The sequence below is a fragment of the Giraffa tippelskirchi genome, chromosome 12, assembly GCF_054371585.1.
Source record: "Giraffa tippelskirchi isolate mGirTip1 chromosome 12, T2T-mGirTip1v1.2.pri, whole genome shotgun sequence".
NCBI classification, from domain to species: Eukaryota; Metazoa; Chordata; class Mammalia; order Artiodactyla; family Giraffidae; genus Giraffa; species Giraffa tippelskirchi.
The window spans coordinates 142,839,053-143,415,768 of record NC_137286.1 but is presented as its reverse complement, the minus strand read 5'-3'; the positions used below and the strand labels follow the sequence as shown (position 1 = coordinate 143,415,768).

General features: G+C 38.4%; 1 protein-coding gene and 1 long non-coding RNA gene across 8 annotated transcripts in view; both read right to left on the bottom strand.

The window, feature by feature from the left end:
• Positions 1-104,248: 104,248 nt before the first annotated feature.
• LOC145530572 (uncharacterized) lies at positions 104,249-518,815 on the bottom strand. Of its 7 annotated transcripts, XM_081552135.1 has the most exons (6): positions 487,310-487,623; positions 436,180-436,290; positions 365,619-365,701; positions 353,949-354,140; positions 124,973-125,057; positions 104,249-104,509 (listed from the first exon to the last, which is right to left on the bottom strand). In XM_081552135.1, the coding sequence occupies exons 2-5, from the start codon at positions 436,276-436,278 to the stop codon at positions 125,003-125,005; spliced, it is 429 nt and encodes a 142-aa protein (XP_081408261.1). In that variant the 5' UTR covers positions 436,279-436,290; positions 487,310-487,623; the 3' UTR covers positions 104,249-104,509; positions 124,973-125,002. The 7 variants fall into 7 exon arrangements, 3 of the variants coding, with proteins under 3 accessions (XP_081408261.1, XP_081408262.1, XP_081408260.1); XR_014071907.1 differs by lacking the exon at positions 365,619-365,701; XR_014071906.1 differs by lacking the exons at positions 104,249-104,509; positions 124,973-125,057 and adding an exon at positions 265,859-270,840.
• Positions 518,816-566,330: 47,515 nt separating this feature from the next.
• The window catches only part of LOC145530577 (uncharacterized), a 17,054-nt gene continuing 6,668 nt past the window's right edge, over positions 566,331-576,716 (bottom strand). Inside the window, exons 3-4 of the long non-coding RNA XR_014071912.1 lie at positions 567,128-568,832; positions 566,331-566,826 (exon numbers count right to left, since the gene is read on the bottom strand). This is a non-coding gene — a long non-coding RNA (uncharacterized LOC145530577). The remainder of the gene's footprint in view (positions 566,827-567,127; positions 568,833-576,716) is intronic.

The window sequence follows — 576,716 nt, the reverse complement described above, 5'->3', positions numbered from 1 at the left end:
ACACACACAGATAAGAATGAAACTAAATATTCCATTAATTTATCCGTTAAAGCTAATAGCTATGAAGATTGGAATTTCTTAAAAACCTTTAAAATGAAATTAAAAAAAATATTTTGCTTATCTGTACAGGTTAATTTTGCCTAGGGCTTCCCTGATGGCTCAGTTGGTAAAGAATCCACCTGCAATGCAGGAGACCTGGGTTTGATCTCTGGGTTGGGAAGATCCCCTGGAGAAGGAAAATGCTACTCACTAGAGTATTCTGGCCCAGAGAATTCCACAGACTGTATAGTCTGTGGGGTCGCAAAGAATCAGACACGACTGAGCGACTTTCACTTCCAACACTGCTTTTAAGATCAGTTTTCAACCCTGCTCTTCATTTATATTTGCTCACTAAAGCCACAGGTCCCCAGATGGCAGTTCCTTCATGAATATCAATTTGAGAGAAATTCCATGCCCTTTAAAGCTGCACATGATACATATCTAATTCCTTCCCATTGATTTCTTTACAAATGAATAACTGAAGACAGAGTATCATTTCATGACTGTATTCATAGCCTATTTTTATGTAAGTCTTGGAGTTTTTCAATCTCAACCCGTGTGTTAATCTTTTTTGGTTTCATAGTATTAGAACGTAGTTACTGTGTTCTAAGAAGCATAGGGTTGATATAAGTTTCCTTGAGCTGACAGTGGGATCTATGCAGGTGTGGATGTATAGATTTGTGAGTGAACAAATAAAGGAATGGGTGAAACTGTTTAGATTTAACCAGAGAAATTTTATTTACACAGAAAACAGGAATAATCTTCTAAAAGTGGTCTTAAAGAAGGTTTAATCTAGTTCACGGTGAAATCTCTTAAATCGAAATCAGATTTCTACCTCAATGACAGTTTGTCTCCTTGGATTACTGTTCTTTGAAATATCAGATCAAATTTCTTAGAAGGTGTTTGTTTGTTTGCTATGAGTCAAAGTGCTTTTCCTGTGTGCCCTCTGTCAATATGTTGTTTTGGTGGACAGCTGTACCCCCTTATCTGGGGGAGCATGTAGTCCAAGACCCCCAGTGGAAGCCAGGGATAGCACCAGACCCTATATATACTATGGTTTTTTTTTCCTATACATACATATCTATGATAAATTTATAAATTATGCACTGTAAGAGATTAATGCTAAGAACCAATTATAAAACAGAACGATTTTAACTATATACTGTAATGAAAGTTATATGAATGCAAACTATATTATTGTCCAAATTTACATCTTTGTTTATCTTAACTAACCCTCATCAAGCACTGTGGCAATAAATTTTGCAGTTTGAATGGAACAGCAAAGCTAGCACAATTTTTTTTTTCCTTCTTCACAATCTCATAGATAGAAGTTTTATTTTTACTGTAGATCTTAGCATTAGCAACCTCAACATACTTTTTTTTTTCTCCTTGTGCAGTCTAGGACTTCACCTCTTTACTTATAATAAGCACTTTACAGCTTCTCATTGGCATATATGAATTGCCAGCATCACTGCTCTTGCCCTTTGGGGCCATTATTAGGTAAAATAAGGGTCCCTTGAACACTAGCATTTCAACAGTTAATCTGATGATTCAGCAGCTACTAAGTGACTACTAGTCAGGACATGCTGGATAAAGAGAGGATTGACATTCCAGGCAGAAAGGAGCAGATCCTGTGAGATTTCATCATGTTACTCAGAATGGCTCACAATTTAAAATTTATGAATTATTTCTTGAATTTTTCATTTAATATTTTCAAATTGCATTGACTATGGGTGACTGAAATTGCAGAAAGCGATACTGTGGATTGGGAGGGGAAGGGTAGCTGTGATTGTACTTGCTTAATTCCAAGTATCTAAACTTATATTCTAATCACCATATGTTAGCTTAACTGTCAAATGTATTATTGATTTTTGAGAAATATCTTGCCTGAAGAATGACTTCTATTCTTCAGTTTAATAGAAATAAAACATTTTTTTTTCTGCTACAATAACAAGATCTGACACATTAATCTTATTTTTAAGTATCAACTAATACAAAGAATAATTTGAACCCTGAACTGGTTCTGCATAGAATTATAAAATAAAACATAAATTTTGGAAAGTAAAATAATATTAGTTTTTATAAAAAATCCCATTTACTTGCTACAGTGGTGGAAATAAGTCACTCAAATGCAAACAAATGGACAAAAGAACAACAGCTTACCAGTCTTTAAATGAATACAACCTCTGAATCTGAAACAGCCAGGTTCCAATCCAGTATCACTGTTTTACTATTAGTGTGATCTCAATCAACTTATTTGACTTCAACTCACTACTCTCTAAAACAGTCTGAATAATTTCTTCCTCCGAGGTTGTGAAAATCAAGTGGAATAATGGAGCACAATCTCTTTCTGGAGTTAGAATAAATGGAGGACATGAAAAATATTTTTATAAGACAGTATTTGACAAGAACCAGAGTTAAAATATAAATATATCATGGGTAACATTAACAGTCATGAACATGGTAAACTGTATTTGTTTAGCATGGTTTCAACTTGGAGCAGAGACCTACTGAGGACAGAAGACTGTTGATTTTTGATAGTATCCTTGAGGGTCGGGGAAGGTAGGACAAATAAACCCCGTGAGTTACTTGACATGAGGTACTGTCAGGAGACCCCCTTGCATCTCTGGAACCCAAAAAGGAGACATATAGATTTCAACCACTTCACCTGTGGGATATTGCAGTTTAGTGCAGGCAGGCCCACCTTGACATAGTTATTCATTAATATACTTCATTAAAAAGGATCACTCCCAAGGTAAAACTTTGAATGGTAGAGAGAAGAAATCTAAGATTATCATCAATAGTAAAAAAAAAAAAAAAAGTAACTGGTATCCTATAGAAACATGATTCTTACAGAAAGGGAACAGACACTATAAAAAGCATGTCTTGCCCCATTAAAGACTACATTGATTTGTTGTTATTTAGTCGCTAAGTTGTGTCCAACTCTTTTGCGATCCCGTGGACTGTAGCCCACCAGGATCCTCTATCCTTGAGATTTCACAAGCAAGAATACTGGAGTGGATTTCCTTTCTTTCTCCAGGGTATCTTCTTGACCCAGGGATCGAACCCAGGCCTTCTACACTGGCAGACGAGTTATTTACCACTGAGCCATGTGGGAAGCCTGTACTTAAAGCCAAATCAAATGTTAGTTCAGTAATGGTAGTAGGACACACTTCAAATATTTTTCAAAGGGGTAATATGAACTGCCATACAACCCAGCAATCCCACTGCTGGGCATACACACTGAGGAAGCCAGAATTGAAAGAGACATGTGTACCCAAATGTTCATCGCAGTACTGTTTACAATAGGCAGGACATGGAAGCAACCTAGATGTCATTCAGCAGATGAATGGATAAGCAAGCTGTGGTACATATACACAGTGGAATATTACTCAGCTATTAAAAAGAATGTATTTGAATCAGTTCTAATGAGGTGGATGAAACCGGAGCCTATTATACAGAGTGAAGTAAGTCAGAAAGAAAATCACTAATACAGTATAATAACACACATAAATGGAATTTAGAAAGATGGTAACAATGACCCTATATGTGAGACAGCAAAAGAGACACATGTAAAGAACAGACATTTGGACTCTATGGGAGAAGGCGAGGATGGGATGATTTGAGAGAACAGCATTGAAACATGTATATTACCATATGTGAAATAGATCACCAGTCCAGGTTCAATGCCTGAGACAGGGTGCTCAGGGCTGGTGCACTGGGATGACCCTGAGGGATGGGATGGGATGGGATGGGGTGGTAGGTGGGAGGTGGGTTCAGGATGGGGGACACATGTACACCCATGGCTGATTCATGTCAATGTATGGCAAAAACCACTGCAATACTGTAAAGTAATTAGCCTCCAATTAAAATAAATAAATTAATTTACATCAAAAGGGCTAATATGTATTAAAATATGGTATCTTTTTTCATCTTTATGGCTTCTTTAATTGCTCTCTTTAAACTGAGTAAATCTAAGATGCATTGCATGAATGACTTGCTGTGAGATACTCCACTCCAAACCGATGCTATTTCACACAAAGACAGTTACAATCACTAACTGATTGTATGAAAGCTCAGAAGACCCTTGAAAGAGCACATAATTGCTTTTCCTTTTTGGGAAAAATTTAGTAGGATTGTGGAATATTTTTTGCTAGGTCAATAGCAAATCCACACCTCACATCATATGAAAACAGCATCACTCTAAAAACATAGGCTTTGTATCAGGCAGCTTTTATGTATTCGATTCTCTATTTTTTTCAAGATTGGACCAATACAAACAGAACTTCATGAACAAAACTCACTTTTTTCATAATGCAAAATATCTCATTAGAGATTTTTTTTGTTTTATAATTTGTTGAATTCATAATTTTTCTATTTGGATTAAATAAATTATGCTATTATATTAATTTCATCTGTTTCTAAGTTTTTTTAAATACAGCTATTAAAAAGTTTAAAATTAAACAAATTCTTATTTGTTGAATATCTTTTTATGTGCATATGTGTGGAGGTCTCATCAAATTCTTGTTCTCTTTTCTGATATAATCTTTCTTGCATTAATCAGTTAATGTGTTGTTACATGGATAGAATGTTCTAAGGGTCAGCCATCCTTACTCTTGAATGACTCAACCCAACATAAAAATATATTTTTAAACTATAACACAGGATTGGCCCAATAATATTTTACTTATGTCTAATGACTGCTAATTGATATTACTGGTGTGCAACTTTTCCCTCTTGTTCTCTCCTTGCTGGGTATTGGTGTGAAAGTAACACTAGCTCAATACAATGAAAAGCTAGTCTGACAAATTTTATGAATAGATATTTTGCTCAAGATAAAATTTCTTAAGTGATCACAGTGTCATTAATATTTTCCAATGTTACTTGTATCAGTTTTGATAATGTAAACTCTTGTAGTTAGTATTTATTTTCTTCTACATTATTTAAGTGACTTGTCTTTTTGAGAATTTCTTAATCTAAAATTAGCTAATATCCTATAATAAATCATAATGGAAAATAATTTATGTAAAAATTAATGTGTATTTATGTATAAGTGAATCAATTTGCTGTACAGCAGTAATTAACACATTGTAAATCAGTTATACTACAATATAATAAAATATAAGGTTAAATAATTTCTCCTTTTTTAGTATATGACTTTTTGCTAGAAAATTTTTTCTCTTTAACACCTTCTATGAATAACAATTAAACTAAACTTTCAAATTCTTTTTTGTTACTTTTCAATTATATTTTTTGATATGTGTTGTTAAATCTTCACTGATCATAATGCTGTGTATTTAAAATTCCCACCATATAAGATATCTTCGGAAGGACTCAAGCTGAAGCTCAAATACTTTGACCTGATGCAAATAGCCAACTCATTGGGAAAGACCCTGATGCTGGGAAAGACTGAAGGCAAAAGGAGAAGAGGGTGGCACAGGATGAGATGGTTGGATGGCATCACTGACCCAATGGACATGAGTCTGAGCAAACTCTGGGAGATAGTGAAGGACAGGGAGGCCTGGCCTGCTGCAGTCCACGAGGTTGCAAAGAGTCAGACATGATTTAGAGACTGAACAACAACAACAAGATATCTTAGTAAACTTTTTTTACTTATAATAATATTACTGTGGTTAGAGATGTGGTAAATATTTTTATTATACAATACAGTCTTTACAAAGGTTCCCTGACCTCATTTTGTCTTTATATTTCAGCCAAACATTCTAATTCCCAGACTTAGTCATTATTGTATTTGCTATTATCTTATTAAATCAGTGTCTAACATTGCCTTAATTTTTTTAATTGGTAGAGTGATTTGATTCCAACTTTTTTACTAATATTAATATTGCATATACAATGTTTTATACAGCAATGGAAAAATCTACTATATATTTTTACTACTAATTCTGATATTTTTCCACTAACTCTTTTTCTTGTGGATATGTTCTCCTCCTGTATTTGCTGATGACTTATTACTGGAGAAATATCTGTGTTAGTTTTTGTCAGGTTCCCACGTCTTAAACATTTTTATGCTAATTGCTCTGCTCAACATTTCCTGGACCATGCATGTGCTATAAATTCCAAGTCCAAAGTCAAGTCTTGGATAATATATTTTTGAGAAGGGTATTTTATTTTTTATCATCTTTTGTGCCTAGAACAGAAAAGACATGTTCCTCCTGATTAGTTGGCAGAACTTTCTTAGAAGTTAATTCATTAATTTATTCCATTATATCTAGTGACCACCTCAATTTTCCTCCTTTATGGACTAAAGATTTTTCTCTATTTTTTGTTCCCCAAACCTTTGAATCTTTAAACATCCTGAGAATGGCCAAACAGAGACTCATCTTACCACTCTTTTTTTGCCTTTGCCTTTTCATCTTTATCCGTTGGGAATTTTCCTCATTTTTTTGTGTATGCCATTTCAGTTAATCCTTTAAAAGATCATTTATCACAGTTTACCCAGCATTTTTAGATGTTTTATTATATAAAACCTGTTTTTTTGCAAGAGCCTTACTTTTCTGATCCTCATTCAATTTAATCTTATTCAGAAGCCAGCGCCACAGCATCTGTTTTCTCTAAAGCTTTCTAAAATGGCTCCCATGCTGATTAATTTTCCGTGTCAACTTGACTAGACCAACAGGTACCCAGGTATTTGGTCAATCATGTGAGGATGTCACTGTAAGGATATTTTAAGGTGAGATTAACATTTAAATCAATAAACTTTGCGAAAACAAATTATCCTCCAAGATGTGGGTCGACCTCATCTAATCACTTGAAGATCTTAAGAAAAACACTGCTATTCCCCAGAGAAAGATCAAATTCTGCCAGCAAACTGTAACATCTGCTCTTCTCTGGGTCTCCAGGCTCATGGCTGACCTCATGGATTTTGGACTTGCCAGCCATCACAATAATGTAAGTCGGCTCCTTAAAATCAGTCAGTCTCTCTTGGTCTCTCTCTCTCTGCACACACACACACACACAAACACACACACACACACACGGCTTCCCAGGTGGCTCTGTGTAAAGGATACACCTGCCAATGCAGGATATGAGGAAGATGGGGTTTCGATCCCTGAGTCGGAAAGATACCTTGGAAAAGGAAATGGCAACCCATTCCAGCATTCTTGCTTGGGAAATCACATGGACAGAGGAGCCTGGCAGGCTACAGTCCATGGGGTCACAAAAAAATCAGACACAACTAAGCAACTGAGCATTCATACATATGTACACAGTATATATGTATATATGCACTGATTCAGCTTTCCTTCCTCAAATTTATACAATCATAAAATGAATGTGGAAAATACCTATGACTCCATATGCTGTTTTAACAATATTTTTTAATCTCTCAGTACACTTCCTCAGGTCATAAAATTCCAGAGTTGAAGGTTGAATCAAACATTCAGGCCACTTGTCTAAATTCTACCTCCTTGATTTTGAAGCATTGTATCGGTACTGCCCAATCAGCTTCATCTCTCACTTTTGCTGAGTTTTTCCATTCTCATTAGCAAACATATTTTCAAATAGATGGTGTTTACTAAATTTTTTGAAAGGACAACAATTGTCAAGCAAGGGGGACGGGGTGCTTCATCTAGTGCTATCTGATATGCTTAACACCAGATTGAAGTCTGTGTACAAAAATGTGATCAAAAATCAAATCTCATTTGGCAAAATCTTTGAAAAGCTACTGAAAAAACATAGCCATGGTATTAATCACATAGAAAGAAAACATATTCTGTTCTCAAATACATGTCAATGAATCACTGAATGCATTTTTCTGCATCCATTTTACTTTCCTTTCATCAAAAATGCTTGTATTTGTATTTAAGGCAATGGTATCCATATCTTTGGGATAACTGTTAATGAATATGGAGTCTAATGCAAGTTTAGGTGCCCTTTTAGTGTCAAATTTTGTGATAATGATAATGTATAAATGTCATTTTAATTTTTTTTAGGTGTAACTCTTTTCCATACAAATATGTGTATTATGTAAACCACAAAATGTTAACTTGAGTGTATGTTTTTATCAGTTTTAAAATTTGTGCAATCTGACAGTTTTCACTTAAACTATCTGAGTAGCATAAAAGGAAGGTTTTTTTGCTAACAACTTAACTTTAGTAAATGGAAGCTTTTTTTGTTAATAATTTAACTTTCTTTCTCGGGCTTAAATTCTCACCTGTGGTTCTTTTGTACCAAATGCTATTTATAAAGCTTGTGTATCGGTTAGCATTAACAAGATACAATGGTTAACTTTTTTCCCTAATTCATACCTGGGGGTTAAAGATTTCAAATTGATTTAGTCATGATCTAAAAGTAATTAAAAGTCATATCCATTTCCAAAGGTTGTCTCATCTTTCATCGCTGACTTCTTAAAGAAAATGGTAAATGCTATAACAGCTTGGGTTAAATATCTTTTATAAAATTTGACAATTGTTTAACTAAACCAAGTTCCTCTTCCCCTGTCAACTGTCAAACTCCATGTAGACTGTTCAAGCAACTGAAGTGCAGAGATAAATGTAGAAAGACCCCCACATGAGCTAACATTGTCTTTAAAATAAACAGAGAAGAAATCCCAGGCAGGATTCATTTATTTGCAAAATCATCTAATGCCAAGAAGACTACTTGTTTTCTAATTGGTTTTTATTTCTGTTGCATAAGAAAGAATCTTAATTTCTATTCCAAGAGTTATCCAACACCCCGTGATCCTTCCATGCTTCCACAAAGATTGAAAACAGGAAGAAATAAATAAAATCCAATATCACTTGATTGTTTTCTTCCTTCTTGAAGAACTACATGGCTAAAAGTCATGGATATTAGTGTCAGTGAAACACTGAGGTTGAACATCCTTCTCAATTTATATGGTTTAATTCCTTTTTTTTTTTCCTTTGTGCTTCTTCCAAATACATCAGAGCTTTACATTGTAACCCAGAGAAGGGGAAAAGTACATCATATTTGAAAACTAATTACAGGATAGTGGAGAGCTCTGTTTTTTCTCACTGTTTCTTTGTACCTGATGAGTCTCTCCCATCAGGAAGCTTCCATAAGTCTCTTATCCTTCTCCATCAGAGGGCAGACAGAATGACAACGACAATCACAGAAAACTAATCAAACTGATCACATGGATTACACCCTTTTCTAAATCAGTGAAACAATGAGCCATGCTGTGTAGGACCATCGTAGATAGACAGGTCATGGTGGAGAGGTCTGACAGAATGTTGTCCACTGGAGAAGGGAATGGCAAACCACTTCAGTATTCTTGCCTTGAGAACCCCATGAACAGTATGAAAAGGCAAAATGATAGGACACTGAAAGATGAACTCCCCAGGTCGGTAGGTGCCCAATATGCTACTGGAGATCAGCGGAGAAATAACTCCAGAAAGAATGAAGAGACAGAGCCAAAGTGAAAACAAAGCCCAGTTGTGGATGTGACTGGTGACAGAAGCAAGGTCCTATGCTATAAAGAGCAATATTGCATAGGAACATGGAATGTTAGGTCTATAACCTCACATATGCAGATGACACCACCCTTATGGCAGGGAGCAAAGAAGAGCTAAGGAGCCTCTTGATGAAAGTGAAAGAGGAAAGTTGGCTTAAAACTCACTTTTGGAAAACTAAGTTCATAGCATCCAGTCCCATCACTTCATGGCAAATAGATTCAGAAAAAATGGAAACAGTGACAGACTTTATTTGGCCGGGGGGGGTGTGTGTGTCCAAAATCACTGCAGATGGTGACTGCAGCCATGAAATTAAAAGACGCTTGCTCCTTGGAAGAAAATCTATGACCAACCTAGACAGTATATTAAAAAGCAGACGCGTTATTTTGCCAAAAAAGGTCCATCTAGTCAAAGCCATGGTTTTTCCAGTAGTCATGTATGGATGTGAGTGTTGAACTATAAAGAAAGCTGAGCACCAAAGAATAGATGCTTTTGAACTGTGTTGTTTGAGAAGACTCTTGAGAATTCCTTGGACTGTAAGGAGATCCAATCAGTCCATCCTAAAGGAAATCAGTCCTGAATATTCATTGGAAGGACTGATGCTGAAGCTGAAACTCCAATACTTTGGCCACCTGATGGGAAGAACTGACTCAGTGGAAAAGACCCTGATAATGGGCAAGATTGAAGGCAGGAGGCGAAGGAGATGACAGAGGATGAGATGGCTGGCTGGCATTATTGACTCGATGGACATGTGTTTGACTAAGCTCTGGGAGATGGTGATGGACAGGGAAGTCTGGCTTGCTGCAGTCCATGGGAATCACAAAGAGTCAGACATGAATGACCAACTGAACTGCATTGAGCTCTAAGAATTTGTCAAATTTTCACTGAATCTACACAGCCCAGAATAGTTGATCCTTCTTTTCCCTGAAGGGATTTGGTGAATCCTAAAGTTTTATTTTAAAATATAATTTGGAGATAGCCTGTTATGGTTATCAATTCAAACTTATCTATGAAATATTTGTCCTGGGGCTTCATTTTAAGAGTATCCTACATATGAAATTTAACATTACACCTTCTTGAGATTGTGAAGAATCATAAGATGTCAGAGCACAAAGGAACCAGAGTGAATTATTTAATTTCAACTCTTAAAATGAAGGAGTCAGGGCCAGCCAACAGAAGAGCTGGGATAAAGCAGGATGGGCCTTCAAAAAACAATCCTTGAATGAACCAATGAATGACCTTGTGAATGAAACTTATTGCCACTGATTTAGAGTCTGTGTATGTGTGTGAAAGTCATTCAGTTATGTCCAATGCTTTACAACACCATGGACTGTAGCCCACCAGGTTCCTCTGTCTATAGAATTCTCTTGGCAAGAATACTGGAGTGGGTAGCCATTCCCTTCTCCAGGGGATCTTCTTGACCCAGGGATCAAACCTGAGTCTCCTACTGTTATTATATACTGGCTTCCTTTGTTTTCTATATCTTACTTTCCCTTCTATAGAGGTCATGTTCCTTTCAACCTTCACTCTTCAGCAGAAAATGATTATTAAGAAATGTTGAATTAAAATCTATAAATTGACTATAATCAACAAATTAAGCTTCTAAAGTATATTTAAGGTAGTGATTTTTTAAATATTTTAATATTTAACTCTTCATTGCTAGTGTGTGCTAGAAATATAGATATCTTTGGTGGAAATACTGATTTTGGTAATCCACATGCCCCTTCATTTTTAAAGCCTTTTCTTAAAGCAGCATAATTTTCACTACTGTTTCTAATACAAGATCTTGTAGAAGAAATATTTAGATGCATTTTTGAAATTTTATAAGACATTTTCCAAATGTCACATCTACAGTCCATTAAAAAAAAAAAACAAACAAGCAGAAAGAGGTGTTTTACTTTGGAAGAGGTAAGGCCTATATTTAAAGACAACATAGAACTATTACTGTTTGAGGAGCTTTCTCTTCAAACAAACATTAACCAATGTCTTATGTCTTATGTCTCATCATTTTAAAGTCTTCTTTTAAAGTGTTTTGCCTATTAAAGTTCAGATGAAATGCCAGTAAGTGTACTACACCCATTAGTACACATTGGGATCACTCCAACCAGTTTTAATACTACTAGTCAAGCTACTCTCATCATTTACTGAGAACTTATAAGCAGGCATGGGTCATAGTGCTTTACATGTGACAACATATTTAATCATCACAGACACCATATTTAATCATTACAGATATCGTATTCAATCATACATCCTAGGAAGCAAGTATTACTTTTATCTCAACTCTACAGATGAAGAAATTTGAGCCCCAGAGAGATTAAGTAAACTTGCCAAATGTCATACAGCTGCCTAGCAGCAGAGTTAAGATTCAAATCTTGGCAGTTTGGTGCAGCTCTCTTTTCATTGCGTTAGGTAGAGTTTGATCCACAAGGTAGAATCACTATGAGGAAATACAGTATAAAGTACACATTGTAATAACTAGCCTTTATTATGTTATGGAAACCAGTTAAACAGTCTATGTTATGGTTGTGACTTTTGCAACTAGTATTGGATCTGAAATCAAGAAGCCCAAGATGAGGAAGGCACAGTGGAAAGGAATTAAAGGAAAGAAAGGCAAAACTGGAGCCCAAGTCTGTCTCTCTGCCTTCAGCCTTCCAGGTGAGCATGACCCACACAATTACCCGGTGTCCTTCATAAGAAGATATAGGCACATGTTCTGGAAGACTGGAGGAAGATATCAGGGTTCTCAGAGAACCAATAGGATAGAAATGGGTACAGTTAAATAAATATATTTATTATAGGGATTGACTCCTGTGATTGTGGAGACAGACGAGTCTAGGATCTCTGTTTGTAAGGTGGAGAACAAGGGAAGCCAGCGGGGTAATTCAGTCCCAATCTGCAGGCCTGAGAACTAGCGAAGCCAAGGGTGTATGTCTAAGTCCAAGTTCAAAGGCTTAAGAATGAGGGTGGGGAGGTGATGGTGTAAGTCCTAGTCAAGTCTGAAGGCCTGCAACCAAGAAACCGATGTCTGAGGGCAGGAGAAGATGGCGCTCTCAACTCAAGCAAAAGAGCAATTTCTCCCTTCCTCTGCTTTTGTTCTATGTGAGCTCTCAGTGGACCAGATGAGGCACCCCTGCATGGCTGAGGGTGACCTTTGCTCATTCTATCAATTCAAATGTTTGTTTTTATCCAACCTTCAAAGTCTGACACAATCTAGCTTCAGCTTGTTGTCGTTTCTTTGACCTCATCCTCTCAACCACTGTCTTCCCTGGCTTCCTTTCCCCCCACACACATTGTTGTTGGATTCTGTTCAGTTGCTAAGCTGTGTCCAACTCTTTGTGACTCATGGGCTGCAGCAGGCCAGGCTTCCCTGTCCTTCCCTAACTCCTGGAATTTGCTCAAACTCATGTCCATTGACTCGGTGATGCCATCCAACCGTCTCATCCTCTGTCGCCCACTTCTCCTTCTGCCCTAAATCTTTCTCAGCATCAGAGTCTTTTCCAATGAGTCAGTTCTTCGCATCAGGTGGCCAAAGGATTGGGGCTTCAGCTTTAGCATAGTCTTTCCAATGAATATTCAGGGTTGATTTCCTTTGGGATTGATTGGATTGATCTCCTTGCTGTCCAAGGGACTCTCAAGAGTCTTCTCCAGCACCACAATTTGAAAGCATCAATTCTTCAGCACTCAGCCTTCTTTATAGTACAAATCTCACATCCTTACTTGACTAGTGGGAAAACCATAATTTTGACTATGTGCATCTTTGTCAGCAAAGTGATGCCTCTGCTTTTGAATACACTGTCTAGGTTTGTCACAGCTTTTCTTCCAAGGAACAAGCACCTTTTAATTTCATGGCTGTAGTCAACATCTGCAGTCATTCTGGAGCCCAAGAAAATAAAATCTGTCACTGTTTACACTTTTACTCCATCTATTTGCAATGAAGTGATGGAATTAGATGCCATGATCTTAGTTTTATCAATGTTGAGTTTTCAGCAGGCTTTTTCACTCTCCTCTTTCTCCTTCATCAAGAGCCACTTTAATTGATCTTTGCTTTCTTTCTTTTTTTTTTTTTTCACATTACCCAGGCCAGACCACAGCTTTGTGAGTTCTCCAGGCAATTACAACCTCAGGGCCTTTGTCTGTACTTTTTTCTTTGCCTGGAACCCACTTCCAATGCATACATACATGGAACCTTCTTCACTCCCTTCATGTTCCCAAACACATTCTGCCTCATAGCATGAATTAATAGCCAGTATTCAGTATTCATTTACATCTTTCCTCATGTTTAACTGTCTCTTCCTAATGATAGCAACTTCTTGCTGTATTCAGTATTTTATTCTTAATCTGGATGATTCTTGGCAAATATTATCCACTCCTATAAATATTTACTGAATAAATGAATGAACAAATAAATAAATGAAAGCAATAAGTCTCAGAGGTTTTCAAATGGAAATCCTTGCAGTAACTGGATTTCTCTAAATTACAGACAACCATTTTCTTCAACTGCAATAAAAAGGCAAGTGGAGAGGTGAGTTAATGATGCTGCTTTAGTTTTTAAAATGACTTTTAAAGAAGGCAGTGGTAAACATATAGAATAACACTTTCTTATTACCTTGAAGTCTACCATCTGCTTTGAATAATTTCTACATCACAGTGTTTCTAGGTGTGTTTTTAAAATATCCCATACATTATAATTGTGAAAATAATTCCTCTCCATGAAACTTTTAGATAAATCCTCTTTCTCATTTAATGAGCTGACTGCATCTGTGTATTACAGTTGAACCTTATATTTGCTTGACTAGAGAGCTCAGATATTGATTTTGCCCTGTTTAATAGCTAAATCTCTAGTTACTTCAGAGACTACTTACTTACCTCCATGATATCCACCCTTGGAGAAAAGAGATCAATAGGCACTCCTGTCTGTGATCCTCAGAGTTGAATTTCTGCCATTTTCCCCAAAGGACACACATATCTGGAACTCATTTCCTCTTCATTACAATAAAGCTAAGGTCCTCGGCCTTTGGGGAACTACTCAATATTAATTTGTTTAGTTAAGCTTTTACCTAACTGATGAGGTGGAAAGAGTAATTGAATTGGTAGCAAATTCTAATACATATTCATATTGCTGTACTTATGAACATATTCATACATTTCCACCACAGCTTCATTTTATTATTTAAATTTTATAATGATGACTACTCAGTATTTCCTTAAAATCTACCATGAATGTATTTCTCATTTCTGAAATTCTATTTTTCAACCACCCTGTGCAGATTTTACAAGGCACAGCTAGGTTACTAAGCTTTCTGCTGTGCCATGCATTTAAATCCATCATGGGGTATTTATACATTTACATTCGTAAAAAAAGAATCTGATGGGACATAATTTTGCTATAAAATAATAGCTATGCTGTCCTGAAAATCTAGTGTTACTATGATTCTTCACTATATTTAAAAATACAATAGGAACCAAAGTGATATTTATTTCAGTAGAAGAAAGTAAACATGGGACTTCCCTAGTGGTTCAGTGGCAAAGACTCTGTGCTCCCAATGCAGGGAACCTGGGTTCGATCCTTGGTCCAGGGGCTAGATCACATGCCACAGCTAAGAGTTTGCATGCTGCTATTAAAGATCTCACATGCCACAACTAAGACTTAGTACAGCCAAATATATATATATATATATATATTTTTTTTTTTAAGAGGACAAACATGGTCAAAAATGATTTCATTTGAAAAATTATTAGATGTATAGGAAAGCCAGTTGGATTATTACTTACCTGTTAAGTAAATAGAATTGGAAAAAAGTTGACTATATTAGTTTTTTTAGATTTCACAGAGTAAATGTATTTGATTGGGTTGCTAAAATATGCAATTTTATAACTGTTATAGAAATATTCTACTTGACTGTGTTTCCATTAAAAAATTCTGCAAGTATTTCCCCAAGATGCTTCAAAATAAACACTTGAAAGTAAATCTTTATGTGTTTTAAACATCTGAATGAGTACTCAGATTGAAGCTTTCGGTTTATCTGATACAATGATGCTTTGTGAATAATGACATTCCCCAAAACTTTCTGTTTATAATCCACAAAAGCCCAAAGACTTATGCCACTTCCCTAAGTAAGTTCCAGAAAAAAGAGCCTGGAATTCTCACAGCAATGAGTCCACTCACGATACCAACATACTTTGGGGACATTATGGAATTTCATTCAACTTATTGAACCATCATTTCCGAATTGATTTCCTCGATTTTATAGTTCAAATAGAAAAATAATAGAGGTATAGAAAAATTATAAAGGTATATTTATTTGACTTAATATGAATAGCAAAAAAATTATCTTGCAATAAATTCCTACTAAATCCAGCCTGTGTGCTGCAGTCCATGCGGTCACAAAGTCGGATACATATGAGCCACTGAACAACAAACGTAGTTAAAGTCAAAACTAATGAATTCTTGCTCAGATGTTAAAAAAAAAAACAAAAACCTTGACACATGTGTGGTTCAGTTGCTAAGTCATGTTTGACTCTTTGTGACCCCATGGACTGCAGCACTCTAGGCTTCCCTGTCCTTCACCATCTCCCAGAGTTTGCTCAAACTCATGTCCCTTGAGTCGATGATGCCACCCAATCATCTCATCCCCTGTTGTGCCCTTCTCCTCTTCCCCTAAAAAATAATGACAGATCATTGGGCAGTCTAGTTGGGTACATGACAGGATTGTTATTGTTGTTCAGTTGCTAAGCCATGTATGACTCTTTGTGACCCCATGGACTGTAGCACACCAGGACTTCCTGTCCCTCACCATCTCCCAGAGTTCACCGAAGTTCATGCTCATTGAATCAGTGATGTCATCAACCATCTCATCCTCTGTCGAGCCTTTTCCTCCTGCCCTAATAAATAATGACAGAGAATCGGGCAGGTTTAGTAGAGTACATGACTGGATAGTGTTTCCTTAAACTGGAGCATTTCTGTGTCCCATTTACCCCCAAGCTGAGTAAACCATAACACAATGGACACCGGCCAATTCTCCCAGGAGCTCCAAGTCTGCCATCTGTGTGAGAGCTGAAAGTGGCCAAGTCTCCCTTTGTTGTGGCTGTATGATGTTATGCCACAGTTAATAACTGAGAATGCAGGTTGGAAGGAAGCATGGACCCCTCGATGCCATTCTCTTTATCATGTCTGGGGAACCGTGCCCCACTCCTCACCAGGTTTTCTGGGACTGACCCGTGTTTACCTTCTGTTGGTGCCACTTCCCACTGGGTTATTGATGTGCTTCTCTGCCCAGGAGGCCTGCGCGCTCAATGCTCTTTGTGAAGCTGACACCAGGGCACACACAGGCTTTTGTTGTACTGTTGGTGGGAGGCGGGGGTGGGGGGGATGCTGACCATCTCAGTTAAACTCTTAGAGAAGCAGGAGAGACAGACAGACAGCTTATTGCATATTCTGATTCAGATGATGCTTAAAGGTGAGTCTGTTCCCAGGGAAGGCAAAGGTCCCTACTTGCCTATGATCAGGATGGAATCCTTTTTATATAATATGAGCCTGATGACTTCAGATGACTCCCAAAATAAAAACAACCCTGCTTTGATTAACGAATGGCAAATGAAGATTTACATCGTTGATCATGTTTCTTGTCTTTTATCATGGGAAATAAGTAGCATTTGTCTAGTTATCCTTTCCTCATAGGGAAAAAAGAATACCATAGTGATAATTGATCACATGTTTTAGAAAAATTTAGGAAGCATTACTGACTACTTGAAAATGTCCCTTGGCATTTTTCACTATTCTATGCTCCCCCCACAAAAATAGATTTAGGGAAAACAAGAATATCTTCAAAACGAGTCTCCCAGTTATTTTGTTTTTAATTCTTTGTAAAAGTCTTTAACCATAATAGGCTAATATTTGACCACATATTTTAATATTATGATGTGTTGCAGTGCAAATATGAACCCAAAGCAGACAACACTCATGAGATTTGCTGTTACACAAAATGTGGTAGAATGAACACTATTGCTTGTCAAAATCTGAATACGAGACTAAGTTATCTGAGCAAATATTGAAGTGTCCTTGATATTTTGAGTGTTCAGTTTTATTTGTAAAATAACCACATCCCCATGAATGTCCTGTTTAATACATGGAACAGAATTCAACAAATACAAGATTTATAATATAATTCAGAAAGTAAAATTTAAAATTAAATTCATATTAATGCTCAATCATTTCTCTTATTATTGATCCTCTAGTTTTCAGAAAGTTTATTCTAGGTCACCCATCAGTCTACTTATTTGGGGTTATGCCAAAGCTGTGTGATCTGTGCATATTGCTTTAGAACTTCATTAAAGATACTTTAAAATGCTTGAAGAAGTAATGTGTATTGATTGTGAAGCTTATGTTTTTATATCAATACTTAACTCAGACTGGTTCCTTAGATACAGAGTGGATAACTGAATTGTCCCTCCTGGATATTAAATTGAATGGTTGCATTAGGCATAACTCGGACCTGGGACTGTGAATTATTTGATGACTGCTTCCATTTCCTTATTTCAGCTTGGGGCTGTGTAACACAGTTAAGTTTTACGTTATCCAAGGCTCACTGGGACAGCTGGCACAGTTGCAAAGAATCAGACTGCCAAGGCAGGAGACGTAGGAGGCACAGGTTTGATCCCTGGGTCCAGAGGATACACTGGAGGAGGAAATGGCAACCCACGCCAGTACTCTTGCTTGGAGAATCCCATGGACAGAGGAGACTGGCAGGCTATGGTCCATGGGGTTGTAAAGAGTCAGACATGACTGAGCACGCACTCGAGGCTCAGGATGTATCAGTGCCTTCTGTGTAATGTGTAACTTCAGTCCAAGAAGACTTCTAAGTGTTTGGATTTTCACTTAAAAATCTGATGTTTCTTCATTGATGGATTTAGGGTTCCATAAGGATGTTTCTTTCTGGGGAGTGGGTATTGAGTTAAGATAGCATTGTACGTTTTCTTAAGGAAAACAAACAAACAAACAGAAACGTTATGGTTTCTTTATTTTTTTTAATTTTTACTTATTAAAAATTTTTGGCCATACCATGTAGTATGTGGGATCTTAGTTTCCTGACGAGGGATCAAACCCACGCTCCCTACATTGGAAACACTGAGTCTTAACTGCTGAGCTTAAAGGGAAGTCCGAAAGTATTAAGTTTCTACCAAAGACCGTTACAGTCTATCATGGTCCTCTATAATGTTTGCCACTTGTTTACAGGTATAGTTTGGAAATATCCCATGTTTCTCTAAAAGACATGATCCAATAAAAACAATTCTTTAAGAAAATTACCATTTGTCATTGTCACTGTTCAGCCGCTTAGTCATGTCCAACTCTGCGGCCCCATGCAGCACACCAGACTTCCCTGTCCTTCACAGTCTCCCACAGCTTGCTCAAACTCATCCATCGAGCTGCTGATGCCATCCAACCATCTCATACTCTGTCACCTCCTTCACTTCCTGCCTTCTTTCTTTCCCAGCATCAGGGTCTTTTCCAATGGGTCAGTTCTTCGCATCAGGTGGCCAAAGTATTGGAGTTTCAGCTTCAGCATCAGTCCTTCCAATGAACATCCAGGACTGATCTCCTTTAGGATGGACTGGTTGGATCTCCTTGCAGTCCAAGGGACTCTCAAGAATCTTCTCCAACACCATAGTTCAAAAGCATCAATTCTTCAGTGATCAGCCTTCTTGATGGTCCAGCTCTCACATCTGTACGTGATTACTGGGAAAATCATAGGTTTGACTATAGGAACCTTTGTCAGCAAAGTAATGTCTCTGCCTTTTAATATGTTTGTCATCCACTTAACAAGGACATTGCCTTCATTTTAAATACATCCATATCAAAATTATTTTTAAATTTATTTTCAAACAAATAAAGATAAAAATGAACTATATGATAATAAAAGTATAGTTGGAAAATTTGTTAAGTATGTAAGATATTGAGTAAATATATAAAGTAATTCATAGAATATGAAATTAAGTTGGATAAATTGAGTGATAATCATGATTATGAGTGATAGACAATATTATGCTTATCTCCTATAAAAAGTATGCTTTCTATGATATATAAATTATTAGATTAAACTTGAAATTGCTTCAATTATTTTTTCAAATAGGTATCAGCATCAGTGTGTATGTATAAATATGTATAATATGTATATATTAAATATTTATAAAATTTATATATAATGTGCATATATATAATTATTATATACAGAAATATTTCTATGTTACTTGTTATATAGTTTATATACAAGCTATCTTATATATGTATTTATAAACTGTATATGTTTATAAAATATTATTTATATATGATCCAGAGTTCTTAAATTATCTGCATGATTAAATTTAATCTTTGTAACTTTACTTGAGTAAATTTATTAAAAATTATTCTTATGATTTAGAGTTTTCATCACCTTGGTTATTAATAAATTATTATCTGGTTATTTTTAATTGATGTCTCTTTGAGAAATTTTACTAACTGGTTAGTAATTTGCTGAATTTTAAATTGCAGTTTTCTCATAAAACTGAAGCTAGAAAAAGAGAGTAGAGATAGAAATTTCAAGTAATATTCAAAATCTTTCAAACTCAATGAACACAAGGCAACATTTATTTGGTTGAATTAAGCCAATTTTCTTTAATTGATCTCAGATCATTCCCTTGATTCTCCAATTTTTTTCTTGTGAAGTGATGACCTTCCCTTTGCATAGATGGAAATGAAAGTCTTTTGTCATGTTAGGATTTTTGAACTAAGTATTAGTTTTATTGTATTACTGTATAATCTCACAACTTCTAAATTTTATTTTACCATTTATAATATATTACTACTTTTAAAAATCACTACAAAAATAACAAATATGCTATCCACAGTATAGTCAAGACTGTCCTATCAGTGTAGTAATTTGTACTTAATTATGACTGATCAGAAGACCTTAGAAATAATTCATCTCTTTGTTTGTTCAATAAATTACATTCTTTCTAACAGATTAGACTAGAAGGAGCAAAAATATTCCCCCTCAAATGATTCTGAGTTTTAGAGAAATGTTTTCCCTTTTCCTAAGAATGTGTATCTAGAGAAATAAAGCAACTCTAAACTTTCAGAATAATTAATAAGTGCCAATAAATACGTTGTCAAAAAATCACTGTTTTAAAAAGTACTTTCAAATAAGTGTACATTTATAATCATAAACATTAGCAATTTACGCACATGCAAATCAAAACCTGTGATCAATCCACCTACAATAATATATGCATGGCATTTTTTTACAGAAATATTTAACAGTTTTTTTGTGGAATTGGTATATATTTCCTAAAACCTAGGAAAAGTCACTTTGAGCTTTAAAATAATAAGCAAAAGATATTTCTAGGTGAGCTTTGGCAAAAAAAAAAAACAACAACATTTAAAGCAAGTCAAAATTTGTCCTGCTGTTTTCCAAAAGGATATGACTAATCTGCAAATGAGATGATACAGGATGTTATCTTAACCAGCCTCATACTCACATGGCTGTGCCCTATTGGTGTTCATCTTGTTACATTTGAACACAAATGAATATCCTTTCTGTGTAGAAGCAAAAACGAGAGATCCAAAGATATCACAATGTTCTAAAAAGAGATTGTAACTGTGGCCATAATGGAAGATGTGCCTATTCCAGAGCATTTCCATTTGAAAGAGAAATGACTAATAATTGATTGGCCTGAATCCAAAGTCACAGTGGGGTTCAAAAAGCTGGTAAGTGGCCTCATAAAAATAGAAGCTGTATCAACCAATTGAATTTAATTATATATGAAGGTGATGATTGAACTAAACTGCCTGTAATTGGAGTCCAATTACTCAGCTGGTCTCCCATAAAATTAATTCATCTGAAAGTTTGCCATTGTCCTGTGCTCCAGGTCTGTGGCTAGTTTAATTAGTTATCACTGAGGAATCCTGAAACAGTCATTATTTTTTCTTTATTGCCAATTACTGGTTAACAAAAATTGTGTATTAAATATTAACATCTGCTTCCAGTACAAATAGGAAAGAGCAGGAGGAAGACACTTTTGATTTCCACCTCAAAGAGACTGAAGGGTAGGAAAGCAAAGTTGTGTATCAGATGGATGTAAGAGAAATCTTAACTTTATGATATCAAATATGTTGCCTCAGCACAAACTTAATGTAAAAAATTTAGTTTAATATCAATGGGAAAAATTTTACAGGCAGATCACATTACCGAAGAAATCCTCTTCAGGGCTTTAAATTACTTTGAGCAATATTTGATAATGTTTTAGAAGAGTTTTAAAATGATATTGGCTGACTCCTGAGGTTTGATAAAGTAATCTATATTAGATTTTTTACAATTATCTGAATTGCTTATTAAGTTAATCACTGAGCAGTGGAAATGATTGAAAACATTGATCTAATGGCTTAAATACCTATGCCTAATTATTGTTCTTTTTAATATAACAAAATGAAATATATCACCAATTGGGCAGAAAGAACAGACACCATTCCAAAGCTGTACCCTACCAATGTCATGTAGCTATAGCTCATTTCTGCATAATAGTCTCTATCACATCATACTTTAATTTAGAAAGAATCATAATTCACGACATTTTATTCTTTAATCCCATGTCCAATAACTACTTCAAAAGGGAACCTAAGTGAGAATATTTAATAATAAAAGTCAATTGAAAAATGGTGATTTATCTATGACAGATATCACAAGAAGAGAATTAGTATGGTCAAAGCAAAAGGAAAATAATCTCTTAAAGACATATAACGGAGTAAGCATTACAGTTCTCTCCAAATACATCACTACTTTTGTAGGAAAATGAAAAAATTAGCTTGCATCAAGTTTTAAAAACATAGTTTTACATATTTTTCCTTCAAGAATATAGAAGTCTTTATGTCAAGGTAAGGTTGTGATTAATTATAACACTATAAATTTTAAGACATGATTTTAAGTGTTGAATCAGACTTGTTCAGTTTTATTCAGATGTGTCTCTTCCAAGTTGTAGCATTTACAACAAATAGTTCTCTTACTGTATCATATGATTTATGTAAGAATTGTTAATTTTCTGCATTTCTTCCAAAAATAATATCAAAAGAAACAATTACCTTTTAAAACCCTCATATCCAATCCAAAATGTCAAGATAAAATTAAATTTTTACAAGAAAACTGAACTCAATCCTTTTAAAAAGAAGTGTGCCTTAGCAAGAGAAGCAAAATATAAAATGATCCTGAAAATAGTGTCTCTCTTTGCAGGATTTCACTGAGACTTTAAAAAGGAAATGCTTTATTTAACATATGAGTAATTATGTCAAGTTAACTGGGTTTTACCAATTTCATAGCATGTTGGCAAATTCTTGATGTAGCTAAATTATTTTCTTGTATTCTATGTTATTTTAACTTCGTGGTTGGTGTTGTTTAGTCCCTAAGTCATGTCCAACTCTCTTGCAACCCCATGGACTCTAGCCCACCAGGCTTCTCTGTCCATGGCATTCTCCAGCCAAGAATACTGGAGTGGGTTGCTATTTCCTTCTCCAAGGGATCTTCCCCACCAAGGGATCAAACCCACGTCTCCTGCATTGGCAGGCAGTTTCTTTACCACTGAGCCACCAGCGATACATCTGTATATTCTAAGAGAATTCAGATTTGCCAAAAACTATTAACCTGCTTCACATCTGTATTTAGCCACATCTGTGATTATTTGCATCCATTTGGAGAAAACATCACAGCAAATGTCAAACAAATATGCCTCCCAAATCAAGGCGAACAGAGATAATTTCAGCTTTAAAATAGAGATATTTGCCAAACTATTTGTTTTTAATACATCCAGAGATAAGACAAGACTGGAAGGAGTCTTAAGCTTTTCTTTGTGTATAAGGGTTTTAGGCAACTTTGCACACCAGGAGGTTGCTTAGCATTACTAAGGGAGAGAAAGCAGTATTGAAGTCTTCCCCATGGAGCACAGTGGCAGGGTACTGGCTCTCAAATCCACTGAACAGCCTCGCAGGAAATATGAGCGCTAATGCAGGCTCTTTTGTTAGGGCTCTGAGCGCTCTCTATTAAAAGAAATAAACACACTCTATGCAAAAAGTGGAGATTTTCTCACTTTACACAAATAACACATTTAAGAGGAAATAACCCATCATGAGAATGATGGGTCTCAGGTCTCCTACTTTTCCAGTAGCTTTTCTCAGTGCAATAGCTTTGCTTTTATGACAACATCCACTTGGCTGAAACAAACATAGAAGGCGTTATTATTTTTAACTTATTACAATAAATTATGAGAAAGGGGTCCCTATTTTAAGGGACCTTTGACCTATGTTTCTGAGATTATTGCAATAATTGTCTGCCTCCCACCTCATTTTACACCATCAGACTCTAAATGGGAACTACACTTTCTTTGTGCTGTACTTATCAGATCTGTCAGAGTGTTCTGTCACTGGGCGTGCACACACGAGCATACATACACACATGCTTGTACACCCATGGAAAGGCGGGTCACCAAGGAAGAAAATTTTGTCTTAGAAGAGCACGGCTTTCTCCAGATAAAGGCTGTGACAGGCTCATAGTTTCCCTAAGTCCCCTAGAGTCCTAACTTTAAGGACATATGAAAGATTCCTATGAATACATAAATGCACGGATAAAGGTGGCCTTATGGTGATGATCTGAATTGTTCACTGTTTACTAAGTGTCAGAATCATCTCTCTCATCTGTATTGAGTTTTCAGAAGGTATGTCTCTGGCAAGGCAGAGGATATTAGGAAAAGCACCCTTGATCAAGAAAAGCACGTCATAGCAGCGGGGCAGTAACTAAATCTAAATGCTGCTGGGGATCCAAAAATCACGCGAGACTCCGGAGGGCTCTGATTATGGTTTTCCTCATAAAGAAAAAGTAGCTTCCCCCAGCCCTTGTCTTAAGTTATTTTACAGAGAAAGACGGGAAACGATGCTGGTTCTGTTCTGACAGGCCTTCGCTTCTGAACAGTAGGATTCTTTGTCACATCAAACCCCAAGTAGCGTAAGACTTACATATCCTGGGGTAGCCAATCTGTAGAATCTTGACTTGAGAAAGTCAGAACTGGAAACAAAACTGCTGGGAAGGCGATGCCTGGTCACTCAGCTCTTGGAATAAATTCTCAAGGCTCTGCAGAAACAAATCTGCAAATTGATTTTCTTCTTTTGCGGGCACATGGTCATAGCGCAGAGGTCTTCCCACATAGCCCGAGGACATCATCTTCCTCCTTCACTGTTGAAATGTGTGTGCCTGTTTTCTTTCTAATAAAAGCAAATTAAAAAAATAATATACGAAGTCTTCAAAAGACACACATGTATGATGAAAATAATATTAAGTGAAAATGTAAGGCAGAACATTTCAGTGGAAATAAAGTGCTTAATTTTCTTCTGTTACTTCTGTGACATTTGGAGGTACTTTTATTCCGTTGTAAATGTACAGGGAAAAGTTTATTGTTTCTAGGTAACTTGTGCTTGAAATTGGGGTAACGAACACCAGATAGTCTTGGGTAATTAGGCTAAATATCTAGGTAATGAATGTCAACATCATGGGGAATCACAGGTGTATCCAAAAGCCTTCCATTCACCCAGAGGTTTATTTCTCCACTAACAAAAGTTGTGAGCACTCATTATCAATCACTGTGCCATGCACTCTCTGCAGTCCTTATATGAGAGCCTTACGAATTGATTAACATCATTTGTCAGTGTTTTAAATTTATATATGTGTGCCAGAAATACTGATGGAGCATCTATCATCTGGGGAATTTAAGATAAACAAGGGAGAAGACATAATAGGTATATGAGCATTGTATCTGTGTTACTGGTACTTCGCTTCTCTGCCAATTATGTCTACTGCGTGTGGGCATAAAATGTGTGCCATCAGCAGAAGACTGACATACTCCTGCTGGGGTAGCAGGAAGCGTGCCCTCTCCACCCACGACTCTCAGAAAACTGCCGAGAATGTCTGTCCCGGGTTTCCTGGGAGAAAATTGAGGCTGAGGCTAAATGTGAATGTCTCTGGAGACAAGATGGTGATGGTCATAATTTTTCTCACGTTGTATATGATTGCATACCATTAGCACTCTTTAAAATTACATATAATGGAAAACCTTTTAGTTGTACGGTCCTCTGTAGGGTGCTCAGAGGAAAATTCAGACAAGAGCGATGATAAATGCGCAGGTAATCAAATAGTGGGAACCTGTTTCGTGTTTTTCCCTCATCAAGAGGTGTAATTTTTAGAGCTGCATGAACCTACCATCCTTTCACTTCAAAACTTGGGTTCTGCAATACTTCAAAAATTTAATTTCATGCGAATAGTTCTATCAGCAAAGAGACGGAACAGTGACTATAATCATGTGCTTTTGTGATTTCTCACTAACACTGCTCATGGAACACACCTAAATAAGCTCCTGAATATTTATTTTGATCAATTATTTGAGCTGGAGCAATATTTCAAAAGCAATTGGGTTCAAATTACCAAAGGATTTTTACTTTCAGTTTCAAGTTAGTCATCTATCCCTGATTTACTGATGTTTCCATGATGTGTTATTTACTTCATACACGTGTACACAGAGTTCTTTAACTCGATACATAATTTTTCTTCTTTTACTTTCTCTATGGTGGTAAAGAATGAGGCTCCATACTTGACATTTGGGTTCTCTAATCCTATTGAAATTAGACCCAGGTTTCCATTTTCCTTTGGTGGTTAATAAGATATCTTTATGAAGAAAATGGCAGCCCACTCCTGTATTCTTGCCTGGAGAATCCCATGGACAGAGGAGCCTGGCAGGCTACAATCCATGGGGGTCGCAGTCAGACCCGAATGAACATGCGCATGAGGTTATAGGCAGAATGCCAAGACATAACAGCCTACACACTTCCTTGCACATTTCTTTCCATGATATTGTGGTTCTTCAAAGACTCTTGCCTTGAGTGACATGATAACATGTTCCATTTGGTGAATCACATTACTGTGTAGCATTTTTGAAGAACAAGAGAGTGGGAACAACAAAGAATACAATAAGTCCCCTACATGCAAACAGGTTCCATTCTGAGAGCAGGTGCCTAAGTCCAGTAAAAATAGCTTAGGTACCCAGCTAACACAGTGGGCTGTATAGTACTATACTGTAATATGTTTACAATACTTTTCACAGAAATAATACATAATGAACAAACCAAAAACAAAGGAGACATTTTTAATCTTACAGTAGAGTACTTTGAAAAGAATACTAGTACAGTACAACAGCGGGCACACAGGGGCTGGCACCGAGTGACCGGGCAAGAGCAGTTATAGACTGGAGGAGGAAGAGGTGGTGGGAAATGGTAGAACTGAAGGATCATCTTAACTAGAAGATACCAGTTATATCATTGCTGCTTTTGCACTGGATATCCTAGGCTTGAAATAAAGCTACTGTACTCTATACAGTAAAATACAGCGAAGTACACAAAAGCACAAACAGTTGTAGAGGCTGCACATCTGTGGTAGCATACACCAGACACGTGAACTGACTTAAGTGATCGGACATGCAAATGCATGGTTGCATCTTTGAAAGTTTGTAACTCGAAGGTTCATATGTAGGGGACTTACTACAGCATGGACTAGGCAAGGAGAGGCTCAACACAGTCTTTCAGATTTCACTCACCTGGTGTGCAATCTAATGTATTCTATCTAAGAGTTAAAGAGTCTAACCCTTTGAACAATCAACCTTTGTCCTTCTCTGCTTGATCTATTTGCCACCATGATGTTTTACACATGCTACTGAAGTTTCTAACAAGTCTCCTGGCTTCCCATTATCTCCATATAATCTGCCATTTATTTTTATTAATAGTCTTTACTTCACAATCTAATTTAAATCACCCCCTCATAGCCCTGTTGTAAAATGACATGGGCTATTATGAGACAATGCTTTGTAAAAAGAGAAAAACTGTATAATACAAGTATTTTTGTACTTTATTCTCAGAAGAAATCAACTTTATCTCACAGAAGCTTCAGGCAAAATTCTTCAGACTACATTTCACATAAGTTTGCACTTTCTGAAATCTTCAAAGTTATCCAAATCATTTTTATGATGTACAATAAAAAACAAGAGAATGGATTTACTTTAAAAAAATGTCAAAGAGCAGGAATTCTACGCTATGGGCAATATAATATGGTTTTGCAGATTATATCTGTAGTCAAATATTTGGGATAGTGTTAATGCCACACTAAAATAAAAGTAGTGGCTCAGCGTTAAAGAATCTGCCTGCAATGCAGGAGATATGGGTTCAATCCCGGGTTGGGAAGATCCCCTGGAGAAGGAAATGGCAACCATCTCCAGCTTCCTCACCTGGAAATCCCACAGACAGAGGTGCCTGGCAGGCCACAGTCCATGGGCTTGCAAAGAGTAGACACTACTGAGGTACTAAACAAAAACGAAAAACAAGGGTACCAACGTAATTAAATTTGTTTTTAAGAAAGAATGACAAACTCTTTCATAAGAACACACTGGATTTCTGAAGTATGAAATTACTTTGTACCCAAGATTTCTGAATGTTGTTCCTCCTTCAATTTATCAGACAATACAGCTTTATAGAATTTCTTGTTTATAAATTATACTTCTTTTATGTTTATGAAAAAGTCTTCATTATACACTAAATTTTGATTATATATTAAACAGCGTCTCAAAACATTTGTATCTCCTACAGCATCAAGTACAATGTAATATAAAAGGCAATTTCTTAAATTCTGTTTTAGTTTAGATGACGGCATATTTTCCCCCCTCTAAATATGGTAGTTAGTTTTTTATTAATAGTTCTTTGTGACTTTAATCCCTTCAATAATTTTGAATTATTTATGCTATATACTTCTTCTCATTATTGTTTACCTCCACTTATAGGAATGCAAAATATTCTATTACATCTTGTAATTAAACTTCTTGAGCATACTACTTCCTGCAATTTCATTTTCCTTTGGTAGGAGGGGGGTTGTATTTTTTTCCCAAAGAGCACCGTGTACCGTTTGCCCCATCTCGTCAAAGTGTCTTTTGTTGTTGTTTTGCCTGTGCTACAAAGGATTTCTCTGCTCATGCTGATTTCTTGGTTTAGGGTTGCAGATAGGTGTATAGAAAATAGAATCATTGAGCCCAGGTCTCGGGTTGACATTTGTTTGTAATTGGCTGTTACTGTTATTGTTCTTGTTTTCTCTAATTGTTATCCTAGACAGAAAGTGAGCATCTTTGCAAGCTTTTCTATGCTGATGGGCAGAACTTTTCTAAACACAGGGATTCTCACAGATTTCAGGCTCTGAAAAAGAATCCCTATCATGAAGCACTTGAGGACGCATTTCCCAGGTCTTGACACCCACTGGCCAGTGGTGGCATCAATTCTAGTTTATTAATCTAATCTTAAGCTCCATACTTGTTTCTAAGAATGAATGTAATTTTTCTATTAATTTGGCAAATATATTTTTAATGCATTATTTCCATGGGTTTTTAATTGGCCAGAAGAGGAGATAGTCAATGCTAGTTTACATAAATATATACTTTTATGTTAAACTTTCTCCAGGTTATATAAAGTTTTTATTGTTATTTAAAAATAAGGGAATACAATTTCCAAGTTATAGTAGGATTATAGTATTCAGAGGTAGAAAAATTTGCACCTATGGAAATTAGTCTTCTTCAGAGTTTCAATAATTGAAAGGTTAAAAAACAATTTTTATGATTATAAAAATTATATCATATCACAAATATTTTTGTTGAATATTTTTTACATTGGATCTGTTAAGTGTGGTCCTACTGTATCTCATTACAATCTAATCTTCTATACTTTGCAACTGAGTTCTGATAAAGTAGCTCAGAATCTGACATGAAGCTTTATTGTATGTTTCTAAGACTTACAAGTGTCTTGGGAAGTATATAATTTTAACTAATATTTAAGATATTTCCATAAAATTCCCTAATGGTTTCTTATATAGAAGAATACGAGCCTTCAGAAAGAACATGAATAAATACATATATAATACATTATTATAGTAAATAAATTTATAAATAAATTCAGTACTTGGATATTAAAATAATACATCATTTAAAACCACTTCTATAAAATGCTTAAAAAGGAAATCTTATCTCCAAACTAGTACAATACTGCTATAAATTAATACCTTTAAAAAGCCACTTAGAAGTGGATTATTTTCTTTAAAAATTATATCATCTCTGGATATAACTGATATATTATCAACTTTAAAAAAAAAGATAAATTTGCCCTGCGAGTTAATGAAGTGGTATTTCCACTTTATGTCACTAAATGCCTTAGGCCATATCCTGAACTTTTCAACCATATGTTCATCTTGACTAAGATCTCGCATACACTGAGGGTTTCTGAAATATTTGTGTGCCCTCACGATTCTCAGGAGAGACAAACCCTCAAACAAAATCTCAATTGCCTGGCAATGTTAGGAGCATTTGTCCAGTGTAAGTTATTAAGCAACATCTTAATAAAATTTGTACTGAAATAACATTTGTCATGAAAAATAGTCTCTTTCAAGGGAGTAACAGAACAACTTTTACTTATCCTTCACTTTTGAGAAATTATCAAGCTAATTATGATTTGGAAGACACTCATGAAAGTGAGTTGGGAGATTGTTAGCCCAAGATCTAAACGCATTTCAAATAGAATTTAATATATGATGTGAATAATTTATTATTTAAATATGTATGTTTTCAACTGTTAGCTATTTGATATGTTTTACATTGTTCTTGACATTGAAAATTTTATGATTAACATGATCAACATTAGGCAAACATTACTGAATGGAAAATAGCTTTCTAAGTATAACCACTGGCTGCAGAATCTCACTGCCACAATGGTTATGATATGTTTATGTATACAATACTACTTTTATAAACCTGAAAAACATTAGGCTCCTAATGGGTGCTGAAAAAATTGACTGTCGAAACATTCTTGAGATTGAACAGTATAAAGTACAAAATTTCTCTTAGTTTATCAAGTAGCATGATGACAAGCCGCAGGGCCTGATCCAGCCACGTTAAGTTGGAAGCACACAGAATATGGAGTATGAAGTAGTGGAAATTCTATTTAACCAGTATAGTTAATATCGGAGCAGTCTAAAAAGTGAGAACAGGAGAGAAGCTACTGCAACTGAGTGATAATAATCAACTCTGAATTAAAGTTGGGTAAGAGAAGAAACTGAAGACATGAGGGAGGTGAGGGGCATTGGAAAAATGGTGGGTCCTATTAGGTTTGAGAAGGCAATGGCACCCCACTCCAGTACTCTTGCCTGGAAAATCCCATGGACGGAGAAGCCTGGTAGGCTACAGTCCATGGGGTCGCTGAGAGTCGGACCCGACTGAGCGACTTCCCTTTCACTTTTCCCGTTCATGCACTGGAGAAGGAAATGGCAACCCACTCCAGTGTTCTTTCCTGGAGAATCCCAGGGATGGCGGAGCCTGGTGGGCTGCCGTCTATGGGGTCGCACAGAGTCGGACACGACTGAAGCGACTTAGCAGCAGCAGCAGCATTAGGTTTGAAATATGTGAAGGCCCATCGTGCAATTTTCTGTGAGGGCTCAGAGAATAGAGGAATTAAAACCTGTGAGGAAGGTTCAAGAAGGATGGGACATATGTATACCCATGTTGATTCATGCTGATGTTTGACAGAAAACAACAAAAGTCTGTAAAGCAATTTAAAAATTAATAAATGTCATTTATTTATGAAACTAAATAAATTTTCAATTAAAATTAAATGAACTTTAAATGTATTTAATTATATGCAAATTATCATTTATCTATTAACAATTTATTTGAATTACAATTACTAATAAATAAAATGTAAAAATTAATTAAATTAATAAATAGAAATTGAAAACATTTATTTAAATAATCTAAATAAATTTCTGTTACATAAATTTTCAAAAAAGATTATGGACAGTTGGTAACACAGTAATGACAAGATCTAAGGCAGGACAATTTAAATATCTTTTAAAAATTACTTATGAAATATCATGTCCTACCACTCCCACATAAAAAATATTATTTGCTCTAGTAAAACTAAAATCTTTTCATTTTCACCACCCATTGATCACACTATCCTTTTCCTCCTTATTCTGGGCTTCTTGTTTCCTCATATTGAAGAATCCTGCTAGTTTTACCTCTCCTCCATGAGCTGTTTCTTTGTGACACTAGTCATAACCTAGCTCCCACATTTCATCAATTATTTGACTAATATGAATACAAATCTTTGTAAGTTTCAAAGTGATTTTCCTATAAATTAACTAACATGATCTTTACTTACAATTATGAATTTATTTATCATATGTTGTCGTTCAGTTGCTAAGTTGCATCAACAGGGAAGCCCCAGATACTAAAGCCTTTTAGTATCACACTGAATATAATTAATTAATGTGTTTCTTACTTTACTGATTCCCTGTGGCTCAGATGGTAAGGAATCTGGCTGCAATGCAGGAGACCTGGGTTCAATCTCTGGGTCAGGAAGATCCCCTGGAGAAGGAAATGGCAACCCACTCCAGTCTGGAGAACTCCAGGGACAGAGTCTGGGAGTCTATAGTCCATGGGGTCACAGAGAATCGGACACAACTAAGTGACTAACACACACTCTAAAGCTTTACAAAGGCGTGCCATACTGCTTCTGTTACTCCCATCACAGGACTCTGGGCAAAGCTTGGTTAGGACACTTGAATTCTTTTGTCACTGTTCCATGTATCCAGTTGGCAAACGCTGTTTCTTCCTTAGATTCTAGCAATTGGAGAGAAAACTTCTCAGTGTCACGCTTGCTTCCTCTGGGTTTAGTCATTATGCTGTTGACTAATGACTGGAGGTCTGGAGGCGATGTAGCTGTGGACAGTGGCTTTGTTGCTCAGCATCTGCTCAGACTCACATAACTGGTGTGATTCTGTCTCTTCTGTACGTCTCCACAGCCCAATATTTATTAACAGAACTCTTTTCTAGGTAAACATAAAAATAGATGAAATTCAAATATCCCTTAGTAAATCAGAAAACCTAAAAAAGCATTCTGTAGCATGCTTAGGTTAATAGAGAAGTGCTTAATCATTGTTTTTGTGCTTCTAATTATAATACATAAATACTATTATAATTGTACAAATATTACAGGCTCAAATATAATTAGTTCACATTCTGAATTAACTCTCTTTCTTAATTGTATATTATTGTCCATAGAGTTTTATTTCCAATTTTGTATTTTTGCTCAAAAAAAAAAATCAATGAATGTAGGAAAGGAAGGAAAAAATATGCATGCAATACTGTCAGATTTTTAATTTTAGAAGACTAAAAAATTATGAATTTAAGAGGTTTCTTGAATAGTGAACCTATACTTTCCCAGCCAGTAGTCATATAATTCCTTTCCTGTGGAACATAAAATGAAAGATTGCACTTATTAAATTCTTTTTCTTTTCCCCTTGACTGTGTTCTGTCTTAAAATTTAGCCATATGGTATAGCATCTGTTGAAAAATATACTTATCTTTCTTGGATTCTGGTTTTAGTTATAATTAATTTGTCCTTCAAGACACCATTTTACCTGATACAGATAAATATAATTTCCTATAGTCCAAAATACAGAAAATAAGCAATAAGAATTTGTTGAAAAGTCAGTCATGATGGCTTTCCTTTGCAGTTAGGATACGGAAATCCCCAAAACTCTTGTTCTCACCATTATTCCAAGAATAAGAAAATTGGGTTGGCTTATATATGTACATACACACACACACACACACACACACACACACACACACACACACACACACACACACACACACACACACACACACACACACACATATATACAGGGCTTCGCAGGTGACGCTAGTGGTAAAAAATCTGCCTGCAATGCAGGAGATCTGGGTTTTATCCTTGGGTCAGGAAGATCCCCTGGTGGAGAGAATGGCAATTAACTCCAGTATTCTTGTTCTTGTTTGGGAAATCTCATGGACAGAGAAGTCTGGAAGGCTATAGTCCATGGGGTCGCAAAGAGTTGGACATGACCGAGCATACACACAACCACACACACATACACACACACACTCACACACACATATGTTAGTCTATTTGTTTAACTCATCAGAGAGAAGCAAACACAGGAAGTCTAAATGAACCTTCCCAGGTGGCCAGTGGTAAAGAACTTGCCTACCTCTGCAGGAAATGTTAGAGATGTGGGTTCAATCCCTGGGTTGGGAAGATCCCCTGGAGGAAGGCATGGTAACCCTCTCCCGTATCTCTTGCCTTGAGAACCCCATGGACAGAAGAGCCTCATGGGCTACAGTTCACAGAGTCGCAAAGACTCAGATATGACTGAAGCGACTTAGCGTGGCAAGCAGACAGTGAGAGGTCCTTTTTAGACAGGGGAGACCCATTGATGTTTTCACCACTGCTGGACAAGGAATGTGCCATAGATGAGAGGAAGGAGAACCAGAACCTTTGGGAATACTCAACTAGCAGCCTTGCAAAGATTAGCTTTTGAAATTCATACTCAGAGAAGCTTTAGTTCCACAATCAATCCACACTCACACCCAGATCTTACCACTAATCTCTATCAAGTGCACTGTGGCATTTCTCTTAAAAAATCTAAGGATGAGTCAGAGTTGCTTAGGGCTTCATCTGTGTGTCAAGCTGTGCATTGAGCCTTCATATAGAGTAGAGGGGCTGCAGGAGACATCTTTGAGGACTTTGTTGACAAAGAATAACTGCAAATACCATGGTAGGGCATGGAAAACAGCTTTCTCAAGGCACAGGAAGTCAGGAAACAAAGAGAACCCTGATGCTGGCGGTCTTATTTTAAAGCAAAGTCTCAATTCCCCTGGTGGCTCAGTCAGTAAAGAATTTGCCTGCAATGCAGGAGACTGGGGTTTGATCCCTGGGTCAGGAAGATCCTCTGGAGAAGGAAAGGGCCACCCACTCCACTATTCTTGCTGGGAAATCCCATGGACAGCAGAACGTGGTGGGCTACAGTCCATGGGACATGAGTCAGTGACGACTGCATGACGGGCTCTCAAATGGTTTGAAAAGCTGATGGGTGTGCTTTGTATCTCAGTGGTGTCTCCAGTTTTCCTGAGGCTTCAATTTCAAGTAGTGTTGAAGAGAATGGCCTGATTCTGCCTTCAAAATATTTAAAGCTGTTAGTGAACTAAATCTAAAAATGCTGCAACAAACTTCTAAACTAGCTCATCTAGAAAATGAATTCACTCAATTCCTTCTCTGGGACACCAACAGAAGGAGCCCTGGGGTCTTTTGTGGTATAAATATTAGATACTTAATACTTTTTTTTACCTTTACTGTTGTTTTACCCAAAGTGTTTGGTATGGACCAATTAAAAAAAAAATTACAAGACAAGAGAAAAAGCAGGAAATGAGGACCAGACAAAACAAAACCAAATAGTCAATGGAAGCAAAATCAGAGATCACTGGGACATTAAAATAATCATTAGAATATTTTACAGCAAATAAAAAACCTGACATAAAAAATAAACATGTTTAAACACGTGGGAAATTTAAGCCTTGAGACAAAAACCATAGAAAAGAATCAAAAGCAAAAAATAAAGCTATCTCTATTCACAAATGACATGATTACTTAGGCAAAGATCTTAAAGAATCTACACAGGAGATCTTAAGGAATCTACATAGAAAATAATTCTAGAACTAAAAAGTGCAATTACTGGAGTTGTTCAACCTAAGCTGTATAGAGAATATTCAATGACATTTCTAAATACATAAAGTGAACAATAGGACACTAAAATAAATGACCACTTGGAATAAAAACAATTTTCTTAGGAAAAAATAACAAATGATGTGCACTAAATATTTTGCACTAAAATTATAAAATATCCTTGAGAACAGACTCACAAGCATTTGAACAATTATTTTTTTTAATGTGCCAAAGTAATTCAACAGAAAAAAACAGGATTGTCTTTTCATCAAATCATGCTGGAACAACTGGACGTCCACATAAAAAAGAATACCATTTTCCTTATTCCTAAACTGATCTGAGCTGGACCATAGACATAAATGTAAAAGATAAAACTGTAAACACTCTAAAAGAAAACATAGGAGAATATTTTAATGATCTGAGGTGGGCAAAAAATTTTTAGAAAGTTTGTATAAAGCACAAATCATATAAAAATTGATTATACTTCATTAAAATTCAAATGTTCTACTTATTAGAAAACAATATTAATATAGGTAAACTATCAAGTGATGGGGTGTATCTGTAAACCTTGCACCAGAATATATAAAGAAAATATGACAGTCCATATTAAAAATGAGCAAAAGACTCAAACAGATACCTCAAAAGAGAAGATATACAAATGGTCAATACACACATAAAGAAATCAACGCTTATCGTCTTTATGATCTGAGAAATGCAAGTTCAAACCAAAATAGAATATAATTTTTCATTAGCTAGAATAACTAAAGTTTAAAAAGTTGAAAATAATAAACATTAGTGAAGACATGAATACTAGTCATGTGTTTGTAAAATAAATTACAACTTTGGAGAACTGTGTGTGGTTTCACAGAAAGTTATATATCTACCCAGAGAAGGCAATGGCAACCCACTCCAGTACTCTTGCCTGGAAAATCCCATGGACGGAGGAGCCTTGTAGGCTGCAGTCCATAGGGTCGTGAAGAGTTGGACACGACTGAGTGACTTCACTCTCACTTTTCACTTTCCTGCATTGGAGAAGGAAATGGCAACCCACTCCAGTATTCTTGCCTGGAGAATCCTAGGGACAGGGAAGCCTGGTGGGCTGCCGTCTGTGGGGTCACACAGAGTCAGACATGACTGAAGCGACTTAGCAGCAGCAGCAGCAGCATATATCTACCCGTGACCCTAAGATTTCACTAGTAGGTATTTATCCAAGAAAAACAAAAACATATATCCTAAAATAAAGCCTGTACAATAATGTACATGGTAGGCTAGTGCATATTTAGCCCCAAACTAGGAAGAATCCAAATATTTATCAATGTATAAATGAATATTCAAATTGTCCTATATTTTATACAATGAAACACCACTAAGGTTTTTTTTTTTTTTATATAGCTACTAATACATCTGAAATTATGGATGATCTCATAAGCATTATATTGAGTAGAAAAAAATATACACATGTATATAGTATGATCCCATTTTCATGATATCTCAGAACAAGCAAAACCAATCATGGATGACAGAAATCAGAAAAGATAATAAATCATGAGAGATAAGTAGAGAAAAAGCCCAAGACAACTTTTCTAGTTGATGACATTTTTATCTTCATTAGGGTGGGGATTACATAGAGAATATTCAATTGTCAAAATTCATTGGATGTTCTGATTTTTTATATATAAGTGATACCTTAATACAGAAAATATAAAATTTAAATGAAAGTTTTTAATATCTAGGTCAAGCACCACAAGTTTACACATTGCCAATGAATACGTATTAAAGTTTTTGTTTATTTAACAATGAAAAATCTAAAAATGAGAAATATTCGAGTTGTGTAGTATCAGACTTTAATTTTTAAGCGTGAATTCAGTTTTGAGTAATTTTTTTGCCCTAGGCACCATCACACAATAGTTCATATTTAGGCTACAGTTATTTTAAATGTCTTATAAGAAATGAACCAAAGCAATAGGCAGCAAATCAATAAAAAGACAAAAATTGATAGAAAAACTTGATATGTTAATTTTTTTACACTTCCAAGCTACAGAATAGAATTTAAGAAATGAAAATAGAATTTTAAAAATGACAGCTTTACACACATTTTCAAAACATTTTATTCATGCATTATAAATGTCGTATCTGGGTAAAATCGTAGGACCTTATGAACGTTTTCAGTCTACTTTACTCCACCAAACTGACTGACTTGAGAGGCAGCAGTGATGAAAAATAAATTGACCACATTAACTTAATCTAAAAATATCTATGAAATTCAAAAAAAGACACTTAGAAAACTTCAAAACACTTGCATTTGTTTGTTCCTATGCTCACCAAATGCTTTCTATATAATGTTTGTCTTTCATCCCTTGTTATAACCTCTAATAAAAGTTCTTACTGTAAACCAACTATACTTAGCCCTCTCTTAAAATTTCAAGGTTATCTCTTTGGACATACCTATGTCAGTGGAGGCTGCATTACCCTACATTCTGCAATAATTTCATGAATTAAATCCCATAAAAAACCCTGGGTAGCTACACAAAGCAGGTGCACTCAGTTCATTGCTGTCCCCAAAAGAGTACACCAACTGCAACATCTTAGAGAGGAAATCTTCACAATATTTTAGAAATTTTTAACTTTATTTTCATTTAAATTATATTTTATTTTTATATTTTATTGGAATATAGTTGATTTAAAATGTGTTCATTTCTGTTGTAAAAAAAGTGAATCAGTTATACATTTACATATATCCATTCTTTTAAGATTCTTTTCCCATATAGGTCATTACAGAGTGATGAGGTCCCTGTCTATACAGTAGGTTCTTATTAGTTGTCTATCATTTTATTTTATTATTAGAGTATAATTTTCTTGCAATGTTTTTAAAGAACCATTCAGATCAGGGACCAACAATATGTATAGGCTTAAATCCAACAAAACAACAGCCATCTCCCAATTTCATCTCTATTATCGACTGCCCTCAGGGATTAAAAAGAAATCATAATCTCTCTTCATTTTTAATACTGGGATTGTTTCATCCAAATTAGATAGCTTAGAACAATGTTGAAGAGACCCAGGAGTAGCTGGGAGAAAGTTCAAACACAGGTCAGCAGGCAGCCTAACTGAGCTAAGATCTCTACATCTTTAGCCTGAATTAGAAGAGCCCGAAACACCAACGCCGCGTGATGTGAACTGGCAGTTCTGAGTCCTGTACACAAACACCGTGCGGAAATGCAGACAGGGTGTTGCCTTAGAGATATGATGGATTCTGAAAGCCCTGACAAAAGCTTGCAGGAATAAAACCCGAAGAATTCAAGGCTCTCACGGCCCCCCTGTTCCTCAAAGCCTCAGATAAGCTGTGGGTAGTAAAATGCCCTTGTACTGAACTCAATATAGCCTATAAAACTTATACGATTTGTAAAGAGGCCCTTTATACGATAGCTCCTCTGATAAGGGCTGGGGGCAGAGAGAATGAGATGGCACGCAAGCAAGCGCAAGGCAGAACAAGGCGACAATTAGTGAATCGGGCCTGTCAAGAAACAGAGAAAGGGAGTTTTTCTTCTGAGCTTCACTTTATGCAACTTGTCATGTCACCTTGTTTATGTCTTTTTCTCAAATGCTAGTGTTTTTACATTATGTTTCATCAAAGCTAACCACTCAAGAATAAAACCTTTTCACCTGACCCAAATTTCATATTAATTCCGCTATGTGTGTCTGAATGATGCTTAGAGGTCTACTGTTGTCTGACTCCATTAAAAAACATCTCTACAGAAAAAAAAAAAAGGACACTAACACAAATAATGCTTTCTTGTGTTTTATATGAGCATAATAGAGAGGTCTTAAGATTAAAGTAATAATTAAAAATATATGTCAAATGTGATGGTAAAATAGTTTGTCTATGCAAGTGTTACTCAACTGAATATTAAATTTATCTGAGGCTTCTGTTATCCAAGGGAAAAAGAGAAAGCAAAAGCACCATGCGGTTTGAAATATCATTAATACTAAAACACCAATTATATCAAAAGAGATTAGATTTTGCTAGATCTAAATTCCTAAAGGAATTTATTACTTCAGGTCCTTACATTAGGTATTGTTGGATTGGCCAAAAAGTCCGTTCAGGTTTAAAAACTTGAACAAACTTTTTGACCAAATCAATAATTAATCAGTGGGAAACAGTAGTTTGCAGAGTCGTCAAAGGTAGTTTATAGAAAAGCAAAGATTTTCTTGAACTGGTCTCTTCTTGTGTCTATCTTCCATACTATTTAAATCTTAGAGGTTTAATGAAGGCCATTCTTTCCAGTTACACTATGTAATTTTAGGTACATCCAACATTTTATCCTATTCTATGTTGCAGACATAAAAAGACACAGATTCTATAATTAGACGATATGCAGGTGTCAAGTTCAAACATTTGAACTTTGTTGGTGTCTAGTCTCTTTTATTATCTTTTTTTCACTCTTCAAATCCACCAACTGATAATTTGGTTATACTAGAAATGGATTATTGTAGACTACCAATATTTAATACAGAGTATATTTCTAAAACTCTGGGAGGAAATAGTTTCAAATCAGAAGCTTCAGGCAATTTTGAGAATAATAAGTTTATCTTTGGTGTCATTGAACTTTATTTGAGAAATAATCTTACAGTTTGAGCACCTGAGCACACGAGGGAGAGAGATACTCATGGGTCTTCTCATGTCTTTCCATCAATCAGTATAACAATGCATCCGTTCATTACACTGTGATCCCTAGTTTTGCCATCCCCAAAACATTCACAATAGTAAAAACATAAACACAAAATTATGTGTAAATGCCTGCATAGAAGGCCGGCATTAGACATCTTATTTCTAAATCTCAGTAAGTAAGAGTGTGTAAATTATCTTTCTCTGAAGAAAAATGACCTGTATCTAGAATTCACAAGAAATATACTCTCAACAGATTAGAATATTTCTTGTTAAACTTTCCTTTGGGACAATACTGAACTCCTGTTCTACTTAGTCAGTCACAACAACTGAACACTTTTAAATGAAATGGTTGTAGAATTTTGAAAAGAAGTATAGATTTAAGATGCACCATGGGCTCTGTGCTTAGTCATGTCCCACTCTTTGCAACCCCATGGGCTGCAGCCAGCTAGACTCCTCTGTCCATGGGATTTTTCAGGCAAGATTACTGGAGCGGGTTCCGATCCAGGGATTGAAGCTGCATCTCTCTCGTCTCCCTCATTGACGAGAGGTGGATTCTTTAATACCGCGCCACCTGTCGGAAAGCGCAAAATGCACTATCGTATTTGTACTTATAAAATCACTATTATCAATAATTAAAATATCACAATTAAATATTTTTTCAAGTGAGTTCAGAAAATACTGTCTTAGGCACCATGGTTCTCTATGCCAATTGATTTCAATTTATTTTAATCTTCATTATATCAAATGTTGATTTCTCTCTCATAATTGAAATTTTCACCACAGAGACTACTGGCGGTATTGACTCATTACATGATGATTTTATGCTGTTGGGTAACCTCTCTGAGTACCATTGATGCTTGAACAACACGACTTTAAACTGCGAGGGTCTATTTATAAGCAGATTTTTTTTCCAATAAATACAGTGGTGCATTATCTGAGGTTGAGTGAATCCATGGATTTGGAACCCGGATATGCAAGGCCAAATATGGGACATGAGCATCCAAGCATCCTTGTATCCCTGAAAGTGAGAGTATTAGTTACTTAGTTGTATCAGACTTTTTGCAACCTCATGGACGATAGCCTGCCAGACTCTTCTGTTCATGGGATTCTCCAGGCAAGAATACTGGAGTGGGTTGCCATGCCTTTCTCCAGGAGAGCTTCCCCACCCAGGGATCCAACCCCAGTCTCCCACATTACAGGCAGATTCTTTACTCTCTGAGCCACCAGGGAAGCCCAGGTTTCAGAAGTAATCCCCTGCGGATACAAAGGGACAACTATTGATTAAAGCTAGAGGTAAGCAGAGCTCCCAGTCAGCATCCTTACTAATGCGTATCAGAATTCACTGATGTCTGGCTTATTTTTCCTTCTGCAGTATCAGATGTGTTTTTGAAATACTCAGCTCTTTCAAACACCTGCACCTGGTCCTATCTAGAAATTTCTTACTTAAACTACTCAGCTCTTGTATCGCAAATATACGTTAGTTGTGAAAATTTCCCTTAAATCACTCATTTTAAAAGATTAGGCTGAATATCACCTTTAGTTTCTCAAAAGTCCAAGTGGCTTTCTTAATGCACAATGTGGCAGGCTCCTCCCAAACCTCACTACTATTCTCAGAAATGAGTCAAATGAAATAATTAACTTATGTCCTTAGAAGTAAATATAAATATATTTATATATTTATAAATATAAACATGGAACCCATCATAGCACTACTTTCTATAAATATATTTTCTCTTGCAGGGATTGTGAACCATGATCACAATCATGATCAACGTGAACTAGTCATTGAGAGGTTATGCCTCAGGAGTGGAGTCTGTTTACATTTTGGAAGGTCCAAGAAGGTACATTTTGAAATTTGAGGGGGAATAATTGAAAGGAGCTAAGCTAGAAATGCTAAGTCCAGATTTTCAAATTGTCATGGCTTTGGGGAAACACTTCTATTTCTCCAAACGGTGAAGACAGTACTAGTGCTGAGAGCTCATATTTTATTTTATGTCTTTTTTAATTGAAGGTGGACTGCAAAGTGATTCAGTTAAAAATATGTATATATATTAATATATACAAAACATATATATATATATATGCCTACATATATTTAGATTATTTTCCATTATAGGTTTTTGGAAGATATTAAATATAGTTCCTGGTACTATACAGCAGGATTTTGTTGTTTATCCATTATACACATATGTATACACATATACACACACATATATAGTATTGTGTATCTGAGAGTTTGTATTTTAGAAAGTGTGTGTTTGTGTGTGTGTGCAAGCATGCATATACATATCTTACTAAACAGATACATATCAGGCAAAATAATAAAAACTGAGCCTGCATACACACACTGATGGAGAATGTGTAACGGGGCCACACTCACTGGACCGCTCTGGGGAACCGCTGGCCCAGCAACCCGAGCTGGCCCTTCTGCAGGACTTGGATACTGACAGCTCTCATAGGCTTCCTGCCAAAGACTGGTAACCTCCAGACATGACATCTCACACCTGTGGGAACTCGGGAAATGAAGTATGGTGACCTAGTGGGTTTCCAGAAGAGTGAGCTGAATGTCATGATTGATTTTAAGAGAAAAAGAAAAGTATTTTCTCAAAAAGCTAGGGAACCAGACAGCAGGCTCTTCCAGTCAGAAACTGGTGATTTCCATGAGGGAATTCCATCTGAAGGATGTATTTCCATGGGTGCCTCCTCCTGCCTGTGTGAGGAAAGCTCTACATAGTGAATGAATAAACAGCCTTCCTTTCCTCTTCATAATCCTTTTGCTTTGAAAAGTATTAAAATCCGATAAACCTGCATAGTTGTATAGGGTGGCATTGTAGGACTACAGGAAGGAAAAGAAGAGGAAGACAGTGACCTCAGTCTTTCTCTTTCTTTCTTTCTCTCCCTTAATGTCTATGATCTGGAAGCAGCTTCCTTTCAAAGGCCTGTATCCAGGAGCCTACAATAGGTGGGGGAGCCCACAGGATGGGAAGAGATGCCCACGGGGATATTGGGAAGCGTATCAGATACAGTAGAGAAATGACTCCTGGACAACTCAGGAGCCAGTAAGGAACAACTTCACATCCTTCTACCATGGAGACTGAGCAGTGTTCCTGAAAACCAGAGAAATAGCATCTTTTGGAGTCTGTGTGTGAAACATGGAACCCATCATAGTACTACTTTTTAAATGTAATTATTTTTTTCATGCATGCTTAATCGTGTGGGACTCTTTGCGACCCCATGGACTGTAGCCCTCCAGGCTCCTCTGTCCATGGGATTCTCCAGGCAAGAATACTGGAGTGGGTTGTTATTTCCTTCTCCAGGGGATCTTTCCGACCCTCTGTGTCTCCAGCAACTCCTGCATGGGTAGGCAGATTCTTTTACCAGTGAGCCACCTGGGAAGCCTCAAATACTTCTTACTTGGTTTCAAACACATTATTATTATTACTATTACTGTTATCAATATTTTGCCTTCTGACCGTGTTTTGAGGCTCATGGTTTAAGCTGATATTTTTCCTCCTCCTCCAGCTCTATATTTGAAATGGAAATTGTGCACAACGAGAAATGTTTTCATCGTGCCTTTTATTCACACTAATTCAAAAACTTGCTTGGAGATGAATGAGTTGGTTCTCCCTCCAGCGGCACACGTGGGCCCTCTGTGGGCCAGAGGAAGTGGGGACACAGCTGCTGAAACCCCTACACCTGCTGGAGCCTGGATCTTCGGTAGGCGGGCTGGGGAGATGGCTCTTAACTGACTGGCTTCCCAGTGGAAACAAAGAAAATAATTTGCTCTATTAGATCATGGCTTGTCTTGGAAATAATCCAGCTTGGGAAATGCTTTAATTTTTGCCAGCATTGTGAAGAGTTCATCAGTGAAAGAGGGTACTGTGTGCATGGGCGATTCAGGAATTAAAAGAACAATGGCAAATAACAGAATAGCTCTGAACTGCAAAGCATGTGAAATATTCCAAGAGGAAATATCTCAGAAGTAAACTGTACCTCTCACGGCAAAAAACATCGCTAAATGATCGTATCAACCAAGAATTAGGAAGCTACCCAGAGGTATCAGCATTGTTTTAAGAGGAGACTGAATCACATATTTATCTAGAAAAGGAAAACTTCATGCCTCATTTTCGCTGTCCATTTGTTTGTATTAATTTTTTTTATCATAATTTAGAAACAGGGTCAAACCCTCCCAAACACAAAAGCAGAATAAACCTCGCTTTCTTATTACACCAGAGAGCTTCTAAGTAGCGTAGGATTTTGATTTAGATTCAGGCATTAAAATTAAATCACACATCCTAAGGAAAAATGATCTGTAATAATGAAAGCCACACACATGGGATATGAAAGTGGTCTTGAATAATGAAGCCAACTACAGTTGCAGCGGGTAAAGCCCGTGTGATTTAATGAAGAGTGCTTTTGAAAACAAATTTCTTCTCCACTGTCGTCTATCGATTGCTGGCATATTAGCAAACAAATTACTGGAAGAGATGAATATCGTACATTAGAAAGGAATTATTTCTCCTCAATTAAAGTAGCTTCATTTTTACAGATGCCCTATGGAAGGCATTAGGATTAGGGCCTGTAGGTACCACTGCAGGGCAAGAGGAGGCATCAGTTGCACCAGGTTATGAAGGATGCCCTCTTTTTTCTCATACTGTTACTTGGTGACCTGAGGCACCTGAGGGAATGAGAACCTGTGTCGATCCGATGTTGCCAATTCTCTCCTTACCTGGGTTCCTTGACCTACTTCTAACGTGCCACTCAAGTTAGTGACCGAGGTCAAGAATTTTCTACATTGATCATGAACTGCTTTGAAAGCTCTGCTGCTGCTGCTGCTAAGTTGCTTCAGTCGTGTCCGACCCTGTGAGACCCCATAGATGGCAGCCCACCAGGCTCCTCTGAGTTGGTGCCTTTTTCTTTTCTCTTCTTTTAAATCAACATCTTTATCTTGTTTGGTCCTTGTTAAGATTTTCTGATTAAAATGTTTAGCAGCAATAGTTTAAACAGGTTGCAGAGTTTTATGGCTTTTTTAAGAAATTTTTTTTTTCTGTTGGGTGATAAAGATCATTATGGTAAATACTTTTTTATTAGCAGAGTAAACAGATATGGATTGAAATCCAGTGAGCTCATGAAAAGGGCTTCACCCACTCCTCTCATTTTTTGTGTGTGTGTGTGAGTGATTTTTATGTCATTAATGTTTTGGGAAAACACTGAGATGGTTTCAATCGCTTTGAGTTCAATCACAAAAAGAAAGTGTTTTTCAGTTTCGGTTCAGTTTCAGTTCATAAGCCAGAGACATTCTTATTTGGTAGTGGGAAGAAAAAGACCTAGTCCGGCTATTATCAAACCCCTTTCTGACATAAGCTCTGTGACTCTGCATTGATTTTACTTCTCTATTTGACTTGTAAGGAATTCTAAGCATGTAACACTAAAATATTGTCAAACAAAAATTACTGTGAGATATGTTAAAAGGGAAGGAACTATTTTTGCTCATATTTATAGGAAATAAGAGTGAAAAAAAGAGGAAGAGAGAAGGAGAAAGAAAAAGTTTTCATGGTTGCAAAACTGAAAAAAAAAAAAATCCCTAAGAGAGAAAAACAATCTCTACATTTTAGGTTAGGGCTGGAAATAATACATAAACATATGCAAAAGGACTTTGTAACCATGAAGCTGTCTATAAAGGAGAGGGCTGAGTGCTAGGAGAATTGAAGAGGTGTGTCTCCAATAGTGACTGAACAAAAGTTTTCACTGATCACCTTGGTCTTGAGATTTTACACAGTGGTTGTTTAAAAGGTCTTCTGAGATAGCATTTAAATAATGGCTTCTTCCTTAAAGTGTAGAATGACCAACTAATGCTAAAATGTCATAAAATATTATCTGGTGGCTCACACCTGCTCTTCTTAGCCGGGATAAATACACAAGATGTAATGCCATCAACCATCTCATCCTCTGTCATCCCCTTCTCCTGCCTTCAATCTTTCCCAGCATCAGAGTCATTTCCAATAAGTTCTTTGCATCAGGTGGTTAAAGTATTGGAGCTTCAGCTTCAGCATCAGTTCTTCCAATGAATATTCAAGGTTGATTTCCTTTAGGATTGACTGGTTTGATCTCCTTGCGGTCCAAGGAACTCTCAAGAGTCTTTTCCAGCACTACGATTTGCAAGTATCAATTCTTCATTGCTCAGCCTTCTTTATAGTCCAACTCTCACATCCGTACACGACTACTGGAGAAAACATACCTTTGTTTATACCATAAGCAAAATTTAAAGATTATTAAAATAGCTCTGTGAAAGTAAAATGAGACTTGTACTCTTTGGCTTTGAGTCACGAGATAAAGCAAAGGCTACAGAAATATCAGGCCACCATGGGGAATTTTTATCACTAAAAGTACTTGGCAAAAAATAATCATGTTTCCTACATTTATTAGAAGTAAATCATCTACTTATTAGAAGTCATAAGTTTTGTAGTCTTCTGTGTAAATCATTCTGGATAAAGTTAAGGGGATGTGAATTTGAAAGAAAAAGAAGTTTGGTTGAATTATGCAGCCTGAATAATCTCCCATGATATTAAAAAAATCAGGATATTTTTATTAGCAACAAATCTGAAAACTAATTTATCCAGTAAATGACACCAGCACCGCCCAGCCCCTTTCTATATTTCTTAACTCTTTTATTATCAACCAAACACATCCATAAGTTCACAAAGAATTTCCATTAAAAAGGAGCCTTACAAAATACATAAACCATGAAATTATTGTCAACAGTGCTACAATTCCCTCAAACATTAAGTCCAATAAAAATACTCTTGGCATAGATAAAGTCTGTGAATATGCTATAATGTGGAGATAACACGCTGAATTGACATTTATTAATCATAGTAAAATACCCATTAAAATTAAATTGGGTCTGTGTTAAGCAGAAGCAGTCAGGATATCACAAGACAAATCATAGTATTAAGTTTAACCCCAGTCTGAGTAGTAATCTGATCTCAGCAATCTGAGGTCCTGGGTTCATGGTTCTTTCTGTGATTGTTCTGATTTTTCAGCTTTTCATTGGCCCATCCTTTGCCTCTTTTCATGACAGAAAATGGCTCTTCCTTATCCCTGTTAACAGTGAATAACAGCTGACAAAAGTTGCCATATATTTTTTTGATCCTGTTCACTTTGGGGGAAATAAAATGAAAGCCAGCAACAAAGAGTAAATTGGTAATATTTGCAGTTCCTTGAAATCCAAGCAAAGGGGAGAGAGATGCTTTCTAAAACTGAGATCAACAGTTGTCAAAATGGGGCAGGTAGGCACCATTTACTGAATGACCTGAAATAAACAGGACTGAAATAAACACCTGAAATATACAGGAGGGTGTGCTGGTGGCACTGACAGTTCAGCACAACTTTGGCAAATCAGGCCCTCACACTGCTCTCCTAAAAGGCTTTGCAGAAGAGTTAAGGAGAGACATTTTCTTGTTTTTTGTTTTTTTTTTTTTACTTCCTTGAATTTTCCCACAAGTCTATGAGACTAAGTCTGGTCATTTCCATGGTCCCTACCACAGTATACTCAGCTTTGCATTGGGCAACGTTTCATTTATACTCATCACCATGGTATCAGAAACAGAATCCAAACATTGTAGTTTGTAAATGAACAGAGCCTTCCAATTAAAAATGACATATAAATCATAATACATGAAATAGTCTACGTGTAACAACCTTAGATTGTCTATTGATATTTTCTGGTATTACAGTTATGTTTGCCTCTATTAATAGTGAGTAACTACTTAGGTTTGCCCCAAATGAGAGCTTTCCAAAGATGTGAGAGAGTCAATCTGGGAATTCCCAGGCAAATTGGGATGAGCTGCCCCACCCCCCTATTTTTTCCTCTATGTCTTTTCTGTTTTTTTTTTTTTTAATTTTTTTATTGGAGGATAATTGCTTTACAATATCGTGTTGGTTTTATGCCATACATCAACATGAATCAGCCACAGGTAGACGTATATCTCCTGCCTCCTGAACCTCCTCCTATCTCCCTCCTCATCCCACCCCTCTAGATTGTCACAGAGCACTGGGTTGAACTTCCTGTGTCACAGCAAATCCCCACTTGCCACCTGTTTTACATATGACAGCATATATGTGTCCATGTTACTCTCTTAGTTTGTCCCACTCCTCCTTCCCTAGCTGTGTCAACAAGTCTGTTATTTATATCTGCACCTCCTTGCTGCCTTGCAAATAAGTTCATCAGTACCATCTTTCTAGATTCCATATGCATGCCTTAACACACAGCCTTTGTCTTTCTCTTCTTGACTTCCCTGATAGCTCAGTTCGTAAGGAATCTTCCTGCAATGCAGGAGACCCCCGTTCGATTCCTAGGTTGGGAAGATCCCCTGGAGAAGGAATAGGCTACCCACTCCAGTATTTCTGGCCTGGAGAAGTCCATGGACTGTATAGTCCATGGGGTCGCAAACACGACTGAGCACCTCTCCTTTTCACTTTTCTGACTTACTTCACTCTGCATAATAGGCTGTTAAGTGGAGATGTCTAATAATGCATTGACCTCCAGCAGCAGAAGTCTTTCCCTCCATTTCATGACTTGCGAGGTAAAAAGGGTAAAAGCATTTCTGGAAGAGGAAGTGAATTTAGCTATAAAGTGTGAGATGTGAAGCATAGGGAATTTACAACAACAAATCTGAGTATCATTCTGCAAATGGTACTCAAGGGGAAAATTGGTATTTATCTACAAAGATCAATTTCTGCATTATCTTTTCCGCAGTGATGAAATTCTTGCACATTGCAATGTAAATTAAGCATTCTTCATGATGTCACTCAACATCCTGTAGGGAGGACTCATTAGTATAGTTCAGACCTTTAAAATAAAAAAGCCTTAAGTATTAGACAATAAATTAGTTACCAAAGTTCACTGACCAAACTAAATATTTATACATTGATTAACCAAGTTACCACTATCTATTTGAATGATGGCTAGTGGCTGAATATATGTGTGTGTGCTGTCGCTTTAATCCTGTCCGACTCTTTATGACCCTATGGACTGTACCTTTCCAGGCTCCTCTGTCCATGGGATTTTCCCAGCAAGAATACTGGAGTGGGTTGCCATTTCCTTCTCCAGGGGATCTCCCTGACCCAGGGATCGAACCCGCATCTCTTATGTCTTGTGCATTAGCAAATGTCCACAAGCACCACCCAGGAAGCCCCAGTGAACATTATAAGTACACATAAACATTTTAACCAATGCCTAGCACATCATAAGAACTAAAATCAGGTTAGCTATCATCATCACCACCATCAGCACCATCAATTCTGTCATTTTTCACTCAGAGAAATTAATTCTGCAAGTATCAGGTCATTGGTATTTTTACAGTTTTGGTCAACATTTTCCCTCAACATTTAGTTTAGATTGGTTGACTTCAAAAATTTGTATTTTTTTCTTTCAGCTGTTCAGATGTCTAAGATGGTAAAAAGGTATCCAGAGCCTTGAGAACCTGTGATATGCCTTGTGTAGTAGTTGTTACAAAAACCTGTGTCCTGAGAATGTTCTGACTTGCAACGTCCTGATGGATAGCTGGATTAACTTCTAGTTGCCGTTAATGTGAAATCGTAGCATTTCTTCAGTTGGTTCTAAGTGAGGTTTCCTTCAATTTTATTTCACTTGCATTTATCCTCATTTTTCCCTTTCTACATTTTTTCTTTCTTCTGATGCTACTATCCAGATGACTACTAAGATCATGGCATCTGGTCTCATCACTTCATGGGAAATGCATGGGGAAACAGTGGAAACAGTGTCAGACTTTATTTTGGGGGGCTCCAAAATCACTGCTGGTGGTGACTGCAGCCATGAAATTAAAAGACGCTTACTCTTTGGAAGGAAAGTTATGACCAACCTAGATAGCATATTAAAAAGCAGACACATTACTTTGCCAACAAAGGTCCATCTAGTCAAGGCTATGGTTTTTCCAGTAGTCATGTATGGATGTGAGAGTTGGACTGTGAAGAAAGCTGAGAGCTGAAGCATTGAGGCTTTTGAACTTTAATATTGGAGAAGACGCTTGAGAGTCCCTTGGACTGCAAGGAGATCCAACCAGTCCATCCTAAAGGAGATCAGTCCTCGTATTCATTAGAAGGACTGATGTTGAAGATGAAACTCCAATACTTTGGCCACCTCATGCGAAGAGCTGACCCATTGGAAAAGACCCTGATGCTGGGAAGGATTGGGGGCAAGAGGAGAAGGGGACGACAGAGGATGAGTTGACTGGATGGCATCACCGACTCGATGCACATGAGTTTGGTTAAACTCTGGGAGTTGGTGATGGACAGGAAGGCCTGGCGTGCTGCAATTCATGGGGTCGCAAAGAGTCAGACACGACTGAGCGACTGAACTGACTGACTGACTGAACTGAATATAATATAAATAGTATTGCATACTGTATATGTCTTAAGAATCAAGGTTTTTGTTTTGTAAGGTGACTCTTCTCATATCCCATGTGGTCATTCATTTATGTCTTTCTACACAAATATAAGATTATAAATCCTAAGAATGAGTTTCAATATTGTTCCTAAACCACTTGTTAACTTCCTGAAATTCTTGTGAGGTAGAAGATTCATTCTTTGTTTTCTTAACTACTTTGGTGTGGCTTTTTGTCTTTTAGATCATGAGAACTTCATGGGCACAAAGTTGCATTTTTTTTTAAAGCAGCATTTTTTATCCAAATTTTATTTTGCCTTTAATACATAACTACATAATAACAAACTGATGATTTAGGGACAATATATGATTGTGCTTTAGTGATGTTGTTCTTTAGTGAGGAATTGTATATTCTCCTCTAAAATATTCCACTAACTAGTTTGATGGTAGATTTACCTTTACTGAGAGAGGGCAAGCACCAGAGGGAAGGTTCTTAGTCAATACCAGGACACCGGTAGCTTTCCTGGCTTCTGAAGTGGTCCACGTTGACCAGCTGTCATCAAACAAGAAGGAGGCTTGCTAGAGAAAGCTGGAGCCTTGAGTCTGATTCATGCTGATTTTTACTGATTAGCTTATTAAGAAATCATTTAATTTATTTGGCCTTTAAATTTCTCAGCTATAAATTAAAAAAGTGAAATAAAATTTATCCCTAGGCCATACATATACATACACGTATGGTGTGTGTTTAGTCACTCAGTGGTGTCTGACTCTTTGTGACCCCCACGGACTGTGGCCCACCAGGCTCCTCTGTCAATGGAATTCTCCAGGCAAGAATCCAGGAGTGGGTGGCCATTTCCTATTCCAGGGGGTCTTTCTGACTCAGGGATTGAAGCCGGGTCTCCTGCACTGCAGGCAGATTGTTCACTGTCTGAGTCATCAGGGAAGTAAAGAGTGCCCAGATTCTCTTACTCTAGAATATACTAGATCTTTTTATCAGGAATCTCATATGAATTAGACAGAATGCCTATTTGGAGACCTCTAATTCCATGTCTAGCTAAGCACATAGGCAGGTCAAGAAAGAAGCCAAGTTGCTGTGATCTGAGATCTTCCCAAAGACCTGTTTGTCTAAAAGCATCACACTTTCTCGCTCCAATTATAAACTGTCCATAATTAGACCACTTGGTACAGACCTCTAGTGGCTTACAGAATTGAACCTTCATTTGACGGCTGCCTTGATGGCAGGCATCCAACAGGTTATATAGTATATAGTAGCTGCTTCATAAATATTGAAGGATCAAGGAAGAATGGATCAAGAGGGAAATGTTAAGCAAGAACAACTCTATAACTCTAGACTCCAGTCATTTAAATCACCACACTTGATAACACAAAGTGCCTTCCAAACAGAAACAGAACTCATCGACTGGTTAGGATTGAGAAATTAAACTTTAAAAAAGAGCTGTTTTTATTTTTCATTTCCAGGGTGTTTTTTTTAAAGAAATAAATGGATAAACAGTCTGTGAGATAAATGACAAAAGAAGCTATTGGGATCTTCCACTTCATTATATAATTAACAATTAGATGAAATAAATTCTGCAAAAATCACTGAACGCTTTTTCAGGCATCATCTATTATTATGTCACTGTTTCCTTTGAACCATTTTGTGTGTTGCTTTTGATGCTTACAATACTCCTAATATGGGAAATGGGACAGTTTTTTCAGCTGTCATGATTTTAAAGACAATCTTTTACAGACCCTTTTACAGTTTCATTTTTCTATATATCCGTGTCTACCCCCGAAGTCTCTATCGGTAGCTAAAGTACTTTTTCAGAAGTTAGGAAAATAAATCTAATATTATCCTGTATATTTAGGATCATATCACTTATCAAGTACTCTGAAATGTTTTGTTATTGTTTTAAATGAACATATCTTACTTAAAAGAGAGTGAGTATGATCAGTCAGGCCATAAATAATTAAGGAGCGATACTTCAGAGAGTTTCAATCCCTTCTGATTATGGTTAAGATTGAATTTTTGGTTCTGATCAGTTTATCAGTCGGAGAAGGCAACGGCAACCCACTCCAGTGCTCTTGCCTGGTAAATCCCATGGACGGAGGAGCCTAGTAGGCTGCAGTCCATGGGGTCACTAAGAGTCGGACACGACTGAGCGACTTCACTTTCACTTTTCACTTTCATGCATTGGAGAAGGAAATGGCAAACCACTCCAGTGTTCTTGCCTGGAGAATCTCAGCGACGGGGAAGCCTGGTGGGCTGCCATCTGTGGGGTCACACAAAGTCAGACACGACTGAAGCGACTTAGAGGCGGCAGCAGCAGTTTATCAGTTAGCAATGACTCTTGGGCTTCCTAGGTGGTGCTACTGGTAAAGAACCTGCCTGCCAATGCAGGAGGCATAAGAAATGAGGGTTTGGTCCCTGGGTGGGGAAGATCCTCTGGAAGAGGGCATGGCAACCCTCTCCAGTATTCTTGCCTGGAGAATCCCAAGGACAGAGGAGTACCTGGTCAGCTACAGTCCATAGGATTCCAAAGAGTTAGACATGACTGAAGCAACTTAGCATGTATGTAATGACTCTTGGCTTCTAGTAGCAAAGACTTGAGTCTTTTGCTTTAGACATATAAATGCTTAGTTTCACAAGTAAGAGTCTAGAAATGGCAACCCAGAGTTAGAATGAGTGTCCCATCAGATAAGTAGGGTAACTTTCTCCCAAATATCAGTCTCACCATTTCTATTTTCCATGTTCAAGGAAGCCATAATCCAATATGGCTGCAGTAGCCACAAAGTCATCATACCTAGGTTCCAAGTTATATGCAATGGATAGAAAGCCTTTCAGGTGGATGAGCAAAACTTTCTTAATTCTTGCTTTGAATAACAAACCTCTATATATTTCTCCTAGTCTTACGGAAGTTCAGTTCTGCACTCACACACAGCTGGTTACGGCCCAAGCCTCATCCTCCTTTAGTAGTTAAAGCTCCAATTGCAAATTCCGAAAACTTCTATCTCATTCTTATTTTGTATATTTCTCATAACCCCGGTGATTTAACCCCCCATTGAGTGTCCTCACTATGAATTCACCTTCGTTTTTGACACATGGGAATTATTTCCCCTTTTTTAGATTGACATATGGCCGTGCATTGAAGTTACACTAAATTTATTATATTTTTCCAATATCCATTACGTTTACACTATAAAATCATCCGTCTTAATTAAATTCCTAATATCTATCATTTTTTTATACAGACAGGCTTTATCACAACAAATTTGAATTATCCTAAAGCCTCTTGTAGCTCATATTTAGTTTTGTTCTTGGGGACTTTTTCCATGGGAGATCTTGATTTACAACAAACAAACAAAAAAGCATTGTGTGGCAGAAAAGGATATCTCCTTCTGCTTTCACTACAACTATTTGTACTAATACACTTACATTCCTAAGTTGGATGTCATGGAGATAGAGAGGTACCCAGCAAGATAACTAGCTCATGGTTTGGGGAAACTGGAACCAAAATGTAAAGTCTCATCCCACCAGGTGATGTGTCCTTCTCAGCTCTCACAGAGGTGGCAGAAAAGGCCCTGGAGAGGGCACTCTTATTAAATTTTTAAACTTGTTTTCTATACACTAATTCTGACAACTATTCAGGTGCAATTGTATCACCTGCCATTTCTTCCTTCTAAGTTTTCTAATTCCAGTTCAGTCACTCAGTCGTGTCTGACTCTTTGCGACCCCATGAATTGCAGCACTCCAGGCCTCCCTGTCCATCACCAACTCCTGGAGTTTACCCAAACCCATGTCCATCGAGTCAGTGATGCCATCCAACCATCTCATCCTCTGTCGTCCCCTTCTCCTCCAGCCCCCAATCCTTCCCAGCATTAGGGTCTTTTCCAATGAGTCAACCCTTCGCATGAGGTGGCCAAAGTATTGGAGTTTCATCTTCAACATCAGTCCTTCCAATGAACACCCAGGATTGATCTCCTTTAGGATGGATTGATTGGATCTCCTTGCAGTCCAAGGGACTCTCAAGAGTCTTGTCCAACACCACAGTTGAAAAGCATTAATTCTGCGGCGCTCAGCTTTCTTCACCGTCCAACTCTCACATCCATACATGACCACTGGAAAAACCATAGCCTTGACTAGACGGACTTTTGCTGGCAAAGTAATGTCTCTGCTTTTAAATATGCTATCTAGGTTGGCCATAACCTTCCTTCCAAGGAGTAAGCGTCTTTTAATTTCATGGCTGCAGTCACCACCAGCAGTGATTTTGGAGCCCCCAAAAATAAAGTCTGACACCGTTTCCACTGTTTCCCCATCTATTTCCCATGAAGTGATGGGACCAGATGCCATGATGCAATTCTAAGCACACTTCATACCAAACACCGTGAGGCACGTGTTTTCAGAGTGAAATATTTCGTATAAATCTCTCTTTAATTAAAAACCTAAGCAAATTTAACCATTCTGTGACAGCATCATTGCTATCACAATGAATATATTATCCAGATTAAGGTGTCAAAGCTTAATTTATTTTTAGAACTCACAGTTAAAGGGCTGCGTTGTGTTGTCCAGCATAGTTGGAACTTGCTTAATCTTTGTTACTTTCTTCCTAACTGACTGCATGCCCATGGACACTCCTTAGATGGCTTCTCTGTGGCCCTCTGACCCTTAATTTATGATGGTGAATGACACTACATCTGCTGTTACACTTTGTAGCATTTATTTGCCGTGTATGGTCCTTCTGGTTCTTCTGCTTTGGAATCAGACAGTTTTGTTTTTTCTTTTTCTGTTGAACGTACCTCTTGTCTTAGGTCTCACTTGGCTCGCAGTTTCAAGATTATTTCAGGACTGATGGTCTCTTGATAAATTCTTCACAATATTTTTGTTTAACTCATAAAATCAGATCTAATTTAAGTAATAACATTCTATTCTTTTCTCTGTTATCCATTTCCTTTGGACAAACTAAAAAGTATTAATTTCTTTTCTTCTTCACTACTTAAAAAAATCTATAAACATTCCCATTTATTGTTTTTGTTTTTCAGTCCCTAAGTTGTGTCTGACTCTTTGCAACCTCATGGACTGCAGCACGCCAGACTTTCTTGCCCTTCACTATCTCCCAGAGTTTGTTCAAATCATGTCCATTGAGTTGGTGATGCCACCTAACCACCTCATACTGTGCCGTCTCCTTCTCCTCCTGCCTTCAATCTTTCCCAGCATCAGGGTCTTTTCTAATGAGTCAGTTCTTCACATCAGGTGACCTAAGTATTGGAACTTCAGCTTCAGCAGCAGTCCTTCCAATGAATATTCAGGGTTGATTTCCTTTAGGATTAACTGGTTTGATGTCCTTGCAGTCCAAGGGACTCTCAAGAATCTTCTCCAACACCACAGTTCAAAAGCATCAATTCTTCACTGCTCAGCCTTTTTTATGGACCAGCTCTCACGGATATACATGACAACTGGAAAAGCAAGTATTTCACTATATGGAGCTTTGTTGGCAAAGCGATGTCTTTGCTTTTTAACATGTTTGTCATAGCTTTCCTTCCAAGGAGCAAACATCTTTTAATTTCATGGCTGTAGTCACCATCCACAGTGTTTATGTTCCCATAAATATCACTTAAAAGAATAAATTGTGCTTTATGGATATCATTTACATAATCAACTTTATTTCAATAAGATAATGGTAGACATTTAATACACACATTATCAATAAAATGGCATGCTAGATAATCACATCCAGTATGTGCAGTTGGAAGAAAATAATTTTACTTCCAAACATAGTATATGATTCATAAACTAATCTTCAAAGATTTTTTGAGAATTGTGCAGGCTTTGAGTAAACAGTGACTAAGTAAAATAATTAGAAGACTTAAATTCTGGTATTGTTCAAACCAAAAGTTTATTATGTGATATTTGACATGTCACTTAACTTTCCTGATACTTTTGTATATGATTAGAAAGAATGTAAGAATGACTTAGGGCTTCCCAGGTGGTGCTAGTGATGAAGAACCTGCCTGCCAATGAAGGAGACAGAAGAGACTCAGGTTCGATCCCTGGGTGGGGAAGATCCCCCAGAGGAGGGCATGGCAACCCACTCCAGTATTATTGTCTGGAGAATCCCATGAACAGAGGAGCCCAGTGGGCTACAGTCCATGGGGTTGCAAAGAGTCAGACACGTCTGAAGTGATTTAGTACACACACACGCAAGGACATATACAGAGCAGAAGAACAAGAGGTCTGTTTTGGACTCACTGCATTTGACACATATGTGAAACACCCAAGTGCACATGCCAAAAAGCATATGTGCTTTCGGAGTTTAGAGGAAAAATACATGTCAAAGACGTAAATTCTCTAACATCAATGTATGCAGGTTTTTTGACAGCAAAGAAAAGAATGAATTCATGGAGAGTTTGTAGATAGATAATGTGTATGAAAGAAAGAGAGAGAGGAATTTGTGATAAGAAAAAGCAAGATGAATGTTCAGTGTTTGGCGTCCACTTTTATGCCCCATGCTTGCATCAAGATCATTTAGAAAATGTATTACATAATAGCAAAAACTGAAACAGCCTTGAGTAACCCAGATGATAAAGAACCTGGAGTACACGTTGGAGGCTGAAATTTTACCAAAGGAGAAACGGTTCCCAGTGCACACTGGGAAAAGGCAGAACAAGGACAAAGCTTGCGTGAGGTTTGGAGACTTAAGGGTAAAATAGTGATGGAGTTCCTGTAAGATTGACTTTTGTATTCCCGTGAATTCATAAGCAAGGTTTTCATAAGTGGGAGAATGTTTTCTTTTTCCTTTTTTTTTTTTTTTGAGAATTTGGAAGAAAAGAGACAGAATGAAATATTTGTCTGGTAGAGTGGAAAAACAATATTTCTAGAGTCAGATAATAGGGTTGCTAATGAGGAAATTGTGCACCTTTCAAGTGACCTGGAGGAGAAACAAAGTTTGAACAACTCTGAAACTAGACACGGATATTATTATCCTTTTTCTTGTTCTAGGGGCAACAGTGAGGAGGTGTGCAGTAATTCTCACTACTTTACAAAGTCCCTTTAGCCCTATATCTTCCACATGTGTTTTCGTTACCCTCAAACTGGGATTTAATCAGAGTATATTAGATCTGGCAATGACCTTGAGGATCATTCTTTCCAACTGTGTCATTTTATATGTAAGACAAGTGAGGCCCCTGGGAGCCTAATGATTTATACAATTGTACGAGTGTGCTGTGGGTCGCCAGTGCTTCCTCTGCTCTTCAGTGTTGCATACAGGAACTTAGAGTGCTGCTGTTAGGGGAGTTTTAATCACTGAATTACCCTGATTGTCAGTCAGAGATATCAAAATATTTTCCCTTTCTATGCGTGCGTGTGATACAAAAAATTAACTGGGAAAGAGGAAATACCTTAAAATATATATTATTGTTCTAATATTTCCTTTGTGAAGATGACAAAACCATGGAATATATATATTACAATTTCGATAATATGGTTGTCATACATTATCAGAACTTTTAAATTAAATGATTTATTATTACCGAAAGATGGATTGCATTTTCCACATTATCTTATAGATTTTCTTTCACCTTTTACACAGAATAGTCTAAACACTTCATAAAACAGAAATGAGGCACACAAATATGGATAAAATATATCTACACAATTAGGGAATTTAATTAATGATATTTTCTACTGGCCTCTATTTTATATACTTGAACTCTCTATAAATGCAATTTTAAAGTTCCCAAGTGTAGCAAGTAGGCCAGATATGAATTTCAAATGTCTCATTAATGAAAATCGTCTTTGAAGTTGCAAATGGGAAAAAAAAACACATTTATTTGCACATAGACTCTTTCCAACAGAAGATCTCAAAACATATTTAATTGTGACATGATTTATGTAAAGCAAGAAGAGTGCCAAGAAAAGTCTTTATTTTTTTCTTATGCAAGAGCATGCTACAAGAATAAATGATCACTGAATATCTGCTTCACAAACTACTAGCACAGTTTAAAAATATTTTTCACTCCAGGAAGTCTGTACTATAATACTTAATGCTTCCTTCTCTTCTCATTTCTGATTTATTCCATAACTCATTAGACAGCTGATGAAACTACACATGGAATAAAGTAGTTGTGCTTCTTCCCTCATATTAAATAATAAAGGTCATTTGCCTAGGTTTTTTTGCTGCCAATCAATTTTTCTTGTGAAATTCTAAAACAATGAAGAAACTCAGACTATAATTTTCAAGAAAAATTCATACCATCTCTCAACTGATACAATGTTCTCAATCTACTTTCTTTTCCTTTTTGCATTTCAGTATAGAATTTTTTTTAAAGAGTCCAATTAATAGTTTTGAAGTAACCATATGGAATCTAATTATTAATATTAAATCAGGAAATGTTTATATGTATAGTAGAATAAATAGATTATAAATTTTAAGGATCACTAATCCAAGGGGGCTTCTCGAGTGGCTCAGTGGATAAAGACTCTGCCTGCAATGCAGGAGACCCAAGAGATGTGTGTTCGATTCCTGGGTTAGGACGATCCCCTGGAGGAGGGCATGGCGTTCTACTTCAGTATCTTTGCCTGGAAAATCCCATGGGCAATGGAGTATGGCAAGCTACAGCGCACGGGGTCGCAAAGAGTCAGACATGACTGAGGTAACTGAACAGGCGATTGAAGGAGAATGTTTCTGGAGGAATAGGATTGCAGATTATGAACCACACACCAGTAAAGCAAATCTGTTGACTGGTTTTGTTGATTGTATTTAGTTGACTTCATTTATTTTGAAAATAATAAGATTGAAATGAAACTGTAGCTATATATATTTCTGTATAGATAATACTTCTGTATTATATAGAAATATCGAGTGAATAGTAAATACAATGAATGGAATTTGGTATATAAGTTCTAAGGAAGTTGTGTTTTCTTTGTTTTCACAGAAACATTCTGTAAGGAAAACTTCAGAGAAGTCCAAAACTAATAAACCAGACCAACGAATTTTTAGTGTTGAGAGTTAGGTTGGGATAAAAAGAGGAAGAAAAGGTTTTCTCATGTCTCAAAGTTATTTGCAAAAAACAAAGTGGCAAAGTAAGAGATTTGTGCTTGCTTAAGATAATAGAAATGTATTTAACTATGTGGATATAATTAAAATATATAATGTAATTTTATATCATTAAGCATATTTAATTATTATAATTTCTTGCTTGATAGAAAGAGCAAAACTAAACCAACATTTTTAAAAGCAGTGATGTAAAATATAGCATGCATGTCTTTCTCGTAAGTAGTCAATAAATAGGTTGTCCAGAGCCAGCATGCCCAATCCCATATATCTTAATCTTTTTATCAGGAAAACTTTCAAAAAAGTACAAATTAAATGGGATAGTATAACTAATCCCTCACTGACCCACCACCAGTTTTGAAGAGTTGTGCTTAATGTTCTGCCATTTTTTTTAAATTGAAGTATAGTTATTTTGCAATGTTGAATTAGTCTCAACTGTACTGCAAAGTGAATCAGCTATATGCATACATACATCCCCTGTTTTTTGGATTTCCTTCCCATCCAAGTTACCACCGAAAATTGATAGGCTTCCCTGCGCTGCATAGGAGGTTCACATCAGTCATCTATTTTGAACTTCCCAAGGGGTACTAGCAGTAAAGAATTCGCCTGCCCGTGCAGAAGATGCAGAAGCCCCAGGTTCAATCCCTGGGTTGGGAAGATCCCCTAGAGGAGGAAATGGTGACCCATTCCAGTATTCTTGCCTGGAGGAACCCTTGGAGAGAGGAGCCTGGTGGGCTACAGTCCATGGGCTCGCAAAGAATCAGACATGACTGAGCACCTAAGCACACAGTTATCTATATTATATATAGTATTTGCAGTGTATATATATATATTAATACTAATCTCTCAATTCATCCCACCCCTTGTTTGGTGTCCATATATATATTCTCTGTGTGTGTGTCTCTATTTCAGCATGATTTGTTTGGAAATATATATAATCATATAATCATAGTCTATCTCATAAACATATCCATCCCCTCCAAAAGCTTTTATTTTATATTAAAAGAACTCATTATTAATAAAAAATTCTTTTATGGTTAATTTATTGTCAAAAATGAGCTTATTGTTAAAGTGGAATAATCTAAACTACTGTTGAAGTTCCCTTTATTTAAATCTTAAAAAGAATTATTCATGAAAGGCAAATTGTTATTCTTTCTGTTTTGTATTATTAGTCTACACACATTTTTATGATTTTGCACAGACTGTTGTTTCGAAATTATTTTTACTTCCTTGAAGAGCTTTCTTTGGGAAAAAAGATGTTGTACATTGAAGCCTAAGGCTTGCGGAAGAGTAATTTTGTCAAATTAGGGGAAAAAAAAAACCTTGGCTTATGACATCAAATAATAATGGTTTGAACCATAAAAAATTGCATATGTTTAGAAATATGTTGATCTTCAAAATGCTGATGACATATGATTCCACCTAACTCTTTCTGTATCTTGAGGAATGCATGGTCATAGGATTTTTCTTTTGTCCCAAGAGACTCCCTGAATTCTCTCAAAGAGCCTTTAGTCCTTTTCCAAGGAAATGAAGCGTGTTTTATTAAACATCCCCTTGTTTAAAGAACATGCATTACAACACTCCATGAAAAAAAACAGGAGCTAACATTAAGATTTTTCTCAGATCTTCACCGCAGGGAAAAAGTGCTAATTAGTGACAGTACATAATTTGAACAATTGCTACTGACAAAGTTCTTCATCAGCCTATATTTCAAGGTTCCAACAAGTTTCCTTGATTTGAAATTAAATGAATTTCATCCAAAGGCACTCAGAATAATGGAAATCCCCATCAAATATTGTAGAAATAGGTGGTTTGGTCAGCCACAGACTACCTCTCATTACCATTGAATCCTTTTTTGGAGCATCCCAGGTGGTGGTAGTGGTAAAGAACTTGCCGGTCAATGCTGTAGTCATAGGAGTTGTGAGTTCGCTCTCTGGATTGAGAGGATCCCCTGGAGAAGAAAATGGCAACCTGTTCCAGTACTCTTGCTTGGAAAATCCCAAGGACAGAGGAGCCCGGAGGGCTACAGTCTGTGGGGTCACAAAGAGTGGGACACAACTGAAGCGACTTAGCACGCATACACATGCCATTGATATTTTATTAAAATAACTTACTTCTGCACAAACTAGATTTTTCTTGTTCTAATAGTGGTTTTAACTAAAAAACATACATTAAACCAATGCACATGCAAAGCGATATTTAAAATAACTTTATTTCCTCCTTATCACTTAGCCTAGACTCAAATGCTACTTCTATAGACATCAGGTTATAATAATTTAAAATATATTAAGTTTATTCTTTAAAGTATATGTATAATACAGAACAGTGAACACAGTATGTTATCAGTAAATGTTCTGGGAAGAGAATAACCAATAAGAGAATAAAGGCACAAGAAAGAATAAAAAGATGTTGGGAATTTCCTACTCACTTTGTATATAAAAAAGCAACATTCATAAACAAATTAAGAATGTACAGTATAGGTACAGCACAAGATTTCCCATTACTTATTTTTTTTAATTATGCATGAATGTATTTCATCTTAGGTATGATATCTTTGAAGAAACTGCAATGATCTACCAATATATTGAGGAATCTTCTATCTTACAATGACCTTTAAAGAGCATTCTTTCAACATAAAGAAAACAAAATGTGCTTATTGAAAATGAAATTAATTTTCTTCACCATCAAAAACAGTTCATCAAATTATGTATCTCACAGTGCTATACAGTCTACATTAAGAATTTTTAATAATATGTGAATATCCTAAGAATCAGTGCTCTAAAATAAATTACACTGATGTTGAATAAAAACATAGACTTGATGGTTTTTGAAAATGGGACAAAAATAAACATTAAAAATATTATAGAATTATGCTTTAAGTTTATACTTTTTACTAAAAAAGTAAATATTTTCTTCCTATTGACATAACCAGAGTAGAATGTGAGTGCAGGTGCAATCCAAAAGTCCAGTTTGGTACAAGTTCCAGTTTGAAAAATGCTGTTAACCGTTATAAAGGAAACTCTGTGTGTGTTTGTGTGTGTGTGTGTGTGCACACATGTGCATGTATGTGGATAAAGAAGCCTTACATTAGGCACATGCTGTGGAAATGTTACTCCCAAGTTCCTATGATTTGCAATAGAGATATGTTCTTATAGGATTATAAATTTTATAGCCAAGCAAAATTTTAGATGAGCTGTTTTGCTGTCTTCTTTGTTTTCATTTCTCTATTATTACTTTATTGCCTTGGTGCTTTAAGGTGGTCACCAGAATGTCAAAGGACTTATTAAATCTTTTCATAGTCCAACCAAAATGTTTAACCAGCAAGGGAAAAAGGGCATGGTACTAATTTTAACCTAAACTTTGAGAGAAACCCAATGATGTTCACTCACAAAGCATAAATATTTGCACAATGGATTGCTAACAAGACCTTCAGCTCCTCTGTGAACAAAGGAGAAAACTAAATACCAAAATGCATGGAGACACCAAGGCTAGTATTTTATATATATATATGGGCTTCCCCTGTGGCTTAGATGGTAAAGAATCTGCTTGCAACACAGGAGACCTGGGTTTGATCCCTAGGTTAGGAAAATCCCCTGGTGAAAGGAATGGCTACTCAGTCCAATATTTTTGCCCAGAGAATTCTCTGGACAGAGGAGCCTGGCAAGTTACAGGGCATGCAGTCAGAAAGAGTCAGACATAACTGAGCGACTAACACACACACATTGAATATATGTATAAATTATATATTATACAAAATTATATATAATTATATGTATATAATTTTATATTTCACTGTTTTAAAAGTTATTTTGAACCAGTTGTCCAGTTTGAGACAAAATCAATATCAAAAGCTTAAATTCCATTTTTAAATTAAATAAAATAAGAAGGAACATTGAATAATACTCATTGATAATTAGAATTTTCAAACGTGATATTTTCAGGAAAAAATTAAATTGGGACTCTAATACTCCAGACATAGAGACCAGAAATAGGCTAACACAAACACACACAAATTTCACTCTTTCAGTTTCTACTTCTTTGTTTGGTTATTTTTCCTGGAAATATAATATTTGTTTTCAACATCCCTCACTAGAATTCCATTCAGAATAGATGGAACATGTATTGGGAGTTCGAAACACAGGCTCTAAATACCAGTAAGCTACAGAAAAATTTCAGGATTTCCTTCCCTCTTCCAAACTCAGATAATCTATTATTATAACTATAAATAAATTATAAAGCCCAATTTTCCTTCTAAAATGCTGTAATGTTCATAAATGTTTGCAATGCTAGCATTTTAATTAGTCTATATTATCTCACCATAGGAAAATATATTTGAAACGGTAGAAAAAAAATTAGAAAAGAAAAGCATTTCCCACCATCTAGAGATTTTGGCAACTTATTAGCATTAGCAAAGCTACTTGTGATCTTTCCCCTTTGCTGGTTACACATTGAAGTACCTTCTATATGTAGAAACCATATATGAAAACCATATGTACATGTTTTCAGAGGCTGTTCTTTCACTTTATTCTTAATAGTGGTATAATCTTTAAATGCTTCAAGATTTGTAAACTTATTATTTCTGTTTAACTTTTATTCAACTTACTATTATAAATTACAATTAGTGCAGATGCTTAGAAATCTGTGTGTAATTATAGAATATATAACTTAATATACTGCAGTGAGTTGAATGGACCTAGAGTCTGTCATACACAGTGAAACAAGTCAAAAAGAGAAAAACACATATGGTATATTAATGTATATAAACAAAATCTAGAAGAAATGGTACTGATGAACCTCTTTTCAGGGCAGGAGTAGAGATGCAGACATAGAGAATAGACTTGTGGACACAGCAGGGGAAAGAGAGGGTGGGATAAATTGAGAGAGTAGCATTAGCATTTATACACTACCGTGGGTAAAACAGCTAGCTAGTGGGAAGCTGTCATATAGGACAGGGAGGTCAACTTGGTGCTCTGTGATGACCTAAAGGAGTAAGATATGGGGTGTAGGGAAGCTCCTTACCCATTGTAAAACAGTTATATTCTAATTAAAAATAGATGTGGTGGTTTGGTTTGAGTTGCCTTTGCTGTGACCCCAATCCTGAGCAATGGTTGGGACAAAGGAAGATACGGGTCTTGCATTCTTGATATGACAAATGTGTAAGAGCATCTCTTACACATGCAGGGCTCGGAGAAATGTCACTCGACAAGCACGGCCTCTGAAGGCTAACATCGGATAATTAATAACACTGCAATATATGTTGACGGTGTCATTTATTTATTCAGTATATGCATATTTATTCCATGCCTACTCTGTCTCAGGCACCGTGCTGTATGCACACAACAAATGTGGCTCCTGTAACGATTCAGTGAAGGAGACAACAGGAAAGGAATCAGGGCATAAACAAATCCATTATTTCTGATTTTCACAAAGGGCAAGGAGTAAAAAAAAAAAAAAAAAAAAAATTGAGAGCTTGAAGCAGGACATCAGGAGACTATCTGATTTAGTTTTAAAAGTCAGGGAAGATGTCTCCGACAAAGTGACAGGTAAGTAACCTCATGAAAAAACACATGAGCACCCTGCTGTGCACTGGCCCATGATGTGCTCTGTTTTAGGGCGCCCGCTAAAGTACAAAACGCACTTCTCTTCATTCAAAATTCTTCCAACCCATTCACTGGATGGTCAGAATTTTAAAATGAAAAGAGAGAGCTCTATATACCCCATCTGCATTTAGGGGCATGCTGCTAAGTCATTTAGTCGTGTTTGACTCTTTGAGACCCCATGGACTGTAGCCTGCCAGGCTCCTCTATCCATGGGATTCTCCAGGCAAGAATACTTAAGTGGGTTGCCATGCCCTCCTCCAGGGGATCTTCTCAAACCAAGGATCGAACCCCAGTCTCTTACATCTCCAGCATCGGCAGGTAGGTTCTTTACCACTAGCGCCTTCTGGGAAGCCCATTTAGGGGGTGCAATTGAAAATTCTGAAACTAGAATCTGCTGTTTCCTTAGGCCTCTATTCAATAGACACACTTTCCTTTATTGAGTCCTGTTTTTATAAGAAGATCCATAAATTTTAAGAGGCAAATCAAAAGGGAATCGCACATTTGGAAGAACATACACATTTTGGCTGTGTGAAAGATAAATGCAATGTGTCTTCCTTTGATCAGAGAGGAGCCTCTGAAGAATTAACTCCACAGTCGGCACAGAGGGGTAATTCGTTCAGCATCTTTGAATTTCATTCTGACTTAAAATGACGCACGCTCCTCTGATATTTTAAAGATCACTTGTCATTACATGTTCCTAATTTGTCATTTGATAGATTCAAACAGCCCTGAAGAAGCATCTCTGATTCAAAAGAATGATTCTTTAATTTCAGGCTCCCCTCTACGTTCCGTCAATGTGGCAGGGCGTCCCAGCTGAGCTCAAACCAAGATTCCGTTTGAATGTTTGTGAAACTGGGAGGCTGTGCAGCTCTCCGGCGTATATTTTTATGATTGGCTCAAGGGCTTTTAGGGGTGGAAACAGATGGAGATATGTGCAAATGTGTGATATACAGAGAGTGGGTGGAGGGAGCAGAGAGATAAACAGAGGCAGAGAGAGATGCGGAAAGTGATGAAATGGCTTTTGACTGCCCACATGGCAGATTCCTTTTGAGAGAGTTCTGTAGTGAGAGTGAATGTATTAAGGTCCTCCCGAGAACTGGCTCTTGCAATTTTGGAGAATGAGAAGCTCCCCGAACTTCTCTCTACAAGATGAAGACTCAGGGGAGCCAGTGCTGTGATTTAGCCTGAGTCCAAAGCCCTAAGAGCCAGGTAAACCTATGGTTCACATCCCAGTCAAAGAACTGGAGAAGATGGGACAAGACGTCCCAATTCAAACAGGCAGGCAGGAAGCAAAAATGATTAAATCATCATTCCTCTAACTTTTGTTCCATTTGATGACTCTCATAGATTAGGTGATGCCCACTCACATTGGGGAGAGTGACCTACTGAGTCCGCAGAAGTAGAGCTAATCAAATCTAGAAAAATCCCTCATAGGCACAGCCAGAAATAATGCTTAATCCGGGCATTTCATGGATAATCATGTCGATATGAAAAATTAATACCACAGTGGTGTTAGAGTCAGAAGTTATTTTAACAATAGCAAGTAAACTGCAACCGTAAAACCTTTCCAGAAGCAGTTAGGTCAGGATTACAGAAACAAGTGAAACCCAAATTCAAGTTGGGGTTAATGCTTCCTTTCTTCATCTCGGAAACATTGCTGTTTTGTTTCCTGAACTTATACTCTGAGGGCTTCCCTAATGGCTCAAATGGTGCAGAATCTGCCTGCCATGCAGGAGACCTGGGTTGGAAAGATCCCCTGGAGAAGGGAATGGCAATTCACTCCAGTATTCTTGCCTGAAGAATTCCATTGACAGAGGAACCTGTCAGGCTACAGGCCATGGAGTTGCAAAGAGTCGGACAAGACTGAGCAATTAACACAGACACATACTCTGAGGGCTCATATACCAGCAGAGGCAGAGGACAGTAACTTGCTGAAGCCAGAACAGATGATATTGTGTGGAAATTACCAGAAACACATGGAAGTATCAATAGGATATCTCAGAGCAGATTATTTGTAACCACGAAGAGTCACTGGTGCTGAGTTCCTATAGTTATAAAGGTAGGATCTAATAATTAACAATGTAGTCACTCAGTTGTGTCCAACTCTGTGCAACCCCGTGGACTGTAGCCTGCCACTTTCCTCTGTCTATGGCATTCTCTAGGCAAGAATACTGGAACAGGTAGCCACTTCCTACTCCAGGGGATCTTCCTGATCCAGAGATTGAATCCGAGTCTCCTGCATTGCAGGCAGATTCCATACCATCTTAGCCAACAGAGAAACCCAAGTTCTACTAATTAGTTCACAACACTTATGTAAGTACTGCTTCCTCATACACTGATGGTAAAAGTATAAAGGAAGAAACGTTCTCATGACCTTGGGTTGTGTGATAACAAACTTTGTTATCACACCCAAGTGTAAATGAGGAAGAGGGAGGGACATTTCAATAAGTTAACGGTGAACCAGCAACAAAACCCAGTTAGTCGATTCACTGCTGCTTTCACTCTTCAGGTAGTTTGTTTTGACTTTTTACAGATACAGTCATAATTTTAAAACATGATACATGGAGTAATCTTCCCATGTACCTTTTTAGTGCCACATGACTGATGCTTTTAATGAAATTATAAAAAAGATGTTTCCGATATTGTATCTAAAACTTAAAAGTGTAGGATTTAATCTTGGTATCCAATTTCACGCTTACCTTATTAAAGATGCAAATCTGAAAATCACCAATTAATTAGGTGACATTTTAGGTTACTTCTACTCTTGACTTCCTTGAAATAATTGGGTCAATTTATTTTACCACCTGTTTTCCAAAAAGTTGACTTAGTCTTTGTTACCTGTTTGGAAATCAAACACTAACCTAGTTTTTCATATAACCAATATGAAAAAAAAAAATGCAAAAAAACCCAAACGAGTTGTGAAAGAGTATATATTTTTTAAACGTTCTCAACATTTTCTGTCACCTTACCTTTACTCCCAGAACCTTTCCATTCCTCCATCAAGTTGTTGTTGTTATTTTGTCGCTAAGTTATACACGACTCTTTGCGATCCTGTGGACTCTAGCACACCAGCGTTCTCTGTCCATGGGATTTCCCAGGCACCGTAATTGGAGCAGGTTGTCAGTCCCTTCTCTGGGGATCTTCCTGACCCAAGGATCCAACCCGCATCTCCCGCATTGGTAGGTAGATTCTTTACACTGAGCCACCTGGGCAGCCCCTCCATCAAGTGGAAGAAACTATTTCTCCTCGTCTTGAACTTGGTGGATCAGATCTTTGTGATAGCTACAAGTAATAGAGTAAGAAAGAAGCAATGCTATGTGATTGAATTTAGACCATACAATGGGATAGGATTTTCTCTCTGGATCTTATATTTATTGTGACATTTAAGACACATGGAGAAACCCATGGGGAGAGGAAATGAATTCTTAGCCCTCATCTTTACCTGATCTCCTGGTTACCAGCCAGTCAAAACTCTATGTGAGAAATAGACTATCTTGGAAATGGATCCTCCAGCCTCTAGGAAATTGCCTCAGCTGATGTTGCATGCACTGTCAGTAAGCCAATAAAACTTAATCTGCAATACATGTCACATATTATAATAGCATATGTTATTAAATAACATAACCAATATGTCACTATTGGAAAAGACAGATGCTGGGAAAGATTGAAGGCAAAAGAAGTAGAGGGCAGCAGAGGATAAGATGGTTAGATAGCGTCAGCCACTCAGTTGACATGAATCTGGGCAAACTACAGGAGACAGTGAAGGAGAGGGAAGCTTGGCATTCTGCAGTCCATGGGATCGCAACACAACTTAGTGTCTGAACAACAACAACAAATACGTCACAATATTTATAATGTCATACACCATCCATGGTAACCTCTTCTGCTGGATGTGGCTGGAGAAATACTTTTGAGTCTTTGGAGAGTCGACTTCTTCCATCACCAGTTTCCTCACTCATCTTTTCTGTCCCCTGCCAACAAACTTCCTTCATATCTCCTCCGTCAGCTTACGCAAGCTGAACACTGTGTTCTACTAGCATGCATTTTAAGTGTTAAATTTCAGGAAAAGGAAGGAAATTGATTGCATATGCTATGTACCAAGCACCACTAAATGTTTTACTATTAAATTAAAATTACTTCAGTTTTACTGTCCTTTGTTTTGTTTTGTTTTTGTGGGTTGCTTTGTGGGTTTATTTGTTTGGTTGACAAACAAATTTTGTAGATCTTTCAAGTACAGAAGAAGTGTTTTTGTTTTGTCTTTTTTTTTCCTAGTGTGGGTTCTGTAACATTCCTGCTGCAAAGTTCTACTAGTAGATGTGGCGGGGGTGTGGACGCATCTCAGTACATTCAAGCTTAAGAAGGTTATTGAAAAGAACTTGAAGACAGGGTATTCACTGAAATATTAACCTTATGCCTTTTCCCGTTGCTTAGAAAAGTAGTCTCAAAACAACTTGCCCCTGTCACAACAGCAGGTCATAAACAGAACTTACATGTCAGTAAATAAGAATTTGAACATTGGTATATCTAGTTACACAGTTAAAAATATATTACTAGCAATTCAAATATCATCAATTGGTGATATTGTTTCATCATTATAGAAGTATATAAATAGAATGTCTAATATTTTCTTCCCATGCTTCATTAAAGAACACCCTCTAGCTTGGTTTAGAGAAATCCTTGGGCGTCCCTCATGGCTCAGCTGGTAAAGAATCCACCCACAATGTGGAAGACCTGGGTTCAATCTCTGGGTTGGGAAGATCCCCTGGAGAAGGGGACAGCTACGCACTCCAGTATTCTGGAGAATTCCATGGACTGTATAGTCCATGGGGTCACAAAGAGTCAGACATGACTAAGTGCTTTCACTTCACTTCACTTCCCTCTGTTGCTTGCTGGCTGTTGTTGCAATGGCTGTGCCATCTGTGAATAAGATTTTCTTCTTTATTTCTCATCATATATGAGTTGATCAATAAATATTGTTTCTTTAAAACATTCATATATTCCCAATCTGCAGCGAGATTGTAATGACTTTGGAGTATTCCCCTAGATAAACAAACTATGATTTAGTCTATAATCAAAGTTATTATTTAGCTTATAGAAATAATGTATGGTATGAAATTCTGTTTACATTCTTTTTCATATTATCTTTCTACCTGAGAAGGCTCATAATAGTATAGATGATGCTATCAGATGTGGTATTTCAACGGCATCAGCCATTTCTGTGTGTGTGTGTGTGTGTGTGTGCGTGTGCGTGTTAGATGCTCGATTGTGTCTGACTCTTTGCAACCCCATGGATTGTAGACCACCAGGCTCCTCTGTCCATGGGATTCTCCAGGCAAGAATACTGGAATCTGTTGCCATTTCCTTTTCCAGGGGATCTTTCCAGTCTAGAGATTGAACTCTGGTCTCCTACTTTACTGTCTGAGCCACCAGGGAAGCACTCAGACATTTCTAACCATTCAGATTCAGTCTTACCATGTATACAAAAGCATCACATATAAAATGAAAGAGAATTCTTTTACACTCTTTCAGCAAGCAAGCCAATGATCATTCTTATGGCCAAAACAATCCTAATATTTTACTTATAATGCCATAAAATTAGATTTGCCCTTTTTTACTAATTCCATATTGTTTACAGCTTCCTTTTAGTGTACTTTCTAGTGTGTTTGCAGTTTTGATCATTTAAATCATAGATACATGTAAACTATTTTCAATAATTAGAGCTGATTTTTCCTCTTTCTAATATACTATTTTGTGTTTCATATTTGAACTTTGTGAAATCACTATAGAAGTTGAGACAACTTCTTAGATTCCTATAGTGGATAATATTTTATACTTATTTCAGTAGTACTGACTTGCAACTGCTATAATTTTAATCCCATCTAAAAGCAACAATCAAAAACGATGTGAGTCATAAAAAAAATAAATAGCTTAAATCCATGGATGTGGCGTACATATCTTTTTTCAATTCAACTTCTGTGAATTTGTCATCTAATCTTTTCTAAAATGCACAGCAAGAACTTTACAAGGTCCCATTAGAAGCAATCACTGCATGATCAAATGTGGGGAAGAAAAGGAGCTTTGTATTTTCAAATGGAAATAGGATTTAAAGAATAACCTATGATCAATGATTTGTTATTTTTCTTTAGGCCCTAAACTTTGGTTTCTCTTATGAATTCTTAGGCAATTAAAGTTTCAGATGTTTATTGACTAAGTCACTAAAGTGTACAAAATTAGCACAGAAAGTGTTTGAAATAATTTAAATATTTTACAAGATTTTTAAGTTTAAAAAGAGGAACAAGTTTAAAGTTTATTAAAGAGAAAACAGATATTTTTAAGTAGTTAAAGAAGACTATAGTGCTGAAAGGTTGTTCAGTAATGTTAACAGTTTAATAGTTTGAAAGTGGAGACATCACCAGAAATTCTATCCCTATATATGTGAAAGGCAATATATGTTAGCTCTAAAAAGTTTGGCAGAAACCAACATAACATTGTAAAGAAATTATCCTCAAATTAAAAATAAATTTTAAGAAAGTAAATAAGAATACAGATTAGCAAAAATAATTGTGATCACAATCCTGCTACAGTGTATATGTGGTCATATTATCCACATATTCTTCCGTTTCCCTCTTTCTCTCCATCTTTCTATCTACCTACCGATCATTTATCTATCTATCTATTTTTTCTTTAATCAATTTATCTATATCATCTGGCTTACTATATAATAATCATACAATTTTACAATGTAAATTTTGTCATTTAAACATACTGCACAACTTTAGGTGGATATAGTCTAAAATAAGGCACCTTTACCTTACAGGCAATTACTGTAATTGTATCATGTCCTGATAATATGTCAGTTTGTTACAATGCAACCCATATCTATTTTGAAAAAAGAAGCGCCGTATAACAGTAAAAAGCCATCAGTGACTTGTAATCTTTTAGCTGGAGGAGGTTCCTGACTGCATATTGATGGCTACTGAATGAGAAGTGTAGTGGCTGTTGAAGGTGAGGTGGCTGTAGCAGTTTCTTAACATAAGACAAAAATAAAGATTGCACATCCACTGACCTCTCCTTTGACTTGAACTCTAAAGCACCACTGTTCAGTTCAGTTCAGTCGCTCAGTCGTGTCTGAATCTTTGCAACCCCATGAACTGCAGCACGCCAGGCCTCCATGTCCATCACCAATTCACGGAGTCCACCCAAACCCATGTCCATCAAGTCAATGATGCCATCCAGCCATCTCATCCTCTGTCGTCCCCTTCTCCTCCAGCCCCCAATCCTTCTCAGCAACAGGGTCTTTTCCAATGAGTCAGCTCTTTGCATGAGGCGGCTAAAATATTGGAGTTTCAGCTTCAATATCAGTCCTTCCAATGGACACCCAGGACTGATCTCCTTTAGGATGGTCTGGTTGGAACTCCCTGCAGTCCAAGGGACTCTCAAGAGTCTTCTCCAGCACCACAGTTCAAAAGCATCAATTCTTCGGCACTCAGCTTTCTTTATAGTCCAACTCTCACACCCATACATGACCACTGGAAAAACCATAGCCTTGACTAGATGGACCTTTGTTGCAAAGTAATGTCTCTGCTTTTTAATATGCTATCTAGGTTGGTCATAACTTTCCTTCCAAGGAGTAAGCGTCTTTTAATTTCATGGCTGCAATCACCATCAGCAGTGATTTTGGAGCCTCCCAAAAAAGAAAGTCAGCCACTGTTTCCACTGTTTGCCCATCTATCTACCATGAAGTGATGGGACCAGATGCCATGATCTTAGTTTTCTGAATGTTGAGTTTTAAGCCAACTTTTTCACTCTCCTCTTTCAATTTCATCAAGAGGCTCTTTAGTTCTTCTTCACTTTCTGCCATAAGGGTGGTGTCATCTGCATATCTGAGGTTATTGATATTTCTCCCAGCAATCTTGATTCCAGCTTGTGCTTCCTCCAGCCCAGCATTTCTCATGATGTACTCTGCATATGAATTAAATAAGCAGGGTGACAATATACAGCTTTGATGTACTCCTTTTCCTATTTGGAACCAGTCTGTTGTTCCATGTCCAGTTCTAACTGTTGCTTCCTGTCCTGCATACAGATTTCTCAAGAGGCAGGTCAGGTGGTCTGGTATTCCCATCTCTTTCAGAATTTTCCACAGTTTGATGTGATCCACACAGTCAAAGGCTTTGGCATAGTCAATAAAGCAGAAATAGATGTTTTTCTGGAACTCTCTTGCTTTTTTGATGATCCAGAGGATGTTGGCAATTTGATCTCTGGTTCCTCTGCCTTTTCTAAAACCAGCTTGAACATCTGCAAGTTCACAGTTCACGTATTGCTGAAGCCTGGCTTGGAGAATTTTGAGCGTTACTTTACTAGCATGTGAGATGAGTGCAATTGTGTGGTAGTTTGAGTATTCTTTGGCATTGCCTTTCTTCGCGATTGGAATGAAAACTGACCTTTTCCAGTCCTGTGGCCACTGCTGAGTTTTCCAAATTTGCTGGCATATTGAGGGCAGCAGTTTCACAGCATCATCTTTGAGGATTTGAAATAGCTCAACTGGAATTCCATCACCTCCACTAGCTTTGTTCCTAGTGATGCTTCTTAAGGCCCACTTGACTTCACATTCCAGGATGTCTGGCTCTAGGTGAGTGATCACACCTTTGTGATTATCTGGGTCATGAAGATCTTTTTTGTATAGTTCTGTGTATTCTTGCCACCTCTTCTTAATATCTTCTGCTTCTGTTAGGTCTATACCATTTCTGTCCTTTATTGAGACCATCTTTGCATGAAATGTTCCCTAGGTATCTCTAATTGTCTTGAAGAGATCTCCAGTCTTTCCCATTCTGTTGTTTTCCTCTATTTCTTTGCATTGATTGCTGAGGAAAGCTTTCTTATCTCTCCTTGCTATTCTTTGGAACTCTGCATTCAGATGGGAATATTTTTCCTTTCCTCTTTTGCTTTTCACTTCTCTTCTTTTCACAGCTATTTGTAAGGCCTCCTCAGACAGCCATTTTGCTTTTTGGCATTTCTTTTTCTTGGGGATGGTCTTGCTCCCTGTCTCCTTTACAATATCATGAACCTCTCCCCATAGTTCATCAGGCATTCTGTCTATCACATCTAGTCCCTTAAATCTATTTGTCACTTTCACTGTATAATCATAAGGGATTTGATTTAGGTCATACTAGAATGGTCTAGTGGTTTACCCCACTTTCTTCAATTTAAGTCTGAATTTGGCAATAAGGAGTTCATGATATGAGCCACAGTCAGCTCCTGGTCTTGTTTTTGCTGACTGTATAGAGCTTCTCCATCTTTGGCTGCAAATAATATAGTCAATCTGATTTTGGTGTGGGCCATCTGGTAATGTCCATGTGTAGAGTCTTCTCTTGGGTTGTTGGAAGAAGGTGTTTGCTATGACCAGTGTGTTCTCTTGGCAGAACTCTATTAGCCTTTGCCCTGCTTCTTTCTGTACTCCAAGGCCAAATTTGCCTATTACTCCAGGTGTTTCTTGACTTCCTACTTTTGCATTCCAGTCCCCTATAATGAAAAGGACATCTTTTGGGGTGTTAGTTCTAAAAGGTCTTGTAGGTCTTCATAGAACGTTCAACTTCAGCTTCTTCAGCGTTACTTGTCGGGCATAGACTTGGATAACATTGATATTGAATGGTTTGCCTTGGGAACAAACAGAGACCATTCTGTCGTTTTTGAGATTGCATCCAAGTACTGCATTTCGGACTCTTTTGTTGACCATGATGGCTACTCCATTTCTTCTAAGGGATTCCTGCCCACAGTAGTAGATATAATGGTCATCTGAGGTAAATTCGCCCATTCCAGTCCATTTTAGTTCGCTGATTTCTAGAATGTCGATGTTCACTTTTGCCCTCCTGTTTTACCATTTCCAATTTGCCTTGATTCATGGACCTAACATTCCAGGTTCCTATGCAATATTGCTCTTTACAACATCACCAGTGACCTTGCGTCTATCACCAGTCACATCCACAGCTGGGTATCATTTTTGCTTTGGCTCCATCCCATCATTCATTCTGGAGTTATTTCTCCACTGATCTCCAGCAGCATATTGGGCACCTACCTGCCTGGGGAGTTCATGTTTCAGTGTCCTATCTGTTTGCCTTTTCATACTGTTCATGGGGTTCTCAAGGCAAGAATACTGAAGTGGTTTGCCATTCCCTTCACCAGTGGACCGCATTCTGTCAGACCTCTCCACCATGACCCGTCTGTATTGAGTGGCCCTACACGGCATGGCTGTTTCATTGAGTACCACTGCAGGATTATTAATTACCCAATTTGAATGCCTCTGTGTCTCATGAAGTAAGGAAGACCCAAAAAAGGACAGAGACGGGGGAAAGCATGTTGGTGGAACAGGCAAAATGCATACATTTATGGACTAACTTTGCTGACTTTTATGGACTCGGTTGATGCTCCCACCCAAGACAATTATGATAGTAACATCAAATATCACTGATCACAGATGACCTTAACAAATATAACGAAAAAGTTCAAAACTGAAAGTGTATCAATGTTCTTTTCTTCACATGTCCAACTAATCCAGCTTTACCTACAGTTGAGAGGGGATAATAAAAAAAAAGCTGTAGATTAACAATTTTCTTAAATACAACTTTTGATTTTTACTCATCTACTCAATATCTAGATTAAAATATTTTGTCCTGACAGTGGTTTACCTAAAGATCCTGTGGGAACAAATTTTGAGCTCTCAAACACAACAGTTAGTTTTATGTATACATACAACACAAGACAGATAGATGGCATCAAATATCAACTTGATTATACAGATCATTTTATTTGAAAATCTTGCTTCTCAGAACTGAGGGAGTTTTCTAAAAGACAGTGTGATTTTTTTTGTTTGTTTGTTTGTTTTGGTGCCTATTTTACAAATTGTGGATGGGAAGATTGGGATGGGTAAAAGGAAAGCTCTATAGATTCAGAAGGAAAATTGGCAACATAATATTCTCAGTTGTATGCTCATTTTACCCAAATACTTCCTATTATTCCTTGCACAACACTGCAATTGCTTGAGGTGTGTGTGTGTGTGTGTGTGTGTGTGTGTGTGTGTGTGTGTGTGTGTGACAGAAGAGAGACTTCAGAATGTACAGCCTTTCTATCCTAGGTGTTACCTTGCTCTTAACAGGCCATATTTATGCTGTGCTGAATTTCATAGACATAAACACATCTAAAAATGTCTGCATCTCAAGTGAATTCAGTGACAAGAGAAAATGGTCTTTATACAGCATTTGCTTCATCCATAATGAATGCAAAAGGGGTCAGACTCTAGTCACCAAGTATAAGCCTTTTATTTTAGATATAGTATATGACAGGGATTCATTTTCTCTCCAGAAATGTGATGCTAAATATTGACCATTTAAAACCTAATAAGATGCTGAGTGGAAGAGATTAATAAATCAAATGTATTAACATTGCAAATGTCTTTGAATGTTGCAGGTTGCCATCATAGCATGGATTTTATTTGACTCCATGGTACCATTATGCTAGCTGTTGCTCTAAATTTAGCTCATTGAATGCCTGATGAAATGTCATGTACAGCGAGTCCATTATAAGCACATCAACTCTTGCATCTGCAGTTTGCAAGTTTAGACAGTTATTCTTTCAAAGAACTCCTAATGGGCTTTAGCGTTTGATAAACTGTGAACTAGTTCACCTAGGACAAGGCTCTTCTAGTCAAAACAAGCATTATTCCTCTTCTAATGTAAAGATCACAGCAAATTCAAATAAAGCAGTAGCACTTACATCAAATTCTCTATATATCATATATTTGTATACTATATATATCTATTCTATATTTATAGATATCCAAGATAAGAATCCATTTACTCAAATAAAATATAAAATCAAAATGCCAATTCTATTTATTTAAATGTAAAGAAACCTCTAATAATGGCTGTAGTAGCAGCAGAACTTATAGTAGTAGTACTACTAGCAGCAGGTGTAACAGATTTCCTATGGAATACTTAGGTTAAAGGAAAGACTGGCATCGTGAAGATATTAAATCTCACAGCAACTCTCCATGTAGGTACTATTTCCCTTCTTACAACTAAGGGGATTAAATTCTAAAGAAATTAATTACTTTCGACAGAGTCATGGATTTAAGCAAAGCAGAGTTACATTTGGAACCTAGAAGCAACTAGTTCCATAGTTACCCAGCTACTAAACCATTCAAATAGTGATGTGTAATTTGTTACTCCTTTCTGCTCTCCTAATTTTAGCTGTTTTCAGCTATAGCTGATCATTTAGATCGTGAAAATCAGTATATGTCTGAAGCAACACTGCCAATGTCAGAGAAATTGCCTAAATGTTCACCACCCTGGACACCATGTAGCAACTTCCCACCATCTTCAGGAATATATTTTCTTACGGTCAGTGAAGACTGGAAAGAAGTAAAGACACATTGTGGTTTTGACCTGCTGTCTTGGTCTCAGCCACTGCTGGTAGAGATAGTTCCCCAGGGGAAAACAAGTTCTTCATTTATACTCCTAATCTTCAAAATAATACAGCATCTTCAGCCACCTATTCATTTAATATATGTTCATAATGAAAGCAAGTTCCAGTTTATGATGCAACGACTCAGAGATTATTCCACCAATTATAAGTAAATTGTAGTTCCAGTCTTTAGATTTCAATTCCTTTGTGTTTTAAGGGTATGTTTTTCTTAGATATAAATATTTGGAATGTATACTCAATGTTTTTCCTCTCTAATTTTTAACAGAATCCATTTTGAGTGATGTGACAATCCATTCACGCTCCCAGGCTTCAGTTATTGTTTTCTTATGTTTTAAGTCTCTATTTCCATAGGGCAGATAGGGGACGTAGGTCTGGGTTAATTTAGGCAGAAGCACCTGCTCTCCTTCCCCAGGCACAACAAAGCGTCAGAATTCTTCCTGATCTTCCCTTTGAGTGCCTGGTGTAAAATATACAAGAGGGCACCAGTCTCCCTATGTCTGCAGCCTTAAGGGCTTCATCTTGTCTCAGGAGCCCATAGTTGGCTTTCTACAATGCATTATACATTTCTAGCTGTATCTTACCAGTTTTGATGGGGTTCAGGGAAGTCTTTCCCAGATAAGCAAATGTCCAAGTCTTGCTTTTCCCTGCAGATGTATGGCTCTCAAGATTGAGGGATATTTGATTACCCAGAGATCTCAGTTCCATGTCGATTTGAAGGGAATTGACTTACTTAATGCTTGTCCTCTATTTTTCCTGTTGTAATGGGAAGAGCAATACTTTCTTTCAAATATCCAAACTTTTAGTCTGTGACAGACACAGGTATACAGCTATAATGCAATCTTTTAATAGCAAGACCAGGTTGATGGTAGCACAGAAGAGAGACAATGGCCCCAGGCCCCAGCACTCAGGGGAAACTCTCTTTAGGAATTGATTGTCAAAAGGAAAAATGGGATTTCATAGAAGGGAGATTCCCAAGGAGAAATCTATATGTGGAAACCTATTCTCTTGGTTATAAGAAGTTGGGTTATAAGAAGAAAGAGTTCTGCAAGTGTTAATGTGGTGAGTTTTATGGCTTACATATATCTTGATTATATGTGCAAATGATACATTCAGGAGACTTGCCAATGGATGCAAGATGACTGTTGAGCACTTTATAACAGCAGCACAATTGAAAAGTGATAAGGGAGTGTGTGTATGTGACAGCTGTCATTAATGGGGATAGAGAATAAGGCCCAATTTCCTAAACCTTAGGAAGTGGCCTAAAATTTAGAGATTGCCTGGAGGAACAGGGTAAGGTGATAAATGCCTCCAGATTCCTGAGTGGAGACAGTGAAACACAGAAAACGCCCTGAGCAGGTTTGTACAAGAAGAGGGTGGATTTGAGTTTTGACGTGTGAAACTTGAAATGTTTGTGAAACATAAAGGCCTGTATTGAACAGATGGTTGAGTTCATCATAATTCAGAAGGTCAAATAAGTTGCTTGGGCTTGAAGATGGAGACTTGCCAGTCTCCATCATAAATGAGGTGGTTTGAAGGGTAGAAGTAGGTGGGATGATCGAGGGATGATGGGTCAGGAGTGAAGAGTGGAAGTCTAGGACACCACCTTGTGAAATCCTGAAGGAGCTAAGGGGAGAGGCTCAGAAACGAGTAGGCAGAAAACAGTGATAAAGTCCAAAACATCACCAGAGCATCCCATGGAAACCCAAGGAACAGAGCTTTACAATCCACTTTACAAAATAGGTAACAGAGAGCTCTAACAAGAGACGGACTGAAAAAAGAAAAAGAAATTGAAAAAGCTATTACCTCTAACAAGTAGGAGGCCAACTTAGTAAAGGCAGTTTTAGTGGCCTGCCATGGGCAGAAGTCAAATTTCAAAGCCTAGAAGACAGATCAGAAAGTGAGCAAATGAGGACAGACGATATTTATGAGAAACTTTGAATAAGATGATGAGACTACAATAAAAATTCAACTTCTCTCCGAGAGTATTACAAATGATGATGCAACAAAGAACCAATGTCAGGAGTGTCAACGGCTGAAATTCATTCGTATGCACATGCATAAGCATTCCAACCTGAATTCAAGTCCTGGGTTGATCTAAAAGCTCAAACCGCGTCTCTCGCCCCGATCTGTCTCTTCCCATAAATTCCTCTAATATTGTTCACGCTTCTTTACCCCTTCTTTCCTTCTCTGCCCTCCTTCCTGCCTTCTCTCTTCTTAACTGCTCTTCCTCTCTCAGTGGTTTCATTATGGCTTTCCCTTTTCCTGTGGCATACACATAAAACTGATATATATTTTAAAATAAATTCTTAAAAGTTGAGGAAATCAAGGGAAAACGAATACTAACTTATGTGGATCGGTTCATTAAGAAGCCAACTGCAAAGGGAGGCATGGACTAAAAAGTGTTCTCTGTGAGGCCAGATGATATCCGTCATGTGTAATGTTTTCTTCTCCTGGGAACAGATGAATTTGATAAACCATCACTATCTTTTTTCCAAAGCTTGGTAGTACAAGGCTCTGACATTCCATCTGATGACAAGAAGGAAAGGAGCCAGAAACTAGTAATACTCTGCAAAATTCCTATGATATCTTTCTCTACCCAGAAATGCTGTGTGCTTAGTATCATGAAGTTTCTATTTAAAAAATAGGCAGGGAGGGACACACAGACACACACTTTCTTCTTTGGCCTCAATCTGAGAAAAGCTTTAAGAGTATTGTTGATGTTCTGGACTCCTCTCTGCTTCAACTGAGCGCTGACACTACTAGCAATGCTAAAATACGTGGAAAACCTCTGATTCTATTATCCAGATTTGACAATAGGATCCTATGTCTTTGTGCATAGTCAATATTATTAAATGTTCACAGCCCAGGGATTGAACTGGGGTCTCCTGCATTGCAGGTGGATTCTTTACCAACTGAGCTCTCAGGGAAGCCCTTATATGTTTCATAGAATCCTGAAAACAGTGCTTAAAATATCGTTTGTTTTTTGTTGTTTTTTTCTTTAATTTGGCAGGCATTAGTAGGCAACCACTAGCGACCTTCTCTTTGAGCAAGATTTTAGTTGACTGTGGATGAAATAAGGAATGACAACATGGAGACGGCCATTCTAGCATCATCCATTAAGAAGGTGAACTGTGAATGAAAGAGAAGAAGCACATTTTCTCTGGGAAAATATCCAAAGAAGAAGGACTTTTTCCCTTCCTCTCTTCCTACTCTTCCTTCCTTCCTTCCTTCCTCCCCTTCCCTCCCTTCCTTCTTTAGCTGATGAGAGAAGAGGAGAAGACATCAGATCAAGAGCAGAAATTAGGGTTTTTCTATGAACAGAAAGAGGAGCATCTCTTACTCTGAGGTCAGCAGGAAGTAGCAAAGGCTAAATCAGAATCCTAGGAACTTTAGGAAGTGGGAAGATGTATTTGATGGCCTCTGTTGCTTCAGTCACATATGTGACAAAGAACTATTAAAAGTGTGAGCATCGTGGGGTTACATTTGCGCTGGGAAAAGAGGAGCATGAGACTGAAATTGTAGCTGAGCAGGTGAATAAAGGTGGAGGACTGAAAAAACAAATCAATTAAAGTCATCTGAAATGCATTCATTATTGGATTTCATGACATTGCAGCATTATGTGTAATAGAATCTTCTGTTTTCCAGTGCTCCTCCAAGGCACTGTAACACGCCCATATGAAATTCAATGTAAAAAAATTCTCTCCTTGAAGTTCTTTACTCAATAAAACCAAACAATTAACGTTTATTTTGGACTTTGAAAATTCAAGAAGCTAATTTTCTGCCTCTAAATTTCTGGCACGCAAATTCTTTGGGGGCTTTCCCAAAGCCTAATTATCAATAACAGCTACCCTCTCTTGTTTCAGGGCTTGCTAAAAGTATCTTAAAAATATTTGATTAATCTCACTCTGTCTGCCACATCCTGGAAGGTAGGTCATGCAGGTTTTTGTTTTTTTTTTCTTTTCTTAGTTTCAAAAAGTGACATTTCATATTTTATGAGAACTAGATGAAACAAACCTCTACTTCTCTGCAACATTTTATAATAGTGACTTTCATTCCCACTAAAAGTTCCTTCTCTCTCTCCACAACCAAGGTTATAGAGTATCACATCAAGAGATATTAGAGCAGACAGCCAATTTGTAGAGTCCTGGAACATTACACCAAATACATTGGTGAAACAAAAATCAATCCCAAATAAGCACACTCATGTATATACATCTGTATCTACAGGATGGTTTTTCACTTACATAATGAAGTCTCAGTGGTTAAAAATTCTGAAACAGGAATTCAGAGTCTAAAGTTGTTTTCCTAGATTAAGTTATATTTAATTTGAATTTTATGTCCTTCATTATGATCTCATAATAAGTTGTCCATTTCAGAAATAAAAGGAAAACAAATTGAAGAAAATGACAGGAAAATTAAAATAAGGTTTATCAATTTTTTATCATTGTCTATTTTTGTCAGTGTAAATAAATCAGCAAGTAACCTGGTTTTATCTGGAATTAAAATATGCAGTATATAATATAATAATTAATTTATAAGCAGTGATGGAAAATAATATAATTATTAAAAGTAAATTCGAAGTAATATGTGTTAAACAAAGTCAATTTCTTCCAATTTCCTCTAAGTAAGCTTTAATTGCTTAAAAAATTTGGTTTAAAAAATTATTTATTTGATTATTTGGTGACTCCCCACGTCAGAGTGTCAGATATTTATCCTACCAACTCTCTTCTGTTTCTCTAAGTGGTCAATTACCTTTATGAAATATCCAATTTAGCAAACACTTAGGGCTTGGATCACACCCATATCTCTAATCTGCCCACCATTCCTCAAGGTCACCATTAGTTGCACAGAATAATACCAATTTATTTTCATCTTATCAACAAAAAGGGGGAAATGGAGACAAATTATTGTAAGGGAAAAGATCAAAAAGTAATATAATAATTGTTTGGTGACTGTAAGGAAATATAGGAGAGCTACAGCATACTTGATCTGGGGAAAACATCAATAATAGAGATAACACTACATTGATTTTAGACCTTGTTTCTTAGGAAGATAACTGGAGATTCTCAATCAATATCTGGAGCCTCTTTATACTCTAGTGCTATTGACCTCTGAAATACTCCACGGACTGTCCAAACAAATGAGGATATTTCCAATACATAGCAATTCAATCCAGAATACAATTTTATTTATACATTTTGAGCCCTTCTGTGTTTCTGATACTCCAAGATCAATATTAGGCATTATTTCTACTCTCCAGGATGTCTTTATACTATTATGAACATGTCATGTAACCCCTGTGAAGGCCATACCAATGAGTCACTCATATTTCCTTTCCAAGTCTAATCTCTTCTTGGTGTGTGCTCAGAGAACATAAACTCAGGTGATATCAAGAGTGAGGAAACAGGAGAGAAGATGAAATTTGGTGACTGCACACCTGTCACATGGTCCCTTGATAAGCAAGAAAGACCACATGCTGAAGGATATGTGGGAAGAGATACTTGCCAGCACAAGGCAGCAGTCTTATTAATGAGTGTTTCACTGATAGTGGCCTAGGAAAAATTTTGGTGGAAAGAAACAAGTGATTTAGGCATTAGAAATATGTGCGAGAAGCAATGTGCACAAGGAGTTGGTTGGTTATTGAAAAAGGGTGTTAACCTCCTATCTTAGCTTGGGCTGCCATAACAAAAGAGCAGGCACTGAGTGACTTAAATAACAGAAATTTATATCTCCCAGTTCTGTAACTTGGGAAGTCCAAGATCAAGGTGCAACTGATAGTATTCCTGATGAGAACTTTCTTCCTGGCCTTAGAGGGCCGCCTTCTCCTTGGATCCTCTCGTGATGGAGTTAGAGCCCCGGTGTCTCTTGCTCTTCTCAGAAGGGTGTCAGCCTTGTTGGATTAGCACCTCAACCCTATGACCTTTAAGCTTCATCGTCTCATAGGCCCCACCTTCAAATATCCGGGCTTCAACATGTGAATTTGAGTAGAGGTGGAGACACAAACATTCTGTACAAAAGACAGGAAGGATGCTCTCTGGAGAGAGACAATGAGAAACAGAGGGCCAATTACCAAGTCCTTAAAGGCTGACATGAGAACTAGAAGTCCTCTTTATAAGTTTATTAAGAGGCCCATATCCCCTTTAGGGGGCTTCCCTGGGAGCTCAGCTGGTAAAGAAGCTTTCTGCAATGCAGGAGACACTGGTTTGATTCCTGGGTGGGGAAGATCCCCTGGAGACGGGATAGGATACCCACTCCAGTATTCTTGGGCTTCTCTGGTGGCTCAGATGGTAAAGAATCTGCCTGCCATGTGGGAGACCTGGATTTGATCCCTGAGTTGGGAAGATCCCCTGGAGAAGGGAACGGCTACCCACTCCAGTGTTCTCGCCTGGAGAATCCCCATGGACAGAGGAGCCTGGTGGGCTACAGTCCGTAGGGTCACAAAGAGTCAGACATGACTGATCAACTAAGTACCGCACATCACCTTTAGTGAGACAGCAGACAAAGATGAAGAACAGACTTAGAACCTGAAAGTTACAGATCTCCAAAATATATTTCAATATTCAGCCAAAGCCAGTCTTTGGACTGAGTTTGAGACCCTGCTTAGAAAAATCTGAGAACTAGAAACAAGGAGTTGGACATCTGGATGAATGCCTTAGTGGATTTTCACTTTGCAGACCCTCTGAGATGTCTCTGCTTACAGAAGTGGTTCACCTCTCTTTAGTGAAAATAGTCTTTCCCCTGTGATGAACAATAATTCACAGGGAATGAAACTCACTCCTAAGAGCACATGGGCTGATAACCATAGTTTAACCCCAGCAAGTATAATCTGGCTAAGGACCTGCTGAGATTGACAAAAGAGGAATAAAATTATACAATGGAGGAGCTACAAGAGCTAGTGAGTGTGTGCTTAAAGGAGTATCTTTGTGATTAAATTTCAAGTAAACTTGATTCAGTTCAGTTCAGTTCAGTTACTCAGCTGTGTCCGACTCTGCGATCTCATGGACTGCAGTACGCCAGGCCTCTCTGTCCATCACCAACTCCCAGAGCTTACTCAAACTCATGCCCATCGAGTCAGTGAAGCCATCCAACCATCTCATCCTCTGTCCAACCATACTTGATTAAGAGGTCTGAAACTGAAAACTGGAAAAGTAAAATTCATTGACCTGGTGGCAGTGTTTAGTTGCTAAGTTGTGTCTGATTCTTTTGCGACCCCATGGACTATAACCCACCAGGCTCCTCTGTCCATGGGATTTTCCAAGCAAGAGTAATGGAGTGGGTTGCCATTTCTTTCTCCAGGGGATCTTCTTGACACCGGGATCGAACCTGCATCTCTTGCCTTGGCAGGTAGATTCTTTACCACTGAGCCACCAGGAAGCCCAGCAGTTTCTTGGGACATCCTATTTTACTTCCTGACTGAAACCTTAAGGATGAGCCTGACACAGTGATAGTATGGCTGTTAGAAGTTTCAAGAAAGTGGGAGTCAGTGCTTAGTAAGGTGTACAGATCTGAGTTATATGAGTTGCTGCACCAGATGGTGACGGAAGGTAGATAGAGGCTGACCGAGAAGGACATGCTGGAATAGATATATTATGTGATGCCAGAAGACCCACTCAGGGATTACGTCCCCTAGGGCCATACAGACCATGTACCATTCATCAAGGCCAGGAAGAATGCCATGGTGAGAAAGATACCCAAGTTCAGAGGTTGCTGTCCTCTGCAGCTAGGACCAATATTATTAATAAAATGCTTCTTTAAAATGACAGGGTCAGGTTCATTGTTAATGTATACTGGAGGAATCCTTACATATTTGGATTTCACAAATTAAATCCAGTGAAATATATCCATAGTTAATTATTAAGTTAAATAAATACATGAATATAGAAGTGAAATTAAATATATATATATGAATTGTAATTGTCATTTTTTCTAATAAGGATATAAAAAGTCAAAACAAAACTAGATTTTGCCACCCAAAATAAAATCTTTTATCAGAATCATTTCATGGAAGGAACAATATGTCAATACCAAAATTTAGAAAAACATAATGTCAACTCTTAAGTCCTCAGTAATGGAGAAATTTGTATTTAGAAAAATTTTACTGAATTAACCATATTTCTTTCATTTGACATGGACCAATAAAATCTCATTATGGAAAAAGGCTGGTTTGCTGACCAGAACTTGGAAATAGCTAAATTAGATTTAGTTCCAAAACAAACCATATGTACCCAGGATAGAGAGCAACCTGGTGCCAAGTGCTTAGATGTGGTTGAGGAGACTCAGATTGGAAGGTCTGAGCTTAATGTATTTTCTCCCTATTAAAGACTCTAACATCTGCTGGGGAAAAGCTGCCACTCAGCTCTACTGGAGCTGGTAAAGCAAGACTTCGCTGGACACAGGTGAGTGGAAATTCAAATTGGATTAGCTGGCAACAGATCAAAATCAAGACCAGTAAAATTGTCATTAGATCTTGAGGACATCATGTTTGACTTTTCCTTGTGTGTAAGTCAAGGGTTCTTTTTTCATTGCTAACTAGAATAATATGCTGAAGGAGTAGCACTGTTTTATGTATAGAGAGCAGAAAGTTTCTCATCAACCTCACCTAATATGCTTAGTCTTAAACATGAGTGCCCACGAAAAAGGGGAAGACAATAAGATAGTTAAACATTAGTGTATGCGGAATTTCAATCCTAAAGGAAATCAACCCTAAACTTTCATTGGAAGGACTGATGCTGAAGCTGAAGCTCCAATACTTTGGCCACCTGATGCAAAGAGCTGACCCATTGGAAAAGACCCTGTTTCTGGGAAAGATTGAGGGCAGGAGGAGAAGCAGGTAGCAGAGTAAGAGATGATTAGAGAGCACTACTGACTCAGTGGACATGAACTTGAACAAACTCCAGGAGATGGCAGAGGACAGAGGAGCCTTCATGCTGCAGGTCGTGGGGTTGCAGAGTCAGACACGACAGGGACTGAACAAGAACAAGTGGAATTTAACCTGTTGCAGGACTCACCCATCAAACTTGGTTGTCAGCCAAAGATTCTGAGCAACTATCTTGCCATATCCTTATGCTATCTACTTCTCTATACATTATATTCATCTGGGATGCCTAATTTTTGTGTATGCATCCTGTATCTTTATGTCTTTCCCAAACCTCAGTCTTATAGATGTGTTCTGAATCTATTTTCCAGTTCATTAATCTTAGCTTTGTGTTTGAATTTCCATTTAATTTACTTTCTTGGTTTTACCAACATCTGTAGTTTTCTTTAATTATAATAGCAAATATCATACACATGCATAGATTATTTAAAATATACTGCTACTGCTACTGCTAAGTCACCTCAGTCGTGTCCGACTCTGTGTGACCCCATAGACGGCAGCCCACCAGGCTCCCTCGTCCCTGGGATTCTCCAGGCAGGAACACTGGAGTGGGTTGCCATTTCCTTCTCCAATGTGTGAAAGTGAAAAGTGAAAGTGAAGTCACTCAGTCGTGTCCAACTCTTAGCTACCCCATGGACTGCAGCCTACCAGGCTCCTCCGTCCATGGGATTTTCCAGGCAAGAGTACTGGAGTGGGGTGCCATTGCCTTCTCCGTAAAATATACTAGACACATATAAAATGGTGAATCTCTTTCATACTTGCTTATATCACAAGTCTTTTTGTAGCAAGCCAAAACTGTGGTTCAAGAACCAGAATTTGAGGTCAGATAGAAAAAAAAAATTGCAGATGTGTTTGGATGTTGTCCAGAAATGAGCCAACAGGGAGCTGTCCTGATAAAATTGATGTAAAACAGCAACCTTGGTGACAAGATAGATGATCAGTTAGAAGGGATTAAGACATGAGTAAAGTTAGGAAAATAGTAGAGTCTTTAGTACAGGTAAGGGATTTCGAGAGGCCGAGATAGGAAAATTTCACTGGGGTTAGAGAGGAAGGTGTGGATTACAGAGACATTTTGAGGTAGAATTGACTTGCTGCTGCTGCTGCTGCTGCTAAGTCGCGTCAGTCGTGTCCGACTCTGTGCGACCCCATAGACGGCAGCCCACCAGGCTCCCCCGTCCCTGGGATTCTCCAGGCAAGAACACTGGAGTGGGTTGCCATTTCCTTCTCCAATGCATGAAAGTGAGAAGTGAAAGTGAAGTCACTCAGTCGTGTCTGACTCTTAGCGATCCCATGGACTGCAGCCTACCAGGCTCCTCCGTCCACGAGATTTTCCAGGCAAGAGTACTGGAGTGGGTCGCCAGTGCCTTCTCCGAGAATTGACTTAACTAAAGTTAAATAATGTAGAAGGGGGAGAAGTAATGGATAAACTCCAAGGCAACTGGGGCTTTCATTGTGGAGATTGCCAGAGAGAAAATGTGCTGAAAGAAACTAGGAGAAACAAAATTAGCAAGTTGGTATCATGCTTTGGACTGAGAGCATGTCTACAGGGTACACTGCCTATTCTGAAGAATAATCATTTTATAAAAGAACACCTGGCCATCAAGTTTCCCAGAAAAAAAAAATACTGTTAATCTTTCCATTGTCCTCAGAGTAAAGTCCAGCATATGTGCTGATAGAGCCTCTAAAAGTGACTACACTCTCATCTATTTGTGAGCACTGACAATCTACCATCATGGCTTCCTTTAGCTACACCTAAATGTTCTGCCTTGTTTATTTCATATCTCCTTTTGCAAAGTTGCTTCTTCCATAAGAAAAGAATTCACCTCAGGTGGAGTGAACCCTTATTTATCAAGATTCACTCTTTGAAGCTTTTTATTTTTTTCTTTCTCCTATGAATTCCCACTCTCAAGATCAAATCACAAGTTAATTTTGCATACCCTGAATACATTCCCTATATGTTTTTCTTATAAGGAGCTTCATTGAATTCAACGTTTTCACACTTGTTTCCCTCAATACACGACAGACACCCTGTTCTATTTGATTTTACAGTCCAGTAGCCAGTGTAGCTAGGGCATATTAATGTTTGTTGAATGAAGAAATGAATGATTGGTTGTAATTATGAGTCACATATCCTGAAGATAGGTTGCTCATTAAGAGAGATATTTGAGTGGCCCTCAAGGAGATAGAAGAGCATTTCAGTGTGAAAGGAGTTGGATAGAGGTTCAGATGTTAAGGGGAGATTTAAAGGATGAAGACTAAGAAAAGTCTGAGTTTGTGGTTAAAGAAATGATAAAGAAATCTCGATTGAAATGTAACTAGGATGAGCATAGCCCTGGGCAGTGCTGCAGAAGAGTATAAAAATATAATCTAATATAACTGGGGTGTGGAGAAGACTCTGGAGAGTACCTTGGACTGCAAGGAGATCCAAGTCCATCCTGAAGGAGATCAGTCCTGGGTGTTCACTGGAAGCACTGATGTTGAAGCTGAGACTCCAATACTTTGGCCACCTGATGCAAAGAGCTGACTCACCTGAAAAGACCCTGATGCTGGGAAAGATTGAGGGCAGGAGGAGAAGGGGACAACAGAGGATGAGATGGTTGGATGGCATCACTGACTCAATGGACATACATTTGGGTGGACTCCGGGAGTTGGTGATGGACAGGGAGGCCTGGCGTGCTGTGGTTCATGGGGTCACAAAGAGTCGAACACGACTGAGCAACTGAACTGAACTGAAGTGAACTTTGTTTATCTCTATCTATCTATCTAATCATCTTTTATGTAGTTAGTTTAGTGTCCCTTGCTCTTTTTATGAGGCATTTATATAGAATATACTCATGAACAGAGCCAATTAAAATAACCCAAATTGTCTACTGAAAATTAAAATTCTCCTACAGATAAAGTTCAAACAAGGAAAAATAACCTAATATCATGCAACTTGGATCTCTGTGATCTCATACCGGACAGACTAATTCCTGAGATAATTTAATTACTTTATTCATGTGTGTGTGCTTAGTTGCTCAGTTGTGTCCTACTCTTTGCGACCCCATGGACTGTAGCCCACCAGGCTCCTCTTCTATGGGGATTCTCCAGGCAGGAATACTGGAGTGGGTTGCCATGCCCTTCTCCAGGGGATCTTCCCAATCCAGGGATCAACACAGATTTCCTGCCCTGGTGGATTTCTTACCATCTGAGCCACCAGGGAAGCCTCCCTGTATTCCTAAAAGACATTAACATATCATCTTCCGCCTCCTCATTTTTCAGGATACTTTCACATAGAACAACAGAAACACTTGAATATGGATTTATTTTGCTATAAAAATAAGCTGTATTGAGACATTTCAGTTAAATATCCGGGGGGGGGAGTTTTTTCAAAGTACTGAATCAGTTCATTTATTTTTATGGTTTAAATTTTGAATTGATCCACCAACTTATATAATAAAACTGTTTTTTCATATTATGATTTTTTAATTAAAACTGAAATAAACACATAATCTCATGAGGCCTAGGATAAAATAAATATTTAATGGAATAATTATATCTTAAAAGTTTATAATATAAGAAATTAGTGAAGTACTAATTTTAATTCATTAGGTCAATTGATCTATTTTAATTGTATTTCTTCTGAAGTATTATATTGACTGTGACAGAATACCTCTAATCACACAATTGCAGAGACTTAGCAAATTACAAATTCTCTGTTCTCATAATTCATTTACTTCACAATATAAAATACCAATCTTCTAATCATAGCTGTGATGTAGCTCACGACAGCTGAATGTTTCAAAAATAGTTTAGATGACCTGCTACTCATTGCAGCAGAAAAACTTCAAGAGCTTTTGAAATAGGTCAGATCATAATGGTGATATTGAACTTTTCAACTGCAAATAATTAGGTTTTATTTTCAGTGTTCACTGACCTAGCCTGAAATTTAAGGTGATACAGGAAGAGTTTAGCTCCATTTGGCCTTATTTAGCAGCAATTGTTCACTCTGTGTCCTATTAAAATGGTTATCATCTTGGAAACTTTTGCTAACAAAACTGCATTGGCAACTCGTTGCCACAATTTAGGAATCTGAAGTGATCAGTAGCAAAAAAAAAAAAATGGGTTACTATTACTTTCTCTAAAATAAGAATTGACTAATAAACATTTTAACTTCAGTGTTGTTGCAAATAACCACAAAAGTTCTAGGGTTTATGTTTCTGAAAAATTTTTAGCTAATCATGATAGCATGGACCATGGTGGCATTATAATTTCCAGTTTAATATTTAGTGCAAAATTAAGAAAACAAATCTTCTTAGCTTGATTTCTCTTTTATCCCATGACTCAAGAAAAAAAAAAAAAAAGCAGCATCTATTAGATCACATAACATTTATGCTTTATATCAGATTTTGTATGCAGTTCAGACTGTAAGGTTTAGCAACATGATAATGATATCCTTTTCCATAATTGAGGTTGGATATTAAACTTGCCAAAATAGTTACTGCAGCAAACAATGTCCCATCTGCTTTCATCCTGAGTGTGTTTTCATAGGTGCAAGGGCAGCTTGCAACCCCACGTCAGCATCCATTATAAGGCACCATGCAACCTGACATGACACAGTATGACAGATGAAACCCAACTCAACGTGGCATCCGTGAAGCTGATGCACATGAGGAATTGCCCTGCATGTGCTTTCACATTTTAGCAAAGAAAATAATGGAAAGATGCTCAGGTATTTTGTTTCACTTATCTCTGCCAATCTAATTTTTGAAAGAAACGAAAGGTGGTCGACTGGCTTTTTCTCAGAATTTCCAAAGTAGAATCTATATGACCAAGTAGAACTAGAAGTCTTCATTCAGGTTGTCATTTTTTCCCAGAAAATGTTCAATAAGCAGAAGATAAAATTCTTCTTTATTCAAAGTAAAATGGCAATAAAACCACATGGGTTTATATTCTTAACATATTTTCAATTGTACACATTTCAGAGATATAAAACAGTAAATACTACACCCTCAATACTTAGGCATACTGTGTATTGGTAGATAGTTTTGCTATATTGATGTACAAACTTTGTAATGGTTCTTATTTTGTCTTATATGCCTATCTTATTTTCTCCAAATAGATTGTAATTTTACAGAGGAGATCTATCACCTCTCATAGCCTAGAATGGAAGAGAGATAACTAAACCCTATAATATCTAAGATATAGAACTTAAAATAGTTATAAAGGCACTTTGAACTTCATGGTAATAATTGCCAGTTCTTGTAAATATTGACAAGGTGAAACAAAACAGTATTTTTTTAAATAAAACTGAAACCCATTACACGGTATTGTAAGTTTTTTAAGAAAATATGGAATTTAAATTGAGTTTTGAGAAAATAAATGCATTTTTTAGAATTTGGTAAGCATAATATAAAGCAAAGCACTTTTAAAAAGCTTTTCAATTTCAAAAGTCACAAAGTAATATCTTATTTTCATGTTTCATGGACACAATAAGCAGCATGATATTCTGTTTTCAGTTTCTAGAAGATTCATGCAAAAAGATTAATATTTTTGCCTCTTACAGAAAGACAGAAAGATACGCAGTCTGAAAACCAGAAAATCTAGATGTTGTCTTTATGTTACTCCAATTATATAATTTTTGTAAGTTTGTTAGATACTTTTAGTCACTTTTCTGCATCCTGAACACTATAATCATTACAATATGATTTGATCTCTATTATCTCTATGTAGTACAAGGACGAATTATAATTTTATCTAATTTATAATAAAGTGAAAGCTATGAATACCATAGTCAATAAGAATATATTGAACCTCATATAGTTGATACTGTATGAGAATTGAAAATCTATCTTTTACTCTCTCTATATATATATATATTAATATATATATATATGCACACACATAACATGTGTATGGGTATACATATATTTCTACACTGCATGCATGCTAAGTTGTTTCAGTCATGTCCAACTCTTTGCAACTCTGTGGACTGTAGCCTCCCAGGCTCCTCTGTCCATGAAATTCTCCAGGCAAGCATACTGGAGTAAGTTGCCAGGCCCTCCACATATCTGTATTATATATGTATAAATATACATATATATGCATATGCACACACATATATGTGTATAAGTAATTGGGTTTTAGAAATAAAGATAAGAACTAACTCTAAGATACTTAGTAGGGGGGAAAGTTTAAAGTTTTAATAGAAGTTTCTTATTGAATAATAGGTTCAATATATTCTTATTGAATATATTGAATATGTTTTTAATAAGGCTTTTGAAATAACATTATAAAATCTTATGATGCATTAAGAAGCATTTCCTTAGATTTTCATTCCTTATATAGGTTAAATCAGGGCTTAAATAACTCAGTATTTATGTTGTTCATATACACATAGACAGATGGTATACACGTTTGAGTATATTTTAGGGACAGTGTCAGCTGTGTGTCATAAATACAAATGTGAATACATGGGCGACTGACCAAGGAATATCAACCTTTGATAACTGTTGAAAATGGATATTTAAGATGAAAGGGAATCTTTACAACCCTCCAATCCTCCCAAATTAAAAATGTGCATCACACTAGAGTACTATTGGTATCGAAAGTGAAACTGAAGTGTTGGTCACTTAGTTCTGTCCAACTCTTTGCGACCCCATGGACCGTAGCCCACCAGGCTCCCCTGTCCGTGGAATTCTCCTGGCAAGAATACTGGAGTGGGTTGCTATTTCCTTCCCCAGGGGATCTTCCCGACCCAGGGATTGAACACAGGTCTCCTGCACTGCAGACAGATTCTTCATCGTCTGAGCTACTGGGGAAGATCCTTCTAAAAGCTAACAAGCTGAGTTACTTTTTAATTTCACTTTTTCCTTTGATGCTAACATATACTCATTTGTAGGGTCAACTATTTTCCCCTTTATTTCTTCAGTCTCTAGCCTAACCTCTTTAGGATAACTTGCATTAAATCTGCCCTCATTTCTGCTTTTCTCAAATGTTGAGTCTACCTCTGAGGAGGTAAAGCTAAGCTCCATTTGTATTCTGCTACTCCCACGTTCAGCAAATCCCCTTCAAAAAAAGGAGAAAAAAATCAGTGTTCAGATTTTCAAATTGTGTCTAATCTAAACTCTTAGAATAAAGTTTCACATTTTCTGTTTACTAAGTAATATTTGAATTCTTTTTTTTTCTGTTACAGCAATTCTGTGCTTTCAGTCTTAAGAGAAATCAGTTTATTTGCTGTTCCTCCAAAGTTAAAGCAGATTCACACTTAAGTTGGTTCTTTATCCAAAGATGTCATATTATGAATACCAGCCCATTTGTCCTTATTTGAATGACTTCCTTGGTAAGTTTGCATACTTTGTTCATGACATATATTAAATAGTACCCTGTGACAACCTATTGTATAATCTCTCTTAAAACAACATAATTGTGTATATTTTATTAAGTAACATTTATAAAACTTGAAGTATTCAATAGCAGTATAGCACTTGAGGCATTTTCATTTCTTTACACCCTCTTATTGCTCAGTTTTCCATGACTGAAAAAATAAAGTATGGTTCTATGATCTATATAGATCATAGAACATATAACATATGATTATAATATGTTATTATAAACACTTTCGATTTATTATATGATCAACACAGTTATCCTTTTAATGGTCACAATCAAAAACAATTATACTTGCAATTGGACTGCATACTATATGCATTATCTTATTTTATCTTCTCACAAAATTTATGATTTGGTGTTATTATCTCCATCTTTTACACAAAAAAATTTTAAGTTCAAAATATTAAGAGACTTGCTGAAGATTATGTCCAGCTTGAGGCTTCCCTGGTGGCTCAGACAGTAAAGAATACGCCCGCAATGCAGGAGACCCAGGTTCTACCCCTGGGTTGGGAAGATCTCCTAGAGAAGGGAATGGCAATCAACTCCAGTATTCTTGCCTGGAGAATCCCACAGACAGAAGAGCCTGGCAGACTACAGTACATGGGGTCACAAAGAGTCAGGCACGACTGAGCAAGTAACACAGACACAAGTAGCCACTCCCATGCATTTAATTACTCACACAAAACATTGGACCATTTTTCTACCTTCTAGGGACATCCTCAAAATTTTAGCAAAAGATCAAGGGGGAAACTATGAACTGTTCTGAAAACTGCATTACAAATTTAAACTTATAATGTGTCAATAAATATCATAGTGTAATATCCATACATCAGTGTGTACAGAATTATCTAACTTTTAAATCATTATTTTGAAAAGATTAAGTTTCATTTCACATATGCTTGCATTCTCTACCAACTAGTTTGTAATCTTTCCAAGAATAAATATTTGTTTAGTTATAAATACATATTTTAACTAATAATGAAGGTAAACTAAAGATATTAATGGCTAATAATTAACTGCTAGTACAGTAAATAGTTAATGAAAACATGGACTACATTTTACAATATACCTCTACATGGTCCATCTCTTAATAAATATCCTACTAAGGCCACTGAAGTTCCAGGGTTGATACCCAAAGATGGATAGGGATGCTACATAGTTCATTCTTTGAGAAAACAAATTAAACAGCTTTGAGAAAGAAATCCTTCCCCAAGTACTACATACATTTCATCTATTCTAGAAACATGTTTTCCTCCAATATATCAACTCTAAGAACAAGACGCATCTAGGAATTGATGGCATCTTTCAATCTTTGCCCGCAATGTTAGCCATTGGAGAAATGACTGCAATTCCATTTATTTTCTTGCAAAGCAAAAATAAAGTACTTTATTGTACCTCACAATAGAAAAACTCCACAAGTAGATTGCAGTGTGTTCCATTTTGCAAGTGAATTATGTGCAAAATGATTGCCCATCACCTGCAAACAATATAATCCAGAAAAAAAAATGACATCTCCCTTGGAATATATTAAATATATCTTAAAGCTTGCAAAGGCTAGTGTGATGAATATATGCTGTGTAAATTATTCTTAAGCATACATTACAGTTTATTTTTTTTCTTTCTGAGTGGTACATAAAACAATGGTACATTTAATAATCAATGGTCTTTCGGATTTGACTGAAAACAATATCTCTTTGTATCTACCACAGAGCCTGCAGTTCCATTATTTAGACTTTTAAGCACTCATTGTTCAGTGTAAATTATATAAGAAAGTAGTTCACTGGATTGATCTGAAAGCTTCTGCAAGTGGTACACACAAGCAATGCTTAGAAAATTGGAAGGAAATGGGAAATATTAAGAGGAAGTACAAAGATCACTATGAAAAAAGCTTCATACAATTTTGACTGATGTCTGATCTCTTCGAAAGTTGGAATACGACATTTATTCCACAAGCAAGCAAACTGATTGAAAATATTTACTTCCTTAAAACTAATCTATTAGTAAATATTTGCCATTTATCCCCAATATTGAAAAACATGAAATAAAATAAAGGGTTTTTGAAAACTCGATGCATAGAAACACTATTTTGTGATAAACTGAGGAATGAAAACATTTTATTCTCCAGGTGCTTCTGAAACATTCTAAGTTAACGACTTCATTCACGTATTTTTTTTCTCATCAGTTCTTGTCACTATGTAAATTATTTTGCAAGAGTTAAGTAATTGAAGAGGTTTAGTAAATCTTCCAGGAAAGTAAGATACTGTTTAATAAATTACTGCAGCCAGAGGAGTAACATGGTTAATACATTCCTCATATTGTTCTGCTTTCTTTAGAAAATATGAATGAATGCAGGAGAATACTCAAAGAGAAACACATCATTGGGTTGGCTTTCCCATTAAACCTTTCATTAAGATCAAAGCATCCTGTTTTATCTGTCTTAAAACTTCATCTGGGGAGGTGATTTTTATAAATCATAACCTACTCCTAAAGTTATATATCTAGGAAACAGCTCACATGTTCCAGAATCAAAGTGCTGACAATGAGGGAAAATTCCACATTCCTCTTGAGTGGACACATACCTCACTGCAGTTCTCAGGGATTACTTTTTTTTTTTTTTAAACAGGTTTCCCCAATTCATTCTGTCAAATGCCTACAACAAACAATCCATCTCTTGGAGTCAACTCATGTATTGTGCTGCTTACAACTATTCACGTAAGAGGCCGCCGACCATAGACGTCTGTGTTTCCCCTCTCCATAGCCCAGCCTTTTCCGTCCACCAGACTAAAGTATATTCAAAGGTAAGGCATTACATTGCACTCTCCCTGTGGGAAATGTGACAAATTTGTCTATATGTATATATATATATATACATATATATATATGTGTATATATATATGTATGTATATATATATACACATGCATTGCTGGAATGTTTTATCAAAAATACCTTTAGTTTTTTAAGCCAGAACATTGAGATTCATTGATAACACTTTCATATCTTCATTTATATGATCTTTGTAATATTTTACTTAATCAGGTGAACAGTTCATGTTTCCAGGGCACCTCTTATCCCCCCACACATACTTGCTGACATACTAACACTGACAAAGAAATAAATGCTTCAAGACCTGCAGGCCGGGAGAGAACTTTTCACGTCCTTAACCACTTAGCAGAACAAAGGAGCAAACCGAGAGCACCAGTTAGGTATTGTGAGTGAAGCAGAAACAAAGTTTAGTTCAACTTCTGATCTATACATGAACAACACATTCAAAATAAAGATGAGCCTTTTTTTTTTTTTTCCTAAAGGGCAACATCACAACCCTGGAATCCCGGCTTCCAGAGCTCGGCTAAGGAACGCTGTCTTGGATGCCTGCTTGCTCTGTACCCTGCACTTCTGCACAATGAAGAGATTTTTCTCCAGTTCTGGCTAAAGACTCCAGGAGCTGTTTTTTTATCCCATTACCCTGAACTTGATCGTTCTCCATCTAAATGTTTGGCTTCTTCAGTTCAGTTCAGTTCAGTCACTCAGTCGTGTCTGACTCTTTGCGACCCCACAAACCGCAGCACACCAGGCCTCCCTGTCCATCACCAACTCCCGGAGTTTACCCAAACTCATGTCCATTGAGTCGGTGATGCCATCCAATCATCTCATCCTCTGTCATCCCCTTCTCCTCCTGCCTTCAATCTTTCCCAGCATCAGGGTCTTTTCAAATGAGTCAGCCCTTCGCATCAGGTGGCCAAAGTGTTGGAGTTTCAGCTTCAACATCAGTCCTTCCAATGAACACCCAGGACTGATCTCCTTTAGGATGGATTAGTTTGATCTTCTTGCAGTCCAAGGCACTCTCAAGTGTCTTCTCCAACACCACAGTTCAAAAACATCAATTCTTTGGCACTTTAGCTTCTTAGGCAAATCCATAAATGTTGATCCAGTGTATTCTGAAGCACGTATACCTTCAAATCCCCTTTCTATTGTGTCAATATTTTTACTATGGGAAAATCCATTGAGCACCCCCTTAAGTGGGGTGGAGAAGGGGCTGGGCGAAGCACATCCAACACCAACAGGGAAAAAGAGGCAGCTTCCTACATCACTCCTATGACTTCCTACCTCACCTCCTACTATTACTGTGACTCTGAGGGGACAGGCTGGGGCAGGCATCCTTAACACAGGGACCTGCCTCCCAGGCATAGTAGATTGGGTCAGCATCTTCAGGAAGACAAACCTACTCTGAGGCTGAATGTCAAGACTGGTCTTCCCAGAAGGCTGTTGAAGGATCAAAGATGACAGCGCCCTGTGAGCTGAGATGGTATAGCATCTGGGATCTTCACTTTCCTCTATTCTGCTCTGAAAGACAGAATTTCAGCTCCAATCTTGTATGCTAAGTTGCTTCAGTCATGTCCAACTCTTGGCAACCCCACGGACTGTAGCCCGCCAGGCTCCTCCCTTCAGGGAATACTCCAGGTGAGAATACTGCTGTGGGTTGTCATGCCCTCCTCCAGGGGATCTTCCCAACCCAGGGATCAAAACAGGCATCTCTCTCCTACATCTCCTGCATTGGCAAACGGGTTCTTTACCCACTTTAAATTCATCTACACATGTTTAAATCAATCAAAATTGTTGTCCAGAAATAGAGCCCTTGTCCACAACCAGAAATATCGTACGGGTCTTAGGGCTTTTTTGTTCGTTTTTGCCCCTTATGTGTTAAGCACCCATATTCTTCTCCTTCAAACTTGGAAGAATTCATTAGCACAAATTCCCAGCCCTGTCTGTAAGGAGATTATTTGATTGTCTCTGCTCAAGGTTATCCGCTGGAGCTGATTTCTCACTTGGCTGCACTCAGAGGCTCACATGCGTGACCCTGAAAGTCACGCCATCCTTTACCAGGAGTCTGGGACCAAGGGCGGCATACAGGGTTTTAGCGCCGCAGACGCCTGCTCAGGTGACAGTCAGGGATGTGGATGGGCTGGAGGTTCTTCAACACCTGGTTACCTTCTTATTTTAACAACCTGACCCTGAGCACTAGCCTCAAAAATAGATAAAAGGAGAGGAACTAATTGCATCCTCCCAAGAAAGACATCAAAAGAGATTCAGGTTGCTTCTGATCTGTCTATTCTATATCTCTATCTGCATCTGTACCAGTATCTATAGCTACCAATACCTCACTAAACCTGTTGATATATAAGGTCAATTTATATCTAGTCATAGAAGATATACATATAGATAAATAATACAGTACTGATATAGAAAATATTAAAATTCAAAGCATAATATTTAAGACAATCTTGAAGCTCCCCATAGAAAGATCTTAATCTGAGCAAGACAAAACCAATTCAACAGAATTAAACTAGACTATTCAAGAAACCAATAAGTAAAAATGAAAAGGTATAAAACAGCTGCAATGTTGAAACACAAAGTGATAAAGAATAAAACAAATTGATATAGACAACTGAAAAAATACAATTATAAACATGAAAATTATCCTGTGAACTATAATAGATAACATATTTTTTAAAGACTAAGAGACTAAATCAGATTTTTTAAAGAATAAAAGACTAAATCATTCCTATCAAAAATAGGAATAAATATGATATAAAATAAGACCATATAAGCCATGATGGAGATATGGTATTTAAGTGCTGTCTCTCTAGCACTTTGAAAAGTGACATGATTAGAGTTTAATGAACATTCTGTTTTTATTAAAGATTTTTAATTGATATAATAGTATGTGGAAAATTATCATTGCAAATTTAATTTACTACAGGGATAAGCCAAGGGAATACAATTAGTATATATTAAGAATCATAGAAATCCAATTCAAAAATTTCCTAAATCTAGCAATAGTAACTAGGAAGCATGTGAATTCAAAGCATACACTAACACCTACCACAAAAATTCACATCATCTCAGAATTAACTTGATATGTATGTATATATACTCTATCTATATCTGGTAGATGTAAATAGATACAGCTTTAGGATTCTATAAGTATCAGTTCAGTTCAGTTCAGTCGCTCAGTCATGTCCGACTCTTTGAGACACCATAAACCGCAGCACGCCAGGCCTCACTGTCCATCACCAACTCCCAGAGTTTACCCAAACTCATGTCCATTGACTCAGTGATGCCATCCAATCATCTCATCCTCTGTCATCCCCTTCTCCTTCTGCCCTCAATCTTTCCCAGCATCAGGATCTTTTCAAATGAGTCAGCTCTTTGCATCAGGTGGCCAAAGTATTGGAGTTTCAGCTTCAACATCATCTATGAGTATAAAATCTTAAATATCCTGTTGCTGCTAAGTCACTTCAGTCGTGTCCGACTCTGTAAGACCCCATAGACGGCAGCTCACCAGGCTCCCCCATACCTGGGATTCTCCAGGCAAGAACACTGGAGTGGGTTGCCATTTCCTTCTCCAATGCCTGAAAGTGAAAAGTGAAAGTGAAGTCGCTCAGTCGTGTCTGACTCTTAGCGACCCCATGGACTGCAGCCCACCAGGCTCCTCCATCCATGGGATCGTCCAGGCAAGAGTACTGGAGTGGGTTGCCCCTGCCTTCTCTGTAAATATCCTGTGATAGGGTGCTTTTTCCTTTCTTACTCTGTATGCAGCATTGATTTCCTATAAAAATCATTATGTCGTTTTATAACTAATAAATCGCTTAAAAGTAAAAAACATTTAAAAATCATTTTACTACATAATTGAAACTTTATAAAATGTTCTATTATAACCAAGCAGTAATCATTCAAATCAATTAATATTATTTTTTGCAAATAATGGACTAATTATGTTCTCTTAAATGTTTGCATTATTATATGTGCATTATTTTCTCAAGATCAATGCTTTATTTGAATAGCAGATTCCCCACAGACATTAAGATAAACTTGCCAAATCACAATGATCCCTAGAACGTTTACACACTCACAATTATGTCTTCTCCATTTGCTTTATTCGGTTTCTTTCCAATACCTGTTTATAGAACTCAGGAATAAATCACTATTCTCCAAATGAATAAGAACTGAAACCAGAAGTGTTCCAGAAGTGAATCTCTGGACAAGGTCTTTGAGCAGAGGATACATTCAGGACAATGCAATTTTTATTTTAACAGGTTAAATGGTGGAAATCACGTGCCACAAAGATGCATCTAATTAAATGTGATCTTTCACACAATCAAGAGAAATCTGCACAGAGGCTGATATCAAACTTGGACACATTCAGTGCAGGATGTTTATGCTTCCTCACAATATTATCCAAGACTTATATTCTACAAACTACAAAAGTTTCCAATTTTCTTGATCTTCTTGCCTCTTCCATTCCCCTAATCGTTTCCTTTTATTTCAAGCCTTTCCTTCAGGTAATAAAGAATCTGGGCCAGTCTGAAGGAGCTCACTTTCCTCCCACTCTTTCTCTATTTTGAGGTATTACTGATTAATGAGATTTATGGATGGGGGCTTATTCGGTGGGGCTTTGGGGCTGTTTTATTTTACTGTAGACATTCTAGCCTTCCGTTGTCTCTGCTCTTCCTCATGAATTGAACTTTTTACCTCCAAGAATCCACATGCTCAGTGGACCACAGAAAATGCCAAATGCTGCCTAATTGTATTTCTACCTCAAAACTGGCCACAGTGATTTTCATCTCAATCTTTAAGGCCAGTGCAAATGCTCAGGAAAAAGAAAGAAGTATTCCAGGTTGAGAAGAACACACAAAATCTCACTAGCAATTTAAACAGAAAAAGGTTGGCGTTGTTCTCAAACTTAAAATGCATTTTCCCCTGTATTTTTCTAAATTTTATTTTGCAAAATATTAATATTCCCTGATTTTTTGTAAATCTACAACCTAATCAACTAGGCATTTGGCTAATATGCAACAGTCCTGCAAGTGATGCTCAAAAACATCAATGGATAAGCACTCAAGTTCTACACGTATTGTGAAGCTTTTATTGCATGGTGTTTGGGAAGTATTGGAATAAATCCACAGAGGAAGGTACTGGATTCTTATATTGCTCTGTTCTTCATTTGCTCACATTTTTTCCCCTCTTAAGGATCCACCTTAAAAAAATTAAGAATGAAAATATGTACTATTTTCTGTAGGGACTTCAGTTGGAGTTGATATATGTTGGCAATGACTTGCTAGCATGATCATAAAAATCTGACCTGTCATCTTGAATCCAAATATTTGTAAATATTATGCTTCTTGAATCATTACCTTGGCATGCTAAGAGCAAATCCAGAGCAAAGAGAACTCAAACATGGGAGCCTTTGGCGCAAGTCTTTGCCTTATCAGCAAAGCAACAATTTCACCAGCACGCTCCTCTATTTGTCTGTTCCAGTGCTTTTTAGGCAACAGATGATTTTGCATTTGCTGATTTGCAGCATCTCTTCATATGGTTGTCTTTTTTTTTTTTTAAGCTATTTTTAAAACCTTTCACGGTAACAGAGGGGCCACATTTCCCCATCTCTATAGACGCGTCCTTATGAAAATAAAATTCTCTCGGAAAATGTACAGTAGGCTTAATCCTAAATTAAAGTAGTTGCTGAAATGCTATTACTCAACCCCGAGGCATATGTGATTTCCAAAGAAACAAATTCTGCGTTTAATTAACTCTGAAATCCTCCTGTAAATGGAGCTTATGTGTTGTGCTGCAGAGTTCAGGGCAGGATGCACTTAGAGGGGACAACCGCTCCCAGAGCTGGCTGGCCGACCGCACCCCGCCCGCCCTATCTGAGGCAGACAGATTCCACACATGGCTACATGTTCTAAATTAGGGAGTGCGGAGGTTCATCTAGAGTGCACAGATTAGAATTTTCAATAGACCTAAAAATGTCTCCGAGGCATGAATGAGCCTGTCACTTTGCCTCTGCCTCTCTAGCCCGTGATGGATTCCCTTTATCCGCGCCATCTAACCCGTGAGATCAGCCTGCTCTCGGCCCGTTATTCCCCATCCTCAGTCATGCTGAAATACACAGGTTGCGGTTAAACAAATCTGCTTTTATGGAGCTAAAGCGCTGTGAAACGGAGCTGATTAGGGTCTGACACATCGAATTAGCCCGGGCTATAAAGTTGGCTGATGACTCTATTGTTTCAGAGGGCCTGCTTCTGGCTTTGCCATGCTTTCTAACAATGCCCAGGGACTTTGTTTCGTTTTAATTTAGGGGAGAAAAGTTTTACCAGAGTGAAGTAATCATGACTGTAATCTTAAGTATTTGATTTGGAAACATCGGGGTGCAGTGTATTTATTTGTTTTTCTTGCACCTTGAAACCCAGGTTCTTGCCAACTGGATACTAAACAAATTAGCTAAAAAGCATGAGAATTTACCATTGAAGGATATTGTGTGAGAAACTGCAAGTCAAATGACCAATAAAATACATGATAAATCATGTGTGAAATGTCCTGAAGCCTTTTATTTCAAATAAAACCACCTTTTCAAATATGACTAAGACTGTTGTTTAGCATCTGGCATAACAATATTAACTAGTTTGAAAACTATCTTTAAAAACCACTAATTATAAGAAGATGGTTCTTATTGTATCAGAATAAGTGTATTTCTTATATTCTTCTATGTTTCTTAGATCCATTCATATGTGTATATACATTTACCCTGCAAGATAAATCTATCAGTAATTTACTCAAAATTTTGAGCAAATAGTCCTCCAAAGATGTTTATCTTTAGATATATCATTGTTGCTTTTTATGCAAATATGGCAATACTTTTATTTTTAAAGCTCTAGAGAATTTTGAAAGGTTTCTCTCATGTTTTTAATCTAGCAATCCTGAAACTAATATCTTTTCAGCAGTCTTATTTGCTTCAGATAATAATTACTTTAGGAAGAGGATAAGATAAAGAATACTAGTTAGGAAGCAACTTGTTAGTTTCAAAGTCATCAGTTAGTTGCTTGGAGCATCTTTTTGCTTCTTAATTCAACAGACTGAAGTTTAGATTATAGAGGAGAGACGGATCTGATATGTGGGGGTCAAGTTTTATGTAAGCAGAGTCCCTTGGGCCTGATCTCCTCCTTCAAAATCTTCCACATTGATATATCTGCTGCCTGTGTGGCCCACCAGCCAGGCGGCTGTGGTGAATCCACCAGAGAGGTGTTCTGTTCTGATCCTATCTACCGCCTTCCTAGTGCAGATGATAGGCATAGCCTATCACAGATATTTTTTTTTTTTCAGATATTTAAGCGATGTGCCAAACAGAATGTAACATACAATAAAAATTGTTGATGAAATTGCTATTTTTCCTTGATGTTTCTTATAACTTTTCAAGTTCAGACAGTTCTGGAAGGGTCTGGAATTGTTCCAGGTTTCTCAATTTTGACTAAAGATTGAACAAAATCTGTGTTTTATTGTTAGTATTTAGAGATTCTTGCAATTGATCATCTCAGCCTCGACTAGTCTGATGTTCACTTGAAATAGCAATGTGATAGAATACTTTAACCTCAAAAGCCAGACTGATCTGCATGTTATTACATGCATGTCACAGACCACATGTGAGTGTAGGTTGGTTTGGGGGTTTTCCTCCTCTACATAATGTGTGACAGCAGGAAAGAAATCATGTTTTTTCTTAGGACTTCTAGTCATGGTCAGAATACTCAGGACCAGCCACAGTCTTGATATGGTAGAGACCGGTATTAAGAAACAAGTTCTCACACTTGTTATGATTTCATTACTTTTGTTGAAACATTTATAATAGAAACGATGGGTTGAGGAGGCTCATAGGGGCTTGCCAGAGAGTAGGGCTTGAAGAACATGTTTCCTGGAGTTCAGAGGATTCCAAGGATCAGGGCCTCCACTGATACCACACTCCATCTCTGTAATGACTGCATCAGCTGGTCCTGTCTGACTCTGCCACCGTGAGAGGAAGGAGGACATTTCTGGAACTTAGTATTTGCATCTGAAATTGCAGCTCTGGTTGTCCTCTAGAACGTGAACAGAAAGAGGATAAGTGTGGGGGTGGGAAGGGGTTAGCAGTGCCAGGTGAGAGATGATGATGCTGATAGGGGCTCCAGCTGTGGTCTTCGGCCTGGGAAAGCATTGTTTGATTTGGGGTGTTTTGAAAGTAGAGGTGACATGACTAGGTGGGGAAGGGAGTGTGGATATGAGAGAAAGAGATCAAGACTTTCTCCTGAGTGGTTGAGTGTAGGGTCCTGGCATTATAATCTGAAAGGAAGATGGCTTGAGGATGGAGTGGATGTCATTAGTAGAAAGAAAACCATTACCTCTATCTGTGTAAACTTAGTGCAAATCCTAGTGCAGATAGTGAGTAGAAGTTGGATATAGGAATCTGACAGTCATGAAGTAGGGTTCTGCTATTTTTGTACATTTGAAAGTCAGTGTTGAAGGACCTCCCTGGCAGTCCAGACTTGCCCTTTCAATGCAGAGGGTTGGGTTCCATCCCTGGTCAGTCAACACCCAGTTACCCTTGCCTTAGGAAATGCTCGTGTTGAATGACATTAGGAAATTTGCTTGCAGCTAGTGTTTGGAACCAAGATGCAAACCTGGGTTTATTTAATTCAACTCTTAGTAAGTTCTACAGATCTACTGATGTTTTACAAAAAAAAAAAATCAAATTAAAAAAAAAAAACTTCATGGGCAAGAAAGTTTGGAAAATGATATTTTATATGAGGCACTTCTTTTGAAGATTCAGTGAATGTTGGTGTGTTAATATATCCAACAAGCACAAATGGAAGAGTTTATATTTAAAGAAAGAAAAACGTTTCCTACCATGTATACTTTTGTATTTAACTTTTAATCTTTAGGACACTACTCAAATCAATGAAGAATAGCTGGCTTAAAATACTGGGGGTTTGCAATGTAAAACTTGAGAAGAAACACTCCTCAGCAGGAATAGGTATCTGATACACACAAAGGACCCACAAGTTATGCCGCAGACGTGTGCACGTGTGTGTGTATTTGGGGGAAAGGCAAACAGTAATTTCATTGTTCATAGGAGAGTAGTCGGTTAGACACAGTTCTAAAATCTGCCTTCTTGGTTGAATAACTGCAACACATTCTTGAGCAGGGGTGATATTGCTTTCAAGTATAAAGCTTAATTATACTAAATTTTACAGGAGGATAAAAATTGAGCACAAAATTATTTCTCATACTATGCCAGACTAACAACATCTTAAAGAACCTAATGCAAAATTTAACATAACCTTCCCCCTTGAATCAGATAAATTCAGGAAATAAAGTTGTGATATTCATGAGGTATTGTAGATGAGCGTTCAGTTGCTAAGTCATGTCCGACTCTTGGGACCTCTAGGACTATAACCTGCCAGGCTCCTCTGTCCATGGGATTTCTCAGGCAAGAATACTGGAGTAGGCTGCCATTTGCTCCTTCAGGGGATCTTCCTGACCCAGGGATCAAATCTGAGTCTCTTGTGTCTCCTGCATTGGCAGGTAAATTTTTTACCTCTGTGCCACCTGGGAATCCCATAAGACATTGTACTAAACTATAATTTGCCATTATAGGTGATGGTCTATATCTTTCAGTCAAAGGAAATAGGGTCAAAATTGAGTATATATACGTACGTATATAAATATATGTAAGCTGAAAAGCTTTGCTGTACACCTGAAACTAACACAACATTGTAAATCTATACTTCAACAAACATTTTAGAAAATTTAAAAAATTGAATACCAAAACTGTAGTTGGAATAAAACGTATAAAAAACTAATAAATATACAAATAACACATTTGTATTTAATATAGTATCAATAATAGGCAATTTAAAAATATGTCACCTCCCATAGCCTTCATGCATAAGTCATATGTGTCACATTATTTTGGTTTGCAGTATGCTTGATCTAATATTTACTAAACCGTTTAATTTTGGGATCAAATGCATCTAATCATTTATACACCAAATGCCACAATGATCATGGTAATTTCTATTCCAAGCTCTATGGCACCTTTTAACTGACATTCAAACAATTGTTGAATTTTTTTTAAAATCATCAAAAATTGATCATTCTGCAAACTTATCATTCTGGGTCATATAAATAACAAACCTTCTTTTATTAAAATTTATCATTTCTACCAAACTCAATTCAGGAAAGCCACATATATAATTAAGCATATTAACCAAGCTGGCCTTTATTATATGCTGATTTACTAGGAAAGAAATTTACAGCGGGATTGACAATGTTGAGTTTTCCTGAGCACCTACTATGCTGAAATTAAATAGCCCAATAGAGAGTCTTACTGAATTTTACTGACTTCAGTGAATTTCACAAAATGTGCTGAAGGAATGTTAACTATAGGTTTAGGAAAAAGTTTCGTTCACCAAGAGAGCGCTACAATGATCAAGGCTTCACCATTGTGGATCCTCAGCGTCATAGGAGAATCTGCCTGTGAGCAAAGACATGGCTGTGAAAGATCGTCTGTGAATGATCAGTTAATTAATGGATAGACCGCAGAGATGAGACTAAAAGCCAGAAAAGAGGCAAGTGGTGGCAGGCAAAGTAAGTGACAAACTCTTTCAATAAGTGAATTAGGCTGAAAGTTCAGGCTGAGAGGGAGAGGTAAGGACAGCATTTATATTACAGAGCCACCTCCCATTTGAAAGGCCCTGGACTTTTAAGTTTATTATCCTATGTCCCCCCATGAACTCTATGAAGTATTAATAGCCCATTTTATAGGCAAAGGCCCTTGAAGCTGAGAGCATTTATATAGGTTATGCAAGTTTCCCTGCCAGTAAATAGTGAAACCAGAGTCCAAAATCCAAACAATCTCACTCAATAATCCATGGTTTGTCAACTAAATTCTTGCTACCCAGAGTGATCTGTGTCATGGGACCAGCAGAATCTTCATGTGGGAGCTTGTTGGAAATAAAAAGATTCATACCCCGGCCAGAGCCACCTAAGCAGAATCTGCATTGTAACAAGATCTCCAGGTGATACTCATCTATATTAATGTTTGAGAAGCACTAAGCTAAAACCCTTTTGTGACGCAACACAAGAGGAAGCAGGAGGAATGGTAGGGACTCCAGACAGAAAATGAGCCAGAAAGTAAGGCAATACAGTGAAAGTGTCCTCCTCTGTCTCAGAGCACCTGCCAGAGGGTCCCTGATGGGACAGAAGGCTGGCTACCTGCTATCCCGGACAGAGCCAGAGGATTAAACGTGGCCAGACTGTGGCCAAATTAGGAGCCCAGAAAGCATATCTACTTTATACATTTGTTGCTGTTTAGTCGCTCAGTCATGTCCAACTCTTTGAGACCTCATGAACTGTAGCCCTCCAGGCTCCTCTATTCATGGGATTCTCCAGACAATAATACTGGAGTGGGTTGTCATTTCCTTCTCCAGGGAATCTTCTCTACCCAGGGATGGAACCTGCATCTCCTGAGTCCTGTATCTCCTGCATCTCCTTCATTGCAGGCAGATTATTTTACCTGCTCAGCCACGAAGGAAGCTCCATTACATACAAAGGCTTTTGTGAAAGTTTTACTATGTCAACTAACTGTATGCCAAGTATGTGTATTAAATTTAGGAGGAGTTTTATTTATTTTATTGTATTTGGGTAATGTATTTTATTTAAAAAAATTATATTATATTGAAGTATAGTTAATTAACCATGTCATGTTCATTTCAGGTGTCCAGCAAAGTGATTCAGTTATATATACACGTGTATCTCTTCTTTTGCAAATTCTTTCCCCATTTAGGTTTTCATAGAGTATTGAGGAACTAAATTTAAAATCTGAGTCTATATGACAGAAAATAGGGGAACTAAATAATGGGTAGCAAAAGTAGAAGTTATCCTAAGGATATGAATGGGAATCGCAGTCAATGTTGGTAATAAAGTCAGTGGTAAGTTAGCAACATTTAATCAGCAGAAATAAGAAAATAGAAATGTAAGGGACATGGCAAGGGTGACATTCAAAATATTTAAAACCCTCTATGGCAGGTGTTCCCACCTATGAGAAAATATCTACATACACACACACACACACACACACACACACACACACACACATACCCATATACAACAAACATGTCCATACAGGAGTTATCATCTAAACAAACATCTCGCCGAAATTACTGGTGAATGTTTGCTTACTCTGCAGCTCATCAAAACAGGGCAAAGGAAATACTCATGGTAAGGAATGAGTTTGCTCCTCCTTTAGGGAGCCATTTGTATTTATGAAATCTGCGGACTTATGTAGCCAACATATGGTAGGGATTGAATTAAACATTTTAAATATTGAGTCTTCTTTATGTCTAGACTTGTGATTCCAACTCAGAAGCCACGTCATTAGTATTTGAGCTCCAATATTTTCTCAGATCTACTTTGTAGAAACTGAATCTGGAATTTCTAGCCAAGGTTTCTATACTATGGTTTCCAAGTCAATATATGGGCTCTTTGAATGGCTTAGTGGTCTTTGTAAAAACCAAAAATCAAAGTAAAAGTAAATGTACCAAAGGATGTCCACCAGATTTCCAATCATTCTGAAGTAGCCACTGTTGATTTTGTGACAAACCTTCCCAGCACCTCTTCTAAGAATATGGAAATCAGTCGTGCATATGCTGTCACTGAAGACAGAGTTTAAAGTATTTCGACTTTGTATTCTGCTTGTTTTATTTTTATTTGCCTTTTTACTACCCTACCCACTCCTTATATGAGCACACAAGCCCTACAAGCAATGGTAGTAATCAGGTGGATCTGCTTTGTTAGCAGTTTTATGTTGTAAATTTCAAAATATTACTTGAATAAGTTAGGTTTCAAGTCAACCAATTTTTGTCTTCATCATATAGATATAACAAAAATAGAATTAATATAACCCGAGGCTGACAAATAACATTTGATTGCAATGTTTGATGATATGTTTAAATGGACTACAATGACAACGTGTTGGAGTGATCCTGGAGGCTGGCTCCAGAGACAATCTGTTTGCATTTGTGCCCTGATTATTCTTTTTCCTTCCTAGCTCTGTGATGCTGGGCACTTACTTAACCTCGGTATGTTGCAGTTTCTTCATCTATAAATAAGGATAAAAACACAATGTTACAGAGTGCTTTGGGAATTGCATTGGTATTACATGTAAAACAATTTGAATCATGCTTTGCAAAATTAAAAACAAACTCCTCATCTTTGTTTGTGGCTATTGTTGTGCTTACCATGTTATTACTATCCATTCGTCACTCTAGAACCATGTGTGACCCCCGCTTGACCTTGGCCAAGTCTGCACGTCCCTGAGGTCCCCAAGGATCTCTTCTATGATGCACCACATGCTTTCAGATGGTGGGGTGAGGAGTGCGTGTTATATTTGTCCATCAGAGTTTTGTTGCAATAACCATGGCCCCATGAGATGATGATTAGGTCAGAGTTTCATTTCATAAGAGAGCACCTGTCTTGGTTATAGGCATTTTGCATAATGGCCCCTTTGATCCTAATCCGTCTCCTGAGTTTACCCAGAAGGGCAGTACTGAGAGCACCTGCAGAGACATTATTGTGGCTGCAACCCCGCCTCCTCACCCTGCCGTCCAACAGTGTGAGCAGCTAGGAGGAAAGAAAGCAGACCCACCGGAAAAATCCCTGTAACATTAATGAAGACAACAAAGATGGTCGAGAAGATTTCGCAGCAGGACAACCATGTGAGGCTTTGGCAAAGAAGCCCACTAAATGCTGTGTTCAACTTGTCTTATCTTATGATTCATCAACAGGCTTTAATTAACGCATGGCAGACATAATTTTTCCAGGTTCAGTAAGTATTATCAGTATTCCTTTAAGGACTTTGGCCTTGATGGCTACTTGAACTCACAATAAACATTGCATTTTAACTGAAGACTCTTATAGTCTGACTTATTAATTCATCACTCCACATATTTTAAAATTTTTCTTCTGAATTTTAATAAAGATCTGAGTGTTTGTTTTGAGAATTCCATGGACAGAGGAACCTGGCAGCCTATAGTTGGTAGGGTCGCAAAGAGTGGGACACGACTGAAGCGACTTAGCTTGCACACATGCATTTGTTGTAAGGATCTCAGGTTTCCTTTATAAATCTATCTACAGTTCTTTGAATATGTGTAGCCAATGATATGAAATTTATTATTTTTAAGGATGTTTAGACTGTTATTTGCTATTGAAAAGTTAGGATTTGTTGGAAAATATTCTTTGTTTTCAGTGATTAGCAATCAAAAGGAAAGTTATTAATATATACTTTGATTTTATCTAGTTCTAATTTTATTTACTGTATCAATTACTGAAATCTAACAGAATCCAGGAAAGTTATTTTAAATTAGAGGTAGCTTATTGAGAAGATTATTCTCTTTGAAACATGCCTGAATTAGTGATAACGTACCTTGAGGCTTACAAATTTACATAGTCAATAAAATCACTGAATTTAACCACTTTTATCAGCTGCAAAGGACGTAACTTTTGAAGGAAGTTGATTGGGAAATTCAGATATTCAGAATAAGTCTTTAATCTATTATATGGAGTTAGAAATACAAATTGCAAATCTGGTCTCAATTTAAAAAACGCAAGAGAACAGTAAAAAGTTATAAACAGTAAAAGCATATAAATATAAAAATAATGTTTTCCTTCAATTTATTATTCTTTCAAATATGAAGTGTTAGCCAAAATGCCAGCTGATTTTGATCTTCTCAACAGAGTTTAAGTCAATTTAAAAGAACAAAGGATAAGATGGTTAGATAGCATCACTGACTCAATGAACATGAATTTGAGCAAACTCTTAGAGATAGTGAAGGAAAGGGAAACCTGGATTGCTACAGTCCACGGGGTAGCAAAGAGTTGGACACAACTTAGTGACTAAACAACAAAAAGAACAAAACAAAAAAAATCTGTTTTATTTGAATTCAAATTACTAAGCACTTTAATTACTAAGTAATATTTCTTTCATACATAGTGAAGAAACATATTGAGATTCATTTTGAATAATAACAGCTAGAGAAAGTTATTAAAGACTAGCATACTCTTGGAAAAATTGTTTTATCACAGCCTATTAAAATTATATATGCTCTACTTTCATTTGTAGCTGAATAATTTCAGCAATGTTTAATATTCTTGTTGTTACTATTTTTTATAACAATAAACTAACGTGAAAAATCAAATTGCGAATGTGTATTCATTAAAGTAGCTTATTGGCTTAAAATGTTTACAAATTAATATTTTTCTACAAATCCAGATTCTTAAATTGCTTCCCTTGTGATGTCAAATATGTATGTGTCCCAGTTAAAGGAGAGGCAGTGATTACAGGATGTAGGGAAATATTCCCCAGTCAATACGAATGCAATGTTTAATATAAAGTTAGGAAATACAAGGCTGCAGGCCCTTGATAACTAACCTGGAGACCTCTGGGTGCTGAGCCTGAAAAAATGAAGTCTAATTTTGACTTCGTCGTACAAACAGAATGTCATCTGCACATCAAATTCCACCCACAGTGAACCCCTGGCATGGTTAATGATTATAATCTTCACATTTAATCACGGGAACTCAATGACAGGCAAACAAAGGTTAGCTAAACTGACAGTTCAGATGGTTTCAACAGAAAAATCCACAAATTTTATTTTTCAATGTGTATGTACAATTCCAATGGCGCTTTGCAGGAATATAATTGAATTTGTACAAAGCACACCTACAGGAAAGCATTGACCATTTGCTCATGCTTTTGTATGGTAAGAATTATATGGAAGTTTGTGAGATTTCTTTCTAATGCCTGTTTTTCCACTACTACTTTCCCAGTTGAATGAAATGGTGGGTTCTTAAATATGAGACAACGATTTGGATAAAAACTGGATCCTTTTAACTTAACATTCTTACATTCTCATCTTTTTTCAAATCCTTGCATTCATTTTACTAAATAATCTCATTTTAACCTATTTCATTCCTTCATAGAATATGCATTCAAATCATGTATAATCTACTAAAATGAGTGAAAGGACTCAAGATATTTTTTCTAATATCATGTACTCAGAATTCCTTAAATGACAATAATTTAATTTTTTTAGCATTTTGCATAAACATTCCATGAAAATAGAATTAGATAATTATATTTTAATTGGAAAAATCATGATAATTCAATGAATATACATTTAGTCAGTGGTCAGTGGAAAATCCCACGGACAGAGAAGCCTGGTAGGCTGTGGTCCATGGGGTCGCTAAGGGTCGGACATGACTGAGCGACTTAACTTTCACTTTTCCCTTTCATGCACTGGAGAAGGAAATGGCAACCCACTCCAGTATTCTTGCCTGGAGAATCCCAGGGACGGCGGAGCCTGGTGGGCTGCTGTCTATGGGGTCGCACAGAGTCGGACACGACTGAAGCGACTTAGCAGCAGCAGCAGCAGTGCTATTTACCTACTACAAAATCAAAAGTGTACAGGATTTAATTATTTTAAACTTAATGAAAGTTTTATAAAATGTATGCTATAATACATTGTGTATGCCATTACATGCAAATGACATTGATATATATGTATACATATAACTGAAACTCTTTGTTTTACACATGAAATTAACACAACATTGTAAATCAACTATACTCCAATTAAAAATATATATATCTTAGAGGCAATAGCCATGATGGAGTTTCTATATTTCCCTAACAAATTTCTCCTTTAGTCAATTAAGAAATGACAATAATTAAGAATTTTTAGAAAAAAGACTGAAATCAAGGTCAGTTTCAATCATCCAGGTTTTATCAACTATGAGTACACCAAAAAAGAATTGATTGTATCCAAGGAATAATTCACAAAAACAACTGAGAAATTAACTCATAATCTTCTGCTAGTTCCTAAAATCAAGAATAAATTAAAAATCAACAATTGGGATAGTAAAACAGTTAGGAAGATTTGCATTTTATTTATAAAAATTAAAATAGTTTCAGCAGAGACACAAATCCAGATTGCTTTTCATGGTCAAATGAAACTATATATCTCTCCTTTACACTTTTTATGAAGGATGTACAACACGGATGTTACTAATTATGTAGATGCACTTCAACACTGTAAAGAATATTAAATGTTACTTGATAGTCTATCACAGACATTTCTCATATCCTCATGTTTCACAATTACATAAGAAAATAAAAATAAGAATTATGTTCAATTAACGCATACACTTCCAACAAATAGAAATATGGTTTTTAATCCATCATTTACAATTTGATCAAAGTCAGATTCCAAAAACATTGCTACAAACTTTTAAACCACAAACCAATATTCTTTTCTACATTAACTTCCCCATCCAATCAAAATGAGCACACAGTTTCTCCAGTTTTCCCTGAGATGTGTTACTATTATATGAGTTGTTCACAATTAAGGTGACTTGAGTTTATTGGTGTATATTTGAAATACTTGCAATAAAAAAGATTTCCCATCCTGAGTCAGTTAAGATTATCAAATATTTCATTAGTGATCAGGCTATATATCCATTTTAGTGAACTATTTGGCAAACGCAGTTGTACTTCATCAGAATATTTTAAATAGAATTGTAATTTGAATAATTCTCAAGTGTATTTTTTTTTTAACTTAAACATCAGAAACAGTAAGAACACTAAGGAGAACTAGTGACCGTTTTGCATGTAAATGGAGATTTGGAGAGACTGAGAGGCAGTAGAGATTTTTAAATGTATTTCCAAGGTTACACAACAAGATGCTTGAGCTGTCAAGGATTATTGAAGAGGAAAAGAAATGAGAAAAAACGATGCTGTGTTTTAAGCCTGAAATGATAGAGCAACGGCAGCAGAAGAGATTAGAAGTGTTGTTTGTCCTCACATCATTGATTCTGGGCAGTAGACATTAAAACTCATGGCAACAAACCAGCTGAGGATAAATGGCTAACCCATGTAACTTTTTCAATTTTGTAGCCGCAGAAGCAGAGCCTGGTGACTTATAATCCTTACGCATCTGCAGTCTCTCCAAGGGGGGAGGGTCAACTTTGAAGGATAGACTGATCAACCTTCTAGAACAGGTAAGAGCTAAAGCCCTGTGAAGGACAGGAGCACAAAAGGGACAAACAAGTACGAACGGGAGCTCGCGGCTCCCTGCCCGAGTGTGTTCGCACGGCTACGCCTAGCTGGGAAAAGGCAAAACAAAAAAAAGCTTAAAATGTCTTACTGAAAAGAAATTAGAGAAAAATAGAGCTACTATGAAATGTGAGTCCTAACTTAGGTCTTTAGGCAAGGTTTTTTTCTTTGTTTTTTTAATTTTTAAAATAGCAATAATGTCACATGTAGGTTGTGTACAAATGACATAAAATGATCTGTGTGACGGCGCTTTTAAATTATCAAGTGTCATATAAACAGCAGCTCCATAAGCCCTGCAGAGAAGCGGGAGATGGTGAGAGGAAATATTTGATTCACTCTCGTCCCCAGGCAGTCTTCATTTCTGACTGCCTCTCACAGAGCGAGTGCCTCAGTTCACTGGTTCTGTTACCTTGATGGTATATATTTTCACTTCTCATGCTGATTTTAGAACCGAGCCCCTTATAAGAGATTCAGTATCACGCAGATTTCCTCTGAGCGTGGAAGTGAAGTGTGAGATAGAAAAGACATCCCCAGGGCTACTGCGGGAGTGTTTTCCCAGTGGACTGCAATTCTCTGTAGAAGCAGTCTTTTCTTGGAATATTGTCCAAGTGAATTCAGTGTGCAGAGAAGAACAGTAAACCAGGCTATGAGACCCTAGTGGATAGCATCAGTTATCCCCCGCTCCACTGAGATCAAATATAAAATGTCTGCTTTGTTTCCCAAAAACGTGGTAAGTGCAGCTATCAATTTCCTTATAGTCAGTGCTGGTCTCATCAGAATTTCTATCCTGCTGCCCAGGCAAGCACAGAGAAGCCAAATGTTTGTTTCACTGATTCTCCTTGAGTGCACAGAAGGGTACCACTGAATAGGAAACGATCCTGGATCTCTAAATACAGCCAGATTACCATTGTGTTTGCCAAGATGCTTGCTATCATACAGTGTCTTTTCCTGTCAATCTTTATCTGACTTCAAAACCCACTTAGACACCATCCTGACAGATGTAACAGGATTGAGCATCATTTATTACACGTGAGTTCTACCTCAAAGCCTCTTAAAGAGTTACATTGTAGGACCACAGCAAAAGAAGCTACACAAAAAGCAAACAACAATTCAACCAGAAACATAAGATTTGGTATGAGTTTAGCAGAATAAAGTGGATTAGCAAAGGGAGATTTCCCCCAAAGAAGTGAAGGGGACTCAGAAAGCTTCCCTTATTTCCTCCCTCTGTTGCTCCATCAATATTTATAGCAAACAAACCGTGAAGAGGTGTTTGTGTGTGTGCAATATACATATTACATGTAAATTCATCATTTCAAGGTGTTCTAGGAGGACAAAGCCATGGTCCATCCTTTGCTAAAGCTGTCATTAATCATCCATTAATTTCACAGTGCTCCACTGCCCTGCGCACTGTGCAAACAGAAGCCCAGATCCTCTCTTGAGAAAGGACTAAAGTTGCAAATACAAAATAATAATTACTGCTTGCTCTTAAAAGCATGCCTTTTTAAAAGAAAACTTCCATGAGGTACTGGATCTTGGTATGGTAATCGTCAAAAGAATACTTAATTATCAATATAATTACTGACATTTTGAACATACTTAAAATTGAAATTTTTAGTACTGAGGTTTGGGACCAATGGAATCAAGTCTGAGAATGAATGAGTCATTTATACTCCAGTTTGAGGGTTCTTGGGCTTCCCTTGTAGCTCAGCTGGTAAAGAATCTGCCTGCAATGTGGGAGACTTGGGTTCAGTCCCTGGGTTGGGAAGATCCCCTGGAGAAGGGAAAGGCTACCCATTCCCAGTATTCTGGCCTGGGGTATTCTATGGACAGTGGAGTCCATAGGGTCGCAAAGAGTCGGACATGACCGAGCTACTTTCACTTTCACTTTGAGGGTTCTATCCCTGGATCGCGAAGATCCCCTGGAGGAGGAAATGGTGACCTACTCCAGTATTCTTGCCTGGAGAATCCCATGGACAGAGGAGCCTGGCTACAGTCCAGGGTGTCCCAAAGGGTCAGACATGATTGTGCAACTAAGCGCCTGAAATGAAAGTCTACGAAGCAGCTACAATTACTAGCACCCCATTTTAGAGATGACAAAAGGTCAGGAAAGAGAGAATGTACTTCATAAACTTCCCAGTACAGAGTGGTGTGTAGGTGCTCAATAGTCTCATACCAGAGCTCAGGCTCTAACCACCATGGTGTCTGACCACCAGCAGGGCAGCTACAGAAAGAGAATGGATCCCATGACAACCAATTCATCCTTCAGAATCTCCATTCTTTTACAGCCTACCCATTTCAAACTTAGAACCTAAAAAACAAAGCACGCTTACTAACATGTTTTTCTGTTGCTCAGATATAAAGAGCATAAGGGATCCAATGCATATATTCATTTTCAACAAAGCCCAAAACATTTGTGTCACATTTGTAAGGTCTCTTATATAAATGGTTATTTTATCACAGTTATTACTATAATTGAACACGCATATGCCTCAAATTCCAATCCAACAAGAACTGACCTCACACCATGCTATCCTGCCATGCAAGTTGAAGCAGTAAATACAGGAGACTCTGATTTTCAGAAGACAAATATAAACTTTATTTCTTTGGAGTGGATTTTACCTTCCTTTTGCTCAAACATGTAACAGCTATATTAAAAAAAAAATAACAATAACAAAAACAAACATAAAGACAAAGACCCCTTAGTCCTATTTTTTCTTTCTTTTATTTCAATTAAAATAGTATCACTAGTCTTGCAGTTTTGAAGGAATATATTTTCATTAACAGTAAACTCTGTCACTATTTTTATTCTGATTAGCTAGCTCAAATGTCAAGTATTCTGTTATTTCAAAGGTTAAAATTGTCTCAATTTATTTGAGGTGTATCATTTATTTTTCTGTATTTGGGTGTTTTCTTCACACAGATAGCCTTCCTATAAAAAAGTTTATTCTACCTAAACAAATTTTAAAAGACTAAGATTTTTACAACTTCTACAACCAGAAGGCTAAGACTTTTAAACAACTTTTAAAAGATCCCAAGGAAGACACAGTCCATGGGGTCGCTAAGAGTTGGACACAACTGAGCGAATTCACTTTCACTTTTCATTTTCATGCATTGGAGAAGGAAATGGCAACCCACTCCAGTATCCTTGCCTGGAGAACCCCAGGGACAGAGGAGCCTGGTGGGCTGCTGTCTATGGGGTCGCACAGAGTCGGACACGACTGAAGCGACTTAGCAGCAGTAGCAGCAAGGAAGACAACAAACCATTCAGTCCTAAAGGAAATCAACTCTGAATATTCACTGGAAGGACTGATGCTGAAGCTGAAGCTCCAGTACTTTGGCCACTTGATGCAAAGGGCTGACTCATAGGAAAAAAACTTGATGCTGGGAAAGATTGAAGGCAAAAGAAGGAGGCTGGCAGAGGATGAAATGGCTAGATAACATAATGAAAGACAAAGGAGCCTGGCATACTGCAGTCCATGGGGTCACAAAGTGCTTACTGGAAACCCACTGGGTTCAGTTAAATCAAATTTTAAGGGAAATTTACAAAATACAAAACAATGCCAGAATTTTCCTCTTTTTAAAAAAATGATCACTTTCATAAAATGTTATTTATGTTAACATGTAGTTTTATTCCTTTAAAATGAATTGGTAGATACTTCAAAATGAATTAGTAGGTATTTCAAAAATCTTGATTTTAATTTCAAATACAGTGAATATCAAAATAACTAACTCAATTAGACAAACGATCTTTGAAATCCTCAATAATTACTTAATGTTTAAAAGGATTGTTTAAAAGCTGACTGCAGCCATGAATTAAGAGACACTTGCTCCTTGGAAGAAAAGTTATGACCAAACTAGACAGAATATTAAAAAGCAGAGACATTATTTTGCCAACAAAGGTCAGTCTAGTCAAGGCTATCGTTTTATCCAGTAGTCATGTATGGATGTGAGAGTTGGACTATAAAGAAAGTTGAACACAGAAGAATTGATGGTTTTGAGCTGTGGTGTTGGAGAAGGCTCTCAAGAGTCCCTTGGACAGCAAGGAGATCCAACCAGTCTACCCTAAAGGAAATCAGTTCTGAATATTCATTGGAAGGACTGATGCTGAAGCTGAAACTCCAATACTTTGGCCACCTGATGCAAAGAGCTGACTCATTTGAAAAGACCCTGATGTTTAGAAAGATTGAGGGCAGGAAGAGAAGGGGATGACAGAGGATGAGATGGTTGGATGGCATCACCGACTCAATGGACATGCGTTTGAGTAAACTTTGGGAGTTGGTGATGGACAGGGAGGCCTGGTGTGCTGCAGTCCACGGGGTCAGAAAGAGTCGGACACGACTGAGCAACTGAACTGAACTGAAAAGGATTTTGACCTCAAAAAAATTAGATTCCACAGTCTCTGCCTTAATTGATGTGTAATTCATTAGATGGAATTACTGATATGTTTGCAATTATTTGTTTGTATATATATATATATTAATTTATTTATTTATTTTAATTGAAGGCTAATTACTTTACAATATTGTGGTGATTTTTGCCAAACATCGACATGAATCAGCCACGGGTGCACATGCGTTCCCCATCCAGACCCCCCTCTCACGGCCCTCCCCTTCCCATCCCCCATGGTCACCCCAGTGCTGTTTTTCCATTTTTCTTTCCTCTACGTCCTTCCAACGTTTATTTCCACATTTTTCGTAACTCAGTTGATTTTAATTTTTCTTTATGTTTTTCAACACTTTGTTCTCTGGTAGCTTTTCTTGAGGTGGCTCTAAGGAGAATTGCAATCTAGATATTCAACTTTCCCCCAGTTATATGAAAGTTAGTATTTTCTGTTGCTCTTCCCACATTTCTGAAGTTTTGTGTCTTCTAGACATCATTTCTCTTTAGTCTGGAAAACTGCCTTTAGCATTTCTTTCAGAGTGCTGCTATGAAAATGCTACCCTAGTTTTCTTCACTTGATATCTCTCACATTCATTCCTGAAGGATAATTCACTCAATATGGAATTGTGTGTCAGCAGTTGTTTCTTCTGGCATTCTGACTACCTTCTGGCCTCCAGGCTGGTGCAGGAGGGTATAGAAAAATCAGAAACAAAAAGAAAAAAGAAGAAGAGGAAGGGATTTTCCACTTTCTCTGACTCTGGACCAACATGGCCTACTACTCAAGCCAGACTGATCATTTCTCTGAGAGCTCTGTCTACACAGAGAACAAAGTTCTGGTTTCACAGTGCCTTGAAATCCAGGCTGGAAGATGTTGGAGGAATATAAAATGGGAGTCTTCCTGCCAATTCAGTTGCAATTGAGTTCCGATTTCTTTCTACAAACTTTCTGCTACCACTGACTGACCAGAGTCCTTACATGGTTGCTCCATGCATTCCATCCAAAGTATTAGTTGCATTTGGTGAAAGAGATGGAGTCAGCCGACACCCTCCTTATGGAAACAGCACGGGTGTAAAATTATGACAGCAGCTTTTTCTGAACCTACATAGACAATCATAGGTTCTTCTGCTAATCTCATGAATTATTGATTATTTTTATTTATTTTTAATTGGAGGATAATTGTTTTATAATGTTATGCTGGCCTCGCCGTATATCAGCATCAATCAGCCATAGGTATACATGGGTCTCTTCCCTCCTGAACCTCCCTCCCACCTCCCACCCCATCCCACTCCTCTAGAGCACTGAATTTGTGCTCAATGCATCATATATATTCCCACTGGCCATCTAATTTTACATATGGTAATGCGTATGTTTGAATTTGTGCATTGATTGTTGATTGTTACACAAACCTTTCTTTCCTGGATTAAACCTCAGTAAACTCTGCTCCTTCCTACTGTATTAAGTTTGACTTCACTGCATTTAACGTGGATGTTTGCATCCATAGCCCTGACAGAGATGATCTTTAACTTTCCTTCTGTAATATCTTTTTCAAGTGTATCAAAGTTATGTTGGCTTAACAATTCAGTTGGGAAATCTACCGTCTTTGTCCTTAAAGCTATCTGAATCTGGGTTATATCATTTTTGTGGAACAGTCTTGATATTGGTTTACTTTTAAAAAAAGTTAATTGTGAGAAAGAAACACATAAAACATCATCTTCACCATTTTTAAGTTTACAGTTCAACGGTGCTAAATGCATTCATATTGTTTTGCAACAGATCCCTGGAACTTTTTCATCTTGCAGAACTAAAACACCGTGCTCATTAAACAAAATCTCTCCATACTCCCTTCTCTTGGCCCCTGGTCACCTCCATTCCCCTTCTATGTTTATGAGTTTGAGTACTTTAAGGTACCTCATATAACTGGAACTATATAGTATTTGTCTTCTTGTAACTGGCTTATTGGTTCAAAATGAGAGGTGCATTTAGGAGTAATCTTATTCTGTATTTCTTTCTGTGATATTTTCAATTAGTGTTTTTCAATGATTTGGTCAATTTCAAAGTGTCAATTTGCAGCATGAAACTGTTCATTGTATATTTTTTAATCTCTATAGAATCTACAGGGGGAATCTGATATGTTTTATTACTTTACTTTCTCTCCCTATAGTCCTTTTTACCTTTTATCAGACTTATTAAGAGAGTATCATGTTTTTAACCAATATTTGTCTTGTTCATTGTTTGCCTTAGAGATAGAGGATAAAAACACACATTTTTCTAGCCTATTTTCTAATAGATTTATTTGGGGTTATAAATTATATTACTAGCACTATTTTATCTGCTTTCCTGTAAGTCTGATATTTTTAACATTCAGTTTGACATATTTTCTATTAATAATTTCCACTATGATTTGCATTATTTAGAGGCATATTGCTTGTTTTCTAAAATGTTGGGGCTGTTTTCAATTCCCCTTTGATCATTGATTTCTAACTTAATTCTATCATAGTCAGAAAATCTACTCTAAGTGAATGGAATCTTTAGAAATTTCATCAGTTTTACCTACTGGCCCTGGTATGGTTAATTTTGGTGTATATTGCCTGTGTATGTCAAGAGAATGTGTTCCATGATGTTGATGGGGTAGTTTCCTTATGTCACTTAGGTAAACTTAATTAATTGCAATTTCAAGTCTTTTATATCATTACAGACTCTTTTTGTTTTACTTCTGCTGCTTGTGAGAAAAATATGTTAAAATCTTTCACTAAGATCGTGCAATTTCTGTTTCTCTTCTGACTCTATCTGGGAAGGATCTCTAGAGTCAAGTTGACCACAGTCATTGACTCAGAAACAATTCTTTCTGCCTTGGGTTTGTCCTTAACCGTCAAAGGTTTTTTATCAGAGAGTCTTCACGTGTTCTGCATGCCACTTACCTCAGGCACCTCCAATCCTGTCTCACCAAATGCCAGAACACCAGTCTGCTTTTCAAAAGCTTTCTGCTGGGGCTGGGGCTGTGAGTCTGCAGTCCTTGGTGAAGCCTGCCCTGCCCCCATCCTGCCCGTCCAGTCTCTGGAAACGTCCTAGGGAAAAACTGTCCAGGTGTGTGAAGCCCACAGGTCCTTGGCAAAGCTTGGGGGCTTTGCTGTTGCTTTTTTGTTCTCCTGACCCCTCCCTGCCGGCTTCTTCCTATGGATGTCATGTCTGATGCTCAGTCACTTTCTCTCACCATGAATCGGCCTGAGTGAAATTTCTGCAGGTCACTAACCTGGCAAGATTCTCCCCTTCAGGTTCTCAGCTCTCTGCTTCCACTTGTCCTTGCATCATTCAGCACGCTTCAAAAGATAATCTACCAGTTTTGATTCTGTCTTTTCTAGTTGTTTAGGCAGAAGTCCCATCTGCCATCAGCTACTCTATTCTGCTTACAATCAGAAGATGCTTGAGTTCAAATTATTAGATTAGTTCCTTTTATTCTTTCATTGTCTCAGATTTTTACAGGCAGGCTTTCTTGGATCAGATATAGCTACAGCTCTTTGGTGCTTTTTTGTTTTATTGTTTTTTTTGTTTTTATTTTGTGATTTTTTTTTTCTGATTACCTTATATTTCTCCCTACTAGTCCAAAACTTATGGGCAAATTAGTGTTTTACTTGCTTCTCCCTATCCAAGAGGGAATAAAATCTGTATGGTGTTTTTTTTTTTTATCATTTTCTTATTTATATTTTTATCTTAAATTCAAAAACTGGATTTTTTCACTCCACAGGTGCAGATTTTATTCTAGAACTATGGATTTTTTTAATGCAATTCTTCATTAGTCTGCAGCATCACTTTCTGAAATCAAACAGCATTTCAATGTTTCTCTGCTATCACCCTCTCCAGTCCTTTTTTTCCCCTCTGTTTTACAACAGTGGTTTGGATTTCACACCTAGCCCTTGAGAATTGTTTGACTGGGTCTTTTTTGATGACCTAGTCCACTTTTATTGGTATCTTTCTCAACATATTCTGGTCTCTTCACACATCCTGGAGGGTCTTCCAACCAGTCCTCATATGGAGGCCATAACTTTTTCCTAGTTATATCTTAAAGAAATAAAAATAAATAAATAAAGTAATGCTTCATTTTGGTTTTAGTTCTCCTTGTTCTTTCTAGGACAGAAGGAGGGAATACCAGCTTTACACATCTTCAGACAAAATTAGCAAGCGCCACTCTTAATTCCCGTATTTTAAGGGTGAAATATACAATCAAGGGGGTTGGCTCTGTACAATATTTTCCTAAATCCTCAAGCTTTTTTCTAAGACAGGGACACCTGGCTGCCCATATGTTACATTTGAATTTGAACACTTAAGGTAGTATCTTATTTACATAATAGCCAAGGATTAAAACATGTGGGACTAAATCAGAAATATAGCAAAAGAGATAAGGCAATAATTCCCATGAATGGAAATTAAAATACACACACATATGGATAAACACAGAAAAGATGCTATAACAATATGGCAATAACCAGTATATTACTGAATTAATGATCTAAAGTAAAGCTCACAGGATCCTTAGAATCTACCACAACAAACCACTTAGTTAAAATCTGTAGAATTATAGTGATTCAGAAAAGAAAGGATGTCTAATGAAATTCAATCGCTTTTCTGAATTAAAGGCAAGTGACACTAAACTGTTTAATAGTGCCATATTTTTGTTTCCAAATATTGTAAATACTGAGGTTAGACATCAACTGACCTAAATCAATGTATCAGAAAGTCATGAGAAACCGCCCAATCCTAGTCTTCAATTCTTTCAAATCCATGAACACAACAATTTTAAAACATTGAGGAATTTCAAAATATGTATATTTTAATTTAGATCACATTTCTAGCAGTCTTTTAGATCTTTTAGAACATCAATCCAGGTAAAACATAAAAGGGACAACACTATGTTACCTTCAGGACTGTTTACAATCTCATGTAGCCTACAAAAGATTGAATTTTAAAAAATCGTATTCCCCATGTGCATCTCACCTCAGAACACTCAGTATCTGCTTAATGACCTTGTTTGCTGTATCATGACAACTTCTGGCAAGCTCTTGCCAAAGGAACTTTCAAAAATTAACAATAGCTAAAAAGCAGGAGGAGATAATAATTACTCTCATTAATGACATTGCTTGCCAGATTCCACAACAGTCGCTAGCATGGCAGGAAAAGACAGACTATTTTTGTGTCAGATACCCTTCCCCTTGACTTTCCTTAATTACTTTGGTTAGTTTTCCTTGACTCACCTTAACTCCCAGGAACATGCTCCCCCAAACCCACCACCAATTTTAGGCAATTAGATAACAATAATCCCCTACTAGGCTTGATACAACACTGTGGAAAGCTTAAGCTTGTCTTATAGAAATTAGAAACACAAACTGTATGTTAGATCTCAACACTTGGGTTTATTTTTAACACTGAGAGTAGGAATTTAAAAACTTTGAATAAGATTGTCTTTCATATACTTAATTAAAAGCCAAATATTATGAAGTCTACTATAAGCAATGATATTCACAAGGGTTAGGCAAAGAGGTAGTTTGGAAGAATAATTACAGTTTCCAACTTACTGAGTATTGAAGATTTCTATGTGTTAAGTTGTTTTAATTTGTTATATTGTTAAATTTATGCAACAATTTGATGCTATTAACAATGAATCAGGTGATTATTACAATTCCTGATGGTTTAAGATAGGATGAAATAACTTGCCTAAATTACAGAACCTGGAATAAATCTCATAAAATTGACAAAGTATATTCATGTAATGGAATGTTTTGGAGGTTAAAACCTTTCTTTCATAAATTAAAAATGGTAATGATATTTGACAATAAAACAGAATAAAAGCAACCAGGTGACTTGGTATAAATTTTGCATTATAGAGAGATTTCTATTTATTTGTGTGGGAGTGGAAAATCCCTAATGTTTTCGAAAATAAAGTAATAGTGGTATAATGGAGTGAATTCCAATAAAAACAATTAATTCAAGTAAGATGTTTAAAAACCCATTAGGGACTTACCTGGTGGTCCACTGGTTAAGACTCTGCCTTTCAATGCAAGAGGTGCAGGCTCAGTCCCTGGTCAGGGAGGTAAGATCTCAAATCCCTGCAACCAAAAACAAAACAAAACAAACAAACAACATAAAACAGAAGTGAAATTGTAACAAATTTAATAAAAGCTTTAAAAATAGTCCACATTAAAAACAAATCTATAAAAAACTTAAAAAATAAAACACCTAAAATGACTGTGTGAATCATTATTGACATTTAGAGTTGTAAAGCAAGTTAGTAGAGACCTTTAAGTGATTCAAAATGGTGACAAAGGGTACGAGAGCTGGGGAAAAATAGGTACACATAGCTTTCAGGGATCTCAGATAATCAGTTTCACGCTCATGGTCCTTGTTTGATGCAGCTAAATTCAGACCTGCCATTTTATATACATTACCTACAATCTCTAAGGAATTATTTACAATCTCTTAAGGCATATGCTTTAAACCTATTTCCTAGGGTTAGGAAAGGTTTGGCCTATTTGTTATCACTATTAACAAGTGCTTGCTGAGAGGAGAATTAGTAAATCATTTCAAAAGTAATGAGAATATGTGTTCCTTAAAAACTAATGAAGTAAAATTGTGACCATAGCGTGACAGAACTATTCTCAATGACTCAGATATCATGACCATAGGTGTATATTTGAGACACATTCATGGAGACTGAGCCTGGTAGGCTGCAGTCCGAGGGGTCGCTAAGAGTCAGACACGACTGAACGACTTCACTTTTACTCTTCCCTTTCATGCACTGGAGAAGGAAATGGCAACCCACTCCAGTGTTCTTGCCTGGAGAATCCCAGGGACAGCGGAGTCTGGTGGGCTGCCGTCTATGGGGTCGCACAGAGTTGGACATGACTGAAGTGACTTAGCAGAGGCAGAAGCATGGAGACTATGCTGCACTAATTCCTGTGAAATTGTCACTTTTTCCACATGAAACGTGTCAACTGACATGGGATATGGATGTTGTCATTATCTGTCTTAACGTTGTGTCTCTAAATAACTGATTTTACCAAAATGCCTCAGTCCTGATCTTTGTTCACATGACACCAAATCCTTCAGGTAAAAACTAAAGTACAAAAAGGAAATTAACAATTTAGCTTATGAGTGTCTTCCCACCATAGATTTTTTCAGTTTTAACTTTTCGATTTTTGTAGTTTGTGTATCCCCAGTATTCTCACCTGGGAAATTCCATGGACAGAAGAGCCTGTAGACTCAGCCCATGGGGTCACAAAAGAGTTGGACATGACTTACAGACTAAACACAAAAAGCTCATATATACATATATATACACTATATAGATATATATATACTGTATATATAGTGTTTCTTTTATCTTTTGATCCTTTAATAATGTCTCTCTTGTAACTAAGTATTCCTCGGTACACAGTAGAATCTATTATAATTGAAAGAACATGGAATTTGTATTCATGTAGAACTGGATTTATGTCCTGATGTAGATAAGTAAGCTAATGTACACCATAATTGTATTTAGGAACTACATCTTCTGCATATTGAATAAAATATCTGTGCTCTAGAATTATATTAAGAATATCCAAGATTTACATAGTACCGATGGCCTTTTTATCTCTCAGCAAATGGAATGTTTATTCCATTATCCACTGTATGATTAATTTATACTCTCACCACCACCACCCCCCGACCCGGCCCGTAACTCACTGGCAAGGTGGGTGTGCTGTGTTCTTAGTCACTCAGTCATGTCCAACTGTTTGCGACCCCATGGACCGTAGCCTGCCAGGTTCCTCTGTCCATGGGGATTCTCTGGAGAATCCAAGAACCCTGGAGTGGGTTGCCATGTCCTTCTCCAGGGAATCTTCCCAAGCCAGGGACCAAACTCAGGTCTCTCGCATTACAGGCAGATTTGTTACTGTCTGAACCACCAGGGAAGAGGCAAGATGGGTAGTTTGTATTTTTCCTGATCCTTATGCAAGCCCTAAATCATCTCCCTGCCACTCTGTTACATGAACAATCTCCCCTACAAGGTGAAGCTCTCATCCTTTCAGGATCACACGCGTCATTCCTCTACACTATCACTCCTCTTCCTTGTTGCAGGGCAGTGTGAGCTCACAAATCCTACCTTCTCTCTCATAGGACTTCTCAGGTGGCCCAGTGGTAAAAAAAAATTCATCTGCTAATGTAGGAGATGAAAGAGAGGTGGGTTGGCTACATGGTTCAGGGAGATCCCATGAAGAAGGAAATGGCAACCTACTCCAGTATTCTTGCTTGGAAAATTCCATGGACAGAGGAGCCTGGCAGGCTACAGTTCATGAGGTTGCAAAGAGTCGGACATAAGTAAGCATCCTTTCATTAACTTTATTGCCATTTCATATGATCATGATTATGTGTTTACCTTTATAGATAATGTACGCTTTAATGAAATTAAGAAAACAACTGCTACTTTAGTACCATTATTATATTTATTTTATTATTTCATAGTTTTAAAAGTTGATCTTATATTCATTTCCTTCATTAATCATTTTTAACTTATTTTATTTTGCTTTTATTCTCTGGGTTGTTCCTTGTTTGGATTTCAGCATTTTCTCACAAATCACCTCCTTCCTTTCTTTTTTTTTTCCTTTTTGCTTATTGAATAAAGATGTCTGCCACATTGGTTTCCTACTTCTTCCAAAGTCTTTTGTGCAGGGTTTTTCTTTGGGACACCTGCCCCCTAAATGCAATCACCCTAGCATTAGCTTTCTCTTTGTCAAGTCATTCAACTCAAATCTATCTTCACGTCTCTGAGTTAGTGGCTTTTTTTCTCAGGCTCTTTGAATCAATGTTTTTATAACCAGGAAATTAAAAAGATATGTTCTGTATCCATTCGATTATTCTCTTATAATTTCTGGAATTTCTCTTTCATGGCCATATTTGATAATAAATAATGCCTCTCTCAGCCTCCTTCACTCCCCTTTATCTTTCATGTTTTCTCATTTTCTTTAGATTCTGGGAATAGAGTGGAAATTTGATTGCACCTAACAATTTTAGCCAACTTTTCTGATTTTCTGCAATTGAATATAGTTTTATGTATTCCCTAAAACTCTAAATCTTTCTCTTCTTATAGCAGTAAATGAGGTGAGGAATATATCTGAATATAAGAAAATCAGTAACAATTTTTAGAGGTCTATAACAAATATATTCTCAAAAGGCCCACATTTTCAAAGTGAAATGCTATTCTCAAGCATTAATTTTAATAGAAATCTGTCTTCAAACTTTAAAGATAATAGGGGACAATTTTTAAGAATAATGATGAGCTTCTTTAAATTAATATCTTCTTTAGGAAGCAGATAATAGAACAGGTTTTATCTCTTAGAGATTTTTGTTCTTGTTTCTCTTTGCTTTACACCAGTAAAAAGTTGTCACAAATCATGGTTTACAGAAATTATAAAAAAGAGATTATATGATTGGTATTTATGATTTCACTCACTAATATTTGGCTTGGCACTGAGTCTCAACTCAGAAAACTTAGAAGAAAAGAATCACATTATTTTTATTTGAATAATTGTTACAAAGATTTGTTTTTAGTGTATTGTCATATGGCACTTATAGGGTTAAACCTTTTCTCTTTTTTTTCTCTCCATTCCTCCACCATGCATTACCATTTGGTTGTCATAAGAATGATGTTACTCTTTTTAAAAGAAACTTCTTAAAAGAATTTTTAAAACATTTTTGGCCATGCCACTTTACATGTGGGATCTTAGTTCCTCAACCAGGTATGGAACCCATGGCCCCTGCAGTGGAACTGCTAACCACCAGCTCACCAGGCAAGTCCATGAATGATTTTAATCTTAAGGAATGCAAATAACTCTGATTACCAAAACCATTTACTAAGCAACATACTTTTCACACTGAGTTATGAGAAATACAAGATGGTTTAAATGCAAACAATCCTTGTAGTATAGGAATTAGCAATATCAGCCAATGGTACAAATTCACATTAAGAATGCAAACATAAATAAACAACTCCAAGAGTAAAAGATGTCCATTTTATATCCAAGAGTGATATGAAAGGGCAGAGAATTTCCTGGAAGTTGGAGGAATAACTGTGATGTTAAAAGTAAAATTCTAAAAGCAGCTCAGCTTCTGGTCAAGGCCTCACTGCAAACTCCTTTGAGTGTTTCTGGAATGAAGTTTGGCAACCCTACTCTGGTGGCCACAGATGCTGCTGAGGATACACTGAAAAGCCTCCTGGGGTAAGAACTCTTCAGTATTTCTCAGAACAAATGGAAAGCTATCCTTCATTAGAACCAAAGTCTGTTGCATATTTCTGACAGCAAATGCATATATACTGCATATGCATATACTCCATTTGTATATATACTGGTAAATGGAGGTTACCATGTAGTTGATATTGTTCTATAGCTAAAGAAAAAAAAAACCTGAAAAAAGAAAATTGGATGCAGTCTTGTGTGAGCTCTGAGGTCCTACATCCTAGGTTTTCATCCTTGCACTAGAGCGTCCCTGGTGACTTAGTCGATAAAGAATTCGCCCGCAATGCAAAAGACCTGGGTTCAAGTCCAGGGTCTGGAAGATCCCCTGGAGAAGAAAATGGCAACGCACTCCAATATTCTTGCCTGGGAAATCACATGGACAGAGGAGCCTGCTGGGCTACAGTCCATGGGGTCGCAAGAGTCAGACACCACTGAGCGATTAAACCACCACCATTAGCCTGCTAAACTTTGTAAAAATGAATTAATCTAAATCTCAGTTCATCTAAATTTCTAGCACCCTCACAGTTGTAGTTAGACCTTGTCACTACCAATAAGGGCCACCACTCCTATGTAAATTCTATGTATCCCTGTCTGGAGTCCCCTTCACTTTTCTTTCCAGCTCTCTATCTTGTACCATATTTTTGTCAACTTTAAGACTCCACCAGGATTTCCAGTTCATGGATTCTACCAAAGTTTTACTCTCCATTATTCTGTTGGCTTCAATTCTCTCTTTCTTACTCAACTTCTGCTGCTTCAGCTTAGTTGCTTCTGTCATGTCCAAGTCTGTGCGATCCCATGGACTGCAGCCCACCAGGCTCCTCTGTCCATGGGGATTCTCCAGGCAAGAACACTGCAGTGGGGTGCCATGCCCTCCTCCAGGGGATCTTCCCAACCCAGGGATTGAACCCAGGTCTCCTGCATGGCAGGTGGATTCTTTACCGCCTGCAATGGGAAAGCCACCAGGGAAGTTCAATCCATGATAATTTGTTATAACCACCTTGTGGCTCAGTTGATAAAGAAAGTGTGCCATCAGTGCTATCAGGCCATCATGCTCCTTCCTCATTCCTAGAATATTTACTCTCCCTTTTTCCAAAGAAATCCTTCAATCTCTATCCTTTTCTCAGACCATAGCGTGCCCCTTTCCACTCTCACTTGTAACCCATTACCTAGACTAGAGTCACACACATCTACCCAGCTCCTAGCACTTGCATCCCTTAACTCTGCCATCCTGCGTTTCGCTGTTGATGAGCCATTATAAGCCCAACAACTCTCAGGACTCCTTCCACTTTTGCACTAACTCCTGTTTCCTTCTATTGCACGCGTGCTAACTGGTTTCAGTTGAGCCTGACTCTGTGCGACCGTAGGACTAGAGCCTGCCAAGCTCCTCTGTCCATTGGATTCTCCAGGCAATAATACTGGAGTGGGTAGCCATTCCTTCCCATCATACTAGATGTAACTTAAGTTCTCTGCCCATCCAAAATAATCAGTCCTTTGCTCTTTAATGGACCATTTCCATTAGCACCCAAAAAGAACATGTTTATATCACTCATTACAATGTAAAGTAACCAGAACTCTTCCTGTGAACCCACTTGTTTCTGATTGCCTATATTGCTGTCTCCAATGTCTTCTCCTCCATTCTCTCATCTACCCAACAAGCTTTGGTTTTCTCCATCCCAACAAAACTGCTAGTCTGAGTGCAATCAGTGGCCACTTTGTTGTGGAATCCTATGGTAAATTCTGAGCACATGATATACATTTGATTATTCTTCCTTCTTAAAATATATTCTTCGTTTGATTTCAAGGATGTCTTACTTCTCTTGCTTTTCACTTTCCTCCTCATTTGATGTCCATTAGTCTTCTTTACTGGTTTGTCCTGCCTCTCACTTTCTGTTTGAAAGCCCCAGAACACCTCTTTTTTATCTACACTCATGTCCTTGATGATCTCTTCCAACTGAAGGTTTTAAACGTTAGTTATATAATAAATACTTCCAAATTTATTTATCTATTCTGGGCTTCTCTCCCAAACTTCAGATTGCTATATATCCTGGCAAACATATCTCCTCCTGGATGTCTAATCTCAATCTGAACATGTTCAGAGCTGAATATCTGATACCACATTTATGTTAATGGCACCTCTATTCTAGCATTCCGTGGGTTAAACTCAGAGGACTGTCCTCATTTGCCCACTTAACTTGCAATTGACATTCAATCTGAAAGGAAATCTAGTTAACTCTAACTTTGAAATATATCTGGAATCAGGCCTTTGCTCATCATCATTCATTTCTTCCTCTACCGTATCTGAGAAGCATCACTTCTATTTTAACTCAGTGGACTAACATCTCTTTGTTTCCATCTTTCTTTTCATCATACTCTCTTCAGTACCAGAAGGATCCTTAAAAATATTAATATATGTCAGAATATGTCATATTTTCTGTTCAGAACTTTCCCATAATCCCTCCCTCCCACTCTTCTCCACATTACTCAGTAAAAAGCCCTAGTTTCTTCTGTTGGAATGAGCTTCCCAAATATCTGCTTTGTTATCTCCACTTTTCCAAATATCACCTTTGCAATAAAGTTTACATTCACCCATTATTCAATACTGCCCCTTTGAATTCTGCTCCCCCCAGGCCATTCCAATTCCTATTATCCTGCTGTACTTTCTTTCTTTTTTTTGTACTTTTTTTTTTAATTAAAAAAAAAATTTTTTTTAATAAATTTATTTATTTTAATTGGGGGCTAATTACTTTACAATATTGTAGTGGTTTTTGCCATACATTGACATGAATCAGCCATGGGTTTACATGTGTTCCCCATCCTGAACCCACCTCCCACCTCCCTCCCCATCCCATCCCTCTGGGTTATCCCATTGCCCCAGCCCTGAGCATTTGTCTCATGCACCGAACATGGAATGGTGTTCTGTTTCACATATGATAATATACATGTTTCAATGCTATTCTCTCAGAACGTCCCACCCTCACCTTCTCCCTCGGAGTCCATAAGACTGTTCTATGTATCTGTGTCTCTTATTCTGTCTCGCATATAGGGTTATCGTTACCATATTTCAAATTCCATATATATGCATTAGTATACTGTATTGGTGTTTTTCTTTCTGGCTTACTTCACTCGGTATATCAAATTCCACAGAACTTATCACTTCCTAGTAGCCTATATAATCATGGATTTCTTTATTAGTTTTATCATTTACTGTCTATCTCTCCCAGGTAGAAGGCATGTCCCAACAGATGGGGGATCTTTATACATTTACTTCAGTGGTACATAGTGTTGGTCAATAAATATACTTTAATGAAAGAAAAAATGAGTAACTAAGATCTGTGAAGTATTGCTATTATGTACATCATGCAATGGTTTGTGATAAGGGCTAAAAGATTAAATCATTTTGTTAACTGAGTGGCTAGCACTAATTAAGCCTTTAGTAAATGCAACTATAATATCAGTTTATGTCAGCTTAGATTGTCTTATTGTTTAGAAAGTGCTGAAAAGATACTAAGCAAATAGCTGTTTAAATTTTATGGCTATTCAAAGTGTTTGGGGAAAAGAACTTTCATTCTAATTTTAAACCAATTAAAATTATTTAACTTTACCAATATAGAATTAATGTTTATGTTCTATTTGTCATAACAGTAATTTTAAAGTCTACCAAAAACAAATGTTTTAAAACAACATATCTATTTGTATACATATATAATATATATATACATATATAAGATGCATATAGGTATGTTAATATATGTATGTACATATGCATATATTTACATTTATAAATGATGTATATACTATTAATGAAACTAACAATATTATTCACATCTGTTAGAGTTCACTATAATTGAAATAAAAATAAAATAATATTTGAGAACTTGATATTTGGTTCTGGTTCTGTATTGGATTTCCCAACAAATTATGGAAAAAAATTCAAGAATGACACAGTGAATTACTACAGTGTTAAATAATTGTGTTTTATACGTTCCTCTGTTTTATTTTCCCACGCTTATTTTCTTCTGAAATTGGCTTTGCACTGTCAATATTCCTAAAAGAAATATTTTTGAGGTTACATACGGCCTGTATTTGTTTCTTCTTAGTTCGTAACCATGGCAAATGCACTAGCGCACTGACAACCCTTTCCGAATGTACTAGAGCCCTGACAATACCTCTTAAATCAATCTTTTTTTCTCTATCATTCTCTCCAATGATCTCTTCACAATGTTCAGAGTAAAAAATCAAATCCTATTATACCCTTCCCTTGCTTAATAGCTCTTTTCTGCAGAATAAAGTTCAAATTCCTTCTCCTGGGAAACAAGACCTCCATGAGCTCCATTTGTTTATCTATCTTCCCAAAAGACTTGTCTTCACCTTCCTATTTGCACAAGGACTCCAGCCATATTGACTACTTAAAATTCGCCAGGATGCCACGTTCATCTCTGAGGCATTGTGCATGTCTCTCACTGTGTAAAATTCCAAAAGATATAAAACTGCTTTCTCTAATCCAGAGATTCTGTTCACCGACTTTGGTGGCTCCTACTTACCCTTCAAAACTTCTACAGACTTAGTTCCAAGGGGAATCTTTGTTGACTGTACACGATTGGGTTTGTAGGTCCCCCTCTGTGTTCCTCTAACACATTGTATTTTTCCAGTTGTATCACTTTGCATGTCCACAATTCCTAGCTTATTTACTTGCTTTTCTCCCATAAGATACTGTAAAATTCTTGAAGCAGGAGCACAAGCATGCCATATTCTCAACCTAGAGAGCACTTGCTACTGGGAAGTACCAGTTAAGGCTTGCTGATTGCCTAGTAATGCACAGCTGGGTAGTAAACCCTGGTCTCAGGAGTAACAAAGGTGTTGGAAGACATGGGTAAGAAATGACCTCAGTGCACGCAGCTCTGAACCAGAAGCAACCTAGCATCAAGATTCCATATGGAATTGCAAGACCCAGTAGTTCTAACCATGCTTCTGTCCTTGACGTCTTTGGGTAAAATTTAAACCTTTTCCGCTGCTTTGTTGTTTTCTATTCCATTCTCTCATTCTTTCACATGGACTCAAACTTTGCAGCTGATATTCTTACCAAACATTTTCATTTTGTTTTCAGTTCTATTTCTTAGTTTCTTCCATGGATTTCCTTCTCCCGGCTGACTTAATTATCTCCCTTCAGATTGCAGCTCCTATTGTTGCCTTTTCAGGTTAAACCTGCTCATTTTCTCATATTATCTATATTTCCAATGAGGGTTCATGGCAACGCTGTTTTCAAAGCTTTTCGCTGCAGGCTTTTGAGTTCAGTATTTATCCTACAAAAACTCTTCTTTGGCATCCATTTTACTTACCAATTTTACTCTTAAAACATATATGTCACGGACTTTTACAAAGTTCCAGGTGCCTCTCAACCTTATGTAATTGTCTCCTACACTCTATCTGAATGATTGCCAATACCTGAGTCATAATTAGTGGACAAAAACATTATATCCGGCCTTATAGATTTTTAATGTACTTTACTTCAGTGACTGCCCTTTGCTTTTCTTCTGACTTTTATTACTTGACCTGAGGGTTGCATTTCTTCAGTCATTTCTACAACAATCTTAAGGATATTTCTAATTTCTGTTCTTTCACTGCTCAAACTTAGAATATCAAATGCATGAATGTATGCAAGCTTCAGTATTCTCTAATCACATACCTGGAATTTCAGCAATTCTAAATAACACTGACCGGGGACCACATAGGGAACAGTTTGACATTGGTTAAGAAACTGAAGTGATCTCTGAAAGAATTTACAGTCGGAGTCAGTCAGGTAATCACTTTCTTTGCACCTGGGCAGTGAGACTTTCTTTAGGAGAATGTGAACAGAATGAATCTGTGTCCTCCACAATCACCGGGGCAGAGGTAAAAATACACAGCACCGCTGGGGTGAGGGGCTGTAACACTTCCTGTGCACCCACAGTGCCCGAGCTTGATGAAACACAAATGCGGGCAAAGAGCATTTGATAGGATAATGAGACAATGCTAAGTCAACAGGGATCTTTCCTCTGATGTGGCCAGTTGTTATTCTATTGCCCAGCATCTTTTCCTCATCTGTCTCATGACGCACTCTATTTTTTTTTTTTTTCTAATTAAGAGCAGCCACCTCCCTATCTCTTGGTCCTTGTGGTTGGAAGAAGTCACCCAATCTCAATATGCAGGTGGTCTCAGTACCTGTCAGTGTTAGTCACTCAGTCGTGTCCGGCTCTTTGTGACCCCAAGGAATGTGGGTCCCCCAGGACCCACCAGGCTCCTCTGTCCATGGGATTTTCCAGACAAGAATACTGGAGTGGGTTGCCATTTCTTTCTCCAGGGGATCTTCCCAACCCAGGGATCGAACCTGGGTCTCCTGCATTGCAGGCAGATTCTTTACTGTCTGAGCTACCAAGTTAGTCAATAAATCTCCCAGCCAAAGGATTGGTCCAGGGATGTGCATCTAATCCCATGTAGACCAATGGGATCCAGAACCAAGCTTTTGCATCCCCTCTTAGGGATCAGCAGAAAGTTGGACTTGAGGAAGAGGATGCAATCCAAATGCTCCAGGAGCCTGCTTGTTGGATGTTACTCCAGGGATGGGGTTTACATAGAGCTGAGGTGGAGAAACGCAGGGGATTCCCCGATGGCTCAGCGGTGAAGAATCTGCCTTCAATCAGGAGACACAGGTTGCATCCCTGAGATGGGAAGGTCCCCTGGAGAAGGGAATGGCTACCCAATCCAGTATTCTTGCCTGGAGAATCCCATGGACAGAGGAGCCTGGTGGGCTACAGTCTACAGGGTGGCACAGAGTCAGACGCGACTGAAATGACTTAGTACACACTCATGGACAAACGCCATTTTCTAGTGATGCATTGTGTCCCTACTTCAAGTTACTTCAGACATTCCCTTGACACGATGTGTTCCTTTTCCATTATGTAAGTTTGAGTTAGCTTATTGTCATTTAAAATCTAATCCTCTTGAGTAATAATTATACCCAGTTTCCAGGTAGGAAAATTCAAATACTGACAGGTAAAGTACTAGGATCAAGTAGGACAAGATAGAGTCTGAGACCTTGATGCCACATATATTTGAAGACAGATACCCCCCTAACATTCCATTGGATTACATACCTCTAGTGTGTATCTAAGCAATAGTTTAATTTGAGCAGCTTTTTTTCTTTCTAAAAAAAAGTTTTGTGATTTTTAAAGTTTAAAATGTATATAAAATGCATATGGGTTCGCAGTGAGTAGATGGCCATATAGATGAAACGATATTGAATAGGAGTTTATAATATTTGATGCAGATTGTGTAGTTTCCCAGGTTCCCCTGTCCATGGGATTTCCCAGGCAAGAATACTAGAGTGAGTTGCCATTTCCTTCTCCAGGGGATCTTCTTGACCCAGGGCTTAAACCTGTGTCTCCTGCATTGGTAGGTGGATCTTTTACCACTGTAGTCACCTGGACATTTCCTGGATTCATTATACTATGACTTTTATTGTTATACATGTTTGAGGTTGTTATATTAAAATGTTTTAAAACACACTTACATGTAGTAGTCAGGTATGTTTCATTTGTACTTGAGTGGAGAGGATCTCAGAACTTATTAAAAATTAGTTCAGTTTTTCTGACTTCAGTACACATACGGACTGCGCCTTAACCTTACCCAGCAGTGACAGATGGATGACCATAGTGAAATTCAGGTTATTTCAGCATGCTCATTGTAAAAAACAAAACAACCTTAATAGATTCCATGAATTCCTTTCTCCCTGCCTTTATCACTCCCAAGCAAGGCAAGAATACTTTTGTTAATTCCATAAAAGCCAATTTCCTGGCAGTTGTTTCTTAAAAAATGTTAGGGCTACACTTTGGTACCCAATTATGCATGGATACACGTATGATTCAAAAGGGAGCTGAATCTTGGGGCTTAGAGGGAATGTAGGTATGAGCATCAAATCAACAGTGAAAAGTCATGCAAAAAAATCCTTTTGTAAGAAGTTTGCATGTGCCATGTTTATTCCTATTCTTGTAAAACAACCGATATTTCCTGAGATAATTGCCATGTCTTCCAATGGCTTTAGCTCTAAAATTAATTCTGTTCCATCCATCATCCAATGAAGGAACCAGCTTATCTCTATTTATCAGGCTGATACCAGATTACCAACTTATAGCTATTGCTGGTATTTGTTTAGAAGTAATTCAACTCCATTTCCCTTTAGAGAAGACTTGCTAAAGTAAAGTGAAAAAAAAAATTAAAGCACTATGCTTCTTAACGTTTATGAATCAACATCTTAAAGGCTTCTCTCCTGCCTTTAAGACAAGTGGCTAAATTAAACAAAAGCAGCATGGCGTTAGATCACAGGATCTAAATTCCTCTGGGATTCTACTTAATGCAAATTCCACTTTTAGAGTTGAAAGGAAATTAGAGAAGTTTAGTGTGGATAAAATGTTTCAATTCAGGCATTTAAAAGAAACTGGATAAACTATTGAGCATCTGCTTCATGGAATCACACTGGGGGATACAACATCTTGAAATGAAGCTCCGAAAAAATAAATAATAAAACAGCTATTTTCCCCAAAGCTAAGCACCCAATGTTAGCTATTTTCCGATGACTTCTGTTGGTTAAGTAATTTTTCAAAAACTGTTAAAACAAAACCAATTCTTTACCATGTGAAAGTTTAGCTATTGTATGGATGCCTAAATTAACAGATATTTAACAATGCCTGAACCAGTCTTTGAAGTTCTAGTACCTTCTTTCTAGATGAAACTGACTCTGTCAACATTCTATCCTTTTGTGTCTCACTGCTCCTTTATAGCTGACAGGATAAAGGTTAGGTCCCTTGGTGGTCTGAAACACATACAGGATGCCATTTTTCTACTAAATCTTAATCTGGATCATATAAGGGAAATCCATTTACAAGGGTGCTCTTTTCTATAGCTCTACCTGGTCACCTGATCCAAAATCCACTGGCAATGGAAGAATTAATGACGGGCTAGATAGCATCAGCCAGCTATTGATAGCTGCCAGTCTTTGCAGCTCCTCTCGGCTTATACTTAAATCATACACAATGAAGGCACAGAACATTAAAGGCAGAAATTCTGTAAAAACCAGTTGAGCTGATTAGTACTAAATTACTGATGTTCCTTCCATCGGCTCGGGTAGTACTATTTTTTTTTTTAACAGCCTGACTGAAAAGCTTCATTTCACAAAGAATCCATGTTCTGTAGTACCAGGAGATGTACTTTATGGATATACAAAAGAAGGAGGTGATGACAAATATGTAATCATTTTAAGATAATTTAATGCCTCCATTAAGAAAATCAGCAACTCATATCGAAAGACATTAGGAAAGTATGCTTCCAATAGCGTGCAAAAACATATTTTGCCATCAGTGTGCTGAATGGAAAGATAGGACTGGAGCCCCCAGATTTTCATGCCTGTATTCAAACGTATGAATAAATAGATGAGAATTTATGTCACACCATACTATCTAATATTAGTGTAGATGCTAAGGGAATACCCAATCATGAGCTGTCCAGGGGAGAGATGACCAATCAGTTTTGACCCAACGCAAATAAACATTTGATTTACCTAAAACTTTGTATAATGAATCCATGCTTTCTAAGCAGTGTTTTTTTCATCATGGTTTATCTCCCCTTGTAGATTTGCTTATAAAAACAGTACCCACAAATCGTAAGGACTTGAAATCTTTGCATCTCAGCAATGATATTTCTCTGTAAATGATCCATGTACTTGGGAGAATAATCTCTCCACGTGACGTTTATCATTGTAAATGAAAATGCTAGAAATCTCGTGTTATGTATTATTTACAGATTCCTTGCATGAGAGATGAATCTGTAATCAGTATACTGACAAATCAGGTTGCTAGCTTGCAATTATGTTGAAGGTAACAGAAAATGTAAATTAGGCAATTTTTCTTGGAATGGTTATTAGTAAACAAGAACTTGTTCTGGTAACTTTATATATCATACAGCTCAGTCTTAGTAATATTACGGAAGCAAACAACACTTCCATCTCAGGGGCTCACTTGAGCCAAGACTGGTTGCATGTACATTTACATGTCCTTAGACTTGAGCCATGACTGTCTGTGCTGTCTGCATGCCATGGCTCAGCCTAGAGAAACAGCCGTTATCAACAATATGGGTTTCAGAGCAGGGGTGAAAGAGCAATGGATAGAAAACCTAGTGGTCTTAGAGCTTTTCCTACAACAGATACATACCACTTCTACTCACTGATCAAAATAAGACCCTGGCCAAGCTGATCACTGTGGAGCAGATGTATCATCACATTTAAAACAAATTAAAAACAGCACTGCATGCAGCCAGAACAAGGTGTTTCCAACTGAACACAGATAACATACAAAAGAGCAAAACTGCAATGCTTGCCACACGGTGAGGACACACCAACCCCACCACCATGACAACGACTAAGCAGACCTCACATTTGCTCAGTGAGGATTAACGTGGATGCTTCTGCCTGTCTTTTTTAACCAATGACAATCCTAGCCAACCCAAATACTTATTCTCCCTAGATAAAATGTTTATGGTACACAATATGTGAATTCCCTTTGCTTCCAGAAAATACGGTGTTCAAAACTAGGTACCGCTTTCTGAATCCCTCACAGGAATCATCAGTGTGCGGGCTCAGACGGTCTGACTCTTTGTGACGCCATAGACTGTAGCCAAACAGGCTCCTCTGTCCATGGGATCCTCCAGGCAAGAATACTGGACTGGGTTGCCATTTCCTTCTCCAGGGATCTTCCCGATCCAGAGGTCGAACCCGCATATCTTGTACTTTCGCATTGGCAGGCAGATTCTTTATCATCTGAGCTACCTGGAAACCCCCAGGAATCATTGTGCACAATCCTGAATTCTATAAATTCTATAAGCTGCTTCTCCCAGCAGTCCTTTTTGTGGTATTGCCATGATTCCTCTGGGAAGCATTTGCCCTTTCTTCAAGGAGCTGTGTGTGTGTGTGTGTGTGTGTGTGTGTGTGTGTGTGTGTGTGTATGCTCAGTCGTGTCCGACTCTTTTCGACCCTATGGACTGTAGCCCACCTGGCTCCTCTGTCCATGGAATTTCCCAGGCAAGAATACTGGAGTGGGTTGCTATTTTCTTCTCCAGGGGATCTTTCCAGCCCAGGGATCAAACCTGCATCTCTTGCATTTCCTGCATTGGCTGGCATGTTCTTTACCACTGAGCCACATGGGAAGCCCTGCAGGGAACTAAATTAGCCTGATTTTTGGACTATGGGTATATCCCCAGTGGGTCTTTGGTCAGTGACTTCTAATACTGGAAAGGGAGAGGGCTCGTTTTCAGCAGTGATGCTAATGGTCATACTTATGCTTATCCACTTGTAAAATACATCTCCAGTTATAGCTGCACACAGGAACACATTCTCTTAACACTCTGTGCAATTTTACACATCATCGTGAGTTACTAATTGAATGCTGTTTTGAAAAGACATTTACTCAGATTAATTTTAAATCTATCTTCATGTTTATAAATACTTTTCTAAATCATTCCTTCATATTGATTCTTTTTTTTAATAAAATCCAATGATTTGAGTGAATTTATTTTCTCTACCTCAGTACCAAGTCACCAGGATGTTGATTCTTCCCCAACAGCAACTCTTTCTTTGAAAAAATATCACTTTACAAAAATGCAGAAATACACATCCAAGAGTGTAAAATAGTCAACATGACTGAACAAGCAGAAAACCAAATCCATCCCTTCTGAGAACAATTAGAAATTGATTAAACCATACTTCCATGCTTAGGTTAATTAAAGATATTAAACCCAAATAGATACTACTTTGAAGAGACCCCAGTCATGTCCGACTCTTTGTGACCCCATGGACTATACAGTCTTTGGAATTCTCCAGGTCAGAATACCAGAGTGGGTAGCCTATCCTTTCTCCAGCAGAACTTCCTGACCCAGGAATCAAACCTGGGTCTCCTGCATAGGAGGCGTATTCTATACCAGTTGAGCTACCAGAGAAGTCCATCTAACATAAAATCTAATGTGAAATTTTCAAACCCAGAGAACGATGTGGACACAGAAACAATGCCATTTGTAGCAAATTAATGGTGGGCAAAAAGGGATTTAAGGAAAAGTCTTTGACCAAGATGAACGGGGTTGGTTCAAATTGACAAAATGTCCAGTCCACAATGAGTAATCACTCATGCATGTTTCTGTAATAAGTAGGATGACAACAAAATATATAAGCCAGAATCCTGTTATAATAACAATGATAAACTTAGGGAAACAAAACCGTTCTGTGACTTTGACAAGTCTCTTCCTAGTTCCATTGGTTTTTTAGATCCCAATGTAAATAAATAGATGATTTAGTAAACTTAATGTAAAAGCAAAAGATAGGTAGAAAATTTTGCTTGCTCAAACAGTGAAAAACTAAGTATTGAGTCAGAGGAAAGAATAACAAAGTAAAATATTGATTATGTTGGTAACATAAAATACATTTCTCTCTGCAAAGAATAAATTTGTTAAAATATAACAAAACTGTGAAAAATATGGTTAATAAGTAAGTGTTAACTTCATACAAATACTTTTCGTATGAATAAGAAGAATCTAGTTCTCTAATTTAAAAATTTAAAGTGCAACATACATGCTTAGTTGCTTCAGTCATGTTTGATTCTTTGCAATCCTATGGACTGTAGTCAACCAGGCTCCTCTGTCCATGGGATTCTCCATGCAAGAATATCAGAGTGAGTGGTCACAGCCTCCTCCAGGGGATCTTCCAAACCTGGGGACTGAACCAGCATATCCTGTGTCTCCTGTATTGAAGGCAGAGCCTTTACTGCTGAGCCACCCGCAAAACCCCAATAGGATATTGGAGAACTTTAAAACCCATTTTTTAAAGCAAATTATGTTTGTCTTCAGAAATGTCTATACTACAAGTGAAGAGTTGGACCATAAAGAAAGCTGAGTGCTGAAAAATCGGTGCTTTTGAACTGTGGTGCTGAAGAAGGCTATTGAGAGTCCCTTGGGCTGCAAGGAGATCCAACCAGTCAATACTAAAGTAAATCAGTCCTGAATATTCATTGGAAGGACTGAGGCTGAAGCTGAAACTCTAATACTTTGGCCATATGATGCGAAGAGACAATTCACTAGAAAAGACCCTGATGCTGGGAAACACTGAGGGCAGGAGGAGAAGGGGACGACAGGGGACAAGATGGTTGGATGGCATCACTGACTCAACGGACGTAAGTTTGAGTAAGCTCCAGGAGATGGTGATGGACAGGGAAGCCTGGCGTGCTGCAGTCCATGGGGTCGCAAAGAGTCGGACACGACTGAGGGACTGAACAACAGCAACAACAGCAAGTGAAGCAAAGGCTCACACATCTTACAGGCAGAATGAATGGTCCTGTGACGCACACAGACCGAAAGAGAAATTACAGTTTAGAAAAACAACCAGCTCCTAACAACACTTTCAGAAATTATCCTTCTATGTATTCTTTTTAGCAGTTTCCAAAGATAAAAAATATTATTTATTTTATACTACATAAAAAGTGTAGGTTGTAATAGACATAAATAAGACACTATACAGAAGAGGGCATTTAAACCCAACCTGTTAGCACCTCTTTGGTCTTATCGAGTCTTTGGTCTGTAATGGAGATTTCCTATGTATTTTTCACTAAAAAAATAAATTAAAAAATCTGGCTTGAAAATTATTCTAGCCAGTTCTTCATGTCCTGGTGATATTTGTAGGTTTCTTGACCGCAGCTCTTTCCTCTGCTCTGCTTTCTCTGAAATCCTGCCTCCTGAATAAGAGTGCGGAATCTGGCAGTGCCTCCAGGAACCCAGTGTTGAGATCTCTAGGCCTCAGTGTTTGTTTCCAATGCTGATTTTTAATTCACATGTTTGTATTTCACTGCACTCATCAGACTGTAAGTTGAAAGTCGCAGTCCTGCTAGCAATAATTATGGTTCAGGAGTACCCAGTTTGGGTTCCAGCAAGTAGCAGAGTTGATAAATAGTAAATGGCTCTAATTAACGTGGGCTGTTCCGTGGGGCGCATTAGAAGACAAATAAGACAAACTGTTATTAGAGAAGTGCCCACAGCTAAATGCCATCAATGCAGCCAGCAATATAAATCAGGAAATTCTATTTGAGGTTTCACAAATATGGTGACTTGAATACTGAATAATAAAGATAAGAGAGCAACAGAGAGTAACAAGCTAGTCTGGATAAAACACCGTTTTATAAAGGGTGCTGCTTATCTGTTTTAATTTTCTCTCCCCGCAAATCAAAACAAGTCTGGCAGGAATAGTTTGGTGTACCAATCTACTCATAAAATTATTTTGAAATGTGTTTCTAAAAATAACATGGGTGTCATGTGAGCAGGACTGAATACACATTTTATGATCTAGCATTCTGAAGCATACTTATGAGTTTCTGATATTAAAAATCCAGGTAACATATTTACTAAGGAAGTATTTACATGTGAATCTCTAAAAATATTTCCTTCATGTTCAGCCCATTTTATTAATTTTGTTCTTTCTGAATCTTGTTCAATTTGACTTATTCCTGTATTTCCAGCTTATTCACATTTGGGGGGGGTCACCTCACTCTTTTTAAAATTCTAAAATAGATCCCTTCAACTATGAGTTCACAAAGTATTTAGAGTCTTGTTCAAAATTAATTTTAAATGCAGTGTCTTAAAGAATTACATTAACACTAGCACCTCCTTTTCAATCAATATGTTCCCTAATTGCATGACTAGTTATTAATTTGTGAACTGCTATTCTTTCATTTGAATTGCTTTGCAAGTGAATTATATGCATTTGTTGTCATATTAAAATCTGATCACTTAAATCATGCTGTCTGAGTACTCTACCCAAGATTTCTGTCCAGGTGACATGTCTATTTATTCCTTCCTTTTCATTCATTAAATCAACAGATATTTGGAAACATCCATTCTGCGCTCTGTTATCTATGAGGGATTTAAAATATAAACCAATTTACAGAAATTCATAGGAAAACCACAGAACTGTAGGAAAGCCATAGAATTGTGCCAAGCCTTTTATTTTGAATTTCTTGTGTGATATTATCTCTCTTGTATGAAATGACAACCCACTCCAGTATTCTTGCCTGGAAAATTCTAGGGACAGAGGAGCCTGGTGGACTACCATCCATGGGGTTGCAAAGAGTCAGATACAACTGAGCAACTGAACTTTATCTCTCTTGAAGCCTCCCTCCTGGAAATGTAAACCTTCGTATCTGTACATTTACATCGCTGAGTTGTTAGAGAAAGGACTTGTATTTCAAGTGACACCACATTTCAGACCACATTTCTTTGACCATCAGGTCTTTTTCCCCTCAGGCACTGACATCTTCTCACAACCTCTCAGCATTTTCAATTATCACTCTCCTGATTGACACTCTTGAACATTTGTCAACATGTTCACTTTCTTCCGGTTGTCACACAGACATTCTGAAGCAAATATTCAGGCAACTCAGTTACTGTGGACTGTTGAGAAGCATATTATTGATGGCCAACGATAGGACAAGCTGGCCAGCAAATGAAAAGCCACGTGTCAGCACCTCCTATTTAGCAAATGTGAGGCTTAGACCAGGACGTGAAATATCCGCAATAGTTTTAGCAAAGAAGTTGACAAGTGAAAATGAAACAATAGCATAAAATGTACAACTGGCCAGGTGCACAAATCAGCATTGTGTATATGTGTGTCTGTGTGTGTGTAAAGTAGATCTTTGTAGTTGTATGATATCTTTATGGTTATATGATATTAGCTCCTCTCATCACAGGGGGTAATAGTGATATCCCAAAAAAGAGTTTAAAATGTTTCTAAACCCGCAAAATGGTTCAGATGGGAATTGGAACGCAGCAGCACCCTTTTCAGTGTCTCCCAGTATCTCTTACGCACTAGTAAGGGTTACAAATCAACGTGCATGTTCAGGTAGAGATGTGGACCTAGAACGCAGGCCTGTGGACACAGGGTGGGGAAGGGAGGGAGATAGGATGAATTGGGAGATCGGGGTTGACATATATACAGTACCATGTGTGAGACAGAGAGCTGGAGGGAACATGCTGTCCACGGGGAGCTCAGCTCAGTGCTCGACAGTGACCTAGAGGAGAGGGATTGGGAGGGGTGGGGTGGGAGGGAGGCTCAAGAGGGAGAGGATCTATGTATGCATTAGAGCTGATTCACTTTCCTGTACAGGAGACCCTAACACCACGTTGTAAAGCAATTATACCCCCATAAAAAAAGAAATAACTCCGTTATTGCTCTCATATTACGTATATACATGTACTCTTGTCCATCATTACCAGCTTAATCTATGGAATCTTCGCACATTTATTTTCCAAGTTTTGAGGGTGAACTTTGTACCTAATGGCATATACAAATAAAAAGCCTGTATAAAATTTTACAAGGACTCAACAGACAAATTATAAATAAACTACAGTGCTAGACACAAATATTGAAACAATTTTCTTAGTGAATTGCCAAATAAAGTCTTATTGAATTTGAGATGAAGTGGCTAATAAATAGAGAGAGATGACATATAGATGGGTGAATGGATGGATGGATGAGTGCATAGGTAATAGATATAGAGATCATAGTTTCTCGCTTTTGTAAATGCTACCTTATTTTCTAGGAAAATATCATGAACGAAATATTTAAAACTGAAAAGAATATTGCATGCATGATGGACTTTTTCTGCACTTTCACTACTAAAATGAAGTATTTTCATTAATCTCTAGTGATACACATTTAAGGTGGCATCTATATGCCAAACTCGTCTTTCAAGCTGATTCAAATCATCTTATTAGAGTTAATATTCCATGCTTTACAGTAAGAGACAAGTCAGCTGTTTCTCATGTTTGAAACTCAAATATATTTACATGTTAATTAGCAAACATTTAGACTTCTAGATTGTATGATAAACAAAAAATTCCCAGTACAAAAAGGGAAAAGTCAACTTAGGCTATAATAAAATGTTTGAGCCATGGAATTTCTAGTTTGCCCAAATACAACACTACATAGAAGGAAAAAAATATTAATTACCTTAATAGAACAACCAAAGTAGACTACTTTTTTGTTGTGATGAGAAGTTGCTTTTAAATTGAATTAGTTTTGAATTAGCCCAATTACACATCACTATTCAACTGTGATATTAAATTTAGGAAATTTAATGATGTGAAAACACTTTTGCAAAAATATCTTGGTGACAAGATAAATTTAAATGTTTATATTTGGAAATATTAATTAATTAATATAAATTAATTATTATAAATAATAATTAAATTGAATTATTTAAGGAATTTTTCTCATAAAGTATCATTTAAAAGAGAAAAATATTTAATTGCAATAGTATATGATTAGTAAAGCAAAACAAATTCAGAATATCATGGCAAAAAAAGATTAAAGTGTACTTAAAATTCTTGGGCAAAATTTTACATGATCTGGAAAAGGAAGATATGCTTTTGGAATGGAAATTAAATGACTTCTGTTTACAAGTTTTCAATATATTCTGGAAAGAAATGAAAATTCCTTGGAACATATTACTGAAACTCCTTTCACCCTAAATTTTAATAATAAAACTTGAATTTACATAATTTATTTTTTCTAATGCCTTTTTAAACGCAGTGACAAAACACAGAAAACTGTGTCTAAAGTATCAGTGCCCTAGTTTCAAACATATACTATATGCAAAAAAAAAGGTAAATTTAATTTTAAAATGAGAAAAAGAAAAATAAAGTTATATATCTTAAGCTATTAAGCAATAGTAGTATTCTCTTGTAAAATTCTATAAACTCTGTACATATTTTCATTTTGAATGAACTGAGTATCATGCATCTTAATGGAATGAAACTAGTAAAGCAAATTATATCATCATGACATATTTTACTGTTTTGGACTCCAAATACATACATTTGTAAATGAAAATCATTTTCACTTTAATCAATCTGCTTGTTGCTAGATATAACTGAATTGAGTCTTAGCACATTCTGACTAATAAATATCAATTTTAAAAAACTATTTTGGAATGTATTGATGAAAGTGCAGTGACCTGGAAATAATAGTTTCATTTACTATCACTGTATCAGTTATCTACTTACATATCTATGTAAGTAATTCTAAAATGAAATGATCAAATATGCATCGGTCTGATAGGTATAAATGGAATTTTACACCAAATTATTATTTTCTAGGTTATAAGGATCATACTAGCTAAATACTATTCTCTGTCATTAGAGTAAGATACTTTTATTCAAAAAAGTTTTCTCTCCTCATTAAAGTAGATAAACCTCTTCCTTGAAATAGTTCATTAAGTCTCTGCTATGAAAAACAAATTTTGTTAAACTATAACCTAGCACGAGTCTGATGACAACATGACTTTAATTTGTTAAGGGATTTTAGATACTTTTCGCTAAATCACACATAAATCAGCTTAAATAATGAGCTCTAGAGTAAGTCCAAACAAAACCAAAAGGATTAAGAATAAAAAATCTTGGCACTACACTTTATCAAGATCCTATGTTAAAACCACAATTCCAAAAATGGAAGGAAGTGCAGTCATTAACGTAGTAAGCAGTCATTAAGCCAAAAGCTTTAGATATTGTGTTACTTAGTGATTTCATATTCCTTAATCTTTCAGAAATGTTCTCTCCATCTTCCAAGACAAAATCATATTTTCTCATTTTAAATAAATACTGTTTTAAATATGTTTTAATCATAAAAATAATAAACAAACTTTATAATTTAAATTTTTCATCTCTAAATCAGTTTAGAGAGAGCTTCTTATGAGATGGTTAGATAGCATCATACAAATTTGAGCAAACTCCCGGAGATAGTGGAGAATAGAGGAGCGCGGGGTGCCACAGCCTACAGGGTTGCAAAGAGTTGGACATGACTTAGCAACTTAACAACAACAGCAACCTTATGGGAGTTACTGCAAAGTTTTCTAATTCCACTGTGGACAGACAATAATAAGTAGTTGATTGAATCCTAACTATATGCTAGTTATTAGATGTTTTGCATGTTTTATCTCATTTACCATCTGCAAAAGTCCTTTGAGACAGTTTTAATTTCTCCCCTTTTACGGGTGGGAAATCCTAGTTTCAAAGGTAAAATGGTCAAGTTCACTCAGCTACTAAATGAAGTATTACAATCCAAGTCTCTTTGACTCAGATAATATACTCTAAGTTTTAACCCACTTCTTTTTAAAACACTGACTCCATCAAGTCATTTTTAGATTTTGTAACCTAGGATGTTTGCCCTTAACTCATTGAGAAACATCACTAATCAAGTCTCACTTATTTTCAGAAGCCCCTTTTCAGGGAGTTATTTAGTGTCATCTCTGAAAAGCATGTAGCATTAATTCAATTTGCAATTTTTTGATATTGACTACCAACATAAAAGTAAATTTTTTATTGTATCTTTAATTATGTTCATGCAGTATCTTCCTCTTCCCTTTCTCTCTTATTTTTTTGCTTGTTTGTTTTGAGGAAAAGACCTATTTCAAAATATATAATATAGATCTGAGTTTAAAAAAAATCAAAGTATCTTGTAGCAGAATTCTGAACTATCCAGTAGGATATTGTTCTAAAAACTAAATGGAAAGAAACCCTCCAGAATTAGTCTTATTTCAAATTTCAACAGATTAATCTCTTATGAAGATTACAGTAAAATGAAAGTATAATATTATCTGTTTACTCCCAGGGTTCCCAAACTCTTATCACTAGTTTGAAAATTATTTATTCGGAGGTTTCTGAAATCTCCTTTAAAGGAGTATTTGATATTGTTTTGCTCATCTTGAAGATAGGAAGACAGTAGGGCTTTATATTCCTCTATATAATGAATGGGAAGCTCTGGTGGCTCAGTGGTAGAGAATCTGCCTGCAATGCAGGATGTGTGGGTTTGATCACTTGGTCAGGGAGTTCTCCTAGAGAAGGAGATGGCAACCCACTGCAGTATTCTTGCCTGGGGAATCCCATGGACAGAGGAGCCTGGCAGGCTGCCATCCAGGGGGTTGGTCGCAAAGGGTTGGACAAGACGTAGCCACTAAACAATAACAAACCTAGTGAAAAAATCCTATTAATTATAGAATCATTTCTTATGTTGGCTTAATTATACTTTTTAGATTTTGATTGAAATAAATGTATGAACACATGAGTGTCAACCCCAAATAAAGAGTGTGAAAGTGCATGGCTGTTATTTAAGTTGTATGTGGAGATTATTAATTTTAATTAGATCCTTACATTGTCACTCAAGTAAATAAATGATGTCTCCAACACAAACTCCTACTCCAGTCCGACCACCATCTATCCATTTCCTCAAGGAGACTCTAGGGGAAAACTATGCAACAGAATGCAGTAAACCCAAGACACATAAGAGATATAATATACATATATATATATAAACCTACTACCACATAAAAATAATACATTTCCTTATTTCAAGCCACTGAATTTCAGAAACCTCTTTTTTTTATGGAGCAATAACAAACTGGAAAAGACTTAAGGAAACTATTAATCAATTGTGATATATAATATATTAGAAACCTTGTTACAGGACAGTTAGATAATGAAATTCAGTATTGATGACTATTAAATAGGCTTCCGTGGTGGCTCAGTGGTAAAGAATCCACCTGCCAATGCAGGAGACTCAAGAGACACAGGTTTGATCCCTGGGTTGGGAAGATTCCTCTGGAGAAGGAAATAGCAACCCACTCCAGTATTCTTGCCTGGGAAATCCCACTGACAGAGGAGCCTGGAGGCCTACAGTCCATGAGACCCGAAGAGTTAGACACAACTTAGCAACTAAACAATCAACCATCATAGGAAGAAGAAGCCTAGTCTCTGTTGAGCATCTATCAAGAATCTGTCCCTAAAATGAGCAATGAAATGTTCACAGTTAATCTTTTTTATGCTAACAACCAATCAGGATAAAAAGTGGGGCTGGAACAATAGATGTAATTAGAATATGTTGTTTATGAATAAGTTGTAATTGAAAATTATAGGACTGAAGATAATCAAGTGACAATTTTATTGTGGAGAAAAAAGGAAACATTTTAATGACTCTGAGCAATAAGTAGGTACACTGAATGGTACCTTTGATTTCTGTTCTCTGGGTCAAAGGAAATTCATGAAGGGTTGTTTTTATAATGATCACTTGCTTCTCTTTTATTGTCAGATTGCTTTTGCAAGAGTCAGTGAGAGCACCAGAGTAAATGTACTGTTATTAAAAAGCAGTTTATTTTCTGTTTAAACATATTGCATTTAAATATATTTAAATGCCCAGAAAAGATATTTTTAATGTATTCCTGTTAATCATTAAATGCATTTATTGCTGGCTAATTACAGGAAACATTTGAGGTGACTTACAAAGCTGAACATATTTAATAAGAAGAACATTTTGAAATGAAAACTAGATCCCAAGGAAAAAATTGGAAAGCAATATAAGAAGAAAACTCCACATGGGTGGCATCTATGGTAACATTTGATGAAAATTAAATGCGTGATATGGATTAACTGTTGGTAGATGAGTCCTCCTTCTTCACCAACTAGAAAAGCAGAATTAAAATGTAAAAAAAAGGCTCTAAGAAGGCAATGAGAGTGTCTGACACAAAGAGATGAAGACTAAGACTGAGGAAAGCAAAGACCCTTCTAGAAGAAAGCAAACCTTCTGTCAGAAATCCTACTATGGAGCCAGATTCTAAATTTGAGTGATTACAGAAGGCATATGATCACACTTACATGCCCATGGAGGGCAACTGCTGAGGAAAAAAAAATTGGAAAATGTTTTGCAGTTATTTGAGGGGCCTCATGTACATAGCCAGTCTTTCCCTAAGCACATTCACTGAATGGGAGAATTCTATGGCGCTGAGACTCAACACCTAAGCTGAAAGCCCAGGGAAAGCAAAGCAGAGCCTTTGGTTAGTTTTCTGTTATAAGTGTAAGATTGGTGTCTGGAAAAAGGTCCCAGAATACTGGCTGTGACCTTATTTCAAAATCCTTAAGGACCAGGGAGAACACAGATATAGTTGGCCTTTCCCGGACAACAACAGAGCTGAGATCTAGCAAGTCCCTGATTAGATTAAGATGATCAGAAGCTACTTTATCTGCTGAGACCTGAGGATATACTTTTTTTTCTGTCAAGTTCCAGATAGTAAGTATTTTCAGCTTAACTTCCATGCAATGTCCTCCTGTACGGACATATTGTACATACAGTCATCGAGAATATGTAGCTGACTAAATGTGGATGTGTTCCAATAAAACTTTATTTATAAAAAGAGAAAATGAGTCAGATTTGGCCCCTTGAGCTATAGTTTGCCAACCACTGGTCTGAAGGATGATAACATTACCCAAAGGCTGCATAGTTTTTATATGCAAGGTCAAGGTATGGCATTCAATCAAAAACTGCTAGTTGTACCAAGAGATATGACTGAAAACCAAGAAAGAGAAAGAAAAATGAAGCAGACTGATGGATGAGACAGAAATTAAAGCTAGCTGACTAAGGCTTGAAAATGACTGTTATGATTTTTTTAAAGGATGGGTGGACTAGGTATACAAAAATGTGGAACATTTCACAAATTAATCAGAATACTTGAAGGGAAATATATGGAAACTCTAAAGCTGAAAAATAAAACTCCATTAATTAAGAACTGCTTTCCCAGTGGCTCAATGGTAAAGAATCCACCTGCCACAAAGGAGATGTAGGAGAGTAGGGTTCCATCCCTGGGTCAGGAAGATCCCCTGGAGGAGGAAATGGCAACTCACTCCAGTGTTCTTGCCTGGAAAATCCCATGGACAAAGAAGCCTGGTGGGCTAGAGTTCATGGAGTCTCAAAGAGTCGGACATGATTGAGCAACTGAACACACACTCATGCATGTGCCTAAAATTTTGCTTTAATCAATTGAAAAATCAAAACAAAATTGAATATTAAAATAGCCCATGACATATTTTCTTAGCTGGTAAAAAGTCTAAATGTTATGGGGTTGTAAAATACCAAACATTCAAAATACCAAATCATTAAAAAAAAAAAAGCTTTTTGAATGGTTGAATAAATACCAAAGTGCTGGCAATAGCCATGAAACCATTAGGAGGCTGAAAATAACCCAGGTGTGTTTTGCTTTGATGTAAAATAACAAAAAGGAATAATGTTATCTTGTTTTGATAGCGTTACTCCCAGACTTTTGTTTTCTCTAGCAATTTCTTAGAACCAAGAGAGCCACGAACCAAGAAATTTCAGTTCATATAAAAAAAAAAAAAATTGGTACTGAGAGGACATGAACAGACACAGAATAAACAGGAATCTGTTTGAATCCCCATGGACATCCGCAGCTGTGGAAGAACTGTTAGCTCCTTGCGGAGGTGTCAAGTGCATTAAACCTCTCCAGGAGTCTGTGACTGCAGACTATTTGAAGTCAATGAGGCAGTCAGACAATTAGACCCAGTTTTCCATTTGGCTTAAATGAGTAATCATCTCATTTTCTTTATACTACTTCTTGACATCTACAACCATTTCACACCCTGCTTCCAGAAAAAAAAAAAAATCCTCAACCTGTAGCAATATGCTTGTGTCAATTTGGAGGTGACTTTCCTTAGTGGACATTATTATGATTTTTTTACAGTAATGCAAGTGAAAAATGGTATTGTTTGTTTTCTTCTAAAATTTTTTTCACTCACTGGATCCTATCCTTTGTTTATGATTTATAAATATGAATATTTATATACAGCTATGATTTACATAAGTAATTAAAACTATACCTTTATCAAAACCAAATAACTTACTTTTCCTTATTTAACACTGTTTGAGATCTTATGTTCTGTCTATAATCATATTATCACTCCTGGTTCTTGTAAAGTGAAATAGGTTCCTAAAACTGGGACTTCGCCAGATGAGAATGTGTTTGGAAGTATTCGAATGCCTAGCAAAGTATTAGTGCTTAGGCAAAATTGCCTACTTTTAAGACTGCTAACAATATTTTTAGTACTAATAGTAACAGTTTACTTTCCTGCTTATTTTTCTCAGACCTTTATTTTTAGACTTTCTGAGGTATTTGATCGATTTAACCTCATCTCTGGCAGTATATGCCAAAGAATTTATTGTGGTTGTGCTCAAGTACTTTACACAAGAATGCTGATAACAGTATCATTTTTAATTGTGAGCTATTGGGAACGATATAATTATCAACAATAAGGCTTCTGTTAAAGACATCTACTTATGAATATGGAATAGATGCAGTAATTTAAATGAAATTTTAGAATATTTAGTGACATCAGGACAAGTTGGTAATTTTTTCTTTCAGAAAAATCAGGCTACATAGCTGTAAGAAACAATTTGGTCCACTTTTAAAATTAGTTTTACTTTTGTGTTTGAACACAATACACAACTGAATTAACTGTAGCAAATTGCAGTAAATGTCATTACTTTGCTGGCTGATTAAATGTAATTTTGATTTTCCATTCATGTATTTTACTGGGTTCAATGGTGTATGCACTATGAATGTTATCAGATAAATAGAAAAATGTTATGAAAGTAGAAAATTACATTAAGTATTAATAACTGGACTACAATTTGAGAACTGAGAATATTAGGGAAATCTTGATGAGCGTAGTGTCTAATCAGAAAGGCATCTTATGAGAGGAAGTATTAAAGATGTGTCTACTGAGAGAGAAGCAGTTGGAAGGACAATTACTGCCCTGAGTACCTTAGAGAGAACAGAAAAGAAGGAAGCAAGGGGGTTATATATATAATGTATGATAAGTGCTGTGAGCATCACTGGGCACCTAAGGCTTGACCAGAAGGAAATAAAGGGGGTGAGCTGGCTGAGTGATGGCCAGGATTAGAGAAAGGGTAAAAGGAGGGAGACAGTTATGGTCAGAATGGCAGAGATGTTCCAGACGTGGACACAAAAAAGTCCATAGTCAGATGGGTTCTGAAAATACATAAAACTGAAGCAATCGCTTCCTATAGTGAATGCTTTACAAATCATGGGTAATTCTGCTGCAGAATAGAAAGAAGTTTTTGAATATGGATATACCCAAGATGGGCTTTCCCAGTGGCACAGCAGTAAAGAATATGCACCTGCAATTCAAGATCCTCAGGAAACACAGGTTCGATCCCTGGGTCAGAAAGATCTCCTGGAGGAGGTCATGGCAACCCACTCTAGTCCTCTTGCCTGGAGAATCCCATGGACAGAGGAGCCTGGTGGGCTACAGTCCGTGGGGTCACAAAGAGTTGAATACAACTCAAGTGTCTGAGCACTCACGCATGCATACCCAAGATATGTCCTGGGTTTTCCTTTGGACTATTTATAGACAAAATGTTATAATGAAAGAGATGTGTGCTAAGCGTTATTCTGCAATTGCTTTAGGTGAATGAAGATAGTAAAGTGAGGAAGTGATTTGCACTTGTAACAAGATCAGGTCAAAATTCAATTGTATGTTCTCTATTCACTCTCCCCCAGGCTTGCTTGGTGGCTCAGATGGTAAAGAATCTGCCTGCAATTCAGGGGACCCGGTTTCCATCCCTGTGTCAGGAAGATCCCCTGAAGGAGAAAATGACAACCCACTCCAGTATTCTTGCCTGGAGAATTCCATGGAAAGAGCAGCTTGAAGGGCTACAGTCCATGGGGTCCCAAAGAGTTGGACATGACTGGGTAACTAACAGCCCTTATCAGGCTGGATTTTATAATGCATCCCTTTATTGATCCTCTCTCCACAAAAAAACTATGAAGTTTTTAGTCTTCACCCTAGTGTTGTGCTCAATCAGAGTCAGACATGATTGAGCAACCCACACACGCATGCACACACACACACAGTGCTCAATGTAAATTTTAATGAGTAAATGGATGGACGGAATATACATAAACAAAAATCCTTAAAGGACAGCACAATTGAGAAACTATTTCTATGAGAAGATTTTATACGTAAAATTTAATTCCATCACTTTGTGGATTTTAGAGAAGGAAGATACCCAGGCGAGAAGAAGGAAGGTCTATGAATGGTCATCAAAAAATAGAGTAGGAAAAAAAGAAAAAACTATATTCAGAAAATTTATTTAATCTTTCAAATTTATTTTTATTTAATTACAGTGGAAAATTAAATTACTATGTATATTGATAGGCAATAATCATGTGTTTTGAGGTAATGGATCATTTATGGCTTAATACCTTTTAATTTGAAAATTTTGCTCATCAGCCTTAAAGTCAAATTATGCCTATTACTTCCTACCTTGCCTTAAAATTAAGATTTAATAACATACGGCGTATGCTCAGAATGCAGGGCAGTGCTTAGTCACTCAGTCATGTCTGATTCTTTGCAACCCCATGGACTGTAGCTTACCAGGCTCCTCTGTCCATGGGATTTTTCAGGCAAGAATACTTGCATGGGTTGCCATTCCCCTCTCCAGGAGATCTTCCTGACCCAGGGATCGAACCTGTGTCTCCTGTATTAGCAGGTGGATTCTTTACCGACTGAGCCATCAGGGAAGCCAGGCTTAGAATATTCACTACTATTTCAATGATTTTTAAATGGAGAAATTGGGTATCACTTGCATTAATTAGATTTATGTGGTTTTCACAAAATCCATTCATTTCACAGACCTAACACAAAATCTTGGGACTTTTAGAAACCCTGATTGGTTTGAGAAATAACAGAGATAAATAAATTTATGAATAAAAATGTTAAACATTATGAGAGACCTCATATATATGCAAAATACTTTCTCTAGAATATAAGTGAAAAATAAACAATCTTTTCTATAAAATGATTTTTTTCTTGGCAAACGTGTTAATTCATAAATAAACATAGTCGTGAATGAGAAAGTGTTTTAAGAACTGATTTAATATTTTACTCTGCTTCAGTTTTATAAATTAAGTAACACACCTCCTTTCACTAAAGACCAATGGCACCATAATATTTGGATAATATTGATTTGCTCCAGACTGTACCTAAAGACATAATTTATTAATAAAGAAATGAGATTATATCATCAGAATCTTACAAAATAAATGAGTTCTCACTTTTAAAAAATTAATAGGAAGGTCAAAGAAATACATTTTCTTTAAGTATCTGTTAATAACGCTTGGCATTGAAAGATATGAGACTATGTTTGACATATCTTCCACATAATTTTAAATATATTTGTAGAACTTCCAATAATTGAATCATGTTGTTTCCCTGCTTATACCTATGATAGCTCATTATTCCAAGAAAAAAAAACCCTCGACATCTCAACAGTACGCTCAGTGCCCTCCACAGTCTGCTGTGTTCCACTCCTCCAGGCTGGTTTCTTGAAGTCCTGCCCATTGACGCTGAATTACTGGCCATGGCTAGGCTCTGAACATATGCTACTTTCACACCTCTATTTCTGACTATGCTAGTTTGTTGCTGGAATGTAATTTAAAGACTATGTAAATAAGTTCATTTGTATCATTTTTTTTAAGATTCCACATATAAGTGATATCAAAGAACTTATTTACAAAATAGAAATAGAGACACAGATGTAGAGAAGAAAATGATAGTTACCAAAGGGGAAGAAGGGGATAAACTGGGAGACTGGGACTGACATGTATACACTACTATATATAAAATTAATAACTAATAAGGACCTACTGTATAGCATAGGAAATTCAGCTCAGTGCTCTGTGGTGACCTAAATGGGAAGGAAATCCAAAACAGAGGGGGTATATGTGTATGTATAACTGATTCAATTTGGTGTACAGCAGAAACTAACACATTGCAAATCAACTATAATTAAGAAAAAATTAATTTAGAAAAGACTCTGTCTTAAGACTAAAAAAACCAAATACAATGTATATAACATTTTCTTGAAGTCCCTGCTTTTATGTAATAACTAAATAGTGATCTTGTCTCTTTCATAGACTAACTATATGCTTCTCCTTTCTCACCCATCACAGTCATCTGTATAAATGTCTGTATACATGTGATTATGTTTCCCTTTATTTACATATTTCAAATATTTCAAGACTTGGAAATGCCTTCCACCTTGCAATATGTACTCAGCAGCCAATTGTAAATGGATCAAATATAAATAGATCAAATCAAACCCTGATGCTGGAAAAGACTGAAGTCAGGAGGAGAAGGGGTTGACAGAGGACGAGATGGTTGGATGGCACCACTGACTCAGTGGACATGAGTTTGAGCAAGCTCCTGGCATTGGTGAAGGACAGGGTAGCCTGGCATGCTGCAATCCATGGGGTCATAAAGAGTCAGACACAACTGAGCAACTGAACAACAACAGCAACGAATCATGAGAGGAAGTGAACACCAAATTTATTCAGAAGACCATAGGCCTAATTCTCGATTTTTTTTTTTTTACAAATAAGTACATTTCATCATGACACAACTAAAGCAGTGATGTAAGATGATACAAGACTGAGCATGTATTCAAATTGAAATTGGCTCCATCACTTATGAGTGTATCTTACTTAATGCTGAAGTGTTAGTCACTCAGTCTGAATCTTTGTGACCCCAGGAACTGTTGTTTGCCAGACTCCTCTGTCCATAGGGGTCTCCAGACAAGAATACTGGAGTGGGTAGCCATTTCCTTCTATAGGGGATCCTCCCGAGACAGGGATCAAACTCATGTCTCATGCATTTCAGGCAGATTCTATACCATCTGAACCACCAGGAAAGCACTATCTAATCTTCAGTTCAGTTTAGTCGCTCAGTTGTGTCACTCTTTGTGACCCCTTGGACCGCAGCACGCCAGGCTTCCCTGTCCATCACCAACTCCCAGAGCTTGCTCAGACTCATGTCCATTGAGTTGGTGATGCCATACGACCATCTTATCCTCTGTCATACCCTTCTCCTTCCGCCTTCTATCTTTCCCAGCATCAGGGTCTTTTCCAATGAGACAGTTCTTCACATCAGGTGGCCAAAGTATTGGCGTTTCAGCTTCAACATCAGTCTTTCCAATGAGTATTCGGGACTCATTTCCTTTAGGATGGACTGGTTGGATCTCCTTGCAGTCCAAGAGACTCTCAAAAGTCTTCTCCAGCACCACAGTTCAAAAGTTTCAGGTCTTTGGTGCTCAGCTTTCTTTGTCTCACATTCATACATGACCACTGGAAAAAGCATAACTTTGACTACACGGACCTTTATCTCATCTTACTTATGTCTAATTTCTTGCTTGAAAAATAGGGAGAGGACTTCCCATGCGGTGCTAGTGGTAAAAAAAAAAAAAAGCAACAAAAACCTGCCAATACAGGAGCCTCAGGAGACTTGAGTTTGATCCCTGAGTCAGGAAGATCCCCTGGAAGAGGGAGCATGGCAACCCACTCCAGTATTCTTGCCTGGAGAATCCCATGGACAAAAGAGCCTGGTGGGCTACAGTCCATAGAGTCATAGAGTCAGACATGACTGAAGTGACTTAGCATGCAGGCACAGGGATATTCTGAGGTTAATTGTGTAGTTTAACAATGAATTGACTTGCATGAAGTACTTAGAAAATACCAGAACATGATAAATACAAAGATCAGTTCATACATTTTTACTCTTACTTTAAAAACGTGCTTGAATTTTTGACTCCATTCATTTTGAAGGAGGATTTTGAAACGGTTTTGAAATTTCTATTTATCACTGATATTCTAATCCAATAATGACTTCATAGTTTTCAAAAGCATTAGTTGATATATGCAAAACTTCTTTTATGGATCAGGAACCGTGTAATATATAAATGGGCTTTCCAGGTGACTCAGTAATAAAGAATTAGCTTGCCAAGCAGGAGGTGTGGGTTTCATCCCTGGGTTAGGGTGATCCCCTGGAAAAGGAAATGGCAATCCATTCCAGGATTCTGGCCTAGGAAGCCCCACAGACAGAGGAACCTGGGGGGCTATAGTCCATGGGGTCACAAAGAGTCAGACAATGACTTAGCGACTAAACAACAAACAGCAATACACAAGCACATGGATGAATAATATTTAATGCTTCCCATAATTTTATAATTGTTGCTTAAGGCTTGTAATGTCTATTATCCTCTGCTTTTTGTTTTTCATAAGGACATTTGCAGAAAAAGTTTCTTCCATGGCTAATCTACAAAGTTGCTGAGGGATCAAATGACAACACATATGTGAACATCCTTAAAATAGAGGAAAGTGTGAAACAAGTACGGAGTATTTTTATACCTTACATTTATAGTTTGAACATTATTTTTATCATCTCGATGCTTACAAAAGTCCTGATAAGTGGCTATTTATGACTCATTCATTTACAGGCAAGGGATCTGAGGTTCAGAGTGCCAGTGGCTTGCCCCAGATCTCCTAGCCAAGGAGCAGAAATCTGAATCAAACCCAGATTTTCTCACTGCTGGTCCACTTCTCTTTTCCCTAAACTGTTTTCAGTAATTATCTTTACTATGACGCTGTAGGAAATAAAGCAACATAACTATAGAGTCTTCCAATCTATGAATAAATTAGCTACAACAGAAATACCAAGAAGAATTTATCAATTCAGACATCAGCAGGTAAAGTGTTAATAATAAGATTGTATACAGATAATTTACATATCCATTTTATAATGTAGAATTGCTTTCTGGAGGGGGTAGCCATTCCCTTTTCCAGGGTACCTTCCTGATCCAGGGATTGAACCAGGGTCTCCTGTACTGCGGGCAGATTATTTACTGTCTGAGCCACCAGGGAAGTCCATTTTATCATTGTTACCTAAATTTATTTTGCATGGACTCCTGCTGAGTCAACATAAGTTAAAAGTCACATGAAAAAGTCATCCCTACAATAATTTCTCTCCTCTGAGCTTTATAGGTTCAGCAAACACATTACCAGTTACCATATTTGCCTAGTAGAGTATAACAGATTAGAGTATAACAGATCTTACTACTGTCAAGGCTAGAACACTTCTAAAATTCTAAAAGGACTCCACATATAATAACTTCAAGACATTAGGTCACTCTATGCCTAACCAACCACTCTTAATTTTGCTTTATTTTAACCTTTAATAAAAGAGTGGAAGAATAAGATAGTAGAAAGATTGAAATATTGAGACTACTAGAGAAAATCAAAATATTAATTCTTAAACCTAAGGATGTTATTACGGAAGCTCTGGCACATATGATTAGAATAAAGGAAAAATATTTTGAAGTGTTTATTCGCTCATGCCTGGAACATGGCATGACACAGGGTAGGTGCTCAGTGAATATTATTCAAATCAGCCTGGTGTAGATATAATATATGCTTGATTGGAACAGGTCAAAAATATTTCCCTTTGATATGTAAAATAGCTTTCAATATAGCTTGTGCTATTGGTATTTTTCTAGAAGTATTGTCTTCTTTTCTCCAAAAAAAAATTTAAAAAAAGATTATAGATGTTCTGTAAATTTTTAACCTTATCGGTTGTAAAAATTTGAAGACAAACAATGCTACATGAAACAACTGAAGCCACATATGTCATCACTATTGATTTTAATCTTAAAATATGCAAAGGACCTTGGATACTCTATTGATTTATTGTCTGGGTTTGTTTCACTTTTAAAATTGCAATTGATTTTTAGGTCTTTGATTTGTTTGGAGCCCAAGCGATAAAATGTGTATTCTGTAAAAAGTAAGAGATATACATACAAAGAAGAGAATATTTATGAAGGTCAGTCTCTTCCAGAATAATTCCAGAATAATACTCGTGGCATTCTGAATGACATCAAGAGGATTCTAGCTTGAAAATTGAGTTATTAAATGTGTACAAATCATTGTTAAATTGGGTGATTCTGTTAAAACAGGAACTACAGATGTATTACAACCATTATTTATGTTTCTATGATTGCACATATTTATTTATTTGGGGGAGATGCAAGAGTAGCAAGTATCAGAATCACTCCAAGAATTTAAGACATGTTTGCCAAGTCAACATTCTTTAGGATTTGCCTTCCCAGGGAGCCAGGAGAGACGGGAGTTTTTCTTTTCTGAGACTGTTTAACCACCAAATATGGGTTAGGAATGTGAATGAAAATCAGGTTAGTGCTAGATGTAATTCCTTACATCTGACTCCTTTATTCCAATTTCAACACTCAACTTACAATCAGGAACTTTCAGAAAGTCCTGTAAAAAACATTGAGTATCCCAGATGCAGAGCTAGCCAAAAAAAAAAAGAAAAAACCATAAATAATGATCACAGGTCATCTCCATAGTCATTTATCAGAATTCTCTGAATTCTTGGGAGCATATTATTTAAAAGGCACAATCAAGGGGAAAACTAGTGACATAATCGGTGGCAAATTGACGTATTCTCAAAAATTATTGCCAAACTTTCTTTGGATATGAAGTGTTTTTTTCAGTTTCTCAGTTGTGTCCGACTCTTTGCGACCCCATGGACTGCAGCATGACAGGCTCCCCGTCCTTCACTCTTTCCCGGAGTTTGCTCAAACTCATGTACATTGAGTCGATGATGCCATCTAACCATCTCATCTTCTATCGTCCCTGTCTCCTCCTGCCCTCACTCTTTCCCAGCATCAGGGTCTTTTCCCAATGAGTCGACTCTTCGCATCAGGTGGCCAAAGTACTGGAGCTTCAGCATCAGCCATTCCAATCAATATTCAGGGTTGATTTCCTTTAGGATTGGATGTGAATAGTTTAATGATTTATACTTTGTGCTTGCAGAGAAATGTTGAAAAAGTTAAAGTGATTATAATAAGAATTATATGCATGGGGAAAATGTAATCTGTAGCATACAATAGTACACAGGTAATCTTGGCAGTCAATGTCATCTTGAAGTTGAGGGAAATTATTTATTCAGCATGCACTCACTCCATTTGGGCACTTTTCTCTCCCTTAGGAGTTAAATAGGTAGAATTCATTCTCATAGACAGGAACCTCAGGCTACAGCTCCTGTGCTAGGGAGGCCCAAGGAATTCACACCATCGCAATGCACCCAGAAGAAAGCAGTGAGTCATTAAGATATCCATTCATAGATAGTATAAAGTGGCCATACAGAACAGGCTTCACAGAAACAGGAATAGGAGTTTATGATAAGTCCCATAAGCGCTTTATCACAGAACCCATTACAGAAATAACCTAAGAAATCAATTCTATTAGTAAATCTATCCTTTGTAATATCACAGCTAATAAAATAACAAAAAATGTACCCTGCAATCCCAAACAAATTGATTTTTTTAATGTTGAGTGTGTGTGTCTATATTTCTCATGTGAGCTCTTTCCAAGTGGCAGTAAAGATAATAACTTGTTTCACAAATATCTTTAGTGGAAATATGCAACATAATTTCAGCATCAAGAAATTGGCTCTTGATTACTTGAAAAGTCAAACAGAAAGTGCTCTTCTGAGTATAGTTTTATGTGCTTTTAAATTAAATTAGTTTAATGGAATTTTGAATATTTTAGAACAATAATGTTTGTACCTAGAATGTTAATATATGATACTCCATGGATTTAAAATGTAACAAAAAGAAAAATTCAGAATCATGTTCTCAGGAATAAAATATACAGTAAAATTTATAAGTATTTTAGATTCATAAAAAGAAAAGAGAGGGGAGAAAGAGAATTAACTTCTAGAGCCACTTATTGTTAAATTGCAAAAGGGTAATTGGGACTCATTTGAAAAGACCCTGATGCTGGGAAAGATTGAGGGCAGGAGGAGAAGGGGACGACACAAGTTGAGATGGTTGGATGGCATCACTGACTCAATGGACATGGGTTTGGGTGGACTCCGGGAGTAGGTGACGGACAGGGAGGCCTGGCGTGCTGCAGTTCATGGGGTCACAAAGAGTCGGACACGACTGAGCAACCAAACTGAACTGAACTGAATTGACCAAAGTGTGCGTGTGTGCACGTGTGTGTACATATATACACATATAAAAAATATGTCTACATTTTTATGTTAACAAGAAGTGTTATTCTCTGAAAATCTATGAAAGAGGGCATGGTCAGGTGCCTTTGAAAAACAATTCAGAGATTTACTTCAATTTGTTTCACTGCATTTTTTTATATAATGGTCTTTTTGTCATTTTTATTGTTTTAACTTTATATATACACATGTATATACATGTGTATAACATATATCAGTCTAGAACTTCTTAGTGTATATATATATGTGTATATATATATATTATATATGTAAATGTATTCATACATTATATAGTATATAATGTGGGGGTTTCCCTGATGACTCAGCAGGTAAAGAATCTGCTTGCAATGCAGGAGATGTAGGACACTCGAGTTTGATCCGTGGCTGGGGAAGATCCTCTAGAGGAGGAAATGGCAATCCACTCCAGTATTCTTGCCTGAAATATCCCACGGACAGAGGAGCCTGGATGGCTAAAGTCCATAGGGTCGCAAAGATCAGAAACAACTAAGCAACTAAGCATATAATACATAATGTGTCTACACAAAAAAATATTTATAGAAGTTTTAATATGAATTTATGATAAATTGCATAAGCTTTTTATCATGAACCCTTACAGGAATAAGCTTAGAAATCAATTCTATTACTAAATATATCCTTTGTAATAGCAGATTTAATAAAATAACAAAACATACCACACAATTTCAGTTGATTTTTTAAAGTTGAATGTATGTGTCTACATTTCTCATATGCACTCTTTTCAAGTAGTAGTGAAGATAATGGGCTTTTCAAGTAGTGCTAATGGCAAAGAACCTGCCTGCCAATGCAAGAGACATAGGAGATGCGGGTTTGATCCCTGGGCCAGGAAGATCACTTGAGAAGGAAATAGCAACCCACTCTAGTATTCCTGCTTGGAAAATCCCATGGACAGAGGAGCCTGGCAGGCTGCAGTCCATGGAGTCACCAAGATTGGGACATGACTGAGTGAATGAGCACAGTGAAGATAAAAATCATCTTCAAAACTATCTTCAGCGGAAATATGCAACATAATGTCAACATCAAGCAATTGACTCAAGCCATTCAAACGTTCTATAATATGCTGGACAACAACACCTTTTGGTTAAGTTTTAGGGAAATCACATTATAAATTTGAATAATAGAGTTTTTTAAAAGTTCCCCGAGATACTTTTAAAGATTAATGATTGCCGGTTAATATAGTACATAAAATTCTTAATGATCATTATAAACTTTGAAGACACAATAAGGAATCTTCCAAGCCTATAATGCTATGAGAACATCATGTTATCTCACTGGAGGTGATAGAGGCTAAAACAAAACAGCTTTCATAGAAAACATTTTGTAAAATATAGAATTCAATGCAAATATTTGTCTCTGCTCTTTCTTCTTTGCTTATATTATTTCTTCCTTGCTTATATTATTTCTTCCTTATGCATTCTTTGATATAGTCATAAGGAGGACACCACTGTAAAACAAGAGACACTGGGCAAAGAACACAGTGGTATGAGATGCTCTCCTGCTCAGTGTCCAGGAGGGTAACCAATCTGAGAATAGATTTTTTTTTCTTTTTGCAATAATCAAGACTACCTTTTCATATGGGATATTTTTTGTTGTTTTTTAGTTGCTAAGTCAAGTCTGATTCTTTTGCATCCCCATGGGCTGTAGCCCACCAGGCTCCTCTATCCATGGAATTTCCCAGGCAAGAATACCAGAGTGGGTTGCCATTTCCTCCTTCTAGACCCAGGTCTTGAGCCTGCACCTCCTGCATTGGCAGGTAGATTCTTTACCACTGAGCCACCTGGGAAGCCCATAAGCTACACTAAAGTTCATCGCTCTTCACAGAGTCCCACTAGTACTGACAGTTGCATGCTCTGTTTTATGTCAAAAAATTGACATTGCAATCAGGGTATGTATATCCCTGGAAGATCCAGGATAATGGCTGACTCACAAGATACTTGGGCTTCCCAGGTGGCTCAGTGGTTAAGACCCCACCTGCCAATGCAGGAGACGGAGGACACTCGGGTTCAGTCCCTGGGTTGAGAAGATCCCCTGGAGAAGGAAACGGAACCCACTCCAGTATTCTTGCCTGGGAAATCCATGGACAGAGGAGCCTGGTGGGTTATGGTCCAGGGGTCACAACAAGTTGGACATGGCTGAGCAACTGAGCATGCACACATGCACAAAATCCCAGCGCTTCCTAAGTCATTGGGTTCAACCTGAAGTGGGCAGAGGGCTTTTGAGCACTTTATTAGCTGTTAGAAACAGTGGGATACTGATACCACTCCATTATTGTTTTCTCTTAAAACAGAGCACTCAACTGTCAATGCAGCAGGGTTCTGCGCTGTGTGAAGAAGCACAGTGTAGTCTAAACATTTGGGTGTTGTGTTCATTATCTTCTGGTGCCTGCTAATCAGGGACCCAGGAAGAACAAAGTTAGGGGAGAAGTTATTTCAAACCCAGTGTTCAAAAGGCTTCCCTGGTGGCTCAGATGGTGAAGAATCTGCCTGACATGCAGGAGACCAGGTTTGATCCCTGGGCCAGGAAGATTCCCTGGAAAAGGGAATGGGTATCCATTCCAGAATTCTTGCCTGGAGAATTCCATAGACAGCAGAGCCTAGTGGGCTACAGTCCATGGGGTGGCAAAAAGTTGGACACGACAGCAACTAACACACATCAAAAGTCAAAAGAGGTATAATTGCATCCTTGGACTCTGTACGCACAAAAATGTTAATAACTAAATAGAACCTTAGCTCCTAATTTGGAGCCAGAAATAAATATCACAAATATTAGTTATCACATTTGCCCTTGAGGATGTGGTATTGAGCTGGGTGCTATGTTGCATTCAATTATTTAAATGCTCCTACAACAATAGGTCTGCTATATTCAACAGTAATAAATTCTAAAATTGCTCAAAATTGAAAAGCTAACTTTCCACTAGTTTCTGTTAACACTGTCTGAATCAGTGGGGAGAGTTCTTGGGTTAGAGAAAATATAGTCATGCCAAGATATGTTAAGGGCCCTAACTTTATAAAAGATTTATCAAAATCCTTATCAGTTGCCTCAGAAATGGAATCACATCATTTTCTAATTCGTTAATTAGGAGATGAAACCATCCCAATCCATCCTGTAGGAAACTTAGCTGGTGAAAAGTCAGTTAGTTTGTGTCAGTTTGTTAGAACCGCTATAGCAAGATACCAAAGACTGTGTGGCTTAAACAACAGAAATGTATTTCCTCACTAGTCTGCACAATGAAGTCCAAGATGAAATGTTGGTAGGTTTTTTTTCTGAGATCTCTCTCCTTGGTTTGCAGACAGCATCTTTCTTGTTGCAACCTCATGTGATCTTTTCTCTGTGTGGGCCACCCTGGAGTCTCCCTATGTATCATATCCTTTTCCTGTAAGAACACCAGTCAGATTGCATTAGGACCCACCTATCAGCTTCATTTTAAATTAATTTTGTTTTTAAAGGCCCTATCACCAACTACAGTCCTATCCTGAGGTAGGAAGCTCAGGGCTTTGACATATGAGCTGGGTGGGTGGGGGCACAAGTCAGTCCAGGGCAATTTGTAGAAAGGAATGATCAAACCCGTGAAAGACAGAAGTCAGAGACTGTCAAAAGGCTTTTGGTGTGTCTCAGAATAAACCTTTTTTTTTTCTTTTGCTCATGCCTGAATTAAATATCAACCCATCCAAGAAATAACTCTTCTTGGAAAATGAGGTTTGGAAATTGTGAAAAACATCATCTTGTGAAAATAAAAATTGTCATGTCCTTATTGACTCAACCAAATGGAAATATCTCACAGTCTAGCATAACAAGCCTTACTTTAAATTGAAATAAAAAGGCAGAACCATATTATGTATTTAAGCCTTTGAAAAAAATGCCATCATCACAGTGTTCTGTCATCATATACAAATCCAATGAGAACACTCAGAACCACAGGAAGAGGAGTATATTCATTCTGTAATCTTACTTGTGAAAGGGACTCTCCAGCTTGTGAAATGTAGTCACTTTCCTTGAATCCAGCAACATCCCCGATAAATTATGCAGTTCCATATGGTCTAGAAATAGCTCTTATTACTTTTATCTTTCCAAAATGAGACTTATTTGGAAAGTGATAAATAATGGACATTATGAGCAATTTAATTTGTTCTTGTTTGGATATGCATATATATATTATATATATATAATATATATATACAGTTTTATTTGGTTTTATGCATGTGTTAATTTTATTTGGTTTCTTCTTTCTTAATCTTTCAGCAGACACAGTAAGTCAAAAAGGTATTCATCTACTTCTAAACACTAAATCATAATTCTTTGTTAAAGCAAATGAACCTAATGCCTTGCCAAAAATACAAAAACTGTAATCTGAGCACATGTTAGTTTCCAGGATGGGTTTTGGATAAGTAAATCATTTATTACAAATACTCAAATGAATGTTAACCTCCAAATGCCAGTATGCCTTTAGATTAAGAAGGCTGTTTTCCAAAATCAAATGGAAAAGTTGGCCTGGTTAGGCTTACACAAAAAGCTCTCATCACAGGTTGATTAAATGTATCCTTGAGAGAGTGTGCATATTGTTCTGAGTTGCAGCATGCACAGCTGATCCATCCATAAATCTGACCACACAGATCCAGCTTCTGAGATAAGCTAGAGGCACTGAGATTCTATGGGATTGGAAAAACAGTCTTTGAGAATTCTCATCACTAATTTTGTTTTAGTCTTTAATTGCCTCTATCCTAATCCTAGTCAAAGACATCTTCATATTCCATGCAGACACTAACTAACAGACCTCTCTGAGATATAAATCAGATAAACCATCTCTATGCACACTTGCAGAAGTCTTTTTTTTATCCATTTACTTATGCTAATATGGTTATCACATTGTCTACTTTTAAAAATCTTTTTTTTCTTTTTAAAAATAGAGAACAGAAATGTGAGCTTAGGAAAAGAATGATGGATGCAACCTGTGCCCTAAAGAAAGTCAAAATGTTCCCTTCCTGCCTCCCAAAAGAGCGCTCAGTGAATTCTGAGAACACAAGTGTTACTTCACATAAGAATCCTCTTTCTCATTCAAAATGGATGCCTTGAAACACACTCAACTCAGTGGCAATTTGAAAACAAGGTTCTGAAGGCGCAAAACTGCAAGTCAGAGAACCGACCACAAGCCGGATTTCCTCTGGGAGGTACAGTGATGTTGGTCATAGAGTGTTCTAAGAAAAGGGGTAGGAAAATACAGCATTAAGCATTATTTTGAAACATTAAATATGATGGGGCTTTAATTCTTGTTTTGCACATTATCCAGAGTAATATTCTTCCTACCATATTCCATTCTTGTACTTATTTTTTACTGAATTACATACAGAAAAAGGACGTTAGCTCTGTGCATCTTCTTGAGTGCTTTCAGGGGCCTCTCCTGTGTAACCACCCCCAGGAAATCATGAACAAGAACACAGCCAACGCTGTCATGCTCCTTTTGTGCCCTGTTCTAGTCATTACCCCTTCTCCTGACATTTACAAGCAGAGAGTAATTTTGTTCTGTTGTTGTTCAGTTGCTAAGTTGTGGGCAACCCTGTGATTTCTTGGACTGTAGAACCCCAGACCTCCCTGTCGTTCCGTAGCTCTTGGAATTTTCTCAAACTCACGTCCATTGAATCGGTGATGCCATGTGACCAACTCATCCTCTGTTGCCTCCTTCTCCTCCTGACCTCAGTCTTTCCCAGCATCAGGGTCTTTTCCAATGAACCTACTCTTCGCATCAGGTGGCCAAAGTATCGGAGCTTCAGCTTCAGCACCAGTCCTTCCAAATAATATTCAGGGTTGATTTCCTTTAGGATTGACTGGTTTGACCTCCTTGCAGCCCTACGAGCTCTCAAGAGTCTTCTCCAACACCACAGTTTGAAAGCATCAGTTCTTCGGCGCTCAGTCTTCTTTATGGTCCAACTGTCACATTCGTACATGACTACTGGAAAAGCCATAGCTTTGACAGTACATACCTTTGTCAGCAAAGTGATGCCTGTGCTTTTTAATGCACTGTCGAAGTATGTCAGAGCTTTCCTTCCAAGGAACAAGTGTCTTCTAATTTCATGGCTGCAGTCACAGTACACAGTAATTTTGGAGTCGAAGAAAGTAAAATCTGTCACTGCTTCCACTTTTTCCCCTTCTATTTGCCATGAAGTTTTGTTCTTTATGTAAATCAAAGTGCACAGCATGTGCTCTGTGTCATGTCATTCTCATTTGTGTGGACAGTTGTGTATTGTGTGTTCACATCGTCATCTAGAATCCCATGATGTGAATACACTATTACACTAATTATGGGCATATGAGTAGTTTCAGTGTGCTGTCGTCACAGATATGATCATTGCAAACATTCTATCTAATATGTGTCCTTGGTATATGTACGCATGCATCCTTGTGGGTTTATATCTAGGAGTGGAATTTCTGGAATAGAAGATATGCTTTGCAACATTACCAGAAGTTTCCAAAGTGGTTGAAAGCAGTTGTTACAAATTAGTATTTCTGCCAGCAGTGCCAGAACTTTTCAGTTTTTCCAGTCTTACTAACATTTTGTTGAATTGTTTATTTTATAATTTTTAGCTTTGTTTATTGTTGTTTCTTCTTTTCAGTCATTTGGTAGTGGATGGTATTATTGTGTTGTGACTCTAATTTACTTTTCCTTGATGAATAACAATTTACTTTGACTAATACCTCCTTGTTTTCCCCTCCTCCCAGTCTCTGACAGCCATTAGTCAACTCTCTGCTTCTATGAGTTTGACTATTTTAGATTTCTCATATAAGGAGTATCAGGTAGTTTTTATATATCTGTATTTGACTTACTTCATTTAGTATAAGTTCAGTTCAGTCGCTCAGTCATGTCCGACTCTTTGCGACCCCATGAACCACAGCATGCCAGGCCTCCCTGTCTATGACCAGCTCACAGAGCCTACCCAAACTCATGTCCACTGAGTCAGTGATGCCATCCAACCATCTCATCCTCTGCCATCCCCTTCTCCTCCTGCCTTCAATCTTTCCCAGCATCAGGGTCTTTTCCAATGAGTCAGCTCTTCGCATCAGGTGGACAAAGTATTGGAGTTTCAGCTTCATCATCAGTCCTTCCAATGAACACCCAGGACTGACCTCCTTCAGGATGGACTGGCTGGATCTCCTTGCAGTCCAGGGGACTCTCAAGAATCTTCTCCAACACCACAGCTCAAAAGCATCAATTCTTCAGTGCTCAGCTTTCTTTATAGTCCAACTCTCACATTCATACATGACTACTGGAAAAACCATAGCCTTGACGAGATGGACCTTTGTTGGCTAAGTAATGTCTTTGCTTTTTAATATGCTGTCTAGATTGATCATAACTTTCCTTCCAAGGAGTAAGCGTCTTTTAATTTCATGGCTGCAACCACCATCTGCAGTGTTCCACAAACCCATCCATGTTGTTGCAAATGGCAGAATTTCCTTCTTTTTGTAAAGACGAATATTATTCTCTCTCTCTCTCTATATATATATATAGCATGAGTTGATGAATATGTTTATAACAGAGTCTGTGCTGATAGTTTAATAAATGTATACTGACCTCCAAACTTGTCAAGGCATATAATTAAATATGTACAGCTTTTTGTATGCTAATCATGGCTCAATAAACAGGTACAAAAAAACCAAAGGTTCTGTTTTCATATATATTGAAAATCACCCAAGATCTCACTTCATGTCCCATGGCATGACTGAAATAAAACTGATGGATTATAACAAGTTTTGACTAAGATGTGGAGAAATTAGAAAGCACAAAATGCTGTCAAGAACATGAAATTCTGAAACTGCTTTGGAAAATATCTAGCAGCTCCTCAAAATAATAAACATAGTTGCCATATAACCCAGCAATTTCATCCCTTGGTATTTATCCATAAGCATATATGCTCACGCAAAAACTTACACAAGGATATCTGTAGAGACATTATTCAAAATAGCCTCAAAGTAGAAAGAAAGGGCGGCTCAATGGTAAAGAATCTGCCTGCCGATGCAGGAGACACAGGAGACATAAGTTCAGTCCCTGGGTGGAGATGATCCCCTGCAGTAGGAAACTGCAACCCATTCCAGGATTCTTGCCTGGGAAATCCCATGGAAAATAGCAGAGAGGCATGCTACAGTCCATAGGGTCACGAAGGTTCAGACATGACTGAAGTGACTGAGCACTCACCATGCAAATCCCTAAAGAAAAAGTGACAACTTAGCAGTTATGGGGATGAGGGTGGGAAGTGTGCAGTGATGGTTAATGTCTACGGGATTTCTTTTGTAGTGAGAAAAATATTCTAAAATTAGATCGTGATAAGAGTTGCATAACTCAGTGAATATACTGAAGATGTTGCCCTTTACATTTTAGATAAGTAAACTGTATGTGTGAATTACATCTTCAGAAAGCTGGTAAAAATAGGTGAAGCAAAAACTGATCAAATAAGTGAAGTAAGCAAATTCACAGTAATAACTGTGAGTTTAATAAAACTGCTGTGCTGGGTTTAGCCACTCAGTCGTATTCAACTCTTTGTGACCCCATGGACTGTATAGCCCACCAGGCACCTCTGTCCATGGGGATTCTCCAGGCCGGAATACTGGAGTGGGTTGCCATGCCCTCCTCCAGGGGATCTTCCCAACCCAGGGATTGAACCCAGGTCTCTCACATTGTATAAGGATTCTCTAACCGTCTGAACCACCAGGGAAGCTCAAGAATATTGGAGTGGGTAGTCTATCCCTTTCCAAGGGGATTTTTCGGACCCAGGAATCGAACCGGGGTCTCCTGCATTGCAGGTGAATTCTTTACCAGCTGCTCTACCAGGGAAGCCCTGTTAAACTCTAGAAAACACAACCTAACCTAGAGTGAAAAATGCAGATCAGTGCCTTGCTTGAGGATGGCCAGGTGGCAGAAGCAACTGAGGAAAGGAGAATCACAAAGGGGCATGAGAAAGCTAGGGGGAGTGATGAATATGCTCATTAAAAAGAAATGGATACATATATTTGCAGATTTCTGTAATTTCCCATTAATGTGTATTAATATGTTCATTGTAAATTAGCAATCTTCTTTTCAGGGGGCACATACTAATTACTCCATTTTATAGCCAGGCATATGGCATGGCTAATGTTGATGCCATCATGTCAGTCTGAATTGATTATGATTTGAGTGGGAGTGTCTCTTTGGTTTCCTTCATTTGAAACAAAAAGAAAAATGAGTATTGTACAAACATCTTAAAAAATAAATGTTTAAGAAATTTTTGTCTAGCATTGCCAAGCAAATTAAGATAATTATTCTAGATTGTATTTGAAAAGGTTTACAAATTAGTTTTATATCCCAGTCAGTTATTAAAGCCAGATTACATTTTGTTTTTGTATTTCTAAGACATCAGTGACATACTATTTCATGTATCTAGATAATGTTGTTTGCTATCATATGATGAAGTAATAAGTTCAAATGGTCAACTCAAAGTTTTCTTGTATAGCTTCAATTTTATCTACAGTTAATTGAGGTTCAGGTTGATAAACCAGATAGCCTAAGTTTGTACAGCTCATAAGAAATTATTCATCAAATACATGCTAAAAATAAAATTACTTGACAAGTATTTAAAGTATTCTGTCTGAAAGTGTAATTTACCTTAAGTAAAAGCTATCTTAGCACAGAAAACTTTTTTATTGTTGCTTCAATTAAGGAAATAGCTTCTGTTTCTTTTCAAATAATAAGAGAAGTTGAACTTATTACCGAAGCTGTTGCTAGCGTATATATTTCGATATGATAAGAGAATGAAATTTATGGGAAAGAATGCACATTTTGTTTCTCAAATCATGTCTAAAAATATATTATATGTTATACACCTCAAGCATTAAACTGATATTTTCCTGACTTTAAAAGAGACAACTTATTCACTGTATGCTTTTCCCTCCTATACCACAATGGTATCAGTTCAGTTCAGTTCGTGTCCGACTCTTTGCAACCCCATGAATCACAGCACGCCATGCCTCCCTGTCCGTCACCAACTCCCAGAGTTTACCCAAACCCATGTCCATCGAGTCGGTGATGCCATCCAACCATCTCATAAACTCCTCCTTCTTATGTCCCTCTGTGTGCTTATACAGCTATGAACTCCTCTTTTCATATGCAAAGTTCACAGAAAAATAATGAGAATGCTGGGAAAGTGATTATATTTTAAATATTTAAAATCTTTCATCTAGCCCCTAGCCCCGTTAAAAAAAAAAAAAAGCAAAAAAAAAAAAAAAAACAGAAACACAAATTTTACATACATTTAAACTGAAAAGAATAGAAAAATTGGATGTCCTACAGGTTTAAATTTATAGTCTTTTTCTTAAAAAAAATCTGTCTAGATTATTCTTTCTTTTAGACACTTCTTTTTTTACTTAATTAATTTATTTTAATTGGAGGATAAGTACTTTGAAATATTGTGGCAAGTAGCAATAGACACTTCTGCTATTTATTTGCACCATGGGCAGAGTTACTGGCGATCTTTTGCAGTTTTACTTAATTTTACAAATCTGATGGGCAATGGAGAAATGAGATTTTTATTTTATTTTCATTTATCTTGATCATAAATGATGTTCAATGTATTTTTATGTATTTATGGGCCATTTGTAGTTATTGTTCATCTCCTATCCATATAGCTTGTTGATTTTTAATATTAGTCTCTTACTAATTTGCAGCATCTTTATTATGCTTTCCTGTTTTACTTAAATACTGCTGAACTGTTAATGATAATATCACTTTACATATTTTTTTCCAATTGTTTATTCAAGACTATATCTTGCCATTCAAAATTTTTATGGTATATTTTCTCTTAAGACATTTTGTTTCAGTAAGTTTGGGCCTAAGAATTTTTATTAAAAAAAAAAACTGCATTTTTTGTTGTTGATCTAAAATTGAAAATATCTGATTTACGTAAATCTATGTCTGCTTTTTATTTGGTCTACATACAAACGTCTGAAATGACCCTCCCCACTCCCATCCCAGAGTAGAACTGAAACCTTTAATGACCTCTTAATTTTCAATGATAAAGAAGATATGGATACTCTTAATCAACTAAAATTTCACAGAAAATTGTACAGAAAATAGTTCACATGGCTTGATTCTATTAGAAAAGTTGGTCAAAGAATTCAAGAAAATGCTCTCCAGTGATTTGAAATATTAACTACAGAGTTTACTTTCTTCTCAGATTTTGATAGTCTTCAGGGTGGCAGAGCACACTGGTTCTTATTTTCGTGAATAATGTAAGCATTTTTAAAGGTCAGCAATGAGGGTTTGATCAATATTGTGGCTCTTAGTTGGCATTATAATGCTGGGAGGCCAACATGTTATTTGAAATTAGAAAAAAAAATAGAACTTTTTGTTATCTATGTGACAGATACACATGCCTTGAGCACTAACAAAGCATAGCTAATTACAGATACAGTTGCTGAAAAGGGATTCTGACTGTTTTGATATACGAGCAAATTTGTCTTGCAAGTGACAAGTCAAACAGAGGTTATTGGGCATCTTGGGCACTGCGAGCTCAGTGGGTGGGTTACAGAAAGTGTCTCCTTGTGCATTTTCCTTTGCGGGGGGATAGCCCACCACCATTCCAGACTGCTGGACTCTCAGATATGCTCATGCCATTTTATTAAAAGTCTCAATACATCTCCCCCCCAGTGTTTCCAAAAGGATTTAAAAAATTCAACTATTAATTTTCCTCCAAAGTTTACTGAAATTCTTTGCATCCGCAAGATTGCTTTGCCGACGTGCCCTTTGTCTAAATTACATACATTTATATCACCCTTTCTATGTTTAATCATGCAGTTTTCTTACAGATGAAACTATGTAATTTAACATATATAAGGCATAGTAAGTCTCACAGTATTTGATCATTGCCAAGTTTCCTCATAATATCTCAAATCCAGAAAATTATAAGCCTTATGAAGAAAACTGAAAATGATTTTGCTATAAGCAAATGACTATATATTATGTTTGTGTGTGTGTGTTTCAATAAGAAATGATTGCCTAGAAAGGGAGGTCTATATTCAGAGGCACTCTTTTTAGACTGCTGATTCAGTGTATTCAACACCAATAAAATAAAGTCTTAGTTGTTCATCTAAAATTTTCTAAATCTCCCCACTTCTCCAGCACTAATATAACATTCACTACCATTAACCATTTAATAAGAAGAACTCATTGTTCTTAAAGTGAATTAGTATGAAAAGATAATATCTGACATTAACAGGTAAATATTCCAGTGTTACTGTGAAACCAAGGCCATGTATAAATTATAACACAGAGCAGACACAGTGATAGTAAGATGTGTGCATTTTGTTCCAACCTACATCATACTAATTGCCAAAAGAGTGTTCTATCTCTTTGTGAAGGTCTATTTTTTATGACTAGGAAGAAACTATTATGGAAAACCATATTGTGCATGCCCACCATGTGTTGTGGCTTGCCTGGAATATGATACAAAATGTTCTATGTAGTGTTAAGAAATAAATAAAACTACAAAAATATACTTTACATGGAAGAAAATTGCCCACTTTTATGACAGATTAGAAAGCACACTTTTCCAAACTTAAGGGTGGAGGGTGCAGCATTGGTGGCACTGACAAAGCTGTTTTTGTGATGATGTGGGCAATGGTATGTATGCATGCTCAGTTGTTAAGTCTGACTCTTTGCAACCCCATGGACTGTAGCCCACCAGGCTCCTCTGTCCATGGGATTTCCCTGGCAAGAATACTGAGTGGTTTGCCGTTTCCTTCTTCAGAGGATCTTCCCAGTCCAGGGATTGAACCCACATCTCTGCATTGGCAGGCAGGTTCTTTACTATCTGAGCCATCAGGGAAGCCCCTGATACACAAACACATGAATTAAAAAGCAGCACTGGAACCCAACAATAAAGCCTATGAAATCTCAACACAGGATTCTTGGACACACTGCCAGTTTCCATTGAGCCACGAGGGGAGCCCCGGCAATAGTTAGGGTGACAGAACAATCATGGAGGTTCCCGGGAGGAGGGCAGTTGAGCCAAATCATGAATAAGGAGCAGGGTTAGGCTGGTTCTCCAAAGAACACATACAGATGGCCAAAACGCACATGAAAAGATGCTCAACATCACCAGTTATAAGAGAAATGCAAATCAGAACTATCAAGAGATAACACCTCACACTGGTCAGAAAGGCCATCACCAAAAATCTTCAAACGATAAATTCTGGAGAGGGTGTGGAGAAAAAGGAACCCTCCTGCAACGTTGGTGGGAACATAAATTGGTACAGCCATGATGGAGGACAATATGGAGGTTCCTTAAAAAAACTAAAAATAGAGCTACCATATGATCCTTGCAATCCCATTCCTGGGCGTATATTCAGATAAAACTGTAAATCAAAATGATACGCATCTTAGTTTTGACTGCAGCTCTATTTACAATAGTGAGAACATGGAAGCCACCTAAATGTCCATCAACAGAGGAATGGATAAAGAGGATGTGGTACATATATACAATGTACAATTACTCATCCAAAAATGAATGAAATAATGCCATTTACAGCAACACAGATGGACCTAGAGATTGTCGTACTGAGTGAAGTAAGTCAGAAAGAGAAAGACAAATATTATATGATATCGTTTATATATGGACTCTAAAAATATTACAGATAAACTTATTTACAAAACAGAAATAGAATCACAGATGTAGAAAACAAACTTATGATTACCAGCAGGGAAAGCAAGGGGTCAGGGGGAGGGATAAATTGGGAGATTGGGATTGACACATGCTCACTACTATATATAAAATAGATAATTAACATTGGCCTACGGTATAGCACAGGGAACTCTTCATACTTTGTAATGACCTATACAGAAAAAGAATCTTAAAAAGAGTGGCTATATGTGTATGTATAACTGACTCACTTTGCTGTACTCCTGAAACTAACACAACTTTGAAAACCAATCATACTTCAATAAAATTTGTAAAAGATTGAACAAATGGAAGGATGTTCAGACAGAGAAATTAAATACAGCAAGTTTAGGTTCTTCTTTGAAAGAATATCATGAGAGATGGTCTCTCTCCCATCTCCACCCATACCTCCACTTCTGTATGCCTTCGATTTCAGAAGAAATCAAATGGGCTGTTTCAGAAGAGCACTTTTAACCTTGTAATTTCTACACCCAGATTCAGTAGGAATTAACATACACTATTCATGTTGACTGTCTATTTCCATCTTCCTTACTCAGTAAGCTGTTTATTTATGCAGAGACATCACTTAAGAGCAAATTTATCGTCAATACTTGAATAGGGTGTGTTTCATAGTCATTGTACAATAAATGTTTAAGATTAAATAAATTTTTATCACTTTATGTCTGAGCTCCTGTGATAGTTAATTTTATGCATCATTTTGATTAGCTAAGGGATGCCCTGATAACTGGTAAAATATTATTTCTCAGCACGTTTGTTAAGGTGTTTGTGGAAGAGGTGAACATTTGAATCACTAGACTAAGTATAGATGTTCACCTCATTAGTGGGTGGAAATCACCCAGCCATTGAGGACCTGAGTAGAATAAAATGGCAAAGGAGAAGTAAATTTGCTCTTTCTGCCCAGGAATGGGATTGCAAAGATCATATGGTAGCTCTATTTTTAGTTTTTTTAAGGAACCTCCATACTGTCCCCCATCGTGGCTGTACCAATTTATGTTCCCACCAACGTTGCAGGAGGGTTCCTTTTTCTCCGCACCCTCTCCAAAATTTACTGTTTAAAGACTTTTGATGATGGCCATTCTGACCAGTGTGAGGTGTTATCTCTTGGTAGTTCTGATTTGCATTTCTCTTATAACTGGTGATGTTGAGCATCTTTTCATGTGCGTTTTGGACATCCATCATCTCTTGCCCTCGGACATTGACGCTCTTGGCTCTTGAGCCTCTGGACTCAGCCAGGGATCATCTGACTTTCAGTTCTCAGGTCTTCAGACCCAATGACAACACTGGCTTTCCCAGTTCTCCTGCTTGCAGAGGGTGGAGCAGGTGATTGCTAAGCCTCCATAATTATGTGAGCCACTTTTATTATAAATCTACTCTATATACACTGTTGGCTCTGGTTATCTGGCAAAACCCAACTAATATAATCCCTAAACAATATTTGAGGTATCTCACTTGTAAATACATAGTTCATAAACATATACTTTTTAAAATGGTGTCACAAGAAAATGGGAAATTTAAAAAGTGAAAATTAAGATTATATTGAAGCAGAATGAACAAACAGTATTTCAAAGACCGTGTGTTGTGATGTACTTAGTCACTGAGTCCGACTCTTGTGACCCTATGAACTGTAGCCCTCCAGGCTCCTCTGTCCCTGGGGATTCTCCAGGCAAGAAAACTGGAGTGGGTTGCCATGCCCTCCTCCAGGGGATCTTCCCCACCTAGGGATCGAACCCAGGTCTCCCACATTGCAGGTGGATTCTTTACCATCTGAGCCACCAGGGAAACCCATGAATACTGGAGTGGGTAGCTTATCCCTTCTCCGGGGGATCTTCCCACCCCAAGAATTGAACCTGGGTCTCCAGCATTGCAGGTGGATTCTTTACCAGCTGAGCTACCAGGGAAGCCCACCCAAGACCATGCATATGTGCATTTCCTTTAGGTAGATTGTGCTCTAATCTTTAGAAATTTTCATGCTCATAAAAAGTCAAATAATTGGTGTATATTTATTTAAAAGTATGTGCATTTTCTAGGAGTTATAAATATGTGTCATGATAATATTTTAGGCAGATTTTGTTTTTAGTCCAGTGAACACAAGGCAGTTATGGAATGCCCAGTTGGAGGAGCCCAACAACACTGCTATTTTCACTGAATCTCAGTAAGAGTAGCGACTTGTGCTCTGACCCTATGGAAGATGAATTAAGATAAAGGGCAAAATGAGTACAGTTGATGAGGTGCTAGATCTTCTGGGGGAAAATAGAGAAAAAATAGGGGGAAAAAAGGAGAAGCATGAATAAATAAAAATAAAGAAAACAGAGTAGAATAAAAAATTTACATTTTTGGCTCCCTGGAATCGTTGTCTGCAAATACCATCTCTGAAAAATTGTTATTCTTTGTCTGTTCAACGGCCATAGTTTCTTAGTTTCATAGAAAGTGTTGTTTACCTTGGTGACAAACAGAGTTTTTCTTTTTCTGAGTAACTCTTTTCTTTGAATATTTTCACCCAGAATCTAATTTCCTACAACAATTCTTCAGGGAGATGATGGCACTCAAGTCAAAATTTGAAAAATCTTCTTAGGAGACATATGGCAAATTTACCACCGATATTTATAATTTTCCCTCCTGAAACCAAGTTAAATTTTAAAAATAAAATAAAATTTATATCATCTCACATCAGCAAAAGAACAGAGCAGATTTTAGTAGAAAAAAAAATTTCAAAATTTTAGTAAGAAGGAAAGCCTCATTGATTAATGAGGCTGAGCTGATTTCCCATGTGTGTGTGCTACGTCGTTTCTGTCATATCTGACTCTTTGTTACCCTGTGGACTGTAGCCCATGAAGCTCCTCTGCCCATGGGATTCTCCAGGCAGGAATATTGGACTGGGTTGCCATGTCCTTCTCCAGAGAATCTTCCCAACCCCGGGATCGAACTCACATCTCTTCTACCTCCTGTCTTCATCTCTTCCATCTTCCATCTCCTCTCTCTCTGCCTATCCACTGGCAGGTGGGTTCTTTAACACTAGCACTACCTGTGAAGCCCAAGCTAATCTTAACATGATCCAAATCTCTCAGCAAGGTGCCAGAACCTCAGTGAGTTGTGGTTCATACGCAAGATGCAAATGAAGGATGGTGTGGAGAACATTTAGCATCTCAAACTAGATCACATTTTACTAAGCAAAAGTAATATAGCCAGGTGATCATACCTCCCGTGGAATAAAAGGAAGGTTTGCTTTCCAAAGAAATGAAAGAAAATGTCACAAGACAATTACAGTACCTAGTTGAACACCCCACAACAAAGCTTTCCTATTCACAGGAGTGATCATTAACAGAGTGCCTAGTTCTCTTCGATGATGGACCTTGTTCACTTTCACTGAGTTGCTGGTTACAATATTTTATGGCCGTGTTTAAAAATATTGTCAATTAAGAATGCCACCTGCCATATCAGTAAACACAGGAGGTCTCTGCCATCACTCAAAGGTGAGCCCTGAGGCTGTTCAGGATGGAAACAGGATGCCAGTCATAAAGTCCTCAGTCACTACAATAAACCCCAAGATGGTGCCCCCTGAGGGGACTCAGGAGAAGAAAGCTCTGGATATTAGCTGAGACAGCTGAGATGCATTTCAAAGGAATGATATCAGTAAGCCCAGACTTTTGTAGTTTTCCCTACATAGAAAACTGCTAACTTCTTTACATTGAGATGTCTGGTTCTTAACTGTAATCTTTTGATGTTCTGACTGTGGCTTGTTTTTTGTTACAGAACTCCTAAATACCCTGGCTCCTCCCTCACCCCTTCAGAGAGATCCCTCAGAGCGATGTGAGCATCCTGTCTCCCGGGTTTCAAGTCCTCAGAAAGTCCACCAAATAAAACAGAATTCTCAGCTTTTAGACTGGGCATTTTTTTTCGGTCCACAATATCAATAGGAAAACATAGTTAGTCATACCTTTAAGGAAAGTCTGAAATAGGGAAAAATAAGTCTTAGATAAGTAAGAAATTCCTAGTGACATGATATATAAAAAGGTACAGAAGTGAAAATAAAATAGGAAAACAAGTGGTAAACAGAACCTCTCAGACAAAATGCACAAGAAATCAGATATAATATACTGCTTGGAAATGTGGTGAACATAATTAACATAGAATTATATAAATATAAGTATATAGATCTATATTAGTATAGTATCTATACATATGAATATATATATATATAACATGTATATATATATGTATATGTATATATATATATATATATATATATATATATATATAGTGGATATATGTGTTTGAATTGCTTTAGTTACAAAGGAGAACAGACATTGGACAATATAATTTTTAAGTAGATAATTTCTCATTTATCAAGTCAAAAGTTCATAAATTAAAATGCAGTAGTAAATCAACATTTTTATGCAGTTAAGACCAGACTAACAAATAGGGCTTATGTGTGTGGGGTGTGGCAATATGTGCGCATTTGGTGGGAGATTTCCCAAATTAATTGGACCTGCATTGACAATATTTTACTGCTTTTGACATACAAAAATAATAATTTCCTATAATTCAACCTTGTAATTTTTTTACATGACTTGAATTAATCAGATCTAAATCCAGTCTTCTAATGATAAAGAGTCATAACACTGCCTTCAATTTCTATAAAATAGCTAATGTTGGGAGAATTTAAAAGATACATCTTTTAGTTCATGGTAATCTGTGGATCCAAGTTGGACTTTACTCACAGATCTTCTTTCATGGGCTATCAAAGATCTTCCTTATATAATTAATCTATTCTGGATGCTTTGATGACTCAAGGCTTTATTAATGTATCACAGAAAAGAAATTATGTTCAGATAAGAAGGAAAATGAATTCTTCCCCTCCTGGGGCTGTGTGGTCCAATTTGAAATCCCAATGGCAAGTCGGAGAATAAAGAGAAATAGAGAGAAACAAATAAACATGAAATAGCCAAGAAAGCTTTTCCTGTTTTTAAAAACCAAGTCTCCAGCTGAAGTCCCGTAAGGAACAATGTCCAGCATGATGTTAATTACATAGGAAAAGGCAGAATTTGTTAGATAGGTGATGAGATCATACTGCTCCTTGTTCCTGGCATTCAAGAAATCAAGAAGCTTCTGTGTGCCCTGTTAGGGACACATGAGACTGATGAAAACCTCACTTAGTTGACGGAGACCTGGGGGAGGTCTGCATGTGGCCTGCTGTCAGCAGCAGTGGTTTTCATGTCATCTCAAAAGATGAATAAATGCATTCATTTCAGCTGATGCCAGTATAGAGACCACTCAAGCCATCTGATGGCAAAGACCAGCCAAAAAGACAGTTCTAGGACTACCTACTCTCACCTTGTTACCAGGAAGGATGACCAGATTTTCCCTACTTCCGCTTGGCTATGAGAAAATATAAAAATTTAGTTGGACTCAGAATGAACTGAAATTTCACTGAAGGAAACTTTTTAAAGTAGATAAAATCAAGATAAAATTAATGAATACATCTAAATTTATTTTCTATTAAGTAGGCTGGGACTTATAAGGAAGATTAAATGACTTCTAGAAAATAAGCAAAATAAATAAATTGACTTTGTATATCAGATTTGTGTGATTAAATTTTTGACCTTGGCTACATTATGATTTGTATAAGTTCAAGTTAAAGGTTTTAAACAAAGGACTTTTTCTCTAAGTTTATAATACTTAAAAGATCACAAAGATAAGAGAAAGAAAGGAAGGTCTTAATTTCTCTTTTCTCTCCCCTTTGTTATTAACCTGTAGTTTATGAGTCAAGCACATGAAATGTCTCAAGTTTAAGACATTATAATAAAAAAAGGAGAAAGTACTTCTTTGTATGTGGTCAAAAGTTTAACTGGTCAAAGCAGATGAATTGACATTTGGAACATAAACTAAATTTCGCTGTTATTCCAAGACACCACCTTGAATCTTTGAGAGGCAGAAACTCAGTTTGCATATCAGCCCTTCTTCTTCAGCTCAAATGCTTCAGTCGTTTCCGAGTCTTTGTGACCCCATGAACGGTGACCAACCAGGCTCCTCTGTCCATGGGATTCTCCAGGCAAGAATACTGGAGTGGGTTTCCATGCCCTTCTCCAGGGGATCTTCTCGACCCAGGGATCAAACCTAGGTCTCTGACGTCTCCTTCATATGGAACATATTAATATGCTCGGGTTTAATCTCTGGGTTAGGAAGATCCTCTGGAAAAGGGAATAGCTACTCACTCCAGTATTCTTGCCTGGAAAATCTTATGGACAGAGGAGCCTGGAGAATTACAGTCCATGGGGTCACAAAGAGTTGGACACGAATGAGCAACTAACATAAATGATTATCACTAACCAAACCTAGGAGGATCGTCTACTCATCCCAACCTCATCTTGAATCGAATGGTTATTTCACTTTACTGTAAAAGCCTCCCACACCAAGTTTATCATTTTCCCTCAGTGATGTAAGACCAGTCTTTCTACAAAAGCACAAAAGACAACACTTACTAAAATTGTACCAGTGAATCTTAGAGTCTGCTATGCAATGCAGGAAATAATCCTAGAAACAAAAGCTGAATTTACATTAAAAAATGTCAGCATAGTTCAAGTAAACACAAAGATTACCTTATGTATTATAGTAACATAACCAAAATAAACTATCAGGACAAAATCATCTACTTAAATATTAGTGACCTGCCTATGAATAACAATGACTGCCCTGCACTTGTTAGGAAAAGGGTCTTGAGGAACTCAAAAGTAAGTGGAAAAAAGAAAGGGGGTCAAAATTTAGATAAGAGCTTATCTCTGCAGCCATTTTTCCTCCTTTAGGAACACAACCACCCACCTGACATACTTATAACTCAGCTGCTAAAATGCTGTGTAGTGACATCGAGCGAGATTCTCTCCTGAGACAGTTAAGGAGCTAATCTGCCATAAAATCCATTCCTATATTTTATCATCCATTAGATGATGGAGATAGACTTTAACCTAAGATTACTGTTTGAGTCAAGATTCGTAAAAACAGAAGGGGAGGTGCAAATGTCTCCACAAGCTATTAGAACCATATTGATATGATTATGGGATTCAAACAGTAACAGTGCCATAGAGGAATTCATTAGATGTTTGCTATTCGTTAACTTGTAATTACTGCAGTATAGAGTATCCAATGCAGGAAATAGAGCTCAATGTTATATTGTCTCTAGGAAAGAATTCATGAAGGGAAATCCTATACAACTGTGTCAAGTAATAATAAAAAAGAATAAACTAAAAAGAGTTGAAAGTAGTTATTTGCAAAGACACAGAATAGTTCTACCATTTACTAAAAAATCTAATTAGGAATCAAGAATCACTCAAACATAGGGAATTCCCTGGCAGTCCTGTGGTTAGGACTCAGAGCTTTCTCTGCCGGAGTCCAGGTTCAATCCCTGGCCCAGGGAACTAACATCCTGCAAACAGATCAGCAAGGTCAAAATAGGAAAAAAAAAAAAGAAATCATTCTAACATATTTTAATATTATTGACATTTTGTTGAAAAATTAACTGATTAAAAGCTGCACATAGGCAAAAGCAAAAAGTTTGTACAAACTCATAGCAACTAGTTAAGGCTGTGTTGTATATTAATATCAATTATTCTCAAAGTAACAAAATACTAACAAGCAAAAAGATAACCAATAAGTGCATAATTATTTTCCTATATGGGTTATTTTCACTTCTGCTTTTACCATGAAATTGAAAAAAATCTTCAAAATGTTCATATCTGTTTCCATAGTCCTGTAAATGGCATTCAAAAACTAAAATAAGAAGACCATAGTTCTGATACTCAGTTGCATGAAAGAGTATGGTAATAGCAAAGACCAATGTATTTCATTTATCTAGAACTGAACTTAAGGTACAAAATTTTCTTATTCTACCTTAAACCTATTATCACAAAGAATCTGTCTATAAACCAGATTCTTATCACATAGTCAGTAGTGGCTGGAGGCCAATAATTCTTCTATAAATCAAAACTATTTGAATTCTGTTTTGCTACTTATTTTCTTTATAGCTTTGAAATCTGATTTTAAAAACACAGAAACAAAATATCATTCAACATGACTGACTCTAAACTCATATCTTAACTTTTGAAGTGTATATTATTCACCCACAGACTTACAAGTCTACTACTTTTTATGGCTTCCCAATAAGAAAGTAAAAGCCCCCTTGTGGCTCAGATGGTAAAGAGTCTGCCTGCAATGCAGGAGACGTGGGTTCGATCCCTGGGGTGGGAAGATGGAAAGGAGAAGGAAATGGCACTCCAGTACTCTTGCCTGGAAAATCCCATGGATGGAAGAGCCTGGCAGGTACAGTCCATGGGGTCGCAAAGAGTTGGACACAACTGAGCGATTTCACTTTTAATTTCAATTAAAAAAATAGGAAGAACTTTCCATTTTGAGTCACTTGAAATGAAGTTTTTACTCCTCTAACTGATTAAATGGTTTTCTCTCCTGACACAAATCTCATCCCACATAGGACATTAAACATTTTTTTTTCCCTGATTGAAATATCTTTCTCTTCCAGGGAATAATTTTGGTAACCTGGTTTTATTCAGTCCATGTTCCTACAAGAATGGGATTATTTGAACTTGTTTTAGATATTTGCAAGATTTAATATAACCATCATACACACAGGTATCAGATCATACCTTGCTTTTTCTCACTGTCTGTTTTCAAGTGATCAATTATGTAATTTACAGAATAAATTTCAATTTGTATCAGCAACAAAAGAGGTTAAATTCTGGCAGCTATATAAAACCAATGAGGTTAACTAGGTCATAAAAAAATAAATGCTGAAGTCGGCATTTCTCCGTATGCTTTACTACCAGGGACACTCTTTCCTGCTTTGCCTATTTTAGTGCCATTTCTTCAGAAAATAAGTTGTAAGTAATTTTGAAAGCAGGAAAAAAAAAAGAAAACCTGAAGTCAAATCTGGCCTCTGCACACCAATACAGAATTAAATCTCAGAGACAGAGTTTTGAGCGAAGTAGAAAAAGAATAGTTCATTGCTTTGTCAGGCAAAGAGGTACACAGTGGGCTTATGTCCTCAACATTTTGTGTCCTGACCTGGAGGAGTTTTATAGTAATGGTTCAAAGAGGGTGTGATCAGCTGGTCGACATTCTTCTGGTGAGCTAGTGGAGAGGTAACATCAACAACCTTCAGGTCCAAATGGTCTGGGGTCTAGTGCCTGTGGGCAACATGTCATTGATTTTTCCTACCTGGTAAGGGTTTTCCTATACTCAAGAAGTTCAAAGATATTGTTATGCGTATACCCTGAGGGGGAACCGGACCCTGCCCCAGGCTGTACTATCTTTTCTAGACTGCTCCTCCATTGTCTCTGCATTAGTTCCCATTAGCAACTGTTTGAAACTTCCCATCCTAAAGGAAATCAGTCCTGAATATTCATTGGAAGGACTCTTGCTGAAGCTGAAACTCCAATACATTGGCCACCTGATGTGAAAAGCTGACTCATTGGAAAAGATCCTGATAGCGAAGATTGAAGGCGGGAGGAGAAGGGGGGGGACAGAGGATGAGATGGTTGGATGGCATCACCCACTCAATGAACATGAGTTTGAGTAAGCTCCAGGAGTTGGTGATGGACAGGGAGGCCTGGCGTGCTGCAGTCCATGGGGTCGCAAAGTGTCAGACATGACTGAGCGACTGAACTGAACTGAACCTGCACATTGGAACTCAGGGAAGGTCATGGAGGCTGAAGGAAGCTTATTTCTTGTAATGAAGAATTGTGGGACACAGAAAGGCTTTTGTGCCCTGGAGCACCACAGGGTCCAGCTCCTTATTAAGCTCCACTGCCACCTGTAGAGTTTGAAGACATAGCAAAATGAGCTAAGTGACAGTACAATTGTATGTAAGGCAATGGAAATGCCTTTGCTGCCGTTGCTACACATTTAGTAAAAAAGAAAAAAAAAATAAAGCTGAAAGGATCCTTACATTTTTCCATAATTAATTTTGTACTCCAATTTCTATACTCTGCAGAGCTCAAATAGGTCCAAAATAAGTGTAGAGGTAAACAGTTCTTTGAATACTAAACGGTTATTAAAGATACTACAGTATTTGATCTCAATCTCATGCCATAAATGACTTGGAATTATAGAATTTTACAGTTAAATGTTACAGAAGAATCATCGACTATACAGTGGGAGTAAGTGACTGATCTTTGTGGCTAGCAAGAGCTTGACATCTAAATAATCCCTAACTTTGAACAAGAATTTTGTATAAAACATTGATTTTTCAATGAAATAGCACTTGTATCATATTGCATTTTTTCCCATGTCTAGAAGCTACTCTCTCCTCATATTATTTTTCTTCTTTCAAATACCATGTGGCCACAGTGGCCCCGAAATATCCTCATGGCCTGTCTTTTCTCCACCTGCTTGTAGTTAGCTTTGCTGGTGTGCAGTTCTGTGTTGCAATTCTAGCCAATGGGTGAGAAACTGGGGTTGAGGGGGGAGGATGGAGGGAAGGGATAGTTAGAGAGTTTGGGATGGACATGTACACCATGTATCTAAAATGGATAACCAACAAGGATCCCTGTATACACAGGAAACACCGCTCAGTGTCCTGGCAGCCTGTATGGGAGAGGAGTTTGGGGGAGAATGGATACATGTACATGTACGGCTGAGACCCTTCTCTGTTCACCTGAAACTATCGCAACAATTTTAATCGGCTATATAGCTCAGTCGGTAAAGAATCTGCCTGCAATGCAGGAGGTACGGGTTCGATCCCTGGGTCGGGAAGATCCCCTGGAGAAGGAAACGGCAACACACTCGAGTATTCTTGCCTGGGAAATCCCATGGATGGAGGAGCCTGGCAGGCTACAGTCCGTGGGGTCACAAGAGTTGGACATGACTTAGCAACTAAACCGCCATGAAAGCGAAAGTGAAAGTGAAGTCGCTCAGTCCTGTCCGACTCTTTGAGACCCCATGAACAGTAGCCTACCAGACTTCTCAGTCCACGGAATATTCCAGGCAAGAGTACTGGAGTGGGTTGCCATTTCCTTCTCCAAAACCACCATACTGCAATACAAAATAAAAAGTTTAGAAGACGGCTGCCCTCGGGAGTCACACTCAGCTTCCTCTAGAGTTTGCATGAATAAGGCAATGGCACCCCACTCCAGTACTCTTGCTGGAAAATCCCATGGTTGGAGGTGCCCGGTAGGCTACAGTCCATGGGGTCACAAAAAGTCGGACATGACTGAGCAACTTTACTTACTCTGTGGTTTATTGATTAAACTAATACTGCAACACGCTTAGACCATCCTGACCAGTTCATTCCGCAAAGTCTTACCTCTTCCTTTCTACTTCTTCCGCACTCTACCTCCCTTTCACCATCATACTGCTCCCTAGTGTAGATCTCCTTACTGTTTTCAATGTGTAGGCAACATGTTACATACTTAGGATATATAATAAACATGTGAGTAAACTCGGAGAAGGCAGTGGCAACCCACTCCGGTACTCTTGCCTGGAAAATCCCATGGACGGAAGAGCCTGGTAGGCTGCAGTCCATGAGGTCGTGAAGAGTCATACACGACTGAGTGACTTCACTTTCACTTTTCACTTGCATCCATTGGAGAAGGAAATGGCAACCCACTCCAGTGTTCTTGCCTAGAGAATCCCAGGGACGGGGGAGCCTGGTGGGCTGCTGTCTATGGGGTCGCACAGAGTCGGACACGACTGAAGCGACTTAGCAGCAGCAGCAAACTCAGATGAAAACATGATGTACATAACATTGTGGGTGATCCAATATCGTTCTCTCCTCCCCTTGATGGAGCCCTGGTCATAATAAGCATTATCTACCTTTACAGAGGATATACCCCCTAAACATTATCCGATTTGTGTCTGTTAGTTCTGTACACTCTCTCAGTGACATTCACATGCCCTTTAGACTGAGAAGAGTTTCCCAGGTGGTGCTAGTGGTAAAGAACCCACCTGTCAATGAAGGAGACCTAGGAGATGCAGGTTCGATCCCTGGGTTGGGAAGACCCACTAGAGGAGGGCACAGCAACTCACTCCAGTATTCTTTCCTGGAGAATCCCCAGGACAGAGGAGCCTGGAGATCTACAGTCTATAGGGTCTCAAAGAGTCAGGCACGACTGAAGTGACTTAGCATGCACGCATGCAGAGTGAGAAAGAGCTTTACTATAAGATCTTTACAAGTCTAAGGTCATTTCATTTCTGAGGTCATTTTGATTAAAAAAATTAACCAATCTGTGTTCATATTTGTACCGAAGAAATTTTTTTTTTCTAATTTGCAAATCTCTACAGCCTCCCACTTTGCATTCCCACCGTCATAAAGCTGCTAACACTCCTCTAATTTTGATTTGTTTAAAAGAAGAAAGGGGTGAAGAGTTCAAGCCGTCATTTTTATATGCCACAAATAAAATAATTCTGCTTCTTTTGCAGCACATGCAGAAGTACGAAAAGCCTCTCGGATTCCTGACAGAGCTGTCATTGTTTACCACGAGTACTGTCATAGCTGTGTGCCTTGTCATTCTATACGGTGGGGCATGGGCTGGCATCCTGCCCGATGCTGATCTGCAGATGGGAAGCCTCTTGTCTCACTTCCCAGGGTAATTCCTGGGGAAAGTGTGCTCCCTAGTGTTAGCAGAGGCTTAATGGCTGGAGGGTTCCAGCTGACCACACAGAGAGGAGGTGGGTGTCCTGTCTCAGCCCTCTCCAGGGACACTTTGTGTGGTTGTCAAGCTGTCCTTCTAACTAGCCATGCTGCAGATGTGACATTCCACTGCAGCAAAAGGATTTGTATATACCTGCCAGAAATCATCTGAATGCTAGACGTTCTGATGATTTTCAAGTAGGTTGACAACTTTGTGGAAGACACTTTTGAATTATTACATTTATGACCCCCAGATACAAATTCCAATTTACTTCCCTCCTTCCTTACCTGCTTGAAAATTGCATCCCAGTGTGGAAGTAAGAAACAAAAAAAAATTTGTCTTTTATGTTTATAGTTTTGTATAAAATCAATGTTTCTCTTTTGTTAAATTGCAAATTTAGGTAAACAATATATGTTACCTGAAAATGAAAGGGACAATAATTGATTCAAAGAAATGAGTCACTAAGAAGCAAAATTAAATTATCCTTCTCACTATCTTTCTAATTAAAAGCTATTCAATTTAAAACATTTTCATCAAAAGATTTATTTTGCTGGAAAAATTGCAGATTATAGCTCCTAGAAATAAATTTTTAATTTATTTTTCTTTAGTGAAAAAAAGCCTACCTTAAAGTTTCGAATTGTATTCAATATTATTTTTAACAAAGATGCTGGAGTTATTTATTTTTCCATCCACCTGTATATATGCATTTTGCTTAGCGAGTTGTTTGATGATGTAGATCCCGCTTAACACCTCAAAATTTACTTCTACACTTCAACCTTATGTTGTGAAAAACACAAATTAGGTATTTGAGAAAACTAACTTAAATTAGGTTTTTAAAAAATAAAGCCAAAACAAAAATAAAACTTAAAACAACCTTAATAAATAGGCTAAGGATTTTTTTGGGTTATAAACACTAGGTTGTAATGTGTTTTAATGCTTTGATAGTCATCTGTTTAAAAGTTGGGGTAAGGTGTCACTATTCTTCAAGGTGCTTTAGCAAATGTGTTTCTCCCAGGACATGCATTATAACTTCATTTTGGATTCATAAAAGAAGTTGTGATGACAAAAACTGATATATGAAAGTTAGAAACATCTTCACTGTTATAAAATGAAGACAAAGATAGTCTGTACCAGGTTACATAAATGTTTCCTACGCATCTGATATGACAATTCCTAATAACCTCCCCCCAAACTGAAAATATTAAATATCAAGAGTACTCTAATATTTTATAAAATCATGTGCTAAAAATTATAGAAATAGGGACAACATTGAAACAATAAATTCCACTGGCTCCCTATGACTAATTCTACTTTATTCAAGGACCCTGGAAAAAAGACACGGTCAAATAAATATATATGGAATTTCCTACATTTGAGACTGATACATCAAGTGCAAAAATTACTATTGTTTACTTGTTAAATATTAGAACAGGCTAGGACAGGAATGCTTACAATTTCTTTTTTTTTTTATTTCAATTTTCTTTTTTTTTTTAAATTAGTTTATTCTATCTTAAGCTTTTAGAATGATTTATGTCTTTATTTATATAGGTTCTCCAGTCTTCAGAGTTTGTAATACCCTCTCCATACATGTTAAACAACTTGTACATGATATTGTGTTATACAACCTGTACACAAAACTGTTTATCACAATACAACAGTGTGAGTATGTATTCGATAAAATAGTCTAATATTATTTTAAGATCAATAAAATTACCATGATGCTTTAGAATCTATCAAAATAAAGCAATTTTTGCATGTAGAACTTTGTTAGAAGTTTATCTGTGTATAAGTTACTGATTTAAACTTACTTTCAGCCATAGTTCTCAGTTCTAGGGATCTGTCATTTGTGAGTTAAAACTTATAAGAGAAACTTATAAAAAAATTACTTTAGTGAATACAATGTTTGACCATTTCACAATGAAGTCAAATATATTATTTGCATCCAATGTCTGGCCCCTGCCTCTCCCCATCTCCCACAAAGTTGCATTAGTGAGTTCACAATGGATGGTGAGAATACTTAAATATCATAGAATTAATCCTTTTTTCCTAAATGTGTACTTCTTTTATAATCATATGTACCAACCTTGAGTTTTTTATCTTTTTCAGGGAGAGGGAAGATGGAGGGACTAGATAGGGCTAGGGGACAAAGAGGTGTAAACTATTAGGTATAAAGTAACCTATGAGGATATATTGTATAACATGAGAGAGATAGTCAATATTTTATAATAACTATAAATGGAGTACATAACCTTTAAATACTGTGAATCATCATATTGTACACCTGTAACATAAAATATTGTGCATCAACTGTACTTCAATAAGTATGGGCATAGATAAAGAACTTAATAAAACCAAAAAAGAAAAAATATCAATAAAATGAGGTAGGTTGGGGGGCTTGAAGGGATAAATACATGACAATCTTGTTTCTCAATTAGAGATAATACCAGGAGTTAGACAGGAGATTAAATGTTCCCTTTGTTACCTGAAAACATCTGTACTGGAGAAGGTGAATTTTCTAATACTCACTCAAACATTAGGTGCTCTCCTCCGATCTGACATGGTAGAAGAGCAGTGAATGAGTGCCCTCTGAATGAATGACCATACCAAGCGATGAAGACAGGAGCCGCTCAACCAGGGAGCCAAGCCTTGCCTTTAACTCATCAATGAGATATTTCACGTCTTTCCCAAGACAAGAAGCAAAATGGGGAACAGCAGAAGGAAGCCAGAGATGCTATTGCTATTATAAAATCTCCCTCTTCGTTACAGGAAAGAAGTCTGGCTTCTCTCCATCCTGAAAAACAAGAACTAACATTCCCAAGCTGAAATCTGAAATAACTTGGATTTCTTGAACCCCCTGAGTCTTCTAAAGCTGGCCACAAACTTTTTTTCTTGTAAAAAAATTCCATAAATATTCTTGGAAATTATTTCAAATTCATAACAAACAAATCCAGAGATAACTTATACTTGCCAAACATACTGTTCTGAGGCAAATTAATCACTTGAATATCAGAGTTTTTTTGGATCGATGTGTGTTAGTTACACAGTTGTAGCCAACGCTTTGGGACCCCATGGACTGTAGCCCGCCAGGCTCTTCTGTCAATGGAAATCTCTAGGCAAGAATACTGGAGTGGGTTGCCATTTCCTCCTCCAGGGGATCTTCCCAACCCAGAGATTGAACTCAGTTTTCCTATATTGCAGGCAGATTCTTTACTGTCTGAGCCACTAGGGAAGCCCCATTGGATTTAATAATTTCACTAAATCCCAGGAAAATTCAAATGAATGACATATTGTGAGACTCAAACAATTTTTTTCTTGTTTTTTTCTTTTTTGGCTTTTCAACTCTATTTTTTAAAATATGCAGTATTTGATATTTAGGTTAATATTTTCCCAAGAAATGTAATGAAACTATTATTTTCATTTGCATAAAGTATCTAGAATCCCATATGAAAACATTGTATGGTTTCCTTTTTTTCAATCTAATATTTCAAATGCATTACAATTTAGCTGTAGATATTAAATAACATTAAAATCTGCATAGTAACATCAAATTCTGTCTGCATTTTCATTTCACATTCACATGATACCATGAAAGACTTTTGTCAAGACTGAGGTTGAAACTGTTTAAATATTTCCTGTTTGGGAAAGAGAGCTCTTGAAATTAGACAATAGTCAATGCTTACTGACATGGATCAATTAGCAGCAGCTGTAAGGAAAAGACAGGGTGTGGATCATGAGCAAGGCTAAACGTGTCACTTTCCAAATTTGAAATGATACAAAACCAGGAGGAATAAGCAATATAACAGTTGATGACAAGACTGAGATTCAGGTTGTCTCAAAAGACTGGAATGCTGGATGAACACCAAGAATATGAAATTCGATCAGATGAATCTCAAGCCATGCCTTGGGTTTAAAATACGAGAAAAATAAATGCAAAGTAGTGGAGAGTGCAGACAGTAGTTCATGGTTATCAGATCTGACTTGGCCATGACTCAATAATCACCAGCAGAGCCAAGAGGCCGCTGAAAACAAAAGCATATGCTGCATTAGAAGAAGCTGAGCATACAGAACTGTGGGTAGCACTGACTTCACTGTGGAATGTTACATATACATATATGAAATACTACTAGGCTTGATATGTGAAAAGGAAATTGATGAGTAAAAATAGAATTTTTATGGTGAAACAACTGAAAGCATTAGATTGTTAACTTGGAAAAAAAGACTATTTTTGAAAATAAAAAGCACGATGACTAATTTCAAGTGGTTAATGGCTTCTCTGCAGAAGCGTAAAGAGCTGCCTTTGTTCTAATACTTCGTAGAACGGGACTAAAACTTAATAATTAAATTAGAGAATCCATTTCAGCGCTTTGTTGTTGTTGCTGTTTAGTCACTGAGTCATGTCAGACTCTTTTGCGACCCAATGGACTGACAGTAGCCGGCCAGGCTCCTCTGTCCATGGGATTTCCCAGGCAAGAATACTTCCTGGAGTGGGTTGCCATTTCCTTCTTCAGGAGATCTTCCTGATCCAGGGATCCAATCTGTGTCTCCTACATTGGCAGGCAGATTCCTTACCACTGAGCCACCAGGGAAGCCCCATTTTAGTACTTATTACATAGTAAATGCACAATTGAAATGTTGAATGAGTTAATGACCAAAGAATTTTATCATACTTTTGTTTATGAAACAATGAAACAGGCTACCTAATAAGATAGTTTTCATTCAAAGAGGGCCTTCAAGTATAAGATGATTAATGTTTTAAATTTTGTCGATTTGGTCAATGAGTTATTGCCACGCCTTTCCATACTGCCTCTAATTCTATTCATTTCTATAATTATTTCATTTTTCATGATAAAATAACTCTATATAAATCCATGTTGGTTTCCATTTCTTGAAGAATTTTAGGAGGCATGCTTAAAATGGAGAAAATAAATAATTCTCCAATAAAAGTTCTTAGTGACAATAATTTTACAATAGCCATGAATGATTAATTACAAATCTAGTCTTTATCATAAATATTCACAGACAAGAGAACAAGATGTGCCCCAATACATTTATGCCTCTGCAGTGGGAGAATATATTTCATGTGGAAGGCTCCTGATTTTGTGTGTATGACTGTCTGTAAGGGAGACATCATTAAAATGTTTGACAAGTGTTACTCTCAGCTTATCAGTACAGTTCACCAAAGTCTCATTGGTTGTGTATCTTTAACATTTGACTTCTCTTTTCCTGGTCTAATGTTCTTGGACTTGCCTGGTAGCTCAAATGATTAAGAATCCACCTGCAATGCAGGAGACCCGGGTTCCATCCTTGGGTCAGGAAGATCCCCTAGAGAAGGGAACGATAATGCACTCCAGTATTCTTGCCTTGAGAATCCTATGGACAGAGGAGCCTGGTGGGCTGCACTCTGTAGGGTCACAAAGGGTCGGACATGACTGAAGCAACTGAGTATGCAGTGTTCTTTTAGTACAGAAGTTGCTGCTGCTAAGTCGCTTCAGTCGTGTCTGACTCTGTGCGACCCCATAGACGACAGCCCACCAGGCTTCCCCGTCCCTGGGATTCTCCAGGCAAGAACACTGGAGTGGGTTGCCATTTCCTTCTCCAATGCATGAAAGTGAAAAGTGAACGGGAAGTCGCTCAGTCGTGTCTGACTCCTAGTGACCCCATGGACTGCAGCCTACCAGGCTCCTCTGTCCACGGGATTGTAAAATATCCACTTCTCTCTTCATTGAGGGATTAATTCTCTCCACCTCTGCTTAAAAATACACACAGATATAAGCAAGTAAACAAGAGGTTAAAGTTAGAAAGACAAAGAATATGTCTATAAATCTAGGGTAAAATTCTTTACATTTTTTCACTAAAAGTCAACTATGCATAATGGATTAGATTATCTCTGCCATGGTCCTAATTGGCTGTTAAAATGGCTTAGACCATTGATTTCAGTTTGTGCTAATTTTGATTTTTTTTTTTTTTGACTTCTTGAAATTGCCCAAGGTGAAAAGGGCTCAGGTATACATAATTTATGAATTGATTATTATATTATCCAGATAAATGTATCTGGCCTCCAGGCTATTTGGGTGTTACTATATCAAGTGCACTTCATTTAAATTCATCAACTTTCTCTCTCTAGGTGCATGGTTTGTCATACTGCAGGAAATACTTTAAAGTAAATAAAAATCATGAAATAAAAGAAGTAAAGTGAAAAAATCAGAATATGTGAAATTTCCTGCTGAAATAATTTTGCTTCACTTTTTGTATTATAAAAACAAACATTTTTGATAAGTGATTAAAATATATTGATGGCCTCTCTAAAATAAAATTAATTATAAGCATAATGATTATTTTAATCTGATCAGTGTTTTCCTATGTAAAAATAAGAAATAACACAAAAGAGACAATATATTTATAGTGAGAAATAGACATAAAATTAACACTAAAATTGTTTGCTTTGGGGAAAATTCAGTACGAAATGAAATCTAATTCCAATTGGGGGAGAGAGAAGAATCACTTTTTATTCTCTTCCCAACTTTTTCCTGAGACAGTGCTTATGGAAATATTTTGTTGGACTCTCCTGAATGTCAAAAGAAAACTCTTGGAAATACGAAGTAGTTATCATGTTATATGCTTCTGTAGGCTGACATCAGCAAGTGCTTTTTAAAGTACAGAAAAGCAGCATTAATAGTCTAACTCATTCACATGTTGGTCTCTAGAATGTCTGTTGGGAGAGTCTAAGATCATCTAAAAATCTGTAAAGGAGGAAAAACAGACAAAAAATAAAACAAAACCAATAAAAGCAAGACTCTGAAAAAAAAACAGGATTTTGTAATGGCACATGAATTCATCATTGCTACAATGAACGACTGAAAAGAATTTTGATTTACCTTGTGATTTCATATTCCCCTCATTTTTAATCATTTCTTGGTAGATCTCATCATTCTATTCATGAAATTAACATCTAAAGGCTATGTAATGCAAAGTCCATTAATATCAGGAAAGGAAAATTGGGGCTATGTGGTCTAGGTGAAGGATTTTAGAAGGAGAGAAGCATACATTTACACAAGGATTTCATAAAAAAAATTAATCACCTGTGCTATTCTTTGGAGAAGGCAATGGCACCCCACTCCAGTACTCTTGCCTGGAAAATCCCATGGATGGAGGAGCCTGGTAGGCTGCGGTCCATGGGGTCGCTAAGAGTCGGACACGACTGAGCGACTTCACTTTCACTTTTCCCTTTCATGCACTGGAGAAGGAAATGGCAACCCACTCCAGTATTCTTGCCTGGAGAATCCCAGGGACGGCGGAGCCTGGTGGCTGCCGTCTATGGGGTCGCACAGAGTCGGACACGACTGAAGCGACTTAGCAGCAGCAGCAGCAGCTATGCTTTATATTAAAGTGGTCTCTTTGTGGCTGTCTTCTATAGGTAATAATTACCTACTCTCTTCCTTTCTAAATGAACCCTATTTTTATTCTCAAGGACGATGTGTCTGGTCAACATGACACATTTCCTCCCAGACTTGCTTAAGGCTAAGGATAATTACGCGACCCAGTTCAGGCCAGAGGGATGTAAGTGCAACTTAACCAAAGTGGGGTTACTGTAACATAACGCTTGCCGAGTAAAACTAATTCAGCGGATATATGCCTTTAGTTTTTTGTCCTTTTCCTTTTTTTTTTTTTTACTGCCTGTAATACCAATAGAAAACTGTAGATGAGGTGGCCATGTGGCAAAGACAAAGACAAAATAGCCATAAATATCCATAGAGGAGATGCCAGAGGTGGAAATGAGAAGAACCCTCAGCCCCCAGTCACCTCGTGTGAATGTTCCTTGTACGTCTTGGTAGCCGGTGGGGTGGCGAAAACCACTGTCTCATTAAGCCATGCTCCCTGAAGATTAGATTTTCTGAACAACAATAATTAGTCTATTTTAATAATTTTTCTTTTGATATGAATACATTACTCAGATAATTTGAGCCTTGGGAAGAATTATGTGTTTTAGGTGGTGAGAATTCTCAGGAAAGAATTTAGAACAAGTGCTGTAAAATAATACTACTGCTTCAGAAATAATAAAATTTGACTTGGAGATGTATATGAAATATGTAGAAATTTGCAGTTGCTGCCGAGAATTGTTCAAAGTGTGAAGATTATTGGAGAGCATACTAAATATCATGACAAACCCAAGGGATGAAGAAAAGTTAAGACAAGAAAAAGGAAGTGAAAAGCTATTAGAAAAAAATGAACACATGAACTTACTCAAATAAGAAAGTTCTGTTGTATTTTTTGAGTTTTACCAATAAATTTTAAGTCATATAGTACAAGGGCCATGTGTGTATTAATAGCAGGTACAAGGTCATCTATATTTAAAGCTTATTTGTTTATGAATAAACTATTTCACTTCATCAAGTTACTATTCCCAAATACTGAACATTTATTAACTGTCATGGACAGTCCCAGGCCCTACAGATATGAAAGGAAACCAGATAAGCAGTATTCATGGCCTCATTGAACACATATTACAACAAAAATAAATGAAAACAAATGTTATGGTGACTGGGATAGGCTCACTTAGATAGACGGATCAGGAAATCTTTCTCTAAGGAGGTGACTTTTTAAAGCAGATATTGGTTGGCCAAAAAGTTCATTCGAGTTTCTCTGCAAGATGTGATGGAAAAACCCAAATGGACTTTTTGACCAACTGAATATGTTAGAATAGGTTTGTCTAAATTAGATGGCATATTTTATAGATACAGAAAAACATATAATGTTGTATATACATAGTTTCCAATGCGTGTATGTTTCTCTGTGTGTCTGTGATATATATATATATATATATATATATATATATATATATATATGAATAATCATCATCAGAAACATGAAAAACAACAGATTCCTGTTTCAGACCCTTATCATTGGATAATTAACTTGCCTTCTCAACCACAAATGTTGCCTACAGACTCTGAGGCAGGAGGCAGAGAGCCCCCTCAACAACCCCAGGGTAAAGGAATTGGAGATTCATTCTCCACTGACCAAAATTTTAAGACGAGAAAATCAGGGCAATTAAGAGAGGAGGCTGGGCCCTGCTCAGCCCACATATTTCTCATTCTCGAAGTCAGGGGGCCTCCCTGGCCACACATGCACAGAGAAGGCTCTTCAGAGGCCAAAGGGGGAGCAACCTCAAGGGATACTCTATCCAGAAGACTTTGCGGTAAAATCCATCTTGGCCAACAGACACAAGCGCACGCATGGAGAGGATCCTGAGATACACCAACTATGGATTGTGAGCCAGGCAAGTCAAAATGACCAGCCAAATGAAAACCAGAAGGAATGCCCCATGTAAGTAATTTAAATTAACACGCAGGCACGACTCGGAGACCCTCCCTCTGAGTCTGCCCAGGGGTCAATCCACACGTATTATACTCTTTTTCCTCAATAAATACTTGCTTCACTACTTTCTGTCTTTGTAGAAATTCTTTTCTGCAAAGCCAAAGGCCAGGGCCCTTGCCACTGACCACTGGACTAGTTTCTAGGATCTGGTGTTTTCACTGCAGTGACCCAGCCTGATCTCTGGTTGGGAATCCAAGCCCAGCTCCCAGCCATTGCAGACTGAGGCCACTTGAGATCACCTCTATGGCAAGCACTGTGAGATATCAATATTTTTTAAAAATGAAAAAAACAGCTTCTACCCTCGAGTAGCTCACAACCCAGAGAGGAAGAAAGGCAAGTAACAATGGTAAAAATGCATATATTTAAGCGTCAGTCGCTCAGTCATGTCCAACTCTTTGCCACCTCATGGACTGTAGCCCACCAGGTTCTTCCATCCATGGGAATTCCCAGGCAAGAATACTGGAATGGTTTGCCATTTCCTTCTCCAAGGGAACTTTCTGAAGTAGGGATCGAACCCAGGTCTCCTGCATTGCAGGCAGATTCTTTACCATTTGAGCCACAAAAGCCACATATAAATTTTCTTAGTAAGAAGACTGTCTTTTGTTAAGCTAAATATCTTGATCAGTCATTTTGCTTGGCTTTAATTGAAGGGCCATGTGACAAACTTAATTTGTCATGAGGAATAAAATAAAAATAAATTTGGAGTTTCATTGGGAATCCAGAGGCGTGGGATGAAGTAAGCGATACTGACAGACTAGAACAAGGACACAGGAACGTGGTATGGTCCCCAACTTTGGAGATGGAGGAGAGAGAGTCCTTCTCGACCAGCACAGTGACCGTACACCCTCCAACTTGAAGGTTTAGCAGATACATAGTCAGCTCATGCCATTCTACATTCCATTACACAGATGCTTAATACATTTCATTGGAATTGCCCTTTAGCCATTTCATCTATATTTATACAGATATAGATATGGATCTTTTTCAACATATATTCATTTTCTCTCTAGTGCAGTGGTCATCTAATTTAAATGGCTAACAGTATGTGAATATATATGAATATGAATATATATCATAGGTATACGGAAAGAGAACACTTTCATTACTCTTTGGTTTCTCCTATTGTGTTCATACTTAATTTATAATAATGGGGCATTACATTGTTAGTTTAAAAATTGCTAAGCCTATCAACAAAGTAAACAGATGATGAAATACATCAGAAATTGGAATTAAGTGCTCTGACTGGAGGGGATTTTCTGAACCACACTATACTTTACTTACCTTTATGTGAAATCATTTGCTTTGAAATTCCTCCTTAATTTCATTATTCCCATTTTAGCGTCATTATTAATCCTATAGTGAACGTGAATGTGTTGTTCGCTCAGTCATGTCTGACTCTCTGAGACCCCATGGACGGTAGCCCACCAGGCGCCTCTGTCCATGGAATTCTCCAGGCAAGAATACTGGAGTGGGTTGTCATCCCCTTCTCAGGGGATCTTCCTGACCTAGGGATCGAACCCCAGTCTCCCGCATTGCAGGCAAATTCTTTACCATCTGAGCCACCAGCAGTAGTATTAATCCTATTTAGATCAGTTTTATTCTTGTTTTGTTTTGTTTTCTAACCAAAACAAATGTCAAATAGTAATGAGGTCCTTTCTAAGCACCAGAACTTTCTGAGAGCTGAAGGGACGTGTTTTCTTTGTCCCTTCCTGCCTCAGCAGCATCATGTGACAACAACATGCCTTGGAAAAGATTTTCATTTGTTCTTCTTGTTGTTAAGCCCTATCAACTAGTTAATAACAATAATGATTATGGTAAATACCATTTAGAGAATGCTTGCTATTGCACTGGTTAAATGAATCTGAACCACAGAAGATGTAAGAAACATTCTTACTTGGCAGATGAGGAAACTGCTAGAAAAAAATTACACTCACATTTATACAGCTCTTGCAAATACCATATCATTGTGATTTCTGCATAAGTGGCAGCTAAAAACATTTGCTGAAATAAAAAGAAATAAATATATGAATGTACATAATTATTACTTCTGTACAAAACCTACCAGAGGAGTGGTTTATAGAAACCAACAAATCTGTCTCCAGTAACTAAAGGTGATATAGATGCTGGCTACAAGCTGTAGTATGACCAGGAGACTTCACCACGTGGAAGCACTTATTGAAAAAGACCCTAAGAAAACTAGACATTTCCATCGACAGGAGAGAGGAGGAAAGCCATCCTCAGTTCCTCTGTCTTTTTAATGTGGTAGAACTTTCACCTTTTCAAAGAATTGCCTCATCAATGTAAACTTTAAAATATTTAATATTACTATTAAATATCTTTTTATGCAATTTATTTCAGAGATAATTATTTTCAAAATGCTAATCTTGGCAAATTGCTGATCCAGTTGGTGGCCTCCAGTATTTTAAGTGTTTAGAATTCTTTCTAGGTGTGTATGCATTTTGAATTTGGCATAAACTCATTAACAGAAGCCTGAAGGTTGATATCTGAATGTTAACTGCAACGAAAATGTTTAATTTTGAGATTATAAAGATAATACTGCTGTATCATTTTCATACTATATAGACAATATTGTAAAAACAAGAGGAAGCCAAATACTCTAGTGTAATGTTCAGCAGTAACTTGAGTGATTTCTAAGTGACCACATATCAGAGGGACTGTTTTTATACTTCCTATCTCTCATCTTTAAACATATTATGCTAGGCAGGATCTCCCAAATAACTATCCCTTTTATTTCACTTGTTTCATCTACATTCTTAAGAAGTAGTAGATAATAAATAAAAGAAATAAACCAAAGATACCTCAAAGTGTAACTCTGGCAGTAAAAGCAAGATCTCAAAACTATTCAATTTGTGAAACTTTACAATTTAAAAAAAATGATAGCAATTATTGCATACTTTACAGCATCTGAGGATTGGAGGATAGTCCAAAGACTCTATTATAATTTCTAATTCTTCAGTTTCAATCTCCTCAAAGCTATTCTTAAACAATTCCAGATTTGAGGATCCATCGCCCATGTTTTTAGAAAGTTAATTATCATTACCTCTGAAGTGAATGGCAAAGTGAGATGTGTGTGTGAGTAAAATGAATTCCATCTTCTCTTTTTGTGCAATAGCAGGCACTGGTTTTGGGGACCCTATATCCATTCCTCCCTTCGGTCACCAAAGATTTCATGATTTCAAAATATCAACCCTTTTGGTACATATAGCACTTTTAAGATTGAATGATTCAAGTCATATCTCCTTATTCAGACCAATGAGAGTAAGCAGAAATCTTCTGTGGACTTCTGGAAAAGTTTAAGCTTGCTTTTCTATCAACACTTCCATAAGTATCCCTGCCTCGCTCCTACTAAATGGTACCTTTTATAGATACGTGATCTGATAGTACTTTAGACATCAGGCTACTAGTTGGAAAGATCAGGCTTCAGAAACAAAGTTTAGCCTGGAAGACCAGGCCAATTCCTGCTAGTTTCTGCAGTAGTAAACAGCAGGTCATAGAAATATAAATTCCAGTTTCTTCAATCCAGTTTCATTTGGGAGAAGCAAATAGAGTCTAATATGATGTTGAAAAAAATGTTAGAGCATGCAAAATAGAAAATACGTGACGTACTATAAGGCACATTTCTAGGTACATAAAGTCAAAGTCAAATTCCCAGTGACACATGAAGGAACACAATTCTGACATTTTTTCATGTTCTGAAAACTTGCTCCTTTTATTTACAATTAAGCACAAGATTTATTGGTTCAAGTTCATTGAACATCCAATTGAGTTTAAAGATCCCTGGCATTAGTTTGCCTAATAATTTTCAACTCTGACTCATTTATATTATCTGTCTGAGGCTCCCAACTGAATCAGTATTCCAGTCTTATTTCTTTGTTGAGGAAAGAGTAAATACATTGGAAGTATTTTGAAAATGAGCAAACACATTAAATGGGGCTTTCCAGGTAGTTCAGTCATATACAATCCACCTGCCAGTGCAGGAGACTGTGGGTTCAGTCCCTGGGTCAGGATGATCCCTTGGAGAAGGAAATGGCAACCCACTCCAGTATTCTTGCCTGGGAAATCCCATGGACAGAGGAGCCTAGAGGGCTACAGTCCATGGTGTCGCAAACAGTTGAACACTATTGAGCACTCATGCAAATACTTTAAACAGATAAAAGGGGAGTACCGTGAAAATTGGACTTTGGGCTCTTTCATTCAGTAGGTGCCCAGAATTAAATGAGCATGCGGACATCAGTAGGTAAATTTATAAAACTCACTATAAGCTCACTGAGGCCAAAGGGGGATGTATTTGTTTACATCTCAGTATTTCATAAATGTCTCTGCTTTTCCCTAAAATTTAAAAGGCACTTAAAATGCATTTGTGTAATGAATAAACGATTTTCCAAAACCCCGATTAAAACATTTAATGTGCCTCATCAATACTAAGGTAGCCTTCGTTTTAATAGAGAGCAACTGAAAAGTGTGAAAGTTCAGTAGGGTTGTTCCACTTGGGTTTTTACGATTTTGCCATGACAATTTCAGAGACTTTTCTAAAACAAAAGTGCCATCAGTTCTGTTCAGTACCCAAATATTTAGTTAAGCCTTTCGATTATTTGGACTAAAGCCATTTTATTAAGTAAGTGGGACTGAGCACAATGTAGATTAAAACCTCTGTTTTTCCTTTCCTCCTCGTACCCTGACATCTCATTCGGGGCATCCTTCCTTATACTCCACTCGTCCAGCTCTCTGATGGGATGGGTAAGTCTTCCAGTCACTCTCAAAAAGCTGAAGCTGCTCTCCTTCCTCTCAAACATGAAAGCATCCACATCTCATACTTCCATCTTGACATGGTGGGAAGTTATTTATTTTCTGAAAGTTATGGCTCTTAATCTGCACAGGCTGCTTGAGATGGCAGCTCCCACTGGAAAAGCAGCACTTGAGTGTTTTTTCCTTATTTGTCTCCTCTGCACCCCATAGCTCCTATTCCTGACCCCTGCCTGTGAGAGACCAGAGCAGAGATGAGAAACCAAGGAGTCTCTGATAAGGACTGCACAGCAGTGCTTCAGCACCGCTCCCCTGGGAGCGGCGGGGGTGTGAGGCTGACTCCTCTTCAGGGGGAGTTTGGGTGTGTTACTTGGTCGTCTCCCCCTGGAAATGTTGAGGTTGGCACCAGTATGTTGGCTTGGGCTATGTGATTCTCTAGATCCCCCATTCCAAGGAAAAAGCACCCCCAAACCTAAATAACAACCCTCATAATAAATTCATCCTCAAATTCCTCCTTTTATCTCGTCGCATATCTAATTGGTCACAAAGTCCTGTGGTCTCTAGGTCTTATGTTCTGTAATATCCCAACTCTTCAATGGGTGACTTTATACCTAAAGTATAGTTTAGTGTAATATTAATATTGCAGAGCCAGATTTATTTCAATCTCCTAGAGTAATATTTTTATCCTTATTATTTGAACCTTTTCATATATTTATATGTATCTGATTCCCTACTAAGCTATCTAGATTTTATGTTGATTCAATATGACTATTTAGGTCTTGGAAAGTATTTTTCTTCTAATATGATGATGAGTGTATTAGAATTTTGAAAAAATTATATTATTTTGCATTTTCCGCTTACCATCCTTTACTTGACTATTTTTGTTTCTGTCTACTCTCTATTAATTGACCCATTTTTTTTTATTATTTTCTTTTGCTGCCACCACTATGTGAAAATTGCACATTCTATCATTTTAAAATATGTGTGTCTTGATTTGGTAAAACCTTTATTCTAGCAACATTTGTATCTAAATGAAGCAGTCCAAACTCCAGTCACTCTCTAGCCTTTTAATATATGTAATTTCCCTTCATAATGCCATTTGACTCTGCATTAAATATTTTTGTTCATCATTTATTTCATCCTATTACAGTGTAAGTTCCACAATTCTTGTTTGACATCATCACTGCATATTCCCCGCGCCTGGGCATTGCTTGGCATATTTTACGCATCAAATAGGTAAATTTTAACGAATACATAGGAAATATTACTTGATTTCATTAAAGTAACATCATCAAGTGGGTTGAAAATACCAACAAATACTATTTCTAGGGAAACAAAGTTGAAATTTTGTTTAGACACTGAGGAGAAGAGGAGAAAGAAAGAGTATGATTATAATTTAACTGTTTTTTCTTTTTTTTAAGAGTGAGCAGGAATTCTGTATGTAACAATCAGCTGAAATAGAAACTCTATCTTACTTTAGAAAAAGTTAATCTCAGAGATTTTTAAATATCCCATTTAATAAATACTGTGTGTATGGCAGTCTCTAGGTCCATCCATGTAGCTGCAAATGGCACTAAGAAATACAAAATTTCTAACATTTTTTTTTTAATAACAACAAGGGTTTTATGGTACGTACATAAACTGTATGCTTTGGGAAGCTGTTAGAAAAAATAAGCTCACCAAAGCAAATATTTACTATTCCTTGCATTTTATTAAACACTCCGGAGTTAAGAAAAGTAGAACATGGAAATGGTGTTGTAGGTCAAGGCACAAGATATATTTGGCCTGAGGGATCATGGCCAGAGAGTGTTCTTGTCTGTTCATTTCAAGACACTCTCTCCAGACTTTCTTCTCTACTCTCGGGACTCTTTAAAAGTTCAGAAATGTTTTAAAGTTTCAATATGTTTTGAAGGTGGTTTTGAGGTTTCCTTTTTCCTTATATTCCACACACTTTTATATTCTATCTGGAGCCATAACTTCAATTATTTGAATGCCACCAGTGTATTGAATAGAAAGAAGTTTGGCTAATTTTGACAGATTGCCATTAAATTGTGCAGACATAAGGAAAATTAGGCACACACTTTTCATCCCCATATCTGCTGGCTCATTAAAGCCTTTCCTCAATGTGTCTTGTAGTCCTGCCAAACATAAATTAATGCATTTTATAATAGCGAAAATTCCCCGGAAGTTCTAAGTCTAATATTTATTTTAAATATTAATTCAAATGTTTGATTCCATTTTCACTTCCAAAAGGTTGTAAAAATAAAACAAATCAATAAGAAAAAGTATTGACAATACCAGTGTATTCAAGCATGAACATTTAATCTGCAATAGAAGAAATTCAATAATAACATACATAATGTTTAATCTTGGTGGCCAAAGTCATGCAGATTATACAAATAGCTAATATTTATTAAGGGGCTTCCATGGTGGCTCAGATGGTAAAGAATCTGCCTGCAATACAAGAGAACCAGATTCAGTCCCTGGGTGGGGAAGATCCTCTGGAGGAGAGAATGGCTACCCACTCCAGTATTCTTACCTGGAGAATTCCATGGACAGAGGAGCCTGGTGGGCTGAAAGGGTAATGTGTGCCAGGCGCTGTGGCTCAGATGGTAAATAATCTTCCTGTAATGCAGGAGATGCAGGTTAAATCCCTGGTTCTGGAAGATTCCCTAGAGAAGAAGATGGCGACCCACTCCAGTATTCTCACCTGGGAAATCCCATGGACAGAGGAATCTGGTGGGCTACAGTCTATGGGGCCCAAAAGAGTTAGATATGATTTAGCAACTAAACAACAACAACCTTGTATGTCAGACATGAGTCTAACTTGGCGTGAATTAGCTAATTCAATCATCACAATGATCCTACTAGGATAGCACCATTATAATTAAAATTTCCATTTTATTAATGAGGATTTCATGTGTAGTAAGTGGTGAAACTTGAATATGAAACCAAGATATGCCATCCTCAGAGAGCACATACTTAGCTAACACACAATTCTGCCCACTCAGCCCTAACTACTTCTAACAGTTTGCATAAATGCCCATATAAAACTGTTTTCCATACAACTGAGCAAATGAACTTTTTGCATTTAGCTCAGAGACATGCAAACAAATGTTCACTCAAAATCTTGTGCTTATCAGCTTTGCTTATAATAGTCAAAAACTGAGAATAACCAACAATTCTCTCAATAAGTGAATGGCTGTAAGTAAACTGGCACATACATACCATGGTATACAACAAGAAAAAAACGAACTAGGGGCTTCCCTGGTGGTCCAGTGACTAAGAGTCCACCAATGCAACACAGGGGATGCAGGTTTGATCCCTGGTGGGGGAACTAAGATCCCACATGCTGTGAGGCAACTAAACCCGTGTGCCACAATGAAGGTTCCCATCCCACAAGACAACAAAAATCCCGTATGCCACAACTAAGCCCCAACACAGCAAAATAAACAAACAAATACATTATTTAAAAGGAATGAAACACTGATACACAACTTGAGTGGCTCTTTTATGGTCACCCTATTGAGTGTGAAAAACTAATCTCAAAAGATGTATTTGAATCATCCTGTAGCACTGATTTATATAATATTCTCAAGCTCACAAAATTATACACATGGCAAATAGATTAGCAGTTACCTGAAGGTTGGGGATGGTGGTAGAAGGGTAGCATGAGGGAAACTTACGGGGGGTAAGTTTTATATCATGACTGGGGTGGTGTTACAGGAGTCTACACAAGTGATGAACTGCACAGAGCCACACACGCACACCGTCAGCAGTTTATCAGCTTATCCTTCACTCTCTTGGGATTTGCTCCAACTCATGTCCATTGAGTTGGTGATGCCATCCAACCATCTCATCCTCTGTCACCCCCTTCGCTTCCTGCCCATAGACAAAGCACAGATGAAACTGGTAAAATCCAAATAAGTTCTGCATTTGGCTACAATCCATAGGGTTGCAAAGAGTTGAACATGACTGAAGTGAATTAGCACACATACACACAGACATGGCACCAAGGTCAGTTTGCTGGTCTTGAGATTGTAGGATGGTGATGCAGGATATTATTATATTGGAGGGAGTTGTGGGGAGGGTATAAGCGACCACCATCTCCCTAGTTTTGTAAGTTCCTGTGAATCTATATGTTGTTGTTCAGTCAGTCACTAAGTCATGTCCAACTCTTTTCAACCCCATGGACTGCAGCACACCAGGCTTCCCTGTCCTTCACTATCCCCTGGAATTTGCTCAAACTCGTGTCCATTGAGTTCGTGATGCCATCCAACCACCTCATCCTCTGTCATCCCCTTCTCCTCCAGCCTTTAATCTTTCCCAGCATCAGGGCATTTTCTAATGAGTCAGTTCTTCACATCAGGTGGCCAAAGTATTGGAGCTTCAGCTTCAGTATCAGTACTTTCAACGAATATTCAGGGTTGATTTCCTTTAGAATTGACTGGTTTGATCTCCTTGCAGTCCATGAGACTCTCAAGAGTCTTCTCCAGCACCGCAATTCAAAAGCATCAGTTCTTCAGCACACAGTTTAATGGTCCAACTATCATATCCATACAGAAGAAAAAAGTTAGGAAAAAAATCCTAGATCTGCTTGACTTTGCCCTCAAATTCTAACTAGTATTTAGTCATTTCATCTCTTTAGGCTTTTCTATTAATAAATTGGGGGAAATAACATTATGGTTCAAAGTAATATTGCTAAATTGCCAAAATATATGACATATCACATGTGAAAACATTTTATTTCTTTAAAGGTGGGGGAGCTATTTATGACAAAAGTCATTTGCCTCATAATTACCTTAGCTATTTTTCTGCTACACAGAGACAAGTGATATTCTTATGGAAATGTAATGCAATATACTTTACAAGCCTGTGAGCTGAATGAATTTATATAAATCAGATAATAAACTCCATGAGCAGAAATGTTCTAAAATCTTCTGTACTCTGTCCCTAACAACGATTCCCTTTGTAACTCTGGGACCTTTAATCATCAGCACCCAAACAGTGCTTTCATGAGCAAACAGTATACAATATTTGAAGTTGAATGCATTTACACCCCTTTCAAAGTTCCCAGTTAATTGAATTTGCCTCTCATAATCAAACAGGAGTAGTACTTTGTATAATGAAATTACTACTATATTTGATATACTGGTCATGACAACATATTTACCACAAACAGGGAGACTTTTAGATGATAATGTTCATGCAAGAGGTTTCAAAGGGAGCTTTCTGAATAATGTGCTTCTTTCCTGGAGTAAATGTTTGTGGCATGCTGGTGGCTTCCAAAGGAAAAATACAAAAATTTTAATTACAAGCTTAGGATTTTTCTTCTTAAGGGGATTTACCAGGAGGCAAGACAGTAGTCAAAACTTACATTTTTAACAAAAAGTTTGCTAGTATAATATGAATTAAAGCTTGTCTGATACAAAATATATATATCTGAGTATTCAAGCATAACATTTAACCAGACATTAAGTGAACCAAGTCATGCCCATCATGATTTTCTTAACTGCAAACCATAAAATGGTCTGAAAAATACTAGAATTAGACACAGAAAGATTTTGCTTCTTACATTTTGGTGGGAATGAGTTAATTCTATCTATTCTGACTTCAAAGTAAATATTGTTAAAAATATAAATGAGGTGAAATCTGCATTGATGCTAAAATAGAGTAAGTTTTGGAAAGCTCATGGCAAGCAGGGCAATGTTTCAATGGAAAATATTACTATGGTGCATCATAACGCATTCTTTTTCTCCTGTCATTATTTTCCACGCCCTTTAATTTTATGGGAGCACATCCACTTATTAAACCAAAAACTAATCTGAAAACATCCCTGTCAGATGATTTACTTGTGAATAAAATTGTCAGCCTAGTTAATGATTAAGATAGAAAAAAGCCTTCAGAGCTTTTAAGGAAAACTCTTTTTTAACCTTTGACAGTTGAGATAATTGCTCCTGTAAGTAATTAAGAGGAAAAAAGACCTGTATGTCTCAGAGTCAGTTGACATAGACACAGTGATGCTGCACAGGTGTGACAGGCACAAAACTTGCTAATTTAGGCGGCACTCAGGGGAACCCTTTTTAGAAAAATACAATGGCCTCTCTCTACTTCACAACTTCTTTTTCTAGTATATGCTTCCCCACATATTTGACATCCTAGTTACCTTGGAAAATATTACAAGGTACAAATGCCCCGGCCATATCTACAGAGATGTGATTGTTATCAACGGAAATTCAAGTCTGGACAATATAGAATCAATTTAACAAACAGCAACTATAGAAATGGCAAAACATCCCAAGTGATCTGAAAGCATTCCTCTGTAGTTTCTCCTCATTTAGCTGCAAATATGAGTATTTCCATTGAGCAGTGTGTGTTTGCCTTTTCATCTTGTGCACGATGGGCTCTGAAGTCTGAAAACAAGAGGAAATTGGCAAGGGAATCATGCTGGTCTATCCTCAAATTGATCCGTCCAATCTATGAATGGAGAGGTAAAGGAACTAGAAGAGTTAACGCCATTTAGAAAGAGAAGACGAGAGGTAAAGAAATTACGCTAGACAATTTTAAAACTTGTTAAAAAGCTATAGCAATCAAGACACTGTGCTATTGGAGTGAAGCCAGACAAATATATATCAAAGGAATGGATTAAAGAGTCTGGATATCCACACAAAAGTAGCAAATTGATTTTTGATGTAGGTTCAAAAGTCATTCTGTGGAGAAAGAATATCCCTTTCAACAGATGGTGCTGGAACAATTGGATAGCCACATATTAAAAAAAATTTTTTTGAATCTCTATTTGAATCTCACATCATATGCAAAATTAACTTTTAATGGATTATAACTCTACATGTAAAATATAAAAATATAAAACATAGAAGAAAATATGTGTCAATTGTGGTTAGGAAATAGTTCTTTCCTAATAAGCATAATGCATAAAAGAGAAAATGATAAATTTGATGGAATTTAAAAAAAAGTGTTTTGTTGTGAGAAAAAAATATGCTGTGAGAAAACAATATGTTATGTTGTGAGAAAACTTATATGCAGAGTACATCATGAGAAACGCTGTGCTGGAGGAAGCACAGGCTGGAATCAAGATTGTCAGGAGAAATATCAATAACCTCAGATACGCAGACGACACCACCCTTATGACAGAAAGCAAAGAAGAACTAAAGAGCCTGTTGATAGTGAAAGAGGAGAGTGAAAAAGTTGGCTGAAAGCTCAACATTCAGAAAACTAAGATCATGGCATCCAGTCCCATCACTTCATGACAAATAGATGGGGAAACAGTGACAGACTATTTTTTGGGGCTCCAAAATCACTGCAGATGGTGACTGCAGCCATGAAATCAAAAGACACTTGCTTCTTGGAAGAAAAGCTATGAGCAACCAAGACAGCATACTAAAAAACAGAAACATTACTTTGACAACAAAGGTCCGTCTAGTCAAAGCTATGGCTTTTCCAGTAGTTATGTATGGATGTGAGAGTTGGACGTGAAGAAAGCTGAGCGCTGAAGAATTGATGCTTTTGAACTGTGGTGTTGGAGAAGACTCTTGAGAGTCCCTTGGACTGCAAGGAGATCTAACCAGTCCATCCTAAAGGAGATCAGTCCTGGGTGTTCATTGGAAGGACTGATGTTGAAGCTGAAACTCCAATACTTTGGCCACCTGATGCAAAGATCTGACTCATTGGAAAAGACCCTGATGCTGGGAAACATTAAAGACAGGAGGAGAAGGGGATAGCAGAGGATGAGACGGTTGGATGGCATGACTGACTCGATGGAATAAGTTTGAGCAAACTCCGGGAGTTGGTGATGGACAGGGAAGCCTGGCGTGCTACAGTCCATGGGGTCACAAAGATTCAGACATGACTGAGTGACTGAACCGAACTTGAAAAAAAGTGTTCTGTTGTGAGAAAAGCACCATTGAGAGAATGAAAATATTAGATATGGACAAAGAGAGAATATGTGCAAACGTCCTTTCATAATGATAGAAGTGGTAATCCAGAGAACCTTCTAAACACTTATGCTTCAAAATGCTTGAGTACACAGTTCAAAAATGCATAGAGTGAAACTGCAAGAAAAAAAGGGACAAATCTACCGCTACAGGTGAATATTTCAATATCCATTTTAAATATTTCATAGGACAACCAAAGACTCTAAGGATATAGATGATTTGAGTGAAATTATCAATCAATTTTACCAAAGTGACATTTTAGAATAATTCATCAAACAGAAGTAGGAAATATGCATATTTTTATTGCCCATGAGACATTTACCAAGACAGACCAAACATTAAAATAAGTCAGGTGATACAACACATGGGTTCTAACCACAATGGAATTAAATTATATGTCAATCAGCAAAAGGTTTCTTGAAAATTCTCAAATACTTGGTGAGTAATTAAGATACTTCTAAATAGCTCATGAGATAATACAGAGAAGACAAAGGAGAAATTAAAAAGGATTTGAAACCGAATGAAAATGAGAAAACAACATAAGAAATTAGTCAGAAGTCACTGTAGAAGGCTACAAATCTCATCTGATAAATGACTTATACGCCCAAGATTACATAAATAATTTTCAAAACTCAATTATATTTAACAAAATATGGGAAAAAAGTTTGAGTAAGTATTTCATGAAAAACACAAAGATGGCAAATAAGTCCATGGAAAGATGCTTAACATCTTAGATAATAGCAAAATGCAAATTACAACCACAACAAGATACAAGTAGATGTCTGCTACAATGACTAAATTTTAAAAATTGACCATCCTTTTTAGTGATATTTGGAGGACCAGAAATACTCATCTATAGGTGATTTAGATGTTGTCGTTTAGATGCCAAGTCATGTCTGATTTTTTGTGATCCCATGGATTGGAGAACACCAGGCTTCCCTGTCCTTCACTATCACCCAGAATCTGCTCAAATTCATGTCCATTGAGTCAGTGATGCTATCTAACCATCTCATCCTCTGCTGCCACCCTTCTCCTTTTGCCTTCAATCACTTTGCACTGCAGTTTAGCAGTTTAGTAAAAAGTAACACATACACTTATCATTACATCACTTCACTCCCATATATTTCTGGGAGAGAAAATAAGCATATGTCCATACAAAGTTGTATACTTGAATTTCAAGAAGAATCTGCTTATAATACCCCAAAACTCTAAATCACTCAGAAATCTATCAGTAGGATGAATAAACAAATTGTTATTGATCTATATAATATATTGTTACCTAGAAAGTTAAAAAAATACTAATTGATTATCGATGCATGCTACAACATGGATGACTCTCGAAATAATTATCCCAGTGTAAGATGTGAAACAAGAGTCATTGATGTTTACCATGGAAAACTTTAGCAAGAAGTGCTGGTATGCTTACAATTTTTATCATACTGATGTTTCTATAAAAGATTATTTATGCTAAAAATCAAATTTTACACTTTCAATTTTCAATTACACCTAAATATAGCTGCTTAAAAGAGAAAAAAAAAAACGCTGAAATTTGTGCTGAAAATCAGTGCTCTAATTGAGAGTCTACTGGTTCCTTGATAAAGTTGTGACTCTAGTCAAGTGACTTGTTACTCATGTACTTCTGTTTTCTCATCCATAGAATAAGCCAAACAATAGTTATCCTGCATTTGGAGATTGTATAAGAAAAGTACTTAATACAAAGTAAGTTCAAGAGGTACCAAGTTTCACCATCCTAGACATTTCCAATACTCATCCTCTCCATCTCAAACTTCTGGTTAGAAGAAGTGTATCGCTTAATTAACTATGAGATATTTTTAGAGTTGTTTCTATTTTAATGATACCTTCAAATATAATACACGTGACTTCTTTCAAAATGGGTCTATGATTACAATTGTAATTTTTTTAAATCCTTATACACCAGTGGTAAAAAATAAATTTTACACAAATATCTTCTTCATCAAGCCCAAGAGCCAATAGTAGTCATATGCATGCTGATTTTCTATCAATATTTATAAACATGGTGTGTATTTTACATATTAAAAACTCACTAATATATATGTGTTTGCATGCATGAATGAATGACAGCATCATTTTTTTGTGCTTTTTATCGTGATTTGATCACTAGAAATCCAAACATCTTTAGTAAATAGGGTTCGGCAGAATGTGGCTAATCTAAGCATCTTTGAAACCTTTATTGAGCGTGCATGCTGTGAATGTGAGATTTCTGGAAACTGAATCTCTAGCCTGCTGGAGCAATGGCGGGACAGATGGCCAGTGGTTACATAAGGCAGTAGTTGAAGAATTTGCCTCTCAGCAACCATCTTAAAGCTAAGAGTAAGCATCTGGTGGGTCTGCACGAGGTATTAGTGGACCACGGATCTGGGAGGAGAGCCACTTGGCTGCTCTGAGCTCTGCAGGCTTCCTTAAAGACAGCACCATATGGGTCTATATTGGGAGAAGGGGAGCGCAAATGGAAACTGAAGGAAGAAACAAGCTAAAGTAAATGAGAAACAGAAGTTCAGTAGATTTGTGAGGAGCTAAAATCAGAGGGCTAAACTTGAGTTCATAGTTTGTTTCCATTTATTACACAACTTACTGCATGACATTTCTCTGCCAAGGCAGTGCCATTTAAGGACTGACATAGTGTGATTCATATATTCCTACACGCAGAGCTATTTTCTGATCCTGTTGTATATCAGGGTCCATTTATATAATTTAGTTCTCTACATACGGGTGTCACTCCAAGATCAATCCTGTCGTTTAGAGTTTTTTCTTGACAGAAGACGAGGTCCCATTTTTGTTAAGAACAATGCTTGGCAATCAAAATAACATGCTTCAGATGGGCAAGTCGTCAAGAAACACATGTAACACTTGGCCTGATTCAAATGTCTGTTTGGAGTTGACTGGAAAGAGTGTTTCCACATTCTTTTAATTTCTTCTCCTTGGTAAAGTTTTACTGAGCACTTACTATATTTGGGGCTCTGGGCGAGGAGATGAAAACACGAAACTGAACAAGAAGGTTTTAACTCTAGGAGGCACTTAAGAGAGAGAAACATCTAAAGACATTTATCTGACACGGTGGTGGTCAATTCAATAATGATGGTATATATATAATACTGGAGAAGCAAATTGAGGCCCGTCTTCCTGTTCTAAACCTCTTTCCTCAAGAGATAAACTTCTAAATCTCCTTCTCAAAAGATGTAAGACATTTTTCCTTGTTCTGACTGCCTAACCCGCTACAGGCTAGTTTTCTTTATAAGCCCTTCTTTAGGAAGAAGTACCATAAAGATGGGGAGGGCCTTTGAGAGGAAGATTGCCTCCTGTTCCCATCAGTGCACTTCCATCATCCCTGCCCACCCCCAGAACTCACTTCGTAGCACCGGTACACAACAGAAATAAAATTCATCCACACAGGAAACTTCAAATTGTCTAGAAGCCACATTCAGCAAGGAAAAAGAAACAAGCAAAATTAATTCTAATAATATGTCCCATTTAACCCAATATATCTAAAATGGGGCTTGCCTGGTGGCTCAGTGGTAGAGAATCTGCCTGCCAATGTAGGAGACATGGGTTTGATCCCTGGGTCAGGAAGATCCCCTGGAGTAGGGGGACCCACTCCAGTATTCTTGCCTGGGAAATCCTGTGGACAGAGGAGCCTGGTGGGCTACAGTCCATGAAAGTGGAAGTGTCGGTCACTCATTCATGTCCAATTCTTTGTGACCCCATGGACTCTAAACTGAGAGTATTCTGAGTATTCACTGGGCAGGGTTGCCATTCCCTTCTCTAAGGGATCTTCCTGACCCAGGGAACAAACCTGTGTCTCCTGCATTGCAGGCAGATTCTTTACCATCTGAGCCATCAGGGATCCCATGGACAGAGGAGCCTGGTGGGCTACAGTCCATTGGGAGTCACAAAAGAGTCAGACACAACTTAGCGACTAAAACGACAACAATATCTAAAATGGTCTCATTTCAATACATCCTCAATACAAAATTATATGGGAGATATTTTGCCTTCGATTTTTTGTGCTGTATTTAAAATCTGGTGTGGATCTCAAAACTGCAGCCCTTCTCAATTTGGAATCACATCCAAGTGTCCAATATCCACGCTCTCACAGTAAAGAATCTGCCTGCAATGCAGGAGATGCAGGAGATGTGAGTTCGATCCCTGGGTTTGGAAGCTCCCCTCGAGGAGGCCATGGCAACCCACTAGAGTATTCTTGCCAGGAAAATACCACGGACAGGGGAGTCTGGGGGGCTAAGGTCCATGTACTCAAAGAGTTGGACACAACTGAAGCAGCTGCCATGCACACATGCAGAGAGGAAAAAAAGCAGGAAGAACATTTTTGAGGCTGACCCAGCTTTACCTCCCACGCTGTTTGTCCCCTCCCAGTGCCTTCTCTGAGCCTCTGCCTGCAGGTGACATGGGGAGAGTGTACATCGACACGGAGGTACACGTGCCAACAAATGCCTACGGCTCCCCCTGCCCTGGTCCTTTGCCCTTTTAGGGCTTTATGCTTGTGAAGTTCTTAGCAATTGCACTGGCCATGTGTCAGTGAACCATTCATTTTGAAGATTTTCTGAAATCATACCATTTTTTAACATATTTACTCTAAGTTCGGGTGGGTCTCATTTTGAGAGGGACAGAAGTGGGGAATCTGAACAAATAGAAGGCTGTCTTTTGAGTTTGCAGAGTGATCACAAACTCACCAGGGGAAAATGCCATGCTGAAGATATCGGAGCATCTGCAATGTCCATATTTTCTCAACTTGCCTTTCTTTCGCCTCGGAGGTGAGCTGTGCTTTCTGTTCTTTGATGCTCGTTATTGGCATTCAGCACAGGGCTGCCACGTGGGACTTGCCAATGGGAATTAAATTTGAAGAACCACTAGCTACCTGCTCCCTTGGGGCACTTTCAAATTTTTCTCTCAGCACAGCAGGGCACAAAGAGGGCGGCATTGTCAGCTGAGAATTTATTAACCAGAATTCAAAGCCCCAGTAAACAGCACTCAGCAGCCCCCCTCAGTCAGGACATCCAGAGGGGGAGTTCTGAACGAACGCACATGGGCTTCTGCGGGGAAATGGAAGCTTGAGATCTTTCTTCCCACGGTTTGCCCTGCATCTCAGTTTACCTGCTGTTCTAAGAGATGTTCCAGATTAGAAGGAACCCTGAAGGCTCAGCCTGTGAACCTTTTTAGATGGGAGAAATTTGGACCTAGTATCCTTCACCTTCCTGAAGGGGATTAGTAAGAGCACATTGCTGTTGCTGTTCAGTCACTAAATCATGTCCGACTCTTTGCGACCCCATGGACTGCAGCACACCAGGCTTCCCTGTCCTTCACTATCTCCCGGAGTTTGCTCAAACTCATGCCCATTAAGGCAGTGATGCCATCCAATCATCTCCTCCTCTGCTACCCCCTTCTCCTGCCTTCAATCTTTCCCAGCATCAAGGTCTTCTCCAATGAGTCAGCTCTTTGCATCAGGTGACCAAAGTATTGGAGCTTCAGCTTCAAGATCAATCCTTCCAATGAATATTCAGGGTTGATTTTTTTTAGGATGGACTGTTTTGATCTCCTTGCAGCCCAAGGGACGCTCAAGAGTCTTCTCCAGTGCCACAGTTTGAAAGCATCAATTCTTTGGAGCTCAGCTTTGGTCCTACTGTCACATCCATACATGACCACTGGAAAAACCATAGCTTTGAATATACGGACATTATAATTTCCATTCAATATTCAAAGGACCTATGCAGCCCCACATGTCTTTTTGATTTTAGATACTTAAAGATTTTTTTTTTTCGCGTTTTTTATTTTAGACTGGAGGATAGTTGATGTTTTATCGGAGTATAATTACTTCACACTGTTGTCTCGGTTTCTGCTGGGAAACGTGAATCAGCTCTGTGTACAGATATATCCCTTCTCTCTTGTACCTCCATTCCACTCACCCTTACCCCACTCTTCCGGGTCATCACAGATGGTGGAGCTGAACAACCTATGCCATACAGAAACTTTCCATTCTCTGTTTTACACACGGTGGGGCATATGTGTGAGTCCTGCTCTCCAAACGTGTCTCACCCTCCTCTCTCTCCCACTCCCACTGTGTCCACGTGTCCATTCTCCACCTGCATCTGCATCCCAGCCCAGCAAATAGGTTCATCTGTAGGTACTTAAGGCATTTCCCACGTGGCTCAGAGGTAAAGAATCAGTCTGTCAATGCAGGAGACCCAGGAGATGCTGTTTCAATCCCTGGGCCACTCCAGTATTGGAATTGGCAACCCACTCCAGTATTCTTGCCTGGAAAATCCAAAGGACAGAGGAGCCTGGCGGGCTACAGTCCATGGGGTCACAGAGAGTCGGACAAGACTGAGCAACTGAGCATGAATGCACATAGGTACTTACAGGTTAATTTTCAAGGAGCATACCATCCCAGAAGGAAAGAGCATACTGTCTACTGAATAAGAGTCTTCCAGAATATTCATATTTGATTTAGAGATATGTGGTTTAATTATACTATATTGAACAACTGAAATCCACACCATTTAGAAAGAGACATCAGGCAAAGATCTCTGGTACTGGTAACAGACTATATTCCAAATAAGACACGCATGACTACTAAAACTTTACTGTTGAAAAAAAGAAATGTTATAAAGGAAAAGTAGACAAAAAAAATCTAATGGTCTATAAGGATACAGAACTTCCCTCTGTTGCCCTCATACTTATAACAAAATAGGTTTTTAATTTATAATTTTAATAGGAAAGTACAAAGATACCTTTATCATTTACATACATATATACAAACATATGTTTTGATATATTTAACTGAAGGCTTGTTAGATGTGGGTTATGAATAGAATGAGTAGTTTATAAAATGTCTGTTTTTATAAACTGGAGGTTAGAAGTGGATTGCCTTAAATCTTTTGCATGAAAAGTCCTATAGGTTTACATACATTGTTCATGGTGGCAAAGGACAATATTTACTTTCTTAACTCTAAGAGAAGTGTAATTATCGTGTCTCCTCCTTAACACCAATGGCCCTGCTTTTGTAAAGTGATTTTAGAGTAGGAGGATCCAGAAGTCTTAGATATGAAGGAATTCAATCCAAGGCTGCTTGTCCTACCCTCCACTCTGACCAAAATTTTAATCCCTGAAACACTGAGGCGTCACCACCAGAGGACTTCAAGCACCAAGGAGTGTGTTGCAGGAATTCAGTGAGACACAACAAAGTATGGGAATGAGTGAGGTCAACATTTCAGAAATGATTGCACACACTGGGAGAATTCATCGAGTGATCTTCCTGAACGAAGGTACAGGCAGGGACTTCCCTGGTGGTCCAGCTGTTAAGACCCTGTGCTTCCACTGCAGGGGGCACGTGTTCAATCCTTGGTCAGGGAACCAAAATCCTGCGTGCCACAAGGCACAGCCAAATAAATTACAGAGTTTAAAGTCATCAGAGCATTTTAAATACAAATAAATAAATAAACGAGGAGAAGGCACACAGAATCCCATCATGACTCTTGTCAGAGTATCCTGGCTTTAGCTTAACCAGCCTCTGCCTTGGGTAAGTCACTTAATGATTGAGAAATTCAATATTTCCTCACATATAAAATGGTCAGAATAATAGCTTCCACATATTGAATACATTCCATGGTTCTTTTCTCATGTTTGATACTTTATGTACCATCTTTTATTCTTTGACGACCTAGTCGTGGCTGTTAACTCCACTTTATAAATCAGATTCACAAAGGTTAAATGATTGATCCAAGTCCAAAGTACTCTAAAGTGGCAGAGCCAGAATTCAAATCTATGTACTTGCAAATTTTCTATATTATATTTAGCTTATTGAATCCAAAAGAGTATCATTGCAGCATGTTAACCAAGCTTCAATTCAACTACAGATGGCAAGTTACCACAGTACTGAATGTATCATTTTCTTACCATTCTCCAAAAAAGATTTAATCTCCATGCCTTTGGTTATTCACACTCCATCTGCTTGAGCATCTAGCATCACCAAATCTAGATTCTTATAGAATCTGACAGATTTTGAAGGACTTTGTGTTTTGTGTGTGTCTGCTTGCTTACTTTCTCAGTCGTGCCTGACTCTCTGCGACCCCGTGGACTGTAGCCTGCCAGCCTCCTCTGTCCATGGAATTCTCCAGAAGAAAACTGGAGGGCTGCCACGCCCTCCTCCAGGGGATCTTCCCAACCCAGGGATCAAACCCAGGTCTCTGGAATTGCAGGCGGATTCTTTACCATCTGAACCACCAAGGAAGCCCTTTAGCCCCAGTCAAAACTCCAAAGATTACCGATATCCTCTGGTATGAATTTATGCCTTTCTACATCATTCTCATTGAATTTTGTAGTTCTTTACCATATTTAACCTAGACTTTTTGCTTGCACTGTAATTGTTTTTGCATTCATCAGGGTCACCTACTAGACTGTGAGCTATTGGCAGCCAGAGACTGGGCCTCATTGATCTATGTTTACTTATACAATCCCCAGTATAACATCATATATAGTTGGTAATCTGTTAACTGTCAAAGGAATCAAATCAAATTGCCAAATAAGGAAAAAACAGTAATGCATATTTGAAAAATGATCCAATTTTAGTGTATGTTATTTGTTTGATATTATAATGCTTAGATTTAGATACTTTAAGGCTGATAACCATGGTGATACCAAATATTTTCTCATATATTAATGTTTATCTTCTAGGACACTACGAAAAGAGGCTACAAATAAAGATGTTTATGGATTCTACTGCTAGTATCCAAATATGCACTTGAAAATCCATTATTTATGTGCTTCATAAGTGCATGTATATTTATTTTGCTAATCTTCTCATAACTTTATCATCTGAAATGACATTTTGTGATGGCTATGTTATGCTAGGTAATAGAAATGACATCTATGGAAGGTAATTTCAAATGGATCAAGCCATCTACACCTTAAGAAATGAATACAGAGATAAGAAGCAACAAACCAGTAAATAGCTTATTCTTCCACCTCACACAAAGGAATATCATAATTTTTATGGCCATTGGCTGTAAACATTATGAATAATCACATACAATCCTTGTATGGAGCCAAATAAAAACATAAAAAAGATTTTTCAATCAATAAGAAACAGTGAATCAAGCAAATGTAATGGCATTTTTATATCAAGTGTATCTTAAATTATCTTTTTAGGTAAAACTCATAGCACTCTTTCCTACAAGCATGCATTGAAGATATACTTTTGCTTTTTCACTAAATCAAGATGGCTCTTTTATACTAGAATTTGGGCTTGTTTAGATTAAGAAAGAGAAGTATAAACTATTTTAGAGTTGACCTCTAATCGTATAATGGACATCAACAAAATGGAAAAACAGATCTAAGCACATTATAATAAAATCACTTTAATTTTCACATGGTTTTTAACACCATACATAAAAATAAAACAGTGGTGATAAAATACAAAATACTATTAATGGAACAAGGAGTTCTATTACTTTTCTAGTTACAGATGGCCATTGTTATAACTATCGACACATTTCCATTTTCTTGCATTTGTGTGGTATATGTATGATTTCCATGCAGCATTGAAAGAAAAGAGTCCTATGGTAATCACAATACTATTTGGCATAGCACTCCAGATTTGTAATTTTTTTTCATATTTCCAAATTATGTTTATAGTATTTTTATAATAGATTTGAGGAAGTACTTTTAATATATCCACACAGTATTTTTATAGTAGATTTGAGGAATTATTTTTAATATATCCACATATTTCTTTAACAATAGTTCTAAATATCTTAACTCTTTATTTTAATTTTTGGTGTTGTTGGGATTATTTTTATCCTCATGTCCTTCCATTAGTCTTTGCTATCAGGTAAAAGAAACAATATTTTGTATATTTGTATGTACTCAATTATTTTACTAAATTTTCTTTTCATATGCTATTACCTTCCCTTATTTTTTCTTCAATTATTTGTCACCATTTGTTGTTTTAAGTAGACATACAGGCACAGAGCTTTAAAAGTCATATTATTTTACATGATTATGGAGACTCTGTTCTCTCTTCTCTCACTTGTACAGAAGTAATCTCTTTGAAGAGTTTTCTCATCTGTGTCAGGCATTTAACTCCGTAACTCAATATCATTGTGTACCACTAGTCCTTGATTTTTCAGTTTTGGGCACGACCTAAGGTTTTCAAATTGTGGGAAGTGAGAACCTGGCCCTGTCACATTTATGATATGATTAACCCTCTTTTTCTTCTCCCGCATCCAAACCAGTTCTCTTCACTTTGGCTGGACACTGTGCCATGTTTACACAGTGACTAGCTACACATCATCTGAGGCAAGACGGGTATGTTCCAAGATCACATGTCTCTTCCATCCCTTTGTTTTCCTTGGACTTAATAATACCCTAATAGATGTATATATTTAACTTTTATTCGTGTTCCATTAAATTAACTCCTAGCACGCACCACCTTTGAATAATTTCAGACACATGGGCATTTTCTTTTTCTTCTATATAAAATTCTCTGCTAAAGGGATCTCAATATCTTCCTCATCCTTTGTTTTCTCCTTTTTTTTCCTCCTTTTTTTTTTCTGGATGGACACCATCTTGAGAAAACAGGTGGAAATTTGAGGCAAGTCATGTATGAAACTATTTTTTGTAGACTCATGCTTAATTGACTGCTATTGACTCAGTGTTGAGAATTCCTTTTTCTTCTGTAAGACCCTTTATTTTAAAGGCATTATTTCCTATCTATTTAGTTTCAAATTTTGATCTTGAGACATTGATTCTTAGTTATGTTAATATTTTCTCTGGAAGCCTGTAGGCATTATCTTTGTTCCCATTGAACTGAAGTTGGCAATAATGGCCTTGTTATAGATCTATTTTCATTAATCGTCTGGGAACGAGGTGACCCTAGTTGTCAGACAATTCATGTCCTTCAATTTGGAGAAATTTCCTGGACTTACTGCTTTGATAATTTCTTCACCTCAATTTTCTCTATCCTTTTTGTGAAGCTCCAATTTGAGATTTGGGGTCTAGTGGAATGATTCTTTAAAAATTTAATCATTTCTTTCTCATTTCACCTTTTTGGTCTTTTTATTACACTCTCTGTATTGTTACTTCAACCTTAACTTCCAGTCATTTTCCTTTTCAAAAAAAAAAAGAAGGACTATTGTTATCTTGCAATGGTCATGCTTTATTTTCAAAATGTTCTTTGTATCCTATTTAAAAACACTAATGACTTACTTATCTAAGAATGTTTTATCTTTTCATCTTACCGTTCCCTCTTAGTTATGTGAATTAGTGTCTGTGTGTGTGTGTGTATGTCTATGTATTTAGGAAGGTGTGAGGTGGGTTTTTGACACTGTACTTGGTAAACAACAGCCACAGTAAAAGAACTGCAACATTTTTGCACTAATTTTACTTTGCTGAACAGGGAACTGAGAATAGGCACGAATGAACAGTCTCCTTACCTTGTTTGTCTGTAAAATAAAATATTTCTATGTAAAAACTAAAATATATGAGTAGGTTCATTATTTTCAATTGAGTTTTATAAGCATTGAAATTAGCGGAAATTGATCTAGAAATTGGAAAGTGATTTTTCAAAACGTAGCATTTGAGGAGTGCTAGTGATTTACATTGCAATTTTCAAGCCCATATAGATTTATTTTATTATTTTATTTCATTTCATTTTGTTTCCTGAGGAGGGAAAGTCGAAATGTGTCATGCACCATTTTGGCTCACACAATCCCTACTCTGAACATGTCTGCTGATGATTTAAACATAGTTATTTCTTTGAATGTTTCAACCATATTGTCATAATAACATTTAATCTTTAGCTTACATTTACTTGTTCTTAACATAGACTGTATTGGTAGCTTCCATTTTATGTGTATGTATTATTAATTACATTTATTTTCCCATGATTATGAAAAACAAAAACTTCCACGTCTATGATAGTGGAAAGATAAAAATCTCTTGTAAGGAAACAAAATAGAAAAGGCATTTAATTACAGGCTAACATTGCTGCTTTAAAGCATGTGAAGATTGCTTCAAGTGAAGACATTTTTAATTGGAGAGATTTTTCCATGTATATTTATAGACTTTAATAAAATTATTTTAATATTTCTCATTTGATGATGATTAACGTTTGCTAACAGATATTCTACTTGTAAACAGAAAAAAGATCAAAGGGCTAACCAGGTGGCACTAGTGGTAAAGAACCCACCTGCCAGGGCAAAAGACACAGAGACACAGGTTTGATCCCCTGAAGAAGGAAATGGCAACCCACTTCAGTATCCTTGCCTGGAAAATTCCATGGACAGAGGAGTCTAGCAGGCCGCAGTCCATGGGGTTGTAAAGGGTTGGAAGTAACTGAAGTGACTGAGAATGCAAAGCGTTAAAATTTCTCGTAAGAGAACAACCATTGCAAAAATGTTTTTAAAGATGCCCAACCCACTTGAAACCAGAAACAGAACGACATTACAATACTATCCATGCTCAAAAATGACTCCAAAGAGGGAAGTCCCAACCGCTTCTCATTATCCTTTAGCTTAAAATTTTCCTGATGGCTCAGCATATAATCAGTTTTATCAAATGACCCAGGTGATCTTGAAAACTGCACATCTCTGATTGGGACTAAATAATCTATTCACGCTCAATGTGTTAATAGTGTCATGTCATGGTCTCATAATCTTACCAATCTAATTAGTTTCAGAGGTAAGTGTGATTAAAAATCCCTCACTCCCATATACATTTGCCTAATTCTCTTTGCAGTTATTTTATTTTGTGCTTTATCTATTTTGGGTCTGTATTATTATGTACATACGAATTATCCATACTGAATTGCCCCTTCAGCTTCATGACATTTCCCCTTTATCTCTAATAATATTTTTGCCTTAAACCATATTTTTTCTAATTTTTCTAGAGAAATGCCATTTAATTTTTATGTTTGTATGCTGCATTTTTTTTGTCTTTATAATTCCAAAAGTTCTGCATTCTTATGCTGAATATCTGTCTTTTGTAAGCAAAATAGTTGTTTTTGTTTTTGTCCTGTTTTACGTTGTTTTACTGTAATCTGAAAATGTTTGCCATTCATTGCAATATTTGGCCCCTTTACATATAAACTAAATATTAACATATTGGGGGTTACATCTACCATCTAATTATTTACTTTCATCTTATTATTTTAGGGCTTCCCTGGTGGCTCAGAGGGTAAAGCGTCTGCCTACAATGCAGGAGACCCGGGTTTGATCCCTGGGTCAGGAAGATCCTCTGGAGAAGGAAATGGCAACCCACTCCAGTACTCTTGCCTGGGAAATCCCATGGACGGAGGAGCCTGGTAGTCTACAGTCTATGGGGTCGCAAAGAGTCGGACACGACTAGAGACTTCCCTTATTATTTTACTGGAATTGCCTGTTTTGTGTCTTTCCTCTTTTGCCTTTTCAGTTTGCTGCTAAGTCGCTTCAGTCGTGTCCGACTGTACGACCCCATAGATGGCAGCCCACCAGGCTCCTCTGTCCCTGGGATTCTCCAGGCAAGAACACTGGAGTGGGTTGCCATTTCCTTCTCCAGTGCATGAGAGTGAAAAGTGAAAGTGAAGTTGCTCAGTTGTATCCAACTCTTAGCGACCCCATGGATTGCAGCCCACCAGTCTCCTCTGTCCATGGGATTTTCCAGGCATGAGTACTGGAGTGGGTTGCCATTTCCTTCTCCATTTTCAGTTTGAGTAAGCACATAATATTGTATCACATCTTATATGTACATTTCATATCTTCTTGATCTTAATTCTCACTCTATCCACTGTTGAAGCAAACAACTCAGCTTCACGCATGTATGACTTGACAGAACCTTGACTCAAATGCCTGCTTCATTCTTCTTCCTGCCTGGAGACTCCGATATCATGCAAAAACAACCCGGAAACAGGGATTAGTTAAACCCCACAGGCTATATATGGCCACTGACATAAAATGTTTCCCCAAATGTTCTCTCATGGATGACTATCTTGGTTGTTATATAAAGCAGACAACACAGACTAGTCAGTTTTAGATGTGGGTGAAAAAAAATCTACATTGAATGGTGGAAGGTGAAGATAGATTGATATAAATTCTTCTAAATTTGTAGCAGCCAAGATACGGAAACAAGCTAGATGTTCAACGACAGATGAGTGGATGACGAAGATGTGGTACGTGTGGACAATGGAATACTACTCAGCCAGAAAAATAATGAAACAACACTATTTGCAGCAGAATGAATGGACCTAGAGATTATCATACTAAGTGAAGTAAGCCAAATTACGCCAAAGTAAGCCAAACAGACAAGACAAATGTCATGTAATAACACTTGTATGTGGAATCTAAAATAAAAGAGACAAACAAACTTATTTACATAACAGATATGGGCTCACAGACATAGAGAACAAACTTATGGCTACCAAAGCAGAAAGGAGAGGGATAAATCAGGAGTTTGGGATTAGCAAATACACATAACTATATATAAAATACATAAATAAGAATCTATGTATAGCACAGGGAACTATACTCAATATTTTATAGTAACCTACAAGAGAAAAAAATCTGAAAAAGAATTTTTCAATCAAATACTTCACATCAGATTGATTTTGCACTAAACCTCAAAATTTAATGTTACCTATTACTGAGAAGATAAGGCTGTATAATATTATGGCTATTATGCATTGAATAAAATACAAAGAAAAACAAATCTTAAAATGGTAAAGCAAGTAAAAGTGAGGAAAATCTAAACAAGATGGGTCCTAGGAGAATAGCAGGGAAAGAAGAAATACTTGGAGAAAAAAAAAATTAGCATTATTTTGAGGGCTTCCTTGATGGCTCGGTGGTAAAGAATCCACCTGCCAATGCAGGAGACACAGGTTTGATCCCTAGTCCAGGAAGATCCCACATACCATGGAGCAACTAAGCTCCATGCCACAGCTACTAAGTAAGTGCCACAACTACTGAGCCTGTACCCTAGAGCCAAGAAGCTGCAATTACTGAAGCCTGCATGCCCTAGAGCCCATGTTTTGCAACAAGAGAAGCCACCAGAATGAGAAACTCTTGCACTGCAACTACAGAGACGCACCCACTCGCCTCAACTAGAGAAAAGCCCATGCAGCACTGAAGACCCAGAGCAGCCAAAAATAAATAGATAAATAAAAATTTTTTTAAAGTTATTTTGACATTTCCCCCATATTAGCGATTTTATGAGTCAGATAAATAGATAAATATTGATAATTAAAAGAATAAAATGTGTTCTTAAAAGGACTAAATTTTCATGTGCATCTAACTGACAAGTTTCTCACACATAATTAACTCATCAAACCTCTATTTAGATGTCAAAATTAATCAATTACTAATGGTAGCAATAAATCATTAAATGAAATCGATTACGTGAAACTAAAGTAAAAAAGCAAACAAACATAAAAAAACAATAAAGGGACATAGAAGCATGTTTAAAAGAAGCATAAAATAGACAAGAAATATTGCAAAAATAACACAGGGATTGTCGAAGATAAAACACGTCTCTACAAGTACTCTATGTAATGTTTCTTTATCATCAACTCTTTCTCACTAAAGGCTGGCATCTCAAGCTGTCTTGATAAAACCTAACTAAATCAAAACTCCATGTGGAAAAGCTTCTGGCATCTTTCTTTGAGCATTGAGAACTTTTCCTGTGCACAGCATCTGTTTCTGCCATTTTCGGAGGAAACAATATGATAAAAAAATAGCACAATATTCTCCAAGATGATTTTGTAGAAACACCAAACTCTCAAAGGAACTTTAAAAAATTTCATAAAGAATGACTAAGAAATGAAAGTGCTTGATATTTACATTTACTATCTTCACTTAAAAATTGTTCACATTCAGCACCTGAAAATGATAAAAATGTTGTTTCTCCTTGGCCTGGAAAAACTAACATAATTTAAGTAAGACTTTTAAAATTAGAATTAAAAGATGACTCGTTAAATCTCAAAATAAATGGAATCTGCAGTCCCCAGTTCTACACTGTTCAGACTCAAAGAAACATCTGTGATTATTTTTGAGGTACAAGGAAAGTCATCACGAAGTGAAAATAGTGTCAGCAAAGCCCTGTCCATCAAAAAAGATAAGTCTTCCTTTACAGACCATATTTAATTTTGATTGGAGAAGAATTAGTGTTATCATTAACTGCTTTTATGTTAGTCATTTTCCTGTCTTGTCCATCAAACCAAGAAAATTCCCATGTCTACCACTGAAACTCACAAATAGGTAAGGCCTCTGACCTTGCGAAGCTCCACATCTTTGTCTCCCATTTGTCATTTGATCTGAGGTTGTCAGCAAACAGATGTCTCCTTTAGCCTAAGGCATCCTCCGAGTTGCTAGGGCAGCTGTTGCCATGACATTTGATGAAAGTGTGGAAACTGAGGATAACGTGATTTGTAGGCCCATCCGCAGTAAGTGCTTCAGCGTATAAGACCAGAGCGATGCATTTCTTGCTAATTTGTTAATGCTGATTTTAAAAAGTCTTTTTAGTTAAATGCAATTTCCTGTGCCAAACATGTTTTTTCCTTTAAAGTACCCCCTGAGATAATTTACAAGTCGGTGACCTGTCCCTGGGAAATGCCTCTATTTAATGTCTGAACTAGAAATATAATTTGCATGAGAGAACATCCAATAGTCTTGTGAATTTAAAGGCAAATGTGTGCTAATTATCATTGTGTCTTCTCATGATGAATGTATATGTAAACAGGGGATAGTTTGTTGTACTAATATGAGCAGAGGGATTTCTAATATGCTTTAGTGAACTTTGAAGTGTCAATAGAAATTTGGAGGGTGGGGGGATCACCTTTACTTAATGTTGAATTTCCATTTGACATGCATAGCACCACATATACCTAATAAGCATTTCCAATGTGTACACAATTGTGCTTCAAGAAAAGTACTAAGTGTCCTGCTCTTTCCTTAAAAATCTTGCCCTTAGGATTAGAAAAAAAAACATATTGTCCATTATTTTATATATATATTTACATTTGCATTGGGGGAAAGAGTGAAGGCTAAAGGAGAAGAGGGCAGCAGAAGATGAGATGGTTAGATAGCATCATCGACTCAATGGAAAAAATTTTGAGCAACCTCTGAGAGCTAGTGAAGCACAGGGGAGCCTGACATGCTGCAGTCATAAGGTCTCAAAGAGTCAGACGATACTCAGCGACTGAACAACAGCAACAGTAGGTTGGGAAATACAGATTAATTATGAATATAAAGCAGTATTTCAGGATTTTATTTTTTGCTTCTATGAATAATAATTTATTATTTAGTATATTCACGTGAGTAATTGAAATGGATGCTAGTTAAGCTCAGAAAACATGGCCATGATAACTAGTTAAAAACTGTAGTATTATGATTGAATTTAGCATAGTTATTAGAGATCTATGGAAATGGGAGAAATGTGGAATTTGAAAGGAAACCAACATGATCTCAAGTACTTTGATAAAGGCAAGCCCCTTGACCTCTTTAAGTCTTAGTTCCTCTACAAATAAAGTGAGATTAATCAAAACTATCTTGAAAGATTATCATCACTGAAATTAACATTCATGAATCATCCAATACCATGCCTCCTCTATAGGATATGCAACAGTGTTATATATGTATAATAAATGATCACTACTATGATTATTTTCATACTTAAGCATGAAAATACTTAAGTGGCAACCCACTCCAGTACTCTTGCCTGGAAAATTCCATGGACAGAGGAGCGGGACAGGCTGCATTCCATGGAATTGCAAAGAGTTGGACACGACTGTGAGATTTTCACTTTCACTCTGATTATTTTCATACTAAGGTTACATAATCCCAAGGAGAAAAGTGTGTGTTTATGCACATGCGTGTATTTTTGTGCATGTGTGTGTAATGATGAATAAGTAGAAACCCTTATTGTGTTTTATAAACCTACTTGAGTTCTCATGCAAAAATTTAATAAATAAAATTAATTTTATTTAATAAAATTATTAAACTTAATTATATTTAATAAATACAATTTTTTAAATTAAAAATAAAGTTTGAGTACTCCTAGGTTAAAATAGGCAAACTTCTGGCTCTTTCCTTATAGAAAATTACTGACACATCTTATATCTATGGCAAATATTCTCCTCTTAATTCTACATGGGTCAAAGTAATGGAAAGATTATTCCTAAGTCCTTATAATAGACAGATATGAGAATCACAGAAGTATCGCCCTGCTGTGTAGCAGGTCTCATGATGCTTTACAAAAGTAGTCACAAACATGTTATTGCATTTAATAGCAAATAGTTGCTGTTTAGTCACCAAGTCATGTCTGACTCTTGCAACCGCATGGTCTGTAGCCTGCCATGATCCTCTGTCCATGGGATTTTTTTAAAACTTTCTTGAAAAGGGTTAACTGAATGACAGTTTGAGAACCGCCGGCAGACTCAGACAGCACTCTTGTGTGAATGAATGAAGTTTGCTTTACCTCAATTGTTTTTTTTAATTTCCATGATGTGATCATCAAAAACCTGTATTAATCTTTTCTATAAACTAATTTTCCTCCAAATATGTGTTTAAACAGCTCCATATAAGTACTATGGGTTTAAAATAATTCTTTTAAATAATTAAATTAAATATATGCATTGAATAATTTATTTAAATATCCAGTTGCACATGACCCTTCTGACTGGTAATTTTGTTAAAGTTCACTCCAACGTAGGCAAAACACTCACAAATTATCTAAACTGATCTAATGAGAATACAAACATGAATACTTTATAGGTGTCAAAGACAATTTTGTGAGTGGGGATAGGATGAGTAACCATGTAAACTGTTGTTTGACACCAAAAACTACTAAGGAAAATTACTTTCAATTAAAAACCCTTGTGAGCAAAAACAAAATCGGAAGGCACATTTTTAAAAGGAAGCATTGAGCACTGTTTAAAAATGTATTGATTTAAATTCATTAGAACGTGTTCACATTTCGGCCGAAATAAAGGGGAAACGTTATAGACTTGGTGATTTTAAATTTTAGCCATTAAAAATTAGAATAAAAGTTTCCATACAAGTGGCATGAACGACTTTTTAAAGTTTTAATTAGACTTTATAGTGTGTGCAGAAACGCTCAATTATATCCACAGATTCAATCGAATCTCTAGCCAACAGCGTTAAGAATGCAATCTCAAAAAGTTGAATACACATTGCATTAGTAATGTTTTTAGAACCTTACAAAGCAGTAATGAAGGAGCAGAAAGAAGAAGGTTAATTCAGAACAAATTTGGCTGTAACAGTATTGTTATTTTGGAGGTAAGACTGCTTGAAAAATTTTGCTGATTTCTACTGAGAACAACAACCCAGGGACTGCGTGCTTGGCATAGATTTCATGTCTGTTATGATAGTACACACCCGACTCACAACAACATTGACAGTATTTAGTAATGCGGGCATTACATGACCCTTGATGTAATGAGCATAGAGAAAATGATGATGAACAAGGTGGTGAGAAGTTTAATGGAAAAGCATCAGGAAAATGATTATAGCATCAATGAAAAAAACCACTCTAGATAATCTCTTATTGTTGATAAGTGATATAAAACTCACCAAAAATGGCACAACAGAAATCTTAACAGATGGTAAGTCATCTTAATCAAGCAAATTAAGGGAACATACATTTAAAAAATAAAATAGTAGGTTATCTGACATGCACTGTAATTACACTGTATATATTGCTTTCAATAAATGTTAAAGGACAAATTAGCATTAGTTGTGCCAACTGCATTTCCAAATCTGCTTTTCAAGCTTATAATTAAAATCCTAAAGTATTACTGCCACAAATTAACAGGTTTAACGTAATGCAGACATTGTAATCATCAGTGCTTCCTTGTTTTTAAATGGATTGCCTCATGCAAATTTAGACAATATTCACCTCAGTAAACAGTAAATACTAATAGCCTCTTCCAACTGACATCTCTGCTGTAGACCATACTCAACCAAGAAGAAAAGACTGACTCACAAGAGGAATGGGGCAGTCCTTAATAGAATAACCATGTCTGCCTCACCCAAAGCAGTGACAGGCTTGGCATACAGTTGTTTAGGATCTTCTGTCTTACAAAAAGCAAAGGAGACAGCACTATCTCGTCTGCATCATGAGTGCTATGATGTCACTTCATGGGAGTCCTTTAGTCAGAAGATGAACCTAGAGGCTGCCAACTCCGCATTAACAAGATTCTGATACTCTCATTGAACACATGGACTCAGTTAATTCTCACAGCTTTCTAAGTGATTTCTCTATTGTAGCAGCTGATGAGCAAATACACTTTAAGACCTTTATTATACATTTGGAGTCTTGTCAAATTCCACTTGAAGCTATCGGTGTTTAACGGTATTGATGCAAAGTGATGTTTGGGACTGTCTGTTCTTACTTTATGTCGTGTTGTGTGTATACTCCTAACCCAATGGTTTGGTATTGAACAATTAAGGAAATACAGCAGTTAAAAAGTGTTATCACAATGAAGCGTCATTCAATCAGGCTGACTGTATGAAGTTTGGGGTCATAAAATTTCCTCTTTAATTATTATGTATCGATAAAGAGTGTGAAATAGGAAAATGAAAAATTACGTGTAAAGGCATGGTTTTCTCTTCAGGAGAAACAGCTAAGAAATCTTTGCAAATTTTGGGTTTATTTTAGCATTTGACAATAATCGAAGCAGTCAATGCTATGAAGGAACTACTATACACACACAGAATTATCCGTATCATTATCAATAGTTCTTTGCATAGATTATTTTTCACAGAGGAGACTACAACTACAATGTACTTTTAACATCTGATACAGTTTTAGTTAAAATAACCTCAGTATGGGACTCCCCTGTTGGTCTGGTTGTTAAGACTCCATACTCATGGTCCAGAGGGAACAGGTTCAATCCCTGGTCAGGGAACTAAGATCCTACGTGTTGTCTGGCATGGCCAAAAAAAAAGGAAAGTAAAAATAATAATCTCAGTATAAATCAGCAGTAGCTTATTTCTAGGATTTTTTTTTTCATTTTATGATTGAAATCACAGGAAAAAAAATTATTAGCTTAATGAGACACTTATAATTCTGAAGACAAAAGTTGCAATTCTATTGTCAGCTGTATTTACCAACTTAGATATATTAATAATATAATGGTGTATAAAAAGATAAACTCATCATCCTCTTTCTAAGCCTTCTTATTTATATATTCTCCTCCTCATTGGTAGTACCACTATTCTTATTCAACTCAGAGACACTTTAATTTGTTAGTAATTACCCTATCCTTTCGAAAATGAAGGGGGATGATGATAAAGATGATGATAATAAAGATGCTTGTCTCATTTATTATGAAGGATTTTGGTGAGCATAAAATGAGAAAAATTGGAAGTGTCTTTTAAGCTACAGAATGCATTGCACATCTAATGTATTAACTACTAGAAGCTGAAGTTCTTCTCTTAATATATTCTTATTTGAGGGTCACCAGATGAAATTAACTCCTATCTCAGCTACAGCACGTTCCCATGTCTTTGTTAAAAATATTTCATAAATTTGCAACCCTCCACAAAGAGTCGGACACGACTGAGAGACTAACACTTTCACTTCAGTGCCAATATAAAAGGTTGCTGATCAATTTTTTTCTTAGAAATAAACTCGTGACATGGGAAAAATAACTGCGTGTAGACCCTTTTCTACAATCGCTCAAATTCTTATCACAGTTCATTTCAGTTCAGTTCAGTCGCTCAGTCGTGTCTGACTCTTTGTGACCCCATGAACCACAGCACGCCAGGCCTCCCTGTCCATCACCAACTCCCTAAGTCCACCCAAACCCATGTCCATCAAGTCGATGATGCCATCCAGCCATCTCATCCTCTGTCGTCCCCTTCTCCTCCTCCCCTCAATCTCTCCCAGCATCAGGGTCTTTTCCAATGAGTCAGCTCTTCGCATCAGGTGGCCAAAGTATTGGAGTTTCAGCTTCAACATCAGTCCTTCCAATGAACACCCAGGACTGATCTCCTTTAGGATGGACTGATTGGATCTCCTTGCAGTCCAAGGGACTCTCAAGAGTCTTCTCCAACACCACAGTTCAAAAGCATCAATTCTTTAGTGCTCAGCTTTCTTTATAGTCCAACTCTCACATCCATACATGACCACTGGGAAAACCATAGCTTTGACTAGACGGATCTTTGTTGGCAAAGTAATGTCTCTGCTTTTTAATATGCTATCTAGGTTGGTCATAACTTTCCTTCCAAGGAGTAAGCGTCTTTTAATTTCATGGCTGCAGTCACCATCTGCAGTGATTTTGGAGCCCAGAAAAATAAAGTCTGACACTGTTTCCACTGTTTCTCCATCTATCTGCCATGAAGTGATGGGACCGGATGCCATGATCTTAGTTTTCTCAATGTTGAGCTTTAAGCCAACACAGAAAATGTTTTAATTCAAGTAGCTAAGCAGCAAACAAACCCCAGATGCAAATATTGCCCTTGTTTTTATCCTCCTATGGCTAGAGACTCCCAAGGCTATGTAGACCACATTCTAGAACTGTACGTTAGTCATTCCACATCTATGAAAGTTGACGTACAGGATGCCAGTTTTTTTTTCCCACTCCTTAATATACCACCTTTCATCTAGTGGATCAGTCCTCTGAAGTGAACTTTCTCTGTTAAGGGGCATTACTTTTATGGATTCTATACATCGTGCGTTGAGCTATGTCTAGAATAGCACAATTCCTCGATCTTTGAAATTTTCTGATTTGCCCCTATTTCCACATTTTGAGCCCTCTCTAAGATACTCTGAATCAAGGAAGGAAATGTTGACTTACCCACTATACAACCTTCAAGAAAATTCTGTGCTCCTGTCCTTCACATACTCACACGATCACTCATTGCTTTTGATTTTATTTTTTAAATTTAATTTCATTATTTTAATGAACACTTTAACAACTATTTAACAACTTTAGATATACTTAGTGAACATGTGAAAGTCGTTGTCATGTCCGACTCTTTGCAACACCATGGACTATGCAGTCCATGGAATTCTCTAGGCCAGAATACTGGAGTGGGTAGCCTTTCTGTTCTCCAGGGGATCTTCCCAACCCAGGGATTGAACCCAGGTCTCCCACATTGCAGGCAGATTCTTTACCAGCTGAGCCACAAGGGAAGCCCATACTTAGTGAATATTAAGTAATAATGATTATTAATGGCTATTGCTAACCAAGATAAGGTCTACTATGCCCATGTACTGAGTCACTGAGTCTCACATAGTGATTTTTTTTTTTTTGGTTTGTATTTTTGCTCAGTTTAGTTTAATTTGGTTCTTGCCACTTCATCCCACCTCCTTGATCCCACACATATACCAGGAATACTCATTCTTCTTCACCAAAGCAGCTCTATTCTTACTTCTGCCTGTTGGCCAACAAGGTAGACTAATTCAATTCAGAATGTATATATGTAAACACCACTCCCCTGGGCTTACATTCATGCAGAGAAATCGTAGTTCGGCCATGTGCCTCAGTAGGCATCCTAGAGGCTCAGGCAGGGATCGATGGATCAGTGTGGCTATTCCTCACCCCCATCCATGAAGAATACATATACATACATGATCACTAGCATACACAAATTACACAAAGTACTATGAAATATAGATTCAATGTGCAGACTCATTTATAGTTACAGGAATTAAGAGCACGTATTCTACAGTTAGCAGCTGTGTGCTCAGATTCTGAGTCTGTCATTGATGGTGTGACGGTGTCTTTACCTCTTAACTCTCTGCACTATCTCTGTTTCTAACTATGGCTGTCTACCATTTGTCTCCTCACGTGACACCCTCCACCTCACAACCCTTAACATAGGAGCTTAGACTTAGCAAAGGACTTGTCAGTCTTCTCCTTAGAGATGTAGAATGACTTCCCAGTGGCTTTTGTTTCCAGACCAGATCCCTCCAGATAAGTCAGAAGCTTTTTTTTTTAACTAATTTTTTTTTTTTTAAGCCTTAAGTAACTGTCAAAAGTGTCAATCAGGAAGGTGAGAGCTGAAATGAAGCCAGGCACAATGCTGATGTGGCTGACAATTTGTTGGAAGTGACAACAGCAATGAACCAAGGATGACAGAAAGATAACAATGAAATTTTATTGACTAATAGACTTTAATAGCCAAGAAAAATTAACATAGAGACCAAGATGAAAATAAGAAACTCCATCCAAATATATTATTATTTATAAGGGTTGATTGTAATATTTTAAATATTTACTCACAGCATAAAAGACCTGCCTCACAATACCATTATAAGTAGAATGTACTTTTTTTTTTTTAATGTACTTTTTAAGAGTGGATCTTTATAATGAACTCTAGTCCTGTGAGCAACTTCGTTATGGAGACTTATCTAAGAATGAATGAGAATAAAAGATTATCAGTACACACTGATAATCATGTCTCAAATAAGCAATCAAACAACAGCAAGATAAGCAAAAAAACAAATTCTAAAATATGTTTAAATATCTTATTTACATAAAGAGTTATGTATGTATACGTATCTTCTACTGGTTTTGTTTCTTAGGAAAACATTGACTAAGATGCAAGAGTTTCCTGGTAATAAATAAAAGTTCTGTAACTTTGACTTTATTTTTGGATAAGAATACAAAAGCTAGGAGAGTCCCTTGGACGGCAAGGAGATCCAACCAATCCATCCTAAAGGAAATCAGTCCTGAATATTCATTGGAAAGACTGATGCTGAAGCTGAAGATCCAGTACTTTGGCCACCTGATGCAAAAAACAGACTCATGTGAAAAGACCCTGATGCTGGGCAAGATTGAAGGCAGGAGGAGAAGGGGATGACAGAGGATGAGATGGTTGGATGGCATCACTGACTCAATGGGCATGAGTTTGAGTAAACTCCAGGAGTTGGTGATGGACAGGGAGGCCTGGCGTGCTGCAGTCCATGGGGTCACAAAGAATCAGACACGACTGAGAGACTGAACTGAACTGAACAAACACTGGGAGTATTGGAGGCACGGAGCTCAAAAATAAGCTATATATTATAATTTCATGCGCTCTGTTTTTGTGTCATTAGAAATCTTCATGTAAATCTATAACTGGGACTACAATTCCATGTCTTCTTTAAATCATATATTCATTTTTCACTGACAGAAATCATATTTTATTTGACATGTATGCTGGACTTCAAAAAGAATATTTCTTTACAACATGAAGTGATGAACATAAAATCTTACTATTATGTTTCCTAACTGCACAGAGTAACATTATTAATATTATTCCTAAGTTCAGCCTTAATGCTGATACTATATTTTCTTCACCAAATGTGAATAGCAGTTTTAGAAATTTGATATATCCAAAGGACACTTGAACTCTCCCATGCTTCGATTGTTATAATGTCATTGCAATTATTTCTATCATGATCATCTAAGTGAAACATCACACCCACTTTTCCTCTGAGGAAATGTCATTGCTTCTGTTTATAATATAAGATACATGAGTTCTTTGCTTGAGATCCCACCACCATAAAATTTTAGAATCTGCTTTATCAACTTTTGTTCTATATCTTTGATAATACAATGTAAGAGAAAGCCAACATATTTCTGTTGGGTGGACCACAAAACCAATCAGCATTCTATGAAAACTTTCATAATTTTATCTTTAGGTCAAATACCTTATTTTTTAAAAGAATCATTCATTATATCAAAATCTTGATTTTGGTATCATATTATCCAAGGTATAATTTACTGTTTCGGTTTGTCTTGTGACAAACGCGTACAACAAGAATAGCAGAGTATACAGAAAGCAAATGCCCTACAAGAATAAAATGATACATAGATAATGGTGATACAATTACAATTTATGTCTGCTCGTGACAATAACAATTGAAACTAGAGTTCTGTGATATTTTATGACACTGAAATTATTAATTTTTCCTGAATACCGTTCCCTGAAAATAAATCACTTTATAATATTATATTTGTAATTGGTGATTTGAATGCAGTTTTAAAATAATAGAATAATTCTTTAATTTTTTGCCAAAATATGAATAAAACAAAAACATGTAGTCAAAATACTTAAATATTTCTCCCCCTTTTAAACCAAGCATTCAGCTCACAGTTTCACAAGGTTTTGTATCTATTATATTTGAAGGACAAAATATATCACAATACTCAAACAATTTCTATATTAAATTATGTGATTTCAGATGAGGGAAGTAGGAATATTAGAAATTAATGGTTTAAGTAAAAAAAAAAGGAATTTGTTATCTCACGTAATGTGCAGGTATCAACTGATTGGCTCTCATCTCCAAATTCACCCTTTCAGAACTGATTAAAACTAGCACATGGATGTATTCCAAGGGCACAAGGATGATTTGACATTTGCAAATCAATAGTGTGATATACCACGTTAACAAGAGTAAGGATAAAGATCACATGATCATCTCAATAAATACAGAAAAAGCATTTGACAAAATTCAACACCCATTCATGATAAAAATCCTCATCACAGTGGATGTAGAGGGAACTTATCTCAACATAATAAAGGTCACCTATGATAAACTCACAAATAATTTCATACTCAGTGGTAAAAAGCTAAAAGCTTTCCTCAAAATTCAGGAACAAGACAAGGATACACTCTCTTGCCTCTTCTATTGAACATAGTGTTGTAAGTCCTGGACACAAAAATCAGACAAGAGAAAGAAATAAACATCAAAACAACATCCAAATCGGAAGGGAAGAATTTAAACTGTCACAGTTTGCAGGCAACATAGTACTTTAAATAGAAAACACTAAGGTCTCTACCCCCAAAACTCTTAGAACTAATAAATGAATTCAGAAAAGTTGCAGGATACAAGGTTAACACACAAAAATCTGTAGCTTTATCATACACTTATAATCAACAATCAGAGAGAGAGAGAGAAAAAAAAATCTAAGTTACAATCACATCAAAAAGAATAAAATACCTTGGACTAAACTTAACCAAGGAGGTTAAAGACCTATATTCTGTTCTATAAAATATTGATGGAAAAAACTGAAAATGATCTCATGGTCTTGGAAGAGATCTAGGAAGCTCTTGGAATAATTAATATTGTTTAAATGGCCGCACTACTCAAAGAAATCTACAGATGTATGCAATTCCTATAAAAATACTCAGGACATTTTTCACAAAACTAGAACAAATAATCCTAAAATTCATATGGAATCACAAAAGAGCCAGAATTGCCAAAGTAATGTTGAGACAAAAGAACAAAGCTGGAGGAATCACCTGCCACAGTAATCAAAACAGCATGGTACATGCCAGTGGATCAGAATAGAGCACCCAGAAATAAACCCACCCACCTATGATCAATTAATCTACAACAAAGTGGGCAAGAATATACAATAGAGAAAAGGCATGCATGTGTGCTAAGTCACTTTAGTCCTGTCTGACTCTCTGTAACCCCATGGAATGTAGCCCATCACGCTCCTCTGTCCATGGGATTCTCCAGGCAAGAATATTGGAGTGGGTTGCCATGCCCTCCTCCAGAGGATCTTCCCAACCCAGGGATCGAACCCACGCTTCTTACATCTACCTGCATTGGTAGGTGGGTTCTTTACAACTAGTGCCACCTGGCAAGCCCCAGAGAAAAGACAGTCTCTTCAATAAGTGGTGCAGGAAAAACTGGACAGTTACATGTCAAACAGTGAGATTAGAATATTTCCTTACACCATATACCAGAAGAGCTAAAGTTAAGATATGAAACCATAAAACTAGAATAGAGCCTTAGGCAGAATACTCTCTGACATAAATTGTAACAATACATTTTTTTATATATCTCCTGAGACAAAAAAATATAAAAGCCAAAATAAGCAAATAGGACCTAATTAAACTTAAAAGCATTTGCACAGCAAAGGAAACCATTGACAAAATGAAAAGACAACCTGTAGGAAAAGATGCTCAACATTGCTAAGTGTTAGAGAAATGCAAACCAAAACAATGAGATATTACCTCACAGCCGTCAGAATGACTACTATCAAAAAGTCTGCAAATAACAAACATTGGAGAGAGTGTGGCGAAACGGGAACCTTTATACAATGTTGGCGGGAATGCAAATTAGTGCAGCCACTATAGAACAGGATGTGAAAGTGAAAGTCACTCCGTTGTGTCTGACTCTTTGCGATCCCATGGACTATACAGTCCATGGAATTCTCCAGGCCAGTACACTGGAGTGGGTAGCCTTTCCCTTCTCCAGGGGATCTTCCCAACCCAGTGATCAAACCCAGGTATCCTGCATTGCAGATGGATTTTTTACCAGCTGAGCCACAAAGGGAATCCCATAGAACATATATACATAGAACAGTATGCTGCTGCTGCTGCTGCTAAGTCGCTTCAGTCGTGTCCGACTCTGTGCGACCCCATAGATGGCAGCCCACCAGGCTCCCCCGTCCCTGGGATTCTCCAGGCAAGAACACTGTATAGAGGCCCCTAAAAATCTTAAAATAGAACTAGCATATGACCCAGCAGTTCCATTCCTGAGTATACATCTGGGAAAAAAATGGAAACAATAATTCAGAATTGTACATATACCCCAGTGCCCATAGTAACATTATTTGCAATCGCCAAGCTATGAAAGCAACCCAAGCGTCCATCAATAGATGAATGGATATAGAAGACACCGAATAGTACTCACCCTTAAAAAAGAATGAAATTATGACATTTGCAACAATGTGGATGAATCTACAGAATATTATGCTTATGAAATGTCAGAGAGAGACACATGTGGAATCTAAAACATAAAACAAACACAAGTATACAGTAAAACATAAACAGACTCATAAATATAGGAAACAAAACTAGTGGTTACCAGTAAGGAGAGGGATGGGGAGAGTAGCAGGTTAGGGTTATGGGGTTAAGAGATACAAACTACTGCATATGAAATCAATAAACAACAAGAATTCATTGTGTAGCACAGGGGATTTTAGGACAGGGAAATAGATAAATATATGGAGAGAAATGGAGAAATAAATGTAACAAATGTAATGTATATATGTACATACATATATTTTTATTCAGGAGAGATACTTAGAAGTTGGATTGCTGACCTGTGTGCAGCTAAAACATGAATAGATGCTATCAATTTACCTTGCAAAAATTTAGCAGTATATATTTTCACTGATATTATGAGAGTTTCTTATTGTCCATAATTACACAAGAATTCTGCTTGTCAACTTTTTCTCTAGAAGAGAAATAGTGTCTTCTTTTAATTTGGATTATCCTGATTAGCCATGAAATGGAGTATATTTTCACAAGTTTATTGACAATCTATGTTTTTTTCTTCTATGGTTTGCTTATTTACACCTTCTGTCAAAATATATTTCTTTTTGTTTGCTTCTTTTAGGAGCTCTTTGCAAATAATGATTATTGATTGGTTTAAGTGCTAAAACTAATTTATCTCAAGCTGTTTTGACATTTCTTAAAAAGCCATTGAAAGATACTGATATTTTCAGTTGATTGTTTATCACTAAATCTCTCCAACACTCCAGCAGGTTTCCACTACCTCTGTGGGTCTTCTCAACCAGTCACCTTATCAAAATGATTATCTTACTTCCAGTTTCAAATAAAATTCTATCATCTCTCTGCAGTCTTATTTGTAGCTGTCCTTGATTTTCCATTTCTCTGAATAACTCATTTAGTAGTTACGTTTTTAGCATTTACTTTGTAGTGTTTATGTTTCATTTTGACATCTGACACATGAAATGTATTTTCAACTTTATTAAGACATTTGACTTATTAGGCATCATTTGATTGCTAAGAACAGAGAAAAACTCAACATTCCTAATGTAAAATCAGAACCCATTATATTAATATGCACGGGTTCCCAATAAAGTGAAACGAACAAGCCTTCTATCCCTTGCCCCAGCGGGAGAGCAGGTCTTACTACAGAGCTCCCTGTGGGATCAGGTTGACTCTAGGCTGTATGAGAGATCACGATCTTGCTTGGATTCATCCAATGTTCCATTCTTCCCTAAGCCAAGGGCTTTCTCTTAGACTTTCTGTTACACACACGAGTTCCTGTCTTAGGCTCTCATGGTATGGAACAAATCCTGAGAGAGAAGGTAGTAAGAATGAAAACTAGGAAGAGATTTTGTTTTTATCACAAGAAAAAGGGTTTACCACGGGTTCAATCCCTGGGTTAAGACGATCCCCTGGAGGAGGAAATGGCAACTCATTGTAGTATTCTTGCCTGGGAAATCCCATGCACAGAGCAACCTGGTGAGCTACAGTCCATGGGGTTGCAAAGAGTTGGACACGACTGAGCGACTAAACAACAACATTACAATTTTACTGGGCGAAAGAAGGAAAACAACTTCCCCTGTCTGTTTTTAAACTTGAAGTCAAGACTTTATTTTGAGTTAACTGGATAATTCTCTGATGACACACAGGTAAACATAGCTTGTAAACTTGATATTGTCTCAGAATTAATCTTTTCTTTCCATCCCCAAGACAGTGCATATTAGCAAAATCTCAAACCTAAAAGGAAAGGTCACATGATATTACAAATATAGTTAGATAGATAAGGTTGTAATAAAGTTCATTTAAAATACAAGATAATGCAGATGTATATATGCATATGCATGTAATGAAAAAGTTGTTTTCATGTAATGAAAAGCTTTTCTTGACACTATGCTAAATATTTTACATAATACATCGATCTATATCTATATCTATTATTTAATCAATTTAAGTGTGTGGGTTAGTTGTGCAGTCGTGTCTGACTCTATGCAACCCCATGGACTGTAGCCCACCAAGCTCCTCTGTCTGTGGAATTCTCCAAGTAAGAATACTGGAGTGGTTCGCCATTCCCTTCCAGGGTATGGAAGATCCAGGGGATCTTCCTTGTCCAGGGATAGAACCTGAATCTGCTGCTTTACAAGCAAATTCTTTACCATCTAAACCAGCAAGGAATTCTCTGAATAATTTCATCCTCATATATTTCTAAATATAACATAGATCTGACTGTTTTGCTAGTACAATAAATGAGTGTTTAAAGCTCAATTCAGAGAATTCATAGGATATTCTTATTTTCTCATTATACTATTTTTCTCTTCAATAAACACAAGATATTTATAAAACCTTGAAAGTTTATTTGAAAGGTGATAATATGATTAAAAATTAATAAAGAAAAGGCTGACTCAAATATTCCTTTTTAATTTTCCATAAATGTGTTTTTTAACTGAATAGACCACACTGAGAAGCTAACTTTGGCAACAAGTGGACACAAATACGTGTTAAATACTATATAGAATATTGCAAAGGGTTTGGAAGATCAAGAATAACCTTACTAAGGTCCATGAGGACCAAAGAGCAAGGCCACGCCTCAGTATTCATGGTAAAGCATACTTTGATACTGAATAACTTGTGTTTCTTTTTTAAAAGCCCTGCCTGTGAGAAATCCCCTGTATTATAACAGCACATGGGCTTTCTTTTTCAACCAAAATGTAAGTAGGTAAAGAAAATGCAGTGTGTGTTCATTAAAAGAAATACGCTGCCATATATCTGGTTGAGCCTCTCTCTATCTCTATCTGATCTACGTATTTTACTAATCTATCCTTAACTACTTTCCTTAATGCGTTTTCTTCCGCATCTGTATTCAACTCCCAGAAAAGTTAATTATGTGAACCTCTTATCTGAAAAGCTCCACTCTCCGAATTAGGCCATGTTTCTCTACATGCACCATGTACATTAAGAACTTCCCATTCTTATCTGAAACCTTCATTATCCAAATTAAGTCTCTGACCTTCTTTCCATCTTGCTAATTGAGGTTTAATGATATCAGAATTCATATTCTCTGATTTATGAGAATAAGAGGGGGAAAAGTTTCCTGTCTAACTGGATCAAAATATAATCATTACTCATCTGTATGAACTAGTTTGTTTTGTGGTTGTGTAGCAAATTTCCAGTTCAGATCTTTTTTTTTTTTTAAATCATAGAGAACCAAATAAAATCCTATCATCTTTTGATTTTAGGGGGTAACAGCAAGTTCTTTTATCTTTTGTAAGTATAGTTGATTTACAGCATTTGTTAATTTCGGCTATACAGCAAAATGATTAAGTTCTACATATAAACAGACTTGTTGTTGCCAAATGGGAGGAGGGGGAGGGAGGAATGGACTGAGAGTTTGGGATTAGCAGACACAAACTGTTAAATACAGAATGAATAAGCAACAAGGTCCTCCTGTTGTAGGAGGACTATAGTAGCCTGGAGAACTGTATTCAATATTCTGTAACAAATCATAATGTGTGTTAGTCACTCAGTAGTGTCCGATTCTTTGCACCCCCATGTAGCCTACCGGGCTTCTCTGTCCATGGGATTCTCCAGGCAAGAATACTAAAGTGGGCTGCCATGCCCTCCTTCAGGGGATCTTCCTGACCCAGGGATCGAACCCAGGTCTTCTGCATTGCAGGCAGGTTCTTAACCATCTGAGCCACCATAGGAAAAGAATATAAAAATGTATATATAATATATGCTCTGATATCTTTGCCATACTTTTTTTGATGTGGTTCAATTTATCAAGTAGTTAAATGTATTAATATTTCTCTTTCTGTTGTCTTACATTGTGTCATGTTTCAAAAAGACTTCTTGCTTAAAAGCTTTTTAAATCATCCATGGTCTCTTCAAGCTTCTCTCAACCTGGGGAGCTGGATGAAGACTCAGATCCTAGTAGATTTCTTTATGTGTTAGGTAAAGATCATGGCATCTGGTCCCATCACTTCATGGGAAATAGATGGGGAAACAGTAGCAACAGTGGCTGACTTTATTTTGGGGGGCTCCCAAATAACTGCAGATGGTGACTGCAGCCATGAAATTAAAAGATGCTTACTACTTGGAAGGAAAGTTATGACCAACCTAGACAGCATATTAAAAAGCAGAGACATTACTTTGTCAACAAAGGTCCATCTAGTCAAGGCTATGGTTTTTCCAGTAGTCATGTGAGAGTTGGACTATAAAGAAAGCTGAGCACCGAGGAGTTGATGCTTTTGAACTGTGGTGTTGGAGAAGACTCTTGAGAGTCCCTTGGACTGCAAGGAGATCCAACCAGTCCATCCTAAAGGAGATCAGTCCTGGGTGTTCATTGGAAGGACTGATGTTGAAGCTGAAACTCCAATACTTTGGCCACCTGATGCGAAGAGTTGACTCATTGGAAAAGACCCTGATGCTGGGAAGGATTGGGGGCAGGAGGAGAAGGGGACGACAGAGGATGAGATGGCTGGATGGCATCACCGACTTGATGGACACGAGTTTGGGTAAACTCCCAAAGTTGGTGATGGACAGGGAGGCCTGGTGTGCTGCAATTCATGGGGTCGCAAAGAGTTGGACACAACTGAGTGACTGAACTGAACTGAACTGAAATTACTAGGTGGAATATTTATCCTCTTCCTTGTATACATCTCCCTCAAATTTCAAAAATGTTAAAGGATTTTGTACATCCATTGTGTGTTAGTCCCTCAGTCGTGTCTGACTCTTTGCGACCCCATGGACTGTAGGCCACCAGGCTTCTTTGTCCATGGGATTCTCCAGGCAAGAATACTGGAGTGGGTTGCCATTTCCTTCTCCAAAAAGGCTGATGAAGGTGTGTAAAATCAAGATGATAACCGTACTTAGCAGCACAGTCGCAATAAAGCATCACTGAGAGCCGAGGAAGTATCATCTTCTTAGGAGTTCCTGCTTTGGACTGAGTTAGCTTGACACAGTGATCACCCCAGTGTCTTAAATCCATCAACAGGAACAGAGATGCTCTATTTGTTATAAATATCTATTAAATCTTTTAAACTGACAGTTAGCCATGCCAAATTAAGAAGACTCTTCATTAAACACCTTAAATTTATTATTTGTCCAGTGACTTCTGTAGATTTAGGATCCAAAAATATGGAGATGCAGATTGTGGATAAGAGCTAGGTTACCCTGGTGACTGTGAGACCAACAAGGAGGAAGCAGCTGTAATGAAAGCTGAAGATAACAAAGCCTGAAGTAGGACAGAGGTGGTGGGAGGCAGGATTGACTCTGTGCATAGCTGTCTGAGTCCCTCCTCTCTGATATGACCGCTGGACCAATGCCTTAGACGACAGCAGGGGTTGGATAAAGCATGAGATGCCCACACTTCCTTGGTGCAATAATTATTATTGGTGGCCCCTTTCCTGGCAACCAGGTCTGATTTTATGTTTATTTAAGTTCTATGAAATTCAATTTAGTCCCCTTTACCCTTGAATCTATGGTTCTTTTCCGTATACCATCATGGAAGAACCATATTCAGCTGGTATATAGAGCTTTCTAAAATTCTAGGTTATAGTGATATTAAGACTACTTGTGGTCGTGTTTGTCCACTGCTGTGGGCGCTGATTTTGTTAATATGTTTAATTTTGTGTATAATCTCTTCTGTAGACCTAAGGTAAAACACTAGAACGGATGATGATAATTAAGTGAACTCTAAAAATCATAAGGGATGGGGAAAGAGCTGCCTGAGCTATTACGCTAATTGGATTTGTTAAAACACAATGAAGTTACTGTAAATAAATGTTTGCAAATGTTCTTTTATGTAACATAACTAAGCTAACAGCCAGCACTTTTACAATTACTTACAAAAGCCATAGTTAGGAAGCTACATGCATAACTGAAAATCTAATTTCTTAAATTCAAACTGCTAAAATGTATTTAGAGAATATGAAGAGAGGCTTAAGCTTATGTTGTGGCTACAAAAAAGAAATCAGGTATGGTTGCCTCAAAATCAGGATCTCAGTGACATAACAGCTTTTAAGTAAGATCTAGTCACTGGTAAGAAAATGCTTTGGAATATTTTAGTACCATTGTATTTCAGCATTCCTATTGCCACAAATAATTGCATTTATGATATATAAATTCTCTAAGTTGAGCATGTGAAAGATTTTATTAGATATAAATATTTAAAAATTTAAGAGAATGGCATATAATAATTCCTAGAGATAAATCATTTGTTACTTCATAGTAAATCAAGTTATTGGAGCTTTTTGGTTTGTTTATTTTTTGCTAAGTGTATGTTTAGTTTAGGTTTTTTTTGCATTTATTTAAGTGATGATTTCTCTGCTTAAGCCACTGTTAAAAATGCAAAATTGCTTTGCAGCAATCCTTTGCAATCTTTCATAAGGCAGGATTTTTTCAATCCTCTTTAAAAATCAAAAACTACTCTTAAGACCAGAAGGAAGAACCAGGGTCATACACAGAAATCTGCAAAAAGATGCCAACACACTAAAATCTTAGCCTCATGTGATCCTGGTACATTGTGGGTGTATTTTTGAACAAGTACTAAGCTTCTATGACATATATTTGATGTCAACTAATAATGGTGGAAGAATATTTTAAACCTGAATATATGAAAAACTGATTTTTTATTATCTAAGTAAAAATCTGTACATTTGCACATTTTTCTTAGGATTCCAGTTCTTTGTTTCTTTTTATTTATTTTTTGACTACTCAAACCATTAGGGTACATTAGATTTAGTATATCTTGGCATTTTCACTAATAACAACATAAAACAGTAATCAAGTCAATAAGATGAAAACAAATTTGAACACCTCTTAAAATTTTCAAAAACAAAAACCTCATTCAGAAGATTAATCTCAACAGTTCTTGGCTTTTTTATTTGTTTATTTTTAGTCATTGAGAACTTATATTTTCTTAAAACTCAGAAAGCATTTTCTCCCTTCATTTTCTTGAAAGGCATGTCTACTTAGGTCTTAATAAATGTTAAATCAATTTATTCATGCTTTCATAAACTTTAAATAGGCAGCTAGTGTCAGGGCTCTCAGAGAGCTCGTGGTCAGTTTGGTTGGAGCAGTGAAGTGAAGTGAAGTGAAGTCGCTCAGTCGTGTCCGATTCTTTGCGACCCCATGCACTGTAGCCCACCAGGCTCCTCCATCCGTCCATGGGATTTTTCCGGGCAAGAGTACTGGAGTGGGTTGCCATTTCCTTCTTCAGGGGCATCTTCCTGACCCAGGGATCGAACCCAGGTCTCCCACATTGTAGGCAGATGCTTTACCATCTGAGCCACCAGGGAAGTCTGGTTTATATAACTTTAAATTACATAAACATCTCAAAAATATTATAAAAGTATATGTCATAACATAGTAAAAAATGCATTATTATTATTACAGTTAGAACTGATATTCTCAATGACCTATAAAAAAATACTTGGAAATATATTTGTAAAAATTTACATCACCTAATCAATGAAAATAGTAGCAATTTTCCAAAACAGTTGTTCAAAGGTATTTCATTTCTTTGTTGTCTGAGTTCTTCATTAATTATTAAATGACTTCAACATTATCTGTTTCAAACTGAAATTGAGATAATATTCTAAATAGCCTGTTTTTATTTTTTTTTCATAATGAACGTGAGTTTTTTAGACTATCTGGGTTCCAGATCCTTCTCAATCATTTATTAGTAGCTCTTTGAATTGAGAAAATTAAAATATCTTAAGCATCCATTTCCTCAGTTTAAAAATTCAGTGTAGAACTATCCATGTCTCAGGATTTTTGAATAAATATGAAATAAACTGCATAAATTATTTGCCATTTCTGAAGTGCTAAGTACATAAAATCTATTACAATGAGATTGGTTTTTTTTAAATATGAAATGACAGACATTAATGGTTCCTCAGTTTTTATTTTCACATGTGAAATAAGACATGAATACATTTCTTGGTGGATATAAATTTAATGGTTACAAAACTTTGGATTGAAATGTGATTTGGATGAGATGTGATTACTTCAGCTTAGCTGTATGTTTGATTCTCTTTCCTGCACCCAGGGTTTTTAGGCAAAAGTAATTCCATCACTGAGACTTAAGGTAGAAAACAGCTGAGAAGATGACTGAAGAGGTAGTTCTGTGTCTACATTTGATCAACACCCAAAAGTCTCACCACTGAACGTGTTGAGGTCAAGTTCTCCACTATCACCTTAGGATGAAGTGCTGAAAAGTCAGGAGCAGCAGTGGGAGAAAATGCTTTATAATCACAGCAATTAAAAATCATCACTGCTACTGCAAATATATAGTGTTTTAAAATGTACCAATATCACAAGGAATGGTTTTCTGATAAAATGAAAAGCTACTTGTATGCAAGCTATTTGTATTCAACAATTTATCTTGAAATCATTTAGAATCTGCTTGCTATCATGCCATCTGGGTTTTGCAAATTAAAGGTATATATACTTTTGTCTCATATAAAAATGAAATATTTGTTCCCACTCTTTAAAATTCTTAGAATAATGTTCCTCCTGTGGTCAGGTGCCCTTTAAATATATAAGATTCTTAAATAAAAAGGCAATCACCACTTACTGAGACAGAAATGGGTTTAGATCCCAAATTTAATGAAACTTGCATAGTACTATTAGCTGTACTTTTGCAACAGACTAGCAAATATTTTAACAAGCGAGATAAAGCTCGGGCCCAAGTCTCCAACATGTTAGCAGCACCTCACGGAAATGTGGAGAAGGGGGGTTATGCAGGGTTCAAATATGAGCCAGCTTCTTCCCCCAACAGATTAAAAGCAAAAGTAGAAGAGAAGGTCTTTCATATTTTGAAAAAATAAATAAATAAATGCAGTGCACATGAAATAGGAACTAAAAATATTATGTGTGTAACAATTATTTGAAAGATTGAGTATAACATTTCAGGGAATATGACAGCTGTAATAAATTCAGTCAAATTGGTTCAAATATAATTATGTCAATTATACTCCACAGAAGCCTGTGCTCCAGTCCCATGGTCAGTGGCTTTATTGTTTATAATATGCCAGCCTGTGCTTTATCTCTATTACACAAATAGAAATTCTCTTCAGAATCTCATAAAGCAAATTCATCCTGAAGCTACATTCCTTGAACTCTAACCTAACAGGCCTACGTCACCTTAAATCTAGATTTGGTGTTATGTTTTGGATTTGCATTACATTTGAGGATCTTAGAAAATAATAACTATGATTCAGCATGATATTATGTGCTTGTCTCATTCCCATGAGTTGAGCCACCAGGCTTAGATGCCGTTAAGCCTCTAAAAAGCAGAAAACTGAAGAACACGCTCAGAGAAAATTAGTTGTGCTGTGGAACTGTTTCCTGTAGCATAATCTGATTTTTTCGGTCTTAAAGCAAAGTCAATTAATAAGTATAGCAAATGGGAAGATTTTTTGCTACTACTAATATTTCATGCTACTGTAGTGCCCTTATTTTTTTTTTTTTTTTGAGATCTTTAAACAACTTATTTGCTATATCAATAGTCCAGGAAAAATTGCTAAAGGAGTCAAGGGCTCAAGTTACAGAGTGAAAAGATAAAGGTATATCTTAAAATCACCAGAAGCATCATTTGCCTAACTAGCAATGTTTTGCTTCTATTGCTGGCATCTTATATTAAGTGAATTTTACAGTGAAAGATGGAAGAATAAATGAAAGACAAATAGTCCTAATACTTTCTCAGGTAGTAGATTTTAAACTTGATACAACCAATTAGGTTGAACTTATGCATATTAATACCATGCCCAGTGCTGAAGTGAGTAAATACAGAAAAATACATATTCTCATATCCATGAATTTCAGTTGTGTGTCTTTAAACAGTAAATATTTATCTCAGTCTTAAGTGCAATAGTACACATTCAGGTACTAACCAAAATGCTCACACATAGAAGATATTCTACAAAGTTTAGTTTCTTTTCACTTTCCATAAGAAATAACAATGCTACTTTTATCTATGGTTTTGTAACCAGCCAGAAAGGGAAAACTACAGACAAATCAAGATACTTCACATGGCTTCCACTGTGCTTTATTAGAAATGACCCATCCTGTGTTGAGCATGTAAAGATTAGTTTTAACCCAAGAATTGCTTGAGTAAGCTTCAGTATGTTTCTTTTTCCTGCTATCATTTATTATTTGGCCATTTTAAAGTTAACAACAAAAAAAACAAAACAGATCATTATCTTAAGCTCGTCCCCACCCTCATTCCCACCCCAATCTCACCATAGTTTAGGTCTCTACGTCCCTAAATCTTACTCTTCAAGTTGGCTTTTGGGTTTGGAAACAAGAGAAAGAAAGGGTGTGTAGTTCCTTTTAAAAGCAAAGACCTTAGTACCAATCTATACTTTTAGAAACAAGCATAAATTTCTTAGGGAAAATGGCAGCCAGGAAACCGATTTCACCATTAGCATGCAGCCTTCTTTGCAGTGGCCTGACTGCACTTCTCAGTGTCAATTCTTTTTGCTGCTCTCCCAAATGAGCTGTCTCCAAACACTGGGATAAAAGTAAATGTGTTTCTAGCGAAGCTTCCAAACCAGATAGTGACTGAGAGCTACACATAGACCCATAACATCCCCTCATTTACAAGCAACAGACTTGGGGAACGAACGGAGGGCTCAGAGCCGCATGCTGCAAGCTTGGCGAGAACCTCACTCGGTGCACCTTGACCTTCTGAACCAAAGCTGGCGGGCAGTCAGTGGGAAGCCTTCGGTTGTGCCCCAGTCTAGGAGCTGACATGTGAGCTTGAACAGCAGTGACAGGCTGCTCTGACGTGGCTGTCATCTGGCCCATTTTCTACACAAACCATCAACATAATTCACTCTAAAGGGCTCTCCGAGAGGACCTAATGCTTTTTTCTTTCTTCCCTTGTACAGTGAAGAATTTAGGACAGCTTATTTTAATTCGATGACCTGCACCATGATCTAATAAGGGACAGCTGTGGCAGCTAAATCCCTGGGCTATTTATTGTCAATTAGAATGAATCCTAAATAAACTCCCTTCATTCTAAACTTGACCCATTCTTGAACGGTAGGCGAAAATGACACTTACAAACGGAAACGTCGGGAAACGGAAGAAAGAGCCAATGGAATGTGAAAACCGTGAGAGAGAGGAGTCTTCAAACAAAATTAGAAGGACGGGTGGTGATAATGACATTTTGATGTCAAATAATTGCCATTGAAATGTTGGTATTGGGGAGCATAACCATGGGGGGGACAACAAAGAAATAATATCAAGATGTCAAAGAAAATGTACCATGTTATTAGTTACACTAAAAATAAATGCATTCTATTTGAAGAGAAAAGTCTTGATTCAAATACAGGGGTTAAAATGGTCTAGAGCAGTGAATTATAATATTTTTCTGTCTGGTATTCATAATAGATAAACATTTTCCAGCAAGACCTAGGACACCAGTACATAAATCCGTGTGTGTGTGTGTGTGTGTGTGTGTGTGTGTGTGTGTGTGTGTATGTTGAAAGCCTCCTGAAATAATATTTACTTTGTCCTGTGTGATACACTCTTAGTCTGTATTCCTTTCTATTTTTCTCATATTCAAAGAAATGCTAATCACAACTCATCAAGTTCATTTCATCATCTCCTCAATCACCAGGACTCACTGTTTGAAAAATTGTACTCCAAAACCAAGAAACACAATATGGGAATTTTTAAAGAAAATTGGCAGCATTTTGAAATACTGATAGTCAAAGGGAATTTATCAGCCCAACAAAGAGGCAAGTACATTGTGGGCCTATGCAAAAGTAATTTTATTGGAACATTGTTTACTGCTTTCTTGAGTGTGGAGGGCATGGTAGAAAACATTAGGAAATTAACATGGGAGCGTGTGACTGTTATCCTTGAGCGTAGCTGTCCATTAACTTCTAAGCTCTCCTCACGTAAGTTTATAATACATGAAACTGATGATTTCTTGCTGTCCTTGGCAACTCCCCTAGGAATAAATACTTGAAGTGATAATGATGTCACATCACATCAAGATGCAAGAGAACTTCAGGTCTTGAGAAAGTCCGATGAGTCTCCCTATTTGGTGGAAATGGAAAACATTTTAAAGAGACTCAGATTAATAGAATTGTATTGAGATTGCAGACGGTTTTGAAAGTGTAAGGGCTAACTTGATAAGTAGAATTGTTTAAAGGGATCCGCTCTCCCTCCTGGAGGGACCGAATCTCTAGAAGGCTTGTCAGTTTGTATCACTTGCTGTGTACCATTATCTGTCACTCAGGCAGACCTAGGAGTCAGTTGAAGTTGGGCAGGCTGTTGGGAGAGGCCTTCTACCTACAGAGAAGAGACTTATGGACATGGCTGCAGGGCAGGGGGAGGAAGGAGAGGGTGGGATGGCGGAGAGAGCAACATGGAAACATACATTTTCATGAGTAAAACAGACAGCCAATGGGACTTTGCTCTATGACTCAGGGAACTCGACCCAGGGCTCAGTAACTTAGCAACAACCTAGAGGGGTGGGATGGGGAGGGAGGTGGGATGAAGGTCCAAGTAGGCAGGGACATGGGTACACCTATGGCTGATTCATGCTGATGTTTGGTAGAAACCAACACAGCACTGTAAAGTAATTATCCTTCAATTAAAAATAAATTAAAAAAAAAGACATGATGGGCGCTCATGCCTCTGAACTTCCTACGGAAACACATTCTCCCTGCTGAGACTGAAGCCCTAGAATTTCTTTGTAATTTCCTCAGCCCAAAGGGTCTCCAGTGCCCTTAGGCTGGGTCTTCATCTGAAATCTCCAAATTTATTCATAAGCATGTAAGTTACTCTATGAATTCTTTTGGTTTCTTTCATGTTAAAAAGTTAAAACTGTCAAGAAATAAGGAAATATGTCATATAAGCCATGAAGTCTAAGTATCATTTTTAAAAATTCTAGCTCTAATCTTACTACACATGGAACAGTGGACCAGTTCAAAATTGGGAAAGGAGTACATCAAGGCACTGTGGACAGTTACTACAGTCATGGAATTAAAAGACACTTGCTACTTGGAAGGAAAACTGTGAAAAACCTAGACAGCATATAAAAAAGCAGGGATATCATCTTGCTGACAAAGGTCCATATAGTCAAAGCTGTGGTTTTTCCAGTAGTCATGTATGGATATGAGAGTTGGACCATAAAGAAGGCTGAGCACCAAAGAATTGCTGCTTTCTAACTATGGTGCTGGAGAAGACTTTTGAGAGTCCCTTGGACAACAAGGAGATCAAACCAGTCAATCCTAAAGGAAATCAACACTGAATATTCACTAGAAGGACTGATGCTGAAGCTGAAACTCCAATAGTTTGCCCATCTGATGCAAAGAGCTGAATCATTGAAAAAGACCCTGATGCTGGGAAAGACTGAGGCAGGTGGAGCTGGTTGGATGGGATTACCAAGTCAATGGACATGAGTGTGAGTAAACTCTGGAAGATAGTGAAAGGAGAAGTCTGGCGTGCTGCAATCCATTGGGTCTCAAAGATTAGGACACTTAGTGACTGAATAACCTATATAATAATAAATTCATTTAAAGAAAAGCAATTAAAATGAGTGAATTTGATCTTCATATCAAAATGAATAAACTTTGAAAACAATATTGATTACAGGTTTGAAAAAGGTTTGAAACAGGTTTCAAGAAGATATTTCTATCATGATAGCATTTATATGAAACTTTAAAAAATGGTGCACATATTTTATGGATACCAACAACCAATACGGGCAAAGATAAAATTAACTTAAGAATGGAGGCTATTTCCAGGAAAGGAAGGAATAGAATGGAAGAGAATGAACCTACAAAAAATCAACTGCATACGAAAACTGAGATAATTACTCCACACATTCAATCTTTATTTTTTCTGAGCTAAAACTGTGTGGACATCTTGTATACTACCCTCTCTGCCTTTCTGTAGGTTTGCGATAGTTTGTAATATAAACACATTCATACGATAAATCTTTAAAAGTTAACAGGTTGAACCACTCCAATATTCATTTTGAAATATCAGTTTACCATCCTTTAATGTTTACAGGGATAGTTCTAGCCCCTATCTACAAGAATATTATATGGGTTGGGTCACATATGTGAAGAATCTGTTTACAGTAAGTGCAATAAAATAAGATGCTGTTTCTATTCTTACTATAAATTGAACCCAAATGTTTCCTTGTGTTTCCTTTTATTTTCTGAATGAGAAACATAATCGGTGCAAGTACACCCAGTTACAGCGCGTGCGGGCCTGCCAAACTAACAGCCAACAGTACACTGTGGAGCGTACCTTCGGTTCCCGAAACGTGCCTTTTTATAAAGGCCTGCCTTTACCAGGCCTCTCTTCATCCAGCCTGTGACCTTTCAGCGACTGGACTGAAGCTAAAGCAGTGTGCTTCACAGAGAGCAATTTGACCTTGGGTGATGATGATGGGAAAAGAAAATCATCTCACAATGCCATAATAGTTTCCTAAATTACTTCAGATTTTAAAACAAAATAATGCTCCAGACCATCCAGTAAATGCATTACTGTGAGTGCTGGCATCATTCAATTGCTCGTTTGACTTAAAGAATTTTATTTTAAATGCAGAAGCACATTATAAAAACTGCTTTGGACAGTGGCCTTTCCCAAAATGGTATGTTATAAAGTTCTGAAAGGTAATCATTTTCCAACTCCTAGATATAATCGATTTCTCAAAGAAAATGTCCTCATTTCACTTTTTGTTACATTAATATTATCAGTATATTTGCTAATGTTTATGTCGACTGGGGATTTTGCTTGTTTCGGGTAGGCACTATCAGCAAAATTACTTGCAAAAGAGAAAATATTTCCTAGAGAAGAGACTTGAAACTTAGAGAATACCATTTCTAGCCACCCTGTAGTCAGGGCTAGCCACTTAATTAAATTCTGTCCCCACATTTTCAAATGGAAGTTTGCTGAGAGGAACATCTTTTGCAGATAGAAAGCTCAATTCAGGGCCAGACTTCAGCCCTCCCATACCTACACTCTCTGGTCCTCAGGCTGACCCCTAGAAGTCTGGCAAGAAACATGAGGACTGGAACAGAAGACAGCAATCATCTGGCTCAGAGATGACATTCTTAATCAGCTGCACCTTCCTTGGTCTGTCCTTTTTAGGGCTTCTGGTTAGAAGAGAAACCATTATCTCATGAATTTAGACCTACCTCTTGACAGGTTCTACTCCTGGTTGCTGTTGTTTAGTTGCTAAGTCACGTCCAACTCTTTTGTTACCTCATGGTATTTCCCAGGCAAGAATACTGGAGAAGGTTTCCATTTCCTTCCCCAGGGGATCTTCCTGACCCAGGACTTGAACCCACGTCTCCTGCATTGATAGGCGTATTCTTTACCACCAAACCACCAGGGAAGCCCTACTGTCGTTGGTAGTGGAACACAACCCTAGCTGATGCACAAAAATAGCCCTCAACCAATTTGTCGACTAGTTCCCTGTCTACTCCTCTGACATTTTTCTGCACAATAGACGTAAGCTATAATCATTTAGGTTACATCTGTCCATATCTTTGCTAAGCACACCTGAGACGTGTACTTTTTTCAGGACACAAGATGCTAGTGTGAGCAAATGGAATTCCCTGTTTCAAACAGAGGGGCATGGTATGCTGGATAAAATGGCCTGAGGTGGTCCTTTGTGGTGTCAGACTCTCCATCTATAACACCAGCAGTAATATCATATTGATAATGCAAAGACAGATGATGCTGTTTTTTAAATTTATTTTTAATTGGAGGATAATTGCTTTATAATATTATGTTTATTTCTGCCATACATCAACATGAATCAGCCATAGGTGCACATGTCCCCTCGGCCTGGAACCTCCCTCTCACCTCCCAACCCACCCCACCCCTCTAGGTTTTCACAGAGCACCGGCCTGAGCTCCTTGGGTCATACAGCACATTCCCACTGGCTACCTATTTTACATCCGATAGTGTATATATGTTTCAGTGCTACTCTCTCAATTCATTCCACCCTCCCCTTCCCCTGCTGTGTCCACAAGAAGGTTCTTTATGTCTGCATCTCCACTGCTGCCCTGCAAATAGGTTCATCAGCAGATGCTGCTGTTTTAAAGTGAGTTTTCAGAGGATGCCCACTCATCACTGCAGCCATATCAATCATTGATAAATTTGGTCACATTTTTTTCCATGAAATGCCTCATGGCGCCATGACTTCAATACAGGCAAGAGTTACCTGCTTTACTAAGAAAAGCAGAGCTGAAGTGGCTCCCTATCCATTTCTTCCAGACGTGCCTTCTCCCTAGTTTTCTTTCTGCCACTGCCTTTACTGTACTATAAATATTTCTCTCTCCATGGAGTAAATGATCTTATGCTTTAAAAAACATATTGGTAAAGTTTTTTTTTTAATTAGTTTATTTTCTATTTTTTAACTTTACAATATTGTATTTGTTTTGCCATACATTGACATGAATCCACCATGGGCGATCACCTTAGCTGTGTTGAGAATGAGAAGTCTCATGCCACAAGATGATAGTGAGAGTTATAATTCAAAGCCAGTGACTACCTCTGGCACATACACTGCTCTTAATATGTTTTTGTTGCTTGTGGGGTCAACAGATGCCCTGGATTAAATCGCAGCCTCTGTCATAATGCTGACTCTGCTTTAGGATCCCTCCCTCTTCCAGCTCCCCTTGCCAAAGATAGGAAGGCAGCCCAGCCTCAGCAAACACAGCATCATTTCTCATTGACTCAATAAGAAATGTTATTTGTCTTGTTTGGAGCAATATGCCAGGTGTAAGTGAAAAATAAAGAGATTATCAACTGCTGTTTAATCTTTATTTTATTTATTTATTATCAACTTTGGCGGGGGCCGCGGGTGGAGTGGGGAACTGCAGAATAGCACCAGGAGGTAAATTAGTGAAGGCTGTTATGTCTTTTTCAGTTAGAAATGATCAAATTGCAAATAGAACAAATTGTATAACCACTGACAAGGAGCTACCTAAAAACATTATTCTGGTGCAAATTCCTGGCATCTCTGTGGCTCAGAAATGTTCAGATTGAACCATTTACATTACAGATTCATGCTCTTGCAGACTAACATACAACATTTTCCTCAATAAATACTACAAAGTTCATTCATTTGTTGAATATGTTTTTATTAACTCTTAATGGAAATCCTCATACCTTTCTCTCAGGATTAACTCAGATTAGCTGCTATTAAATTTTGATCTGAGTTAGGTAAAATTTAAGGTGATACATTAAACACTAATCTAAAATCAATATTTTGTAGCATTTAACTTTATTACAAAAATATGCTTATATGTGATAGTGAAATGCTTCTGAAAATTGACACTAATAGCATCAAGAAAAGATATTTCTACAAATACATGAAGTAATTAGTTTAATAAATGATAATTCATGAAAGTTTTAATATACAATAAAACCCAGTTATATTTTCAGAATATCATATTTATATCTTCTTGGAACTTATACTCAGAGTCACAGATGATGCCTGAAAAAAATTTTTTCTTGACAGTTAATAGTGTCATATTTTATCATAAATTAAAATAAAATGCATGATATATTTTCATTGATTCATCTCTTTTATGAAATTGAATTCCTGGATTTCTTCACTCTGAATTGACTCTAAATGCTGAGAATTCTAATCAGCTATCTAAACACTTTTTACAAATACATAATCAGGACCAAAACCACCCCATGTAAGACACCTTATGGGCACCTACTCTTTCCTTTGACTTTGTTCAAAATGTTCAAAGTCTGGAGATTCTTTCTAGACCCTTCATGAGCCCATAAACTAGTTTAGATTTTTATAAGTTAGATTTCTGCATGAAGATTATTGTTAAGTTTCCCAGGGCAGAAGTGTGGGCTGGATGTTACTAGTTAGAATGGTATTATTTTTTATTATTGATCGCAAAACTTCAATAAATCAAACCCCTTGAGTTTATGCTAAATGTAACTTTATCTAAATCGAAGCAAAACTCAAGTTCTAATGGCAAGAAATGGCAGAAGAAACACTCAAGTGAAGAAGCAGCACATCATTAAAATGACAGATATTACACAGGTTTTCTGATGGACTGAACAACAAAAAGAAAATAATAGGGAGATGAATATCTTCTAGAGAAAATAGGATGTTTGATATGTCGTGCAGCTCATTGCCAGATAAAATACATAGTTCTATTAATTATATTTCTCAAATTAGCAAAGATGAAAGAGATGGATGAGCACACAGCAGGGAAACCAAGAACCGAACACAGGTCCTCTGAACAGACTTCCAGATTTTGACATTGACACCTGCTGGGTGACATTGGGGGATTGTTCAGTCTCTCTTTGTCTATTTTTACTGAAGCACATCATTATTTTGATGAACGTGTTTCCATTTCTTACTGAGATATTGGGAATTAACTGTAATTCACAGAGAAGCCACAAAATGCCTATACATTTTTCATCTATTAATACACTGGACTTTCCCATAACTTTTATTCAGGACGAAGACAGGAGAACTGGTGCTGAGGTTTTCTGTTAATGAAAAATAATTTCAACATACTGAAGAAATAAAAACTGAACACAGAATCTGAGCCTCAGGCATCCCTATGCTTATCAGTGGGTGAGATTTTTCCAGCAACAGAACTAGTGCTGTCTTGGTTTGCTTTTTAGACACTAAGAAGTGGAGAAGGGCTTCCCTGGTGGCTCAGTGGTAAAGAATCTGCATGTCATGCAGGAGACATGAGTTTGATCCCTGGGTTGGGGAGATCCCCTGGAGAAGGATATGATAACCCACTCCACTGTTTTTGCCTGGGAAATCCCACGGCAACAGGAGCCTGGTGGGCTACAGTCTATGGGGTCACAAAGGAGTCGGACACGATTCAGCCACTAAGCAACAAGAAGCAGAGAGGCTTCTTTTTGTGAAGGACCAGCCATCTCCTAGATCATAGCTCCTGGCCACATGGTGTTTTCTCCTCTGTCACTTTTTGGGTGTTCAGCTGACACAGTTTCAATAGCAATGGGCTCAGGAGGAAGAGGAAAAAGCACGCTTTCCAAGGCTTCACTTCATTCCTTCTCCTCCTTTTACCCTCGTCTTCTCCCTTCATTTCTCCTTAATCTTCTCAATCTTTTCCATTAAACCCTAACTTCTCAATCTTTTCCACTAAAAAATGTCACTCTCAATTCTTTACAACCTGGAAAAAGTGAAGATGTGAGCAGTGAAGAAATAGAGACAGAGGAAGGGCAAACTTTTTTTTTTTCTAACACCACAAATATCAAGACATATTTTATGACATGCTTCAATGACGAAACAAAACTTCAAAACATCTGCAAAAGAAATGCAAATAATTATCCTTGCTTTTAAATTCGTTCATGTTTAACTAAAAATGAATTCACTTTCATTCACTTTAAAATTGGAATTTTTTTAAAAAAAATTATGCGAAAAATATTGGGCACCTCAAAATCTCAAATTCTGTACAGAAATAGTGGTATTATGCTTTTATTTAACATTTTTCACTTTATATTTCTTTCCATAGTGCGAAATAGATGGATGGACTGAGATGTACACCCACACACAGCACTGGAGAGACCCTGTGAATTAGATATCTTCTCTCTTCTCAAAGTCTTCGACTATCTTTCTAGCTCTCAGAGTAAAATCTACTAATCTACAAAGCCCATCATTTTCTTTAGCCACCCCCCCCCAACACACCTTTTCCCTCTTCTTAACTCAGTGATTTCATCTGCTTCGACTGCATCCCCACTGCCCCAGGGCAGGACATTGATCAAGACCTTTTACTTAAGACTTCCCTGGTGGCTCAAACAGTAAAAAGCATCTGCCTACAATGAGGAAGACCCGTATTCAATCCCTGGGTCGGGAAGATCTCCTGGAGAACGAAATGGCAACCCACTCCAGTATTCTTGCCTAGAAAATCCCATGGATAGAGGAGCCTGGTAGGCTACAGTCCGTGGGGTCGCAAAGAGTCGGACACGACTGAGCGACTTCACTTTTTACTTAGCACATCCGGGTCAGTCCCGGCGGTGCACGGGTCCTGAGCGGTACTCTTCCTGTCACCCTTCATCCGCACTTCCTCATTTCCTTCAAGTCCTACCTCAAGTGCTCCATGCTTCAGTGAGGCCCTGCCAACCACCCTACTCTAAGTCTGAATATCCTTCCCCACTCCGTAGGATGTCTAACCTCCGAGGGGCTTTCACTGTTTCCCTCTAGGACTCGCACGCCTTTGTGGATCAGCCCTGCTCTTCTCCATCCAAACAAGACGACTCAGATTCAAAAACATCTCCTCTTGAGAAAAAAACATACGGTCATCCTCAGTATAACCAACACAACAATTGACATGGTTGAAATATAAAGTGCTTTCTTTTGACTAAGGTCAAAAATGACAACTCCTAAATGATATGAGTACTGAATGAGAGACTCATGTGTTCATATTAATAGATCTGCATTGAATAAAGTCACCCCAAATCGTGGAATCCTAAGCAACAATCATGTCTTTCTTTGTCACTTAGGCTTTTGCCTACAGTGCATTTAGGGATAATTACAGTACAATTGTTCACCTGCATCAAATTTGGGGCTCCCACCGAATGTTTACGAAATGACTTTACAAAGGATATTCAACTCATGATTGATGGCACAGTAATTATCAAACTCTTCAATCTTGTTCAAAATAAATAAGTGCCCAAATAAATGAACATCAAAAACAGATCCAAAGCCTGATAACTTTGGGCAAATGGGAAAGTCTTGGAACAAACAATGCACTTCAATCAATAAAAGATAATTTTAAAAGGGGGCTTCAAATATCCTTGAAACTAATCATAATTCCTATTTTATTCTGCAACTCCAAAGTCCATGAAATTATTCAACTGGAAAAAAATCAACCAATTATTTAGCTAACAAAATGTTATTCTACTCTGTGTGTGTGTGTGTGTGTGCACGCGTGCGCGCACGCACATGCTTGCTTACTCATGTCCGACTCTTTGCAGCCCCGTGGACTGTATCCCACCAGGCTCCTCTGTGCATGAAATTTTCCAGGCAAGAATATTGGAGTGGGCTGTCATTTCCTACTCCAGGGAATCTTCCAAACCAGGGAACAAATCTTCATCTCTTGCATCTCCTGCACTGCAGGTGTATTCGTTACCACTAGCACCACCTGGAAAGCCCCAGGTGTAACAATGTTCTCTGTGTAGTACTATACATAAAACTCTCCTAAAATACAAATTTAATATATCTCTAATAACTCAAGAATGTCATTTCTCACAAACCAAAGTTGGACTAGCATGGAAAAACTTTAATTCCACTTGTTTAATTATCTGCTTTCATCAATTATTTTCTGCATTTTTCTCTAATAAGGTAATTTCATATATTTGCATGGTCTCCCCAGTCGTTCTTACATATATTCATATCTTGTGCCTATCAAATTAACACTGACTTACATTTTAAGTTGAAAGATAAAACCTATGCTGCATGTATAATTACTGAACTTTAATTTTATATAGAGGTGTATACAGTGTCAGACTTTATTTTTTTGGGCTCCAGAATCACTGCTGATGCTGACTACAGCCATGAAATTAAACGACGCTTACTCCTTGGAAGGAAGGTTATAGCATATTTAAAAGCAGAGACATTACTTTGCCAACAAAAGTCCGTCTAGTCAAGGCTATGGTTTTTCCAGTGGTCATGTATGGATGTGAGAGTTGGACGGTGAAGAAAGCTGAGCGCTGAAGAATTGATGCTTTTGAACTGTGGTGTTGGAGAAGACTCCTGAGAGTCCCTTGGACAGCAAGGAGACCCAATCAATCCATCCTAAAAGAGATCAATCCTGGGTGTTCATTGGAAGGTCTGATGTTGAAGCTGAAACTCCAATACTTTGGCCACCTCATGCGAAGGGTTGACTCATTGGAAAAGACCCTGATGCTGGGTAGGATTGGGGGTGGGAGGAGAAGGGGACGACAGAGGATGGATGAGATGGTTGGATGGCATCACCGACTCGATGGACATGGGTTTGGGTAGACTCCGGGAGTTGGTGATGGACAGAGAGGCCTGGCGTGCTGCAATTCATGGGGTCGCAAAGAGTCGGACACGAATGAGTGACTGAACTGAACTGAGAGGTGTATCATTTATAATAGAATATTATGCATGTGTCTAAATTTTTAACGGAGAAATCACGTACCAAGGATGCTGTTTCGAAAACTCAAATGACAATTTCATATCCTTGGTTACTGCTGAGCCAACCTCTTTTATCAGAGTCTCATAAATCTCACTGAAGAAGATTTAGTTACATCAATATATTGTTGATTTTTATATGGTCTTTTGGGCTTAGGGTAAAGAATAACAAAATGATATTGATTTCATTCAAGCTAGGTAAATCTTCTATGACCTTGTTGTTCAACCAAGTGTAATGTTTATGACTTCTAGATTAATCACTTGCAGAAAAAATCCACATTTGTTCTTAAAATTTGAAGTACAAATGGATAATAAGATGAACTTTACATTCTGGCAGATTAGATTATATAATCTAATAGATTTATATTAGATATTTATATTTTATATAAATACAAATTATACACTTATATTTATTCATGTTATCTATATTTATATTATATATATTTAATGGATAAGTATAAATAGATTTATCTATTTATGAACTCCCATTTATGCATGTGCATATTTATATTTATTTATATTATTTATATTTATATTATATATGAATATATATTGATTATATATTATATATGAATTACCTTATTATATATTATTATATCTTATATATATTATAATTATATAATATATATAATTATATATTTAATATATTAATATTATATAATTAATTATAATTACCTTATATATATGATATAATATACAATATATAGGTGTATATATTATATACCTTATTATATATGAATATATATTCATATATAATATAAATATAAATAATACAAATATTGTTATATGATTATATTATTATATTCATAAATATAAATATATGAATATATAATATAGCATATATATTTATATAATGTATAATATTATATATTATTTATATACTATATTATATATTATACAAGTATATATAATATAATAAGATATATTTTAATAATATATATAATATATAATATTATGTAATAGTATATATAAAATATTATATATTATATATAATTATAAATAATATATATGATTATATAATATATATTTATATGTATTAAATAATATATAATTATGTAATATATAATTACATATATTATATAGATAATATAGAATATAGAATATAATATATAAAAATATATATAATAAAATAAATAATAAATAAAAATAATATATAATACCATATAATCATATAATAATATTTATATTATTTACATTTATATTATATATGAATATATATATTTTATATATTTACATATAATATATAAATAAATATTTATATTATTTATATTTATTATTATATATATTTAATAGATAAATCTAAATAGATTTATCTCCTCTTTATGAACTCCTGTTTATTCATGTTCATTACTACCCCTCTATACAAATTTATTCATCTTATGTTTTAAGTAATTTCAAGTTTTTCAAGAAATAAGTTGATACAGACCTGTAACAAGCTCTCAGTAGTAGATCCAGAACAGAACAGGATCAGTAAATAGTAAATGTAGAGATACAGAAGCAAATGTAAAATACATTGACGAACTGACTTGGTAAAACATGGTGCCCAATCTTTGAAGGCATAAAAAATTGGGGCAGGCAGTAGGTGAGGATAACAGAGACATATTTTTGAGTGTGTTGGTGATGATTAAATTAAGTGAGATAGATAACACAGGCAGCGGGATAGATTTGAAAAAAAATAAATTTGGTGTTAGATCAAAAATAACTTGGGCTTGGGGTAGAACTGTGCCCATTTGAATCTGCAGAATGGTTGGTGGCTTGTTTTTTGTGTGGCAAATCCTTAGTTCAGTCCCTCTATTTATGATAATTTTCTGTCAACATGGAGTATTCGATTGTTCATATCAAAGAGCAAGGGTAACAGAAGCATGCATAGGTATAAAAGGGAAAATAATTCAATATGACAATATTACTGTCTATTCAATGAATGTTTGGCATCTATATCATCTCAGTAAAAGTTGAATGACATATACAAAATAATTATAATACATCCAGGGCTTCCCAGGTGGTGCTAGCAATAAAGGGCCTGCCTGCTAATGCTGGAGATGTGAGACACAGGCTCGATCCCTGGGTGGGAAGATCCCCTGAAGAAGGTATTGGCAACCCACTCCACTATTCTTGCCTGGAGAATCCCAGGGACAGAGGACTCTGGTGGGCTGCACTCCACAGGGTCACAAAAAGTTGGACAGGACTGACATGACTTGGCATGCACATAATACATCCAAATACTTTTAGAGCTAAAATTAAGATTTTCTTTTTTAACATTGGTCAAATATAGCCTAATGAATATATTACATAGATACTTCCAGTGTTATTGAAGAGCACCTCGTATGCTATAAGAATAACAACTTGGAAATATGTACCACTACAGGGTTACACTATATGAGTAACAAAACATGTCTTTCAGTAACTGCCCATCTCCTGAAGCCACTGCTTTTATTTCTAAATAGATAGTTCCTCCTTCCAAAGCACAAATGGCTGTTACACTTGGACTTGAGCTTCTGATTCCTCACTGGAATAGCAATCTTGCCCACCTTCCATTCACCAAAGGGGCCATACTCTGAACAACTGAGAAGGCTTGCCTGTCCATTACAATTCTGAACTGGATTTCTCTGGCCCCTTCTCTACCCAACACCTCAAGGAAAGATACTTAGTGCTTCCCATAGCCCATGAACTTTGTACTCTCTACTATTATTCTTCGACTTTTGGTTTATTTTTAAGTCTGTCATTTACCAGAAGTACTAATAAATAGAATAATGGGCTTCCCAGGTAGAGCAGTAGTAAAGAATCCACTTGCCAGATGCAAAGAGATGCAGATTTGATCCCTGGGTTGGGAAGATCCCCTGAAGAAGGAAATGGTAGCCCACTCCAGTATTCTTGCCTGGGCAATCCCATGGGCAGAGAAGCCTGGGGGGCTACAGTCCCCGGGGTTGCAAAGAGTTGGACACAAGTGAGTGACTGAGCACCCATGCAAAGAGAGGAAGCCTTTTTTTTCTCCTGAGTTACATATTTAAGTTCAGCTATAAATTCATACAAACAAACAAAAGAAAAGTAATGCTTCCAAACACAACACGACTGTTTGTAGCTGGTTAATAAGTAAATTTTTTGTAAGTTACTTGAATAACTTACTAGGATTGGTTCAATAATTATTTCATATTGTACTCCTGCTCTCAGCACATTAAAAACGTGCATTAAAGTGTTTGAAATCCACAGACGGGGGATGCCTGGCATCTTTCACCTGCATTCCTTCCTTCCAGTTAGGTCTTAATTGTGCCCAACTAAGGGCTCAGGTCTACCTAAGCGCTGACCTTGGTCTGGTTCACAAATCAAAGTCATTCCAGAGACTGACTCCAGGATCTGCTTGAATTCTTTCAATCTGTCATTTAGACACTCTCTAAGAATCCATTAGATGCTTTCTTTTCTTTTTTTTTTTTTTAAACTCTGCGTGACTTAAGACAATGATGAACAAGGCATGGCCAATATTCTCAAAGATTCATGGTTTGATGGAAGTGAAAGATAAGTAAAATAACCCTGACAAAATGAAATATCTTTTGAAATAGCTGAGAGAGAAAACAGATTACCCACTCATTGGTGGGGTATATGGTAAATGCATAGCTAAGAAGAAGTTCACAGAGGAATCACATCATGAAATGATCCTCAGAGATATGTATGGGTGGCAGGAACAGTGTGTCAGCTGTGACCCGCCTCACTCACTCAGACCTCTAGGAGGTCCCTCTCCTTTCAGTCACTGCTAATCTTTTGAACTCTCTACATGGGCATCTGGTCCTAATATAGACTCCTGAATCTTCACTGGCTTCCTGTCGGGGACTTTACACCTAACCGCTGTCAGGATCTATCAGCCCCAGGCAGCCCAGCAAGATCCAGGTGAGACTTCTCTCAGCTTCTGATCCTGTAGGGAAATGGAGATTCTCATAGGAAGCAGAGTCATTTCATCCCTTTGAAAGAGCAAAGTTGCCTTATTCAACACTTTGAGGCTTCCTTTCTTACTATAAGCTCCCTATCTTTATGGGGCCACCCAGGTGGGGCTAGTGATTAAGAATATGCTACCAATGCAAGAGACAGACACAAGAGACATAGGTTCCATCCCTGGGTGGGAAGATCCCCTGGATGAGGGCATGACATCCAACTCCAGTATCCTTGCCTGGAGAATCCCATGGACAGAGGAGCCTGGCGGGCTACAGTCCCCGGGGTTGCAAAGAGTCGGAAACTTCTGAGCAGCATATCTTTACCGAACAAATATGCAAGTCCTACATTGTAAGACAAGTTTTTCCATGTCCTTAACAGCAATGTTCCAAAACTAAGTTTTTGACTCATCCTTTGTTTTGTACTCTTCATCTGTCAATGTTTTCTACCCCTCTCTCTTGGCAGAAACTGCCTGTCATCAAAACTGATACAAATGTCACCCCCTCTATGAGACACTGAGTTAGTGTGCTCACCCTGCTTAGGACGCTTATAGCCAGCGATATTTGAATATGGTTTTATCATCATCCAATTATTACATAAGTATTTGCCCTTCCTACATAGGGCGGGAGAAGTATGAGAGCAGCCGTTATTCTCTAATCTTGTGTGAATCCTAATACTTACAATTGTTCCTTAAATCTATTCATTCTTTTGTTCATTCAACAAATATGAATTCATACACACACACACACACACACACACACACACACACACACACACACACACACACACACACACACATGGGCTTTGCAGGTGGTGCTAGTGGTAAAGAATGCGCCTAACAATGCAAGAGACATGAGTTCAATCCCTGGATAGGGAAGATCTCCTGGAGAAGGGCATGGCAACCCACTCTAGTTTTCTTGCCTGGAGAATCCCATGGACAGAGGAGCCTGGCAGGCTACAGTCCATAGGTTTGCAAAGAGTTGGACATGACTGAAGTGACTTAGCATGCACACATGTATCTTCCTGGTAGTACACTGAATTAAATTGCAACCTCTAGTACAGAAGGATATAGATTTTGTTTGCTTGTTCAGTTAAGTTAATGGGGAAGAACAGAAACACACAGAGCTTTCCCCCCTCCCCTTTAAATCCAAAAATAATATACAATTAGAATTCTGGGCTCAAAGAGGAGAAGCAAGGGCTTTAAAATAAACCTTGCCATTCAACAGAATCATTCAAAATCACAAAACTCTGTGTTTTTTCACATTCCAATGCTTCTTGTTCAAACGTCATTGTGATTCTTAAATCAACTCCATGTGTTAATACACAGGAATGAAACGGTCCCCTGACTCAGTCCTTGAGGAGTTACAGTCACGTCCCTATTGCTTTATATTCCAGACTGAGACATAAAGTGTCTCAGAATGCCTTAAACAAAAACGTCTGATGCAGCTGTGTTTTGATGCTTTAAAAAGATCTTGTCATTCGTCGTTTAAGTTCAGGACATTTTAGAAAGCTTTCACATCATCAGGCTTCACGTCCCTGAAGAAAACAAAGGCCAAAGGTCAAAACAGCAGCTGCGTAGAGGCGGAAGTGCTTAGGGCTCCTGTCTTCCTCAGTTGGGCTGAAAATATCTAACACTGAACACTTTTTCCCTGACTGACTACACAGAGAAGAGGTTCGTGCATGTATACTTCTTATAAAGGTTTTGGCTTTCCCAAGTAAAGTTAAGAGAGAAAACATCTCCGAGGCAATTGAAGTAAGAAAAGTAAATTGTGGAATAATTTTAAACTTCCTAATATCAGAGGTTAAGGCATAGAACAACAAAAGCCAAACTACATAGAACAACAAAAGCAAACCGTGGAATCAGTTGAGTCATTAAGAAATGGTTCCCTTAGAGAAACACCAGTACAGCATATTAATGCAAATATAAATGGAAAATATAAAAAAATGGAATCGAAAAAGCAAGAGAGTTCCAGAAAAACATCTATTTCTGCTTTATTGACTATGCCAAAGCGTTTGACTGTGTGGATCACAATAAACTGTGGAAAATTCTGAAAGAGATGGGAATACCAGACCATCTGACCTGTCTCTTGAGAAACCTGTATGCAGGTCAGGAAGCAAAAGTTAGAACTGGACATGGAACAACAGACTGGTTCCAAATAGGAAAAGGAGTAGTCAAGGCTGTATATTGTCACCCTGTTTATTTAACTTATATGCAGAGTACATCATGAGAAACGCTGGGCTGGAAGAAACACAAGCTGGAATCAAGATTGCTGGGAGAAATATCAATAACCTCAGATATGCGGATGACACCACCCTTATGGCAGAAAGTGAAGAAGAACTAAAGAGCCTCTTGATGAAGGTGAAGGAGGAGAGTGAAAAAGTTGGCTTAAAGCTCATCGTTCAGAAAACTAAGATCATGGCATCTGGTCCCATCACTTCATGGGAAATAGATGGGGAAACAGTGGAAACAGTGTCAGACTTTATTTTTGGGGGCTCCAGAATCACTGCTGATGGTGACTGCAGCCATGAAATTAAAAAACGCTTACTCCTTGGAAGGAAGGTTATGGCCAACCTAGATAGCATATTTAAAAGCAGAGACATTATTTTGCCAACAAAAGTCCGTCTAGTCAAGGCTATGGTTTTTCCAGTGGTCATGTATGGATGTGAGAATTGGACGGTGAAGAAAGCTGAGCGCTGAAGAATTGATGCTTTTGAACTGTGGTGTTGGAGAAGACTCTTGAGAGTCCCTTGGACTGCAAGGAGATTCAATCAATCCATCCTAAAAGAGATCAATCCTGGGTGTTCATTGGAAGGACTGATGTTGAAGCTGAAACTCCAATACTTTGGCCACCTCATGCGAACGGTTGACCCATTGGAAAAGACCCTAATGCTGGGTAGGATTGGGGGCGGGAGGAGAAGGGGACGACAGAGGATGAGATGGTTGTATGGCATCACCGACTCGATGGACATGGGTTTGGGTAGACTCCGGGAGTTGGTGATGGACAGAGGCCTGGCGTGCTGCAATTCATGGGGTTGCAAAGAGTCGGACACGACTGAGCAACTGAACTTAACTGAACTGAACTGAAATGGAATATAGGGAGATGGTAACGACAACCTATATGCAAGACAGCAAAAGAGATAGATGTAAAGAACAGACTTTTGGACTCTGTGGGAGAAGGCGAGGGTGGGATGATTTGAGAGAACAGCATTGAAACACATATATTACCATATGCAAAGATAGATGCCCACTGCAAGTTGGATCCATGCAGCAGGGCACTCAAAGCTGGTGCTCTGGGACAACCCAGAGAGATAGGGTGGGAGGGAGGTAGGAGGGGGGTTCAGGATGGGGGGACACATAAGCACCCGTGGCTGGTTCATGTATGGCAAAAACCACCACCACATTGTAAAGTAATTAGCCTCCAATTAAAATAAATACATTATTTAAAAAAAAAGAAATGGTTCTCTTCAACAAACACAGGAAAAATATGCTGCCCATTAAATGCAAAGAAAATTATGCTGCCCATTAAATGCATTTAATGCAAAATGCATTTTTCTATCCACCCTCAGGAAAATACAACACTTGAATGGCTTTCCCATGATGCTAGGGAAGTGGGACTGATGAATTAACACTCTCTCATCTGTTGTCCACGACTTTCAGCTCATATTTTTGAGGAATCTGACTATGAACTTGGAATTTCAAAATAGAGTTTGCATTTGGAGACCATCTTATAGAGAGAGTTCACTGTCTTATAGAGAGAGTTCACTGGCTCAAGTGAGAATTTTCTATCTGTGATGGGAAAGTCCCCTAAAGATCATCTCACTGTAAGCAGGGCTTAATGCTTAGAACATTCATTGTTCTCCCTGGTAAATTTTCAACCTATTTCTTTGTCTTGAATACTCAGAGATCTGAGTACGCAACTTCTTACTCCTCCCATCTCAGACAAGAAATAAAAGACAATAGTATCAAAGGAACATGAATAATAGCAACAGTGCAAAAGCACTCAGTCTTTGTCTTTGGAATCTCTGATTAGGTGACAAGTGTACTGAGATGACTCATTTCTTCATAAACCCCAGGTTGAGTCACAGATATGCTGTTTTCTGCCTTCATCTTCAGATCTGATCTCCATCATCTGGTGGACTTCATCCGCGCCTACCTCCATCATTAAACACAACAGACATCAACAGCGACTTCAGAAATGTCTGATACCTCCCATATTGATGTTGTTTGTCCCAGCTCTGCTTGCTCCATCATTTTCGCAACGTACAGCCCTCCCAGTGGTTAGAGAAGAATCTTCTTCACCAAGTGGTACAACTTTGTTATGTGAAAGGATGCATGAAATCTCCCTGCTTTTGTGTCTGGTTTGTTTTGTTTCAGTGGCATCTCTGATCTCTGATACATCCTTTTTATGATGCTCACCTTGTCCGTGCTCTGTAAACCCCTGATCACAGGTAGATTCTGATGCTCTGTCACCTACAATACACACAACAGTATTTGCATTATTTGTAGGCCCAAACCTCAGCAAACCTACTTCCTGATGTATTTTAGAGATTGCCAGCTGTCTCCTCACACAGCCTTCCTCCCAAACACCTGACTGCCCAGGTAATCACGTTTCCCATCCTCCTCTGTTTCCAACAGGCCGATGTTGCTATGTTCTCAACAGCGGAATGTGAGTGACAAGGCCTGGACCCATCTCGTAAGCCACAGGTTAAGAGGGGAGAGCTGCCTGCTAGCCCAGTTCCCTGAATATTTCCAAAAGTGGAGCCCCACCCGCACCTAGATTGTTACTCTATAAAGAAACTACCTTTGCATTTGTTTGAAGGGCTGCATTTTGAGGCTTGTTTGTTATAGCCACTCAGCCTCATCCTACTTAACACACTGTAGTTTGTACCAAATAAACCATTACCTTCTACGCAACTGAGCTGACAAGAGATGAGCACACAGGACATGTTTGAAATAAGCATCCTAGGAAAACTCTTGGGTAGCTGGTATTGTTTTCTTCATCAGACATGATTGGAAGTACAGAAGACAGATTATTTCATTACTTAGAAATATTTATGTATACATATGGGGCTTCCCAGATGGCACTCGGAGAAGGCAATGGCAACCCACTCCAGTCCATGGGGTCCAGTCCATGGGGTCACTAAGAGTCAGACACGACTGAGCGACTTCACTTTCATTTTTCACTTTCATGCATTGGAGAAGGAAATGGCAACCCACTCCAGTGTTCTTGCCTGGAGAATCCCGGGGACAGGGGAGCCTGGTGGGCTGCCGTCTATGGGGTCACACAGAGTCGGACACAACTGAAGCGACTTAGCAGCAGCAGCAGCAGCAGCAGGTGGCACTAATGGTAAAAGAACCTCCTGGCCAATGCAGGAGACAGACATAATAGACTTCCTGGGGCAGGAAGATCCCCTGGAGGACGGCATGGTAACCCATTCCAGTATTCTTGCCTGGAAAATCCCATGGACAGAGGAGCTTGGAGGGCTATAGTCTGTGGGGTTGCAAAGAGTCAGACATGACTGATGCAACTTAGCATACGCAGTGTATACATATTATTGAACTGGATGCCAAATATTTGAGAATGAAAGCTGGGAAATAGGATACGTTATCTGCAAACTGTTCAGGTTGTTGATATTTTAACTCATACTGAAAGCAAGAGAGAATTATACATGAGACAATAACACTTTTTAGATAGTGGATTGTAAAAAGAAAATGAAAATAAGGGAGTTCTTCAAATAGTAACACTCAGTATTTTAAAACTATAAAGTATTCTGTTTCATTGATTGTGTTGGTTTAAAAAAAATACTGATAGTAATAGATATAATTTTTAAATGTGTATGTGCTTACTGCAGAAATTAATTTTTTTAAATATAGAGTACTGTAGTAAAACAGAGGACTGATTTTAACACAAGCCCTCCTATCAGAAGAAGCAAAGCAGCAAGCTAGCAATGCAAGAAGCAGTTAAGAAAGGAAGGTCCTTTGCATTAAGAGAAATGATCTCTCTCTCTCTGAAAAAGAACTATAAAAGCTGACTGTCCTTCTAATAAGTTACAGCTTCCTGCTTCAACTAATCCCCTTCATTAAGATTCACCACATGTGAATTCAGATTCTTTTTTCATCTATGATTATCTTGACCTGCTATCCTTAACGTATACCTAGTTTCGCTATGAAATTTAATTGAAGACATTACATATAAACTGTCCCGTGCAACACCTTATCAGTAAAAGAGACAAAGAAACAAAAAGATAAATGGTCTTGGACTTTGGCCCTTAGGAAATTTCACAAGTGAGTTTTTCTTATGTCAATCAGAGAAGGCTCTAAGGGTGCCATTGCCTTCTCCGAAGTAACTCAGTAACTGGCGTCTAACCGTCTTGCTCTTTCAGGAAGGTTATCTCTCTATCACATCTAAGTTATTGGAGGACTTGGGTAAATAATCTGAACATTCCTAAGGCTTAGAGGAGTCATGTCTCCCTCTCAAGAACCTATTGAACCTGTACAGCTGTTCCTACCTCAATTTTTAGTAATGATATTAGGACCAAGTCTCACGGTGATTTTATTGTGCAATAAGGAATAACAGCATATGACCCAACTTTGACTTGTTAACAGGGGCATGGATGCATGCCTATTAAGTCACTTCAGCTGTGTCCAACTCTTTGAGAACTGTATGTACTGTAGCCCGCCAGGTTCCTCTGTCCATGGAAATCTCCGGGCAAGAATACTGCAGCAGGTTGCCACGCCCTCCTCCAGGGGATCATCCCAACCCAGGGACTGAACCCGTGTCTCTTACGTCTCCCGAATTGGCAGGTAGGTTCTCTACCATTTGTGCCACCTGCAAAGCCCAAATACCAGGTAATGTAAGGTAATTGGAGAAGGAAATGGCAACCCACTCCAGTCCTCTTGCCTGGAAAATCCCATGGACAGAGGAGCCTGGTAGGCTATAGTCCATGGGGTCAGGAAGAGTTGGATACGACTGAGCGACTTCACTTTCACTTTTCACTTCCATGGATTGGAGAAGGAAATGGCAACCCACTCCAGTATTCTTGCCTGGAGAATCCCAGGGACGGCGGAGCCTGGTGGGCTGCCATCTATGGGGTCGCACAGAGTCAGACATGACTGAAGCGACTTAGCGACAGCAGCAGCAGCAGTAGTAAGGTAAATTTTCTTTAAGGTCATCAATCCTAACATTAATGTAGCTACAACTACTATGGGCAATGATAACAAGAAAAATGGTACTAAAAGATTATACCAGTAGAGTCCTGACTGTGCACCATGCAATGTTCCATGCATCTCATTATAAGATCATTTAATCATCATCCAAAACAGCACTACAATGTAGGTACTGCCATTATTCCATTTAACATACGAGGAAAATGAGGCAAAAAGACGATAAGTGAGTTTGGCAAGGTAATATCCGCCCCACTCATTACAGAGTCCTGGAAGAATCTGGATTAGGGACAGGCAGCTACAGTCCAAATTCCCTGGGAGGAAGTGTTGAAGGAGAGGACAACAGCTAGGGGAAGGAGGAGGTACCAGCAGACGTGGTCCCCAGCAGCACTAAAGTCACACATTTGGAAGAAAACCCAGGACACACTTGCCATTTTCCATAGCAGGACTTGGCAGCTTAGAAATAGAGAAGGGGTGATTTTGGTTGAATTAATCCTAGAAGCTACTCATTAAATAGTCTCAGATTCAGCTCTCTACATATTAAAAGGTTAAGTTTTGCTGATCAGAAAATACAAGAATGTCAGAATTCTCTGAGGCTATTCACAAACGATGCTTTATTTAGAAATTCAATTTATAATTAAAATGTTTTAAAGGGTGGAGCTGGAAGAAATTACATTTTTCTGCCTATTTTGCCTGTATATGGTTTCAGACTGCTAGTTTGACAAAGCATGTACAGGCTTCAGAATGATATGGTATGGAGTGCGTACCTCACGATATCTTAAGGCTCAATTTGTACTGACACCATCTTCTTAAAAAAATTACATTTCACAATGATATGTTATCCATATAATTAGAGCCTATGCTTTTTCTCTAATAATGTAGAATGTTGAATCAGTTTTGCACTTCATTTTGCACATGCAGACATTGTCCTCGTGGCCAAGTAATTAGACAGATACCAATTAAAGCATTTTCTGTTGTGGTATATCTGTTCTTTGCCTGAATAATACTTAATGAGCAACGTGGTTCACTGAGTGAATTCAAAATATGAAAAGGAATTATACAAATTAGAGCACATAGCTAACTGTTATTGAAATAATTTACTTCTCTTTTCCCACAGATCAATGACTATGGCAAAGGTTATTGGTATTTAATTTATAATAATCACTGCTAATTTATTTATTCAACAGCGGCAGGAAAACTCTCATAAGCTACTAATAAGCATGCAATTAGAGTGTAACATTGATACTGGGCTTCTCTGGTGGCTCAGATGATAAAGAATCTGCCAGCAATGCAGGAGACTCCAGTTCAATCCCTGGGTGGGGAAGACCCCCTGGAGAAGGGAATGGCAACCCACTCCAGTATTCTTGCCTTGGAAATCCTATGGACAGAGGAGCCTGGCAGACTACAGTCCACGGGGTTGCAGAAGAGTCAAACGTGACTTAGCAACTAAACAGCAACAACATATTCTTCAAGATATTTAGAGCGATTGTGTCAGATATACAGTTAGAAACCCATCTGGAATTGAACTATGAAGGTGGGCCCAGTTACTCCAGGAAAAAAATATTAGTCAAGAAGTAAAAGACAAACCATTGTAAAGTACTGAAAACTCAATATTCAATGGTCAGAATCTGGCAGAATATTAAGAAAAGCATACTGAGAAGGAGTAGCCAGAGGGGAAGGTAGAAACCTGGCAGAAATGGTAAACACAGGATGAATTCAGTTCGCGTTATGGGGCAGATTGTTTAGAAGGGGTTGGGAGAGGCTTGGCCCCGTGCAATTTTCCTCTCAAGATTTCTCTGTTGGAAGCCTAAAACACGTGCCCACACACTCACAGATGCCCACACACAGCCACAGGAAAACACACAGACATGCACGTATACACGTGTGCACTTGAGCCTTTTCCAGAGCCTAAGTCTCTACCAGAAGACCCTGAAAAGTGATTTATGGAAAGAGTGAAAGTAGCCAGATAAATTTGGTTGGCAGTCCTCACAAGATAATGGCTGAAGAGAACCAACATATTTTAGTTAGTTCATATGTAAGTGAAGTGAAGTGAAGTGAAGTCACTCAGTCGTGTCTGACTCTTTGCGACCCCATGAACTGACTGTAGCCTACCAGGCTCCTCCGTCCATGGGGTTTTCCAGGCAAGAATACTGGAGTGGGTTGCCATTTCCTTCTCCAGGACATCTTCACGACCCAGGGATTGAACCCGGGTCTCCCGCATTGTAGGGAGACGCTTTACCATCTGACTCACCAAGGAAGTCTGATCATTTAAAATAAAATGGAAAACAAGATTGGTTTGGTTTGAGGCAAGATAATCCATGTACAATGCCAATAATAAATGGTGAAATAATTATAGTTAACATTTACTGTGTACTTGTATATGAATGCAACTATAGTAATAGGTAGTTTTACAGTAAATTTTCAATATAAATGTTTTAACAATACCATGATGAAGGATTTAATATAATGCTTTATAATGCCTTTCTTAAAAAAAGAAGGGATGTTTATGGAACTTGAGTAATTTATTCAAGATAACTAATAAGTGGAAGAAGATCCAGATGAATGGGGCCTCAAATATCACACTTTTAAACACATGTTTACCATTGTGTGAGCTCAATGGAAATAAAAGGAGGCTATGATGATGTCTCTCCTTTGCAGAAATGGAGCCATAAAATAACCTTGGCAATGCGTGTACTTGACTCCAGTCAAGTGGGATGACGGTTTGCCTCAACCCTTCAAAAACTGGGTGTGTAAAGCAATTAAGTTCAGTTCACTTGCTCAGTCATGTCCAACTCTTTGTGACTCCTTGGACTGAATCACGCCAGGCTTCCCTGTCCATCATCAACACCTGGAGCCTGTTCAAACTCATGGCCATTGATTCAGTGATGCCATCTAACCATCTCATCTTGTGTGTCCTCTTCTCTTCCCGTCTTCAATATTTCTCAGCATCAGGGTCTTTTCCAATGAGTCAGTTCTTCGCATCAGGTGGCCAAAGTATTGGAGTTTCAGCTTCAGCATCAGTCCTTCCAATGAATATTCAGGACTGATTTCCTTTAGGATGGACTGGTTTGATCTTTCAGTTCAAGGGCCTCTTAAGAGTCTTCTCCAACACCACAGTTCAAAAGCATCAATTCTATAGCTCAGCTTTGTTTATGGTCCAACTCTCACATCCATACATGACTACTGGAAAAATCATAACTTTGACTAGACAGACCTTTGTTGGCAAAGTAATGTCTCTGCTTTTTAATACGCTGTCTAGGTTGGTCATAGCTTTTCTTCCAAGGAGCAAGCATCTTTTAATGTCATGGCTGCAGTCACCATCAGCAGCGATTTTTAGAGCCCAAGAAAATAAAGCCTATCACTATTTCCATTGTTTCCCCCATCTATTTGCCATGAAATGATGGGACCAGATGCCATAATCTTCGTTTTTTGAATATAAGTTTTAAGCCAGCTTTTTCTCTCTCCTCTTTCACTTTCAAGGGTTCACCTAAGGGATGAGGATGGAAGGGAGCTCCAAGAAGGCGAGGATATCCGTGAATATATAGTGGGTTCACATTGCTATATAGCAATTACGCTCCAATTAAAATAAATAAATAAAAATAAAGCAGTGATTCTCCCTTGGAATCATCATGTTCTCACTCATACCCAATGATTTGCAATGGAAGGAATCAAAGCAGTTTGAACACAGTTTAATTTATCTATTTCTTTTAACATGGGTTTATATTATCTGACTTATGTTATTTGAAAACATGCTCTACGTATATTGGAGAAGGAAACGGCAACCCACTCCAGCATTCTTGCCTCGAAAATCCTGCAGACGGAGGAGCCTAGTAGGCTACAGTCACTGGAGTTTCAAAGAGTCGGACATGACTGAGCGACTGAGCAACTTCTATGTATACAAGATAACATCAGCTTGAATGAATTTCCTCTGTAAGATCTTTGTTGTTGCTGTTGTAAATGTGTTTCCTTTTTTTGTGGCATCAGTCTCCAAAGAAACCACTAAGCATGTAAAAAATGTTTCTGCTAAGTTGCTTCAGTCGTGTCCGACTCTGTGCGACCCCATAGACGGCAGCCCATCAGGCTCTGCCGTTCCTGGGATTCTTCAGGCAAGAATACTGGAGTGGATTGCCATTTCCTTCAATGCATGAAAGGGAAAAGTGAAAGTGAAGTCGCTCAGTCGTGTCCGACTCTTAGCGACCGCATGGACTGTAGCCCACCAGGCTCCTCCCTCCATGGGATTTTCCAGGCAAGAGTACTGGAGTGGGGTGCCATTGCCTTCTCCGAAAAATGTTTCTAGTTTGGGTAATAATAATAATAAGATGACATATTCTAAGATGTAATAATTTATTCAACTCACTGAGACTAGAAAGGACTCTTACATTAAATGCTATTAGGAAAAGAAGGAGAAGAATGAAGACAGCATTCAAGATGCTCTGGAGAAAATGTTTTGCTCCATTTTAATGTATCAAGATTAGAAAATAACCAACAACTGAAAGGTTATTTCCACAAATGAAAAATACTGTCTGCTAGAAGAAAGGGTGGAAGTTATATAACTTAATAACAAACTGACTCTAATGGGAATTTTTAATGTAAAAAGGAAAAAAAAAAAAAAAGGTTGTTGACTTGTGATTTGTGTCTACACCCTTGGTGATATTTACACAAATTCAGTTTCCTAATCCGGGTAGAAAGAATTTATTTCCTTTTAGTGATTGTAGTAACAATAAGATTGATCACAGAATTGTACCTAACATTAGTTTCAAAGTCTTGTATTAAATAAATATTTTAAATGTACTTATAATCCACATATCACCAAACTGCAAAAAAAATGATTTCCTTAAAAATCAAGTCTGATGGGAAGAAATAACAATAAGCTAACCTTTTAAAAATTATTTTGAATGAGTTTCCAAAGTAAAATTGAATTGTGTTAGCTAAAATAGCAATGTTTCTTTTGAGATTAAGACCTCGAAAATAATGTATTTCTGTATTACAAATAAGAGCAATATTAGCACCTCATGGAGTCTTAAAAACACTTTTAATCTTAATTTATGCTATTTTGAAAATAGATAAAAAGAGGAAGAAGCAGTGGAGGGAGGGATTAAGAAAGAAAGGTGAATGACAACAAATAGTGTTATTTAGTACTTGAGTTTAGTTCTTGCATGGCTGGATAAAAGATTCATGAAACAATATGACTTTCATGTTACCTTCTACAATATTTTCAGTTTTTTCCTTCATAATTGTTAGATTTTTGATTAATCTCAATATATTCATCTTGTGTAACATATTTTAATCAAAATCATATTAATTTTGCAAGATGAAGACACTGTGTAACACTGGAAAAAATAGGATTTAGGAAAAAGAATGAATTAAGAATGAAAATCTGTATATCAGAAAAATGCAATTCCATTTTTCATAAACCATAAGTTTTACCAAAACAAACAAATATGAAATGTCACTAGATGGTAGAAATTTTTCTTTATAAAATGGCACAAACTACCTCCCACTTTGCTCCAGCTATGGACACCCCCAGACTTTATCCTAAGTAGTCCTGTCCACTTAGCATGATTGCACTATGTAAATGAACAATATTGATATATTAAAAGTTAAGATCTGTTTGTTAGTAACTACTTTAGTAATGACTTTGTTAATTAGTATATTTAAATCAGTTCAGTTCAGTTCAGTCACTCCTTCATGTCCAACTCTTTGCGACCCCTTGAACCGCAGCACGCCAGGCCTCCTTGTCCATCACAAACTCCCAGAGTCCACGCAAACCCATGTCCATCGAGTCGGTGATACCATCCAGCCATCTCATCCTCTGTCATCCCCTTCTCCTGCCCCCAATAATTCCCAGTATTAGGGTCTTTTCCAATGAATCAACTCTTCACATCAGGTGGCCAAAGTATTGGAGTTTCAGCTTCAACATCAGTCCTTCCAATGAACACCCAGGACTGATCTCCTTTAAGATGGACTGGTTGAATCTTCTTGCAGTCCAAGGGACTCTCAAGAGTCTTCTCCAACACCACAGTTCAAAAGCATCAATTCTTCGGTGCTCAGCTTTCTTCACTGTCCAACTCTCACATCCATACATGACCACTGGAAAAACCATATCCTTGACTAGATGGAACTTGTTGGCAAAGTAATGTCTCTGTTTTTAATATGCTATCTAGGTTGGTCATAACTTTCTGTCCAAGGAGTAAGCGTCTTTAAATTCATGGCTGCAATCACCATCTGCAGTGATTTTGGAGCCCAAAAAAATAAAGTCTGACACTGTTTCCACTGTTTCCCCATCTATTTCCCATGAAGTGATGGGACCAGGTGCCATAATCTTAGTTTTCTGAATGTTGAGCTTTAAGCCAACTTCTTCACTCTCCTCTTTCACTTTCATCAAGACGCTCTTTAGTTCTTCACTTTCTGCCATAAGGGTGGTGTCATCTGCATATCTGAGGTTATTGATATTTCTCCCGGCAATCTTGATTCCAGCTTGTGTTTCTTCAGGTGCAGTTTAAATAATTTCCTTAAGATAATCCCTCCTGAATTAGCTTGTGAAAAAGCATCCTAGAATTTCTAAACTTAGGATCTGTCCCTGAAGCCATGGTGAATGTCTCAGATGTGTAGGTCTCAGTGTATGGCCCCTCTTTTCGTTATGGATGAAGCAAGCATCCACTTAGAAACAGTAGTCTTCATGTGCTCTATTCTAATTAAGTTTTCAAAAGGAGACAAGTTATTGTCAGAATATGAGAATACTTAACAGAACCATAAAGAATAATAAAGAAGCCTGCATGTCGACAAATTGATGCTTTCGAACTGTGGTGCTGAGGAATACTCTCGAGAGTCCCTTGGACTGCATGGAGATCAAACCAATCAACCATTAAGGAAATCAATCCTGAATATTCATTGAAAGGGCTATTGCAGAAGCTCAAGCATCAGTGTTTTGGTGACCTGATGTGAATAGCCAACTCATTGGAAAAGTCCTTGATGCTGGGAAAGATTGAGGGCAGGAAGAGAAGAGGGTGACAGAGGATGAGATGGTTGGATGGCATCACCAACTCAATGGGAGTGAGTCTGAGCAAATTCTGGGATATGGTGAAGGTGAGGAAAGCCTGAAATCCTTCAGCCTATGGGGGCCCAAAGAGTCAAACACAACTAAGGGACTGAACAACAATTTTCTAATGATGTTTGCATCAGTCAGCTCAGTCACTCAGTCGTGTCCAATTCTTTGTGACCCCCCTAGACTGAAGCACGCCAGGCCTCCCTGTCCATCATCAACACCAAGAGTTTACTCAAACTCATGTCCATTGAGTCGGTGATGCCATCCAACCATCTCATCCTCTGTCATCCCCTTTTCCTCCTGCCTTCAATCTTTTCAAGCATCAGGGTCTTTTCCAAAGAGTCAGTTCTTCACATCAGGTGGCCAAACCTGATGGGAGTTTCAGCTTCAGCATTAGTCCTTCCAATGAATATTCAGGACTGATTTCCTTTAGGATGGACTGGTTGGATCTCCTTGCAGGCCAAGGAACTCTCAAGAGTCTTCTCAAACACCACGATTCAAAAGCATTGATTCTTTGGCACTCAGCGTTCTTTATAGTCCAACTCTCATATCCATACACGACTACTGGAAAAACCATAGCTTTGACTAGATGGACCTTTGTTGGCAATGTAATGTCTCTGCTTTTTAATATGCTGTCTAGGTTGGCCATAGCTTTTCCTCCAAGGAACAAGTGTCTTTTAATTTCATGGCTACAGTCACCGTTTGCAGTGATTTTGGAGCCCCCTAAAATAAAGTCTGTCACTGTTTCTGTTGTTTCCTAATCTATTTGCCATTAACTGATGGGACTAGATGCCATGAAGTTAGTTTTCTGAGTGCTGAGTTTTAAGCCAACTTTTTCACTCTCCTCTTTCACTCTCATCAAGTGGCTCTTTAGTTCTTCACTTTCTGCCATAATGGTGGTGTCATCTGCATATGTTAGATTATTGATATTTCTCCCAGCAATCTTGATTCCAGCTTGTGCTTCATCCAGCCCAGCGTTTCTCATGATGTACTCTGCATATAAGTTAAATAAGCAGGGTGATAATATACAGCCTTACCATACTCCTTTTCCTGTTTGGAACCAGTCCATTGTTGTATGTCCAGTTCTAACTATTGCTTCTTGACATGCATACAGATTTCTCAGGAGGCAGGTCAGGTGTTCTGGTATTCCCATCTCTTTAAGAATTTTCCACAGTTTGTTGTGATCCACACATTCAAAGGAGTTTTGTTTTGTATTATTTATTTCTTAAATGTTTGATAGAATTCACCTGTTTCAGCTTGTCACATGAAGCTACAAAAAAGTACATGTTTATTTAGGAACACTAATTTTTTAGATATAGCTTTGTGAAATACAAATACACTCACATATTTCTAGGTATAGGGAACTTGCTAAACTATTTAATCTATTTAAATGTTTTTTCAAAGTGAAGTTTATTAAAACTGTAGCACAATCTAAAATCGAGAGCATGTTCTGTCATTGATAAGAACATTTTGATATAATTATGTATTATTCTCTTCATGAGCTTTTAAACTGTAATTTGTTTTACATAAATAAGGTTGATCATCTTATAAACACACTTCTATGTAAGTATCCCCACTTTTCAAAAGTTTACTTTACACTTCTTCACTTTTATGGAAGACTTTCATTTGCATTTGTTTTTGCTAACTAAAAGAAATTCCAAAAGGATTTTCACCTTTAGGATAAAAGTTGGAAACAGCGTTCAGCTTTTGCTTTACAAGCGTGGCAGGAACTTGAGCAGAAAGAGGAACAATGGAACTTCTCCCCCGGAACTACATTCAGCCTTTCGGCATCAAGACCCCAAAGCTTTGAACTGTGTCTAGAAGCATCTGGGTTTTACATTGATACATTGTGGGCATCCATTAGCAAGATGTGCTGTGAATTAATTGCTTCTTCCCTTTAAGCCATATCAGATCATGGACGGTTTCAGAGAAATGCTCTAGTTTTGGATAGAGGTGGAAACCCGTGCTCAATATCCACTTCCAAAAGGGTCCCATAAATATACTGTCTTGACTCAAAAGAAAGACAGAAATGCCAAGTATAAAATTAGTACAGCAACAGTTGTTTCTTTCCTTTCACTCTTTATTCCTCTTTCCTCTCTTTTGCTTGTTAAGATGCTTAACATTTGTTTTATCTGTGTTAATGCTATGCTTTCTTAACTTTCTCTGAATTGCAAAAAATGCATAAAAATAATTTGTTGTGTTGAAAATAGCATCAGTTACACATGGCATTATGCCATAAAAACTCAAAAAACCAAGGCATATTCTCACATTCCATCTCTGCCAAATTGGTTTCCATTCTGGTAAATGGAGAATGATTGATCTGTCACTGCCTAAAATTCTACCACCATTTCTTGTCCTGAGGGTGACAAGATGTCTCTATAGCAAATTTTTATGAGTAGTGAAATAATGCAGAACTAGAAGAGACAAGAACTCTGGTGAGAATGACTTCACCAGAGGAGAAATCAAACAAATTGCTGTGGAAGGGAGAATCAAAGTAACAGATGACTCTTAAAATGCAAATGTATCATCCATGCAAAATACCTCAAGGGAAAGCCAGTAGCAGCTGGACCTACACAGTGTCAGAAAAGACACTTAAATCAGGAGAGTGTGATAAAAGAATACTTTTACTCTACTTATCAAATAACAACAGAATTGAATGGTCAGACATGCACCCTAAATGTAGAGATGATATGTAAAAGGCACAAAACTTGAGAACACAGGGTCACGGTGCAAAGCCAAAGACAGACTGAAGAGATCTTCACCTCACAGAAGGGGGATGAAGGGGGATGCCATGATGATCATAACATCTTCAATGGAGTCACTTCACCCTGACATAGAAGAATTGGCTGCCTTGCAAGGAACCGATTCATAGGGGTATTTTTTCCCTTAAAATAAATGTAGACTTTGTGAGGGCTTCCCAGGTGGCACTAGTGGTAAAGAACCCCCCTGCCAATGTGAGAGACATAAAAGATGGGGGTTCGATCCCTGGGTAGGGAAGATCCCCTGGAAGAGGGCACGGCAACCCACTCCAGTATTCTTGCCTGGAGGATCCCATGGACAGAGGAGCCTGAAGGGCTACAGTCCATAGGACTGCAAAAAGTTGGACATGATGGAAGCAACTTAACACTTAGATTTTTTTGAGGGAAACCTTTTCCTATGAACACGAAAAAGAGTAATTTTTTCAAAAGCAATTGAGGAAAATATCACCAGAAGAAAAGAAGTCTGTATTTACTGTTTTTCTCCCCAGTGTATTTTTATATCTATTTTAGCAAAATTATAAAATAGGGAAATTGGCATAATCATATCAAATGTAGGAAATATTTGCTAGATTATCTTTGTCTAGCAAGGATTAGAGTTGCTGTAAGAAGTTGGATGCTAGAGACCAGATACAGGGAATACTAGGTGATGTAGCAATAGAGTTCTATGTACAGGCTACATTTGTCTCTCTACCCTCATCTTTTCTTCCAACAGAATATGTTTAAAACTAATTTTGTTTTCCTAAGATGCTTGACTTTTGAGTATCCTAGTTAATCTCCTCACTTTTTGTGATCTCACAAATATAAAAGATAAGTAAATAAGGCTGTGCCTACTGATATTTGTACATTTATTACAGACCTAAAAGCAATTAAGATTAGAAAAGATTTAAACATTGATGTGTTCTAAATGGCTTACAGAAACCATTTACACACCATGAAAAACATTCATTTATATAAAGGTCCTTCCCCAGGGCCATTGTAAGCAGTTCCTTAAACTCAATATAATACAAGTGGTTGCTATTTTAAAGAGCAAAGATTAGTGTGTATATAAGTGTCAGAGCACTTTAATAGAGACAGTCTCTGGCACTAGTGGTAAAGAACCCACTTGCCAATGCAGGAGAGAAAAAAGAGGCAGGTTCGATTCCTGGGTTGGGAAGATCCCCTGGGGGAGGGCATGGCAACCCACTGCAGTATTCTCGCCTGGAGAATCCCATGGACAGAGGAGCCTGGTGGGCTATAGTTCATGGGTCGCAAAAAGTCAGACACGACTGAAGTAACTTAGCACACATGCATGCACTTAATAGAAACAAAATGTTTCATTCCCTTCAAAAAAAAAAAAAGACTAGAAAATAAATCTAGGTAATAAATCAGAATTTCAAGAGGAATGAAATGTATTTTAAGGTAGGATTTCAAAGTTGTTTTTGCAGAACGGGAGTAGGAAAACAAAGATGTATTATTAAAACAAAATCAGTTTGGATAGAGCCTTATAAGTCTTTGTTTTTCCCCCCTGAAATGTCTGTGAACTGTGCCGATTTAGATCTGCTGGTGTTTTTTTGTTCACATATCCTGCTTCTTGAGTCTTAAAATGCCACTCTCTGGTTTTAGCTTCACTGGACAGTTTCTGAATATTTCAGGTCATATTAGCTGGATCTTCTTCTGAGTTCTATCAGGCAGATGCAGTTATATGGGAGAAGGTCAAGAGAATAATCAATGATGACTCTTTGAAAGGGTTCTTTCAAATCGATTACTCATTTCAATTATGACTTAACTGATTTAAAAAAAAAAAAGATATCCATTTATCCTCCATTAAAGCTGTACCACATTTGTTGTCTCAAAAGAAACATAAGGAAATTGAATGTGTTTACCCCCAACATTCCAATTTGAAACACTAAAATTTCCATGTTTTATTTATAAAGATAGCAATTTTTACCAATCCTTCAGTTATAAGTTGCTATGGGCATGACTGTCAGTTAAACATAAGGTTATTTGTTTTATTCAAGATAATTGAAAGTCACAAGGTACTATAATTACTGATAATCACTTAAATAATTTTATTCTCTCTGCCTGAAAGCTTTTCCTCTTGCCTGTCAGTTATCCCAGTGACTGTTCCTTCACCTCATTTAGGACTTCTTTGCAAATTTCATTTTATCATTGATGTCTTTCCTGAACTCTCAGCTTAAAATAGCAAACTTACTTATATGATGAAGGGTTTTCAAAAGATGTCCCTTTTCCATGGTTTTCTTAATCAGATGTCTTGGTTCCTTTGCCTTCATTGAGGCAAGGCTTGCATCAAACACAGGCTTCCTCTTTAAAGTCTTTTTCCAAATTGGCTTTAATTGTGTTCACCACCTCTGTGGACCTCGCCCCTCATCAGGGGTAAGCCCTATGTGGGTGGAAGATGCCAGCTGCTACTCATCAGGAAAACCATGGTGCTCTGCTTTCCATGGATGTGAAGCCACAGCTACATGAAGTTTACATGTTTACTGGGCTTCCCTGGTGGCTCAGATGGGAAAGAATCTGCCTTCAAAGCAGGAGACCTGGGTTCGGGCCCTGGGTTGGGATGATCTCCTGGAGAAGGAATGACAACCCTCTCCAGTGTTCTTGCCTGAGGAATTCCCTAGACAGAGGAGCCAGGCAGGCTACCTTCCATGGAATCACGAAGAGTCAGACACAACTAAATGACTTACACTTCACTTTCACTTTTACATGTTTATCAGCATTGATCAAAGAGAAGTTCAAGTGTCCATTTCACATAATACAAATGAAACTTCAGCCAATATGATGCTACACGGACACATTTTTCCAACTGGTCACCACCATTCCAGCACCTAATAATGTGAATGTGACCTGCCTCTTGAGAAACCTGTATGCAGGTTAGGAAGCAACAGTTAGAACTGGACATGGAACAATAGACTGGTTCCAAATCGGGAAAGGAGAATGTCAAGGCTGTATATTGTCACCCTGCTTATTTAACTTATATGCAGAGTTCAGTTCAGTTCAGTCGCTCAGTTGTGTCTGACTCTTTGCGACCCCATGAATTGCAGCACGCCAGGCCTCTCTGTCCATCCCCAACTCCCGGAGTCTACCCAACCCATGTCCATCAAGTCGGTGATGCCATCCAACCATCTCATCCTCTGTCGTCCCCTTCTCCTCCCGCCCTCAATCCTACCCAGTATCAGGGTCTTTTCCAATGAGTCAACCCTTCACATGAGGTGGCCAAAGTATTGGAGTTTCAACTTCAACATCAGACCTTCCAATGAACACCCAAGATTGATCTCTTTTAGGATGGATTGATTGGATCTCCTTGCAGTCCAAGGGACTCTCAAGAGTCTTCTCCAACACCACAGTTCAAAAGCATCAATTCTTCGGCGCTCAGCTTTCTTCACCGTCCAACTCTCACATCCATACATGACCACTGGAAAAACCATAGCCTTGAATAGACGGACTTTTGTTGGCAAAGTAATGTCTCTGCTTTTAAATGTGTTATCTAGGTTGGTCATAACCTTCCTTCCAAGGAGTAAGCGTCTTTTAATTTCATGGCTGCAGTCATCATCAGCAGTGATTCTGGAGCCCCCCAAAATCAAGTCTGACACTGTTTCCACTGTTTCCCCATCTATTTCCCATGAAGTGATGGGACCAGATGCCATGATCTTAGTTTTCTGAACATTGCAGAGTACATCATGAGAAACGCCAGGCTGGATGAAGCACAAGCTGGAATCAAGATTGTCGGGAAAATATCAATAACCTCAGATATACAGATGACACCACCCTTACATCAGAAAGTGAAGAACTAAAGAGCCTCTTGATGAAAGCGAAAGAGGAGAGTGAAAAAGTTGGCTTAAAGCTCAACATTCAGAAAACTAAGATCATGGCATCCGGTCCCAAAACTTCATGGCAAGTAGATTGGGAAACAGTGGAATCAGTGGCTGAGTTTATTATTTTGGGCTCCAAAAGACTCTAATGCTGGGAAAGATTGAGGTCAGGAGGAGAAGGGGATGACAGAGGATGAGATGGTTGGATGGCATCACCGACTCAGTGAACATGAGTTTGAGTAAACTCCAGGAGTTGGTGATGGACAGGGAGGCCTGGTGTGCTGTGGTTCATGGGGTTGCAAAGAGTTGGACAGGACTGAGCAACTGAACTGAACTGAACTGAATAGTGTGAATGGAAGAAGTAAGGCAAGTGTACATATATTAATATATATTTTCAGATGGAGGGGGAAAACCATACTTAATATATGTTGACAATACCTATACTCAATTTCTCCTTAACATGAGAAATAATCTCACGGTGGTTTGTTTTTGTTGTTGTTGTTTTTCTCCTTGCCAGCATTGATTCACTTGGGCTTCCCTGGTAGCTCAGTAGTAAAGAATCTGCCTGTGATGCAAGAGATGTGGGTTCAATCCCCAATTTGGGACAATGCTCTGGAGGAGCACATAGCTGTCCACTCCAATATTGTTTCCAGGAAAATCTCATGGCCAGAGGAGCCCGGCAGGCTACAGTCCATGTGGTCGCAAAGAATGGGACACAACTGAAGCCACTGGGCACACACACATTGATTCACTTGCTGCTTTTATTTCTCTTTTTAAATGAAGATCTCCTGCAAATTTGAAAAGAAAATACATTTCTCAACAGCAACATTTGAAGAGGCAAAAATGATTCTTGCTGCCAAAACTGACAGGGAAGCATCCTGCATGAGGTGAATTTTGAACATCATTTTGAAAGGAGCATGTATTAGAAAGAGAACTTTAATACTAATCTTCAATTGTTTCCATATTTTACCCTGAGTTTGCCAAGTAGACAATTATGCATATTGACCAATGTGTCTGAAATATTACTCAAATAGGCATAAACTTGCCTTCAGATTCCAGTAATCAAAACTGTATCAAAGTCTCAGTTCAGTTCCTTCCCATACGACTCTTTTGTGACCCCATGGACTGCAGCATGCCAGGCTTCCATCTTCATCACCAACTCCTGGAGCTAACTCAAACTCATGTCCATCAAGTCGGTGATGCCACCCAACCATCTCATCCTCAGTCGTCCCCTTCTCTTCTTGCCTTCAATCTTTCCCAGCATCAGGGTTTTTTCAAATGAGTCAGCTCTTCATATCAGGTGGCCAAAGTATTGGAGTTTCCACTTCAGCATCAGTCCGTCCAAAGAATATTAGGACTGATTTCCTTTAGGATGGACTGGTTGGATCTCCTTGCAGTCCAAGGAACTCTCAAGAGTCTTCTCCAACACCACAGTTCAAAAGCATCAATTCTTCGGCGTTCAGTTTTCTTTATAGTCCAACTCTCACATCCATATATGACCACTGGAAAAACATAGCTTTGACTAGATGGACCTTTGTTGGCCAGGTAATGTCTCTGCTTTTTAATATGCTGTCTAGGTTGGTCACAGCTTTTCTTCCAAGTAGTAAGCATCTTTTAATTTCATGGCTGCAGTCACCATCTGCAGTGACTTTGGAGCCCCCCAAAATAAAGTCTGTCACTATTTCCATTGTTTCCCCATCTATTTGCCATGAAGTGATGGGACCAGATGCCATGATCAAAATCTCAAGTGTTTGCCTATTTTATTTTGTTTTGTGATTGGTCTCATCATATTTCCTGAAGCTCCCTGGTCAGGGAACTAGATCCCACATGCCACAAATAAGACCCAGTGCAACCAAATAGATAAATTACTTTCCATATTTACCTTCCATAGATAAACCACAATGTCTTTAAAAAGAAACAACTTGATATCTGCTTTTGTGTGGGTTCTTTACCACTAGTGTCACCTGGGAAAACCATGCTTCCCATATAAAAGGAACAAGATTAAAATATTAAGCTATTTTACCTATCCTGTATTTAAAAGCACCTGTAAGCCTTTATTTCTGCTTTATTGACTATGCCAAAGCCTTTGACTGTGTGGATCACAATAAACTGTGGAAAATTCTGAAAGAGATGGGAATACCAGACCATCTGACCTGTCTCTTGAGAAACCTGTGTGCAGGTCAGGAAGCAACAGTTAGAACTGGACATGGAACAACAGACTGGTTCCAAATAGGAAAAGGAGTACGTCAAGGCTGTATATTGTCACCCTGTTTATTTAACTTATATGCAGAGTACATCATGAGAAACGCTGGGCTGGAAGAAACACAAGCTGGAATCAAGATTGCTGGGAGAAATATCAATAACCTCAGATATGCGGATGACACCACCCTTATGGCAGAAAGTGAAGAAGAACTAAAGAGCCTCTTGATGAAGGTGAAGGAGGAGAGTGAAAAAGTTGGCTTAAAGCTAACGTTCAGAAAACTAAGATCATGGCATCTGGTCCCATCACTCCATGGGAAATAGATGGGGAAACAGTGGAAACAGTGTCAGACTTTACTTTTTTGGGCTCCAGAATCACTGCTGATGGTGACTGCAGCCATGAAATTAAAAGACGCTTACTCCTTGGAAGGAAGGTTATGGCCAACCTAGATAGCATGTTTAAAAGCAGAGACATTACTTTGCCAACAAAAGTCTGTCTAGTCAAGGCTATGGTTTTTCCAGTGGTCATGTATGGATGTGAGAGTTGGACGGTGAAGAAAGCTGAGCGCCGAAGAATTGATGCTTTTGAACTGTGGTGTTGGAGAAGACTCTTGAGAGTCCCTTGGACTGCAAGGAGATTCAATCAATCCATCCTAAAAGAGATCAACCCTGGGTGTTCATTGGAAGGTCTGATGTTGAAGCTGAAGCTCCAATACTTTGGCCACCTCATGCGAAGGGTTGACTCATTGGAAAAGACCCTAATGCTGGGTAGGATTGGGGGCAGGAGGAGAAGGGGACGACAGAGGATGAGATGGTTGTATGGCATCACCAACTCGATGAACATGGGTTTGGGTAAACTCCGGGAGTTGGGGATGGACAGAGAGGCCTGGCGTGCTGCAATTCATGGGGTCACAGAGAGTCGGACACGACTGAGCAACTGAACTGAACTGAACTGTAAGCCTTTATTAAGTTCACATTGCCAGGTACCTGTGTCTCTACACTTTTGTGTATTGGCATCTCTGTCAAATATTATTTATATCTTAAAATATTATTTGAGTTATTGCATTCTTACTTGCATTATTTCTGTATGAAGTTCATAAAATTATAGCAACTCTGAGCTTTTTGAATGAGTAAATCTTAAAATACCCTGATAATCTCTTTTAATTTACCAAAAAAAGGAACCTTGTAAAATATATAAAAGATAACAATAATTGTAAAATCTGTTTTTAGTCTACAAATTTAAAATATTCTAAATGTGTAGTGATTCTCAGGAGAAAAAAAAAGCTGGGATGGACTTGGAGGGTATGGTGCTAAGTGAAATAAGTCAAAGAAAGACAAATACTTCAGATCACTTATTTGTGGAATCTAAAAGAATACAACAAACTAGTGAATATAACAAAAAGGAGCAGACTCAGAGATTTAGAGAACTAGTGATTACCAGAGAGGAGAGGGAAGAAGGAAGGAGCAATATATGGGTGGGGGACTAAGAAGTATGAATTACTACATAAAAAATTTAAAAAGCTACAGGGATATACTGTACAACAGAGGAAATATAGCCAATGTTTTCAATAATTATAAATAAAATCTAAGGTTTAAAAATTGTAAATCACTATGTTGTACACCTGAAACTTACATAACATTTTACATTACCTATATCTTAATTAGAACTAAATCAATAAATAAGTAAAATTTAAATTTAAAAAATTAAAAAAGTGGAATCACAGGACTTCCCTGATGCTCCAGTGGCTAAGACTCTCTGCTCCCAATGCAGGGGACCCAGGTTTAATACCTGGTCAGGGAACTAGATCCCACATGCCACAAATAAGACCTAGTGCAACCAAATAAATAAATTAAATAAATTTTTTTTTTCAAAAGAGCAGAAGAAGAAACATCTCTCTTTTTTAAAAAGAGAGATGGGGCATGTGACAATAATACTGAGAGACAATTTTTTAAAAAAAGGTCTAATAAGAAAACAGATTTAAGCAAAAAGACTAATTATGGAAAGTTTAATGAATTTTACAATGCATTTTAGCTTCAGTCCTCTGTGAGATTTCTCCATCCCTCTAAAGAATAACATCCAGTTCTGACTACTGTGATGTAGAATTTTTAATGGGAAAACAAAATTCCTAACACGGCAACACTGTGAAGATTAAAGACCTTATTAATGTAGATATTTATGTTTTATATCATATTTTATATAATAACGTAAGAGTATATTTAGACTAATTACATTCATTTTCCTAGAATTGTTTTTTTTTTTTTACTTTGGAAGTTTAAATTAATACCTAAAACAAGGGAAAAGACAGACCTTGAGAATCATACAGGCAAACTGACAGATTGGGAAGCAGATACTGTTTCCAGTCGTCCCTCAAATGCTGCCGCTGCTGCTTAGTCGCTCAGTCATGTCCAACTCCTTGCGACCCCACGGACTGTAGCCCACCAGGCTCCTCTGTCCGTGGGGATTCTCCAGGCCAGAATACTGGAGGCGGTTTCCATTTCCTTCTCCAGGAGATCTTCCTGACCATCCTTCAAATGTTGATTGGTCCCAAATTATTTTGGCTTTCCGGTGGCTCAACAGTAAAAAATCCAACTGCATTGCAGGAGACCCAGGTTCTATCCCTGGGTAGGGAAGATCCCCTGGAGAAGGAAATGGCAACCCACTTCAGTATTATTGCCTGGAGAATCCCATGAACAGAGAAGCCTGTCCTCTGGCGCCTACAGACTGACAGGCTACAGTCCATAGGGTCTCAAAGAGTTGGACATAACTGAGCGACTAACACTACACTTCACTGCCCAAATTATTTAGCATATTTTTCGATTTCTTTGTGGTAGGACAAAGCCAAAACTGGTGTAGAACCAAACAGATAGCAAAAAATTGGAAAGAGGAGAATGAAATTCTGACCTGACAAGGCTGTCCTTATACGATAAGAGAGTAGAATCTTCAGCCTGGATGGGGCCTCTCTAGCACCTCAGGGGTTGGGAATTCTGGAAGGTGATGATATAGACCGCCTTGTCCACTTAATGCTGGACGGGCCTCCAAGAGAGACACTGAGAGAGCAGGGCGTCCTGTCTACTTACCAGCATATCCTTAACACTGGGTTTATACTTGGCACCACCGTTTGCTCACTTAATAGTTGAGTTCAGTCGCTCAGTCGTGTCCGACTCTTTGCAATCCCGTGAACCGCAGCACGCCAGGCCTCCCTGTCCATCACCAACTCCCGGAGTCCACCCAAACCCATGTCCATCGAGTCGGTGATGCCATCCAGCCATCTCATCCTCTGTCGTCCCCTTCTCCTCCCACCCTCAATCTTGCCCAGCATCAGGGTCTTTTAGTAAATTAGCTAAAAACAGGTCTGGTTAGCCATTTCCTTCTGTTTCTAAACCTGGATGAGATATTTCACTGTCCGATGTCTGTACCAAAGTGGTGGCAGTGATTCTTTCCTCGGAGTGTGGAAGTGAAAGTTAAATGAGATACTCTATCGCAGAGTTGTGTGCACTGCTTACATATCACCAGTGAAAAATGAAGGTGAAAAATGTAGCTCCGCTGGTAAACAATCTGCCTGCAATGCAGGAGACCCCGGTTCAATTCCTGGGTCAGGAAGATCTGCTGGAGAAGGGATAGGCTACCCATTCCCATTTTCTTGGGCTTCCCTGGAGGCTCAGCTGGTAAAGAATCCATCTGCAATGTGGGCAACCTGTGTTTGATCCCTGAGTTAGGAAGATCTCCTGGAGAAGGGATAGGCTACCCATTCCCATTTTCTTGGGCTTCCCTGGAGGCTCAGCTGGTAAAGAATCCATCTGCAATGTGGGCAACCTGTGTTTGATCCCTGAGTTAGGAAGATCTCCTGGAGAAGATCTCTTTTAGAACTACGACCTACTCCAGTATTCTGGCCTGGAGAATCCCATCGGCTGTATAGTCCATGGGGTTGCAAAGAGTCAGACACTACTGATCGATTTTCACTTTCGCTTTTCACTGTTACTGGAAACAATTCAACAAACTACTACAATGAGATTGTTATTCTGTATCAAAAATGACTAAGTAAGGGAATGTGGATAACCTTGTTTGTATTTGTTAATGATAACATTTGTAATAACTTTCCCAGTCTTCCAATAATACTTTTAAGAGAAGCAAAGGACTACGCATTTGTTTTCAAAGACATTTAATTTTCTCTTAGAAGTTAAGTAGTGGATATGGAAGTGATTATGCTCCATAGTTCCAAAACACACAATTGAATTGAATTAATTTAATCTGAATGAATGTGAAATTTAATTCAGTTCTAATTATTGGGAATTATTCTTTGCAAAACACTCTGGCTGGCATGGTGGCAAACTTAAAAATGAAAAAGGTTTAGCTACTACCTTGAAGGGGTACTCATTTTAGCAATGAAAATGCCCTGTATAAAAGCAAAGTGGACATGCTCTGTTATTTTGAGGTGAAGTTATACAGCTATAACTTAACTTCTATTGAACTCTCACCTCTTAATAGTTTTTAAGAACATTCACCAAAATCATGGGGTTAAAAATTAATGTACTAGTAGTAGTGTTAGTTACTGAGTCGTGTCCAACTCTGTGCAACCCCATGGACTGTAGCCCACCAGGCTCCTCTGTCCATGGGATTCTCCAGTCAAGAATACTGAAGTGGGTAGCCATTTCTTTCTCCAGGGAATCTTCCAGACCAATGGACTGAACCTGCATCTCTTGCATCTTCTGCATTGGCAGACTTATTCTTTACCACTAGCATTACCTGGGGAGCCCAGATATTAATATAAATGAATATCAACTCAATGTCAAGAAGGATGATATCCTCTCTCCTCCCATCCTATTTGGAGAGACATCTAATGCCTTATTCTTGATAGCTCTCTCTTTCCTGAGTTCTGCAAGAGTTTAGATTTGAAATTACACTCCATGGCTGTGCTTCAGTAGATTTAAAATTGCTACTTTCATATGTTATGATTTCACATGGTCAGTCCCCCATGGGAAATTAGTTTATCCTCCATTACCTTCAAAGTGAACTTTAAAGTATTTCTAATATGAAATCCAATGTAAAGCTACAACGTTTCCCATTATTTTAAAGAATTGTACCCTCTTACCTTTCTTTTTTAGACATTGTCAGTTTAAATGACCTCAGAACTACAGTCATAAAAACACTGCTGTCAAAAGAAAAAGAATTTTACTTTCTTTACTTACCAAAACTTGAATCATTTGAACCACTTTGCAGTAGTACCTATCAATTTTCACTTGATTTTTGAGGTTACTCTACAAAGTGAATTCACCTGATTCAAACTGTTTAAAACTTTTTGGATGGGAGCTTGCATAGCCTCAAAAGTTAATAAATACTAAAATGTTTTAATTTTTTTCTACCTTAATGTCACAACTATAAAACATGATCTTTCAGAAACTGAATTTGGGGTTTCTCATTTCCAGAATTAGACAAAGTTGCTATTAATCTCGTTGAAAATCCTTGATTTTGTCAACGTGATGCCTGTCTGAAAGCAAAATTCCCTCAAACTTGAATAAATAAATACATAAATTTCATAAGAAATAATCATAAAAATGACTTCCTGTATATATTTTAATTGCAAATAACTACAATAAGGTAAGTATAATAATATGTAAACTTGTATAAGATTAACTTTTATCACTTTTGCATATATCAAGTTATTTTGTTATCAGGAGTATAAATGAGGTAAGACATTTCAAGTAGTGTGTTCTTCATTTATCAGTCAGCAAACTGTAGTACAGAAAGTTTAAGTAGCTCACACAAGGTCATGGTTTTCTGCAGAGGTGGATACAGAGATCGGCTTTTCACCTTGCATATTGCCATCTGTAATTGGGTGCTCCATCAGGATGTACTTTTTGTTGGAAAGTCTGAGACTGGCGCCCTTTCCAGTGCACCATGGCAACGCACAACGGTGGTAACCGCTCTATCATCTGAAAAATCCTTCACTATAGGATGGATTATATCAGGAAACCAAGTCAGACCATACCATCTAAATTATTTCCCTAACTGATGTCTTTAATAGAAACTTCCTGAAATATTTACACACAATTAGGATTAACTGGATACCTGTTATAACTTGCTAGATTGAATTAGAGCATCATATCCTAAAATTCACCATCATAACAAAAAGGTAGAATCTGTAGGCTGAGATCCAGAGAACAGTTTGCTCTTGGGCCACATAGATACTTTTTTATACAAATGCTATTTATTTTATTTCATTGTAACAATTTTCAAAAATATCTCATCCTAACAACAACAACAACAAAAATAAATTACAAAATTTAATGACAGGATTCTTTATGAGTCTATGGAGACTAATCTGTCAGCTGTGAATCTGCAAGTAGATATTGAAATCAAGGTGTAAGGCTGCTGATGACTGTCAGTGTTAATGGTGGTAATATTCTTTGTAGAAACAAGACATGCAAGACCAGCTTTTGCAAATATGTGCAAATACTACCCCAGTTTCCATCCCATTCTTTCCTCCCATGTACAATGGCATCAACTATTAGTGCAGTTACACTATCGCCTGTCCAATTTAATTTTCTCCCATGAGAAAATTTAATGTTGTACAGAAAGATGCACAGTAGTAGGTATTTGGTGATACATAGAACACAGTCCTCCTGGTTCCAGAGCCCCCATGGACATCAAGATCCTCAGATGCTCAAGTCTTATATAAAAGGACTTAGTGTCCTCTGCAATTGTGGGTACCATATTCCTCTATTCAACCAATCACAGATGGAACCCACTGGTTGAAACTAGGAATGCAAAGCCTGCCTTCATTTGGTCCCTCAGAAAATCAGTTCAGTAAGCTGGGATGAGAAGCCAATGGAAGCAAAGGTGCTTCACAAAAACAGAATCCCACACTTTTTTAAATCTCATGTGTTGGTTATATTGGGCTTAGAAGCACTACAGGTCTCAAGGGAATAAGCTGCCAACTGGTGCTTTTGGAATCATTGGTCATAAAATACCGTTTAGGGTAATTTTAAAGGATGATTTATTTAGAAGAAAAGGAAAACCCAGGTTATGAGGATCCAGAGTAGCAGGGCAAACAGTTTTAAATGATGGGAGAAAACTGACGGGAAGAGAACGAGATGTTAGAACCCAGGATACAGCATCAGGATGGAAATTCACCTTAATAGGAATAGGGACTACATAAGTCACAATTCTATGGGGTGGGCCAGGGAGCTTTTGGCTGAGTTAGAGAATTTTGTATTTACTGAAAACAAAACAAACAAACGAACAAAAAAAGTTTTAAACAAGAATTAGCTGGAGTTCAGGAAAATAGATGATTATTGATTGCAAGTGGCTCTGGTGGTAAAGAACCCACCTGCCGATGAGAAGACGTAAGAGATGCCGGTTTGATCCCTGGGTCAGGGAGATCCCCTGGAGGAGGGCCTGGCAGTTCACTCCAGTACTCTTGCCTGGAGAATCCCACGGACAGAGGAACCTGGCGGGCTACAGTCCATGGGGTCACAAAGGACTCGACTGAAGTGACTTAGCACATGTGCATTGATTCGTTTGGGAAGCCTGAGACAACACAGAAGAATCAAGAAAAGTATTTAAAAAATAATGATTTATCTAAAAGTATAAAATAAAGGAATAAGGTGACTAGAGAGTGAGGACAGAAAGCTTGAAGAAAACACCCCTTGACGCTTTTAATCCAAGGGCAACCAGGCCACTGAGGACGTTGCCTCAGGCCTCACGTCTCCTGACTTGAGCCTGGAGACCAGCCAGAGGTGACGCGTAGGGTCTTCTCAGGTCATCTCAGGGCCTGGGTTCTGCTCTGGGCAGGTGTGTGGCCTCCTCCATTGCTCGGTTGCTGGTGTCTTGAAGACCTTCATTTCTCAAAGAGGCTCCCTCCCAGTTTTTCCTCCCAGTTATCGAGCTATTGTTGCTGTTGTTTAGTAGCTCGGTGGTGTCTCTCTCTGTGCCACCCCCTGGACTGTAGTTCACAGGCTCCTCTGTCCACGGGATTGCCCAGGCAAGTGCACTGGAGTGGGTTGCCATTTCCTTCTCCAGGGCATCTTCTGCATTGGCGCAGTTGGGAAAGAATCTGAAGAGGATCTTCTAGATCCAGGGATCGAACTTGCTCAATGCAGGAGACACAAGAGATGTGGGATCAATCCCTGGTTCGGGAAGATCCCCTGTAGAAGGACATGGCAACTCACTCTGGTATTCTTGCCTGGAGAATCCCATGGACAGAGGAGCCTGGTGACCTACAGTCCATGGGGTCGCAAAGAGGCGGATACAACTGAGCATGCACACCCATATAGGTGATTGTATATCTGTTGTTGCTATTGTTTTTGTCGCTGTTGTGGCCGTTTAGTTGCTAAGTAGCAACTCCGTGGACTGTGGTCCTCCAGGCTCCTCTGTCAGGGGGGTTCTTTACCACTGAGCCAACATCTACTCAGCCTTATATGTTTGACACTGTTTTAGGGTATGTAGTTCATGATAATTAAATACTTTGAGATATTGGAGGAATATTTAAAATTGTGGAACTACTGTTGCCAGGAAATTTTTGGTAGGAAAACTTTCTTTTGAAAGTTTCATTTTAATCCATTTCCTCTTGAAAATGCTAGTTATTTATTTCGCCTCTAAATCCTTAGCTTCAAAATATAAAACATGCTGATGTCCCATATTCAATGTGTGAATGAATTTCAATTTCTCATTGCAGCTTCATATCAGCCATTTTCAGTATTACCTTCCTTCTTTCTTAGCAGTAAACAGCAGAGACTTCTATGATGGCATAATTTGAAATATCCATTAATCCTATTATCAAACATGGTAAAAAAGCTTCTTGCATAGTTTGGCAAAATAATGTAAAGAAGTATCTTGGTTGCCTTTGAGTTGTGTGGCTCATGAAAATCTGAGAATTAAGGAATGCATTCTGAACAAGCTCGTCTCAGTAGTGATGACTATTCATTTATAAAAAGTGAAGGGAAAAGCCTCTGTAACTCATTTACACCTTAAGTAAACTTTCAATAAAGATCTAGTTCATACAAAATGTTTCAAAATCAGCTTAAAAGCAATTTTCCATATGAATCATCTCAGTGCTTTACTTATCCATCTTATCATTTTAAACTTTTATTGCTACATCTCTGTTTTATATAAGTACAGCAATATCTGGTTTTAAGTGGCAGCATCAAGCATGTATTTGTTCTTTTATATTTTTCATACATAACTTTTAAAGCCTTCTTTCAATTACATCTCATTCAGAATTATATTCCAAATATCAGCACTCTAAGAATAAACATCAAATTGAGTCCTTTTAATAATTCAAGAAATTATGAAAGCCTACTTAAATTCCTTTCTTGGAGCTTTCCCAAAAAATGTGCCATAAAAATATGACCATTAAAAGTAATGGTAATTTAAATGCTGGTCCATCAAGAAACGCATACAGTATTGATATCAGTGGTATAATATCAAAACATTTCATTATGTGTAGCGTATATGTGTAAAAACTGGCCCATCGTAAATGTCAACAAATGCTTCTGAAAGAATGAATCAATAAATGAATAAATAACTCAGTAAGTAAAGGAAATGTATATTATAATCCTCATCAAATTACTTTACTTTTATAAATCTATTATTTGATGTATCCTCCCTTTTGTCCAAAGGTTAGTTTTTACGACATTTTATAGATTATAAATACTTTCACATTGATCAGCTTATTAGATACTGCAAAACTAAGAGCAACTTTATCATATATATCATACATGTTTTACATCTCCAATCATCAAATATATATGCGTATATAATTGATACTTGAGAAGTAAAACTATCTCCTCCAAATAAAATATGAAGTATATAAGAAAACATGTTTCTTCTCTGTTTGTTTCCAGATAAAAGAAACAAATTATTTATGGAGCAGCATTGCAGGCGGATTCTTTGCCAGCTGAGCCAGAAGGGAAGCCCAAGAATACTGGAGTGGGTAGCCTATCCCTTCTCCAGTGGATCTTCTTGACCCAGGAATTGAACAGGGGTCTCCTGCACTGCAGGCAGATTCTTTACCAGCTGAGCTACCAGGGAAACACGGAGCAGCTATTATGTGCCAATACTTCAGCTACCTTTAATGTCTCATTTTAATGTAAAACTTGTAACAATATAAGATAGGAAGTACTACCCTCATTTTTATCACTTTTTGAGCCTGTATATGTTAAGGGGATGTCTCAGTGTCATTGAGTTAGTGACTGAGATCTAAACGTCTTCTACTTGATTAAGATGGACAACACAGTCTTAGAGACAAAGCCCATATTCTTTCCACTTCAACAAGATATTAATAGATGTCACACATGAGCAGGGAGTACAAATTGAAGCAATTCCTGTGTTAGGGATGAAAGAAATAAGTGAGGATATAACAAGTCAAAGTTCAATTTAACTTGCATAGACTGAGTTGATAAATGGTTAACTTACACTGGTTTTCTATTCTGGATTTAACATACATCACAAAATGTGATGCCATTGAAGCTTACTAGGACTAAAATTAAAGAAATCAAATAGGGAGATACCATTTAAATGTGCAAATTAACCTCCTACTATACAATGAAGTATGTAAAACAGAAGAAGAATAGAAAAAAAAAAAATGTTCTGACAAGTGTTTGTCAAGCAAATGGAAGAATCCACCTCTGTGTGAACAGATACAAAGTTTACATTCAGTTGTCTACAATTTTGCCTCTAAAACTGCTTTTAGCTTTAGACTATATTATGTTGCTGTGTTTAACAAGGAGTTCATTCATTCACTCATAGCATAACATATATGCTTAGTATTTGTTCTAGAAAGAACCACAGACACCACCCAACATTGGGCTGTGCTTTTACCCTGGAGCAAGATGGTCCTCTGTCATCTCTGATGGGCAGTACCAACTCTGCTTGAACAACTTGAGCCAGCTCTATCACTAAATACCTAATTTTGATTTATACTGAACTGAACTCATTTTTCTATTATTTCTACCCTTTGTCTATTGATTTTACATGTTAAAGAAATTCCGCAATCTCTAAATCAACACTTGGCATTATTTAACGATGGCTATGTAAACCTTCTCTTTTCCTTCTCATTCTCTATGTACATCTAACTATCTTCCCCTGCTTCAAATATTCATTCACGGTTCCAGGTCTCCTCCTCCAAATTTGCTCCAGGAAGTTGTAACATGAACACACGTCTCCACTAAAATTTCATGGAAAAAACTAAGGGAAAAAGGAAAGAGTCTCTGAACACAAGATTTTTGAGAATCTTCAACATTTGCCCCTCAGATATACTTCTCCTCACTATCTTATTTAATTAGTAATCTCCAGGCACACCCTACCACCTTCAATTCTTCAAATAACTTGATTTACTGTCCAATCAGCACTGATCACTATATCAAACAATCTTGTGTTTTCCTTCACTTACTTCTGGGTTTTCTCCCTGTCCCCCTTTGGAATGGTAAGTCTATACAGAACTGCTCTGACTTCTTTCTTTATTTTTTGGCTTCTGAGTATTGGGAACCAATACGTCTTCTTGAAACATAGTTGCCATTAAACACATTAACTAATTTATCAATCTAGTGGAATATAAGATATGATCACACACTATCATAATATAAGAGTTTATGTATTAGGTGTTGCCAAGCAAACAGAAGGTTGCCGTTAGAGCAAGGAAGGACAGGCTTGAGTTGCACTACCATTGCTGAATGCAGGGCCAGTCTCTACGCAGATGCTCTTAGTCTGCACCCAAGGACAGCCAGCTGAAGCACCGGAAATAGGGTGGAGTTTGCTGCTGAAAATGGGGTGAAATAGTGAAGTATAGCTTTGGGGGAAAAAAATAATAAAATAATCAAGATAGGTCTCACTGAGAGCTGAACAAGCTTAGTTGAACTTGAATAGCAAGGTCTGAGAGTGAGCGCTCTTTCATTCATTTATACCACATTCATCAAACATTTCCTTTATTAATGGTCTTGACCAATCCTTTGTTTCTATTTCAGAGGTTTAAATCTATATATAAAGAGTCCATCTCATTTGCTAGGCAGCCACTCAAAGACTAAGGGTATTAGACTTTGTGCATATGTATGTAGCAGATGCTGTATCATTTCTTTGAAAAAGGTTCTGAAGTGATGAATGATTCCTAAGTAACTCTATACACTGTATTTTTATAACCACATAAAATTTTAGTGAGTTTATTCTCTAAAATACTTCAGAGACTCTAAAGAAGAAACCCTTGTTATGATAATTTAGCTTTCCAGTTCTTTCTTTGAACATAAATGTATCTGTTTGAAAGCTCCCATAAAACAAATTTATCAGTATTCCATTATGTAATGTACATTTACTATTTTATAACACTTCAGTAAAGGAAGTTTTGCTCCCTCCCTCCCTCTCTCTCTCTCTATGTGTGTCAGAGCTACATGCTTAAGGAAATGGGAAGAAAAAAATTCTTATACATATCATTTGATATGTCTGATAACAATGGGAATTTGGAAAAGCATCTTGGTAGAAGAAATTGACAAAACAGTGAATAAAATTTGGAGAGAAGAAATGATGAGGCAGGAAAGCTGAAGAGTATTTCAGAGTAAACAAAGGAAAGAAAGTGAAGGTCACTCTAGTGGGCAGAGAGAACAATGGGGTGGGGATGATAAGTAAAGAGATTCATGTTCTCTCTGAGCCCAGTTATTCCGATGCTGTGTCTTTCTGTGGCACATGATTGACTAGCAATTAAAGGTTGTGTAAGGTTTTCTGCTGCTAATTACTCAGAGTTTGTTTTTGGAGACCTTGGGCTGCTCTGAAGGGGTTGCATGGGGCTGTCTCTCCCCTCCCTCTGGTCCACACAGCTTCCCAGTGCACTGGCCTCCCGGTTCCTGGTTCACGAGAGCAAGGCTCCATGGTACCTGCTCGTCCCTCTGCCTGGAATGTTCCCTGCCAGGGAGACACCCAGCTAATTGACTGCCTTCCCCATAAAGACAGACTGAGAAGAGGAACAGGAGCTAGAGGGTGGAAAGGTTACATAAGAAAGGGGGAAATGCCCACATAGCATCACCTCTGTGGGCAGCGGCCCCTCTGCCAGCCCTGCCAAGCAGCATTCAGAAAGCCTCCCAGAATGGTCTGGGAGAGGCAGTATCTGGAAGCCCCCATCTCCCATCAGCTGCGCCCCACTGCTGTGATGGAAGAACCGCACCGAAGCAGAAGGACTCGTAACTAGCACTCGACATGGGATGCTGTTAGCCAAGGTGAATCTGTCCTTGTGGAAAGGTGTCCACTGCAGTTACAGCAAAAGGCGGAAGCACATCAAAGGCCACCAGAGGCCTCTCTTGTCCTCCTGTACTGTTTTTTCTCATACAAGACCACCCTCGTTAAAATCCCATGCCCCTAACTTCTTGCTCTGTGTTAGTTTTCCCAGGCTGTTTTCCTCCATAGCACTTATCCCTATTTGATGTTTACCAGTGACATATCAGGTGGGCTTTCCAGATGGCTCAGGGGTGAAGAATCCACCTGCAAATGCAAGAGATGTGGGTTCAATCCCTGGGTCAGGAAGATCCCCTGGAGGAGAAAATGGCAACCCACTCCAGTATTCTTGCCTGCAAAGTTCCATGGACAGAGGATCCTGGCAGGCTATAGTTCATGGGATCTTTAAGAGTCAGACACGAGTGAGTGACCCAGCACACACACCCCCCACACCAGTGACATATCAGATTTGAGAATTTGGGAGAGAGGTGGTCCTGCATGAGACCTACCCATCAAAGGGGTGCAACTGTAGAGAATGAAAGACTTAGAAAACCCACGAAAGCCTCTTGCTTTTCATTTTCACCAAGCACCAGCTATTCCAAACAATGTCATTGATAAACACACTTTTTCTCTATAGCACTGACCAACCCTGCTGCTTGGTCTCCCTTGATAGTTTTCCTTATGTAATTAAATTCTGCCTCTCTCACTAAAATGTGATTTCTATGAAGACAGACCTACTTTTCTTCACTGACGTAATCTCGGTGCTTAAACTGTGCCTGACATACATTACTACCATGGACGTTGTCCTCGAAACTTCTAGGTTCATATGGCTGGTCTAAGAGTGAAAGTGACATGAGATGGATTAACAGGAAAAAAAATATCAAACACATGTTTAATAACATATGTACATGGAAGAGAGACAGAAGACTGAATGATTCTCTAAAATAGCCAGAACGCCTCACTTTAAATACCATCTTCAGCTAAAGACCAAAAGGGTACTGGGGTCGTGATTTGAGATGTCAAGGGGAGGAAGGCAATTCTCATGGTGATGAAAAGGCAAATATCCTGAACACAACATGTTTGTAGTTTTGCCACTAAAAACAAATGTATGTTTTAAATAGTTATAAAATAAAATTAAATCAGTTAAATAATCCCTAGGTGCCAAAAGAATAATAAAATGATTTAGTTTCTTTCTTGCATTGGTGGCCAAGTCAAACTAAATGATTTTTAAAAATGGTAATTCAACCATATATATCTGGTGAGATCAGTCCCAAGAACCATAATGAATGCGAAGAAATCTGAAGCTCTTTTATCATCGATATTCTATCTTGCCATTGTGAGATGGAATACAGAAAGATAGATGATGGAGCAAATAATTCTGTGGTTAAGATTTTCAGTGGGAGAAAATCAAAATCAAACTCACATTAAGTACAAATTCTATGATTTTAACTTTACATTAGAAATATCAATGTAAAAATATTATACGTTTATTTAAAATATTTCCTGGTTCTGTCTAGGAAACCTAGAATGACTAGCCTAAATGACTAACCCAAAAGTCGTAACAATCTTAGTTGGTTTGCAGCAGAAAACATTGACAAATATATGTGATCTTCAGCCAATGGAGCTATGTTTAACTTCAGCCAATGGAACTAATTTAAAATCCCAAAGTTATGTCATCATTTTAAAGCCAGTAAGGATTAGTTAACTTTGTCATTAGGTTGAAATTTTAACATAATCTGCATATTCCACTGTGATTTTGAACCATTGTCAAAATCTCCCATGTCTGTACAATATTTACTAAGCAACTAAGAAGGAGTCAATATGCAAGGTTCTTGAAACAGAAAAGTGCAAAAGACATATGTTTGCTGCCTTGGTTCTCACTCTTTAACTCACATCTGCCTGTTTTATCAATGAAATCCAGCTGGAGTGCCTCAGTAATCACAATTACCTCCAAAAGCAATATCTCTGCATTCCTAGGATTTACCTTTGGCTTTAATAAATAAATACAGGCTAATGATAAAAAAGAACATTTAATCTGTGCTCTCAATAATGAATCTAATAATGGGACAAGTCTAATCCCAACTTGCTTTTTTAAACTTTTTCTTTATATTGGAGTATAGACGATTAATAATGTTGTGACAGCTTCAGGTGGAATAGCAAAGGGACTGAGCCATACATATACATGATTCCATTCTCCCCCAAACTCCCCTCCCATCCAGGCTGCCACATGACATTGAGCAGAGTTCCCTGTGCTATACAATAGGTCCTTGTTTGTTATCCATTTTAAACATAGTGGTGTGTACATGTCCATTCCAAACTCTCTATCTCTTCCACCCATTCTTTCCCCCAAACAACCATAAGTTCGTTCTCTAAGTCTGTGAGTCTGTTTTTGTTCTATAAATAAGTCCATTTGTATCATCTCTCTTTAGATTCCCTTTTGAAAATAAGCATCATTACACTAGGAAACTATACACTTACTCCATCATGATCTTACTATGGAACATTTTGCAGTCCCAGTTATGGAGTTGATTTTGAAGTTGGTTTATGAGTCTTGGAAATCAGCATCATTGCACTGAGCACAGTATTGTTAGCCAGACGTATCCTGTTCTGATTTGAAATAGGAAATGGAAAAAGGAAAAGCTTCATAAAGAGGAAAGGGACAAAGGATCTTATTATCATCTCAATTAGTAGGTTTACTAACTTCTCAAATGTTTTTCATATCATGTAAAACACATATTTCTAGCTTTGCATGTTTATTTCAGCAAAATTGCAAACAGATCTTTAAAAAATTCTTTATGAGTAGCAAATTGAAGCACTTTGTAAAAACATACTATAGTTTCAGAAAGGCTACTAGTTACAATGATGCAAGAATTAGGATGTCAATATTATGCAGTGAATAGGAGTGGCCATTGATCTTGTTACAGGCTGCCTAGATTTACACCTAATCTCCACCTCTTACCTGCTGTGAGACCTTGGGGAAGTGAGGTAACCCATCCGTGCCTTAGTTTCTTCATTTCTACAGTGATGAAAGGTATTTCAAAAATTAAATGAATTTATAACAGTGTATAGAGGACATTTGAGAGGATTGCTTCCACATGACACATGTGAGCTGGGTTAGAATCGCTCAGGTTTACTTCGCTTTGTTGAGTTACCTCTTTTCTCCTATTTTCAGATTATGCTGGAGTTACCAATTTTTCTAATCCCAGTGCTTTGTAATGGGAGATGAAAAATCACATGCTTGAAAGCTTATGTCTGACTGTTTAGTTTTATTCCAGAACAGCGCTCATGTTTAGCAGTTCAGTTTGTCACTAGATTCACTCGCCTTTGCATCCTAGAACTGCGTTCCTAGAATTGCTCTTTCTTCTAAGTGTCTGCCTTACATGTATACAAAGAAAGCGTCACCGCAAATGTTGAGGGCACCTTCAGCGGTCACATCTCCGGTTCCTGCCACTGGGCGGGGTTCCTTAGCGGTCATCACAGAGAGCAGGCGAGGCAACCTGCTGGGAGACACCTTCTCCAAGGCGTGCACGGCACCTGCCACCCCAGTCCCCACTGACCTATTTCTGCATACACCTTTGATCTTTAAAAATATTGCAGATAAGTGCTTTTCCTCTTACAGGTATAATAGCATCTAAAAGTTATGCCCTTGTGTTCAATTTTAAGACCTTCTTTTCACTTTTAAGGGCACGTGGTGTTTTAAGAGATCGCTTTCGTTTTATTACTTTATTTTAAACACGCTCATCCATCTCCACATGTTCTTGTTTGCACTTGAGTTTTTCTCCATTTTTTTCCAGTTTTTATTAGGGACTGAAGATCCTTTCCTATAACAAGTCATGGTTAAATAAATCTAGAATTGAGAATGAATGCTCATATAATGTTAGCTTTCTGTATTTGATCCCATAAGCCTCATAAGTATTATATTATAGTTAATGGGCATACATTAATGATTTCATATATTTGATTTTACAAATTTAAAATCCATCCTCCTACACTTAATGCATTACTGCTAATACACAGCTAACAAGGTTTTAAACTGAATCAATATAAGATTGATCTATATGTCTTTAAATTTCAAGTTACTATGTGCCCTTTGAATGCAGACTTTAAGTGTTGTTTTGATAAATATTTTCCCTCAAATTTGTAAAACAACAAGGTTTTCTTTTTTCTTTAGAATACCATGAGCAACAAATCAGTAGTTCAAGGAAATTACAGTTAAAGGGCTGACAGTTAGGTGGTTCTTTATAAGTGTGTACCATTCTTCCAAGAAATAATTAATGATGTTCGGGTTGGGGGAAACAGATTAAAATAGCAACAGCCACCATGGCACATTTACAGGGTTAACAGTGAACATCTTTCCTCTCCTCTGTGCTTTCAGATATGTAACTCTGTTGCACCAGGCACTGGGTGCCAAGCCACTTGTTTACTGGTATTTTATTCTCTGGATCTAAGCTAGTTTGTCGAGTTTTAAAAATCAGATACTTGCTCCATAGGTTGTGCTTAGTCACTCAGTCATGTCCGACTCTTTGCTACCCCATGGACTATAGTTCACCAGGCTCCTGTATGCTTGGGGATTCTCCAGGCAAGAATACTACCGCAGGTTGCCAGGCCCTCCTCCAGTCCAAAGGTTGTACTTGTCTCCTTCTCTATAAGCATAGAATCTGGAAACTCTAGTCCAAGAGCCCCACACCAACACTGCATTCCTGAAGTTTTCTGTCTATTGTGCAGACTTTGAGGAAGTTGCACATGGAACAGATCATTACAATTTTTTCAGGTTTCTCTGACATATTGATTTCCCAGACTGTGGTGACAAGTGGGTCTTAGGAAGCATCACTACAAACAAAGCTAGTGGAGGTGATGGAATTCCAGTTGAGCTACTTCAAATCCTCAAAGATGATGCTGTGAAAGTGCTGCACTCAATATGCCAGCAAATTTGGAAAACTCAGCAGTGGCCACAGGACTGGAAAAGGTCAGTTTTCATTCCAATCCCTAAGAAAGGCAATGCCAGAGAATGCTCAAACTACACCACAATTGCACTCATCTCACATGCTAGTTAGTAAAAGTAATGCTCAAAATTCTCCAAGACAGGCTTCAACAATTCGGGAACCGAGAACTTCCAGATATTCAACCTGGTTTTAGAAAAGGCAGAGGAACCAGAGATCAAATTGCCAACATCCGCTGGATCATCGAAAAAGCAAGAGAGTTCCAGAAAAACATCTATTTCTGCATTATTGACTATGCCAAAGCCTTTGACTATGTGGATCACATCAAACTGTGGAAAATTCTGAAAGAGATGGGAATACCAGCCCACCTGACCTGTCTCTTGAGAAATCTGTATGCAGGACAGGAAGCAACAGTTAGAACTGGACATGGAACAACAGACTGGTTCCAAATAGGAAAAGGAGTACATCTAGGCTGTATATTGTCACCTGCTTATTTACCTTATATGCAGAGTACATCATGAGAAATGCTGGGCTGAAGGAAGCACAAGCTGGAATCAAGATTGCCAGGAGAAATATCAATAACCTCAGATATGCAGAAGATACCACCCTTATGGCAGAAAGTGGAGAAGAACTAAAGAGCCTCTTGATGAAAGTGAAAGAGGAGAGTGAAGAAGTAAGCTTAAAGCTCAACATTCAGAAAACTAAGATCATGGCATCTGGTCCCATCACTTAATGGCAAATAGATGGAGAAACAGTGGCAGACTTTATTTTTGGGGGCTCCAAAATCACTGCAGATGGTGACTGCAGCCATGAAATTAAACGACGCTTACTCCTTGGAAGGAAAGTTATGACCAACCTAGACAGCATATTAAAAAGCAGAGACATTACTTTTCCAACAAAGGTCCATCTAGGCAAGGCTTTGGTTTTTCCAATAGTCATGTATGGATGTGTGAGTGGGACTATAAAGAAAGCTGAACACCAAAATATTGCTGCTTTTGAACTGTGGTGTTGGAGAAGACTCTTGAGAGTCCCTTGGACTGCAAGGAGATCCAACCAGTCCATCCTAAAGGAGATCAGTCCTGGGTGTTCATTGGAAGGACTGATGTTGAAGCTGAAACTCCAATACTTTGGCCACCTGATGTGAAGAGCTGACTCATTTGAAAAGACCGTGATGCTGGGGAAGATTGAAGGCAGGAGGAGAAGGGGACGACAGAGGATGAGATGGTTGGATGGCATCACTGACTCAATGGACATGAGTTTGGGTAGGCCCTGGGAGTTGGTGCTGGACAGGGAGGCCTGGCATGTTGCAGTTCATGGGGTCGCAAAGAGTGAGACATGATTGAGTGACTGAACTGACTGAACTGACAACGAACCACAAACTGGGTGGCTTAAAGCAATGGACACTTACTTTCTAGTAACTCCAGAGCCCAGAAATCCAAAAAGAAAATATTGGCGAGGCCACGCTCCCTTGAAACCCTCTGCAAATGAGCCTTCCTTCCTATTTATTGTTTTGTCTCTAGGTCGTATCAAACTCTTTGCGACCCTATAGACTGTGCCCAGTAGTCTCCTCTTTCTATGGTATTTCCCAGGCAAGAATACTGGAGTGGGTTGCTATTTTCTTCTCCAGGGGTCTTCCTGAACCAGGGATTGAACCCTGGTTCTCCTGCATTGCGGGCAAGTTCTTTACCTTCTGGGCTTCCCTCATAGCTCAGTTGGTAAAGAATCTGCCTGTAATGCAGGAGACCCCAGTTCGATTCCTGGGTCTGGAAGATCCCCTAGAGAAGGGATAGGCTACCCACTCCAGTATTCTTGGGGTTCCCTTGTGGCTCAGCTGGTAAAGAATCCAGCTGCAATGTGGGAGACCTGGGTTCAATCCCTGGGTTGGGAAGATCCCCTGGAGAAAGGAAAGGCTACCCAATCCAGTATTCTGGCCTGGAGAATTCCATGGACTGTAGAGTCCATGGGGTCAGAAAGAGTTGGACACGACTAACCGACCTTCACTTACTTCACTTCTTTACCCTCTGAACCACCAGGGAGGCCCCTTCCTTGCCTTTTACAAAGTGATTTTTGGTTGGTGGCTACATGATTCCAATCTCTGCCTCTGTCTTTTTATGGTCATATGCCTTCTGTATCTGTTTTTCTTCTCTTCCTTTAAGAATACCAGACATGTTACATTAGGACCCACTTTAGTGACCTCACCTAACTAATGACATCTGCAGAGACCCTTCTTCCATATAAGGTCACATTCACGGGAATAGGCTACGAGTTCAATGATTCTTTTAGGAGGGCATAATTCATCCCATAATAGCCAGAATAGCAACTGATTATCTCTAGTAGATTTTGAGCCTTTTACAATTTCAGAATAGACTGGTTGAACTTGATTATCAGTAACATGATTTAGACAATAATTTGTTTTGTATTACTTTGTTATATTTATGTGGATGGATACATTATTGAGTTGAAATATATTTATTGATCTCCTATCAGCAAGATGCTAGGCTGAAGGAAGGAAATTCATGCAAGTTAGACCCAGATCTCTCTCTCTTTTTTTTTATAGAGCTAACATTTTAGAAACTGAAAGAAGTCAAGCATAAAATAATACAAATTCAAAATAGAAAATATAAGTTCAATAAGACAGCAGTCCCCAACTTTTTGGCATCAGGGAATGGTTTTGTGGAAGACAATTTTTCCACAGATGGGTTGTGGGGGGGTGGTTTCAGGATGATTCAAGCCCATTACATTCATTGCGCACTTTATTTCTATTATTATTATTCAGCTCCACCTCAGATCATCAGGCATTGGATCCTGGAAGTTGGGCACCCCTCTCTTAAAAGATAGAGATTAAACACAAGAAGGAGGAGTATGTCTATGTAAGGAGATTTGCCAGCTAATAGTCACAGTTCAACAAGGCAGTGTGTTTCTTCTCCTGAATCAAATTCTGAACTTGTAAAGATCTTCTTCTTACTCTTCAGCTCCATCAGCATTTTTGGTCTACACATGCATGTGACTTAAGGAACTTAGTTTTTCACAGTGTAGCCCAGACTAGTGATGCTGTTAGGTCTGTGAGGAGATAAATGCAGAAAGTGGGAATAAATATTTTGAAAATTTTAAAGTAACTTGGTTAATTCTGTGTTTTCTTAATGTAGTTTTGTGTTTTTAATGTTCTTTTCCTCTTATTCCAGTAAGTTTTCATTGGATTTTATAAAAGTATATGGCAGTGATATATTAGAATAAAAAAAAAAATTAAACTAATTCTTCACTTCAGATATTTGAAATGCTCTGAAGTAAGAACTTTCACCTGGAGAAGAACCACATTTAAACGCATAGCAAGGTAAGGCCTCAGGCTAAATCTCTTTTTCACCCGCTGATCCCACAGAGACTTAACTGTGAAGAGTTCAGGGGACGAGTGAGAGATTTAATTCTTTTTGTTCCTATCCAGACTGATCCAGATTGTCTAGGAAGGCATCTCAGGTATAAAGATAATTATCTTTTTAAAGAGAGAAAGATCGTGTCCTCATTACACCCAGGTCTGCAGTCACAACCCTGTATCTGAAGCGGTTGAAGGAGCAGTGACTAATTGGCAGAGGCCTGATTTCTACTCTCAGCACTAATATCATCCAGAGTAATGACTTGAATGCTTCAGGATTTCACTCTTTACAAATCATTCCCATCTACCATAGACAGTTTTTTGCACCATGTTGAGATTTGGCATGTGAACATTTTCTGTCATATTCAAAGTTCTCTATATATGGCAGAAATGAGGATATTATGGGAAGTATGGCATTGATTGGGCTTCCCAGGCAGCCCTTGCTATTGGTAAAGAAACTGCCTGCCAATACAGGAAATGTAAGAGATGTGGGTTCAATCCCTGAGGTGGGAAGATCCCCTAGAGGCTCCTCTGTTCATTCTTGCCTGGAGAATTCCATGGACAGAGGAGCCTGGCGGGCTACAGTCCATGGGGTCACAAGGAGTTGGACACAACTGAAGCAACTTACCATGCATTCATGGTATTAATTCCTCAGGGAAATATAAACAAGGAAAATGTTCCCTAAGTTAAGTCTTAGGCAAAAACAAAGATGTAAAATTTTCTTGAGTCTTTTTGTTTTTTCTTGAGATTTTCTTTAAGGATTTTTATGACTAAGGCATAACAGAGGATCTTCACAAGTTAACAATCAGACCTTTGGATCAGTTCAGTTCAGTCACACAGTCGTGTCCAACTCTATGACCCCATGGACAGCAGCACGTTAGGCCTCCCTGTCCATCATCAACTACTGGAGTTTACTCAAACCCATGTCCATCAAGTCGGTGATGCCATCCAACCATCTCATCCTCTGTCGTCCCCTTCTCCTCCCGCCTTCAATCTTTCCCAGCATCAAGGTCTTTTCAAATGAGTCAGCTCTTCGCATCAGGTGGCCAAAGTATTGGAGTTTCAGCTTCAACATCAGTCCTACCAGTGAACATTCAGGACTGATCTCCTTTAGGATGGACTGGTTGGATCTCCTTGCAGTCCAAGGGACTCTCAAAGTCTTCTCCAGCACCACAGTTCAAAGGCAGCAATTCTTCGGCGCTCAGCTTTCTTCACAGTCCAACTCTCACATCCATACATGACCACTGGAAAACCCATAGCCTTGACTAGATGGACCTTTGTTGGCAAAGTAATGTCTCTGCTTTTTAATATGCTGTCTAGGTTGGTCATAACTTTCCTTCCAAGGAGTAAGTGTCTTTTAATTTCATGGCTGTAATCACCATCTGCAGTGATTTTGGAGCACCCCAAAATAAAGTCAGCCACTGTTTCCACTGTTTCTCCATCTATTTGCCATTAAGTGATGGGACCAGATGCCATGATCTTAGTTTTCTGAATGTTGAGCTTTAAGCCAACTTTTTCACTCTCCTCTTTCACTTTCATCAAGAGGCTCTTTAGTTCTTCTTCACTTTCTGCCATAAGGGTGGTGTCATCTGCATATCTGATGTTATTGATATTTCTCCTGGCAATCTTGATTCCAGCTTGTGCTTCCTTCAGCCCAGCATTTCTCATGATGTACTCTGTATATAAATTAAATAAGCAGGGCGACAATACACAGCCTTGATGTACTCCTTTTCCTATTTGGAACCAGTCTGTTGTTCCATGTCCAGTTCTAACTGTTGCTTCCTGTCCTGCATACAGATTTCTCAAGAGACAGGTCAGGTGGGCTGGTATTCCCATCTCTTTCAGAATTTTCCACAGTTTGATGTGATCCACATAGTCAAAGGCTTTGGCATAGTCAATAATGCAGAAATAGATGTTTTTCTGGAACTCTCTTGCTTTTTCGATGATCCAGCGGATGTTGGCAATTTGATCTCTGGTTCCTCTGCCTTTTCTAAAACCAGCTTGAACATCTGGAAGTTCTCAGTTCCCATATTGTTGAAGCCTGTCTTGGAGAATTTTGAGCATTACTTTACTAACTAGCATGTAAGATGAGTGCAATTGTGGTGTAGTTTGGGCATTCTCTGGCATTGCCTTTCTTAGGGATTGGAATGAAAACTGACCTTTTCCAGTCCTGTGGCCACTGCTGAGTTTTCCAAATTTGCTGGCATATTGAGTGCAGCACTTTCACAGCATCATCATTGAGGATTTGAAGTAGCTCAACTGGAATTCCATCACCTCCACTAGCTTTGTTCTTAGTGATGCTTCCTAAGGCCCACTTGACTTCACATCCCAAGATGTCTGGCTCTAGGTGAGGGATCACACCATTGTGATTATCTGGATCGTGAAGATCTTTCTTTGTACAGTTCTTCTGTGTATTCTTGCCACCTCTTCTTAATAGCTCCTGTTAGGTCTATACCATTTCTGTCCTTTACTGAGCCCATCCTTGCATGAAATGATCCCTTTGTATCTCTAATTTTCTTGAAGAGATGTCTGGTCTTTCCCATTCTATTGTTTTCCTCTATTTCTTTGCACTGATCACTGAGGAAGGCTTTCTTATTTCTCTTTCCTTTTCTTTGGAACTCTGCATTCAAATGGGTACATCTTTCCTTTTCTCCTTCGCTTTGCTTCTCTTCTTTTCACACCTATTTGTAAGGCCTCCTCAGACAGCCATTTTGCTTTTTTGCATTTCTTTTCCTTGGGGATGGTCTTGCTCCCTGTCTCCTGTACAATGTCATGAACCTCCATCCATAGTTAGTCAGGCACTCTGTCTATCAGATCTAGTCCCTTGAATCTATTTCTCACTTCCACTGTATAATCATAAGGGATTTGATTTAGTCATACCTGAATGGCCTAGTCGTTTTCCCTACTTTCTTCAATTTAAGTCTGAATTTGACCTTTGGATAGACCCTGGATACATTGTTCCACCCTTCATCAAAGATGGACCATAAAAACATTCAAATAATTTGATATTTCTGAATCATTTTACTTCATTAAAACTAAGGAGAAATTGAATTTATTTTTTTCTTTTTTTACCAAGAAAGGCTTTCAAAATAAACATGATACCACTGTCAATGGCCAGAAGCTACTGAGAAAGCCAAACTCAACGAGATAGCAAGATCCTTTCATGATTCTTCCCAAAGCAGGAGTAAATATTGACTACAACATATCTACAAATACGTGTTTGGATATATACTAGTAGATAGCTGAGAAAATTGTTTTCTTTTTTCTCTCTCTCTAAAAACATATAGGATGCTATCTTAGGTCAGCTAAAGACCAAGAACTAAAACCAGCATAATTCCTCTCCCTTGCTAAACAATAAGTCAACTTTTCTATACTGAGATCAAGCGAAAAATAGCTTATCTTTTTGCTCCAGGAATTACCCGCTCTTGGAAGATAAGACTAGGATGTAACTAAACTGCTTACTTATCAGGACTAAATTTGCTCATCCAACCACTTCAAGATTCTCACCTCTTTGATGTGCCTTCAAAACCAAATATTATAAACTTTGCCCAATCCCAACCAGTTTTATACCTTGAAATATCCACCTTAAAATCACCTATCTCACTTTCTCAAACTTCAATAAATACACTTCTATAATTTCTTTATGTCTAGTCTCTCCTAAGACTATCAATATGGTTTTCTTCTTACTTCTACAAGTTTAATAATCTTAGTTTGCCTAATAAACAGATTTTTCTTCTCGTCTTTTGAGAAAAGGCCAGTGAACAAGGTGTACCAAAATAATTTAATTAATATAGAATTCTAGGTCAACATTCATGATAATGTTTTTTTACAAAGTATTCTCATTTTTCCCTATTCTTCCTTTAAAATCAATATTATTAGAGATCTGGTTTAGTGTGTCTCCTTTGACTTGGTAATTTTCTCTTACATTGCTTGTTGATTAAAAACCTCTTCTTTCAGTAACTCCAGTATAAATTTATTCAATCCAGGCATTACAACTTGAGTCACCACCTAATTGTTTTGGTACTTTCCTCTTCTTAGGAAAAATGAAAAACAAAAGGAGCATCTGTTATGTGACTATGTGGGTCCTTAAACATAAGGAAGTTGAACACACGCAGGAGCCTCCCATAAGAAAAGATGTCTGAGCACATTTGTTGGGAACTCAGATTAGGAGCAACTGCAGGCTGAAGTAACTAAGTAGGAAGACTCCAACCCAAGAAGCCTATACCCAGGATACAAGAAGCATACGTTGCGTAAGCAATATGACGAATTGATGGATTAAGGGAGGCACTGAATGGCCTATGGAAGTGATGTTTAGGCGCACTTGTGGCCTTAGGGTATTTATGAGGATTCAGAGGTCAGAAGCCAGCAGTCCCAAAGAGCCATGGTTTTACACATGGCTCAAATTCAAGTAATGTTTTTCTAAGGAGAATTTGCCTATGAATCAAATCTCCAAGGACAGTTTTACGACTCACAGAAGAAAATTTAAGACCAACATAATTTCCCAACATAACAACAAAAGTTTATAGAGAAGGAGGCAGCCCTGTGTTAAATCTAAGAAAAATCCCCCAATGAAGACAAGGATGCACACATTTACACAGTTTAAGGGATCCCTGTTAATCAGCTTTGTGTTGCTTCTCACTGTTTCAGGGTGAAAAATGTAGATTGTTTGTACATAGACATTACCTTCAAGCTTTTCATTCTTAACATTCATAACATCACTGATCCTAAGTCTCATGGCACAGACAGAACTAGATGAATGAGGAAACACTGAGTCGGAGACAGACTATCTAATCCCTATAATTCTACAACTATCCTTCTGAGATCCAAGGATTTGCCAACCAGACACTCAAAAAGAGGTATCCTCTTTAACTGCATGTCACTTCATCCTATGGAGCCTATGTCTGGCAATAAAAATAGAAACCAGAAGACTCACACAAGATTAATTATGGAAGTTACTAAAAGAGCAGCAGATATTAACTAAAATCACTGAAACAACTTTCCATTTTATGAATATAAATATATGTAGACATACATATATGTATGTGTGTGTATGGTTTTCATTTCCCAGAGAAATTTTACAGATAAGTCTGGAGACTTTCTCACTTGAGTCACAGTTGAATAACTAATTATTTTAGTGATGCAAAGATCAGCTTTAATATGGTAGTCAGCCAAACTGTTTACTCTTTAAAAAAGGTCAATTAATTTAAAATATGGACTTAGTATATATCTAATGAGAAGAATTTATTTGAATTTTAGATTTAAAGGAAATTCAAATTCTTGCCAAAATTTTTGTTATCATTAATTCAACAAGTATAGGTTTATTAATGTTAATTGCTTAATTTATTCAGAAATCTGATGTTTATTAAAGATCAAGGCAGTTCTTGCTAACAAAAACACACAGGCCCAAACATTTGGTCTGTCCTTATGGAGGTCTCCATGTTCTAGATGCAAAATATGATAAGTTCACCAATAGGGATTATGATGGTTACTTTTACATATGAACTTGACTGGGCCATGGGTGCTCGGGTATTTGGTCAAATATTATTCTAGGTGTTTCTGTGAGTGTGTTTTGGATGAGATTAACATTTAAGCCTATAGAAGTAAGTGAAGCAGATTGCTATCCTTCATATGGGTGAGCCTCACCCAGTCAGTCAAAGGTCAAACTAGAATAAAGACTGACTATCTCCCAAATGCCAAAGAATGTTCAAACTACCAAACAATTGCACTCATTTCACATTCTAGAAACATAATGCTCAAAATCCTTCAAGCTAGGCTTCAGCAGTACATGAACTGAGACCTTCCCCATGTACAAGCTGGATTTAGAAAAGGTAGAGGAACCAGAGAACGAATTGCCAACATCCACTGAATCATAGAAAAAAAACAAACAAGGGAATTCCAGAAGAATATCTACTTCTGCTTCACTGACTACACTAAAACCTTTGACTGTGTCAATCACAACAAACTGGAAAATTCATAAAGAGATGGGAATACCAGACAACCTTACCTGGCTCTTCAGAAACCAGTATGAAGGTCAAGAAGCAACAGTTAGAACTAGACATGGAAAAAAAGGCTGGTTCAAAATTGGGAAAGGAGTACGTCAAGGCTGTATATTGTCACCCTGCTTATTTAACTTATGTGCAGAGTACATCATGTGAAATGCTGGGCTGGATGAATCACAGGCTGGAATTAAGACTGCCAGGAGAAATATCAACAACTTCAGATATGCAGATGATACCATTTTAATGGCAGAAAGTGAAGAGGAACCTTCAGCTGCTGTCCATGAAGTCTTAAAGATTCGGACACAACTTAGCAACTGAACAACAACAACTCTCCTAAACAAAAGGGAACTTTTCCTGCCTGATCACCTTCAGACCGGGACATCAGTTTTTTCCTGTATTTGGACTGGAATGGAAACACTGGCTTTTCCTGTGTCTTGAGCCTGCCAGCCTTCAGACTGAACTCCGTATATGTTCTCCTGGGCCTCTAACTTTGTCAACTCCAAGTCTAAGAACTTCTCAGCCTCCATAATTGCATGAACCAATTCCCTATAATTTTATATCCTATTGATTCCGTTTCTCTGAAGAACACAGACCAGTAAAGAGGGTTTAGAGAGGATATTGTAAGATTGTGGAGGAAATATCATATAATGAACCATAGGACAATTACAAATGGCTTTTTGATTAAAGCCAAATCTGAATTTTCATTTAAATAGTTTAGGGATGTATGCAAATTGCAGTCTTCATAAAATACTTCAGTATCTTTAAACCTTTTTACCACTGGAAATTTCTTTCAAATAACATCTTATAAAAACTCCACTGAAGAAAACAGATGCATCCAAAGCCACTCTAATTGATGTGGAAGTGACAACTAGACACTCAGTTATGTTTGCACACTCCATAGAATCTTCTCCATAGATCCCTGAGCTTTATACAGTTATTCACGGGTTAAATATTATGGTTTGGCTGCATTAGGAAGACGGCTCACACAGTTATATTTGATTAAACATCATACAATTTAAACCATCTTACTTTGCAGCCAATTTTAACACCAATGATTTACAAGGTATCGTTTTTATGAGAAGCACATGTTTTTAAGTACAATTATTCCACTTGTGTTTATGGCTCTATCTATGCCATCTGTGACAGAAGAGTTAGATAAAGCAATTAATCAAACTTGTTTTTCCCTAGGTTGATGAGGAAAGAATGAAAGGTATTTTGTCCAAAACAGGGGAGATAAGCAAAGATTTATGTCTAGAGGCCTGAGGTTTTTCTTGTGTTGGAGGAGAGTCAAAAAGTCTAAGATCACGGAAGCAAAAGGTAGCATTGTCCAAAAGCTGGAGAGTTTGAGAATTGATGGTGAGGCAAATATACAGAATATAATAAAGGTGACATTTCAAATCAATGGGAAAGATTCATTTTTCAAAAAGTGGGAAAATTGGGTAGTCAGTCGAAGGAAAATAATACATAATTTGTAAAGTTACTTCATATATTTCATTAAAATAAGATGTATCAATTCATTGAAACAATTGCCAAAAAAAGTGCAAAACAAAAGCATAAGCAATAGATTGGTTTAAAAATTGGAGTGGGCCTGTCATCTCTAATTATAACAAAAACACAAAAGACTCCAAGTAAAATAAATAAATTTTAAAACATACATTTTAAGATTCATTACACAAAAGTTTACAAAGCCACGGACTAATATTAGCTTGGGAAAATATTTTCAATTTATGTTCCAGATGGAAAATTTTTCTTAATGTTTAAGTATTTTGGTAAATCAAAACGACAAAGAAAAACATCACCAAAAAAAAAAAAAATGCAGTGTGCAGTTAAAAAAAAATACAGAATCCTTAAACATGTATCAGTTTATTTCAGTTGCTCAGTCATGCCCAACTCTTTGCGACCCCATGGACTGCAGCATGCCAGGCCTCCCTGTCCACCACCAACTCCCAGAGTTTATCCAAACTCGTGTCCATTGAGTCGGTGATGCCATCCAACCATCTCATCCTCTGTCAGTCCCTTCTCTTCTCGCCTTCAATCTTTCCCAGCATCAGGGTCTATTCAAATGAGTCAGTTCTTCGCATCAGGTCGCCCAAGTATTGGAGTTTCAGCCTCAACATCAGTCCTTCCAATGAACATTCAGGACTGATTTCCTTTAGGACAGACTGGTTGGCTCTCCTTGCAGTCCAAGAGACTCTCAAGAGTTTTCTCCAGCACCACAATTCAATAGCATCAATTTTTCAGCACTCAGCTTTCTTTATAGTCCAACTCTCACATCCATACATGACTACTGGAAAAACCATAGCCTTGACTAGATGGACCTTTGTTGGCAAAGTAATGTCTCTGCTTTTTAATATTCTGTCTAGGTTGGTCGTAACTTTTCTCCCAAAGAGTAAGCGTCTTTTTATTTCATGGCTGCAGTCACCATCTGCAGTGAATTTTGAGCCCCAAAATATAGTCTGTCACTGTTTCCACTGTTTCTCCATCTACTTGCCATGAAATGATGGGACTGGATGCCATGATCTTAGTTCTGAATGTTGAGCTTTAAGCCAACTTTTTCATTCTGCATACAGATTTCTCAAGAGGCAGGTCAGGTGGGCTGGTATTCCCATCTCTTTAAAAATTTTCCACAGTTTATTGTGATCCACACAGTCAAAGGCTTTGGCATAGTCAATAAAGCAGGAATAGATGTTTTTCTGGAACTCTCTGGCTTTTTTGAGATCTAGTGGATGTTTGCAATTTGATCTCTGGTTCCTCTGCCTATTATAAAACCAGCTTGAATATCTGGAAGTTCACAGTTCATGTATTGTTGAAGCCTGGCTTGAAGAATTTTGAGCATTACTTTGCTAGCATGTGAGATGAGTGCAATTGTGTGGTATGAACATGTTTACTGATATGATTATACATTTTTATAATCCCCATACAACGTAATTTGACAGTAAAATCATGCACCAACCCTGTGACTCTGCAATCCGTTTTCTTGGGCACATTTGTAAAATATCTTGCACATTTGTAAAATATTATATGAAAAGGACATCATTGTTTGTTGCAATAAAACTATTAAAGACCTACAAATATGGGACAAATTAAATAGATTATGCTACATTTATACATTCATACAATAAAATGTTAGTTTTATACAGAATGCAGCATTTCCAGATGTACTGTTAAAGTAAAAATTAAATGGCATATCATGTCTCCATTTGTTTGGAAAGAAATACATGTATAATACTTGGAAGTGCAGAGGGACATTTGGAAGAGCACCTAGAAGCGTGAACACATCCAGAAAGGGGTTGCGGCTAGTTAGGCAAAAGGAAGAAAGACACAAGAGCGAGTGAGAAAGAAGTTTACTTCAGCAGGAGCTACCAGAACGTGATGACGGCAGAACCCCAAAATTCACGCCATGCAAGGTTCTGAACAAAACAGTCACTGCCCAAGTGGATCCCCCCAAAATCGTGTGTCATGTGAAAAGCTTCCGTTTCTTAAATGCAGCTCTTCTTCTTGGCACCAGGGCCTCCCCACGAACTAGAAAAGACGTGTTATTGATTAGAATACAGACAAGCTGTAAAAATTGTAGCACAGGACAATCTCAGTGTGTGAGTTCTTAGGCACCCTGTTGGTGGCAAGTCAATAATGCATGTAGCCATCCACTAGTGAGCCTGTAACCTACAAAGACAGTGTTTGTTATCTTTGTCACTTCAAACCACTTTGAAAGTAACTGGGTCTATAAAGAAACAGTTGATGTAGTACAGTAAAAACAGATTCAAATTCTGCCCTTCAAATTCATTATATTCTTGAAAACGTATGACAGAATTCATTCACGGATCACGTTGCTTTCATTATAAAATGATGGATCTGTGTCTGTATACCTTGTATTCAGTTGCTAGTCAATATATCAGGCACTTAAATATAAATATGTTTCAAGGATTGTTTTTAAACATGCATGTTTACTAAAATAAATATCCTCAAACCTTATACTATATCAGATCTTTCAAGATCTCAATCTTTGCTTATGAAGTAAAAAGACCTCTAACTTGATCATTTATCATCAATAGCAAGCAATTCCCAATTACAATTACTTATATGGTGGCTATATTCTCTGTGTTATTTTGTTCCAGAATTCTCCTGCTGTTTTGTTCTCATAGGCTTAATATTTACAAAACTCAAACCTTAAAAAAAAAAAAGTTCATGAATAAGTAGATTGCATATGAAGTAAGGGATTGCTTACTGATAGTGAGTCAATTCCCCATTAAGGGCTTGCCCAGGTACAGTAGTCTATATTTGTCCCCTAACATCCTGACCAGATGATTTCTAAAGGCAGTCATTTATTCCTGCAATCTCCTGTTTCACTTTATAGATGAAAATTAAATCAGTCCTATGAATGTAAACATAGAAGCATTCTCTTTCTTCTTCACAATGTTATCCTTTACATCATTAACAGTCAAAAGACTGAGAACCCCATATTCATTCAGATTCCTCTTCTCCACATGGCCCATCCTACTTATCCTGGTTATTTGTGTTGACACATTGAACGGTGAGGCTTGTTTTACGGTAATACTCCAACAGTCATATATTCTCCAGGCTGAGTCACCTCCACTCTTTTTTTCATTCTCTGACCGCATCTGAAATTTGAATTTTGTCATTCTACCTTGAAAAGGCAATGGATTGGGAGAACTTGGGCATTCTCAATAATAGAACACAGCCTGCTAATCTTTGATAAAAAACTGTAATCCTATATAACACGATGTCAGCCTTCATTTTTATACCTTCATTTTTGACCTGATGAAGGATGGCTCAGCACACTTAACTAATCACAGCATATAAATGTGTTTTGGGAATTACATACCTTGAGTGATAAATACTATAAGTTAACCAATGCTTTTTTTTGACATGTGGCAATGAAGTCCATTTTTCCCCTTTTCCTATAATTTTACTCACTCTGCTCCCTGCCACCTTGTCTTTTTTTTTTTTTCTGTTAATAGAGACAGTATTGATAATTCAGGTGTGTCTCTGATTCAGATGCAATGACGTTGAAAACTGAATGTTTATGACAGCGGTTAGTCCTTTACCTCTGTTCAAAATCTCCACATCATAACATAAATACTTAGAAGATGTATTCCAATTTTTAAAAAGAGAAACACACACACACACATATACACACATCTTAGTCATGTGTGCATGCTAAGTCACTTCAGTTGTGTCCTACTCCTTACGACCCTATGGATTGCAGCCCATCAGGCTCCTCTGCCCATGGGATTCTCCAGGCAAGAATACTGGAGTGGGCTGTCATGCTTTTCTCCAGGGGATCTTCCTGACACATTTCTCTTATGTCTCCTGCACTGATAGGTGGATTCTTTACCACTAGCACCACCTGGGTAGAGAAAAATAAAATAAATAAATAAATAAACACCCCTCAGTCATGGCTCCAAGTAAAACCCAGAATCTAAAATCCCTATGCTGAATACCACAGCCATCATTACCTTTCTGAATTCTCAACTGAAGGAATATTTATTTGGAGAATATGCTTCAATCGCCAAAAGAATCTGCATTTTCCTCAAAGCCTATCTGGGCTCATCCTGGTTGATAAACTCTGATTATACATAAGCTTTAGTGCTACGCTTTCCCATGGAGACAGGTGAGCAGAGTGCGGAAAGCCTCAAGCTGACTGCGATCTCTCCTCCAGCAAAGACCTTTCCCTGTCTCCACTCTGTACTTGCAGGTGGTGGTAGTGAGTGTGTGCGCTCAGTCATGTCCAGCTCTTATGACCCCATGGGCTGTAGCCTGCCCATGGGATTTTCCAGGCAAGAATATGGGAGTGGGTTGTCAAGTGACCTTCCCGACCTAGGCATCAAAACTATGTCTCCTGCACTGCAGGCAAATTCTTTACCACCCAGCCACCAGGGAAACCCATGCATTTGCAGAGAGCCTCACAAATCTGGAAAGAATTTTGGTATCAATTTTCCATGCAGATGACAAGAGTTCAAAGAAAAGTGTTGCATAAAGAGAACAATATCACACCTGGTAGGTTCCATACGTACTCATTTTTCTCATCTACAAAAAAAAAAAAAAAAATCAAATGCCGTCCTCTCTCATGATTCTGTGGACCAGAGAGCTCCATTTCACCCTTGGGCTCTGACAAAGCGTTTCCTACCTCAACACAGAGCAGATGACCAGAATGGTGTGACATTTGAGCAACTTATGAAACAAAGATTCTCAAGTGTGACCCATGGCCCTCCAGAGAGTAATGGCTCCAGTTATTATATCTAATTCATTTGCTTTCCCACTGTAAAGTGAGACTGCGCAGGATGGGTGAGCCTCGCTGATGCTGAGGACGTGAAACATTCAGGTAGCCACTACCCTGTTGTTAAGGTGTGACCTGGAATCATTAGCTGTTTTAGTTGCTAAGTCATGTCCAGCTCTTTTGCAACCCCATGGACTGTAACCCACCAAGCTCTTCGCTGCATGAGATTCTCGAGGCAAGAATCCTGGAGTGGGTTCCCATTTCCTTCTCCAGAGGATCTTCCCGGCTCAGGGATTGAGCCCATGTCTCCCGCATGAGCAGGCAGGTTCTTTACTGCTAAGCCACCAGGGAAACCTATGACATGGGATGAACACTCAAATAGGCTTTCTCCTTTTTTCTGAGTTTTTTTTTTTTTTAATCTTTCACCTAAATAACTAGATTCATTGTGCTTTCCATGCCAGAGAAGCATCATTCCAGAAGAATTCCCCTTGTCCCTTTGGGAATTCTTCTCTAATAAGTGATGTTACTCGTATGTGTAAAATAGTATGTGGGTCATATTTTATATTTTATGCATTGATAACTCCAGAAGCTATGACATCTTGGGTGTTGTGTGGACAACTATCAAGTATGAAGTAGAAGCAAGGAGGCTATGTTGGGTTTTGATGCAAAAATCTAGGTGAGAATCCAGTTGCATGGTGATGATTTGGATGAAGGTAGTAGTAGTAGAAATAGCAAGACATGAATGGATTTCTGCTATATTATAGAGGTGGTATTGCTATTAGATTATTATCTGTTAATCATTGACTCATACACACTGCTATATTTAAAATGGATAGTCAACAAGGGGGCTTCCCAGGTGGCTCAGTGGTAAACAATCCACCTGCCAATGAAGGAAATGGAGGTTCAGTCCTTGAGTCGGGAAGATCCCCTGGAGAAGGAAAGGAAATGGCAACCCACTTCAGTATTCTTGCCTGGAGAATCCCAAGGACAGAGGAACCTGGCGGGCTACAGTCGATTAGGTGGCAAAAGAGCCAGACACAACTTAGTGACTGAAGAAAAACAACAAACCAACAAGGACCTAACTTAAAGCACAGGAAACTCTACTTACTATACCTAAATGGGAAAAGAATTTGGAAAAGAATAGATGCATGTGTTTGCTGTACACCTGAATTGTACACAACATTGCTAATAAACTGTACTCCAATATAAAATGAAAACTTTGTTAAAAAGGGAGAGATGTTCCTTTAAGAAAGGGACACACGAAGGATATGTCTTGTGTTTCCGGCCTAAAGGACTCAGTTGATGGTGACATTATTTGCTAAATGCAGAGACTGGGAAAGGAGATGTCTTTGGGAGTGTGGGGATAAATCAATTGCTCTGCTTCACAAAAGCAAAGTCAGAGATGTTTACAAGGCTTCTGCATGGAGACATGGACCAGGCACTGGATACATGGACTCAGTGAATAAATGAAGAATGGAGATAAACCATTAGGAATCATCAGAAAAGAGAATGGACCTCAGGCCATTAGGCAGGGGTCCACTCACCACAGGAACGTGTGTGGACAAGTAAAATGCAACACTGTGACTCCCCGCTCTTTCTGCCAAGTCAATCTTTGTTCTCATTGAGAAATCAGGAGAGCTAAAAAGAGCAAAACTACATCTGCATTCCCACCTATCAACTTCGAGCCATTTGAGTGCTCACTTACACACCAAAAAATATGTGTGCTATGTGGCCTCTTATTTCAGCTCACATTAAGTGTGAGGAACGGCAGTCAAGTGACTGAATGCAATTTCAGGCATTTCTTTAATATATGAGGCCTGGGACACCTTCCCATTGAAATCATTTCAGCACCTCCCAAAATAGCTCTTGCTTGCCACATCTTTCTATAGTTTTAGGAAATGCTCAGAACACCCAAGAAAACCACAGCTTCACCCTCACACCCACACAGTGTGGAGACAACCAAAATATCAATTAAATGTGACAAACAGCAGTTTATAATCTAAATTCCAATGACTCCATTACAAAATTTTGCTGCAAAACCTGTGTGTCAGAATCAAATAAGCATTTTAAAGTCCAGGCTTGAAATTTCACGACCAGCTGCAGAGAATTACTGTTATTTAGGGATAAGACAGATATATAAGGAGAGAAAAGCAAAAGAAAAATTCCAAATTTCAGAGGCTTTAGGGCATTATTTCCTCTGCACCGATGAGTTTTTCATTGCCAACCTGAAGAGTTAAAACCAATTATTGAGATGTTGCCACAAGGTTAAGTTAATAATGCAATGGTTAGAACATGAATTCCAGAGCAAGGATGCCCATTTTCAAATCTCAGCTTTGAAAAACTTCTGAGGTATGTGCTTAGGTAACCCAGCTTCACTCTTTTTCAAATCTCTCACCTTTAAAACAGTTATAATATTGGCTAACTCGCATCTCTGCATAGAACTTGCCCATGGAAGTACAGCTGCTCAAATCCATTCCATGGGTGTATAATCACTCTTGTCTGCATAATTATGCCATAAATCCATCTTTTCTCCAAGACATAACTAGAATTTATTTGCCTTTCCCTTTTATATTTCTTTTTCTAACTTGAGATGTAATGAAATGGGCAGTTCTAAAACTCTCAGGAAAAAAATCTGAGTATGCCTCACAAGCACAATGAAAAGGGGAAATGGTGTTAAAAACTATTTTACACAGCTTTTCTTCATGTAATTTCTCTTAACATGTATGACTATACCTAACATGGGGCTTCTCTGGTGGCTCAGTGCTAAAGAATCAACGTGCAATGCAGGAGACATAGATTGGATCCTTGGTTCAGGAAGATCCCTTGGAAAAGGAGACAGCAACCCCCTCCACTATTCTTACCTGGGAAATCCCATGGACAGAGGAGCCTGGGAGGCTACAGTCCATGGGGTCACAAAGAGTCAGACATGACTGAGTAACTAAACAACAGCAACACAGCTAACATAGCATGTATTGTGTGCCAGGCAGTATTGTCCTTTCTGTGTAAACGTTATCTCCTTTGGCTTTCACAGCTATCCCATCAGGAAGGTCTGGGCCCTTAATCCCTCTGCTGCATGCTTCTGATTGTAAACAAAGGACACTGGTCAGTTAAGTTCAGTTCGGTTGCTCAGTCATTTCCAACTCTTTGCGACCCCATGGACTACAGCACGCTAGGCTTCCAAGTCCATCACCAACTCCCAGAGGTCGCTCAGACTCATGTCCATCGAGTCAGTGATGCCATCCAACCATCTCATTCTCTGTTGTCCCTTATCCTCCTTCCTTCAATATTTCCCAGCATCAGGGTCTTTTCCAATGAGTCAGTTCTTCGCATCAAGTGACCGAAGTATTGGAGCTTCAGCTTCAGCATCAGTCCTTCCAATGAATATTCAGGATTGATTTCCTTTAAGATGGACTGGTTTGATCTCCTTGCAGTCCATGGGACTCTCAAGAGTCTTCTCCAACACCACAATTCAAAAGCATCAATTCTTTGATGCTCAGTTTTTTTTATGGCCCAACTCTCACATCCATACATGACTACTGGAAAAGCCATAGCTTTGACTAGACGGACCTTTGTTGGCAAAGTAATATCTCTGTTTTGATGCTTTTGAACTGTGGTGTTGGAGAAGGCTCTTCAGTTCCCCTTTGCTTTCTGCCATAAGGGTGGTGTCATCTGCATATCTGAGGTTATTGATATTTCTCCTCAGCAATCTTGATTACGGCTTGCGCTTCATCCAGCCTGGCATTTCACATGATGTACTCTGCATAGATGCTAAATAAGCAGGATGACAATATACAGCTTTGACATACTCCTTTCCCAATTTGGAACCAGTCTGTTGTTCCAAGTGTGGTTCTAACTGCTGCTTCTTGACCTGCATATAGGTTTCCCAGGAGGAAGGTAAGGTGGTCTGGTATCCCCATCTCTTTAAGAATTTTCCACAGTTTGTTATGATCCACGTTTACTTAAAATACTTGTCCTGTCTAACTTTAAAATCTAACATTTCCCACATTGCCACAGTTTGATTTTTGTGTGTATATTTATTAAATTCTCAAAGTGACTAGTGGTCTAAGGAACCGAGTCAGAGAAATGCTGGTTTAGATTCTTTCCAGGACAAGTAGACTCTTCTTCTGTAGAAATATTCTGAGGAAAGAAGATTGACTTTTATTAGCATCAGAGAATGTGTTTCTGGAGAAACAGAAGGGATAATCTTTTTAGGGGCTCTTTTTCATTTGCAAAAAGAGACTTAGGAATCCCTGAGCAGCAGATAGTATTAAATCAGTGCCTTATGCATTAACTTAATTTGGTTAGCAGGTTTCTGAAACTTCTGTGGTATTGAGGATTTGGAAAGTATGATATCTTATGGGACAACCAAGAAGATTGCCTTTCAATAACCTGCGTGGTCCATTTTTTTCTTACATATTATAATTATTCACTCCAAAGAATTTCGAGAATCTTTCAATAAAGTTCTGTCTTTCACACACAGATAAACGCAATAAACAATTATCCTGTGCCTCTGACCCTCCTTCCTGCATATGGTGACTCTATGATTGTAAAGTGAAGACCTTTAAATATTATGAGGATATATCTCATGTACTTTGTAGTGATTGTGTTACAAACATTTACTGAGTGCAGACAAAGTGTGAGCACACAGTGTAAGCTCTCACATCATCATCTTCATCCAATCACAGAGTTGCCTCTGTATAATAGGTATATTATTTTGGTTGGCCATTACATCAATTCCCTGGGTTAAGAATTACTACCCTCATGTTATACATAGCATAAGAAGAAAGAAGCCCAGAAAGGACTTTCAAAAGAACTCAAATTGGACTTCCCTGGCAGTCCATTGGTTAAGAATCACCGGCCAATGCAGGGGACACGGGTCCGGTGAGATTCCACATGCCACAGAGCAACTAATCCTGTGTGCCCAACACTGAAGGCTGAATGCCACCACAAACTACAGAGTAGCTCCCAAAAGCCTATGTGTGGCAATGAAGACCCAGAGCAGCCAAAAATAAATAAATCAATCTTAGTAAAAGAACTCAAATCATAAACAATTGACTGGATTCAATGCTTGGCCACCTCATGCGAAGAGTTGACTCATTAGAAAAGACCCTAATGCTGGGAAGGATTGAGGGCAGGAGGAGAAGGGGACGACAGAGGATGAGATGGTTGGACGGCATCATCGACTCGATGGACATGGGTTTGGGTAAACTCAGGGAGTTGGTGATGGACAGGGAGGCCTGGCGTGCTGCGATTCATGGGGTTGCAGAGTCGGACACGACTGAGCGACTGAACTGAACTGAATGCTTCGTCTCCTGTGCTCAGGATGCCTTCACCAGAGTGCTATGTAAAGATCCCTTTCTGTATCATTTGTTTTTCTTACCTTAGCCTTGTCTGTGACTTTCAAACAGATAGGTTTGAGTATCTGTGTTCTGAACGCTTTTGTCATGGAAATTCCATATGCCTCTTGCTGCTGCTGCTGCTAAATCGCTTCAGTCGTGTTCGACTCTGTGCGACCCCATAGATGGCAGCCCACCAGGCTCCCCCATCCCTGGGATTCTCCAGGCAAGAACACTGGAGTGGGTTGCCATTTCCTTCTCCAATGTATGAAAGTGAAAAGTGAAAGTGAAGTCGCTCAGTCATTTCCGACTCTTAGCGACCCCATTATCTGCAGCCTACCAGGCTCCTCCGTCCGTGGGATTTTCCAGGCAAGATATGCCCCTTAGAGTTTATTAAAACATTACTGACTCCACCATACAACTCTAATCACATCTTCCATTGAAATGCTTGGTTTAGTGGGACACTGTCAACTCTATCTAGCTAGACAGGGTTTCTGGGCAAAAATGCTATGTCAGTTTTAGCTGATGAGAGAACTGGGAGCAGTGAGCTGACATAGCTTATTGTTAGTAGCACATTCTAACCACCATGACAAAAATTTGCAATAAGAACCTACTGTATGGCACAGGGAACTCCCTTAAAAACTCTTGAAATGACCTATGTGGGAATAGAATATTAAAAAGAGTAGATATATTTATAACCGATTCACTTTGCTGTACAGCAGAAACTAACACAACATTGTAAATCGACTAGACTCCAATGAAAATTGAATTAAAAAGAAAAAAGAAAAAGAAGTCTGTGAGTGAGCTTTTTGAGTATATTGGCTTTGCAGAACAAAAGGTAACGTTGCTCTTGGAAGGCAGGAAAACATTTTCCTGCAGATCAAAGTTAAAGCTATATTCAATGTCGAGAGGGTTCCATGTCCCCAAATTCCCATCCACATATGGAAGAGAAGCACATGAGTCACTCCCTACCACACCCACACACACCCATTCTAGTCCTGAGCATTAAAGTGAGACATGCATGTCAAATGGGCTTTCCTGGTGGCTCAGTGGTAAAGAATCTGCTTGCCAACGTAGGAGACTTCCAGGAGATGCAGATTTGATCCTCGGAACAAAGATATTGACTGCTAAAATTAGGATGAACAATTTGAAAAAGGGGTCAAATTAGGGGCACATAATGCCCTTCCTTCCTCTGCTTTCTTCAGCCCCATGTGCTAAGGTCAGAAATCCATTGAAGAAGTTTGGGAACAAGCCCTCTAGTGTTTAAAGAGACTGTGAATTTAATTGGAAGCATCCCTTTCAACATATCTCCCTTTAAACCTGTGGCAGTTTGAATGTGTGGAAAACAATTCAAGATCTCAGGATTCCAGTTACTATCTTTCCACCACTCAGACAGGAATATCAGCGAAAGCTATTAAGCTGTTTCTGCGTGGACAGGGTGGAGTAGCTGGCTGTGCTGTACAACAGGGGCTGAGCTTTTGCTGGTCATCCAGGAAGAAGCTTTGGTCTGTATGAAAGACAGGGAGGGTCACCCAGGAAGTCAGGAAATCAATATAAGAAAAGGACTGGTCTAAAACACAGCCACTTTCTGGCAACCATTCAGGCTTAATTAAGAAAAGCCTCAGGAGTCTCTGGGACAAACTAACGGAGAATTCATTTCACATCCTTCGGAAATAGTCGATTCTTAGGAGGCCGCAGCATTAATGTCCAACAGTTAGACCTGTACGAAGGGAGTTCTCTTTTCGGTGGCAGTGGTCCTAGGGGCAGCAAAAGCGATGCTAGGATCAGTACTATGAATGGGAGAAGCGTCAAGGCCAGAGGCCATGGTGTCAGTGGAGTAGAAAAACAAAATGTACGACAAGTTTAATTAAAGCAATAAAATCTTCTACCCACTTCAAAAGACACAGCGGCAGCTGACTGGTCCTCGGGGGTGGGTACGGGACCTTCAGTGTGGGCCCTCTGGGAGCAATGAGTCGAAGCCCACGAGGAGGGGAGGCCGTTCGCGCTCACCCATCGTCAGGAGAAGGAAGCCAGCCTAGGTTTAGGCAGAGAGGGCACGCAGGGGTAGGTGACAAGGGGATTGCTTGAGCGAAAGACAGAAACAAAGAGGAAAACTAAGAATGGCTTCAGGCTAACCACTTCATGATTAAAGACAGAGACACCAATTCTCACAGTGGCTGGAATCACTTGGGAAAGTGTGACTTACACACACAGGCACAAAATGAACACAGGTTTACAGAAAAGGTTGGAAACAGGAGGTCAGGCAGGTGGATTCCGTGCCTAAAAATGATCTGGTTGATATTTCAAAGTAGTGTATAAATAGCATTTGGGACTATATTTCTTCTTCAATTGAAATACATTGAGATTAGGAATAGAAGAGGTTTAATATGATGCGCTTAATGTAAGTGACTGTTTGAAGCACCATGGCTAAAGTTAACATTTGATATGCAATTAGAAGTCAGAAAGATTATTTGGCCCTGTGATTTTGAGTTTGAGAACAAGGGTATAAGGTCTTAAGCACTCCGAATCACAGGGGATGGGCAGATATCAGCTGACGGAGGGGAAATAGCAACCACAAGACAAAGCAGAGCTGGCAGAAGATTTTTGCTCTGGTAGCATCTCTGGTGTAAAGCTCTGTTTGTCTGACCCCTTCTGTCTGCTTCATGACCCCTGAGGAACTCCCGCTGGACCTCCTTGAGTTCTGCCCGCTGCGTGCAAGCTCAGTCATGTCCCACTCTTTTTGTGACCCCATGGACTGTAGCCTGCCAGGCTCCTCTGTCCACGGGAGTATCTCGGCAAGAATACTAGAGTGGGTGGCCATTTCCTTCCCCATTGACCTCTGCATAGCTGAAATACAAAATTCCCTACAAGATGCCATTGAAGATCTGTGTCTTGATTTAGTTCTCTGAGCATCGCAATGATCAGACGCATGCCTTTCTATCTTGATCTCAATTCAATTTCATATCTACCATGAGCCTCATTCTATGTATTATCATCTTTAGTTTCTAAGCCCAAGTTTTGCTGTAGCTTCAAAAGCTTTTCTCTGTTTTCCACTTTCCTATATCCATCCATCCATTAATTTTTTCAGTTTCAATTATAGAAATGATGCTTGCCACATGAAATGATTCCCATCATACACAAGTCATTTACAATAACATATGTTGAAAATGCATGCTATTTGCTCTGTGCGAAGGAAACCAAGCACATCAAAGATATAGCAATGTATTGTGAACTATGTTGGTGAAGGGCGAGTTGACCAGAAATTTGAAAATGATGGATAGTAGTAACTTCTTTTGATTCTTTCAATCAATTCAAACTTTTTGCTTTTGAAAGAGAGTATGAAAGGTGGCTCATTTTAAAACTTGTGATATTTTTTCTGGCTTATTATATGTTGAAGAATATCTGCAGGAGTAGGTTTCATGTCTGAGTATTTTATTGACAGTATCAAAATATCTGGCCTATTATTATACATCACTGCAAAAATGTCATCCTTGAAGTTTGCAGCAGCATTCATATCATCATGTTACTTTGTGATGACATATGGAATAAACATATGAGGATATTAAAATGATATTCACATAGACTCATTCATCCAGATAGACTGCTTCTACAAAATACTCCATGCAATTAATTTTAAGGTATGTTGCTAAATCTTGTTCTAAAACACAAGAATATAATAAGTTACTTGGCAAATTTAATTAAGGAATTAGAAGGAACTGTTTTCGGTTTGAACACGAAGATTAATATCCAGTTTTCTGCTATCTCATTTTAGAGGTCATTGAAAAAATAGCAAAGAAAAAAGAAAAATGCATTTTCAATGAAACAAGGAGGCAGCTGGGAAGCCAGACACCAAAACAGATGGAGTGGCTGCCAGGAGAGACCTGGATGAAGTGAGCACACAGGAAAAAGTTGAGCTGATACACCAATGGAGAAGACTCCCTTCTGATGGCTCCCAAAGAGCAAGCACAACTCTCACAAATTGAGATGCACAGATTTTGCAAAACACTAGGTTTCCATTGAGGTGACTGGTTCTGAGAAACAAAGGAAGCAGAAGTAAATGAGGATTTGTGGGGGGAAACTCATTCTTAAGAACCTGTACTGTCTCCATGACAATGGATAAGAAGAGAGTTGCAAAATGTGGTTTTTCACAATGAGCTGTTTATCTTATTTAATTAGGAAGAAGAAAAGCACTATCAAATTCAGACAAAAAAGTATATCTAAGAAAACAAACAAACAATAACACTCAAAACTCCAATTAGCTTCAAACAAGTCCAGACAACTCCCAAAACAAATCACTTGCAAGTAACCGCCTCGGGGGTACAGGGGTGAGGGTGGTGGAAATTACCTCTTAACTCTCAGAGATGTGGAAGAAAAGGAATCAATACAAACTCTACACAAATATGCTACAAGAAAAAAAAAGAAATGGAAACAAAAAAATGCTAACAGATGTCTGCAGCACTCAGCCATAACACAGGGAAGATGACAATGATAACTGAAAATATTTACAGGAATCAATGGATTTTTCTAATTGGAGAAAGAGCAATAAAGCAAAACTATAAGACATCCAGAGGAACTGAAAGTTAGGTGAACAGAATTTTTAAAAAGTGGATGGATGGACAGAAGTTGGTATAGAATCATGTTTCCTTATATATGCATCAGTTCAGTTCAGTTCAGTTCACTCAGTCGTGTCCGACTATTTGCGACCCCATGGACTGCAGCACACCAGGTCTCCCTGTCCATCACCAACACCCAGAGTTTACTCAAACTCATATCCATTGAGTCAGTGATGCCATCCAAGCATCTCATCCTCTGTCATCCCCTTCTTCTCCTGCCTTCAATCTTGCCCAGCATCAGGGTCTTTTCCAATGAGTCAGTTCTTCCATTCAGGTGGCCAAAGTATAGGAGCTTCAGCTTCAGCATCAGTCTTTCCAATGAATATTCAGGACTAATTTCCAGTAGGGTTGACTGGTTTGAACTCCTTGCAGTCCAAGGGACTCTCAAGAGTCTTCTCCAACACCATGGTTCAAAAACATCAATTCTTCAGCACTCAGCTTTCTTCATAGTACAACTCTCACATCCATATATAACTACTGAAAAACCATAGCTCTAACTAGACAGACCTTTGGGGGCAAAGTAATGTCTCTGCTTTTTAATATGCTGTCCAGGTTGATCACAGCTTTTCTTCCAAGGAGCAAGTGTCTCTTAATTATATGGCTGCAGTCACTATCTGCAGTGATTTTGGAGCCCCCCAAAATAAAATCTTTCATTGTTTCCACTGCTTCCCCATCTATTTGCCATGAAGTGATGGGACCAGATGCCATGATCTTAGTTTTCTGAATGTTGAGTTTTAAGCCAGCTTTTTCACTCTCTTCTTTCACTTTTATCAAGAGGCTCTTTAGTTCTTCTTCACTTTCTGCCATAAGGGTGGTGTCATCTGCATATCTGAGGTTATTGATATTTCTCCCGGCAATCTTGATTCCAGCTTGTGCTTCCTCAGCCCAGTGTTTCTCATGATGTACTCTGCATATAAGTTAAATAAGTAGGGTGACAATATACAGCCTTGATGTACTCTTGTTCCTATTTGGAACCAGTCTGTTGCTCCCTGTCCAGTTCTAACTGTTGCTTCCTGACCTGCATACAAGTTTCTCAAGAGGCAGGTCAGGTGGTCTGGTATTCCCACCTCTTTCAGAATTTTCCACAGTTTATTGTGATCCACACAGTCAAAGGCTTTGGCATAGTCAGTAAAGTAGAAGTAGATGTTTTCTGGAACTCCCTTGCTTTTTCAATGATCCAACATATGTTGGCAATTTGATCTCTGGTTCCTCTGCCTTTTTTAAATCCAGCTTGACCATCTGGAAGTTCTCAGTTCACATACAGTTGAAGCCTGGCCTGGAGAATTTTGAGAATTTCTTTGCTAGTATGTGAGATGAGTGCAATTGTGTAGTAGTTTGAACATTCTTTGGCATTGCCCTTCTTTGGAATTGAAATGAAAACTGACCTTTTCCAGTCCTGTGGCCAATGGTGAGCTTTCCAAATTTGCTGGCATATTGAGTGCAGGACTTTCACAGCATCATCTTTTAGGATTTGAAAGAGCTCAACTGGAATTCCATCACCTCCACTAGGTTGGTTTTTAGTGCTGCTTCCTAAGGCCCACTTGACTTCACACTCCAAGATGTCTGGCTCTAAGTGAGTGATCATACTATCCTGGTTATCTGGGTCAGGAAGATCTTTTTTTGTATAGTTCTTCTGTGTATTCTTGCCACCTCTTCTTAATGTCTTCTGCTTCTGTTAGGCCCATATCATTTCTGTCCTTTATTGCGCCCATCTTTGCCTGAAATGTTCCCTTGGTATCTCTAATTTTCTTGAAGAGATTTCTAGTATTTCCCATTCTATTGTTTTCCTCTATTTCTTTGCATTGATCACTGAGGAAGGCTTTCTTATCTCTCCTTGCTATTCTTTGGAAATGTGCATTCAAATGGGTATATCTTTCCTTTTCTCCTTTGCCTTTAGCTTTGATTCTTTTCTCAGCTATTTGTAAGGCCTCTTCAGGCAGCCATTTTGCTTTTTTGCATTTCTTTTCTTGGGGATGGTCTTGCTCCCTGTCTCCTGTACAATGTCATGAACCTCTGTCCATAGTTCATCAGGCACTCTGTCTATCAGATCTAGTCCCTTAAATCTATTTCTCACTTCCACTGTATAATTGTTAGGGATTTGATATAGATCATACTTGAATGGCCTAGTGATTTTCCCTACTTTCTTCAATTTAAGTCTGAATTTGGCAATAAGGAGTTCATGATCTGAGCCACAGTCAGCTCCAAGTGTTGTTTTTGCTGACTGTGTAGAGCTTCTCCTTCTTCGGTTGCAAAGAATATAATCAATCTGATTTTGCTATTGACCATCTGTTGATGTCCATGTATAGAGTCTTCTGTTGTGTTGTTGGAAGAGGGTGTTTGCCATGACCAGTGGGTTCTCTTGGCAAAACTGTTAGCCTTTGCCCTGCTTTATTTTGTACACCAAGGACAAATTTTCCTGTTATTGCAGGTATCCCTTGACTTCTTACTTTTGCATTCCAGTCCCCTATAATTAAAAGGACATCTTTTTTGGGTGTTAGTTCTAGAAGGTCTCATAGGTCTTCATAGAACCATTCAACTTCAGCATCTTCAGCATTACTCGTCAAGCCATAGACTTGGATTATTGTGATAATGAACAGTTTGCCTTGGAAACAAACAGGTATCATTCGCTTTTGAGATTGAATTGAAGAGTCGTTTTTGAGATTGCATCCAAGTACTGCATTTCAGACTCGTTTGTTGACCATGATGGCTACTGCCTTTCTTCTAAAGGTTTCTTGCCCACGGTAGTTAATATAATGGTCATTGGAATTAAATTCACCCATTCCAGTCCATTTTGGTTCTGCTGCTGCTGCTGCTAAGTCACTTCAGTCGTGTCCGACTCTGTGTGATCCCAGAGATGGCAGCGCACCAGGCTCCGCCGTCCCTGGGATTCTCCAAGCAAGAATACTGGAGTGGGTTGCCATTTCCTTCTCTAGTGCATCAAAGTGAAAAGTGATAGTGAAGTCGCTTAGTCATGTCCAACTCTTCGAGACCCCATGGACTGTAGCCTACCAGGCTCCTCCATCCATGGGATTTCCCAGGGAAGAGTACTGGAGTGGGGTGCCATCGCCTTCTCCGCATTTTAGTTCACTAATTCCTAAATTGTCAATGTTCACTCTCACCATCTCCTGTTTGACCATTTTCAATTTTCCTTGATTCACAGACCTAGCTTGTTGTTAGAATTAATTAAATTAATGTATACAAAGCACTTAGACTTTAGTTGCTCAGTCGTGTTCGACTCTTTGCTACCCTATGGACTATAGCCCACCAGGCTTCTCTGTCCATTTGATTTTCCAGGCAAGAACACTGAAGTGGATTGCCATTTCCTTCTCCTGGGAATCTTCCCAACCCAGGGATTAAACCCTAGTTTCCTGCATTGCAGACAGACTCTTCACCGTCTGAGCCACCAGGGAAGCCCAGACTATTGCCTAGTATATATGAAATTTTCATTGAGTGTTACCTATTGTTATTACTAGTGTTCTAATAATCTGTAGTCTTTTATATAATAGTTGAATAATTAGAGCATTATCACCAAAGTCATTGTCACTCTTTGCCATGTGTAAAAGTCAAACTGTAAATACATAAAGTGATAACTTCATAAAATTTTCAATCACAAGTTTTGAATTGAAATTCTGGAAGCCACATACTTCATTTTGCTAAGATACATACATCCATTTAATCATTCATTACACAATTTGTTTTTTATCTGGCTGGTAAATTTGCAAAGAAAAATTTTTCTTGGTAATATCTTAAACATCAGGAAAATTTTAAGCTAAATTAATCAGGATTACAGCAGACTGTATAGATTTTTACCACAAAGTAATCCTTCCATAGTAGGAAGATGAGTTCATTTAATTAGCAAACTCTAAAGGAATATAGAGCAAGCAACTACAGAATTTTCATGGGCCAATATATTTTATAGCAGAGGTTATTTGTTTATTTGTGGAGTCTACCATTAGACTACAGATTTCTGCACACAAAGGATTGTGTGCACAAGATGGCAGAGTACAAGGACCTGGTCTTGTTCCTTCTTAAAAAAAAAACACTGAAATCACAACTAATTGCTGAACAACCATCATCAACAAAACCTTGGAACCCAGTAAAATTGAGTCATATAGTGCATATTTCACAGTGTTTGTCATCTGTCATTTTTTTTTTGATTTTGTCATCATATCTATCAGTGGTTTCTTTAATCATCTGTTTGCTTGCCTATTTATTGCTGAAATTCTATTGTATGGATATACCACATTCGTTTATCTCTTAATTCTTGGTGGTTGAAGGCTGTTTCAGTTTGAAGTTATTATGAAGAAACTGCAATGGGCATTCAGCACTAACTCTTCCTCTGTACATGTTTTCATTTCTCTTTGTTAAGCAGCGATAAGTGGGAATACTGGGTTTCATAAGTGTGTTTCCATTTATAAGTAACTGCTGAGCTGTTTTCCAAAGTATGTCTTTCACTTAGAATTTTCACTAGCAATATAACAGTTCTGCAGTTGTTCAATCCTTAGCAACACTCACTTAAAAAAAATTAGCCACTTTGAGGTATAGTGATACCCCTTCATGGTTTGAATTTTACATTTTACTAGAGATGTTCGGGCTTCCCTGGTGGCTCAGATGGCAAAGAATTTGCCTGCAATGCAGGAGACATGGATTTGGTCCCTGGGTCTAGAAAATCCCCTGGAGGAGGGCATGGCAACCCACTCCAGTATTCTTGCCTGGAGAATTCCATTTGCTGAGAAGCCTGGCAGGCTACAGTCCATGGCGTCGCATGAAACTATTTTCCTGTGCTTGTTCAGTTTCCATTTGTGAATCTTCTTTGCAAAATGTCAGTTTAAAAAACTTAAACATTCACTTATTGGATAGTTTGTCTTATCACTGAAAAGAGTTCTTTATATATTTGGGATACAAACCTTAAGGGATATACATTTTCATAAATATTTTCTTAATAGTTAAGAATCTAACACATGTCTGGACCTAGTAAATATTCAATAAATAGCAGAAGGATCTGATTTTGAAAGAGCCTGAATCTGAAAGAATCTGACTCCAAAGAAATCCCAACATACCTTATAAGAAATATTTATAAAAATATAGTTGCAATTTTCTCAAAATTGTTTAATATACCTGTCTATGAAGTAATCCACTGTTGCTGAATCAAATCTAGTATTAGGATAACTTTATGGGTGAGTGAGTGTGTGTGTATGTGTTAGTTGCTCAGTCATGTCTGACTCTTTGCAGCCCACCAGGCTCCAATGTCCATGAAATTCTCCAGGCAAGAATACTGGAGTGGGCTGCCATTCCCTTCTCCATAGGATCTTCCTGACCCCAAGATCAAACCCTCATCTCCTTCATTGCAGGCAGATTCTTAGCCATCTGAGTCATCAGGGAAGCCCCAAAATACCTTTATTTTCACCTCAATTGAATAAGAAACCCTATAGGGATGGTTTTAATATTATTCATTATCATGGAGATCACAGAAGCATCATACCCAATATTTGCAAATCTTGTTTAGTGTCCTTTCTTTAAATCCTGTGACAGTATTGTACAAAAAAAAGAGCAAATAATAGAGCCTTTAACAGCCCAGACCTAGAGTCAGACAGATATATGCTTAGTCCTGACACTACCTTTGGTAGCTTTGTGACAATTTATGTAGTCCCTTCAGCTTCTTTATCTTCAGTGGTCCTTGTGAAGACAAAAGAGACAGTGCATGTGCTGCTGCTGCTGCTGCTGCTGCTGCTGCTAAGTCGCTTCAGTCGTGTCTGACTCTGTGCGACCCCATAGACGGCAGCCCATCAGGCTCCCTGTCCCTGGGATTCTCCAGGCAAGAACACTGGAGTGGGTTGCCATTTCCTTCTCCAATGCATGAAAGTGAAAAGTGAAAGTGAAGTCGCTCAGTCATGTCCAACTCTTTGCAACCCCATGGACTGCAGCCCACCAGGCTCCTCTGTCCATGGGATTTTCCAGGCAAGAGGACTGGAGTGGGTTGCCATTGCTTTCTCCGAATGCATGTGAAACACTCACAATAGTCATTGGGACACAGCAAGTACAGAAAACAGTTTAGCTGATTATTTAGATAATTATTATCTGATTCCATAAAAATGTGAAACTTGCATGCTGGCATAAATTATTTGTATACCTGAGCAGGATTGAGATACAAACCCAGGTCTTCATTTGTGTGGCCACTTTCATGTGACAAATATGTCTGAAATTGTACTGTTTCACAATATGTTAATTAACACATTTTAAGCCTCTTCCTTGTCATATCTCAAATTCCACTTCTTAGGGTATTAGGTCAGTGGCCATAATAACTCATCTAAACTCATATTTCTTTTTTTTTTTTGGAGCATACATACTCACACCTTTTGTTTTCTACTCTGAAAAGAAAAAAAAAAAAAGAGTCTGGAGCTAATGTCATTTTCTAACATTTCCCATATTTCTTGAGGCTTTACTATAATTCAGATGAAGTAAAGGCAACAGTTAGAACTGCACATGGAACAATAGACTGGTTCCAAAAAGGAAAAGGAACACGTCAAGGTGGTATATTGTCCCCCTGCTTATTTAACTTATATGCAGAGTACATCATGAGAAATGCTGGGCTGGAAGAAGCACAAGCTGGAATCAAGACTGCCGGGAGAAATATCAATAACCTCAGATATGCAGATGATACTACACTTATGGCAGAAAGTGAAGAACTAAAGAGCCTCTTGATGAAAGTGAAAGATGAGAGTATAAATGCTGGATTAAAACTCAGCATTCAGAAAACTAAGATCATGGCATCTGGTCCCATCACTTCAGGGCAAATAGATGGGGAAACAGTGGAAACAGTGACGGACTTTATTTTTGGGGCTCCAAAATCACTACAGATGGTGACTGTTGCCATGAAATTAAAAGATGCTTACTCCTTGGAAGGAAAGTTATGACCAACCTAGACAGCATATTAAAAAGCAGAGACATTACTTTGCCAACAAAGGTCCATTTAGTCAAAGCTATGGTTTCTCCAGTAGTTATGTATGGATGTGAGAGTTGGACTATAAAGAAAGCTGAGCACTGAAGAATTGCTGCTTTTGAACTGTGGTGTTGGGGAATACTCTTGAGAGTCCCTTGGACTGCAAGGAGATCCAACCAGTCCATCCTAAAGGAAATCAGCCCTGAATATTCATTGGAAGGACTGATGTTGAAGCTGAAGCTCCAATACTTTGGCCACCTGATGCGAAGAACTGACTCATTGGAAAAGACCCTGATGCTGGGCAAGATTGAAGGCAGGAGGAGAAGGGGACGACAGAGGATGAGATGGTTGGATGGCATCACCCACTCAATGGACATGAGTTTGAGCAAACTCCAGGAGCTGGTGATGGACAGGGAGGCCTGGCGTGCTGCAGTCCATGGGATCGCAGAGAGTCGGACATGACTGAGTGACTGAGCTGAACTGAAAGGGAACCATTCCTTGAGGATTCCCATTTGCTCAGTCACAGAGCTTTGAGCCAAGGACTTGGTGGGCTCTGAATGTCAGTGAAATCACAGAGAGCAGGGTCCACAGACAGGTGGAAACCCAGGCTCCAGTTAAAGGGCATGGCTGTGGGTGCACCTCTAATGAATCAGGTTTACCTGTGTTAATGTACTTTTGGCCTCTAGACTGTGATTACAGATAAGATTCAGGAGACAGCCCATAAATATCTGGAACTTTATTTAATCTGAAGATTTTATTTTAAAGGAAATAAAATAAGTCATGGAAAAATTAAAGCCTGTAACTAAGAATATGTTTATATGTATATATATACGGGCTCCTCTGTCCATCGGTTTCCCCAGGCAAGAATACGGAGTGGGTTGCCATTTCCTTCTCCAGAGGATCTTCCCCACCCAGGGACGGAGCCCAGGTCTCCTTCATCTGCAGGCAGGTTCTGTACCGCTTAGTTATCAAGGAAGCCCAACAACTAAGAATAAGTTTATATATGTATATATATATAATGCAAGAATGTAAAACATGTGAAATACTAAGTGTGTATGTATGTATCTTAGTATTATATGTGTATACATATACATTATATATCCTTTTTTTTTGCTGTTGTTGTTTCAGTTTTAGTCACTAAGTCATGCCCAACTCTTTTGTGACCCCATGGACTATAGCCTGCCAGGCTCCTCTGTCCATGCGATTATCCAGGCAGGAATAATGGAGTGGATTGCTGTTTCCTTCTCTAAATGCTGTTCCTGATCCAGGGATTGAACCCATGTCTCCTGCATTGCAGAAGGATTCTTTACCACTCCCCAGGAGTCACCAGGAAACCCTATATATACACACACACTCACACACACACAGACACACACACAGACACACACACACGACTTTAACAGTGCATATGTACGTATATATAGCTATCTTTTGTGTCTGGCATTAAATACCAATCCTACCCACCAGAATATTGGTAACATCTTTAGCCACGTGTGATGAGGGATTTGGGCCTGTGCCAGGCTTCCTCCACTTTCATCTTTTGGTTCTGGGCCACTTCAGTCTGCTTCAGTCTCCCTCATCGATTTAATCTCTTTCCTTAACGTCCAAACTTTTTCTCAGCTCAGAGCTAATATATGACAGTCTTAATGGCTAAATCACTCCCAAGTGAAATTCTGAACGCACGCAGACTTCATCAACAGCATTTGCAATGTGTAGGGACATTTACTTCCCTTTCCTCCAGTATATTTAAATGTGACCACTGCTGGGGATGGTTTGTAAATGCCCTCAGGAAAAATGTCTGGCTCAAAATTTCCATGAATTCCTGTCTGCCGCTGAAATGGCAGAATTTTTCGAGCTCCGTGGCTTTAGGCAAGCAGAGAAAAACTTCCTCACTAGTTTTCTCTTTGAATGCTCTATCTGAATAAGTACAAGCACTTTTTCTATGATTGCACCCTTTGAATCCTTTCCCTTCTACCCACTCAAAATACTGAAGCTACTTAAAGGCTTTATGCCCAATTGCTGATGGCCATCCACACAATGGCACTGTTTCTCTCATTCAGAACTGCCAGGGAGGACTGGGTTCTTCCCCCCCCCCCTTTTTTTTTACATTATGGCAAGAACATTTAACATGAGTGCCGCCTTGTTAACAAATTTTAACAATACTGTTAATTACAGCTGCAGTGCTGTACCACAGATCCCTAGAATGCATTCAGCTTGCATATGTGATACTCCCTACACACTGAGCAACCAGCCCCAGAACCCTCTTTTCTCAGTCTCTTGCTACCCCATTCTTCAGTCTGCCCCTAAGAGGCAGACCGTTTCAGATACTTCATATTGTTGCCAGTACATCACGGACTCAATGGACACGATTTGAGCAAACTCTGAGAGACAGTGAAGGACAGGGAAGCCTGGCATGCTGTAGTCCATGGGGTCACAAAGAGTCAGACGCGACTTGGCAATTGATCAACAACAACAATTGTTGCCAGAATCTTGGCTCTGTGTTCACTGATGCCAAATAGAAATATAGCAACAGAGTTTGGGGGAAATAGAAAAGAATAACTTTATTCTTTTTTTGCCAGGCAAAAGGGAAACAGGCAGGCTAGTGCCTCGAGAACTGTGCCTCTCTTCTCAGGAATAAGGAGAGGTTTTATAGCCTCTTGAGGGTCTTGCTTTTTTTTTTTTTCTTTTGCAAAGTTGCAAAATGGCCACAACTGACATCAGACAACTCAGCAGCTGGGTCTAATGTCCCTGAAGTTATTGGACCATGGCCTTCTTTCCGAAATGCAAAATGCTACAAGAGAGTGTAGGGGGGAGGAGAACAGCAGGTGCAGAGTTTAACCTACATAGAGTCAGAGAGTAATTAGCTCTGTGAAACATAAGTCAGTCCAGCTACAAATGCTTGTTAATAGTAACAACTAAAGAAAACTACTACAATATTGTAAAGTAATTAGCCCCCAACTAAAATAAATAAATTTATTTAATAATAAAAAAAAAAAGAACAACCAAGATTTTTTAACTTTTGTAGTGTTAGCCGCTCAGTCGTGTACGACTCTTTGTTACACCATGGGCTGAAGCCCGCCAGGCTCCTCTATCCATGGAATTTTCCAGGCAAGAATTCTGGAATGGGTTGCCATTTCCTTCTCCAGGGGATCTTCCTGACCCAAGGATCGAACCCAAGCCTCCTGCATCGGGTTCTTTATGAAGCAAGGAGAAACAAGGAAGATTCTTTATGGTCTGAGCTACCAGAAGGCTGGTATGTGTCAAAGGTTGTTCATTCATTTCCATTTTTGTTGCAACAAATCCCGCCCTGTTAGTTATTCCCTCCATTTCAGTGGAGGAAGGGAAAAAGTCATTGTTCTTCTCCGGCTGAAAACAAAAACTTCAGTTTTGCTCCATTTGACAAATATCAGCTGCCTGGCTCAAGGACCTATCTATCCCCTACGTCAATATGAGTGCAATCACGGAGTATTTGTCCTTCTGTGGCTGGCTTATTTCACTTAGCAGAACGTCCTCCAGGTTCATAGTGTTTGTTTATTTGTGTTTGTTTCCCAAAGTCTGGAAGGAAAAGAAAGATCTTTCACCATGTGCCCTAACAGTCTGCCAACCTATGACTTTGCTAACGATTTTTATCAGCCCATACTTATGCAGGCCTCCTCCTGGAACCTTGCTGGATTTAATACTCACCTATTCCTCCCTAATTATTTCGAAAGGTCAAATTAATACCCTGGGAGAAGTACTAAGATGGAATATGTTCAATTCAAACAAACAAATAAACCTAGATTTGGCCTACTATAAATGCCAGCCTGAAATGAATCACAAACCAAGGATGGTTAGACTTGAAATATTTTCTCCTTCTCTTCCTTCAGCTTATTTTTCCAACATAGAAGATGGCAAACGTTCAAATAAAAGGCATTCAGCAAAATGTCATTGAATTTTTAATCAGTAAAACAAGAGCATTTTACCCTTGCGTTTAAAAATCTATAGTCAGCTTTGAAAATAAATAGTTGAAAATCCTGATAAAGCAGAAACCTCAACCAGGACAACTTCTCATGGCTGGTGTTTACTCTGTTGGTCCAGCCCACAGCAGAACATCTACCAAGAATAACAGGACCATTGATTTAATCCCTTTCTGGCAGGCCTTTAACTGAAATTTAATTATGTTGCTTTTTGTCTGCAACCTTCCCCCAAGGTTTCCATGATATTAGAATACCTCCTTTAAATGTTATGAAAAGCGCATTAGAGGGTTTTTCCTCTGATTATTTCATAACATAACATAGCAGTTCCTTCTGCCAGCAAGCCCACACAACTGTCTTCAATAAATGAAAGAGTTTTCTTTTTTTTTTTACATTTTATAAAGTGTAGATTAAACAGTAATTAGTTGTAGGTGAGTTTCAACAGTTTCCTTTTACAGCGATCTTTTTATGGTTAGCTCTCGAACAACACAAACAAGTCCCTATAAATGTGTGAACGATGGACAGCCTCAGACTTCAGAAAGGGCTGGGATGCTTGGTGAAGTCAATCTTAAACTGTTTTGCAGTGATTTCATGCTCAGCAATTATTTCAATATTCCTTAAATGGTGGGAGTTTCAAAGGCATGGTTGAGTGTGTATTTTTAGAGCCAGCAAAATCTTATTAAATGGGTATGGCTTTCTGGATTCCTTTCCTTCTTCTTCTCCAAACTCATAAAATTGAAAGGAGCCAACCCCAGTGGGTAGTAACCACAGTGGCGTCCACATGTTATGGTCACCAGTGTCAATTCTTGTCATTTTTGTTTACTATTATTGGCTTGTCACAAGCTCCATATCTCCAAAAATAATTGAAAATGAAAACAAACTTTTGTGTGTGTCCTTTTTCTCCCCAGCAATGTGTCAGCCTGGGAAAATGCTCTCTTTGAAAAGAAAGCAGAGCTGACATATAATTGTTGCCTTTATCCCAGCTGTTCCTGACATTACACGCCTAACCTTCCTTGGAGACAGAAAACCAATTTTGATGTGACGCTCTGAAAAGTCACCACTGGTACTTTACAAATAGTTCAAGGTCACAGGAATCCTGCCCGAGACACTCTCAGGTAAACCTCCGGAGGGCTTTTCTTTCTTGGGAAAAGCTGTGTTTTTATTGATTTTGCAAATTGTAGACTTAAAGTCTAACAAAGAAAAAGCTATCAAGAGGGGGGAAAAGCCCACCTAAATACAGAATCAATGCTTTTGCACTGAAATTTTAAAAAGCAATTTCATGCAAGTATTACGGTGAAAGAGAAGTTAAAAATGTCAAGTCTGACATTTGAAACTTGTATTTGGGAATAGAATTTGGTAAAGAATGTAACTTTAATTACTTAAATATAATTAGAGTTCTTTATTTAAAAAATTATTGCAATTTGCAGTAGCCTATCTATTACATAAACATTTGAATTTGTTAGTCTTTACAACTGCAATGCAGGAGACACAAGTTGGATCCCTGGGTCTGGAAGATCCCCTGAAGAAGCAACCCACTCCAGCCTTGTTGTCTGGAAAATCTCATGGACAGAGGAGCGTGGTGGCCTATAGTTCATTGGGTCACAAGAGTCAGACAGGACTTAGTGACTAAACCACCACTACCACTGTTTCTTTATTGAAATGTTCGTTATTCAATCAGCAGAGTATTACCTTGCAATATTCTAATAAAAACCTTTTTTACCCTTTGCTCTCATCAGCTAAGTCGTGCTGTATGTGTTTCATTTCTGGTCAGTAATTTCTGGAATAAACTAGTCTGTTCTTATTTCTTTTTTGTCTTTTGAATCCTCTTATCAAATACTTTTTAGTTGCTAAAGCATTAAGGCAGCCAATCGTCTAAGGAAGCTCAACACAATGAACATAATAAAAAAAAAGTGATCATATTTTCTTTCTGAGCTTGCTGGTCACCTAAACTACACTGGCCAATAACCAAAGTACTTAATCTGAACTCAAAAACTGAACTGAATTAGCCTCATCCTCATGCTGGTGTTAGGGCTGTCTCTTTTTTTCTGTTATTTCTGTGTACTAGGAAATTTATATGTACTCACATGGGTTGAGTTGATAAAGATCAATTTCTGAACCAAATGTCTTTAAGAAAAAACATGCATTTGGGAAATAATGGACTCTTATCTATGTTTTCTTTTATAGTCATCTTTTAATAATATTCTCATTATTTGAGGGCTTTAGGGCAAGAAGCAACACATTAAATTTATAACGTTTATGACTCATATTCACATTATAGCTAATTTATTATTTTCTATTTGTTGTGCATGATATACACATGTGTGTATGTATTTCTCCCTGCAACCTTGAAAAGTATTAAAGTGAAAGTGAAGTCGCTCAGTCGTGTCCGACTCTTTGTGACCCCATGGATTGTAGCCTACCAGGCTCCTCCGTCCATGGGATTCTCCAGGCAAGAATACTGGAGTGGGTTGCCATTTCCTTCTCCAGGGGATCTTCCCGACCCAGGGATCGAACCCGGGTCTCCGGCATTGGAGGCAGACGCTTTAACCTCTGAGCCACCAGGGAAGTCTTATAACTAATTAAATGAAGAAACTGACCAAAATGAGAATAAAATGATTGCCCAGTTCATCAGGGAATGGGTAGTAAGTGAAAGAGCTGGACTTAAACCCTGGACTACTAGACCTAAAATCCATGTTTGATATGTTACACAATTTTTCAAACCCAGGTCTCCCACATTGCAGGTGGATTCTCTACCAGCTGAGCCACAAAGGAAGCCCAAAGAAAACTGACAGTTATACAAATCACTCTATTAATGAGCAAGATGTGATCACTGCCATGTGAGATATAATAAGTTCTACAGAAATTCACATGTTTAGCCTTTGTATCAGAGGAACAGTTAGGAGAAAGTACAAGCTTAATGACAAACTTGGAAGTACAGGTAAGGAGTAAATGGATCAATGGAAGCAATGTAATCCTGGAGTCCATTCATTGTTTGGCCAATTGCTTACTATTTCACTAGTTTAGAATATACAATGTCATGTTATACAGGTTAAATAAGATAAAAAAAGAGAGAAATATATTTCCAATGAACTAAACTGGCATTATTGTAATGAGTTTTGCATTCAAAAATTGAACTATCATTATTATTTTTAATAAAGGGGCCCTAATGTTACTATTTCAGAGAAAAAGGGATAAATGATAAGGTTAATCCTACCTTATCAAGTAAAGAGGCTTGAGGCAGAAAAGTCAAGGGGACACAGGTAATCTCTCAGGCAGTATGTGAAGCAAATGTGTTTGGTTGTAGCAAGAAAAATGGGTAGGTATAGGTCCAAGGTATTTAATAGGTATGATGCTGAGTATTAGGGAAACTGATGTACAGATGATAATGAAATGGGAAATTCTGATATGAGGATGATTTTTGCATTGGAGATTTCAGAATACATCAGTATTCTCCTCTACATATGTAATGATACTAATAATAGTGCTTGTCCTCCATACGCATTTCAAAATCAAATTGATTCAATTATATAGTTATTACAAATAGACTCTCCCAGGCAAGAACCCTCAAAATAAAATCATAGAGTAGAAACCCAAGAAATCTTGTTAGTTAAAGTTTTCAATTTCAAGTCTAGCTAAAGTATTTGGAGAAATTTACCCTAGATAAGTCATAATTTTTTCATGCATAATAAAGGAAACAATGTACCAATATATGTCTATTTTGAGTTAAGGGATTTAACAAAAATAAAGAATATAGCATAGTTCTCAATAGAAAACGTAGCTGAACAAATATTGAACTTCTTGGGACTTCCCTGGTTGTCCAGTGGTTAAGACTCCACCTTCCAAAGATCCCACATGCCTTGCAGCCAAAAAATGAAAACATAAAACAGAAGCAATATTGTGACAAATTCAATAAAGAATTTAAAAATGGTCCACATCAAAAAATATATTTAAAAAAATATGGAACTTCTTCTCTCCTTCGTGTACTGGAAACATCATATTTTTATTTAGATTAGAGGGTCCACTAATCTAAATTTAGATTAGTGGTCCACCACTTCCATGGTGGCTCATCAGTAAAGAACCTGCCTGAAATGCAGGAGATGTGGGTTCCATTCCTTGGTTGGGAAGATCCCCTGGAGAAGGATTTGGCAACCTATTCCAGTATTCTTGCCTGGAAAATAGTCCACGGGGTCAAAACACAGTCAGACATGACTTAGCAACAACAACCAGGGGTTCACCACCCTGCTATAAAGGGCAGTATCTCCAAGGGCTGGCTGTCTGCTGTAATAAAATACCAGACTGGGTGACTGCTAAGCAACAGAAATGTATTTCTCACAGTTCTGGAGGCTGGGAGTTTGAGATGAAGGTGCCAGCAGGGTCGGGTTCTAGGGAGGACCTTCTCTGGGTTGCAGACTGCCATCGTTGTTGTATCCTCACATGGTAGAGAGAGGGTAAGAGAGTTCCCTGGGGTCCCTTTTACAGGGACACTGATTTCATTCATGAGGGCTCTACCCTCAGTACTTAATTACTGTCTGAGGCCCCACCTCCTAATACCATCATCTGGGATGCTATGATTTTAATATAGAAATTTGAGGGGGAAGAAACATTCAGTCCATTGCAGTCATATAGAATCTATTTTAGACTTTGCTAATAACAGCAACAAAAAAAGTCCCTGTTGCAACTACTCAACTCTACTGCTATAGCACAAAGGCAGCCATAGATAATGCATATTATATATATAAACATCTGTGTTGCAATAAGACTTTATCTTAAACAAGAAACATTCAGATTTGGCCCATGGGTAGGATTTTGCCAACTTCTGACATGTCATGGGCAAGTGGAGCTACGTGCAATTTGTTTATAAGTAATGGAAAGATGATGAATGTGTCAAGTAAAAAGCATGTTATAACTTAGGAAATCTATTTCATAATCATTTTTTCTACACTGCATATGAATGATTAAATTGACATCATATACTTTAAACTTTAGATGAAAAAACGTACAATAATTAAATATTTTTAGATGATGGGGGTTCCTTGAAAAAGCAATTGAGTTGATCTAAGAGAAAACTGAAAAGGTTCTCAGAAAAGTTGGAACTTGACAAATGTCTTCAAGGGTGATTCTTAGACCAAGGAGGAGATGAAGGAAAAAAGAAAACACCAGACATTTTCAAATAGCATATGAAAGATTACGAAAGCATACAATGTGAGGAGAATTCTGACATGGACGTACAGAGGGTGTGGGGTCATGAGGAAGATGAGGCTGGAAATGTAGGATGAAGACAGATTAAGTTTTTGGATCTCAGGATTTTGAATATACTTGCTGACAAAGGTCCATATAGTCAAAGCTATGGTTTTTCCAGTAGCCATGTACAGATGTGAGAGTCAGACCATAAAGAAGGCTGAGTGTCAGAGAACTGATGCTTTTGAACTGTGGTATTAGAGAAGATTCTTGAGAGTCAACTGGACTGCAAGGAGCTCAAACCAGCCCATCGTAAAAGAGATCAACCCTGAATATTCATTAGAAGGACTGAAGATGGAGCTGAAGCTCCAGTACTTTGGCCACCTGATGCGAAGTACTGACTCACTGGAAAAGACCCTGATGCTGGGAAAGATTGAAGGCGGGAAGAGAAGTGGGAGAGAAAGGATGAGAGAGTTGGATGGCATCATCGACTCAATGGACATGAGATTGAGCAAACTCTGGGAGATGGGAAGGACAGGGAATCCTGGCGAGCTGCAGTCCATGGGGTCGCAAAGAGTTGGACATGACTGACTGAACAACTCGAGATTCAACGCAAAGGAAGCAGAAATTGTAGTCATCAAGATTCCTCACCAAATATTTCTGGTTTTACCCCTGGGCAGAAGATAATTGGACAATTTCCCATCTTTGTGGAGTGAGCTGTGGCCACATGACTCATTTTGGCCAAAGAATAAGAGGCAGAAATGGCATCTCTATTGTGTCCATTTGGAGAGACATGGATGGACCTAGGGAGTATCACACAGAGTGAAGTAAGTCAGAAAGAGAAAACCAAATATCGCATATTAATGTATATATGTGGAGCTAAATATAACTATTTTACAATAAAAGAGAAGTCTTTTTGCTGTGATCAATATGTTGTGATCAACAAATACTATATTCAGTCTCTTATTTGTTGTGTCATGGAAATCCTCAAGGGAGACAAACATTTGGCCATATGTGTAATAGCTTTAAGAAAGGTGCTAAGGAATGGCAGATGTATGAAAGGTGGCTGTTTTATTTTATCCTCTTATTATGAAAAGCGATAGCGCAACAGAAATTTTATACACTGTAAATCTAACTCCCCAGTGTTTATGTTTGTAAAGGTTCAGCAACCGAGGAGAAAAAGTCCAGATCAACAAATTAAGTTATACTCATGCTGATTGGCAAGGGCAGATGCAATTCCATTCTTTCTTTCTACCAATGGTACTAGAGGTCACATCTCAGAGGAAAATGAGAATCTCTGTGTCTCAACCTGACACATTCCATTTAGTTCCCGAACATGATTTACCTAAGTAGTAATGAGTATGACACAGTTAATTTAGCAAACACAATGGTTTGTTCAATACCATTAGCCTCCTATGAAAATATCCCCACCTGTTTTCTAAAGTAAATATTGCAAGATGTATGTATAATTAAAATTTTAGACAGAGTTTGTATGTAATGCAAAGATTCCAATAAAATAAAGTCATATATATACGTGTGTGTGTGTGTGTGTGTGTGTGTGTGTATTTCCCATAAAATATAAGTAAGAATAAGAACAAGGTGTCTATAATTTCCACGACACATTTGCTGTATATTTTGCAGAAAGAGACTTTGGCGGTCAAAGGTCAATGAGACATTACTCTCAGCTTAAGGAAGACAATGTCTTAATAAAGTATTGGAACAAACCTGAAGCACCCTAGCATGGTCTACAAGATTCTTCATGAATTCACCCTTTCTGATTTAATTTTGTGCCTTTCTCTCCTCATTTATTTTTATTAAACTGCACTAGTTTCTATTTCCTTTAAAAAGCAACTTGCATCCCCACCTGCAGGTTTTTGCACTTGCTGTTGCCTAGATTCTCCTCACAAATGACAAGCTCTTGGCATCTTCCTCTCAGCGCCAGTTCTCACATTGGAGAGATTGTCTCTGACCTTCAGTTAGAAGTTATACCTTCTTTGACCCTTTTACTCTCATACTAAGCTATTGTATTTTCTTCCTATCAATTATCACCATCTAAACTACCCTGTTTATCAATAGCTTATTTGCCTTCTCCTAGTTAAATAGTGAGGGTTGTGACAGCAAGAACCATCCCTGTCCTGGTAACTATTCTATCTTTGTGTTCCACTTGTATTTGTTGAATGACTGAAAGAAAATTTCTTTTTTCTTTATATTTCCATGAATTCATTTTTTTTTCTTTATTTCTCTTTCCATTTTCACGGATACACTGTATTAGTGATTCTTAAATATATTTTACAGACTTATCTTTTACTTTGAAACTATCAAATTCATATCACTTTTTTATATGAAGGTGCTTATGTATATTTTCAGAGAGCTTATATGGCACATAATTTAGGCAGGTACATAACTGATTTGTGGTTCAAAGTTCTTCCCCATGCCTTAGTGATGATTTTAGCTGTAATTTAAAATAAGAGTGTTAACTTTTACTCTTTATCAGTAAAAGCATGAAATAATTTCTGAGTTATTTGTCCTTGTATTATTGATACCATCAAGATAATTAGCTACACAGGCCTTTGACTTTTTTTTATAATGACCATATTTATATGTGTTTATTATCTTCATGCTGAATATTTATTTTAGCACAATGGAAAAGAGGACCAGAGGGGTGGATATACCATATCTAAATATATGCTCTTAATGAATCATAAAAAATCGCTCGTGTTTAACCAATATCAAGTGATGTTTTTATTGCCATAATAATCATTTAGAATATGCTAAAGGATGTTAAGCACAATTAAATTCTATTGTGTGCTCATTATATCAAATGACAAAAGCTGACATCCACTCAGAATTAATATAGCAATATTCCTTAATAATTTACCATTTGTGAGGCATAACAAATAGCAACTTTCTATTAATTATTTTACTACATTCTAAGGTATCAACACTGCAGAACTGGAAGGCAGGGAAATCTTTAGAAGATGAGTGACTTCTCTTATTCTCATAGTCAGATATCTGGTAAAGTTTCCTCTTGGGTTTATTTGAACTGGGAAAAACAGGTTTTCATACATATGAGGGCAGGGAGCTAACTCCAGTGGAAGAAATATTGTAAAGAGATCTGTAGGAATTATTGTAGAAAGATTAGAAATTTAGTTTATCTAAAATGTGGGTTGTCTATGATGACAGTAATATAGTCAAGGTAGTTTGAAACAAATGAGTTTTGAATTTTATTTTTCAGGTGAATAGGAAGTTGCTGAAGGTCTTTGAGATAGAGACTATAAGATCAGTTTTGTGCTATTTAAATTAATAAATACGTGTTGAATTGGTGAACTAATATAGGAAATAATAATTCATATACTTGAACACTCCCCAATCATAGAAAAACCAATCTAATAGTGATTTACAAGGAGATTTAGATGAGTGATTATAAGTAATAAATATTCTTAAACAACTATTGCTTTGTAGAGCGAGTAAGCAGGTATTGAACACTTGAATCAGGATAGTGACTATCATTTATATTTGAACTTGGGATCACAGCAGTTGCGATAAGAGGTGAGAAGAGTCTTAAGTCTACCATGGATTATATATCACTAAAGTAAGGTGGGAACAAAGGGAGATAAACTGGCTATAAAGGCTAATCTCAGAGACCAGTAATATGAAAAGTATTGAAAAATGTAGCGATCTCATGCATAGGTGCAGAGTGGTACAATTAATGTGATGCTAGGACATCATTGGGGAACTCATAGAGCAGATTAAATCCAAAAGCCGACTTCCAGTTCAAGATCGCGGAGTAGAAGGACGTGCGCTCATCTCCTCCTGCGAGAGCACCAAAATCGCAACTAGCTGTAAACAACCATCAGCAGGAGGATGCTGGAACCCACCAAGAAAAGATACCCCACGTCCAAAGACAAAGCAGAAGCTGCAGCAAGATGGTAGGAGGGGCGCAATCACGATAAAAATCAAACCTTATACTGGCCAGGTAGGTGACCCACACACTGGAGAACAGTAACACTACCAGAGAAGTCCTCCCACCGTATGAAGGTTCTAAACCCTAAGTCAGGCTTCCCAGCCTGGCTATCCAGCAAAGGGCCTGGGGATCCCCAGGGAATCTGACCTCGAAGGCCAGCGGGATTTGGTTATAGGACTTCCACAGGACTGGGGGCAACAGAGACTCCAGTCTTGGAGGGCACAAACAAAGTATTGTATGCACCAAGACCCAGAGAAAAGGAGCAGTGACCCCACAGGAGACTGAACTAAAACTACCTGCTAGTGTTGGAGGGTCTCCCGTGGAGGCGTGGGTAGGCGGGGGCTCAGCACAGGGATGGGGCACTGGCAGCAGCAGTCTTTGAAGGTCCATCCCCCTTGGCATAAGCCCTCTTGGAGGTTGCCATTAACCTTACCATAGACCCCAGGGCTGGGTTGCCTCAGGCCAAATAGCTAACAGAGAGAGAGTGCAACCCTACCCATCAGCGGATAATTGGTAGAAAGCTTTACTGAGCAAGGCCCTGCCTACCAGAGCAAGACCCAGCTTTTCCCACTGCCAGTCTCTTCCATCAAGAAGCTTACACCAGCCACTCTGCCTCCTCCATCAGACAGCAGACAGAAGAAGCAAGAAGAACCACAATCCCCCAGCAGCTAGGACAAAAACTGTATTACAGAAAGTCAATCAGGATGAAAAAGCAGAGAGTTGTGTCCCAGATGAAGGGACAAGATAAAACCCCATGAAAAACAACTAAATGAGGTGGAGATAGGCAACCTTCCAGAGAAGTCTGTTGAGTGGCAGCCCTTTCACATACGGTTCAACTACTTTCACAGGAGGACAGGAATAGGGGAAAAGTAGATCACATACCTGAGGAAGTTGAATAGAGCAGTTCCCCGGACAATCAGCACGGATCCCAACTGCGGTGGAAGAACGCTGTCCTTGATCAGCACTTGGGAAGGTGGTAGATGAATCTTGAAACCAGATCCTGAGAACTGAGCCAGGTCCAGGGGATGCAGAGTGCTGAGTTTTGTGGCCTTTTGGGTGCTTGGGACGTATCTCCTAATAAGAAAAGGAGAAAAATATGTTAGTGCAAAACAGTCTGAAAATAACAGGCTGGTTTCCAGCTCTAGCATCTGTCATCAATCATCAACTTCATGATTTCTATTCAAGCCCTGTTGGATCGTGAGGCTGATGTTTCTGAAATATATCTTCAGTCAGTCTGGATTGCTTTAAGAACTAGGATTGAGTGATGAGTGTGTGTGGAAAATCGAAGTAAAAGATAAAATCTGAGGGTTTTCAATGGAGGCAGTGTGAATAAAAAAATGGAGGATAAATGCCCGAGGAACTGTGAGGACAAGAAAGATGGGAGTAATCAAATGGCTACATGTTTGCAGTGAGGAGGCCAAAGAAGTCTAGATGGATTCCATGATGGATTCAGCTAGTTAATGGGAAGAGTGGCCAGAGATAAACAGTCAGCAGGAGAAACTGGCTTGGTGGTGAAATGTAATAAGATACGTAATATTCAGTAGATGGACAAAATGTAGTCGATAAAATAATAGGTAAGATAAAGTATGTGTTTAGTTTCAAATGCAGCTCTACAACTACAAAGGCATTAGTTAAGATACAGCTTTGGGGAATGTATGAAATCACACACACACACACAAAGAGAATGTATATTCAAGAAAGGCATGTCTGCAGAAGAAACTTACACACTAACATCACTTAGAGTTTGAGAAGAGTGAAGAAGGACGAACCAGGATAACGGTAGCAGCCGTGTTCATAAAGGCACAAGGACAAATTGATGATACAATATAAAAAGGGGGAATTTCACTCATGACTAAATGAACAAAACTGATAAGCTGAAGGAGAAAATGAGGATAAAAGCTGAGAAAAGGTATTTTCATGTGGTATTTGTGGGGCCATTACTAACTAAAAGGTAGTTTCTTCTTACCAATAGAAATAAATGTGAAATTTTAAAAGATTTTTAAAATGAGTTCAGTAGGTTAGAAAATACACACAGTAAATGTGCACTATTGTTATTATAAGATTGAGTGTGACAGGAAGAGAGCAAGAGGATAGGCCATCTGAAAAATGTGAATCTGATAACACTGGAGCTAGTAGCAGGCAAGCAGGGAGGGCCCGAAAGCCAAGACTGAAGACAAATAAGGAAACTAAGGTTAGAAGGAGACTGGACAGTTGAGATTGAACTAAGGGTGATTATATAAGACTCAGTCTTAGAGAAGAACAGACACATAATTATCAGAGCAGAAGAGAAAGAAGAAAATAAATGAAGATAAGATAAACAGCATTTCAAGGTGGAAAAAAGGAACTTAAGCAGCTTTTTTTCTAGATAGCATCTACCTTCTTATTTAAATATCACACACAGAGGAACTTGGTTTCAGAATTTGAAGAACTAAGTAACTGTTATATGGAGAAGCCACTTTTGGGGAATTTGTTAGGGAATTAACAAATAATAAGGGAACCACAGAACAGCACTGGCAAATTTACTATACTTTTCATTATGCATTTTGCTACTCTGTATATCTCCCTTTACATGAAAGTTTTGTTTTCAAATTGTTTTATAATTTGACTAAAGTAATATAAGCACATGTGGTTTGTAAAAATCTCATCTAACAACACAGAGAACTTTAATAAAGAATATGAGTCTTATTCTTCTCGAAGGCAAATATTTTCAAGTAATTTTGAAGTGCTCAAACAACTTTTTCATTTCCATTTTCTGTTAATATATGTGGATTTATAACATCACACTTTCTTTTATCTGTTCTCTTTGTCAGAGGATTTTATTATATCAAAATTCTTAGTTCACCTGCTATGCAACTATAGAAATTTAAAAAATCTACTTAATCTTCTATTACTTGTTTCTCTAAGAGAAAATGAACTTTCCTAATGTCCGCTTTAGATGAAGTGTCTGATTCGCTTTTTATCTCCTATTCCCCTTCTTCTCTCTAGTATCTGTAGAATGTAAGTGTATGTTTATATTGGCAAGACTTTCAACTTCACTTTATGTTCTCTAAACTTAATTAAGTGTTCTATGATATGTCCATTGTTGATTCCAAAAAATAAAACTCAGCAGGCACTATTTTCAGGAAATTAAATAAGTATCAGTCACTGTAAACCCAAGTGTCACCCTTGAATTTATGATACTTGGGTTTACACCCTGGTATAACAAGATCATAATTCTTTCAATGTCACTTCTAATATGGTAATCAAAATGTCATGTGACATGGTCAAGGTAAATTGAGCCTCATAATGACATCCAATCAGTTGTTCAAACTGAAGCTGTGTTTCAGCTTGCTTTAAATTTCTACCATAACATTTGTGTGTGTGTGTTTTTATTTTATTCATTTATTTATTTTTTAATTTTAATTGGAGGCTAATTACTTTACAATATTGTAGTGGTTTTCACCATACATTGACATGAATCAGCCATGGGTGTACATGCGTTCCCCATCCTGAACCCCTGGCCCACCTCCCTCCCCATCCCATCCCTCAGGGTCATCTCAGTGCACCAGCCCTGAGCGCCCTGTCTCATGCATCGAACCTGGACTGACGATCTATTTCACATATGATAATATACATGTTTCAATGCTATTCTCTCAACTCATCCCACCCTTGCCTTCTCCCACAGAGTCCAACAGTCTGTTCTTTACATCTGTGTCTCTTTTGGGTCTCGCATATAGGGTCATCATTACCATCTTTCTAAATTCCATATATATGTGTTAATACACTGTATTGGTGTTTTTCTTTCTGACTTACTTCACTCTGTATAATAGGCTCCAGTTTCATCCACCTCATTAGAACTGATTCAAATGCATTCTTTTTAATGGCTGAGTAATATTCCACTGTGTATATGTACCACAGCTTTCTTATCCATTCGTCTGCCGATGGACACGTAATTTGCTTCCATGTCCTAGCTATTGTAAACAGTGCTGCAATGAACATTGGGGTACACATATCTCTTTCAATTCTGGCTTCCTTGCTGTGTATGCCCAGCAGTGGGATTACTGGGTCGTACGGCAGTTCTATTTCCAGTTTTTTTAAGGAATCTCCACACTGTTCTCCATAGTGGCTGTAGTAGTCAGGGTGGAAGTTAGATACTACTACCATAACATTTTTAATGTCTTTTGTTTGTTTTCTTCTGGAGTTTGTAGTTGCTTATTTATTTCATATTATGCTTGATTAAATAATTACTATTTTATTTTTATGGGATGTCTCATGAATTTGAGGTTAATTCTGTAGAGTTTTCCTGTTCTGGAGAGTACTATTCTGATCTAAGCTGGGTTGTGTGTGAGGTTTTGTTGAGAATCTAGCCTCAAAAATCTCCCAAGTCATCTGACTTTCTCTTGTTGCTTTTATCTTCTCATTGTGCTAGAATATTGTCTCAAGCAACTTTCCAAGAAAAGGTTAATAGGACCTAAACTGTATACATCTTTGAATATCTGAAAATGCTGCTATTCTTCTTTAATTCTTGACTAATAACTTAAATAACATAAACTTTTGATAGAAAAATGTTTTCTTCATAACCTGGAAGATATGACCACTGCATATGTTTCTTTCTTGCTGGTTTTTTTTTTTGTTTAGTTGATAAGTTTTGTCTGACTCTTTGCGACCCCCTGGACGCTAGCCCACCAGGCTCCTCTGTCTTTGGGATTTCCCAGGCATGAATACTTGGAATACCGTATTGGGTTGCCATTTCCTTCCCCAGGGCATCTTCCCAGCCCAGGGATCAAACCGAAGTCTCCTGTACTGCAGGTGTATTCTGTATCACTGAGCCATCAGGGGAGCCCTTCTTTCTTGTTACATCTAATCAAATTCCATTTATAGCAGAGACTATGGAGATTATGAAAGACACATGCAGTAAGAGATAGCCCCAATGACTCACATGAAGAGCTGAATTCTGGGTGTGTGTGTGCAATATTCCACTTGATGCATTTTTTTTGTTCTTTCCTGAATGCAGTTCTCTTTCATCTTGATGATTAAGGCATGTTTTCTGTTGAGTATCCTTTTGTGTTGGCAACTCATATAGTCTCAACAGGCTTGGATGACTTTTTTCATATCTAATAAGAATCATAAATTGCCCACTTCTTTGCCTAATGAGATTTTTGGTCACTATAGGGTGTGTATACAAAAAGATTCTTTGTGAATTTAAAATCTATTTTGTGACAAATTAGTATTTCTAGTTTATTTGATTTGACTAGGGGCACATATTGATATTACAGAGCAAAACGTAATGATCAGACACTAATTACATTCAAATTAACGAGTTTTAAAAGGATTTACCTAAGTATACTCTGGAATAACTGGTACATAGAAAGATTTTATTTAGTCTATGATCTGTGTTATACACTTTATGTATTTGTTCCATGTGCTGAAGAAGAAAGAAACAATAGCTACATTTTTGTAATAGCTTATTCAGTTTCCTTTTATTTGCCTTTAATAACACATTTCTAGGCAAAAATAAATATGCACAGTAACAGCTGTTACTAGTTTCTAGCCTACATATTGCTAATGTTATTGCTGTGGTAACTTAGGAAAATTTCTGAATGGGATGTAAGAGAAAGAATTTTTGCTGTCAGGCCTCCAATAAATAATTTATGCACCAATCTCAATATGAAGTGGGCTATCAGACTGGAGAGATTTGACGAGATACCAAAGGGAAGCGACTGAGAGCAAAGGTTCAGCGATTTGTTTAAAAAGTAATTTATTATTGGCGCCATGCCATCTTTGAAAATCTTTCCCCAGGCAATAAACATTAGAAATTTTATTATCACTGCCCCAGACTTCAGCTTCTTTGGGAATCAGATAGCTTGTCTCGTTGTAGCCTAGGGCAGCCTTCCTAGTTTCCTCCAGGAAAAGTGACCCTGGTTAGAAATAAAAGTCATGAGGTTAATCTGGTGCTGGCACTGCTTTCCCCAAAAGAGCCCAAGTCTTAAATCAAATTGGTTTTTTTTTTTCATTATTCATCTTCCTCATTAAAATTCCTTGCATTAAAACCTTTCAAATTATAGCACAATCTGACCCATGTTTTCTGAGTGAGATTTTGGGCATTTATGTTGTGACATCCTTTGCTATAGATCCTTTGGGAGTTTAATCAGAATAAGACACATTTTCCATCTCATTAGCACCTCTTAGTGATGAGATCTACCGCAGGTTAGTCAGATAGCCAGAGATGTCTTATATGTACTTAATACTATCTTATTAATATTAATATGGATAAGAAGGCTCCATTCTTTTAGTTGACATTTTCTTGACAAGTACTATCATTGCAGTAACATCCTTACTTTAAAAATATCCTGTTCAACAGAGCATTGAGTAGTGGCTCAGATGATAAAGAATTCTGCTTGCAACACAAGAGACCCAGATGTGATTCCTCGGTTGAGAAAATCCCCTGGAGAAAGGAATGGCAACCCACTCCAGTATTCTTGCCTGGAGAATTCCATGGACAGAGGAGACTGACAGGCTACAGTCCATGGGGTCACAAAGCGCTGGACATGACTGAGCAACTAACTCACACACACACAACAGAGCATCACAAGGAAATAACAGCAAGTCTACACATATTTCATTTATTCAAAGAAAATAATCTCTTTTCTTAGATACAAGTTTGTAATTGTAGAAGACTGATACAACTACACAGTAGAAACTGTACAACCTTGTACTCAAATTTATTTTTATGTGTTATATTACCCACGTTGCTTCATTATGCTTCAGAAAGATAGTACAAAAGAAAAACACATAGTAATTTGGATCAGAAATGAGATTCTCCCCAGAAGAAGAGAAAGTATGAGGAGAGGAAAAGTACATAACAGTTGTATAATGTTTGCTCTTGTCTGTAAGAACTTTCACATGTGTTAAGTCTTTTGAGTGTGCATCAGAGTAAGCTTGGCAAATCCAAAATTACTCTGGTTGATTTTGTTAGAGATAGATTTAATACAGGTAATCAAAAAATTGTACAACAATCAGAAGAGCTGAGGAAGCAAAGGCCAGCTCCTCCTTTCAGGAAATCAGGAATTACAGGGAACACATCTGATGATCCCATTCTGCAGCTCTCAAGTTCTGGAGAAACTGGGAAATTGGAACAAATGATCACTGGTGAACTCAGCTACCTGAGAGATCAGTTACCTGATCTTCCAGGGTAAGCTAAGATGGGACAGTGTTAGTCACTCCGTTGTGCCCATCTCATTGTGACTGGACTGTAGCCCACCAGGCTCCTCTGTCCATGGGATTCTCCAGGCAAGAATCCTGGAGTGGGGAGCCATTTTCTGCTCCAGGGGATCTTCCCAACCTAGGGAAGATCGTGGGTCGAACATGGGTCTCCTGAATTGATGGAACAAGCCCATTATATATCAAAATGGATAAAGAGAAGAAGCAACTGTTAATAACAGAGGACTTTGACCAGGAAGCAAACTCAAGTTGATTGGGAAGTGAAGTCAAAATATGAAGAAGTAACCTGCATAGGGTGAGCGCCTTGGGGAAGTTATGTTTGGTTTTTCTGTCCTAATTTCTCTTCTAAAATGGATCTGAGGATGAGACCCCAGCAGGGTTGCATAGGCAGCAAAAGTTCTGAGTAGTCTTGTTTTTTTGGACACAGAGTCAAGAATAAGAGCCACTGTGAGCAAGAGAGTGTGGGGGATCATTCCCATCATGCCCCTCACCTTTTTGTTCTCCTAGTTCTGGCCCAAGGATGGTCTGAGTCATTGAGTTGAGCAAATAAAGAATTTTGTCTCTATGGCCTGATGTTCAAGATGATATTTAAACTGAGGCCTATGGAAGGAAGATGGGGAGGAAGCTGACTCATGAGGATGTGCTGTGCTCAGCTGTGTCCAACTCTTTTGCAACCCCATGGACTGTAGTCAGCCAGGTTCCTCTGTCCATCGAATTTTCCAGGCAAGAATACGGGAATGGGTTGTCATTTCCTACTGCAGGGATATCTTCCTGACCCAGGGATTAAGCCCATGTCTCCTGCGTTGCAGGTGAATTCTTTACCATTGTGCTACCTCGGAAGACCATCATGAGAATAATTGAAGAAATAAAGGTATAAATAAAAGGTTTATGGCTGAATCTCAGTGGAGTGGTACAGGATGAGATTGAAAATAAAATCAGAGGTCAAAGGATGTCAGGATTCAAAGGTCAAGTCAAGAACAATAGCCATCTCTTATAAGGTATTTACTATGTTCGAGACAATATTCTAATTGCTTACATAGTTAACTCTAATTTTCTCAAGAACTCTATGCAAAATGTATTTTCACCATTAGCACTCTCATTTCAAAGATAAGCAAACTAAGAGCAGAGAGATTACATCCTGAAGTTCATATAAATTACAGCAAGCAAGAGCCAGGAATACAATCCAGGCAGGATTCTGGAAAAAAAAAAAAAAAAATTCAGTTTTTGTTCTCAGTATAATAAAAGGTGATGACAGAGTTCCAGGCAGTGAAGTAATAAGTGTGCTTTAGCTTTTTAAAATATATTTCTGGTTATTATGCAGTAAGTACATTAAAACCAGGCAAGAATGAAATGGGAAACCAATAAACCAGATAAGAGATAGCGATTGATCAAAATAGAGGGTCAGCATTGAAAACACTGAGAAACAGATGATTCAAGAAACATGTTTTAAGTAGAATAAATCCAACTTGCTAGTGAATCATATAGGTGTGCAAGCATCCAGGACAATTCCCAGGTGTCTTGCTTGAGCAATTAGTTGAAAAGATATGGCTTTTACTGGAAATGGGAAACACTAGACTAAAGGCAAGCTAGTTTATGAGTATAAACATAAGAGACAGCTATGACATTCCCATGTAATATTCAAATAAGTCATTATATAAGTATGCATCTGAGAAAATACATAAGAGCTGGAGACGTAAGTATAGGCATAAGGAAATACTGATGACATATAAACCAACAAGAATGAATTGGACCTGAGGAAAGAGGCAGAATGTTAATTTTTAAAAAGTCAAGCCCTACTAACTCCTACATTTAGAAGATGGTAAAGGAGGCATTGCAGCCATGAAATTAAAAGACGCTTACTCCTTGGAAGGAAGCTTATGGCCAACCTAGATAGCATATTTAAAAGCAGAGACATTACTTTGCCAACAAAAGTCTGTCTAGTCAAGGCTATGGTTTTTCCAGAGGTCATGTATGGATGTGAGAGTTGGATGGTGAAGAAAGCTGAGCACTGAAGAATTGATGCTTTTGAACTGTGGTGTTGGAGAAGACTCTTGAGAGTCCCTTGGACTGCAAGGAGATCCAGTCAATCCATCCTAAAGGAGATCAATCCTGGGTGTTCATTGGAAGGACTAATGTTGAAGCTGAAACTGCAATACTTTGGCCACCTCATGCGAAGGGTTGACTCATTGGAAAAGACCCTAACGCTGGGTAGGATTGGGGGCAGGAGGAGAAGGGGATGACAGAGGATGAGATGGTTGGATGGCATCACTGACTCGATGGACATGGGTTTGGGTAGACTCCGGGAGTTGGTGATGGACAGAGAGGTCTGGCGTGCTGCAATTCATGGGGTTGCAAAGAGTTGTACATGACTGAGCGACTGAACTGAACTGAAAGGAGGCATTCCTGACCACAGAGTATTCTGGTTTTTCTTCTCTCTCTTAATATTTACCCCACACATTTCCTGATATTTAATCTAGTAATGTGATGTTCTCAGGCTATTCCTGTACTTATAAATCAGTCCTAGAGAACAATGGTCATGGTTGATCAATGTTCCTTAGAAGTTAAATGAAACATTTAAGCAACCAGTGAATAATATCCCCCTAGAATACCACTAGAGTCCATTGCTCTGTGACCTTGATTTTGCACTTCTTCTACAGAAGAGTCTGTTCCCATATATAAAGGAGTCAGAAAAAAGACTGTTAAATCAAGGGAAGACCTCTAGCTGGCTGTTGTGTTTGTGTGTACTTTGTTGTGGAAATGCTGGGCCTTTTAGTCTTTAATCTTATTCTGCCAGGCTGACAGCTTTGAAATTGCTGCAGAAAGTTCAGGGAAAGAGATAAATCAGGATATCATCTGCATAAAAAAAGATTCATCAAGGTAAATAAGATAACCAAATGAAGCAGGAAAAGCTTTCCTGGGTAGGCTTAACAATAAGACTAGGGAATTCAGGAAAGTTAAAGAAAGAAAAGCCATTATAAAATAATATGCAGTTTCATCACGGAAATAAGAGGCACACACACACATGTGCTTCAGTATTCTTTAAAAGTGTCAAGATACTCTGAGTCTGAAATTACAGTTAAGGAATAAACAAAAATAAAAATAACAGACGTATAGCAAAAAGGTCAGCATAATAAACATAATGAGCTTCTCTTTCGTATAAGAAATCTTTTTAGGACCAAATTAAATTTGGCATTTAAATCATAATTTCATCTGTCTGATCCCAAAGTCTAAATGAATCCGATTTAAGGAATATAATATGACACATAAATTGGAACTATCATACTATAATATGTAGTAACGTCTTTGTTTAAAAATAGGGTAGGTTTGAAAAAAGGCAGAAACATGACTAATTGTCTAAAGACAAGGAGGCTCCTGCATTATTGAAAGGATAAGAAACCACTATAATCTCTTCCAACTGAAAAAGTGGAGAAGCAGAGGCTCTCAAGAACTGCAGGCTCTCCTATGAGCTATCCATATGGAAAACAGGTCTTGACAGTATTAATAGTTGATTGCTGCTACTCTTGTACTTTTGGGTTAAAAAACAAAAAGGCAGTGTAGGAATTTCAGTATACACTGTAGAACCTGAAATAGGCAGATCGGAATCAATGGATGATTCAATGTCAGAAGAAAAGATGATGGTGGTCAGAGGTAGCCAACTGCAAACGTTCTCAATTTTCTAAATCAAAAAGTCGATTCAAATGGTTGAACTTCTGTGCAGTGCACTATACATGAGAGATAAATTAAGACTGAAAATACTATTTCCAGTGTCTTTCACTTTACTTTTTTAAAGAAAAATTATATACCTGTTACAAAAAACAAAGTATCTGTTTGGGGAATGTCACAGAGCAATAACAGTCGGTGAGAAGAGCTATAAAACAAGCACAAAACAAGAGCGCCACTGGGCATGAGGTGTTGGCGTGAAGTAAGATGGGCTCTAAGACCACTGTTTCAACCATCTCTTGAACTTGAATGAATCTTAAAACTGACAAGAAATGCTGCTGTGAGGCAATGCCAATATTCAGACAACTCATTAATACTATAATGAAGACAAAAATTGAATTTGAAGAAAAGAACCAGTGTGCTTTTTGGGAAAGTAATGGAGGTAATATTTGTGTGGCACCAAATTTCAGGAAAACATGACATTCTGCAAAAAGTTGTCGGAAGTTCACTAAAAATTAAGAGCTAATTCCCAGGTGGCTCAGTGGTAAAGAATCTGCCTCCTACTGCAAGAGACAGGCTCGATGCCTGGGTCAGGAAGAGCCCCTGGAGAAGGAAACGGCTACCCACTCCAGTATTCTTGCCTGGGAAATATCATGGACAGAAGAGCCTGGTGGGCCACATTCCACGAGGTTGTAAAAGAGCAGGACGTGACTTGGTGACTAAACAACAACAGTGTTAATTTATTTTCTATCCTTTCCCATGTCATGCTTATTTTCTTCTGTAGACTTGCACTATGATTTGGATAATTCACATTTCCCGATATGCCACCATGAATCAGAGCATCCTTATTTTATTTCCTTCTACTACTTATCTATCTCCATCCTCTCACCCATCGACACAAATGTTACAGCTCTGTCCCCTTCTATCTCATCCCCTCTGAGCCTATTCTCTTTCTAGCATCAATATATAATTGAAATGCAGCCTGTTGAGCACAAATTTTAGAACCCCCAAATTGAATTCAATTCTCAACTCTGTAGAAATACTGTTCATTTATTTCCTATTTTGTTAAGTGAGAGGAATAATAACACAAACATCAAAGAGTTGCAGTAAAGATGAAATAAAAAATGGACATAAAAAGTAGTGTTTTGCATATGAATGTCATCATTGGTAAGCTGCTGCCACACTCAGGCAGGGATGACCATGAGGAATGATCCTAATCCAAACATTTCAGATGTAGTTTTGTAACATGGAAGAGTCAATTTTGACGCTTCCATGCTAGATTTCTTTGACTGGTTTTGTTATTATCATCACACATAACGGCCCGCCTCAGAGAATCCTGCCCCTCTGCCTGACTGTCAAACTCTAGTGCCTTTGTTCAGAACCCTGTCCACCTGTAGATGGCAGGAAGGAGGAAATTAACACATACTCTGCCTGACGCTTGCCTATCTAGTAGATGCTTGCAAGATTAAATAGCCTTTTTACTTTGTTTCATCACCTCCTCCCATCTCTGATCCATAAAAGAACCTGGCATTGAGACTCTGATGAGATGATTATTTTGAGACATTAGTCTGCCATCTTCTCAGTCAGCAGGCTTTCTGAATAAAGTCCTATTCCTTGCCTCAATCTCTTATCTCTCAGATTCATTGGTCTATTGTGTGCTGAGCAGAGAGAGCTTGGACTTGGTAACAGTACCTGTGAATTTCCAGAATGTACATGCAGGATTTGGGAGAAATCTTCAGTGTTAGGTGAGATCCACTAAACTTCCAGATTAATGGCTGCAAACAAGATGAGATCATGGATGTCTTTTATTTCTCATACCCAGCTTCCTTTCAATATTTGATAAATAAAACGTGATTAGTTAAATGAAAAGTCAACGCAGATAATCTTACAAAAACTCTGGTTTTGAAAAGGTGCAAAATGAAGGAAAAACTGGCACATATCATGTCATTTTTAGATAAATATAATCTTAAAAATATTCCTCCGGAGAAAGTCTCAGAAACTAGGGTCAAGAGGTTTAAAGAAGCTAGAGTTTCCTGTACAACAGTGGTTCTTAACCCAAGTGATTCTAAAACCTCCCACATCCCTCATCCAAAAGGTTTGGCAATGTCTGGAAACATTTTTGCTGGTCACAACTGAGTAGAGACCAAGGATGCTGTTAAACATCTTAAAATGCCCAGAATAGCTCCTCAAAACCAAGAGTTTTCTAACACAAAATGTCAAGAGTCCAAGATTGAGCAGTTCTGTAATGGACAACTGTAGAATTGTACATATTCATCATGCTCCCAAATCAAGAAGAAAAAATAAAAAACAATATACTAGATTTTGAGTATGTTCAGAAAACAAATTTTAAATGCAAAATAAAGATAATTTTATTCTTAGAAACATACATATAGCATTTCATCACACTGGGCTTAGGCACTCAGTCATGTCCAACTCTTTGCAACCATGTGGATTGTAGCCTACTAGGCTCTTCAGTCAATGGAATTTTCCAGGCAAGAACACTGGAGTGGGTTGCCATTTGCTCCTCCAAAGGGATCTTCCTGACCCAGGGATAAAACCTGTATACCCAGTGTCTTCTGCACGGCAGGAAGATTCTTTATCCACTGAACCATTGGGGAAGCCCTTAAAACACCTCTAATGAGTATGGGTGCTTTGGTTTTAACTAGACCTCAGTTAAAAAATTCATTTTGCTAATTATAAGCTTTTTACTTTGGACACATGCACAAAACTCTCTAACTCTACTTTTCTCATCTCTGAAAATGGATACTGCAATGCTTCCATTTCATCAATGAAACACAGAATAACTTGGATAAAATACATAGTCGATGTATTTTAAATGGATGAATTTCTGCCATGCAATGGGAGGAGCATCCTGTCTTGTACAAACTCTAAGGGAAACTTCAGTTAATCACATCTTCTATTATCATGTTCCCCTGAGAGGAGGTGGAAAGTATGTTCTGCTTTTAAGCAACAGAATAGGTCACTACCATGGTTATGTCTCATTATAAGGCACCATCCTAGTAGCCTGGAGACAGAGATGCTCTTGCTGACCTTGAAGAAGTTAACAGCCATATTGTAATCCACTACGGACAGTGCTACATGGTAGGGCATGAGGGTCTCTCGCCAACAACTAGTAAGAAATGAAGACCTTCAGTCATGCAGCCCAAAGGAAATACATTCTGCCAATGACCTGACTGATTCTGGAAGTGGACTCTTCCCTGGCACGCCTCTGAATAAGAACACAGCCTGATTTCCACGTAGGTAGACCCTGAACAGAGAACTGAGGTAACCTTTGTCTGGATCCTGACCTGCAGATTGTGAAATAATAAATGTGTGCCATGCAAACCCACTAAGTCTGGGGTAATTTGATATGCAACAATAGAAATCTAATATAGAAGGACTGGCCAAAAATATAAAGAGTGATTCTAAAGTGAAAGTAAAAGCTTGTATTGTTTAGTCGTTAACTTGTGTCCAACTCTTTTGTGACTCCATGCACGGTAACCTAGGAGGCTCCTCTGTCCATGGGATTTCTCAGACAAGAACACTGGAGTGGATTGCTGTATCCTTCTCCAGGGCTTCTTCCCCAAACAGAGATCCAACTCGTGTCTCCTGCATTGACAGGCAGATTCTTTACCACTGAGACACCAGGGAAGCCCCAAAGCTTGGATATTTAAAGTATATAGAATTACAAATAAAGCTAGGGCATGAAGGGGTTCCATGGGCCATGAGTCCAAGCTAGTTGGACACGATAGTTTTATCTCGCATCCCTACTGTCTGATTTAGCGCACACACATACACACACACCCCACAGCTATTGAAAATATTTTATAATCATTTTACTAAAAAATTTCTAACTGGAGTTACAACATCTATGTTTTCATAAAAGACTTCTATATCCTATGGAGATAAATGAGAGCTAATTAAGCCAATTTACTAAGCAGGAACTATTTTAATTGGGACTACTCCTACAACATATTATCATGCCAGTAATTTGGATGCTTTATATGAATATTTCAAAGTTATTAATGTCTTAATAAACATTATAAGCACATGAACTTCGACATGAAAGATTAGGATGCATTCATTCATTGACAAAACCCAATATTGAATTCAATGGGATTAGAAAACATCATCTTACAGTTGAATAATGTTGACATCAAGATCAAGTTTTATATGAGGGCTGGTCTACATTATACCCTACATTTTTCATCAAGAAATGGAAGGGATATTTTAATTAATTCAGGAAATATATCATTTATGGAACTATATGTAAGTATAAAATGAAGTCATTTAACCTGATAATGGGAGAAAAAAAATGTGAAGCAGCATTAGATTTCTGAAGATAGTAAAAATAAGCAATATGTAAGAGAAAATTGGGAGTAAAATGAAAAAAGAGGCTTTGCTGATGAACAGCAGAGGACTCCTCCCTCTGAACCTGCTCATATTCTGTGCGTGTTTCTTTCATCACAGGTAAGTCCAAAGAGGATTTCAAACGGTTACTGATGACATTAGTCACCTAGGAAACACACATCTCTCAGGATTTTGCATCCTGATTGCAGCTAATGATAAAACAACTTGTGGAAACATTTATACTAAGTGGCCTGTTTTGCACAAATGCATCAGGATGATATTTTTGATGTCATGGTGAATACCTTCTTGATATTGCAATTAAAACACACACATAAATAAATAGAGAGAAATACCTCCCTAATAATTTTTGACCAGATGAGGTAAAGATAGCAATAAGGATTGGGTCCGAAATGAACTTGGGACAATGAATAAATCTGGATCAATGGTAGTTTCCTAGTCTATAAAATACAATAATGTGTATATGTTTATTGTGAGAGTTAATGTAGATCATGATTACAAAAGTGTAATATCTTACAAATGGAATATAACTTGAAGTATCATTGTTGCTGGATGTAAGTTATCCAGTCTCTAAAAAACCAGAGTCATTATTTATTTCAACACAAATGGTAGCCACCAGAGCATTTTTGCCATGGACCCCATCTTGACTGGCTCTCAACAAAATCTGGTTTTAAAGAGAGACTTCCCTGGTGGTCCAGTGATTAAAACTCTGTGCTTCCACAACAGGGGACACAGGTTTGATCCCTGTAGGGGAATAAAAATGTTGCATGGCTCAACTAAAAAAAAGTGATTTTGTTTTAAAGAAATGTTTCTGTTCCATTAAAGATGCCAAAATTGTGGCTAAGCAGAAAAGGTTGCATGTCTTCTTCCAACTCCGTGATATGACATGCAAGTTCTTTCTACAACAAATCCTCACAGCGTAGAATCAAAAGAAAGAAAGACCCAAGATTGTATTAATACTACTTTGAAGGTCTCCGTGGACCAGAAAATTCATGATAAAGCAAGTGATTGAAAAGTAAAGCCTACTATCAATAATAGTCACAAACCTCTGAATTGTCCCAATTACATTGACCCATACTCCCAGGCGAGTGCCAGGTTTAGAAAGAGCCATTTTCTCCCTTCTTTGTAAACATGAGGAAAGCAGAGGGTCAGATGACACAGAGACTTTCTTTTATTATTGCCCCATAATTCTAAAAATGAAAAAGTGTAACAACAACAAATTTTAGGGACAAGCGAGTTTCTTATTATGGAGGGTGTTTCAAATGGTCATAGTATTAGCAGTATTAGCCATCTACCAATACATTAACTTCCACGACTCAAGTGAGATAGATAAATTCAGATAATCCCTGCAAGGCAGGAGCCTCCTGCGGTTCTCTCTGCCTCCTGAAACTGCAGAAGTGAAATGGGCATGATTCACGGAGTCTCTAGAGTGTCATACTTTAATGGCATTTCACAGCCATGGCACATCACATTACATTATGTTCACAGTGTCACCACAAAAGCAACAGCACCATAAAGTGCTAGCATTGCATAATGAGACGTACAGACCCAATGTGATGTGACATACCAGAAAACCAATGCAGCGTATCGCGCAAAGTACCCCAGTTTGGAAAGGGGTGCCTATGAGCATTTCAAATGAATTTACAGATCATTCATTTCCTATATAATTCTACCATATTTAATTTCTCTGCATCTGCAGGATTCCACAGAGAAATCCAAAGCTGAATTTGCAAGCTGTGCAGTGGCATGACCATATTTCTTTTCCAGAGGAAGCCATGGAGTAAAATGTAAATATGCAAACATAAACTATCTGCAGGAATTCAAAGAAGGACAAGTATGTTTTTTAAAGAGGTGGTCACTCTGTAAAGATTGTGCAGAGGGCTACATATTCCTTAAATGAACTGGTACAATTCTGACCTTTCAACATTCAAAAAAAAAAAAGTCCCTTTTAAAAGAAAGAAGTAGCAACTATAAAAAAGATTAAAAGGTAGGATTATCAGGAAAGACTACAAAGAACACAGAGTGTTGGGTAGAATTAGACACTAAAGCAATAAGAAATTCCTTAACAATAATCTTTTATTATCGGAAGAAACACCCTCAGCTAACACTACCCCAAAAGCCTGCAACAAGTTACTATGGGAAGCCTCAAGGGCCAAATTTCTAATAGCAAACCACTGCCAACACTACTTTTGCATTTCATACAAGAAGGATACTGGGCTTGCCGAAAAAGTTAGTTTGAGTTTTCCATAACATCTTCAGGAAAAAAAACAAAAAACAAAAAACAGAATAAACTTTTTAGCCAACCCAATAAGAACGCTCTGTCAGATATCTTGATGAGCACAATTCCGCATCAGTTGTAGTAAGTACATGGAACATGGAGTTCATGCCAGTTTGGAAGAGTTTAGGTATCTGATGGTATAACTAGGCAGAGGTGTTTGTAAGTGACTGCAGACACAAGTTCAATCTCTGACTCGGGAATATCCCCTAGAGGAGGAAGTAGCAACCCACTCCAGTAGTCTTGCCGGAAAAATCCCACGGACAGAGGAGCATCTGCTGCTACTGCTGCAGCTGCTGCTAAGTCACTTCAGTCATGTCCAACTCTGTGCGACCCCATAGACGGCAGCCCACCGGGCTCCACCGTCCCTGGGATTCTCCAGGCAAGAACACTGGAGTGGGTTGCCATTTCCTTCCCCAATGCATGAAAGTGAAAAGTGAAAGTAAAGTCACTCAGTCGTGTCCGACTCTTCGCAACTCCATAGACTGAAGCCTACCAGGCTCCTCCGTCCATGGGATTTTCCAGGCAAGAGTACTGGAGTCAGAGGAGCATAGTGGGCTACAATTCAAAGGGTCACAAAGAGTCAGACATGAGCAACTAAGCAAGTAGGCACCAGCAGGGGATTTTTCAGTTTGATGTAGTTCCACTTGCCTTTATTTGCTTTTGCTTTTTATGCTTTTGGTGTCATATTCAAGAAGTCATTGTTAAAACCAATGTCATGAATACCTTCCCTTCTTCTGAGAGTTTTCTTCTAGGAGTTTTATAGATACAGCTCTGGTATAATCTCTAATGCAATCATTTAAGTCTCTAATTCCAGTTGAGACAATATTTATGTGTGGTGTAAGATAGCGCTCCAATTTTATTCTTTTGTATGATCGATAACATGGCACTACGCCAGGGCACTATGGCAAAAAGGTACCATGGTTTTCCTAGTTACTTTGATGCAGCTGGTTTTATGGTTACTTGAGGTCAGTCAGTCAGTCAGTTCAGTCGCTCAGTCTGACTCTTTGCGATCCCATGGACTGCAGCACACCAGGCCTCCCTGTCCATCACCAACTCCCAGAGTTTACTCAAACTCATGTCCATTGAGTTGGTGATGCCATCCAACCATCTCATCCTTTGCTGTCCCCTTCTCCTCCTGCCCCCAATACTTCCTAACATTAGGGTCTTTTCCAATGAGTCAGTTCTTCGCATCAGGTGGCCAAAGTATTGCAGTTTCAGCTTCAACATCAGTCCTTCCAATGAATATTCAGGACTGATTTCCTTTAGGATGGACTGGTTGGATCTCCTTGCAGTCCAAGGGACTCTCAAGAGTCTTCTCCAACACCACAGATAGAAAACATCAATTCTTCTGCGCTCAGCTTTCTTTATAGTCTGACTCTCACATCCATACAGGACTACTGGAAAAACCATAGCTTTGACTAGACAGACATTTGTTGACAAAGTAATGTCTCTGCTTTTTAATATTCTGTCTAGGTTGGTCACAACTTTCCTTCCAAGGAGCAAGCGTCTTTTAATTTCATGGCTGCAGTCACCATCTGCAGTGATTGTGGAGCCCAAAAAATAAAGTCTCTCACTGTTTCCACTGTTTCCCCATCTATTTCCCATGAAGTGATGGGACCAGATGCTATGATCTTAGTTTTCTGAATGTTGAGTTTTAAGCCAGCTTTTTCACTCTCTTCTTTCACTTTCATCAAGAGGCTCTTTAGTTCTTCTTCACTTTCTGCCTTAAGGGTGGTGTTATCAGCATATCTGAGGTTATTGATATTTCTCCCGGCAGTCTTGATTCCAGCTTGTGCTTCCTTCAACCCAGTGTTTCTCATGATGTACTCTGCATATAAGTTGAGTAAGTAGGGTGACAATATACAGCCTTGATGTACTCCTTTTCCTATTTGGAACCAGTTGTTTCATGTCCAGTTCTAACTGTTGCTTCCTGACCTGCATACAGATTTCTCAAGAGGCAGGTCAGGTGGTCTGGTATTCCCATCTCTTTCAGAATTTTCCACAGTTTATTGTGATCCACACAGTCAAAGGCTTTGGCATAGTCAATAAAGCAGAAATAGATGTTTTTCTGGAACTCTTGCTTTTTCAATGATCCAAAGGATGTTAGTAATTTGATCTCTGGTTCCTCTGCCTTTCCTAAATCCAGCTTGAACATCTGGAATTTCATGGTTCACGAACTGTTGAAGCTTGGCTTGGAGAATCTTGAGCATTACTTTACTTGCATGTGAGATGAGTGCCATTGTGCGGTAGTTTGAGCATTCTTTGGCATTGCCTTTCTTTGGGATTGGAATTACCTGAGGTACAGAAGCCTTTAACTGGTTTAACTTATTTCTCACAAAGGGAACCAGGATCTGTGCTGTTACTGAATCCGTGTTTCTGTGGGAGGAGTGAAGGTTAGGGCTTCCTGTGCTGGCGTCTTACTGATGTCACTCCAGCATCACTATCTTCTATGCCTGACCTATTTTCAAGTAGGACATTTGGAGGGTATGTATCACAATTTGTAGATCTGTAAACATCCTTGTTTATCTGGAGTGCATCTGATCCTCAGCCTTACAGAGGGCATAAAACAAACTAGATACCATATATAAGGCTAAAAAATGAGAGCATTTTGGATTATTCATGGCATGAATCCTCTGATAGGAAAAACTTAGATATCATTTTGGACAATTTGGTACCAAATTTCCTGATCCATTTATTTGTTATAAAAAAAAAAGAGAGAGAGAGATACTGGAGATGAAAAAAAAAAAAAACATATTGAAAACTATTTGCTCCAACTTAAATTTAGCATCCTTAACTTGCCCTCTAATTTTTCAGCTTTGCTTTACGTGCATTCTAGTTTCCCCTGCTGCTCAAATCCTGTGCTAATGTGTGTTCAAATATATAACTTCTGTACTTAAGGCATGTCCTCAATTATGGCAAGCGCCTTTAAAACTAAAGTAGCATTGGATTGCAAAATGAATTATTCAAATGTGTATACAAACTTAAAAAACGCACAAATTCACCTTTGGCAAACACAGGTTTATACATGTAAAGAGCCTTCATTTAACAACACTCATTTAAAATGATAGACTCAAGGACTACTGACCACAAGTAATGATTCATTAACAGTAAATCTGTTTGGGGCTCAAGCTCTCAGAAGGACAATAGCAAGAAGCTTCAATTCCTCCAAGATCTACAGCACATGACAGACCCAGAGCGTCTGACAAGATGTTCATATAACACATGTCAGTGCAAATAAGTAATCACTCCTCTCTGAGCAAGACACGGTCTGTTTTTTGCTCTAATCAAGGTCACAGTGCTATTACTGTGTCTGAATTCCCTCCCCTACTTCCTTTTTCTCTATTCTCTATGCCCAGAGAACACAGACAGGGCCATGACTTACTTAGATCACCTCTTCAGTTTTTAGAGACCGCAGGCAAGGGGACACACGTGGTAAAGAGACACAATACCTGTGGAGTTCCTGTTCCCCACTCCTCTTTATTTATCTATTTATGTTTTTACTAAATTAACTCTGTAATTTGATTGGATTTTTCTTCTCCACTCTCATGATATGGCAAACCACCAAGGACAATTAGAAAGAAAGTTCTTCCCGCAGGACTGTGCAGACCCCTATCTCTTTATGCCCCCTCTTCATCACTCCAAGAATTAGAGGTGTCTGGAAAACAATTCTGCCAATTTACCCCGTTCTTACATAAGGACTGGTCAAAGAGGCATCCCCTCTTTACTCCAAATTAGCAGGGTTTCTTCCTCCCAAGTGTTCTTCTACAGTTTTTTTCTGGTCAAAAGATTTATGGCACCAATTCTGGAAAACTTCACAGCAGTATGAGATATATTTTTTTAATTGAAAATCTGGCAGAGCTATTTTGCTTGTTACCTGTAATGATAATAAAGTGTTGTCTTGTTGTTTGTTTTCTTCTTGTTTTGTCTTTACACCCATGACAATACGCTCACTAACACTGGATTCATGTATCATCATGTTTTGATAATTTCAGAGAAATTACCTAATTTTGTTAGTACAGTTAGTATTAGTTCACTCTACCTTTATCAAAACTACATTTATAATAGCGTATAATTCTTATTTTATCTTATTTTCTTTAGTTCTAATCTTCTGTTTAGACCAACAAAAATCCCTCAACTGTGTCTCCAAAGGAAGAGTGATTTCAAATGATTCATTTTCAACTGATGCCCCCTATAAATCCCAATGTTTGAAATATATATAGGTGTATTCTTTATATTCTTCTTGAAAGCATCAAGTTAGAATTTAATTAATGCTTAAATCATGTGTACAATGTAAAACAAAAACTTGAATTATCAAGACAATTCAAATTAGACTAGGATTTTTGAAAAAAGCTTTACATGAAATGGCCAAGCAATCAGAAAGAAAGCGCTCATTGGCTAAAAATATGTTTTAATAGCTTCAATTTTATCTTTAATAGCTTCAATTTTATCTTTAAAGATAGACAAAAATACTTACTGAGGACAACACTCACTTAAAATTTTTCATGAAAAATAGATATAGAGAACAAATTGGTGGGGATCAAAAGGTGCAAACTTCCTTATAAAATAAATTATGTGAATGAGAATGTACAGCATGGTGACCACAGATACTAGTTGTTGTTGTTAAGTCACCCAGTCATGTCCAACTCTCTGTAACCCCATGGTCTGCAGCAAACCAGGCCTCCCTGTCTCTCATCATCTCCCGGAATTTGCCCAAGCTCATGCTCATTGCTCGGTAGTACTTTATTATAAATCTGAAAGTTTCTAAGAGAGTAGATGCTAAAAATTCTTGTCACAATACTTTTGAAACTACATATGCTTACAGTTGTTATTATGACCTTTGTGCAATATATACAAATATCAGATCATTATGCTGTACCTCTAAAATTAATATAATGTTACACGTCAATTATTTCCCAATAAGAAAAAAATCACCAGACATTGCCATATGACCCCTAGCAGCAAAATCACTCCCACTGAGAATCACTGATCTACGAATTAACCAGCAATGCCATTTCCAGTCTTTATTCCTGCATATATACCAAAATACTGTTTTTTCATGAAAAATTTTATAAGCTTTCCATAAGATTCAAATTCCAAGTATCTCTCATAAGTAATCTTATCACAGTTTCTCTATGGATATAACCATTCATCTTTCACTGTATGAAATTTCTTTGACTTCATTTTTCTGATTTTATTTAGATAGGTTTTTTTTTCATTTTAAATTCAGATCAAAGAAGTAAAATGAAAACAAAAGTTTTATAATCTGCTGACATAAAAGTGTAGACACCGGATTTACAAGGGACAAATGTATGCCATATACATTTTTCAAAGAATTGCATTTTCTACTTTTATTCAGTGACGGTTCAAACAACTGAGTATAATCTTCAGATCCCCTATGGATTCTACAGCAGGACAAAGGAGAAACATTCTGTGGAAGGACTCTCTCCCGCCTGTTAAAAGGATGGAGTGTCACTGTATATTTTCTATGTGCTATGAGTAATGAAAAGGACAATCAGATTGGAGGACAGAAAGATATCCTGAGCTGACATCTTTGCAGCAGATGTGGAAGACATTTTATTACTAATTTCAAAAAATTATGAACACATTGATCTCAAAAGCAAAATCAAATGCTATATTTTATACTATACTGGACTGTGTAATAAACCTTCCTCTCTTATGCTTGAAACTCTGTTTTTATATGATGACAGTGACATTTTATGTATTTATCCCACAGTTTTAACAGCTCCTAAATATTCATAATGCTAATTTTAAGTCACAGCATGATTTGTTAATTCTTATAACTCTGCCAAACCTTGATAAATTGGGCTAAATTTGAACCAGATTTTCTAAGCCTTGCAGGGACATATTAATTCAATATTATTACTGTCAAGCATAAAATATGTTCAGAAGCTTCCAGCATCACATCACACCACCTCACAGCTGAACTGGCATTTCATTCCTTTAAACTGACTAACTTATCTGCCATTGAAATAACCAATAATGTTGTCTATTGTTCTTGTACTTAATGAAGTTCATTCTCTTGACCAAAACTGTAGAGTAGGAAAAGGAAATAGGGAAAGTTCTTTGCAGAAAAGTAATAGCTTAGGTAGTTAATAAGTATGAACTCCCATGTTTCACGAAATTTAAAAATGTCAAGTAAGAAAAAGAAGCTAACTGTTGCTGATCTACCAAAAGCTAAATATGGTGAATGGCTCTAAATGAGCAAAATAGAGAGAGTCTATTCTTTTCTGGGGATCGTTTCAAAGAAAGTAAACATGGTTTATTGAATTTCTGTCATTTTTAGTGCATTTTAAGTCAATATCTATTTATATTGTCTAATAAAATCTTATTTCCTGGATATTAACCTGTGTTATATTGACGTTATTTGATTTTCATAGTAAATCTCAACCTGATTTAGATTTTGATTTGGAAACAGAGCAGCTTTCCTAGTTTATTTTATCCGACCTTGCAGGGCAAGTTAATAGCACCTGTGGTTATAAAAATATAACACCAAAATGATACAGAGTATTCATGACTTAAAGGAAATATGAGATAATTCTTCATAAGGCTCTCTTCTTGTGTTGTTATGATTCTTCATCCAACTAACTACCTTTATCTCTTCATCTTAAATTCTTTCTCCAATTTTAGCCTTCTCTCTTGTACATCTGGATATTATCCCCTTTCACGTACACAAGGCTTTCTGCTTTGGAAATCGTGTTCTCTTCTATACACTTTCCATTTGTCCTTCTCTGCTACATACTGCTTTGTGTGTGCTCAGTTGTTCATGGCTGACTCTTTATGACCCCATGGACTGTACTCCACTTGGCTCCTCTATCCGTGGGATTTCTCAGGCAAGAATACTGGAGCGGGTTGCCGTTCCCTTCTCCAAGGGATCTTCCTGACCCAGGGATTGAACGCACATCTCCTGAGTCTCCTGCACTGGTAGAAGGATTCTTTACCACTAGTGTCCCCTGGGAAGCCCCACATATCCTGCTTTAATAGATGCCATCTTCAAAAAAGAAAAAGCTTTCTTTGACCCCACTTCTTCCTCTGGCTACCATTCACTTTCTGCTCATGTTCAAAGCAAAACTCCTTGAAAAACATCCATTGGTCTCTTTTTCAAATTCCTCAACAACATATATATTTTCTTAAAATGCTATATTATTTTTGCTTCTTAAAAAAAAAAAATTAGACTATTTTAAGAGCAGTTTTAAATTCACAAAAAAGTTGAGCAGAAAGTAAAGAGATTTCCCTCAAGATCCCCCTCCTCCACAATCAACACCCAGCATCAGGGTGGTACATTTGTTACAACTGATGAACCTACATTGATACATCATTACTCTCCAAAGTCTACAGTTTACATTAGAATTCACTCTTGGTGTTGTGTCTACTATATGTTTTGACAAATGTATGATGACACATATCCACACCATTATAGTACCGTGCAGAATAGCTTCCCCGTCTTTAAATCTCTGTATACTTGTTCTATTCATCTCTCTCCCGATTTGTCCTTCAAAACACGGAGCTTTTTCAGTGTCTCCATAGCATTGCCTTTGACAGATTCATTTTAAATCAATTTAAGTAATTCTATCAACTACTCTACAACTACTCCTGCTGTGATCGCTAGTCAAGATGGAGAAGAAAAAAAAAGGGCAAGCCTTCTAAGAACCTAGAGACTAAATGAATGAGTCTCTGGTTTACGTTTTGCTTCATCTGTTTCAGACTGGGTGCTGAAGAAGACATCAACCTAGAAACATCCAATGAAGAAAGATCAAAAAAGCCAAGGGAAGCTGCTATCTCTAAGCAAGAGACTAGAAAAGCAGAGTCATGCCAACACAGAAAATAAATACCTTGAAAAAAACCATGGCCCCAGTACCACCACTGCCAGCAAAGGCACAAGTGAAAGCTGAGATTCCCAACTCTGCCTAGTTGCAATGATGCTCACTCATCCCTCATCACAGCTGTTTCAAAGACGGCCGCTTGGCCATCGGGGATTTCATCCTCACCTAGAATTAAGGGGTCCTCTCCCTCCCATACAACCAAAGTGTCAATGGAGGCACATGAAGAACTGTAACGAGGTACCCCTTAATGAGGTACCCCTCCAGTCCCAGCTGAGACCTGCGAAGGGGCCTGTATCGTCACCCCACTCACCAAATCCTGTCAGTTTCCTCCTTGCTAGGGTGTCAGAGAAGGGCCACTAAAATAGAAGATTAAATAAGATCCAGATCTTTGTGACATAATATCTAAAATATCCAAGATACATCAAAAATTACTGAGGCCAAAAACCAAAAAAAAAAAAAAATCTCAAATTAAACTAGAAGAAAATCAACAGACGTCAACACTGTGATGACAAAGTGTTGGAATCATTTCACAAGGATTTTAAGGCACCTGTTGTAAACATAATTTAATGATCAATCACTAAGATGATTGATGGAATACTTTAAAGAGCAATCACTAATACTTTTACAAGAAAGTCTTATCAAAGGAATAAAAAATGTCACCCCCAAAATGGAAACTTTAGGAATTAAAAATGCAAAAGCTGAAGTTTAAAAATTCTATGAGCAGCTTCATTGGTGGCTCAGCAGTAAAGAATCCACCTGACAATGCAGGAGACACAGGTTCAATCCCTGATCGGGGAAAATCCCACATGCCTTGGAGTAACTCAGCAGGTGCAACACAGCTATGAGGCTGTGCTCTAAAAGCCGGGAGCGGTGACTACTGAAGCCACTGCACCCCAGATCCCGTGCTCTGCAACAAGAGAAGCCACTCAAAGGAGGAGCCCAAGCTCCACAGCTAGAGAGTAGCCCCTACTCACCACAACTACAGCAACAACGACCCAGCACAGCCAAATAGATAAATAAAACAAATTAAAAATTCTATGAACGGGTACAACAGGAGAAGGCAGTGGACACAGAAAAGAATCTGTTAACTTGAAGAGAGCAGAGAAAAATGATCCAATCTGAGCAACAGTGAGAAAACCGACAGAAGAAAAGTGGACGGAGCCTCAGGAACCGGTAGGGCTATTCCAAAGGATCTACACTTTCTGTCACCAGAGTCTCTGGAGAAATGGAGAAAGAGATTAGTGCTGAAATGTATTCTGATAGCTAATGGCTGAACACTTCTTAAACCTGGAAAAAGACAGAAACTGATGTATTTAAGAAGTGAGCAAACCCTCAACAGGATAAATATAAATACATCCATGAAAGATCCAATATAATCAAAGTTCTGAAAACTCAAAGGCAAAGAAAAAGTCTTGAAAGCAGAGAGAAAGAAATGTTGTCAGGGTTAAATGATTCAAAAGACAATGGATGCAATAAACATTAGGATACATGTGTCTTTTTCAATTTTGGATTCCTCAGGGTATATGCCTAGGAGTGGGATTCCTGGGTCATATGGTGGTTTTATTCCTAGTTTTTTAAGGAATCTCCATACTGTCTTCTACAGTGGTCGTATCAATTTACATTCCCACCAACAGTGCAAGAGGGTTTCCTTTTCTCCACACTTGCTTCCAGCATTTATCGTTTGTAGACTTTTTGATGATGGTCATTCTGACAGTGTGAAGTAATATCTCATTGTAGTTTTGATTTGCATTTCTCTAATGATGAGCGATGTTGAACATCTTTTCAAGAGTTTGTTAGCCATCTGTATGTCTTCTTTGGGGAAATGCCTGCTTCAGTCTTTTTCCCATTTTTTTGATTGGTTGTTTGCTTTTCTGGTATTGACTTGTATGAGCTCCTTGTATATTTTGGAAATTGTAGCACTATTCACAATAGCTAGGGCATGGAAGCAACCTTGATGCCTATCAACAGATGAATGCATAAACACAGTGGAATCTTACTCAACCATAAAAAGGAATGCATTTGAGTCAGTTTTAACAAGGTGGATGAGCCTAGAGCTTATACAGAGTGAAGTAAGTCAGAAAGAGAAAGAGAAATATTGTATACTAGCGCATATATATGGAATCTAGAAAGATGGTTTTGATGAATTTATTTGCAAGGCAGCAATGGAGAAACAGACATAGAGAACAGACCTATGCACACAGGGCAGAGGGGAGGAGAGGGTGAGATGTATGGAGAGAGTAACATGGAAACTTACATTACCATATGTAAAATAGATAGCCAATGGGAATTTGCTGTAAGACTCAGGAAACTCAAACAGGGGCTCTGTATCAACCTAGAGGAGTGGGATGGGGAGGGAGATGGGAGGGAGGTTCAAGAGGGAAGGGACCTATTCATGCTTATGGCTGATTCATGTTGATGTTTGAAAGAAAACAAAATTCTGTAAAGCAATTATGCTTCAGTTAAAAAATAAACAAACAAACTATAAAAAGACAACTGATTTCTCATCAGGAACCTTGGAAGCCAGAAGGAAGTAGTTAGTACAACATTCTCAAGTACTAAAGGAGAAGAACTATCTCCCTAAACAAATAATAAGTGAAAAAAATAACTTCTGAGGTTATACTTGTTTTAAGTCTGTGGCCTCGACTGTATAATTTGTGACTGTGGACCCAAGCAGCACGACTATTCTCTGCCAGTCTTGTGTGCTCAGTAGCTCAGTCATTCCCAGCTCTTTGCAACCCCATGGACTGTACCCTCACAGTCTCTCCTGTCCGTGTTGATTCTCTAGGCAAGAATACTGAAGTGAGTTGCCGTTTCCTTCACTTCCAATCTTAAACATTGCTACATATCTTCAGGAGAGATGAAATTTTTATTCTGATATCTAGATTGTTTCAAATGTGTATAACCTTGATATTTTAATAAAAGAAATTGCAGGGTTAATCACAGAGCATTATACATTATATTTAGGAAACACAATATCTGTTTTCAAATACTTGCTCATGCCCTTAGTAACTATCAGTGAGTATCTCTGATAAGAACCTCATATCTTCAAACCTTGGTTTCTTCATCTATTAAATGGGATGATAATATCTGTTGTGTATCTTACGACGAGAATCAAAGAAGATAATATGTAAAGTTGTAGCTTTTTCAGATCGCATATATATATTTTTTAATTATAGGACTATATGGAGATGTGCATCACTGAATTTATTTAAAATATATTGAACACAATTTTTCTAGGTCTGGAGCAACAAAGAGGTCAGTTTCCACCTTTAAGGTAAGTAATCAATTGGAGAGACAGATTCAAACACATTCTACAAAGGGCAACATGATGAGGCAAAATACGTTTGTTGGTACAAAAATAAATGTCTGTAGGAGCCATAAGGACCTTCTTACTGTAAACATGTAGATTCAAGTCCAGACAGTGAAACTTACATCATTGCATAGATTATTAATCTCCCCAAATGTCAGTTTCCTCTTCAACAACATGGGGACAGAAAAAAAAATATCCTCTCAGAAGGGGTGTGAAGCTCAAATAAAGGTAATTCGTATGACACATTCAGTCAAGAGTGTGACACATAGCATTCTTCAATATGAGAGATGATCATTATAGTTATCAATCATAAGATCATACCTCAGGGGTGGCATTCACATGACATAAGTTCTGGGGAGGGCAGATTTTCTAGAGGCGAATACATCATGAATTACAAGTGGATCCTAACCTAATAAAGCAGAACACTGAAAGTCAAAGAGAAAGCTTCAGAATGAGTTCAGTATTCTTATAGGATTGGGATACAATATAAACGACAAAAGGAATCCATTGCATTTTAACTTTAGATCATTATTGACAATAAGGAGCTATTAACTGTGCTGGAGTATAGACAGGGCATGATAACCACTGCATTTCTGAAAGGCCATTCTGATGGCTGAGAGAATGTCACATATAAGAGCTCAGAGGCCGGAATCAGGAAAATCAATTACAATGTTGTTCCAATAATCCAGGTAGCAGATGATAAAGGCCTGAACTAAAGAGAGAAATGAGTATAAATGATGATCTCAGATCATCAAGTGAACTGAGTCACTGAGAAGAGTCACACACAACAGTGATGGAACACGCCAACAGGAAAAGGTTTTCTGAACTTGACAATTTTACCACCACAAAACCTTTATCTGAAAGACCCTGAGAATGGCGCTAAAGCCCAGATCTTCTCTCTTAGATATTTGTTAACTTCACTTTTGTGCCAAACAACTTTCTCTCTCTCAAGGGCAAACATGATGCCTTATTGCCACTGGCTGGGAATGGAAATATCCTGAATGCATAGTTATTGCCACTCAAGAATTACGTCTTTTCTCATGACTCAGTGGGTGTGAGGTTTGATAATGGGCATTCTTGGTGTGTGATTTTGATACAGCACGAACTTTCTTGCAGATGAATTTTGTCCGCTGATGTCATTGCCTGCAGAGATCCCATCCACGTATGCTGTGTGCAATTTCCTGTTCTGTACTCTCCATAATTGAATGATGCCCTCAGCACTAGCTTTCCAATAAATATCACTCAGAATGACCTTGAAAATACCCTTTCTCCTCCAAATATTCCTCTTCTAGCTCTGGTCATTAATCAAATGAACTAACATAAAAATATTTATATTAATCTGAAAAATTCCCAAAACCCTGTAAATAGGATTTTCAAGTAGAATTGTTTCCTCTGGCTCTGCTAAATATATTAAGTAATAGTTTATTAGCATAAATAAAAAGTAACATGTACATATCTACATGAATAAACATGTTTATACACAATTCTGTTACCTAATATTTATGGACTGTTGCAATGGGCACTGTTTTAAGGGTTCTATATGTATTATATTGTTTTAAACCATAAAAAAGTGGGTAGTATTACTAGCCCCATTTGACAGAAGAGTAAAGTGAGGCTTAGGAAATTTAATGGCACAGCTAAATATCAGAGGACTTCCCTGGTGGCTCAGATGGTAAAGAATCCACCTGCCACGCGGGAGAACTGGGTTTGATCCCTGGGTTTGATCCCTGGGTTGGGAAGACACCCCAGGGGAGGGCATGGCAACCCACTCCAGTATTCTTGCCTGGAGAATCCTCGTGGACAGAGGAGCCTGGCAAGCTACAGTCCATAGGGCCGCAAAGAGTCGGACATGACTGAGTGACTAAGCACATAAATATCAGAACTGGAGAGGTCATGAATTTAATGAATCTGACTCAGAGTCCTGATTCCTGGTGATTATAGCAGCGTGTATTCTATCACATACATACCTGTATATATACACATGTGTGCACACATATGTACGCTTGACCACATAAATGCTATTGGCAATGTGACAAAGCCCTGTTATGAAGCTTTGAAATTAAGTAAAACGTCCAGCTATAAGTTGAGTTTATTTCTTTTCCTCTTGACCCATCTATTCATAAATCTGAATTCAACTGCATGACAAATTCTACCATTCTACTTTCATCAACAGTTATTAGCAATACCAATCACATTAAATTTCTACAAATCTCTTCCTAACTTCTAAAAATAGCAAGATTTCAAATTTCAGTTTTCTACAGCAGCAACCTTACATAATACCTGTAATTAGGACATTTTAAATTAACTTAGGGGAGCATAAAGTGTAATTTTCAGGTCGTTCAGTTAGTTTGAAAAAAAGTCTGAGTTACTCTGAACACCAGCCCAAGGTATGACTACACATTAATGAGAGATTTAATAAGCAATTTTAAAAAATCAATCCTATTATTGTAAAGCAGAGGTCGGAACCTGGCAGGCTACAGGCCAGATTTTGCCCTCAGATGTGTTTTGTTTGGCCCGTATAACTTTGGCCTGTCCACAGTTATAAATCTTTTAAAACAGTTGCCAACATTTGGAAATTGGGAGCTATATGAACCCTGAGTTTCTGGCTTCTTTTAAAAAGTCTGAAGATCTGGCAAACTGGGCATTTTTTCTCTCATAGCAACTCTAATTTGTATGAGGGTCATCTCCTAGCACTGATTTACTGAGATTTTTTTTCCTTTATTGCTGGAATTTTGTAATATTTTTCTAATACTCCATCACCTTTATTCATCTATATTACCTGTACAGTCTATAGTAATCATCTGTGTCTTGGTATCCTGTTTGAAAATTCTAACTACTACTTGAGTATGACTGTTCACCTCTCTGAATTTCATATTTTCCTAGAAGTATAGTAATAGGCAAAATTCTGAGATGCCGTTCACCCTCAAATCCAAGGTTCTCAGTCCCTGGTGTACACACAACTTCTACTTATTCAGATAAACCAAATAGTCTATTCACTACTCTAGGTGCTTCTGGGGAGGGATTTTGCAGAAGTAATTAAAGTCTCGAATCTGTTGACTTTAAAATAGGAACATTATTGAGGTGGGTCTGATCTAATCTTGGGGACCTCATTCAAAGCACAGAATTTTCTCCAGCAGGCCGCAGAAGAGGATGTTGGGGACTGCTGCACACCAGTAAGGCCAAGCCAAGACCCTTGCAGTGAATGGCCTTCAGGTCCCATTGCAAGAAACCAATAGGAGCTCAGAGTGGACCCAGGGCAACAGCTAGAAGGAAACAAGGGGCCTCACCCCTGCAGCCATCAGGAAAGGAATGCAGCCAAACCAGTGAGCTTGGAAGCGACTCTTGAGCCAAGATGAGGACCAGAGTTGCAACTGATACCTGGATTTCAGCCCAGGGAGACCCTAAACAGAAGACTCAGCAGTGCCCTTTCCAGACTTTCCACCCACCGAATCAGTGAGAAAATACATTGGTATTGCTTTAGGTCTCTAGGTTTATGGCAATTTTTAAAGCAGCAATAGAAAACCAATACAATATTCATTCTCCCAGTAATCCTGTCAGAAAATCTTAATGTTAACATTAACCTCTATTTCCAAGCTGTCGCCTAAGTGTGTTGATTCTGTTTACCTCACTACATCACTGAGCTAGTATGAGCGCTTACTCCCCACCCCTCACACCTGGAATTCAGTTTTGTTTCGTTTGAATTCAGTTTTGTTTGCTTGGTCTCCATACCTCCAGTTTTTTCCTCCACACAAATACATGATGTGAAATATTTCTATTTTAAACTTTCAGAAGCACTTTTCAAAATCTGTAGTGAATTCTCAGCACTCATCTATAAATCATCATGGTAAGTTCTAGAACAATATTTCTACACTGGAAGGTGTGCCCATTCATTTCTGGAGTTCAGATTTCTCCATAAACTTTAAAATTGACAGCTTTCACACTTTTAGTAACTATGTTAAAAAATAACAGAAGTATGTGACTGACCATTTGAAAGACAAGTTTATAACCTAGTACAGCCACCCAGCCACCCAGTATTTGGTGGCTCAGACGGTAAAGAATCAGCCTGCTATGCAGGAGACCCAGGTTCAATTCCTGGGTCCAGAAGATCACCTGGAGAAGGAAATGGCATCCCACTCCAGTATTCTTGCCTGGAGAATCCCACAGACAGAGGAGCCTGGCAGGCTACAGTCCATGGGGTTGCAGAGAGTCGAACACAACTGAGTGACTAAGCATGCAGCATGCACAACCACCCAATAGTGGTCTCACTCTGTACACTTCTTTGTATTGAGGGTCTCATCAGTATGCATTATATTACATCGCTTTTCTTAAAAGCAAAGTTAGGAATAAAGGAAAACTTGGTATGGAAGTGATGCTTGACACAGAAGTGAAGATTGAATAATGTCATAGTAAACTATGAGTGAAAAATTCATTGTACTTTAAATGGAAAACAAAATAGTAATTTTTAAAAAAGAAGAAAGAATAGGACAGTGAGTGACCTATCATAGTATAAATTCACTCTATATATTTGGTGATTAACAATTTAGTTTAAGCCAAAGACAAAGAATCTAAAACAATAGACAATAACCTTAATCTTTCTGATTGAATTTTAGTAGTTTTGTCCTTTTGTCATTTGTATCTAATTCATAAATTAATTTTGGATTTATAGTAATTTTTTACCAGGAAGTTTTTATCTAATTTTATTTTTATATTGTATTTTAGTAATAAAGTACAAACAAAACACATAGAGACCCAATAAAACCAACATCTCAGTTTTTCAGACTTTCCTTGTTTGCAAAGCTCTTGGCTGTCTTAAAGAGGATGGGTCAGAGATTTCACAGAAAGTATCTCAACTGGGATTTTGCTAAAATTTTTCTCATGATTAGACTGTGGTTATGTTGTTTTAGGAGGAAGATCACAGAAGTGAAGTGTCATTCTTACCACATCTTATTAAGGGTATAAATTATCAATATGACTTAACACCATCGATGGTTATTTGGTCATCTGACTAAAATTGTGAATTAATTATGTAGCTCACGTCCTTGATAGTAAAATACTAATATAAATTCTTTGGATTTCTCTGCATAATTTTTTAATAAAAATTCAGACTGTTAATATAAAGAAGCCCATATTTCAGAACAACTGAAATTGACTACCTAAGGCTTGGTCTTCTCAGGAATTCATTTATTATTTATATCTTTTTTGTGATTCGACTAAACTACCAGGTTTGATAACTTAGCATGCAACACAGTATCTTAGTATCTTATAAAAGGTAGACGTTCACTGAAAGTCCATTAAAAATTAATAATGTATGACCACCTCAAATTTATTTATATAATGTATGTGTGTGTTATAAATAAACTCATTTTCCTAATGAAAAGGAGTCAGATAAAAAATAGCATACACATTATGACTCCATTAGTATAGCGTGATAGAAAGCAGAGCAGGGGTCAGCTAAACTGGGGTTAACCAGAGAACTCTGGGTGATGAAAATGTTTTTATAAGTTGATTGTGGTCAGAATAACATGGATATTTCCATTCATCCAAGCTCATCAATATGTGTTTTAAAATGTAATCACTTAATAAGTTAAATTATACATCAATAAAGTTAACTTTTAGAAGGTAAAATATATTTTCTAAGTCAGATGACAGAGAAATATTTGAAACTGTGAAAAGAAATAAGATTAGGAAATGTTAAAGATGGGTCTGAGTTTAATCAATAAAGAGGAGCATATCCATGACTGGTAGTTGGCCAGCAAAATTCATCTTCTCATTTGCCATAATAATGGAGCTTAAAGAAGAAATATGGCTTTCTATCCAGAGTATACATTTTCAGTCCTCCTCTGTGAGTCATTTTACAGTCAGGTAATTAAGTCTTCACCAAATGGATCTGAAAAGAACTGACATGTATAGCTTTCGCCTTGCTTAACAGAAAATTTCTTGGATGGCCTTCACTAATTTCCTCTTCACCATCACTACAACATAGATGTGTCTGTATCTAGCTTTAGTAACAGAGATGAAGATATGAATCTAGATTATGGTGAAGTTAGACCATTAAAGAAATTAGAATCTCTGAACGCTCGTGTGGAGCAGTCTACTGGCACATCACTCAGGGGAGGTACAGGCCAGTGATTAACATTCTTCTTCTTCTTTTTTTTAAACAAAGATAAATATTTTGAATTTTATTTCACTGCTCTGCGTATACATGGTTACATTAAAATGTTCTAAAAAGTTTTACAGGGGTATAGTCGATTTACAGTCTATTAGTTTCAGGTGTACAGCAAAGTGAAACATATATATATGTGTATATATATATATACACACACACATATTTCAAGTTTTAATTTGTTTCTATTCTTTTCCCATAAAGCCATTACACAGTATTGAGCAGAGTTTCCTGTACTATACAGTAGATCCTTATTAGCTGTGTATATGTATATGTCAATCACAATCTCCCAAGACTCAAGATTGCCAGAACTATCAAGAACCTCAGATATGAAGATGACACCAACATTATGCAGAAAGCAGAGATTTGAAGAGCTTCTTCATGAAATTGAAAGAGGAGAGTAAAAAAGCTGGCTTAAAACTCAACATTCAGAAAACTAAGATCATGGCATCTGGTCCCATCACTTCATGGCAAAGAGATGGGGAAACAATGGAAACAGTGACAGACTTTATTTTCTTGGGCTCCAAAATCACTGCAGATGGTGACTGCAGCCATGAAATTAAAAGACACTTGCTCCTTGGAAGAAAAGCTATGATCAACCTAGACAGCATACTAAAAAGCAGAGACATTACTTTGCTGACAAAGGTCCGTCTAGTCGAAGCTATGGTTTTTCCAGTGGTCATGTATGGATGTGAGAGTTGGACTATAAAGAAAGCTGAGTGCTGAAGAATTGATGCTTTTGAACTGTGGTGTTGAAGACTCTTGAGAGTCCCTTGGACTGCAAGGAGATCCAACCAGTCCATCCTAAAGGAAATCAGTCCTGAATATTCATTGGAAGGACTGATGCTGAAGCTGAAACTCCAATACTTTGACCACCGGATGCGATTGGAAAAGACCCTGATGCTGGGATCGATTGAAAGCAGGCGGAGAAGGGGACAGCAGAGGATGAGATGGTTGGATGGTGTCACTGATACGGTGGACGTGAGTTTGAGCAAGCTTCGGGAGTTGGTGATGGACAGGGAAGCCTGGCATGCTGCAGTTCACAGGGTTGCAAATGTTAGACACAACTGAGCAACTGAACTAAACTGAATTTATCCCTCATCCCCTTTAATGCCTGGTAGCCATAAGTTTGCTTTCTACATCTGTAACTCTACTTCTATTTTGTAGATAAGTTCATTGATACCACTTTTTTAGATCCCACATATAAGCAATATCATCTGATATTTGTCTTTCTCTGACTTAACTTCACTCAGTATGATAATCTCAACATATATCCATGTTACTGCAAATGGCACATGAAAAGATGCTGAACGTAACTAATTATTAGAAATGCAAATGAAAACTACAATGAGGTATCACCTCAGTTCAGTTCAGTTCAGCCACTCAGTCGTGTCCGACTCTTTGTGACCCCGTGGACTGCAGCAACCAGGCTTCCCTGTCCTTCACCAACTCCCAGAGTTTACTCAAACTCATGTCCATTGAGTTGGTGATGCCATCCAACCATCTCATCCTCTGTCATCCCCTTCTCCTCCTGCCCTCAATCTTTCCCAGCATCAGGGTCTTTTCCAATGAGTCATCTCTTCGCATCAGGTGGCCAAAGGATTGGAGTTTCAGTTTCAGCATCAGTCCACCCAATGAATATTCAGGACTGACTTCCTTTAGGATGGACTGGTTGGATCTCCTTGCTGTCCAAGGGACTCTCAAGAGACTTTTCCAACACCACAGTTCAAAAGCATCAATTCTTTGGCGCTCAGCTTTCTTTATAGTCCCACTCTCACATCCATACATGACTACTAGAAAAACCATAGCTTTGACTAGACGGACCTATGTCAGTGAAGTAATATCTCTGCTTTTTAGTATGCTCTCACTGTTTCCATTGTTTCCCCATCTATTTGCCATGAAGTGATGGGACCAGATGCCATGACCTTAGTTTTCTGAATGTTGAGTTTTAAGCCAACTTTTTCACTCTCCTCTTTCACTTTCATCAAGAGGCTCTTTAATTCTTCTTCACTTTCTGCCATAAGAGTGGTGTTATCTGCATATCTGAGGTTATTGATATTTGCCCAGCCATCTTGATTCCAGCTTGTGTGTCATCCAGCTCAGCGTTTCTCATAATGTACTCTGCACATAAATTAAATAAGCAGGGTGGTAATATACAGCCTTGACGTACTCCTTTCCAAATCTGGAACCAGTCTGTTGTTCCATGTCCAGTTCTAACTGTTGCTTCCTGACCTGCATACAGATTTCTCAAGAGGCAGGTCAGGTGGTTTGGTATGCCCATCTCTTTAAGAATTTTCCACAGTTTGTTTGTGAGGTATCACCTCACACCAGTCAAAATGGCCATCATCAAAAATTTAGATACAATAAATGCTGGAGAGGCTGTGGAGGAAAGGGAACCCTCCTACAATGTTGAGTTACCATATAGAGCTGCCATATGACCTAGCAATCCCACTTCTGGGCATTTATCCAGAGAAAACCATAATCCGAAAAGACAAATGCATCCCAATGTTCACAGCAGAATTATTTATGACAGCCAGGACTTGGAAGCAACCTAAACATCACTGACATTCCTTTTTAAACCACCATGGCTTTGTGTCATGCAAAAGTTTAGACTTTGCTCTAACTGCATCCAGAACACCCAAAGCACTCCCTGTGTGGGTGTAAAGTATGAATAAAGAAGAGAGGTGTATATGGAGGAGGTGGGCAGACGGGACTCACCTCATTAGGAAAAAGGATTGGGATAAAGGAATGAAACAGTAGGCGAATGGGATGCCCAGATTGTTGACAAACTTAAAAATTATATAGTTCCAGTGGGGTTTAGAAATATTACAGAAGTGAATGACCTTGAACATTGTAGGAATATGTGGAAAGCATTTCTTCAGATCAATGTGATACATACAACTAGTTGGAGAAAGAAAAAGATTCTAGAAAAATGAAACTACAGAAATCTTTAGAAATTAAGTGACAGGTACCAGGGCCAAGGGCGAGGCCAAAAGAAAAGAAATAAAAAAGCCAAGTTTCCGTATTAAAGAAAGTTTCCATATTAAAGAAAGACCTGAAGGAATGAGGTGATAGGTTCTATAAAGGCACAAGGTGGTGCCTCTACCCGTGGAATTCTCCAAGCAAGAATACTGGAGTGGGTTGCCATTCCCTTCTTTAAGGATCTTCCTGACTCAGGGTTCGAACCCAGGTCCCCAGCATTGAAGGCAGATTCTTTACTGTCTGAGCTACCAGGAAAGCCCCCGAAAATAACTAAGGTACAAAAACTCATACAATGTTGGTAATCGTTTGGAGAAACAAACACATCGCCTTTGTATAATGAATGCTTCACAGGAGCTAAATTCTGCTCAACTTTCCAATTAATTTTAGTAACCTAATCTTTTAAAATGGTTTGCCTACATGAATTACAGTGTGATTCTGTATCTGAATCATATTTGTGTTTTTTTTTTTTTTTTTTTTAGTTTAAATTAAATTACATTTGTTTGCTCATTGCTCTCCTTTTCAAGGAAGCGTAGAAGTGTATCAAGCAGTGTATGGTGGGGAGATGACTTCCAGGAAGATATCTCTGCTGAGTCAAATAATAAACAGACGGTTCCCATGTATATGGAAGCAAAAGGCTTTCCTGTTGCTCTGAAGAGCTTGTAAAGAAGTGAGGCTTTACATTAAAAAAAAAAAAAAAAAAAGACAAAGTTAAGGGATTGTAGATACCCTGAACGGTCCATACATGAACTGAGCATCTTAGGGAAATGAAAGTGGAAAACAGTCCTTCTCTTCCCATCTTAGTCCTAACACTCTAGGTCAAGTTCATATTATCCAAAGCCAGTTGGATAGGGGGCTTTTCTATTCTCTTTCTCCAATCTACCCCTCACATTTCCAATCCTCTGATCCAAAGTATGTTGGAATGAGCCCTCCAGTGCTCTGAGAGACCCCCACTGCCTGAAGAATGTAGTTCAACCTCCTTTAAGACTCTCAAGCTTTCTAAGATCTGGCTCCAAGTTATCTCTCATCACCTGTTAATTCACACCAAAGTTATACTCTCCTTCTAGAACAGTCTGCCGTTTCCCTTCTTTGTTCTTTCTTAGTCTACTCATCCTTTATCCCCACTTCTTGAACAATCTTCTCATCTCTAAAGGTTCAGATAAAATAGTATTTCTTTCTAGATCTTCTTATGCTATATTTAATTTTGTTATGTGATATATCACCTTTTCAGTTATTATATTTAGTTGTCCATGGCATTTTTCTGTGAAAAACTAACTGATGGTACTCAAATCTGAAACTGCAAAATTTTTATTTTTGTTTATCCATCTGCTCCCTCCCAACCTCTTAAAAAATAAAGCACAAAAAAACTTAGCACCAAGAGAATAAAACACATGTACTTATACAAATAAGTTGGCATAAGTGTTTCACTTTCTTAACCATTTAACCAGAAATTTAAAAGAAAAACTTACATGTATTTATCAACTGACATTTCTTTTTAATTTGTTTAGTAGGGGCTTCCCAGATGATTCAGTGGTAAAGAATCCACCTGTAATGCAGGAGACTCAGGAGAAGCAGTTTTGATACCTGGATTGGGAAGATCCCCTAGAGGAGGGCATGGCAACCCACCCCAGTAATCTTGCCTGGAGAATCTGAGGGACAGAGGAGCCTGGTGGGCTACAGTCCATTGGGTCACAAAGAGTCAGACATGACTGAAGCAACTGAATACGCATGAATGCACTCAGTAGACACAGAAATTTTCTGACAACTCCAAATATCAACTTGTAGGTGATGATGATTTTAAACAGATGAAAATGAAGTGACAGTCACTCAGTCATGTCTGCCTCTTTGTGACCCCATGGACTACACAGTCCATGGAATTCTCCAGGCCAGTATACTGGAGTGGGTAGCCTATCCCTTCTCCAGCAGATCTTCCCAACCCAGGAGTCGAACTGGGGTCTTCTGCATTGTTGCAGGCAGATTCTTCACCAGTTGAGCTAACAGGGAAGCCCTTAAATAGATGATCCTCCTGATACTGTCCTGCCTGGCACATTCATGGGCTTCCCAGGTGGCGCTAGTGTTAAAGAACCCATCTGCCAATGCAGGAGACATAAAGAAATGTGGCATATTCATAATTTAGAGAATGCTAATTGTCATTCTAAGGATAGAATAAAAACTGAAAGTGATACTGACTACAATAACAATGAAAATTTCTGTTTAGAATTTGTCTGAGAAGTGACAGAAAACCCAAAATAATTTCACTTAAGCAAAACAAACAAAAAAAATTAAAAAAGCATTTTATAAAAAATATATTGTGGGACTTCCTTGGTGGTTCAGTGGTTGAGAATTTGCCTTGCAATGCATGGGACTCAGGTTCAATCCCTGGTTGGACAACTAAGATCCCACATGCTGCAGAGGCTATAAACCTCAACTACTGAGCCTGCGGGATGAAGGCAACAGGGAGTCCCTGCACCACATTTAAAGATCCCCTGTGCTCCAACTAAGCCCTGATGCAGCCAAATCAATACATGAATATTTTTTTTAAAAAAAAGCAACAAAAAATTAAATAAACAAACTACACATTAATATGAAATAAATTATATCCATAATACAAAAGAAGCCTTACAACTTAAGAAGAGGGCAGACAACCCATTAAAAAATGAACAAAGTATTTCAAAGGATATTTAACAAAAGAAGATATGAATAAACACATTGAAAATGCTAAACATTATTAGTCATAGGAAAATGCTAATTAAGCCTTGGTCACCTTTATTAAAATGACCAGCATTAAAAACAATGATAATGCAAAGCATTGGTCAGGATCTGGAACACTGCGAATGTTCATACATTGCTAATAAGGTATAAAATGGTATTACTGATTTAGAAAAGATTTTGAAAGTTCCCTATACAGCTAAACATGCAATAACCCTATTACCCCAAAATTAAACTTCAGGCACTTTTCCAAGAGACAGGAAAATATATACACACAAAAACTCAAAACCATTTTGTTGTTGTTCAGTCCTTCAGTCATGTCCAACTCTTTGTGACCCCATGGATTGCAGCACCCAAGGCTTTACTGTTCTTGACCATTACTGGAGCTTGCTGAAACTCATGTCCATCGAGTTGGTGATACCATACAACTATCTCATCCTCTGTCATTCACTTCTCCTGCTGTCAATCTTTCCCAGCATCAGGGTCTTTTCAAATGAGTCAACTCTTCCCATCAGGTGGACAAACTATTGGAGCTTCAGCTTCAGCTTCAGTCCTTCCAATGAATATTCAGGACTGATTTCCTTTAGTATTCCTTTAGTATTGATCTCCATGTAGTCCAAGGGACTCTCAAGAGTCTTCTCCAACACCACAGTTCAAAAGCATCAATTCTTCGGCACTCAGCCTTCTTTATAGTCCAAGTCTCACATGCATACTTGACTACTGGAAAAACCATAGCTTTGACTATATGGACCTTTGTCGGCAAATCAATGTCTCTGCTTTGTAATAGGCTGTCTAGGTTGGTCACAGCTTTTCTTCCAAGGAGCAAGTGTCTCTTAATTTCATGGATGCAGCCACCATCTGCAGCCATTCTGGAGCCCAAGAAAATAAATTCTCTCACTGTTTCTAGTATTTCCCGATCTATTTGCCATGAAGTGATGGGACCAGATTCCATGATGTTAGTGTTTTGAATGTTGAGTTTTAAGCCATCTTTTTCACTCTGCTCTTTCACTTTAATCAAGGGGCTGTTTAGTTTCTCTTTGCTTTCTGCCATAGAGTGGTGTCATCTGCATATCCGAGGCTCTTGATATTTCTCCCGGCAATCTAGAATCCAGCTTGTGTTTCATCCAGCCCATCATTGTGCATGATGTACTCTGCATATAAGTTAAATAATCAGAGTGACAATATACAGCCTTGACGTACTCCTTTCCTGATTTGGAACCAGTCCATTGTTCCATGTCTGGTTCTAAGTGTTGCTTCTTGACCTGCATACAGGTTTCTCAGGAGGCAGGTAAGGTGGTTTGGTATGCCCATCTCTTTAAGAATTTTCCACAGTTTGTTGTGATCCACACAGCCAAAGGCTTTAGCGTAGTCAATGAAACAGAAGTGGATGTTCTGCAATTCTCCTGCTTCTTCTATGATCCAACAGGTGCTGACAATTTGATGTCTGGTTCCTCTGCCTTTTCTAAATCCAGCTTGAACATCTAGAAGTTCTCAATTCATGTACTGTTGAAGCCTAGCTTGGAGAATTTTGAGTATTACTTTGCTAGCAAGTGAAATTAATGCAATTGTGTGGTAGTTTGAGAATTCTTTGGCATTACTTTTCTTTGGGATTGGAATGAAAACTGACCTTTTCCAGTCCTGTGGCCACTGCTGAGTTTTCCAAATTTGCTGGCATACTGAGTGCAGCATTTTGACAGCATCATCTTTGAGGATTTGAAAGAGTTTAGCTGGAATTCCATCACCTTCACTAGCTTTGTTTGTAGTGATGCTTCCTAAGGCCCACTTGACTTTGCACTCCAAGATGTCTGGCTCTAGCTGAGTGATCACAATGTTTATCTGGGTCATTACAATCTTTTTTGTATAGTTCTGTATATTCTTGCCACCTCTTCTTAATATCTTCTCCTTCTGTTAGGTCCATACCATTTCTGTCCTTTGTTGTGCCCATCTTTGCATGAAATTTCCCCTTGGTATCTCTAATTTTCTTGAAGAGATCTCTAGTTTTTCCCATTTATTGTTTTCTCTTTTCTTTGCATTGTTCACTTCAGAAGGCTTTCTTATCTCTTCATGCTGTTCTTTGAGGACTTCCCTGGTGGCTCAGATGGTAAAGCATCTGCCTACAATGCATGAGACCCCGGTTCAATCCCTGGGTCAGGAAGCTCCCCTGGAGATGGAAATGGCAACCCACTCCAGTATTCTTGCTTGGAAAATCCCATGGACTTAGGATCCTGGTGGGCTACAGTCCATGAGGTCGCAAAGAGTTGGACATGACTAAGTGACTTCAATTTCACTTTCATGCTATTCTTTGGAACTCTGTATTGAGATGGGTGAATCTTTCCTTTTGCCTTTTGCTTCTCTTCTTTTCTCAGCTATTTGTGGGTCTTATTCAGGCAACCATATTGCCTATCTGCATTTCTTTTTCTTGGGAATGGTTTTGATCACCGTCTCCCTAACTATGTCATGAACCTCCATCCATAGTTCTTCAGGAACTCTGTCTATCAGATCTAACCTCTTGAATCTATTTGTCACTCCCACTGTGCAATTGTAAGGGATTAGATTTAGGTCATACCTGAATGATGTAGTGGCTTTCCCAACTTTCTTCAATTTAAGTCTAAATTTGGCAATAAGGAGTTTATGATCTGAGCCACAGTCAGCCCCTGGTCTTGTTTTTGCTGACTGTATAGAACTTCTTCATCTTTGGCTGCAAAGTATATAATCAGTCTGATTTCGGTATTGACCATCTGGTAATGTCCATGTGTAGAGTCATCTCTTGTGTTGTTGGAGGAGCGAGTTTGCTATGACCAGTGTGTTCTCTTGGCAAAATTCTGTTAGCCTTTGCCTGTTTCATTTTGTTTAATGACTTAACTTATTTTAATTAGGAGATACTTACTTTACAACATCATGAGGGCTCTGCTACACACTGACATGGATCAGTCAAGGGGGAACATGTGCCCTGTGTGCCCTGCTACCTCCCTCCCCATCCTGCTTTATTTTGTACACCAAGGCCAAATTTGCCCATGACTCCAGGTATTTCTTGACTTCCTACTTCTGCATTCCAGTCCCGTGTGATGAAAAGGACATCCTTCTTTTTGGTGTTAGTTCTAGAAGGTCTTGTAAGTCTTCATAGAATTGTTCAACCTCAGCTTCTTCGGCATTAGTGGTTGGGGCCTAGACTTGGATTACTGTGATATTGAATCGTTTGCCTTGGAGACAACCAGAGATCATCCTGTCATTTTTGAGACTGTACCCAAGTACTGCATTTCAGACTCTTTTGTTGACTATGAGGGCTACTGCATTTCTTCCAGGGGTAGAAGATATAATGGTCATCACAGTAGTAGATATAATGGTCATCTGAATTCAAATCCATCCATTCTGGCCCATTTTAGTTCACTGATTCCTAAAATGTCAATGTTCACTCTTACCATCTCCTGTTGGACCACTTCCAATTCACTTTGATTCAGGAACCTAGCATTCCTGGTACCCACGCAATATTGTTCTTTACAGCATCGGACTTTATTTCACCACCAGACACATTCACAACTTGGCATTGTTTCCACTTTGGCTCTACCTCTTCATTCCTTCTGGAGCTATTTCTCTGCTTTTCTCCAATAGCATATTGGGCACCTACCAACCTGGGGAGTTCATCTTTCAGTGTCATCTCTTTTTGCCTTTTCATACTGTTTCAAAACTACTTACAATAGTGGTAATAGTCAAAAACTGGGAGAGGGTGAGGGCGGGATGATATGGGAGAATGGCATGGAAGCATGTAAATTATCATATGTGAGACGAATCACCAGTCCAGATTCAATGCATGATACAGGGTGCCTGGGGCTGGTGCACTGGGATGACCCGGAGGGAGGGGATGGGGAGGGAGGTGGAAGGGGGGTTCTGGAAGGGGAAAACATGTACACCCATGGTGGATTCATGTCAATGTATGGCAAAACAAATAAAAAATAATAATAATAATAAAAAAACTGGCATCAATACAAGTGTTGACTAACACTAAAGTAGATGAATAAATGTTGGTGTGTTCTTTCAAAGCATTTATAGTTGGTAATAAAAGTGGAATGAATGTTTCAGATAAATCTCAAAAATATAATTCTGTACAAAAGAAGCCAAACTAAAGCATACATACTTTATAATTTCACTTATGTGAAGTACATAGTTTATGATTTCATTTACATGATAGAAGAGGCAAAATCAGATGTTACAACAGTAGTTACCTATGAGATATGGAGATTGAATGAGAGAGATATAAAGGAACACTGGAAAGATTATACATCTTTATTAGGACGATTCTTAAATTATTGTTTGAATGTGACGTGGAAGTCGCTAAGTCAGGTCCGACTCTGTGACCCCATGGACTAGTAGCCCGCCAGGCTCCTCTGTCCATGGAATTCTCAAGGCCAGAATACTGGAGTGGGTAGTCATTCCCTTCTCCAGGGGATCTTCCCAACCCAGGGATTGAACCCAGGTCTCCCACATTGCAGGAGGATTCTTTACCATCTGAGCCACTGCTGCTGCTGCTGCTGCTGCTAAGACACTTCAGTCGTGTCCGACTCTGTGCGACCCCATAGACGGCAGCCCACAAGGCTCCTCCGTCCCTGGAATTCTCCAGGCAAGAATACTGGAATGGGTTGCCGTTTCCTTCTCCACTAGAGAAGCCAAAATGGTTGTTTATATTTGTCCAAATTCTCAAGACTTAAATTTTTATCTTTATAAAAAAAATACCATCATCCTTTTTCACCAATTCACCATTGAGGAGTGGAGAGAGATGTCATTATGTTTGAAGAGGTAAGGAGCTGCTAAGCTAGAGTGTTGGATTGTTTATCCAGATGACTATTGCAATCACCTAAGGGAAAGATAGGGAGAAGGCAATGGCACCCCACTCCAGTACTCTTGCCTGGAAAATCCCACGGACGGAGAAGCCTGGTAGGCTGCAGTCCATGGGGTCGCTAAGAGTCGGACGCGACTGAGCGACTTTACTTTCACTTTTCCCTTTCATGCACTGGAGAAGGAAATGGCAACCCACTCCAGTATTCTTGCCTGGAGAATCCCAGGGACGGCGGAGCCTGGTGGGCTGCCGTCTCTGGGGTCGCACAGAGTCGGACACGACTGAAGCGACTTAGCAGCAGCAGCAGCAAGGGAAAGATAGAATATAGGATGGAGAGGAAAAATAGGCCAGTTATGCGAAAAGAATTAACTCATCTCTGTTTAGATCATGAGGCCTGGGAAATCTACCACCCTCCATATCTGACATAAGTAGTAACATCAGCCAAACTCATAACAGCTAACACTTACATGATATTACTATGGGCCAGATGTGCCTCTCAGAACTTTAAATATATTAACTCATTTATAGGAAGTACTCAGCTATGTCTGGCAAAATAAAAATCCACCCTATTTAAAAGTATCCAAATGTATTATAGAAGCTAGTTATGAAATTTATAACAGACATTGATCTCATCGTGAGACATGCATACCTAATGCATTGCCGTACTAATATATCATAATGGATGAGGCAATATATTGCTTTTTTATATTCAAAATTTAAAATACAACTGTATTTACAAGAATGCCTGCAAACACTAAGTGGTGACTGACAGTCATTTCTTCAGTCATTAATCTACAGAATGCTATTTGTTCATCACTGATGTTCCTACAGTGCCTGTCATTCTATGAAAACTTTAATCTACTATTAGGGCTTGGACTTTCCTTTCAAGGATTCTTAGTTATGTCACAGACTCTTGGAAATGCATCAACACACATTCTCTGATGAATGTGATTTCAGTAGAGAGTTTGGCATAAATGTTGCTATGGTAAATTTCAAAAGTTAGCCTTGCCATCAAGGCCTTTTTCTTAAGAGGCTTTCATCCAGGAAATTACCTGGGCACACCTAGGATCTGGTTTGATGCAGATGTGTCTCTTAGTACATTGTGAAAGAACTTCTAAACATAACTGTCTTATTCAACTTTGAATTTTTAGAATGTCATGTGTGTGTATGTCTGTGCCCAGTCATGTCTGACTCTTTGTGACCCCACAGACTGCAGCCCGCCAGGCTCCTCTGTCTATGGAATTTTCCAGGCAAGAATACTGGAATGGATCGTCCTTTCCTCTGCCAAGGGATCTTCCCCACCCATAAGTAAACTCAATGTTAAAAGTTTTATTTCTCATAAACTATGAAGTACACAGTTTATGATTTCATTTAATATCCAGTAATACCCATTTCATATGATATCCATCCCTGACTAATTCTGGAAAATCTGATCAATTAAAAACAAAACACACATATGCCACATTGGTTTGACTGAGCCAGTATAGGATTCTGTACACTTATCAAAGGAATGATTAAAATAGTTGACAAATTGCTCCAGTATATCTTAGAGATATTTGGCCATGGCGCCAACATTTGGCTGTGGCTTTCACTTTTGTATGGACTGTTCTCAGCATTTTCAGCGTTTAAAAGACCATAGCTCTATGTGTTGATGTGTCTTTATTAGTCTCATATTATACTTTTTCTCATGAGCATGTGCTGAAAATCTTGTATAGAGGTTAAGTATAAATTTCAACATCTGTCCCTTGGTTTACTTTCAATATTTAGATATATTAAGATGACCTTCATAAACTGTAGAAACTTTAAGCAATATGAAGGATGGTAGTTTTAAAAAAAAATGTAACTCATCTTTGGGTTCCTGTCAAACCAAAAAAACAAATAAGCAAAACATCAAACACTTGTCTGTTAGAGAAGGTAAATCAAATGTCTGTAAGTAGCCTGAAGAGATCATAATGAAGAATTTAGAAAGAGGAATGGCTTTGGGTCAGAGAAGGCTATGGCACCCCACTCCAATACTCTTGCCTGGAAAATCCCATGGACGGAGGAGCCTGGTGGGCTGCAGTCCATGGGGTCACACAGAGTCGGACACGACTGAGCGACTTAGCAGCAGCAGGGCTTTGGGTAGTTTTTACAGCAGATCTATGAGCTAACAGAGTCAAAACGTCAAGCACTTGAGTGAACAGTTCAACACAGGATTCCTTACTGGATGCTATCCGAGGCTGTGGCCAGACACCTCTGCCGCAGAGCCAGCTGGGCGAGAGAATGACTTAGCACTGCATACAAATCGATGGCACTGCCTGTGTGGATGCCCAGTAGGTGGCTGGCAGCCAGGGACAGAATGCCAATCACCAGTGCCACTTCTTCATTTACATCGCATTGGGATTCAGATGGTGGCTGAAGATCCAAAAAGTGAATTTATTGTTGCAAGAAAGTCAATATTTCACAATAACTCTAGGCAGGGATTTAAAAGGCCATTTTGCGCACCCCATTTACTTCTTCACACACGTGTATATTGCTATTCATCGCCACCAGTATCTAGGAGCAGAGTGGTTCCACAAGGCTCCTTCATTTGAAACTGAGTCTTTACAAAGTAACAGCCTATGTTTCATCAGAAAAACTAAGTTATTAGAAGAAAGTTCTCTGAATTTCAAGAGAGCCTATTTACTTCTCTTGGCCCCTCCTCCCTGCAGCCATTTTGCTCTTTTTTTCTGAAAGGATTTTTCATTTTTAATAAAATCTGTCACCTAGTCAAAAATGTCACGTTTATCCTTCCTACGGATGACTTGCCAACACGATGCTGTGAGAACAGACACAGATAACAGAATGTAAACTTGACTTTTTTAAAATGATACATTTTGATAGAAGGAAGAATATATTTATAAATCTCAAATAAAGCCAGGATCCTTTTCTGAACTAATGTCTTCTTGCCTGTTTATAAATAGAAGTATAACTTTATTTATGGTTTTTGAAGCATGCCTTTTAGATGAATTTACCTTAAATAAAAGAGACTAAGATGTATACCAGGTGGCAAGTGGTAAAGAATCTGCCTACCAATGTAGGAGACCCAGGTTTGATCCCTCAGTCAGGAAGATCTCTTGGAGAAAGAAATGTCAACCCACTCCAGTATTCTTGCCTGGAAATTCCATGGACAGAGGAGCCTGGCAGAGTCATACACAATTGAGTACATGCATGCTGAAGATATATATATATATATATATAGTCCTTTATGGCTCACACACACAAAATTAATTGAAAGATATGTTCTTCATCTTTTCTCATTATAGCTGTTAAGTTACTAGGACAAATAAAGAAATGAATCCATCTGATGCAGCTGATAGTACTGTAAAATCCTTCTTCCCTTTTCCCCCATTTTTCTTTGCAGGGTATAAAAAGGATGAGAATACCTGTTCGCTAACTTAAGTTTCACACTTGTACTGGTGTCAAAAAGTAGCTTCTCTCTCCATTTATTTTTTCATTATTAAAAAAGCCAACTTTGTGGAAATACACTGCCTGCTCTGAGGTTGAAACTCTAAAGAAGATGTTACCAGGGAGAAAAACACAGGGTACCTCTAGACTTATTTCCTAGTCCCGTCAGTCACCACAAAGCACATAACCAGCCACCCCGCCTACCCACATGTGTGTGGCACTTCGCGTCGACCTGAACAGTGAAGTCTGCGAAAGGGAAAAGTGAAGTTAGAGGCCGAAAGCCGCAACTACCGAGGGTCTGTGCTGCAACCCCTGATACCTCCATGCCTACAGCCTGTGCTCTGCAACCGAGAAGCCACCCACTGCAATCAGAAGTCTGTGCACTGCAAATAAGTGTAGCTCCTGCTCACCACAACTAGAGAAATCCCTCATGCAGCAGCGCAGACCCAGTACTACCAAAAATAAACAAATAAGAGCAGCTACTGATGTAACGGGGCCAAAGATAAACTCCCATAATTATACTTGACTATTGAGGGGAATGCCAGTCTATTTACATTTAACTAGGGCGCTTATCTGGAGAAGGCAATGGCACCCCACTCCAGTACTCTTGCCTGGAAAATCCCATGGATGGAGGAGCCTGGTAGGTACAGTCCATGGGGTCGCTAAGAGTCGGACACGACTAAGCGACTTCACTTTCATTTTTCCCTTTCATGCACTGGAGAAGGAAATGGCAACCCACTCCAGTGTTCTTGCCTGGAGAATCCCAGGGACGGCGGAGCCTGGTGGGCTGCCGTCTGTGGGGTCGCACAGAGTTGGACACGACTGAAGCGACTTGGCAGCAGCAGGGCGCTTATCAGAATCATTGCCTTTGCTGCTCGTGACTTGGTGTTCTATTTACAAATAAGATCTGTTTGAATGGATTCAATGTGAAAAAGGTTTCTTTGAAAGCAGAGAAGGAATGATTTATGAAATTTGCTCTCTTGCCACCGTCGAATAATCTGGTCACATTTGGAAGCTCTTCCCCTAGTGTCTGCTCCATTGGAATCTGGCTGCAATTAAGTGGACCAGAGGTGAGGCCATCACTGAGGTCATCATTGAGTGCAGCTTTTGGACACAAATCAGTTCAGCCTAAGATCGCTTGAGCACAAATGGCAAAAGTTACATGGAAAATTAATTTTAAGCGTCACTTTAAATCTTGTTGCTGAAACTACGCGGGCTCCTTTAGGATAAAATTGCCAGAGCTTCAGGAAATATGAGTGTCAGTAGTGATATTTGTTGAACAAAATGAAGAATAGCAGGAGCCTTAGAAAGAGAGGAAGTGGGAGTGAAGACGCTCTGAGAGCAAATTACACTAGGAGCTTTTAAGACAATCAAAGGCTACAAAATACTGGGGCATATTAGATAAATCCAAACGCATTTTCATCCATCATCCCTCTGAGAAATGGAGCACACATAAACAAGAGGACAAATTGGTACTTGTAGAAGCAAACTTTCCAATCTTTCTGCTGCACTCATCTCAAATAGTGTTTGGATGCCTCTCAATCAGCATGGTGCTTGTACCAAAAATGCTAAATGGCAAACATTTATAGGGCCAGGAGTAGAAGGATAAATGCACCCTTTTGAAACACCTAAAAGAGAGAACTCTAATTTACAAGCTACCATTTGTATAGCAGAATGAAAATAATAAAAGTACAAATTTCACCAAAAACAAACTATTGATACACACCCCAACATTATAAGACCCAAAGACATTAGACTGAGTGAAAGGAGATGAAAAAAGGACATACTGTATGGTTTTACTATGTGATGATATGAAGTTCTAGAATATGTTAATTAATAGTACTAGAAATCAAATCAATATTTGTACTATTTTATAAGTTTTAGAGTGATGGGTTACATGGAATTTGTCAATACTCCTTGGGACATTTAATCATATATGTGCAACGCACTCTATATAAAGTATGCCTTTATTAAATTATGCATGGAAAAAAGTTACAACACAGTTGAAAAAAATATTAAGCCCCAGGGACAAAATCACTTTCACAAAATAAAAAAAATGACTGTTTATTCAACAAATATTTACTGGATGCTTTTTAAGTGATAGAAATTGCTTGGGGCACTTATGATACATCAGTAAATCAATTAGAAAATGATCAATGCCTACATTTCAGCAATCAAGAGAAAAATAGCAAAAACAGTGAAAAAATAGAAGAAGTAACTTTATAGTATAGTTGTAGTAGTTGTTGTTGTTTAGTCGCTTAGTCTTGTCTAACTCTTTTGCGACCCCATGGATTGTAACCTACCAGGCTCCTCTGTCCATGGGATTTCCCAGGCAAGAATACTGGAGTGGGTTGCCATTTTCTTCTCCAGAGGATCTCCCTGACCCAAGGGTCGAACCTGCGTCTCCTGCATTGGCAGGTGGATTCTTTTCCACTGAGCCACCAGGGAAGCCCATATAGTATAGTAGTAGAACATAATAAATGCCATGGAAAAGTAAAAAGGTACAGAAAGGTGAACAGAATCAGGAGTGCTGGTCAGGGAAGTAGAGACTGGGTTGAAATTTTAAAAAGGGGGCCAGGACAGGTATCACTGAGAAGATGAACTGCTCACGAACAAAGACTCAGCGGGGGAGGTGGCTCCCCATGGGTATGCTGCAGGAAGCAAACACTGCCAGCATGAAGGCACGGGTGGAGATGTGCACCAACTGTCTGAGAAATGCCTGGGGGACGAGTGTACGCGGTGGGGACCGACTCAGGTGGAGACAACCAGGCCGAGAAGTCAGAGAGGCCACGGAGAGTCAAACGGGCAGGTGCCTTGGAGGTTCAACATAAGAACTTTGGCTTTTGGTTGGAAGGAGATAGAGAGACAATGAAGTTAAAAAATGTATATAATGCACTGGCAATTTGGCGGTGAACCTTGGTTGATGGGACATGGAAGAAACAGGAAGCTGTTGTTAGCAGGAGATGGTGACAAGTGTATGTATTGGCTGATCAGAATAATATAAAATTTACAACTTAGAAACAAATTTTAAATTAAGAATAAAATTAAATCAAATTATACAGAGTATTATCTCTTACTATGAATGTCATGATGTATCAAAATATTGCATGTTGTTCTCAACTGACACTTGATATTTTGTTAATTGAATAGCTTTCTAGTAGGTGACATTACTAAATATAGCTAATGGTTATATAATAGATAATTTTAATTTAATAAATATCATTTCTTAAGTAAAGAGTTCAGGAAAGTAAACAAGTGATGCATATTATGAATTTTTGCCATGCTTTATCACTGGATAAAACTTTTTTGTGTTCTTAAGTTGTGATAGCTACCATCAATTTTATTTTTTAGTTATTGTGACTTGCTAATGTTCCTAATCTATATTATCCATATTTATTACATTTTTGTATGTTTATTTACACCCTGAGGCTATGTAGAGAAGAATCTATGGCTTTATTTATTAAACAAGAAATACTGTTGTTTAATAAACATTGCTGTAAGACAAAAGTCTAATGAGTGGATGATTTTTTCCTAGCCACATTAAGAAAAAAGAATACTGACTTGAAAAAGCTGAAATTTCTACATTAAATAGAGAATAAGAACTGTGCAAAGAAAAATAGCATACTTCTTGCTTTGGCAGATTAAAATCAAATAAAACTTGAACGCATGCATGTGTACGTGCATGCTAAGTCTCTTCAGTCATGTCCAACTCTTTGTGACCCTATGGACTATAACCCACCAGGCTCCTCTGTCTGGGGGCTTCTCCAGGCAATAATATTGGAATGGGTTGCCATACCCTCCTCCAGAGTAATTTCCTGACCCAAGGATTGAACCCGTGTCTCTTATGTCTCCTGCATTGGCAGGCGGGTTCTTAACCACTAGCACCGTGGAGGGGAGCCCTAATAAATGTATAAACCATCTCAAAGCAGAAAAGCAAACTTGTTTAGTGCTTCTTAGCACAGACAGGAGAAGGCAATGGCACCCCACTCCAGTACTCTTGCCTGGAAAATCCCATGGACGGAGGAGCCTGCCTAGGCTACAGTCTATGGGGTCACTAAGAGTCGGACACAACTGAGCGACTTCACTTCCACTTTTCCCTTTCATGCACTGGAGAAGGAAATGGCAACCCACTCCAGTGTTCTTGCCTGGAGAACCCCAGGGACGGCAGAGCCTGGTGGGCTGCCGTCTATGGAGTCCCACAGAGTCGGACACGACTGAAGCGACTTAGCAGCAGCAGCAGCAGCACAGACATCTATATTGTTCCTGGCAAAATACTGTACCTCTGCTATTAAACTCATAGGAAACCATTGTAATCACATGGTACTATTAAAATTTATCATATTTTAGAGATAAAATACAAAGTATGAATAAGTTCAATTGAATGAAAGTGATAATCTATGAGATAACAAGAAATGTAATGAAAGTGCATCCAAAACCCCAGACTGATAAAGGAGAATAAATATCTACTTTAGTGATAATGCTCAGGCTAAAGTGCCTTTTATTCCTATTTTGACTGTATAAAATGTTACTGTGCAAATAAAATTTTAACTTGTGTCAAGTACTCTTATTATCTGGTGTAGCTGATGGTCTATTGAGAGGTTCAAAGAGATTCATTTGCCCTGTGACCGATGATACTTATGGGGGCAAGAATCTTTTACTCCTTTGCCTTCATGGTTAAATTTCCATTAGGTCAACATGAATAATGATGTAAACATGCTAGGTTCTTTTCTGACTTTTAACTGGAGGATCTTTTAATAAGCTTCATAACTGAAAGACCCAGTGTTTCTGGAATGTCCATTGTTTACTAGAAAATTTGTTCTGTGTAAAAGAATTTTTGAATGAAAATATGTTCATTACTCGAATAAAGTCAATAGTGTACAGGAAGTGTACACAGTCAACTGAAGCATCTGTAACTAAAATTATATTTTTTATATATTTCTAGCCAAAAAATAAAATTATAAGATTTAATAAATTACATTAAAGAGATAATCTTACCTGTCAGAAGATAGCTCTGAGGTAACCACAGTTGAAACCAATACTGTTCTTTCATGCTTTCTGCATCAGTACACATCAAACCAGGTCTCATCATTTGTTTACTTAACTACTAAGAAGTCCTCAAAAGCCACCTCTAGCCAATATTCTCTTTTGTTGCTCTCAGGGAGTTATAGGGAGGCAGAGTTGAGCATATGAGGCTTTATAGGAAATTCTAAGTAGAAGGCAGAATTTTCCTTCTCCATCGGCAAGTGAAGAAAAGAATGAAGTGAGCTTTACCAGAAGCTGGGGGAAGCTAACCATTCAGGAACACTGGGCAAAAGGTCCTTTGCTTTGGGTCAGGATACCCCGAGGCACGTGCCTTGTGTTGGTATACAAGAGGGTCCAAGGCCTGCCCCCCCACCAAGTTATTCTGCATCAACATTTGCTTTCTGAAGTTAGAATTTAGCATCTTGAAGACTCCCAAAGTCAGAGCCCAAGGGACACTTTGCCTCAGGGACACCTTTGTCCATGGAAACCACGGGAAGCCTCATGGGTCCATGAATGAGAGATTAAATATGAAATCCTAACCATGAATAGGAATGCTCGCCCTGGGCTTGTGTGTACAGAGGAAGCTTTTTCTGGGTCCACTTTCTGTCTGGATTCTAAGTGTTATCTTACTAATCAGGACATGGTGGTTGGGCGGGGGATGTAGGAAAATAAAATGTGACTCATTAACCACACTCATCAAATAAGAAACCCATTAGATGGGCTGTGATACATCATGCAGTAAATTGCAGAACGTAGTGGAAACACAGCATGTCTGGTTTTATGACCCATGCTGTCACAAGCCATGATTAAATCAGTGAACCACATTTAGAATCAAAGGGTAGGGAGGGACAGAGAGCAAGCATCAAGTAAAAATGGCAAGGCGTCAACATGGTGGTGCTGTCCTCTGTGTGAATTAGGGAAAGCACCAATCTGGGAGAGAATGCAACCCCAGCAGGACACATGGCTTGTGGATGCCAGACATTCTCATTCGTTAGGTGCTGGGCAGAACACTGACTCTGAAACTTCAGTTAAGTGCACAGGTTACTAAACTAAAGCTTCCCTGGCAGCTGAGATGGTAAAGAATCCGCCTGCAATGTGGGAGACCCAAGTTTGATCCCTGGGTCGGGAAGATCTCCTGGAGGAGGGCATGGCAACCCACTCCAGTATTCTTGCCCGGAGAATCCCCATGGACGGAGGAGCCTGGTGGGCTACAGTCCATGGGGTTGCAAAGAGTCAGACATGACTGAGCGACTTTCATTTCACTCACTCACACAGGTTCTTCTGAGAAAAGAATTTAATAATCCATCAACTCTCTTCCAACATTCATGGTTCTATTAAAAGACCACAGATAATGAGAAAATGTAGACAGCAGTGAAAGAGAAATATAAACATAACATTTGAAGGTCAAGGAACAAAAAAGGTCACATACGACTGTTGAGACTGGAAAGGGCATGGAAGCATGTCAGCCATGGAGTGGGGGGTGAACTGCTTTCCCCAAGAAGGAAGGACATGGGGCGAAGGGCAGAGGTAGAGATACTGGAGCACAGGTTCAAAGTGTAAACGATGCAGTCTTATTAAAGGGATGCCTATCAGATTATGCAGGAGACCAGAGAGAGATGAGTCTAGGTCACAGGGGACATTTCATTTCAGACTAAGCTATTGGTTTATTCTTTATTCCCCTGACGACAGGGGATTTTTAGAAGTTTTAAGGAGAGAAGTGACACAAAGATAATTGTGTCTTAAAATGATGCATCTTGGGTCAGGAGAGGAGATAACCTAAGACTATTTTGCAATCTTCTAGGGGGGGGATGTACTGAAGATCAAGCCTGGAGGGGTAGCAGGAGGAAGTGAGGGCAGGTGTCAAGCGCAGGACCTTGTGAATGATGAAATGCAGGGCGTGGAGGACAAGAAGGACTCAGAGATGACTGAGAAGCCAGCTTACAGGATAAGTATCATTATGTTATTATCTAGTAATGGAAAGAGGGAAATGGGGATTAGGAAAGCTTTGAGAAATGATGGGTCTGATTTTATGGTTACTCTCCGTGATAGGCTAAAGAATGGAAAAGGAACTTTTTTCTAAGTAGCTTAGAGGTTAAGAGTACAGGCTCTGGAGGCTGACTGCCTGCATTCAAATCTGGGTTCCATGACACACTGTCAATATAACCCTGGGCAAACAACTTACCCTGTGTATGCCTCACCTCATCCTTGAGATTGGAGAAAATGCTAGAAACTGCTTCACGTTTATTTTGTTGTGCTGTGTGAGTCTCAAGTGAATGAATACTGCTTTAAATAATACCTAACTCATAGTGAGCTTTCAATAAATGCTGGCCATTATTAATTCCATTATTTATTAGTTGGCCTTTAACCATCTTTTTGCTTAACATGGGGCTTCCCTGGTGGCTCAGACAGTAAAGAATCCGCCTACAATGCAAGAGACCTGGGTTCAATTCCTGGGTTGGGAAAATAGATCCCTTGGAGAAGGAAATGGCAACCCACTCCAGTATTCTTGCCTGGGAAATCCCATGGATAGAGGAGCTTGTGGGCTACAGTCCACGGGGTTGCAACTATCTTAGATCTAACTTACTCCTCTTTTACCAAACATCACAATATATCCTCTGTAAATGTGGAATATGGTTGCTCACATTGCTTTCTGATACAGTCCCGAATATAAATTCACTTACTCTCCATGCCTATTTCTACTTCTTAACAAACTCTGTAACTTTCTTCCTCTTAGACAAAACTAATCTAACAGAATGCATTTCCCTAGAAGTATCCATATAGCTACTAATGTTTACTACTCGACAATATTGTCTCAAAGCTTTGTAATATACTGCATTATCCTACCTGAATGCCTTTGTCGCAAAAGCAAGTCCTGTAGAAATCATGTTTAGTATAAAGTCTATTAAAATAGAGAAATTTTTCCTGAAAATGAGAAAAGTAGCATAGATCACTGATATATACACCCTGATCGCTTTAGAGAGCAGTACACATTATGCATGTCCCACAGCCCCGTAAAACGACGTTTTCGTCTCACGTGTCATTCGTGCTTGACCACACTGGTTTTCGTGTGCACACAGATCCCCGTCCACAGCCAACGAGGCGTCACATCTCCAAGTCACAAAGCTAGGCCAGCGCTTCTCTTGCATTGTTTCAGTCAAGTCTGGGCCCTTCATCGCTCTCAGGCCCTGCGCAGAATTTCTATTGATGCTGCTCAGAGATGTGCACATGAATCAAACCTCTTAAATGACACATAATAACTAGGAGACTGAATTGCTCCAAGGATTAGTAATGGACCCCTGACCCACAGGTCAACCATCTGAATCCAGACTCAGTTAACAGTAGCTAAAAAATCCTACAATCTGGTTTCCAATTGACAGTCAATGAAAGGAGACCTACAGCCTCTGTGGAATTCCAAGATAACAGGTGCCCCAGCACAGAATGCCCAAAAGAATGGCCAAGTTCAGAGGTCAGAGACTAATCCCGTGTGGAAGGCTGGCGGCTCTGAGCAGCAGAGGACGTCCCCACAGCCCTCCCTGTGTGCCGATAGTGAAGCACGTCCTTCCTCTGTCACACAAACGGGCCCCTTCTTCCTTCCCTGACAGTGTCAGCAGAACAGCACCACGGAGCACCTGAGAGAATTAACCTGTGCGTGTGCTCAGAGGGTCTGTCTGCCTCTGGGTTTACATAAATTTCATTTTAAATGCAATTGCTATAATGGAAGGAATGCAGTATTTTCACAGAACTGACATCATATGCAAAAATAAAAGCCTTTTCTTTACATGCATGCACATACACACATACACACACAACACTGAAACAATGAAAAAAAGATCCTTCACAGGTGAAAATTAAATAAATATAAGCTCTGTTCTTTGACAAGTACCTTCACTGTTACTATATTTTCCTATTGATGTTATCATAAAGGTTTACTTCACAGGTGGTTTGTGTCTCTTAAGAAACATTTCAGTAGTGCTATATTTACAGTGTTGCATTCATAAGTAATAACAATTATTGAACATTTATTATATAGATTGTTATACATAACATTTGTTGATAGACTGAATAAGCATTCATTGAAAGCTCTGCATATCCATGTGCTGATTGGATATCACCAGATCAAATTTCTGATAATAACAAAGAAAGATAAGTCTGCATCATTTACCTTTAAAAGCAAAGACATTTATGGATGCCTGTAAATTTCTAATATAAACTTAACCTTGAATAAATATAGATATGTTCAGAGTAAGAATAAAACTGCAAAAATGCATTCTTGTTCTTCAACATAACATGATTTTGAAGACATTTAGGCCAAGATTTATACGTATATATGTATAAATATGCATATGTATGCACACATATAAGTATATATATGTATATGTATGTATTGGAGAAGAAAATGGCGACCCACTCCAGTATTCTTGCCTGGAAAACTCCATGGACAGAGGAGCCTGGAAGGTTACATTCCATGGGGTCACAAAGAGTTGGCCACAGCTGAGTGGATTAACACATATGTGTGTGTATATATATATATATATATATATACACATACATATACTCAACTACATCTGGACAGTATTTTCAAACTGTTAAAATATAAATTGACATAACACTATATATATAAGAAATATAGAACCATTTATCTTTTAATTTTTGTCCTGTGCATACCTAAAATTATTTCATAGTACAGATTTTTTTAACAACTCTACACCACTTTCTAATCGTACTTGGGACCTGAAAGTTATAAGCAAGCTATTTTTACATGGACTCGAGCTTTTCCTCATAACATCCAGGGTTTTTTTTGTAAAATATTAAAGAATCCAAATTATAAGCAGTCCCATTTTTAAAATCATCCATATTACATTTACTATGAAAATAAAAATACATATTTATCTAAAATTATTCAAGCAACCTGAAAATACCCCAAATATTCTGAGTATGAGGACTTGATGAAGCATTTTCTGTATCACAGTGGTGAAAGAAATGAAAAAAATTAAATATGACATATTTGAAAATTTAAGTCCAGTAATATTTGTTTCTACTACATTTGGATTACTTCTCAACTCACATTAGAAATGACCCACTTTACTTTTTTATAAGTGTTCTAAATCATCTTTGCTTTGCTGACATAAAAACGCTGCTTTCTGTGCCTACTAATAAGATGATTTATTTATAGAAAGACCAGGAAGATAAGCCCACAGATGCTATGCCCCCCACGCTTTACAAGTGGTTTGCAAAAGGTCAGGTATCATTGACCTTTCAGATGGCTGGAGCAGCTGATCTCATAAGAGACCACCTTTCTATCCCTGACTGAATCTGAGATTGCCTTTCTCAACCAAACCATTACGAATGAACGCCTGTTAATATGTTCAGTAGCCTTGCTATTTTTAACATCTAGAAATTTAAAAAATCTCCAACCCTAATATTAACATTTCTGCTTCTGACAATAGGTACTATTTTCCACTGGAGATGAGTCGGTTTGTAAATGCAAATCAATTCTTTATTTTATAAGTACACAAATTGAATAGTAGCCTCAGATGCTTAAGTACTTTCAGACTTATTAATTCTCTTTTTATCTGCTTGTTCTTTTAACCTCTACTGTGCCTCATTTCAAAAAGACTTTAAGGTGAATCATAGAAATATATGCAATATAGGAAGACAGTGGCACAAACCCAAAAATGACAAACAGTAAAATTAAGCAGCGGAGATTGCGAACTTACATGCACATCAGTTATAAAAGGCTCAGTGCACATATGATACAAATGCACGTGTGTTTGCACACACACACACAGATGAACACAACTGACTCAGGGGAACTGAGGCCTTCCCAGCTCTCAGATCTAGGACACACTAATCTTCTGGTCCTTTTATTGAAATATTAAGTGGTGAAATCAGTGACAGCATCAACTATCTCCCAGTGGTGAGGCCAGTGACACTATCAGAAGGTGACTCTTTTGTTGAAAGCCAGGTAAAAGAGGCATACTCAGCTCAGGCTGCAGGGAACAGAAAGAATTAAGTCCCAGATACTATTTATTGATGATCAGTTGGATGACAGTATTAAATCCAGACTGGTGATTCTTACACTTCACTGTGCAAATGCCCTGAGTGGTTGTTAAAATGCATATTTGGGGGCACCGCTAGCAGAAATTTTAAACTGAAGGGAGAAAGGGATCGACTCCTCCTGTTTTACAAGCACCATCCAGATACTGTGCAGGTGTCCTGAGGACCACCCCTGAAGGAAAAACTGAGCACACAAATGGATACGATGCTTGCAAACCTGCCCATCCAGTGTCCCAGAATACTGTTTGTAACAACTCATATTAAAAAAAATGGACAGTAAAGTTTTTAATCTGTAGTCTGGGAAACAGGGACTTAAAATTAACGAAGGGCAGATAGTACTAAAATATTCCTTAGGTCTCTTTAATAGGAGAATAACAATCCAAATCAGAGAAGGCGATGGCCCTTCTTTATTTACTCCTCTCAGCTGTATCTGGAATGCTAGGTTCACATTTTTGGTGACACATGTATGAACGAGAGTGATAATTTATTCCACAGAGTCTACACACTGTTTTTTGTCTGACACAGCATGATTATGGCCTGATGGTGCTTATTTCTGGAACTGAGAGCATGCCCACAGCGGCAAACAAAAAGGAGCAAGTGTGGACTGTGCCACTTGAGGCCGCGCCAAGGAGGCCAGCTTGCTCATCAGAACTGTGAGCCTGGAGCCAGACACACTGAATTCGAATCATGGTTCTGCCACTTACTAATTATTGAGCCGTGTGTGTAACCTCCTTGTACCCTATTTTCCCCACTGCTAAAATGGACATAATATCAGTACCGACCTCATAATCAATAAGTTTCTTATAGGAAAAAAAGTGCTTTATATAAGTATAGTACTTAGAATATTTGCTTGTCATATGGTAAACACTCAGTTAAATGCAGGAATGGCAATCCCCTCCAGTACTCTTGCCTGGAGAATCCCATGGACAGAGGAGCCTGGCGGGCCACAGTCCATGGGGTCGCAAAGAGTCGGACATGATTGAGTGACTAACCACTACTATTATAACACCAGGAGATAGTAGAAGGCAGAGAAGCCTGGTGTGCTGCAGTGCATGAGGCTGCAAACAGTCAGCTATGACTCAGTGACTGAACAACAGCAATTATCTGTTAAAAGCTTGATAAAATGCATCTTAGCCCATCATCTTAGTAAGTCTGATAAGGTAAGATTTTCACAGTTCACTTTAGGATCTCTCCTGAAACGTTTAGTATGCATTTGACTTCTCATTTTAAAATAAGATTTAAAGAATATCATTGACCAAATATATACAACTTGTCTGCTTTTCAGCTTGATACACTTGAATAGGTGTCCATTCATTCTCACTTTGCTACTTATCTGACATTCTGTACTATTCTGAAAAAAAAAATGTAGTCGCTCCAGTAGTGTGTGTCTCTTTGCAACTCCATGGACTGTAACCCACCAGGCTCCTCTGTCCATGGAATTCTCTAGGCAAGAATACTGGGTTGGAGTGCCATTCCCTTCAACAGGGGATCTTCTCAACTCAGGGACTGAACCTGGGTCTCCCACACTGCAGGCAGATTCTTTACCATCTAAGCCAAAACAGAAGCCCCTGGTACCTGTCAAGTGTTCCTGCCATTAATTAGCTGCAGCCTATAGTGCAGAAGATTAAATTGACAAGTAAATTGTAAAGCTACTTAGCAATGTGATTTTTGCTACAATAGTTGTAAGCCTGGGGGATTAAAGGAACATATGAAGATAAGATATAGAGGCTGGACTAATGAACATCAGAGGAAGCTCCCTGAGGAAATTATCCTCACGTGAGAACTGGAAGGTGCTCAGAAGTGAGCCTGCTGTCTTGTGGGACAAGTATCCTAAACCACGCCACAGAGTGAGGAAGAGATTGCTACTTTGGACTGTGACTAGAGCAGGGTGTGGACTAATAGAAGACGGTGATGAAGCTCAGGTCATGAGAAGAGTCTGGCAAAGTCCTGCAGTTAAGCATATAGTCTAAAAAATTAAGTCATGGAATTTCAGCCTGGAGATGTTCCACAATCTGCAAAATCCACAGTATATCTGAAATTAGTATTGCCATAAAGACACTCCTAATTTCTTACTCTGAAATAAGAACATGAACTGTATTTGGGGCTAGGTAGACAGCAGTCAGTCTAAATGGCTACTCGTCACCATCTAATATGATACAGAAAACATTAAATAGTATAACGATACAATACCCAACATATTTTTGTGGGTTAAATCGTGTCCTCCAAAAAGATGATGTCCTAAGCCTCAGTACCTGTAATTGTGACTTTATATGGAAATAGTTCTTTTTCCTTATGTAATGATCAACGGACATGAGTTTGAGCCAACTCCAGGAGATGGTAAAGGACAGGGAAGCCTGGTGTGCGGCAGTCCATGGGGGTCACAAAGTCAGACATGACTGAGCAACTGAACAACAACAACAAAGATAAAGTCACACTGGGTTAGAGGGGACTCCTAAATTCGATGACTACGGTCTTTCTAAAAAAGCCATGGAGCAATACAGAGATACAGAGACACAGAGAGAGAACCGTGTGATGATGGAGACAGAGACACAGTGCGTCTCCAAGTCAAGAGAAGCCAGACACTGCCAAGGCAGCCAGCAGAAGCTAGGAAAAGGCAAGAAGGGCGCCTCCTCCAGACCCTTCAGGGAATGCTGGCCCTGCAGACACCTGGGTCTCAGACTTCCAGCCCTCGGGACTGTGAGAGAATAAACTTCAGCTCTTTTAAGACGTCAAGTTTGCAGCGATTTGTTATCTAGGAAATGCATACACTTGCAATATGATCTCCATTTCTTCCACTCCAGTTTTTAAATACATATATATATTTGGGCTTCCCAGGTGGCACTAGTGGTAAAGAACTTGCCTGCCAATGCAGGAGATGTAAGAGATGCAGGTTCAATCCCTGGGTCGGGAAGATCCCCTGGAGGAGGGCATGGCAACTCACTCCAGAACTCTTGCCTAGAGAATCCCATGGACAGAGGAGCCTGGCGGGCTACAGTCCGTAGGGTCACAAAGTCAGACATGACTGAATCGACTTAGCACACACGCATATAGATGACGTGAATCAACACACATGCACACAAACTTGTGTAATTGATGTCTGTCTTCATTTGAGTTTTCCCCAAAGCTGACACTGGAAAAAAAATAAAAAGGTTTTGGTGCAAGCAGACTATTTGAGAGATGATCCCCAGAAGCAAGGTGAAAGAATGGGAGGTAAAACAGAGAAAGCAGGTATGTAAAGAAGGCTGAGGTCAATGAACTGGTTACTGCTGGCGGCTGAGAGACTGTATGAAACACATCTCTAGATTGGACCACAAATGTATAAGACAATATAAGAGTGACCACCCACTCTTGTCCCTCCCTCATTAGGTTTTTGCAATTAAAACTATTTAGAAGAAACATGTTATTAAATAATCACGTGAACACACTAAGTGTTGTTGTTATGGTATATTGTTTCTAAGCTGAAGTACACAGGACAAAATCAAGTTCATTATTGGTGATTCATAAGGAAATGTCACCCTTCTTAGTACTTAAATGATAACCAAATATGTATGGAAATGGGAGGTTGGGTTAATCCCATTAGGGGCTGGGTTGTGTTTGTGATTTATTGTTGCTATGGTTACTAACAGTGCAGCAAAGGCTTCAAATTCCAGGACATTCCAGGAGAATGGTTTGACAGAACCACCTCTGTTTGACTCTGAGTTTTCAGGCTCTCTTTGTGTTGGACCATGAGTGGCTCTCATTTCAAGCACCTGTTCCTCTGCCAGCCTCCTCTCAGTGGTGTTCTCCTGTTATCTGCTATTTGAAACTGCTCAGCTTATGAAGGGTTGTAGAAGGTCCCAGGCTCTGCTCTGATCAAGGCTCTGCTGAAGGCGTGCATGGTGCCCTGACCATGGGGTGGTGCCCTCCTCCATTCTCCTGCTCCTCCCCAGGCTGCCTTTGTGGGCTCAGGACTCACTGCTGCTGCTCTTCCAGGAGCAGACTTCCTTTTTCTCTTCCCCATCTGCAGTGACTAGTTACTGCAGCCCAAGGGTTAGCCGCTTTGCCCTTTTGCCCTACTATCCACAAATGAAGGCTTTTGTCCAGTATGGGCATACAAGAAGAGGAGAGAGGAAGGTCCAGGAGATGGAGTTTCCTGTTCCTCACACATGGGTGTATTTTCCCTGCCATCAGTGCTCTTTGCCCTTAACTGGGATTGCCCGGTAGAGAAAGAGTCTGTGCACACTCCTCAAATGTCCCTTACCCCAGGCATTTTGTGGTATTCCTCCAGCCACATTCAGCCTTGCCCACCGTGTCAACTCTTGTAGCTGACTTCTGGTCACTGGCACCCTCTTGCATCGACAATCGGTAAACAGCCATTCAAGTCTCCCTGCTCCCTACAGGCACCGTGACTCTCACATTTTCTTCCTGTTGTTTTCTTTGCAGTTTCAGCTATCATATAGGCTTGAAAAAACCATCAATTCAACATTAGTCTGGGTCTCTTTTACTGTAAGGATTATCCCCACTTTAAAAAAAAAAATGCACGTGAGAATTGTGAATCAAGTTTTATCTGGAGCAAAATAAGGACTATAGCCAGAGAGATAGCATTTCACATAGCTCTGGGAAACTGCTCTGAGAGGTCAGTATATGTGTGATTTTGATGAAGGGGGAATATATGCAATTAAGCATGTATTTTTTTTTTTTTTTGCAGAAGGTTTCTGCTAGTCACCATGAAGGATATTAGTGCTTTTCTAGATATGAGAAGATACAAGAATTATAAAACTGGCTCCAGAAAATATCTAACTATGTGAAGACCTGTTCTGCCTGTTTTTCCCAGAGCATAGAGTGCCTCATTCCTGATCTCATCTCTGAACTCCTTTCAGAGGGTATTGAAAATCAGCACATGACTTAATCTTTGTAGCGGTGGATGAAAAGTTGACAGGATGGAACTCAGCTGTTTTCAGCTTTCAACATCCCAGGAAGCCAGAAATCCTAAACTCAACTTTAATATATTCTATAATTGCCCTTTAATTTCTATTACCTTGTCAGTTACAAAATATCCCCAATGCCACTCCCCCATCACAAACATACATTTTGAAAGTTAGTTAATGTGAAACAAACATGGAATATATGGATTGCATTAATGGATAACAATTGCTTTGCATTGACTAACTTTTTGCAAATTAATCTTGCAAATCTTATTTCAAACCTATTTAGCCATATAATGTCTTCAAGATTATAAAATTTCCATAGTTATTTTATAACCCATGATTAATGACTTCTAGTTAAATCCATCACATCCCCCTATCCTTTGTCTAAAAGTTAAGTAGATAATAGTCATCCATCTACAGACACTGAGATTCCAATTTTTCCTACAAATAGATTCTTCAGAATCTAGAAATAGACAAAATATGTAACTTTATATTCACATAAGTCTTTCAAGAGTAAATTAATTGTACATTAATAGTGACATGAAATTTATTTTTAACTTTTCCACTAACACATTTTACTGGCAGGCCCTGAGCCTGGCACACAACAGAGCCATCACTATTCATATTATAAATACATGAATTAATTAATTAATTAATACATGAACCTTTTGAAGGTAATTATCTTCATTACCTCCACCATAGTTTGGCCTCAGGTCAAACAACAGGGAAGGAACACAACCCCACTCATCAACAGAAAATTGGATTAAAGATTTACTGAGCATGGCCTCACCCATCAGAACAAGACCTAGTTTACCCCTCAGTCAGTCTCTCCCATCAGGAAGCTTCCATAAGCCTTTTATCCTCATCCTTCAGAGGGCTGACAGAATGAAAACCACAATCACTCAAACTAATCAAACTAATCACATGGGCCACAGCTTTGTCTAATTCAATGAAACTATGAGCCATGCCCTGTAGGGCCACCCAAGATGGACATATCATGGTGGAGAGTTCTGACAATACCTGGCCCACTGGAGAAGGGAATGGCAAACCACTTCAGTAGTCTTGCCTTGAGAACCCATGAATGGTCTGAAAAGGCAAAAAGATATGACACTGAAAGATGAACTCCCCAGGTTGGTAGGTGCCCAATATGCTACCGGAGATTAGCGGAGAAATAACTCCAGAAATTAAAAGACGCTTACTCCTTGGAAGGAAGGTTATGGCCAACCTAGATAGCATGTTTAAAAGCAGAGACATTACTTTGCCAACAAAAGTCCGTCTAGTCAAGGCTATGGTTTTTCCAGTGGTCATGTATGGATGTGAGAGTTGGATGGTGAAGAAAGCTGAGTGCCGCAGAATTGATGCTTTTGAACTGTGGTGTTGGAGAAGACTCTTGAGAGTCCCTTGGACTGCAAGGAGATCCAATCAATCCATCCTAAAAGAGATCAATCCTGGGTGTTCATTGGAAGGTCTGATGTTGAAGCTGAAGCTCCAATACTTTGGCCACCTCATGCGAAGGGTTGACTCATTGGAAAAGACCCTAATGCTGGGTAGGATTGGGGGCGGGAGGAGAAGAGGACGACAGAGGATGAGATGGTTGGATGGCATCACCGACTCGATGGACATGGGTTTGGGTAGACTCCGGGAGTTGGTGATGGACAGAGAGGCCTGGCGTGCTGCAGTTCACGGGGTCGCAGAGAGTCGGACACGACTGAGCGACTGAACTGAACTGAACTGAACTCCAGAAAGAATGAAGAGACGGAGCTGAAGTGAAAACAACACCCAGTTGTACATGTGACTGGTGATGGAAGTCTGATGCTGTAAAGAGCAATACTGCATAGGAACCTGGAATGTTAGCTCCATGAATCAAGTTAAATAGGAAGTGGTCAAGCAGGAGATGGCAAGAGTGAACATTGACATTTTAGGAATCAGTGAACTAAAATGGACTGGAATGGGCAAATTTAATTCAGATGACCATTATATCTACTACTGTGGGCAAGAATCCCTTAGAAGAAATGGAGTAGCCATCATAGACAAAAAAAGAGTCCTAAATGCAGTACTTGGGTACAATCTCAAAAATTACAGAATGATCTCTGTTTGTTTCCAAGGCAAACCATTCAGTATCACAGTAATCCAAGTCCAGGCCCTGACCAGTAATGAAGAAGAAGATGAAGTTGAATGGTTCTAGGAAGACATACAAGACCTTCCAGAATTAACACCCAAAAAAGATGTCCTTTTCATCACAGGGGACTGGAATGCAAAAGAAGGAAGTCAAGAGATATCTGGAGTAACAGGCAAATTTGGAGTACAAATGAAGTACAAAATGGAGTAGGGCAAAGGCTAAAAGAGTTTTAGCCTGGTCATAGCAAACACCTTCTTACAACAACACAGGAGAAGACTTTACACATGGACATCACCAGACCGTCAATACCGAAATCAGATTGATCGTACTCTTTGCAGCCAAAGATGGAGAAGCTCTATACAGTCACCACAAACAAGACAAGGAGCTGACTGTGGCTCAGATCATGAACTCCTTACCGCCGAATTCAGACGTGAACGGAGGAGGTACGGACAACTACTAGATGACTTAGGTATGATCTAAACCAAATCCCTTACAATTATACAGTGGAAGTGACAAGTAGATTCAAGGGATTAAATCTGATAGAGAGAGTGCCTGAAGAACTACGGATGGAAGTTCATAACATAGTTAGGGAGGTGGTAGTCAAAACCATCCTCATGAAAAAGAAATGCAAAAGGGCAAAATGGCTGTCTGAGGAGGCCTTACAAATAGCTGAGAAAAAAAGAGAAGCTAAAGGCAAAGGAGAAAAGGAAAGATACACCCATTTGAATGCAGAGTTCCAAAGAATAGCAAGGAGAGATAAGAAATCCTTCCTCAGTGATCTATGCAAAGAAATAGAAAAAAAAAAACAAACAACAGAATGGGAAAGACTAGCGATCTCTTCAAGAAAATGAGATACCAACGGAACATTTTATGCAAAGATGGGCACAAAAAAGGACAGAAATGGTATGGGCCTAACAGAAGCAGAAGATATTAAGAAAAGGTGGCAAGAATACACAGAAGAACTTTACAAAAAAGATCTTCATGACCCAGATAACCATGATGGTACCATCACTCACCTAGAGCAAGACATCCTGGAGTGTGAAGTTAAGTGGGCCTTAGAAAGCATCACTATGAACAAAGCTAGTGGAGGTGACAGAATTCCAGTTGAGCTCTTTCAAATCCTAAAAGATGATGCTGTGAACGTGCTGCACCAAATATGCCAGCAAATTTGGAAAACTCAGCAGGGGCCACAGGACTGGAAAACATCAGTTTTTATTCCAATCCAAAAGAAGGGCAATGCCAAAGAATGCTCAAACTACCACACAATTGCACTCATCTAACACACTAGCAAAGCAATGCTCAAAATTCTCCAAGCCAGGCTTCAACAATACATATACTGTGAACTTTCAGATGTTCAGGCTGGTTTTAGAAAAGGCAGAGGAACCAAACATCAAATTATCAATTGATGAATCATTTGCCATCAAATGATCTGTTGGATCACTGAAAAAGGAAAAGAATTCCAGAAAAACATCTATTCCTGCTTTATTGATTACACTGAAGCCTTTGATTGTGTAGATCACAACAAACTGTGGAAAATTCTTCAAGAGATGGGAATATCAGACCACCTTACTTGCCTCATAAGAAATCTGTATGCAGATCAAGAAGCAACAGTTAGAACTGGCCATGGAACAACAGATTGGTTCCAAATCGGGAAAGGAGTACGTAAAGGCTGTATATTGTCACTCTGCTTATTTAACTTATATACAGAGTGAATAATGGGAAAGGCCAGGCTGGATGAAGCACAAGCTGGAATCAAGATTGCCAGGAGAAATATCATTAACCCCAGACATGCAGACGAAACCACCCTTATGAAGAAATTGAAGAAGAACTAAAGAGCCTCTTAATGAAAGTGAAAGAGGAGAGTGGAAAAGTAGGCTTAAAACTCAACATTCAGAAAACTAAGATCATGGCATTTGGTCCCATCACTTCATGGCAAATAGATGGGGAACTAGTGGAAACAGTGACTGACTTTATTTTCTTGGGCTCCAAAATCACTGCAGATAGTGACTGCAGCCATGAAATTAAGAGACACTTGCTCCTTGGAACAAAAGCTGTGACCAATCTAGACAGCATGTTTAAAAGCAGAGACATTACTTTGCCAACAAAGGTCCTTCTAGTCAGAGCTATGGTTTTTCCACTAGTCATGTATGGATATGAGAGTTGAACTATAAAGAAAACCTAGCACTGAAGAATTGATGTTTTGGAACTGTGTATTGGAGAAGACTTTTGAGAGTCCCTTGGAATTCAAGGAGATCAAACCAGTTAACCCAAAAGGAAATCAGTTCTGAATATTCATTGGAAGGACTGATACTGAAGCTGAAGCTCCTATACTTTGGGCACCTGATGCAAAGAACTGACTCATTTGAAAAGACCCTGATGCTGGGAAAGATTGAAGGCAGGAGGAGAAGGGGACGACAGAGGATGAGATGGTCGGATGGCATCAGCAACTCGATGGACGTGAGTTTGAGCAAGCTCTGGGGTTTGGTGATGGACAGGGAAGCCTGGCATGCTTCAGTCCACAGGGTCGCAAAGTGTCAGACACCACTGAGTGACTGAACAGACTGAATACACAAATGTTGTGAATCTATATTTTCTCTATCAAGAACTCTAGTGTCTCTCATAATACATCTTGTCTTTCTAAACACATGCACAAGTATGGAAGAATTTCTATAACATAGAAGTATGATATCAATTGTCTATCAGAAGCCAAGCTTTTAGCATGAGAAATGGAAAATGCACTAGATGTTTCTAACATAAGCATTGGAAAGTCCACATGAGACTCACAGTTTAAGTTGACAAAGTCCCCCTTACGATCTCCAAACTTTCACAGTCGGTCCCGAATAACTAGTAACAACAGGATTTTATTAAAAATAAAATACCCAATAGTTATTACTCTTTACTCTTCATATCAAGGTTATACATTGCCCTTGCTTAGAACTGAAAAGCTCACAGGAAGAGCTCGATTATAAATTCAACAATACATTACTAAATTACTATCATTTGTTGATTTCATGAAAATTTATCAATTCCACTTATAATATTTAATGTGACTTTGATTTTTTATTTTAACATTAATGTTAGAATCAGTAAAAGTCCTATAGTCTTTTCAAAAAATCTCAAAGTAGCTTTATTATTATTATTTGGTTAAAGTCAAAACAAATATAGCTAATTCTAGATTCTGAAAACAAAATTTTCTGGTTAGTAACAGACTTTAATTAGAATAGGTATGGTATGTATGGATTTTTTTCAATTATGATTTTACATGAAATAATAAGATGTGATGAGGAAACACACACTCTTCTTTAAATTATGAAGGCATTTTTCTGCATGGACTCTATGAAAACAATTTTTGTATATTTCATGCTTTTCAAAAGACTGGTCTCAGTGCTCCCAGACTGTAGTGAGAAGATATTTTTACAGAGCTGTATTAGTTTTCTGTTTCTGCTGCAGCAAATTATCGCAAACTTTGTTGTTGTTGTTTTTCACTCACTAAGTCTGGTCTAACTCTTTGGATCCATGGACTGCAGCACACAAGGCTTTCCTGGCCTTCAAAATCTCCTGGAGTTTGCTCAACTCATGCCCATCGAGTTGGTGATGCCATTCAACCATCTCATCCTCTGTCATCCCCTTCTCTTCCTGCCCTCAATCTTTCCTAGCATCAAGGTCTTTTCCAATGAGTCGGCTGTTCTCATTAGGTGGCCAAAGTATTGTAACTTCAGCATCAGTTCTTTCAATGAATATTCAGGGTTTATTTCTTTTAGGATGGACTGGTTTGATCTCCTTGCTGTCCAAGGGACTCTCAAGAGTCCTCTCCAGCAACACAGCTCGAAGGCATCAATTCTTTGCACTCAGCCTTCTTTATGGTTCAACTCTCACATCCATACATGACTACTGGAAAAACCATAGCTTTGACTATACAGACCTTTGTTGGCAAAGTGATGTCTCTGCTTTTTAATATGCTGACTAGGAGAAGGCAATGGCAACCCACTCCAGTACTCTTGCCTGGAAAATCCCATGGATGGAGGAGCCTGGTAGGCTGCAGTCCATGGGGTCGCTAAGAGTCGGACACGACTGAGCGACTTCGCTTTCACTTTCCACTTTCAAGCATTGGAGAAGGAAATGGCAACCCACTCCAGTGTTCTTGCCTGGAGAATCCTAGGGACGGGGGAGCCTGCTGGGCTGCCGTCTATGGGGTCGCACAGGGTCAGACAGGACTGAAGCAACTTAGCAGCAGCAGCAGCAGCTTTAAAACAACACAGGTTTGTTATCAGACAGTTCTAACGGTAGAAGACAAAAGTCACTGTTTGTCGGGCTAAGGGTGCCAGGAGGACACCCCTCTGGAGGCTCCGGGGGGAGGATCTGTTTACTTGCCTTTTTCAGATCTAAGGGCTGCCGCATCCACCCATGCGTGACCCTTCCTCAGGTTTTGCTCCAATGTTTTGCATCCATCATCATATCTCCTGTTACCAACTCTGATCATGCTACCTCTTCTACTGGCTTTTCTGATTATACCAGGCCCACCTGGATAATCCAGGGTAATCAATACTTTTCAGGAGTCCAAATTTACAGATCCTCACATCTGCAAATTCCCTCTTACAATCATGGTAACATAGTTACAGGTTCTGGGGATTAGGACCCAGACATCCTCGGGGGCTATTATTCAGCCCCTACAATAATTTTCTGTTTTATGCAATGTTCTGGTTTCTTTATACTTAGTGGGTTTCACTGGCTTCCCTGGGCTTCCCAGGTGGCGCTAGTGATAAAGAATCCACCTACCAATGCAAGAGATGCAAGAGGTGTGGGTTGGGATATCTGGGTTGGAAAGATTCCCCTGGAGGAGGAAATGGCTACCCACTCTAGTATTCTTCTCTGGGAACCTGAGGAACAGAGGAGCCTGGTGGGCTATAGCCTACAGGGTCGTAAAGAGTTGGACGTAACTGGTTAAGCAACTGAGCATTCACACACACATTGGCTTTCCTAGGCCAGTTAAAAGACTTCTCAAGTTCATGGAAGACTTAAATATTTCTCTATTCTAATGTATACATGTGGTTTACAAAATAGTAATGTGGCTATTCAACATTATATTCCTGGGATCATAGGTGTCCCACATGCATTTTCTTATTTAGCTATCAGAATACCCCAGTGAGGTAAGTGCTATATCCTCATTTTACTTTTATATGGCTGTTCACCAACAGCTGACTACAACTACTAAATCTGTTTGAATAGCAGTCCTCCTGATACTTCCTTGAAAGTACTGTCCTCTTCTGAAATAATCCCAGCTGGAAAATGTGTTCGAAAAATCAGTGAAGAATGAATTTCATTGTTTCTTCCCAAATCAAATGCAGGAAATCAAGCATATGAAAATCATATTCCTCTCTCATCTTCTGAATGTAGATTAAGAAATGTTTATAGAAATAATTATGTAGAGAATGAACAAAGAGTTTTAAATTAATTAAATGTAATCAGGTAAGCTCTCAGCTACTGTAGGTAGACAGGAAGGAAATAATTTGAGTAGATTAATGCATGATATTTGGAAAACTCTAAAGAGATTTTCTTTCATGATTGATTAGCACTTACCTTTAAAATAGAGAAGTATATTCAAATTTGCATTGTAAATTCCACCCATGTTTTATACTGCTATATAGGAAAAGTATTTATTCTATGGATAAGGATCATGAGGCATTAATTAAAACAGGAATTTAAGAACTATGGACTTTAAAAAGTTAGTGTATTGTATAGTTGAGACTATTTCATATGCATGAAATCTAGACTGAACCAGTCACCTTTGAGTGACAAACTATTTAATAAATCCTGTATTATGTTTTAAAAAAGGAGTTTTTAAAAAATATGGAAATAAAAGACTATGGCTTAATATATAATCAGTGGCTTGATGCAGAAGCAGGTGATCATCTGAACACCTCTCATCAGCACTTCATTAAATTTTCAGATGAATTGTTTAATTTAGTAAATCTGTCTTATTTTTTTCATATCAAACTGGTATATGTGAAAATTTTGACAGAAACGTGTTTTCATTCCAGACAGAAGAAATACTTGGAGCACTTGGTTCATAAAAGAGAATAAGCCATTTCTCAAAGCGTTAGAAATGTCATCTTATTATTAAAAGGAACCAGGGTCAGATTTTCCTTCTGTTCACTTTGTTGCCTAATAAAGTGGAAACGAGGGAGTTTTTGAGCACAGTCATCAATGGAGGATGAGGAGTGGTTATGTGGTGTTCTGAAGTGTAAAACAGAACTGTGGAAACTACACCAGCCTTCGAGAAAACCACTCCATGAAACTTCAAGAATGAACTGTGTCAAGCATGATATATTACATGAGTCAATGAGAGTGACATTTAACATCCATGATCCTAACAGGGAAATGTTTGAGAGATTAGAATGGCCAAAGTTCTCAAAAGGCTTCATCTGAAACATATATTAAGGAAGGAAAATTACAAACATTCTAAGTAAACTTGACATTGATAATTCAAGTGCATTTGAAAAAATTATGTACAAGAAAATGTTTAAATAATTGCTAAAATACATAAAGTGACTATTGATACAAAAATGTATTAAGGCACTAAAAAGAAAAGGATAAATTGACTATAAAGTATTCATAACATGTCCCTCAGTTAATGGCCTCAAGGGAAAATGTAATCTATATTGCAAATATCAGAGCAAATTATTCAATAAAACTAGAAAAATGTTCATACATATTACAGGAAAAGAGGAAAGGAATCATACATTTTTAAGTACTGGTTTATATTCCAAAATGCATCTATACCTTAAGCCACTTGCACAGCGTCCTGTTGGGTTTTTTTAATTATTACTGGAGGATAACTGCCTAACAATGTGGTGGAGGTCTCTGCCATACACATCTGAACCTTAACCTGTGTGAGTTAGTCATTTATTCTAGTGTCCCCAAATGACATGGACTGAATACATGTCATGAGCCAGACACTGGCCTGAGTGGTTTCACATGCATTGTCTCATTTTACTCTAAGAATAATTGTAAGAGAGGTATATCATGGTGGTCATTAAACAGACAACAAAACTGGGTCCTAAAGACATCTGCCGCTTTGTTTAAAATCACATATTTGGTAAATATGGAATCTAGGATGCGATCTGTAATTATCTCATTCTAAACACCAGGCTTTTTCCGATACTCAAGTCTGTTCTCCAGTAATGATGAAGGAGGCAAATCAAGTACCCTCTCACATTTTAGTGTAGAGATCAGGGGGAAGGAGAACACAGGCACGCACTCAGAACACTGAATACTCTTTGACCTAAGAGCTGCTAGCAAACGTATTCCCCCGCAGTTGTGTGTTTGCTTATGTGGTAAAATACCTCAGTGAAATTACGTTCATGGGAAATGTTTTATTCTTGTATCAGTCTGAATGCCACTTGGATTTTATTCTTCCTTCTGCCACAACCAAAATAAAATTCAAAGTGTTCTTCAATTGAATTTATTTTATAAAGTACCCCACCTGTACATAATGGGTACACAATAGGGCATGGCTCAGCTTAAGAGAAGAAATATTTACTTAGGATCTACTATACGTAAGATGATGGAGGGCTTCACAGGTGGCTCAATGGTAAATAATCTGCCTACCAAGCAGGAAACATGGATTCGATCCCTGGTTCGGGAAGATCCCTGGAGGAGGAAATGTCAACCCACTCCATTATTCTTGCCTGGGAAATCCCAGTCCATGGGATCACAAGAGTCAGATAGGACCTAACGATTAAACAACTTATGTAAGATTCTTTAATAAGTATTATTAAAATGAAATATAAATAATATTCATCCTTTATCCTTCAGATCTTAATAGTAGCAAGGGAGAAACAGGCATACAAATAAAGTACATATATGCTAGAAGTTTCATCTCCACACTTAAACTTGAATCAACATAATTTCCATCCAGTGGTTCTGAATCCCACCTTTGGAACTACAGAGAAGAGACCTAATTAAGCCTATGTGCTGTCAATTCAAAATCTAAAAGTAGAAAATCATTTTTTCCACACATTTTCTCTTTTCTCCACTCCTAGTATCCCCTGGAGAAGGGAATGGCAACCCACTCTAGTATTCTTGCCTAGAGAATCCCATGGACAGAGGAGACTGGCAGGCTACTGTCTATGGGGTCACAAAGAGTCAGAAACGACTGGGCAACCAACACTTTCACTTTTTACCCCCAAAGTCACAAGACATACTGTCATCCAGCAATCCTCTCATTTGTTTTTTGTTTTTTTTTCCCCCCAGCTAAATTTCCATTTATGCTGAGTGACTAGTCTATTTTACCAACGGCTCTTATCTACAGAGATCACCTCTCTTCCTTCCTTATAGAGAGAATTGGAGGCTCAGGCATGAACTGTCTCCACTTCCCACTTCCACCCATCAGAAACCAGCATCCCTCCTCTTTTTCTTCATTTGCAGTTGATGAAGTGGCTCTCTTCCCAGTCAATATCAGCACCCCCCCGCCCAGGTGGGCATTTCTTTCTCTTCTGTGGAGTTTGTTTCCTATTTTCTTAAATCACTTTTCCTAATGACTATTTCATTAGAAACAATCTCATTGGAAAAGACCCTGATGCTGGGAAAGATAGAAGGCAGGAGGAGAAGGGGACGCCAGAGGATGAGATGGATGGATGGCATCACCGACTCAATGGACAAGAGTTTGAGAAAACTGTGGGAGTTGGTGATGGACAGGGAAGCCTGGCGTGCTGCAGTCCATGGGGTCGCAGAGAGTTGGACACAACTGAGCAACTGAACTGAACTGACTGATTATTTCACATTACTCTATTTAAGTCTGCCCCATGATAGAAGAAATAAGGGGAAAAAATCCTTTAGCACTGACATATGTACACTACCATATGTATAATAAGATAGCTGGCACCCCACTCCAGTAGTCTTGCCTGGAAAATCCCATGGATGGAGGAGCCTGGTGGGCTACAGTCCATGGGGTTGCTAAGAGTCGGACACGACTGAGCGACTTCACTTTCACTTTTCACTTTCACGCATTGGAGGAGGAAATGGCAACCCACTCCAGTATTCTTGCCTGGAGAATCCCAGGGACGGTGGAGCCTGGTGGGCTACCGTCTATGGGGTCGCACAGAGTCGGACACGACTGAAGCGACTCAGCGGCAGCAGCAGCAGTGGGAAACTGCCGTGTAGCACAGGGACCTCAGCTTGGTGCTCTGTGATGACTGACTGGTGGGATGAAGGTGGGGAGGTCCAACAGGGAAGAAATATATGTGTACATATAGCTGATTCACACTGCTGTATAGCAGATGCGAACACAACATCATAAAGCAATTATACTCTGATTAAAAAAAAAAAATCCTTGGCCATGCTTCTGACCATCAGTCCCACTGCATTTCTTTCCTTCCTTTCTTAGCCATGATTTTTGACAGAACTGATGACACTCACTGTAAGAATGCCCTCAATTCTGAGCCACCGTCCAGACCTTGGCCTCGTGACTTCTACTCACATCAAACCATTTGAAACAATAAACGTCATAAGTGAAACTGTCCGTGTCCTTGGCTTCTATAAATTTTTATCTAACTGAAAATATTTGATGCTTTTGACTATTCTTTGCATAATGAAAGTTTCAAAACCTTTGATTTTCATTATAGGCCTCTTTCCTTAAATTTTCTACCTCACTGGTTGCCTTTATTTTCTTCACAATGAGTTTTAGAATTCTTTGGCTGCATTTCACCTTCCCCCTGCTCTCCTTATGTAAACATATTTGGATCTAGGCAATTGAATCCACTCTCTTATCTTTATTACATCAAAATCTCCAGCCATGATCTCTGTGCTATGACCTCAAAGATTCAGGTGCATGTATAAATCTGCTCACCAAGCATTTCCCCTCGGATTATCCAGTGGACATCTAAAACGTATTATGTCAAAAACTGAATTCATCATATTTCGCTCAGAATATAAATCCATCATATTACTCCTCTTCTAGATTGTTCCCAAATTCATTTATGGCCTGTTCACCAGTTACCAAAGCCAGAAAACTGAGACTTTTCTTATCATATCATTCATTCATCCATATCCAGTTAATCATGGTTTTCCATGCTTCTATGCAATTAGTCTCAAAGCTGTCCCTTCCTCTTGTTATCACAGCCACTCCTTGAAGGTAGGGCTTCAGAATTCCTGACCTGCATGTTCTAAACTTCAAATTGGCTTCCTCACCTCCAACTATTCTCTACTTTGGGGATCCTGTCTCTAATATATAAGCCAGGCTTTTGATCCTTGTTTGTTAAAAAACCCTTGGGCCACTTCTACACCGCTAACATTGAACTTGGGCAACATGGGGATCCTGTCTCTAACATATAAGCCAGGCTTTTGATCCGTGTTTGTTAAAAAGCCTTGGGCCACTTCTACGCCGCTAACATTGAAATTGGGCAACACGCAAGTGCCTCTGCTGTCTTCCTCAGTGTCATTTCTGGCCACTGCTCACAAAGTAATTTATACTAAAGAGTGACAGACTACACATTTTCCTTACAAACTCAGAGATGCTTCTTGTCTTGGTACCCTTTTCCACGCTATTCCCTTAGCCTAACAAAACATTGTTACTTATGTATTTTCCACAACCTAGTATCTCTTACAAAGCTGATCACTTCCTAGGTCAAATAGGAAAGTATATAATTTAGCTTAAATGTTTTCAGTATTGTAAGTGTGTATGTGTGTTAAGTTGCTCAGTCATGTCCAACTCCCCATGACCCCATGCACTGAACCTCACCAAGGTTACCCTGTCCATGGGATTCTCCAGACAAGAATACTGGAGTGGGTTGCCATTTCCTTTTCCAAAGTATTGCAAATGTATTACATTATCTTTTGCATGATCCAAATTAAGAAGCAGCAGTAACAAAATAAAAGTTTATATGAATGCATTATTTCCACATATATGAAAATATATTTAATATGTAATTTATCAGACACAAACTAGGTTATAAATTTATATAGTTACAAATATTATATAAAATATCACAGGATTACATTGATATAGCATATCGTAGAGCCTATATCAAGCATCTACAAATATCAACATTGTTGGATATTTGTGTATATTTTGTACTACTCTACTGAATCTATAAAAAATTAAATATTTTCGTTAAATATTTTTAAGGAGAATTTCATCACAAGATCAATTAAAACTAGAATTTTTGACATCATGCCAATATAAGGGAATATGCATATTCTAATGATTTTGTGAACCGTTTTTAAGATAATATTTAAACGTGCAGAATAAGTCTACTCTAACTTTGGGATTATGTGTAGCCTTCAGTTTTGTTTGTAAGTTATATCCCAGATTTCTCCTTAGAGATGATATAAACTGTTTTTGCCCTATATATAAAGAATGATTATTTTAGAATTCCATTTCATGAAATAAGGTATTATCCAACTTATACTTCCAAAAACACATGCTCTTTACTGTAAAGATATTTGGGTTTTTGCTTTCCTTTCTGAGGGCTGGTGGGTGAGTGTGTGCTAAGCAGGTCTCGGTGCTGGTGAAGTGTCAGTGATGCCACCAAAGCAGCTGCAAAACACGCTCTGTGGGTCCTGAACACTGAACGCTGCCCCAACACAGGGAAGGCTTTGAGGTCATCTTGACAACGTTCTTTTTTTTCCATTCTCAAGGTTAAATGTAATGAAACAGAAGTTTGGGATTCCAAACAGGTTTTCTCAGGGCTTTTGAAACAACTTCAAGTCATGTTTAGTGGATATATATTCTAATCTTCTCATATGCCTCTCTCAAGATGGTGTATGACAACGATTAGTGTGAAATTCAATGCAGAATCTCCTCTAGAAGAGGTTTAAAGTAAAATATATTCACAAAAGAATATCACTGGCAATTCCTAATTCCTGCTGCTCTATACTTAACAGGTAATATGAAATTCTTCTTTATGTTGAAGGACATAAAAAGCTTTTACATCCATTGCCAAAATATACTGTTATCAATTAACCGAGCTCATGAACAGGAATATTATCCTTTTTGTCATTTAAAACTTCTGAAATGCTTTTAATCAGGCAAAATGAACCCGGTCTATGTGTCACTGGAAACTATTTTGTTTTCATAATGTGTGTTCCTCCTCTTATATTACTTGTTTATCCTATTTATCAATATTAACTTTTCACTTTAATGATAAAACGGTCCTTCAGATAAAATAGTTAGGTATATGCTCAAATTGCAAACACATAGAGGGTGATGTCTACCTGTAAAATCATAAATAGTGGAAAAGGCAAGTAATTTAAGGAATAATTTCTATCAATTAAGATCACACTGTACATACAAGAACATCACATACATCACATTTTCAAATAAGAAAACTTGTTTGACCAAAATGAAATTTAGTTAACTTGGACACAATATTTCATCACAAAGAAAGCAAGCATTTGTGTAACTGGAAAGCCCAAGTGGTGTAGAGATTGATAGATACCACATTTGTGCTTGAGTTTATAGTCAAAAGTCATTTGAGTTCAATATAAGATTTGAATCATATTAAACTGGTTTACTGAACACATTGCTTGAGGTCATCGGTGAAAAATCAAATTTATAACAGGAAAAGATTTGGGAGGGGCTATGTTCTCTCGCGATTTTCTTTTTTCAAAATGGAGATAACACAGTGAGATTTCTGATTCATTTTAACACGCAATCTGACTTAGGCTTTCATTACAGATGCATTATTAATGCCATTACAACTAGAGAAACTGAGGAAGAGAAATCAAGACACAATTAACATACTCTATTGCATTATTAACATGTAAATATACACCTGGATTAGGAGAAATCTGTAGATTTCTTCCATTACAATGGGAGTTATACAATGAAATGGCAAAAATCTTGGATTTAATAACACTAGTGAGCTTTTAATATTTCTGTTTGCCCTTATTCCCATGACAAAACTAAACAGCAAAAACTTATAATTTGTATTTTATTTAAATATTAAAAATATTTTATATTTAAAATATTATTTTAAATTTGCAAAAAAAATGCTAAAAGAAATTGCACAGAAAGAGTATTAATGCATTGCTAAGGAAATACTTGGAAAATTCAGCAGTGGCCACAGGACTGGAAAAGGTCAGTTTTCATTCCAATCCCAAAGAAAGGAAATGTCAACAAATGCTCAAACTACTGCACAATTGCACTCATCTCACACACTAGTAAAGTAATGCTCAAAATTCTCCAAGCCAGGCTTCAGCAATATGTGAACCATGAACTTTCAGATGTTCAAGCTGGATTTAGAAAAGGCAGAGGAACCAGAGATCAAATTGCCAACATCCACTGGATCATCGAAAAAGCACGAGAGTTCCAGAAAAACATCTATTTCTGCTTTATTGACTATGCCAAAGCCTTTAACTGTGTGGATCACAAAAAACTGTGGAAAATTCTTCAAGAGATGGGAATACCAGACCACCTGACCTGCCTCTTGAGACATCTGTATGCAGGTCAGGAAGCAACAGTTAGAACTGGACATAGAACAACAGACTGGTTCCAAATAGGAAAAGAAGTACGTTAGGGCTGTATATTGTCACCCTGCTTATTTAACTTATATGCAGAGTACATCATGAGAAATGCTGGGCTGGATGAAGCACAAGCTGGAATCAAGATTGCCAGGAGAGATATCAATAACCTCATATATGCAGATGACACCACCCTGATGGCAGAAAGTGAAGAAGAACTAAAGAGCCTCTTGATGAAAGTGAAAGAGGAGAGTGAAAAAGCTGGCTTAAAGCTCAACATTCAGAAAACTTATTATCATATGTGAAACAGATCGCCAGTCCAGGTTCGACGCATGAGAGAGGGTGCTCGGGGCTGGTGCACTGGGAGGACCCAGAGGGATGGGATGGGGAGGGAGGAGGGAGGAGGGTTCAGAATGGGGAACACATGTAAACCCATGGCTGATTCATATCAATGTACGGCAAAAACCACTACAATATTGTTAAGTAATTAGCCTCCAACTATAATAAATCAATTTTTTTAAAAAAGAAAACTAATATCATGGCATCTGGTCCCATCACTTCATGGCAAATAGATGGGGAAACAGTGGAAAGAGTGTCAGACTTTATTTTTCTGAGCTCCAAAATCACTGCAGATGGTGCTTGCAGCCATGAAATTAAAAGATGCTTACTCCTTGGAAGGAAAGTTATGACCAACCTAGACGGCATATTAAAAAGCAGAGACATTACTTTCCCAACAAAGGTCCATCTAGTCAAGGCTATGGTTTTTTCCAGTAGTCATGTATGGATGTGAGAGTTGGACTATAAAGAAAGCTGAGTGCAGAAGAATTGATGCTTTTGAACCGTGGTGTTGGAGAAGACTCTTGAGAGTCCTTTGGACTGCAAGGAGATCCAACCAGTCCATCCTAAAGGAGATCAGTCCTGGGTGTTCAACGGAAGGACTGATGTTGAAGCTGAAACTCCAATACTTTGGCCACCTCATGCGAAGAGCTGATTCATTTGAAAAGACCCCGATGCTGGGAAAGATTGAAGGCGGGAGGAGAAGGGGACGACAGAGGATGACATGGTTGGATGGCATCACCAATTCAGTGGACATGAGTTTGGGCAGGCTCCAGGATCTGGTAATGGACAGGGAGGCCTGGGGTGCTGCGGTTCACGGGGTCACAGTGAGTAGGACACGACTGAGCAATTGAACTGAACTGAAGGAAATATTGCTTATAATTGCACAAAATAGAAAACATGAGTAGAAACAAACATGTTCTTGGTTGCATTCTTTTTAAAAATTTGGGTATTTACAGTGGCATGTATTGAAGATTACTTAATATGATTACTAATATTGTATAAGAAAACAAGGTGACCTCTTAGACCTTGTGTATAATGCCTTAAAGGTCACATGAATATGTCCTGAATTATATAATGTTTCCTGTAATAACAGCTGTTAATGTCTTCAAAAAACCTGGTCCTTAGGGTAAAGTGTTGAAAGCTCTCAACAGAGAGTAAGAATCAACCACCTGCTTCAGTTTATTTTCTGTAAGTGTTCAGCTAAGCTTTTCTCTTAAAAATATGTTTTAATGTGACTGCAAGTGGTTGCCCCAGAACTCATCAAATCATAATTAGGTGATATGGATTTGTTAGATGCATTCTCATTTTCAAATATATATATATGGCAATAGTTAATCACAGAAGTAAAATGATAGGAATAAAATACAATGGCATAAACCACTTGATTAAAATCATACAAAATTGTGAATGTGTATGTATGTCAACGGTTGAGTTTAGTGGACATAACTTTGGTTGCTTTATCATAAATTCTCCTCATTAATAAATGTACTGAAATGGCCAATTCATTCTTAACACAATTTAATAGCATTTAATTTGTACCTTAGTAAAACTGAGGTGCAAATTCTGGCCTAATTCGTTCATTAACTGAAACTAATAATCCTTGCCAACATCATACTGATATTGCAAGGGTAATTCATTTTAGGGTTATGAAAGATGATACTAGTATTATTTAAGCTTGCCTGTGTGACCACTACAGACCCCCTTTAAACAGGAATCCTCGTTATCTTCAATGACTGATTTCAACAAGCAAATCAATCAAATATATATCAAAAGCTTATTAAATCTGAAACTCAACATGAAGTATTTTGAGCAATATGAAGATGAATAGCGGGTATTACTAGTATTTAAGGGGTGTTTAATTTAGTTGAATCACTTTGGCTGCAATGAGAAATTCACAAGTCACTTATTTCTCAAGATTTCATTCCAAAATAATCAGGATTCTTTATTGAGAGAAACAGCAACCAAGATTTATTCACCTGGAATGAAGCTACTAGAGCCATGAACTGTTAGGACACTTTATTATAATTTTTACAAATTGCTGGAGTCTGAGTGTGGACTATAGCGGAAAAGTGAGAAAAATCTCAGGGCTGCGGTATCTGGGGGACCTTGGACTGTCTACCTAAGGAGTTTCACCAGCTTCTCCTAATAAATATCCAAGGAAAGTCCCCTTCTGACTGTGCCCAGGGAAGAGAAGAGTCAACACAGCAAATCCAGAGACTTCATATCATAGAGGCCTTCTGAGCACAATACTGACACACTATCTCAGCTCTAGGAAGGGAATTCTCCCCACCCTGACCCCCTCCAGTCACCCTCTATTGTGCAAGAGAGAAAATGTGAAGAAATAAAAAACATACTCAACAGGCAATAAGACATCACAGAAATAAAGTGTGACTGCTACAGCCAGGAAAGGGTTTCCCAGGTGGCTCAGTGGTAGAGAACCCACCTGCAATGCAGGAGATGCAGGTTTGATCCCTGGGTCGGGGAGATTCCCTGGAGAAGGAAATGGCAATCCACTCCAGTATTCTTGCCTGGGAAATGCCATGGACAGAGGAGCCTGGTAAAAAGAGTGGAACACGATTTAGTGACTAAACAACGACCATGTCCCAAATACATATATTGATTTTGCCTATTAGTGCCAAATTCTGTATTTCTGTGTAGCCAAGGGTAATATAACTGATAAAAGATTGCACTAAGTATCATGTAAAGCTTTTTCATTTCAAATGTTTTATCCTGCTAGCCTATACTCTTTCAAACTCGAGTTTTAAATAAATATTAAAAAAAAGAAATCCCTGTGTGCAAAAGAAGTGTGATTTTCTGTCCATCACCAGTATCATTCTATGCCTTCACTTACTAAGAAATTTAAACAACAAACACACAATTGTAGACTGAAGAGGATTAAACTGACTTTCACATTGTATTTTGCGTATTTTTTTTTCTCATGCTAAATGCTGGGCTGGATTAAGCACAAACTGGAATCAAGACTGCCGGGAGAAATATCAATAACTCAGATATTCAGATGACACCAACCCTTATGGCAGAAAGCCTCTTGATGAAAGTGAAAGAGGAGAGTGAAAAAGTTGGCTTAAAACTCAACATTCAGAAAGCTAAAATCATGGCATTTGGTTCCATCACTTCATGGCAAATAGATGGGGAAACAATGGAAACAGTGACAGACTCTATTTTTTGGGCTTCAAAATCACTGCAGATGGTGACTGCAGCCATGACATTAAAAGATGCTTGCTCCTTGAAAGAAAAACTATGACAAATCTAGACAGCATATTAAAAAGCAGAGACAATACTTTGCCAACAAAGGTCCGTCTAGTCAAAGCTTTGGTTTTTCCAGTAGTCATTTATGGATGTGAGAGTTGGACTATAAAGAAAGCTGAGCACAGAAGAATTGATGCTTTTGAACTGTGGTATTGGAGAAGACTCTTGGACTGCAAGGAGATCCAACCAGTCCATCCTAAAGGAAATCAGTCCTGAATATTCATTGGAAGGACTGATGCTGAAGCTGAAACTCCAATCCTTTGGCCACCTGATGCGAAGAGCTGACTCATTTGAAAAGACCCTGATGCTGGGAAAGACTGAAGGTGGAAGGAGAAGGGGACAACAAAGGATGAGATGGTTGGATGGCATCACCAACTCAATGGACATGAGACTGGGTGGACATGAGTTTGAGTAAGCTCCAGGAGTTGGTGATGGACAGGGAAGCCTGGCATGCTGCAGTCCATGGGGTCGCAAAGAGTCGGACACGACTGAGAGACTGAACTGAACTGATGCAATACTAGGTGTAAACCATGCAATGAAATTCACTGTTTCGTGGGGTGTTTTTTTTTTTCCTTTTTTGCAATTTCACGTATAGATCTGCCTTTCTTATCATACAATATTCCCTTTCATATGTATACTCATTGCTGGTTTTGCATTAGGTTTGGCAACATGAATACTATGGAGAAGGAAATAGCAACCCACTCCAGCATTCTTGCCTGGAAAATCCCATGGACATAGGAGCCTGGCGGGCTATAGTTTCTGCGGTCTCAAAGAATTGGACACCACTGAGCACACAATAAAATCTGAAGTGAGGAAAAATATAAAAATTTCTGTTACCGGAATTTCAGTGAGTACAAATTCCATGGCCTTTTGTTGTAAAAGTGGATTTGTGCAGAGTAATTTTAACTTTCTTTCTGATGTTTAGGGGTACCTCCAACTATTCGATAGTATGAATGAATAAAGCAAACAAAATGGAATATTTATACATAACTTACAAACACATTCTTCTGTTTAACTATTATACTATATAACCTAAAAATGAATTATGCTGTGATTTAGCCTGTATTTAGAAATCTTAAAATAAGAAAATATTTCTTCCAAATACACATGTTCTTGGTTTAAAACTCCATGCATCTCCTGAATCTGGGATATTAAAGCCTTACACCTTTAATCTTTGTTTAAATTTCATGTATTATTAATGAGTTCCCACATTTATACTGTCATTCTAAATTATCTTTACTTTATAAGCACTCCTTGTTCAAAGTGATTCCAAAATCCACAATCATTTCTTATTTTGCCCACCACTCTATGACTATATTGAATCCTCTAAGAATTGTTGATAGGAATAAATATAATTTTGTATACAAATTGCCTAAAAAGCTTTTAAATGTCACAACATTTTGTATGTTTCCCTTTAAATGATGTTTTAATTATGTGAGCGCTACCTGACAGGCACAGAAATATGCCAACCTGCAATAACCAGGGGTAAACTGGCAGATAGATATACCTATGCCCAAGAAAATGTTTGACGTCAAATTTACAATTTGGTTTTTATTTAATAAATATAAAATAAACGTTATGTGTGTGATGGGCAGCATCCTTAACAAAAAGTCATCTTCCATTTGTCCATGTCTTACATGTAATAAAGTTAACCCCAAAACATTCCTGTACTGAACTGGCTTCCAAAAAGTAGAGTGACTTTCATTAGTTTAAGAGCTCTTAATGTTATTTGTTTTTATTTCAGTGTATTAAATTGTATCATTAATACCTATTTCCAGTTAACTTCTAAGGCCTTTTGAACAGAGCCTGAGTTATTCCTCTCCATTATCGACTCATGTGATCTGTTTAGGTTAAAATCTTGCTACAGTCACACAGGGCTCTTTTGTTGTTGTTCAGTCGCTAAGTTGTGTCTGACTCTTTGCGACCCCATGGACTGCAGCGCCCCAGGCTTCCCTGTCGTTCACTATCCCCAGAGTCTGTTCAAACTCCAGTCCACTGAGTAGGTGATGCCATCCAACCATCTCATCCCCTGTTGCCCCCTTCTCCTCTTGCCCTCAATCTTTCCCCATGAACAGGGCTCTTTAGTATTTCCTAAATAGATCGCTTTTTGTCTCCATTCTTACGCTAATGGCTATGGATATCTCATACTGTGAGTTAAGCACCCTCTTGATACATGGTTGTCAGCTCCATGAATTCTTCCCCAGGTCGCGTATGTATAATGTATGCTTCTAGATGCTTTCCTTTTTCTCCACTGTGGTTCCAAGTCTGCTTTCCATGGAGGAGGAAAAAGAGCATTGGTGAGATTTAGGAACTGCATGTCTCCTGTTAGCACATTCATCATGTGATTCTGGACACGTACTTTGATATCTCCCAAATTCAGTTGTCTTATCTATAAGGTGAATATGTTGAAAAAGATCACCTGGAAGTCTCTGACCCATGCCCCAAATTCCATAATACCAAGCAGTTCTGGGCTGCACAGAAGCAGATCTGCTGTGTTCTGACTTTTGGTTTGTTTATTTTTGTCATTCTCGCTGTGCCTGACACATATACTAAACAGTCTTAATTAAATAAATGCTTGTGGAATAACCTTATTGCATCAAGAATCTTCCTGGGAATGACTCCATCTAGCAAAATGAGTGCTGAGCGCATTTGTGTGCTGAATTCCCCCAGGTTGCAGAAACACCGTGGCCCCTTTGAGTCTAAAGCATTTAAGAAGTCAGAAGTCCAAGTCACTCAAGTAACTCGAAACTGTAGTATTGAAAAGTGAGTTCAGATCTCTGTTTCTACCATGAGTAGATGCTGATGCAGAAACTCACTTCATGCTATTTCCAAAAGTAGAAGCAAAAACAAAAACCTTTAGCATCTTCAAAAAGAGATGAAAAACTTAGCATCAAATATTAACAATAAGGTTGGAGCCTATCCTTCATCACAACCTAGACTCACCAGCAAAGAAAACAACAAATAAATACAGAAGAAGGAAGAAAAAGATTTAATTCATTTAAAAAATAAATTTCACTCTAAATCTAGGTTTTATTCTTGATTTTTTTTATCTTTTTAAGACATTTCAAAGGGTGAGGTGGCAAAAGTCAACACGATTCCAGTAAACATTACTTAATGTCCAGAAACACCAAAGAAAGCTCACAAGATCAAATACGGTTTATAATTTTCATGCCTTCCACTCTATCATCCACCAGTTTATTTAATTTTTTTCCCCATCTCATATCCAAGAGAGCCCTGGGGCTTCAGCCAAATGCTGCCTGGATAAGAAGTTCTTTGTGGCTTGAGTGAGTTGCATCATTTTTGAGCTATCTTCCATTCAGCATGCCTCACGCTCTCGGGACAGTTGAAGATAGATGGGGGTGTCAGGCTGCAGTAAGTTAGACATTAATCCACGCTCCCACTGCAGTGACAGTTAACTTTCCTTGATGGGCGATGTGAAAGAACCATGATGCAAGCGTGTAGATTGCCCGGCTTTTTCTATTTTTCACATGGCTTGCTAGCTCCTCTTGAAATGATGAGAGGACGCTTACTAAAAATCCATCCAGCAGGAAACAGGCTCTATTTCACAGGTGGTTACTGTTCTTTCTTTCAGTGACATTTCCTTAGGCTTCAGGTACATTTTAATTTTACTAAATATTCAGATAGACTATTTTTCATCTATCTAGATGGAGGTATTTTTTATCCTCCATGAATCCAATGTGTTTCCATTCATAAGTCACATGCAAACGTTAAAGGCAAATGGACTTATTTCATTTTACTACTTATTGTATAATCTACTGCTCTGCTCTATCTTTAATTGTATTTATATGAATACTGATGTGAAGTTAAATGCCATGGTTGTAGTCGAATCATGTACAACATCACTTTACAACAGTGATATCGCCTTAGTTTAATTTTTCCCCTTTGTTGAATCAAACTCTATTTTTCTATTGTGTCTATATTTAAATACCTGAATGCATTTAACATTAAATACCAAAGATTATTGCCTAAGGCAGAGAACAATTTATAAAATTTCAAACGTAACACTAACTCCTATACAAAGTCTAGCTGTGAATATTTAATATACTAATCATAATAATAATTAAAAGACTGAGCGTATCCATGTTATAAAATCTGAAAATAAATCAAAAGAAAAAAGCAAAGTTGGTTAGACCAACAGTGAGTTTTGAAGCTAGGCCTCTAAACTGAGAATACTTGACTGATTTTTTTAAACATTTTTTCAACTCTTTAAGGCATTAGGTTTTGGCTTCCCAGGTGGCTCAGTGGTAAAGAATCAACCTGACAATGTGGGAGACACAGGAGAGGTGGGTTCAATCCCTGGGTTGGGAAGATCCCCTGGAGGAAGATACGGCAATCCACTCCAGTATTCTTGGTGGGAAAACCCCATGGACAGAGGAGCCTGGCTGGCTACAGTCCATGGAGTTGCAAAAGGGGTAGTCATGACCAAGAGACAGCACACACACAGGCATTAGCTTCTTTTGCTGTTTATGACATAGAAATACAGCCCTTTTGAAGCTACATTTGAGCTTCCCTGATGGCTCAATGGTAAAGAATCTGCCTGCAATGCAGGTTCAAGATGCCAGTTCGACCCCTGGGTTGTGAAGATCCCCTGGAGGAGGAAATAGCAACCCACTGCAGTACTCTTACCTAGGAAGTCTCGTGGGCAGAGGAGCCTGGCAGGCTATAGCCCTGGGGGTTGCAAGAGTTGGTCACCACTTAGCGACTAAACCACCACCCACAGGATACAGCCTTAAGCACAAACTGGTTTAAACCAAGGAACCAATCTGGCCAGAAGGGTGGAATCATGTAATTGACCAGTCATGGGGTATTTAACTCCTATTAGTGCTGGAGGGTCAGGTCCGCTGCACTAAATAAACAGATCAGGCCTGGTTACCATAAGATGGAGGAGGAGTTGATATCAGTAGTGGGTGGAATGATGGCCCCTCAAAAGCTATGCCCAATCTCAGAATCCGAGAATGTGATCTTATTTGGAAGAAGGATCTTGGCAGATATGATTATGTTAAGAATTACAAAATGAGATCACCCTGGGTGGATGATCTGGGTGGATCCTAGGTCCAAAGTCAAGGAAGAGAGGGAGACACAGAAGCAGAGGAAAGGGCATGTGCAAACTTGAGACTGAGACTGGAGTCATGCAGCAACAAGCCAAGGAATGCCCAGAGCCCCAAGAACCGAAGAGACCCACAAAAGGATCTCCCCTAGAGCCTTCGGAGGGAGCACAGCCCTGACGTCACCCTAATTTTGGACCTCTGAGCCCCCAAAACAACAAGGCAATACATTTCTGTTGTTATAAATCACCAAGTCTGTGGTCACTTGTGACTGCAGCACCGAATCAAATACAATATGCAGACAAAGACTGAGCAGATGGGAACTTCGAAATTACATTGTCTAACTCTTCCTGAAATTCTTTTGGGATTCTGAATAAAACTGCATTTACTTGAAAATAAATTTTGGAAGTAGTTAGGGAGTTTGGGATGGTTATACAGATAATTCTATATTTAAAATGGATAACCAACAAGGACCTACTATATAGCACAGGGCCCTCTGCTCAATATTATATGGCAGCCTGGATGGGAGGGGAATTTGGTGAAGAATGGATACATGTATATGTATGCTGAGTCCTTTCGCTGTTCACCTGAAACTGCCACAACATTGTTAACTGGCTATATCCCAGTGCAAAATTAAAATTCAAAAGACAAAAGCTCTTACAAAAACAAATAAATTTGGGGAGGATTGACAATTTCCAAGTGTTAATTTAGAAAAGTGGAATTTCTCCTTATTCATGCAATTTTTGATATTGTGTCCCTAAATAAATTTTATAATTTCCATTATGAGCATCCTTCCTTTTTATTGGTAAATGTTATCAAATATCTTTTTTCTATTTCCACTTACAATCTGTCTTAGAAGTTATAATTGAATTATTTGGGAAAATTATTCTGTCTTCAGGCCCCACATTACTTTTAATATTTATCATATCTAAGTCTCTTTATATATCTTACCTTTGCAAACAATAATATAAAGAGGAGTGAAAGAAGAAAATAATCAACATTATATTAACAGCACTCACAAGTCACAATCACTTAAAATTATTTACTATCAAAACCTATCATGTGTCTGGTTCTCTTTCACTCCTGAACATGGAGGATAAAGCATCCTGTGCTTTCTAGCCTTATCTAAGTCTCAGTTTTCTTATCAATTCAATTTTCTACTTCCCTGACTTGATTGCTCTATATTAGCTTAGGATAAAAAAATTAAGAATTAAATTCTGCTAAATATAAGACTATATGGTCCTCTATATTTGTGGCTTGCTAGTCATAGGCAGAAAAGGTCTACATGTCTCAGATCAGTTCAGTCATTCAGTCATGTCTGACTCTTTGCAACCCCATGGACTGCAGCAACTCTGGCTTCCCTGTTCATCACCAACTCCTGGAGCTTACTCAAACTCATGTCCATTGAGTTGGTGATGCCATCCAACCATCTCATCCTCTGTCATCCCCTTCTCTTCCTATCTTCAATCTTTCCCAGCATCAGGGTCTTTTCAAATGAGTCAGTTCTTCACATAAGGTGGCCAAAGTATTGGAGTTTCAGCTTCAACATCAGTCCTTCCAATGAAAATTCAGGACTGAATTCCTTTAGGATGGACTGGTTGGATCTCCTTGCTGTCCAAGAGATTCTCAAGAGTCTTCTCCAACACCACAGTTCAAAAACATCAATTCTTCAGCACTAAGCTTTCTTTATAGTCCAACTCTCACATCCGTACATGACTACTGGAAAAACAAAAGCTTTGACTAGATGGACCTTTGTCGGCAACGTAATGTCTCTGCTTTTTAATATGCTGTCTAGGTTGTTCATAACTTTTCTTCCAAGGAGCAAGAGTCTTTTAATTTCATGGCTTCAGTCACCATCTGCAGTGATTTTGGAGCCCAAAAAATAAAGTCTGTCACTGTTTCCACTGTTTCCCCATCTATTTGCCATGAAGTGATGGGACCAAATGCCATGATCTTAGTTTTCTGAATGTTCAGTTTTAAGCCAGCTTTTTCACTCTCCTCTTTCACTTTCATCAAGAAGCTCCTTAGTTTTTCTTCCCTTTCTGCCATAAGGGTGGTGTCATCTGCATATCTGAGGTTATTGACATTTCTCCCGGAAATCTTGACTTCAGCTTGGGCTTCATCCGGTCCAGCATTTCTCATGATGTACTCTGCATACATGTTAAATAAGCAGGGTGACAATATACAGCCTTGATGTACTCCTTTCCCGATTTGGAAATAGTCTGTTGTTCCACGTCCAGTTCTAACTGTTGCTTCTTGATTTGCAAACAGATTTCTCAGGAGGCAGGTCAGTTAGTCTGGTATTCCCATCTCTTTCAGAATTTTCCCCAGTTTTTTGTGATCCACCCAGTCAAAGGCTTTGGCATAGTCAATAAGCACAAATAGATGTTTTTCTGGAACCTTCTCCCTTTTTCAATGATCCAATAGATGTTGGCAATTTGATCTCTGATTCCTCTGCCTTTTCTAAATCCGGCTTGAACCTCTGGAAGTTCACGGTTCACGTACTATTGAAGCCTGGGTTGGAGAACTTTGAGCATTACTTTGCTAGCATGTGAGATGAGTGCAATTGTGCAGCAGTTTGAGCATTTGTTGGCATTGCCTTTCTTTGGGATTGGACTGAAAACTGACCTTTTCCAGTAGTATGCCCTATATCTATATCCCTATCCCATCCCTATTCTCATATTATTTTGAGAGTTCACCTTCAATTCATATTTATAAGGTACATTTATAAGGTACATCATTATAGTTACATTTATCAGAGCTCTTATTACTTATAGCAGGGTTTCTGAGCAGGAGTATTACAGCCATTGGGGATAAGACAACAATATGTTGTTTGAGGAACTAGTACCTAAATGAGTAAAAAAGAAAAGAAATAGTTAAGAAAACCAAGTATTCTTAGTGCACATATCTAGTTCCAAAACTCATGGTTGGCTGAAATAAACAACTTTTCTTCACTCTAGTCATTGCTTTTGCCCTTGGGGCCCATTCTCTCCTTTATTATTTGTCTCCAATCAGCTTGATCATCCTCACAACTCATGATTTCCCCCTATTATCCTGGAAATCCACAGCAAGCATGTAGTTGCTTCAATTTCAAAATTACTGGGCCCGTCTATAGAAAGGACTCTTTCTTAGCCCAAATATACATGTATATAGAGAGAAAGTATCATGTATTTTATTCATCTCAGTGTACTTTCTAGTATTTCTTGTTTTTCCTGTTTTGACTCACTGTTTTCTTTCTGCTGTTTTGGCTGTGCTGGGCCTTTGTTGCAATGCTGGCTTTTCTCTAGTCTGGGGAGTGGAGGCTACTCTCCAGCTGTGGTGCTCAGGTTTCTTATTGCAGTGGTTTCTGTTGCAGGCTCTAAGGTACACGGGCTTCAGCAGTTGTGGTACACCAGCCCAGTAGCTCTGTGGCATGTGGGATTTTCCCAGCCAGGGATCAAACTTGCATCTCCTGCGTTGACAGGCAGATTCTTTACCACTGAATCACCAGGGAAGCCCGACCCATTGATATCTTAAGAGTGTATTATTTAAATTCCACATACCTGTAAATTTCTCACATTTCCTTCCGTTATTTATAATTTTATTCCCTTGTAGTTGGAGAACAACTTTGCATGATCTCAATGCTTTTAAATTTATTAAGGTCAAAAATATTATGTCTAAAGGAAAAAAAAAAATCTGTACTTGTGCAGTCCTGTTTAGAAAATGATTAACCAAACTTCAGTGAAGGGTCACGTCTCTTATGGGGACTCAGACTTGTGTCTACACTGATCAAGAAGACAGTGACAGAGGGCGTACATTATAGAAAGCCAAGCTGCCTGCCGAATTTGTGTTTGATTATACCGTTCATTGCTTTCAGTATCAAACCACAAACTATTTATGAGAATTATATTTCATGAGTCATAAAACTTAAAATTGCTGATTTGTTACTTAAATTTGAATTATTTTAATTAGTTTAATACCTTGTGAATATCAGGTAATATTTATCCCACTAGCATCACACTTTATAATAAAAGAAATCATGTCCTTCTTTTTTCTGTCTGCCCCAATTTATTGTTATTGTTATTAGAGTAAAAAGAGTTTGGTCAAATGACGTAACATGAAGAACACTATGTTGAAAATATTGGAGATAACGTCTTCCAACACTTCATTCCAATGAGTTTAAATAAGAAAATAGCCTCAATGATTTTTTACAAGTGCACACATGTGAGATGTGAGGTTAATAACAGAGCAATGTGGTTTATTCAAAAACAGAAATAAACTGTCTCTCGGTTCTATAGTTTCTAGAGGAAATCACTTACTTCATGCTTCTATACCTTCCACCCATGGTGAGAAGGGTATCTGTGTTCACCACTATACCTAGACTTACACAGGCAAAAATGTAATATAGCTTTATACACTCTCTACTGGTAGAGTTTTAAAACTGGTGATTTGCTATTTACTCTTTTGAAAGCAGAGGTGAAGTTCACATATCTCTAGACATCTAATTCATCACGCTCAGCTCCTTCATCACTTGGCTCAGTCGCTAAGTTGTGTACCTCTCTGTGAGCCCACAGACTACATAGTCTGCCAGGCTCCTCTGTTCATGGGATTTCCCAGGCAAGAATACTGGAGTGAATATAAAGACCTTTTTTGTATCTCCCAATCCCTTAATGTAAAATACAATGCAAGAGATCTTACAAGGTCTTTATCTCTACTTACCCTTCTCATCAGAGTTGTTAGTGTTGCCACTTTAATTTTTCTTTAAAAAAACAATTATATTTTAGCCTCCTCAATTTATTCAATCAAATGGAAGAATCAGCATATTTACATTTTTTTGCTTTTAATTCCATCTTGGATGTGTTTATATCATTTTTCTTCTACTGGAAATTGGTTTCTTAGAATTCGCATTGCCAGTGATGATCTTCCCAAAGTGTGACAAATTCATCAGGAGCAGTGAAGCTACAGACCTCTGTTTATCTCTCTGGAGTCTTGTGTTGCTTGAATTTTACCAGACAATTTCTATCAATATTATCCCCTCTTCCCACTTTTAAGATTTATCTTACATGTATCTAGCATTTTTAGTTACGTTCTGAAGAATGGTTTTACACTAAAATCACCTAACCTAGTATATTAATGAAAACAACTGACTTTCCTGGGATTTTCTCTCAACTAGCTTCCATTTTTCTTTATATTATAAACATACTTCAATTTTATCAGATATTTGCTTAGGTTTTATTTCTTTTATTAAACTACGAGCTTCAAGTGGGCAGAGATATGTCTCTCTCTCGCTCTCTTTTCTTTTTTTTTTTTCATCTTTTGTGTCTTGTTTCAGGAGAATCTCCCTAGTTCAAAAACAGAGACTCAAGCTTATGTTTAATAGACATGTATATATCTGAATGTGTGTTAAGACCTTTAAAAGCTCATCACACAAATGTTACTATCATGATACAAAATATTGTTTCAGATTTCCACTTTTAAAATAGTATTGAAGAACAATGCTACTTTATTTTCAATATCTTCAAAAATTCCACATTTGTTCTTTGAGTGTGAATGTTATTCATTAGAAACACTTGAAAAATAATTCGAAACCCATTTTAGTGATTACAGGAGTAAGCTAACAGATACATAAATAAACTTTAATTAAAAAATAGATGTGACTGTAGAGTAGTAAAATAGACTTTTTTTAAGGCATCAGTCCTAAACTGATTTTGCCTGAAATTCCAAATCCCATAATTTCATGATAAGAATCATTTAGTAAAATAAATGTAGGTAGATTTATTTAATGTCTCTTTACCATAAAGTTGCATTATTGCAGACTGATGTATTCAAGTAAATGTTTCTATATTTTCATTTCATTATACTCGGTGACTAGATAAATGAGTGTTCAGTAACATCTGCTTCTGAGTTATGGAAACTTCACTGTTTCTGCTTCCATTCTCATACATGGCACCCATGATTCTATCACTCTGAGATTATTTTTTTCTTATACAGCAGTTCAGGTGATCATGAGATACACTGATAATGCCAGCTACTGGTCTTAACTGACAGTTGATAGTTTCCACTGCTATATTCCACATTTAATATATCCACAATATTTAAATACATGAAGATTATTCAAGCATTCAACATTTAATTTTAAAAGGTTGATTTAGGTTTACATTTGAGAGTGTGTGCTGCATGTGGAAATGATGTGCTCGCGTGTGCAGGGGTCAAATTAGATATTATTTGGGGAATGGGCTGCTAACTGCGTCACAAATTTTAGGCTCTATTTTTTGGAATTGAGTACACCTCGGAAGATACTGTATCTATGAAATTCAGGAGCAAACTGTGATGTGCAGAAATAACATTAACTCACTGCAGAGTTACATTTACATAGGAGGTTACACTGTTAACAAAGATACCAAGATCTTCTATCTACAGCCACAGAGCATTACATTTTTTTTAACATAGATATATTAGTAAGTAGAGGTTTATTGTTATTGATGTGTATTTTCCAATTTTATGAATTTATATAGAGGCATGGGAAAAATTGAAAAGACCCTGATGCTGAGAAAGATTGAGGGCAGGAAGAGAAGGGAAATGCAGAGGATGAGATGGCTGGATGGCATCCCTGACACAACGGACATGAGTTTGAGCAAACTCCTATGCGAAGGGCAAAATTAAAGAGAAAAAAAATTAAAAAGGCTATTTGTGGCAAGTGTAGAAGCACAATCAGTGAGCTCTGTGCTGGAGATGCCAGGTGACTTCTAAAATTTCCTTCAAATTCTATGGTGTCACGAAAAAAAATTATCTGCTATTACATAGTTTGACAATCGGCATTTCCTCTACCACGGCATGCATTGGGGCGATTGCCTTCGTTAGAACCTTGGGTTTTCTGATCCTGTGATTCTGTCTCTTTCTTCCTAATCTCATTGTTTAAAAGAAAAAAAAAATCATGCATTAGTGTTTATTTGTCTCTGCAAACACCTTGAATGATAGAAGAAGCAGAGAAGCCGGAAGTGCTCAGGGCACCGCGGCTCCTCCTGTTACATCTGGGCGGCTGAGATGGCTAATTGCCTGTCACAGCCGCTGAGCCATGGAGCCGGCAGGCTGCCACCTCCTGTTTGGTCAAGTTGTCATCTCCTATTAATCCGAACCCTGTTGTTTTTCTTCCCATTGCCTCTACTTTCTCACTCCAGACAGAATGTAAATTTATGATCCACTGTGATATGAGTGTATCAAAATTTTATTTTTGAAGAAAAGGCTGAATAAAAAGGGCTTCTAAAAAAAAAAAAATGAGTCTCCCACCAGGACAGCATGGCATTTTCTCTACCATGCTGATTTAAAGGGTTCATGCCATTTTCTTTTCTACCAGCTATGTTCTGACTCAGCTATTTTCATAGCACTAGATGTCATCTGGCGAAATTTTGCAAACTGTGAGCAAGAACAAAACAAAAAAATATATGCAAATTCAGGGCAAGTTGTGAGGCCAATTTGGTAATGGTCAGAAAGTTTGTGTTGCTTATGGGTTGCTACAAAATATTACAGACAACGGGACCAGAGGGGGCCTGGAATCTCAAGACCATCGAAGCAGATCCAGCAAAAAAGGCCGGGCAAGGAGAATACTCCTGGATCACAGTAAATCCATCAAAACCACCAAGTAGGAAAAAAATTTAAAAAGCAAACAATTCACTAGCAAGCAAACTTAAGAGTCTTGGAGGTGGAAAAACTCTTGAACTACAGCTTCTGTATAATCAGGTAAGGGAGGGTCTGCTAACACTTATGTTACTGTTGCTTGCTGTCATTCTAGAGGGCCATTCTAGAATTGTTCTGTTTTGCTTTCCTGAGGTGTGGTGTCTCAGCCTGCCTAGATTTTTTGCTATCTCCAGTTCAGTAAAGGGCTTCTCAGGTGGCTCAAGCGGTAAAGAATCTGCCTGATAATGATGCAGGAGCCGAAGAAGACACAGGTTCGATCCCTGGGTCAGCAAGATCCCCTGGAGGAGGAAAATGGCAACCCACTCCTATATTCTTGCCTGGGAAATTCCATGGACACAGGAGCCTGGTGGGCTGCGGTCCATGGGATAGCATAGAGTTGGACACAACTAAAGCAGCTAAGCATAGCACGCCCACAGCAGTTCAATAAACATGAGGTTCTGAAGTGAAAGTGGTCACAAGAATCAAGCTAACTTGACTGGTTTCCTAAAGCTGATGCAAAGTTCAGCTGCAGTGCCTGTACAGGTAAATCTCTTCCCCGAAGATCACATGGACTCAGGTTGTGGGAAAAGTGATCTCCTTGCCTGGATGACCAGTTAAAAAAGTCATACAGTAACCTTCCAAGTACCTGAGAGTATGTACAACTAACTAGGTGGCCAAGCCTAATAAAGTGATTGAAATTAACATGCCTGACACTTTCTCTTAAACGTTAAAGATTTTGCATAGGAAAACAAACCCATTCCCCCATTTCCACCACGCTCCCCTGCAGATGCTCTTCTGGGACTAGCAGGAGCCTGTTATCATTTGCTCACATAGCCCTAAAATTGGTCAGATCAGGACATTAATGAACTCCAGGGTCCTGTGTGAAAAGTGCGAAAATATTAGTCACTCAGTCGTGTCTGACTCTTTGTGACTCCATGGACTGTAGCACATCAGGCTCCTCTGCCCAGGGAATTCTCCAGGCAAGAATACTGGAGTGGATACCCATTCCCTTCTTCATGGGATCTTCCTCACCCAGGGATTGAACCCGGGTCTCCTGTATTGCAGGCAGATTCTTTACTGTCTGAGCCACCAGGGAAGCCTGTTATCATTTGCTCATGCAATCCTAAAATTGGTCAGTGTAGGACATTAATGAACTCCAGGGCTCTACTTTACCCAAAGGTTGAAGATTTACTCTCAATGCTAATTTATGTCCCAAATGACACCTAATCTGTCTGTCCCATATATTCTACTAGGTTAGGCAAAAAGGTAATATAAAGTTCAACATATCTGACATACAGATGTCTCAAAGCAAAGCTCTACTTTTAGCAAATTCTGAAAGAGAAATTTTGATCCTCAAACTATTGCCTTTATAAGTTAAACTTCAAAGAAAGCTTCATATGCCAACTTCAAAGTCCAAAGAAAATAAAATGACCACACGGAGGACATCAAACATTAATTTTATGCCATTATCTAACATACATCACACCTAATGTTCTCCAAGTGTCCCAATATTGTCCTCTAGAGCTGTCAGTTTTCGTTTATTTGTTTTGTTAATCCAAGATCCAATTAAGGTTCATGCTTTGCATTTAATTGTCATGTCTTTTTGGTCTTTTTTAGTCTAGCAGGTTTTTCAAGGTGTTTTTGTCTTTTATAAAATCGATTTTAGATGCTTATTTTTGTCTCTTGGTTTACTCATGCTTAGCTACAAACTAAAGCCTTCTGGCAGAAATACTATATGGGTGACAACTTTGTTTTTAATGTACCTTATCTTCCTGTGTCTTCCTGGAATCCTAATTCCATAAATCTCTCCAGCATATTCTCCAAAAAAACAAGTGACACTTCTATCCTCATCCAGGTGAACTGGGTCATCTTAAAGCTCACCCAATTGTTCTTTGAGTATTGTACTTAGTCTTCTTGATATTTCCCTCTGAAATTGGCTCACATTTTTACCAGTTCCTTAGAACAACGGCCCAAGTGTTCAAGCAGATTCTCTAACTGTACTGTGCAGCTTTAAAAACATGCTTCTTGGTAGAATCTAGGCAGCTTCCTGGGGATTCATTCCTGACTCCTTTCTGAGCCCTACTAAATTATCTGGGGTCCCAACCATCCTTGCTGATGCAATAACAAGCTGAAACAATTCCTCATGTTTTAAATATGCTGCTTGAGGGCTTTTAGACTGGAGGGGATGCTTTGAGGTCTATTCCTTTTCTTCCATGTAGATCTAGATTTACTTCAAAAATCCCAGGTCTCTCGACACACATCCATCTGTTCAGTCGTGTCTCATTAGAGACTTCCTAGTTGGCCCTGTACTTTCTTTCTTTTTTTTTTTTTTTGATTGAAATTGTTTCCAGAGGAGAAATATGAGAAGTTGGGAATAGGTGCACCCTTAATACTCCATATAGCAAATATTAATGCCTTCCCTGTCCTTCAACACATAAACTGGGAGGTAAATGTGCCTTGGGTCCCCCAGAAACAAAGCCTGAGATGGATCTGAGAGCACAAGATTTACTGAGGCTGTGAAAGATGGACCTGATGCACAGGGAGCTCAAAGCTCAATAATTTCTTGTCTGGAAGAAAAAGGGTTGGTCTTTTGAAACCCATATCAGCCCATCCATCTCATCTGCATGTCACTCCACAGACCAGGGCAAATGCAGGTGCAGCAGGGCTCTTCTTAATCTTGCAGGAATTTGGCCCCAACCATCTGAGAAGAAACCTCCGGAGAAGGGGCAGCTAGGAACCAACAGCAGCTAACCTCCCTACTGAGGGCTGCTGTGTTGGTTTGGTCAGTGGATCTGGGCAGAGAACCAACAGCATTCAGTCCTGGTGGTCAGGCTTGATCTCCCAGTAAGTTCTAGAGACGGGGCCTTCTTAAAATGTGAATAAACTATCCCTGATCACGTTTCAGCTGATAAGCCTATGTTCCAATTCTGGAGCAACGAAAGATATACCATTCTATCTAAGTACATATCCATGGAATCCTCTTAAACAACCCTTTGGACTTTTGATAAAGTGTTTGACTCTGTGACCCCCATGGACTGTAGCCCGTCAGGCTCCTCTGTCCATGGGATTCTCCGGGCAAGAATACTGGAGTGGGTTGCCAGTTTCTCCTCCAGCAGATCTTCCCGACCCAGAGATCAAAGCCGTGTTTCCTGTGTCTTCTATATTGGCAGGCAGTTTCTTCACTGCTGAGTCATAGGGGAAGTCCTTGATGTAACTAATGTTATGCAATGCCTTTCCCCCCCATCCCCCAGCTTCTGTTCTCTCTGCCTAATCCCAGGCTTGGGAGGAGGCTTAACTCAGAAGTCTGCTGATATCACTACAGAAAGAGGATGGTTCTTACAGAGTCCTCCTCTGAGATCCTTCTTGTCATCCTCCCAGTACACCCAAGACATGGTCTTTGGCCTAACAGACTGAGACTCTCTCTTCGGGATCGGGGGTGGGGAGTCATTCATTCCAGAGACAGTGCCCACATGTTCTTCCAAGAAGGTTCCAGTGTCCTCCAGAAACTTCTGAAGCCACTTGGGTCATGCTGGCTACAAGTCCTGCTCATCAGCCTGCTGTTCATTCCAGAGGAATTCCTGGCAGCCAGGTAATAAATTCTTGTTTTTCTTAAGTTAACTGTACCTGATTTCTATTACATATAACACTAGAAAGTTTCCATTACAAATAAGGGTTTAAAAGTTTACATAATCTAAAGTTCCCCAACTGGCACAGCTACCAAGTGGCATAGCTGGAATTACAACTCAAGCAAGTAAGACATTCAAGGGTGACCCCTTAGTCAATATGTTATTTGTTTTTATTAATACATTTAGTTTTTATAGAGTACAATGCACAAACTGTACAGTTTCCAAATATGAAGAATTCTATACCAATTCTTCAATGATAAATATTTCAGTAGGGAGAAGCAAAAGGCATACATGGTTGCATATGGATAAGAACTTCAATGAACATCAATACAATCCAACTTTAAAATACTGGCCCTTAAGGGCATAACAGCATTTTCTACCAGAGGACAAAAACGCACCTTTCCTATCTTCCAGAAGATACTCAGTACTACTAGGTGTTACCCCAGGCTGTCAGCTCCCTCACTGACATCTTTGATGAATTTAGTTTAGAAGATGCTTGAATAGGGTAGGGTATGAGAGATTTGTGGGGAACTTTTGGAGGTTAATCAAGGTTCCTGCTTGTCATAAACCAAAATATGCTTCTTCAAGACCTTTCTTTGCCATCTCCAATCTGGGCCCTACAGACACTGTGCTCTATGGGGCGTCTCAGGTGGCTCAGTGGTAAAGAATCTGCCTGCACAGATGTGGGTTTGATCCCTGAGTCGGGAAGACCCCCCCCGGAGAAGGACATGGCAACTCACTCCAGTACTCTTGCCTGGAAAATCCCATGGACTGAGGAGCCTGGTGGGCTACAGTCCATGGGGTTGCGAAGAGTCGGATGTGACTGAGAGACTTCACTTTCACTTTATCTGTAAACGCTCAGCCCCTAGGCTCGCCCTGCAGGAAGAGCGCAGGCCAGGAGAGCACCAGCCAGAGAGCAGCAGCAGCATCCATGCAAGCAGAGTCCTTTCTGAGATACCGACAGGAACGCGAGGTGTTTGGGGAGTTCCTCGCTGGCAAACGCTTAGGGAAATCCCCGTGAAATGTAACAGCATCCTGTTTCTTCTCTCTCAGTTCCCACGAGTACACTGTGACTCAGTCTGATCTGTCAAGGCCAATACAGGGCACGGTCATCCACTTCGCCTACCGCTCTCCGGTGGCCTCCTATCATTGCCGCAAAGCCCGTGAACAATTCCCGGGGAATAAAAATGGAATCTGCGTCATAAAGTCTAAGCTTTCTCTTTTCCTTTGTGCTCTAGTTTCATCGCTCACGCGGCATCCTGGTGCCCAGCCCTCACAACAGGGACTTCAGGCCCGAGTTCTGGTGCAAAACGGCTACACAGACACCCCAGCTCCTCAGCCCAAGGACGCCTCCACAGGGGAACCCCGCCCCCTTCCTGCTGCCCTGGGCCCTGTAGAACAGCCTCGCCCTGCGCCTGCTCTCCAGAGAGACCTCACATCCCTCCCTTCCCTCCCTTTTCTGATTAGAGGGCAAAACTTTCCTTCGCTTCCAAATCAACAACAACAAAAAGATTGCCCTTTAACACCAGGCCAAAGTGACTGATGACCTTCCCAGGTGGCTCAGTGGTAAAAGAATCCACCTGCCAAGCAGGAAACATGGGTTCCATCTCTGGGTCTGGAAGATCCCCTGGAGGAGGGCATGTTAACCCACTCCACTATTCTTGCCTGGAAAATCCCCATGAACAGAGAAGCCTGGTGGACTACAGTCCATGGGGTCGCAAAGGGTCAGACAGGCCTGAGTGACTACACCACCACCACTAAAATAACTGATGGCAATCACCAGGCTTCTCTTCTGTAAGGTCCTCAGAGGACCTTGCTCTGGCTGAGTTGCCCTGAATCCTGTACCCCTTGAGGGGCAGCCCTTGGAGAACTAGATGTGATGAGGACATTGCAGAGTGTGGTAGGCTACGCAGTTCTCCTAACCCAAGGATGCTTAGGAAAGGGGAGTAAGACAGAATTCTCTGCAGTCCCCACCCAGCGTGGGGCCTCGGGAGACAACCTTGGTTTCTCTTTGATCTGAACAGGGACAAGCCTGCCACAAATGTGCTTCAGGGACTCTTGAAGGTGTATTCTTTTCTGAGACTAAATTGTGTCTTCACAGGAAATTGAGAGTCATAGTCAGTGAAATTAATCATGAAATTTTGCCCATACAAGTGACTTGACTGAAAAGTCAGCCTGCATTCAGGAATCTGAATTTATGTAGAGACATTTAAATGTATCTGTTCCTAAACTGCTTTCTTTATATACAACATAATATACACTTGATACTCTACATAATATATTACACCCATGTTAACTCAGGGCTCAATTTGAAGGTTATTATTTGCGTAACAATCTGTCACTGCTCATCTCTCTTCCTGCTACTTCAACATAACACCCCTATTTCCTCAGAGATTACTAATTAACTTGATATACTTTTATATATACTGGGTTTATGCATTGCAGTGTTTTTTTGTTTTTTTTTTTAATTTCACCAAAATTCACATTCCTTTTATCTGGTTGAGGTACAGAGAATTTAGAGGCTGGGAGACATTCTCTTCTAGGTCTGACATGGGCCATATTTCAACAAAGAATTTAACTGGCAAAGAAAAAATAAGTTTTCTATGGAATCTGATCAAAACATTCAATGACTTTCTTCATTAAAAAGGAGACACATTTGAAAAACATTTTTTTCCTCAGAGTTTGGAACCATTTTTCCCTTTCCAAGAGTTTTTCTGGCAAAACACACACACACACACACAAACAGAAACAGACACAAAATTAACAACAATAACAAAAAGCAAAACAAATATTCTTTCTCACTGCATGCGTGCTCACTCGCTAAGTTGTATCTGACTCTTTGAGATTCCATGGACTGTAGTCCACCAGGCTTCTCTGCTTATGGGGTTTCCCAGGCAAGAATACTGGAGCAAGTTGCCATTTCCTTCTCCAGGGGATCTTCTCGACCCAGGGAAGGAACCCCGGTCTCCTGCACTTCCTTCATTGGCAGGCAGATTCTTCGCCACTGAACTCTGGGAAGCCCCATTCCTTCTACTAGAGGATATTAAGTAGAAAGATTCCTTTCCTGTCCTACTTCAGACTCCTGCCTTTAGAAGAGAGTATGCTGTCTGACTCTTGGCATGGCAAGTGATGGGAAAACCATAAAACAAAGTCTAAGAGATGAAAAGACTTACAGGTTTTCAAGAGCAAAGGATATTCATGGAACTTTGAGATATTATAGGACTAGAGTTTGTTGGGGAAGTTTAGAAAGGTAGATATGGAACAGATTATAAAATATTCCATATGTCATACAGTGGAATTTAGATTTATTGTGCAGTAAGTCACTGAAATATCTTTAGCGTTGAAATAACAACATAGCTATATTTAACTTTCAGACAGACAGCTCTCATACCAGAATGAGGATGAATTAGAGCTACTGAGATAAAGCAGAAGTTATTGGAAGTAACAGAAGAAAGATGGTTAACAGTCTTCACTAAGAAAGCACCTATAGAAATAGGGATGAAGGGTGGTAATTTAGAACATTTTAACTGTAGAAACAAACCGATGGCCAGTTAGAGATACAGAAGAAAGGAGAATAATTAACTGAGACTGTTTCATTCTTCTTATAAAGATATGAACATAAAAACCTTGTTTGCTCCTTGTTTATTGGGTCTTTTCACAAAACTTCTCATTGCTTTGGTTTAATGTTATTACTGGAGTGTAATTGCTTTACTATGTTGTGTTAGTTTCTGCTGGGCAACAAAGTCAATCAGCTATATGTACACATATAGATGATGTAGCTGTATGAGCCTCTCTCCCACCCCCAATCCCACCCACCCATCTAGATCATCATAGAGCACAGAGCTGAGCTCCCCCTGCTCTCATTATTTTGCTTCCTAAGAAATGTGCAAGTCTCAGCTTAGGGCGTTTCCTATTGATCTAAAGCCCCTTCCACTTACATTTTATAGAAAGGAACAAAGAGTAATTTAAAACTCAAGTATATGGTTCTTTTTTCCCTGGGACTTTAGGTAATAATGATTGGGGTGACACTTATAGCTAAAAGAACAGATAATAATGAGGACTGCCCCAAGAGAAATAGAAAACGTAATGTCCTTGAAGCTAACCCTCAGTTTTCCTGTAATTTCCACCACTGGGCCTATATATCTATCTATAAACTAAGCTGCTTAAAACCTAAGACCAATCCTATTTATAAACAGCTCAGGGCAGTAGCTCCATAGTTCAGCATCAAATTGGACTTTAACACTGGCCTCTAATGAATATGCGAGCTGTTCTAGTCACAAGGTAATTCCTTGGTTATTTTTTTCAAGCCTAATTCTTCTATTGCATCTTGTGACTGGATCCTTGCATCACCTGACTTGGTCAAGTTTGGGCCAATTTGCACCTACTCAGGTTTCTTCAAGATTAAAATGTGCCTTATCTTTTTATTCCCTTTGAGAATGAGAATTGTTCCCTTGTATTAGATTTTCAAGCTCCTGTGTTTCTAGTATTTTCTTCCAGTCCATGCTGAAAGTTTTACTTTATTGTAGATTCTTCATTACGCATCTCAGGTATATGGATCCACCTTTAGCTCTACTAGACCCTCTGATTCCATACTCCTGCCTTTCTAAGAACATCCTCTTTCAGTTCACCAGTGGGCCCCACTAGACTCCCTGCCTTCTGGCCAAATCTCCAGTAGTTATCTAACCTCCCAGAGCGACTTGTTTACTTAATAAACTCTAAAGCTCTCAAGCCTACATAGCCTCAGCATCTTGGTTTTCACTGGTCTGGCCCATCACACCAGCAAATGCTTTGAAGACTGAACTTTTTGAGAGTACAAGTTTCTGCCTTTCTACTCTGTTCGGCTCAGCATTCCAATACATTTTAGTATTCTCATATGTTTACATGGTTTTGCTACAAAATTATATAGACATACACCAATATGAAAAGAAAATTGTTTAGGGTCAAAACTGCCATCTTTGTCTGGCAGAAATGAGTATATTTTCCAAAGGTCTCAATTTTCTCTTTTTTTCACTGTCTGATTTTACCAGAAAGGAGGCCAGAAAAGAACCTATTTTGCACTTTGTTGTATTCTATTATCTCTACCTGTTACCAAGAAAGGTAATGTAACACAAAAAATGCTATTAAAAATAGAATAAAAGGATTATTTTTTTAAAAGCATATACCTATTAAGAGCAACGAGAGTAGAAAAGAAAACAACTACAACACTTTTCCAGCAAACTGACTTGAAAGTGAAAGTGTGAGTCACTCAGTCATATCTGACTCTTTGCAACCCCGTGGACTGTAGCCTGTCAGGCTCCTCTGTCCATGGGATTCTCTAGGCAAGAATACTGGAGTGGGTTGCCATTTCCTTCTCCAGGGGATCTTCTCAACCCAGGTATCGAACCTGCATCTCCTGTGACTCCTGCATTTTAAGCACATTCTTTATCCCTGAGCCATCAAGGGAAGCCCAAATACCCCAACAGTTCTCTAAACCTCCCGGTAAATTGTTTCCCCATTCAGTTATCAAGGTTGAGATCACCACTGCTTCCTAAGGCTGTTACTATAAACCAAAGATTTATGTGACATTTGCCAAAGAAATCAGGCAATTCAACTCAAAATCTTCTATTTTTTAAAATAATTATACGTTATTCCTCCAAAGGTACTTTTCATATTTATAAGGAGTTTCAAAAATCTTCTAACCTGCTTCCATATTTTTTAAAAGATCATTTTGTCGTAGGTAAATCTTTAGGTAAATTATTGCTAAATATATACATACATATATTCAGACATATATGCATACATATTGCTAAACTGCCTTAATTCATAAGCAATGCTTGATACATATTAAATGTTGCTGCTGCTAAGTTGCTTCAGTCGTGTCCGACTCTGTGTGACCCCACAGAGGGCAGCCCACCAGGCTCCCTGTCCCTGGGATTCTCCAGGCAACAACACTGGAGTGGGGTGCCCTTTCCTTCTCCAGTGCATGAAAGTGAAAAGTGAAAGTGAAGTTGCTCAGTTGTGTCCAACTCTGAGCGACCCCATGGACTGCAGCCTACCAGGCTCCTCTGTCCATGGGATTTTCCAGGCAAGAGTACTGGAGTAGGGTGCCATTGCCTTCTCCAGATACATATTAAATAGTGGTCAATAAATACCTACTATCTGAAAGCATGGTTCTGTATATAAGTAGAAATTCTATTCCATGAAATCTAAGATGTAGATTACTTAAAATAGTGTGTGGTTTCTCGGGTACCAATAACACCATCATATTTTTATTTAACCTTTAAATATGTATCTATGAAGCTCTATACTTCTGTTGATAAGACAATACACAGCATACACAATATTATATTTATTTTAGAGAAGTAAATTACTTATGTGACTTGATAGAGCTTTCCTTTAAACTTCCACGTTTCTGACAGTGGTTGGAAATGTTGCATTTTACAAGGTGGGTGCCATATTGTGTGACTGTCTTTTAATCAACTTTATTCTAAAAAAAAAAAAAGACATACAACATAGATATGAGTTACATAAGAAATAAGCAGGAGAAGAAGAGGTAAAAGAGGTCTTTGTCCCTGCTTTTCTCTTATGTTACAAGATCTCTTCTGTTGAAGCTGTAGGCAGGAAGAGCTTGGATGAAAGCTCTTTTCCTTGAATATCAAAACTCCCTTAAAACTGCCAGGTTTGTTTGTTTCTTAATGTCCTTTTCTGTTTGTTTGCCTGATTTGCTTTCCTCCTGTCTGGAGGTTGCTCCCAGGTATGCTCAGCTTTGTGTTAAGTAAGTTCTGAGCCTATAAAGAGATTGTTTCACTTGGGGATATTTCCGTATTTGTCTTCTTCAATAACTGCCTAATAAAAGCATTTAGAAAATACTACTCCTGTTGAATGTCTTTTACCTGTGGCACCACCCAAACACAAACGAAAATCCTCCTTCTTCATGTAGGGATCTCTGCAAAGTCAGGTGCTAATCCAGACTGACCCTTCCAGGGTCTTCTTTAATTGCTGATGACAGCAAGCTAAATGGGACTGGACGCAGAGCAAATTGCTTCATTAGCAAAACAGTCTAGCATACCTGTGGACTCGCAACCTGCATTTCCAAATATATGGGCCGTGAAATGTGATAATTTAACTCCCACAATTTAGACACACATTGTCTGCTCAAACTGGATTTTTTTAAGTTTCACCAACTCGTTAAAATGAAAAATGATTCCATTTTCCCAATTTTTTTTATGTTCTAAAATAGTACACAGTGCTGGTATAAACAACAAAATTGTTAACAAAAATAATGCAAAACTGCAAATAATTGATGATAGTGTTTATTTAATAGTGTATATTTATACCCAAAGGGGGCATGCATTAAGTGACAAATTTGTACTCTTTCATTTTTGTGAGTGATTTATGAAATGTGCTAATTCAACCAGAACCAAATGGATGTAATCATTTTAAACCATGATTTGGTTGGCTTTAGCAATATTTCATAACTGCAGAAATGAGTGACAAATTAATACCATAAGTAAAATGTTTTTAATATATATGCCCTTAATCCCCAATATCTAAAAGCTCGGATGCAAACTCTGGAAGCAAGGTGAGAGAAAAGATAGTGCGCAACTGAGAGAGAAATTGCACAGAACAGCCTCTCAAAAACGAAGCAGTGGGACATTTTTAAAAGTGAGAGTTTTCTTCCAAAGAAAGATACTATTCAACAAAAGAGAAAAGTATTAATAACACTGCCCTTTTCAGAAGTTAAGAAGTTATAAATTATGCAAATGGATGACAACATAATCAAATTCATTTCAAATATTCCTCTAGACTTAGGAGAGAAAGAGGGACAAAGTAGAAAGTATCTTTTGTCAAATACTACACTAATAAATCGTCTTAATTTTAATCACACAGTAGCAGTAGGCAAACTATTTTTTTAAAGCACTGGGTGGACAACGTATTAGGTCTGGTGAATCAAAGACACAGCTCAGCCATTTTAGCCCAAAAGCAGTCACAGAAATATATAAAGAAGGAGTGTGATTGTGTTTCTACACAATTTTATGTTCAAAATCAGGCAATCATATTTCGTGGTAAGCCATAATTTACTAGAACTATTTATTCCAGAATAACTTTAAGAGATTATTATTTTTAACTAATTTATTTTTTAATTGAAGGATAACTGCTGTAAAGAATTTTGTTGTTTTCTGTCAAACCTCAACATGAATCAGCGATAGGTGTACATACATCCCCTCCCTCTTGATCCTCCCTCCCATCTCCCTCCCTCCCCATCCCACCCCTTTAGGATGACACAGAGCCCTTCTTTGAGTTTCCTGAGACCTACAGCAAATCCCCATTGGCATTCCACTTTACATATGGTAATGTAAGTTTCCATGTTACTCTCTTGATACATCTCACCCTCTCCTCCCCTCTCCCCTCGTCCACAAGTCTGTTTTCTTTAAGAGGTGCCACTACCCAAGTAAGTTGTTGAACCAAATAAAATTAAGTTAGGATTGATGAGAAAGATAAAGGATATTCTAGGACATACTATCCTAACAGCTCAGTTCAGTGCAGTCGCTCAGTCACATCTGACTCTGTGATACCACGGACTGAAGCACATCAGGCTTCCCTGTCCATCACCAACTCCTGGAGCTTGCTCAAACTCATGTCCATCGTGCTGGTGATACCAACCAGCCATCTCATCCTCTGTTGTCCCCTTCTCCTGCTGCCTTCAATTTTTCCCAACAACAGGATCTTTTCCAATGAGTCAGTTTTTCACATCAGGTGGCCAAAGTATTAGAGTTTCAGCTTCAACATCAGTCCTTCCAATGAACACTCAGGACTGATCTCCTTTAGGATAGACTGGCTGGATCTCCTTGTTATCCAAGGGACTCTCAAGAGTCTTCTCCAACACCACAGTTCAAAAGCATCAATTCTTCAGCACCCAGCTTTCTTTATAGTCCAACTCTCACATCTATACATGACTACTGGAAAAACCACAGCTTAGACTAGATGAACCTTTGTTGGCAACGTAATGTCTCTGCTTTTTAATACGCTGTCTAGGTTGGTCATAGCTTTTCTTCCAAGGAGCAAGTGTCTTTTCATTTTATGGCTGAAGTCACCATCTGCAGTGGTTTTGGAGCCCAAGAAAATAAAGTCAGTCACTGTTTCCACTGTTTCCCCATCTATTTGCCATGAAGTGATGGGACCAGATGCCGTGATCTTAGTTTTATGAATGTTGAGTTTTAAGCCAACTTTTTCACTCTCCTCTTTCAATTTCATCAAGAGGCTCTTTAGTTCTTCTTCACTTTCTGCCATAAGCGTGGTGTTATTTGCATATCTGAGGCTACTGATGTTTCTCCCAGCAATCTTGATTCCAGTTTGTGCTTCATCCAGCCTGGCATTTCACATGATGTACTCTGCATATAAGTTAAATAAGCAGGGTGACAATATACAGCCTTGATGTATTCCTTTCTTGATATAGAACTAAGTCTGTTGCTCTATGTCCAGTTCTAACTGTTGCTTCTTGACCTGCATACAGATTTCTCAGGAGGCAAGTAAGGCGGTCTGGTATTCCCATCTCTTGAGGAATTTTCCACAGTTTGTGGTGATCCACACAGTCAAAGACTATGGCATAGTCAATAAAGCAGAAATAGATGTTTTTCTGGAACTCTCTTGCTTTTTCAATGATCCAACAGATGTTGGCAATTTCATCTCTGTTTTTTCTAAAAAAAAAAAAAAAACCCCTGCCTTTTCTAAATACAGCTTGAACATCTGGAAGTTCACGGTTCATGTACTGTTGAAGCTCCCTTGGATAATTTTGAGCATTACTTTGCTAGCATGTGAGATGAGTGCAATTGTGCAGTAGTTTGAACATTCTTTGGCATTGCCTTTCTTTGGAATTGGAATGAAAACTGACCTTTTCTAGTCCTGTGGCCACTGTTGAATTTTCTATATTTGCTGGTATATTGAATGCAGCACTTTCACAGCATCATTTTTTAGGACTTGAAATAGCTCAGTTGGAATTCCATCACCTCCACTAGCTTTGTTCATAGTGATGCTTTCTAAGGCCCACTTGACTTCACATTCCAGGATGTCTGGCTCTAGGTGAATGATCACATCATCATGGTTATCTGGGTCACGAAGATCTTTTTTGTACAGTTCTTCTGTGTATTCTTGCCACCTCTTCTTAATATCTTCTGCTTCTGTTAGGTCCATACCATTTCTGTCCTTTATTGTGCCCAACTTTGCATGAATTGTTCCTTTGGTATCTCTAATTTTCTTGAAGAGATCTCTAGTCTTTCCCATTCTATTGTTTTCCTCTATTTCTGTGCATTGATCACTGAGGAAGGCTTTGTTGTCTCTCCTTGCTATTCTTTGGAACTCTGCATTCAAATAGGTATATCTTTCCTTTTCTCCTTTGCCTTTAGCTTCCTTCTTTCCTCAGCTATTTGTAAGCCCTCCTCAAACAACCATTTGCCTTTTGCACTTCTTTTTTTAATTTAATTTTAATCTCCAACAATCTTGGAAAGTTAGTGTTGATATTTCTCCTGTCTAATTGGAAAACTATATGCAAGTAACTCACAATGATTAGAGAGCTACCAGACCCTGAACTGGAACTTGTTCTGCTATCTTTAGACCCACACTCTCCATGCTAAGCCAAGTTGTTGGTATGTGAATTGAGATGTGAGCATGTATTTCAACCAGATTAATTTAACAGTTAGATTTGCAAAAGCAAAGGCTAGTTGAGATTAATAAAGGATGAGATTAATTAATACAGGATGAGATTTTGAGTCTGTGAGGATAGAAGTGAGGAGAAAAAAGATATTTCAAGTAGAAAACAAAATATGAAAAACCAAGAGGTTTACCAATATTGATCATTGTATTGAAGAATTGATGCTTTTAAAAGGTGGTGTTGTAGAAGATTCTTGAGAGTTCCAATATTTATTGGAAGGACTGATGCTGAAGCTGAAGCTCCAATACTTTGGCCACCTGATGCAAATAGCCGACTCATTAGAAAAGACCCAGATGATAAGAAAGATTGAAGGCAGGAGGAGAAGGGGACAACAGAGGATGAGAGGGTTGGATGGCATCACTGACTCAATGGACATGAGTTTGAACAAGCTCTGAGAGATGGTGAAGGACAGAGAAACCTGGCATGCTTCAGTCCATGGGGTCGCAAAGAGTCTGACAGGACTGCCAGACTGAACAACAATCATCATTGTATCAACTTGAGTGAATGACTTAACAGTGAGGAGTCTGTTGATTCATTTTCAAAAGAAAAGTAATGAGATAGATACAAAATGTATTGATTTGAACATTAGATGATAACCCACATAAAGTGAATTGCAATAATAAACATGCATACATCTTAATGTAAATATATACAAATAAATAATGACATAGTCTATATATTTACTTTAATCTCTTTTAATAGTTTTTGTTAAATTTTGTCTTATATCTAATGTCCAAGCAAGAGACACGGGTTTGATCCCTGGATCAGGAGGCTCCCCTGGAAGAATGCATGGTAACCCACTCCAGTAGTCTTGCCTAGAGAATCCCATGGACAGAGGAACCTGGCAGACTATGGTCCATAGAGTCACAAGGAGTCAGACACGACTGAAGGGACTTAGCATGCACACATGTGTTATTTCTATAACTGTATGTGGTTCTTAGTATTAAATATAGCTCTATATGATCATGTTTCACTTATTCTATAGTAGATTTTGAATAATTTTTATTTACATAAATATAATTAAATCATGTATTTTGTAATTTGTAGCCAATAATTCCAAGATCCATTCTTCTAATGTCTGAATCACCAGGAATTTGTTTTAGCTTCTGGTTGTTTCTTCTCGGTGTTCTAATGGTTATATTTTTCCTCATGTGTTTTACAAATTCTGATTAGAAAGAAGTCCTTAAAGTGTAGGTTGAAGGTGCATGCCTACCAGGGTGATATATGTTACCTTTTCCCAAGCCACCATGGCACTTCCTAATCAGGACCACTTTAAAATAAATGATTACTTGATAGTTCTTGTATCTCAAAAATGGTTACACACATGAGAACTTTGCACTGATCCATGGCCAGGAATTCATCAGAAATGCTATTTTTTGTACTCTGGTCCAAAACTAAGAGGAGGAAGTATCCTTATTACTTTTTGTTACAAACTTTCACCAAGTGTGTAATCAGTGGAGCATTCTATGGGGACCTCTGTCAGACCCGCCAGACTAGGTTGGTTCTCTGTGCCCTGAATGAGGCTCACTGACCTGGAGATTCTGCCCATCAAGATTAGTATCTGCTCCATACCATCAACTAGGCTTAACTATGGTTTAGTTTTGTGGATTAGTATCTTCTTATAATTTTTTGACTTTTGAAGATTTCCTGAATTTTGCTGACATTTTTATGTTTTATCTAGTATATTTTGACTTTTGTGCTAGATGGAATTTCAGGATATTGAATCTACCATATTACGAGAAACTGAATGTTCTGAATATGTTTTGATAATTCACAACATTTCAAAAACAAAAAACAATGAAAATACTGTATACTGAGCTAAAGGAAATCCTAAAGAAAATCAGTCCTGAATATTCACTGAAGGACTGATGCTGAAGCTGAAGCTCCAATACTTTGTCCACCTGATGCGAAGAGCTGACTCATTGGAAAAGACCCTGATGCTGGAAAAAATTGAAGGCAGGAGGAGAACAGGATGACAGAGGATGAGCTGGTTGCATGGCATCACTGACTCAATGGATATGAGTTTGAATAAACTCCAGGAGTTCGTGATGGACAGGGAGGTCTGGCGTGCTGCAGTCCATGGGGTCGCAGAGTCAGACATGACTGAGCAACTGAACTGAACTGAACTGAGACCGTGCTACTTCAGTAAGCAACAGAGCTTGAATTCATTCCCTCTCTCACTACTGAATCAGTTCTCTGTTTCCACATCCACTCTTAAGCACCACTTAGCTGATCTCCATTTCCAAAATGAAACTTCACTTGTGTCCACTTACTAATGCCAGGGAAGTTTGAAAGCATCAAATCAATCTAGTTAACTTGTCCTTTCAGAAAAGTCTGTTTAGACATACATGATAGGGCTTCTCAGTGGCCTCCAGACATCCTAAAGTGATCCTTTCCATTTTAACAAGAAGCATTAAGTTCCAATTTTGTCTAATCATTACCGTGGCTGACTCAGAGCTTTCCCATAGGAAGCCAAATGTAAACAGTGCTTTGTATAAATTACTTTCTTTTCCCTCTCTCAACTGAACATCAGAGTGATGTTGAAAATAAATTTCCTTTGTATTTATTTGTTTTAATTTCCAAATGAGCTTAAACAACAAAAAGAATGGTTATGTCAATACACATAGTTAAAGCCAATCATGTGCTTTTTGTAATCACCAGTTTTGGAATGAAAATATAAAAGAAACTACCAAGAGTTGAATACAATGTCATAACACATCTTTGGTCTGTCATTTTCACATGTCCATGCCGAAATGGATGCAGTTATAAAACCTGTCCAGGAAAGAATACTGGCGTGGGTTGCCACTTCCTTCATATCCTTCTCCAGGGGATGTTCCCGACCCAGGGATCAACCCTATGTTTCCTGTGTCTCCTGCATTGGCAGGCGGGTTCTTTACCACTGAGCCACCTGAGAAGCAGCTGTTACAGTACTCACAGGTAAAACTAACCCCAACTAATACAGATTTTGGTACCTGGAAATTAGGGACCAAAAATAAGGAAATAAGAGGCTACATGTAATAGGACTTAAACTTGAAGCCTTTGCTTAGTGGAATTGGTCGGGTGGGACATCTCATGAATTGAGTTATTGTCTCTTGATGGCTTATTATACCCAGACTGAACACTGATAAACCTATCTCCAGCTGTTTCTTAGGCTGATCACATGTCAGTATACTAACATTAGGGAAAACACCAAGAGATATTACGAAAACTCAGATGATTAATTTTTGCTGGCTGCTCCTTGTCACTTTTGGCAAAGCCCTGGGAAGAGATAAAGGTTGCCTCTGCTGGCCTGTCTGCACACCATTATGTGGGAGTGTTAAGTGAAGTGTCTCTGTCTGTCCAGGTTGCCCTGTAAACAAAACAAGAATCCAGTACATGCGTTCTCAGTCGCTTCAGTCATGTCCAACTCTGTGACCTCATGAACCGTAGCCCACCAGGCTCCTCTGTTCATGGGATTCTCCAAGCAAGAATACTGGAGTGGGTTGCCATGCCCTCTTCCGGGGGATCTTCCCGACCCAGGGATGGAACCCTGGTCTCTAACGTCTCTTTCACTGGCAGGAGGATTCTGTACCACTAGCGCCACCTGGGAAGCCCTACGAATCTAGTAAACCACAGTTTTGCACACTGAAACAGTAGCACGCTTCCCTTCTCCAACTAGAGTAGTTATCACCCACGGCTCTTACATAGCAACCTGGGTAGGAGATTAAGACCCAGAGTTTTAATTTCAAGTACCTTCCATTAAAAGTTCTATGCCCTCTGTACCATTTTTCTAGACTTCACGTATTTCCAGGGCAGGTATAGAAATGCAGACATAGAGAATGGACATGCGGACATTGGGGAGAGTGGGACGAATTGGGAGATTAGGACTGACATGTATACACTGCCATGTGTAAAGGAGACAGCTAGTGGGAAGCTGCTGTGTAGCACAGGGAGCTAAGCTCTAAGCTCGGTGCTCTCTGATGACCTAGACGGGCGGGATGTAGGGTGGCGGGTGGAGGGAGGTCCAAGGGTGAGGGGACGCATGCATACTTATAGCTGACTCAGTTCACCGTACAGCAGAAACCAACACAACACTGTAAAGCAACTGTACTCCAACAAAAAAGGTTTCTATGCCTGACAATGGGGGGTCAAACCAATAGCAAACTCAGATTAAAAGTGTCGGCTTTCCATTCAAGCCTCTTGTTTAAGAAATCCTCAAAAGAGTGTTAACCAGAGAAGCAGCATATTTGTGTGTGTGTGTGTATATACACACATATGTAGGTGTATGTATCTTATTTGCAGATACATAGAAATGTATCACTATAGATACACATATATGTAGGTACAGACTATTTACTTGTTACAAGAAAGTATATGATTGCAGGTTTGGCTGAGCTAGCTCCTAGTCCCCTGGATAAGTATTCAGGAAGGCGCGATCACCATTAGGGTGGAAGCTGCAAGCTTGGGGTAAAACGTGAAGTCCACAGCACAGGCAAAAGCACAATTACAGGTGTAGCTGCTGCTTCACACCAGGGAGGTGAATCAGCTGGTCAGCGGCAGTGCGGTGCGCCCGCAAGTCAGAACGAAGGGATGGTGCAGGTCCCGGAAAGTAGAGAACTCTATGGTTTTCCTGGCAATCTGTCAGGGAAGTGGGAGGAGGGAAAAGAAACCAGTCAGTAAAATTCGTGACTTGAAAGCTGCGATCCTGAGTACCTGCTCAGGAAAGGGCCAGGAGCAAACGGCCGAGAAGTCTATTAAATGTGCGAAACAATTATATTTTCAAGGAACCAGTGAGCCTGACAAGAACCGCAGTTTGTTCACATCTGAAACACCCTGGGGTCTCCAAACTCACACCCTCAGAAAGCTGGCCAGCTCCCATGAGCAGGTTCCCTGGTTGGCAGTAGGTGTAGCTGGGCGTGGAGAATAACGGAGGGGAGGGGTCCCCCAGAGGCAGAGCCAGCTGCTCACAGAGGACAGATGCGGTGGGAGATCTGCCTGGAAGTCAGAAACAGAAGCAGGCAGAAGGTCAACAGCAGCTGACCCCACTGCCCACAATGAAGGAGTCATTATCGCATCCCTCGTGGATCTAATAACTGCTAAGGAGTGTGACTGCTTTTCCAAGTGAGAGTTTTTCATTGCAGTTATCCTGTTTTTGCATATTAAAAAGCAGAGACATTACTTTGCCAACAAAGGTCCATCTAGTCGAGGCTACGGTTTTTCCAGTAGTCATGTATGGATGTGAGAGTTAGACTATTAAGAAAGCTAAGCGCCAAAGAACTGATGCTTTTGAACTGTGGTGTTGGAGAAGACTCTTGAGAGTCCCTTGGACTTCAAGGAGATCCAATCAGTCCATCCTAAAGGAGATCAGTCCTGGGTGTTCATTGGAAGGACTGATGCTGAAGCTGAAACTCCAATACTTTGGCCACCTGATGCGAAGAGCTGACTCATTTGAAAAGACCCTGATGCTGGGAAAGATTGAGGGCGGGAGGAGAAGGGGATGACAGAGGATGAGATGGTTGGATGGCATCACCAACTCGATGGGACATGAGTTTGAGTAAACTCCAGGAGTTGGTGATGGACAGGGAGGTCTGGCACGCTGCAATCCATGGGGTCGCAAAGAGTCAGACACGACTGAGCGACTGAAATGAACTGAACTGATCCTGTTTCTATGGATGATTGTGCTTGTGTGCTCAGTCACATCCAACTCTTTGCAACCTTGTGGACTATAGTCCCCCAGGTTCCTCTGCCCATGGGCTTTCCCAGGCAAGAATACTGGAGGGGTCGCCATTTCCTGCTCCAGGTGATCTTCTCAACCCAGGGATTGAGTCCATGTCTCCTGAGTCTCCTGCATTGCAGGCAGATTCTTTACTGATGAGCCACTAAGTGTATATTAGAAGTGGTGATAGCAGATGACTTGTCTTTGCATTTCATGTAAATGAGGTTTCCAAACCAGACAAGTTTCCATATGCTATCCACGAAGAAATGTGCCTTATCCAGGTATTCTGGAATCTGAGTTGGATGCGATGATTGAACAGGGGAGGTGAGTGGCCAACTGGGCAATCAAGGAGCTGAGACAGCTTCCCATCTTCCAAGTGGTAACATTTTACTTGGATCATGTCTTCCTGAAGTAAAGGTTACATCTCTAACTTGCAACTCAGTATGGTCATACAACTAAGCCCTGCCCAAGAGGATGGAAGCAAAAGCATTACGTGTCAGCTCCTAGAAAACTTCCTTTAAAGATGGGTACGGATATGTTCCAGTGTCTCTTAGTTTGTAATCTATGGGAACATGAGTAGAATTTGTATCCTATTCTTGTGTGAAAACTGCATAAATCTTAGTTATGCTGAATTGGTTCATAGTGCTTTTCACGTCAACTGTGTCTTTCTACTTCTTTGTATATCCATTCTACTAATTTCTGAGAGTTTGATATTGAAATACCAACTAACAATCTTAATTTATCTTCTTAAAAACTAATTGTAATACATAGTGGAACAATATGCAACCTTGTTCTATATTTTCCGGGTCTTCTGTAAATGTGTTATCATACTTTCCTAATTTAAAAAATAAAGAGAGAAGAAAAAAAGATAAGTGGCAAGCACCTTCAATTTGTACCTTCAGTATCTATGCCTCCATTTCACTACTGGAAATGCAATCTGAGAGTGACTGCCTCTGTCCCTGAGTCAGGGGACACAGCAGAGTGCTGGTGGGGTGGTGACCTGAGAGTAGTCTGGATCCCCGAGACTTCACTGAACAACACTCTTTAATAGCACTGACCTTCCTGATCCAGACATTTATACTTGGCAAAATAACATAATTCCAAACCCTACTGCCTGGAAAATCCCATGGATGGAGGAGCCTGGTAGGCTACAGTCCACGGGGTCGCTGAGAGTCAGACACGACTGAGCGACTTCACTTTCACTTTTCCCTTTCATGCACTGGAGAAGGAAATGGCAACCCACTCCAGTATTCTTGCCTGGAGAATCCCAGGGACGGGGGAGCCTGGTGGGCTGCCATCTATGGGGTCGCACAGAGTCGGACACGACTGAAGCGACTTAGCATCAGCAGCAGCAAACCCTACTGAGGAACAATTTTACTACGGTGTCCCTAACGATGCAATATTTGCCTTTTATCCGTGTATCACTCCTCACCAACCCACACCCTGCTTCATTTCTTAAAGTGCTGCCCATGGTTTTACTGAATGGTGCCTTCAAGCCGTCTTTCTCTTGTCCATCCTGTGGGTAGTCACTTATAGCCCCTTCATGGGGATTTCTAAAAAGAATGTTTCTACCCATTCATTACAGAACCATGTGGAGGCAAACGCTGATTCAGTTCTCTCACTTGGGCTACACAGTCGCACATCTCATTTCTGTGGACACTGTCTTGCCATTATGTTTAAGCAAGGCTCATGAGTTCCACTAATTAAATTGTTCATGAAGCAAAATGTAGTCTTATAAAGGCTCCTGCTTGTAGGAGTGTTAAAACCAAACAGGGCTCTACAGACTTTGTTATATCTTGAGCTGGATGGCACGCTATCATTATATTCTGTCTTGCAGGCTTCCACAATCTATCTAGCTATCTTCATTCAGTTTTCCACCTTGATTATTACTGAAGAGAGCTTTGTGGGATCACCAACTACAAGACGGCAACTACATCCACAATGATCTTTAATAGAACAATTGTAGGCAACAATATTGGCAATTGCACATCAGATAAATCCAATTTTAAAGTGGCTTTAATACCAACATTTCCAAAATTCTGTCTTCATGGTAAAGGTTCAGCCACATATGTACAAGTTATATGTTTAAAAAAAGGAATTCTGTAACAGTAAGTTTGAACAAGAGTGTTAAATAAAAGTTAACAGGTTTTAAATGTGCTAGATGCCCTTACGGTAGTGGTAATGGTTGAGTTGCTAAGTCATGTCTGGTTCTTTCGACCCCATGGACTATGGCCTGCCAGGCTCCTCTCCATGGGATTTTCCAGGCAAGAATACTGGAACGTGGGAATGTGTAGCCATTTCCTTCAACAGGGGATCTTCCCTACCGAAGGATCAAACCCAAGTTTCCTGCATTGCAGGCAGGTTCTTTACCACTGAGCCACCAGAAAGTCTCCATGGTCAAGGCCATCTCTGAGCAGTGGAGGCTCAAACTGTTGGGTATAGGTGAGATGGCATTTCTCAAACTCATTGGATTAAGAATCCTGTTGCCCTCAATAGCCCAGGAGCTGTGACACATAATTGGATACATGCTGTGTTGCACTGTCAGGACCATTTGACCTTGGGCAATCATGAAGCAAATGTAGCTCCCTGGGACTTTGGAACCCACAGTGGTCATGGCACGGTGAGCCAGCAACTTACTAGTTTTTTTCTGTTCACCCAAGTCATGGAGTCAGGTTGAATAAATAGGTCTTGTATGTAAATTTAATGGAAAATGCTTAAATCAAAAAAAGTGTGCAAGCTAGTATTAAACTCCAAATCTGACCATCCAGAAACTGCTAACGTTCAGAATAGTGTCCACAGCTTTCTGGAGCCAATGACTGTGCTCAGCAAGATCAGCCCAGGGTTGTCATAAATCATGGACTGTTTGGCCAAGATGCCCAATGAGGCATACAATCTCAATAAAACTGAAAAAGTCTGAGTTCAAAAATCTCTGGCGCCAGGGAAGGGTGACAGAGAAAGACCTTCACTGGCAGAATATATCTCATATGTGGTATTCTGTGTACAAGACTGATCAGATCTTTTACAATAAAAGACTGATATAACAGATGACCTCTAGAAGGAATTGTTGTAGCTGTTCATTCTCATGTAAGGCAGGTTTGCCAATTTGACATTTTAATGAAAATCAAAGTCATTCCAAAGTTTGTATAACAGAATAAAACCACTAGTATGAAAAATGATCTAACCTCACAGTAAATTGGACCCTGAAACACCTAATCACCTTATCATCATCCAGTTAAAAGCCATTATTGATGTCAGGACCAGTTTATCATTAATGGAGACCCAGGGAAATCAAAACCCACACTTGTATAAATGTGTGTGTGTGAAGTGCGGGAATGGGGTCAACTATTTTGGTTGAAAATCAAATTTGATATTTTTCTATATTTATAATACATAACCTCCAGAGTTGTGGTGATTTCAAGATCAGCAAACCACAATTTTTCTGTCCACAATTTTCAGCTGTTCATTTCACCTCAGCATAAAAAACTGCCTGCTTTCCATACCACTTTTTGGCACTAAGAAACTCTAGTTAAAATATATATATGATGGTTAAGACTGTGTCTGATTGCCATTAGCAAAAAAAGAGATAATAGTTCTACATTGGCAAATTTTGTTACTTCCTTGGCTTATTCACAGAAGAAAGGATTGTAGAGCTTCTAGGCTGTGAAGTAGATTATAGCATATGTATTAAAGTATGTTTGTTTTTTTTCTCCAGGCTGAATAAACAGGTCTAATATAGTTAATTTTATTTAGAAATGCTTAAAATGTCTCTGGAAAGGACCTAAGGTATATTTTTCTTTCTTCCTTATCCAGTTCTTCCTGGCTACAAACTTATATTACCATTCTAATCTTTTTCTCTCTCGCTAGCATAGTCACAAATCCAGACTCTCAAGAAAGAAAGAAAAAACAAGAGACAGACCCTAGAACAAATTACTTCCAGACAAAATATAGAACAACTCCCCCTAACTCCACATAGCTCTATGGCTAAAACTAAGTCGGTTAAAATTACTAATATAGTGAAAACCAAAGAATCTTCACAAAACTTTTGATAAAGAAGCTTCACATTTATCAACTATCTGGGACCAACATTCCACATCTCATTTCTAGATCATCATGTCTCAAAGTTTTGTCACTAAGGCAAGATGTATCTGTCTTGGGTGGGGGGATGGCAGTGGTGTGCGAGAGGTTACCAAACCTTGCCAATCTCTGATCCCAGACCTGCTGAGTCAGAAGCTCAAGGTATGTACCTTTTGGACTGGTCCACCTACTGCTTGTAACCTGTTTCTTTAACAAAGTGGTGCTTAAATTTTGGTGGTTTGGAATTACCTGGTGAACATGTGCCAACACTGGTGCCCTGCCCCACCATGTAAACAGGTCACTAATCAACTGGGTTCTGAGCATTAATAATATGAAAAAACTTTCCAAATGACCCTGACACTCCTCATGAGTTTCAAGATTGTGGCTTTACATCTATGCCGTATAAGCTGAATGGCCATAAGCAGGCATGGAATAAAGATTCAATTAGGAAAGCAGGTACCCAGGTTTCCCTCCAAGTGAATAGGCAAGATTTGAGATATATCTCATTTCAGTCTGTATCAATACAAAAGTAAATTTTTTTAAAAATACACATTTTATTAATAATAAATACCTTCCAAAAGATATGTATAGCAACACATATATATTACAACAAAATTAAAAGAAAGAGTTATTTCAACTCTAAGGTGGTTTGTTGACTACTATATGATTTACTTAGCTCTCTTCTCTAGAGTTTAGAGACGGACCTAGAATACACAGCATGGCTCATATGCAGTGCATAAGATCTTTCAGTTCATTTCAGTTCAGTCGCTCAGTTGTGTCTGACTCTTTGCGACCCTATGGACTGCAGCAAGCCAGGCCTCCCTGTCCTTCACCAACTCCCAGAGTTCACCCAAACTCATGTCCATCGAGTCGGTGATGCCATCCAACCATCTCAGCCTCTATTGCCCCCTTCTCCTCCTGCCCTCAGTCTTTCCCAGCATCGGGGTCTTCTCCAGTGAGTCAGTTCTTCTCAGCAGGTGGCCAAAGTATTGGAGTTTCAGCTTCAGCATCAGTTCTTCCAATGAATATTCAGGACTGATCTCCTTTAGGATGGACTGGTTTGATCCCTATGTAAGTCTAAAGGACTCTCAAGAGTATTCTCCAACACCACAGTTCAAAAGCATCAACTCTTCAGCACTCAGCTTTCTTTAAGGTCTAACTTTCTCTAAATACAGAACGCCCTTAACTGTTACTATTAACAGGTATGTAACAGAGTAACAGCAGGAGTGCTTGAGTGCTTGCTATCTGTCTGTCTGTCTGTCTTTCTCCGTCCTCCCTCTCCACCCCCACCCAGCAAGCAGCTCACTGCCCATCTCTAGCAAACAGGATTTCTCTCCCCTGACTATACTCTGCAATGCTGCTGCTGCTGCTAAGTCGCTTCAGTCGTGTCAGACTCTGTGTGACCCCACAGATGGCAGCCCACCAGGCTCCCCCGTCCCTGGGATTCTCCAGGCAAGAATACTGGAGTGGGTTGCCATTTCCTTCTCCAGTGCATGAAAGGGAAAAGTGAAAGTGAAGTCGCTCAGTCGTGTCCGACTCTCAGCGACCCCATGGACTGTAGCCTACCAGGCTCCTCCGTCCATGGGATTTTCCAGGCAAGAGTACTGGAGTGGGGTGCCATTGCCTTCTCCATACTCTGCAATAGAGAGACGTAAAAACTCCAAACGTCTCCCTCTTCTTTTCAGACAATGCACCAGGGACTCACTCAACGCTCCGCCAACAACCTCCAAGTGCTTAAATCTGTTAAGCTGTCCCCTCCTCTTTCTGCTTAAAGTCATAAAATCGTCCCCTCCATTTGGCCCTGGGTTTTGAGTCCTCCCTCTGACCCCCGCACCCTACTGTCCACAGACAGGCCAAGCCCAAGCAACTGAGTGGCTTCCCAGCCCGGAAACCACCAGTCATGTGCTGTATCCGTCCCCTTTTCCCACCAGGTATTCCGCCACAAGGGACTGGCTTCCTTCTGGATGGAGTCTTAGCTTCAGTTAAATCGATACAACAAAGAGGCTACTGGACTAATGGGGTTCCAGTGGTCTGGGAGCCTACAAACAAACCAAAATCTAAGTTCCTAAACGCCTCAAGGTAATGAAATCAAAACATTGTGCTGTTTGCTGTACTTAGTCATCCGGTCGTGTCTGACTCTGCAACCCTACAGCCTGTAGTCCGCCAGGCTCCTCTGCCCATGGGGATGGTCTAAGCAAGAATACTAGAGTGGATTGCCATGACCTCCTCCAGGGGATCTTCCCAACCCAGTGATCAAACCTGGGTCTCCTGCATTGCAGATGGATTCCTTACCATCTGAGCCACCAGGGGAGCCCTAGAATACTGGAGTGGGTAGCCTATACCTTCCTCAGGGGATCTTCCAGACCCAGGAATGGAACCGGGGTCTCCTGCACTGCAGGCAGATTCTTCACCAGCTGGGCTACCTGGGAAGCCCATATGTCAATGCTATTCTTCCAACCTGCTCCACCTTCTCCACCCCCCTCCACTCCTCCCCCCACTGTGTCCACATGTCCACTCTCGGCTTTTAGCCACAGCTAATTAATCACGTCCTTACTTCCTCCTGCCCGTTTCTATACTCTGTCTGCCACTCTCTCCACTGGCAAGGTGCTCCTAACCACTTCCCCCGTGACACTGACTGGTTCCAGTCAATTTTGCTCAAACACACTCTTACAATTTCTGATATGCCTCATTTTCTCTTTTAGCAGTAGTTATAGAGGACTCATAGCCTAATGGTTAAGATTTGGGCTTTTGCTTCTGAGGCCTGGGTTTGACCCTCACTCGGGGAACTAAGATCCTGCAAGCTTATGGGGTGTGACCAAAACAAGACTTGGGCTTCCCAGGTGGCACCAGTGGTCAAGAACCTGCCTGCCAATGCAGGAGATGTAAGAGACACGGGTTTGATCCCTGGGTTGGGAAGATCCACCGGAGGAGGGCATGGCAACTCACTCCAGTATTCCTGCCTGGAGAAGCCCGTGGACAGAGGAGCCTGGGGGGCTACAGCCCATGGGGTCACACTTTGTCAGATACGACTGAAGTGACTTAGCATGCATGCATACAGGACTCCCTAGATACTAAGTTCTTGATAATATTCACATTAGTAGTATAAAAAATACATGAGTGCACATTTGTGATATAAAATTAGGCTGATTCTCATGCCTTAAGTTCTCCACACTATCCAGGTAGAAAAATTCAATGGTTGTGCAGACCAATATAAGTACCACCATATTTTGTTGATTTTGTACTCTTTGCTGAAGGATGGAACACACAGCATCACCTCCATTCCAGTCTTTACTCACCTGGCATGTTTCAATGCCTTTGGTTTTCCCGTCTTGCTAACCCAAACGAAGTGGTCTGCTAAGGAGTATGTAGCGACTTCCCCCGGTGGTCCAGTGGCTAAGAATCTGTGCTCCCAATGCAGGGGGCCCAGGTTCTATCCCTGGCAGGGGAACTAGATTTCACATGTCACAACTAAAAGTTCACACGATGCAACTAAAGATTCTGCATACCACAACTAAGGCCCAGCACAACCTAAGTAAATAAACAAATACACACACACACACACACACACACACATATATATATATAGATAGATAGATAGATTTTTTTTTTTTTTTTAAAAAGGATGTGTAATGCTCTTCTTTCAGAAGCCTACATAATTCACTGGCAGAGGTGGCAGAATGGACAACATAATTTACTGTTCACTGTGAGTTATCCTATAAGCACCTAAATTCAGTACGCTGGTAGAGGTCAAAGTAATCAAAAAAGGGAAAAGCCCAAAGAACTTAAACCTTCACACAACCCGAAAGGATGTCTAATGGCCAAGATCTCATTAAAAAGTAAGTTCTGCATGTGAAGGCAGACAAAGGCAAGAGAGGCGAGAGGCCTGTGATTGACGGCGCACCGGCAGCCTTTGCGCACCTGAGACCTGCACACAGGAGTCGGAAGCCAAGGGCACCAGGCACTTCGGTTCGATTTAGAACAAAGAGCTTTCTCCTCCTTCCTTCCCTGGGCTCCCGGTGCCCGAGTTCTTCTGTACAGGTCACTTCATCTCATTATCTAAAGAAGTTTAAAAATCCACTTATGTCTTCAAAAAGAAGACTTCAGTCCTTGACACTCAGTGTGAATGCTTTTAAAGCAATTAAGGTCCCTGCAGCCAAGTACTGTTAAACTCAAGATTTAGGAACAACAAGTGCAATAAGCAAGAAACACACACACACACAATGTCCCAATATGGTCGGATTGTATTCTACATTCCATGCCTTACTTCTAATTTATTCTCCCTCTTATGTCAATAAAGAACAAAAGGATGTTAGAAAATATGCTTGATTTGCCAACGTGATTTTCCAAAACGTGACCTTACTTTGTTGCTGCCCCTGTCAAATTCACACTCCAAGCCTCTTTCCGCAGTGCCCACGTCTGCACTTGTCGGGTCTCCTAAGAGTGTGGCTCTAGCCCCAGGTCTGCTAAATAACCAACTCTAGGCACTGGGTAGAGACTTCACTTCCTTAGGGTTTAGTGGGATGAACGGAGTTACAGTAAAAGCTTTTACAGTATTTTTGGAGCACATATTTAAGCATCTTCTATGTCAGAAGCTCTGCGAAATGTGTGGAAAATATGACAAGTGTGATCAGTTCCTGCCCAGAAGAAGCTTAATTTAACAAGAGAATCAGAGAGAACTGACCATTACAGTCCATCATGATCACTGCTGTGGCATCATCTTGCCTGACCCTCTATTATGTTAGATCTAATTCAACTCACTTCAATTTGATTTGATTTGATTCACCACACATACTCATGTGGCCACACCAGACACCTTGTCATCTCCACAACTTCACCATATTTATAACAAAATTCTCACTCCAACACTCGAACCTTCCCATTTCATTACTTAATTAGTTCTACCATAGTAATTATTTGCCTTGTGGTTGTTGTTCAATCGCCAAGTCATGTCAGACTCTTTGTGACCTCATGGACTGCAGCACGCCAGGCTCCCTTGTCCTTCTCTTTCCTGGACTTTGCTCAGATTTGTGTCCATTGAGTCAGTGATGCTTTCTAACCATCTCATCCTCTGCCGCCCCTTTCCCTTCAATCTTTTCCCATGAGTGGGCTCTTGTTATCAAGAGGCCAAAGTATGGGAGCTTCAGCTTCAGCATCAGTCCTCCCAATGATTATTAAGGGTTGACTGCTTAAAGGATTGACTGGGTTGGTTTTTGCCTATCAAGACCATATTGATCCACTGGCCCTGTTAAATTTCCCTATACTAAAGTATAGTATTAATGGATGTATAAAATACTCAGTAAAAGTAAGAACAGAAATCAATGAAATAGGAAACAAAGTTTAAGCAGAAAAATGTTAAAAATGCAAATTATGGTTTGCTAAAACAATAATAAAGTTTATAGAATCATAACAAGATTTAAGGAAAAATAAATTCAAAGAATACAAATGAAGAAGTCAGTATAGACATTAATACATAAAATATTCAATATATAAAAATAAATGAAATTTATGTCAATACATTTGCTAATTTAGACAAAATAAAATTTCTTCACAAATAAAATTTACAAAAACTAAAACAATAATAGAATTATAATCCTACATCCATTTAAAATTAATACCTTTCATAAAAACTTTATATAAAAATATTTCAGATCCAGTTGGTTTTCCTGAGAAATTCATCATGGCATTCAAGGAAGTAATAATTCAGTCTTACATGAAACCCTTCTAGAAAATAATACAAAAAATGAAAGACTTACCACCTCATTTCATGAGGCCAATATAAACTTGATAACCCATATTTACCAAAATAATTACAAAGAGAGAAAAGTGCAGGGCAATTTTTCTCAGTAGTTAAAGATATAAACCCTAAATATAATACTGGCAAAGAAAAATCTAATGACATATTAAAAGGGAAATCCATGACAACCAAGTAATTTTGCTCCTATTAACAGAATAAAGAAAGAAAACACGATCATCTCAAATTCAGTAAAAATAATTCATGAAAATAAATGCATATTTATATTTTAAAACTTATCAGCAAACTCAGTACTACAGGAAATTAAATTCCCTCCTATTAACTTATTTTCCTCTTACCGCCCACATGAAAATATTTCCGATCATTTAATCCACATTATCTCTGCTTTACTTCAGCTTCTGTTTTCTACAATACACAGCCTACTTTTCTTACTATTTTCCCTGTACTTGCTTATATAATACATGTAATGAAATCTGAGTTTTCTGCAGTATGTGGATGGTCTCTCAACTAAATTATCACCTCGTAGAGGTGAGGGCCTATGCATAAGACACACATTTAAGAGATTAAAAATAAATCATTTTTTTCTTTCAATAAATATAAAGTTGGTCAATGTCTCAGACACTAACTTTTGTGTTCTAAATAGTCAAAAGACACAAAGCTTGCCCACAAGAAATTCAATCCAGAAAAGGAAACAACCATATGAATGAAAATAAACAATAAACCTAATGGGCAAAGTCAAAGAACAGTGTAATAATAGGAAACTATAACTATATTTGCATGCATGCTTAGTTATGTCCAACTCTTTGCCACCCTATGGACTATAGCCCACTAGGCACAGAGTCTCAGAGTCAGACACAACTGAAGCGACTTAGCACGCACACTCGCATGATAAGATTTTAGACCTTAGCTTCTATCTTAGTATTTACTGAATGGAGGAATTATAATTTTCTCTATATATTCTCTAATATAGGTATATGAAAATACAACTACTTACATGTCCCCATTATTCCCTTCATAGGTTGAACTAATGCAGTTCTTCTATCAACAAATAATTTATGCCTTAAACAAGACCACATGTGTATTGGGAGGAATTCTAAATTAAAAAAAAAATTAAAAGCACTTGAATTTCACTGCAACTGTAGGATTAACTCGGGATAACATTGACCAAGCCACTTGATCTTTCTGTATCTCATTTTCTTCAACTACAAAATGAGGAAAATAATTACCTGTGAGCTTTCAGGTTGCTAGAGAGCTGGAATAAGAGAAAACAGGTAAAAACCTTTGGTCAACTGTACAGAGATATATAAATGAAAGATATTGTCAAGCCAATGTTATCATGATGGCCAAGTTTCATAGCATGAGTATGATTCAAGAAAGCCCTATAATTAGACTAGTGTTTGGATATTTGGTAGCTTTGGAACAAGCAGTTGGAGTGGTAGAATCGAAGACGGAGATGACAGGGAAAATGATACAGGTTCTCTAAAACAACAGCTCTAAGAAAGTTAGCTCTTGACTGCTAAAAAACAGCACCATTACATATGGGGGTTTGGCAAACGGCAGAAGGGTGTGTGTTGGGGGGAGGCTCCCCCAGAACACTGGTCCAAGCTTTAGGGTGAGCTTTAACTTCAGAGGTTGTACCAGGCTGTGCGAATAAAGATCCACCAGGTGGCGCAGCGGCCAAGAATCCACCTGCCAACGCTGGAGAAGCAGGAGGCATGGGGGCTACTCCTGGGTCGGGAAGATCCTCGGAGAAGGAAATGCAATCTGCTCCAGTATTTCTGCCTGGGAAATCCCATGGACAGAGGAGCCTGGCAGGCTACAGTCCACAGGGTCACAAAGAGTGAGACATAACTGAGTGTGCACACGTGCGCGCACACACACACAGTCAGCAGTTCCTAGACAGATAACATAGCAAGGAATTATTTTCACCCTCTGAGATCCTCAGTATTTCCAACTACTCTTCCTTCTTTACCCAACATACAGAGAACCTTAAAAAAAAAAAAATAGCTATTTAGCAACAGAAAAGTCACACAGTGGAGAAAAGTGAGTGGAGATCAGGGCCAAGGGCGTTGTCCCTCTGCTTGAGAACACACCAGACGGGTATGATATTTGTGTACAGGGTCTCAGAAGCAGCTGGCACGAAAGAGCAAATAAGGTCAAGCTGACGTCCATGCAATCAGAGCAGAGGGGGATTAAAGAAGAAGAAATGACAATGAAAATGCTGTAACACTGAATTATCTCTGGTGAGTTACTGCACATACCAAACGGACCAAATTCACCCTGCTTCTGCCTTTGTAAATAGTTTTACTAGACTCCAACTCATTCATTTATGCACAGTTAAAGCCACATAACGCTTCCCTGGTGGCTCAGATGGTAAAGAATCTGCCTGCAAGACAAGGGAACCAGGTTCAATCCCTGGGTTGGGAAGATTCCCTGGATAAGGAAATGGCTACCCACTCCGGTATTCTTGCCTGGAGAATCCCCATGGACAGAGGAGCCTGGCGGGCTAGAGTCCATGGCATCACAAAGAGTCGGGCATGACAATGACTAACATAGCCACTCGGCACCACATGGCAGAGCTGGGTTTTGGGGACCAAGACTACAGAGCCTGCAGAGCAAATATATGTACTATCTTCCCTTTACGGAAAAGTTTCCTAATCTCTGTGTTAAGAGGAATGGAAGAAGAGAGATATTACAGGGACTAGAAACTCTCAACCAAAGCCCAGAGCAAGAAGTGGGATTTGATGTCTGAGAAGAGCCTGATTGCAGGAAGTAGGGATACTTGGACCAAATAAACAGAACAATTACAACATATATGCATCATGTTATTTAAAATGAATTGAGAACAGATGAATAAAATCCAGCTCTTTGATGTCCTAGTTCCTGGATTTTCTCACAGAAGTCATCATCTCTAAAATAAATATTTGAACTAGATGATCTGTACAGCCCATTCAGGCCTCAAGGTCCATGACTGTAGCATTTCCAGTGTCTCCGAGAGTAAGTGCCTTGCTATTCTGCAGGAAAGAGGCCTGATTTCATTCATTTTCTTTTAAACCAAAAGGGAAGAAGCACTGATGTAGACTATTACATTGTTCCTCCTTAACGCTTATTGATGAGAACAGTTGATTCTTGTGGAAAAGACCTTCTGAAAGATCTCAAATCATAGGGAAAACTGAACTTCATTCACATTTTATATGAGTAGGGAGATGATGGGTATCAAGTGGGCACATGTCTTACAAGAAGAAAATAAACACTTTTCAGCTGTGAACTCACAAATCTAAACTCACACCACCCTCACCTTGTTCCCAAATCTCCCCACCTCCTATGCCTCCTATTTCAGTCAATGGCAACGTTATATACTTAGTGAGCGCAGTGGGGAGAAGCAGCTGTTAAGGACCTGTTTTCCAGTCTCTGCAGAGATTTCCAGAGCACATGACGGGGTTCCAGCCTCCATTACAGGGTTCCCAGCTATCTTGCACTGTTGTTGTTTAGTTGCTAAGTTGTGTTCACCTCTTCTGCAACCCCATGGACTGTAGTCCGCCAGGTTCGTCTGTCCACGGGATTTCCCAAGCAAGAATACAGGAATGGGTTGCCATTTCTTTCTCCAGGGGATCTTCCAGACCCAGGGATGGAACCTGCGTCTCCTGAATTACAGGCAGATTCTTTACCACTGAGCCACCATGGAAGCCTTCCAGCCTTCTTTAAAGCCTCCAATATCCCCATCTCTCTCCCTCTCCACTGCTACTCCACTAACTAGGTTTAATCCTCCATCTTCTTCCCCTGGAATCTCAGCCCCCTTCCTGGTTACACCCCACTGTACACATGTGGTATTTTGTTTGTGTGTACCACTGAGTCACCCTGGAGAGTGCTGAGATAATAAGTAATGACAGTGACTGTCTGAAATGTCTTGCTGGCATGCCTCTACGCCCCACTGATCTGCAGGCTTGCCTTTACCCAACTGAATCCTAGCCTTACCCTGCTAACTAAACTCATCTCTCAATGCCCACGGGCACCTGTTTATAGTTACAGAGATGTCGCAGGTCCAAGGAATAGCAAAGGCACTCATCCTAAGAGATTATAAAGAAAACAACGGCACTCTATTTCCAGTTATAAACAGCCATACAAAGTTCCTGACTGCATGGCTTGTATTTTATATGATGTGTTAGTGTAACACATAAATATAGCAATGCAGCTTACACAAATTGAGGAAAAGTCTGCTTGTTCTCCTCTACATGTACTAAATACTGTTTTGCCTATTTATTTTTTATATTGGTATCATGCAATTTGGATAAATTATAAATAGGCTTGCCTAGTTGCTCAACTTAGACACACATGAACGTAACTCAATGCATTAAAATCTATGGGGACAGTTGATTAACCACATAGAAAAAAATAAAATTAGATCTTCATCCTACACTATATGTCAAGAAACAAATTTCAGTGAATTATAGCCATAAGTATAAAAATACAATTAAAGATACATAAAAATACAAAATAAAAATAATGCATATCTACTTACCTGAGGGAAAAATATCAAAGTGGCATTCTGAGCAAAGGCTTTCACATAGAGAAAGTTGATAGAGTTAACAACATAAAAAATAAATATTTGCTTAAAATGTAAAAAATAATATCAAATAGGGTATATCATTTTAAAAATATTACATATATTATGTTTAAAATAAAAAGAGATTTTACAAACCATCCAGAAAAGGGTGATTCAGCTAAGACAAAAACAAGCAAGGAAAAAATAGACAATTCACAATGAACTACATAAACATATTGTTCTTCATTTCTGTCTCAGGACTGTTTTATAAAGATTCAGATTTAAACTGAAGTTAATTTTTTTCTCAGAAAATATTTTTTAAACCCTAGTTTTAACAGTCAGCCTGAAAAAGAAAAAACATGTATTTGTCAGTGTAGCTAATTTGACCACATGTGCCAGTTACATTAAAATATTAATAGTCATAATTCATCTTGAGAAAAATCAGATGTATAAAAAGGACTATATACAAAGATATTCATCAGGAAAACACAGAATAATATGCCATGTTTTTGAAACAGAAGAAAATTTGCTCACTATATATATGTAAAGAACAATCTGAATATATATATATATAACTATAAAAAAGTAGGGGGCTCATAAGTGGCACAGTGGTAAAGAATCTGCCTGCCAATGCAGAAGATGCAAAAGACCCAAGTTTGATCTCTGGGTTGGGAAGATCCCCAGGAGGAGGGCATGGCAACCCACTCCAGGATTCTTGCCTGGAGAAGCCCATGGACAGAGGAGCCTGGTGGGCTGCAGTGCAGGGGGTCACACAGAGTCAGATACAACTGAACAATTAAGCACACACACAGCACATAAACATGTAGGAAAAAGACTAAGAAAACGCAGGCCAGAATTTCAAGTGAGACTTCTGCTCCAAATCAAAATGGGATAACAGAACACATTTATCCTCCCACTTGAAACAACTAAATATTACAACAAAATACATATTTAAAAAAAAAAATCCCTTAAAACACTGGGTGCTGAGCAAGGCAGTGACTTTTTAAGAAATGGGAAGTTGGGAGTGAACAAGATGAGCTGGAAGACTACTCCCACTTACCGCTTGGAGAAAGTTTCCGGGTCACAGTACAGGGAAGAGAGACGCAGTCAGACCTAGGAACTGAGGGGTCAAAACTAGAGGTCCAACAACGTCAGGACGGATGTAGTTCTCAGCATCTCAGAGACGGGGAGAGATGCCTGGGAAGGAACTCCAGAGACCTGCAGGGGGCGCTCTCAAGAATTTGGCTGACTGCTACGGATCAGTGTGTGCCTGTGTTCACTCCAGTCCTCTTGCCTGGCAAATCCCACGGACGGAGGAGCCTGGTGGGCTGCAGTCCGTGGGGTCGCTGAGAGTCGGACACGACTGAGCGACTTCACTTTCCCTTTTCCCTTTCATGCATTGGAGAAGGAAATGGCAACTCACTCCAGTATTCTTGCCTGGAGAATCCCAGGGACGGCAGAGCCTGGTGGGCTGCCGTCTATGGGGTCGCACAGAGTCGGACACGACTGAAGCGACTTAGCAGCAGCAGTGAGAAATCTACCAGAGACCTGAGGAAAAAATACCTGAAGGATTACAGGGAACTGCTTCTGGAGTTCCAAGAGGGCAAGAAACCCTGCCTGCACCCAAAAGACACAGTAATAAGCCTAAGTCAGAGGGCATCAATGCAAGTGCTAAAAAAGGGTCTTGGCTCAGGAAGACCTGTTCGCTCTAGCAAAGCCTTGAAGAAAGATCTCCAAGTGACTAAACCCTTGCCTGGTAGCAAGCTCTAAAGTCCTGGAGATATAAAAATACATACAGGACCACGGTACATCCACTGTGTCCATCAGCCAGTCAAAAATTACAAGGTAAATAAAGACGTAGGAAAATATTACCCATGAGGATGAAAATCCATCCATTGAAACAGATGCAGAAACAACAGAGATAATAGAATTAGTAGACAAGAATATGAAAACAGTTTCTACTACCGTATCTCATATGTTTAAGCAGATAGAGGAAAGAACAAACATTTAAGAGTCAAAGAGATAAAAAAAGATCCAAATTGAATTTCCGAGCTAAGAATTACAATGTCAGGGAGGAAAAACACACTGATGAGACTGATACCAGATTAAACATGGTGGAAGAAAAGATTAGCAAACCGATGAGTGATAATTCTCATTAGCTTTCTATTGCTTTTGTAACAAATTACTGCAAACTCAGTGGCTTGCTAAACACATTTGCTATCTTCAGTACTGTAGGCCTAAGGTCCAACACAGGGTTAACATCAAGGTGTTGAAAGGACTGCTTTCCTTCTGGAAGTTTTCGAGGAAAATCTGTTTCTTTGCCTTTTCTGGCTGCTAGAAACTGCCCTCATTTCTTGGTTCAAGGTCCCTTCCTCTATCTTCAAAGGTGATTCATTGAGTTTATCTCATGTTTCACGTCTGTGATCTATTCGTCTGCCTCCTTCTTTCACTTTTAAGAACTCATGTGATTAACATAAGCCTCCCAGATAAACCAGGATAATCACCATATTTTAAACTCATCTCAATAGAAATATTAGTTCTATCAGGACTAAAGAACAATATTAGGAGTGAAGAAATATCTCAGATAAATGACCTCAGCTTCCCACTTCAGGAATCAAAAGAGAGAATTAAGTTAAACCCAAAGTAAGCAAAAGAAATAGAGAAGGAAATGGCAACCCACTCCAGTATTCTTGCCTGGAAAATCCCATGGACTGAGGATTCTGGAGGACTATAGTCCATACAGTCGCAAAGACTCAGGCAAGACTGAGCAACTGAGCACACACGCACGCAAGCAAAAGAAACCAAAAAAAAAAAAAAAAAGATCACAGTAGAAGTCAGTTTTTAAAAAGGAAATATATGTATACATTCTATTTACAGACTTTTCTTCACTTGGAATTTTGGTAGAAAGAAATGGGCTTCCCTGGTGCAGAATTTTGATAGAAAGAAATAGCGCATTGATATTTTCAAAATTTAATAAATACATTTAAAAATCTTCGGGCTAGTAGAGTTAAAACAAAGATCATTTTTAATAAAGAGTAAAGCATATTCAATACTGAGATGCAACTATAGTCAAAGTCTTCAAGAAACTAAAGCCAGTTCTTAGGAGGGAAGGACATTCTTTACCAAGGCCATGTTTCAGCAGGCACACAAAGTAATAACTCCATGCATCCACTCATTAATTACACAAACATGTTTTAAGCATCTACTTACTGTGACCTAAGCAGCGTTCTGGGGCCTGAGGCTACATCAGAGAACGGCCCATATAACTGTGCTTCCGAGTTGCAGCCTATGGACACTGACTAGGGAGGCTGCCAACAGCGTCTGGACCACACCCCTCTTCCCATCTCCACGTGAGACGCTCATTTGCTCCTTTTGACGGAGTTTTTCAGAGATGTTTCAGCTGCACAAGCAGTTGCTCCCTGACCACGCACTGCTCCTCTTTCCACACCTTTCCCCTTTCCAGGGCTTTGGAGGCACGTTGAATGCGTGAGGCACGTTGAATACGTGAGGCACGTTGAATACGTGAGGCAAGTTGAATACGTGAGGCACGTTGAATGCGTGAGTACGTGCACGCGCATGCGTCTGAGGGGAGCGCAAGCTGGGCCCCTGCCAGATGCATCGCGTCTTCCCGTTTTATGTATTTGGAGTTGCCGTGGGGTCTAGCCAACAATGCAAACCTGTACACAAGCAGTGACCTTCTTTGTACATCACAAACCCTATAGTTTCTCCCTTCAGTTGGCTCCCTTTTGGATCCCAGAAAAACCGTAGCTTCCATTATCTCCTCCATTTCAATTCTGGTCTGAGTTTTAATCTTTTGTAGTAGGGATTCTGGGCTATATTTTTAAAAAAGGACACTGTGGATATGTCTTGTCTCTGACCCTAACTCGGGTGTTTCCTGGCTCCATGGCAATAAAGAGGTTGAAATGGAGATTTTAGAAAACACCCAGAGAATGGTGTAGCCTAAAACCACAGGTTGGCATAATTAGCATCAACGGCATAGCCCTCCAATCAGTATTAACTATAACTTTTTTTTAGGTCTTTACTAAATTGTGCATTATTTTAGGGGCTGTGTCGCACTCATTTTATATCATTAATGTCTTACAAAATCGTGCATGGAAGAATAAGCAGCCAATAAATATTTGTTAATAATAATGGCTATCAATTTCATCTAAAAGCTTTGAATTTTATTCAGGTTTTGCTAAGCACACCTCAAAGTAACATACTCTCACTTTCTCGCTTCAAAAATTGTTGAGACCATGACAACCCACCATGGATCTCATTTTCAGAGATCGAGCTAGAAAAAACTACACTTCTTTTTTCCTCTCTGAGTCCTACATGTATTTATGATATAGCTGCTACTGTGAGTTCACTCCGGGCACCTCCAGATTATATCATTTTGGTAGTGAACTTTAGGAATCACTACTTCAAACGTGAATCCTTTTAAACAAGATTCCTGTTGTTGTTGTTGTTGTTGTTTTTCAATATGTAAAGATAAAAATAGCTCAAAGTAGGTACTACCTTGAAAGTAACCGAGATTTCCCATCTTCTACAGCAGGGAGTATTCTGTTTTCCTCTTTTTCTGTTAACCATCGTCTTTATTTACGGCATCCTACACACTAATCCTTGTTCATGTTGTGTATTCAGTTTTTGCACCGGCTTCTGTGAAACATCAACTGAAGAGACACTCATGGTTCCCTGGGCTGTTTTTCATTTGTTCATTGTTGTTGCTGTTGTTTTGTTTTTACTGTTTTGTGTACACTTGTAAACAACCAACATCATTTTTCCTCAGAACTGCCTGATTAGAGCAAGTTTACCAATTAAGGTCACTCACAGCACCCGTGTCCTTCAAAAACTCCCCAGCAAAACTTTCTCAAGAACACGGAATGGTGGGACATCCCTGAAGCTTTGTGAATTGCCTTTAACAAGAATTACTTTTACCAAAGGCCCCTAGAGTCCTCCTGACAAAGTGTCACACAGTGCTCTCTGAAGGAGCTTGTGATTGAAAACATACAGGAATTATTTACATGTACCCCCAGGGCTGATTAACAGGAGCCTCCACACTGTCAAATAGATATGGACAGTAATCTAACAAGTTGACAGTGCCACTTTCCATTCATAAGCTTTTCCCACTATCACTGTTTGGATTCTTTGCCTTTTGGTAACTCCTAGGAAGGTCTCAATGGGACAAGAAGGTCTCAATGAAAACAAGATCACATGTCAACCTCCCACTGCTGGCAGAGGGAAGCTGGTGTGATGAACAGCTCCATGTAGTTAGTGAATTTCTGACTTGGTACATAACACATATATGCCCTTCTCCTATCGCCTACTAAGGGTTCTTTCTTCTTTCAGGTGCTAAGTTGCTTCAGTCGTGTCCAGCTCTTTGCAACCCTATGGACTGTACCCCACCTGGCTCTTCTGTCAGGGGATTCTCCAGGCAAGAACTGGAGTGGGTTGCCATGCCCTCCTCCAGGGGATATTTCCAACCCAAGGGTCAAACCTGGATCTCTTCTCCTCCATTGGCAGGCAGGTTCTTTATCACTAGTGCCTCCTGGGAAGCCCTCCCTCTTTCAAAGAACAGATGGAAATTATGATTTGATCTTAGTAATTTGCATCATGATATCCACGCCTTCACTTTGTATCTCCATGGTATTGTGGAATTAATTTCAATATGAATAGGAGATTTTGATGCTTTGATTTGGGAAAATTTAATAAAGAGAAGTGCCATTTCTAGGATTAAAGTTTTTCTTGACAATTAAAAAATAAGATATTAAAATTATCTTCAATTACATTTGAAGCATAAAACAGGATAGAAATGTTAAGTTAAATACAAATAAGATAAATTTAAATTTTGATTCATATAGAATCATAGTGAGAAATACCTGAAATAACATGGCATAGATTTATTCAGGGTCCTGGGATCAGAAACTTGTTATGGTCATTATTCATTATCATTACTTTCAGCCTTTTTGATCAGATCATATGAGAAATTTTAAGATTTAGTAGGATGTTTAACTCATCTAGCATATAAGAACTTTGTGGCATGGAGCTGTAAGCATAAAATAGTATATGTGCTATTAGTTTGAGAACTTACACATTTTGAAAAAAAATGTAAAGAAGTTTTTAAATGTTTAGATTTAGGAAATGAGAGATATTTATGACTTGCTAGTTTTCAAAAACTTTTAATTTTATTTTTTAATATCAACAGCTAATAAAGCCCTAATGTTAGGTGTTTTTTTTTTAAGAAAATAAACTATGATAATGCAAATGCCTCAAAATACTTTCAAAGACAAACATTTCTCCATAATTCTAACGTGGAGACCTAAATATTTACGTGGACATATATAACTGTCCTATAAACAGACTATTCTAAATCATAACACTGTTAAACAGTGATCCTAAAATATCCTGTAAATAAGAAAATACCCACATTAGAAGAAAGGCCATAAATATCTGACATAATAAAATATTATTTTTCCCCCTTACAGGATTAAAAAACATTCCTATTTATCTTTATTTTGCATGAAAGCTGTGAGGCTATAAATTGTAAAGCACAAAAACCAGTAGAAAGCCTAAGTATATTGTAAAGAAACCAAACTAGTTTGCATTGAAGATGGATTTTGAATTCTATATACGTGATAAAACTATACATTCTGTGAATGATTGTGGCATGCATGCATATCACACACACGAACGTGTATTTAACGATGTCTTAAAGCCCAGTAGAAATACTGAAGGAAATAGAGGTGGTCGGAGCTCAAAGTGACCCAGAGGAGGCAAGACAGGAATTTGTGGAGATATCACTGTTCCCAAGACCTCCAACTTTGAAGAGAGGAATTAATAGCTCTAAAGGATGTGTGACAGCAAAATTTCTCAAACATTTGGCGCATTATTTGTCCCAAACCACAAAATGATGTGTAAGCACTCCAGGAAAATCTCAGGAGTGAAAGAAAATGGTTCTTACTTGCTAAAAAAAAAGGATCTCATAATTTGTCACCTTGGAAAGATTCCGTTTCGGTTTTTTGGTGAAATTTGTTTTTAAATGTGAGGTGCAGAAATTTCTTTCACACTCCTCAATGCCTTACTCTTAGCCTCGCATTCACAGGGTAACTCACAGGAGGATATATGCAGTACAATAAACAGCCAGTGTGCATGGCGAAAGGGTTTAAAGCATTTTCTGGTTATAATCCTATTTATTTTACTTCTGTTGAAAATTGGAGCCTCTTTTAAACTATAAGAGAAGGATGAGAGCTCTGCTGATGGTTATGACACACTTCTGCTTGTCTCCACACTAAAGCTGCCTTTTACTTGGTTGTCCCAGCTACATAATCACCCCCACACCTCAAATTTAATCATTATATAGAACATACAGCACACATTTTCTTGTATGTTAGGTTTTTGGGGAGTCACACCAGACTCCCCTATGCTATTTACTTTAATCTCACATAAAGATCCATTATTTGTCTTTTACCTTTGTTGTCGTTCAGTCGCTCAGTCACATCTGACTCTTTGCAACCCCATGGACTGCAGCACGCCAGGCTTCCCTGTCCTTCACCATCTCCCAGGGCTTGCTCAAACTAAAGACCATTGAGTCAGTGATGTCATCCAACTATCTTATTCCCTGTCGTCCCCTTCTCCTCCTGCCTTCAATCTTTCCCAGCATCAGGGTCTTTTCCAATGAGTCAGCTCTTCGCATCAGGTGGCCAAAGTATTGGAGCTTCAGCTTCAGTATCAGTCATTCTTTTACCTTATCATGTCAAATTTATTTGTGTAAGACAATTGTGGATCTTCCTGATCTAGGGATTGAACCTACATCTCTTGTGTCTCCTGTAGTGGCAGGTGGATTCTGCACCACCTTATAATTATGTATACCAGAATGTTTAGAACATTAAACAAGAAGGAAACAGGGTGATCAAAGCTAGTCCAAGGGCCGAATCTTAGCATGAATGTACTCCACCCCACTCAGTCTAGCATGGTTCATTGGATGGGGAAGGAAGTTGAAGATAAACCTATAAATGTGTACAGGTAAAGACCATGCCACTTTTGAAAGCTAGGCTGAAAATTTATGATTTTGTTAGTTAATATGATGTTGTTGTTCTGTTGCTAAGTCGTGTCCGACTCTTTGCGACACTATGGACTGTGGTACACCAGGCTTTCCTGTCCTTCACTGTCTCCCGGGAGTTGAAGCTTGTTCAAATTCATGTCTATTGAATCAGTGATGCTATCTAACCATCTCACCTTCTGTCATCCCCTTCTTCTGCCTCACTCTATCCCAGCATCGGGGTCTTTTCCAATGAGTCAGCTTTTCACACCAGGTGGCCAAAGTATTGGAGTTTCAGCTTCAGCATCAGTCCTTCCAATGAATATTCAGGGTTGATTTCCTTTAGGATTGACTGCCTTGATGTCCTTGCTGTCCAAGGGACACTCAAGAGTTTTCTCCAGGACCACACTTTGAAAGCATCAATTTGTCAGTGCTCAGCCTTCTTTATGGTCCAACTCTCATACCCATACATGACTACTGAAAAAAACATAGCTTTGACTATATGGACTGTTGTCAGCAAAGTGATGTTTCTGCTTTTTATACACCATCAAAGTTCGTCATAGCTTTCCTTCCAAGGAGCGATATGTGGGTAAGTATTTTATACACTATTGAAAGTAGTTAATCCTGACAAAATTTAATTCTGTTCACTAGGGGTTCCACAAGTTAGAGAAATAAATGTGATCTAATTTTAGCAGTCAAAGGGCACAAAAATTCATCTGTATTAGCTATTTTACTCTTGCGTAAGAGCATCTCAACTGTGATTGCCAAAACTACAACATTCTTTCTGTTATCACATCACACAATTTAATTATTCATCTCTTTTCTATTCCCATTTAGCAGCAGTAGACATGGATTGAAAGCATAAAGAACAGAAAGGATAAAATGAAAATCTGTGGTCTTTGGGAATAATTTTTCTACATATATTTTGAGAGAATGAGACTTCATTCTTCATAAGGTTGTTAAACTAACCCTGAACACAATTTCAAAAGAATAGAAGTGGTAGCCATGAAACTGGTAACCAAATCCATTCCTAAATTCTTCTCATGTTGTACTTCTCACTAAATTAGGGGCTTAACAGCAGATGCTTACTATCTTAGCCTCCTTTTTGCCTAAGTATACACCAGACTGATTCCAACCCAGCAAATGTAAAGAAAATTTTCTAGGGGTGCTTCTGAGAAAACAAATATAAAAGAATAGACAAATAAATATAAGAACCATGCACAAAAAACAAACAAAAGATAGACACAGATAAATGTAAGTATAAGAACCATATACACATTACTTACGATGTGGTACTTGGAGTGGTAGCAGCCCATGAGGTAAATGTCAACTAAATACAGGACTGTTGGCTCTAAGAGTGTTTAGACACAGCATCGATACCAGCAAAAGCCTGAAGAACTGTTTACATGGGAAAAACGAGTCTCAATTCTTTGAACCACAATAGTTAGGTGTCGTTTGCTGTTTTGTTTTTGCTGTTGCAGTTGTTACTGTTTTTGTTACTTGAACCTAAACTGATTCCTGACCGATTTAAAATGATCACTAAATAAAAGCAGGGTGTAGCATGAAGGATAACTGTAAAGCATAAACATGCTTTTGGACCTATGAGGTATATAGGCTCATGAGTATATTGTTTTTTAATTTCTATATTAACCATGCTTATTACCAAATAAATAAAATATACAGCTACCCAATGAAGGTTTTGGTCCACTATAATAACACAAAATTCAAAAGCTACTAATGACATGAATAGCCATTGATTTTTAAGGCTTATGATCCAATTTATTGAGATGAGTTTGAGATTATCACACATTTGAGACCAGACTAAATCTGTCTATTTTTGTTGCAAAATAAAAATATAAAAGTGTATTAAAAATATTTTTTTCAGATTAGAGATATTTTATATATTTTAAGAGCTAGAACCGCTAATATTAATGACATCTCCTAGCTATATGAAGAATTTTGGTCTGACGGAAACAGAATATCTAATGACATGTATCTTTTATAACTACAGGTGGACTTTTCAATAAGAAGAAGATGGCAAAATGTCTCTAGATCTTTTCAAAAGTACATTTAATAAATGCTATTTAAATTTTTTCAAAGGTCAAAAATCATTAAAAAGTAAGACATTTTAGCATACACTCTTCTATTTACTCATGTTTTATTTTATCGATTAATTACCATACTCAAGCTGGTGTATGCCATCCTCTTTCATTTTAAATAAATTGAAATAAATGTTTATAAGCTACGTCTTCTCCATCTTTGTAATCTTGTCCACTAGAGCCTGGCTGTTGGTAATGAAATTAAAAATATTGAATGCCTCTAAATGCACCTTTAGGCATTAAAAAGAATGGGGAAAGCTCTTTGGTATTTAGTAATTCATAACTATAACTAGGCTAAACTTCCTGAAAAATGGGGAGAAGTGTAGCTTAATGTGGATGCAACTTTTCAGGTGTAAAAGAAAAAAAAATCCTTTGTGACTTGCACCAAAATGTATGATAGTTACTGAAGAATAAAAAGCTCAAAAGCTAAAGAAGTTTGTTCTGCAAGACGACATTTCTCATTGGTGTTTTCAGGGAAAAAAACCATCATTCAGTAGTTCTACACTGATTAAACAAACTTTAAGAAGCAAGATGCATTAAAAGGAATCTGTCGTTGCCATACAATTTTTATAAGCAATTCAAGCACTTAAAACTGTTTTCCAAAGTGAGGAATGCAATGAGTAGAATTTTGTGTGTCTGTACTTTGAGTCTATTCCCTTTTAACCTTTCTCTGAAAAGACATGCCAGGCATTATTTTCAGACAATTGTTCTGTTCAGAGAAACATCAAGAACAAATAAGCATTTGCACTTGAAGTGTGAAGAACGTTTTAATGGTGTTAGAAATAATTTTTGCTTTGCTAGCTGCAGGGCTAACCAAAAAAAAAAAAAAACCAAAAACCTAAAGACAAACAGTCCAGAAATGTGGTGAAAAGATATTTAGATTTATCACTGATCTTTGTCTGCTTTTTCTCAGACCTTTTCTTTCACCAACTGATAATAAATGCCATATATCCTTCATAGCCAGGCCACCAAAGAGAAAGCATCTCTTCACCGAGGTGTAAGGCTCTTTATCTTCTCAAAAATGACAGACTTTCAAATAAAAGATTAAAGATCTAAGATATTAATCCCTCTAAATTGAAAAAAAATAGTTTATAAAATGTGGATGTTTTCTCACAATGACAAATGATGGTAACGTAACCAAAAGAGAGATTAAAAGCTTATTCAGTAATAAGTTAAATTATAAATAATCTATATTGTTTGTATATTATCCTTAGGAAACTTTAAGGAGATGTGGGTTTGATCCCTGGGTCAGGAAGATCCCCTGGAGAAAGGAAATGGCAACCCACGTCCGTATTCTTGCCTGGGAAATCCAATGGGCAGAGGGGTTTGGAGGACTGCAGTCCATAGGGTCGCACAAAGAGTTGAACATGACTGAGCAACAACAACTATGAACCTCAGTTTTCTTATTTGTAAAATCCATTTTCTTGTTATTTGTGCCCTACCAACCATCCTCCCAGATGTTCAGGACAAATCTGAAAACCACCCTTCATTCTGCATAGACCTTCTTCAAACCCTACGGTGCCCTGTGCCTCTGAAATGTCTCTTGTTTCCTTACACACAAGCCAGCTCTATCCTCACTCTCGTTAGTCAGGTCTGCATAACTCCGTGAGCTTCTCAGTTTAATGTCCTCCCAACCAATCTCATCCCCTGTGTTCACTCTTCTAATTCATCCCTCAAATTACCAAGTGACAATTTGTCAAGTGACACTACTTCTCATTTCTGTCTATAAACATCTAGGCATCTTTGCTCATGGTTGAAACACTCTCTGAGTGGGGTATATTCCTAAGGTGCTTGATGATTGGGTAAAGTTATTTGTTACGTCATTGTGCAGCTCCACAGGACCTCAGTACTCCTTAAGTGCATACATATGTTTAAGCATTTTACATGGCAGTTGTCTCATTAATGCTCAAGAGCAAGGGTGTCTTTCCACCTTAATATTAAGATATCCACCTTAATATCTAGCACAGGACATAGATTTGAGTTTCATTTGAGACATCTCTCCTATTGCCCCAAGAAAAGGATACCCATCTATCTTGAAACAACATTTTGCATGTCTGTCTCTGTCTCTCCGAGATATGCTTTATCTCTGTTCAGCTTTCTCTTCCACATTTCTAGCAGGATGTCTCCTTTTCCTCTTTCTCCTCATCCATCTTGATAATAAAGTCCACCGGCAAAGTTCATTTAAATTATTTCATGTTCAAAGCGATGATAATGATGATGGTGATGACATTAATATTAATTATTGGTTATTCATTATTAGCTGAGTTTAAGTACTAGATGGGTTTCCCAGGTGGCACTGGTGGTAAAGAACCCACCTGCCAAGGCAGGAGACCTAAGAGATGCAGGTTCAATCCCTGGGTCAGAAAGATCCCATAGAGGATGGCATGGCAACCCACTCCAGTATTCTTGCCTGGAGAATCTCATGGACAGAGGAGTTTGGTAGGCTACAGTCCATAAGGTCGCAGAGTCAGACATGATTGAAGTGACTTACACACACACACACACACACACACACACACACACACACACACATACAAGCACTAGATAAATAAACAAACCCCGCGGTTGCAGGGGCAGTTTTCTTTTCTATATTGAAATCTGCTGCAGCTCTCTACCCCACCTCCCATCATTGCCCTGCCCCCAGGGCCCTTTCCAGTTATTCTGAGCCAGGAATCTGATCCTCCTGCCTGAGGAAAGAAGGTTCAGAAATGATCTTCGTCCTCTTCCTGCTTTGCTCCTCTGTGTCTCCCTTTTGTTTGTGAGGGTAATTTTCTTTCTGTGCATGCTGCATGCTAAGTCCCTTCAGTCACGTCTGACTCCTTGCGACCCCATGGACTGTACCCCGCCAGGCTCCTCTGTCCATGGGATTCTCCAGGCAAGAATACTGGAGTGGGTAGCCATTCCCTTCTCCAGGGGATCTTCCTGACCCAGGGGTTGAACCCACCTCTCTTGCATCTCCTGAATTGGTAGGAGGGTTTTTTACCACTAGTGGAACCTGGGAATATGCTCATTTTCACGTCATTAGAAAAGGGGTTAAGGCACACTGAAGATACCAAGAGTCAGCACTCCGCGTGGGAAATACAATAACCCCAGACTGCATGAGATCCCTTCCTTGGCCTGACCCTGCTCCCTCCCCCAGCATGAGTTTCTGTCCTAACTCTGGTGACTATCACTCCCAGGCATTTCTTTAAGCTTTTACAACTTGTGTTTGTATTTGTAATTATATATAAACATTACCAAATAGCAGGTCTTCTGCCAACCCTTCCTTGCTGAGTATTGAGCCACCAGGAAATCCCTATTGTTACTAAGATTCATTCATAGCCATGTGTGGAGCTCAAGTTAGCTTTCTGGCATTGTCATAGGCAATGTATTAATGTATTTAATGTATTAATATGTCATACTTTAGTCTCATTTTGATGAACCTATTTGCAGTTTCCTTTATTTTATTATTGTTTGTACAATGATTCTGCTAAGAAGACTCTTATATGTATCTCTTTGAGTACATTTGTAAGAGTTTGTCTAGGCTACAATATGTATATATAAATGGTATTTTAGGAGGTGCATATTCTTACAAGTTTTCTCCACCATACAAAATTTTTTTGCCAGGATTTTTGTTTGAATTCTATTTGTTACTTACTACCTTCAGGAAGATTGTCATCCTTTATTAAGATTAAGTCTTTAATAATATGTTCCAATAAAATGCCATACTTTTCTTCATGCTGACTGTATACTTTGGTTTAATCAAGTGGGTCCCAAGTACCAGATTTTTATTTTTAAAATTAACATCTTTATATAAAAATATATTTTATAAAATTTTATTTATGAGGTATAGTGATAAATATGTTTTATATTAATCATATATCTAGTAAAGTTGGTCAACTTATTGCTTATATTAACTGTATTGTTCATGGCTTCCCTGGTGGCTCAGACAGTAAATAATTTGCCTGTAATGCAGCAGACCTGAGTTCAATCCCTGAGTCAGAAAGCTCCATGGAGAAGGGAATGGCTTCCCACTCCAGGATTCTTGCCTGGAGAATCCCATGTACAGAGGAACCTGGTGGGCTACAGTCCATAGGGCCACAAAGAGTCAAACAAAACTGAGCAACTAACACATGATTAGTCAACTAGGTTTTGTAAGTCAAATTATGTCATCTGCAAGGAGAGACATTGTTTTCTCTTTCTTGCCAAGTTTTCTATTTTACCGTATTTTTTCTTTTGTTCCAGTTAAGATATACAGGACATATTGAAGATAAATGATGGTGTCAGTCATCCATGTTTTGATCCCAGTTTTAACCAGAATATTTTTCTCCTTTAAACTCTGTTTTAACTTTAAATATCATCTAGCTAGAGTTTCTGGGTAAGCACTGGCCAGCAGTTTAAGAACTATTTCCTTAATTTCTAGTTAATTTAGACTTGTTTTGATTTTTCGAAACCACAAATATATGACAGATTTTTATAGAATATGTTGACTTGATGTTTTTCATCCTTTAATTTAAAAATGTGGTAGAATACATTAATGACTTCCTGATGTTAACCCATTCTTAAATCTGTGGCACAAACAAGTTATTCATGAAAGGTTATGTGTTTCATATACTGCCAGATTTTAATTGTTAAAATTTATTTCCACTTTTTAATTTTTATCAGTGAATAAGAGTGTCCTGTAATTATTTTTAAAAAGACCTCATCTGATTTGGTTCATGAAATACATTTGGAATAGTTTCCCTCTTTTTACTAATTTATCAAAGTCTTAACCAATAGATCACCAGGGAAATCTTAAGTCTAATTTACTTTTAAAATAAAGCTAATTTAAAAACAACTGTCTAAATAGTTGAATAAAGAAGCTTCCACTATATATTTCTTGTAGTATATGCTTATAATGTATAATATTTTGCTATTGATAAGCATGTATTATATATATATTGTCAATAAAATTTTTTTAACAAGTAAAACATATTTTGTAAGAACAATATGTATCATAAATATATCTAATAATTTACTGTGAAAGTAATTAAATTTTCATTTTGAAGGTGACAATTTTTAAAATTTCAGTACAATAAATATAACATAAAATTTACCATTTTACAATATACAGTTCCAGGGTGTTCAGCATGCATTGTTGTACAACCATCACACCATCCACTCCTGAAAGCTCTTTCAACTTCTCCATCTGAGACTGTACCCATGGAACACTAATCGTAGGTTATATTTTAAAAATATGTGTGTGTGTGCTCAGTTGCTCAGCCATGTCCAATTCTTTGCGATCCCATGGACTGTAGCCCACCAGGCTCCTCTGTCCATGGGATTTCCCAGGCAAGAATACTGGAGTGGATTGCCACTTCCTTCTGCAGAAGATCTTCCCACCCCAGGAATCGAACCTACATCTCTTGCATCTCCTATATTGGCAGGCGGATTCTTTACCACTGTGCCACCTAAAAATACTTTCTGTTGGTTTTAAGCAAGATAAACCTGCTGGACATGCAAAAACCATGGGGGAAAAGAGTAGAGGACATATTATTTCTAATCATTTTGTTTCACAGTGTCAGGAAGGTGACCAGAATCCAGACGGTTTCCTCCACAAGTAACCATTTTGCTTACCTAAGATACAGAAGGCATTGTCAAATCTTGGGGAAAAGAGAGAGGGTTTCCTCAAAAGCAACAGCTCCCCAGACAGCCTCCGATAAGATATCTAACCTGAATCATCAGTGGAATAGCTTCTATGAATTGGAAATTTAAGTTAAACAAAATAATTATTTCATGTCTACTTAATGTAGGTTGTTAAGAGTCATACCCACGTCATATAAATTCTAAATGTGGATTTCTTCTGATACGATTTCTCCCGGCGTCTGGTGCAGAACTCTTTCCCTATATGGAAACTGTCACAAGAAATCATAACAGGAATCTTGGGCCAGGAAAGTGTCTATTTGTCCTGCATCACTCTGTGATGGCAATAGTTTTCTAAAGCCAGTTCACAGCCTAGCGACTTGGGTGCCCAAAACACAACCCCTTAGTGCTGGGAACCTTAATATTATAAGTACTCGCATCAGTCACACCAAGTCTCCAAAAGTATTATTCTTATCCACCTACTGATGTCTTCTCAAACTAGCTTAATCTCTTCTGGGGTACAGTCTTGCCTCTACAAATCTACTCTACTTGAAATTCCAGACAGTTCTTAAGATGGCAGTTAGGGAAGGGAACCAGAAACTTTCTCTGTTTATACTGATACTGAAGTTGAAATGTAATCCAGTCTATTTCCAGCTTCAAGGGGAGTGATTTAGCTCAGAGATGTGGGGTGGAAGTAGGGATTTACTGCAGAATTTTAGGTCTTTTCATCTTTCCTATTATATCTTCACCATGAGGCTTTAATATCTTTTTTGAAGTGAATTTGCAGAGACTTGGACATATCTGTATCTGTATACTAGTCCAGGCTACATTCTAAACACAAAAGCGCATAGGCTGTCACTCACTGGTACTGTCATTAATGCAGATGCCTTGAAGAATACACACTTCAGTGCTTGGTTGGGAAACTCTTTTTATAAAGTTCCAGGTAGTATAAATTTGGGGCTTTGCAATCTATGTGGTTCTCTTGCAACTACTCATTTCTGCCTTTGTAGCCCCAAAAAGGCCAGAGATGATATATAAGTGAATGTGCAGGGCTGAGTTCCAATAAAACTTTATTAACAGAGTGAACATAGGATCAGATTCAGCTCAAGAGTTACAGTTGGCCAACCTTTGTTTCAGTATGAACTTTACCCTCATATCTTTATCCACTTGGATAGAGAAGCAAATTGGGAAACCCATATGTCTATAAACTTCCAAATATTCCAGCTCCCTTTCTAGGTTTGAAATTTGAGTTTGACTTTATCATTGAACAAAATAATGTTCAAAATAATTTTGAAAGCTATCTCCACTAAGTGACTTATTTAAAAGGGAGATTTTTATGTCTAAGTGGTTAGGCTTTAGGGGCTTGATTGTTTCAATCTTTATTTTTAGGCTATTTGTTTACTTATTCATTCGAGATTTGCCTCAAATAGATCTGCAAGAAGAAATGTATTGTTGTTGAAGGCTCTAGACATCCTGGGATGTTTATTACCTTGAAGATATCATAACATTGCTTATGTGAAGACTGGGAATCATTGCATAGTGTCAATGTATCTGCATTGGGTGTCATCTAATACTTATTATATGATTTTTCACAACTGGTAAAATGGCAGCAGTAGTGTTTTTGTTCTTTTTTTGCTTTTAACACACACACACTCACACACTCAACCTGGATATTAAATTCAGGTGACTTGGCCTGCAACCTTGTAAGGTCATGGTTCTCAAACAGTGTTCCCAGTGGCCCTGGCATGCTACAATAAACTCACAGGGGTACCAAGGAATATTTAAATTTTCAGAGAAAAAGAAAACAGTGATACTGAATACCTATTTATTTATATCTCTATAAATCTATAATCCTGACATATTCTTTTGAACCCTTTCACACCAGTCTTTATTAAATTCAGTAAAACTTTTATTTATCAAAAGATGTGGTTTTGGTTATATATTCTTTCTTGTAATTCTAGAATTTTTATTATTTGGGCATTAAATTTTCTAAAGCCATTCATACTGTCTCTTAATTTTTTCTCTCATCATTTCCATCTGTTGATCTTTTTAATCTCTCGGAAGTCATTGGGTATACTTCTCAAAATATTTTAAATTATTTTTAACATAGACTAGTTGTTATTAGGTTTATTTCAACAAGCATCTTTGACTTTGGGAACTTAAGAACAGCCTTCCCCAGAACCAGACCTTCAGTTTCTTTCTAGGGCCAGACCTTCTATATGAAGGCTGAATTCCTTGCCAAATCGGGGAATACTCCTTGGGAAGAAAGAATTGGAAATTTCTGATTGCACACCATACCATCTATCCTACACTCAACTGCTAGAACTGTCTTCATAAACCACCATTAATTCCACCAATACCCTGTCTAGAAGGTAGTTCGCAACTTATGGTGAAAACAATCAAATTAACCCTTATACATGTTTCTAACTGTGATTCTTTAATTTTGTTTTTTTGTTTGTTTGTTTTTGTTTTTTAAATTAATTTATTTTTAATTGAAGGATAATTGCTTTGCAATATTGTGTTGGTTTCTGTCATACATCAACATGAATCAGCCATAGGTATACATATGTACCCTCCTTCTTGAAACTTCCTCCCGCCTCCCACCCCATCCCCCTGGCCATCATCAAAAAATCCACAAACAATAAATGCTGGAGAGGGTGTGGAGAAAAGGAAACCCTAATTGTTTTTGAATACAGAGGTTTGGGATGGAGTTTCCATTGGGCTCATGATGAAGGTGTGACTTCTGTGTAGTGTTGGGGGGGTGGAAAGCCCTCTGGATCCTTCTTTGGGTACCAGTTCTACCCCGGAAAGCTTCCTCCACAATCTGACTGGCCCATGTTCTTCCAACCCTGAGATGGTTTCATTTGTCACTCAGTTTCTCTGTCAGCTGTTCTCACTTCAACCTAAATAAATTTGAGTCTATGTCACTTTGACTAAAATGGCAGTTACTCATTAGCTATGAGATTCTTTTAAAAACACCACCTGATTAAACTTCATTTTGTCTTTCAAATCCATTTCCAAATATATTTGGTGGCAGCTGAGTTGCTAAGTTGTGTCTGATTCTTGAGACCCTATGGACTCTAACCCATCAAGCTCCTCTGTCCCTGGGATTCTCCAGGTAAGAATACTGGAGTGGGTTACCATTTCCTTCTCCAGGAGATGTTCCTGACTCAGGGATCAAACCCAGGTCTCCTGCATTGCAGGCAATCTCTTGCATTTCAGGCAGTCTCCTGCACTGCAGGCAGATTCTTTACCAACTGAGCCACCAAGGAAGCAAAACTAAACAATATTGTATCAATGAGAAAAGCTCTACAAACAAAAAATGTAAATACAAACCAAATAAAAAATGTATCCTTTCTCATCAGAATCTATTTTGTAGAAAATAACATAACTTGCAACCTTGATTTTCAACCTATAAATAACCATATCTTGTTGCTGTTTTTCAGTCACTCGGTCCTGTCTAACTTTTTGTGACCCCATGGACTGCAGCATGCCAGGCTTCCTTGTCCTTCACCGTCTCCCAGGGCTTGCTCAAGCTCAAGTGCATTGAGTCGGTGATGCCATCCAACCATCTCGCTCTCTGTCCTCCCCTTCTCCTCCCACCTTCAATCTTTCCCAGCATCAGGGTCTTTTCTAATAAGTCAGCTCTTCACATCAGGTGGCCAAAATATTGGAGCTTCAGCTTCAGTATCAGTCCTTCCAATGAACATTCAGGACTGATCTCCTTTAGGATTGACTGGTTTGGTTTCCTTGCTGTCCAAAGGACTCAGAAGAGTCTTCTGCAGCACCACAGTTCAAAAACATCAATTTTTTAACACTCAGCCTTCTTTATGGTCCATCTCTCAAATCCATAAATGACTACTGGAAAAACTATAGATCCTTCTCCAGGGGGATCTTCTTGACACAGAGATCAAACCAAGGTCTCCTACATTTCAGGCTAGTTTTTACTGACTGAACTATCAGAGAAGCCAAAGGCTAGGGTTGGACACTCTAGGATCTGCCTAATTGATAAATCTTTTTACTCTTGCAGTTGGTAAACTTTAGGGATTTTCACTAACAAAATGGTTCATCTTTGAGAAAGTATCCCTTACAAACAGTATTGAGAAAAATGGGATGTTCTAAATTCCCAGAAGAATAAACCAGCTCAGATCCTGGCCAGTTTTGTTTCAGGACTAAAGTATGTAGAAGTGAAATAATTTTGTTAAACTTTTCAGTCTCATATCAAACGAACTGCTGTCTTGAATGCCTTCACTGTGTAACATGGTATAGATCTACTTCAGTATTCAAGAAGCATAAATTCTCCATCTGGATTATATTGTAGGTGTGAAAGTTTGTAGTTGAAAGACATGTACTTGGCAAAAACTTAAAATTACAGGAAGCTTTCTGAGTAAGTGAAAGGTGAGAAATTACTACAGTCAGAAGATCTGAATATCTGATTTCTTCATTTTGAATTTTACAGTTTTCTTTACAGCGCTTGGAAACTCAAATGAGTCTAAAATCACTATCATTTTATATTTATTTTCAAAAAAAATTTTCAGAAACATTTTGCTCACTGATGTAGACGATTATTCCTTTATAAACCTGCTATAAAATATACAGAAAAGCTTGTATTTTATAACCTGTAGCATATTGAAGGTCAAAACATAAAAAGAGAAGAAGGAAAGAAAAAGAAAGCATAAGAAAAAGCTGTCTTTAAGGGAAATGGATGTCCTAAAAGCTACTTTGTTTAAATTTCAAAACTTTAAAGCAGAATAGCTAAGGCAGCAACATTTTTAAAGCCAGAACTGAAGTGTCCACCTGAAGACAGGCTTCTTTGAGGTCCTTGTACTCCTCCATTACCGCATACAAGTACATTTTTTATCTTGTGATGAAAACTTTTCAGAACTACTCTCTTAGCAACTTCCAAATATACATTATAGGCTTCCCAGGTGGCTCGGTGGTAAAGAATCTTCTTGCCAACGCAGGTGATATGGGTTTGATCCCTGGGTTGGGAAGATCCCCTGGAGCAGGGAAAGGCTACCCACTCCAGGATTCTTGCCTGTAGAATCTCATGGACAGAGGAGCCTGGTGAGCTACAGCCCACGGGGTCACACAGAGTCCGACACGACTGGGCAGCTGAGGATGACTGAACGCATTATCAACCACAGCCACCATACTGTGCATTATATCCCAGGACTGATTTATCTTATAATTGGAAGTTTGGTTTCCTTTATTATACCCTTAGCTGCCTCAGTGCCTTATAACAATAAAAACAAAATCTAATTATGTCAACTCTTTTTAAAATCCCTGTGGTGGGTCCCCAATGGCCACAAGGTGTAAAGACAAATTTATGGCAAATAACTAGAAGGCCTTATGTGGATGACATTGGTAAACATGTAAATACTATAAATAAAGCCTGATTGTGTATGACAATAATAACTTATCTAATTTGTGCATGTAACATAAAGTGTGAAAATGTTAGTAGCTCAGTAGTGTCCGACTCTTTTTGACCCCATGGACTGTAGACCACCAGGCTCCTCTGTCCTCGGGATTCTCCAGGCAAGGATACTAGAGTGGGTTGGCACTCTATTCTCCAGGGGATCTTCCTGACCGAGGGATCGAACCCAGGTTTCCTGGGTTGCAGGAGGATTGTTTACCATTTGAGCCTCCAGGGAAGCCCAACATAAAGCACAGTATAAACCAAACATGCTTGAAGAGTTTATAATCAGAGAAAAGGCGAGGAGGTGTGAGGTGGGGAAATTGCCTCTTGAGAAGGGGCCATAGGTGACTGGCTACCACATACTGCAGGTGTCTGCTGGGGGGAACTCCCCAGAACCAGAAAGAAAAGCTCTTCTTCTTCAGGGTTCCTCCCAGCCTCCACCAGTGTCACTTACCACCATGCAATATGCTAAGAGAAGAATGTCATAGGACCACAGGCAGGCATGGATCGAGAATGAACAGAAAACAGTTTACAACTGGCACGACCATCAACAAACCTGACCTAGTGACCGCAGGCACAAAACTACACCCAATGAAGTGACTCTCACTTGGAACAGTTCTGAAAATATAGTTACAAACATTTTACAGACTTGGAAACCAAAGGAAAATATTGCTAAGACATTCATGAGTCAAGGAGGAAATTATGATGGACATTTCAAAATATTTAGAATGGACTGGAAATGGAAATATCACACGTCGACAGTTTAGAGTGCAGTTAAAATAGTTCTTAAAAACAGATTAATGGCATGGTTTTGAAAAGAAGAAAGCCTCAAAATTAATGTTATAAGCTAAATAGAGAATGAAATAGAAAACAGCATCAGGTTCAACAAAGCCAAATGTTGGATCTTTAACACACAAGCCTTTGGTAAGTTATTAAAACATATATTTCAAAGACTAAGAGAGATTAAGTTAGGTATGTCACTAGACTAGGAGGAAGGGGAAAAGAAAGGTTTGAAAGAGAAAAGGAGGCAAAAGATGAGGAAGAGAAGGAGAAGAAGAAAAGGATATGGAGGAGGAAGGAAAATACAGAGAAAAACAACTCTAATGTCAGAAAGTGAAGAGGAATAAAAAGCTTCCTGATGAGGGCGAAAGAGGAGAGTGAAAAAGCTGGCTTGAAACTCAGCATTCAAAGGACCAAGACCATGACATCTGGTCCCATCATTTCATGGCAAATAGAAGAGGAAAAAGTGAAAGTAGTTTCAGATTTTATTTTCTTGGGCTCCAAAATCACTGTGGAGAGTGACTGCAGCCATGAAGTTAAAAGACACTTGCTCTTTGGAAGGAAAGCTATGACAAACCTAGACAGTATATTAAAAAGCAGAAGCATCACTTTGCTGACAGAGGTCGGTATACAGTCAAAACTACGGTTTTCCCAGTAGTCATGTATGGATGTGAGAGTTGAACCATAAAAAAGGCGGAGCACCCAAGAATCGATGCTTTTGAACTGTGGTGCTGGGGAATACTTGTGAGAGTCCCTTGAACTGCAAGGAGATCCAACCAGTCCATCCTAAAGGAGATCAACCCTGAATGTTCATTGGAAGGACTGATGCCGAAGCTGAAACACCAATACTGTGTTCACCTGGTACAAAGAGACCACTCATTGGAAAAGACACTGACGCTGGGAAAGACTGAAGGCAAAACGACAAGAGGGCAGCAGAGGATGAGATGTTCAGACAGCATCACTGAGTCAATGGACATGAATCTGAGCAAACTCCGACAGATAGTGAAGGACGGCAGCCTGGCTCGCTGCAGTCCGTGGGTTCGCAAAGAGCTGGACATGGCTTACCCACTGAACAACAACAACAAATAATAAAAATTTGAAACGCAAGTGGATTCAATATATAAATACGAAAAGCATAGTTGTGAAGTTGGAATAGGGAATGTTTTTTTTCATGCTATCTGCAGCGCTCATTAAGACTAACTTTCAATAAAAGGGATCATAAAATGATCTAAGAGATATTTAGGAAAATTTCCAACTCAAGCAACAACTACAAAAGCAAACACAAAAAACCTCCAACAAATCAGTAACAATAATTTAAAAATAAGTCTTCTAGGGGGACAACTTCTGAAATTTCAAACTTTAGAGCTCTTTGAAAAGGTTTCCCTAATGAAACAATCATAACTGGTTACAATTATTTTAAAAAAATTAATTAATGTTTCTGAAAATTGTCTTAAGGCCATAAAGCAAATTTTAAAATAATTAATCCAGAAAAATCTATTAAACTATGTGAGAACCATGAGGGTCTGGGGCACTCGAGCCAGGATCAGCTCCTCATCAGGACCCCAGGCTGAGCATAATGACTAATTTCCATCCTGAGCAGTTTGGTCCAAAAATATACGCCTTCCTCTGATTCCAGCTTCCAGCTGAAAGTTGCAGTGTCTCCCTAGGAGAGGTTGAGTGTCAGCATTTCTCATCCCCCTGAATGCCATGTGGTAAAATTATATTCCCAGAGGAGTGTGGCAGGCAAATTAGGAATTTCCCCCTCCACCCACCCTGATACCAGGGAGGCCAGCCAAGAACACTGCAGTCCGAGCCCCTGCCTCTCCGCTCCTTTGAGTGGCTGGTGCTCCACATCACAAGAGAGGGGCTACCCACCCGACCCCTAAGAAGAAATAAAGTCAAATAAATCTAAGCCTCTCTCTCATAGCATGTAGAAAATAACTTGAAATAGATCGGAAACTTAAACATAATTGCTATTGCTGATTATTTTGAAAAAACAGAAGAAAATCTCTGTGACCTTGAGGAAGATAAAGATGGAATATGCGCCTATTACTGATTTTTCAAATTAATGTTGACAGTCTACTGTATAATACATTCTAGCTATATAAGAATATGTCCTGATTTTTGGAGATGTATCAGTTGACAATGTGCCTCTGTGTGGATGTGTGTGTGTAAGAGACAGAGAGGGAAAAAAGCAGCAAAGGTTTAACATGATGTGATGTTTAAGAATTAAATGTTTGTTTTACTATTCATTCTATATTCCTGTCAGCTTGAATTTTTTCCAAATTAAAAATACTTAAATTAAATAGATAAACTATGTAGGTAAAATAAAGACTATAAAATGTTATCAGAATGTTAACACTATATTTACCAATATAAATCAAGCCATGAAATATTTGAAGTAACTTGAAATCATATTAACATAGTTCCATTTTTACCATGTTAATTTATAGTTGTACTAGTCAATATACTTCATTAATGTATGCTTGTACTGGTTGAAAATATCTCTTGAAATTTCATTCAGTATTTATGAAGATTTAGTCTATAGGGTCTATAGTCTATAGTGCTGCAATTCATGGGGTCGCAAAGAGTCGGACACGACTGAGCGACTGAACTGAACTGAGTCTATAGGGTCGCACAGATTTGGACACAACTGAAGTGACTTAGCAGCAGCAGCAGCAGCAGTCTATTTACATAAGATTTTAAACACAAAATGGAAGAGTTTTGAGGATATTTTAGATATTTTTGTTGTTTGTTAATCTAAGGTAACTAGAAAAAATATCTGAAAAGACATATGACAATTTATTAGTAGTATTTGAGGAAAATTACCTTAATGAGAAATACTGATATTACAGTTTGTTGGGTCTTAATGAGAAAGTCTCAAATTTAATTAAAAAAATTTTTTAAATCTCATTTTACTTGGAAATATCTTAATTGTTATATGCAGATCTCTCCCATGAAGATGATAAAAAATAATTGATAAAAATATCTTCCAAAATGTTCCTGATAACCCTATATTTTCTGTTAATATTATATATCAAATAATCAATTACAGAGAATTAAAATCTCTGACAAGCTGATAATTGATGTAATACAATTGGGGGGAATTTTTGCACTCTGATATGTAGCCTGCAGTACCACAGTCTAGGTAGATATACCAGCAGCCCTCGGAGACACTGTGGGTATGATTCTAGGTCACCTCAATAAGCAAAGTCACTTGAATTTTTTGGTTTCCAGTGAATACAGAAGTTATGCTTACACGATACTGTGGCCTATTAAGTGTACAATAGCATTATGTCTAAAAAAAAAAGGAGTACTTCATTTTAAAATACTCCATTGCTAAAAACTGCTAACCATCGTCTGAGACTTCAGCCAGCATAATCTTTTGTAACATCAAAGATCACAATCACGGATAACCATGGCAAATATGATAATAATGAAAACGATTGAAATATTGTGACAATTACCAAAATGTGACACAGAGACAGGAAGTGAGCAAATGCTATTAGAAAATTGGTGCCAACAGGGTTGATTCATCACAAGGTTCCCACAAACTCTCAATTTTTAAGAAGGACATTTACAAAGCACAATAAAACAAAGCACCATAAAATGAGGCATGCCTGTTCACTCCTAGCAACTGTGGAATGTTAATAAACACTTGGGGACTTCCCTGGTGGCTCAGTGGTAAAGAATCTGCCTGCCAATGCAGGAGATGGAGGTTTGATCCCTGGGTCAGGAAGATCCCCTGGAGAAGGGAATGGTAACCCACTCCAGTATTCTTGCCTGGAGAATCCCATGGACAAAGGAGCCTGGTGTCCATGGGGTTGCAAAGAGTCAGACGGGGCTTAGGAACTGAACAACAATGAACGCTTAGAAAAATTATAGTTCAGCTTCAATAATGACATCTGAAAGTGAAAAAGTGAAAGTGAAAGTCGCTCAGTCATGTCTGACTCTGCGCCCCCATGGACTATACAGTCCATGAAATTCTCCAGGCCATAATACTGCAGTGGGTAGCCTTTCCCTTCTCCAGGGGATCTTCCCAACCCAGGGATCGAACACAGGTCTCCCACACTGCAGGTGGATTCTTGACCAACTGAGCCCCAAGGGAAACCCCACAGTGATATCTAATGGAGGTTTCACTATTTGGGTTTTACAAGAAAGATCTATTTCCACTTTTAAAGTTGATAGATAATTCAACTGCTAAGAGTGTTGAACATGTAAAATTAAAAGCAAACTGCAAAACAAGTAATAACTGTGCTAGAGAGCAAAGAAGTGAACTCATAATTTAATTGAGCTCTGGTCATCTAGGGCTTCCCTGACAGCTCAGTTGGTAAAGAATCCACCTGCAATGCAGGAGACCCCAGTTCAATTCCTGGGTCAGGAAGATCCGCTGCAGAAGGGATAGGCTACCCACACCAGTGTTCTTGGGCTTCCTTTGTGGCTCAGCTGGAAAAGAATCTGCCTGCAATGTGGGAGACCTGGGTTCAGTCCCTGGGTTGGGAAGATCCCCAGGAGAAGGAAAAGGCTATCCACTCCAGTATTCTGGCCTTGGGAATTCCATGGACTGTACAGTCCATGGGGTCACAAAGAGTTGGACACGACTGAGGGACTTTCACATGATCATCTATGTGGCCCTTCTTTTATTTAATTGTATAATGTTATACCTTGATCTTCTAAATTTAAGATATATTAATTCATCCAAAGTTAGTGGACTTCATTTCAAATAAATGAAAATAATGCACATCTGATTTTACTTTAAACTTAACCTAAAGCAACCCAGGTTTATAGGCAAAAGACATCAAATTGGTATGCAAAAAGGTCTTTGAGATGAATATAATATATCAAGCTCTGGGAACCATGGGTATTAAGCATGAAAAAAAGTTTTTTAAAATCTCATTAAATATTTCTCACTGTGGATCAGAATTTGTTTCTTTCTTATTCTACCTTGAGGTCCTGAAAGAGTGAGCAAGCTAATATGAATGACAGGATAATAATAACATTTTGATATCTCCTATCTCCAAGGAACTCAAATTCTTTATGGGAATGATCTCATTAATCCTCTCAGCATCCCTGAAAGGTAGGTAGGTGAAAACTGTAATAACCACTTTATAAAGGAAAATAGTGAGAAATTTTGCAGTTTCATATAAATGAAAAAGAAAAGTGGTCCCTTTTAACTTGAGCATAGTAGTTATATATGTTGGGTTGATACTTTATTAACTTTGAAAACTTACTTGCATTTCAAATTTTTTTAACTCATTAAAGACATAAACATTTCAACTACATGTCACAAAGTTTATAGTCTTCAATTGTCATTATATTTAACAAAACTATTTGAATTATCATTTTAAGATTTCTCACCAGTTAAAATTGTGAAAATTAACAAGACCTAAAAGGGTACAATTTTACACCATATACACAATAAATTATCAGCAACGAATGTAAGTAAAAGGATAATCCAAAAAACAGGGCACTAACTCATGAGAAACCAAGGTATAATCACTACATACATAATTTTTTATCTCAAAGTAAATTATATAAGCATTTACAAGATATTAAAACATATCAGATATTTTTGGATATGCTTTTTAGTGTCAATTATTAAAATAACAAAACTCATAATGAAAAGCTTATAAAAATGTTACATTAAAAAATTTATAATTAGGTAAAGCACAAAAGTCACTGTTTATTATTCACTCTTAAGAGTCCCTTGGACTGCAAGGAGATCAAACCAGTCAATCCTAAAGGAAATCAACCCTGAATATTCATCGTAAGGATTGATGCTGAAGCTGAAACTCCAATACTGTGGCCACCTGATATGAAGAGCTGACTCAATGGAAAAGACCCTGATGCTAGACTGAAAGCAAGAAGAGAAGAGGGTGGCAGAGGATGAAGTTAGACAGCATCACTGTCTAAAAGTTGTTAGAGGTTAGATAGCATCACCAACTCAATGGACATGAGCGTGAGCAAATTCCCAGGAGAAGAGTGAAGGACAGGGGAGCCTGGCATGCTGCACTCCATGGGTTCGCAGAGTTGTACAGGACTTAGGAACTGAACAACAACAAGTTTTTCCACTAATGTAGAATAAACCACTGCAAAATATTTGCATATTAAATTCCATGTCCACCCTCACACACACATTTTAGCACATATATAGTATATATTTTGCCATCATACTGAACATTTAATTTTGAAAACATATTTAACCTAACATTGCAAGTATTTTTCAACTCCTTAAAAAATTCTTGAAAACATCTTTTCTAACTCTCTATGGTAGTATATCATACATGCATAATATTTATTCATTAATATTAAAAGTTTCCTTTGGTAGATAATAGGTTACATCTACTGTTTATATTATCAGCAACACAAGGATGAGTCTCTACAAGCATCAATTCCTTATTCGCATTTCATGTTATTTCTGTAGATTGTTTCCTAAAGTGAATTGTATAGATAAAAGATGTAAACTCACCGGACATTTTGGAATTCAAATCTCCAGGCTGTCGTTGGAAATTTGGATAGTTTACATTCCCAGTATACATTTGACATCGTTTTCACGGACATTTATTACTATAGATTTTCCTTCGAAGATATTCTGAAATGAGAAAATACAGTCTCCCTCTAACTTTAAAAATTTTAGTTAGTTGGTTATTCAGTTAATTGTCATTGAGGTTAAACCTCCCACGCTCCACCACTTATTTTTCAACTCGGGTGGATTGAAAAAATCGGGTGGATTATTAAGATTTGTGATTCCACATTTCTCCGTGGTTTCTTTCTTTTCTTCATCCTTCCACTAGGGTGTGTTTTTAATACAGTTTTAAGGCTGCATTGATTTATAAAAATAATATGCTCTGTTAAAATATCAGGCTATAAAAAGGGAGACAAAGAAGAAAGCAGTAAAACCCTGCCAGCTAGAGATCGCCTGCTATGGATCTGGCATCCACGCCTCCACAAATCACTACACATGTGGGCAGGGACACATAGTAATAATGAGCAAGGATGCTGAGAGTCAGAGAATGAAATAATTTCATAATTATAAGCTTACATTAAGCATACTTAAAATGTATTACATCTATTTTAATTGAATTTAACTCAAGGAATGTCAGAGGATGAGATGGTTGGATAGCATCACCGACTCAATGGACATGAGTTTGGGTAGACTCCGGGAGTTGGTGATGGACAGGGAGGCCTGGCGTGCTGCGGTTCATGGGGTCGCAAAGAGTCGGACACGACTGAGCGACTGAACTAAACTGAACTCGAGGAATACAAACTCAAGTGATACTGAAGGGATTCTGGTATTTCACATAAATGTGTCTTTACTACAGGAGGTATTATTTCTTTAAAAGTCTCTTTGCCAATGAAAGAAGAGATTTTGATATCTATATTGAGTTTGAAGTCATTGTGGTTTTATTTAAACCACATGATTATATTTTAAATACCGTAAGGTTGATTCCATGCCCTATAAATGAGACTTTTAGTAGTCATATATGCATTTCCTTCTACCTCCCTATTCCCACTGGCCAACTTTTATTGGTTGGATTATTTTTTCCTAGTCATGTTTTATTGCCTTTATATCCTGTTCAGATGTATCATTTTTTTTAGTTAGATGGGTTTAATTCTCAACATCAGTCATTTTACCACATCTCCTCTTTGCATATGTCTTTCTTTTGATTCCTTTATGGATAGGCTATATTTCATGATGAGGTGGCTTATTCATGATAATTGGTAGATAAATAATCCTATGTTTGAAATGCCTTTATACTTGATACGGGAACACCAGCCTGCCTGCGTGTAAGGGTGTGGACTTATTTCAGAGTTGGTTGAAATTAAGCACAAATTAGATTTGTCTTAATCTTCTAGGCTGCATATACCTGAGCACTTTTGGATTTGTGAGACTCTCTGTGTTTTGACTTTGTGTTTAAAAATTGAGTACAAAATTGGGGGTTTGTCGCTTTCTCTAGAACTTTTTAGGCAAACTGTCCTACAACAGTGCTATAGAGAATTCTAAGGGTGACTTCATATTGTCTTCTATTTGATGTGTTTTCTTCCCTAAATACTAGCAGAATTTTTTTTTTTCAGCCACTGAATTTACTTCCTTTCTCTGAAGAAATTTTGAAGTTGACTTTGTCAGTTTTTCCTGGGATTTGGAGGAGCATTTCAAACTGCAATTTCAAGTCTTCCCACACTTCAGGGTTTTTGTTTTTGTCTTTTTTTCCTATTTTTCTTTAAATGTTACTTCTTCATTTTTTTCTGTCACATTTGTAAGACACATACGCTATTGACCTGTTAACTTTCTAAAGTCTACCTTCGCTATTCTGAATAATACGCCTGTGATTTTCCAGTCTCCTTTCCTCCAGGCTCTCCATCATCTGGATAACTGCTTTAGCTCCTGCTTACTGTTTTCAGTTACGTCGGTGTGTTTTATGTGTCTTTTTTTTCTTTCTTTTCATTTCTTTCCTGAGATCTGCCAGCTTACCTGTCATCTCATTCTGTTGTTTTATAATTCCATAGTTAAGCCCTTGTATTTATTACAATTTGATTTTTTTCTCTTTCCCTTCTCATTTACAGAGTAATTGTTAGAAAGTTCTCAGAACAAAGAATAATTTTTAGAAATCTTATGTTTCTCTGAAAATGTATTTTCTTATATAGATTCTTTAGACTACACAGGTCCATATTGCTTCTTCTTTCACTCTTTTAGTTGTTTTAATCTTCTAGGCTGCATATACCTGAGGACTTTTGGATTTGTGAGACTCTCTGTGTTTTGACTTTGTGTTTAAAGATTGAGTACAAAATTGGGGGTTTGTCGCTTTCTCTAGAACTTTTTAGGCAAACATTCATCATCAAAACAAAATGCCAGCAAAGATAAGCTTTTTGTATTATTACATCCCTTAGCAACAATGTTGTGTTATAGCATTATTAAAAATATATTTACCATAAAGTACCTATCAGATATATTTTATAATGAAAATAGTGCTGTTTTTCTTAAAAAAAATCAACTTTGATAAATTCTTTATGTTTGTTAACGATTTTTGTTGCATTGGACATATCTTAGCATTTTCCCTAAAATCTGCTTTATTTTTCCTGTCTGACTGAAGTTATTCATAGTAACCTGAAAATAATTTTCTTAAACTTCTGTTCAACAAAATTTTCTTAAAACTTTAAAATATCCTCAGAATTTTAATTTGTAAATAAAATAACTCCAGGAAATATTGGAGGACAGAGGACCCTGGTGTGCTGCAGTCCATGGGGTCACAAAGAGTTGGACATGACTTAGCGAGTGAACAATAACAACAAAAATAATGCAAAAATCACATCTAAACATAAATTTTTAGAATTTCTACATATCTGGAGGGAAGACAAAAATTACAACAGTTCTCCTTTAACTCAGCATTATTTGGGGGATCCAAGAGCTAAGTTTCAGAAGAAAATAGTGATGTGTTCTACCCTGGGGACTCTGGTACTCCACAATGCAGTGGAAGAATATGCGTCTGTGTTAATTACAGCTTTGACATTGTTCCAGATGTACATAATACATGATGTGTAAGCCAGACGCCCCGTGTGCTCGGGCCTCCACCTGGACACTGCTGCTCGAGGAAGTCAGACCCCTACGGCTGCAGGTGGGATGTGGCAGACATCCAAGATCTATCTCAGGACACTTTTGCTGCCCTCTGGGGAGACATGCAAGATCGCTCTACAGAAACATTTACGATTTCATTAAAGGCTGAATCAGCAAGAGTCAATGGGGGCCTGCTAATTGGCATTTAGAGATATAAATTTATTTTAACTGTAAATGAAGGTTTTTCTATCTCCTTCTTCACTAACCATTTCCAAAAAGTTATCCATCCTAACAAAACTTCTTCATTATTCTTACCACTTTTAAAGCTTTCCCAGTGGTTTTTCAACTTCAGAAGGATACATATTTCTACTAAGGAATTTTTGAAAACATTTTTTTTTAAAACTGTAACATGTCCCTTCCGATCTTTCATTTTATATAGCTTCAACTCAGACTTCACCGAACGGCTCAATACATTTTTCATGGTCATCCCATCCTTCAAGAATTCTGGAATTCTGACATTTTGCAGTTTGCTCTCTACTATGCTGATTACAGAAACACATATGCCTTTAATCTAAATATACTTTCCTAGCTTTTATGTAAGGGAAAAATAAGCTTTTTGGCTTAAAGTTTATCATTTATGATAATTATTTCTATAGCTATTTCCCAAATAGCTATAACCATTTTATAAATAATTTATGTACAAACTGTTTGAAATTATCTTTATAAATACAATTTTAGTTTGGGAAGAATGAATATTTACCTGTCAGCCTCTATAAATTAATTCTTTGTCTAGCGTAAACCCAGGAAAATATACCACTTCAACTGATCTCTCCCATGTCACTTTATAAAATTCTTAGCTTAAAACATAAAACCTTTTTTGGCTAGTTAAGATCTTATAACTCTGGTGATTCTTTTTTGCTCCAACAGAAAGTGTGATCAGTAAACCAATCTATAAGTCCTACAATGAAATGTCTTCTTGAAAAACAAAGCTATGCTGGAAAAGACTATTTTTTTTTTCATAGAAGATATGTGCTAGAAATTTTTCCCCAATTTCTCTTTATTAATACATCTATTTGTATAGGAATTTTAAAAATCTAGAAAAATCTTACTGATACATTTTGATATAGTACTATTGTTGTACTTATTTAAATGTAGTAAGCAAACATTAGAAAGCCAGCATTTTATGCTATCAATGGCTGCAATTATTCTATGCCTCAAAGAGTGAATAATGAGCCTTTGTGTTCTATAAAATTGATGCAAGCCACCCTTATTTGTAGCTTGTGAAGAACTTTTAGTTTCTTGTTATTAAAATTACAGCCTCTAGTCACATATCATCATGCATGCATATGCTTGGAAAAATTAACCAAAAAATGTTTTAAGCAAAAATAAGCATAGATACCACTTTCAAAGCAAAGAGTCATTGTTTATCAGATATACTTTGGGAAATAAGCTTCTAGTTTGCTATCACTGCTAAAATATAAACACTAGCACAGTTACAAAGTTATAGAATGAACCTCAGCTAGACTCCTATTAATGATTTAATTGCGTTGAAAAATTTGCTTTTAACATGTACATTCTTTATCGTTAGATTACAATTCACTATTCTTACTATCTTTCTGAAATGTTTGACTCCATTTCACTATGAGCAGTAATTTTTTTTTATCATCTCTCTCTTATTATTCTTCTGAAAGAAACCCTAAATTACAGGTATATAGATTCTAATATTTAGATTTCTTTTTTTTTACTTCCCATGTTGCACATTATGCTCTAAGGGTTTATTTATAAGTTAAGTTTGCATGTTTTGACTGCCTACACCCATTTTGCCCACTTCATTATTTTCATATATTTTGGGAATTGAATATATTGATTAATGAAACTTAACAGATAAGCCAAACACAGAATATCAGAGAATAGGAAAATGTTAAATTATAGAATTACAATACATTTAACACAAAAACTCATGCGATTCAAAAGTCATTTTGGGATTCTGAAGTCTTACAAAGACACCAGTATGAGCACCACTTACAGCTCTATAATTACAGATATCAAAATGCATTGACCTAAATTTATACTGGCTGCATATATTATTTTGAACAATTTTTAAGATAAAAGTTTTACATATATACATTATGGATTTTAATTTTGAAAAAACTACAGGTCAGGAAAAAAAAGCAGTTTTGTTGTATTTCAATTACTATGCATGAGTTACCCAAAAAAAACTTTCATTCTATTTTCATCTTTTCATAAATTGGCTATAATTTTTTGAGAAAAGGAGCTTTTTGTTTTGTTTTGTAAACAGCAGGTGACAAAGCAGTATGCCCCCTTTTGCTCTCCAGGTCTGGGAACAAGAAAGTAAAAGGCCGAAGTCAATTAAAAGGAAAGGTCCATCCCAAGACCTGCTTCCTCACCTTACCCACTGGGTTAAATAGAAGCAGTCGAGAAAGAGAGGTTATCAATATGTCCTCTTATTGAAGAGTTTATATAATGAAAGCGCCTTTATTTAAGAGAGCCTAATTTTCAGGAACTGTACTTGTTAAGATACCCTGGAGAAGGAACTGGCAACCCACTCGAGTATTCTTGCATGGGAAATCCCATGGACAGAGGAGCTTGGCAGGTTACAGCCCATGGGGTCACAAAGAGTCAGACACAACTGAGCGACTAAACACACTCACACACACACACAAATAAATTACACTGATCTTTATCCCATCATATAATAATTCATGCTGATAGTCCTGAATTCAATATTCTTCTTCATCTATGAAAACATCTATCTTTGTATATCAAAGTTCAGTTTATTCCTTTCAAAAGCAGGATTGTTGTCAAGTAATTAGCCTTCAATTAAAATAAATTGATTGATTTAATTTAAAAAATAAACTCAATCAGTTTTTTTCAGATCTTAAAAAAAAAAGCATGATTGTTACAACTTAAGAGTATTCCCATATATTTAAAGGTTCCCCTCTGGAAATTCTTGATCAAATTGAGATGCTGTTGCTTCACTAAAACCTCATTACCATACATTATTTTAGAGAACTGAGTTTTGTAAAAATAGGGCAGCTTTCTATAAACTTGAATATAACCTAGGTCAGTTCTATGGCTATTTCTATGTTTATGCCTCTTTCCTGAAATTTCTTTTCAACAGTAAGCCTAAAATCATCTTTTTCCCTTTGAATCTGTTACCTTTTCAAGTCAGGCTCCAGCAAGAGTGCCCAGTGTCCTTTGAGCCAACCAAATGGGCCCCAGTTCGGCTCAGAAGCAAAGGGAAAGTTCCTTCTCCGATCAGAGAAAGGAGAGATGTCAGCTCTCGCTCTAGAGCACATGCTCTCTAGCAGCCACCATCGGGGCTGCTTTATGGAGATCAAGCCAGCAGGAGGCAGGTAGAGTTCTCCAGCAGGCACATTGCTCACAGCTCTGGATCTGTCTCTGCACACGGCCCACTGCCGCCATCTTGGATTGAGTATCAGGTGCAGCTTCTGCACACAGCCTGCCAAGCTAGGGTGCCTGTGAAGTCATGTTGCACCAGGAACTCTGGTCTGAAGTGCCCAGTGCAAGATCTCTGCACAAGACAGCCCATGAGCTATGAAACTAGACTAAGCACAAGGCAAGAGAAAAAGGTTAGACTTTCTTACCCAGATTCTATTTTTATTTCCTGCGAAAGGTTAATGAGCTTTGTTGGTGATAAACCCTTAATTATTAGAGTCTCAGACTGTTTTAACTTTTACAAATACTTTTTCTCCAAAGGAAGTTTTATTATTCGTTCCAAAGTGTTTGAATTTCTTTCAACACTCATATCAGCTCTAAACAGTTCAGATAAGGACATTTTAAATTATCAGGACACTGAATATGTCAGGACTTAAGTAATGTACAAAATCAGCTTTTGCTAGAAGAATTCCATGTGCATATATACTTGTTTCTTTGTAAATATGTCTGATTTTTAAACCCTGAACTTCATTGACTTGCGTGTGTATGTAATGTTGCTTGACCATCTGGTATGTGCTTTACATGATGCTATATTCTTGTATAAGTGACAATAGCTGTAAGAACTTGACTTTGAGAATTTCACCCAATAAGGAATTCAGAAATAAATATATAAATGTAATGGAATAGACAAAAAAAAGAGAGATTTGACTCATTGCAGTGAACTAGTAGATGGCTTTAATGCAATAGTATCTTTGATTTAGATTTTTTAAGACTGAACTGGAGTTTGACTTGTAAAGAAGATGCTAGGGAAAGTCCTAGTAGAGAAAAAACAAGTGTAAGCAGGCAGAAATACAAAGACCTTGGCCCATTATATGAACATCAAGAGATATGAATTGTCTGGCTTGCAAGAAGATAGTTGGTCAAACATTGTGATGGGAAGACATGCAGTTTTATGTCAGATGTCACACTAAAGAGTCTGCGCTTGATTATATAGGAAATGTGGTAAAACTGAACAGATTTGATGTCAAGAAGAGAAATTTCCAGGTTTTTGTTCTGGGAAAATCAGTCTGACTATGAAAGCAAGATGGTCTGGAAGGAAGGAAAGAAACTAAAAATGAATTACACAGATAATTATTGGAATCTGCTCTTGCTGATTTAAGATCTTCAGTATCCATCCATATTAGATACCTTTTCATGTCATGTCAAACCGTAAACATCTGAATTTATGTTTTATCGGAAGTTTTTTTTTTTTCACCAAGAGCACTGAATCAGATATTGACCCAACAGATACATTAAATCAACTAACCTGAAAGGTTAGAAACAGTAGTTAGCCATTCAAAGTTATGTGTCATAAGTCACCTGTGATTCAGTTGCCTGTCCTAAGTGTTATCAAAGAAAGAGGGCAAACTTTTCTCCAATCTTCCACCTTCTGATAGTACTGTTATGATACAAGAGAAGCACCAAAATGGTTTGTCTGTTGTCTTTGTACTGTCTCGATGTGGTGGGAAGCTGCTTGTAGCTGAAATTTTCTTTGTTGAGCAGCTTGAGATTAAATAGAAGATCATTGTTCTGAGAGTAAGCCAGGCCATTATGGAGGTTTATTCTGAGATTTTGAGAAGCATAAAACACATGTACTTAAGTTCTTTTGCAGGTAATTGTGTAGATAGCTGGACAGATTTATGCATGCAGATGTATATTTTAAGATAGTTTTATATTTGTGTCTATGACTAGTCTACATAGAGGCAATTGACACCCTTGTAAGGGGCCAAGAGAGATATGCAGAATCAAGAAACAAAATTATTGAGGGTGAAACCACACATACACAAAGACACATCTAGAAAGTAGTCTATTATAAAGTCAGTTAAAAGAATTGAGAAACTAGTCAGAGATGAAGGCGTAGAAGAAAAAATAAAATGCCTTAAAATGAAGAAAAGAAATTATTTTAGTAAATGTCTGTTGACCTGAGTCATATTGAAAATCAAAGATTCAGCATTACTCTTCTGAGGCAAACATTGATGTTTCTGTTGTTAAAAAGTAGGCTTCTGTATTCTTTGATCTCATAATGAGCACATATTCATTTAATGAGATTTAGATGCAAAATTCTTGAATGGTAATAAATTGAAGGCTATACACATCTATAATATGCTTAATTAATGAAATAACATTTTAACCAACTGGTAGCTAACATTCTGCTTAGGATGAAAAGGTGTGTGACTGAAAATGAGTTTGTTAACTTCACCAGTAATCAAATCTGAAAGATTGTTACGGTAATAATTTTTCATAAATCAAAAAATAAATGGAATAAGCAGGATAACTGGAACCAGGATGAGAATCTCTGTGGCATTTGATTAACTGCCAGGAAATGACTGATTTTCCAGTAATCAAAATGAAAAAGGCAATCAGATGGGTTTATAATATATACCACCACAGGTTCTGTGATATGTGTTATTCATAATTTAGCCTTCTTGTGGATAATTGCATTGTGAATACTCAGCATATATTAACTGTTTACAAGTAAGAATTTACAAACATGCTACAGGTTCAAAGGATCTCAAAACAGCTCAAGGGACTTGCATAAAACTTGGATCCTTTAAAATAGCACACCTGTTATAATCAGATGCTGTCAAAAGCAGTGATTAAAACAGAAAGTCTTCAGACCTGTTATATTTGGATTTGGAGGACATCACCACTAGAGGAAGTTAGGGAGAGAGCTCTTGAACTCTTCTGAATTTTTCCTTCAGACAGAAATAAAGAGAAATAAGTAAATGCATGCTTGGAACAAGTAAAAATCCTGAACAAAGCAGCCCCCAACCCTACAGAAAGTAAAAATGACTTTGGAGAATGACTATTAGTAGCAGCAATGAGCAGGCAATTATCTTTTGATAATGGTGTGATATCCCCAAATTCATGATCTAGAACCTAAACAGGGTCCATATCCTTGGTTGGGAAGATCCCCTGGAGGAGGAAATGGAAACCCACTCTAGTCTTCTTGCCTAGGAAATCCCATAGACAGAGGAGCCTGGCGGGCCACAGTCTGTGGGGTCGCAGAGAGTAGGACATGACTGAGTACTAACGCAGGCATGCATGCATGGTCTGTTGGCAACATTCACTACTTTCCACTTAAACTCTTTTAATGAGAAAAGTACTTTGTTCACATTTAAAGTCCAAGTTCCCATAATTTGTGATATCTTCCACATGAACACCTTGAATGTGGGCATATAATTTAGTTATTTCTTAAGAGATAGTTTTCCCCTTGTGCTTTAATTAACTACACAAAATAGAATGTTTTAGTATTTTAATGCCATTAGAGTTATTTCTATTTAAATCATCAATAGAACCATGACATTTAAAAATCTACATTTTTATTACACATACCTATATTTTGCTGTTCGGAATGCCAAAGATAGGAGAAACACAGTTTAAATTCAGTTCAGGCCATTGTCCTTAGAGATGACCATCCAGCTTGCTGCCTGAACAAAATGATTTCCAGAATTACTGGCAAATAATTCATTTGTAATTCATCATAGATAATTTTCCATCCTTCTTGTCAGTATATTATAGTTCCTTATGTTCCTCATCAAGGGTAATAATTAGAAACAACTAATCCTGAAAAAGCTCACCCACATATAGTTGTTTTTTTCTTTTTTCCCCCACTCCATCTCAATGGTTAGATTACCAGGTGACCACTGGCTTTGGCATAGTCTTTGGGACATTAACATTGAGGTTTTCTCATATTGGCTTGTGAATAAGCGGAATACGCTCTCTGACCCACAACTCGAGAGTATGCTTTGGAACCAACATAAGTGGCTCTCAGAAGGTCTTAGGGAGACAGAAGCTATACCAGCAGGAGTACCAGCACAAAGGGCTGATAAACTGCTCTTTATGCTGTGGAGCCAGCTAGCCAGCCCTTTTCTGTCGGAGATGGACCTTCTGTAAGATGAGGCTGTTCTCACAGGAAGTCTTCAAAAGTTAGAATGGAACCAAAACATCATTTGTGCACAAAACACTGCCTAGGTCAATATTTTTATTGGTATTTTTCATGTTGCTTAGAAGATGAATGTTGTTGTTCAGTCACTAAGTCATGTCCAACTGTTTGCAACCCCATGGACTGCAGCATGCCAGACTTCCCGATCCATCACAATCTTCCAGAGCTTGCTCAAACTCTTGTCCACTGAGTCGGTGATGCCATCCAACCACCTTATCCTCTGCTACTCCCTTCTCCTCCTGCCTTCAATCTTTCCCAGCATCAGGATCTTTTCCAATGAGTCAGCTCTTCATATCAGGTGGCCACTGTACTGGAGCTTCAGCTTCAGCATCAATCCTTTCAATGAATATTCAGGACTGATTTCCTTTAGGATGGACTGGTTGGATCTCCTTGCAGTCCAAGGGACTCTCAAGAGTCTTCTCCAACACCTCAGTTCAAAAGCATAAATTCTTAGGAGCTCAGCCTTCTTTATGGTCCAACTCTCACATCCATACATGACTATTGGAAAAATCATAGCTTTGACTATATGGATGTTTGTTGGCAAAGTGATGTCTCTGGTTTTTAATATGCTATCTACATTTGTCATAGCTTTTGTCTCTTTCTAATGTGTGTGTATATATTTGTGTGTAAATGTACATGTATATATGTATTTATATCTTAGTACATGCATATATGATTTTATACATGCTTATAAACACACGTATTCCAAATAAACCCTAACCACCTATTATCCTATATTTTGTATTTTGTAATATGTAATCCCAATTTGTAATCTATTTATGGCAAATAGTTTATCCATTTGGCCATCAGAATAACTTCCATAAACTTGAGCATTTGACTGTACTATCACACACATTGTATTTGTGTTTAAACACTGTCCCCAAACCCTTCTTCTTAATACCTCATTTTTTAAAGATATTCTATAATTATCTTCTTCATGCCCCAAACACCCATGACTAAAGTTTCCAGGTGAGCACAAATTTTTAAAGGAATTTTTAAATTTTAAATAAGGAGTATCTTTTAACTTCCATATGAAATTTAGGTCTTTAACTTTCCCATATAAAACAACTATGATCAAATCTTTGAAAATAGCATGCAATCCTGGGTCACCCTCCATCACTTCTGTAGCTTGATTCAGTGAACTGTGACCATAAAACTCCAAAGACATGGGAAAATGTTGGAGACAATTCAACATATAGTGATAGAATCAGAGTTTTAGGGCTGGAAAAGACATCTGGGTGCAATGCAATCCTCTAACTGCACAGAGAAGAAATAGATGAAAGATGGGAAGAGATAATGTTTTTAAAGGAAGAATTATTTCGGTTGAAAAAGAAGGAAAGAAAGAGTACCTTGCAGTGACAAATATACAAATAAAAATAGAATATAGACATGCCTTTGCCACACACCACACACACACGGACACACATACAATCACCCCAAAAGGCAGAATGTACCCCTTCCTGTCCAATCAAAACAAATAGTGGAAATATACTATCCTATCCACTGAGCCACATGCAGACAGGTAAGTAAATACTCAATGATTTGGTCTGTTGCTCAATCTATCTGCAGAAATTTTTAATGATGAAATCTTTATATTTCAGTGGCAAAAGATTATTAGTCAACATTTGGTTTTGGATTTTAAAGCACTTTTTTATGCCTCTCATTAAATTGACACAATAAGTCTGTGAGATAGGTATTAATGTCCACATTTACAATATGTGGAAAATAAATATCACAGAAAATACACTTTAACAAAAAATCCCACAGTTAGGAGAAACCTTTATTGATGGGAAGGCAAATGTAATAGCTTAAGAGGTGTGCATAGCAATAACCCCCTTTAAGATAAGTTGGGTATTAGAAGGATTTTCTTACAAATTAATCATTAAAAGTTTAGGTTTCACACAATAAGCTTCGGTTGTTTGGGGAGTACACTGAAGCATACGCAGATAATCCACAGTAAATTAGTGCCGTCTGATGGAGGGAGCAAGAGTCTGGGCACAAGCAGGCTTGTAATCAAATCCAGGCTTAACATTTTATTCTTGGGTCTCATTGCCTGTATTTATTTACCATCACTGAACTTCAGCTATGCCATCCATAAATAGTGGGAAAATGCCTATTTCAAAGGGCTAGTGTGAGGCTCGAATGAGATTATGTGTGTAAAATGCTTTCTGCTGGCTCTTCCACGACTACCATTCTGCTGCTCTGTGTATTTATAAGCAAATCTGCCCTTCCAGACAGACAGGGCTAAGATTTAATTTAGAGGTAGTATTCGTAACAGATTTAGCATTACAGTCAAGGGTTAGGAATTCTTTATTTTCTCTGCATAATTAGGATATGCAAATACTATATGTCCTTTAGGAGTGACATATAAAACTTACATGCCTCAAACAGTGACACATGAAGTTGTTTAGAGAACATTGTTTTAAATATTGCCAACTTTGCTACTGTACAGATATTGCCTAGTGCCAAAAACTATAGTGTCATGGTTTTTCCCCAGGACTCGGTCACTAAAAGGTCAGCTACAAAATACTGCTTCTGGACTATCGTTGTAGGAGGAACCATACGTGTTGGATGAGGATTTTTTATAAATCATACATAGATGAGTAAGTAGTGACCCCCCACATCCAGAAAACCTACAGAAAACATTCTGGCTCTAGGGCTTCTGTGCTGCTCTTATTATATAGGCAACCATCTTCTAGAAATAAAAGATTAAAAGGAATTTGATTAGGATATGTAAAATCTAGGCTTCCCTGATGACTCAGATGGTAAAGAATCTGCCTGCAGTGTAGGAGATCTGGGTTCAATCCCTGGATTGGGAAGATCCCCTGAAGAATTGAATGGCTACCCACTCTACCCACTCTCTTGCCTGGAGAATTCCATGGACAGAGGAGCCTGGTGGGCTACACAGTCCATGGGGTCACAGAGTCGGACACTACTGAGCAACTAACACACTCATAGCCTAGATTTAGATTATTTAAATTTTACTTCTATTATTTTAAAACTATATATTTTCAAGTACTTTATGGTGATGGCATAGAGGACAGGAAATAATACTTATTGAGCATCTACTACGAATCATTGAGAAAAAAATGTTCAATAAATGGTCAGAGTTAGTGATGGACAGGGAGGCCTGATGTGCTGCAATTCATGGGGTCGCAAAGGGTCGGACACGGCTAAGCAACTGAACTGAACTGAACTGAAATGGTCAAAATAACTAGATAGACATTTGGGGAAAAAATCAAGTTGGATATCCACACACTTCACTATACACCATGATAAATATCCAGTGATCAGATATTTATGTGTGAAATAAGTAAGCCATGAACCAATAGAGGGAAAACATGGCTGCGCATGTGTATTCGGTTGTTCAGTTGCTTCAACTCTTTGCGACCTCATGGACTCTAGCCCACGAGTCTCCGCTGTCCATGAGATTTCCTAGGCAAGAATACTTGAGTGGGTTGCCATGCCCTCCTGGAGGTGATTTTCCCAAAACAGAGACTGAACCTGCATCTCCTGCTTTGCAGGTGGAGTCTTTACCCATGAGCCACTGAGGAAGCACCATAATATTGAAATATGAAAAGTTTTTTTAAGACTCGAAACCCAAAAGTCCTAAATGAAGGGTCTGATCAATTTAACTACCTAAAAATCAAAACTATCTTAATGTACAAAGTTCATCCAAAACAAAGTCAAGAGGTGGAAGGAGGAAGCAGTGCTCAAACTTACCACAAGGAACAAGCCTATATATTTTATTTAATAAGAAATCAATCCAAGACCCTGTAGAAAGAATATGAATAGAGATCACATGAAAAAAGAAAATACAAATGATTAAGCATGTGAAAAGATGTTTAGCCTCACATACAATATGTGAAATTACTTGCTGAAGTTTTACTGAAATAAGATTTTTCTCTAAGCACGTAAGGAAATATTTATATTCTGATAACTCACTCATAAGTGATGAAGCTATAGACACACTCCTACACTGCTGGAATAAATTAGCACCATCCCTCCAGAGAACAATTTCACAGTGTCATCACTATCAAGTTGGACCCAGAATCCAGCGATTACATTCTGGGAATTTACCTACACACATGTGAAATGCAAAGTTTTTTGCTGAAGCATCCTTTATATGAGCATAGGAATGGAAATTATTCAAAGGCTCATCAGTGCAAAACAACCCAAATGATTAACTCCTAATAATGGAATTGGATACATATTAAATTTGAAAAGAGGAAACATTTCCAAGATATGTCAAGTAAAGGCCAAGATAGAGAGTAGTGTGTATGGTGTGTGTAGCACACACAGAAAAGAATGTATACCAAGAAAAAGAATATGCAGGTGTACATGTTGGTATGCACAAAGTGAAACTCTGGAAGGACCCATAAGAAACTAATGCTTACCTCTGATTATGAAAGTGAAAGAGTGAAAAAGTTGACTTAAAATTCAACATTCACAAAACTAACATCATGGCATCAGGTCCCATCACTTCATGGTAAATAAATGGGGAAACAATGGAAACAGTGACAGACTTTATTTTCTTGGGCTCCAAAATCACTGCAAATGGTGACTTCAGCCATGAAATTAAAAGATGCTTACTCTTTGTAAGAAAAGCTATGACCAACTTCAGTTCAGTTCAGTCGCTTAGTTGTGTCAGACTCTTTGAGACCCCATGAACCACAGTACACCAGGCCTCCCTGTCCATCACCAACTCCTGGAGTTTACTCAAACTCATGTTCACTGAGTTGGTGATGCCATCCAACCATCTCATCCTCTGTTGTCCCCTTCTCCTCCTGCCCTCAATCTTTCCCAGCATCAGGGTCTTTTCAAATGAGTCAGCTCTTCGCATCAGGTGGCCAAAGTATTGTAGTTTCAGCTTCAGTGTCAATCCTTCCAATGAATATTCAGGACTGATTTCCTTTAGGATGGACTGGTTGGATCTCCTTGCAGTTCAAGGGACTCTCAAGAGTCTTCTCCAACACCACAGCTCAAAAGCATCAATTCTTTGGCACTCAGCTTTCTTTATAGTCCAACTCTCACATCCATACATGACCACTGGAAAAACCATAGCCTTGACTAGACAGACCTTTGTTGGCAAAGTAATGTCTCTGCTTTTGAATATGCTGTCTAGGTTGGTCATAACTTTCCGTCCAAGGAGTAAACGTCTTTTAGTTTCATGGCTGCAATCACCATCTGCAGTGATTTTGGAGCCCCGAAAAATAAAGTCAGCCACTGTTTCCCCATCTATCTGCCATGAAGTGATGGGGCTGGATGCCATGATCTTAGTTTTCTGAACGTTGAGCTTTAAGCCAACTTCTTCACTCTCCTCTTTCACTTTCATCAAGAGGCTCTTTAGTTCTTCTTCACTTTCTGCCATTAGGGTGGTGTCATCTGCATATCTGAGGTTATTGATATTTCTCCTGGCAATCTTGATTCCAGCTTGTGCTTTTTCCAGCCCAGCGTTTCTCATGATGTATTCTGCATATAAGTTAAATAAGCAGGGTGACAATATACAGCCTTGACGTACTCCTTTTTCTATTTGGAACCAGTCTGTTGTTCCATGTCCAGTTCTAACTGTTGCTTCCTGATCTGCATACAGGTTTCTCAAGAGGCAAGTCAGGTGGTCTGGTATTCCCATCTCTTGAAGAATTTTCACAGCTACCCCACGTCCAAGGTCAGGGTTGGTGGCTGAGAGGAGCTACCCCACACCCAAGGTAAGGAGCAGCAGCTGTGCTTTGCTGGAGCAGCCGTGAAGAGATACTCCACGTCCAACGTAAGAGAAACCCAAGTAAGATGGTAGGCACTGAGAGAGGGCATCAGAGGGGAGACAGACTGAAACCACAGTCACAGACAGCTAGCCAATCTGATCACACGGACCACAGCCTTGTCTCAGTGAAACTAAGCCATGCAGTGTGGGGCCACCCAAGATGGACGGGTCATGGTGGAGAGATCTGACAGAATGTGGTCCACTGGAGAAGGGAATGGAAAACCACTTCAGTATTCTTGCCTTGAGAACCCCATGAACAGTATGAAAAGGCAAAAAGATAGGACACTGAAAGATGAACTCCCCAGGTCGGTAGCTGCCCACTATGCTACTGGAGATCAGTGGAGAAATAACTCCAGAAAGAATGAAAGGATGGACCCAAAGCTAAAACAACACCCAGTTGTGGATGTGACTGGTGATGGAAGTAAAGTCCGATGCTGTAAAGAGCAATATTGCATAGGAACCTGAAATGTTAAGTCCCTGAATCAAGGCAAACTGGAAGTGGTCGAACAGGAGATGACAAGAGTGAACATCGACATTCTAGGAATCAGTGAACTAAGATGGACTGTAATGGGTGAATTTACATCAGATGACCATTATATCTACTACTGTGGGCAGGAATCCCTCAGAAGAAATGGAGTAGCCATCGTAGTCAACAAAAGAGTCTGAAATGACCAACATAGAAAGCATATTAAAAGGCAGAAACATTACTTTACTGACAAAGGTCCGTCTAATCAAAGCAATGGTTTTTCCAGTAGTCATGTATGAATGTGACAGTTGGACCATAAAGAAAGCCGAGCACCAAAGAATTGATGCTTTTGAACTGTGGTGTTGGAGAAGACTCATGAGAGTCCCTTGGACTGCAAGGAGATCCAGCCAGTCACTCCTAAGCAAGCTCTGGGAGTTGGTGATGGACAAGGGAGCCTGATGTGCCACAGTCCATGGGGTCGCAAAGAGTCGGACACCACTGAGCAACTGAACTGAGCTGAACCTCTGATTATGGATATGTGGTGAGGGGACAGCTGTGCAGTGGAGGATGAGAGTGAAAGAGATTTTTCCTTCTATACATTTTATAACTTTTGATTTTGCATTCAAATTCTTTGATTATCTATTCAATTTCTTTAGTCATAAGAAGAGTATCAGAGCAAGCAAAGGTTAAAATACATATATATTCATTTATTCCAAAAATGTTTATTCAACAACTGCAGTGTGGCAAGAACTGAAGCAGGCACTGGAGAAAAAAGGATGACAATTCTGGTACTTAGGGAGCATACAGTCAAGTGAAAGAGGCTGACAAGCAATCATGACCTAGATTTAAACTTGAGTGATTGAGGAAAGGAAACTGCACTAGTAGAAACAAAAGTCAAAAGGGAAAACCACTTTCCAAAATAATGTAGTTGATGGGAGATGCTCTGCGATTTGATGAAGCGAAGGATTTATGCAAATTGAAAGTTCCATCAGGGAGCAGATGAAAGATTGGCGATTAGAATAGATTCTAAAACCAGATTCTGAGTATTCTTTTGAGGTGGAAAGTCCAAGAGAGGAAGTGAAAAAGAGAAGGGAGCCCAGAAGAAGTCCTGGACAAGGTCCACATTTATTGAGTTTCAGACATCTCCTTTTATCAGAGGTTTCCATTTAAAATTCTGTTTTTTTAAAAGTAGTCTCAATAAAGGTAATATTGAAGTCCTTTGCAAACATACTGATAGCTTCAAAAGGGCTTAAAACATTGTGACAGTCTCCGGCAAAACTTCTAGGTTTTCATGATAAGAATAATGAGGAAGAAAGCTCCTTAGTCAGACCAGTACAGCCCACAACCTGATATTCCTGAAGTTATCTATCTGACATGTCTGACACCTGGAGATGTCTAGGGCCACGGTATGATTTACGATGCAGGAAATTTGAAGCTTCTTTGGATACAATAGAACTCAGATTAAAAAAAGATACTTTGATTCAAATCCATTTTCTTTTATTTTTGATCATTCAGTGAAATCATTTCAGGTTGCATATTAATTCTTCCTAGAGCCAGCTGGTAGAACATGAGGCTAATGAGACCAAAGGCGGTGGTTCAGTCCCTGAGCTGCACACAGGCCTCACCCAGGGAAAGCCTTTTTGTATGCACCTCTAATCAAGTCCAGCTGTCTTCCCAATTTGGCATTGGGTACAAAAGGGCCCAGGTGAGAAAAGGTGAATCTCTGATGAGGAATCCTCATCCATGAAAATTAGCAGAAATTTCTAACTTAATCTTACATCTCCCAACATGAAAGACTATGGGCTTCACTCACCTCCATTTGTCCTTGAGATTCTTATTTTTTTTTACATGTAAGACAAGATTATTCAAATAAGTGTATCACAAATGATTCACTCAACTAGGATAAAGGGAAAATGCAAGGTGATGTCTGTAAGCACAATTTGAACTCTTCCCATGTCTCCTAGGCTGTTATTGTCAACCAGACCCTTCATACTGCTCCTGTTTTAAATCTGAATATAATTTTGCCATGCAGGGAAAGAAACCTACACACAAAAACTGCATTTTCAGACTCCATCACAAGTTCTGCCAAGCATAGAGTTTACAAGTGTAACAATCGCAGCTGTTCCCACTGGTAAGAACAGCTGGGAAAAACAGCACCGAACTCATTATCTCTCAGATTATGATCTGTTGGAACAATGCCCAAAATATCAACGCTGACACTGAATGACAGATTTAGCCTCTGACAACCCCTGTAAAGTTTGTGTTTCATTTCGCCAAAAGATATTAACAGTATCACATATTCAAAAACAAACAAAATATCTCAGAATTATTTTAATAATTGAGGTGTAAATGTTCTTTCTTTCAGATATTTTGAGCTGCTCATATTCAAGATCAAAATAAACATTAGTCACTCTATTCTCCTGAAAAAAATAAATTCAAAAACAGATACACTTTCTAGGTCAGAAGCAGTCGAATTGATATTTTGTTCAAGTTATCCATGAAATATAGCCCAGTTGTGAAAAGTTTTTCACTTCTATAGTGAAAAATAGTTCCCTCCAATGTTCAGATGACTAAGGATGGAGAATCATCTTGTCAAGTATCTTATGCTCTGTGGACATAAATTAGGATTAGATATTCACAAAGTGAGTTAGAAGGGAAATCTTAAGGAACACAGAAAAGAGAACAATAAATTGGATAAAGGAAAGATGTAACTCAAACAGAGTCAAGAAGAAAAGAGTCATAAATTCAATTACAGTAATTGAATACACAGTATAATATTGCCATCGTGATCTCAGCTGCCGAAATTAAATGAATAAAAGTTTACTTTTTTCTTGCTCTTATGAACTTCACAGAACAAAAAATAATCAACCCAGACATCAGGTAGCTACAGAGTTTATTTTAATGCCTGGACAACTGGTATAAAACACTCTAAGTTCTGTAAGAATCTGATATCGAGAGAAATAAAGTCTATATGGAAAACAGGGTCAGGAGAAAAACAGGTGCCATTTGTAACCCCTATGTACCTTTTATGCCCTTAGGATTAGATGTTCAACAAAAATACTTTCAAACAAATCTCTAGATGACTGAAGAGGTTACAATAACATAGATGACATCATGACAATGAAAAAGCAAGCATGAGTTTTAGAATCAGGCAGAACCTGCAGTTAGAAAGTAAATCATAATTCCTAAAGTTTATCAAGTGCTTCCTGGTGCTCAGTAATCTTCAGCATGCTATATGTGGATTATTTTCTCATCAACTTCTCCCAACTACCCTATTTAGTTTAGTTCAGTTCAGTTCAGTAGCTCAGTTGTATCTGACTCTTTGCGACCCCATGGACTGCAGCAGGCCAGGCCTCCCTGTCCATCACCAACTTCCGGAGTTTATTCAAACTCAAGTTCATTGAGTCAGTGATGCCATCCAACCATCTCATCCTCTGTCATCCCCTTCTCCTCCTGCCTTCAATCTTTCCCAGCATCAGGGTCTTTTCAAATGAGTCAGTTCTTCACATCAGGTGGCCAAAGTATTGGAGTTTCAGCTTCTTTTGTATTATTATTTGTTCACTTTTTATAGATGAGGAAAATCAGCCACAAAGAAGTTGAATAATTTGGCAAAGGTCACGGAGACAGTAAATGGTAGAACTAAGCTGTAAAAGATTTAATTTCCCCAAAGTATCACTATTTGGATGACTCTAAGAAAATCAATATACTTCTCATCATTTCACTTTGCTTTTTTATACAATAGGACTAATACCTACTTATAAGTGTCGGCATATGCTACCATCAAAACCACAGGGCCTTCCCTCGTGACTCAGATGGTAAAGAATCTTCCTGCAATGCAGAAGACCCAGATTCAATTCCTGAGTCTGAAAGATCTTCTGGAGAAGGGAATGGCTCCCCACTCCAGTATTCTGGCCTGGAGAACTCCATAGACAGAGGAACCTGGCAGGCCACAGGCCATAGGGTCGCAAAGTCAGACACAAGTGAGCTGCTTTCACTTTTTATGCAATGTAGTGGCTCAAGGCTGGTTGAAATCATTATGACCAGCAGTAGAGATTTCCTGCAGAGGACTTAAGAAAGAAGAAGGGACCAATACCCTTCCCAAATATCTAAAATGTGGAAACTTCCTTGAAAGCTCTTAATTGGTAGGTGAGGTGCTCCTGTTTACCATAGTTTTGAAGAATAGATACTTGCTTTAAACTTCCGGATGTAAGACTCAAGCTGTGACTTCTTTTCTCTCCATATTAGTAAAATAAACTGTGGAGTTTCACATATCAGAGGTGCTGATAAAAGGAAGCAAAAGTCAGAGATGGGGAAGAGGTTGGGTGACTGCTTTAATATTGCTGTCTGCATAGACCTGAGGGCCTTAATTTTCCTTGCTAAACTGTAGAAAGGTTTCTACCTGACTAGGGCCCCCCCTTTTCTCCCAGCATCTTGCCAATTTTATAGCCCAACTATGCCTTTCTCAAGGACCTGGAAGACTTTGAAGGACCATAAAGAAGGCTGAGAGCCAAAGAATTGATGCTTTCCAACTGTGGTGCTGGAGAAGACTCTTGAGAGTTCCTTGGACTGCAAGGAGATCAAACTAGTAAATCCTAAAGGAAATCAACCCCAAATGTTCACTGGAAGGACTGAAGCTCCAATACTTTGGCCACCTGATGAGAAGAGCCGACTCATTGGAAAAGATCCTGATGCTGGGAAAGATTGAGTGTGGGAGGAGAAGAGGGTGACAGAGGATAAGATTGTTGGATGGCATCATCAACTCAATGGACATGAGTTTGAGCAAACTCCAGGGGATAGTGAAGGACAGGGAAGCCTGGTATGCTGCACCAACTGGCAAACACAGATGCCTAATCACACTGACCAAATCTCTCCCTTCTGTCCTCGGCACATTCACACTAGCTCTTGTCAGCACTTAAAAACTCCCATTTTGCAGCTCCATAGAACTGAGTTCAATCTCTCTCTCCTACTGCAATAGTGTTAAGCCCATCACAGTGGTTTTGAACAATTGTTCCTTTCCTGATGCAATTTTCATCAAACAGCAGTGGGTGTAACAATCACTGAGGAGGGCAGACATGAAACAGGAAAAGGGAAGAAGAGTGTGAAAGCGGATTTTTCCGATGAAGAAAAAGAACAAAGGATGGTGCCAACATGCCTCCTCATGAGCTCTCTCTGTGAAAGCTTCATGACCGGGTCACAAGAGGAGGCATTCAAAAGAATGCAGAAATCTTCAGAAGGACTGAAAAGGAAAGGGAGAAAGTATAAAAAAAATAAATGACAGCTTTAAAAAAGAACAATTACAAAATGTATATTCAAAAGGCATAATAATAGACTTTCATGCAAATTAAAATGCATTTAAATGCAAATTCAAGTGTGGTCCTCCTGCTTATTTCACATATTTGGCTGTGACCTTGCAAAGAACTTAGCAACAATTCCTAAGGAATGTTTTACAGCAATTAGGTACAGGAAAGGTCTATTGCAAGCTCATCTCCAAGTGGTTGGGTGAGGTTTCAGGAGGAAGAAAGATAACTTCCTAATAGTCTGAAATACATGGCGGAGGGCAGAGTAATAGAATTCTCCAAGGACAGCTCCCAGGTTGGAGGGGCTTATATGGATCTCAGTGCTCTTAGCCATGAAAACCCAGTGTGTCCCCAGCAGGATTAGTGAGTCCTGGGGTGCATACCTGACCTTCCTTGATATTGGGGAATTTTTGGAAGTCCCTGCTTCCTAGCACCTTAGAAAAATGGCAATTGTCAGTTCTGTTCCTTCAGATGTAAGAACTTTAAGTTAGGACTCAGAATTATGTCCCATTTTTAGCTGTGAGATCTTAGGTGAATAAAAGATTTAATTTCTCTGAGCCGCAGATCCTCAAGTATGACAGAAATAAAAATATTTAATAAGAAGGGTGTGGTGATACTTCATTCTATATCTAGCACAGAGAAGTCATGAAATACACAGTCATTATTGTCATTGTTACCATTACCATTATTTTGATTTTCCTACTTTTCATTCTCAACTACCAGTCTTAAGCTTTCCTTGTGGCTCAGCTGGTAAAGAATCCACATGCAATGTGGGAGACCTGGGTTCGATCCCTGGGTTGGGAAGATCCCCTGGAGGAAGGCATGGCAACCCACTCCAGTATTCTGGCCTGGAGAATTCCATGGACCATATATATAGTCCATGGGGTCACAAAGAGTTGGACACAACTGAATGACTTTCACTCACACCAGTCCTAAAAGCCATTCCCCACTTGACTATAGGTTTCTCTGTGTGTGTGTGTGTGTGTGTATGTGTGTATGTTCTTCAGGTACCTACCATGTATGAGATGGTTGAATGACATCACTGACTCAATGGACATGAGTTTGAGCAAACTCCAGGAGAAAATGAAGGACAGGGAAGCCTGGCATATTACAGTCCATGGGGTCACAAAGAGGTGGACATGACTTAACAACTGAACAACAACAACCTGTAATTATACTTGCCAGCTATTAATTTCATGTAGCAAAGTCCTGGATGAATTACTGTCCACTGCACAACATTTACTAAAATGAAGTATACACAATATTTGATCAATAATTACTCTGAACTCACTTTTCAAGTCTTAGGTGGTATTAGTTTCTTAGGGCTACTATGACATAGTATCACAGACCATGTGGCTTAAATCACCAAATTTATTTTCTTACAGTTCTGGAGGCTGGAAGTTCGAATGGTTGGCAGGTTTGGCGTCTCCTGAGGCTTCTCTCCTTGACTTGCACATGGCTGTCTTCTCCTGTGTCTCACCAACATCTCCTTGTGCGTCAATGTCCTTTCTTCTTCCAGGAAGTCATATTAGACTGGGGCTCACCCTAATGATCTCATTTTAATTCAATTACTTCTGTAAAAGATCCAGTCTCCATACACAGCCACATCCTATATATGTACTGGGTATTAGGACTTCAATATATGAATTTTACACCTTCCCAGGTGGTGCTAGTGATAAAAAAAAAAAACTCACCTGCCAGTGCAGGAAACTCAAGAGAAGTGGGTTTGATCCCTAGGTCGGGAAGATCCCTTGGAGGAATGCATGGCAACCCACTCCAATATTCTTGCCTGGAGAATCCCAAGGAGCCAAGTGGGCTACAGTCCATAGCATCACAAAGGGTTTGACACGACTGAAGCAACTTAGCTTGCACACACATATTAATTTTACAAAGGACGCAGTCTAGCCCATAACGGCCTTTTCTTCATAAATATTTATTTTACGTAATTTTCTCACCTCATCAATTACTTTTTCCATTGTTTATAATTTTTAATCAGTATTTTGGAGAAGGAAGTGGCAACCCACTCCAGTATTCTTGCCTGGGAAATCCCATGGACAGAGGACCCTGGTGGGCTACAGTCCATGGGGCTGCAAAAGAGTCAGGCATGACTTAGCAACAAAACAACAACAATCAGTGTTTAATTACTCAGATACTTTTAAAACATAATCTGATATAGAAAGAATACAGTCCAGGTACTTAAGTAATGCTTAATCAGTATTTTGGAGAAGAAGATGGTAACTCATTCCATTTCAGGATCCTTGTCTGAGAAATCCCATGAACAGAGGAGCCTAGTGGGCTACAGTCCATAGGGTCACAAAGAGAAGGACACGACTGAAGCAATTTAGCATGCACTTAATTAGGAGTCCCTCAGTCTCTTCAGATAGAAGAGGTTGGGATTTTATATAAAAATACATGATAGAAAAAATTAGTTTGTAGACTACTGGAGAGTGTGGTCCAGGTATCACATTGATATTTCTCTGCAAATCCCGCAGTGCTCATGCAGTACAAGAAACTGGGAGTAAATACCTGTCGGCAGAATGAGTGAATCAATGAGCGAATCAGTAGGAACCGGGTAGCAGTAGCTAATATAATCCTGCTCCTTCTCAAGGCACACAAAGGAACCATGTTGTCTTAATGAAGACTCTTTAGGGCTTCCTACCTGGGAAACTGTCAGTATGAGAAATGGCCTGGGGACCTCTTTTCATCTACAGAGTAGCCTGAACTACATCTTGAGATTTTCCAATGTTTCCAAAATTCTCTGAACTTTCCTCCAGGGTGGGAAGATTATTTCAGAAAAGTAATTTGCCAAGGTCTTCAGCAGACTCAGAGGAGAAAAAAGACAAGAATACCACACGGCCGTAATGACTGAAAGCAAGAAATTTAATAAGAAAAACTGGCAAGTCATTACATTTCTCCTTTACGAAGACCAATTTTGTTCACTTTGACCAAATAACAGGCTTAGTCCACCGTCAAGTGATCCATTTAACCCCAAAACAGTTGCATCTTCAATTAATGAAATAAATTAGCCTCTCTGATACGGGTAATTACCAACATACTAACCACTGGGCTACGTCTACAGAGAATTCAGTGTAAATGTGTAATGGCCCATTTCAAAGAGAAAGCTGCCGTCTGTTTTTTTTTAACCTGTAGCTTTACTAACTCCACAATTTATGCGACTTGTAATTTCCAAATCCCTGTTTATTCATTTTCCACTTTCTTCCAGTTTTCATGTGTGTGAAGTCGTTTCAGTCATGTTTGACTCTTTACGACCCTATAGGCCATAGCCCATCAGGCTCCTCTGTTTTGGGGATTCTCCAGGCAAGAATACTGGAGTGGGTTGCCATGCCCTCCTCCAGGGGATCTTCCCGATCCAGGGATCGAACCCACGTCTCTTACGTCTCCTTCACTGGCAGGTTCTTTACCACTAGCGCCACCTGGGAAGCCCACTTCTTCCACTTTAAAAACTGAGTATTTAAAAAAAAGTGGATGAAATAATGATGGATGAATAAAATTAGATATAGATACAGATAATATCATCAAAATCCCACTGTCTCTCTAGAAAACATTATTGTTACCAACACACATTTTTGTTCCTTATTTGTTAGTTTGGTTTTGTTTCTAACAAAGAAAAAAGGGAAAGAAGAGAGAACAAAGAGGAGACAATTGTACATTTCTAAGTGTTTTATCAGAGCATGGGTTCGGAGGTTGAGTTACAGTCCCTAGTGCAAATTTGTTTTCATCACAAACCACCTCACAGTATGATACAATTTATCACGATTGTCACTCTAGGCTCAAGAGAGAGCAGAAATAGAATCCTAGAGGCTCCATGCGGGGAATTTGTGTACCCAAGTGCCTGGTTAAACATCCAAAAATCGTCACCATCATCGGATGCTAGCAGCTGGCTACTTATTCTCACAAATCATTAAATGGCCCTAACTTCCCAACCTTGACTCTTAAATTGACTGGCACATACTTCAGTCAATAAATATTTAGGAAAAAAATTATTCAAGTGCCTACGTATGTTTCCCCATACTGAACAACCACATACTATGTGTACTTTTAATTCTTTATAGAGACAAAGCATCTTACAGTTGTTTTTTCTTTATTTTTCTTTTTTTTTTTTAACCTGCATTTTATGGCTCTGTGAGCATTTAAACTTCTCTCAGCAATGTTGACTTGAACCAAGATTTTATCTTTAATTTGAGGAAGGGGGAGGTTGTAATGTCTTAAAAAGAAGAAGGAAATACAGTGAGTTTCTGCAACTAGCACTATTTAAGTCAGTGAGGATGCCTCCTGGAAATTTCTGATAGATGGGGGATAAGTTAGAATGACAGCAGGCAGAGGATGAAAGAAGTACTTGACAATTAGAGAATCCTTTTTATATGCTGCACTATCCAATAGGCAACAACTGTGCCTTTCTTTAAACTCAGATAACTTGTTTTTGTTTTGTCTGATTTTCATCATTAGCACAATGGCACATACAATTGTCAGTTAAATTAACTTCAGACTGAATGCATGCCTACATTCTCATTTCATTCTACTTAAATACTTTCAGAAAGCCCATCTCTTCTTGGAGAAACACTAAAACAAAAAGATTTAGAAAGATTTCCAAACTTCTAAACTTCTCTCATCTCTGCTATTACATACCGTGCAGTGCAAGTTAAGTCATTTGGCCTCAACAGGTCACTACTTATGTTTGGACCTCAAGTCTATCTCTCCAACCCATCTCCTCCTAGAGATCAGACTCTGATATTCAAGTTTCTACTGGACAGTCCATCTGGTAAAACATAGGTACATATTCACATCTCTGGGAATAGGAAAACAAAGGTCTTTCCTCAAAATATGTTTTTTTTTCTTTAAAAAAAAAACTATTATTATCTATCCATTTGTTCAGCTCATGTCCCTGCGCACTATTTCTTCCTTCTTTTTTTTCATCTGCAACACTTAATCAGCCACCAAGTCTTCTGAATTCTTCCGCCATGACATCTCTCAAGTCTGTTTTCTCCTCCTCGCCACCTCTCAAAGCAGACCCAGTCATCTCCCACCTGCATTATTGCACCAGCTGCCAAACCTGCTCCTCTGCACCCCTCGTGCACATTAATCCCAGGATGCAGTCAGTTACATTTCCAAAGTGCAAATCTCTTTATTTTGCTTCTTTGGTTAAAACCCTACACTGACACTGCATCATCCAAGGATAAAATTCAAATGATGTGAGATGGTAACCAAGACTTTCATGATTTGTCCCTGGTGAACTTCTCCAGCCTCATTTCCTCTCGGAAAGCATTTATTGCGATCAGAGCTTACTTTTAAATCCCATCTTCCTCCATCTGCATAGCTCCTGAAGAGCAGGCATTCTGTCTTCTTAATTATTGTTTATCACTGCATCCTGAGTACATAGCACAACACCAGGACCCTTGAAAGTTAGTGCTTGCTTCTATCGTGGAGCACTGATAATGCTGAGAATGAAAGAAGAGATGGTGGAGGAAGATGACCTAGGAGTCAATGTCACAGACCGGCTATTCAAACCTGGGTCTGCTGTTGCTTCAGGGGCCCCTGGGGATATCATTTACCATGACTGGATAGCTTTAGTGCCTTCACTTTTTGTAGTGAATATTTGGTAAGGAAAACCCTACCGTCTAACTGAATGATGTTGAGGTGGCAACAAGAATTCTATCCAGAAATTTTATTTACCATTATTGGAGAAGGAAATGGCAACCCACTCTAGTGTTCTTTCCTGGAGAATCCCAGGGACAGGGGAGCCTGGTGGGCTGCCGTCTATGGGGTCGCACAGAGTCGGACACGACTGAAGCGACTTAGCAGCAGCAGCAGCAGCAGATGTTAGATGCATTCAGTCATTTTCTAACTATAAACAGAAACGCAACTGTTACAGGGAAAAAATATATTATTCCAGGAAAAGACTAAATTGTAGTAGTCCTTGGAGTGTTTGCTTCTCATTTCTAAGTTCTTGAGATGGAAAATGAATTAATGATTAGATATGAGAAATTTAGATATCATCCTGTTTGGATCTTAGAAACCACTGGTTTCCATATCTGAGGGAAAAAAAAAAAGAACTTCTATGCATCCTAAGTTGTGCTTACATTCTCAGTTAGTCAAATATGTTTTTAAAAATACACAAACATGTATGTATATAGGTAAATTAGATCATTGTTAGTTATAACTCATGGTATCATAGTTATTTTTCTATAATTCAATTGATGAAAAGCTTTTTTCTTTTTTGTTCAAATAGCCACTGGCTGTGAAAGTCTAGTGGGACCAAGATCAGATTTATTTTATTTTCCCAGCCAAAAAAAAAATCTCCTAGCAACCAAAACTAATTTATTAGTCTATTGTTTGGGGAATCTGATCTGTCTTGTTTATTAGACTGAAAAGGTTGTATTAAGAGACTGAAAAAATGCAATTTTCTAGAGTCAGACTCCTCTGCCATTGTTCAGTCACTCTGCCATGTCTGACTCTTTGGGACCCCATGGACAGCAGCATGCCAGGCTTCCCGGTCCTACACTGTCTCCCAGAGTTTGCTCAAACTCAAGCCTATTGAGTAGGTGATGCCATCCAACCATCTCAACCTCTGTCACCCCCTGCTCCTCCTGCCTTCAATCTTTCCCAGCATCACAGTCTTTTCCAGTGAGTCAGTTCTTCCCATCAGGCGGCCAAAGTATTGGAGCTTCAGCTTCAGCATCAGTCCTTCCAATGAATATTCAGGGTTGATTGCCTTTAGGATTGACTAGTTTGATCTTGCTGTCCAAGGGACTCTTAAAATTTCTCTATTCCACCACTATTGACATTTGGGGCCAGATAATTCTTTGTGGTGGAGGCTGTCCTGTGCAGTGTAGGATGTTTAGCAGCATCCCTACCCTCCGCCCATGAGAGGCCAGGAGAACTCCCTTCTTTCCCAGTTATGAGAGTCAAAATTGTTTCCAGACATTGCAAAATGCTCCCTGGTGGAGGCGTTTGTTCTAGCTTGAAGGAAGAGTTGAAATTTGGACTTTCCTGGTAGTCCAGTGGTTAAGAATCTGTCTGCCAATTCAGGGGACATGGGTTCAGTCCCTGGTCTGGGAAGACTACACATGCTGAGGGCTCCCAGAATCCAGAACCGTGAGAAACAGATTTCTTTTGATCCCTTGTGGCTCAGATGGTAAAGAACCTGCCTGCAATGCAGGAGACCCAGGTTCCATTCCTGCGTCAGGAAGACACCCTGGAGAAGGGCATGGCTACTAACTCCAGTATTCTTGCCTGGAGAATTCCATGTACAGAGGAGCCTGGCGGGCTATAGTCCATGGGGTCACAAAGAGTCGGACACGACTGAGTGACTAACATTTCTAAGTAGTAAATAAGCCAATTAGTAACGTTTCAAGGCACTTGGCATCACAGACTTTAGGAAAAGAAAGGGAAAGGAATTTTTATACTGTTTTGCATGATGGTCCAACAAAAATATTATATTTCTAGAGGTGGATTTTTAATCAATCAAGAAAATGAACCCAAACTAAACCTAGGTTAATCCTAGCAGTTCCGCCTGTAAGCTCTCAGGCTAGATCTTTAACATTTTTATCCCTCATTTCCTTCCATAAAGTATGAATAATAATAATTCTCTCCTAAGGTTGATATGCAGATCAAAGGAGCTGAAACATGAAAAAGGCCAGGGAAGCAACTAGCACTTACTGAACATTCAATAAACGTTAGTTTGTGTGATTCATCAAGCAAAGCATTTTTCTAAAAATAGTTCAAAATAAAGATTTATTTTGCTATGTGGTTTACAGGCAAAATTTATCTATCACGAATCAAATGCCACTAAACAGAGTGGACCGCTCCTATGTCCATGGTGCAAAACAGCCCTTACAATTTCAGGTATTTAGAATTAGCACAGTGATCTTCTTAGTCTCAGGTTTTAAGAGGTGGTGCAAACTAGTAGTTGAGACCAGGAACTTTAGAATCAGACAAATCCCCCCCAAATAAACTTTTCATCCTGTGTGATTTCCTATGCCTTGGGTATGAACTAAATGAAGCAAATTGTAAATTGTAATCTCACTTTTGAATTTACTTTCTACTAATAGGATTTGGAGGCAGCTCCATGACCAGATAAAAAGAAACTGGTGCTTAAGAAATTATTAATGAGGTTTCCTGGGACTTCAGAAACAGTAGAAAAGGAAAATAAGAGGTTGTGGTAATTAATTTCATGTCACCTTGACTGGCTGTTGAGTGCCCAGATTCAATATTGTTTCTGGATGTGTCCACAGGGGTGTTTGAGATTCCCAGGTGGGGCTAGTGGTAAAGAATCCGGCTGCCAATGCAGGAGACGTAAGAGATTCAGGTTCCATCCCTGGGTCTGGAAGATCCTCTGGAGGAGGGCATGGCAACCCACTCCAGTATTCTTACCTGGAGAATCCCATGGACAGAGGAGCCTGGCGGGTTACAGTCCACTGAGCTGCGAAAGAGTTGGACACAACTGAGCGACTGAGGCCACACAAGAAAGATTAAGAAGGATGAGTACTACAGTTAAGAATTTCTTGAAAAAGAATAAAAATTTTTAACACAAAAATCAGAGGAAGAGCTATTTCTATAGAGAGTCATGTTGTGAAAGTAACGAAGTGATGAATTTGTTATGTTGGGGGGGGTGAGGAGCTGACTTCTTAATGTTAATAGGTTTTATTATACTGTGAACAAACACATGACAATATCGAGTGTACAAAAGGTCTACCCATTCTGTAACATACTCCATTAAACAAAAAGTTACCTGAATGCACAATCCAGGCGAAATGTGCTAATGCAGTTGGAAAATAGTTGAAAATGCCATTTATAATCTCTGTTTCTGTGCTCTGAGCATTGTATTTCACAGGTGCTCAGCATACTTTTTGAAATGAGCCATGCTTTTCCAAAAAAAAAATGACATTTGCTTTGTTATAGTAAAACAATTCCAGAAGCACATAGCAGCTCCTGAAACAAAGTTCTTGGTAAAGAATAGAGTGAGTTTTAATATTCGTGCACAAATATATTTGCACTTAATGATATTTATTACCCAGGCTTAACTAATAAAAAAAAGTTGAAAAATTTAGAACCAACAGAAGCTTTGTAATTTGGTTAAAAGCATGTCATTAGACATGGTTTGTAGAATGAACTGCTTTCAGACTGATGTCCTTTAATGCTCACATTTGTTTGAAAAATTTGCCAACAGGATCTCTCAGTGAATCTCCCGAAAGTACATTAAATAAATAAAAGTGATTCAAGGTACAAGTTACTGATAAAATATCCTGTTCATCAGTTTAAGAGAATGTCCCTAGCTGACCAGGAATATATCACTTCATCAGCTCTGAAATCTTTAACAGACTAATAGTATATATCATAACCAAGTCCATCCAGTGGGGGTATGGCTTTTTAAAAACCCATCCAGTGAATTTTATTTTTATTTCTTCAAATGTGCTTTAGCACTCAAAAGGAGTAAAGATTGTTTTTTGAGGTGTAAATAAATTTCAATAACAGTATCTATAATGCGTCTGTTTCCCAGGTGGCTCAGTGGTAAAGAATCCAGCTGCCAATACAGGAGACTCCAGCTCAATCCCTGAGTTGAAAAGATCCCCTGGAGTAGAAAATGGCAAACCACTCCAGTATTCTTACCTGGAGAAGCTCATGGACAGAGCACCCTGGCAGGCTTCTACAGTCTATAGGGTTGCAAAGAGTTGGACACAACTGAATGACTGATCATGCATGCAGGCACCTTGTCCTGAATCTGGCTTTTTTTGTGCATGATGAAAATTCATGTATGAGATGAAAAGTTTTCTATAACACACTCATATTTGTTTCATGTGGATGCATTGGGAAATTTTATAAACAAGGATTCTGTTTGATATGGCATTTTAAAATATGGTCCCAGATTTCTTTGAAGTTTTCCCACCTGGAAGCGGGTGTTTGTTCCCTCCTCTTGCACCTGGGTTTGGGGACAGCTTGAGCCACAGGAGACTGCAGAAGGGATGCTGTGCTGACTTATGTGGCCAGCGCTCAAGACATTGGCTTGAACACAACAACCACTGTGTGTGAGAAGCAGCTTTGGGGGAAACCCCACCTGGAGGGGACCTGAGAGCAGCCTTAACCCACCAACCACGTGAAGGAGCCCATAACGGGTGTGGAACACGAGTGAGCTATCCCCATCATGCCCTCACCAAGAGGCAGATTCAGGAGCAAACTAAATTAATGATGCTGCTTTAAAGAGGAGTTTTGAGATGATTTGTTACCCAGAAATAGATCATCAGAACACTCATAAAGACCAACAGGAGACCAACAGGTGCTCTGAGCAATTATTTTCGAGTGAGAGGGGCAATAAACTCAGAATGTCATGGCCAAAGCCGAGGGAATTTCTTACTTCTGTCACAAATTCTGCCTCTATAAGTATCCACAGTCCCAGGGGGGGAACCAAGAACCCTTGACCCTGAAACACATCTCTTGATGATGCCTTTGGGATGTATATGCTAATGGATATGCACATGGATGACTTGGGAGGGACAGATAGCAAGCTCCAGAAAAATTTCTGCTTAAAAAAGTTCAGTTCAGTTCAGTTCAGTCGCTCAGTCGTGTCCGACTCTTTGCGACCCCATGAATCGCAGCACACCAGGCCTCTCTGTCCATCACCAACTCCCGGAGTCCACCCAAACCCATGTCCATCGAGTCGGTGATGCCATCCAACCATCTCATCCTCTGCCGTCTCCTTCTCCTCCCGCCCCCAATCCTACCCAGCATTAGGGTCTTTTCCAATGAGTCAACCCTTCGCATGAGTTAGCCAAAGTATTGGAGTTTCAGCTTCAACATCAGTCCTTCCAATGAACACCCAGGATTGATCTCCTTTAGGATGGATTGATTGGATCTCCTTGCAGTCCAAGGGACTCTCAAGAGTCTTCTCCAACACCACAGTTCAAAAGCATCAATTCTTCGGCACTCAGCTTTCTTCACCGTCCAACTCTCACATCCATACATGACCACTGGAAAAACCATAGCCTTGACTAGACGGACTTTTGTTGGCAAAGTAATGTCTCTGCGTTTAAATATGCTATCTAGATTGGCCATATCTTCCTTCCAAGGAGTAAGTGTCTTTTAATTTCATGGCTGCAGTCACCATCAGCAGTGATTCTGGAGCCCAAAAAAATAAAGTCTGACACTGTTTCCACTGTTTAAATGCAGCCAATCTGTGACATAGATTAGGTAAACTAGCCAGGTGAGGGGACCTGAATCACACTGTGAAAACAACAGAAAGTCACCTACCTAGAAGAGAAGGTGGTATATCACCACCAACCCACCCCCCAGTGCCATAACCTGAAAAACTGACCGTTTGAGTCCTTAAGCAGAAATGGGAAGCATAAATGGACTTCCCAAAATAGAATCCTCAACAGCAGCTGCACGTGAGAAATAAGGGGGAAAAAATTATGGCTTTAAACCCAGAACAATTAAATTAATTAGCATATGTGAGGTGTGGTCAGATATCAGTATGCCAAAACATAGCTAAAAAAACCAAAAAGCCTAAGCAATTCTATTAATAACATCCCAGGTGGCACTAGTAGTAAAGAATCAGCCTGTAATGCAGGAGACCAGGATTTGATCCTTGGGTCGGGAAGATCCCTTGGAGAAGAGAATGGCAGCCCACTCCAGGATTCTTGCCTGGAGAATCCCATGGACAGAGGAGCCTGGCGGGCCACAGTCCATGGGGTCACAAAGAGTGGGACACGGCTGAGGTGGCTTAGCGCACAGGCACACACGCCGCCAGAGCCAGTGATCCAGTGTCTCTGCTGACAAGGTCTTTCTTCTGTTGCCTCAACCTGCCTTGATGTGAAGGGAAGTAGGATTAGCTGGGGATGCTCTGAGTCTCTTCTTTCTCCCACACTTTTCCCTAAGGCTGAAGGACCTGTGTCTTAGAGAAAACAGAAGGACAAATGGAAGAAAAAAACAAGGAAAAAAGTAAAATGGAAAAAACAAACAAACAGTTAAATGGTAAAGAAAAAAACAGTGCACCTACTAATAGGCATACAGAAAAGAAACCCCATAAATTCATCAAAGATTTGAAAAATAAAGAAGCCAAAAGTAACCAGAAGTTATCTCTTTCTACATTATCAGCCTGGGAAATTTTAAAAGAGCGGATTATATTTAGTATCGGTGAGAGAATGGGAAAAAAAAATCCCAAACACTATCAGTGGGAACACAAACTGGTAAAAGTTTTGTAGAGACAGAAGTCAGCCATCCTGCTTCTGAAGAGTCTGTTCTGCAGAAACACTGGCGCACATGCATGAAGTGTTTAAGTTTTATATTGGTATTAACAGCTGAGAGTATCTCAGGTATGTATCAAGAGAGTAATGTGTGTGTGCTCAGTCACATCCAGCTCTTTGCAACCCCATGGACTATAACCCAACAGGCTCCTCTGTCCATGGGATTCTCCAGGCAAGAATACTGGAGTGCGTTGCCATTTCCTTCTCCAGGGGTTCTTCACAAACCAGGCATCGAACCTGCATCTCATGTCTCCTGCGTTAATAGTTTGATTCTTTATCACTGTGCCACCTGGGAAGCCCCATATACCAAGATAGGAATAATCACATAAACTACCATTCTATACTTCTTGGGAGTATTATATAACCATTGTAAAGAATGAGATGGATTTATTCAGTTCAGTTCAGTCACTCAGTCATGTCCGACTCTTTGCGACCCCATGAATCGCAGCACTCCAGGCCTCCCTGTCCATCACCAACTCCTGGAGTCCACTCAAACCCATGTCTATCGAGTCGGTGATGCCATCCAGGCATCTCATCCTCTGTCGTTCTCTTCTCCTCCTGCCCCCAATCCTTTCCAGCATTAGGGTCTTTTCCAATGAGTCAACTCTTCGCATGAGGTGGCCAAAGTATTGGAGTTTCAGCTTCAACATCAGTCCTTCCAATGAATACCCAGGACTGATCTCCTTTAGGATGGACTGGTTGGATCTCCTTGCAGTCCAAGGGACTCTCAAGAGTCTTCTCCAACACCACAGTTCAAAAGCATCAATTCTGTGGCGCTCAGCTTTCTTCACCGTCCAACTCTCACATCCATACATGACCACTGGAAAAACCATAGCCTTGACTAGATGGACCTTTGTTGGCAAAGCAATGTCTCTGCTTTTAAATATGCTATCTAGGTTGGCCATAACCTTCCTTCCAAGGAGTAAGCATCTTTTAATTTCATGGCTGCAGTCACCATCAGCAGTGATTCTGGAGCCCCCAAAAATCAAGTCTGACACTGTTTCCACTGTTTCCCCATCTATTTCCCATGAAGTGATGGGACCAGATGCCATGATCTTAGTTTTCTGAACGTTGAGCTTTAAGCCAACTTTTTCACTCTCCTCTTTCACTTTCATCAAGAGGCTCTTTAGTTCTTCTTCACTTTCTGCCATAAGGGTGGTGTCATCTGCATGTCTGAGGTTATTGATATTCCATAAATAGCAACAAATACAGATCTCCAAAACACAGAATTAGAGAAAATAATAAATTACAAGTTTATATATATGTTGTACTTACCTACATTTAAGACCAATGTATTGTGTGTTTGTATGTATTTATGTATACTTTACATATAACTATATAGAAAATCAATTGGAAGTTAATTTAAATAACAAAACTGGCTGTCTCTGGATATGGAGAAGGATCGGAATTGAAGGTAAGAAAAGATTATTCATGTACTGCCTGAGTAATAGTTTAAATTTGTTTTTCAATGAAAGAAATAAAGCCTTCAAAGCTGAATTACAACAGCATCTGTTTCTACTCATCTTCACTGGGGTTAAGAAATCGTGTGTCTGCCCCGTGCATTTTTCACATCTAACAATGTCTCCCTCAGCCCACCTCGCGAGAGATGCCATCAGTTTGTTAGCAAGGCTTGTGTACAGTCTCCATGCCCCAGTTGCCTCTTTCATTGCTAGGATTTTGCAAATTTGACAGAACCGAGACCCTTTTTCTACTATTTTCTAAGAAATATCGCGTTCTATTTCATCAGTATCCTCATTTTCGCCACTTGCTTATGAAAGTAATTTGGTTACTGCTGCCTACCCAGAGAAAGTTGTCAAATAATTCTCTGGAACACGTTTACAGTGTCAAGCTTTTTGCAGCATTGTTTCTGTCTACCAATCGTACATATGGTCATGGTGACATTTCCATTGTTATAATTGCTAGTCAGTAAAAGAAACAGAGACATCACATTATCCAAGATCATTGTGCCATGTGTATGTCTATTTCATTAGTATTCAATGTTCTCAAAAGGTGTATTTATAGACTAACTCCACACTGAAATGAGCTTTGAAAAGATTATATTTGTAAACACTCATCATCTGGGAAGCATTTCTTGAGCCCCCTCTGTATGTATAAATATGCTCTAATTATTCCATAAGGATTATGAACAAAGTACAATCCCTGACCTCAGGCAAGTTTGAATTCACAGAAAGACATAAGATTACTGATACCTAAGAGGTAACACTTTATTTAAATTTAACTGTTGTTATTTTAAAAAGTATTTACTGAGCTCTTATTATGGGCTAGGAATGAGTCTAGGCTCTTGGAATACATCAGGAGATAAAAGAGAAAAAAATTAGACTCTCATTCTTGCTGGAGTTCATATTGTCCTGGAGGAATCAGACAAGGAAAAATAAAAAAGTATAATACCACTTAGATTATATAATGTATTAGGAGATTGTTAGTGCTACAAAAATGGGCAGAGAGGGGAGCTGGGCATTAGGGCAGCTGGGGTGTGAGGTGTAGTTTTATATAGAGGGGTGGGGCAAACAAGGGGCTTCCCAAGTGGCTCAGTGGTAAAGAATCTACCTGCCAATGCAGGAGACACAGGTTCTATCCCTGGGTCAGGAAGATTCCCTGGAGCAGGGAATGGCAAATCACTTCAGGATTCTTGCCTGAAAAATCCCATGGACAGGGGAGCCTGGCAGGCTGCAGCCCATGGTGTCACAGAGTCAGACAGGACTGAGCTACTGAGCACACACTGCCACATTCAGAGCTACTTTTAGCTTCACAATATTCAACTCCATGCGTTTCTAAGTCTGTGAATCTTAGGAAGCCTCTCCTGTGCTGTTGTTTTCAGAGTCTGCAACACAATCTTTTGTGTATGCAAAGTTGATAAATCTTCTTCCACTTTTGAAAACTGATTTTGTTTCAGAAACAGCAAAAGTCTTTTGGAGCCAAATCTACTGGACGAAGTGAGGGATCAGGCTATGTAATTCTATTTGGGGTCTCAAACGAGGTATGATTACAAAGTAATGAGACTTATTTCCTTGAATGACTCATAAACTGGCTCTGAAGAAAATGCCAAAGGAGGAGTTACACAACTTGGAATTAAGGTCAGCTTAATCAGGAAGGGCTTCTGGAGAGAGTTTTAAACTGAGCTACAGAGAGGATGGAAAAGCAATGTACTTAATATTTCTACAGATATTTTAGCTTAAAATTTTGATATTATTTGCATGCATTTCCATTCATTCTTGAAATAAATGGGTAAAGTAGGTAGGTAGTTGCATTGTTTATTCCCTCACTACTCCTTTCATAAATGAGGAAACGAGAGTCTTCAGCACATAAGAAATTTGTCCAAAATTAAAGAACAGTGAGAAAGAAAAAGAAAAAAAAACCCACTAAAACCAGCTCAGAGCACTCTCTCCCAAACTGTCACAGTCCTCAAACTCTGGCCACCGGATGGGAAGAACTGACTCACTGGAAAAGACCCTGATGCTGGGAAAGCTTGAAGGCAGGAGGAGAAGGGGACGACAGAGGATGAGATGGTTGGATGGCATCACCAACTCAATGGACATGAGTTTGAGCAAGCTCAAGGAGTTGGTGATGGACAGGGGGGCCTGGCGTGCTGCAGTTCATGGGGTTGCAAAGAGTCGGACATAACTGAGCAACTGAACTGAACTCAAACTTTGAGAAGGAGCATCAAAATTCTTGCTCCTTGATTTTCTGCTCCCACTGTTGGAATACATGTACAGAGAGAGGAAAGTAAGATCATTTCCTCAATAAAGGCTCTAGATCAGTGGTTCTTAACTGGGATGATCTTGAACCCCAGGGGAACATTTAGAGACAAGAATCCTGGGGCTGGCAGAGAGCAGGATTGCTCGTAGTATCTGGTTTGCAGAGGAAAGGGTAAAAATCCTAGAATGATAAAGACCCTACAATGCACACACATGCTCAGTTGCTCAGTCCAGTCCAACTCTTTGTGACACCATGGACTGTAGCCTGCCAGGCTCCTCTGTCCCTTGAATTTTTCAAGCAAGAGTGCTGGAGTGGGTTGCCATTTACTTCTCTAGGGGATCTTCCCAACCCAGGGATCAAACCTACCTCTCCTGAGTTGGCAGGTGGATTCTTTACCATCGAGCCACTTTGGAAACCCCTACAATGCACAGGACAACCCCATAACAAGGTCCCAAATCTCAATAGTGCTGAGTTTAAGAAATCCTGCTCTAGATTTAGACCTAGATCTACAAGTCGTGGTTATAATATTTGCTAACATGAAGATGTCTTAATAATTTCAGTGAATTATAGTCCTTATTGGAGAAGGCAATAGCAACCCACTCCAGTACTCTTGCCTGGAAAATCCCATGGACAGAGGAGTCTGGTAGGCTGCAGTCCATGGGGTCTCGAAGAGTCAGACATGACTGAGCGACTTCACTTTCACTTTTCACTTTCATGCATTGGAGAAGGAAATGGCAACCCACTCCAGTGTTCTTGCCTGGAGAGTCCCAGGGACGGTGGAGCCTGGTGGGCTGCCGTCTATGGGGTCGCACGGAGTCAGACGCGACTGAAGCGACTTAGCAGCAGTAGCAGCATAGTCCTTATATGGAACATATTGAAACTAAGAAGCACTACTAGAAACTGGTTCCTAGGGTTCTAGGTTATCGAGAGGTATTTGAACATTAATACATTTGTAAATTTAGCACTGAATAAATAATCCATCACTTGTAGTTATTTTTCAAATTTTGAACTTTGCAATTAGACCCCCTGCCTACAATAGCATTCTTATTTAGACTCCAAGACAGCTGAGCCACATTGTAAAAAATGTTGATGGAAAATGGCATCGGTAGAATGATCTACAGCAACTGAAGCAAGAAAAGATAAAGGCAGACAGGTCAATAAGGAGAAAAGCACAGGTCTTCACTGAAAGTCTAAAGATGTTTATAAAGAAGAAAACCTCACTTGAAAAAGTCAAGGGCCCATGACTGTATCAAGTATCCATTTGAGAATTTGAAAAATATATAAAAATCCTAACCTTGGGAGCTTAAGATTATAAACATACTGGAAGCTTCCTAAATTGAAGTTGGACGTATTTCTTACCAAATTGTTCTTTTATGTATGTTAAGAAATATTTTCTACAAAACTTAAACAAACATGATAAAAACATAAATGATTTCCGTAAGAATAATAATGGATAAGGACATATGATATTTTGAGATATTATTTTCTATTCATTAAGAAAAAGGATTTTGCCCCTTTCTAGATATGTTGGAATTAATTTTCAGTTTATGAATCCTATTACTATGGATGTTTCTAGCCCTATATTATATAAGTGAAATATATTTATTTATAAATGCTACAGCAAGAGAATTTGTTTCCCAAAGCTGTATTTCAGCCACCGGATCGTGTGGCTGTTGAGAATCGATTTTCCCTCACTTTGTGGTCTGTGCCTGCAGTTTTCATTTTCCAAGGGGAAACACCTGCAATCAATTGATGAACTGCTGTTTGTGGATCCAACTGTCACCGGGGCCACGTGGTGGTGAAAGCCTCATTACTAGGATGGGAATGTGTCTGCAAATGTATCATTGAGATGCAAACTGTGACCATACATATTACTGTCTTGGCTGATTCTCTTTTCAAAACCAAGCCCAACATTTAGAACTAGCAACTCTGAGCCCTATGGAATGAATATTACCATTTGGTAGTTAATGTGGCTTTCCTGGTGGCTCAATGGTAAAGAATCCACCTGCCAAAGCAGGAGTCATGAGTTTGATCCCTGGGTAGGGGAGATCTGGAGAAGGCAATGGCAACCCACTCCAGTACTCTCGCCTGGAAAATCCCATGGACGGAGGAGCCTGGTAGGCTGCAGTCCATGGAGTCACTAAGAGTCGGACACGACTGGGCGACTTCACTTTCACTTTTCATTTTCATGCATTGGAGAAGGCAATGGCAACCCACTCCAGTGTTCTTTCCTGGAGAATCCCAGGGACTTGGGAGCCTGGTGGGCTGCTGTCTATGGGGTCACACAGAGTCGGACACGACTGAAGAGACTTAGCAGCAGCAGGGGAGATCTACTGGAGAAGGAGATGGCAACCCACTCCAGTATTCTTGCCTGAAAAATCCCATGGACGGAGGAGACCGGTGAGATACAGTCCAAGGGGTCGCAAAAGAATAAGTCGTGACATAGTGACTAAACAGCAAGAAGTACGTTAATGTCTAAGACACCCTCATATTCCTCCTTTGTCAGATCACAGCTAGTTCCCAATCTCTTCTCCCCAAAATAACAACAAAAACTTCCCTCGATCTCCCAAATGGAGTTGGGTCTGAGCATCTGTTCAATTTAGATATTGCTTTCAATAATATTATGCCTTGTCACAGTTGATATGTGCTCTTTACAGCAATTTCTTTAAAAAAAAATTAAGAGAAAGAGAGAAAGGGGATCATCTTTCAGAGTTATGGCAAATTCTGCAGTTCTTTCTTTACGTTTGCTATTTGCATAAACTTGGTTGCTGTAATTTTATATTAAAATATTCACACTTCTTATGTCATCTCACAGTATTGTTGCACATGAAAGAGTATAATTTTGGTAATTTAAGTGAATTAAGACATTATGCTGTGTACTTCACTCATTTTCAGAAAAGAACAGAAGGCCCATACCTTACCCAGATTACTATAGCCCACTTAGCCAGTTAGTGACAACCATACTTGAATCTGGGACTTCATTTTATTCCTTGGGCCCCAGGATAGTTTGTCCTATTCAATGGCAAAACTGAAGAGTTGATTAGATGTCAAGAATTTCCTAATCTGGTCAGTTGTGGAAAGGACATAACTTTGCATATTCCAACTCCATGTGTATTAAATACTCAATAATCTCTGAATGAACTTAAGTGGTTGCATGATCTTCAAATTTCTTTTTTCAATGCATACACTTTTATTAAGCACTGCCTTGTCTGGTGTCTCACTCAACACTGAGTATACTGCGGGGAATAAAGGAGAGCCCCTACCCTCAAGGAATTTGAAGATTAGAGGGGAAAACATAAGAAAATATTTGTAGACATACCACATTTTATTGTCCTTTGCTTGATGGTCCTTCCCAGAAATAGTGTTGTGCTTTTTGTTGTTGTTGTTTTTTACAAATTGGAGGTTTGTGGCAACCCTGCACAGAGCAAGTCTATTGATGCCATTTACTCAACAGCGTTTGTTCACTTCCTATCTCTGTGTCGTATTTTGGTAATTCTCATATTTCAAGCTTTTCCATTATTATTGCAGTTGTTTTGGTGATCTGTGGTCAGCGATCATTGATGTTACTACTGAAACTTGCTGAAGACACTGCTGGTGGTTCACATTTTTTCAGCCACAAAGAATTTTCTGTTGAAAGTGTATACATTGCTTTTTTAGACATAATACTGTTGCACACTTAATAGACTACAGTGTGGTGTTAATATACCTTTTACATGCACTGGGAAACAAAAGCATTCATGTTACTCGCTCTATTGCCATATTTGATTTGTTGGCATGGTCTGGATCTGAACCCACAGTATCTCCCAACTATGCATGTGACTGAAAGATAATGTGATAAGATGTTAAAATACAATAGTGGCCACAGACAGGAAAGGATGTTCAGTCTCATCTATGGGGTCAGAGATGTCCTCACATTAGTGATGTCTGTGTTAGAATGACCTTTCTAAGAAACGTGTTTTGTTTTATTGTTTTTGTTTTTTTCTAATTTACCATTCTGTCTCCAGGAATATTACATATTTTAATGCTAGGTTATCTCTAAAAAATTATGTGAATAATATTTCAATAGGGCAATGTGGCACTTTTATTATTTTTATCATGCAAATAAGCAAAATAAGAATTAAAGAAACACAAATATAAATGCTTCCTCCCACTTTCCATTCTCCAAATTCCTGGCAGCACTTGCAGAAAAACGCTTCCCTATTATTCAGGGAAAACTAACACTTACTGACTTTGTTGAAGTTGTGGATCACAAAGACCTGTTATGAAAGGACATACAGAGAAGAAGAAGGTGAAGGAAGGAAGTGCCTCTGGGGAGGGGGTGGGGGAGATGAGGGACTGTAAGAATTGGAGGGAATATGGAGCAGGAACTGGGAAACAAATTGGAGGACTTTGCTTTAAATGCAAGAGAGTCTCTGTGAGACCCAGGGAGACCACTGAATGCCCGGAGGCCCCGTGGGAACTGGTCACCTTCTTCATCCTATGAGCCTCCCTTCTGCAGCTCTGAGGTCCAGGGACTGTTATCATCCCTTCTCTTGTAATTGGGGAAGATGTTCCTATGTCAGTTTCTAGCATCTTGCTTGTAATTATCCACTGGGAGTGATGCTAGTCCACACCCCATGACTTTGCTCCAAGACAGTATGAATTACTGGTGTGGGTGTTTCTCATTCTCCAGCTTGAGCATCACACTTTACATATGCCCAGGATACTATATTTCTGAGGGTGTTGTTGTTGTTCAGTTGCTAAGTTGTGCCCAACTCTTTGAGATCCAACAGACCACCAGCACACCAGGCTCTTCTGTCCTTCACCATCTCCCGGAGTTTGCTCAAATTCATGTCCATTGAGTCAGTGATGCCATCCAACATCTCATTCTCTGTTGCTCCCTTTTCCTCCTGCCCTCAATCTTTCCAGCATCAGGGTCTTTTCCAATGAGTTGGCTCTTCGCATCAGGTGGCCAAAGTATTGCAACTTCAGCTTCCACATCAGTCCTTCCAATGAATATTCAGGACTGAATTCCTTTAGGATTGGCTAAGGATGGTGGACTAAACTGTTCCTTCCAAGTTTGTTATGTTGAAGCCATAACCCCTAATATGATGGCATTAGAGAATGATGCCTTTAGGAAGTGGCGTTAGATGAAATTATGAGGGTAGGGCCCTCATGATGAGTGAGCTGGCTTAATAAGAAAAGAGATCACTTTCTCCTTATAAGGACACCGTGAGAAGCCTTCCACCTGCAAGCCAACATGGGAGCCCTCAACAGGGAAACTGAGTCACCACCTTGACCTTGGACTTATCAGCCTGCAGAACATGAGGAAAAAAAAATCCCTGTTGCATAAACCACCAAGTCTGTGATATTCAGCTATGGTAGCCCTGAGTTGACTGAGACACTAAGTAAGTGGGGTGACTGGTAGCTCAGTGACTCCTCACCCACATTTGCACTTTGACCAAAGCAGTGAGAATCAGAAGCTGGGTTGAACCAGACTGACTTGCCTTGAGAGGAGCTGGTGGTCTACAGGATACAGAAGAACCTATGTTTTCTGGAAGTTGGGAAAATGGAAAGATTTTTGATGCACTACCCCACCCCCTTTCCTTCTCCCTGAAGTGAGCGGTTTCTCAAATCTCAGACCTAAGAGTACATACATTTAATATGTAAAACCCAGGAAACTCTGGCAGAGTTAGGCTGAAGCTCCCCTTGCTTTCTATTCTTATCCATGAAATTATTTTTTCAAGGTGTCAGATTCACAGCTACTGAGAAATTCATGGCAGAATACAAGATCCGCCGCCTTGAAATTCTAAAATGTGATTTCAGAATTGTTGAAAGTTGATGGTCTAAGACCCAGATGCTCTGAAAGGGAATTATTAGCATGGAAACATTTGTTACCGAGGCAGTCACTCTGTGGCACAGAGGAGTTCTTCACCGAGAGATTGGCTCTTGGAAAGGAATTAAGGCTTCACTGTGTTACTGTAGTGACCTAGGACACGTGAAAGAATCTGGGCGCAGGAAGCAAAAGGCAAGTAGCTCCCTTAAACAAAGAAAGTTTGAGAGAGCAGCAACTGTGCTTCTTTTCTACACACTCAATTAAAGCAAGGCTTGTCAGGTGGCTCAAGTGGTAAAGAATCTGCCTGCCCATGCAAGAGAAGCTGGCAGGAGATAAGAGTTTGATCCCTGGGTCTGGAAGATTCCCTGGAGAAGGCAATGGCAAGCCACTCCAGTATTATTGCCTGGGAAATCCTATGGACAGAGGAGCCTGGCGGTCTATGGTCCATGAGGTTGCAAAGAGTCAGACATGACTTAACAGCCTGATCAGGCACACACACACACGCGCGCACGCACACACACACACACACACACACACACATGGTATATTGCTGAGAACGAGCCACTCTGTCTCCTTTCTAAGGCCATGTTTACAGAAATGGTGTTCATTTTGGAGTCAAAACTGTGGATTCAGAGTAACTTTGGCCAGCTTTTAGAATTTCTAAATTTTAATCTAATTTGCTGTACACTGGCAATATTAATATCTTAGGATAGTAGTGAGGGAAAATGAGAAAATGTATTTAAATGTGCATATATTTATTATATGTGTATATATACTATATGTGCATTATATATATGCAAATGTGTGTACATCTATGTGTATATTAGTATGTATATATGTGAAGGTCACTCAGTCGTGTCCTACTCTTTGCGACCCCATGGACTATACAGTCCATGGAATTCTCCAGGCCATAATACTGGAGTGGGTAGCCTTTACCTTCTCCAGGGGATCTTCCCAACTCAGGAATTGAACCCAGGTCTCCCTCATGGCAGGTGGATTCTTTACCAGCTGAGCCACAAGAGAAACCGGTATATGTATATTTATTTGTATATATGTATATTCGTGTATGCATATCAACGTGGATATGTGCATTGTTGTCATTGTTTAGCCACTAAATTGTGTCTGACTCTTTGCAATCCCACGGACTGCAGCCCACCAGGCTCCTCTGTCCATAGGGATTTCCCAGGCAAGTATCCTGAAGTGGGTGGCCATTGCCTTCTCCAGGGGATCTTCCTAACCCAGGGATCGAACCTGTGGCTCCTGTCACATCTCATGCATTGGAGGCAGATTCTTTACTGCTGATCCATAGCGAAAGCCTGTATATGTGTGTATATGTGTTCAAAAGTATGATAGATAGATAGATATGCTTGGGCATTATTCAGTAAGTGTCACTTTTCTCCCTGTTATAGAATTTGCTGATGTCTTCAGAGATTACCAAGGCCTTCAAAGGACTGCTGACAAACGCAGGGTCTGGAACCAGACTCCCCTTCTCCATCCCTGGGTCTGTTCCCTGCCAGCATGCATCCCATTGGACTGTGATCATCTGTTGATCTGCCCTCCTCTGGGCGAGGGAGCTGTTGGTAGGTGAGGATGGTACATATTCTCCCACGACTCCTACAGTGACCAGCACTTGGTAGGTGCTATGTAAAGCTTGCTTGCTGAAGTCAATAACTAAATAAGTGAGTGAGCAAAGGAATGAACGAGTCAAGCAATCCACAGCCACACATTCCATAGATTTGGTTGGTAATCATGGTGGTGAGATGTTGAAGAGCAAGTCAATGTGCAGTTTGGCTGGGAGCCTGTGAGTCTCTAGTCTGAAAGCCATGTCAGCACTTGGAAGGGCCGAGTCCTCAGGAGTCCAAACCTCCTATACCTGCAGGTCTTAAGGCGCTCACAAACATAACAGAGGAGGGAGTGCTGGAGGCTGGAGCAAAGGACAGAATACACACACATTCTAGCAAATTCTAAAGACACTCTTTAATTGTTTTCTAATTGTGTGTGTACTTTTGACTTTTCGTACATTGAGCAGGAAAGCCCATTCCCTCCTCAGGGCCTGGCTCCGGGGCCTCCTCCCTAGCCCTTGGAGGAGGTGATTTGCCAAAGACTTTGCACAATGTCAAAAGGGAATTGATTCAAGATCCCTAACAAAGCAAATACTTCCATGGGTAAAGTTCCACTTCTCTCTCCACTCCTCCCCTGTTTATGGCTGCATTCTTCTAAGATAAAGCCAGAAATGGCCACATTCAAAGTTCAGATTGACATCATCAGATGGGACAGCCATGCCATTGTCCCTACAGGCTCACAGGCCACGTAGCTGGGTCCTCTGGCCTCACGATAGCTGACTTTGTCCACGTCCTCTATTGTATTTCTACACGGCTCTGTGAAAAGTACTAATTGATCTTGAGCTAGCTGCAATAGAGATACGGAACAGCTTGTAGCTGCTCTGTCACCAGATCCCTAGGGGAAGGGAAGGGGTGAGTTGATTAATGACACCAGCAAGAAGGGTTTTCTCTAGACGAGATGCTTATGTAAGACAGTCTGGCTTCTGCAACTTTCCGTTTCTGCCCGTGTTTTATTAGAGGTCAGAAGAAACGTGCATTCGTAGGCGAGCCTTTCCCCTGGTGCTCTGACTGATTTTATGGCTCTGTTCTCTGGCTGAGTGCGAGGAGAGAGCACTAGACTTGGAGTCAAAAGGTCTTCATTTAGGCCTCAGCTTTGTGAACCTGGGAAAAATCACTAGACATTTCAGAGCCTCAATGTCTCTGAAAAATGAGAAAGCAGTCTATGCCTTGCCTTTTCCTGTGCACTATTAGTCCTGTCTAATCCTATGTTTTTGCTCTTTTAACACGTCCCTCTATTAGAAAAAAATCAAGCATCTTCTCAAACAAATATGTCTATATACATGCGTATGTCTCATACATATAAAACTTTTAATATGTCTCATATGCTAAACAAAAATAGACATTTTCAGAAGCTGATATGAAAATCCAAGAAGCTATAGTAGTCCCTTTTCATTCTCATCTTGTGTGTCGCTAGGGCACATGACCACCACTTTGGAGGCAGTGCTCTGGATATAGTGAAAGTGAACGTGAAGTCGCTCAGTCGTGTCTGACTCTTCAAGACCCCATGGACTGAAGCCTACCAGGCTCCTCTGTCCATGGGATTTCCCAGGCAAGAGTACTGGATATAGTAGATTAACCTAAATGTGACCTTCTCCCCTCCATGGTCTAAATACTCAAACTATAGTCCATGGACCATTAGCATCGCCTTCACCCAGCATAGGTTCAAAGTGAAAATTTTTGCGTCCCATCCCATACTTGCTGTATCAGAATCTGCATTTTGATAAAATCACCGGGTTGACCAGATATACACACTAATGTGAAGCGTTTTCTTGGAACAAGCTCCCTCCATTTGGGTGGCTACAGAATGTGGAGCGCGCAGGTGTTAACCCATCCTTCTCTGATCACCCTCAGGGCCCCACTGAGCTAGACGCGTTCACATTCCCGATCCTTCAGACCTTTACATGCTCTGGCCCAGTGCCAGCTCTTAGATGTTAGAGACATTAACTCGCGTCTTTCAGTCTTCCTGGTGCTCAATATTCATTGAAATGAAAAGTCAAAGGAGTCTGTTGCCAGATCCAATGAGACAGAGCATGTGGAGAGACAACCATTTATTTATTCATGTCTTCAAGACCCATATTTTAAGGAGCCACCAGCTGCTAGGAAAATCCCCAGGGGAGCAGGAGAGAGAAGGCAGGTGTACCGCCTCACTTCGGGGACCTCACGGTCTGAAGCATAAAAACGTCACGATTTTCATCCTCTCTCCTTGGTCGTTCCTATTGCTGCTTTGGCCCCAGTCATTGTAGAAGGCAATCACATTCTAAGAGAACTCAGGTGTTCACTCTTGGGATGGTTGTTGGGCCAGAACGTCCAGGTATCTTGTCCAGGAAAACCCACCTCTCAGTGTTCTTAGGACCCCAGCAGCCCTTGCCATGCCCCAGGCCTCATCCTTCCTTTGGGGTTCAAGGTTTTGTTCTTGGCTGGACTACTTCCAGCTGTGAAACAAATAGAAATATATGTACATTTTCAGTGGAGAACCCAATAAATAAACCCAAACTGTGTGTTACTCGCTCAGTCGTGTCCAACTCTTTGTGACCCCACGGACTGTAGCCCACCTGCGCCTCTGTCCATGGGATTCTCCAGGCAAGAATACTGGAATGGGTTGCCATGTCCTCCTCCAGGGGATCTTCCCGACCCAGGAATCGAACCCAGGCCTTCTGCACTGCAGGCAGATTCTTTACTGTCTGAGTCACCAAGGAAGCCCAAACAAACCAGAGAAGATGGCTAAGAATTTGAAGCAATGCAGTACAGAAGTAAGAGTCTATGTGAAGTGTTACCATCCTTTTCATATGAACTTTTTACCATAGTTCAGGGAAATTGCCTCCAACTACAAAAACAAACAAACCAAACCAAACCAAACAAACAAAAAATGCTTGCAATGTATCCTATATACTACTACTACACTGTAAATTGCAGAGTACCTGATATCATGGCCTAAATAAAAACTAGAAGCCCAGAAAGTATGCTCTGAAAAAAACAAGCTACACCATATTTGGTGGACCATCTGTCATGATAAAAGAATTAATCTCTAAATAAACATATTGAGCTCATTCCAACAGCTCAGAGCAATGGATGCACCTTGCCAGCTGCCTAGCCCCAGCTAAGCAAGGGATTTCAGCTCCCTGGTTACAAGTATAGGAGCCAAACCACATGGGAAGCAAGTTCTCTTGTAAACTCTAATCCCCATAGGATGCAGTGTGAACTTGCCTTTAGTCACCGGGTCCTATAATATCACCTTCAGAAGCTTCTATTCCAACTGTATCTCTCACGCTTAGGAAGTAGCACCTTCGATACAATTCCTTTAAGAATTTGCCAACTGACTATAATTTTAATGAAGTATTTCTCAAGGACTTATTAGAGATGAACTTTTAGCTTAATACAACTGTCATTTTTCCCCTCCACTACTTAAGTTGCTGATTATCTAGAACTCAGAAGGGTCGATGCACAGCTCTATGTGAATGGCACTCCCTGGAATTGCTCAGTGCACAACTTGTACCTCATTACACGGCAGCCTGCTTTTACTTTCTCTCCATTTTGCCCTCAAGATTACAATTTCAGAGTTATTGGTTTAATAGATAATTTTTGCCTAATTTAAATGAGTAGGCTGTTTGCACAGGGAAAGTATTAATCTCAGAAGAAAGACTGGTTTTCTAATGGAAATGCTTAACCATAACAGCATGAAGGGCGTCACTATAATTGCCCTTTAAGGAGGGGAGCGGAGGATGAAGCAGAGTGGTGGACTCATTAATTTCCCTGCCTCTAACCGGCAAGACTCAGATGCAGCTTGGAGAGTGAGGCCAAAAGCCACATCAATCTGTGCTGTGAATGTTTAGCACAGCGAAAAGGAATGTCACGCGGAAAAGGAAGCAACAGGCTTCTTCCGCACTGTGTTGACCTTGAAGCAACAAAATAGAAATGTTAATTACCATTTGGATTATCATTCTGTAATGATGTCTTTATTATGCTAATCATTAAATTTTAAGTAGAATTAAGCGCATTAAATCAGATTCTTAGCAGATTCTACTGTTTGAGTTTATAAAGATACCTGATTTAAATGCGTCACTGAGGGTAAATGCATATAATAATTTAGTTTGAATTTGCTTATAAGTAACATTGTACATAAAGAAGTCTGGAATATAATATACAGAAGCTATAGCCAGTGCTTTTATAATAAACATATTTTAAATCCCATGCCACATAATACAGTTTTAATGAATGCAATTTACAGCAATCTTTACATGAGAATAAAAAGAAATAGATATGGAATGTATGGGGAATCACTACATTTTAAATAGGGAAGAGAGATTCAATGTATTTGTTATTTCCACTAAGTGGCATGTACAAGTTCTTAGGATATGGAAACTATAAGTGATTGAGTAAAATATTTTAAAAATTTTTACCAAAGACTTGAATAAGGGTGTAATAAAACGCATGCCAATATTTTAACAACATTTGATGGCAGAATTGGGGCCCAATTGGCTATTATTCCTGGAATTTTATTATGTTAATTTTATAGAAAAATGAAATAAACAACAAAATTATATTCTTTGGTCACTATGTCTATGTACTTACATATTGTGTATTTTTCCTTGCATACATACATGCATCAAAATTTATACACGTGCAAGCACACACAAACATAGAAGATACAGTTTAAGATTAAAATATTATGATTTGAATATGTATTCTGCAGATTCTCAGATGAATGCTCTTGGACAAAATTTTTAATCTCACTTTCCTTATTTGTAAAACATAAATATGAACTCTACCTCTTGAGAGAGGGGTTGCTGTTATTTTTCAGTTGTTCAATTGTGTCCTTTTTGTGACCCCATGGACTGTAGCCCACCAGGCTCCTCTGACCATGGGATTTCCCCGGCAAGAATCCTGGAGCAGGTTGCCATTTCCTTCTCCAGGGGATCTTCCTGAACTAAGGATTGAACCCAGGTCTCCTGCATCTCCTGCATTTCAGGTAGATTCTTTATCACAGAGCCACCGGGGAAGCCCTTTTTTAAGTGTATGGTTTAGTACAATTAGTGTTAAGTACGTTAATTATTACTGTTCAGTCAATCTTCAGAACTCTTTATATCTCGCAACTTTGAAACCCTATACCCATTAAACAACAATACTGACAGCCTTTTAATTATTCCTGAATATATGATGATATAAAACAGATCTGATTTGACTTACATTAGGTGGCAAAGAAAACTCAAAGTACATGTAGCACATTCCACATTAACACTGAATGCCAACCATGTACATATTGCGTTTAGTGCTCAGAAATAACTGATACTGCTATCCATGCAGGATCTTCCCTGCAGCTCAGATGGTAAAGAATCTGCCTGCAGTGCAGGAGACCTGGGTTTGATCCCTGGGTCAGGAACATCCTCTGGAGAAGGGAACGGCAATCTGCTCCAGTATTCTTGCCTGGAGAATCCCATGGACAGAGGAGCCTGGCGGGCTGCAGTTCGTGGGGTTGCAAACAGTCAGACATGACTGAGTGACTAACACTACTATCCATTAGTAACATTAACAAATATCAATACATGAATATCATTATCATGATATGATAATGATATTATCATATCATTGTTTGGTATATCATAACATATCATAACATTGTTTGGTAATGTTTTTATAAAACATTACCAAAGAAGTAAATCGTATTTCGCTAGCCACAAAGTCGGTAACTTATAGCCAGGATTTTCTCCCAGCTTTAGATACTGTGCTGGTCACTGTCTTTCCATTTCACTGGTTTTTGCATAGTTCACACCTCATCATTTCTTGTTATGAGTCAACACTCAAATTCCCTAGTGGCTAGTATATTTCAATTCTTCTCCTCTTTGTGTCCAAACAAAGCTACCTTAGATGCAAATCTGACCAAGCAACTTTGTGCCTGCAATCCAACAAGCAGCTCCTGCGACCTTAAACACCAATGTAGAATTTCTTCCTGTTGTTTTTCCATTCTTAATGAGATACAACTGACATACAACAAGCAGCACAAATACAAAGGAGATGAGTTCATGAAGGCATGCGTGTGTACACACCTTTAAAACTATCCACACAACCAAGATGCTAAACATGTTCATCACCCCCAAAAGTTCTAACCTCCATTTCCAGGAAGTTATCAATAAATTTACACTATGGTTGGTTTGTATTTTCTAGAATTTTATATAAATAAAAATCATAAACTATATACAGTTTTTCTGGATTCTTCCACAAAACATAATAATTTGGAGTTTCATTAATATTCATCTGGAGAAGGAAATGGCAATCCACTCAAGTATTCTTGCCTGGAAAATCCCATGGTCAGAGGAGCCTGATAGGTTACAGTCCATGGGGTCACAAAGAGTCAGACATGACTTGACTTCACTTCATATGGTTGGGTCTATCCAGAGCTGTTTCTTTTTGTTGCTGAATAGGGTCTCACTGAATAGATAAGCTCCAATCTGTTTATCCATTCAATTGTTGATACACATTTTGGTTTTACTTTGTGGCTATTATTTTAAAAGTGCTATGAAAATCATGTAAAAGCCTTTGTATGAAGGTACGCTTTTATTTCATTGGACTTCCCTGGTGGCTCAGACTGTAAAGAATCTGCCTGCAATGCTGGAGACCCAGGTTCAGTCCTTGGGTTGGGAAGATGCCCTGGAGAAGGGAATAGCAACCCAGTCCAGTATTCTTGCCTGGAAAATTCTATGGTCAGAGGAGCCTGGCTGGGCTACAGTCCATGGGGTTGCAAAGAGTCAGACACAACTGAGCGGCTAACACGCTACGCTTTCGTTTCTCTTGAGTAAATATCTAGGAGTAGAATGACCAGTACTTATGGCAGATGTATATTTCATCTTTAGAGAGATTCAAACCGTTTCAAAAATTGTTTGTACCATTTTTCACTTCTCCCAGCAGCGTATTAGAGTTCCAATTTTTCCATATCCTCAACAACATTTGGTAAAATTGGCCTTTTTTTTTTAGCCATTCTAGAGAGTATGCAGTGTACTGAGTGTATCCTAGTATACACTACACCCTAGTGTATCCCAGTGGTTTTCATTGGCTTTTCTTTAATGACCAATGACATTGGGCAGCATTTCATGGACTATGTGCCACCTGTATATCTTCCTCAGCAAAGGGTTGCTCAAAACTTTTGCCCATTTTTACAATTAGGTTGTTTGCCTCTATAGCTCAATTGTAAGATTACATTGTACACATCTTTCATTTAACATATTTTTTATAAATATTTTCTCATCTATATCTTTTCATTTTTTGTAACTCTATTTTGAAGAGTTAAAGATTTTAATGGTGAAAATTTCAATTATTGCATTTTCTTTCTTATACTTTGTGGGTTTTGCCTTCTGAGAAGCCTCCCAAACTGAAAGTCACTAAGATTTTTCTCCTGAATTTTATAGTTTTAGCTTTTAAATGTAAATACGATCCATTTCGGGCCTTCCCACGTGTCTCAGTGGTAAAGAATCCGCCTGCCAATACAGGAGACATAAGAGACGCAGGTTCAATTCTGTGTTGTGAAGATCCCCTGGAGAAGGAAATGGCAACCCACTTCAGTATTCTTGTCTGAGAAATCCCATAGACAGAGGAGCCTGGTGGTCTACAGTCCACGGGGCCTCAATGTCAGATACAACTTAGCAACTGAGCACACACACATACATGATCCATTTCAACTAAAGTTTTGAATACATTTCAGCTGAAGATCAAACTTAATGTTTATTTTTTGCATATGGCTATCATTCCACCACTATTAACTAAAAAGACTATTATTTCCAAATTGAATTACCTTGGCATGTGTCAAAAACCTGTTGTATGTGTGGGTTTACCTGGACTCTGTCCTATTCCACTGATTTGTTAACATCCAATCCAGCATATTAGTATCTTAGTTACACCTTGACATAGAGAGTATAAGACTTCCAACTCTAATTTTCTTGCTCAAATATACTTTGGCTATTCTAGGTCCTTTGTATTTCTATCTGAATTGCAGAATGAACTTGCTAGTTTCTACAAAACGTCTGCTACAATTTTGACTGTGTTTGCACAGAATCTATAGACCATTTCAGGAGCAGAGATTTCTTCATCATGTTGTGGCCTGTGATCCATGAGCAAGATCCTGTAAAATATTCAATGTAGACAATAACATCCTCTGTGAATAATGACAGCTGAATTTTTCTTTACACTCTCAATGCACTTTATTCCCTCTCCTCTCCTTCCTTCTCCAGCTCTAACCACTGCTACACTGTTGACAGAGCCAGTGGGAATGGCTGCCCTTGTCTAGTTCTTGAACTGAGGAACAGAAGCCAGTCTTTCACCATGAAGCACGATGGTAGCTGTAGATTTTCCACAGATGACCTCTATCATCCTCTTCCTGACATCCTGAGAACTTTGGTTTGGAACAGACGTTGGATTTTTTTTTTCAAATATTTTTTCTGGTATTTTGTTATATGTGCTGAGTTGATCACATTGGCCTTGCTGGACACCCAGACCCATCTTCTCAGCTTGATGATGCCTAAGGGTTCCCTTGTGCCCCGTTATGGGCTATGGCCTGGAGACACTTCTAGAAGCAGAACCATCGTAGGGCATACCCCCCTTGTGTCCTTCCCCCCGGATTCACCATCACTTGCTGCCTCGTGGGCATCATCTAGATACAGCTCCTTCATAAGTTGTTTCCTACTGTTTAGCTGTTTCATGAAGGAGAACAAATCTAGACGCTCTTCCTCCATCAAAGTTAAAGACTGATGTCACCCCGTCCATCTGCACAACCTTCTCAGTTGCCAGTCTCCAACTTGCAACTTGGTCTTCAGACCTCAAAAGCTACTCACAGATCTCCAGACGCTTCGTATCTTTTCATATTGTTTCCTCTGCCAAAGGTGCCCTTATCTTCACCTCTATAACCTGTCGTCCTGTAAGATAAAGTATAGCTGCTACATCCTCCCAGAAAACTTCCCTGTCCTTCCGTAAAAATCAGGGCCCCTCCGGTGTGAACCCCACTGCCTTCCGCTTGTCACTGTCACGTCGGTACCTGTGGGTTGTGGCTATTTGAATCAGGACATCTGCCATAGTCTTCCTCACTTTCCTCAAATCAAGCTCATGATAGGAATTGAAAAGTTGACAGAAGGAAGGGATGCTAATATATAAACCATTTCTCTGCCTGCTTTGGCATAGATGTGCCTGTATTTTCACTGGAGTTCCTTGATATGATACCTTTTAATATTCTAATCACAGGGAAGCCTGGTGTGCTGCAGTCCATGGGGCCACAAAGAGTTGGACATGACTTAGCGACTGAACAGCAACTTCCCGGGTGGTACAGTGGTTAAGACTTCACCTTCCAATGCAGGGGTGTGTGTTCAAACCCTCGTCAGGGAGCTAGATTCCACATGCCTCCAGGCCAAAGACCAAAACACAAAACAGAAACAATATTATAACAAATTCGATAAAGACTTTAAAGATGGTCTGCACCAAAAGAAAGTCTTAAAAAAAAAAAAAGAAATTAACATTATTCAAGGGTGAGAGTCAGCCTAGGTCTGTTGAGATACAAAGTCTTTTCTGTGCCATGATCCCGCTCTGATGCCCCCTAAAATAACTGGGAATCTTAAATGAGGCTGGGGTGAAGAAAGACATAGATAAAGACAGACTGGAAAAGAGAACAAGTGATCTTTATCACAGTGTCTATCTCGTTAATTTTTGCAGTATTTCTTCTAGTGTCAATCCTTCACATCCAACTGAGTGTCCCAAGGAAAAGACTGTTTTCTGCAACCTCATATTTTTATTGAGCCTTGTTGCTGCTTAGTCGCTAAATCGTGTCCGACTCTTTTGCAACCCCATGGACTGTAGCCCACCAGATTCCTCTATCCATGGGATTCCCCAGGCAAGAAAACTCGAGAGGGATGCCACCTTCTCTAGGGGATTTTCCTGACCCGAAATCAAATTCACATTTCCTGCATTGGCAGGAGGGTTCTTTACCACTGAGCCACCAGGGAAGCCCAATATTCAATATAAGTTCATGCAATTAACAACATAAGTGTAAAAATGTGTGATCAGAATTTCTACACATTTTTGACTTGGAATTAAAAGTTGTATCGCTAAAACAAGGCAATAGCCTATATTTTTTATAGAGACCTGAAGAAATAAATTCCTTGATGATCATATTCATATATTTCTGCTTTCTAGCACAATAACCTGAGATAAATTAGTATTTAGAAAAATTCCATAACACATTACCTTTGCACTGGCTGATGGTTTTTTTCCCAAAGCAAACCTCCCTCCTTGGTTCAGGGTCACAGACCCCTGCTTTTTGTCCTGCAGATACCAGCTGATACCAATCACCTTCCCTGTTCCATGCTTCAAACAGATCATTGGCGGTCTCCTTCAGTACATCTCCCTGTTTCTTGTGGTCCAAAGCTTACTTTCCAATACCCATTTCCCCCACCTCCCATTTATTATGTAACTAAGATGTATTTTAAATCGCAAACATAATTATATTTTTACAGTCTAGTGTTCTCATTGCAGAATCCTAGCTAAACTTTTTTCTTTGTGACGTGTGACTGCTTCAGGAATACGCACACATCTGTGGAGAGCCAGCCACCCATTTGTCTGCTTAACAATATATTTGGCAGTAAATGTAATTGTGAATGTGGCTCTGCAGGTCAGTGTGTCGGGCAAGCGTAGTGCTAACATGCGGCAGCGGCCTTCACTCTACAGCTGTATTGATTACTCAAGCCTTTGTGTATCCAGGGTTGGGCCACTGACTTGAATGCACATCTAAGCAACTCAGAGAAGACTTAGCAATTTTAAATGTTCCTTCTCTTTCCATGAAATTGACTCACACGTGATTCTTTAAATGCTTTTCACATCCAGTTTGAAACCGAGAGCCTGTTCGGGGTCAAGTTCAGTGTGGTATTTCATGGTCCTGAAAAGGAAAATGAACTTTTGAAAAAAGAATCAGATTCTCATCTCCGTTAATGGCAGGCAAAGCACCGGTGTGCACGGGTTTTGCATCAAATCTAAAAGATAAACTTAACTGATGTGTTTTCCAGTTCAACATTAGCTTTAACATGAACCGTGAGACTCTAACGTTTCACGAAGGAAGTTTGTAATCGAGACGCATGCTATTTGAAACAGGTGGAGACCACGCACAGCTTCCCTTGGAAGCGTAATGTCAGAGCAAATAACAAAATAGAATTTATTGGGCAAATAAGGAAAGCCGCTCCAAATTAAGAGTCACAATGATTACTGTGTAAGGCATGTATGGATTACTTCTTATTTTCCTAATAATTGCTATCGCCGTTATGCTGCTTCACAGATACATTTTCCTCTACTGTTAATAGTCTCATTTTATTGAAATACATCCAAGATTGGACAGTAAATCTGGATGTCAAGCATACAAGGGGACATGCAGGAGACACTTTAAAACTGGGTTTCAGTCCAAACCAAAGTTTCATATGTAGAGTAAAACCTCTTCCTTAAGAGACTTGTATCCACAACAATGAACATCATGGTTTCTGGTATTTACTTTCTTCAGCAGAGGAACTAAAGAAATGCATGCTAGGAATCTGAATGAGCCTTGGTCATCAGGAACACATGATAGCAGTCTGAAGGTCACAAAATCAAGTTGTAGTAAAGCCAACATGCCCAGAACACCAGCCCAGCCATGATGACTCCATTTCCCCAAGTCTGCGTTTCATGATTCTTCACTCAGTTTTCAATAATGGAATTGTCATCCATCACCGATGATGTCACAATGTGTGTGTTCAGTCACTCGGTCGTGTCTGATTCTTTGCAACCCCATGGACTGTAGCCCCCCAGGCTCCTCTGTCCATGGGATTCTCCAGGCAAGAATACTGGAGTGGGTTGCCATTTCCTTCTCCAGGGGATCTTCCTGACCCAGGGATGGAACCCATGCCTCTTGCATCTCCTGCATTGGCAGGTGGATTCTTTACCACTAGCACCACCTGGGAACTCTGATGATGTCACAACCCAGTCCCACATTCAGAAATGTCACAGTTTCAGAGGAGGGAAAGTCAAAATGAACATTTACTCAACAGGAAGTTCGTGTTACCCTTCCCCTCTGTGTTAGGACCTTTGTAAAGTTGTGTTAAAAGGAAGTGTGGATCAAAAACTGTAGAAATCCTGTTAGAAAGTGGAAGATCAGGGACAGCTTTCTGGAGGTGAGGAGAGGGCAAGTGAATGGTAGCCAGACTGCCGTCAGGGCATCCTCCATTCTAGAGGCTGGATTCGTGCCTCCGGTGTGTATACCTATATGACCAAGGGCAAGTCAAGAGTCTGCTGTGTGCAGCGTACAGGAGGAAGTAATGGAATGATGTTGAACTTGTTCAGTTCAGTTCAGTCACTCAGTCGTGTCCGACTCTTTGCGACCCCATGGACTGCAGCACTCCAGGCCTCCCTGTCCTTCACCAACCCCCAGAGCTTGCTCAAACTCATGTCCATCGAGTCAGTGATGCCAACCAACCATCTCATCCTTTGTTGTCCCCTTTTCCTCCCACCTTCAATCTTTCCCAGCATCAGGGTCTTTTCTAGTGAGTCATTTCTTCACATCAGGTGGCCAAAGTATTGGAGCTTCAGCTTCAGCATCAGTCCTTCCAATGAATATTGTGGGGTATGATATTGACCTTGTGGGGTATGATATCTACTTACCTCTGTAAGAAGTCCTTCACCCACATCAGGAGGAAGCTGGGGCTGGAAGGAAAGAGTGTCGGTGCAGGACGGGGCCAGCCTGTGTGCAATCTCATCACTTGTAAATGGGCCATAGAATGGCTAGATTACGTGGCACGTGTTATCTGTCGTGTGAAAGTGAGGAAAAGTCCTAGGACGGGACTTCCCTGGCAGCCCAGTGGTTAAGAATCAGTGCTTTGATTGCCAGGGACATGGGTTCAACCCGTGGCTGGGGGACCAGGATCCCACATGCCGTGTGGTGCAGCCACAAAGTAAATAAATATGAAAAAGAGAAGTCCTAGGAATACATCTTTCATTCCCTCATGCAAAACTTTTCACAGAAGGGAAAGAAGTTGAAAAATCAAATGAGGCCGATCATTCAGACTTAAAATCTGGACCAGGATCGAGCAGTGTTAACAGAAAGGAGATGCGGCGAGTGGGTTTTCAGGACGGTTAGACTAAGAACACTGGTCTTAGCAAATGCTTCGGCACAATGAACACAGCGTGCACCCCATGTTCAGGTAACTCACGGGGCTGCTTGCTGACTCATAAAGTATAACTTTACCGGTGCTTTCTCATTACATGTTATATTCCTTAAGTTAATCTAGTGGCTGGAGTCTATATTAACTCTCAGCTCTACAGATGGCTTGGAGGCCAATAAACAATTATACACGTTGAGTCCTCTAGCACTGCATACATGGATTAATGTTTCAGCAAACTAATTAAAGTAGAGGAGTTTTGAGCCGAATGCTACCCTAGAGGTTTTTAAAGTAAAAGTCAGAAAAACTCATCACAATCTTTGCTTATAAACTTATAGTTAAAAGCAATTTCAGGGTATAAAACAGAGAGCAAGTTAACATCCACAAAGTAAACTGATCACTGCTGATAAGCCTCGTTACTCAGAAGATGGGGACTCTGAGGGTCCAGGCTTCTCTAAGGCTATCCATTTGCCATGCTAGAAAGCGTGTTCAGCCACTCAGTTCTGCCCAGCTCTTTGCAACCCCATAGACTGTAGCCCACCAGGATCCACTCTCCGTGGGATTTTTCCAGGTGAAAATGCTGGAGGGGGTTGCCATTTGCTACTTCAGGGGATCTTCCTGACCCAAGGATTGAACCAATATCTCTTGCGTCTCCTGCATTGGCAAGTGGATTCTTTATCACTGAGCCAGCTGGAAAGTCCATCCTAGGATAACGGGCCACGAAAGCTTTGAATCACCAGATGGCCACCAAGTTGCCTGGAAGAGAGTTGCAATCTTCAGAGTTACACGCAGAGAAATGGCAGCAAAAACACAGAAAAGATCTTGATAAAAATATGGAACCTGAGATGACAGCAGACTTCTCGTTATTAAAAACCTCCATCAATTCAAGTTTATACCGCATAAAAATATTCTCTACTCCAAACATATTTCAAGGGGGTCCAACACTTTTGAAAAAGAAAATCTCAGATTGTAGAAGAAAATCACCCTGTCAAGAGCTAAAAACAATGAAGCTAATAACAATTAGAAGCGCTGCTGTTTGAGAAAGGTTGCCAAGGGTTATTCTATCAAAGCAATGCAAAACACCACTTAGAACATCAAAATGACTTGTGGTAATTATGTTCATGCCTTTGCTGTTGCATATAGATGAATATGCCTTGTGGAAAATAGCTGCACTTCTATCATATGTGTGCAATTTTTAAACGGTGTCCTCTTTCTGCAACGAATATGACAAGTTTCACTCAAGCATTAAATTTGGATTTAGGAATATCACTTCCCTGGTGGTTCACATGGTAAAGAATCCACCTGCAATGCAGGAGACTCGGGTTTGATCTCCAAGTCAGGAAGATTCCCTGGAAAAGGAAATGGCAATCCACTCCAGTATTCTTGCCAGGAGAATTCCATGGACAGGAGCCTGGCAAGCTATAGTCCATGGGGTCGCAAAGAGTCAGACATGACTGAGCTACTAATATTTTCACTCCTACCCCCTCTGATGAGGTCTCTCGAGGTTCCACCTACACATGTTCCAACTGTCACTTTCTCCTGAGCTGATCTATCTTCATGGCTTTAGTGACCAATGGCAATGCTTCTGTATCTTTGATCACATTTCATTACCATGGAGACCCACCATGACTGATGACTTCAATCAATTTTAGCGTTAAGATATTCCAGAGTAAAGCTATTGTCATATGTAGGCACACGTCATGAATGAGTTTGCAGGGAGTAGCGTGTAATATTTCATCTTATTGAAGGAACTCAAACAGCCTAACTAAATGATGTCCCAAAAGAACCTGTGACCCTTGTCGTTCCGTGGGTGGTGGCCTCCTGTTCTCTTACTGGACTCCAGTGCAGTGAGATTCTCGCCACCATCTGCCTGTCACCTGAACTGCAGCAGTTGTGGTCCTAATCTCTTCCATGTGGAGGGAAATAGCATTTATAAGTGTACTGGGGACATGTGCATCTTATGCAACAGCAGCTGGAAATCTTAATTTTCTCCACGCAGAATACATGCAACATGGTGTGAAATCACACAAAGTTGTATGAAGTCTTCAATTCAGACACCTCGTTAAAAACTTGGCTACATACGCTCCACTTAAAAAAAAGGAACAGACCACATACATGAATGTAGGAGCATGCACACATGATCCTGAAATATTCTGATGGGCAAAATTCATATGCATGCCTCCTAATGTCAGTCATTTCAGTCAGAGACTGCATTGTGTGCATTAGTCACGCAGTCGTGTCTGACTCTTTGTGACTCCGTGGACTCTAGCTTACAAGGCTCCTCTGGCCATAGGACTCTTCAGGCAAGAATACTGGAGTGGGTAGCCAGTTCCTTTTCCAGGGGATCTTCCCAACCCAGGGATCGAACCTGGGTCTCCCATACTGCAAGCCGATTCTTAACCACTGCATTAGACAAGAGAAAAAAATGAATTTTGGGGTTAGGATGAAAGATTTTAGAGTGCAATAAACATCCCTAATACCAAATGTCTTAGAATGATGCCACTTGTTCGCAATCTTGAATTCCAAAAGTGACTTCTTGTTCTGAAAAAAGTCATCATGTTCCTTTAAAAATGCATGTTCTCAACTGGTAGAGAGGCCAGCTCAACACATTTTTAACAAAATAGATAGTGGCCAAATATATTGTCAAACTGATGCCTGTTTCTTCTTAATGGAGCTTAGACTGTGAAAACAGCATGACAGACTTAAGGCAAACGTGCTCTGATCTCATGCTTGATCAGAAAGCAAGAGTGAATGGAAATCTTGCCACCCCTCCACTCAGTAAGTGCCTGTCTGGAGTGAAGGTGACACAGGAGATCAAACGTGTGGACCCTTCCTCTGCCTCTTCAATTATGATCGACTTGCCACCTTAAGGTCCCTAAACACAGGTCAGTCCCTCAAGTGAAGAACAAGAATTTGATGCTTTACAGGTGGCGCTATGGTAAAGAGCCCACCTGCCAATGCAGAAGGCATAAGAGAGGCAGGTTTGATCTCAGGATCAGGAAGATCCCCTGGAGAAGAAAATGGCCACCGACTCTAGTATTCTTAACTGGAGAATCCCATAGACAGAGGAACCTGATGGGCTACAGTCCATGGGGTTGCAAAGAGTTGGACACAACTAAAGCAACTTAGCATGTGAGCACAGAGGAAAAACTGGTCTGAGCTTCTCTTAAGTGGTGCCTTCCTGAGACATCTTTAGTGGTAACCTTGTCTGTATGCAGTTTTTCCTTGAAGTATTGATTTTAAAGCATCGTCCTCATGGATGATGAGACTACTGGGTAAAAATCAAATCCTGCAGTGTAGCTGGTTTACTATGATTTGGGCTGAAATAGAATTCCTAGCACAAGAAGAAAAACATGTCGAATGTTCAATTCCTTAAAGCTCCTACATGTTTTCTGAATGATCTAAACGGACTGGTGATATGGCTTTTGTATTTTCATTAGAATTTTAAATCACATAAGTAACACCTGCTCATCTTTGAAAACTTAGAAATCACAAAAAACCTTACAGACACAAAACAATTAGTGTTTTTGTACCTCTGTTTCCAATACACATATTATTTTCTATGTTGACATTTTTCAAACAACAATCTAACTTGAAATTCTTCTACTGGGAATATTTATATTTAGTGTGATTTTAACAACACTCAATTAGTACATCTTAAGGACACAGCAATTTATTTAACCAGTCTCCTGTTGTACTCTAGTTAACATTTCCATCATTTTATTAAAAATGATGAAACAAAGTCATACATAGACCTATCTTTAAAGAAAGACAATTCTTGGTATTTCTTTAGGACAAATCCCTAAAAGCAATCTTTCTGGTTCACAGGAAACAGACATCACTTTATCTGTTGAGGTAGGCCAATGCCTTCCAAAAAGATCATACAATTTACTCACCGCAGCAATTTAATTACAGTATCTTTTTTCCACCATCCCCACAAGCCATGGATATCCTAACTCATTTTTTCCTGCTTCACACTCAGTTTTTAAATATTTAATCCTTTTTGGGGGGTAGGTAACTTTTTTTGGAGTATGATTGTTTTACAATGTTATGTTAGTTTCTGCTGTAGGAAGAAATGAATCAGTTATATATTTACATATATACCCTTCTTCTTGGACCTCCCTCCCAGCCCCCCATCCCACCCCTCTAGGTCATCACAGAGCACTGAGCTGAGCTCCCTGTGCTATACAGCAGCTTCCCACTAGCTATCTATTTTACACATGGGAGCACAGCGTATATATGTCAATCCTAATCTCCCAGTTTGTCCCACCCTCCTCTCCCCTACCCCGTGTTCACATGTCTGTTCTCTGTGTATATGTTCCTATTCCTGCCCTGCAAATGGGCTCATCTGTATCATTTTTCTAGGCTCCTCGTATGTGCATTAATATGCGATGTTGGTTTTCCTCTTTTGAACTTACTTCACTCTACACGACAGACTCTAGACCATTGCCACTAGGATAGCCTGCCATAGCCGTGTGGTCCTGAGCCACATGACTTCAGAAGACATCAAATAGCCTGAGTTAAATAGGTTAACGGCTGAGACAAAAATACCAAAATCCCAGTGACTTCACACAACAAAAAGTTCATCTGTTGCCAACACGCCAGTTCAGTGCAGCGTTTGGGTGGGCAGCTAGCCACGCAGCCGTTCAGGGACCGCAGCTTTGTCCCTCTTCATCCTTCTTGTAATTCCATCCCCCTGTAGGGCCCTCACCGCCTTGACTGGATCTGCTGTCTGTGGTCAGCACTTGTGAGAAGAGAGCAAATCTTACCTGGGAAAGTTTTATGGTCACGGCCAGGAAACAGCCTGACCCACCTGCTCAATATTCCATCAGGCAGAAGCTCATCTCAGGAGCACACTTAGCTTCAGGGAAGACCCAGACACGGTCTAGCTGTACGGCCCAGAAGAAACACAACAGATTTGGCCAATATCTAACCATCTCTGCCACAAATACTAATATTCGCTTTTGTTTTAATCTACTTAGGGAGTTTCTACTTTTTTTAAAAAAAAGAGAGAAGTTAGTCCCTTCACTGTGATTTGAAGTGGCCGCTGATATGTATGTGCCTATATGCCTGCCACTGTATGAATCTGTGCCGTTCATCCTTGTAGTGCAATTTTCCATTTTACTTCTGCAGGTTGGATGAGACTATTATCATTCCACTTTCCCCCCTAATAAACTGAAACTAGGGCTATACTTTTCTATTCTGGTAATGGTTGCTGCAGCATGAATAGATGGATTCATGAGAAGATGGATTATGAACATAAAACCTGTATTTCCCCACAAGGGCTTTTGAAATATCCATTTCAGCACTACTCCTCCCCGATATCATGTCTAACATGATGAGAACTTTCACTTCATCTTTCTCTGTTCCCTCTCCCTTCAGACTGTATCTCCTCCTTATCACTACTTCCTCCAATGCCTAGCTTTTGATACAACTTGGGAGAAATTTGGGAGAAGAGAATACTCCATGTAGGAAACCTGCCCCAATTTAAATGACTATACGATAAATTAAACACAAAGAAAGTGAGACAGAATTAGTTGGCAAGTGATGCAAATTATTTTAAAATTCCACAGAAATCAATCAATAGTGATATTTAAACCAGGACGAAAACAATAAAGATTTTAATATTAGATAAAAGATCT

What these genes read in the sequence shown, in the direction of transcription:
- LOC145530572 (XM_081552135.1), bottom strand. Translation starts at nt 436,278, where the DNA reads ATGGCATTTCCCAGGCAAGAATACTGGAGTGGATTGCCATTTCCTTCT. An exon ending in CTGCATCTCCTGCATTGCAG is followed by an intron (nt 365,702 to 436,179) that starts GTGGGTTCTCTA and finishes TCTTGTTTGCAG; the next exon opens with CCATTAATCTGGAAGTTTAG. An exon ending in GCTCTATTCAACTTCCTCAG is followed by an intron (nt 125,058 to 353,948) that starts GTATGTGATCTA and finishes TTTTGGTTGCAG; the next exon opens with GGATTTGAGATCTTACCTCC.